The sequence below is a fragment of the Pelophylax lessonae genome, assembly GCF_965119305.1.
Source record: "Pelophylax lessonae genome assembly, chromosome: 1".
NCBI classification, from domain to species: Eukaryota; Metazoa; Chordata; class Amphibia; order Anura; family Ranidae; genus Pelophylax; species Pelophylax lessonae.
Window position 1 is genome coordinate 514640577 of NC_138768.1, and position 576716 is coordinate 515217292.

At 46.0% G+C, this 576716-nt stretch overlaps 1 protein-coding gene across 2 annotated transcripts; it reads right to left on the reverse strand.

The window, feature by feature from the left end:
- Positions 1–96225: 96225 nt before the first annotated feature.
- Positions 96226–448907, reverse strand: DOT1L (DOT1 like histone lysine methyltransferase). 2 transcript variants are annotated; one of them, XM_082247289.1, is made up of 28 exons: positions 448646–448907; positions 412133–412176; positions 396945–397019; positions 371157–371220; positions 336400–336628; positions 322856–322950; positions 300351–300413; positions 278045–278100; positions 270098–270177; positions 266185–266253; positions 246886–246992; positions 243430–243471; positions 242363–242446; positions 232956–233190; positions 224611–224724; positions 216965–217056; positions 216745–216846; positions 214383–214520; positions 214120–214245; positions 202072–202541; positions 184661–184790; positions 162760–162900; positions 140800–140914; positions 132634–133160; positions 105694–105899; positions 100877–100947; positions 100116–100760; positions 96226–97497 (listed from the first exon to the last, which is right to left on the reverse strand). In XM_082247289.1, exons 1-28 carry the CDS (start codon positions 448724–448726, stop codon positions 97490–97492), a joined length of 4209 nt encoding a protein of 1402 aa, XP_082103415.1. In that variant the 5' UTR covers positions 448727–448907; the 3' UTR covers positions 96226–97489. The 2 variants fall into 2 exon arrangements, with proteins under 2 accessions (XP_082103415.1, XP_082103416.1); XM_082247290.1 differs by lacking the exon at positions 100116–100760.
- Between the last annotated feature and the right edge of the window lie 127809 nt (positions 448908–576716).

Below are 576716 nucleotides of genomic sequence, written 5' to 3' on the forward strand. Positions count from 1 at the left end.
TGGATTACAAATATCTGGAAGAAATACACAAAGCACAAGAACTTATAAGAAATGTTATGCTTTGCACTAGACAATATTTGGTTTTCTTGGAGTTCAGCCCTAATCATTTTCTGGTTTCAAGCAAACCATGAGAATTATTTCACAATGGAAAATTTCCACAATTGCCATGAGCTTGCTCAGCATTATTCAGGATCTCTGAACAAGTACAACTATGTAATTTGTGACTTCACCTAATTTATGATTACATAACATATGTTACAAACAACATTTTACATTGCCCTATCCTTGTTGAACCAATGAATTAAAAAAAAATTGTTGACTAATAAAACGAGTCCTTATATTTGATAACTTTAATACCCTCATTTGTTATCAACAAAACACAAGATGACCTGTTGTTCAGCCCAGTGCAACAGTTGTGAAAACATTTTAGATGCTTGTCTGTATACAAAACCATGACATCATGTATGTAGGTTGTACATTACAAGACACTTCATATCATTCTATCCATTACTATAGGGTTATGCTGCCACTTTCAGATGCTTGTACGCTACCAAAAAAAAAAAAACAGGAATTCTCCTCCCAAACATAACCCATCCACGTTGAAGTTTCTGAAGGTGATGGCCATGTTTGTGCAGCTCTTTACACAAAAATAGCTAGCTTCTCAATTATTCCATATAGGATAGGGAGATTAGCTTATATCTGGATCCAAATCCCTCAGTCCGGAGTAGTATGGTATCCTGACTCCGCACGGCCCAGAGATAGCCTGTAAGATTGCCCGTCGGCACAGGACCCTGTGCAATGATATATTGCCTTTTAGACCAAAAGAGTGCTATACAGGTCCAGGGCAGTGATCCCTAACTGGGGAGTCAAGTCCCTGAAGGTCCTGAGGAGAAAGCCTGCTATGATGGACGATGTGAACATCTACCCCCCTTGCCCCCTGGGACAAGAAAGTGGGTCTCAGAGTTAATTCCTCTGTTTTTGGTGGAGCCTACGGGTGGTCCGAGAGGCTCTTAGTGCCAAAATACAGGAGGCAAAGCGTTCTCTCCAGCCCCTGCATCTACTCAGTATGTTCGTAGCGGCGCTGGAATATGCATTGACCACTTTAAGACCAAGCCTATTTTTGACACTTGGTGTTTACAAGCTAAAATCATTTTTTTTTCTAGAAAACTACTTCGAACCCCCAAACATTATATATTTTTTTTTTTTCAGCAGAGACCCTAGAGAATAAAATGGCGATCTCTGCAATATTTTTTATCACACCGTATTTGCACAGCGGTCTTCCAAATGCAATTTTTTTGGAAAAAAAAAAGTCACTTTTTGAATTAAAAAATAAGAAAACAGTAAAGTTAGCCCAATTTCTTTCCATAACGTGAAAGATGTTACACCGAGTATATAGATACCCAACATGTCATGCTTCAGAATTGCGCACGCTCACGGAATGGCGACAAACTTTGGTGCTTAAAAATCCCAGGCGACAGTTTAAAAATTTCTACAGGTTACCAGCTTAGAGTTACAGAGGAGGTCTAGGGCTCAAATTATTGCTCTCGCTCTAACGATCGCAGCGATACCTCACATGTGTGGTTTGAACACCGTTTACATATGTGGGCGAGACTTCCATATGCATTCGCTTCTGCGCGCAAGCTTATGGGGACAGGGCGCTTTAATTTTTTTTTTTTTCCTATTTATTTTATTTATCATTTTTTTTTTTACGCATTTTTAAAAAAAAAAAAAAAGATCCTTTTTTATTCGTATTACAAGGAATGTAAACATTCCTTGTAATATAAATAGCCATGACAGGACCTCTTTATTGTGAGATCTGGGGTCAAAAAGTCCTCAGATCTCACGTACACCAAAAAAAAAAAAAAATTGTTTTTTAAGCCGGTTGCTAGGCAACGCAGCTCCAGTCCTCCAAGACCATAGAGTCCAGTGAGGGCCATCTTTCCTTTACTCGACTCTGTCTAAGAGGAACCGGGACTGGATTGTTTTACCCGCTGCCGGTGGGTCCGGTAAGCTGGGAAAAGGACCGGGATGAGGGGCCGCACCTCTCCCCTCTCCTGCCACACCATAAGGGTGATCCCGCGACAAATCCACCGCTGGGACCACCCTCATCTGAAAGCCAATCGCCCGCCGTTGAAAAAAATACCGGGGTTATGGCAGCAGATAGCTATTTAGCGTCAAAGGACGGAGGTGAATTGACGGCGGGCGGTAAGTGGTTAAAACTGTGACGTCACAAGTGGGGTAGATAGACAGTAAGGAATAGGGAAAAGCTCTGTGGCTGCATGATGGAAGACAACAGTACACAGCAGACCAGCAGGGTATCCTGGTCAGACTACAGGTTTCAACAATTTTCCTTGTGGGATTAGAGGTTGCAGTAGTGTATCACTTGTGGGATTAAACAATGGATAAACAAAGTCTATACACCCCTGTTAAAAATGTCAGGTTTCTCTGATGTAAAAAAAAAAATGAGACAAAGATAAATAATTTCAGAACTTTTTCCACCTTTAACCTCTTAAAGCGGAGTTCCACCCTAAAATTATACTTACCTCAATCTTCGGGAGTCACCTGAAAAACAAATGGATAATCAGAATTTTTTTTTCTTTTTTACTAACCTTGTTTAGAAGAAAATATACTCACCTTACTTCCTCTTCCTCCCCTTGGCGGCCACGGCGATTCGTGGGGCTTGCAATGATTCCTGGGAGCTGAACGTCATCGCTCCCAGGAATCAATGCGCCTGCACCGGCCCCGACGTCAGTTCCGGTGCAGGCACCGTCATACCTTGCTAAACAGCTTCTGGGCATGCCCAGAAGCTGTGCAGGGATGACGCTGCGGCACCGGAAGTGACGGCGGGGCCGGTGCAGTGCATCGTGGGACCGAAGAAGACGCAAGAGGACACAGAAGAGGATTGCGCTGGCTTCAAGCTGCCCACACCTGAGATGGCAGCTCTAGACAATACATTTTCAAGGTAAGTATTTCTTCTAAAAGGTAAGGGCAACCCGGGACAGATCAGAGGCTAGCCATTGTGGAATGCACTAGCCCTGACTGTGCCGGGGGTATTTTTATTAAAATAAAACTTTCCCAGGGTAGAACTCCACTTTAAGCCCCGGAGGATTTGGCTGCTCAAAGACCAGGCCCTATTTTGCGATTCGGCACTGCGTGACTTTTAACGGACAATTGCGTGGTCATGTGATGCTGTACCAAAATTAAATTAATGTCTTTTTCCCCCCACAAAGAGCTTTTTTTTGGTGGTATTTGATCACCTGTGCGACTTTTATTTTTTGCGCTATAAACAAAAAAAGAGCGACAATTTTGAAAAAATAATATTTTTCACTTTTTTTATAAATTCTTAAGAAAAAAAAATTTTAAATCAAAATTTTTTAACATTATAGGCCAATTTGTTTTCTGCTACATATTTTTGGTAACAAAAAAAAAATCGCAATAAGCATAATTCGATTGGTTTGCGCAAAAGTTATTACAAACTACGGGAAAGATTTGTTATTTTTATTGTTTTTTTTTTTTTTTTTTTTTTTAAACTAGTAATGGCGGTGATCTGCATTTTTTTTCGCGGGACTGCAACATTGCGGCGGACAGATCGGACCCCTGACTAACATTTTTGACACTTGGGAGTACCAGTGACATTACAGTAATCAGTGCTATAAATATGCACTGTTACTGTAAAAAATGACAGTGGCTGGGAAGGGGTTAACTTTATTGGTGATCAAGGGGTTAAGTGTGATCCTAGGGGTGTGATTCTAACTGTCAGGGGCCGTGGCTTGTTAGATCAGAGACATACGATCCTACATAGCAGGATTGCATAGCCTCTGTCATGATCTAAGGGAGAATGACAGACAGCTGTGTTTACATCAGCCGTCTGTCTTTCTCCCTCTCCTGAGGGAGATGGCGAGTGGCCGGCGGACATCGGAGCCGCCGGTCACACGCGCGGGGATGTCAGGTAACGAGCGGTCGCGCTCGCCCCCTATAGTCTCCTGGGCGAGCGACGTACCGGTACGTCACTTTGCCTGTAGGGAGCTGAGTGCCGCAGTATATAGGCGTGCGGCAGTCGGCAAGTGGTTAATGTGACCTATAAACTGTACAACTCAACTGAAATCTTTTAGGTAGTGGGGGAAGTAAAAATAAAATACTGTGGTTGCATAAGTGTGCACACCCTCTTATAACTGGGAATGTAGCTTTGTTCAGAATTAGGAATCCCATTCAAACATGTTAAATAGGAGTCAGTACACACCTGCCATCATTTAAAGTGCCTCTGATTAACCCCAAAGATCAGCTGTTCTAGTAGGTCTTTACTGATATTTTCTTAATCGCATCCTACAGCAAAAGCCATGGTCTGCAGAGAGCTTCCAAAGCATCAGAGGGATCTTAATGTTAAAAGGTTTCAGTCAGGAGAAGGGTACAAAAGAATATCCAAGGCATTAAATATACTATGGAACAGAGCGAAGACAGTCATCAAGTGGAGAAAATATGGCACAACAGAGACATTACCAAGAACTCAACGTTCCTCCAAAATTGATGAAAAGATCAGAAGAAAACTGGTAAGGGAGGCTGCCAAGAGGCCTACAGCAACATTAATGGAGCTGCAGGAATATCTGGCAAGTACCGGCTGTGTGGTACATGTGACCACAATCTCCCGTATTCTTCATATGTCTGGGCTATAGGGTAGAGGTGCAAGAAAGAAAAACATTCAAGCCTGGCTTAATTTTGCAAAAACACATCTGAAGTCTCCCAAAAGCATGTGGGGGAAAAAAGTGTTCTGGTCTGACGAAACCAAAGTTGAACTTTTTGGCCATAATTAACACCATACCCAAAGTGAAGCATGGGGTGGTGGCACGATCATGCTTTGGGGCTGTTTTTCATCAGCTGGAACAAAGGCCATAGTCAAGGTAGAGGGAATTATGAACAGTTCAAAATACCAGTCAATACTGGCACAAAACCTTCAGGCTTCTGCTAGAAAGCTTAACATGAAGAGGAACTTCAACTTTCAGCATGATAATGACCCAAAGCATACATCCAAACCAAAAAAGGAATGGCTTTACCAGAGGAAGATTAAAGTTTTGGAATGGACCAGGCAGAGCCCAGACCTGAATCTGATTGAAAAGCTATGGGGTGACCTGAAGAGGGCTGTGCACAGGAGATGCCCTCGCAATCTGACAGATTTTGATTTTTTTTTTTGCAAAGAAAAGTGGGCAAATATTGCGAAGTCAAGATGTGCCATGCTGATAGAATCCTACCCAAAAAGATAGTGCTGTAAAAAAAAAAAATCAAAATGTGCTTCAACACAGTATTAGTGTAAGGATGTGCACACTTATGAAACCATTTTAATTTTCCTTTTTTTATTTTTACTTCCCTCAACCTAAAAGATTTCGGTTTGTGGCTTAACTGAGTTGTACAGTTTAGAGATCACATTAAAAGTGGAAAACGTTCTGAAATAATTCATCTTCATTTGATTTTTTTTTTGTTTTTTTACATCACAGAAACCTGACATTTTAACAGGGGTGTGTGGACATTTTATGTCCACTGTGGGTAGCAGCATTGCCTTCCTGGTGAAATTGGCTAGGAGAAGCCTCCCAATACCTGCTGCAACATGCAGTTCCACAAGGAAAAGGTCTTCTACAATTAGTACTTTTCCTTTTCTCTGATGTTCATTGACAGACACAGCTCCATATCTTCTTAGACCCGTGGGTTATGCTGCTCTTCCTAGGAGTAGGACACTAGGCAGAAAAGGGGTTGACATAGCTTAACTACACCTATGGGGCAGTCCCAGGAGGTATGCTCCCACTTCCTGCTCTAGGATCTCAGTTTTGTAACAAGCAGTGTCAGAAGAATACATAACCCAACTCCAGAGGGGTAGGTGCTGTGTCTGTTAATGAACATCAGAGAAAAAGATTTTACAGTAAGACAAAATTCCAGTTTTCTCTTTCGTTCATCGACAGACACAGCTCCATATCTTCTTTGACCCGTGGGACGTCCCAAAGCAGTGTCAACATGAGGGGTGGGAAAAACACAGCAATAATTATACTTCCCAAAGGTTAAACGTAGCCAACCTGGTAAAACAGGAGCTCAAACAGGAACAACTGGAGCTCCCCTGACAAAAAAGTACACCCTCAAAGAGGACTAATCCTCTCCAACAGCGGTCTGCAAACCTTTGCAGCCAAAAGGAGGCATCCGCAGATGCCAGTACATCCACCTTAAAGATTTTTGTGAAAATGTGCGCAAACCACCAGGTGGCCACCTTGCCAACCTGCACCACTGACGCCTGATGACAGAAGTCCCAAGAGGCACTAGGCGCCAAACCAGGGAAAGGAGGATCCTGACCCTTAATCATTTTAGGACTGCTCACGTTGCTGCTACTGCAGCAAGGTGGTAGCCCTGGGTCTAGCGACGTAGACCTACGCAGGAGTCTTGGCAGCAGTTCTAGAAGAGGAAAGACATATAGCAGATGACACTGGGCCCAAAGGAGCCCCCAGTGCGTCTGTGGTGTCGGCCAGAGGATCCCGAAACCCAAGCACATTCCTGTTGAGATGAGAGGCCAACAGGACCACCTCGAGAGTTCCCCACCAGGAACACAACTGATGAAACACCTCTGAAGGAAATGTCCAGTATATCGATCGGTTGTCTGGATTCTTCCAGAGTCCAGACCCCCTGAGCACATTCCATGCCAAAAAACGCCACCCCACTCGGACAGGCTGGCATCCGTGGTGACTACCGTCCAGTACAGGGGAAGGAAGATTTACCCTGTCGAAGCTCCAGAAAGCGAAGCCACCAAATCAGGGACCCTCTCATACCCTGGCTCAACAGGATCAGATTGTATAGAGATGGTGGATTGTTGCCCCACGTGGCAAAAATCTCTTTGCAGAGGTCTCGTGGGGACACATTTTTGAATCTTGTTCCATGGGAGGAACACCCTGGCAGAGGCCAGAACAGACCCAGATAGTCCAACTAGGTGGACGGAACCAGAGCCAATACCTGGAAATTTTATTTCCAATCAACCTCCTGCAGAGTCCCCACAGTAATCTCCAGGTTGTCCTTCAGAGCAGTTGGAGACTTGGAAGAAGATCATCATTAGATACTCCAGTATCGCAATTCCCCACTGGCACAACAATGCCAACACTTGCGAAAACCAGAGGGGTTGAGGTGAGACCTCTTAATAATGCCCCTTGCCCACAGCAAGCGGAGGAAGCGTGGATGACTGACATATCGGAATGTGAAGGTAAGCATCCTTATATCGATAGAGGCCAGAAGATCCCCCTGATGTAGGGATGCCACTACTGAACTAACTGACTACATTTAAAACATCTGTACCCACACAAAGCGGTTCAGAGCTTGAGGTCCAAGATTGGACCAACCTCGCTTTACTTCCTGGGACCAGTAAACATGAAACAAATGTTCAGAGATGAGACCGAAACAATCACCCCTTGTTACTACCAGGTCTTTCACCGCCCTGAAGAGACCTCGCAGGGGGTCTGGGGATAAACGCAGGTTGGAAGGAAAGAACCTCTCTGGAGGAGAGGACCAAAAACGTAAACTTGTAGCCAGACCGAATCAGCTTGCGGACACACTTGTCTTGAATCAGGGAGATCCACAGGTCCGGAAAGAAATGAAGACGTCCTCCCCCACCCCAGGTTCAAATGAGAGCGCCCCTTCAGGCAGAAGGGGTGTTTGCCTGCAGGTCTGGAAGGACCCACTCTCGGCATACCAGACCAGGTCCTCATGGAACCTCCGGAGGAGGTATTTCCAGGGAGGCTCCAAACAAAGGGAAGATCACAAAGCCATCTGGAAAGTCTGGTCCGAAGACCAGCATTTTAGCCATATCACTGCTGTCACGGACAGCCCAGAGACTTAAGCCACGTACACACGTACCGATTGTCGGCCGAACGATCGGCCGTCTTTTGTCCGGTGCTGTTTTGTTGGTTGAAAAGTGCTAAAGACTGCACATGAATTTTGTCGGCCAGCAACAACCGACTGCAGAAGTGATGTCATGTGATGGTTAACTTTCCGTGTGTTTTTTTTCTTCTCTGAGCATGCCCAGTCTTGCTCATCTGCTTTTTGTCGGCCAAAATCTGTACTGACTGACGAACAATCGGCCGTTCTTTGTTGGCCTACAAAAATTTTATAGCCTGCACACCAGATTTTGTTCAGCCGAAAAGTCTCAGTCGGTTGTCGGAAGCATCATACTAACAAGCCGACAATCAGCCGATCGGACGTTGGCCGAATATTTACGGCCGACAATCGGTACGTGTGTACGGGCCTTAAGGGAGCTGCATCCAGAGAGGCATCACAGACAGTGGCGGCTGGTCCTCAAAATTTTTTGGGGGGGGTGCAAACAGAAAAATGTAATAGGCATTCCTTTGCGGCAAAAAAGGCTGTAAAAAATTGTGTGACTTTGAGGTCACAAAAGTGTGAAAGGGACTTTCAGTAATTAAGGCATAACGTGCCCCCTTTCTTTTTTTTTTTTTTTTTTTTTTTTTAGTTTCTTTATTAAAGATTTTCAACATACAAAATTTAGTAATACATTAATACCATCCCTCCCTTAATTGGGGGGATATAACTATGTGCATGAACCAATCCTAATTTCCCCCCACCCACCCCCCCCTCTTTCGGAAAACAATTTATATGCCCTTAATTCTCCTTTTTATAATCTTGCCATATCTCCCAAATCGCTACTCTATTTTTATACTCCGGGTCCTGTTCTCCCCAGGGTCTCAGTAGTTCTAGTTTTCTTGTTTTCTCCACTCGAGCAATCCAGTCTTTATGTGTAGGAGCTTCTGTTTTCTTCCAATTTAATGGTATTAAACTTTTCGCTGAGTTTAACAAATGGGGAATTAAGGTTTTTTTGTAATGTTTAAACGACAATGTCGTCCCATGGAAAAGACATGTCCATGGGTCTTCTTTAACCTCTATGTTGGTGATTCTTTTAATTAATGAAAGTACCTCCTTCCAGTATATCTTTATTTTTGGGCAATCCCACCAGATGTGTGCCATTGTCCCCAATACCTTACATCCTCTCCAACAGAGTTTTGAGGTCTCCAAATGGTATCTCCCCACTTTATCTGGGGTTTTATACCATCTGGAGAGCAATTTATAATTAATTTCCGCCGTACTGATATCTATCGAGGACTTATGGGCCAGCTCAATGCATTTCTCCCACAGGAGTTCCTCCATTTGGGCCCCTAGTTCGCTCTCCCATTTCTCCAACATTGGGGAGCCCACCTGCTGCTCGACCTTATTCAGAATTTTATATAAATTTGAGATGTTGTTCTTATTTTTTTCGGATGTGCATATTTGTTCGAATGAATTGAGATCATGTATTTGTCTTATTGGTTGGGGGAGAGATGCTACAAAATGTCTAAGTTGACGATACCTCCACTCATCCAAGTTCCAATTAATTTCCTTTGTTTTAAGCTCAGATAGAGTAAGTATTTTACCCTTGTCCATTATGTCTTTTAATCTTATATCTCCTTCTCCCAACCAGTTTCCATGTTCTTTACCTTCTCCTGGTGTGAAAAATTTTGTGTCCTGTAATGGTATTAATAGTGAATTATACTCCCAATTTCCTCTATTATTTATTAAATCCCACGTTTATAGTGCTTGTCGTGTAATAGTGTGTGTGTCATTTTTCAATTCTCTATATTTTGGTGGGATCCACATAATTTTACCTAATTTTGTACCACTTATATTGTCTTCCATTTTAACCCAGTTTTTCCTACTTTCTTTTTTCCCCCATTCCATCACCCGTGTAAGAATTGTAGCTTGGTAGTATTTTTTAATATCTGGTAGTGCCAGTCCCCCCTCATTTTTACTTCTACTTAGTGTTGTGTATTTGATCCTTGGTTTTTTGTGTTTCCAAACAAACTTCGTAATTAGTGCCTTGAATGTCTTAAAAAATGCTTCTGGAATCTGGATTGGTATCATTTGAAACTTGTATGAGATTTTTCTGAGGATCGTCATTTTTATTACATTTATTCTACCCATCCATGTTATAGCTCTTAGGATTAATCTATTTATTTCTGCTTTTATTTCGTTCAATAGTGGAACGAAATTTGCTGAATATAATTTTTCTGATGTTGGTGTTAATTTAATTCCTAAGTATTTTAACGCTTCGTTTCTCCAGATAAAAGGAAATTCTGATCTTAGCCCGTTTCTCTCCAGAATGCTCATTTTGATACTTAATATTTCTGACTTTGTTTGATTAATTTTTAAGTTTGCGAGTTCTCCATATTGCTTAAAGATTTTAATTATGTTTGGCAGGGAGATCCTTGGGTTGGAGACGTAAAGCAACAGGTCGTCGGCAAAGGCCGCCACTTTGTGCTCCACTCCCCCAACTTCCACCCCTTTAATATCCGGGCATTCTCTTATTGTTGCCAGCAGGGGTTCCAGTGATATCACAAACAACAATGGGGACAGGGGGCAACCCTGTCTCGTTCCATTGTACATGTTAAACGATTCTGAGATTGTCCCGTTAATTTTTATTTTTGCTGATGGTCGATTGTACAATGTACCAATCCATGCCATCATTCTAGGACCCATGCCCATTTCTTCTAAGGTTCTCAGCATGAACTCCCAGTTGACCCTGTCAAATGCTTTTTCAGCATCGATCGACAGTATCAAACTTGAGTCTCTATTTCTTAACATTTGATCTATCAGTAGGATTGTTCTAATCCCATTGTCTTTCCCCTGTCTACCCGGTATGAAGCCCGTCTGGTCTTCATGTATCCAGTCCACCAACAGCCCTTTTATCCTAGTTGCTAGTATTTTCGTAAACTACTTGGTGTCGGCATTCAAGAGAGAAATCGGCCTATAACTTGAGCACAATGTTGGATCTTTCTCTTCTTTTAAAATAACTATAATCGAAGCTAGGAGTGCCTCTCTACTCATATCAAATTGGGAGCCCAGACCGTTCATATACCTCCTTAACCTAGGAATTAAAAGATCTTTATATAGGGGGCGTGTCCGACTTCCGGGATGTGAGGAGCGTTTCTAGAGAGCTCCGCTGCCACTGACTGATCCTTTCAGCAATCCTGCTCCATCCGCCGATATACTTACCTAGATCGGCCTCTCTTCTACTCCTGGAACCACCCGGACCTGTGCAGAGATGGTAAAATACGGCAGGGATGTGCCCCCGTCCCCGGCGGGCTGCAGCTCGGACCGTCCGGAGCAGGCCCAAGATGGCGGCCACCCGCGGTCGCCGGGCCTGGAGGCCTCTAATAGCCCACTCCTGCCGTGGTCGGATGAGGGGGGTGAGTGGCCGGCACTGCCGCCTTCCCCTGGCCTTCCGGGGGGGGGGGGCGAGTGGCAAGTCATCTGGACAGTCGGTAGAGCCCACGTTGCGCCAGATCATGGACGCTATTAAGGGGTGCCAGGCCTCCCTGACGTCTCAGATAGACACCCTCCGTGTGGACTTTTCGCTCCTTAAAGAAGACGTCAGTAAAATTAGGCAGAGGGTGACGACTGCGGAGCAGAGGATTAGCGCTGTGGAGGATGATGTCTTCCCCCTCCCCGCTGCCATCCGGGATCTACAGCATGAGCAGAGGGCGCAGGCTGCAAAGCTGGGCGATATGGAGGACCGCCTGCGCCGTAACAACCTCCGCTTTTTGGGCTTTCCTGAGGGGGCTGAGGGGGGACAGGCAGTGGATTTCCTGATGGACTGGCTGCGTAGGTCCCTGGGTCCTGACACTTTCTCCCCGCTTTTTGCAATCGAGAGGGCACACCGGGTCCCCTCCAGGGCCCCTGTCCCCGGGGCTAGGCCCAGACCGTTGCTGGCACGTATCCTGCACTTCAGGGATAGAGACGCGGCCCTGCGCAGAGCCAGGGACCTTCCTGATCTGAGATTCAACAACAATATTATAACCATATTCCCTGACTTCTCTGCTTCTACGCAAAAACAGCGTGCGGCCTTTATGGGGGTGAAGAAAAGGCTCCGGGACCGTCATCTCCCCTATAGTATGCTTTATCCTGCGAATCTAAGAGTGGTGCACGGTGGCAAAGTGCATTTTTTCCTGGATCCTGCTGATGCTGACCAATGGATGGATTCGCTGGGTAGAGCCTAATCCCTTGCTGAATGTCATGCGATACCTACTGTGCTGTGTTTCCTCCCTTGCTGGGAGGCTTTGCTGCTTCGGGAGATTCGTTGCCCAGGTTCCTTTTCCACAGTCTTGTTGTTTTTTGGACATTAATGAGCACTGAATTTTGTATTATTATTCTTTTTCGGCTGCTGGAACCAGTGGACTCCTGTGTTTGAGGCTTTTCTACTCCTGCAAGCTGGATGCTACATATCCGTGGACTTCGCTGTGGCCCCAGAGGTCCACTTGATCTATGAGTATTCGTGTACTTTTCCTACGGTTCTACCTTTGGTTTGGTTTGGGGTGTAGGTTTGTGACAGTTGGGGTCATGAACAGGGTGGGGGGAGGGAGGGGTTTGTTCTTTTTTGGGGACTGTTATCCGACCTATGTACTTTTGTGCTGTACCAGTATGCTTTTTTTTTTTCTTCTCTATCTTGCTGACTTCCCGGAGGCCTTTATGGAGAACTCCTACCATGGTCCCCGTGGGGGTGCTGCCTTCCCTGGCGGGGGTTGTTGTTGTCTCATCTGCTCGGATGGCTGAGGAGACGCTGACACTCCTGTCCTGGAACGTCAGGGGACTGAATGACCGTGTTAAGAGGGCTTTGGTATTTAATTATATTCAGAAATACAAACCGCATATAATTTTTTTGCAAGAGACTCATTTGACTGGCTCCAAGACTATGGCTCTTAAACGGGCCTTTGTGGCGTATACCTTTCATGCCACATTTTCTACTCATGCTAGGGGAGTGTCTATCTTGGTTGCTCGCTCCTTGGGTTGCTCGGTTAAACATGTGGTCACTGATGTTTATGGTCGATATGTAATTTTGCTGTTACTCATTAATGGGGTGGTGTATACCTTTGTATCTGTCTATGTCCCCCCTCCGTTTACCATGGGTTTCTGGGACGCCTTGATGTCCCAGCTCCTCCAGGTGGCGGAGGGGCCAGTGATAGTGGCTGGGGACCTCAACTCTGTACTGTCTTCTGGGTTAGACAGGTGTCCTGGAGAGGATGGTCCTCCTTCATCGTTAGCAGCTTCTCTAGCCAGGTATAACCTGGTGGACTGCTGGCGTTGGAAGAATCCACTTGGGAAAGAATATTCCTGTTACTCTGCCACCCATAAAACTCTGTCTAGGATAGATTTGGGTTTGCTGTCTCCGGATTTGCTCCCCAGACTCGTGGCTGTCTCATATCTGCCTAGGGCCATTTCGGACCATTCTCCTGTGTTGCTACGATTTGGTCTTTCTGTGACACGTGGCCTCCAAACATGGCGGCTCAGCCCCTTGTGGCTAACGGAGGAGGTCTTTTTTAATGCTACGGCTAAGGAGATTGCCCACTTCTGGCGGGTTAATCCGGGGACGGCTGCTGGGGACATTGTCTGGGATGCCTTCAAGGCTTCTATGAGGGGTACGGTTGCAGGGATTGTCCATCAGTTGAGAGAGGATAGGGCCTGGCGGGTGGAGTCTCTGCAGAAGGAAGTGACGGCTGCGGAACTAGAATATGTTCAGAACCCTTCCTCCTCTAATTACTCCCTCTGGCGAGACAGTGCGAGACAATTAGACCTGGTACTCCTTGAAAAAACTCAGAAAAAACTTCTCTATCAAAAACAACGTGTATTTGAATATGGGGATAAAAATAGTAAAATTTTGGCTTATCTTTCCCTCTCTGAACACCCTGTTACGGCCATATCTGCTGTGTATGATGCGGAGTCTCACTTGTGCACATCTAGGGAGGATATCAAGACGGCTTTTGTGGCCTTCTTCGAGTCCTTGTATACCTCTCAGGTTTCCTATACCACGGCGGAGCTGGACGAATACTTGCTGCAGGTACAACTGCCTGAATTGGAAGCGGAGGACAGGTTGGCACTGGATGCTCCGATTTCTGCTGAAGAGATTGGGGCCGCGGTTGCCTCTTTTGCTGCCAATAAAACTCCGGGCCTTGATGGATTTCCGGTTGAGTGGTACCGCGCTTATTCGGAACTACTCACTCCGCGTCTGTTGAACATGTATAGGGAGGCTTTCGAGGCGGGTGAGCTCCTTCCCTCTCTCCGGGAGGCCCTTATTGTCTTGATTCCAAAGCCGGGCAAGGATCCCACACACTGTGAGTCATATCGTCCTATTTCCTTGATTAATGTGGATGTTAAAATCCTAGCCAAGGTGCTGTCCCGTAGAGTGAACTCGGTTATTTCTAAACTTATCCACCCGGATCAAACCGGCTTCATTCCCGGGCACTCTACGGCGATAAATTTGCGCAGACTCTTCACGAATCTCCAGATGCCTTCGGAGGCCGTGGACACTAGGGTGGTGGTGTCCTTGGATACTCATAAGGCGTTTGATTCAGTGGAATGGCCTTACCTGTTTGCGGTCCTTGCTCGGATGGGCTTTGGCCCTACATTTATAGGATGGGTTAAGATATTATATAACTCACCAGTGGCGCGGATTCGGATTAATAATGTTGTTTCTGACTCGTTTTCCGTGAGCCGTGGCACTAGGCAGGGGTGCCCTTTGTCTCCCCTGCTGTTTGCCATGGCCATTGAACCTTTGGCGGCCCTACTGAGGGGGGACGGGAGGATTAAGGGTTGTAGGATAGGGGATCTGGTTGAAAAAACTTCCCTTTATGCTGATGATATGCTGCTCTATCTGGCAGATTGTAATGATTCACTGACAGCTGCATTACAGGTGATAAACGATTTTGGCCGATACTCCGGGTTCAGGGTCAACTGGACCAAATCGGTGATTTTTCCATTTGATCCTACCATAGTCCCTACGATCCATACTCCGCATCCGCTTACGGTGGTCTCCTCATTTAAATATCTGGGGGTGACGGTTCAACAGCCGGTCAGCTCCTACGTAGACCATAATATTACTCCGCTGATTCAAAGACTTAAGTTGACGCTGTCCACCTGGACCAAGTTGCCCCTGAATTTGATGGGGAGGGTCAATATTTTTAAAATGGTATACTTACCCCGCTTTCTGTATCTATTTTGGCAGGCTCCGGTGTACCTACCCAAGTCTCTTTTTAGGGTTTATCGAGTCTCTATTACTAACGTTTATTTGGGGGGGGAAGCCGGCGAGGATATCACTCCGGACTCTGCAGCTCCCTGCTACTGCTGGTGGGCTGGCGGTCCCTGACCTTCAGGTGTACTATCTGGCGGCCCAATTGACCCATGTACATGCTTGGTTCTTCCCGGACCTCCCCAATGCTGCGGTTACGACCGCGGCAGCGGTGATGGGTTCCTATGAGGCCCTTCTCAACTCGTTATACCGGAGGGGTCCCTATCCTTCGGGGGGTGCGGAGATTCTGAAGCTTTCATATAAAATTACAATGATCTGCAACAAACGTATTGGGGGTTCCTCCTTTAATAATTCGCCTAATGCTCCGCTGTGGTATAACCCTGGTCTCCCTGAATTGTACAAGCTATCTGATCCCCGCAGGTGGGCGTCCTTTGATCTGAAGTATGCTCATCAACTGTTCGAAGGCCATGAGTTCAAGTCGTTCCCAATCCTGAGGCTGGAGCTGGGGGTTCCCTCTTCTTGCTGGTTCCTGTACCAGCAACTAAAGGCCCGTACACACATACCGATCGTCGGCATACAAACGTCGGCGGACGAAAGATCTGCCGATTGTACGCGTGTTAGTATGGTGCCTCCGACAGCTGTCTGCGCACAATCCGCGGACAAAAGTCTTTCTTGCAAACATGAAAATTTTTGTCTGCGGACACCAGAACGGACGATTGTTCGCCTGTCAGTACAGAATTCGGCCGACAGACCGCAGATTTGCAAGACTGGGCATGCTCAGAAAATAAAAAACACAGGGAAAGTTAACCATTACATGACATCACTTCTGCAGTCAGCTGAAGTCTGCAGACAAAATTCTTGTGCTGTCCTTGTGCTGTCTTTGCACTTTTCAACAGACACCGACATCCCGGGGAGAAAAGACGAACATTTGTATGACGACGATCTGCGTGTGTGTACGGGGCTTTAGGCACAATTTGGTCTTAGAGGGGTGCACCTGGCCGTGGCCCGCCTGGAGAAGGAGCTCTTGGCTGACGATCACTGTAAGCTTATTTCCAGATATTATGCTCTGATCAGTCTGGATAGAGACGGTAGGATGGCCAAAATTAGGGAAAGGTGGGGCGGGGACCTGCCACAGTTGGAGGTGGAGGCGTGGGATGAACTACTGGAATCCCAGTTTGAAGGGATTATTGCGGCAGGTGATAGGGTGATTCAGCTTAATTATTTGCACAGGATTTATTACACTCCGCATAGACTACACTGTATGGGTAGGCTCCCTTCTGCTGCATGTTCCAGATGTCAGGCCCCTAAGGGGGACTTTTTTTATATGGTGTGGACCTGCCCTGTGATTCAGGTCTTTTGGAAAGGGATCTGTCGTCTAATGGAGGAGAAATTGGCTCTTCCGAATATTTGTTCTCCGGATAGGTGCCTCCTTGGCAACTTGTCAGAGGAGAGCCTTGGCCAGTCTCAGAGGGTACGGACTAGAATTTTGTTCTTTTATGCCAAAAAATTGATTGCGCTACGGTGGAAGAGTCCTGACCCTCCCTCTGTGGAGGCTTGGGTCTCTATTGTCAATGGCGCTCTACCTCTTTATAAACTTACCTATCTAGCTAGGGGTTGCCCCAAAAAATTTAACAAACTTTGGTTAGTATGGGTGAACTCGGTCTCAGGCTCCTTGGAGGTGTAGTTGGGCGGTCCGCCATGGAGAGCCTGTGTTACGGGGGTTGGCCAGACATTGGCCTAGTCCTGTGCAATGCGCTATTATGCTGGTACTACTGTTAAATTCTGGTTCCATATGGTCGGATGGTTGGGTAGGGAGGGAGGGGGTGGGGCGGGTTTGGGTTGGTTATTTTTCTGTTGATTCCATTCCTTGATGTACTCCTGGTTTTTGTACCTGCTATCGTTTATTATTTGATGTACCTGTTATTCGTTGTCATTGGTTTGGAATTACTGTTTGTTTTTTTTTTGTTTTTTTTTTGCAAATACCAATAAAATACCTTTAAAAAAAAAAAAAAAAAAAGATCTTTATATTGTTTATAATAACTGATGGTGAAGCCGTCGGGTCCTGGGCTTTTACCTGCTGGAGTGTCTTTTATTGCTTTTTCTATTTCTTGTTCCGTAATTGGAGCCTCAAGGAGTGTTATTCTTTCCTTCTCTATTTTTTTCATTCTTGCTTTTTCCAAATAATTTTTGATCCTCTCCACTCTATCCGGGTTGTCTACTTGTTTACCAACCCCCCCTACTGCGTATAAGTTACCGTAATATTTTTGGAATTCCCCTGCTATGTCAGTGGATGAGTGGACCAAATCCCCCTCTCTATTTCTGATTCTGTCTATGAAATTTGTTGATTTTTTTTTTTTAAGAATTCTTGCCAAGTTTTTTCCAATCTTATTACCCTCCACATATTTCTCCCTCGCTAATTTCATGTTCTAGTAGTTCTTTTAGGTCTTCTTTTTTCCTTTCTAACCGGGGGGATAGTTCTTTTTTTTAATTTATTGTTGTTATTGTTTTTTTTTTGTTTTTGTTCTATTTCGTATATCTCTCTCATTAATCTATCTTTTTTTTCCGTTCTTTTTTCCCTTTGTGCTCCTTTTGAAATGAATATGCCCCGCATATATGCTTTTTGTGCTTCCCATATAATATTTTTAGATGTTTCCTCAGTGTCATTCATTTGAAAATAAAATTCCAGTTATTTTTCTATTTCCTTACCCCATTTTTTATCTCTAATCAATTCCTCATTTAATTTCCAGGTGGACATTCTAGATAGTTCTTTACCCATTTTTATTTTTACTGAGATGGGGCAGTGATCTTACCAGGTCCTAATCCCAACCTTTGCCTCTAATACTTTCTCGATCCATCGGTGCTCTATTAGGAAGTAATCTATTCTGGAGTATGTCTTGTGTATGTTTGAATAATAAGTATAATCTCTCTCTTTAGGATTAAGTATTCTCCAAATATCTGCTAGTTGATTCTGAAAAAATGTTGTCCTAATTTCCTTAGTCCGATGGTTCGAGCGCCTTTGGCATCGTGAAGTATTATCCATTTTTGGATAGAGGCTCAGGTTGAGGTCCCCGGCCAAGACCACCCCTCCTTTCTTAAAGTTTGTTAATTTCCCTAGAATCTTCCCCAGGAAAGCTATTTGTCCTTCGCTAGGGCTATAGATGTTTACTAATGTGACCCCTTCTCCATTTAACGTCCCCTTCAGGAAGAGATATCTACCCTCCGGGTCGGCTAACCTGTCTTCTAGGTTGAATCTAGTCCCTCTAGCGAGACCAATAGCTACTCCACTTGATTTTTTTTTAAGTGTGTCTGCGTAAAACCAAGTAGGGTGGTTATGTTAGTACAGTCTGATATTTGATTCATGTGTAATATGGGTCTTCTGCAGGAATATTATATCTGCTTTTAGGTACTTATTTTCCCCTAAGATTTTTTTCTTCTTTATGGGTGAGTTCATTCCTCGAACATTGTATGATAAATACTTAACTACACTCATTTTCGTTTACTAGATTTGCCTGGGGTTATAGCTTCAAGAGTATGATCCAACTTTAGATGCATGTAATATTTGTTTTCATGGACAAGATACTTTCTTATTGTTGTTTTTCCTACTTCCACCCTCCCTCCCCTCCCCCCCACCTCTACCCCTCTCCCCCCCCCATTCCCATTCTCCAACCTAGTGGGGCCCTAGTTCTCTTTTCTCTATCGCTCATTGACAGACGTAGTCTTCTTGATTCTCAAGAGCTGGGTTATGTTGTCTCCGCAGGAGTAGGACTAGGACTAGGCAGAAAGACAAAACGTTCTGGCTCCACCTTAGGGGCAGTCCCTGAGGGTATATCCTCCCTCTCTCTGCTACAGGGAATCAGTTTTTTTCTGTCTAGTCAGGAGTAAGGACCTAAGCTCCTTGCTGGGATCTTTTTGGTCCTGGCAAGATTTTTTCTTTAGAAGAAATATTTTTTAGGTAGTTTTTTCTCCAGTGTTTTCCTGTGAGATCTTCAAGCAAAAAACGCCGGTCTGGGCGACACTAGTGGTCACCCCAGCCGGCCTACGAGCGCGCGCAGACCATTGCATTGCGCTTGGTCGGCCGCGACACATTCAAGTAAGTATGCGGGGCCGGGCGACGGGCTGGATGTTGAGATCCAGTGGTCACCCCGGTTTCTGCCTACGAGCGCGTGCAGACCAGAGCTCCGCGCTGGGTCGGCCGCGACGGAGTCCCAGTGGAGGGACTGACCTTGCGAGTTAAAAGTCTCGCTTGGACGCCAGGAACCAGAGAGTCGAGGCGTCCGGAGTGGTCCACAAACCCCCACCCCGGTGGAGAGGGTATTGTGAAGAGAGGGTGCCTGTCGGTTCGGTATGGTGAGTAAACGTTCCCTTTTTTTCTTTCCTCGTTATGAGGCAGTATGAATTATGGGCCCCTCCATACATGGTCAGTATATATCTGACACTAAAAGTCCCCCTTGTAAATACAGTATGTGTTTGTGGGAAGTGGACTTGGTTTGAGAGCTAACACACTACCCAGCAGACTGTAGCATTACAGCAGACATAGGAGGTATAATCCTACCTTATTTGTAGTGTATCTCCTGTAGATCTATCAATCGCCACTCAGCAGAGATGCAGGTGGATGTGCTGGGAAAAACGATTTTGGCGGTCCGCCGCCATTTTGCCGTAGACCAGGTGCATGCATGTCCTCAGGTCACGCCGGCCGCCATGTTTTTGGAGTCTAATGTCTCCTATAGGGGGGCGGCCATGTTTCATGAGCCCAGCTACCTCGTGGAGAGCTGGGAACGCCGGAAGGCGTACACAGGGGGCGGAGCCACGTCCTTCTACCCGGGAAAAAGCATCAGCTCCTTCCAGTCTGTAAAGACAGACGCTGACTGCAGTTGGTTGGAAACTTCACTGCATCGGTTGGTGAGCCTTGGGGGTCTCTCTCTCTCTCGTGGGATCGAGAAGCAGGTACTCTGAGGGGCACTATTGCGCTAGGGGGAGACACATAGAAAAAAAAAAAAAAAAAGTTTTTTTGTGTTGTCTGGCAAAGGTGTCCTGAATTAACATGGACCCTGCCACTCATGTATCTCCTCCGGATCCCCTCGAGGGGTCTGCAGGATCCTCCAGCACCCCACTGACGATTAAATCATTGTCCGCTATTATGGAAGCTTGTGTCCCGGGTGGAAGTGGCTTGTCAGGGACAGGGCGCAAGTAAGCGACCCCCGCCTAACCCCTTATTATCTGAAACCTCGGATTCAGACTCTGAGCCTATTTCTGCAGTTGCAGGTACTTCTTCTGGTATTGGTGTCTCGTGTACTGTCTTTTCAGACAGTGAGGAGGATGTTTCGGCATCAGCCATAGCCAGAGAGGAAGCGTTGGTAAACGCACTCATGGTATCTGTTCAAGAGACCTTAAGATTACAGGGTATTCCGTCAGAAATAGCTGAAACTGAAATCCCTTTTGGGACTAAAAACGCATCTAGTGGCGAAGGTTTTTCCATTGCCCAAATGTTTTGGCAATCCAATCAAAGAAGAATGGAGTCTGCCAAAACGCATTTCTACTATTTCTAAACGCATTAACAGGCGTTATCCGTTTGAGGATTCACCAATTGCTAGATTGAATAAAGCCACGGTTATTCCTCTAGAAGACGCTCCGTCTTTTAAAGATCCAGTGGATCACAAGATAGAAGCTATGTCTCGCACCATGTTTACCTTGATTGGATCAGCTTTCAGACCAATAATTGCTATTGGTCTGGTTTCGCAGGCTGTAACTGTATGGACCAAGTGGTTACGCCGGGACCTAGAAGAGGTCCCTCAGGCGGTATCAGATTTGTTGGAACAGATGATACAGGGGTTACAGTTTGTGTGTGATGCGGCGTTAGACGCCACTTCATTATTGGCGCGAGCATCTGTCTCAGCGGTGGTTCTCAAGCGTACACTGTGGCTAAAAGGTTGGTTAGCCGACCAAGGTTCCAAAAAAGCATTGGCTAATTTCCCCTTTTTAGGAGAGCGTCTATTTGGAGCCAACTTAGATGAGATCATTAAGGATCTCACGGGTGGAAAGAGCACCTTTTTTCCGCAAAATTTTAAAGGTAAAGGAACTCGTCAAAGACGAGGGCCTTCTTTTTCTGCTCACAAGAGGTTTTTTTCGTCCCGCGGGTGAAAAAATTAAGTCCTCCAAAGCTCCTGCAGGAGGCGTCAGGGGTCGTTGGTCGGGCAAGCAAAAGCCCGCCCCCTCTAGACCTGAAGATAAACCATCCAAAGCCTGAAGGTGTGCCCCCCACCCATAACTGGGGTGGGGGGACGTCTTCGCCGGTTCCCGGATCCATGGCTTTCCAGAATCCCGGACAGATGGGTTTGCGAAGTCATAAGGTCAGGGTACAAGATCGAGTTTCGATCTCTCCCACCGGCGCGATTCTTCCCTTCCAATAGCCGACTATTCCCGGATCGTTTAGACGATCTGTGGAGAGCAGTCACAGATTTACTACAACAAGGAGTGGTAGTCCACGTTCCTTGGACAGAACGCTTTCAGGGGTTTTTATTCAAACCTATTTACAATACCCAGGAAAGAGGGCAAAGTGCGTCCAATTCTGGACTTAAGGGCACTCAATTCTTTTGTCTACATAAGAAGATTCAGAATGGAGTCCATTCGCACAGTAGCAGCCTTTCTGCATCCAGGGGATGTCCTAGCGTCCATAGACATCTACGTCGCATATCTTCACATTCCCATTTTCGCAGGACATCAGCGGTTTCTACCTTTTTCCGTAGAAGAGAACCACTATCAGTTTGTGGCGTTACCTTTCGGTCTCGCCACGGCTCCGCGGGTCTTCACGAAGGTGTTGGCCCCAATGTTGGCACTTCTGCGCCAAAGAGGCATATCGATTCTAGGTTACCTAGACGATCTTCTGCTTCATGCAGAGTCTCCTCAGACCTTGCTACAAAACATAGAAATTACTATGATTTCTTTACAGGAATTCGGGTGGCTGGTGAACCAGCAAAAGTCATTTCTGGTTCCCACCCAGAGGCTCGAATATCTGGGTCTAATTCTAGACACAGTCAGGACAAGAGTTTTTCTTCCGGTAGGGAAACTCCGAAAGATTCAATCAGCAGTCCACCAACAGCTGGTCTTCCCTTCGGACTTGCATGATGAGGGGTCTGGGGTTGATGGTGGCTTCCTTCGAAGCAGTCCCATTTGCCCAGTCCCATACCCGAATTCTTCAGCAAGAGATTCCTCTCAGATGGAATCGGAATCCGGAATCCCTGGACAATCAGATCCGATTGAGCAAACAGACCAGAGAGTCTCTGGTCTGGTGGCTTCGGTCTCCGATGCTCAGCCAGGGAAAGTCATTTCTGCCAATATATTGGACGACAGTGACCACGGATGCCAGTCTATCCGGATGGGGAGGAATTCTCGGTCAGTTATCTGTCCAGGGACTTTGGTCCCCGGAAGAATCCAGGTTACCGATAAATGTATTGGAACTGAGAGCGATCAGACTTTGTCTGATTCACTGGACCGAGCAGCTCCAGGGCAGCCCGGTTCGGATCCAGTCGGACAACGCCACGGCCGTGACTTATGTCAATCACCAAGGGGGCACCAAGAGTGTCCGAGCGGCCAAAGAAGTGGCTTGCATTCTTCGCTGGGCGGAACGATTTGTTCCAGCAATCTCTGCGGTGTTCATTCCGGGGGTGGAGAATTGGCAGGCAGATTATCTCAGCCGTCAGACTCTGGATCAGGGGGAATGGTCCCTCCATCCAGACGTTTTCCACCAGTTGTGCCTACGATGGGGCACCCCGGATATGGATCTGTTGGCATCTCGATTCAACAGGAAAGTTCAGAGATTCGTGGCTCGCTCCCGCGATCCTCTAGCAGAAACCGCAGACGCACTGATCGCCCCGTGGGGGCAATACCAGCTAATGTATGTCTTCCCTCCTCTTGGGTTACTGCCAAGACTTCTTCGCAGGATAGAGGAGGAAGGAATTCCAGTAATCCTGGCAGCTCCGGACTGGCCTCGTCGAGCTTGTTACGCCGACTTGGTCAGACTGATGGCGGACGTCCCGTGGAGACTTCCTCTCAGGGAGGATCTACTGTCTCAGGGACCGATCTCCCATCCTGCTTTACGATCGCTGGTTTTAAACGGCCTGGTTATTGAGACCCAGGTGCTGAAGGACAAGGGATTGTCAGCTTCAGTTATTCCTACTCTAGTTAAAACAAGGAAAGCGACTTCCAGAAAGATTATCATCGTACATGGAAGTCTTATATTGTGTGATGTGAATCCCTTGGGTTCCATCTACATCTTTATTCGGTAGTCCGAATATTGGCTTTCTGCAACAGGGAGTTGAGCAGAAGCTGGCCTTGAGTGTTATCAAGGGTCTGGTTTCAGCATTTGCTATCTTCTTTCAGAAGCTTTGTCTACTCATTCCTTGGTGCGGAATTTCATCCAGGGGGTGCGACACCTGGCTCTGCCAGTGCACGCGCCGTTACCATCCTGGGATCTTAATTTGGCACTTCTGCACGCAGGGTGTCAGAACTGGCTGCATTATCCTGTTGTTCCCCAGATCTGGTGGTTCATAGGGATAAGGTTGTTCTTCATCCGAATTCATCCTTCCTTCTAAGGTGGTTTCAAAGTTTCATTGAATAAGGACAGTGTATTGTCCTTCCTATGTCCTTAGCCCAATCATCCTCGAGAATTTGCATGGCATTCCTTGGATGTAGTTCGGGCGATCAGGATATACTTGAATACTACGGATTCAATTTGTAAGACGGATTCACTGTTTGTGATCACGGATGGCCCTAGAAGGGGTTGCCTATTCTGCTGCGACCATCTTTAGATGGATCAGACAGACGGTGGTATAGGCTTATTTTATTTAAGGGTCGGGATCCCCCGTTCCCTTTTAAGGCGCATTCTACTCGGGCGCTTAGAGTTTCCTGGACCTTCCGCCATCAGGCGTCAGTGGTTCAGGTTTTCAAGGCGACTGTTTAGTCGGTTCATACCTTTACAATATTGTATAAGGTTTATGTGATGGCATCGTCAGATGCCTCTTCTGGCTGCAAGGTTCCTGCAGGCCACTGTTTGAGGAGACTGTTGGTCTACCTCGAGGATTTGTGGGGTAGGTCTCATCTGTTTTCTCGATGAGTCCTTTGATACTTCTGGTTGGCTCCGGTTGGGCCTTCTAGATTGGATTTTGATTCTGTCAATCCCACCCCTCATTTTGTGGCACTGCTTCTGGATGTCCCAGCTCTTGAGAATCAAGAAGACTACGTCTGTCAATGAGCGATAGAGAAAAATGGATTTTTGTAAGATCTTACCGTAAAATCCTTTTCTCTTAAGCTCATTGACAGACGTAGTACCCGCCCCTCTATCATTGAGTTGGGTTGGGTTAAATTCTCTGTACTGCTTTAAAACAGAACTGATTCCCTGTAGCAGAGAGAGGGAGGATATACCCTCAGGGACTGCCCCTAAGGTGGAGCCAGAACGTTTTGTCTTTCTGCCTAGTCCTACTCCTGCGGAGACAACATAACCCAGCTCTTGAGAATCAAGAAGACTACGTCTGTCAATGAGCTTAAGAGAAAAGGATTTTACGGTAAGATCTTACAAAAATCCATTTTTTTCCCCTTAACTAGGGTAGTCGATTTGCCTCCCCTCCTTTTCAATCGACCTTCTCCCAGGGTTGAGCTCTGCCTTTGCTCGCCCTTCCCTTCCCTCCTGCCCATATTTGGGGAGAAAGGATTCTGCCTGCTATCCCACCATGGAGCCATCCTTTTTAGGTTTCTGAATATTTTCACCCCTTGCCTCCTCCTCCTCCCTCCCTCCCTCACTCATAGCTCCCACAGTCTAGTCTCTTGCTCTTAATTTCTTTTTTCTTTAGTTTTCATATTTTTCTTCTTCTCCTGCCACTGAGGTTCTTCCTCTGATTCTTCCTCGGGATTTCCTTGATCTGCCCATCCTGGGATATCTAATTCTGGTATCTTTAAAGTCTCACAGAAGGTTGAAATATCTTCAGGAAACCTCAATATAGCCATCTTTCCTTCTCTTCGTGCTCCCAATCCCGGCGGGTGGCTCCAGAAGTACTGTATATTTAGCTTCTTTAATTCTTCCACCACTGGTTTTAAGATACGTTTTCTGTTAAGAGTTTCCTGTGAGAGATCTGGAAAAATTTGTAGGTCTTCTCCCTCATATCTCATTAGTGGTCTATCTCTCATTTTTTCCCAGATTTGAGCACTCACTATTTGTGAAATCTCGCTATCACATCTCTTGGTTTTTCTTTCGGGGCGTTTAGAGGTTTCCGTATTCTGTGTACCCTTTCGAATTCTATTTTATCTGTTATAGGGTTTCCAAGAATTGGATTAAATACATTTTCAAGCATTTGCTGTAGTTTTTCTTTTTTATCTTTTTCCGGTAAACCTCTGATCCGCAAATTCTTCCTTCTATTTCTATTCTCTTGGTCCTCCATCTTATACAGAATATTCCTCTGTTCTAGTTGCAATTTCTTCATTTGTTCTTTTAATTTAGATAGCTTTTTCCCATGGGTGTTTATCTTCGTTTCAGTTTCCTCAACTCTTACCAGTGTATGACCCAGGTCCTTATATAGAGTGGCCATTTCAGATTTAATTGATCTATCCAGATTCGAGAACATTTCCATCATTTCTGATTTTGTCGGGGGTTGGTCCATCCCCCTTTGATCTTCTTCCTTCCCAGGGTCATTATCCTCTATTGTTTGTATGCTCTCTCTGGATTGTTCTAGGCTCTCCTCTCCTAGTACTCCTGATGCCTTTGTTCCTTTTGTCTTTCTATTTCCTTCACTGGTTTGTTTTGATCTTACCGCTAGTTGATCTTCAGATGTTCCATTTTGTCCTTTCCCTTCCTGGGTCATATACATTTTGATAGTTCCTGGGCTGGCTGTAATTTTTGCAGGTTTCCCTGTCGTCTCCTTTGTCTGTTTATTCTTCATTTTAGACATAACGGTGCCTTCTTTATATAGGTTTGTGTTTCTGTCTTATGCTCTTGCTTTCTCTGCGCTGACTTGGCCCAGTAGGGTTTAATGGGTTAATTCCCTCGATTTTTATCCAGTGAAGCTAGACTTATTAACCCCAGGCCCTCTATGAGGTTTTTTCCAGGGTGGAAGTGAAGCGAAACTTTATAATATATCTTCTTTTTATTACTTTTATCCTCCAGGTGAGTATACTCGCTAATTCCTTAAGGGTATAACAAAATCACGGACGGAAAAAATAATAAGTCTAACAGTTTTTAGCGCAACTAGAGAAAGGTATGTTGTTTGTCACCCTTTTGTTATTAGCCCACTGATGTAGTGTATCATGTGGCAGGTTATATTAAATATCTGTTAGGGTAGACTCCAAGACAGAACAAACAGGATATACGGGGTCCGGCCCTTTTCTATTTGTTAAGCCCGTCCTCCCTCAGATTTCCTTTCCAAAGACATTTATGGCACAGTGTCCCTAGGGAAATAACCATCCAAAAGATTCCCTACAAAGTCAGTCTCTTAGTTTTCACATAGCTTTCCTGGGAAAGTCATATCACACACCTCCATTAGATAAAAAAAACATTTTAGAGGTAATCCTGAAAGATCTTATGTTAAGCTGTGATTTTTGCAATTTTTCCCCCAGTTAAGAAGAATATATGGAGAGTAGATTTCATATCCATTTACTCCGATCTTTTATGGCTTCTCTCCTTATAGCCACCTAGGTAACAAAGACCTTTCTGCTAAGCCAATAATGCACAACAGTATATAGTACTGGGGATGACCCTTTTTGGATTCTCTCCTCTGGTGATAGGCTATGAGAAACTCCTCCACGACAAAAAGGGGGGGAGGTGCTGTAAACATCAGGAGAGGGGGTTCTTATCTGGCATGTTACAGTCAATCATTATTTGACCCCCCTTAGAGGTTTAATGGAGTTAGTTTTCAGCGGAGTATACAGATTATATTAGAGCTGCACAAGTAATATAAGAAAATTAGGGGGGGGGTTTTCACCCTCTCACCAGTCCCTTGCGGTTTATTGTGTAGCGTGCCTCAGACCATGTATCTGTGGGATTGGCCGATTGCCCGGTCCCGCTGAGTCTCCCGCCTAACATTCTGTCCGGCTCTGATCTCCGCTCCTCTCACCGATGGCAGGTGGAGCTGCTGCCCTCTCTCTTCACAGCGGCTTTCGTAGCTACACTCCCCAAGTCAGCCTCGGTCCGCTGCCGCTTCCCCGAAGTTCAGCAGTGTTTGACTGTGTTCAGCTTTGGTCGGTCTGGGCTGCCTGCCGCCGGGGTTCTCCTGGGGTCTAGCCGGGGGGAGTGAGGAGGGGCGATGGGGCCAAGTTCAGTCACTCGTAGATGCCGGAGGGTCGGGCATTTCCATGATCTTCCTGGACGGCGTTCCCAGGCGCTCTAGCATGCAGACGGAACTGGCGCCATAGACAGGCTCCTCCCCCGCCCCACGTGCCCCCTTTCAATGCACAGAGACCAGCGTGCCCCCTTTCGAAGCACAGGGACCTTTCGTGCCCCCTTTTGAAGCACAGGGACCTGCGTGCCCCCTTTCAATGCACAGAGATCAGCTTGCCCCCTTTTAATGCACAGAGATCAGCGTGCCCCCTTTCAATGCACAGATGCCAGCCTGCCCCCTTTCAATGCACAGATGCCAGCCTGCCCCCTTTCAATGCAGAGATACCAGCGTGCCCCCTTTCAATGCAGAGATGCCAGCGTGCCCCTTTTAATGCAGAGATGCCAGCGTGCCCCTTTTAACCACTTCAGCCCCGGAGGATTTGGCTGCTAAAAGACCAGGGTTTTTTTTGCGATTTTTTACTGCGTGACTTTAACGGACAATTGCGCGGTCGTGCGACGCTGTACCTAAACGAATTTGACGTCCTTTTTTTCCCACAAACAGAGCTTTCTTTTGGTGGTATTTGATCACCTGTGCGATTTTTTGATCATGCGCTATAAACAAAAAAAGAGCGTAAATTTTGCAAAAATAACAATATTTTTCACATTTTTTTTATATGAAATTCCCCAAAAAAAAAATTTAAAAATCAAAATTTAACATTTTCGGCCAATTTGTTTTATGCTACATATGTTTGGTAAAAAAAATCGCAAAAAGCGTATTTTGATTGGTTTGCGCAAAAGTTATCGCGTTTACTAACAAAGGGAAAGATTTTTGTCATTTTTGGTGTTTTTTTTTTTTTAACGTGTAATGGCGGCGATCTGCGATTTTTTTTTTTTCGGTACTGCGACATTGCGGCGGACAGATCGGACCCTTGACTGACATTGACACTTTTGGGGGTACCAGTGACATTACTGCAGTAATCAGTGCTATACATATGAACTGTTACTGCAAAAATGACACTGGCAGGGAAGGGGTTAACTTTATTGGACAGGGAGGGGTTAAGTGTGTCCTAGGGGCGTGTTTCTAACTGTGCAGGGACATTGCTATTGGTGTAAAAGCAAAGATCCACGGTTCTACATAGTAGAACGGTCAGATCTTCACTTTTACACAGGGAGAACTGACAGGCGGCTTGTTTACATAAGCCGCTCTGTCTTTCTCCCTTCACAGGAGCGATCGCAGTGTGACTGGTGGACATCGAGTCTGCCGGTCACACGCACTGACTTGTCTGTGAACGAGCCGCGGCGGGCGCGCGCCCACCCGCAATTGGCTCGCAAGTCAATGACAGGTGAGTGACGTACCGATACGTCACTCTGCCTGGCCGGGGCTGACCGCCGCAGTATATAGTCGTGTGGCGGTCGGCAACCGGTTAATGCAGAGATACCAGCGTGCCCCCTTTCAATGCAGAGATGCCAGCGTGCCCCCTTTCAATGCAGAGATGCCAGCGTGCCCCTTTCCATGCAGAGATGCCAGCGTGCCCCCATTCAATGCAGAGATGCCAGCATGCCCCCTTTCAATGCAGAGATGCCAGCGTGCCCCCTTTCCATGCAGAGATGCCAGCGTGCCTCCTTTCAATGCAGAGATACCAGCATGCCCCCTTTCAATGCAGATGCCAGCGTGCCCCCTTTCAATGCAGAGTGAACAGTGTGCCAAGCCCCGCCCCCCCCCGAGACCAGTGCACTTACCCGTAGTGGCAGCTTCTCTTCAGTCCCCCGATGTCTCCTCGAGTCCTCCCGCCTCCTCCTTGGCCAATGGCATGGGGTTTGCCTTTTGGCCAATCAGGAAGCGCATATCAGACCCGCTTCCTGATTGGCCAGGAGGAGGATCCGTGTGACAATAGCAAATTTTTATTCGCTATTGTCACACAATGGGTGGGCCTGGGGCGCACTGCTCTGCGCCCCGGGTCCACCCTTTGCTGAAGCCTATTTGAGCCTCTGGCTCTAATCAGGTGACTATAAAAAAAAAAGCCCCATTGAACTTCATGCGTCCGGCGCCCCCCATGCAGATTAGGGGGCCGGACACATGGATGGGGGGGGCGGCGCCCCTGTGCCCCCAACGCACCGGCCGCCACTGATCACAGACTAACCGCAACCCTTGGACCAACTAGTCTACCAGCTCCACAAAGCAGGAGGAATCTGTTTCCCCTCCAGATCCTGGCGAAAAAGCTTAGGGACACCATGGAAAACAGGGACCCCATGTTATGGTGAACACCGCCCTAAGTCCGGAATTCGCAACAGATAACGTGATGGATCAAAGTCTCGGCTCTCCCGTCAAAAGGATATTTTAAAAACCAGAGACTCCTCCACTGGAAATAGGGCAGAATTATTTAGCCTGGAGACCTGAGCAGGTGGGACTGCCCACGTACTCAACAGAAACTCTTCAAGGAATACCGTCTATTGAATGCTTAGGCACTGCCTTATTGCATTTAGAACTCCTCCACTGACTTGCGACAATTTTGTCATAGTAAGCGGGAATAGGGAAATACCTTTGCTGCTTTAGGGGATCTGCAGGCCCCAAGGGGACTGGCGCCTCTGATGCAGCAGCAGCTGCAACCCCCCCATGTTTAAAGTTTTCCTGCACCAATACAATCAGTGCATCCACCAGCTCCCTTGCATGTGCAGTAAAAGAGGAATCGTCCTCACAGTTAGAGCACCCGAAGTGCGTGGACGCAGGCTCAGTAGAGTCACTACGTGCTAAGCTCACCCTGAGAACATAACAAGCAGGGGGAGGTCACCGGTCACAGTCTCGCAAGGAGATGCCGGCTAAAGGTTAACAAAAGGACCACCTATTAGACCCAAGGGTCGCCCTCCATAGAGGACATAGCCCCCTAGAAAGGGAAAGAGGGGACCCGCTGTGATGCAGATGCGCAGGCAGAGTACCTTCATACAATAATGGCTGCTTCACTTCCCAAAAAAATGCAGCGCCCCCCGTTTCAAGGGGGCGCCAGGCAGGCCACATGTCCACCCCCCTGAGGAAGGGGAAAGGCAGAAACCTGCCCGCTGCTCCATCAATCCAGCCAGCAGCCTGAACAGCCTGGTTATCAGCTCGGACAGCCAGCCACGAGTAGGCCGCAAAGCCGCGGCCTAAATTTGAGGCCTGATCCAGCCGCATGAATTGTGAGTCCACCGGCAGCTCTGTTAGCTCGATCTGCAGCTCGGACAGCTCGATCTGCAGCTCAGACAGCTCGATCAGCAGCTCGGACAGCTCGATCAGCAGCTCGGACAGCTCGATCAGCAGCTCGGACAGCTCGATCAGCAGCTCGGACAGCTCGATCAGCAGCTCGGACAGCTCGATCAGCAGCTCGGACAGCTCGATCAGCAGCTCGGACAGCTCGTTCAGGAGCTCGGACAGCTCGTTGAGGAGCTCAGACAGACAGCTCCGTCAGTCGCAAAGCCGCGGCCTCAACTTTTGGCCCGCCCAGGCTGCGTGAGGCGCGCACCTGTCGGCAGCACCTTCCGCCATAGCAACTCTGAAAGCCTGGTCAGGCACTCCGACAGCCGCAGCCTCAATTTTTGGCCCGATCTGGCCTCGTTAGGTGTGCATCCGTCGGTAGTACTGTCTGCTACATCATCAGCTCGGTCAGGCACCCGGACAGGCGAGAGTAGGCCACAAAGCCACGGACTAAATTTTCAGCCCGATCCAGCCACGTGAGGCACAGACCCGCGGATGATGAGACATTCGCTTCCCCCCAGCCCAATAGCCACAGCAAGGAACCCAGAGGACATCCCTGCCCCAGTCACCAACCCCCAGGGGTCCAGGGGGAACTGCTCAAAGACCCCCTGTGTGATCCGGACAGCCCGGTCAGCAACATCCACATACACCCCCCTCTTACAGGAGCAAGTGGCAAAGCCAGCTCCTACCTAACCTGGTGGGGGAAATGGGGTTAAGTTGGACCCAAAAGACCACCGTGACTGTTAGAGGGGCTGGGGGCAATGAAAGGGAACCCGGGGGTCCGACCATCCCAAGGAGGGTCCCACGTCCACCCGAAGAACTACAAAGGGAGAAGGGGGACACTATTTACCACACAGAACCGGGTGGGCACCACTCCGGGCAGACCACCTCCTCATCTTGGAATGGGGGGTGTTGCGGGTTAGAGGTACGCTGCGAACAGGTCGTGTGCATCCTCGTGAGGTGTTTCACTCGCAGGCCAGTCCCCGTCCAGTGGGACTATGTCGTGGCCGACCTAGCACGGAACTGAGTCCTGCGCGCTCTCGCTGGCCAGACTAAGACCGTAAGGATCTAGGATATCCAGTCCGTCGCCCAGTCTGGCAGTTGATTGTAGTTCTCACAGGAACAGGAAATAATAAAAGAAGAAAAAAATTCCATTTAAAAAGGAAAAAATGCCAGGACCAGAGATCCCAGCAAGGAGCTAGGTCCTTACTTCTGACTAGGCAGAAAAAAAAAAAGAGACCCTAGAGCAGGAAGTGGGAGTATACCTCCAGGGACTGCCCCATAGGCGTAGTTAAGCTTTAACTTTTGTTAACCCTTTTCCGCCTAGTGTCCCATTCCTAGGAAGAGAAGCATAACCCATGGGTCAAAAGATATGGAGCTGTGTCTGTCAATGAACGAAAGAGAAAAGACATAGGTCCATCCAGTTCAACCCCACAGAGAAAAAACAAAAAAGCAAAAACGCACACAAATAGAAAATCTCCATATACACAATCTTATATTCATGGTTGATACAGAGAAAGGTAAAAAAAAGAAAACCTAATAAACCATGATCCAGTTTGCTGCCTGATCCCCCAAGAGGCAAACAAATATTCCCTGGATCAACTTTACATATATACAGTGTGTATATATAGTATCTCACAAAAATGAGTACACCCCTATTTTTGTAAATATTTTATTATATATTTTCATGTGACAACACTGAAGAAATTACACTTTGCTGCAATGTAAAATAGTGAGTGTACAGCTTGTATAAGTGTAAATTTTCTGTCCCCTCAAAATAGGCAACAAAAGGGAGTACACTTCTGCTGCAATGTAAAATAGTGTTATTGCTCTCACTCTCTCATACTGGGCACAGGAAGTTCAACATGGCACCTCATGACAAAACTGAGGACCTGAAAAAAATTTTTGCTCTACATAAAGATGGTCTAGGCTATAGGAAGATTGCCAAAACCCTGAAACTGAGCTGCAGCACAGAGGCCAAGACCATACAGCGGTTTTAACAAGACAGATTCCTCTCAGAACAGGCCACACCATGGTCAAACAAAGAAGTGGAGTGCACATGCTCAGCGTAATATCCAAAGGTTTACTTTGTGAAATAAGACATAAGAGTGCTGCCGAGGTTGAAGGGGGTAGGTAGGGGGGGGGGGGCAGCCTGTCCGTGCTCAGACCATACTCCACACAATGCATCAAATTGGTCTGCATGGCTGTCGTCCCAGAAGGAAGCCTCTTCTAAAGAGGATGCAAAGGAAAGCGCACAAACAGTTTGCTGAAGACAAGCAGACTTAAGGACATGGATTACTGGAACCATGTCCTGTGGTCTGATGAGACCAAGATAAACTTATTTGGTTCAGATGGTGTCAAGCGTGTGTGGTGGCTACCAGGTGAGGAGTGGAAAGACAAGTGTGTCTTGCCTACAGCCAAGCATGGTGGTGGGAGTGTCATGGTCTGGGGCGACATGAGTGCTGCCGGCACTGGGAGGCTACAGTTCATTGAGGAAACCATGAATTCCAACATGTACTGTGACATACTGAAGCAGAGCATGATCCTCTCCCTGCAGGGACTGGGCCACAGGGCAGTATTCCAACATAACGACCCCAAACACACCTCCAAGACAACCACTGCCTTGCAAAAGAAGCTGAGGGTAAAGGTGATGGATTGGTCAAGCATGTCTCTAGACCTAAACCCTATTGAGCATCTGTGGGGCATCCTCAAACGGAAGGTTGAGGAGTGCAAGGTCTCCAACATCCACCTGCTTCGTGATGTCATGGAGGAGTGGAAGAGGACTCCAGTATCAACCTGAAGCTCTGGTGAACTCCATGCCCAAGTGGGTTAAGGCAGTGCTGGAAAATAATGGTATCCACATAAAACTGCCACTTTGGGCCCAATTTGGACGTTTTTAATTAGGGATTGAAAGAGTGTATCAACGTGCCTTACAAAAAATTATATTTCATATTACATTTGTTAGGGCTCATTCTACGATAGACTGTGGCCCCCTGCAATTACAGATTTAACAAGCCAGACTAGCCAGCTGTATTTTGCATTTAGACGACATGTTAAACCACCTGTTGATTCATTCATTCGAACACTTGTCAGTTGGATACTTAGCATTTAGATTACAAGACATGTTGCATAAACAATTGACACTTGCTTACATTAACACATGACAAGTGAATGCAGCCGGGGCGACTCTGTCACAGGACACAAATTATTATACGGGAACACCTCACATTGACACAAATGCATGGCAAAAGCAAAGGCCCTTTTATGTATTGTTCTGTCTGATATGTAATTCGACTGATGAACTGTAAAACCGGTTTGGAGCAGTCTTTCCTGCTCAACAAATATGCCTTAAATATGAGCTTCACGTGCAATAAAATTAGTTGTGACTGCACGAAGTTTGAGTGCTGTGTGTCGTCATAACTCCCAGCTGGATGGAGGGGAAATTCATTATCTATTGGGAGGTTAGCAACTGAAGGGCTGTAATATCATCGTGATTGCCTCCTGACGAGAATTGAGCTAACAGGGATGCAGTCACTTTTGTTGCCAGCAGTTTAGACATTAATGGCTGTGTTGAGTTATTTTGAGTGGACAGCAAATTTACACTGTTATACATGCTGTACACTCACTGCTTTACATTGCAGAAAAGTGTCATTTCTTCAGTGTTGTCACATGAAAAGATATAAAAAATTTACAAAAATTTTAGGGGTGTATATATCCAAATCCTATCCAATCTGGCATCTCTGCTACCTCCAGGGCACATTCCCCAAGTTCCTTTGAGATAAGGGAGGATTTCTTATCTGCCATCACTGGGTTATAACAGCAGCTTTCCGGAATACTTGCTGGTTTGGACTACCTGGATAGCAAATGGTAGCATTCCCCTCTCCTCTACCCTCATTATTGAAGGAGCAACCAGAGGAGAATGCGGAAGATGAGAATGTTCTGATAGAAGGGTACGCAGATTAATCCTCATGTTAGAAATCTACTGCTGAAGATCATCAGGGCATACAAAAAAGTGGAGAAGGCCAAGAATACAGATCAGTAAGAGTACTGCTTTATTCAATCAAAACATAGCACACCTACATCAAGGTATTCTGTGCAGAGGGGAGCCAGATGGACAACACCCAGGATGGTATCAGGGCCATGATCGTAGGCCCATGTGGTATGAAGCCAGACCCACGAAACAGATGGAACCGGTGGCGTCTTTGGCCATCCTGCATGCACCTCGTATCACAGCAACACAAGCGACAGTGGGAGTGAGTGGGCAGCAACATGTTTCAGGGACCCCACCCCCTTTGTCAAGCTTGGCCAAACAAGAGAAGCCAGGTAAGGGTTTATAAAACCCAAAAAAGACCTCTTTCTTCAGTTTATTGAAGGACAACTCAATCTTTAGATCGTAACCATAGGGTTATTATGCCACCTGCTGAAATAGGGTGCTAGATACAATATAAAAGAACACACCCTAGAGGTGCCCCTGCCGAATTACTTCTTCTACTTCTTTTTTCCAGATTTTTTTGTTTCCAAAAGGAATTTTTGTCTTTAATCAAGTGCGGTGCTGAGTCACAGGCTGGCTACATGGATCCGGGTAGTCTTCCCAGCACTGCCTCTGATCGCATACAAATCCCTGCTACAGCAGGATCGGCTGTGACGACTAACTCCCCAGTGGATGCATACGGTGGTTGGTTTGGTCCATTCCTTTGTGGCGCCACGATTGGGCTGGCGACACCCAGATTGCTATCAGAATTGTACACTCCTCCCTGAAGATGCTTTGGGCTGTGGAAACAATTGCTGAGGGAATACAAGTTCCATGACTACTTTCTCTGATAACATCTCCATTATCCTCTATAGCTCACTGTGCACTGTCCTGAAAACCAGGAATGAGTTATCGCTCTTGCACTGGCTGATGGGGAGGGACTTCAGGCTGCTTCAAACCCGTTCTGTGGAGCTCAGATGGTAGGAGCGGCATTTGTTCCATTTGACTCATTGGTATCTGCCCTCATTTCTTCCCGTCGGATGCAGTGCATCTTGGGGCAGGGAAGGGGCAGTCCTTCAACAGGTGCCACATCCTAAGGGATGAGTTTGGGGGGTTAATGGGGGCGCTTCCTATCTGCACTTCTTCCAGACAGCTATGGCTACCTTGTGGTGGGTGGGTTGCAAGCTGGCCAGGGGCATTCCAGTGACATGGACTCCTCTTCTACTTCTGCCTCCTGTGGGGTGGCTGGGACTTTTTTTCTTGCAGACCCACTCCATGTTGCCTGTCAAATTTCCCACTGGTCCTGGAGGCCTCTTCTTCATCCTTGGGTGCAAGCCAGGTGTTTTCAGGGTTCTCTGGGCCCCCCTACTACAAAATAGGGTTCCAATGCCTCCCTCTACAATGCTTTTTTCTTTGCCACCTGTGCCTCTGTCCTTAGCGTCTGACAGATCTGCATTCAGCAGTTCAGAGGCTTTTGGCTCAGAGGGTTATAGTTCCATTACCATCCTCAGAGGGATTAGGGGGGTCCTATCCAATCTGTTCACAGTTTAAACAATAGAAGTTTGTCCCATCCTGGATCTGAAGGCTTTGAATGCTTTTGTGAGGGTGCACGTTTTGGATGGAATTGTTCTGGTCAGTGGTTGCCCCTCCGTACCAGGAAAACCGGTTAGCCTCTGTTGACAGGGACTCCTACCTCCATGTCCCCGTTTTACAAAACCATTAAAGTTTGCACTGGGAGAGTTTCATTACCTATTCATTGCTCTTGTTTGGTCTTGCGTTAGCCCCTTGGGTGTTCACGGAGGTGCCAATACTGACTCTTCTGCTACTGTGCGGATCCTGATCACAGGTTATCCGGATGATTTGCTCCTGTCAGTGGAGTCTGCGTGAGACTTGGAATAGAATGTTTCAATCCCAAACAGTTCGCTGGCGTCGGATAGATTCTGAATCGGCACAAAGTCTTGCACCCCTTCTCCCACCTGGGCTGGATAGTTTCCTTCTGGTGGTGCACGAGTTTCTTGGCTTTTTAGCCACCTCCTTCAAAGCAGTTTCTCATACACAACATCATACTAGAACTTTGTAGCAGGAGATCCTGGTGAAATGGAACAAAGCTCTTGGAGTCTCTGGACAATTCGAGCGTACGCAATATTAAATTGGAAGTGTCTGTTCTAGGATAGAATGTTGTGTTGGAAGGGACCTGTCAAGGTCCTACCTTGCCCTCCTGTTTGTAGCCATCTTGGACATGTGCAGAATGCTGCTTCTTATAAACTCTGATTGCATCATCACTTGCTTGCTGCCTGGGTGACGCACAGTGATGATGCTGCACACGACGAGTTGCAGTCCTTGCGTTTGTGCTCGAAAGTGCATCTCTGCTAGCAGTCTTCATGTTCTCCGTGTTCCTCAGTGTATGACCTGTTTTGGCTGATGACTCTCCTGGCTCTTGAACCCGCATCGGCAGATGACCCGCGTCTGGACTCCACCCCGGCTTGGATGACTACCAGCTTCTGGACTTGAGCCCGGATTGTTCCTGATCTCTCTTCCTCACTCTTGCTCCGCTCCCCATGCTAGTTACCAAGGCTCGATCAACAAGATCACTTTTTGGGTCAGTTCGCTCTGGCGTTGCAGACGTTGCTTGCACGCACAGCGCACCTTGCTCCTGGTGCTGCTAGGCCAGAGCCGGTGCCTGTATTGCAGTCATGGTGGGGGCAATCCTGAAATCTTGTCCGACTCATCTGGGAAACGCTCGCACCTAAGGTCCTGTCAGGGGGCAGGACTTAGGTTGAATTTCCTCGTCCCTGGTTTCCTCTAAAGATAAACTGCTAATAACAGTTGTCCTCTTCTGGGCAGCGGGTTCAGTGGTTACTCAGCCATTGGTAGACTCCGGTGCTGGCAGTTATTTTATTGACAGTACGCCTCGTGTTTCTTCAGTAGTTACCGAGGCGATTGATGGCATACCCCTGCAACCGGCACAGGTTACCCACGAGACTGTTCCAATTGATAAGGCGATAGGGGCTGTTCACAGGGGGGGGACCTGTTTCCAGGTAATTTCATCCCCACACTACGCCGTTGTTTTAGAGTACCCTTGGCTTCAGAAACCCAATCCGACCTTTGATTGGCAGTTGGTCGAGATCCTCTCTTGGTCTCCACAGTGTGGCGCTGTTTGTATCTATGGCCTGTTTAGCTACTTTGTACCTCCTCGGATTCAGTGTTGCCTACTGAATATCAAGATGTATTCGACAAGGTGCATGCTGGTGCTTTTCCTCATCATCCGTACAATTGTGCTATAGACTTGCAACCTAGTGCCATTCCCCCTCGTGGCAGGGTTTATCTTTCGGTTGCCGAACATAAGGCTAAGGAGGAGTATGATGCAGATGCACTTGCCCCGGGGCACATTCACAAGTCCACTTCTCCAGCGGGTGCCGGTTTTCTTCTTCATAAAGAAAAAGGGGGGCGAGTTGAGACCTTGCATTGATTATAGGGGCCTCAATCGCATCACAGTCAAGAATGCTTACCCAATTCCATTGATTACTGAATTGTTTGACCGCCTCAAGGGAGCAACGGCTTTACCGAGCTTGACCTAAGGGCCACGTATAACCTTGTGGGGGATCAAGGAGGGCGACGAGCGGAAGACTGCGTTTAATACCAAACGGCTCATTACGATTCGCTGGTTATGCCCTTTGGCTTGTATGCGCCCACTGTCTTCCAGGAGTTTATCAATGTCTTTCGTGATATGTTGTAGCAGTGCGTGGTAGTCTATTTGGACGACACCTTGATTTACTCTGACTCTATTGAATCAGACTACCTGGATGTCAGACGGGTGCTGCAATGGCTACGCAAGAATGGGCTTTTCTGAAAGCTTGAGAAATGTGAATTCCACCTGTCTCAGGTTGCCTTCTTCGGCTACATCATTTCTGCTGAAGGGTTCTCCATGGACCCACAGAAGGTTTCGGGTGTTCTACAATGGCCTCGCCCCAATGGTCTCCGTTCCATTCAGCGTTTCCTTTGGTTTGCCAACTACTATTGGAAATGTATAAGGAACTTTTCCTCTTTGGCCAAACCTGTGTCAGATCTGACCAACAGGGGCAGCGATTCCCACAATTGGACGCCTACTGCCATCCAAGCTTTCGAGGCCCTCAGGTCTGCTTTCGCTTCGGCTTCTATTCTGTCTCATTCCAATCCTGTTTTGCCCTTTGTCCTAGAGGTGGATGCGTCTGAAACGGGAGTAGGCGCCTTCCTGTCTCAGTGTCGGAAACCTGATGGACCCTTACTTCCTTGTGGGTTCTACTCCAAGAAGCTATCTCCAGCTGAATGTAATTACGAGATTCGAGACAGAGAGCTCTTGGCCATTATCCTGGCTCTCAAACAGTGGAGACACTTGCTCGAAGGTTCTGTGGTTCCTGTTCTCATTCTCACCGATCATAAGAATCGGACGTATCTCTCAGAGGCCAAGAGGCTCACACCCCATCAGGCCAGATGGTCTTATTCTTGTCTCCTTTAAATGATGTGGTCTCATATTTGCCCAGCTCCAAGAACGTTAAGGGTGATGCCTCGGCTCGCCAGTTTTCTGACCCTGTTTTGTCCAGGGAGGGCTCCGTGCCGATACCAGTTATACCTTAACCTCTCCACTTGGGGAACAGATCTTGGCTGCCAAACCTGATGCTCCCACAGAGAGACCTGCTGGATAATGTTTTGTACCCGAGGGGTTGCGCATCAGACTGTTGCACACGTACCACAATTCCAAGACTGTCGGTCATCCTGGTAAGAACCAGATGTCCTGGGCTATTTCCGGTCTGTTCTGGTGGACATCTTTCCGCACTGAGGTTGCTGCGTATGTGGCTGCTTCTTTGGTCTGTGTCCAGAACAAATCTCTGCACCTTCCATTGGGCCTACTGCATCCCATTCCCAATGGGGAGCGTCCCTGGTCTCACCTGGCCATGGATTTTATTGTGGAACTTCACGCGCCTCGAGGTTACACGGTTATCCTCATGGTTGTCGACCGGTTCTCCAAAATGTGCCACTGTGTTCTGTTTAAGCTGCCTACCGCTCAGGTGCTTGCCTCAGTGTTTGCCGGGGAGGTCTTCTGTTTACACGGGTGTCCTAAAGAAGATTGTCTCGGACTGTGGGAGCCAGTTTATCTCTAGGTTCTGGCATTCCTTTTGCTCCCAGTTGGGTATGCGACTCTCCTTCTCCTTGGCCTACCATCCGCAGTCCAATGGTGCCGCGGAGCGTTCCAACCATGCTCTGGATCAATTTATCCGCTGCTATATCTCTGACCATCAGGACAATTGGGTTGATCTGTTACCCTGGGTAGTTTTCCAGGAACTTTGCCATCAACTCTTCTTCCAGAATGTCTCCATTCATGGCCAATTATGGGTTCCAACCCGCTGTGTTGCCCGAGATGTTCTCGTCACACGACATCCTGGCTGTAGAGGATCATCTTTATGCCCTCCGTTCCTCTTGGGTGCAGATTCAAGAGTCTCTACGGGTCTCTGCACAGCGTCAGAAGCTCCAGGCAGACCGAAGACGTTTATCTGCTCCTTCGTACCATGTCGGACAGAGGGTGTGGTTGTTGACCCATAATCTTAACCTCAGAGTGCCCACTCAAAAACTGGCACCCTGTTTTGTTGGTCCTTTTTGCATCCTCTGTAAGGTAACCCCGTGGCCTATGCCCTTGATTTTTCCCCTGGCATGCGTATTTCCAATGTCTTTCACGAGTCACTTTTAAAGCCACTGGTTTGAAATCACTATTCTTCACTTCCTCGCCCTCGTTTTATTTCTGTGGGCAATCATGAGTATGAGGTTAGCAGCAACCTCGATTCCTCTTCTGTTCTGAGGTCAGCTTAGCTGACAACTCTCCTGGCACTCCAGCTCACATCGGCAGACGACATGCTTCTGGACTTGACCCCGGCTTGGGTGGCTACCCGCTTCTGGACTTCTCTCTGGCTTATTCCTGATCTCCCTTCCTCACTCTTGCTGTGCGTTTGTTTTTGCTTCAATAAACTATTTTATTTTACCTGCATTCCTGTGTGGTCTGGTTTCCTGGCACCCTGACAGGCCCCAAGAAGAAATGTGTGAAGAGAACAACTTTAAATGAAGCAACTATGAAGCCTAGGACTCATTGAGAATCTCGCAAGGGGATCTTCAGGTCCTAACATGAGATCTTGCAAAGAGAAGCTTATTTGGCAGAAGGAAAACCTTTGCCTGGGCCATGTCTAGGATGAGGCCTAGATATTCTAGACATAGGGAAGACTGGAGAGCAGGTGTTTGGAAGTTGATTACCCAACTGAAAGCCTGGAGAATCTGGATAGTCCTTTGGACATTTGCAAACAGTTGTGAAGAAGATGGATCCTTTGGAAGAAGGTTGTATAGGTAACAAGGAACCTAGATGCCCTAATTTCTTAAAGCAGTTGCTCAGTTATTTTAGAAAAATTAAAAGCTGCCTGGGGAGGAGGAGGGACTGCACTTACCCTCGTTAAAGATGCTAAGCAACAAACTGACTCTACCCCTTGGTAAAGGGGTGGTCAATAACTGTATGTGAGTATAGGAAGAAGTGGTGCATTATTATTACAACAATGTGCCTTCCTTATACCCCAAAAACAATATTGTACATTATACACTAAAATTATTAGTACCAATAGTGATCAAAATGTGAATAAAAGGAATATTAAAAAAAAAAAAAATTCATATAACTGTTCAAATTATATATATATATATATATATATATATATATATATATATATATATAACCGTGTTCATAATTTTTAGTCCCATATACACAACTGTAAAGTCTTTTATTAGTGTCCCTTTTATTAGTGCACTTAAAGGAATACTAAACCTGAAAACATTACCATAAAGCGGAGCTCCAGGCTTCTTCAGAAAAAAATGAAAAATCAGCAGTTACAAATACTGTAGCTGCCTGCTGACTTAATAGTAGGACACTTACCTGTACACGAACCCAGCTGTGTCTTCACCCGAGGCAATTTTTCAATTGGCTCTCAGGTGTTGCCGCGGCCATCTCAGCTAAGGGAAACCAGCAACTCAACGATTACCTACTGCATGGCTGCATCTATTCTCCCATCTTTTATTCTTCACACAGCATTCGAGCAGCAGCAGCAGCCATTGGCTCTTGCTGCGGTCAATCAAATGCAGTGAAGATGAAGTGAGGGGGGCAAAAATCCCGCTGTTTAAGTCTATGGAGCGCAGCTTCATAAACACACAGACCAAAAACAAGCACGCACCGTGTGTACCTATAGCATACAGCTTGCGATGGGGACACAAAAATAAGAGGAGGAGTCAAGATCGCCACCAAGAGGAGTAGGATCAGGGACTTTCTGTATAATACCACTGCACAGAGCAGGTAGGTATAACATTTTTTTTTTTTAAATAGGTGTATCACCCTACAGGTAGGTGCTAGACAAATGTATAGTGGGCCTTGTCTGCCAAACAGCAGGGCCATGGATTTCTTTTTGCCAGGGTGTCATGGCTTCCAGGTGTGCCTGCTGAGAGGGGAGTCTCCCCACTGGTCCCTATGAGAGGCTTCTCATAGGGCGGTGGAGGAAACCCAATCAGGGGACACATTCAGGCTTGTAACTACCCCACAAGGAAGATTATGCCGCAAGGGTTTCTGGGAGTGGGTATAAGTTTGTGGGAAATGCGTGACTGGGTGTCTTTGGCAGGAGCAGAGTCCCAGGAGGGAGAGAACGGCTGTCTCTCCTGCTGTTTGAGAAAGAGGATGTCTCGGGTGCTGCCTGAGAACCCAGAGAGTGCTGAGTTGAGCTGAGGGGGATCCGGTGTGTCGAGAACCAGCGGAGAGCAAGAGGGATCCAGTCCCAGGAAAGCCTACACAGGTCTCGTGAGTACTGAGGATTGCCCCTGGGGGTCTGCCTGAAGTGTTAGAGGGGACCACTCCGGAGAAGGCTCTAGGATCCAGATATCAGCTAGCTGTAAAGAGGGTACCTAGGTTGAGGGCCCTGAAGTGACAGAGGGGGTACCTAGTCAAGGGGCCCTGAAGAGTTAAAGGGGGCACCTGCAGTTTGGGCCCTGAAGAGACAGTGTGCTGTGTCTTAGTTGAGAGTTGCAGCCATACAGGAATTCATATCAATCTACCTCAAGCCAGTACAAGGCTAGAGGAAGAAGTCAGAGACTTTGCAGTGCAGCAGTGTTAGAAGCTCATTATTCTATAGTCCTGGATCTTCTGGACCCAAAGTTGGGGATTCAGCACTTCCTTCAAGTTACAGTGTGTTCTGAACTTCAGTGAGCATTGGCTAGCGTCGGCTGGCGTTAAGACAGGGTTGACAGACATTTTCTGAGAAAGTCCCTAGTTGTACTTAGTTGAGCCTAAAGGAGTATCCCACTCATTCTCTTCTCCCATCCCCTTAAATACAATAAAACAAAACAAAGATGCCGGAGTTGTCCAAGTCTCAGTTCTCACACCCAGGGTCGCAGCTCACAAGGGCTGGAGAGGTAAACGGTAACTATGGCAGACCCATATCAGGTCCAATGCCTGGAAAAACCTGCTACGTAAGACTTTAATGACACTTCAAACTATGCTTCTTGCAGTGGTTTATCGGCTTGCAGGGTCTATCCTTGAAGACGTCATTATATAGACACATTAGACTGAGCTCTCTACATTACCTCATATCTGCCCACGTCTCTTCCGGGCCATGGAACGCATGCTGAAAGTATTGGAGTATAGGGCAGCGGGAGCCATCCTGGATTATTTTAAAGGTGACAGATTGCAATTTTATGCCACCATAAAATTTTTAAATAATTTCATAAAAATTACTACACTATGGTATAGCCTCTTGTTTGGGTTGGTCTGCTGTAACGCTTCTGCGTTTCATGTATGGTGTGGATTTTCAGCTGCAGAAATATTCCACTTCAGTAGTCATGTAAGAGAAACGCTGAGATACCATTCCCAATCCTCAATGACTCATCATGTGTGGAAGGTCTTAATTCAGCCAGTAAATACACACACTCTACAAGATGGTTCCTAGAGTGACTTTATGTATGTAGTAACACAGTGATGTTAGACTGAAGAGACAGGTTGGGTGGAGATGGTAGATGACAGACACTTGAAGGTAAGATAGTAGCAGATGGATGCAGACAGGTTTAGCAATCATGTATGGTAGCAGATGACAGAGTAGCAAGTGGACATACAAGAGAGATCAACCCAGTGCAGGAATAGTTAGCAGTAGTCTCAAGAGCTAGCAATCTAGATATGCAGATGTGATAACAGTCCTTACTGTGCAGAGCTAGATAGTGTAAGCTTTAGTATAAAGTTTATAGAGGTCTCCCCTGCGGGGTACTTAACACTAATAGCAGTATAGCCAAGGGGTGGTTCAGGAAGAGCGGATGATCCAGTAGCGGGATACAGGGATCAGCGCAGCATGGTTCCGTCAGCGAGGTATGCTTGCAAGCACGAGAGCTTCAAGCCAAGTTAGCATCCAGGTACAAGGTTGTTTGAACGAACACATGTGAGTGAGAGCCGGCGATCTAAATAGCCATCCAGTCCGGCGCTGAGTGATGACAGCATCAGTCTTAAAGGGAAACACACCTATATGTGCTTCATCTATCCAGGTAGATGGAAATCACCCGGAAATAATGTGATAGGAGGCACTGAGAGTGTCAGAACCTTACATCTGCATGGCATTGGAGGAATGAAGAAACGACAGCTAACTGAAACATCTGGAGGAAATGAGTGACAGGGAAGGTGGCTGGAAGGAAAAGCAATAGAAAAAGATGGTGTAGACAGACCAACCTATTAATTTAAAAAGTATTAAAAAGTTCTTAAGTGCACTTCAGTGTTAATTTTGGCAGCAAATTTCAAATTAGTTTTAGTCTTAGTCTTAGGACTTAAATGGCATTTTAGTTTTAGTCCCATTTTAGTCTTCTGCAAGTGTTTTAGTTTTAGTCGACTAAAACTCCAGTATATTTTAGTCGACTAAAACGCCCTACATTTTAGTCGACTAAAACTCATTTTAGTCATCTATAATCAAATGGGTGTAGTTCAATTGTAATTTGTAATGCATTATTTAAGCATTTCTCTACAATTTCCAAACTCATTATATACTACTGCTGGTCCTGGAGTGAAAAATCTAATATGTTATTATTTATGCTTTGAGCACGCACCAGTGTTAATTTTTGGCAGCAAATTTCGATTTAGTTTTAGTTATAGTCTTTTGACTAAAATGCCATTTTAGTTTTAGTCGTATTTTAGTCTTAAGACTAAAATGCCATTTTAGTTTTAGTCTTATTTTAGTCATCTGAATTGTGTTAGTCGACTAAAACCTTTTAGTCGGTTTTAGTCGACGAAATTAACACTGGTGCACTTTTTATTGAGTGCAAGCACCATCTGAGAACACAAAGTGATTTGAAGGTGGTGTATTGTAGTTCACAAAAGCCATTCCACAGTTTAAGAGTACTATTTAGCGGGACACTGGTAAAAAAGACTGTCTTTTACAGGCAACTTCAGGTGACCAGGCTTTCAGCCATAAGATTCTGTGCATATGGACAGAAATGACAGCGGTTCTGAAAATTTGTGGCATCCCTGACATAAAATATGAATAAAGTATATCCCTCTATAGCGGGGGTTGGCAAGATATCAATCGTCATCAACCTGTGTACTGCGGGGAGCCAACAGATCATGAACAGGGCTCTGCCTCCACTTCATGTTTTCTGCAGAGTGGAGAGCAGGAGCCATCATAGTGCTGAATAGAAGGCGGGAGCTTCCTTAGTGATTGGTTGCTAGACAGTCCTAGCAATCACTCACCAGAAAATGTAAAGGGGACAGGGGAGACACTGTTGGAGGGGGACAAAGAACACTACAGTGGGGGGGGGGGGGATTGTGTTGAGAAATGGACAGAGGACACCACTTTGGGGGATGGGGAGGTAGAACACTGCTTGAAGGGAGCAGGGCAGTGCGTTGGGGGGTAAAGGACACTACTGTGGGGGGCTGAGGACACTGCATGGGGTGGGGGGGACACTAGAGTGGGGGGGGTAATGTGAATCGGACAGAGAACACTGCATAGAGGGGTACATGACCCTACAGTGGGAGGGGCTGTGAAGGGGCAGAGGACACAGCATTGGGGGGGGGGGGACACCACAATTTCAAACCCACCTCCAATGTAAATGAGAGCTTACTAAGCTTTTGCCATGATTCCATTGTACCGGTTCATCGCCCTTGCCATCAAAGGGGGGTTTTCCCTTGTGGGGTACTCTCAGACTACAGTGAGAAAATCGGGTAAGCGTGTCCCGAGAAGTATTCATAGCAGCTCAGGCGTAAACCATTCTGTAGTGGAGTCCTTGTGACAAAAAGGTGGGAGGAAGGGCCTGAGAACTTGATAAGGGCTCTAGGTGGAAGTCGGTGAAAAGTTTGAAAGATTAGTCATTTTAATCGTAAAAAACAAATACTATTCAAGAGACAATACGCAAACTGTAAGAGGTATACAGTCAGGTCCGTAAATATTGGGACATCGACACAATTCTAATCTTTTTGGCTCTATACACCACCACAATGGATTTGGAATGAAACAAACAAGATGTGCTTTAACTGCAGACTTTCGGCTTTTTGAGTGTATTTACATCCAAATAAGGTGAACGGTGTAGGAATTACAACCGTTTGTATATGTGCCTCCCACTTTTTAAGGGACCAAAAGTAATGGGACATATTAACAATCATAACTCAAACTTTCACGTTTTAATACTTGGTTGAAAATCCTTTGCAGTCAATTACAGATTGAAATCTGGAACACATATACATCACCAGATGCTGGGTTTCATCCCTGATGCTGCTCTGCCAGGCCTCTACTGCAACTGTCTTCAGTTCCTGCTTGTTCTTGGGGCATTTTCCCTTCAGTTTTGTCTTCAGCAAGTGAAATGCATGCTCAATCAGATTCAGGTCAGGTGATTGACTTTGCCATTGCATAACATTCCACTTCTTTCCCTTAAAAAACTCTTTGGTAATAATGGTCTTGCAGTACCGGATTTTAAAAAATATTATCATGTTTCAATATTAGCACGGGTGATGGAATGGGGGAAGATAGAAACCGAAAAAAGTTGGGTAAATATAGAGAACACTATGAGTAATACACAATTAGGAAAAATCATATGGACACCACCACAATACAGATTAAATAATAAAATACACATTATAAATAAATAATTATAAATATAATAAAATACACATTATAACATGATACGCACTTAGAATTTGGAATTTAATTTGTAAAAAAGAAAAATGAAATTCAACTCACCATTGATACCTTTAAAAAACAATTTATTTTTTCCACCAGGAATAGATAATATTCAAGGGAATTGGTTGGGGAGGGAAGACACACAGTTAAAGGATATTTTGGAGAAAGGGAAAATGCACACTATCGTAGATTTAAAAAAAAGATTCGGGAAAATAGATGAATGGCGATATAGCCAGCTAAAGCACTTTGTAATGACACTACCACAACCATAAAGATCAGAAAAAGAGCTACTACCCTTTGAGCAAATATGTGTATCAGAGGGATATGGGAATAAAAAATCAAATATATATAAAATACTAGCAACACCACCTTTCATTGGAAGATGGGAAAAAGAATTAGGGCACGGAGGGACAGATTTTCACTTAGAAAAAAGCATGAAATGAATCCATAGTTCTGCAATAGATACCAATACAGTAGAGATGAACTATAAATGTATCTCTAGGTGGTATAATACCCCAGATAAAATAGGTAAATTTCAGATGGGGAATTCCAAAAAGTGTTGGAGGGGGTGTGAAGTAGATGGCACCATGGCACATTTATGGGGGACCTGCCCGAAAATTAAGAAATATTGGAAGGAGTTAGCCACACATAAAAAAGATTACAAATTTAGAGATACCTGATGATCCGTGGTTTTGTCTGTTTCATGAGATAAAAGGCTAGATTAAAAAAATATAAAAGCTCCCTGATTCCACATCTCATGAACGCTGCCAAAAGTTTGATACCCTTAAATTGGCAGAAAGAACATCCTCCAAAAATAGAAATATGGTTTAAAAAAATAGAGACTACTAAAAATATGGAATTTCTGTGTATAGAGGGAGGAGGAGGACAGGAAGAAATGGGAAACCTTATGGGAATGCTGGAATGAGTCAAAAAAACTAGAGAATACACTAAAAGGAATGAAGGAGAAAAAGAAAATTAAGAGATAAGGAGAGGGGGTAGGGGAGTAGGGAGAGGGGGGGGGGGAGGGAAAAAAAAAACTCCTTGGTTACTTTCGCAGTATGCTTCGGGTCATTGTCCATCTGCACTGTGGAGAGCCGTCCAATAAGTTCTGAAGCATTTGGGTGAATATGAGCAGATAATATTGCCCGAAACACTTCAGAATTCATCCTGCTGCTTTTGTCAGCAGTCACATCATCAATAAATACAAGAGAACCAGTTCCATTGGCAGCCATACATGCCCACGCCATGACACTACCACCCCCATGCTTCACTGAAGAGGTGGTATGCTTTGGAACATGAGCAGTTCCTTTCCTTCTCCATATTCTTCTCTTCCCATCACTCTGGTACAAGTTGATCTTGGTCTCATCTGTCCATAGGATGTTGTTCCAGAACTGTGAAGGCTTTTTTAGATGTTGTTTGGTAAACTCTAATCTGGCCTTCCTGTTTTTGAGGCTCACCAATGGTTTACATCTTGTGGTGAACCCTCTGTATTCACTCTGGTGAAGTCTTCTCTTGATTGTTGACTTTGACTTCCATACACCTACCTCCTGGAGAGTGTTCTTGATTTGGCCAACTGTTGGTAAAGGGTGTTTTCTTCACCAGGAAAAGAATTCTTCGGTCATCCACCACAGTTGTTTTCCATGGTCTCTCTGGTCTTTTGGTGTTGCTGAGCTCACTGGTGCATTCGTTCTTTTTAACCACTTAAGCCCCGGAGGATTTGGCTGCTCAAAGACCAGGGCCTATTTTGCGATTCGGCACTGCGTGACTTTAACGGACAATTGCGCGGTCCTGCGACGCTGTACCCAAATGAAATTGATGTCTTTTTTCCCATAAACAGAGCTTTCTTTTGGTGGTATTTGATCACCTGTGTGATTTTTACTTTTTGCGCTATAAACAAAAAAGAGCGACAATTTTGATAAAATAACAATATTTTTCCACATTTTTTTATATGAAATTCCACAAAAAAAAAAGTAAAAATCAAATTTTTTTAACATTTTAGGCCAATTTGTTTTCCGCTACATATTTTTGGTGAAAAAAATCACAATAAGCATATTTTGATTGGTTTGCGCAAAAGTTATTGCGTTTACTAAGTACGAGAAAGATTTATGTCATTTTTATTGTTTTTTTTTTAAACTAGTAATGGCGGTGATCTGCGATTTTTTTTGCGGGACTGCAACTTTGCGGCGGACAGATCGGACCCTTGACTGACATTTTTGGGGGGGACCAGTGTCATTACTACAGTAATCAGTGCTATACATATGCACTGTTACTGTAAAAATGACACTGGCAGGGAAGGGGTTAACTTTAGAGAGCAAGGGGTTAAGTGTGTCCCTAGGGGCGTGCTTCTAACTGTAAAGGGGTGTGGCTTTTGATGTAACCACAGAGACATACGATCCTACATAGCAGGATCGCATGATCTCTGCTGTTACATCAGGGAGAATGACAGGTGGCTTTGTTTACATCAGCCGCCTGCCTTTCTCCCTCTCCAGCGGTAGATCGCGAGCGACCAACGGACATCGGAACCGCCGGTCACTTGCGCGGTGATGCCCGTGAACGAGGGGGGGGGGGCGCGCCTCTGGTGGCGCGTACTCGCCCCCTATTGGCTCGCGGGCGAGTGAAGTACCCATATGTCACTTTGCCTGCACGGGGCTGACCGCCGCAGTATATGTACTTGCGGTGGGTGGCAAGTGGTTAAGGATGTTCCAAACAGTTGATTTGGCCACACCTAATGTTTTTGCTATCGCTCTGATGGGTTTGTTTTGTTTTTTTTTCAGCCTAATGATGGCTTGCTTCACTGATAGTGACAGCTCTTTGGATCTCATATTGAGAGTTGACAGCAACAGATTCCAAATGCAAATAGCACACTTGAAATTAACTCTGGACCTTTTATCTGCTCCTTGTAAATGGGATAGTGAGGGAATAACACACAACTGGCCATGGAACAGCTGAGCAGCCAATTGTCCCATTACTTTTGGTCCCTTAACCACTTTACCACCGGAGGATTTTCCTGCTTTACGTCCAGGCCACTTTTTGCAACTTGGCACTGCGCGACTTTAACTGACAATTGCGCGGTCATGCAACCCTGTACCGAAACGAAATTTACATCCTTTTTTTCCCCACAAACAGAGCTTCCTTTTGGTGGTATTTGATCACCTCTGCGCTTTTAATTTTTTTGCAATATTAATAAAAACGAGCGAAAAAATTTCGCGAAAAAATTTACATTTGCTACTTTGACAGTTAAAAAATATCCAATATACTAAATTTTTGTCATATTTAGGCCAAAATTTATTTAGCTACATGACTGACAAAAAATTTCTCAATGAGCATATTTTTAACCGCTTTAAGACCGGAAGATTTTACCCCATTCCTGACCAGGCTATATTTAGCGATTCGGCATTGCGTTACTTTAACGGACAATTGCACGGTCGTGCGGCTCTGTACCCAAATTAAATTTATGTCCTTTTTTTCCCCACAAATAGAGCTTTCTTTTGATGGTATTTGATCACCTGTGCAATTTTTAATTTTTGAAAAAAAGAGCGACAATTTTGAAAAAAAAAAAACAATATTTTTTACATTCTGTTATACAACATTCCCAAAAAAAATTTAAAAATCAATTTTTTTTTTAACATTTTAGGCCAATTTGTTTTCTGAAAGAAAATAGTCCTGTGTTGGACTATCTACAGCGCTTGCTAAATAAATATATTCAAGTGTTTATCAAAATACTGTGCAAACAATATGTAATAAAGTGATCCCAATGCTTTGAAAAATTACATAAATATTATAAATAGATAAATGAATTGTGATAAAAATCAAAATGTGGCATAAAAAAAACATATAAAATGTTATATTTAAAAGTTCATTCATGTATTATAAATAAATAAGTGACAGTGAAAGGTTCCAATTATAGTAGTTTTTCTTCAGTGCAAAATTGGTTTTCTTCAGATAACTGGATGATAAGGTTAAGGTGCTCAGTGATATTTTCCACAATTTATGGTGACTTTTCTTTAAAGAGCAGGTGCTGGTTTTCTTTTATCCTGTGATATATTAGAAGGTGGGTGACTTACCAGATGTAATGGGTCTCATATCATACAATATTGAGGCCAATCACGCTTGTAGGCCCTCAGGGCCACGGTAGGTCCCCTTGTAATGCCTCCTGGATGTGCGGGTGGCGATTCCCTCCTCACCGCTCCATGAATCAGCGTAAAATGGAGGTATAAAAGAGATAAAAGCTCCAGATAGCGTAATATAGTTTAAAAGGGTTTTATTCCCATAAAATAGCAAAGTTCCAATAAGACATAAGCAGCACAGTTCCACGTTCTGACGCATTTCGTCACACCTTTGAAAACGTCACTGGATGTGACGAAACATGTCAGAACGTGGAACGCACTACGTGACGTACGCTGGAGCACAAGCCGGAATCACCTCCGCTCGCCACTCTGCATAGTTGTACAGCCAAGTCATGGGAATTTAACCATTTTTGCTGATCTTTGCTGCTTATGTCTTATTGGAACTTTGCTATTTTATGGGAATAAAACCCCTGGAGGAGGTTTTCAGTGTCTTCAATCCGTAGGAACGGACCACAGCCCCAGACCTGTATGTACACTACAGAAAACTATACGCTTTGCACTAAGTGCTGAGGTGAGTGCACAAGCAGGATCCAGTACCTGTAGCAACATCATAGGCTGTCCTCACAGCACTGTATCTGTGCGCAGTTGTCAGTTTTACAGAGGTTGCACTGAACCAGATGTATTGCTTCTATTTGTAGTAGTTTAGGGAAGTGAAAAGGTTCACTGAAGAATTCCAAGTAGATACCTATTTAACCCCTTTCTGCTGACTGCACACAAGAGGCCTCACAGAAGTGAGCATTTTTCCGTGGGGCCACATATACTGTAGGCGTACCTGCCTTTGTGCTGTGTTCCAGGTCACCTGATCGCTGTTATAGCCTCCGATTGGCTTTCAAAGTGATGAGTCACTGTGAGTGCCCCTCTGTTTACTTTCTCTTTTGGGTCATCATTGGGCTTTTTATTTTTTGATTTATAAATTAAAAAATACCAAACATTTTGGGAAAAAAAGTTTTAGTTTTGGTTATAAAAATCTGCAAATAATCTTTAATAAACTGAGGCCAAAATGTAGTCTGCTACATTTCTTTGGTAAAAAGAAGCCAAATCAGTGTTTATCATTTAGTCTGTGTGAAAGTTATAGAGTCTACAAACTATGGTATATATCAGCCTCTCTCAACCAGGGTGCTGCGGGATCCTGGTAGAGAAAGGCTGTCAGATGAGCCCAACCTCCATCGACACTAGCAGGGAGCGTGGTCAGACTCCGCAAAGTGTCAAACCTTTTTTTTTTTTTTTAACAGGCTTTATATGTGCGTGTACTTGTGTGTGTACACACGTTTGTATATGCACTAGATTACCAAAAGTATTGGGACACCTGGCTTTACATATGAACTTTAATGGCATCCCAGTCTTAGTCTGTCGTGTTCAGTATTGAGTTGGCCCACCCTTTGCAGCTATAACCGCTTCAACTCTTCTGGAAAGGCCGTCCACAAGGTTTAAGAGAGTGTCTTTGGGAATGTTTGAATGTGCGTCATGTTGGAACAGGAAGGGGCCATCCCTAAGGGGTGAATTTGGGTTGGCGGAGATGAATTGACCAGCATATAAATTGCTTTGGTCCACAATAGATCTGAAAAGATTTTCCGTGAACAACAGCTCAAAAAAATTGAGGGGAGTAAAATTGGCTGTTTCCACGTGGATTCCAGGTTGGGCAGTGAATGGGGGAAGTACGGGCGCTGTAGAATCAGTGGGCTGCCAATTAGGATATGCCAGCACATCAGGGAGGGGCTCTACGAATCAAAAAAACGGAGAGATTTCCAGTCACAACTTACCAAAGAGCCAGCGACCAACCGAATTGACCTAACAGTATGCATTAAAAACAGGGGTTTGGTTGCACACATTTGCAAATACATGTGTAAGCTGCAGGCCTCGACAAGGAACCCTGTGATCTGCAGTCCCTAACTCTACAATTTAAAGAGTCTCTACAATGAGAGCACATGCATTTAATAGGATAGATGGAGGACAGGTGCCTAGAGGGAGCCCACCCCTCAAAGGCACAGGGTCACACTAAACACCCAGCACATCGCACAATGGCGGCAAAGGTGTCAATGCGTTGCCTGGCTCAATATAGATATCAATAATGCAAAAAGTGGTCACCACCTCCACCTATAACTGGTCTTAGTGGTAAGGAGCACTGGAAGGGCGGACGCAGATCAAAAAAACGAAGAGATTTCCAGTCACAACTTACCAACCAGCCAACGACCAACGGAATTGACCTGTCTAACGGTATGCGTTAAAAACAGGGGTTTGGTTGCACACATTTGCAAATACATGCATAGGCTGCAGGCCCGACAAGGCACCCTGTGATCTGCAGTCAGTCTGTTAGACAGGTCAATTCGGTTGGTCGCTGGCTGGTTGGTAAGTGACTGGAAATCTCTTAGTTTTTTTGATCTGCGTCCGCCCTTCCAGTGCTTGTTACCACTAAGACCAGTTATAAGTGGAGGCGGTGACCACTTTTTGCAATATGGGCTCTACGGACCTGCCTTAGAATTTGCGGTGGCTGCGAGCCACTACTTGTGCTAGCCACCGCACCAGCTTGAACTGGACTTATGGGACTCGCCACATCACCAAGTGATACTGCAGTGCTGGTTGTTCTAAGTCCAGGGTGTACTAAGCCGCTGGTGCTTGCAGTTTACCAGGAGGTAGAGCGGCACTAGTACCGACACTCTGCTCCATACAAGCACCCTGCAATTCCTGCACCTCAGCAACTCAAGAATGGGGTCGGGTACGCCTGATCTTAACAGTGACCAATCCGTCGTTGGAGCTATCTGTCAGGGAGCCACTGTTCCCTAAAGGTTCGTATACTGACCCTGATTCTGCCAGTGAGGCTTTCCATCGCTCTCATCTGACATGGTCAGTATACTGTAGGCCTCTTCACTACTGTACCACCGTTTGGACATTTTAGCAACTAAATTTACAGGTACAGTAGTGTGACTCACAGGTAAAAAAAAGCACCTGGTTGTCAAGGACTATTTCAACCGCTACCAAAAAGCTGCTAATGCTAGCAGGGATCAGGCCTGAGTCTGCTAACACAGCGGTTTTGTGTGTTGTGTTTTTTGGAAGTGACAGTAATCTATTGATTACTGAACTTGGCTGGGTGGGCTGGGCGGACGGGCTAAACGTAGGTGCTGGCAGGAATCAGTGCTGATCGTGCAAACACTGCATTTTGGGAACACTAAACTATGGGGACGCTAGTATAGTTCTGATCAGATATTGATCTGTTCAAACACTATACTAGTAATGGAGGTGTATGTGTGTGTATGTGGTAATCAAGGGGTTAATGAATATTTCTAACTAGGCGCCGGGGATCTGCGCTGTCCTAGACTGACGCCAACGCTGACTAATGTCACGTGTGACACTAATAAAAGTGATCAGAAAAAAAAACTGTACACTATAAAAGTGACACTGACAGGGCAATGAAGGGGTTAACTGGGGGTGATCAGGCGGTTAAATCTTTATAGGGGGGTGGCGGGTATCCTAAGCCTTACAGGAACGGTTGCAAGCGCTAAACCAAGACACACTAATACAGAAATCTAGGCAAATGCTATATACTGTCTATAGTGTGCAATGTGACAGGGGGTGTAGGGGGTTAACTGGGGGTGATTAGGGGGTTAAATCTTTATTGGGGGGGTGGCGGGGACCCTAAACCTACTTGGGACAGAAACAAACTCGCTAGCGCTAACTGAAGTCATAATCACACTATCACAGAAATACAGAAAACCACTATATTACCTGTATATCGTGTGCAATGTGACGGGGGGGGGAGGGATTAACTGGGGGTGATCAGGGGGTTAAATCCTTATGGGGGGGTGGCGGGTATCCTAAAAAGAATGGTCGCAAGCGCTAAACCAAGTCACACTAATACAGAAATATAGGAAACAGCTATATTCTGTATACAGCATGCAATGTGACAGGGGGTGTAGGTGTTAACTGGGGGGGGGGGGGTGATCGGAGGTTAAATGTGTCTATGTGTGTGTGTGGTGCAGTACTCATAGTTTTGATCCCCTCTCTTCTCTTGATGAATCCAAAAAGGATTTTGGGAGGAGAGAGCGGGTTATTTCTGTGCCTGTGTTTATATTACACAGGCACAGGTCAGTCTCTGATTGCGCAGGACCGATCAACAGATCCAGGCCAAAAATCATTGGCCTGGACCTGATGACTAATTGGTTCTGAACTCAATCAGACCATCAGCGGGGCCAGGGGCGGGCGGAACCCAGAGCTGGCGGGAGCGAGCAACATAGTGCTAAGTCGCTTTGCCCAGCAACGGCTGCCTGCCGCAGTAAAACCGCGGTGGGTGGAGCTGAAGTGGTTTAACCACTTTACCACCGGAGGATTTTGCTGTCTTCCGTCCAGGCCACTTTTTGCGATTCGGCGCTGTGCGACTTCAACTGACAATTGCGCGGTCGTGCGACGCCGTACCCAAACGAAATTGACGTCCTTTTTTTCCCACAAACAGAGCTTTCTTTTGGTGGTATTTGATCACCTGTGCGATTTCTACTTTTTGCGCTAAAACAAAAAAAGAGCATTGATTTTGAAAAAATAATATTTTTAACATTTTTTTATATGAAATTCCCCCCAAAAAAGATGTAAAAACCAATTTTTTTAAAAATTTTTGGCCAATTTGTTTTATGCTACATATGTTTGGTAAAAAAAATCGCAATAAGCGTATTTTGATTGGTTTGCGCAAAAGTTATTGCGTTTACTAACAAAGGGAAAGATTTCTGTCATTTTTGGTGTTTTTTTTTTTAACGCGTAATGGCGGCGATCTGCGATTTTTTTTGCGGGACTGCGACATTGCGGCGGACAGATCGGACCCTTGACTGACATTTTTGACACTTTTGGGGGTACCAGTGACATTATTGCAGTAATCAGTGCTATAAATATGCACTGTTACTGTAAAAATTACACTGGCAGGGAAGGGGTTAATTTTATTGGAGAGGGAGGGGTTAATGTATGCCTGGTGCTTACTGACGTGTAGGGGGGGGAGGTGACTGAGTGAGTCATGGACAGATCGGATGTCCAGCTATGCTGAACAGTCCGATCTGTCACTCCCTGTCACTATGGAGACAGACTTGATCCAGACTCGATCCCCGACGATCGGGTAAGAGCAGCGGCGATCGCCGCTGCTCCTCCCCTGGCCCGACTCCCGCTGTGAATGAAAACAGCGGGAGCGAGCCTCCGGCGGCGCGCAAGCGCCGCCCAGAAGGGGGAGTGTCTGACGACGTAGTACTACGTCGTCAGACGATAACGAGCCACTCTGCCGCAGTAATATTACTGTGAGCAGACGTAAAGTGGTTAAGTTCATGTATGCGTAAAGACAGGCGTCCGAATACTTTTAACAATATAGTGTATGTTACTTTTAAATCTGACCCTCTATTCTTGTACTATCAGAACTGCTTTTTAGGGCTTGCTCGTAATAAAATCAAGGACTGCCGCTCCTCTAAAAAGCAATCTATGCTCAGATCACTTTTCAGAGGCATTTGAGAGGTGGTGGGGAGGCAATAGGTCACCTCCTCACCCCCTTTGTTTTAACCCTGTAAATGCAGCATCACCACACCGCAACCGCTTGCAATGCAGTTGTGGAGTGGTTGCAGTGTAGCCCCCTTCACCCTGGGTATACCTACAGCTGCAGCTAAAGGGGGAGTAGTTGGGGGGGATAGAAAACAGCACAACCACATGGTTTTAACGCCCCTTCAACCTCACATGTACGCAAACTTTTAGTTCACATCTGTGCGGCTGCGTACTGTCCTATCCGCACAAATGTAGGGAAAGAAGTCCCCAACCTTTTTTTTTTTTTTTTTTTTTTTTTATAAATTACGCCACAGCAAAAAACACCCCACGTATAAAAAAAAAAAGTGAAATGATTGCGAACTGCCAACTAGTGATAGTGCAAAAGATGTAAAAAAATATAAGTGAGGTAAGGCTGCTGCTACCACCAAATGTGTTCCCACAACCGCAGCAGAATATTAAATATGTGGTAACGCTATCCAAGTTAATTCAATAATGTACTAGACAGAACCATAAAGAAAAAAAACAAAAGAAACCACATTTCATAGCATAAATGATAATGTGTTAGCGCAAACAAACCGGTGAAGATAATTGGTACACACTTCACAAACTTGTAAAGTGCATGCTCACCTTCATTTCAGACCCACAAAGTGTCAATATTGCATAAAGGGAGATCAATCTCCGGGTTCAGATAATGATGCTCAGGTTCCTTTAAGAGTGATTTGGTTCTCCTTCCAAAGTGGCTCCACACAGTTAACAAGCAGCTCATAGGTAACATTAAGAGAAAAGCAACCTCCAATAGTGCAGTACTCAAATTATTCATCCTAACAAAACCACCCAGCTTTACAAAGTGCACTCACATTTATTAAACAAAACACTGGCATGTAATAAAATCCAGCATATATCTGATGTAATCCAACAGACAAGATCCCGCTGCCAGGCTCAACCTCTAGTCCAGATTAACCACTTAAGGACCGGAAGATTTTACCCCCTAACGACCAGGCCATTTTTTGGGATACAGCAATGAGTTACTTTAACTGACAATTGCACGATCGTGTGACACTAACAAAATAAAATGGATGTCCCTTTTTTCCCACAAATAGAGATTTCTTTTGGTGGTATTTGATCATTGCGGTTTTTATTTTTTGCGCTATAAACAAAAAAAAGAGCAACAATTTCTGAAAAAAAAAAAAAAAAAAAAACACAATATTTTTTACTTTCTGCTATAAAACATTCCCAATAAAAAGAAAATTTAAAATCAAATTTTTTCATCAATTTAGGCCAATATGTATTCTGCTACATATTTTTGGTAAAAAAAATCCCAATAAGCGTATATTGATTGGTTTGTGCAAAAGTTATTGCGTCTACAAACTAGGGGAAAGATTCATGTCATTTTTATTTATTTTTACTAGTAATGGCGGCGATTTCTAACGGGACTGCGACATTGCGGCGAACAGATCGGACACCTGACACTTTTGAGGGGACCAGTGACACTAATACAGTAATCAGTACTAAAAATATGCACTGTTACTGTACTGACACTGGCAGGGAAGGGGTTAACACCAGGGGCGATCAAAGAGTTAAATGTGTGCCTAAGTGGATGCTTTCTAACTGTGGAGCATGTACTTACTGGATGAACACAGAAACCTGTGTTTCTAAATAAGAGGAACACAGGATCCCTGTGTTCATCCCTGACAGAACAGCGGGTGTGCCATGTTTACTTCGGCAGACCGCCGTTCTGTCTCCATGGGGAGCAATTGCATCCGCCGGACCCGCTGATTGGCGCTCCCTCCAGCTAAATTGGTGCATGCACACGCCCCCACTAACTGCTACACGAAATGACGTACAGGTACGTCGTTTCATGTAACAGAGCCGACCTGCCGCAGTATAACTATGGCGGCTGGTTGGCAAGTAGTTAAGCCACGTGCGTAGGTGGCATAACACAGAGGTTGAAAAAGGCCACCTTCTGGGACAGGGTAATCTGTTTTCAAAGGGAGGCTTCTGAAGAACTAAAAGCACCAAGTTCAGTAGGGAGTAGAGGAGACCGCACTGGTGGAGTCAGATGTCGAACCCCTTGAATAAAGGTACACACCAGGGAGTGTGTGGCCAGGGAGGGGTCGCTGAAAGGAGACCGCCAAGGCCAACATCTGGCCCTTGATGGTACTCAATTTCTGCTCAACACCTCGTTGAAGAAAAGTCAAAATCTGAAATCACACCATGAAATATATGCTTTCCACGTACGATGGTAGATCTTCCCAGAGGTAGACTTCCTAGCGTTCAGAAAGTGTTGGAATCACCGACCCAGGCAAACCTCTATCCTTCAACACCTGGCTTTCCAGCCAGGCTGGGTAAAGCCAATGGCTGTAAAGCAGGATGGAAGATCGACCCTTGGAACAGTAGATCCACCCTGAGAGGCAGTATCCAAGGGGCGTCAGCGACCAGTCGTGCCAGGTCAGCGTACCAAGACCGACGAGGCCAGTCCTGGGCCACTAGAATAACCAGAATCGATTCAGGCTCAATTCTGCGCAAATGCTGCGGCAGAAGCCAGACAATACTGGCCCCACCAGAGCGCCTGTTGCATCTGCCAGAGGATCCTGTGACCTGGCCACAAACCTCAGTACCTTTCTGTTGAGCCGGGACATCAACAAATCCACCTCGGGGGTGCCCCACCGGAGACATATCTGATGAAACCCATCCGGATGAAGGGACCATTCACTTTGGTCCAACGCCTGCCGACTTAGATAGTCCACCTGCCAGTTTTCCACTCCTTGAATGTGTACGGCGGAGAGAGCCAGAAGGAAGCATTCTGCCCACCGGAGAATGCTAGCTACTTCCAGGGCTGCCAACACTCTTCATTCCGCCCTGGTGATTGACATAAGCCACCCCTGTGGCGTTGTCTGACTGGATCCCCACCGGGATGGAATCAGAGAAGACTTCTGGTAGTTTATAAGCAAACTGAACTCTTTCAGGGTCTGTAAAGTGATCTCCATGTCATCCATCAGGGCAGCAGAGGACTCCACTCGAAAGAGGTCGTCCAGGTAGCCCAGTACCGCAATTTCCTGCTGACGTAGCAACGTCAGAACCGGGGGCAACAATTTTGTGAAGATCCGAGGAGCGAAGGCTAGACCAAAGGGGTAATGCCACAAACTAATAATGCTCTTCTTTTACAGCAAAGGAAGCACTGATGCCGGGCACATATTGGAACGTGCAGGTAAGCATCCTTGATGTCGATAGAAGCAAGAAAGTCCCCCTTATGAAAGGATACCACCACAGTGCGAATGGACTCCATATTGAACTTCTGTACCTGCACAAAGCAGTTCAGGGCCTTGAAGTCCAGAATTGGACGTACCTTGCCCTCCTTTAGGACTGTGAACAGGTTTGAATAAAAACCCTCAAACTGTTCCGATACCATAACCGGGACAATCACACCCTGAAGCAACACGCCCCAAAGAGAGCTTGTAATCGGTCCAGGGACAGATGCACATTGGAAGGGAAGAACCTTTCCGGAGGGCAAGATTGAAACTCTCTTGTAACCGAACAGTATCACTTCGTGGACCCACTTGTCGTTTACTAAGTAGGTCCACTAAGCTGTCCCCCCACCCCAGGCATTGGTGAGTGTGCACCTTCATGCTTAAGGAACCTTGTCTGCGGGTGTAGAGAAACCTGCTCTCATCTTGCCAGACCAGGGCCGCCTGGAACCTCCCGAGGACGACTTAAAAGGTTTTGAACCCTTGTGTCAGGGAAATGGCCGTAGGAGAGCTGGCAACATTGCCAGTAATACTAATGGGCGCTCTTGGCACAGCCGGCGCATCTCTGTATACCCTGGCATAAGAACGGCGAACGCAATGCATGACAGACACAGCTTCCTGCTGGCCTATAAAAGGTGGCTGTGGGATCCTACTCAATGCTGGATCATAATCACTTTCCCTGTGCCTCCTGTATTCTGGTTTTGGATCTCCTGTTGTGACCTGGCTTGCTCCTGACTCTGCTTGATCTCTTCCTCCTGGTTTGACCCTTTGGCTTGCTCCATCAACCTCCCTCCTGTTTACCTACTGTGCATGACCCCGACTTGCTTCAAGGACTTCTCTCTATTATTCTGAGAGTCTCCTGTGCATGACCCCGGCTTTCACAATGGATTCCGCTACCTCATCCAGCCCAAGACATCAGCCAGTTCCTGTCTTCTAACAAAGACTTACCCCTGGATTACCTTCCAGTGTTTGACCCTCTGCCTGGACTTACCATTGCACAAGGTTGCCTAGCTCCCCCGGAGCTCTTTAGAGACTTCCAACCTGCTATGCTTCCAGCAAGCTCCTGGAATCCTTTGGATCTACCCATCTGCATCCAGCTGGTAACCCGTGCCACTTGGGGCGCTACACCTCCTGTACCACCTTCAGGGGAGTGCCGCACTGAGCCGTAAGGGGAGCCCTCTCAGCACCTCGGCCTCGGATCAGGTATCTGACATCTTGTCAGTAGACCCTAAGGGACAAAAAAACAAAAAACTTCATGTGAGCCGAGAAAGATGGGCTACGTCCGGGGCGAGTTTCTTTTCCCTTCCCAGACTGTGGAAGAAAGGTACTCTTCCCCCCTGTGAGATTCTTAATTATGTAATTCAGGGTAGGCCCAAACAGACGATCGTTCTGAAAGGGTAAATCCATCAGAGCTTTTTTAGAAGTCTAGTCTGCAGACCAACACTTAAGCCACCATTGCAGAAACAACTTAGAAACTAGGGGAGCTGCGTTCAATAAGGCATCGCAGACAAACTGCAGCCCCTGGACCAACTTGTCTGCCAATTCAGCAAAGGCAGGGAGAACCTGCTCATTCTCTAGGTCACGGTGCAAAGGTTTAGCCCACTCGGTCAGAGTTTGCGACACCAGGGCAATGGTCAGGACTGGCCTGAGAGCCGAACCAGCGACAGTAATTATATATTAGGGGGCCCCAGTCTTTGACTTCCTGTCAGCCAGATCTTTAAAAGCCGGAGATTTCTCTACCGGAATTATGGTTGCCTTGTTCAACCTGGAAACCGGGGGATCCACCACAGGTGGAACAGTCCACTTATTGATGAGGGAGTCCCCAAAGGGTTACCTTACCACGAAGTGTTTAGGAACCAAAGGGACCTTTAGGACGCTCCCACTCTTTAGCGGCAAATATGTCAAAATAGGAGGAATAAGGAAACACATCTGCCATGCAAAAACAGCTTGTGAGTGCGAAAGGGGACCAGCACCTCCACCGCAGCGGCATCCTCCAATTTTAAAGTTTTCCGCACAGATGCAATCAGTGCATCAACTAGCGCCTTCTCTTGCGTAGTTAGAGGTGAGGAGGAATCATCCTATTTGATAAATCAGGGAGCGTGGCTACAGAGCCCACAGGGTGGGCCACGTCCGTGGGGGCCGAGTCAGATTCAGGATCTGAGGAGACAGATGAGGCAGAGCAGGGCTGGAGATGCTTTTTGCTTGCCCGCCACCAAAAAACCACCACCACCCGGAAAACAAAGGACTCCAGGACAGCCCTCAGTGCATCAATGGAGGGCTGGGATGCCGAGGGACCTGCGGCCTCTGAGAGGGGGTCAGGTGGGTAAACATGCTCCAGAGACTCCATGAGTAAAGAGGGGAAGCCCCACAAAAAGCGTCTAGCACTGCTAAGGGAAACGCCCATCGTGCTGGTAGCACCACCAAGTCACCAGTAAGCAGAGCACCCCACAACCTGCAGCAGAGAGAGGGCGGGACCTCAACAGACTCACCACCCCACCAGAGTAGCATGGTCTGCACCAGGAATGCACTGCTCCACATGCGACTTTCAAAGGGTAAGCGAGATCCCAGAAGTCAGCACCATGAGAAAAGGAGGATCTCCCACAGCTGAAAACTCTCCCCAGAGGCTCCTCTGTCATGGTCGCCGCTCTATTTGCATGCGGGACCAACGAAAAATGGCTGCCGGACTACACAAATATGGCCCTCGACCATTTAATCACATAGGCCAAGGCAAAATGCCTGCCGTAGGTGGCTCCCAGGAGGAATCCCTGGAGCCCTGATAGTAGCAGCAAGGAAAGGGTGGGACTGGGTACAGGGCCCCATAGCAGCCAGTGTCCCCCCAGCCAAGAAGCCCAGCTGCCGGCGGCACACACCCACCTACTGGTACAGTACAGCCCACCAGCCCCAGTCACTATCCCACCCCACCATGCTACCCCAGATGAGAGGGGGGGTTTCCAGATGACCCACAGGAACCATCAACAATCAAGGAGTGGTCTGAGGGGAACCCACAGGTCCAACTATCCCATGGAGGGGCATGCTTCCACCCCAAAACCATCCAGGGGAAGAGGGGGGGACAGCTACTCAACATACTAAAAACCAGAAGGGCATCGCTCCAGACAGAACCTCCTCGCCATCAAAATGAGGGGCTGTCAGCCAGGAGGAACGCTGCGAATTAGCCCTGAAACCCAGTCGTATGCAACCTAGCGAGGCGTTTGACTTGCAGGCCATACCCCATCCAGTGGGGCTATGTCATGGCCGACCTAGCGTGGCGCTGTGGTCGATGCGCGCTCGATGGCCAGACTGGGGGTACCTCTGGATCTAGATTGCCCAGCCCGGCAGTTGATTGCAGATCTCGCAGAAAGAAAAAAAAAGCAACTTAAAAAGAAATTTCCAGGACCGGGGATCTTGGCAGGGAACTAGGTCCTTACTCTTGACTAGGCAAAAAAAAAAAAAACTAAAGGCCTATGGCAGAGAGGGGGTTGTATATTACTTAGGACTGCCCATAGGCGTAGCCAAGTCTTTTTTCTGCCTAGTGTCCTACTCCTGTAGGGGGGGGGGGGGGGAGTATAACCCTGTGGTTCTGAATAATAGAGCGCTGTGTCAGTCAATGAACGAAAGAGAAAATAAAATTTGGTTGTTTTTTCACTTTTTTTTTTTTTTACATACTGTCACCAGTGCAGTAGAGCATTGTCATACGACTGGTGTGTCGGTGATCAGGGATACTGACTGGTGACAGTATGTAAAGAAAAAAAAAAAAAGGATTTTTGCAAGAACTTACCGTAAAATTCTTCTCTCTGGAGTCCATTGACAGACGCAGCTCTTATGCTTCTTATACCATAGGGTTATGCTACCCCCTACAGGAGTAGTACTAGGCAGGTAAAAATTCACTGACACGCCTACAGAGGCTGTCCTTCACGGCATAACGCCACACACACTCTGCCACAAGCCAGTTTCATAGCAAGCAGTGAAAAAGACGACAAGCCATCCCCATAACAGAGGGGCGGGTGCTGTGTCTGTCAATGGACTCCAGACAAAAGGATTTTACAGGGAGGGCAGGGCCGGAATCCTGATAGGCCAGGGGTATCTTTTAGGAAAATAGGGCCTTATCCCCAGGAGTGGGCCCACATCCGCCTAGAGTTTACTCACCATATCATGAACCGGGTGGTCTTCGCTCCGGACAGACCACCTCCCACCCTGAGTGGGGGTGCTGCCAGGTGAGGGGTACGCTGCGACTCGGTGAAACATCTACTCGCAGTCTCGTCCCCATCCACAGGGGCTCGGTCTTGGTGAGGCCTAGTGCGGGACTATAAACTGCTCATGCTTGTTGGCCAGGCTGGGAGACCATAAGGATCTATATTATCCAGTGCGAAACCTTAGCCTTCTTTCGCTTGTAGTTCACCTGGAGGAACCCCCTGACACTACCTAGCGTTAGTGAGTAAAGAGAAATAAACAGAATAATTCCTAAAACAATAAAAAATCTGAGACCAAAGTACCAGCAGGAAACCTAGGTCCTACTCCTTCACTAGGCAGCAAGAAACTGGCTTTTGGCAGTGTGTGTGGGGTTATGCCGTGAAGGACAGTCCCTATAGGCATGTCAGTGATTTTTTTTCCTGCCTAGTACTACTCCTGTAGGGGGCAGCATAACCCTATGGTATAAGAAGCATAAGAGCTGCGTCTGTCAATGGATGATAGAGAAATAATCATGTATTCATTTTATTTATAATTGAGTGTGAGTTTTAAAATATATTTGTTGTGAGAGTAGCTGGTCAGTACAATTTCTTGTGGATTTTATTTATTTTTTACTCTTATTTAAAATTGTATTTTATTTTCACGTTTTATAATTTATGAAGCATCAGTATATGGGTAAATTAAGTTTTCTGGTGGTGCAATGTACTACTTGTCAACGAGATGGCTCTATCTGGCAGTATCAGTCTTATAAATAAGCCAATTTTTATTTTTTATTGCTGCTTGATTGGAACGTTTGTATCAAACTTCCTCCTCCAACAGTATGAATGGCTGATGAGCATCCTGTGGATGTTTCCCTGCAGACCTCAATCTCTGCATAGGGGCATGGCCTAAGCATAGTGATGTCATCACAAACTGTGGTGTGTTCTGATCCAAGCTGGATGCCAGCTGCACTATTTTAGGGATGTGACTTTTTTTTTTTTTTTTTTTTCATTTTATGAGAATGCAACTGCAAATGTATTAAACACAGTTTTTTTTTTAATTGTTTTTGACTATTGCAGCCATGTGTCTTTCATTTTTATGCATCCTAATACTGAGAAGCAGAACTGCCTAATACCGGAGGCACTAATGAGAAGTGGAGCAGTGTGTGGTGTTTAGACATGCTGACCATGCCCACTAATATTTAGAGGCTCATGGTGTTTTTGGTAGGTGTTCACTTTAATTCTAAGCATGGTGGAAGGATCGGAGGCAGAGGAGTACACACTGCAACAGGCGGTTCACACAATTATTGCGGAAGACATTCTGGTGAACTTTTTGCACTGGAGAAATTTTAAAGCATATGCACTTTGGCATATTTGGAAAGCTTTAAAGGGAAAGCTCACTATCAGTAAAAAAAAAAAAAGGATTTTTCTCTGAAATGCGTTTCCTGCATTAATTGATTTATAAATTTAAAAGGCAGATACACTTTGTTTTAAGTTTGTCACTATTTTGTAATCATTCGTTTACTGTTAGGTATATGTAATGGATTACTCAATGAGTGTCAGATAAATTTAAAAAAACAAGCACTTTAATTTTTGTGGATTGCCAACGAGGTTTACACCATCACTATACTTAATATAAATATATATTTTTAAAATAACGGAATTTTTGTAAAATCTTACCGTAAAATTCCTTTCTCTGAGTCCTCTGACAGTCGCCGTCCACTCACAAGTCTTCACCAATGGGTATTGACCTTTGCTCCGTAGGAGTAGCTAGGCAACAAGAATTGTTAATACAAAAGCTTTTAGCATAGACACACCCCTAGGGGCTGTCCCCTCAGTCAATACCTCCCTGCACCAGCATTCCCAACTCAGTTTGGTAGCATAGCAGTAAGAGTACACAAAAAACCCCAAAAGAGAGGCGGGGGGCGGCGACTGTCGGAGGACTCAGAGAAAGGAATTTTACGGTAAGATTCTACAAAAATTCTGTTTTCTCTTACGTTCCTCCGACAGTCGCCGCCCACTCACAAGTCTTCACCAATGGGATGTCCCAAAGCAGTGTAGACATGAGGGGTGGGAGACACAACCGTAGAAAGGCAACGCAGTACCCACAACAGAGAAAGGAACCTTACCGCAGTAAGAGAACCAACTGGGCAACAGGAAAACGTGCTCAACAGGAGCAACAACCCAGGAAAACAAGTAACCCAGGGGTAAAACACCCCAATAACCAAGGGCCCACAAAAAACAAGGGTCCCTAGGAAACTGCCGCACTGAGAACTTTACGGCCAAAGGAGGCATCAGCCGATGCCTGAACATCCACCTTATAGAACTTTGAGAAGGTGTGAACGGACGACTAAGTCGCCGCCTTACACACCTGGGCCACAGAAGCCTGATGACGGTAAGCCCAAGACGTACTCAAAGACCTGGTAGAGTGCGCCTTCACAGGGAAGGAAGGAACCTTCCCCCTCAAGGCATAGGCTTGTTCAATGATCTGTCTGATCCATTTGGCGATGGTCGCAGCCGAGCCGCCATGCCCTTCCGAGGTCCCACAGGAAGGACAAAGAGGGAATCCGACTTGCGAAAAGATTTAGTGGACGACAGGTAAACCCTGATCGCCCGGACAACATCCAAGGAATGTAAGGCAACCTCCTTCGGATGCTTAGGCTTCGCGCAGAGCGAAGGCAAGACAATGTCTTCATTCAGGTGAAATTCCGAGATCCTTTTCGGAAGAAAAGATGGGTTAGGCCGCAGGACCACCTTATCCTTGTGGACCACCAGGTAGGGAGAATTGCAGGACAAAGCCGCCAGCTCCGACACCCTGCGAGCCGAAGTGATCGCCACCAAAAAGGCAACCTTCTTGGATAACAGAGACAACGAGATCTCCCTGATCTTTTCAAAGGGAGCCTGTTGCAACACGGACAGAACCAAGTTCAAGTCCCATGGAGGTAAAGGGTCCCTCCTAGGAGGGGCCAAATGTCACACCCCCTGAACAAAGGTGCTAACCAATGAATTAGACGCCACAGGGCGTTGAAAGAGAACGGCCAGCGCAGAAATCTGACCCTTAATCGTGGCCAACGCCAAACGCTGGTCCATGCCTGTTTGAAGGAAAGCCAACACTCTCGACACCGAGCATGAGCGAGGGGAATACCCCCTGGACTCACACCAGGCAAAATACGCTTTCCAAGTACGGTAGTAAATCTTCCCCGAAGAGGCTTTCCTAGCCTTGATCAAAGTGGGAATGACCTCACGGGAGAGACCCCTATCCTTCAGGACCTGGCTTTCAACAGCCAGGCCGTTAAAGCCATCGACTGTAAAGCAGGATGGAATATCGACCCTTGAGACAGGAGGTCTTCTCGAAGTGGCAGACGCCACGGAGCGTCGACTGCCAGATTTACGAGGTCTGCATACCAAGACCGGTGAGGCCAGTCTGGCGCCACCAGAATCACCGTGTGCGGTTCCGAGGCTAACCTGCGAAGAAGCCTGGACAGCAGTTGAATCGGTGGAAAGGCATACATCAGACGATACTGATGCCAGGGCGCCACTAACGCGTCTGAGGCGTCTGCCCGAGGATCGCGCATCCGTGCCACGAACCTTTCCACCTTGTTGTTCAGACGAGACGCGAACAGGTCCACATCCGGGGAACCCCACTTCGCGCACAACATCTGGAAGACATCCGGGTGAAGGGACCATTCTCCCTGGTCCAGGGTCTGGCGACTCAGATAATCCGCCTGCCAGTTCTCCACCCCCGGAATGTGAACTGCCGTTATCGCCGGGACGTGCGTCTCGGCCCAAGACAGAATGTCGGCTACTTCCCGAGCCGCTCGGGCACTCCTGGTGCCCCCTTGGAGGTTGATGTAGGCCACCGCGGTGGCATTGTCCGTCTGAACCCGAACTGGATGGCCCCGAAGCCGGTCCGTCCCTCTCAGAAGACAAAGCTTTATCGCCCTCAATTCCAGAATGTTGATCGGAAGGGAGGACTCCTCCCCCGACCAAGTTCCCTGGGCGGACAGAACGCCCAGAACACCACCCCAGCCCGACAGGCTGGCATCCGTGGTGAGCACCGTCCACGATAATGGACGAAAAGACTTGCCCCCCGACACCGCCGGGGACTGGAGCCACCACAGAAGATCCCTTCTGGTGTCGTGGCTCAACGAGATCCGCAGATCCAGGGATTGCGGCCGCCCGTCCCACTCGGCCAGAATCTCCGCTTGGAGACCCCGCGTGTGAAACTGGGCAAAGGGGATCGCCTCAAAAGACGAGACCATTAAACCTAGACATCTCATGCATGTCCGTAGAGACGAGTGCCGGTTGTCCCTGAGGGACCTGACCTCGTCCTGAAGAGTCCGAAGCTTGTCCTCCGGCAGGAAGACCTTCGCTTGGACAGAGTCCAGAATCATTCCCAGGTAGGGAAGACGAACCGAAGGACACAGAGTCGACTTTGGAATGTTTATAGTCCAACCGAACTCCTGCAGTGTCCGCATCGTGGTGGACAGGTCGGTCACCAGGCTCTGACTGGTGTTTGACCGTATCAGGATATCGTCCAGATACCCCAAGACAGCAATGCCCTGTGCTCCCAACAGGGCCAGAACCGGCGCCAGCACTTTGGTAAAAACCCGCGGAGCCGAAGCGAGACCGAAAGGTAACGCCACGAATTGGTAGTGATCCTCCGCAATGGCGAATCGAAGGTACCTCTGGTGACCCTTGAAAATGGGGATGTGTAGGTACGCATCCTTCAGATCGATGGAGGCCATGAATTCCCCCGGACTCAGGGCAGCCACCACTGAGCACAGGGATTCCATGCGAAACTTGCGAACCCGTACAAAGCGGTTCAGAGCCTTCAAGTCCAGAATTGGACGCACCTTGCCCTCCTTTCTGGGCACAGTGAACAGATTGGAGTAAAACCCCCGAAATCTGTCCCGATCAGGCACCGGGACCACCACCCCCTGGGCCCGCAGGTCCCGCACCGCTAGGTGCAAATCCTGCAAGCGCTCCAGAGACAGCTGAAGATATGAGGGAAAAAATCTGCCGCCGGCCGAGAGAGAAATTCGATCTTGTAACCAGATCGAACGAACGATTTCCTGAACCCATCTGTCCCGAATGCGGGCCAGCCAAGGTTGTAGGAAACCGCGCAGACGTCCCCCCACCCCAGAAACGGGTGAGGGCGCACCTTCAGGCGGAAGTGGTATGGGAAGTTGAACTGGACTGGCCGGACTTCTGCTTCCCCGCCCACGGCTTCTTCTGGGAGCCTTGGCCTTTGAAGGGCTTGCCCTTGGACTGCGACCGAAAGGCACGAAAGGATCCCTGAGAGGGCCTAGACGAGGAATTCCGCTTGCCACGGAAAGACTTATGCTTGTGAGACTGGGGCAGGAGAGTACTCTTGCCCCCCGTAACCCCTTTTATCAGGGTATCCAAAGCCTCGCCAAAAGGCGAGACCCCGCGTAGGGAAAATCCGCCAGCGTCTTGCGAGAAGATTGGTCGACTGACCAATTCTTCAGCCAAATCAGACGACGATTCAGAATCGCCACGCTGGACAGGCGCGCAGCCAAGGGAGCTAAATTCAGGTCCGCATCGCACAAGTACATGACACCCTGATGGATCTGGTCCACCATAGCCAACATGGTAGGCGAAGCGGAATCAGCCGCCAAGGTGCGCCTGAGCATCTTGGTCCAATCAGCAACAGCCTGTGCCGCCATAATGGAAGCAAAAATAGGCTTCAGCATAGAACCAGCCACCATATAGGCATGACGGGCAAGAGACTCTATTCTCCTGTCCGTAGGGTCCCGGAAAACCGGGGTATCCTCAGAAGGCACCGCAGTAGCTTTGTTCAAAACGGCTACCACGTGATCCACCGGAGGCGCCACACACCAACGCTCGTCGGTGGCAGGCGCAAACGGATAAAGCAGTTTAAACTTATTTGGCACAGTAAAGGGCTTCTTTAAATTGCGCCACTGTTCATTAACCGTATGGTGAAATTCGGCAGGGCAGGGAAAAACCTGCGCTGATTTGCGAGTCCTCTGTGTTCCAAAAGAAGACACCCTAGCAGGAGGAGTAGGCTCATCCTCCAGGTGCAAGGTGTCCTTTATGGAAGCAATCAGCTCATTCATGAGTGCAAGCTCTTCAGGCTAGCCAGGGGGAGAAACATCAACCCCCTCCACCTCAGGCTCCACCTCGGACCCCACAAGGTCCAAAGATGAGCGGGACCCCGAGAAGGGCACGCCAGCCACAGTAGCCACATCGCCCTCTGAATCAGAGGAAATGGATAACCTGGCCCTTTTTGCGGATCGTTCAGCCAGCAGCATCTGCACCTGAGACACTAAGGAAGCCACTACAGTGGTCAGATCGGCCCCCTCGGGGGGTGCAGCAGCCCCCTGGTCCCCCACCAGGGCGGGGGGAAACTTGCTATCCTGAGAATCCATGCCCCAGTACAGATAAGTATAAAGGTACTGGCCCTTTAATACCACGACGAGCGCAGCCCACCGCACACTGCTGTATGCACTGACCCCGCAGGGATAGACAATACTGAGCAAGGAATGACAGGACAAGAAGGTAAAAACCTGGAGAGAGCACACCAGACTGCTGCCACCGATCGCTGTTCCCAGAGAAAGAGGAAGTGATGCAATGCTGGCTGACTGATATAGCCTATTGAAGGCTCCGGCAAAATGGCTGCTCGGCCTGGGGAGAAGGCTACAATAACATGGCGCCGCCATGTGCATGGATGAGTACCGCCCGCCAAAATGGCGGCGAATGGCGCCAAAACACGGCGCTGCATAGGGACAGGGCCGGTCACAGTATCCAGGCAAATAAAATGGCGGATCGCCGCAGCAACCGCCGCATACACACATGTCTGCACACAAAACTGCACCCAGAGCATAATAAACAGCAGAGGAGGATGCCCCCCCGCAGCCCACAGGTAGTGCAGCCACACAGGGATCTGACAGGGAGCCCGCAGTTACACAGACATGGAGGGCAATACACAGCCACAGACTGACACCCATACAGAAGGTCCCCACACAGAAGGTGCTTACCATACCAGATGGCGTGGGGAGCCGTCTCCAGCGACAAACCGCTATCAGGGCAGACAGGGAGTGCCGCAGCCAGGACTCTTGTGGACCGCAGTCATGGCGTCCAGTGAGGTAGCCACCTCACAGGCAGCATCCCTGCAGCGAACAGGGATGGGTCGTTCAATGTGCCAGGGTAAAACCTAAGCTGAACGCTCGATGGCAGGCTGGGGATCCATATGGCTCTCAGCCCTGGGAACCAGGGCGGCCAGTCCGAGATCCAGCACCGCATGATGATTCTTCATCAGAAGATCCCTAAACTAAGGCTGACAAAACAACAGCTAGCAGGGAAAAGAGAAAAATACTTGAAATAAAATCAAATAAAGGGTAGAAGGCTGAGACTGAGCCCCAGCACAGGAAAGCCAGCTACTCCTAAGCTAGGCAAGATCAAACTGAGTTGGGAATGCTGGTGCAGGGAGGTATTGACTGAGGGGACAGCCCCTAGGGGTGTGTCTATGCTAAAAGCTTTTGTATTAACAATTCTTGTTGCCTAGCTACTCCTACGGAGCAAAGGTCAATACCCATTGGTGAAGACTTGTGAGTGGGCGGCGACTGTCGGAGGACGTAAGAGAAAGTTTGTTTTGAATGAATTTAGACAATTTAAAAGCACAGATAATGGGATTTTTGACTTACTGTAAAATCCATTTCTCTGATGTTCAGTGACAGACACAGCTCTTGATCTTCATAACCATTGGGCTATACTGCACCCCCCCCCCCCCAGGAGTAGGACACTAGGCAGAAAAAGAATCTGACTATGCCTATGGGCAGTCCCAGGGGGTATACTCCCTCTCCCTGCTATAGGTACTCAGCTTAGTTACAAGCAATGTCAGAAGAATTACAACTCCACAGAGGGGTGGGTGCTGTGTCCATTAATGAACAACAGAGAAATGGATTTTACATTAAGTCAAAAATCCCATTTTCTCTTTTGTTCATTAAATGACACAGCTCTTGATTTTCATAACCATTGGACCGCCCCAAAGCAGTGTTATATGAGGGGTGGGAATAGCAAAAAAATTCTCAAGGCTAAACAGCCAACCAGGCAACACGAGCTCAACCAAATCAACTGGAGCCCAACTGAAAAGAAAAAACAAAAAAAAACAAACAATACACCCTCAAAAAGGATCAGGTCCTTTAAACAGCAGCCCGCAAAACCTTGCAGCCAAAAGACGCACCCTCAGATGCCAAGACATCCACTTTATAGAACTTTGTGAAAGTGTGCACCGATGACCAGGTGGCCGCCTGCAAACCTGCATTGCTGAAGCAGGATGACGGAAGGCCCAGGATGCACTAATTGCCTGAGTAGATTGAGTGCACCTTGACAGGGAAAGGAGGAACCTGACCCCTGATGGAATAGGCCAGAAGAACAGTCTGTTCCATCTGGAAATGGTCACACAGGAAGCAGACAACCCTTTCCGAGGCCCATCCGTGATAACAAATAGGGAGTCTGACTTCCTAAAAGACTCCGTAGCTGCCAGGTACACTCTAATTGCCCAGACCACATCTAAGGCATGCAAGGAAATTTCCTTCAGATATTTTGGCCTGGGACACAAGTAAGGCAACACAATGTTTTCATTCAAATGAAAATCAGAGACAACCTTTGGGAGGTGGTTGTAAAGTGGGTGCAAGTAGGGCGAAGGACAGGATAACACCGCCAGTTCCTACACCCTGCACATAGAGGTGATAGCCACAAAAAAAAGCCACCTTCTGAGACAGTGTAAGCAAGGGAATCTCCCGAAGATTCTAAAAGGAGGCTTCTGGAGGACCGAAAGCACCAAATTAAGGTCCCAAGGCGGCAACAGAGACCGCACTGGAGGAACCAAATGTCCGACACCCTGAAGAATTTTACGCACAAGGGAGTGTGTGGTTAAGGGTCGTTGGAAGAAGACTGCCAAAGCCCTAACCCCTTGAGCACCTATACAGTTAACCCCTTCCCTGCCAGTGTCATTACAGTAAGTGCATATTTTTAGCACCGATTACTGTAGTAATGTCACTGGTCCCCCCAAGTGTGTCAAAAATGTCAGTTAGGGGTCCGATCTGTCCGCTGCAATGTCGCAGTCCCGCCAAAAAAAAAAAAAAAAAGCGTTGAGATCCAAACCACCGAGAAGGAGCGAGGATGAACCTCAAGAGCCTCACACCACACAATGTACGTCTACCACATACCATGGTAAATCTTCCTAGAAGTAGATTTCCTAACTTTTAACAGCGTTGGAATCACCGACTCAGATAACCTTCTATCCATCAGCACCTGACGTTAAACAGCCAAGCTGTCAAAGCCAGCGACTGTAAAGCAGGTTGGAAGATTGGTCCTTGGGACAGCAGATCCTCCCTGAGGGGAAGCTTTCAAGGAACGTCGGTGACCACCCGCACCAGATCAGCGTACCAAGCCCAGCGAGGCCAGTCCAGGGCCACTAAGATGATCGGAATCCCTTCTGCCTTGATCCTGCTTAGAAGTCTTGGCAGAAGCTTGAGAGGGAAGGCGTAAATCAGATGATACTGACCCCATGGGGCCACCAGCACGTCTGTGGCATCCGCCAGAGGATCCCGTGACCGAGCCACAAACCTCTGCACTTTTCTGTTGAGCCAAGACGCCAACAGATAAACATTGGGGATGCCCCACTGGAGACACAACTGATGAAAACGCGTCCGGATGAAGGGACTACTCCCCTTGTTCCAACGCCGGCCGACTGAGGTAATCCGCCTGAAAGTTTTCCACCCCGGGAACGTGTACGACACCGTTGTGGAATGAACCGCTCTGTTGTCCACCATAGAATGCCGGCTACCTCCAGAGCCGCCAGGACACTTTTTGTGCCCCCTTGGTGATTGACATAAGCCACGGCCGTGGCATTATCTGATTGAATGCGCACTTAACATCCCTGAAAATGATCCATCCAATGGTCCAGGCACAGTCTGAACGCTCGGAGTTCCAAAACATTGATCTCCCATAGACTCTTCCAGTGTCCAGATCTCCTGAGCAGAATGTTTGCCGAGGATGCCTCCCCAGCTGGACAGGCTGGCATCCGTGGTAACCACTGTCCAATACAAGGGGAGGAAGGATTTGCCCAGACGAAGGGCCGGCGAAAGAAGTCACAATATCAGGGACTCCTTCGTTCCCCGACTCAGCCAGATCCAATTGTCCAGAGACTGCAAGGTCTTGTCCCATTTGGCCAGAATCTCCCTTTGCAGGGACCTTGTATTGGAACTGTGAAAACGGAACTGCCTCGAAGGTAGACACCATCAGGCCCAGCAAGTCCAGAGGGATGACCATCTGCTGGACAGCAAGAAACTTGCAGCCTGCAATTTCTGGTGCTTGTCCAGAGGAAGGAGCACTCTGACCAACGCTGAGTCCAGAGTCAGACCCATATAGTCCAGCTTTGTGGAAGGAACCGGAGCAGACTAATGAAAATTCAGAATCCAGCCAAACTCCCTCAGAGTTCGTATAGTGATCCCCAGGTTTTTCACCAGAGCAGTAGGAGACTCCGCTCGCAGGAGGAGGTCGTCCAAGTAGCCCAGTACCGCGAACCCTCGGTGTAACAAAGCTAGTACCGGTGCTAACACTTTCGTGAAGACCCGAGGAGCAGAGGTGAGACCAAAGGATAACGCCACAAACTGATCATGCTCCTCTCCCACGGCAAAGCGGAGGAAGCACTGGTAACCAGCACATATCGGAATGTGAATGTAAGCATCCTTGATGTCGATAGAGGCAAGAAAATCCCCCTGACGCAGGGATTCCACCACCGTGCAAATAGACTCCATTCTGAACTTCTGCACCCGCACAAAGCAGTTCAGCGCCTTAAGGCCCAGGATTGGATGCACCTTGCCTTCCTTTCTGGGAACTGTAGCCTTATTTGCGGGTCTGGAGAAGCCCGCTCTCAGCTTGCCAGACCAGGTTTGTTTGGATCCGCCAGAGGCCCTGAAAGGCTTTGAGCACTTGTAAGTTGACCCTGAGGGATAAAAAAAAAAAACTTCCTATAAGCCGAGAAGGAGGGCCCACGTCTACAAGGTTCCTTGCTCTTAGTAGGCTGCGGAAGAAAGGTACTCTTCCCCCCCTGTGAGACCTTTAATGTCATCCAGGGTATCTCTAAACAGGCGATCTCCTTGAAAGGGTAGATCAGTCAAGGCTTTTTTAGGAGTCAGGTCTGCAGACCAGCATTTGAGCCAAAAGACACGCCGAATGACCACTTCAGAAACGGAGAGCAGAGCCACTAGAGGAGCCGCATCCAGAGAGGCATCATGGATGAACTGTAGCCCCTGGACCAGCTGGTCCGCCAGCTCAGCAAAGGCAGGGGGGAGCTGTTTTCCATCCAGGTCACAGCATAAAAGCTTAGCCCACTCGGTCAGAGTTTGCAACACCAGGGCAATGGTGAATAATAGCCTCAGTGCCAAACTAGCCAGAGTGTACATATTGTGGGCCACAGCCTCCGCCTTCCCGTCAGCTGGATCCTTAAAGGCCGGGGACTCTTCAATCGGAATCATGGTTGCCTTGTTTAATCTGGAAACTGGAGGGTCCACCACCGGTGAAACAGTCCACTTCTTAAATAAGGGCCTCTTGATAGGGTTAAGGCCTAGAAAATCGCTTAGGGACCCCAAGGGGAAGCTTTTGGTTGCCCCCACTCTTTAGCGACAATTTTGTCAAAATAGGCGGGGAAAGGAAACTCCTTTGCCACTCTGGATGGCTTGTGAGTGCCAAAGGGAACCTGCGCCTCCATCTTCAAGGTCTCACACACATATACCATCAGTGTGCATCCACCAGCGCCTTTTCGAGCGTGGTTGCAGATGTGGAGGAATCATCCTCAGTATCAGATGATTCCAGTCGCGTGATTGCAGACCCAGCAGGGTGACCCACATCCATGGCGGTCTAATCAGATTCAGGATCTGATGAGACAGATGGGGCAGGGGAAGCGACGGGGCTGATTTTTGCTAGCCGGTCACCCGAAAGCTACAGCCACCCGGTACACACAAGGACTCCAGGACCACCGTCAGTGCATTGATGAACGGTTGGGGCCTGGAGGGGCCCGCAACCTCAGAGAGGGGATCAGGTGGGGAGATGTGCTCCAAAGACTCCATGAGACACCACAAAAAAGGTGTTAAACACTACAAGGGTCCCTAGGCACAAAGCACTAAGCTATCCTCAGCAGAGAGGGTGAGAACCTTATCAGACTCACCACACCCAGCAGAAACAGGCACCTGCAGCCATCAGTATAATCTGCACTCCACGTGCAGCGATCAGGAAGTGAAAATATCCAGGAGTTGGCACCAGGGGATGAGGAGGGGCAACCACTGCCAAAATCGTCACCCACAGGGCTCCACTGTCATGGCCGCCGCTATTGTCAATGGCCGCAAAATGGCAAAATGGCTGACATAGCCCATCCCTGATCAAGGTAAACAGCCAATAGAAATTGGCTGTTTACCACGTGATCGGCTGTGTCAATCACAGCCGATCACATGAGCGGCTCCAGCACGAGCCGCTCGTTCTCTCTGCAATGCGCGCCCCCGGGGGCGCGCAGAGCAGCGATCGGGGACGAGGCTCGTCCCTCGGACAGAGTCGATCCCCGATCTAGGTAAAGAGCCAATGAAATTGGCTCTTTACCACGTGACCGGCTGTGTCCAATCACAGCCGGTCACAAATGTCAACAGAGAACACGGTAACTAGCTGTCACCGTGTTCTCCTCCTCACACACTGATCCTGTGTGAGGAGGAGATTGTGGTAACAGCTAGTTACCAACTACAGTGCACCCCAAACACACTGATTTCCCCCCCCCCCCCAATAAAGAGCACCTGTCACTAGCCCATCAAAGTACCCGAGTACCTGTCACCAGCCCATCAGGTACTCAGATGACAGGTACTTGGGTACTCTGATGGGCTGGTGACAGGTATTCGGGTACTCTGATGACAGGTACTCGGGTACTCTGACGGGTACTCTGATGACGGGTACTCGGGTAATCTGATGACGGGTACTCGGGTACTCTGATGACAGGTACTCGGGTACTCTGATGACAGGTACTCGGGTACTCTGATGACAGGTACTCGGGTACTCTGATGACGGTTACTCGGGTACTCTGATGACAGGTACTCGGGTACTCTGATGACAGGTACTCGGGTACTCTGATGACAGGTACTCGGGTACTTTGAGTACCTGTCAACGGAGTACCCGTCATCAGAGTACCTGAGTACCTGTCACCTACCCATCAGAGTACCCGAGTACCTTCCACCTGCTCATCAGAGTACCTGACGCCTGAAGTACCCAAGTACTTGCCGCCTGCTCATCAGTACCCATCACTACTCATCAGTACTCATCAGTACCTATCACGTATCAGTACTGATCATCAGTACCCATCAGTACAGTATCACCTATCCCCTATCAGTCAGTGAGTACTACTCATCAGTACCTATCACCTGCCTGTCACCTGCCCATCAGAGTACCCGAGTACCTGTCACCTGCCTATCGGAGTACCCGAGTACCTGCCACCTGCTCATCAGTACCAGAGTACCTGTCACCTGCCCAACAAAGTACCCGAGTACCTGTCACCCTTCATCCAGCCACCATGTCCAAGTCCAAAAAGGTTTATATACGTCCTCCGTTTAAACCTAAATACCGGTGTTATGGCAGCAGATAGCTGCCATAACCCTGGTATTTTTTTAAACGGTGGACGGTTGGCTTTCCGATAAGGGTGGTCCCAGCGGCGGATTCGCCGTGGGATCACCCTTCCGGGATGGCGGAAGAGGCGCCCCCCCCCTCCCGACGCGTTCCGGTCCTTTTCCCCGCTTACCGGACCCGCCGGCAGCGGGGAAAACGATCCGGTCCCGAATCCTCACAGACAGGATGTCGAGTGAGGGCAAGCTTGCCCTCACTTGACTCTATGGTCTTGGAGGACCGGAGCTACGGAAAATGTTGTTGCCTAGCAACCGGTTTAAAGGTCCTTTTTTTTTTTTTTTTTTTTTCATTTTATATTATAATTATTTTATTTTTTTTTTCTTTCTATCTTTTAGTGTACTTGTGAGATCTGAGGACTTTTTGACCCCAGATCTCACAAAAAAGAGGTCCTGTCGTGCCTATTTCTATTACGAAGAATATTTACATTTCTTTTAATAGAAATAAAAATGATCAATTTTTTTTTTTTTTTAAACGGTGTAAAAATAAAAAATAATAAATAAAATAAATAAAATAAAAAAAAAAAAAAAATTAAAGCGCCCTGTCCCCGTTAGCCCGCGCGCAGAAGCAAATGCATACAGAAACCCCGCCCACATATGTAAACGGTGTTCAAACCACACATGTGAGGTATCGCCGCGATCGTTAGAGCAAGGGGAATAATTTGAGCACTAGACCTCCTCTGTAACTCAAAGATGGCAACCTGTAGAAATTTTTAAATTGTCGCCTATGGGGATTTTTAAGTACCAAAGTTTGTCACCATTCCGTGAGTGTGCGCAATTTTGAAACATGACATGTTGGGTATCTATTTACTCGGCGTAACATTATCTTTCACATTATGGAAAAAAATTGGGCTAACTTTACTGGTTTCTTATTTTTTAATTAAAAAAAGTGAATTTTTTCCAAAAAAATTGCGTTTGGAAGACCGCTACGCAAATACGGTGTGATAAAAAATATTGCAATAATCTCCATTTTATTCTCTAGGGTCTCTGCTAAAAAAAAATATATAATGTTTGGGGGTTCCAAGCAGATTTCTAGCAAAACAACTGATTTTAGCTTGTAAACACCAAATGTCAAAAATAGGCCTAGGCAAGTGGCTAGGATGCATGATGATGCTCCTTGGATGTTAGGCCCCTCTATATGGCTAGGCTGTGAAAAAGTCTCACACGTGTGGTATTGCCATACTCAGGAGGAGTGGCAGAATGTATTTTGGGGTGTCATTTTTGCTGTGTACATGCTATGTGTTAGGAATATCCTATAAATTGACAACTTTGTGTAAAAAAAAAAAGTTTTCATTTTTTTCCCACATTTTCCAAAAACCTGTGGAAAAAAATGATATGTTCAAACGACCCATAATGCCTCATAGAATATACGTTGGGAGTGTTTGCTTTCCAAAATGGGGTCATTTTGTGGACTTTTCCATTGTATTGGTGCTCTAGGGCCTTGAAAAGTGTGATAGGTAGTAAGAAAGTTTTATGTGTATTTATGCTCCTAGAACGCCTGAATGTGCATCTTGGACGTGGAGTCTCTTTTTGTGGCCAGGCTGTGTAAAAGTCTCACACATGTGGTATCGCCATACTCGGAAGGAGTAGCAGAATGTATTTTTGGGTGTAATTTTTGCTGTGTACATGCTATGTGTTAGAAATAGCTTATAAATTGACAACTTTGTGGGAAAAAAAAGAAAAAAAAAAATCTTTCTTCATTTTCCCAAGAATTGTGGGAAAAAATTACAACTTCAAAAAACTCACCATGCCTCTTACTAAATACCTTGGACTGTCTACTTTACAAAAAGGGGTCATTTGGTCGGTATTTGTACTGTCCTGACATTTCAGGGCCTCAAGAAAGGAGATAGGCAGTCAGTACATCTGGTGTGATCAATTTTCAGTAATTGGTACCATAGCTTCTAGACTCAATAACTTTCACACAGACTAAATAATATACACTAATTTGGGTTAATTTTACCAGAGACATGTAGCAGTATACATTTTGGCCCAAATGTATGAAGAAAAATTTATTTTTTGCAAAATTTCATAATTGAAACTAAAAAAAAGTGTTTTTTTTTCAAAATTTTTGCTCTTTTTTTGCATACATCACGAAAAAAAAAAACCCCAGTTGTGATCAAATACCACCAAAAGAAAGCTCTATTTGTGTGAAAAAAATGATAAAAATTATGTTTGGTTACAGTGTAGCATGACTGAGCAATTGTCATTCAAAGTGTGAGAGTGCTGAAAGCTGAAAATTGGTCTGGGCAGGAAGGGTGTCAAACTGCTCTGTATGGAAGTGGTTAAATTTTGTTTTGGGAAACCTTTAGTTATTTTCCCAGCACTTTATTTTTCACAGTTGTCTACTCTTGTAGGACTCGTTCATTCACATGATGTGAAACTGATGTACCTGCAAGTGAAAGCTGTGCGGTTTTTCTATCAGTTTTCATGCAGGTAAGGTGTGAAGAATGAGCCTTTAATGTTAAAAATGTTAACAAACATTAACATGTTCAGTACCAGATTTGTGTCAAAAATTGTCTTTATTTTTCAAAACTTTAAATGTACAAAATAGTCACCCATATCGATATTTTGTGACCAAAATATCGGTATCTATATCGGCCCTGAAAAAAAAAAATATCGGTCTATCCCTAGCTATAACCCATCAGATTTATTTTTACTGTGTCCCATTGCAAAGATTTCCCTTCACTTCCTGTCCCATAACAAAACAGGAAGGGAGAGGAAATCCCTGCAAATAAAGGAATTCCTTAAAGACCCTCAGGTCACCAGAACTAGTGTCCTCATTGGAAGATATTCCCCTCTATCACTTTTCTCGGGAGGACCCAAAATTTTGGTCTCTTACTTTCACTTTTAATGATAACAGTAAACAGGACAAATAGAGAATGTGAATCTCCCTAACGGGCACATGGATTCTAACACCTGTCAGATTTTTATTGCGGTCTATTTCCATATCATCCAAAGCTAAAAATTTTTATTTTTTTTCTTACCGTAAAATCCTTTTCTCTGAAGTTCATTGACTGACGCAGTCTTCTTGTTCTCAATAGCAGTAGGGTTATGCTGCCTCCTACAGGAGTAGGACACTAGGCAGGAAAAAAACATGGCTATGCCTATAGGAAGCCCTAGCTGGTATACATCCCTCTTTCTGCTTAAGGCCTTCAGTTTAGTAACAACCAGTGTCAGAAGTATCAAAACTACATACATGGGTGGGTGCTGTGTCCGTCAATGAACTCCGAAAAGTGGATTTTACGGTAACAAAAAACTGTATTTCTGACTTACCGTAAAATCCTTTTCTCCTAAGTTCATTGATGGACGCAGTCATTTATCCATATCAGTAGGGTTATGCTGCCCCCTACAGGAGTAGGACACTAGGCAGAAAAAAAGTTCTGGTTACGCCTATGGGCAGTCCCAGGGGGTATACCCTCTCTCCCCGCTATAGGATGTCAGTTTTGTATCAACGCAGTGTCAGAGAAAACAATACCAACGCAAGTCAATAATAGAGGGGCGAGTACTGCATTCGTCAATAAACTTCAGAGAAAGGGATTTACGGTAAGACAAAAATCCAATTTTCACTGTCGTTTGACGGAAGTACTGTTGTTCTCAATAGCAGTAGGGACGTCCCAAGGCAGCACCATAAAACATGAGGGGTGGGAACAGCAGAAAATAATTCCCCAAGGCTGAACCACAGCAAACCAGGCTAATTAAGACTCATCAGAACAAGATGGGACCCACCTAAAAAAACATTAAACACCATCAAGGGAGACTAAAAACACCCTTAAAAACGGCAGGCTGCAAAACTTTGCCGCCAAAGGAAACATCTGCAGATGCCAGCACATCCACCTTATAAAACTTTGTGATAGTATGAACAGACGACCAAGGTAGCTGCCTTGCAAACCTGAACCACAGATGTCTGATGGAAAAAAGCCAAGGAAGCACTAAGCGCCCGCGTAGAGTGCGCCTTAACGGGGAAAGGTGGACCCTAACCCTTAAATGAATAAGCCTGCACAACCGTCTGTCTGATCCATCTGGAAATAGTCGCAGCAGACGCAGGCAGCCTTTTCTTTGGTCCATCCGTGAGAACAAAGAGCGAATCTGACTTTTGAAAAGACTCAGTACTCGCCAAGTACACCCCAATTGCCCAAACCACATCCAAAGTATGCAATGCAAATTCGTTAGGATGTTTAGGGTTAGGACACAAGGAGAGAAACACAATGTCCTCATTTAAATGTAAACGGGGAAACCACCTTCGGAAGGACGGATTCGGTTGAAGCACCACTTTATCTCTGTGAACCACCATATAGGGAGAACATCAGGATGCCACCAGTTTCGACACCATGCGCGCAGAAGTAATAGCCACCTTCTGGGATAAGGTAAGCAGGGGAATCTCCCAAATATTTTCAAAGGGAGGTTTCTGGAGAACTGTCCGCACCAAATTAAGGTCCCAAGGTGGCAACGGAGATTGCACCAGCGGTGCCAAGTGTCGCATCCCCTGGATAAAGTTATGCACCAGGGAATTGGTGGCTAATGGCCTTTAGAAAAAACTGCCAAGGCCGAAACCTGACCCTTGATAGTACTCAAGGCCAAATTTTGATCAACCCCCCGTTGAAGGAAAGTCAAAACCCAAACCACCGAGTAAGAGCGAGGGGGAACCCCAAGAGACTCACACCATGCAATATACAAACTTCCAAGTGCGATGATAGATCTTTCTAGAAGTCGCTCTTCTCACTTTAAGCAAAGTGGGAATCACAGAATCACAGAAGCAGACAATCCCCTATCCTTCAGCACCGGGCTTTCAACAGCCAAGCCGTCAAAGCCAGCGACTGTAAAGTAGGATGGAAGATTGGTCCTTGAGGCAGCAGATCCTCCCTGACAGGAAGTCTCCAAGGAACGTCTGCGACTAGCCTGACCAGGTCGGCGTACCAAGCCTGGCGAGGCCATTCTGGAGCCACAAGGATGACCGCAATCCCTTCCGCCTCTAACCTGCGAAGAAGTTTCGGCAGTAGCTTGAGCAGAGGAAAAGCATACATCAGCCGATACTGACCCCACGGAGCCACCAGCGTGTCTGCCAGAGGGTCCTGAGAGCGGGCCACAAACCTCTGCACTTTCCTGTTGCTCTAAGACACCAACAGATCTACGTCTGGAGTGCCCCAACGAAGGCACAGTTGCTGGAACACCTCCGGATGGAGAGACCATTCCCCTTGATCCAAGGTCTGTCAATTTTCCACTCCCGGGATTTGAACAGCGGAGAGAGCCGGAACAAAACTTTCCGACCACCGAAGGATGCCTGCCACCTCCAAGGCCGCAAGGACACTTCTGGTGCCCCCTTGGTGATTGACATAAGAAATAGCCGTGGCATTGTCCCATTGAATGTGCACTGGACAGCCCCGAAGGTGCTTCGTCCAGTGGATTAGGCAAAGCCAGATCGCTCAGCTCCAGGACATTGAACAGAAACCCGGATTCCTCCAGAGACCAGACCTCTTGAGCAGAAAGCTTGCCGAGAACACCTCCTCCACCCGGACAGACTGACATCCGTGGTGATCACTGTCCAATATATGGGGAGTAAGGATTTTCCTTGTTTGAGCATCAGGGATTGTAGCCACTACAACAGGGACCCCCTGGTCACCTGGCTCAACTGGATCTGATTGTCCAGAGAACTTGGATCTTTGTTCCATTTGAGAAGAATTTCCTTCTGGAGAATTCTCGCGTGAAATTGAGTGTAAGGTACCGCCTCGAAGGACGACCCCATCAGTTCCAGAACTCTCATACAAGTCCAAAAGGACTGGACAGCAACTGCTGAATCACAGACTGGAGTTTTTGAAGTTTGTCTGGAGGAAGAAACACCCTGGCTGAGGAGGAGTCCAAAGTCAGGCCCAGATAGTCCAGCCTCATGGAAGGAGCCAGGGACGACTTCTGGAGATTCACAATCCACCCGAACTCCTCCAGAGTTCTCATGGTGATCTCTAAGTTTGTCACCAACGCTGTGGGAGACTTCCGCACAGAGAAGCAGATCGTCCAGGTTACCCAGGACCAATATCCCCCGCTGGCGTAATGAAGCCAGGACCGGAGACAACACCTTTGTGAAAACCCGAGGAGCAGACGCGAGACCAAAGGGTGATGCCACAAACTAATAGTGATCCTCTCCCACGGCAAAATGCAGAAATCGTTGATGTCTTGCACATATTGGGATGTGAAGGTAGGCATCTTTGATGTCTATGGAGGCCAGGAAATCCCCCTGGCGTAGGGAGGCCACCACCGTGCGAATGGATGCCATCTTGAATTTTTGAACGCGCACAAACCAATTCAGAGCCTTCAGGTCCAGAATTGGACACACCTTGCCCTCCTTCCTGGGAACTGTAAACAGGTTGGAGTAAAAGCCCTGAAAATGTTCCGAGAGCGGAACCGAACTGATTAATCGTTGTTGTACTAGGTCCTGTACCGCCCCAAGGAGAGCCTGTAAGCGATGCCGGGACAGTTGGAAGGGAAAAACCTTACCGGAGGGACAGATCGAAACTCGATCTTGTAGCCGGACCATATACAGGGCTTTGCGAAAGTATTCGGCCCCCTTGAACTTTGACCTTTTGCCACATTTCAGGCTTCAAAGATATAAAACTAACTTTTTGTGAAGAATCAAAAACAAGTGGGACACAATCATGAAGTGGAACGAAATGTATTGGATATTTCAAACTTTAACAAATAAAAAACAAAAATTGGGCGTGCAAAATTATTCAGCCCCCTTAAGTTAATACTTTGTAGCGCCACCTTTTGCTGCGATTACAGCTGTAAGTCGCTTGGGGTATGTCTCTATCAGTTTTGCACATCGAGAGACTGAAATTTTTGCCAATTCCTCCTTGCAAAACAGCTCGAGCTCAGTGAGGTTGGATGGAGAGCATTTGTGAACAGCAGTTTTCAGTTCTTTCCACAGATTCTCGATTGGAATCAGGTCTGGACTTTGACTTGGCCATTCTAACACCTGGATATGTTTATTTGTGAACCATTCCATTGTAGATTTTGCTTTATGTTTTGGATCATTGTCTTGTTGGAAGACCAATCTCCGTCCCAGTCTCTTTAGCAGACTCCATCAGGTTTTCTTCCAGAATGGTCCTGTATTTGGCTCCATCCATCTTCCCATTAATTTTAACCATCTTCCCTGTCCCTGCTGAAGAAAAGCAGGCCCAAACCATGATGCTGCCACCACCATGTTTGACAGTGGGGATGGTGTGTTCAGGGTGATGAGCTGTGTTGCTTTTACGCCAAACATAACGTTTTGCATTGTTGCCAAAAAGTTCGATTTTGGTTTCATCTGACCAGAGCACCTTCTTCCACATGTTTGGTGTGTCTCCCAGGTGGCTTGTGGCAAACTTTAAACGACACTTTTTATGGATATCTTTAAGAGATGGCTTTCTTCTTGCCACTCTTCCATAAAGGCCAGATTTGTGCAGTATACGACTGATTGTTGTCCTATGGACAGAGTCTCCCACCTCAGCTGTAGACCTCTGCAGTTCATCCAGAGTGATCACTTGTCTTGTATCCAGGATATCCACATATCCGGAAACCGGCAGACGTCCCCCCATCCCAGATACGGGTGAGGGCACCGGAGGAGACCTTGATCCTTTTTCACTCGTTCCTGAGGGATGAAAAAACTTTATGTGCTGAAAAGGAAGGACCCTGTCTGCGACGAGGGTCCTTACCCTTGTTAGCCTGTGGTAGAAAGGTACTCTTACCCCCTGTAAGACCTTTAATAATGTCATCAAGAGTAGCCCCAAACAGACAAACACCCGGAAAGGGTAGATCAGTCAAAGCGTTCTTAGAAATCTGATCCGCAGACCGGCATTTTAGCCACAGTATACGCCGGAGGACCACTGCCAACACCGACAGTTGTGCCAATATTGGAGCCGCATCCAGCGAGGCATCACAAACAAAATGCAGCCCCTGGATCAACTGGTCCGTCAGCTACTGAAAGACAGGGGGAAATTGTTTCCCCTCCAGGTCACGGCATAGAAGCTTAGCCCATTCAGTCAGTTTGTGACACAAGGGCAATGGTAAACACCGGTCTGAGTGCAGACCCCGCCAGGGAGTACGTATTGCGGGTAAGAGACTCCGCCTTTCTATCTGCCGGATGCTTAAAGGGCAGGGAATCCTCCACTGGAATCATGGTAGCTTTACTCAGTCTGGAGACCGGGGGGTCCACTAGAGGTGGCACAGTCCACTTCTTAACAATGGACTCTTCTAAGGGGTAGCGCCTAGCAATCTGCTTAGGCACCCCAGGGGGGCGCTCCTACCATTTTGACCATGTTGTCAAAATATGCGGGAAGGGGGAAAACAGTAACCGCTCTGGATGGCTTGTGAGTGCCAAAAGTAACCTGCGCCTCAGTCGCAGCTGCGTCCTCCATTTTCAGGGTCACGCACAGATAAAACCAGTGCGTCCACTAGTGCCTTTTCTTGCACGGTGGTGGAGGGAGAGGTGTCATAGGAAGAAGACCTGGCAGGTAGACCCACGTCTGCGGTGGCGGATTCAGAATCTGACACATCAGATGAGGCAGGGGTAGGCAGAGGGCGTTTTTTTGTCACTCCATCCTTTACAGGCCAAAGGATTCCAAGACCGCCGACAGTGCATCTATGGATAGCTGGGATCCAGAGTGCCCTGCGGCCTCCTTGAGGGGGTCAGATGGGGAAAAATTATTATTATTTTTTTTTTAAAACGTCCCGCCGCGTTACAGTGCCCCCAAGAGGTCAGGCAGAAAGCATAGAGAGAGACCCCCAGACTGACCACCCCGCCAAAGATGCACCAGGAAGACCCAGAACGTCTGCACAGCACGTGTCTGCAGCGATCTCGATCCTCCTAGAAAAACCTGAGTATCAGCACTATAGGGTATAGGGAAGGGCTCCACCAGCACAAAAAACACCTCTAGGGACTCCAAGAATATGGCCGCCACTGAATTACAATGAAATCCACAGCAAAATGGCCATGCTGGGTGTACAAAGATGGCAGCCGATTTCCTCAGCACATGTAGGCTACAAGAAAATGGCAGCCCTGTGCGGCCTATGGAGCTTCTAGGGGCCCTCGAAGGGACCCCCCAGCCTTCTGGACGGGATCAACAGGAAGGGGGCCCTGGGAGAAACCGGTAAATCTCCCTGCACGATTGACCGTCCGCCAGCGGCACACCCCGCCCCCTTAGCCTACGCCCAGTCCCAGCATCAATTGCCCCATAGCCCCAGTAGTGAGGTGGGGGGGCCACAGGACAGAGGGGAACCCGGGAACGTGAAGGTCCAATCGTCCCAAGGAGCGGCCTGTGTCCACCTCTCACCGCTCAGGGGGAGAGGGGGGGGGGGAAACAGTTTACTCACCATATCAGGAACAGGCCGGCGCCATCTCCTGACAAAACCCCTGGCCGCCGAAGTGGGAGGGCTGTCGGCCAATAGGAACGCTGCGACTCGGGCCTAGACCCAGTCATATGCGACCTGGCGAGCCTTTTAACTCGCAGGGCCAGTCCCCGTCCGGTTGGACTATGTCGCAGCCGACCTAGCGCGGAGCTGGGGTCTGCGCACGCTTGCTGGCTGGGGTGACCACTGGATCTATATATCCAGCCTGTCGCCCAGATCCGGCATAGTTGCTTGTAGATCTCAAAGGAAAAAACTCTGGTGAAAAAAAAACCTAGCTAGAAAAAAAAAAAAAACTAAGTCCTTACTCCTGACTAGGCAGATTAAAACTGACAGCAGGGAGAGAGGGAATACCCCCTGGGACTGCCCATAGGCGTAGCCAGAACTTTTTTCTGCCTAGTATCTTACTCCTGAAGGGGGGGGGGCAGCATAACCCTCCTGCTATTGAGAACAAGATGACTGTCCGTCCATGAACGATAGAGAAACTAAGTTTTGCCTTTAGGTATACTTTAACAACTTTTGATCAGGGGATTTAGCTCCATCTTAGTACCAGTCAGGAACTTCCACAGCATCCGTGCTGAGAAGGAATAGTGCAGGGTAGTTGGTCAGGGGGAACGCAGATTAACAGATGTCCAAGCCTTTTGAACTTGAAGGTGAAATGGGCAGGCACCAGATTTGTGCCCAGATTTGGGGACACAGTTGTCTTTTCTTGTATAATGTCTGACTAAGGAAGTCTAGCAAAAATAGCATGTCTATATTGGTTTGAAGAGGAAAACAAAAATGAACTGTCAAATTCCAGGAATCTGTAGACCCTGCTGGGGAGCATGAATGCATAATATATGGGGTGTTAACCGGTGAGTCTCTGCTTGATTCTTCAGACGGGACAGCCATGTTTCATTCGTCTGGGCATCTTCCAGAGAGGTAAGCTGGCTGGACTCAGTCAAAGATCTGTGTGCAAGCATAATTTTGTAGCTGGTTTTATACTCAGCAGATGAAGAACCTGGTTAAAGCCACCTTAATCAGCAACCAGGGGGTCTAAGGAGACTTGCTGCTCCTAGGTAAGGGCAAACTTGCAGGTTTGGCCGACATACTAGACTGAATTAATAAGCCTTGGTCCCAGGTCCCTCTCCCTGTGCATCTTAACTCCCATCACCTGGCCACGCACTACCATAGAATTTATTGTGATAACTGATTTTTTTATACTCTGGTATTTGATGCCTTAAAGTGGTTGTAACCCAACTTTTTTTTCAGGCACTCACCTGTTTTCCCTAATGCTATGTGCCCAGTGTATCGGTTTTATTAAAAAGATGACGTACTATACTGTATTTCCTAGCGCCACTCACGTAACTGGCCGCTGCTCCCTCTCCCGATCGGACAGCTACAGCAGGAGGGGGTCGAGAATCCGCTGCTGACATCAGTCAGGAAGAGAGAAGCGGCTGGTAATGTGAGCGCAGAGCAGTGCTCCGAAATACAGTATAGAACAGCATTTTTTAAATAAAACAGATAGAATGGGCGCATAACATTAACCACTTGCCAACCAGCTGCAGCAGTCAGTGCTGTATCTTGGCCTAAGCCAACAAGGCCCAGGCCTAGGGCAGCACTTTGCAGAAGGGGCAGCAAAAAAGCTGCAGAAAAAAAACGGCCTTCTCCCGGCTCCCGCATGAAAACTGTCCCCGCCGCCTTGCGCTACACTTTTAGTATACGGTCGAATTGGGCTGGAGGGCAGGGTCCAGGAGGAAAATCAGTCTGCCCCCCCCCATAAAGCGGTCACACTGCTACCTGCCTGTATTATAATACCTTCCGGTGAGGACATTCGGGCGGACCACAGGCCGCCGACCACACTTAACACAACTGGCCCAAAGTCCGCCAATGCTAATAAGTGTGGCACTGCAGCCTAATGCTCCACCTAACCTTCCCTGCCCCCAGGTATGGCAGGCATAATGTCAATAATATAATTTCTTTAAACATCCGTGTCCTTGAGCGAGCATATTGAATTGCATCATATACAATTAGGACTTTTATTTGTATATGATTGCAATAATATTTTGGACCTGCTCACCTCATATGTGCTATCGCAATATGTCACTTGATTAGTAAGATTACTCCAATTTTATAAGATATTTAGACTTGTGTTTGCTACCACTGATTATTTGTATAATGACTTAGGATTTCCTAGTCATACAAATAACTCAGTGGCGGTACAAGTCCAAATGTCTTAAAAGAAAGGAGTAATCTTACTAATCCAGTGACAGAAGGCTGTACTAATGGGAACTGATAAGGCTGTACTAATGGGAACTGATAAGGCTGCACTAATGGCAACTGATGAGGTGGCATTGATAAGCTGCACTAATGGGGCTGCACTGAAGGGGCACTAATATGCTGCTCTGATGGCCACTAATGAGGTGGTAATGGTGGGTACTGATATGCTGCACTGATGGGCACAAGGTGACACTGATAAGTTTCATTGATGAGGCCGCACTGATATGCTGCACTGATGAGGCTGAATTTATGGGAGCTGATGAGGCTACACTGATGGGCACTGATAGACTGTGGTTGTGGTCTGTGGATTACAGGGCAGGTCATAAACAGGAAGGGGTGTGGCCTTTACAGGAAGAGGTGGGTCATATTTAAATGAGGGGGTGCACAAGTTTAGTCAGGCCTAGGGCAGCAAAAAAAAAACGAAATACACCATTGACCGCAGTTATACGGCGGCAGGTTCCTACGAATCCCTGTACCTGTATGGCGGTTCGTGTGAGTGATCCTGTGGGCGCGCCCCCCCTCGCCAGCGGGAAAGCCAAGGCAAGGGGCCGGCAGCCATGATTGCCGCCGGCCACCCACGTTTGCTCCCCGTGACGAGAGGTCAGCAGTCTGCTGTTTTAAACAGCAGACCGTTGTTCTCTCTGCTATCAACACAGAGCCCCTGTGTTCCTGCTATTTAGGAACACAGGTCTTTGTGTTGCTATTACAAGCCCATCCCCACACAGTTAGAAAACACCCTAATGGCTCACACTTAACCCTTTGATCACCCCTGGGTTAACCCATTCCCTGCCAGTGTCATTTCTAGTAACAGTGCATATTTTTAGCACTTATTACTAGGGATGTAACTATATAGAAGATATCGCGATATCGCTTCGTCGTGGTCGTCTCGATATTGTCGTGGTCGTGTCTCGATATCATCGTGGTTGGGTTACAATATTAAAAGGACAGGTGTCCATCAAAAAGCAAGAGGAATAAACACAGTCCCGCGGAACAAATCATTGTTAACTACATAGACCAGAGTTTAAGGATTTTTTTTTACTGGTTTTTTTTTTTTTATTTCTTGCAATGTAGATATTTTGATCTTTCTGATGAAAAACGTGAACATAAGCTAAATGATAGGTCAGTGTTTTTTTTAAAGGCTTTTTGACTGACTATTTTATTTAAGTTTAAGTTATGTTCCTAAATACCAGTTTTAAAAGGCTGCCTTTATTTGTCTTGCACATTTAAACCTGACTTAACTTGATCTTTGTTTGCACTTAAAGGGAATTGCCTATTGTTTGTTTACAATTGTTCTAGCTGCTTCTTAACTTGAACATTGCACAGAAGAATCAGTTATGCAACCAAATATTACTATACAGAATATTGATGTTCCTGACTACAACTTGCACTTTAAAAGCACTATGTGATCAGTGTTTTATGTTGTCATGGATCCATAAATACAACAATAAATTGCCTGTTGACTGGCAAAAGCAGAATAAATGTCGGTATTTTTTCGCTATTATCATCACAAACACTATCATGAGCTATTTAACAATACCATGAGCTTTTCCACAATATCGCAATAAATATCGTACCGTGAGGTCAATATCGAAATTGTATCATACCGTGAGATTTTGATATCGTTACATCCCTACTTATTACTGTAGTAATGTCACTGGTCCCCCCAAAAGTGTCAAAATTGTAATTTAGGTGTCCGATCTGTCTGCTGCAATGTCGAAGTGCCGCTAAAAATACCAGACTGCCGCCATTACTAGTAAAAATAAATTTTAAAAAAACTACAAATCTTTCCTTTAGTTTGTAGACATGACAACTTTTGCGCAAATCAAAATACGCTTATTGGGATTTTTTTTTACCAAAAATATGTAGCAGAATACAAATTGGCCTAAAATTATAATTTTTTGGGGAATGTTATATAGCAGAAAGTAATATTTATTTTTTTTCAAAACGGTCGCTCTATTGTTTATAGCGCAAAACAAAAAATCAAAAATCGCATAGGTGATCAAATGCCACCAAACGAAAACTCTCTATTTGTGGGGAAAAAAAGGACATATTTTATTTGGGTACAGTGTAGCACGACCGCACAATTGTCCGTTAAAGTAACGCCGTGCCGAAACGCAAAAAATGGCCTGGTTATTAAGGGGGAAAATCTTCCACTCCAGAAGTGAAAGGAAGACAGGTGAGTGCCTGAAAATAAGTTATTTCTGCAGAAGGGGAGGGGCGGGGCGGGCACTGGCACAGATGACAGGCAGAGAGGGGGGGAGCGAGGACAGAAGAGAGCTGTGGATGCAGGCTCAGCAGCCATGATAAACCGTGGTCAGTTTATAGAGGGGAGGGCAGAACCAGGGAGGATCAGCCAAGTATTTTAGGTGATAAGAGAGGAAAAATTATACAGCACAAACACTGCTGTTATTCATGCTGGGAACAGGATACATTTTTTTTGCATAACAAACGCTTTAGATCACTCCTTTGTTTACATTCTGGGTTAATTGCAAGACATCGCAGCTGTTGCAAGGGCGGGCACACTTCTCATTTTAAAAGCCGGCACATGCACATATTTTTTTTACCCCCTGTAGCAAATGAGCGCAGCGTTTCTGGGAAATGCAGACAAAGTGCACACACAGCGCAGTTTTTCAAAAAAAGGAAGCAAACTCACTCTTGCGATACTAGGGGCGAGGATCAATGTCTGCCATGTCCTGTGATTAACCAAGGATGTAGAATGCAAATAATGGGAGTATCTGGGCCAGACTGCATGGGAATACAGAAACTGCCTAAAGGTGCGGCATATGCATTGAACCATATTTTAAGAAACTGCACGGTGCATTTAAAACTACTTGGGCCCCTTGTCTGCATAGACCAGTTTCTGCAAAACGGCGAACTTACCCTTCAAGGGATCTCTCCTTCCACCTGCCTTAGGTCTGTGGAGCTAGCTAACTACTGTTGGTAAGAGCTTTTATGTCACCAGCTCATGACCTATAAGAAAAATAAATGGTAGAGTACCTGATGTGCAAAAAACGCAAGGCCAAAGCGGAAAGGAGATCACCTTTTTAAGAGGTCAGAGGGTTGTTACCTCTAAATCTCCTATGCTAAATAAGGCATGTTAAATACAGCTGGGGATGGGGAGGCATTGAAAGCATGCATACATTGATAAAGTAATGTGCAGTATAAAATTAAAAGGGTCCCAAGAAAGTCACAGTATTAAAAAATGCTCAACTGGTCCTGGCCTTTGCACAGGAGATTTTCTTTAATTCTGCTGGCTAGATCTAGCATAAAGTAAAGGTCAAACAAGTATAAAAACAAAAAGAAACAGACATTTACTGATGTTTTTTTTTTAAACTTTTAATATCACTTTTCAAAGTGTTGAAAGCAACGATCCACAAAAATGAAGGTAAAACAGTGTTGATAGAAGATGGAAACGTTTTACAAGGCATAAGGGCAAGTATCAAAATAATTACTATGCAAGAAAGGATTTGAAGAGTGTTTTTACAAACATCTGTTTTATTCTAATGTCCTCCTAAGGCAAGACGAAAAATAGACCAAATTGAATTCTATTATACAAACTGCCAAGCACCCATATTTATATATTTATATAGAGATTTATATTATTAAATCCACACACTCATTGTTAAACAGTTTTAGAATGTCATTTTGAGCAGGTTATTAAGGCCAGTAACACCGGTATACTCTCTTAGCACAGTGAGCTTTGGAATGCAGAAATCTGGCTAGCTGATAGCTTATGAAGGTTAAACCCGTATGCTAAATATTTTCATTTAAAAATAAATAAAAAAATCAAAGCCACCTTCCTGGTCTTGAGCAAGGAATCAAACTCTGTGACCTTGTGTTATGAGGGATTTTTTTTGTTTTATATGCATGATATTTTTTCATTTCTCACAACAGCCCTTTCACAGGTGATTCCCATGGCTAATCCTAACGGAACTATGCTCACTCCATAGAACACCAACTGCCCAGCAGGAAATATAACAGTGCAATTTTTTTTTATATTTCAGGAGGAACTTTAAGCTGTATAAAGGACAGTGGGTCTGATACAAAATGTTAAGTGGCAATGGACCCAAATGAATAAAATGTAAACCAATATTTTAAATACTTTGCCTGTTTGAATGGCTAAAGTCCCTTGCCTGTGATAAAACATCTAAAGTGAATGTTTTTTTACTCCGCGTGGGGAGTATTGGTGTGCTAGTGTGCTTTATCCCACCAGAATTTTGAGAAATGTTTAAGATGTGCAGAAGATAAACTCATGCTTAATCAGTGGTAGTACAAGCAGCAAATGCATTGTGCAAACTGCAGTCACCCATGACATGCAGATTTTTAAAATCACACCTGCCAATAGTTGATTTCTGACTGCTTCCTATGGATTACCGTTCTTTGTGGTCCCTTACTGAACAATCTCAAACATTTCAATTCCTGTGCCTAACCAGCATGTTAAATCTAAACCAATATTTCTTTCATGAACAGGCCATACTAGTGTTCAAAGCAGAGTTTGGTAAATGCATATGTTAACCAGCCATATGCAACATAAATTTCCAGATGCTGGGGAACTATAAGCACTAGCATGTTAGGATTTTTAAAACGGTTGGACGGTAATCCATATATTTCCACTGCATGTTTATCTCTTCCAGGATGTCATTGTCATGGAGAACCAACTTCACTGATATTAGTAAAATGTTCATTCCTACTAATACTTATCTGTACTGTGTGGCAGCAAGTATACTGAAGGAGCAAAATGAAAGCTCATTTACAGGCATTTAATTTAAAAGCACCATCCTATTAGATAAAATACTATAGGAAATTTTGCCTGATAAACACTTTCATTTAGGAAGAAGCACCTTCCAAGATAAGAATCTTGTTTAATAATAAAATTCATTCTGATAGTCATGCCATACATCTCTCTACCAGGCTGCATGATCAACATGCAAACATTTAAAATGACTAAACTGTGCTGAGAAATGAAACAAACTTCTGCATTCAATTAAAAATATGAAAAGGGAAAATATATATTGCAATCGTCTTGTGAATATGACTTTAGGCGCTAAATACGTTAATACCAAGAATATAATGTGTATGATCTCAAAACAAAAAACCCCAAAGAAAACAAAAACGTGAAGACATAATTTAAGCAAAACCAAGCAGCAGGTTTGTAGAAAAAACAACAAAGCAAGACTTAATGAAGGGTGAAATCCTAAATAAAAGTTATAAGCTGGATTTTGCCCCTTTTTAGCAATTCCAGTTTAAACTGGCAAAAATCAGGGCTGTAATTTTCTAAGTCTTAAACTCGGTCTGCCCTGAAGAGAAATTTTGCAGGAAGGAACAAAGGGAAGCATATGTAGACAAGTTGGTAACCTTAGGCTCTAAACACACAGATGTTTAATCTTAGCGTGCAAATGCCAGCCTGGACAAAATCATATTCACCATCCTATAAGCTATGTGGAAGCTTGCTAAAATCTGTTTAAAATCTAAGGCCAGAATTACATCTGTGTGATGTTGATGTACCAATGGTAAGGTGTTATACCCCACCCCAGCACAGCTCAAACTGCACTTGACCCTTTCATGAATACCACACATTGTAGTGCTTTGCCATGGTGGGTTAGACTGCCATTCAAAATTGAAAAGGGTGACAATGCACTAACACATGCATAGTGTAATACCAAGTGCAATATTGCAACACCCTAATGGGATTCTGAGCCTAAAACACACCTGTCCCGAAAGAAATACAGAGGTCCCCCATTGCTGGTCTCCTTCAGTAATTCTAGTTGTCTGGCTATCTTAAAAAGAGATATTAAATCTCGGTTTTCACCTGATGATCTGGCTAGTAACCCCTCCTGTATTAGAGTGACTCTGGATGAAGGAGCACAGGGGGTACCTTTGGACAGCAGCATTGGCCACAATGCTTTGCATCATAGCCACAGCAGAAATTCTACCCTCAGTGGATTTCAAGGTAATCCAATGCATGTGCTAGTGCAGGGTTCAAGGGGTTAAAACACAGTGAACAAAGCTTGTTTGGCTGTACTTCTCCTGTGGATTACAGAAGTGTAGTTCAAACTGCACTCCTGTAACCTTAGTTTTTAGCAGACAGCGGGCTGAAGCTGGTTGACGTCACAGAGTCGGGTCAGGCTGGGGCACAATCGCGCCAAAGTCAGGGCCCACATACAACCCAGAATCGGCACCTGTGTCAGCCTCTCAGCGAGCTGCTCAGAGCGCCTGAGCCAGGTGCTCCCATACCCTCCACAGCGCAGCAGTGTGTGCAGAGGGGCAGAGCAGAGAGCTGGTGATCGACAGTCACCAGCTTTCTGCTCACAGAGAACTGAGAGCCGAGCGATCAGCAGTCTTTGATCACTCCGTTCTCAGTCTTAGAGCCGGCGGGGGACCGATGCTGCATTCACCCAAGTATGATTTTTGAACAAAAGAACTTTTCTTTTAAATAATCTGTAAAGGCTAGTTGAATCTGCTGCTTCTCAGACCAGCATTTACAAGGTAAGATTAGGATTGTGTGTTTAGGGATTAACTAGTGTTCAGACATTAAGAGCTATATAAAAACAATGAACACAGATATAAGAAACTGATAGAAAAAGTAAGCCTGACATGCCAAACTTTTCCCCAATAGCGGTAAAAAAAATCCTTTGAATGGATAAGTGCACTTTAAAACAAGCTGTTCATATCCTTTTAGCCCCTTTTCACTGACCTAACCTAATCAACCCTGAATCTGAAGGCCACGGCCTCCGATGTTTGTTTACATCCAGCTCTGCGAGTATAACTCTCCCGGCTGCACGAGCACACAGCCCCACAGAAGTCTATTAAGCTGTATTCGACAGGTGCAATCAGGAGTGCAAGACTTCTAGCTCTGCATATAAACAAGTACAACAGCCATCGGATGAAGGCAAATATGCATCTTTGGAGAGGAAGGATGGGTATGTTTAGGTTAGGGTAGAGAGGACAGGGGCAATTGGTCTTAAAGTACACATAGCCTTCAAAACAGATGGCAACAAGAAAACGGTCAGTAACAATATATAGTGGGAAAAAAAAAATTGACATACATTAAAAAAATTTTTAAAATTAATGGAAATGGGAAAGGAAAAGGTTTTCCAAAATAAGTAAAAGCCTGTTAAATATACCTGTCCCATGTTCACAGGGTCTGCATTATAGCCTGAAGCCTGCTAAAACGAACCCTTATTCTAGTATTTATTTCTGTTTATCATAATTAAAAAGTGACTTCAAAATCAAGCTCAGCTACAGTTTTAAGTTATGTGAATTACAAGACCTTGTTCTAAAGAGAGATTGCACATGTTTGGCCCCGATAGAAGTTGTAATGAGATGTTTCAGATGCATGACAGCATAACCATACTTTGATATATGTTAATATCTATATACATATAAATATGTACCTATACACAAATGTAATATACACACATTTACAATATAAGCATATGTATGCAATTTAGCTTAAATTATGTTTGAAAGTAATCAAGTATTTGAAAAAAAAAATTATAACTTACATAACCATTTTACATCTATAAACAACTCTAGGCCCAACAGTTACTGCACCTTAATAACCTGTAGTTAAACCATTCTTACTGTTTCAATCACACACACACATAGCTGCCATATCATCATCTGGGAAATAGGGGAGACCAACAACAAAAATAGGGAGGAGCGTTCAATTCTCTGAGCAGACAGACCGACATCTGTCATCTTACTAGAAACAGGAGAATGTACTTTGGTAACATAGGTACAGAAGTCATTAATAAATTAAGCACACATTTCACCGACACACTGGATCTAGACAGACCAGTGTGTTCTGTTCAAAAAGCACCGCAACTTAACAGCACCAATTGACTGAGGCACAATCTTTTACGCATAGCACCAGTTGAATCTGCATTGAGGCATATTGACAGAAATCCTGTCATATCCCTCATGTCAATCTCAAATCCAAGTGCCAATCCAAGTTCTGCTCATCTGCTGAGCTACGTCCTCCACAAAATTTAAAAAAAAAACCCAAACTTACAAAAAAAAATATACAAAAAAAATTACAAACTTTTAATATAAATAAGAGTACAGTTGTTTTTCCCGATCTTGTTGCAAGGATCTCATTCACAGTGGAAAATGGGTAGGTGTGTCCTAGCGCAGAAATTGGTAAAAAGATGAAGTGATTTTAGCTTGAACCAGTGGTAGCTACAAAAAGGAAGAATTGAGGGAAAAATCACCCTCAACTTGTGTTGAGCACCTTTTTTGTGATGGAAGGTGGACAAAAGGAAAAAAAATTACGTTAACAAAAATAGAAAAACAAAAAATATAGAATATAGCAGGTCTGTCTTTGCATAGGTGAATTCAAGTGAGGTAGATAATTAAATACCTGCAGAAAAAAGAAAGGGGTTAGTAAAGAACATGGTCTTGTGCAAATGCATTTTATTTCCCATGCACATAACTGCATTCAGCCACATCTCACCACCCACTGGTCTTAAAAACAAAAAGGAAAAAAAAAAAAAAAAAAAAACCCCACACAGATATAAAAAGATGAATACAAAGGCAATATACTGTAAGCTTGTTAACTAGCCAACCTCAGGCCTGTGACTTAGAAATAAGAACCAGATGTCAAAAAATTAGAGATCCCTTTCCCAGGCAGGACACTCTGTGATGAGCACCAGAAAATAGCAATGTTCTCTCAACAAAAATGTTACACATTTAAAGGGTAAGTATACTTTCTCAGAGTGTATGCTTAACCTATATACCTACTAAAACCAGCTGCATACTCACTAGCAGAAGACACCCAGAAAACAAAGTTTATTGGGAAAGATTGGGCAGCAGTGGTAGACCACAGCTGGAAGAACCAGGTAAATAGTCTTTTGTGGGGGAATGTGGAGGACAACATTCTGTTAAAGTATACCTACCCTGAAAGATAGTATGGCAAAGATATACACACAAAAGATTTATGTACTGTACTTACCAAAAAATCAATTCTTGGAGAGTTCATTGAGGAACACAGCAATTCAGAAACAGATTATACTGCTGCCTCCAGGAAGATGGGACACTAGCAAACAGAAAAATTGTAAGCCAGTCCCCTTAAAACCACTCCTGTACCCAGTACGTATCAGTTACGCAATAAAAAAAAAAAAACACAGGACCAGTCAAAAACATCTTGGAACAGCAGGCTCATCCTCCAGATGGAGAGTGATACTCACTGCATCAATAGGATTTAAACGAGTCAATGGCAGGAGCCTGCGGTTCCTCAAAAACAGTCTCTTTAGTGATATACTTTTGGGACTTGAATCAGAAATGTTAACACGGACCCCCAGCCCTGGTTTTATTTAAGAGCTTAGGATGGTCAGACTATGGGGGAGGGCACTGGTAGGCATAGAACCTATGCAAGTGGGGTGCTCAGAAGCTGAGCGATAGTGGTGGGAAACCTGAAAAGTTGTCCCATGTGCAAAACAGTGAGATAGCTCCTTATACTTCACCGCATTGGTCTTACTAAATTAGAACAAAGTCATACCTTGAGCTGTGCAATGGCTCTGGACCTGGGAAGCATCACATTGCAGAGCCCAGTGACCGAAAGTCATCCTCTGGGCTGGCCCCACAAGTTCAATCCAGTAGGGTATGATCTCCAAAGCTAGTGGTAAGGAGTGGTTAATCTGGTTAGCGGTTATGTACAGACCATCTCAAGCCATGTAGCAAAAATCTTGATTGAAACCACAGCGGGAAAAAATTCTAAGCAAGTGAAGGCTAGCAAAAAAAATTAAATATTTTCAGCAGTGCTAAAGAAAAGGAGACTAATCTCCTAGAACACTAGCAAAAAACAGAGGCATACTGGGTAGAGGTGGGGTTATGTGGGGGCTGACTCCAATCTGCCAGTGTCCAAATTTCCTGTAGGCAGCAGTATAAACTGACTTTCTGAATTCCTGGGTGCCTTAATGGACAAGAAAGAAATACAAAGTACCCAAGTTTAGTAACCCTATTGTCATTGGAGAGAGTCCATTAAATATTTAGTCCACCTTTGTGACCATGTTTCATGTTACAACGTGGCAGAGGGACTCACAAAACCCAATGAGCACAAGATGACATTACTATACATGTAGCCCATTGATTAGTTCCTCTAGCTCTATAACAGTAGGTTTGTATCTCTGTATCTCACTCTGTACTGAACCCATGATGCATTGATCTCGGTTGCAATGCTCTGCAGACTTCAAAACATTACACTTTTTTCTTTTGTTAATATGGTTGTCTTTTTGCAAAAGGTAGACTATGCCTTTAAGATGTCACATTTTTTCTGATACCTAAATGTTCTTTCATATATATACAAACATGATACCTCCCAACTCCCAATCACCAGTGCATTCCTTAATTCAACATTTATGTATAGTCACAAACAAAATTGTTTTCCTTTTAAGAAAGTAGGACAAGTACAATAGTCCATGTCAACCTATATTTTCTCTAGTCAAATGGGGATGTACAACACCTATGGATCGAAAGTGACTGCACCTTAAAAGTGGAATTTCAGGCAAAATAGTTTAGACTATAGAATACATGTTTAGTGCTTTACCTTTCAAAAGGATTTTAAATTCGGTTAAGCTATCCTAACAATACCCAATGCACAGCTAGGGCCATTCTTGGATCAGATTTAAGACTTCCTAGATCAGGTCACCTGAGGTGATGATGCTGATTATTTTGCCTTATGAATAGGCCAGAGGCATAGAGGGAACTTAGGGAACTGCGAAGATGAACAGGTATGTCTAGACTGTGGTGTTGCGGTGTGTGAATCACAGTAAAGGCTGGCCAGAGCTGCAAATCATTTGGGAAGGAACACTTAAACTTTATAATTAACTGTTTGCCCGAAGCTCCTTTTTAAGTAAAGCCACTTATTTCAACAATATTCAAAACTTACAATCCATCAAATACACAGCTCCTTTCTTTATTGCATAAGCAGTAAACTTCTACTATATATTGCTGCTTAGCTGGGAAGTGTGGTTCACTCACCTCCTACTGTTCCACCGGTCACTCCAGGCGATGTGAAACTACCCATGCCATGGGAATTAGCTAGACGGCCAACTGGGCCAGTCACATGTACAGGCATGGAGCTGAAGAGAGACTGCAGAACTGAATTGCTGGCCATTGAAGTGAGGCCACCCTGCAGTGTAAGCTGGGAGCCAGTTGTCAGGTTGCTCAAGAGATGGTGGTGTGTTTGGAGGGGTGTCGAGACAGGCCCCTTCCCATTCAGTAGGACCCCTGTTCCCTGTGACATGAATAAGTTGCTGCCTGCTCGCCCCTCCCCATCCCTTTCCCGACTGCGAGGTGCTTTGGAACGATCAACTCTTGAGCTTGGACCCCTCTCCTCTCTCTTTCCACCATCAGATGTCAACTTTTTACTCAGGAACAAGTTTCCCTCTGGTGCTCTGCCCACGTCTGCTCGGGTGTGTTCGCCAAGACTGCTAGCTGACCCTGGGCTCATACCCCCAGAACCTCGACGAGCCCCATCACCAGATGAAAAATGGGTACTGCAGCATGGGGATGAGGCGGGGCTGTCAGGGGTGCGGCTGGGAGCTGCATCAGAGATCGGGGAGAAGGTGGATTTCCATTTGCCTACACTCTCGCAAGAGGATTTTCTGCTGGGGTACGGTAGACCTAAAGTGGTGGAGGGGAAAGCAAGGATCAATAATGGGGGAAAATGGGTTTGGTAAAGTCAGGAGGAAAAAAAAGAGTCAATGAAGAAAAGGAAAGAAAATTAGTTTCAGATTTACCTCTTTCTCCTTCACTCCTCTGTGGGGAATCTTTGCTCTCAAAACATAAACCAGAGCTCTTCCTTTCTGCTCTGTTAGGAGAAAACAAAGAGTCACAAGGGACTCAATATCATACAATAAAACACAAAATTATTTTTTTAATGATACTTTAATTCATCAAAGTTAGCAATAAAGAGACCCTGTCTCCACTAGTATCTTTCTTATGTTTTCATTCACTGAGGTGTTCGGGAAATGGATCCTCTTGTTAGAGCATCACCGTATAACTAAACACTATGTGCCAAATGCATCAGGGCTCTTTTCCTAATACCGGTCTGAACAGCACATCTGTTTTTAAAAATAAACTTAGGTCTAGCAGTCAGCAGCATGAGCCCATTTTTTGGAAATTGTTTTTGCAGAGCACCACAATTTGAGTAAAGTCCCACATCTTCATTTTTGATGGGGTACATTCCAGCAGAAACACGGGTAGGCCAGGTGGTTTACAATTGTTTACATTTTCAACCCAGTGAAATTTAATTTTATAATTATTTTTAAAAAGGGTGATGTGCAACCTCTTTATTCACTAAAAAATAAATGAAAAAAAAGCTCCTATACTGTATGGAGGCATCAATGTGTTGCATATTAAAAATTTAAAACAAGCTTCCAGTTTGGTATGTGTCTGGTTGCTCAGGACACTGTAAACTAGTTAGGTCCTTGAGAGCACAGAAATGAAACAATTCATTACTGTGCCTAAAATAGTGGCTAATAATGTTTAAAATGTAGAAAAAAAATACAGAAAGCCAAAGCTTACAAGTTGTGGGAGGTGTGCAGCTGCTAACACAAACAATACAGCCTTTTTTGAGGCAAGGAGAGACCTCAAAGCACAGCTGGTAACACTGTCAAGGATATAAAAATGATAAAACTACACAGAGATACCAGCTGTACACCTGTGTGTCTGGTGTTGTAGAGATATACAAGCTTTATGTGCAGCAATGAACACATTTAAAAAAAATTTAAGTGTGAAGTGTTGAGAAGCACAGCCTAAGTAACATCAGTGTAAGGCTGGCCTTAGATGGCTCAGTAAAAAAAAACATACCAAGAAGAGAGAAAAAAAATGCACAATGTGCATTTAAGAGAAACTACATTCGAAAAAATAGATTCTGCCTCAATTGTGCAAGAACAGCACAATATACACCGATCAGCTAAAACTTTATATGACCACTGTTTATGACCACTGACAGGTTAAAGTAAAATGGGATTTTTGACTTACAACAAAATCCATTTCTTTGATGTTCATTTATAGACACAGCTCCTGATTCTTCTTAAACATTGGGTTATACCGCCCCCTACAGGAGGGTACTAGGCAGGAAAAAGCTTGACTACGCCTATGGGCAGTCCCAGGGGGTATACACCTACACTCCGCTATAGGCACTCAGTTTTGTTAGAAGCATAACATCATTGGTATTAATGCAATTTGGGATATACAGGGAGGAATGGGGGAGACAGCCAAAAAGGGATCACAAATACAAAGAGATACATAGCAAACAAAGTATGGAAATAATATACAACCTTAAGAAATGTGGAATTGTGCAGTGTCAGAGTGTGTATGTCATGAAACTCTTATAGTCCATCATGGACCACAGAGAAGGTCCAGACGGAGAAATAGAAGCAGATGGGAAGGAAAGAGAGGGGAAAAAAGGGGGGGGGAAGGGGGAAGCTTCCGTGCCGGTGGGAAGATGTGGGCTGGCCGCGGCCTCGTGGCGGTCCCACCCCTCGAAGTCATGTGGAGGGGGAGGCGGCGTCGAGCCCCAACCTCCCAGGGAGCCCTATCAAGCTCAGGCTTCTTTCATCATCACCAGCCCCTCCCTACCAGGATCACACACCAAACAAACTGACGACTCAGCTGTATCCAATTGCTACAAATTGAATGAGCTATAAAACAACCTTCACTGTTTCACTCATTCTATTTCACCGTGCTTCTGACACGGACATACTCTGGCTCTGTCTCTTTGGATCCCCGTAGGTGCTGTAAGTAGGCTTTTTGAATGGCTCCGGATGTCTCCTCTTTTGGTGACCCCCTACCTCTTTGGCTCTAAGATATACTATTATCATCTTACCAGCATTTTTTCTGCCTTTTTACTTGTTCACTGCCAGCATTTTCTCTTTTTTTTTTCTTCCTCTTGGTTATCCATCATTACTGATCAGGCACAGACTTTATCGGCACCCCCATTTTTGTCGGTTGCCCTTATGCATATCCATATTTTCACCCACTATTGTTACTTTTCCTCCCTCACATTGATATACATATTAGTTCACCTCACTATTAATTCTACCCTTGGCGGTAAATCCTGCTTGTTTATAAGACAACCATTATCCTTGTTTTTAGGAAACATTGTCCCTACACCACCTTCTTGCCTGAGCTCTCACTTTTTGGACTCCAGCCGCACACAAGTTCCTGGATGGGCTCTCTTTAGATTCATGCAGATTGAGGGTGGTCATCCCCTCAGTTGCAGGTCTGTCTGACCTGCAAGGGACCTGCTCACTATTCATATTGCACTGGGGACATACAGAAAAGCGTTGAGTCCGCTCAATTGGTTTTAACTTGTGCAAGCAGAACTATCCCAACACAGTCAGAGACTATGCAAGTATGTATTTACCCAGAATTGTTTTTTCTTTTTTTCTGAGACTCTAATGCTGTATAATGTATTTAATGCCTCTAACATGTCTCTATGTTATCTTTATTGTAGAAATCTATGTGCAATATTTTGTATTTGAATTACCCCTGAAGAAGAAGCGAATACCTTCGAAACGCGTTGGGTATTTGACTGCGATTTTCTTGCACGTTTCTGCAGCTGTGTTACATTTTGTCATCTGCTTGCCCATATTTATGTATTTGTTTAATATTTGCTATTTTTAGCTTTTATATTGTCACTAATAAAATCATATATTTTTTGATAAATACTCTATTTACATACTTTCTTATACTACATTGAGTGCCTTAAAAGTCCCAAACCCTTAGGGGAACCCTTCCTTTCTTTGTTTTCTTGCTCTCCCGGGATGTGGCACCTCCCCCTATAGGGGGTTTATGTCTGAGGACAACCTTTTGAGATCCCAGCAAAGAACTAGGTCCTTACTCCTGACTAGGCAGAAAAAAAGTGCCTATAACTGAGTTTGGGTGTATACCCCCTGGGACTGCCCATAGGCATAGTCAAGCTTATTCCTGCTTAGTGTGCTACTCCTGTTGGGGGGGGGGGGGGGGGGGGGGGAGTATAACCCAATGGTTAAGAAGAATCAGGTGCTGCGTCAATGAACAAAAGAGAAATAACATTATCTTGTTACAATGGCATCTGAAAGTCAGTGGGAAGTAAAGAAAATCTGAAAATTGGTGGCAAGTAAAGTGTATTTTAAAAAGAGGTGTCTGAAGATATACTGCATGCACCCGCCCGGCGCTCCCAATTTCAATATATATTTAAATAAATAAATATAAAAGTTAAAATTTAAATAGTGGTATAGGAAATAAATAAAATATTGTGTACCTATGTACATTAGCAGCCACTGTAAACAAAACACTCTATGTAAAAAATGTGTCAATGCAGATCACAGTGTATAGTCATAGTCCAAAATGCAACACATTCAGCAGCGCTTAATCATGCTATTGCTAGAATGATGGTAATCCATGATATAAGAGTCCCCAAAACATGAATACAATGATGATGTCCAGTCTATAAGCAGGGAAAAAACACCACTTTTTCAAGATGATAAACTCCTTGGCTAACAGACACCCATGTTCTTTAGCTCAGGATCAGTAGCCTTCACCTTTCGTGCTCCCCTTTGAAATGGACACTCACCACATCTCACATTGATCACAGCCTGTATGCATCAGCTGCATAAGCCCTTGCCCCCGGATATCGGTCGCCTCCAGTAACTCCAGACTACCTTTAGCCTTTTTACCGCTGCTCGCCGACCGGAGACGTTTCAGCTCGCGGTCGGCGAGCAGCGGTACACCCGGTCTTATATTATCATATATGCCTGTACAAGTTTTTATACATGTAAGCAGATTGATTGAGGGGGTTCAGGGTGTTGCATGTTTGAAATAAAAATCATAGCAGTATTACACTATCCTCTGTTCCCTGTTGTCTGCTTACATTTGGATTGGCTTGAATACAGTGCCTGACCCAGAGTTGGAGGAGGTGGCTAAAGGTAGTCTGGAGTTACTCGAGGCGACCGATATCCGGGGGCAAGGGCTTATGCAGCTGATGCATACAGGCTGTGATCAATGCGAGATGTGGTGAGTGTCCATTTCAAAGGGGAGCACGAAAGGTGTGGTGAAGGCTACTGATTCTGAGCTAAAGAACACGGGTGTCTGTTAGCCAAGGAGTTTATCATCTTGAAAAAGTGGTGTTTTTTCCCTGCTTATAGACTGGACATCATCATTGTATTCATGTTTTGGGGACTCTCATATCATGGATTACCATCATTCTAGCAATAGCATGATTAAACGCTGCTGAATGTGTTGCATTTTGGACTATGACTATACACTGTGATCTGCATTGACACATTTTTTACATAAAGTAAAGTGTATTGCCCCCAAGGTCGATGTGTTGAAAGCAGAAAAAATATGCATCGAAGTGTGCTGCATACAGGGCTGCATAGTGCCCTAACAGAGACACAGACCACAAAAAAAAAAAAAAAAAAAAAAAAAAACGAGCTGTGTTCTCTCTAATTCTTCCTCTCTAAAATGCTCTAGGGCAGAGCAAGTGCCTCACAGAAGATGGACTGCAAATTCATGAACTAGGCAACCATTTCAAAATATATTCCTTTAATCGGAAGACGACATTTACCTTGTACTATGGACCTCCTCATCAGATTCCATTTCATCTTCTGTTGTGAGAGGTGAGTAATGGACCCCATTAGTTGGCAGTAAGGGTTTCTCTTTTTTTAAAACTGGTGGTAATTCATGATCCTGGTATGGGGCAGGGGAACTTTTCAGCGAGTTTTCTGGAGATGAAATAGCAGTGATCTCCAAAGGTTGATTAATGTTATTTACCTGGAAAATAAGTAATATTCAATGAACGATAATGGAATAGCATTAAAATGATACATTAATGCCAATATATAAAAAATGCAAATTATGTTTATCTGTGTTTAATACTTACATGCTTTAGCTTTTATCTGCTAAATTACTCTATTCTAAAATACTTGACAACTTTTTTTTGTACTCACTGTAAAATTGTTTTAGTAAAGTCCACTGAGGTACAAATTAAAGTCTAGTACTGTTGGGTGATACTGTCACCTACATGTGGATTGGGCACTGGCAAAAAAAAAAAAAAATGTAGGCCAGTTCAGGATAATCCTTCCTACTCCCAAGCATGCCTGTTTTGAACAAAGAGCATGATTAAACGCAAGAGAGAGGGACTGGTGTCCCTCAATGGACTCCAAGAAAAGGATTTGACGGCAAGTACAAAATGCCTATTTTCTTTCTCGTTCACTGAGGAACAAAAGAAGTCTTGTGCTGTTGGGACATACAAAAACAGTCTAAGGGGTGGCATAATGCAAACAAGCCCACAAAAAAGAAAAAAAGAAAATGGGAACTGCCATCAGCTCAAAGAGCCACCTGAAGGACCTTGAGCCTGAAGCTGGCATCAGATCAGGCCTGAATATTCAACGGGTAAAAAACATGGAGATTGTATGAATTTGAGAAACTGTAGCAGGATGCTGAAGAGCCCAAGGTATTTACAGATTTAGTGGGGTGAGCCTCGACAGGAGTGAAGGTTGAAGTGAAAGGCTAAAACTATTTTAGATAGGTAGGAAGGGCTGAGCTTCAACACCAACTAGTCCTTCAGTAAGAACAAAAAGGGTTCTTTATAACAGAAGGCCGCCAATACAGATGCTCAGCATGCAGACGTGATGGCAACGCACATCCACATTTATTCATACAGATCTGGAAATTATTAAACTAAAAACCCCAAGGACTTCTAATTCACATTTGAATACGATTGCGCTAATCTGCGTAATTGTAGTCCAATGACACTTCCTCCAGCACTGAAACTGAAAGCCTGTACTTTGGTACTGGCAGAGAGCTGGAAGAAGAGTTTGCAAGTGTGACACTGCACCCATGATCCACTGATTGTGGGTGCAATGCATTGCAGGCTCCTGTGAAAGAAAAAAAAATGCATTATTTACTTATTTAAAAGATGAACTTTTGTTAAGTGTCAGGTGCTGTCCAAGAGCCATCTGTAAAAAGACAAGGATTTTTTCCACAGAGAGCTTTCTAGGGTTAAAGCCTCTCACCTCACACAAAGAGTGGTAAATTGGTCCTTGAGACAGAAAATATGGACAATCTGAAGGAGCCCAGAACATCTGCCAAAAGTCTTACCAAGTCAGCGTACCACATCTGCCTGGAACTATGAGGATCACCAGAAAGTCCATCATCTGAATCCCGTGACGCTGAGGCAGGAGTGTCAGGGGATGAAAGGTGTAGATCTGTAAGCAACCACAGGCTCCACCGCTACTGCTAGAGCATTCCTATACTTGGTGACAAATCTGTCCAGTCTGTAGTTAAAAAGTAAAGCTTCCTCTGTAACTTGTACCTATAGGTAAGCCTATGAGAAGGCTTACCTATGGGTACTGTAAATATCTCTTAAACATGCACAGTTTAGGAGATATATTTACTTTGCATGCAGCCAGTGACATCACTGGCGCATGCGCTCTGAAGGAACGGCTGCCCATGCCGTTCTTTCAGAGCTCTGTGCCTTGAACGAAAGCTCCCGTGCGCATGCGCGAGAGTGACGTCATCGCGGCTCCAGCCAATCACAGCATTGGAGGACGCAAACCCAGAAGGAAGATGGGTTAAAATGTCAGCGGTGTGTAGGCGCCACTGCAGGGGCTTCTTTCTAAGGTAATAATTTCAAAATGAGTTAGTATGTGATGCATACTAGCTCATCATGCTTTTGTCTTTCAGGTTATTCTTTTAATTTTTTTTTTTGGAGGTTTATAACATCTAAGCATTTAGGTCAGGAGATCCGCATCTAGAGCCATCCACCTGGGACACAGTTCCTTGAACACTTGGGTATGGGGAAAACAACCTCTGGGTCCAGGTGCTGCATGCTGAGGTGGTCTACATCCTGGGTATGGACAGTTGGCAGGCAAATGGTCAACAAGGCTGCAACATGAAGTTATGCCCAGAACAGAAACAAAAAAATAGGATTTTTGTTACTTACTGTAAAATCCAATTCTCGGAGTTCAATGACAGACACAGCGTTCTATATTCAGAATCACATGGTTATATCGCACAATACAGGAGTAGGACACTAGGCAGGAAAAAAACATCATGGCTATGCCTATGGGAAGTCCTAGCTGGTATACATTCCTCTTTCTGCTTAAGGCCTTCAGTTTAGTAACAAATCGTGTCAGAAGTATCAAAACTCCACACATGGGTGGGTGCTGTGTCCGTCAATGAACTCAGAAAAGTGGATTTTACGGTAACAAAAAACTGTATTTCTGACTTACCTTAAAATCCTTTTCTCCTAAGTTCATTGATGGACGCAGTCTCTGATCCATATCAGTATGGTTATGCTGCCCCCTACAGGAGTAGGACACTAGGCAGAAAAAAAGTTCTGGCTATGCCTATGGGAAGTCCCAGGGGGTATACCCTCTCTCCCTGCTATAGGATGTCAGTTTTGTATCAAAGCAGTGTCAGAGAAAACAATACCAACCCAAGTCAATAATAGAGGGGCGGTTACTGCGTCCGTCAATTACCTTAGGAGAAAAGGATTTTACGGTAAGACAAAATCCAGTTCTCCATCGTTCCTTGACGGACGCAGTCTCTCATCCATATCAGTAGGGACATCCCAAAGCAGTGCCATAAAATGAGGGGTGGGAACCGCAGACAAATAAGTCCCCAAGGCTATACAAAGCCAACCAGGCAACATAGGACTCATCAGAACAACAGATGAGACCCACCTGAAGGAAACATGCATTATTCTGCCGCAGTCATATGACGTCCGGTCAGGATAAATGTAACCACCTTCCCACCGTCATTTGCCTACAGGGCGGGCGGGAAGTGGTTAAACAGCAGCTTGCAAAACTTTGCGGCCAAAAGAGGCATCTGCAGATGCCAGCACATCCACCTTATAAAATTTTGTGAAGGTGCGAACAGACGACCAGGTAGCCGCCTTGCAAACCTGAAGCACAGATGCCTGATGGCGAAAAGTCCAGGAAGCACTAAGTGCCCGAGTAGAATGCACCTTAACAGGGAAAGGTGGAACCTGATCCTTAAACGAATAAGCCTGCACCACCGTCTGTCTGATTCATCTGGAAATAGTCGCAGCAGATGCAGGCAGCCCTTTCTTAGACCCATACGTGAGTACAAAGCGTGAATCTGACTTCTGAAAAGACTCCGTAGTCACTAAGTACACCCTGATTGACCAAACCACATCCAAAGTATGCAGTGCAAATTCCTTAGGATGTTTCGGTGTAGGACACAGAGGGTAACACGATGTCCTCATTCAAGTAAAAACTGCAAACCACCTTCGGTAGGAAGGACAGATCTGGGCGAAGTACCACTTTATCCCTGTGGACCACCAGATAAGGAGAATGGCAGGACAACGATGCCAGTTACGACACCCTGCGTGCAGAAGTGATAGCCACCAGGAAGGCCACCTTCTGCGATAAGGTAAGCAGGGAAATCTGAAAACTTTCAAAAGGAGGTTTCTGGAGAACCGACAGTACCAAATTAAAGTCCCAAGGTGGCACCGGAGGTACCAAGTGTTGCATCCCCTGGATAAAAATACGCACCAGGGAATGGGTGGCTAGTGGCCTTTGGAAAAAAATTGCCAAGACCGAGACATGACCCTTGATAGTACTCAAGGCCAACTTTAGATCAACACCTCGTTGAAGGAAAGCCAAGATCCAAGCCACCGAGTAAGAGCGAAGGGGAGCCCCAAGAGACTCAAACCTTGTAAAGTACCACTTCTACGTACGATGATATATCTTCCTAGAAGTCGCTTTCCTTGCTCTAAGCAGAGTGGGAATCATTGAAGCAGACAATCTCCTGTCCTTCAGCACCTGGGTTTCAACAGCCAAGCTGTCAAAGCCAGCGACCGTAAAGCAGGATGGAAGATTGGCCCCTGAGACAGTAAATCCTCCTTGAGAGGAAGTCTCCAAGGTGTGTCTGCAACTAGCCTGACCAGGTCTGCATTCCAAGCTCGGTGATGCCAGTCCGGAGCCACAAGAATGATCGGAATCCCTTCCGCATCGATCCTGCGAAGAAGTCTTGGCAGTAATTTCAGAGAAAGGCATACATTAGCTGATACTGGCCCCACAGGGACATCAGCGCGTCTGCCAGAGGGTCCCAGGAGCGGGCAACAAAGCTCTGCACTTTTCTGTTGATCCAAGACATCAACAGATCTACATCTGGAGTGCCCCAACGAAGGCACAACTGCTGGAACAACTAATAAATAAGAGGTATTAGCCTCTGCACTATCTGGAATAAAAATCCATGTAAAGGGATAGCTGCAGCTTTCAGTAAGCCTTACCAAAACTGAAAAAGTTAAGTTAAATACAAAGTGAGGCTGCACTAATCCATTGAGGAAAAAAGTATCCACTAAAGTGCCAACGTGCTAATAATTATATGAAGAAAGAATGAATAAATGAAGAAAAAATATGTGCGAATAAATGTAAATAAAAATATTCCAATGAGGTCAAATAAAATAAAAACGTCTTCAATAGTGACACACAAACCCTGTGGAGATATATGCGACTCCAAATAATATTGAGGACTACTACAAAATGGTGAATAAATAATGTAAAATGTAGTGAACTAAAGTGATGAAAGTGAGCAGTGCATCATATCCAATTCATAGATGAATAAATAAATATGGTGAAAATAGTCTTAAAGTACATCAATTTATATTCTCTGGTAGTCCTGGGGTAAATTATGGATGGATATAAGACGCCCTAGAGACTCCAATCATAAATGGGACACAAAGGGGGAACATTGTATAGTGTAGTAATTTTTTCAATTTATTGAAATAAAAACGTAGTAACTTAAATCTCAGTAGAGAAAACGCAGCAGTGGCAACCGTGTTGCAGCGTCTCTGTAGCCTGCACTTCCGGGTTAGCCTATCGTCTGACGTCCCAACGCGTATCATCACGGTCATGTGACTTCCTCAGGGAATGAGGCATCGCAAACAAAATGCAGCCCCTGGATCAACTGGTCTGTCAGCTCCTGAAAGGAAGGGGGAAGTTGTACCCCCTCAAGGTCATGGCATAGTAGCTTAGCTCATTCAGTCAAAGTTTGTGACACAGGGGCAATAGTAAACACCGGTTTGAGCGCAGACCCCACCAGGGAGTACATATTGCGGGCCAGAGACTCCGCCTTTCTATCCACTGGATCCTTAAAGGGCAAGCAATCCTCCACTGGAATCATGGTAGCTTTATTCAGTCTGGAGACCGGGGGGTCCACCGTAAGTCTTGAAGGGCTTCGCTTTATCGACTGACCCTGAGGGGCGAAAAAACTTCTTGTGTGTCTGCGACGAGGGTCCTTACCCTTGTTAGCCTGCGGGAGAGAGGTACTCTTACCCCCCGTGAGACCTTTGATAATTTCATCCAGAGTAGCCCCCAAACAGGCGATCGCCTTGAAAAGGCAGATCAGTCAGGGCCTTCTTTGAAGTCTGATCTGCAGACCAGCACTTCAGCCAAAGTATAGGCCGTGGGACCACTGCCGAAACCGACAATCGGCCTATTATGGGAGCAGCATCCAGCGTGGCATCGCAAACAAATTGCAGCCCCTGCACCAGTAGGTCCAACAGCTCCTCAAAGGCAGGAGGGAGACATTACCCCTTCAGGTCACGGCATAGTAACTTAGCCCATTCAGTCAATGTTTGCGAGACAAGGGCAACCATAAACACCCGCCAGGGAGTACATACTGCAGGCCACAGACTCCACCTTCCAATCCGCCGGATCCTTCGAAGACGGGGAATCCTCCACCGGGATCATGGTAGCTTATTCAATCTTGAGACCGGAGGGTCCACTGTAGGTGGAATAGTCCACTTCTTTATAAGGGACTCTTTAAAAGGGTAACGTACCCCAGGGGAACGCTTTGGGCGGTCCCATTCTTTTTTAAGCATAGTTTCAAAATAGGCGGGAAAGGGTAAAACCTTTGCCGCTCTGGATGGCTTGTGAGTGTCAAACGTAACCTGCGCCTCCGTTGCAGCTCTGTCTCCATTTTTAGGGTCTCACGCACAGATATAACCAGTGCGTCCACCAGCGCCTTACTTTGTGCGGCAGTGGAGGTAGAAACGTCATCCTCGCTGTCAGAGGAGACCGGGCGCGAGGTAGCGGACCCAGCAGGGAGACCTGCATCTGCGGTGGCTGATTCAGACTCAAAAACTTAGAAATCAGATGAGGCAAGGGTAGGCAAAGGGCGTTTCTTAGTACCTTGCCCTTTAAAGTCCACCGCCACCCGGGACACAAACTATTCCAGGACCGCTGAACTTGGATCCATGGACAGCCGGGGTTGGGAAGGCCCTGCAGCCTCCCTGAGGGGATCAGATGGGGGCACATGATTAGTAGGGTCCATGTAGCACAAGAGGAACCCGTCAGCAAAAGTTGAAAAAACTGGATTTTTGACTTACCGTAAAACACTTATCTTAGGTTCATTGACGCAGTCCTCTGATGCATATCAGTAGGGTTATACCGCCCCCTACAGGAGTAGGACACTAGGCAGAAAGAATTTCTGGCTACGCCTATGGGCAGTCCCTGGGGGTATACCCTCTCATTTTCTGCATAGGATGTCAGTTTTGAATCAAAGCAGTGTCAGAGAAAAGCACACCAACCCACTCAAAAAATTAGAGGGGCGGGTACTGCATCCGGTCAATGAACCTAAGAGAAAAGGATTTTACAGTAAATCAAAAATCCAGTTTTCTCCATCGTTCATTGACGGACGCAGTCCTCTGATGCATATCAGTAGGGACGTCCCAAAGCAGTACCAAACTGACGGGTGGGAACAGCAGAACAAAGAAAAAACAGTCCCTAAGGCCAACATGGCCAAACAGGCAACACAAGACTCATCAGAACAACCAGATGAGATCCACCTGAAAAAAAAAAAAAAAAAAAACACAAGAACACCCTCAAGGAAGGCCAAGGGGTCCCTAAACCGCGGCCTGAAAAACCTTGCGGCCAAAGGAGGCATCCGCAGATGCCATCACATCCACCTTATAAAATTTGGTAAAGGTGTGAACAGACGACCAAGTGGCCGCCTTGTATACCTGTTTCGCCTGATGGCGAAAGGCCAAGGAAGCACTAAGCACCCGAGTAGAGTGAGCCTTGACAGAGAAAGGTGGAACCGGACCCTTAATGGAATAAGCCTGCACCACTGTGTCTGATCCATCTGGAAATAGTCGCAGCAGACGCAGGCAGCCCCTTCTTTGGGCCCTTCATGAGCACAAAGAGCGAGTCAGACTTGCGAAAAGACTCGGTAGATGATAAATACACCCTGATCGCCCGAACATCCAGGGTATGGAGAGCAAATTCGTTAGGATGTTGAGGCTTACAGCACAAAGAAGGTAACACGATGTCCTCATTCAGGTGAAAGATGTAAACTACCTTCGGCAGGAAAGACAGAAGTACCAGCTTGTCCTTGTGAACCACCAGATAGGGAGAACGACAGGACAGCGCCGCCAGTTCCGACACCCTGCACGCAGAAGTGATAGCCACCAAGAAGGCCACCTTCTGAGACAAGGTAAGCAGGGGGACCTCCCGAATATTCTCAAAGATCCCATGGCGGCAGCGGAGGTCGCACCGGCGGTACCAATTGTCGCACCCCCTGGAAGAAGCTACGCACCAGGAAATGGGCAGGCAATGGCCCCTGGAAGAAAACAGCCAAGGACGAGACCTGACCCTTGATAGTACTCAAGGCCAACTTTTGATCAACTCCCCGTTGAAGGAAAGCCAAGATCCAAGCCACTGAAAAGGGGGTGGGTCCAAAGGGACTCATACCGCGCAATGTACGACCTCCACGTACAATGATAAATCTTCCTGGATGTCGCCTTCCTCGCTTTTAGCAGAGTGGAAATCACTGAAGCAGATAAAACTGGCTTTCAACAGCTAAGCTGTCAAAGCCAGCAACTGTAAAGCAGGATGGAAGATTGGCCCCTGAGAGAGCAGATCCTCCCTGAGAGGAAGTCTCCAAGGGGCGTCTGCGACAAGCCTGACCAGGTCAGCATACCAAGCGCGACGAGGCCAGTCCGGAGCCACAAGAATGACCGGAATCCCTTCGCCTCTATTCTGCAAAGTCTTGGCAGCAACTTGAGAGGAGGAAAGGCAGACATCAGCTGGTACTGGCCCCAGGAGGCCACCAGCGGCATCTGCCAGAGGGTCCCGGGAGCGGGCCACAAACCGCTGTACCTTCCTGTTGATTCGAGACGCCAACAGATCCACGTCCGGAAGTGCCCCAGCGAAGGCACAACTAGTGAAACACCTCCAGATGCAGGGACCACTCCCCTGCATCCAAGTCCTGGCAGCGGAGGTAATCCACCTGCCAATTTTCCACTCATGGAATGTGTACGCGGAGAGAGCTGGAACATGGCACTCCTCCCAATGTAGAATGTCCGCCACTTCCGGCCGTGGCATTGTCCGATTGAATGAGCACGGGACAACCATCCAGACGGTCGGTCCAGTGCGTCAGGCAAAGCCGGATCGCTCTCAGCTCCAGGACATGTGATCCGCAATCGCGATTCCTCCAGGACCAGACTCCCTGAGCCAAGTCCTGATTGAGGACACCCCCCACCAGGACAGACTTGCACTTGTGGTGACAACTGTCTAGTATATAGCAAGAAAGGATTATCCAGACTGGAGCATCGGGGACTGAAGCCACCAGACCAGGGACTCTCTGGTCCTGTGGCTCAACCGAATCCGAGAATCCAGAAAATTCGGGTGTTTGTTCCACTTGAGTAGAATTTACTTTTGAAGAACCCTCGTGTGGAACTGAGCGAATGGGACTGCCTCGAAGGAGGACACCATCAGTCCCAGTACTCTCATTCAGGTCCAAAGGGACGGCCGTTCGTTGGACTTCAACAAACGAACTGCTGACTGGATCTTCTGGAGTTTTTCCGGAGAAAGAAACACCCTGGCAGAGGACGAGTCCAAGGTTAGGCCCAGATAGATCAGTCTCATGGAAGGGGTCAGAGATGAGTTTTGAAGGTTCACGACCCAACCAAACTCCTCCAGAGTACTCATGGTGACCCCAAAATTTTCCGTCAGCAACGCGGGGGACTCTGCACAGAGAATCAGATCGTCCAGGACCGATATCCCCCGCTGTCACAACAGTGCCAGAACCGGGGCCAACACCTTTGTGAAGACCCGAGGAGCAGAGGCGAGACCAAAGGGTAATGCCACAAACTGATCGTGATCTTCTCCCATGGCAAAATTGAGAAACTATTGGTGAGCAGCACAGATTGGAATGTAAAGATAGGCATCCTTGATGTCTATTGAGGCCAGGAAGTCCCCCTGATGTAGGGAGGCCACCACCGTGTGAATAGATTCCATCTCGAACTGTTGAGCACGCACGAACACATTCAGAGCCTTTAAGTCCAAGATCGGCATAACCTTGCCCTCCTTCTTGGGAACTGTGAACAGGTTGGAAAAAACCTGTGAAAGCGTTCCTTGTGCGGAACAGACAATTATCACTCCTTGCTGTAGCAAGTCCTGCACTGCCCCATAGAGCGCTCGCAAAGCGATCCGGGGATAGTCGGAAATTGGAAGGGGAAAACGGATCGAAACTCGATCTTGTATCCGGACCGCACAACCTCCCGGACACATTTGTCTGGCATCCAGGCCAGCCACACGTCCGAGAACCAGCAAAGTCGTCCCCCCACCCCAGTCACGAGTGAGGGCGCACCTTCAGGCCGACTGGGCCTTGTCCGCAGGTCTGGCGGAACCGGACTTCTGTTTGCCAGACCAGGGATGCTTGGAAGCACCTGAGGGAGCCTTGAAGGGCTTAGCCTTATCGGCTGCCCCCAAGGGACGAGAATACTTTGTGAGCCGAAAAGGACGGACCCCACCTACGGCGAGAGTCCCTACCCCTGGAAGCCTGTGGGAGAAAGGTACTCTTTTCCTCCGTAACACCTTTAATAATGTCGTCCAGGGTAGCCCCAAACAGACGGTCCCCCTGAAAGGGGAGGTCCATCAAGGCCTTCTTAGAAGCCTGATCCGCAGACCAACACTTCAGCCAGAGCATATGCCTCGTGACCACTGCGGAAAACGACATATGACTCAAAAGGGAAGCAATGTCCAGCGTAGCATCGCAAGCATACTGCAGCACCTGCACCATCTGGTCCAACAGTTCCCCAAATTCAGGAGGGACAGACTGGCCCTCCACGTCACGGCGTAGCATTTTCGCCCATTCAGTCACTGTTTGGATGACAAAGGCCAAAGCAAAGACAGGCCGTAGTGCAGTCCCCGCCATAGCGTACATGTTGCAGGCCACAGCCTCCACCTTCCTATCCTCTGGGTCCTTAAAGGACGGGGAATCTTCCCCCGCAATCACGGTAGCCTTGTTAAGTCTGTAGACCGGGGGATCCACCTTAGGTGGCACTGACAACTTCTTCACCAGAGACTCCTCAAAAGGGTAGCGCCTGGTAAACCGCCTAGAGACCCCGGGAGAATGTGTCCGCCGCTCCCATTCTTTGGCGAGCAGGCCAGCAAAATAAGTGGGGAAAGGAAAAGACTTATCCACCTTCGGAGGCTTATGGGTGCCGAACGCAACCCGGGCCCCAGGAGCAACGACAGCCGCATCCTCCAATTTTAGGGTTTCGCGCACCGAAACAACCAGTGTCCCCACCTATGCCTTTTCCTGCGCAGCAGAAGAGGCAGAAAGCCCATCCTCACTATCAGAGGAGGCATGACGCTGGGTACCCGTGTCTGTGGTGGCTGGGTCAGACTCAGAGTCCGAGACATTAGAGAAGGCAGGGGTAGTAGGGGGTTGTTTCTGCACACCCCACCCTCTAAAGGCCACCTCCACCCGGGACACAAAAGCTTCCAGGACCGCTGAAATCGCAGCAGTCCTTGCGGCCTCCGTGAGGGGATCAGGTGGGGACACATGGTCTGAGGGGTCCATGTTGCACTAATAGAACCCACCAACAAATTTGAGGAAAATGACAGAAAACATTTTTTTTTGTAGTGTATGAAAAAGGGAATGTCCCCACAGTGCTCCCCCCCGGAGGTCAGGCCTGCCCTACGGAGAGAGAGAGAGAAGCCCCCAACAACTCCCTGTCCTTGGAATGCAGCAAACTTCCAGGAGGTCTGCACGTGGCAGCGGTGACTCATGAAAGGAAACCTGAGCCAGAAGCTTCCCGGGCTGAGATAGGGGCTCCTCTCCCAGGAAAAACGCCTCCAGGCACACCCAAACTGGCCGAACCCCCCCCCCAAGATGGCCGCTGCTACAAATACAGATAGTGCTACAACAAAATGGCGGCCCAGCGCAGCAACAGGACCCCCTGCCAGCCCTACTGCACCATCCAGCCCTGGAGGGCCCGATCGAGGCCCCCCTCCGCCCATCGACTCTCGTGGGGACACCACATACTCCAGAACGGGATTGATTGGAAGATGGCCCTGGAGTAAAAGGCAGAGACCCCCACCGCACGATCGTTCGTCTGGTGCCAACAGCGCACACCTTGCCTCCACATCTGGCCTGAAGCGTGGTCCCAGCCCCCAGGAGTAGTCCCAATAGCCCCCAGCAGTGAGGGGAGGGGCAGGGGGCAGGTAGAAGGGGGGTGCTTAACAGGACAGAGGGGAGACCAGGAATGTGAGGGTCCGGCCGTCCCAGGGAGGGGCTCGCGTCCACCCCAAAACTCACCATACAGGAAGAGGCGGGCGCCATTTCCTGAGAGAACCCCTCTCTGCCGAAGTGGGGGGGGGGCTGTTAGCCAAGTAGGAGTGCCTAAAACCAGTCGTATGCGACCTGGTGAGATGTTTAACTCATGAGGCCAGTCTGTATGTCGTGGCCGACCCAGCGCGGAGCTATGGCCTGCGCGCGCTCCTTGGCTGGCTGGGGTAACCACTGGATCTATACATCCAGCCCGTCGCCCAGATCCGGCATATGGTGTATGTTTAGTAACCGGCGTTAAGCTTTATCACAGTGAATCAGGGTAGCATTTCCCCAAGACGTGTTTAGTAAACCATGTTAACCGGTTGCCGACTGCAGCACGAATATATACTGCGGCGGTCAGCCCCGGCCAGGCAGAGTGACGTATGGATACGTCACTCGCCTGTCACTGACTTGAGAGCCAATTGCGTGCGGGCGCGCGCCCACTGCGGCTCGTTCACTGACAAGTCAGTGCGTGTGACCGGCGGACCCGATGTCCGCCGGTCACACTACGATCGCTCCGGTGAAGGGAGAAAGGCGGAGCGGCTTATGTAAACAAGCCGCCCGTCATTCTCCCTGGTGTAAAAATGAAGATCAGACGGTTCTATGTAGGACCGTTGATCTTTGTTTTTACACCAATAGCCATGTCCCTATACAGTTAGAATCACGCCCCTAGGACACATTTAACCCCTCCCTCTCCAATACAGTTAACCCCTTCCCTGCCAGTGTCATTTTTGCAGTAACAGTGCATATGTATAGCACTGATTACTGCAGTAATGTCACTGGTACCCCCAAAAGTGTCAAAAATGTCAGTCAAGGGTCCGATCTGTCCGCCGCAATGTCGCAGTACCGAAAAAAAAAAAATCGCAGATCGCCGCCATTACGCGTTAAAAAAAAAACACCAAAAATGACCAAAATCTTTCCCTTTGTTAGTAAACGCGATAACTTTTGCGCAAACCAATCAAAATACGCTTTTTGCGATTTTTTTTTTACCAAACATATGTAGCATAAAACAAATTGGCCGAAAATGTTAAAAAATTTTGATTTTTACATTTTTTTGGGGGAATTTCATATAAAAAAAATTTGAAAAATATTGTTTTTTTTGCAAAATTTACGCTCTTTTTTTGTTTATAGCGCATGATCAAAAAATCGCACAGGTGATCAAATACCACCAAAAGAAAGCTCTGTTTGTGGGAAAAAAAGGACGTCAAATTCGTTTAGGTACAGCGTTGCACGACCGCGCAATTGTCCGTTAAAATCACGCAGTAAAAAATCGCAAAAAAAACCCTGGTCTTTTAGCAGCCAAATCCTCCGGGGCTTAAGTGGTTAACTAAGGTAGGAATCAAATATCACATCTCTTCTCCTTACGGTGTTGTCTCTGTGATAACTACAGTGTTAGTATAGGAATGTAACCATTTAGAAACTCGTGTTAGCTTAGAAGAGTCTTAAAACCAGTGGAAACTTGGTGTTAAATCCAGGGGATTTAACACCTTGTCAGAGCAGGTGTTAAAGCCTTCAGTAAGTGCTTCAGGATAACACTATTGTAGACAGCAGGGTATGTGTTCACCTAGAACCCTGAGTCTGCAGCACTCACATATCATGCATATATAATGGCAGAGCAGAGGGGACATTATACTGAGAAAGAAGAGCAGTAGACCTCAATGACAGAGGTGCATATTTCCTACTGCATGAGACCCATGTAAAAACTGGCTTAAGATATTGATCGAAATTTTGGCTGATTCCGACTGAAATTCCATCAATGTATGGGAAGCCTGGTTGTACAGAAGTCGAGTGGTAGATCCACTTCTGTACAACTAGCCTGTCTGTTTTTTCCCCGATCAATTAGTGCTGCCAGGTATAGCCTGCAGTATGGATCAGTATTCTGACAGAGGGGGAAGTATCCCTGCCTTCAGAACAAAATAGCTTAGTGGAAAGGATTCCCCCATCCACATAATTTGGGTGTGTGAATGGGTGAATCAAGTCATTTTTGCGTTCCAACTCAGTGGTTGAAAAAAAAAAAAAAAAAAATGTACGCCTTAGCATGTCTGATGCTTGGCAGCTGACACATAGGATCGATATGTACTTTTCCTAAGGGCCGGTTAACACATGCCAGCGCATGAATCACACAGAAATGCACTAAGAGTTCCTGTGCAATCAGAACGCATGAAAAATGCACTCCATTTGCGATCTGCAGTGGGTGTCAATAGAAAGGTAACGACACCCCAAATGCAGGTTGAAAATTCAGTGCGTTTGCCCGCACCCGATCACGTTACTTTTGTACCATCCGATCTAGTTACAGTGCGGTTTAAAAAGTAGTGCATGCACTACTTTTGGTGCAGCGTAGTGTGATTTTAGTCCATTCAGGGCCGGTTCATACTATGCCTACACAAGCATCGCACAGAAACGAGCTGTGCATTCCTGTACGATTTACATGTGGTAATATGCAGTGCGATTTCAGTCAATACATTTTGAATGGGCTAAAATCACACCATGCTGCACCAAATGTAGTGCATTCACTACTTTTTAAACCACACTGTAACCGGATTTTTTGTACTATGCAGTCCAGTGCGGGCAGGTGTGGGAAAATGCAATGGGTTTGCAACCTGCATTTGGGGTGTCATTACCTTTCTATTGACACCCGCTGCAGATCGCAAATGGAGCACATTTTGCATGCAGTCTGAATCACATAGGAATGCACAGTAAATTTCTGTCTGATTCATGTGTGGGCATTTCAAAAGAGAAAAATAAATGTGTCTGGAAATTAATGAAGTTTGCTCAGGTGGAAGGGATGGCAGGGTAATATTAAAAAAATATATCTTTATTTTTTTTAATAAAGGTGTGTATAGGTTTTAATTTTTTTTTTTTATATATATTTTACCCCATAACTCGGTTCGGAGGATTAACTTATGATCCTTTAGGGTGGAAGATGGTAGAGGAATAAAAGTTTAAAAAAAAGCATATATGTAAATTTATACTTTATATTAGTCAGCATGTGTATGTGCTTTTGCATGTGTTTGATTATTTCCCAGAGCTGTTGAAAAATAAAAAATATTCCTTTACTGTGGATCATAGGTTTTCCCACAAAGGATGGCTGCTGTGCAGCTAGTTAGACCTTCCCCACATTCCTTTCACTCTCTAACACAATGCTAACACGCTGCTAGCCAACACCGCTTATCACAGACCTGGAGTTACAACACTGTTTACTAAACAGCCTCAAAGTAGCAATAAAAATCGGCAGTGTTAGTGTTAGAATGGTGATAATGCAAGAATTAACCTCGGTTACTAAACGTACACCATAGTTGTTTGTAGATCTCACAGGAAAAAATCCGGAGAAAAAAGTGAACTAAAAAATTATCTAGAAAAAAAAAAAAAAAAAAAATTTTGCTAGGACCAGAGATCCCAGCAAGGAATTAGAACTTTACTCCTGACTAGGCAGATTAAAACTGACATCCCATGCAGGAAGAGAGGGTATTCCCCCGGGACTGCTCAGAACTTCTTTCTGCCTAGTGTACTATTCCTGTAGGGGGCAGCATAACCTACTGATATGGATCAGAGACTGCATCCATCAATAAACGATAGAGAAATCCTATTTTCTCTTTTGTTCATTGACTGACACAGCGCTCCATATTCAGAACCACAGGAATGTCCCCAAGCACTGCCAAAAACATGAGGGTGGGACAAAAAACCCAAGACTATACAAAAGAAGCAAACCAGGTAACAGGAGCTAAACCTGAACACACCCCCAAAGAAGGAACAGTTAAAGTGAAAGTGCACCGACAATCAAGTGGCCGCCTTGCAAACCTGCGCCACTGACGCCTGATGACAGAAGGCCCAAGAAGCACTAAGCGCCCGAGTAGAGTGCGCAATTACAGGGAAAGTCACTGTCTGTCTGATCCATCTGGAAATGGTCGCAGGAGAAGCAGACAGTCCTTTTCTTGGCCCGTCCGTGCTCACAAAACAGTGAGTCTGACCTCTGGAAAGACTCTGTGGCTGCCAGATACACCCCAATCACCCGAACCATATCCAGGGCATGCAACATAAATGCCTTGGTATGGGACACAAAGAAGGCAACACAATGTCTTCATTCAAATGGAAGTCAGAGACAACATTATGTGGAAACGACAAGCATAGACGAAGAAACACCTTATCTTTGTGAACCACCAAGTAGGGGGGTACGACAAGACAACACCGCTAGTTCCGACATCTTACGAACAGAGGTGCTAGCCACCAAAAAAGCCAGCTTCTGAGACAGCGTAAGCAGGGGGATCTCCTGAATATTTTGAAAAGGAAGCTGCTGGAGAATGGAGAGCTCCCATGGTGGAAGGGGAGACCTCATTCATACCAAGACTGGTGAGGCCAGTCCGGGGCTACCAGAATGACCGGAATTCTTTTGGCCTCAATCCTGCGCAGAACCTGTGGAAGAAGCTTGAGAGGAGGGATGGTGCTACTGGCCCAACTGAGCCACCAGAGCGTCTGTGGCTTCCGCCAGAGGATCCTGTGACCTTGCCACAAACCTCGGTACCTTTCTGTTGAGTCGAGACCCCAACAGGTCCACCTCGGGGGTGCCCCATCACAGACATATTAGATGAAACACTGCCGGATGAAAGGATCACTTCCCTTGGTCCAAGGAGATAGTTTGCCTGACAATTTTCCACACCTGGAATGCTTACGGCGGAGAAGGCTGGAATGAAGCTTTCCTGACCACACCAACATCCTAATAAGAATATATACAGCAGGTACTGTTAAGACAAGAGCCTCTGTACCATGAATGTGGACTTTTAGGGCACAACATGAGACATATATTCAATAGTAAGTTTTGATAAAATACAATTTTATTGGATAATCATCTAAAACAGAGGGTATTCCAAAAAAAAAAAAAAAAAAAAGAGAAAGGGCTCTAAATAATTAGGCACAACTCGCATACAAGGTACAAAGTATACTATGAGCGAGAATCTCCTAAAAATATTGCATCGTATACACCTAATGTTCGAGTAACAGACAAGGCAATGAAAAAATCCATATACTAGATACGTGAATACATGTGTCCATGTCTGATCTCAGGTTGGTCAACGCGTTTCGCAAATATCTTCCTCCGGACCGCATAGATGTAGGTGTATACAACAATCTCTTGAAACAAATTAAATATTAGAATTGTAATCCCAACAAAGATCATATTGTAAAAATATAGTATAATAGTTAGAATACACAAATATCATCACAGATCCTAACAAAATAAACAAAAAAAAAAAGACACACACACACACATTATATATATATATATATATATATATATATATATATATATATATAAATATATATAAACAAACAAGTGAAAAGGTATATGGTGAGGTGTGCTGTACAAAGCCAAGGAATATTCCATTGTGTAGAAGGAATAAAGAAGAAAACCCAAATGGTGTAAGGTGATAACAGAGTGAGTAAGGAGTGCCAAATGCAAGAATAGGAGACGACTCAAGGTGAACCGTGGAAAAGAAAAATTTCAATAATAAAAGAAAAAAAAAAAGAGCCCAAAAAATGAAAAATACAAAGTGAATTGTGAATAAATTATATAAAAAAATGCACTAGAGGTTTGCCATATGACATCTTACCTATGGCTGTGTAATGTAGTAAAAAGGCTAAGACTATGAAAAGACAGAATGCGTCCTGGCCACCCTCAGCTCAATCACTCCAAGGAACTGGGGTGGAAACCCCGCCAACGCCATGTGGACAGCCATAGTCATCTTCCTAGTGGCTCCACTGTCATACTGTGCTACAATGTAACATAGTGAGTGTACAGCTTTTATAACAGTGTAAATTTGCTGTCCCCACAAAACAACAACACAGCCATTAATGTCTAAACCGCTGGCAACAAAAGTGAGTAAACGCCTATATTATAATATCCAAATTGTGCCTTTTAGCCATTTTCCCTCGCCGGTGTCATGTGACTCGTTAGTGTTACAAGGTGTCAATGGGGAGCAGGTATGTTAAATTTGGTGTTATCGCTCTCACTATCTCATACTGGTCACTGAAAGTTCAATATGGCACCTGATGGCAAAGAACTCTGAGGATCTGAAAAAAAGAATTGTTGCTGTACATAGAGATGGCCTAGGCTATAAGAAGATTGCCAAGACCGTGAAACTGAGCTGTAGCACGGTGGCCAAGACCATACAGCGGTTTAACAGGACAGGTTCCACTCAGAACAAGCATCACCATGGTCGACCAAAGAAGTTGAGTGCACATGCTCAGCGTCATATCCAGGAGGTTGTCTTTGGGAAATAGACATACGGGTGCTGCCAGCATTGCGGCAGAGGTTGAAGGGGTGGGGGGGTCAGCCGGTCAGTGCTCAGACCAAACGCCACACACTGCATCAAACTGGTATGCGTGGCTGTTGTCCCAGAAGGAAACCTCTTCTAAAGATGATGCACAAGAAAGCCCGCAAACAGTTTGCTGAAGACAAGCAGACTAAAGCCCCGTACACACACACAGATCGTCGTCATACAAATGTTCGTCTTTTCTCCCCGGGATGTCGGTGTCTGTTGAAAAGTGCAAAGACAGCACAAGGACAGCACAAGAATTTTGTCCGCAGACTTCAGCTGACTGACTGTGTTTTTTATTTTCTGAGCATGCCCAGTCTTGCAAATCTGCGGTCTGTCGGCTGATTTCTGTACTGACAGGCGAACAATCGTCCGTTCTGGTGTCTGCAGACAAAAATTTTCATGTTTGCAAGAAAGACTCTTGTCCGCGGATTGTGTGCAGACAGCTGTCGGAGGCACCATACTAACACGCGTACAATCGGCAGATCTTTCGTCCGCCGACGTTTGTATGACGACGATCTGTGTGTGTACGGGGCTTTAGACATGGATTACTGGAACAAAGTCCTGTGGTCTGATGAGACCAAGAAACTTATTTGGTTCAGATGGTGTCAGGCGTGTGTGGTAGCAACCAGGTGAGGAGAACAAAGAAAATTGTGTCCTGCTTACAGTCAAGCATGGTGGTGGGAGTGTCATGGTCTGGGGCTGCATGAGTGCTGCCGTCACTCGGGAGCTACAGTTCACTGAGGGAGCCATGAATGCCAACATGTACTGTGACATACTGAAGCAGAACATGATCTCCCTCCCTTTGGAGACTGGGCCGCAGGGCAGTATTCCAACATAAGGACCCCAAACACACCTTCAAGACAAACAATGCCTTGCTAAAGAAGCTGAGGGTAAAATGAGTGATGGACTGGCCAAGCATATCTCCAGACCTCAACCCTATTGAGCATCTGTGGGATATCCGCAAACGGAAGGTGGAGGAGCGCAAGGTCTCTAACATCCACCAGCTCCGTGATGTCATCATGGAGGAGTAGAAGAGGACTCCAGTTGCAACCTGTGAAGCTCTAGTGAACTCGATGCTCAAGAGGGTTAAGGCAGTGCTAGAAAATAATGGTGGCCACATAAAATATTGACACTTTGGGTCCAATTTGGACATTTTCACTTAGGGGTGTACTAACTTTTGTTGCCAGCGGTTTAGACATTAATGGCTGTGTGTTATTTTGAGGGGACAGCAAATTTACACTGTTATACAAGCTGTACACTCACTACTTTACATTGTAGCAAAGTAATTTCTTCAGTGTGGTCACATGAAAAGATATAATAAAATATTTACAAAAATGTCAGGGGTGTACTCACTTTTGTGAGATACTGTATTACATCACAAGGCAACTTGGCTATGGGTACAAGGCGAGCCTCAGATACCCACAAACCCAACCGCTGGGAGAAGAGGTAGGATCAGGCAGCCTAGGATGACCTCGGAGCTGGCAAGCAGTAAAAGCTGATTAAAAGTCTATGAGTTCTATGTGGCTTTTGCAAGCTGAAGCAGCAGCTTCAATGATAAATGCTGGAAAGGCTGCAGAGCACATGCACTCCACCCAGCAGATGACATCAGCATTCAATCCCTCAGTGTTAACACCTTATACATAGCTTCCGGTGGTCAGCCCAAATGGCTTACACACAAACAAGGAAAATGCTCAGTGGCTAACTTTTACCAGTGCATGAAAGACCTGAAAGCATCACATCCCAGCACCCCGTGCCCAAAGGTCACATTCCAGGTTAGCCCTGCAATGTCTAAACCAAAAGGCGTCTGAGTACATTTAAGCTTGAGGAAAGGCTGATCTTCATAGTCGCTCATAGAGACCAGCACAGCAGCACTGTGATTGTAGAAAAAACAGCTAGCAAAGAGTTCTGCTTTTCTCAGCGTTAAAGAAAAGATACTCATCTTCCTAGTACAACAGCCAAAACTAAGGTAAGCTGGAAGTAAAGGGGTCTACAATTGTGTGTCAAATCCTGCAGTAGAAGGCAGTATAACCTGACAGTACAAGACTTCCTGAGTCCTTCAATGGACATTAAAAAAAAAAAAAATTGGATTTTTGTCTTACAGTAAAATCCTTTTATCGAATGTTCATTGACTGACACAGCTCCAGAATCTTCTTGACCATTGGGTTATGCTGTCCCTACAGAAGTAGGACACTAGGCAGAAAAAAAAAAAAATCATTCATTTATGCACATCGTAGTAGTAGTAGTGACATCACCGGGAGGCGGGCCGCCAGCCAGAGGGGCGTCTTTTGAAAGGAAGGACACAGGAGGAACTGAGAGTAAGGAGATTGCATCATTGGGATGGGGAGGGACGCCGAGGCGGGGGGAGGGACGACGCTGAGGCGAGGTTACCAATTATGCAGCATGAGGGGGTTAATGTATTGCCACTGCTGGTCACTGATGCATTAGTGACCGGCCAGTGGCAGTTAATTAACCCCTTTGTGCTGCATTAGTGCAACCAGTATCCGTGCAACCAGTGTTAATTAACACTGATACTGGTTGCCCTAATGCAGCACAAAGGGATTAATTAACTGCCACTGGTCTGTCACTAATGCATCAGTGACCAGCAGTGGCAATACATTAACCCCCTCATGCTGCATAATACAAATACCATTGGTAATTAAATTAACCACTTGCCAACCAGTCACAGTACAAATACTTTGACAGGGTGGCAGCGACAGGTGTATGTTGCTGCCTGTTTGTGGTGTATGCCCCTGTTCTATTTTAAAATAATTTAGGGGAAAAAAGTAATTTTCGGTTTCCGGCCAAGGGCATCCTGCATTTTCGGTTTCGGCCCAGAATTTTCATTTCGGTGCATCCCCAATGCTTAGGACACAGGGAAGGCAACACAATGTCTTCATTTAGATGGAAACCAGAGACAACCTTAAAAAGAAACGACTGACAAGGGTGAAGAACCACTTTATCTCTGTGAAAAACCAAAAAAGGTGAATGACAAGACAAAGCTGCCAGCTCGAACACCCTGCATGCGGAAATATTCCCCACCAAAAAGGCTACCCTCTGGGAAAATGTAAGCAGAGGAATCTCAAAAATATTTTCAAAAGGTGGTTTCGGAAGAACCAACAGTACCAAATTGAGGTCCCACGGAGGCAACGGATACTGCACAGGTGGAGCCAAGTGGTGAAGCCCCTGAACAAAAGTGTGAACCAAGAAACGCGTAGCCAAAGGACGTTGAAAGAAAAATCCCTAAGGCCGAAACCTGGCCCTTGATGGTACCCAAAGCCAGGCGCTATTCCACACCTTATGAGGAACTACAAAATTGGAGCCACCGAAAAGGAACAGGGAGAAATCCCCAGAGACACACCATGCAATGTACGACTTCCAGACGCGATTGTATATCTTTCTAGAGGTAGATTTTTCAAAAGCCTTCAACAGCGTGGGAATCATCCGAGTCAGACTACCACCTGGCTTTCAACAGCCAAGCCATTAAATCCAGAGACTAAAGCAGGATGGAAGATTGGCCCTTGGGCAAACAGGTTTTCTCTGAGAGGGAGTCGCCAAGAGACAACGGCGACCAGCTGTACCAGATCTGCGTACCGAGACCAGCGAGGCCAGTCTGGGGCCACAAGGACTGGAATTCCTTCTGCCTCTATCCCCCGCAGAAGTCTCGGCAGAAGTTTGAGAGAGGGAAAGGTGTACACGAGACTGTATTGGCCCAAGGGGTCACCAGTGAGTCTGTGGCGTTGGCTAGAGGATCCTGTGACCCCAACACGAACCTCTGCTGCTCTCTGTTGATGAAACTTCCGGATGGAGAGATCACTCCCCTTGGTCAAAGGCCTGTCGACTGAGGTAACTCACCTGACAATTTTCCACCCCTGGATTATGCAAAGCAGAGAGGGCTGGAACGAAACGTTCTGCCCACTTTAGAATGGCGACTACTTCTCGAGCAGCAAGGACACTTTTTGTGCCCCCTTGGTGATTTACATGTGCCACGGCGGTGGCATTGTCCGACTGAATCCGTACCGGACACCCCTGAAAACAAAACGTCCAATGAGCCAGATGAAGTCTGATCGCCCGACGTTCTAATACGTTGATCGGTAGTCTGGACTCCTCAAGAGTCCAAATCCCCTGAGCACATTCCGTGCCCAAAACACCTCCCCACAGGGACAGGCTGGCATCCGTGGTGACCACCGTCCAGTACAGGGGAAGGAAGTATTTTCCCTGTCGAAGAGCCGGAAAGCGAAGCCACCAAATCAGGGACCCTCTCGTACTTCGGTTCAGCAGGATCAGATTGTCTAGAGACTGTGGATTCTTGTCCCACTTAGCAAGAATCTCTCTCTGCAGAGGTCTCGTGTGGAACTGTGCAAACAGAACTGCCTCGAAGGTAGACACCATCATGCCCAGCACCCGCATGCTAGTCCTGAGAGAGGACAGACTGCTGGACAACAGAAGTCGAATGGAATCCCGCAACTTTTGGAGCTTGTCCAGTGGAAGAAACACCCTGGCTGAGGCAGAGTCTAGAGTCAGACCCAGATAGTCCAACTTGGTGGACGGAACCGGAGCAAACATCTGGAAAATAAGTCTAACCGAACTCCTGCAGAGTCCAGGTTGTCCTGTAGAGCAGTCGGAGAATCTGCTCGCAGATTATTCAGGTACCCCAGCACCGCAATCCCCGGCTGTCGCAACAGTTCTAACACTAGGTCCAAACCTTTTGTGAACACTCGAGAAGCTGGAGACCAAAGAGTTACACCACGAATTGATAATGCTTCTCGCCCACGGCAAAGCAGAGAAAATGCTGATGACCGACATATATTGCTTATTATATTCTGACATATAACCCAGGGAGCCACACAAGCAAAAGAAGAAAACACTGCTAAGTAACCCCCCCACTGCCGCAATAGCAGCACCACAGGTCCCAGCACACCCAGTTGCTGCTATAGCAGGGGCAGGGAGAGCCGTTTTGCACCCACAGGGACTCACCACCATCGGTCAGGTACAGAGTAGAGCAGGGGTCGACAATCCCCGGGCGCCAGGTCGCATTTGCGACTAGAATTAGCGACCTGGCGCCTGGGGGTGCCCTGCAGAAGGTGTCCTGTCATTTTTGCCCGGACTTCCGCGCACGGAGTGCACGGACTTCCGGGCCGTCCGAAAATTGAGGCCCCGGCTTTTCGGCCTACTTGAGATGACAGGCTTCCAATGGGGAACTGGCGCCCTCTTGTGGAGGCCGGGAGTAATGACTGTTGTAATGACTGTTTCCACTGCCTTTTTGTTCTCAATTCATTACCATCTCCCTGTCCAGTTAGTTACCTTTGACAGGGAGTGTGGTTATTATTATTTATTTAATTTATTTTTTAAATGTAAAAAAAAAAAATATATATATTTTTTTCTTTTTTTTTTAATTATTAAAAAAAATAAAAAAAATTATTTTTCCAATTATTAAAAAAAAAATCTATCTCTATCTATCTATATATATATATATCTATATCTATCTCTCTCTATAATATATATATATATATATATATATATATATATATATATATATATATATATATATATATATATATATATATATATATATATACACATACATATATACATATATATACATATATATACATATATATATATATATATATATATATATATATACATACATATATATACATATATATACATATACATATATACATATACATATATACATATATACATATATATATATATATATATATATATACATACATATATATATATATATATATATATATACACACACACATACTTTTTTTTTTCCCCCCTCATCGCCATGCCACAGCCGAAGGCCCCTTTCACACGGGCTGTCTGATCAGGTCCGCCTGTCAGTTTTTCAGGCAGACTTGATCGGACCCTTGATTCTCCTCTATGAAGCAGTAATCTGCCGCCATCTGATCCTGTCCACCAAAAGCAGACGGATGGTGGTTCTATTTTCTATCCATCCCGTGGATCGGATCAGATGGCATCGGATGGAAAGAGACAGTCTGTTTTCATCCAATTGTGCTATAGAGGAGAGTGGGGTTCTAGTCGTATTTATGTGTAAATTTAGTATCCGTTTTATTAAATAAAGCTTGGTTGTTAGTTTAAAAAAAAAGAACTGGCTCCTAACTTTTTTAGCTGGCTCCTAGATTTCAGGAAAATTTGTCAAGCCCTGGAGTAGAGCACCAATGCTGAACGCCGTGCGGCGATCAGCGAGAAAGAGGAAATCCAGGAGTTAACACTAGAAGCCCACCGCCGCAATCAGCCCCCATAAGGCTCCAAAAACATGGCTGCCGCTCTATTCCATGGGAAACTACTAGACAATGGCCGCTGGACTACACAAACATGGCCACCGATATTTACAGCAGCCATCCACAACAAAATGGCGGTTCCTGGGATCCCCAGGAATGCATGGACAAGGAGGAGCCCCGGGCAGGAGTCCCCACCAGGACCATCCCCCCCCAAAAACCCATGTTCGGCAGCCAGCATTTCCCACCTCGGCCCCCCCAAACGGAATTTTAAGGTAGGTCACCCCTGGGTGGGGTGAGCTAGCATGGGTGAATGGTCCACAGGGGATCCCGAGATTTTGAGGGGAGACACTATGTGGGAAGGAAGAGAACCCGAGGGTTCAACCATCCCAGGGAGGGGCTCACTTCCACCCCAAAAAGGCCACCCGGGGGAGGGGGGACACTACTTACCACACCATGGAACCAGGTTGGCACCACTCCGGGCAGTCCAACGCACCACCTTGGAATGGGGTGCTGCAGTCAGGGATTTGCTGCGACTCAGGTCGTGACCAGGACTATGCGTCCTCGCGAGAGGGTTCACTCGCCGGTCAGCCCCCGTCCAGTGGGGCTATGTTGCAGCCAACCTAGCGTGGAGCTAAAGTTGAGTCGCGTTCACTGGCTAGACTGGGAAGACCGTAAGGAACTAGGATCCAGTGCGTTGCCCAGTCAGGCAGTTGATTGTAGTTTTCATAGGAACAGAATATAATAAAAGAAAAAGATTCCATTTAAAAAGGAAAAAAAAATGCCAGGACCAGAGATCCCAGCAAGGAACCAGGTCCTTACTCCTGACCAGACAGAAAAAAAAAATTAAGTTCTATAGCAGGAAGTGGGAAGTATACCCCCTAGGACTGCCTTAGAGGCGTAATCAAATTTGTTTCAGCCTAGTCCTACTCCTATGGAGAGCAGCATAACCCAAGGGTCAAAGAAGATCAGGAGCTGTGTCCGTCAATGCATGAATAAGAAATGGCCACCGTGACGTCACAGACTACACAAACATGGCAACCGGCCAGAGACCAAGCCAAACCAAGGAACACTGTCCGCCATGACATCCTCGGGCTTCTCAATCATAGCCACTGGCTGCTTGAGATGGCGAAAACAAGGTTACAGGAACCTCCATTCGCCTTCTGCACTGCTGCAAAGGGACCCCCCTCAGGTAAAAGTACCTAGCATTGCACCAGGCAGGGCATACATTAAGGGGACTCTGCTGTGCCCTCTGCCCTACAACCCCCATCTGCACTATACCTCACACTGCAAAATATAGCAGGACATGCACCTAGGGGTCTCTGCAGTGCCCTCTGCACTGGGACCCCGCCAGACCAAGGTACTGCACCCCATACCGCCAGGGCAGGACACACACCACCCCAAGACCATTACAGGGGTGGATGGCAGGGGAGACACCCAGGGGTCTCTGTTGCGTCCTCTGCTTTGGGACCCCCACCAGACACCAGGTCTGGGACATTCACAAAGGGCATGGGGGGAGGGGTGAAGCCCAGCTCAACTGAAGGACTTTAGAAAGGGGGAGGGAACCCACAGGCAGACCCAACCATCCCTAAAGGGTACCTGCGTCCACCCCAAATCGCATCCAAAACAAATAATTTTTACATTATAGACAGACATAAAAGGCGTTTATTTGATGCAATGTTTTAATACATACTCTGAGGAAAAAAAGCATTCTTATAAAGAATTATATTACACAACAAACCTGGAAACTAGAGAATGTTGACTGCCAAGCAGTACCTTAAAGGCCAAGTTCACTTTCTTGCAAAATGAAAAAAAAAAAAATATATATATACTATTAATATGTATGTATGTATATATATATACATACATGAATATATTATATAATATATGTGTATGTATGTACATACACTTACAGGAAAAAAAATGAGCATTTATTTTTTTTCAGAGGAACATCAGTAGATTGCAGGTGCAATGTCAGGCTCCTTCAGACACCTCCTGGAGGAAGTGTGAATGGACAAGGGTACTCATCAGTGCTCTCGCAGTTGATTGAGAACTACACGCTGTGGTGGGAGAGACTTGTAGTTTTCGCATTCACAGATTGCTGTGAATGAATGATGAGGCTGTGTGAGCGGAGCTGTGCAGATTTTGAAATGTGACAGTAGGTGCAGGGACAGGCACCCCCACCTGATGTCACTGGGGTAGGAGACTGGGGGGCCCAGTGGGCAGGAGCATGTTACACATTACGCCCTAAATACGAGTATAATGTCCAATTGAACTTGGCCTTTAAAAAGGAACCATAACCAAACTTGTATTGCCAATATAAAATACTATTTAACAGTGATTATTTACCATTGAGTTGATACTCATTGGAGATCCTGAAGTATAGCCACTCAGTCCAAGAGATGATGGATAGGATCTACGTTTAGGGGAAACTACCAGGCTGTAGTTTCCTGCAGAGGACCTCTTGCGTCGGCTCCCTTTCCTCCTGCCATCCTGACCTGGGCCACTCTCCATGCGAATAGTTGCGGTCAACGGACTATGTTTATTTGATGGTGACCTCCCTGAGGAGCTTCCACCACTTGTTATTGTGAAAATGATTCGCCTCTTGGCCTCTACTTCTGCATCGCTGGTATAAAAGTCTCCATCACCAGAGGTCTTACTTGGATCTGGAAACCCGTGGGGACTATCAGACATGGGATAGTGAGCAGGTGAGCGCTGAAAGGACTGCTGGTGATGTGAAGGGGTTGAACTTCTAGATCCCCCAGAGTTTGAAAGCGTGCCTGAATTAGAAGAATCATCCATGCAGTCAGTCTCTGATCCATGGCTGTTCAAAACTGGTCCATTAAGAGAGCTCGACCAAGTTGGGTAAAAGAAACCTAAAGTCAATAGAGAAAATTGTTTAATTTGGGAAAAAGAAAGCAAAAAGAAAAAAAAACTACTATGAACTTGATTTGCTTTTTAGTTTAAAATCATCAAAGAATGGCTTCTGAAACAGTTTCATTGACTAAAGCTGGCCACAGACGGATCAAAATCTTCCCAGTTAAGCAAGAACAGCCCGATTGTCAATCTGTATGTGGCCACATTCTGTTGAATGGGCTTTTTGGAAATCTGATCAGCGGATGCAGTCCACTGGCTGTATTGGAGAGGTAGAGAGCCCCTGCTGTCAGAATATAATGTCTCAGCAAGGAGGATTTCCTCTATCCACCTTGAATGTGTGGATGGAGGAATAGGTTCATGAACAAAAAAAAATAATAAAAACCACATGACCCATCTATGGCCAACCTAATGGAACAGAACTTAATGGAGAATTAAAGTAGTTTAACCAGTTCAATGCAAGAGCATATTTTTTCATTTTTGCACACAGGTAAAAAAATGGATTTTTGTAAGCACTTACCGTAAAATCCTTTTCTCTGAAGTTCGACAGACGCAGCTCTGCTTAATCACAGACTATAGGGTTATGCTCCTCCCACTAGGAATAGGCACTAGGTGGAACAAAGGCTTTTCCACGCCTATAGGGGCTGTCCCAGCAAGGATAACCCCTCAGGGTCTGCTATACTCAAAGAGTTGTGTTGCAAGCAGTGACAGAAAAAGACCCCATAACTCAAAAGTAGAGGGGCGGGTGCTGCGTCTGTCGAACTTCAGAGAAAAGGATTTTACGGTAAGTTCATACAAAAATCCAGTTTTCTCTATCCTTCGACAGACGCAGCTCTGCTTAATCATAGACTATAGGGATGTCCCAAAGCAGCAACATGAGGGGTGGTAGCCTGACCAGAACAAAAAACCTGAATGCCCTAATGACCAAACATAGCCAACCAGGTAAAACAGAGCTCAACCAGAAACAGAAGCTCCCCCAAAACAATGAACCCTCAAAGAGAAACCAAAAAAAGGGGGTTCTCTCAAACTGCAGCCTGCAAAACCTTGCAGACAAAAGAAGCATCCACTGATGCCAGCACATCTACCTTGTAGAATTTTGTAAAGGTATGCACAGACGACCAAGTTGCCGCCTCGCAAACTTGTAGCACCGACGCTTGATGGCGAAAAGCCAAGGAGGCACTCAGCGCTCTAGTAGAATTCACCTTCACTGGAAAAGGAAGAATCTGACCCTTCAATGAATAGGCCTGTACCACCATCTGTCTGATCTATCTGGAAATGGTTGCAGCACACGCAGCCAGGCACTTAAGAGGTCCATCCGCATAGACAAAAAGAGCGTCCGATTTTCTGAAAGACGCAGTGGTCTCTAAGTAAACCCTAATAGCCCGGGCCACATCCAAACAAAGCATACTCCTTAGGATGTGGAGGTTTAGGGCAAGGGGAAGGCAGTACAATGTCTTCATTTAAATGAAAATCAGAAACCACCTTAGGAAGGAGCGACTGATTAGGTCGAAGTACCACCTTCTCTGTGAACCACCAGATAAGGTGAACGGCAAGACAACGCTGCCAATTCAGATACTCTGCGGGCAGAAGGGATCGCCACCAAGAGGGCAACCTTCTGAGACAAAGCAAGCAGCGAAATCTCCCGAATTTTCTCAGAAGGGGGCTTTTGAAGAACAGACAGCACCAAATTGAGATCCCATGGCTGTAACTGGGATCGCCGCGGAGGCGCCAAATGGCACACACCTTAAATAAACGTCAGGATAAGGGCGTGCGTGGCTAATGGGCATTGAAAATAGATAGCAAAAGCCAAAACTTGGCCTTTGATAGTACCCAAGGCCAACCGCTGTTCAACCCCTTTCTGTAGAAAAGCCAAAACCCTGGCGATGGAAAACAAGCGAAGGTGCACTTTCAGCGTTTCGCACCATGAAATGTACGATTTCCACGTGCAATGATAAATCTTTTGAGAAGTCGACTTCCTAACCTTTAAGAGGAGTGGAAATTACAGACTCAGAGACCCCTATCTCTTGACATCTGACTTTCAACGACCATGCTGTTAAAGCCAGCGACTGTAAAGCGGGATGGAAGATCGGACCTTGAAACAGATCTTCCCCGAGAGGAAGCCTCCAAGGGGTAACTGTGGCCAATCTTATGAGGTCTGTGTACCAAGACTGATCAGGCCAGTCTGGAGCCACCAGAATCACCGGAATGTTTTCCACCTCTATCCTGCGCAGAAGACGTGCCAGAAATTTAAACGGGGGAAATGCATAAATCAACTGATACTGACCCCAAGGAGCCACCAGGGCGTCTGTGGTGTGGGCCAGAGGATCTCGAGACCTGGCTACAAATCTCTGTACCTTCTTGTTGAGGGGGAGGCAAACCGATTGACCTCAGGGGTCCTCCACCGAACACACAGTAGGTGAAACACCTCCGGGTGTAGGGACCACTCCCCTTGACCCAACACCTGACAACTCAGGTGATCCGCCTGCCAGTTTTTCACACTTGGGATGTGTACAGCAGAGAGGGCTGGAACAAATATTTCTGCCCAAGTCAGAATCTCTGCCACCTCCTTGGCCGCCAGGACACTCCTGGTGCCCTCCTGGTGATTGATGGCGTTGTCTGATTGAACCCTAACCGGACAATCGTGTAGGCGAGTCATCCAATGACTCAAAGTTTGTCCTGAGGGGAGGAAAACCCACGCAAAGGCTGAATCCAGAGTCAAGCCTAGGTACTCCAGTCTCAGGACCCGAGTCAATGTGGGTTTTTTTAAATTGATGTTCAGACAGTGACCTCCAGATTCTCCAACAGAACCGAATGAGAGACCGCTCTTCAACAGGATATTGTCCAGGTACCACAGTACCACAATTCCCCCTCCGGCGGAGCAATGCTAACACCGGAGCCAGAACCTTGGTAAACACCCTGGGAGCAGAGGCGAGACCAAAGGGTAACGCCACAAATTGATCATGCTGCTCCGCTACCGCAAAGCGAAGAAACCACTGGTGTCCAGCGTAGATAGGGATGTCCACTAATGTATGGATGAACTCCATCAGAAACCTCTGTACCCACACAAAGCGGTTCAGGGCTTTGAAATCTAGGATGGGGTGCACCTTGCCTTCTTTTCTGGTCACGGTGAACAGGTTTGAATAAAACCCCTGAAAGTGTTCCGAAGCTGGAAGCGGCACAACCACCCCCTTGCGACAGCAAGTCCTGTCCAGAGAGGCTCCAAATAGCTTCTCCCCGTAAAAAGATTAGCAACAGCTTTTTTAAAAGCCTGGTCAGCCGACCAGCATTTTAGCCATATCAGGCGTCTAATAACCCCCAGTACTGACGTCCTGGCCACCAATAAGGTCAGGACATCAGTATCCACATGAACACCAGGGCTTGGACCAACTGGTCTAACAGTTCCAGAACCGCAAAGGGAAGCTGTGTCATTTTCAAGTTACTCTTCAGCAACTTCCCCCATTCAGTTTCAGTCTGTGCTATGAGAACGTTCACAAAGTTAGCTTTTAACATGTGACCCGTCACCACATGTAAATGGCGGGATAAGGATTCCACCCGTCTATCCACAGGATCCGAAAAGGTCGGCGACTTCCACTGGCACCAGAGTCGCTTTATTCCACCTGGCCACCGGAGAATCCACATTCGGCGGGACAGCCTACCTGGTATCCATCGCCTCCGCAAAGGGATAATGGTGTGCAAAATGCTTAGGCACCACCAGCATGTGCTTAATGCGTCGTCATTGTTCATCCACAATAGAGTTAAACAAGTCAGGACAAGGGAATACTTTACCTTATTTGCGATATTTGCAGGGCCAAAAGACATCTGCGTACACGACACTGTGGGTTCATCAGCCATTTTAAGAGTTTCCCACACAGAAACTATCAAATTTTCCACCAAGGCACGTTTTCAAGTGACAGGGGAGGACGACAGATCCTCTTCACAGTTAGAATGTGAAGACACCAACCCCTCAGGGTGGTCTGCATCTGCAGCAACCAAATCTGTCAGAATCTGAAGATCCTGCAGATGGAGGGGAGGATGGAGGACGTTTGCAGCTAGCAGCACCAGAACAAACCAACTGCACCTTTGACATCAGGCTTTGCAGGAAAAAACAAAATCTCTGGCTGCAATTGCGAACCAGAGGGTCCCGCAGTCATTTCCAGGGGGGTCTGCAGGGGATATTTTATCTTGGGACTCTATTTGCAAACAAATTTATTTAGTGCACTGTCCTTTTAAGACCGCGAAAAACGCGGTCTCCCCGTGACACCAAAAACCTTAGCAATGTCTAAATATAGCAGAGTAGAAGAGGAAAACCTACACGGGACCCCCAGAAACTTTCCTGGTCAATGCCAAAACAAAAGTAACACAGAAACAGGAAGAGCAAGCAACTCTGCCTCAAGCATAGCAAAAATGTGCTGCATTCCAGTTCTGCTCCAGACCACAAGAAAATGGCTGCTATACATTTTCAATGGAGAATTCCAGAAAATGGCTGCCCATACAAACTAATGGAAATACAGAGGTCATGAACCACGGCAAAATGGCGGCCCCCATTATTACTGCCTCCCCCACAGGGAAAACCCACAAGGGGGGGGAGCAAGGGGTACACCAATTAGGCTTCTGGGTTGCCAGGGAACCGAGGTAGCCCCTAAGGTCAAACCATTCCAGGAAGGGGCCCGCGCCCACCCTGCGACCTCCAGGGGTAGTGGGGGGACATGTTAGTCACCATACCGCGGTACCAGGCGGGCGCCACTCAGAAACAGATCACTTCCCACCTGGGATGGGGGTGCTGTGAGCTAAGGGGAGGCTGTGACTCAAGGCGTTCCAGGTCGTCTGCTTCCCAGCGAGATGACTCACTCACAGGCTCGGGTCCATCCATTGGGGACTGTTGTGGCGAGGCCTAGTACTGGACTAGAACCTGCTCATGCTCGATGGCCAAGCTGGGAGACCTTAAGGATCTATATTATCCAGTGCCAAAACCACACTTGGCTGTTGCTTGTAGTTCCTCTGGATCTTGGTCTCCAGGAACTAATTAGAAAGATCACACACTTTCCCTCTTACAGCTAAGACCGAAGTCCCAGCAGTTAACTAGGTCCTATCCCTGTTACTAGGCAGAACAAACTGAGTATAACAGGTGTTATGCTGGCTGGGACAGCCCCTATAGGCGTGGACAAGCCTTTTTTCCGCCTAGTGCCTATCCCTAGTGGTAGGAGCATAACCTTATAGTCGATGATTAAGCAGAGCTGCGTCTGTCGATGAACGAAAGAAAAATCTTAATTTGTCACCCGTGTTGTGAAAGTGATTGGCTGCTCACAGCTGCCACATCACTTTCAAGCCGAGAGCCAGCTGAACAAGCAGAGCACAAGCTGCAGTAGTTCACATAAAAAACCCAACTATTTAACCAATATACAGTACCCTTTCTCAACTAGGGTTCCTCCAGAGGTTGTTAAGGGTTTCTTGAGCAATTTCAGACTCTCCCAAATAATTACTCACACCAGTGATCTTTTTAGCCTTCAAAAATAGGGGTATTCTTCCAACTGACCATAAATGTAAGGAGCATTCTACCCAGTTGCCATACATATAACGGGGTCCTTCTCTGACTAACTCCCCCAGTGATAACCAAAATTAGGGGATCCTTCACCCACTGATTACCAATCTAAGAGGGCCTATCTGCTATGATCATCCATGGGAGGGAACAGCCCTAATGACCAAAGTAAGGTGTCACTATACTACTAATAAAAGACCACTTCATTTACCACCAATACTAGGGGGCATTTCTCCACTGACCACCAATGTGAATTAACACTACAGTGCATTTATTTTCAATATTACAACTGAAAATATTTTATTGTATAGAGCAGCCCTGGGTGACCAATACGCCATGTACACACATTCGTTATTATTATATTGCAAATGATTGTTCCAATGTTTATGTACAGCAAGCTATAACATTATTAGAATGGGGTCCCTGAGATCTTTCAAGAGTTCTTCCAAGTTAAAAAGAAAGGCTGATATACAGGCATATGTATTAAAGCCATTTCTTTACTACTTTATTAGCTGTGTTAGTGCACAATAGTGTGCAACAGTGCCTACTAATTAAATTTTTAAAGTTACCAAAAAAAAAAAAGGAACTTTAAACAAAAATCATTTTGCTCACCTGGGAGCTTTTTACAGCTGAATTTTAGGTAAAATATAGACAAAAAAAGCATGAATTTTGCTTACGCAAAATTTTGTCAATTGCCAAAACAGCATCCCTTTTTTTTTTATTGTTATTCAACACGTATGACTGTAGAGATCACATTCAATCCTTACTAACTGCGCTTATAAAGTCGCCGTTTATGAAAAGCAAGACACCTTTGTCACCTTTGAGAAAGTTCAGAGGGACACCAACGCGTCAGTTGGGTGGAACGGAGTGACGTCATCATGCATTGCGAGGCACCATCTTGGATTTCACTGGAAGTGTATTACAAGCAGCCTATTACTGATGTCTTGACTTTTTTTGGCCATTTTGTAAGCCCAATTTTTATTATGAAACAAGCTCTTATAGTTTTACACTATGGAATCCTTTGATTTCATGATTTGCCGGGGATTGAAGCGAGAGTATATCTTGAATGGTACGGTGGTGGTTTCAGTGCACTAGTTCTGGATACATTTTTCATAGTAAAGATTAACAAACTGGAACACGGACACATTGGCTATTAATTGTGGACTGCTTTTATTTAATTATTCACAAAGGACACAAAGATTTTCTTATCCGATTATGCTAAGTGTGATTGTCAATGCATGGTATATGTTAATGCACGCCAATATTTACGCACAAATGTTACAGAGATAACTAGAGCCTTTCTCTATTTATCCTTTTAAATTATTATTGTGATATTAGTTATTCGTGTAAGCGGTATTTTTTTTATTTTTGTTTTAACTGATTTTTTTATTTCATGTACATTTGGTGAGTTTGCAGCACAGGGGTCATATCTTAATTTATTAACTGTGTAAACACTGCAATTTCAAACTTCAAATCACAAAAACAACAGATCAAGGTAATCTACAAACAAATTTATGAGTTACATTTTTAATAAAAGGCTGGAATGATAGTACTGGCTGTACCTATACAAGCCATTTGGTTAGCAAAAACTTTCTGAAAATGGTGTAAATAACCAGATGACTGTTGCCTGTATGGCTAGGATTTAGGGAACAAGCCAAAACAGGCAAAACAGCTAGTGATTTAAAAAACAAAACATTACAATATGAACGTGCAATCTCATTTAAATTTACCATAAACTATATAGTGTGACAACCAACTGGACTGAAAATAAAGGAGGTGGGTGTAACAGTTGCTGGCAAATCTGAAGTGGAATGATGAAATAAAAAGCAGGTGAAAAGTCATCACACACGTGCGTTACGATTTACCAAGGAATACAAAATGTAAGAGTCAACCTGATTAGATATAAATTTAATGGACTATTTGGGATAGGCACTAGCACTACACAATTGTTGATAAATGTAATAGAAGTGGTAAGCAAGACACAACCAATAAACTTCAAGCTGATACAGATAGTACCTAGATTTATGTATATGAACCTATGCAACAATTAGCAAGTCATAAATGGCTGTAAAAAGTGAACTGAACTGAACAAGGTTGAAACTTACCTGAGGTAGCCAGTGGCTTTGAGACAGCAGCATAATTGAAGCTGTTATTAGCACCATATTGATTCTCCATGCTGGAGCTATCTCTGCTATTACAACCTGGACTGGGACTGTTTCTCTAAAAAAAAAAAAAAAAAACACAACAACGGGATCATACAAAAGGCTAAAAGGAGGAAAATGAGATTCATTAAACCATGTGCATTTGGTACTGGGTTTGTTTAAAAATTAACATTTTTTTTTATAATATATAATATATAATATATATATATATATATATACATATATACACATATATACATATATACATATACACACACACATACACACATTATATCTTATGTGACAAACACTGAAGAAAATTGGATATTTGTCTTGCAGTAAAATCCTTTTCTCTGAAGTTCATTGACGGACGCAGTCTCTGTTCTTCATAACAGGAGGGTTACACTGCCCCCTACAGGAGTAGGACACTAGGCAGAAAAAAAGTTCTGGCTACGCCTATGGGCAGTCCCAGGGGGTACACCCTCTCTCCCTGCTATAGGATGTCAGTTTTGTATCAAAGCAGTGTCAGAGAAAACAATACCAACCCAACTCAAGATAGAGGGGTGGGTACAGGGTCCGTCAATGAACTTCAGAGAAAAGGATTTTACGGTAAGACAAAAATCCAATTTTCTCTATCGTTCATTGACGGACGCAGTCTGTTCTTCATAACAGTAGGGACGTCCCAAAGCAGTGCCTTAAAGATGAGGGGTGGGAAAAGCAGAAAATAATTCCCCAAGACAAAACTTTGCGGCCAAAGGAGGCATCTGCCGATGCCAGCACATCCACCTTTTAAAACTTTGTAAATGTATGAACAGACAACCAGATAGCTGCCTTGCATACCTGAACCACAGTTGCCTGATGGCGAAAGACCCAGGAAGCACTAAGTCCCCGAGTAGAATGCGCCTTAACAGGGAAAGGTGGAACCTGACCCTTAATCGAATAAGCCTGCACAATCGTCTGTCTGATTCATTTGGAAATAGTCACAGCAGACACAGGTAGCCCTTTCCTTGATTCGTCCGCGAGTACAAAGAGCGAATCCAACTTGCGAAAAGATTCAGTAGTCGCCAAGTACACCCTAATTGCACTACATACTTTGGATGTGGTTCGGGCAAATTCCTTGGGATGTTGAGGCTTAGGACACAAGGAGGGTAACACAATGTCCTCATTTAAGTGAAAACTGGAAACCACCTTCGGAAGGACGGACGGATCCGGATGAAGAACCACTTTATCCCTGTGAACCACCAGATAGGGAGAATGACAGGACAATGCCACCAGTTCCGACACCCTGCACGCAGAAGTAATAGCCACCAAGAAGGCCACCTTCTGGGATAAGGTAAGCAGGGGAATCTCCCCAATATTTTAAAAGGGAGGCTTCTGGAGAACCGACAGCACCAAATTAAGGTCCCAAGGTGGCAACGGAGGTCGCACTGGCGGTGCCAAGTGTTGCACCCCCCTGGATAAAGTTACACACCAGGAAATGGGTGGCTAGTGGCCTCTGGAAGAAAACCCAAAACCCGCCAGGGGAAAACATTTTACTTACCATACCTGGAACAGGCGGGCACCATCTCCTGACAGAACCCCACTCCTAGACACGGTTGTATGCGATCTGGCGAGTTTAACTCGCAGGGCCAGTCCCTGTCCGGTGGGACTAGGTTTTGGCCGTCTTAGCGCAGAGCTGGGGTCTGCGCACACTTGCTGTCCCGGCTGGGGTGACCACTGGATCTATATATCCAGCCCGTCGCCCAGATCCGGCTTAGTTGCTTGTAGATCTCACAGGAAAAAAATCCGGTGAAAACTCTAGAAAAAAAAAAAAAAAAAAACTTTTGCCGGGACCAGAGATCGCAGCAAAGGAACTAGGTCCTCACTCCTGATTAGGCAGATTAAAACCGACATCCTATAAATAGGTATACCCCCTGGGACTGCCCATAGGCGTAGCAAGAACTTTTTTTCTGCCTAGTGTCCTACTCCTGTAGGGGGCAGTATAACCCTACTGTTATGAAGAACAGAGACTGCGTCCGTCAATGAACGAGAGAGAGAAATGATACTTTGTTACAATGTAAAGTAGTGAGTGTACAGCTTGTATAAATTTGCTGTCCTCTCAAAAACTCAACTCAGCCATTAATGTATAAACTGCTGGCAACAAAAGTAAGTACACCTAAGTGGAAATGCCAAATTGAGCCCAAAGTGTCAATATTTTGTGGGGCCACTATTATTTTCCATCACTGCCTTAACCCTCTTAGGCATGGAGTCCTCTTCCACTCCTCCATGACATCACAGAGCTAGTGAATGTTAGAGACCTTGCGCTCCTCCACCTTCCGTTTTAGGATGCCCCAAAGATGCTCAATAGGGTTTAGGTTTGGAGACAAGCTTGGCCAGTCCATGCTGCATTATATATAATGTATTATTGTAGTCTGGCTTCATCAAAGAGAAAAAAAAAAAAACGGAATTTTTGTAAAATCTTACCGTAAAATTCCTTTCTCTGAGTCTTGACAGTTGCCGCCCACTCATACAGTCTTCACTTATGGGTATTGACCTCTTATCAACAGGAGTAAGCTAGGCAGAAGATTGTTAAAAAAAACAAACAAAAAAAAAAAACTTTGCATAGACACACCTACAGGGGGCTGTCCCTCTGGCCCAATACCCCCGGCTAGCCTCATTCCCAATTCAGTTTGGTAGCAAGCAGTAGGTAGTCCATGAACTCCAAAAGAGGGGTGGGGGCGGCGACTGTCAGAGGACTCAGAGAAAGGAATTTTATGGTAAGATTTTACAAAAATTCAGTTTTCTCTTATGTCCTCTGACAGCCACCGCCCACTCATACAGTCTTCACTTATGGGATGTCCCAAAGCAGTGTAGACATTAGGGGTGGGAAACGCAACCGTCTCAAGGTAACGAAGCACCCAAGGTCAGATAAAAGAACCTTATCTGAACCAGAAAAGATAACCCACTGGGTAACAGGAAAGCTCAACAGGAGCGAAAAAACCCAGTAAGGTAAAATAACCAAGGGGGAAAAAACCCCCACAGGAGGGGACAGGCTAAAAACGCCATGTCTCCCCCAAAGTACCGCCGCACTCAGAACTTTGCGGCCAAAGAGGGCATCTGCCGATGCCGAAACATCAAGTTCGTAAACTTCGTAAAGGTGTGCACTGACGACCAGGTCGCCGCTTCGCACACCCGGGACACCGACCCCTGATGGCAAAAGGCCCAAGAAGCACCCACCGCACAGAAGAGTGCGCCGTGACAGGAAAGAGCGGAACCCGGAACGGGCGAATAAGCCTGTACAATCGTCCGTCTGAACCAGACAGGAATGGTTGCCGCAGACGCAGCCATACCCTTCCGAAGCCCTCAGGAAGGACAAAAAGAGAATTCGACTTTCTGAAGGATTCAGTAAACAGGTAACCCCGATCGCCCTGGCAACATCCAAGGAATGCAAGGCAAACTCCGTAGGATTCGCACACAGCGAAAGCAAAACAATGTCCTCATGGTGATGGAATTCAGACATCACCTTTGGAAGGAAGGGTTGATGAGGTCGCAAGACCACCTTATCCCTATGAACCACCAAGTAGGGGGAGTGGCAAGATAGGACCGCCAACTCCGATACTCTGCGAGCAGATGTGATCGCCACCAGAAAGGCAGTGACAGTGCAGGCAGAGGAATCTCCCGGATGTTCTCAAAGGGAGGACGTTGCAAAACGGACAGAACCAAATTCAAGTCCCAAGGGGTTAAGGGCGCCCTCCGAGGGGGGCCAGATGACGCACCCCTTGAATAAAGTTGCGGATCAAGGAATTTGACGCCAAGGGGCGCTGGAAAAGAATGGCCAGCGCAGATAACGGACCCTCAACAGTGGTCAATGCAAGACGTAGGTCCACACCGGATTGTAGGAAGGCTAACACCCTCGCCACCGAAAAGTAGTGAGGATGGAAACCCTGCGATTCGCACCAGGCGAAGCAAGCCTTCCAGGTACAATAATAAATCTTACCGGACGAGGCCTTCCGAGCTCTAAGCAAGGTAGGAGTGACCTCCGACGAGAGACCCCGATCCCTCAAGATCTGGCTTTTAAAACCAGCGACTGTAAAGCAGGATGGAAGAACAGCCCCTAAGACAATAGATCGTCTCGTAAGGGGAGCCGCCAGGGAGGCTCGACGACCATTTGCATGACATCCGCGGATCAAGACAGGCGCAAGCCAGTCCGGGCCCCCAGGACCACCAACCTCGGTTCCGAGACCAACCTGCGAAGGAACTGTGACAACTGGATCTGGGGGAGGCATAAATCAGGCGATACTGATTCCAAGGCACCACCAGCGCGTCTGAGGCGGCTGCCAAAGGATCGAGGGTTCTTGCCATGAGCCTTCCCACCTTGTTGTTTAGAGGCGCGCCATCGCGCACACAGCATCTGAAATACCTCCGGGTGTAGGGACCATACCCCCTGGTCTGGCGACTACGATAGTCGGCCTGCCAGTGTTCCATACCCGGAATGTGAACTGCCGAAAGCGCAGAGACCTGCGTCTCGGCCCAAGGCAAAAGCTCGGCCACTTCCTTGGCCGCCCGGGCACTCTTGGTGCCCCTTTGGTGATTGATGTACACCACCGCAGTGGTGATGTCCGCCTGCACCCGCACAGGGTGGCCCTGAAGACGATCCCACCAACGGAGCAAACAGAGTCTGATCGTTCTCAGTTCCAAGGCATGTATCGGTAGGGAGGGTTCCTCCTCCAACCAAGTGCCCTGGGCAGACAATCTTGCCCAGAACGCCACCCCAGCCCGACAGGCTGGCGTCCGTGGTAAGCACCTTCCATAACAACGGTCGGAAGGATTTCCCTTCCGTAAGAGCCAGAGACTGGAGCCACCACAGAAGGTCTGCTCTGACCCAGGGACTCAAAGATATCCTCCTGTCCAAGGACTGAGGATGCCTGTCCCACCTGGCTAGGATCTCCGATGCAGTGATTGCGTGTGGAACAGTGCAAACGGCATCGCCTCGAAGGCGGACACTATAATCCTAGGGACCGCATGCAGGTCCTGAGTGATGAGGATTCATTGTCCCTGAGGGACCTGACCTCTTTCAGAAGAGTCTGGAGCTTGTCCTCCGGCAGGAAAACTCGCGCATGGGCGGAGTCCAGGACCATTCCCAAAGAAGGGAGACGAACAGAAGGGAGCAATGTCGACTTCTGAAAGTTTATGGCCCACCTGAACTCCTGGAGCGTCTGAACCGTGGTTGACAGATCGCGCAACAGAGTTGAACTGGAACTCGACCTAAACAGGAGATCGTCCAGATATCCAAGGTTTGCGACCCCCTGCGCCCGCAACAGGGCCAGAACAGGAGCCAAAGTTTTGATAAACACCCGTGGAGCCGAAGCGAGACCGAAAGGCAACGCCACAAACTGATATCGCTCCTCCGCGATTGCGAATCAGAGGTACCTCTGATGACCCTCGAATACGAGGATGTGTAAAAACGCATCCTTGAGGTCGATTAAAGCCAGGAACCTACCGGGCTCAGAGAGGCCACCACCGATCAGAGGGATTCCATACGCAATTTTTAAACCCGCACAAAGCGGTTCAGAAACTTTAGGTCCAGAATCGGACATACATTGCCCTCCTTTCATGGCACCGTGAACAGATACGAGTAAAAACCCCCAAAAACTTGTCCCGATGAGACACCGGGACGATCACCCCCTGGGCGAGGAGACATTGAACCGCCCGTTCCAGATCTTGCAAACGATCTGGGATCAATGAAGATTTGAGGGAAAGAATCTGTCTGCTGGGCGCGATTGAAATTTGATCTTGTACCCTGAGCAAATGAGTTCCTGAACCCATCTGTCCTGAATAGCGGACAGGGCTGCCGTGCCAGAGTGGGCGGCTATAGACTTGCCCGCCCAAGGCTTCTTCTGGCCACCAGAGGCCTTGAAGGATACGCCCTTGTCATGTGCCTTAAAAGCACGAAAGGACCCCTGGTTAGTTTTAAAGAAAGGGCCCCACTTACCGCGGGAAAGAAAAAAATTGCTTTTACCCCCAGTGACCCCCTTCACCAACTCGTCCATGGAGTCCCCAAAAAGGCGATTCCCTGCATAAGGGATGTCAGACACCGTCTTCCTGGAAGTCTGGTCGGCCTACCAGCTCTACAGCCACACAAGGCGACGGATTATCACTGCGACAGCAGATAAGCGTAAGACTAAAGGGGCCGCATCACACAGGCATAAAACCGCCTGAACAACTTGGTCCACCATCAACAAAGTAGCAGGAGGGGTGGAATCAGCCACGATGGTGCATCTGAGCACCTTAGTCCACTCCACCACAGCCTGAGAGACCATTACTGAGGCGAAAACGGGCTTCAGCAAGGAACCTGCCACCACATAGGAGTGGCGGGCAAGAGATTCCACCCGCCTATTCGCCGGGTCTCTAAGCACCGGATAAGCCTCCATGGGCATCAGAGTGGCCTTGTGTAATCTGGATACGTGTGGTCCCCCTTAGGGGCCACAGTCCAGTGCGAATCCGTTGGAGACAGATAAAAGGGACAACAGGACTGAAAACCGCTTAGGTACCACAAAGGTGCGCTGTAAAGTGCGCCATTGTTCGTTCACCGTTTCGTGAAACTCAGCGGGACAGGGAAATACCTGAGCCGCTTTTTGGGTTCTGCGGGTCCCAAAGGAGGACCGCTTCCCAGGCGGGTGGGGCTCACCCCCTAAATGCAGTGTATCCTTAACAGAACTATAAGCGCAGACATTGCCGCTCGTGCTCTGGCCGACCCGGAGGGGGAGTCGTCCCCCTCCTCCTCCCCTCTGCCTGAGAGGACTGAGACCCTTCAGGGGGTACACTGTCCATGGCAACCATATCTAGCTCAGAATAATTAGACTTAGACAGTCTGGGTCTTTTTCCAGAAGCCCGCTCAGACATCAACAGAGCCATTTAAGAAGCTAAAGTCGCAAGTGCAGAAGGAAGGGAGCTTAGCGCAGAAGATTCAGGCGTACCTGAACCCTCCACCAGCGCTGGGGGGAACATGCTGCCCTGGGACTCCAAAAACCTACTTGAAAGCACATGAAAGATTACACTGCCCACATTAAAGATGGCGCCCGAAAGGGCGCTTATACACTATGGAAAATGGCTGCTGAATGCCCACACATGAAGCCAGAAAAGCCTGCCCACACCCAAAATGGTGGCGATTTTTACACCGCAGCGGCCCCCACAACCATGCCTGTACCCCCAAAGTGACACTAAACACTCCCGAGGGACTCGGGGACCCCCGCAAACCCCCCACAGCGCGGCATGACCGCAAATAGCACCCCAGCAGGGACCGTGAGGGGATCACACAGACTCTAAAGAGAGAAGGCCCCACACACACACCCCCGGGCATACAATGTATAGACAGAGAGGGCAGCATGTTACTCACCGATCCAAGCAAATTCGTGGGTGCCACTCTGCGACGGGAAGCCTCCCACCCCGGGTGGAGGGGGTGCAGTCAGCCAAACAGGATTCTAGCAACACGCGGCGTGCCGCAGTTGAGACATCCTTGCGAAGTGGCCACTTTGCGGGCTTTGTCCCTGAGGACAGGTCGTTTGCGAGGCCTGGGCGTACGCATAGCCTGATAAACGCTCAATGGCGGGCTGGGATTCCGTAAGGCTCTAGTACAACCAGTCCGATTCCCAGCTCCGCAAACGCTGTAGTATTCCGAAGTCTGACTAACTAAACGCAGGAACAAATAAAAAGCTATTAGTGCAAAGAAAAACACACTTCGCAGAAAATAAAATGTAATAAAACAGAGAAAAGGCTGAGACTGTAGCCCCAGCACAGGGAAGCTAGGCAAAAGACTGAATTGGGAATGAGGCTAGCCGGGGGTATTGGACCAGAGGGACAGCCCCCTGTAGGTGTGTCTAGGCAAAGTTTTGGGTTTTTAACAAAATCTTCTGCCTAGCTTACTCCTGTGGATAAGAGGTCAATACCCATAAGTGAAGACTGAGTGGGCGGCGACTGTCAGAGGACGTAAGAGAAAAGTAGATTTATGACTTGCCAGCAAAATCTGCAAAATTTCCTTAAAATACTTTGGAGCAGGACATAAAGGACAATATCCTGGTTAAGACAGAAGGCACGGACTACCTTTGGGAGGAATGAGGCTTTTGACTTAAAGACAACTTTGTCCCTTTGCAACAATAAGAAGGGCTCCTTACAGGATGTGGCCGCTAATTCAGACTTTTCTTGCATATATGATAGCAACAAGGAAAGCCATCTCATGTTTAAGGCCAGACAAGTGAATATCCCTAAATAGGTTCAAAGTGCAGCTTCTGTATAGCCAAAAGAACCAGACTATGGTCCCAAAGAGACAAGGGGTGGCCTAGGTGGAGAGCAGTGAGCTGTGCCCTGAACAAAGGTCCTAACTAGAGCATTAGAGGCCAGAGTTCTCTAAAACAGAACAGCCAAGGCTGAGATTTGTCCAATGACGGTGCTCAAAGCCAGATGTCGGTTTAGACCAGACTGGAGGAAAAAACTGAATTTTTGTAAAATCTTACCTGTAAAATTCCTTTCTCTGAGTCCTCCGACAGTCGCCGCCTCTTCATATTCGTCACATATGGGGTATTAGACTTTGCTCCGAAGGAGTAGCTAGGCAACAGAATATGTTAACATTAAAGCTTTTAACATATCCCACCCTCAAGGGGTGGTCCCCTCAGTCAATACCCTCCTACTTCCTGCAACCATATCTCAGTTTCAGTGGAATAGCAGTAGAGTATACAACCAAACCCCAAAAGAGGGGCGGGGGCGGCGACTGTCGGAGGACTCAGAGAAAGGAATTTTACAGGTAAGATTTTACAAAAATTCCGTTTTCTCTTACGTCCTCCGACAGTCGCCGCCTCTTCATATTCGTCACATATGGGGACGTCCCAAAGCAGTGCAAACATGAGGGGTGGGAAACGCATCCGCGCCGAAAGGCAACGCAGTCTCCGCATCAAAGAAAGGAACCTTACCAAAGGAAGGAAACCAGCTGGGCTACAGGAAAAACAAGTGCTCAACAGGAGCAACAACCCAGGAAAAGACAAATAACCAGGGGATAAAAAACTTATCCCAACAGCCAGAGGTCCCCAACAAGGGACCCTAGGGAATTGCCGCACTAAGAACCTTGCGGCCAAAGGAAGCATCCGCCGATGCCTGAACATCTACTTTGTAGAATTTTGTGAAAGTATGCACGGTCGACCAGGTCGCCGCCTTACACACCTGGGCTACAGAAGCCCCATGACGACAGGCCCAAGACCTACTCAAAGATCTAGTAGAGTGCGCCTTCACAGGCACAGGGGGAACCTTCCCCTGCAAAGCATAGGCCTGTTCAATGGTCTGCCTGATCCATTTGGCGATGGTAGAGGCCGACGCCGCCATGCCCTTCCGAGGACCCTCTGGAAGAACAAACAAGGAGTCCGTCTTTCGAAAAGACTCAGTCGATTTAAGGTAAACCCTTATTGCCCGAACAACATCCAAAGAATGTAATCTCACCTCCTTTGGATGTTTAGGCTTCGCGCACAGCGAAGGCAAGACAATATCCTCATTAAGATGGAATTCCGAAACTCGCTTCGGAAGAAAAGGATTAGGTCGCAAGACCACCTTATCCAAATGAACAACCAGATACGGAGACTTGCAGGACAAAGCCGCCAGCTCCGACACTCTGCGAGCGGAAGTGATCGCAACCAAAAAGGCGACCTTTTTGGACAACATAGACAACGAGATCTCCCTGATCTGTTCAAAAGGAGCACGTTGTAACACAGAAAGAAAGAGATTCAAGTCCCAAGGGGGCAGAGGATCCCTCCTAGGAGGAACCAGATGCCGCACTCCCTGAACAAAAGTACCAACCAAGGAGTTGGAAGCCACGGGACGTTGAAACAGAACGGCCAGCGCAGACACCTGACCCTTTATCGTAGCCAGCGCCAAACGCTGATCGACACCCGTTTGAAGGAAGGACAGCACTCGGGAAACAGAGTACGTGCGGGGTGAAAACCCCCTGGACTCACACCAGGCAAAATAGGCCTTCCAAGTACGGTAATAAACCTTCCCCGAGGAAGACTTCCTCGCGTTGATCAAGGTATGAACGACCTCTGGGGAGAGACCCTTCTCCTTCAGGACCTCGGTCTCAACAGCCAGGCCGTCAAAGCCAGCGACTGTAAAGCAGGATGGTATATTGGTCCTTGAGACAGGAGATCGTCTTGAAGAGGCAGACGCCACGGGGCGTCGAACGCCAGATTCACGAGGTCTGCGTACCAGGACCGGCGAGGCCAGTCCGGTGCCACAAGAATCACCGTGCTGCGTTCCGAGTGTAACCTGCGAAGGAACCTGGACAGCAACTGAATCGGTGGAAACGCGTACATCAGCCTGTACTGATGCCACGGGGCCACTAACGCGTCCGACGCGTCTGCCCGAGGTCCTTGCCACGAACCTTCTCACCTTGTTGTTGAGACGAGATGCGAACAGGTCCACATCTGGAAGACCCCACTTCGCGCACAACATCTGGAAGACAGCCGGGTGGAGAGACCATTCCCCCTGATCCAGGGTCTGGCGACTCAGATAGTCCGCCTGCCAGTTCTCCACCCCCGGGATGTGCACCGCCGTTATCGCCGGGACATGAGTCTCGGCCCAAGACAGAATGTCGGCCACTTCTCGAGCCGCTCGGGCACTCCTGGTGCCCCCTTGGTGGTTGATGTAGGCCACCGCCGTGGCATTGTCCGTCTGCACCCGAACCGGGCAGCCCTGCAGCCGGTCCGTCCAGCGATGAAGACAGAGATTTATCGCACGCAATTCCAGAATGTTGATCGGAAGGGAGGACTCCCCCTCCGCCCAAGTCCCCTGGGCTGACAGAACGCCCAGAACACCACCCCAGCCCGACAGGCTGGCATCCGTGGTGATTACCGTCCACGAGATAGGACGAAACGACTTGCCCCCGGACACCATCGGGGACTGGAGCCACCACAGAAGGTCTCTTCTGGTGCGATGACTCAACGAGATTTGAAGATCCAGAGATTGAGGTCGCCCGTCCCACATGGACAGGATCTCCGCTTGGAGACCCCGCGTGTGAAACTGGGCGAAGGGAATCGCCTCGAAGGCAGAGACCATCAATCCCAGACATCTCATGCACGTCCGCAGAGACGAGTGCGGAACGTCCCTGAGGGACCTGACTTCCTCCTGAAGAGTTCTGAGTTTGTCTTCCGGCAGGAAGACCTTCGCCTGCACCGAGTCCAGAATCATTCCCAGGTAGGGAAGACGAACCGACGGACTCAGTGTCGACTTTGGAAAATTTATCGTCCAACCAAACTCCTGCAGAGTTTGCATCGTGACAGACAGGTCCTTCTCCAGACCCTGGCTGGTCGCAGACCGAACCAGAATGTCGTCCAGATACCCCAGGACAGAAATGCCCTGGGCCCTCAATAATGCCAGAACCGGTGCAAGCACCTTGGTGAAGACCCGCGGAGCCGAGGCGAGACCAAAAGGCAACGCCACGAACTGGTAGTGATCCTCCGCAATGGCAAATCGAAGGTACCTCTGGTGACCCTCGAAAATGGGGATGTGAAGATACGCATCCTTCAAATCGATGGAGGCCATGAATTCCCCCGGAACCAGGGCAGCCACCACCGACCGCAGGGATTCCATGCGGAACTTGCGAACCCGCACAGAGCGGTTCAGAGCCTTCAAGTCCAGAATTGGACGAACCTTGCCCTCCTTTCTGGGCACGGTGAACAGATTGGAATAAAACCCCCGAACTCTGTCCCGATGAGGCACCGGAACTACCACTCCCTGAGCCCTCAGGTCCCGCACCGCCAGGTGCAGGTCCCGTAAACGCTCTGGAGACAGTTGAAGATTTGAGGGAAAAAATCTGCTCTCCGGCCGAGAGAGAAACTCGATCTTGTAACCAGATCGAACGATCTCCTGAACCCATCTGTCCCGCACGCGGGCCAACCAGGCCTGAAGAAAACCGAGCAAGCGTCCCCCCACCCCAAAACTGGGTGAGGGCGCCCCTTCAGGCCGCACTGTTATGGGCTGCGGATCCGGATTGACCGGACTTCTGTTTTCCAGACCAGGGCTTCTTCTGAGAGCCTTGACCTTTGAACGGTTTGCCCTTGTAGTGCGACCGAAAGGCACGAAAGGACCCCTGAGGGGGCCGAAAATTAGCATGCTTCTTCCCAGAAGCCCCCTTAGCCTTGGGGAAATGGGGCAAGATAGTGCTCTTACCTCCGGTGATCCCCTTAATCAACACATCCAAGGACTCCCCAAAAAGGCGAGACCCATCATAAGGCAGATTGGCTAAGGTCTTACGTGAAGACTGGTCCACCGACCAACATTTCAACCAAACCAGGCGGCGAGACAACACCGCCACGCTGTGCGCACACGTGCAGCCAACGGGACTAGGTCCAAGTCCGCATCACACAGATACATGACACCCTGGTGGATTTGATCCACCATATCCAGGGTCGCCGGCGAGGCCGAATCGGCCACTAGGACGCGCCTAAGCATCTGCGTCCAACTTGCGACCGCCTGGGCCGCCATGAGAGAGGCAAACAGAGCCTTAAGCATAGAACCCGTAACAGAATAAGTATGACGGGCAAGAGACTCCAATCTCCTATCCGTGGCATCACGGAACACAGGGGAATCCTCTGCAGGAATCGCAGTGGATTTGTTTAAAACCGCAATTGCGTGATCCACTGGGGGTGGCACACACCACCTTTCATCAGTGGAAGGTGAGAAAGGATAACGCAGCTTGAACCTACTTGGTACAGCAAAAGGTTTGCGCAGAATGCGCCATTGTTCCTTAACAGCGCGCTGAAAATCATCATTGCAGGGAAAAACCTGTGGCGTCCTGCGTTTTCTCTGCGTCCCATAAGCCGCCAAGGCAGCGGGGGGACACACTTCATCCTGCAAACGCAGCGTTTGTTTTATGGAAGCAATCAATTCATCCATGATTGCAAGCTCTTCAGGCGAGCCAGGGGGAGAATTATCAACCCCTTCAACTTCAGCCTCCACCTCGGACCCCACTAGATCCAGGGAGGAGCGGGACCCCGATAAGGAGGCCCCCGCCATAACAGCCCCATCACCTTCACCCTCAGAATCAGAGGAAAGAGAAACTCTGGGTCTTTTAGTAGATTGAGCAGCCACCAGCATCTGCACCTGAGCAGCAAGGCCAGCCACAATAGTGGCTAAATCCCCCCCTGGGGGGGGAAACAGCGGTCCCCTGGCTTTCCACCAAGGCGGTAGGAAATTTGCCCTCCTGAGAATCCATTGCCCCTATTACAAATGCCGGATAATAAAGGGTTAACTGCCCCTTTAACAAGCGCGGCGAGCGCAGCCCACCGCACCACACACAAGCACAATGAGACCCCCACAGGGACAATAAAACTGACACAGGCAATGGATAAGAAGGATATAACCTGAGGAGACCCTCGCCGCTGCTGCTGCCTCGATCGGTGTTCCTGGAGAAGAGGAAGTGATGCTGCCAGGGCGCTCTATGAAAGGCTATGGGAGGCTACAAGAAAATGGCCGCCATGCATGTAGAACATGCGGCCGGAGCGAGTGTAGGCAAAATGGCGCCGTTTGGCGCCGAAACCGCCGCTCCACAGTACAGTAATGCACACATGTCATCCATGTATAAAAAAACATGTCAGATCGCCGCAGCGATCGCTGTATAGTGCCCAAACATGCTCAAAACATGCCCCACAGCTTCTCACACTGACAAGGCTGACACACACAGTGTCACACAGCTCCCCCCCCCCCCTTGCAGCCCACAGCATGCAGCCGAGTGATAGGGAGACAAACAGTGTGAACAGAGGCAGGTTACACAGTCCCAGACTGACACCCCCCCAGACAGACAGGTCCCCACATAGATACACTTACCTCACAATGGCGTGGGGGACCCGCACAGGCGAACAAGCCGCTGCACATGAGGCAGGGAGAGTCGCATACAAGACGCACAGAATGAGGGTTAAGAAACCGCACAGCGTCCAGTGAGGTAGCCACCTCACCAATCATCCCTGCACCGAACAGGGATGGGTCGTTCACTGTGCCAGGAGCGTTACCTGGCTGAACGCTCGATGGCAGGCTGGGAAGCCACTGACCCACGACCTGCGACCAGGGGGATCAGCCCGAGACCCAGCCCGCATGATCCTCTTCATCCGAAGAACTAACTAACGCTGACAAAAAGAACAGCTAAGTAAAGGTAGAGAGAAAACTCAAACAAAAGATCAAAAAAGAAGAAAGTCTGGGGCACAAAGCCCCAGCACAGAGAGAGCCAGCCACTCCTGACAAGCTAGACATTGAAACTGAGATATGGTTGCAGGAAGTAGGAGGGTATTGACTGAGGGGACCACCCCTTGAGGGTGGGATATGTTAAAAGCTTTAATGTTAACATATTCTGTTGCCTAGCTACTCCTTCGGAGCAAAGTCTAATACCCCATATGTGACGAATATGAAGAGGCGGCGACTGTCGGAGGAAACTGGATTTTTGACTTACAGTAAAATCCTTTTCTCTTAAGTTCATTAACGGACGCAGTTCTCTCTGATTCATATCAGTAGAGGCACTGGCTGTGACCTGCGATCTGTACTCCCTGGTGTAGTCTGCACTGGGAACAGTGTTTATGTTTTCCCTTGCCACGCAGACTCTGCCTGATGGGCGGAGTTCCACCGCCGTGACTTGGTGTGGGGCATGTGCCTTTTGCACTGGGGGGAGCTGTTGGACCAGCTGGCGCAGGGGCTGCAATTTTTTTGCGATGCCACACTGGTCGAGGCTCCCTTGTATGGGTCACCTTGTCGTTTTCGGCAGTGGGTGTCCAGCGTCTACTTGACTGTAGTGTTGGTCTGCGGATCAAACTTCTATGACGGTCTTAATGGATCTCCCTGTTCAGGGGGAATCGCCTGTTTGGCGCTGCCCTGGATGACATTATATAAGGGTCTCACGGGGGGGGGGGGAGAGAGTGTTTTCTTCCACAGGCTAACAAGGGTAAGGGCCTTCGTCGCAGTTCTTCAATTTCGGCTCGCAAACAGTTTCTTCGTCCCTCAGGGGCGGTCGTTGTGGCAAAGACCTTCCAGACTTCCGCGTGTGGTTCCAAACGACCATGGTCTGAAGAACATGAGATCGTTTTTTTCCAGACCTGCGGGCTAGGCCTACTCTGCCTGAAGGTGCTTTCTCACTCATCTAGGGGATGGGTGGAGGTCCTTGCCAGTTGAGGACCTGCGGCTGGCCCGGATCCCAGGCTGCTGGGTTCAGGAGGGCATGCGGTCCAGTTACAAGATTGAGTCCTTATCCATTTATTTCCGGTAAGGTTTTTTCCTTTCCAATGTACGGCTGTCCCCAGATAGCTTATTGGCGCTCTGTGGGGCAGTTCAGGCTCTGGTTCAACAAGCTGGACCAACTGGTCCTTTGATGGTTCTGTGCAAATCAAAAATTCAAGTTGGTATCGGTTTGCACGTCGGTGGCTTCCCTGCATCAGGGGGATTCCTGGCCTCCATAGACATCAAGCTGCCTACCTTCCCATCTTGTTATGTTCGGGACACCCAAAAGGAAGGATCTCTATCGGTTTGTGGTGTTGCCCTTGGGTCTCGCTTATGCTACTAGGGTCTTCACAAAAGGTGTGGCTTCGGTCCTGGCGCTCTTGCGGCAACAGGGCGTATCGGTCTGGGGTTCCTGGCCGATCTGCTTCTCCTTGTGGAGTCTCCTACGGTGCTGACAAACTAATTTGGAAGTCACCACAAGAACTCTGGAGGAGTTCAGGTGGGTTCTGAACCTTCAGAGGTCATCCATGGTCCCTTCCATGAGACTGGACTATCTGGGCCTGACTTTGGACTCGCCCTCAGTCAGGGTGGTTCCTCCCTCTGGGGAAAAAACTCTTGGACCTTCAGACTGCGGTACATGTCCCGCAAACGGTCGTCCCTTCGGACCTGTATGCGAGTTCTGGGACTGATGGTGCCATCTTTCGGCACGGCCCCTTAAATACCTCTCGGGGATCCCCCAGAAGGCGATCCTTCTCGAATGGGAATATAATCCAAACTCTCTGGACTTTTGGATCCGGCTGACTAGGGAGTCTTGAGCTGGAATCCTTCCTCCCCTTTTTCCTGAACACTTATCACCGCGGATGCAAGCCTGTCTGGGTGGGAAGGTGTCCTCGGCAGGTTCTCTGCTTCAGGAGTATGGTTCCTGGAGGATCCAGGTTACCGATAAATGTCCTGGGGCTGAGAACGATCCGGCTTACCTGGTTCACTGGATCGGGCACCTGCAGCTTCCCGGTGCAGGGCAGTGCACCTTGTTCAAGCTCTTCCACTGTTCCCTTTTCAGGCGTGGAAACCTTGGCGGGCGGATTGCCTCAGTCGACAAGCCATGGATGCAGGGGAATGGTCCCTTCATCAGGAGGTGTTTCTGCAGTTGTGCCTTCATTGGGGGCACTCCAGAAGTGGATCTGTTGGTGTCGCATCTACAGGACAGTGCTGGGGTTGGTGGCCCGCTCCTGGGACCCTCTGGTGGGTGCAATGGTGGCACCATGGGTTCAGTCATGGGCAAGAACATTCGCTAGGTTCAACTTGTACGATGCCGTGGAGTTTAACATGGTCACCTGCGCACGGCTGCCGCCGACATGGTCGTGTGTGCGTGCTCACGGATGGGCCAAGGTCAGTCTCAGCTGCGGTATGCCTTTCCTCCTCCTAAGTTGCTGCCAAGAATTTTTTGCAGGATTGAGGCGGGAGGGATTCCGGTCTGTCTCGTGGCTCCGGACGTGCCTTGCTGAGCTTGGTACGCTGGCCTGGTCAGGCTGGCCGCAGACGCTCCTTGGAGACTTCCTCTCAGGGAGCAGTTATTGTCTCCAGGGCCCATCTACTGTCCGACTTTGTGGTCGCTGACTTTACAGACTTGGCGGTTGAATGCCAGGTGCTGAAGGGTGAGAGTTTGGCTGCTTCAGTGATTCCCACCCTGCTTGAAGCGTGGGAAGCGACTTCTAGGGTGATTTTTGTTCATCATACGAGAGTCGTATATTGCGTGGGCTCCCCCTCGCTCTTACTCATTTTATGGCACTGCTTTGGGACGTCCCTACTGATATGAATCAGAGAGAACTGCGTCTGTCAATGAACGAGAGAGAAAACAGAATATTTCCCAAACTAATACTTAATGCTCACAAACCCCAGCTGCTCGTGTTGAAGTGGGTTTTGGATTGCCGGAGGGGACCAAGTAACTGTAGGTGGGCAGTTGACAAAGACCAGAGATCCACATGGTGCTTTTGTAGTAGCACTGAATGACTTATCTAGCTTGAATGGCAGGAAAGAGCACAAAGCACATGCAGTAGTTGACCCGCTAATATCAGCGCTCCCAACTCCCTGCCTCAACCCCCACCTTAGAAAAATGGTTATTCGAAATTGTAAAGGCAGCAGAATCATAAAATTAGAGCGGTAGCTCTTCCAGTGTCTTAGCCATACAAAAGGAGTCTTCAGAGGTTAGGTCAAACCTGGGGCTGTGCCATGGCTCTGGACAGCAATCTCTTTCAAACACAAACAGTGCACTAAGGTCTGGAAAACAACACAATGGAGAGCCCAGTGCTCAAAGGACACATTCCAAGGTATTCCAGGGTTCAGGTACAGCGAGGGGAAAAAATTATTTGATCCCCTGCTGATTTTGTACATTTGCCCACTGACAAAGAAATGTTCAGTCTATAATTTTAATGGTAGGTTTGTTTTAAAAGTGAAAGACAGAACAAATCCAGAAAAACGCATTTCAAAAAAAAGTTATAAATTGATTTGCATTTTAATGAGTGAAATAAGTATTTGACCCCTTCGCAAAACATGACTTAGTGCTTGGTGCCAAAACTCTCGTTGGCAATCACAGAGGTCAGACATTTCTTGAAACTGCGCTCAAACGATATGTAGCTGCTGGCACTTCACTAGACATAGTGCAAAAACCATAAACAAACAATAGTGCAGCGCTCAAAGTGATCTAATAGACATAAAACAATATAAAATGTTAATATAAAGAATGTGTTCACAACACAAATTATAAAGTGAATTAAACTGTACTTGTTGAGTCCACTGGATATTATACCAGTAATATGATAAAGAAGGAAATAATGAGTAAAAAACCAAATTGTATAAAAACGATCCTAAAGAGATCTAGAGTGTGGTGTACTCCAAAGAAATTTCAAACCAAAATTAATAAAAAATTCAGAAAAATCTTAAAGTGAGATAGTCCATCATAGGAGATAAATCCCATGTCCCATAAGTCAGGGTTTGACAATTTTTCTTTGAATCTAGGAGCAAGGTAAAAAAGTTAGGCGATAGTTTTTTTTTTTTTTTTAAAACAGTTATTTTCAATGACAAAACCCCTATTTTTGTGTAGCCAGAAGCAGGCTGAACGGCAGGCTTCTGTCAAAGGGGCGTGACCGAAAAAGGTATACCGATTGCCATCCGATCATTGCTCTCAATCAATGGCGGAGAGCGCTGACTGGTGTGTTATGGATTGGGGGGGTCAGAACACAATAGCTTAGTGGGGACTAACATCGAATCGTTAGTACAGGGAGCTCTTCCGTTTTTGTTTTCGTTCAGTTCACTGGACTGAACAAATTAAAAAACCAACTGCTAGCGTGTAATGGGCCTAAGCCGCTGATTGGCTGCCCACAGCCTTATATTATTGGTTACACACTGTGTATATAACTGGTGCCCCCAGTTCCATGTGCTCTCTTGGATCCTGTGGTGTTTGGCACCCCCTGCGGTGGGCAGCAGGCTGGGCTCTCCCCCCAAGTAACACTCATCAGTCATCTTACAGTCATATTAGCTCCTCTGCGTCGGTGTCATCCAATACAATCCCACCGTAAAGGTTAATGGTGAACCACAGATGTAGCTATGATGGCTTTAAGGCTGGGTTCACACTGATGTGAATTGGATGTAGGTTTCCCCGCATCCAATTCGCATGACAGGAGACTTATCGGCTCTCAATGGAGCCGGTTCACACACCTCCGGGGCAGACACGGTCGGAACTGGAAAAGGGTCCTGTGTGTCTTCTGGTCCATTTCAGGTGCGAGTTCAGCCAAAAATTCTGACTGGATTCACACCTGCAACTAAAAATGGGGACGCACCAGACCCCCTGCTGTGAGCTGTGTCCACAGCTAGTGTGAATCCAGCCTAATGCTTCCGAGTCTTTTTTTGGCCCCGGATCGGACATGCATCTAGTCAAGGACAAGGTGATGGCTGCTGTTTATTGGACTGCCCTATAATATCTGATAAGAATATATTGCATCCAATCCGCTCAGCACAGGACCTCTGCAGATCGCAGGCTCTCGGGCCCCTGTCATACTGCAGTCCTGCTCCTCTAACTCCAGTGGGCTGGGTCCAGCCCTGAACCCCCTTAATACGATCCATGCCATGGCAGAGAGAAGGAGCGGAGAGATATCAGGTGTGCAGGCATGGTCAGGGGAAGGTGCAGGTGGAGCTGACCCCCCCTGGCACAGAACATCAGGCAGAAAAGGTTCCAGCACATGCCAATCATCTCCTCACCCCCATAGATGGTATTAATCAGATAGAGGCTCTCGCCCCCAAATTAGATCTCAACTGGCAGATGAGAGCGCCTTCTCTCCCTTCCTTTACAGCAGCAGCATTGACACTGCAGATTGAAGTGCACATTGCATCCCCTAATCATCCCCAGACATTGGCGCTAAGGTGCTTCTCCTCTCCTTTGTGTGGGGAGGGATGACTCCCCTCCCTGGCTCTGAGTATTCAGTGGCATGGTTGGCAGCTCTGCTCCCAGCACCTGCCCTCCTTCCCTTCCCTCCACCTTCTGTGTCCAACCTTGGCCATGCTACGCCAATAGAGTAGGGTGCTCTGGTGCCATGTCCCTGAGCCGGGCCACCACTTCCTTCAGCCGAGCCTGCTCCAGCAATACCTCGGGGGAGGGCGGCAGCAATGGAGATGACAGACTGCCGGGGATGCTCAGCGGGAATGAACTTTGCTGACCGCTAATTCCTTCCGCCATGTCAGTGGCCGCTGCACTGTTCCATTCCCACTGCCAGCCACTAATCGCTTTCCCCCCATAACGATGGCCAAATGTGTCCAGAGGGCCTACGACCAGCGCAATCTCCAACTTCCTGGTCATGACCCGCCCTGCAGCCCAGCAAGTAATGGCAGCTGGGGCACCTGTCATTGACAAAAGCCCAGGCGCCAGCTGGAATTTCTAGTCACCATGGCGACCTGGCGCCTGAGATTTGTCAAGCCCTGCCAAAAGTTCAGTGAAGAGGCAAAATGTGATCAAACTTCACCATCTCTGTGTACTCTTCCACTATATTGTAAATTCAGCACGCTTACCAGACAGTATGGACTCCTATACTATTATGTATTGAGTCAGCCAGGCAGTTATGGGGAACCACCAGCCCAGAACTGGATGAAAGGATCCACTTTCAGACGGCAGGCTCTCAACATATGGCAGGCAGATCTTTATACATATATGGGGGAAACAGCAAGCGACCAAATATAGTGTAAAACTGTATCAAAACCATTTGTTTGTAAAAACAGATGTACACTTGGATGTATACACTTAAAATAGTGCAGTGTAACTATCAGGGAAAGAAATCGCAATGACCTCACGAGCACCACCTGATGCGTTTCGTCCTCATGGACCTCTGGGGTGCGATCCTGTCCCTGACCTCCTTAGACAGATCTTTGGTCTTGGCAATGGTGGAGAGATTAGAATCTGATTGCTTCAGTGGACAGGTGTCTTTTACACAGATAACAAGCAGATTAGGAGCACGAGAGCTCGTTCCCTTTATAGAAGACACCTGGGAGCCAGAAATCTTGCTGATTGATAGGGGTTTAAATACTTATTTCACTCATTAAAATGCAAATCAAGTCATTTTGAAATTAGTTATTCAGGTTTTAAGTAACTGAGGCATGCTGGGTAGAGGGGGGATTGTACAGTTATTTCTGTTTGCCAGTGACCCAAACCTCTGTAGGCAGAATTAAAGCCCAATTGTTTTAGAATTGAGCGTCACTCAATAAAGAAACCACATTGAGCTTTTAAAAAAGCGTACCCATTTAAAGAGGAAGTAAACCCTCCCGGGAAGTTGTACCTATAGGTAAGCCTATGATAAGGCTTACCTATAGGTACTGTAAATATCTCCTAAACATGTACCGTTTAGGAGATATTTACCTTTGATGCATCCAGTGACGTCACCGGCGCATGCGCTATGAAGGAACGGCCGCTCGTGCCCTTCCTTCAGAGCCCCGTGCCGTGACTGTCGGCTCCCGCACGGGCGTGACGTCACCGCGGCTCCGGCCAATCAGATGGCCAGATGCCGCGATCCCGGAAGACAGACGACTAGACATGTCGCCCGTCATAGAGGTGAGTGAGCGGCACGGCGGGGGCTCGTTCTAAGGTAAGTATTTCATAATGAGCTAGTATGCGATGCATACTAGCTCATTATGTATTTCTCTTTCAGGTTGTAGAAAAAAAATAAATAAATTTTTTTACCGGGTTTACAACCTCTTTAACCAATTGACAGCAAAGCGACCGTTTACTACAGCCCTACAACTGTTTTTCCAGCCTAAAGTAAATATTTACATATTTGAAACTGGGGATTAGCATCACTCTGTATCATTGTTAGTGCCGGTTCACACTAGGGCGACCTGTGAGGCGACCTGTGAGGCGACCTGGTCGCCTCACAGGTCGCCTCCCATAGGGAAGCTGCGGACCCGTTCTAATAGGAGCAACACAAGTCGCTCCGACCTAGAAAAAGGGTCCGGAGCTTCTTTGGGGCGACCCGGAGGCGACCGCCATAGACTTCAATGTTATGAAGTCTGTGGCGGCCGCTCCGAGGTAGCGGCGCGCTGCTCGCCCCGCGACCTCAGAGGTCGCGGTGCGAGGTAGCGTCGCTGCAATGTGAACCGGCGCTAAATTAACTGAAAACTGTAATCAACAGCGTAAAACAGCCAGCAAATCTCATAGCATGATTACCAACATACCTTTTCTACTCGGCTTGGCAGGACAACACTAGCCAGAGGGATACTGACTGGCAATTTGTTGGGTTGGACTGTGCTCAGTGGGATACTTATAGGCAAACTGGTGATCGTTTCAGGATTAGAAGGGCTACGGTCTCTTGAGAGCTGAAAGAAAAGCATCCAGAAGACATAAGTTATGCTATTAAAAAAAAAAAAAAAAAAAAACACATTACTTATTAATATTACTTATTAATATTACTTATTATATTAGATTTCAAATTAAACACAGAGCCCATTTTTATAAAATGATCATCCTAAAGCAAAGTGCTTGCGCATACCATACAGACATTTGACTTAATTTAGGGGCTCCTAAATTCTGGGTTCACAATGAAGATGAATCAACCAACTTTCACGTTAGAATAACCTTTCCCCTATTCATTTCTTCTTGCAACTGACAGACTGATATGATCTATTAATGCTAATCTCTAAGATAAAACAAAACAATGATAACAATTGCTGCTTTTAACATCCACCTTTAACTAAAACAGATTTATTATGGTACGTCTTATAATAATCATTGCTGCTCCTTAACATGTTATACTTGTCCATATTTCTGCTTTTTTTTTCTCTTTTGGTGGTATTTGATCACCTCTGCGGTTTTTTGGTTTTTGCACTTTAAACCAAAAAGAGCTACAATTTTGAAAAAAAAAAAAAAAAAAAGTTTTTATCAGTTTAGGCCAATTTTTTATTGTGCTACATTATTTTGGTAAAAATAAAAAAAGTCCCAAAAAGCATATATTAATTGGTTGGCGATCAGCGATATTTAGCGGGACTGCGACATTGCGGCGGACAAATCTGACACTGACACTTTTTGGGGACCAGTGACATTAACACAGTAATCAGTGCTAAATAATATGCACTGTTACTGTATAAATGACACTGGCAGGGAAGGGGTTAATACTGGGGTGATCAAGGGGTTAAGTGTGAGCCTAATTGTGCTTACTATGGAGGGGGGTGGGCTCTGTGACAGGCACATAGAGATCGGTGTTTCAGCTTAGCTGAGACACACAATCTCACTGTGTCTGTCTGACAGGAGAGCCGCCTGCTTTGTTTACATAGGCAGGCTGCTCTCCTGTAAGTTTCCCCAAATATCGTGGGAGGCAGGCAGTGATCGAGCCTGCTCCTACCGCGGACTGGCTCCCGCTGTGTCTAATAACAGCGGGAGCGCGGTTCCGGCGGCATGAGACCACGTGCACATAATCATGCAGATCTACATGATGTGCAGCCGAGTAAATCTGCGTAGGGCGGTCGGCAAGTGGTTAATCTTTACAAATCAAGTTTCTTTCTGTAGTTTGTCTTTTTACACAGGCATTCAGTCGGGATCAATCTGTCAGTTTTTCAAACGGATCCAGACTGAACCACAATGTAGGTCTATAGATAGGCGCATATAAATGGACATACAGCACTGTGCAAAAGTTTTAGATAGGTAAGAAGAAATGCTGTAAAATAAGAACGCTTTCAAAAACATATTTTAATTTATGACTTTACAAAATGAAAAACTAAATCAAATCAATATTTGGTGTGACTACCCTTTGGCTTCAAACCAGCATCAATTCTTACACTTGCACAAAGTCAGGGATTTTGGAGCATTGAACCTGGTGTAAATGTTTATCAATTTCATATGTAGATTGCAGCAGATAAGGGAGGCGTGGCCTGATGGCGGATCGAGCAACACACTAAGCTCTGAGCTCCTCGCTTCCTCTTTCCATCCTGCATGCCATCCTGCACCGATTGCCCTGGCACATACCTCGATCGACTCCTCGGGACCTCGGGCACACCCTGCCACCCTGCTATGGTGAAGATTGGCCCTCAAAAACCTGCTGCATCGGCCGGAACGATGGACCGCTTCCTCAGCCAAAATGGCGCCGGTGACCTGCACTCCTCCTCAGCCTGCAAGGCCCCTCTGCCTGTCGCAGCTTCACAGGAAGATCTTTTCTCATCCACGCACTGTCTCCCAGATCTTCATCCTTCCTCTCCTGCCAGTGAGGCTGATGCCTTCTCTCCGCTGGACATACAAGGTGAGCCTGTTGCTGAGCCTACCCTGGGTCAAATCATGTCAGCTATTCAAGATTGCAGCGCCTCCCTTACTGCTCGGATTGAAACTATTCATATTGACTTTTCCTTGCTTAAACATGATGTGCAGAAATTGAGGGAGAGAGTGGGGGCTGCTGAGGAGCGCATTAGTACTGTGGAGGACACTGGTCATCCCTTGTCAGTTACGGTGCGGCAAACTTCTGGTGAACTCATGGCGCTGCGCGCCAAAAATAGATTTGGAAAGCAGGTCCCGCCGCAATAACTTGCGTTTTGTGGGGTTTCCTGAGCGCTCTGAAGGATCTGCACCTGAAGATTTCTTATTGTCCTGGTTGCAGTCTGCTCTGGGCCCTAATGTCCTTCCTGCCTCCTTTGCTATTGAGCGGGCTCATCGCATTCCTCCTCGCCCGCCGCCAGTTGGGGCACCCCCACGTTCCATCATCGCCCGCATCCTCAACTTTCAAGACAAGGTGGCTATCTTGAGAGTGGCTCGCCTGAAGGGTGAGCTACAATTCAATGGTCAAACCATCCGGATTTTCCAGATATTTTCGGCGGATGTCCAGAAGCAGAGGGCATCATTTGCATCGGTCAAGGTGCGGTTTCCGCGAGCAAGAGCTTCCTTACTCCATGCTGTTTCCGGCCAAGCTGAAAGTTATCCATGCTCACAAGCCCATATTCTTCAACACTCCTGGTGAAGCATCTACCTGGCTGTTTGACACCTTTGGTGGTTCTCAAAGATCTCGGCACCAATAAATATGCTCCCGTTTACCTGTGTTTCTTGTCTCCTGATGCACTTTATTTCTCAGTTCCTGAAGTGCACTCTCCTCCTGATCCATCCCTGCTGCGGGGCCTGTCAGCCCTATTTGTTCTTCTCCTGCTTTGAACACTTCTCTCCTACTGGATTTTCGATGTCTGCTATCCTGTTTATTGCTGTGGTCCCCTAGCTGGTTCCTGGATCCCGGGGGTGCCTTTGCTTGCCGGCATGACAGTTCATTTTTCTATTGACAGAGGAATGCAGAAGATGTCTCTGTTATTTTTTCCCCTTTCCCCCTTTTTTTTTTTATGGTTTTGTCCTGCTCACCCAGATTATTTTCTTTTGCCCCTATCCTGGGTTGATGTTCGCATCATAAGGGTCTTGACTGTTAACCGTTATTGGGATCCTAGGCTCTCTATGGTTGGGATGGAAGAGCGGGGTGGGGGATTGGGTTTGTTCCTGTTTTTCCATTCAATTTACTTGGGTTTTTCTGCCACTTTCTGCTTGCTATGTGTCGCCCCTGTTGTATGGATGCTTCTACCCCCCCCTCGGTGTTGTCTGTGGCTTAACGGCTGGAGAGCACCTAAACTCATGCGAAAATTTAAGTCAATATGTCTAATTCTTTGAAAATTGTTTCTTGGAATGTCAGGGGTTTAAACTCTCCTCACAAGCGGTCACTAGTCTTCTCCTTCCTCAAACAGTATAAACCACATATTTGTCTCCAGTACTCATCTTACGGCTTCTAAACATTTAGTCCTGAAAAGAGCTTGGATTGCTCGTTCTTACCACGCCTTCCACACTTCTTATTCTAGGGGGTCTCTGTCCTTGTTGCTAGGTCCCTCTCAGCGGAGGTGCTTCGCATGAGGTCAGACCTGGAGGGCAGGTATGTCCTGTTGTCCCTGCAGATTGGCCGTTCTGTTCTTAATTTGATCAATCTATATATTCCCCCCCCCCCCCTATTCTCAGCAGACCTGCTTCACAAAGTTACTTCTTTCATCCTGGATTCCCCCATGGGTCATGTTCTCTATGTGGGGGACTTTAATGCAGTTATTGACCCTGCCATGGACCGCTTGCGGGGGGGAGGGACGTATTTTCCAGTCCCTGCTTGACTGGATTCAGGTATATCGTTTGATAGATGTATGGCGCCGAAAACACCCTGACGCTAGACAATATACGTGTCATTCTGATTCCTTTAAAATTATGTCTCGTATAGAGATCCCTCTCATACCCTTCCGCTCATCACTGGGGCATCCATCCTTCCTCGTGGGATTTCGGATCATGCCCCAGTGCTGGTGGAAATCTCTATTCTGCTGGCCTCCAGTCCTCCGCTGTGGTGTCTCAATGCACACTGGCTATCTGACCCTACGGTTCTGGGAGCTTGCACCAAGGGAGTTTCGGAATATTGGGAAACGAACCTGCTTACTGCAGACTCCTTGACGGTGTGGGAGGCGTTTAAGCCTTCTGCCCGGGATGCCTTTATGTCTATTACGGTTATCCTCCGTAAAAATAATAAAATTTGCACTGAGGAGCTGGAGACTGCTATGGTTGAGGCTGAGGGAGCCTACGCGGACCGGCCCTCTCTGTCCACACATACTCAATGGCTTCAGGCCCGTAGAAATTACGAGCTCCGCCTACTACACCTTACTCAGAAACGTATGCTGTATACTTCTCAAAAACTGTTTGAACATGGTAATAAGGCAGGCCGGCTGTTGGCCTATTTGCTCGACCCGAGTATTCTCCCACTTCGGTTCCGAGGATTCGTGTTTCCCCGACAGAGGTGGTAGATGCTCCATCGGCCATTCTAGAAGCGTTTGTCTCCTTTTTTACTGACCTTTACACCTCCACTGCCTGCTATGATGATGCCTCCCTGTCTCTCTACCTTACTGACATTACCCTCCCCTCTCTGGCGGCTCAGGATGCTGAGGACCTTGAGGCCCCACTCCAGGTAGAGGAAATAGAGGCTGCTGTCGGACAGATGCCCAAACACAACACCCTTGGACCTGACGGATTTCCCCCTGAATGGTATCATTCGTTTAAACACCTCCTTAGCCCTCTGCACCTTTGAAGCCGCCTTGGCGGAGTGGGGTACTCCCCCTGTCAATGCGTGAGGCCTTGATTTTTTTACTTCTTAAACCCTGCAAAGATCCTCTACATTGTGATTCTTATAGACCCATATCGTTGATTAACGTAGATGTGAAAATTCTTGCTAAAGTGCTGGCCAACCGATTGAATAGAATTGTTCCTTCATTAGTGCAGGATGACCAGGGAGGGTTTATCCCGGGTCGCTCTAACCGCATGAATATCCGCAGATTGTTCCATAACCTACAGTACTCACATCCCAATTCCTCGACTCGTGTCATTGTGTCCTTGGATACCTGCAAGGCCTTTGACAGTGTAGAATGGCCGTATTTATTTAAGGTTTTACAGAAATATGGGTTTGGTCCTCTTATGATTGCCTAGATTAAACTTCTCTACACTGATCCTGTTGCTCGAGTTAGGGTGACTGCTGCGATCTCCCCGGAATTCTCCATCTCCAGGGGTACGAGATGAGGATGCCCGTTATCCCCACTTTTGTTTGCCTTAGCTATTGAACCTCTGGCTGTCCGAATCCGATCTGCGTCGGACATCCGGGGCCTGGCTATCGGCTCTATTGAGGAGAGAATATCCCTTTATGCTGACGATACACTTGTCTACCTGTCGGATCCTTCCGACTCCTTACGGGCCCTTCTCAGGGAGATGGAGTTTCGGGGACTTTTCGGGCTTTCACATAAATTGGTCCAAATCCACTATCTTCCCTTTGGACCCAGCAGCAGAGTCGGTGATCTACCCGGGTTCCAGGCTCCAGGTGTCACACTCCTTTCGCTACCTTGGGGTTATTGTCCAATTGCCGCTACACTCCTATGTGTCCAACAATTTATGCCCTCTCATTGATCTCCTACAACAACGAATCTCTCAGTGGATGGATCTTCCCTTGAATCTAATTTAGCGAGTTAATATGATCATAATAATTTTTCGCCCGAAAATTCTGTATGTTTTGGCCAACGCTCCCTGTAAGGTCCCCAAATCCCTTTTCAGGCGCATAGACTCACTTCTGCTAACATTTTTTTGGCAAAAACAATCCCCTAGGATAGCCTTGGATACTCTAAAACTACCTACGCACATGGCTGGCTTGGCCTTCCCCAATTTTTTTTATTACTACCTTGCATCTCAGTTGGTGGCGATTCATGATTGGCTACATCCCTCCTCGCATAACGCCTGCTCTATTACTGAGGCTGCCATAGTGGACTCACTTGAATCACTCCCCAATATAGTGTATCGGAGGCAGGTCCCCCAGGTTCCTGGTGCTTCTATGCTACGGACCACTTGGTCCCTTTTTAAAAACCTGATACAGCGGCTTCCGATGCACGCCTGGACCTCGTCCCCTAATAATCCGCTCTGGTGTAACCCTGAACTCCGTGAACTGATGTCTCATCCCAGCTTTCGGTTTTGGATAGCGAAGGGTGTTAAATATCTCAACCACTTGTACACTGCTCAGGGGTTCAAGTCTTTCCGACAACTTTGGGGAGAGTTTGGACTGCCTGCTTCAGCCTGTTTTTTTTTTACGTCAAACTCAGGCATGCTTTGAAGGCTCAGTTTACTTCACTATCGGCTCCTTTGAGCATGTCTGCCTTGGAGAGACTGTTGAGGGACCCTGGTACTACAAAGCTCATTTCTCATTGATAGATGATCTGAGGGAGCAGTGATTTTTTGCAAAAAAATACCCAAAAGGCATTAAAAACCCCCAAATGACAGACATACGAAAGTGAAACCGATCACCCCTGCAGGAACTGAAGATTGATGAAGGAAGTGACATCATCCACTGGAGGCAGAAAGTGCCCTGAGCCACACAAAAATGGATGCCAATATAAGTCAATGGCGGAAAAAGCACAGGGAAAATGGCCGACGCCCTCACTGAGTGGCTGCCCACATCCAAGATGGAGCCGGAACCAGCGCCAAATACTGCAAAAAATGGCTGCTGCCCTCACAGGGAGTTAGCCCTCACCCAAATTGGCGGCCGAAAAAAATGGCGCCGATTTGTCAGGACCATGGCCCACGCAGGAATCCACCAGGAAGCCACCCCAGGACAATCTAGATTGTCCAGTGCGAGGCCCAGCCCGGCTGTCGCTTGTAGTTCTCCAGAAAGATCCCCCTGAATAACTAGCGATAGTGAGTGAAGAAAATAAAAACATTTTTCAAAGAAAATTAAAAAACTGAGACAGGAGTCCCAGCAGGGAGCCTAGACCTACTCCTAAGCTCGGCAACAAGAAACTGAAGAGCAGCCAGCACTGAATGGCTGAGGGTAATGTCGAGAGGGATAGCCCCCTAAAAGGTGTGTCTTTGTTTAACTCTTTTTTAATCAAGTTTTCACTACCTAGCCTGGTTCTGCAGAGGCCGCCATTACCCAATAGTAAAGAACATATGGAAGGGCTGCGACAGTCAGACGTAAGAGAAATGGGATTTTTGTCTTGCCGTAATATCTTTTTCTCTGAGGTTCACTGACAGACACAGCTTCAAGTCTTCAGACCATTGGGCTTATGCTCTTGCTCTCTAGGAGTAGGAGGAAACCTTTTTGGTTACGCCCCTGGGGCAGTCCCAGAGGGTATGCCATCACTTCCTGCTGTAGGACCTTCCAGTTTGTAACCAGCAGTGTCAGAAGAACAAATAACGCAACCCCAAAAGAGGGGCTGTACTGTTGTCAGTGAACCTCAGAGAAAAGGATTTCACGGTAAGACAAAAATCCAGTTCTCTTTCGTTCACTAACAGACACAGCATCAAGTCTTCAAATCATTGGGATGTCCCCAAAGCAGTGAAAAATGAGGGGTGGGGAAAAAACTGAATTTTTCTAAAATCTTACCGTAAAAATCCTCTGACAGTCGCCGCCCACTCATACAGTCCTGCCGCCCACTCATACAGTCTTCACCAATGGGATGTCCCAAAGCAGTGTAGACATGAGGGGTGGGAAACGCAACCGTCAGAAAGGCAACGCAGCACCCACCGCAGAGAAAGGAACCTTACGTGAGCAGAAAGGTATCCTCTGGGCAACAGAAAAGCTCAACTGGAGCAACAACCCAGGAAAGCAAATAAACAAGGGGGAAAACAATCCCAACAGCCAGGGCCCTGCAAAACTAGGGTCCCCTTAAGGCACTGTCGCACACAGAACTTTGCGGCCCAAGGAGGCATCTGCCGATGCCAGAACATCAAGTTTGTAGAATTTTGAAAAGGTGTGCACAGACGACCAAGTCGCAGCCTTGCACACCTGGACCACCGAAGCCTGATGCCGGAAGGCCCAGGATGCACTCACCGCTCTGGTAGAGTGCGCCTTGACAGTGAAGGGCGGTACCTGTTCCTTAATCAAATAGGCCTGCACAATCGTCTGTCTGATCCATTTTGAAATGGTCGCAGCAGACGCAGCCATACCCTTCCGAGGTCCCTCAGGAAGGACAAAAAGAGAATCCGACTTCCGAAAGGATTCAGTGGACGACAGGTAAACCCTGATCGCCCGGACAACATCCAAGGAATGTAAGACAAACTCCTTAGGATGTTTAGGATTCGCACAAAGCGAAGACAAAACAATGCCCTCATTAAGGTGAAAATCAGAAACCACCTTTGGAAGGAAGGACTGGTTGGGTCGCAAGACCACCTTATCCCTATGAACCACCAGGTAAGGGGACCGGCAAGACAAGGCCGCCAACTCCGACACTCTGCGTGCAGAAATGATCGCTACCAGAAAAGCAACCTTTTTCGACAGGAGGGGCAAAGAAATCTCCCGGATGTTTTCAAAGGGAGAACGTTGCAAAACGGACAGAACCAAGTTCAAGTCCCAAGGAGGTAGGGGAACCCTCCGGAGGAGGGGCCAAGTGACGCACACCTTGAATAAAGGTGCGAATCAAAGAGTTAGACACCAATGGGCGCTGGAAAAGGACGGCCAGTGCAGACAACTGGCCGTTAATCGTGGACAACGCCAGGCGCTGGTCCACACCAGTTTGTAAGAAGGCCAACACCTTGCCACCGAGTAGGAACGAGGAGGGAAGCCTCTGGACTCACACCAGGCAAAATAAGCCTTCCAGGTACAGTAATAGATCTTACCGGACGAGGCTTTCCTAGCCTTGAGCAAGATAGGAATGACCTCAGAAGAGAGACTCCTGTCTCTCAGGACCTGGCTTTCCACAGCCATGCCGTTAAAGCCAGCGACTGTAAAGCAGGATGGAAGATCGGTCCTTAAGACAGTAGATCGTCTCGCAACAGTAGCCGCCACGGAGGCTCGACAGCCAGTTGAATGACGTCCGCATACCAGGCCAGGCGTGGCCAGTCCGGGCCACCAGAATCACCAACTTCGGTTCCGAGACCAACCTGCGCAGGAACCTGGACAACAACTGAATCGGGGGAAAGGCATACATCAGACGATACCGGTGCCAAGGCACCACCAGCGCATCCGAGGCGTCTGCCAGAGGATCGAGCGTTCTTGCCACGAACCTTCCCACCTTGTTGTTTAGCCGGGACGCGAACAGATCCACATCCGGGGATCCCCATTTCGCACACAGCATTTGAAAAACCTCCGGGTGCAGGGACCATTCCCTCTGGTCCAGGGTCTGGCGGCTCAGATAATCGGCCTGCCAGCTCTCCACACCCGGAATGTGAACTGCCGAAATTGCCAGGATGTGAGTCTCAGCCCAAGACCGAATGCTGGTCACTTCCCGAGCCGCTCCGGACACTTCTGGTGCCCCCTTGGTGATTAATGTAAGCCACCGCAGTGGCATTGTCCGTCTGCACTCGTACAGGGCGGCCCTGAAGACAATCTACCAATGGAGCAGGCACAGCCTGATCGCTCTCAATTCCAAGATGTTTATCGGTAGGGATGATTGCTCCACCGACCAAGTGCCCTGGGCAGACAGGTTGCCCAGGACGCCACCCCAGCCCGACAGGCTGGCATCCGTGGTAATCACCATCCACAGCAACGGCTGGAAGGATTTCCCCTCCGCTACAGCCGGGGACCGAAGCCACCACAGAAGATCCACTCTGGTTTGGTGACTCAGAGACACCATCAGGTCCAAAGACTGAGGGAGCCTGTCCCACCTGGCCAGTATCTCCGCTTGGAGAGACCGCGTGTGAAACTGTGCAAACGGTATCGCCTCGAAGGCTGACACCATCAATCCCAGGGACCGCATACAGGTCCTGAGCGATGAGGACTCGTTGTCCCTGAGGGACCTGACCTCACTCTGCAGGGTCCGGAGCTTTTCCTCTGGCAGAAACACCTTCGTTTGGGCGGAGTCCAAGACCATTCCCAAATATGGGAGACGCACCCAAGGAGACAAAGTCGACTTTTGAACGTTGATGGTCCATCCGAACTCCTGAGCGTCTGAACGTAGTGGACAGATCGCGCAGCAGGCTCTGACTGGCACTCGCTCAACAGGAGATCGCCCAGATAACCCAAGACCGCAATGCCCTGTGCCCGTAACAGGCCCAGAACAGGAGCCAGCACTTTGGTAAACACCATTGGAGCCGAAGCGAGACTGAAAGGTAACGCCACAAACTGATAGTGGTCCTCCACGATAGCGAATCGGAGGTACCTCTGATGACCCTCGAATATGGATGTGTAAATAGGCATCCTTTAGGTCGATAGAAGCCAGGAAATCTTCCGGACTCAGGGAGGCCACCACCGAGCGGAGCGATTCCATGCGGAATTTTTGAACGCGCACGAAGCGGTTCAAAGCTTTTAAGTCCAGAATCGGATGCACCTTGCCCTCCTTTCTGGGTACAGTGAACAGATTCGAGTAAAACCCCCGAAATCTGTCCCGATGAGGCACCGGGACGAGTAGATCCTGAACCGCCCGATAAAGATCTTGCAGCCGATCTGGGGTCAAATGAAGATTTAAGGGAAAGAATCTATCCCCTGGTCGCGAAAGGAATTCGATCTTGTAACCTGATCGAATGATTTCCTGAACCCACTTTGGTACCTTGAAAACGTCACATTTGACGAAACGTGCGTCGGTCGCGGCGTGCTGACGTCACCTGCTTGTGCGGACGCTATTGGATAGGACGGGCGGAGGAGCCAACCGGCCGGCGGCTTGCCTTATCCTCGCTGTATTATATCTACTAACTGATTGACTGATGTGAGGCGAACCTGAGCACATTCATCTGAGGATGGTCGACTCTATTCCATCTGTGTTTGTGGGTGAACCCTATCCTGTTTTGGAGTGATCCTTTTAGAGTTATTGGCTCCGAGGTTTGCATGACGGATTGTTTGGCCTGAACCTACTGTAATCCGGTAAGAGGCAGTGGTGTCAGGAGAGGTCTTTGTGTGACACTTCTATTCCCTATATATCACTTACAATTTGCCATCTGGTAAGCATTTGGGACCTAAGGGTGCTGGTGCTTTCAACTATCTGCCTTCTGGTGACGGTGTGCACTTCTTAGGGTGATCCATGAATATATAACAGTATTACGCTATGGCATTTCAACTTTTCTCCCATATATGATTACCATCTGTTGATGTGATGATTATCCAAGCATATCGATTGGAGGCTGGTTGAACCTACTTCATTTGAGTTTTTGGGCGAACTCTATTCCGCTTTCTGGTAAGGAGATATGAACATTGGTTTATTCATCTGACACTGGAATTTTGGAATTTGTACTGTGTCTACCATTTGGATACAGATTTGTTATCATTGTGGACTATTTATCAATTATTGTGCTTTATCTGATGATCATTTGTCGATTCAGTACATATTAGCACAACTTAGCCCTTTACACCTGAACCCACTTGTCCGGAACCTGGAGCAGCCAAGGTTGGAGGAAACCGCGCAGACGTCCCCCCCAACCCTGAAACGGGTGAGGGCGCCCCTTCAGGCAGTGGCGGACTGTGCCGCCGCACCAGCCTGGGCGGCTTTTGGCTTGCCCGCCCAGGACTTTCTCTGGCCACCCTGGCCCTTGAAAGGTTTCCCCTTGTCCTGCGCCTTGAAGGCAAGAAAGGACTCCTGATTTGGTTTAAAGGAGGGGCCCCGCTTACCCCTAGGATTCTGGGGCAACAGAGTGCTCTTGCCCCCAGTGACACCTTTAACCAATTCATCCAGGGATTCTCCAAAAAGACGAGACCCAGCATAAGGAATGTCAGACACAGTCTTCCTGGAAGTCTGGTCAGCCGACCAGCTTTTTAACCATATCAAGCGGCGAGTAAGTACTGCGACACTAGATAAGCGCGCAGCTAATGGGGCCTCATTCAAGGCCGCATCGCCCAAATACATGACCCCTTGATAAATCTGGTCCACCACCCCCAAGCTAGTAGGGGCGGGGCAGAATCAGCCACGAGGGTGCGTCTGAGCACCTTGGTCCAATCCGCCACGGCTTGAGCCACCATGACAGAGGCGAAAATAGGTTTCAGCATGGAACCCGCCACCATGTAGGAATGTCGGGCAAGAGATTCCAGCCTCCTATCCGTAGGATCTTTAAACACCGGAGAATCCTTGGTGGGTACCAGAGTGGCCCTGTTCAATCTGGCCACAGTGTGATCCACTTTGGGATTTACAGACCAGCGCGAATCCGTAGGAGACGCAAAGGGGTAGAGGAGTTGAAACTTCTTAGGCACCACAAAAGTGCGCTTCAAGTTGCGCCATTGTTCATTCACAGTTTCGTGGAACTCAGTGGGGCAAGGAAATACCTGCGCCACCTTACAGGATCTGTGGGTACCAAAAGAGAACTGTTTTCCCGGAGGATTGGGCTCATCCTCTAAATGTAGTGTTTCCTTAACGACAGTGATCAGCGCATCCATAGCTGCTCGGTCCTCGGCCGTCCCAGGGGGGGAATTATCCACCCCCGTATCCTCCGCCTCCTCCTCAGACTGAGAAGAGCGAGACCCTTCAAGGGGCACACTATCTACGGCAACCATGTCAGATTCTGAATCAGAAGAGAGAGCCTAGGCCTCTTTCTAGCATCCCGTTCAGTCATCAAAAGATCCACTTTGGACGCTAAAGTCGCAAGTTCGGCAGTCAAAGCAGGCAGAGCAGAAGATTCAGAGGAACCTGAATCATCCACGAAAGCTGGGGGAAATTTGCTGTCCTGGGACTCCATAATAAAAAAACTTTTTTTTTTTTTTTTTTTTAAAGGTACTGGCCCTTTAAGCGCACCGCGTTCCCCCACAGTACACCGCTATGAAGAATGCTGCAAGCAGATCCCCAAACAGGAATAAACTGATAGCCAGAGGTATTCCCACAAGAAAACAGCAAAGACAGACCCCACAAGTGTTACCACACGCCTGCCGATCTCCTCTGTACAGAAAGAGGAAGTGATGTCACCGCAGGAGGCTGAACTAGGACTTCAGACAAAAGGAAACATGGTTGCCCATAGAAAGCAATAGGAGGCTCCGGGAAAATAACGGCCGACGTGCTCAGGAGAACACATTGCCACACGCAAGACGGCGCCGTAAGGCGCCAAAATACACTACATACATCGCTGCAGAAGCGCCCACAGTGGAGCCAGCATGCTGCCCACACCTAAAATGGCGGACCGGTGGTTTTTAACCCCGCAGCCGTCGCCGCACGTGTCTGCAACTCCATACACACCATAAAGTGTCAAATAGGAGAGGGACCCCCACAACCCACATAGCGAACTAGCTGAGTTAAAGTCCCCGCAGGGACCGGGAGAAAGGGAGCCCCAAGAAGGTACAGACATTAGGGGATACCACAGACACACAGGACTGCCAGCCCTAGACAGAGGCCCCACACAGAATGTACTTACCGTACCGATGGCGTGGGTGCCTCACATCGACGGGAAACCTCCCACCCCAGATGGCGGGGGTGCCGTCAGCCAAAAAGGCAGGACGCTAGTAACGCACGGAAACCGTGGGAGAGACGTGGCCACCTCGCAGGCTTTCATCCCTGAGGACAGGGATGGGTCGTTGGCGAGGCCAGGGCGTACGCATAGCCTGCTAAACGCTCGATGGCGGGCTGGGATTCCATAAAGGCCCTCTGTCCTGGGATACCAGGACGACCAGTGCGACTCCCAGCTCCGCGACGCCGTCATCATCTTGAAGAAGTGACTAACTAAATGCTGATAAGCAGCTAGTAATGCAAAGAAAAAAGCGAATTTGCAGAAATAAAATCATAAGAAATAGAAGAAGGCTGAGACTGTAGCCCCAGCACAGGGAGAGCCTATCTTACTCCTAACTAGGCAGAAGACAAACTGAGTTGGGATGGCTGATAGCAGGGGATAATTGGACCAGTGGGACAGCCCCCATAGGTGTGTATGTAAATTACTTTGTTTTTTTTTTTCCGCAAAAAGGTAACTTTATTGAAAAAACAAGAAAGGCGCAACATATAGCAAGTATAGATATGCACATTGTTTTGAAAATAAACATACTCATACAGTAGGCAAATGAAAAAAAGAATAAGACATAACTTAGAACATAACTAGTATTGGCCTGGCACAATCAAGGGAAATAACAGGCGTGGAGGGGGGCACACACTGCCAAGTACACCAGCACAACGCAAGGACAAGACTAACCAGAGAGGCAGCCTGGAGCGGCCAACACCACCACACCGAGTCCAGTGCACCAAATTATCCCGCTGAGGGCTCCCGGGTCCACCTGTAAATTACTTTGTTTTTAACAAGTCTTATGCCTAGCTTGCTCCTATGGATAAGAGGTCAATACCCATTGGTGAAGACTGTATGAGTGGGCGGCGACTGTCAGAGGACGTAAGAGAAACACAGCAAATGCAGAATTCCCAACAAGACTAAATATAGCCAACCAGGTAACAGGAGCTCACCACCAGAAAAAAATTTCACCCTCAAGAGGCGGAAGCCTCCGCAACCGCAGCCTGCAAAACTTTGCGGCCAAACGCCTCATCTGAAGATGCAAGTACATCCACTTTATAAAATTTTGTGAATGTGTACAGACGACCAAGTAGCCACCTTGCACACCTGACCCACTGACGCCTGATGACAGGATGCCCATGAGGCACTAAGCGCCCTCAAAGAATGCGCTTTAAACAGGGAAAGGAGCTTGACCCTTAATGGAGTAGGCCTGCACCACCATCTGCCAGATCCACTAGGAAATAGTGACAGCAGATGCGGGCTGCCCCTTACGAGGTCCATCCATAAGAACAAAGAATCGGGTTTCCTAATCCGTTCAGTCACCGCCAGGTCACTCTTACAACATCTAAGGAATGTAAGGCAATTTCCTTTGGATGTTTAGGCTTAGGACATAAGGACGGTAGTCCTGATTCAAATGAAACCCTGAGACAACCTTAGAAAGGAACAGTTGACAGGGTTGTAACACCACTTTGTCCCTATGAATCACCAAGTAAGGTGACCAATAGGACAACGCAGCCAACTCCCGACACACGACGTGCGGAATAGCTACTAAGAAAGCCACCTTCTGCAACAAAGTGAGCAGAGGAAGTTCTTGAATATTTTCAAAGGGAGGCCTTTGAAGCACAGACAGAACCAACTTGAGGTCCCACGGAGGTACCACGGATCGCACCGGAGCAGCCAAATGGCAAACTCCCAGCACAAAGGTGTGAACCAAGGATTTCACCACCAACGGCCTTTGGAAAAAAAAAATAGCCAAGGCGAAAATCTGGCCCTTGATGGTACCCAGAGCCAAATGTTGATCTACACTCAATTGTAGAGACTCCAACAGGCGCGACACAGAAAAGGAGCTGGGAGAAACAACCCACAACTCACACTAAGTAATGTAGGCCTTCCAAACTCTATGATAAACCTTCCTGGAAGAGGATTTCCTATCCCTCAACAGCGTAGGAATCACCAACTCTGACAGCCCTCTGTCTTTCAGCACCTGGCTTTCAATAGCCACGCCGTTAAAGCCAGCGACCGTAAAGCAGGGTGGAAGATTGGTCCTTGAGACGAACCTCTGCACCTTCTTGTTGAGACGGGAAGCCAGCAGGTCCACACCGGGGGTCCCCCAGAGAAGACACAGTTGATGAAATACCTCCAGGGAAGAGAGCATTCTCCCGGATCCAATGTCTGCCGACTGAGATAGTCCGCTTGCCAATTCTCCACCCCCAGAATGTGCACAGCAGAGAGGGCAGGAACAGATCGTTCTGCCCACCTCAAGATGCCGAACACTTTCCAGGCTGCCAGGGCACTCTTTGTGCCCCCTTGATTAAAATATGCCACAGCCGTAACATTGTCAGACTGTATCTGCATAGGGCGCCCCTGCAGACGATCCGTCCACTGAGACAAAGTCTGATCGCCTGAATTTCCAGGATGTTGATCGGCAACCTGGACTCCTCCAGAGACCAGACACCTTGGGCCAAACACACTCCCAAGACACCGCCCCATGCGGACAGACTGGTATCCATGGTGATTAAAGTCCAATACAGGGGAAGAAAGGATTTTCCCCAGACGCAGGGCCGGGAGCAGAGCCACCAAAGAAGAGACTCCCTCGAACCCCGACTCAACAGAATCAGATTATCCAATGACAGCGGATCCTTGTTCAATTTGATCAGAATCTCCCTTTGCAAAGGTCTGGTGTGGAACTGAGCAAGGTGGAGACCATCAGACCCAGTACTTGCATGCTAGTCCTGGGAGACGATTGATGGTTGGACAACAGGAGCCAAACTGCCTCCTGTAGCTTCAGTAGTTTAGTCTGAGGAAGAAACACCAAGGCTGACGCTGAATCCAGTGTCAAACCCAAGTAGTCCAGCTTTTTGGACGGAGACCGTGTCGATTTCTGAAAATTCAGTGTCCACCCAAACTCCTGCAGAATTCCCACCATAACCTCCAAATCAGCTTCTAGAGCCGAAGAAGACTGCACGCAGAAGCAGATCGTCCAGGTTACTCAGTACCGCGATCCCCTCCTGCCGTAACCAGGCCAACGCTGGGGCCAAAACCTTTGTGAACACTCAAGGAGCTGAAGCGAGACCAAAGGGTAACGCCTGATATATTGGAATATGAAGGTAAGCCTCCTTGAGATAAATAGAAGCCATCAGATCTCCTTGATGAAGTAAATTTACTACTGTGCGGATGGACTCCATCCAAAATTTCTGAATCTGCACAAAGTGGTTCAGAGCCTTGAGATCTAAGATCGGAAGAACCTTGCCTTCCTTTCTGGGAACGGTAAACAGATTTGAATAAAACCTTGGAAACGTTCCGACTTTGGAACTGGCACAATAACTCCTTGTGCTAACAGGTCCTGCACTGCTACGTAGAAGCCCTGTAGCCGCTCTGGAGACAGGCGTAAGTTGGAAGAAAAGAACCTTGCTGGAGGCAAGGACTGAAACTATCTTGTAACTGAATGGAATCAGTTCGTTGAACCATTTGTCCTGAATGAGCAAGGTCCACCGATCCGGAAAAAGACGAAGACGTCCTACCCCCCACCCCCCCAGATGTGAGTGAGGGCGTCCCTTAAGGCAGGGGAAGGCTTGTCTGCGGAACCAGACACGCCCGCTTTGGACTTACCATTCCACGGTCTCTTGGAGCCTCCTGCAAAGTTACGGGTGGATCTTGAGCCCTTTTCCTGCGATCCAGACGGACAAAAGGGCCGCTTGTGAGCCGCAAAGAAGAGACCCCTCTTACGTTGAGGTTCCTTGCCCTTAGCAGCCTGTGGAAGCAAAGTGCTCTTTCCTCCTGTAAGGCCCTTAATGATCTCTTCCATAGAGGCACCAAACGGTCACCTACAAAAAGGAAGATCAGCCAGTACCTTTTTAGAAGCCTGGTCAGCTGACCAGTACTTCAAACAGATCATGTGGCGAAGGATCACTGCTGTCACAGAAACCCTGTCGTCCAGGGGGGCCACATACATGGATGCATCACAAATATACTGTAACCTTTGGATCAACTGATCCGCCAGCTCAGAAGGATGCTGACACCCCTCCAGATCCTTGCGCAAAATCTTAGAACATTCTGTTAACGTCTGGGATACCAAGGTGATTGCAAATACCAGTCTTAAAATTGAACCAGCCACAATGAAAAAGTACTGAACCAGAGCCTCCGCTCTTTTTTCCACGGAATCCAATTGTCAGGGCAGACAGACCCAGAGGGTCCTGCATCAGGTGGTGGATCAGGTGGTGAAACTAGCTCCCTGGGCTCCATGACCATAAAGGGTTAAGCAGGAACGCTGCTCAGCAAAGAAAAATTAAAAAAAAAAAAAAAACAGGAGGACTTTTTGTTAGTCCGTTTGCCCAGGGCCAAATCCACTTTAGACACCAAGGACTCCAGGACCATCAGTGCAGGCAGTTAAGGGGTCCGACAGCCTCTGAGAGGGAATCGGGTGATGAAATGCGCTTCAGTGACTCCATGAATGGAGAGGGGGAACCGCACAACAAAGTGTCTGTCTGTGATTACACGAAGAAACAGAAGGATTTGAGGTAACCTAAATCCACAGAAGAGCTGTGGTTAGTTCTCCAAGATGTCTGGAACAACCTATCTGCTGAGTTCCTTCAAAAACTGTGTGCAAGTATCTAGAAGAATTGATGCGATTTTAAAAGGCACAGATTCTATCTTGTTAATTGGTAAAAATAAACCTTTAACACTTCTATTTCTGAAATCATTCTTAATTTACAGCATTTTTCACACCTGCCTAAAGGTTTTGCACAGTACTATATATCGGTTTACATAAAAGTGTGTTAAAGCAATTCCTGATGAGCTTTCCACTGTTTAGATTATCTCCCCCACCTCTCATAAGAGGTCTACCACCAAAATCCATACTTTTCTGACTCTTATCACAGAGTGGGCTGTCAAACTTTTTTTCTCTAACCAACTGCCCCTGGACCTCAAATACTACGGTCACTCTCTTGCTCAATTCAGTAAACCCCCCTCCATCGTGGGGGGTTACATTCTGGACCCACCCGCGAAAAGTGAAAATCCGCAAAATAGAAAGACCCCATTTAAATACACTCTAGGCATGTTTTTATAACTTTCACTGTACTTTTAAAAGCATGTTAAGGTCTTTAAACACACTTTTAAAACAATAGAAACACGTTTAAACACATAAAAGATACTGAGAGACAGAGCAAGAGAAACGGAAAACACAAAAATATTTAATTAACAATGATTTAATTAGTAAAATAATATTAATAGGTCTACAGAAAAAAAAAACGCAATATACCGGGACCGCAAAAATTGAACCGCGATATAACGGGGGTTTACTGTATACTTACATCTTTAATCTCTCCCTCTCTACGGGCATCTTTCCCATTCTTCTAATACATGACTGATCACCCCCATACTTAAAAAGACCTCAGAGGACCACAACAATGTAAAATGCCCAAGTTCCATATACTTGCTACCATGTACCGCTAAACTTCAAGAATGCCTAGTCCACAACCATCTGAGCTACAAGCCCCATTGATGACAACAGTCTCAATTCCTTTCAGTCTGGTTTTTGCCCACAAAACTCCACAGAAACTGCCCTCAAATGCCTACTACTATTCTATCCAGCTTCCAATACTATCTCCATGATGTCATCACCAAAATCTCGCTCTACCGCTCTGCTAACCCCTCAGTCTCGTTGCATATCACCAACTTACCAAAACATTGGAATGGATGTCACATTACTTCTGCAAATTTAATCTTTCCAAAACTGAGCTCATAATATTTTCTTCCTCCCGTATCCCCCCCCCCCCCCAACTTTACTATTGAAACCAGTGGCTCAACTATTAGTTCCTCCAGTCATGCCAGGGTGCTAGGTGTACTCTTGGATTCTGACCCTTCTTTTCCCCACATCCAATTACTGTCCAATCTTGCTGCCTTAACCTAATCCACATCATCTCCAAAATATGCACCTTCTTAGTCAAGGATAACAAAAAAAAAAAAAAATATTAATTCGCTCCCTTGTTACCTTGTCTTGACTACTTTAACTCTCTCTTCTTGTTAGCTTACACTTTACATAGGTTACCCCCTTCTATCATGAATGCTGCTACCAGTCTCATCAACCTTACCAACCATTCAGTGACGGTCACCCCTCCATGCCAATCACTCCACTGGCTTCTGCTTGTCCAGTGAATATAGTTATAAAAACTTATCATACAAAGCCATCCAAGACTGTCCCCCAAGCTATATATTCCCAACCGCATCTCAAAAGATCAACCAAACTGACCACTTTGTTGACCCAAGACCTCCTGATCTTTACCCCCCTCCTAAACTTGCCTGCCATGACTTCTCTAGAGCTTTTTCATCACTTTACCCTATTTTCTTAAATTGCAATGGCCCTTTAAACCCTCTTGAATTGTATTATAACTGTACTGTCTCCCTTTACTTTGTAAAAAGCTGGGGCTAAATAAATCCTGCTTAAAACATCAATAGATAGTGAGCTCTAACGAGCAGGGCCCTCTAAATCCTCCTGTATTGAACTGTATTGTCTTCCCTCATATTGTAAAGCGCTGCACAAACTGTCGGCGCTATACAAATCCTGTATAATAATAATAAAAAAGTAGCAGAGAAACCCTGACATGTGTACACAGAAGTATCCTGCCTGAACAAGATAAATGCTTATCAGAGGCATGTTGAGGCTCAAAGGAAAAATACGTTTGCAAAAGGTCAATGTTACATATTTAAAAAAAAAAAAAAATAGAAAAAAAAACAAAAAAAAAAACAGAAAACCTCCAAATACAGAATCCAAAGGAAAGCAAAAACCCCTGGAAAAGTGGGGGTGGGGGGGGGGGGGGGAGAGGCTAATCAGATTGTGGTTTAGATGTTGGCACGAGGAAATAAGACGCATACCAGCCATATTTTGCCTGCTATAAGACTAAACAAATTAGGATTTGAATATTGATGGTAAATGTAACCACTTGCCGACTGCTCACAATGACAGTACTGACGCAAAGTGGCTCGTTAAGGTCTGGCGACGTAGACATACATCACCAGATTCTCCCCTCTCGGCGGGGTATTCAGACACAGCAGGAGTCGGGCCAGGGGAAGAGAGGCGGTGATCACCGCCGCTCTTTCCCGATCGTCAGCGATCGAGTGAGGAAATCCGCCCGCTTGTGTAAACAAAGCGGGCGGATCTCCTCTGTGACAGACAGGGACAGATCACAGGATTCAGCATAGCTGAATCTGCGATCTGTGTCTCTGTCACACAACCCCCTCCCCCCACACGTCAGTAAGCATGAGGCATACATTTAACCCCTTGATCACCAACAGTGTTAACCCCTTCCCTGCCAGTGTCATTACAGTAACAGAGCATATTTATAGCACTGATTACTGTATTAATGTCACTGGTCCAACAAAAAAAAAAAAAAAAAAACGCAGATCGTCGCCATTACTAGCAAAAAAAAAAAAAAACAAACAATAAAAATGACAAATCTTTCCGTAGTTAGTAAACGCAATAACTTTTGCGCAAACCATTCAAAATACGCTTATTGTGATTTTTTTTTTTACCAAAAATATGTAGCAGAAAACAAATTGCCCTACAATGTTAAAAAATTTTGATTTATCCATTTTTTTTGAGAATGTTATATATCAGAACGTAAAAAATATATATATTTTTTTTTTTTTTTTCTAAATTGACGCTTTTTTAAAAAAAAAAAAATCACACAGGTGATCAAATACCATCAAAATAAAGCTCTATTTGTGGGAGAAAAAAGGACAAATATAATTTGGGTACAGCGTCGCACGACCGCGCAATTGTCCATTAAAATAACGCAGTGCCAAATCGCATCCTGGTCAGGAAGGGGGTAAAATCTTCTTAAATCGTCTTAAAGCGGTTAAAAATACGCTCATTGAGAATTTTTTTTTGCCAAAGACATGTAGCTAAATACATTTTGGCCTAAATATATGACAAAAATTGAATATATTGGATATTTTTTAACTGTCAAAGTAGAAAATGTCAATTTTTTCACAAAATTTTCGCTCTTTTTTTATTAATATCGCAAAAAATGAAAAGCGCAGAGGTGATCAAATACCACCAAAAGAAAGCTCTGTTTGTGGGAAAAAAGGACGTAAATTTTGTTTGGGTACGGCGTTGCATGACTGCGCAATTGTCAGTTCAAGTTGCGCAGTGCCAAGTTACAAAAAGTTGCCTGGACGTTAAGCAGGAATATCCTCCGGGGCTAAAGTGGTTAAAGTTTTTGCCATAAAGATACCCACCTTGTCAGCTCCCCTCTCAACAGTTGCTTGGCCCCCATCAAAAGGATGTGATTCTCGAGGACTTAGCTGGATGCCGTTCACATTACCAGGACTTGAGGACATAAAGCTGCTCTCCTTAACCACCTCGCACCTAAAACAAAAGAAAATATACAATTAATCTTACTGGTAATTTTTTCAATGACAGCAATAGTCTAATACCCTGTTCTTGACTCCGGGAGGGGAGGTAACTATTTTACATATCTCTGCGTACAAAATATTATTCTATAGTCTATATTTGATTATAGGCTGACACTTGTAGGCTTTCAAGGGACTGGATACTTGTAGGCTTTCAAGTACATGCCCCCTGGGTGCCTCACCTAATACCCTACCATTCCATTCCATTCCATGAGTGCTCAGTTGTGTACCAAGCAATGCAGAGTAACCAAAGAATAAAAAGGGAGGGTAGCTTGCGTCCTACACTGTACAGGAAAGTTAAAGTTCCTCTTTTCCTAATTGCACAGCACAGGACAAAGACTGAGTATTCGTTGATCCTGGTACATCTTCTAGCAATGATATAGAAGGGTGGAAAACTAGTCAAACAGAACTGTGCCAACAACAAGGGTCAACATAGCCATCTTCAGAGTGCTGCAGCAAGAACCTTGCGGCCAAAAGCTACATTCAAGAGAATTGGCCTTCCACCTGTTAAAAATGTTATAAAAGGTAAGAACAGAGGACTAGGTGGCAGCCTTACAAAGCTTGGATACAGCAGCCATACAGCAGCCTAGGGCCTGTAAACCCAGGAAACATCCACCAACCAGGTGGAATGAGTATGTAAAAGTGCAGGAGATTTGTAATTTGACGTGTAAGCTATGGCAAATTAGTGTTATCCATGGAGCGGTGGTAGACTTTGAAGAAGGGAGGTCTGGTATTGTAGAATTAATCTGATGTCACTGAGTTCCAAAAGGTTGATCGGAAGTTTCAAGTGTTGGTTCCTTAGAGAAGCAGCTTTCGCCTAATGAAGAAAGTTTCTGGGCTGGGAACAAAATTAAACCAAGGTACTCCAGACGGTGTGATGGCTGAAGAGCATACTTTGAAAAGCTGATTATCCAGCTAAATGTTTGAAGGAACTGTCTTTTGCATGTCATCCAGGTAACCTGTGACATGCATACTCTGGGTGTTCAGAAGAGCCCGAATGGTAGTGCTACAAACTGAGTGTATTCATCTCCCACAGCAAAGCACAAAGTATTGAGGTTAGGGGAAGACTGGGAAGTGTAGATCAGCATCTTGTATGTTTACTGATGGCAGATATTCTCCTTGTTGGGGAGAAGCAATAACTCCTTTAGGAATTATAGTACACAAAGAAATCGGTTTGGAGATTTTAGGTCCAGTAAAAGGCAGATGTCCTCATTCTGTTTTGGGACTGTAAATAGGTTTGAAGCAAAACCATGAAACTGTTCTATTGAAATATTGTACAACTCCTTGTGCCTCAGGATGGAACAAGACAGTCATTAATTCTGCCTTCTCATGGTTTGAAGATGAAAGATAGAAGCATAAAAAGCAAGGAGGGGATACACAAACTATTTTGTTCTTTGAAATTATAGATTGAAGTCAGAGGTACGGGATGCCACAGATCCAGACTTACAGAAACAAAAACATTTCCCTAGTCGGAGGAGCGGGGGTGCCCCCTCATTGTGAGAAGGGCACCTGAGCAGGCTTGGCGCACATGAGGTCCATGGTTTGTGGCAAAAGAAAAGGTTAGGCTTGGAGGTTGATGCGAGGGGAGAGAGAAAAGGTCCCTTTTGCTCAGCAAAAGTAGTAACCATAGGAGTAGCAGACTTAGGCTTTTAATTGAGGGGTAGGAGTACCTTTCCCCCACTGACTTCCTTGATGAATTTATCAAGTGATTGCCCAAATAAAGTGGAAAGAAAATCTACACACCCCTGTAAAAAATGCCAGATTTTTGAGATGTCAACAAAAAAAAAAAAAAAAAAAAAAAAAAAAAGAAAGTAATATCAAACCAAGATAAATCCCTTCTGATTTTTTTCCACCTTTAAAGGTGACCTATACTCTGTGCAAATCAATTTAAAACAAACTGGAATTTTTAGTGGCAAAGAATAAAAATAACAAATAAAATGCAGGGGGATAGGGATGTAGCTTTATTCAGAATTAACCTATCACATTCAAACTGATGTTAAATATTAGGTTACTTACATACCTGCCATCATTAAAAATGACTGATTAAGCATTTACAAAAATCAGCTGTTCTAGTGGGATTTTTTTTACATTTACTCAGTTGCAAAATTTCCAAGGCAATAGATTTACCATGGGAGAAGGTGAAAAAGGTCATCAAAAAGTTGACAAAATATGGCACAACTGTGTGATATATAAAAAAAAGAAAGAAGAAGAAGAAGTAGAAGAAGAATACTGGTCGGGGGGGGGGGGGGGGGAGTGGGGAGCTGCCAAGAGGTCTACAGTAACATTAAGAGATGCAGTACTGGCTGTGTACCTTATGTGACAACAATCTCATGTATTCTTCATATGTTTTGGATGTGGGGCAGGGTGGCGGAACAGAAGCCTTTCTTAAAGAGGAAGTAAAACCACATAAAAAAATTGAGAAAAAAAAAACCCTGTAAAGACAAAGGCATAATGAGCTAATATGCATAGCATACTAGCTCATTATGAGATACTTACCTTAAAACGAAGCCCTCGCAGTGCGGCCCACTCAGCGATAGGGCGGCCGACATGTCCGGCCGTCCAGCTACCTTGTTAGCGTCCTCCGGCCATACGCGCGGGAGCCGCCGTCCACGGCATGGGGCTCTGAAGGAACGGCACGGGTGGCTGTTCCTTCAGAGCGCATGCGCCGATGACGTCATCGGTTGCATGCACTGTAAATATCTCCTAAACTGTGCATGTTTAGGAGATATTTATAGCACCTATAGGTAAGCCTTAATATAGGCTTACCTATAGGCAAAAGCATTTAAAGTGGATTTACAACCTCTTTAATAGAAAAACATCCAAACCTGGTAAAGTTTGCAAAAACCTAAATCAAGATTTAACCTTTTGGCAAGAATTTCAAAAATGATGTTTGGCACAAAACCAACACTGCGCATCACAAAAAAAAAAACACATACCCACAGTGAAGCATGATGGTGGCAAGATTATGCTTTCAGGCTGTTTTTCTTGAACTTGATTTTGTGTTTTTGTCAAAGTGGAGAGACTTCTGAACAGTTCTGAATATCAGTCAATTTTGGCACAAAACCTTTAGGCCTCTGCTAAAACGTGGATGAAGAAGAGGAATTTTGCCTTTCATTACAACAATGACCCAAAGCATACATCCAAATCAACAAAAGAATGGCTTCACCAGAAGATCAAAGTGTTAGAATAGGCCAAGCCAAAGCCTATACCTAAATCCAATTAAAAATCTGTAGGGTGATCTGAAGAGGGTTATGCACAGGAGATGCCCTCATAATTGGACAGATTTGAAGCACCTTTGCAAGGAACGGGAGGGGGGGCAAGAGTTTACAAGGCAAGATGTGCCATGCTGATAAATTCTTACCCCAAGAGACTGAATGCCATCGTAAAATCAAAAAGTGCTTCAAAAAAGTATTAGTTTAAAGGTAGTGGTGCACCGAAATTTTGGCAACTGAAATTTTCGGCCGAAAATAGGCCTATCCCATGTCAGCCGAAAACGGGTCATATATGTAGAAAATTAATGGCCGCCACAGCAGCAGCTTTCATAACTTATATGGAGCGTGATCGGGTGCGGCCGGCTCCCGAGACCCGCTACTTCTACCTCCGAGGCCGAGAATAGGACCCAGCATGCAAAGCGGAGGAGCATCTTCCTCGTCCTCCTCCGCGCCCATTACCGACTCTCTGACTCCACCCACCTCCTCCCTTTATCTTCTACTGTATGGCCTGCTATCTGTGGGGAGCAGTGAGTGACAACATATTATGTGTTATGATGTGCATCATTGTTTCCCTATACTTAACTACCCCCTGGCACTATACCTGTATAGAAAAATCTATTTTAAAATCATTTGGGGGGGAAAAGTAATTTCAATGGTTTCAGTTTTTGGCCAAGGGCATCCTGAATTTTCAGTTTCTGTTTCGGCCCAGAATTTTCATTTCGTTGCATCCCTAGTTTAAGGGTGTTTTTTTTTTTCTCCCTTTGAAAATTTCAGTTTGTTTTTTTATGGAATTGCATGGAGTATATATCATATTAAGGGTGAAAAAAAAAAAATCAAAAGTAATTTTCTTGGTCTAATTTTTTTTTTTTTTTTTTACATCTCCAAAACCTGGCATTTTTACAGGGATGTGTAGGCCTTCTTTCCACTGTAGGCATTCACTGCCAAAAAGCATGCGTAGAAGAAGCCATTTAAAAGTGGGTCAAGCTGACCAAGTTTTTAATAACAAAATCCTGTGCATATACAAATGGAAGGGACATGCTAGAAACTTGGCAAATTACATTCTCTAGAGCAGTGATGGCGAACCTTGGCACCCTAGATGTTTTAGAACTACATATCCCAATATGCTCATGCACTCGGCAGTGAAGTTGAGAATCATGGGAAATGTAGTTCCAAAACATCTGGGGTGTCAAGGTTCAGCTCTAGAGCATAAAACCAAAACAAAAATGCTGAGGGCATAAGCTCCAATTGTTCTGAGAGAGCAAGGGTCCTCAGACAGGTTCCTGGTGTCTGTTTCTCTTGTCCATTTCGCAGTAGTCTAGTAAACCGACCTGAAAGCAAAAAACTGGTTCCAGTGTAGGACCTGCGAAAGCTCAGGTAAGGGCTTTTAAACAGGGCTTCAAAATGCCTATTAACAGAATCCTTAAAAGAGGGAACATCCTCAATAGGAAATGTAAGGTGTTTATTGAGCACTGAGAGAGCAGTATCCACCATCAGAATAGCAAATTCCTTCTTATAAATCCCTTTCCACATGAAAGTCCTTATGAAGTGCACCAATCTCTGTGTATAGGAAGTGTCTTTTTAGACTCAGCAAGTCTTTCCATGCCCACAGGGGCTTGTTTAGGCTGTGCAGAGTCACGTGCTATTAGGCAAAGGCTAGTGTACGATAGGTCAGTTATTGTGTCCACAGTAGAGGGCATTTAGCATGAAGAAGTAGCTTGTAGGTCAAAAAAAGTAGGTGCAGGGAAATACTGTTAGATATCTAGGTTTCACCCATCACTGTGTGCATACACCGCAAAGGGGTCTTCAGGGACTGGGAACCACACAGAAAGACAAGGGTCCTGGAACTGAATAGCACATTGCGGTTAATTACATTTGTTGCACTAAGGGCAAAGGTGAACACCCAGCGCAGGATCCAGTGCCCAACGCAACCATTACAGCCTGGCTCCATGGTACACACTGAGGGTAATTGGTCCAGAAACTGGGGTTGCACAGAGATGGTGGGGTTATATGGGTGCACTCTAGAAGCGGCAGCCCTAGCAAGTTTTTGCCAGTGTTTACGCACTTGAAGGTAGCCTGCAAATAAGCCATGGTCTATTAGTAGGAGTCCTGTAGTGTATGATTTAGAAATACTACTTTCCTTTTATCCTAATTTCTATTTTAGTGCCTAGAGCTTCCTCAGCTTCATTGTAGCTGCTTAGTGTCTGTATTCATCCAGTGACAACTGCATGACATTTATCAGAACAGAGTTCCTAAAGGTGACAATGATGGAACAGCCACTTTTACTCTCCGTTGGACAGGAATTGGAACCATGCAGGACAGATATTGGATCTCAGGGAGCAACTGCTGTCGCATACCAGGATCAAATACCTTCATAGCAGGATTAAAGGGCATTAATTTAACCACTTACTGACCATATACTGTACAGGGACAAGGCAGCTCTCCTGCGCAGGATCATGTACCTAGTTCGTGATCCTGCACTTCTGGGTCTGGGGCACGCATTTGCGCCACCAGCAACCCACTCCCGCTGATCATTAGGTAGAGAGCCAGAACGTCGATCGGCCTATGTAAACAAGGCAGATTGCTGTTCTGTCAGTAGGTAAGGCATTGATCCTGTTTTTCTGCAAAGCAGGAACATGAATCAATGCCTTCCCCTAGTTCAAGTACCAGCAAGGCACACAGTTAACCCTTTGATCACCCGTTACCTCTTCCCAGCCAGTGTCATTTGGTACAGAGACGGTGCATATTTTTTAGCATTGATCACAGTATTTGTGTTAGTGGTACCCCAAAAAGTGTCAGTTTGTGCAAAATCGCAGTCCCGCTATAAGTTGCTGATCACCGCCATTACTAGTAAAATAAAGAGTCCATAAATCTATTCCATAGTTTATAAACAATCTAACTTTAGCACAAACCAATCAATATATTTCCTTTTTGGGATTTTCTTTTTACCAAAAATATGTAGCAGAATACATAATGGCATAAATTAATGTAGAAATTCGATTTTTTTACATTTATTGGGTATATTTTATAGCAGAAAGTGAGAAATTGGATTTTTGTCTTACCGTAAAATCCTTTTCTCTTATTTTCATTGACGGACACAGCTCCAGATCTTCTTGACCATTGGGTTATGCTGCCAGATAAAAGAGTAGGACACTAGGCAGAATGGCAGATTAAAAAAAAAAAAAAAAAACTTTACCATGCCAATGGGGCAGCCCCAGGGGGTATACTCCCACTTCCTGCTATAGTTTTGTTGCAAGCAGTGTCAGAAGAACATATAACCCAACTCAATAGAGGGGTGGGTGCTGTGTCCGTTAATGAACATCAGAGAAAAGGATTTTACGGTAAGACAAAAATCCAATTTTCTCTTTCATTCATTGACGGACACAGCTCCAGAATCTTCTTAACCATTGGGACGTCCCAAAGCAGTGTCAAACATGAGGGGTGGGAAAAACAAAGCAGTAAAAATTCCCCAAAAGGCTAAACCTAGCCAACCACTTAACAAGAGCTCAACCAAGAACTAGAGCTCACCTGAAAATTACACCCTCAAAAGAGGACTTGTCCTCTCAAACAGCAGCCTGCAAAAACATGCGGCCAAAGGGAGCGTCGGCAGATGGCAACACATTAATTTAAAAAATTCTGTGAAAGTGTGCACAGATGACCAGTTGGCCACCTTACAAACCTGCACCACAAACGCCTGATAATGAAAGGCCCAAGAGGCACTAAGCAGCAGTAAGCGCACTTGTAGAATGCACCTTAACAGGGAAAGGAGGATCCTGACCCTTAATAGAATAGGCCTGCACCAATGTCTGCCTGATCCATTTGGAAATGGTTGCAGCGGTCACAGCAGACGCAGCCAGTCCTTTACGAAGGCCATTCGTAAGGACAAATAGTGAGTCCGATTTCCGAAACTACTCAGTCACTGCCAGATACACCCTGATTGCCCGAACCACATCCAGGGAATGTAAAGCAATCACTTTAGGGTGTTTAGGCTCAGGACACAAGGAAGGCAACAAAATGTCTTCATTTAAATAGAAACCAGAAACGACCTTAGGAACGAACGACTGACAGGGACAAAGTACTTCTTGGTCTCTGTGGACCACCAGAGAAGGGGGAACGACAAGATAACGCAGCCAACTCAGACACCCTGCGTGCAGAAGTAATAGCCACCAAGGAGGCTAACTTCTGTGTCAAAGTGAGCAGAGGAATCTCACAAATATTTTAAAAAGGTGGTTTCTGAAGAACCGACAGCACCAAATTGAGGTCCCACGGGGGCAACGGAGAAGCCAAGTGACCGACCCCCTGAATATAAGTATGAATCAAGGAGTGCCTAGCCAAAGGGTATTGAAAGAAAATCGCAAAGGCCGAAACTTGGCCCTTGATGGTTCCCAAGGCCAAGTGTTGATCTACCCCTTTTTTGGAGGAATTCAAAATTCTAGCCACCGAAAAGAAAAAAAGCCCCCGAGCCTCACACAATGCAATATACGCCTTCCAGGTGCGATGATCAATGTTCCTAGAAGTAGATTTTCTCGCTTTTAACAGCGTGGGAATAACCGATTCCGACACCTTCCTATCCTTCAAGACCTGGCTTTCAATAGCCACGCCGTTAAAGCCAGCAACTAAAGGAGGATGGAAGATGAGCTCTTGAGACAGGATCTACTCAGAGGGAGTCTCCAACAAGCCGTACCAGATCTGAGTACCAAGACCGGCGAGGCCAGCCTGGGGCCCCTAGGATGACTGGAATATCCCTTCTGCCTCGATGCTTCGCAGAAATCTTGGCAGAAGTTTCAGAGGAGGAAAAGCGTCTATCGGAAGATACTGGCCTCAAGAGGCCACCAGAGCGTCTGTGGCGTCTGCCAGAGGATCCCGAAACCGTGCTACAAACCTCTGTTCCTTCCTGTTGAGACAAGAGGTCAACAGGTCCATTTCAGGAGTTCCCCACCGCAGACAGTTGATGGAAAACCTCAGGATGAAGAGACCATTCTCCTATTGCTAGGACAAATTTTGTGCCCCCTTGATAAATGACATATGCCACGGCCGTGGCATTGTCCAGTTGAATCCTGACCAGGTGCCCTTGCAGACAATCTGTCCAATGGGTCAGGCAAAGCCTGATCGCCCGAAGTACCCCGAGTACAAACCATGCCAAAGACGCCTCCCCATCCGGACAGACTGGCATCCATGGTGACCACCATCTGGTACAGGGGGAAGAAAGGATTTTCCATGTACAAGAGCCGGAGAGTGAAACCACCAAATCAGGAACCCTCTCCTACCCAGACTTAACACAATCACATTGTCTAGAGACTGTCGATTCTTGTCCCACTTGGCAAGAATCTCCCTTTTCAGAGGTCTTGTATGGAACTGTGCAAACGGAACCACCTTAAAAAAGGTGGAAACCATCAGGCCCAACACTTGCATACAAGTCCTGAGAGATGACCTCCTTTTGAACAGGAGCCTGAATCGCATCCTGAAACTTGGCAGTTTTTTACCCCGGAAGAAATACCCAGGCTGAGGCAGAGTCCAAGGTCAGGCCCAGGTAGTCTAGCTTGGTGGACGGAACCAGAGCAGATTTTTGGAAATTCAGTTTCCATCCGAACTCTTGCAGGTCTCTCAGTGATGTCCAGGTTGTCCTTCGAGGCAGTAGGAGACTCTGCTTGCAGAAGGAGATTGTCCAGTTACCCCAGTACCGCAATCCCCTGCCGACGCAACAATCCTAACCCTGGGGCCAAAACATTTGCAAGCACCCAATGAGCTGAGGCTAGACCAAAGGGTAATGCCATAAATTGATAATGCTCCTCGCCCATGGCGAAGCAAATAAAACACTGATGCCAGACATATATTGGGATATGAAAGGTGAGCATCCTTGATATCTATGGAGGCCAGAAGATCCCCTTGATGAAGGGATGCCACTACCGTGCAAATTGACTCCATTGGGAATTTTTGCACCCGCACAAAGCGGTTCAAGGCCTTGAGGTCCAAGATTGGACAAACCTTTCCCTCCTTCCTGGGAACAGTAAACAGGTTTGCGTAAAACAACTGAAAACTTTCCAAATCGGGAACAGGTACAATGATCCCTTGTAGAAGTAAATCTTGCACCGCCCCGGGGAGACCGTGCAGGCGACCTGGGGACAAACCAGGCTGGAGAGAAGAACCTTGCCGGAGGCGAAGACCTTAACTCGATCTTGTAACCGGACCGGATCAGCTCGTGGACCCACCTGTCTTCAATCAAGGCGGTCCACAGGTCTGGAAAAAAGTGAAGACGTCCCCCCACCCCAGATATAGGGGAGCGCCCCTTCAGGCAGAAGAGGGCTTGTCTGCTGGTCTGAAGGGACCCGCTCTCGGCTTACCAGACCCTCTCGGAACCTCCTGAGGGGGTTCAAGGGGATTTAGATCCCTTGTCCTGAGAAACGAAAGGGCCGCTTGTGAGCCGAGAAGAAAGGGTTGATGAAAGGGATGATCTTCTCATCCATGGAAGCACCAAACAGGTGATCTCCTACAAATCAAAAAGGACCTTCTTGGAAGCCTGGTCCGCAGACCAATGTTTGAGCCAAAACATGCGCCTCAGGGTCACTGCTGTTAGATACCCTGCAGACTAAAGGAGTCGCATCCAGAGAGGCATCACAGATAAACTGCAACCCCTGGACCAACCGGTCCGCCAGCTGTGCGAGATTAGGGGAAATCTGCCCCCCCCCCCGCTCCTAATGCTGGCGCAAAAATTCTGCCCATTCCGTTAAGGTCTAGGAGATCAAAGTTATGATGAACACTGGTCTAAGGATGGAACCGGCCGGGGGGGGGGGGGGGGGGGGGGGGAGGAGGAGAGGGGAGCTAGGTGTGGACAAATGGGTGGTGGTCCACGGAGGGACCACGATAAAAGAGGGGAGTGCTCTGTGGAAACTTGGGGGGGTCCCTACCATTCCAGGGAGGGGCCCACGTCCACCCCAACAGACCACCAGTGAAAGGTGAAAGGGGGGACACTACTAATCAAACTATGGAAACCGGGTGGGCACCACTCCAGGCAGACCCCTGCACCATCTTGGAATGGGGGTGCCGTGGACCAGAGGTACGCTGTGACTCAAGCCATAACCAGGTCTGAGTGTCCTTGCGAGACAATTAACTCGCCCGCTAGCCCCCGTCCAGTGACCTCTGGGCAGCGGAGATCGAAAATAATAAAAAAGGAAAAAAAAAAAAACTTAAAAAAGGAACAAATGCTAGGATCAAAGATCACAGCAAGGAACTAGGTCCTTCCTCCTGACTACGCAGAAAAAAAAAACTGAGTGCCTATAGCAGGAAGTGGGAGTATACCCCCTGGGACTGTCCCATAGGTACGGTAAAGTTTTTTCCTACCTAGTGTCCTACTGCTGCCGGGGGCAGCATAACCCAATGGTCAAGAAGATCTTGAGCGGTGTCTGTCAATGAACAAAAGAGAAAAACTGGATTTTTGTCTTAACATAAAATCCTTGTCTCTGAAGTTCACTGACAGACACCGCTTCAAGTCTTCAGACCATTGGGTATTGCGGTCTCTCTTCAGCAGTAGGACTAGGCGGAAACCTTTTTAGTTACGCCCCTGGGGCAGTCCCAGAGGGTATACCATCACATCCTGCTGTAGGACTTCGTTTGTAACCAGCAGTGTCAGAAGAACAAATAACTCAACCCCAAAAGAGGGGCGGGTGCTGTGTCTGTCAGTGAACCTTGGAAGGATTTTACGGTAAGGCAAAAATCCAGTTTTCCGTTTCGTTCATTGACAGACAAAGCTTCAACTCTTCAGACCATTGGGATGTCCCAAAGCAATATGAGGGGTGGGAAAAACACAGCAAATGCAGAATTCCCAACAAGGCTAAACAAAGCCAACCCAGGTAACAGGAGCTCACCAGCAGGAAAAAATGTTCACCCTCAAGTAGCGGAAGCCTCTGCGAACGCAGCCTACAAAACTTTGCGGCCAAACGCCGCATCCTAAGATGCCAGTACATCCACCTTATAAAATTTTGTGAATGTTGTGTACAGACGACCACGTAGCCGCCTTCCACACATAAACCACTGACGCCTGATGATGGAAAGCCCAGAAGCACTAAGAGCCCTCGTAGAATGTGCTTTAACAGGGAAAGGAGGAACCTGACCCTTAATGGAGTAGGCCTACACAAACGTCTGCCTGATCCACCTGGAAATGGTCGCAGCAGATGCGGCCTGCCCATTACGAGGTCCACCCGTAAGAACAAAGAATCGCATTTTCCAATCGGTTCAGTCGCTGCCAGGTAAAACCGATTCACTCTTACCACATCTAAGGAAAGTAAGGCAATTTCCTTAAGATGTCTAGGAATAGGACATACAGAGACAGTAGCACAATATCTTCTTCATTCAAAAGAAACCCAGAGACAACCCTAGGAAGGAACGCCTGACAGGGTCACAACACCACTTTGTCCTGATGAATCACCAAGTAAGGTGACCAACAGGACAACGCAGCCAAGTCAGACACGACGTGCGGAAATAGCCACTAAGAAAGCCACCTTCTGGCGATAGAGTGAGCAGAGGAATTTCTCGAATATTTTCAAGAGAAGGCTTTTGAAGCACCGACAAAACCAAATTGAGATCCCACTGAGGTACCAGGGATCGCACTAGAGGAGCCAGGTGGCAAACTCCCTGCACAAAAGTGTGAACCAAGGACTTTGCCTGCCAACGGCCTTTGGAAAAAAATAACCAAGGTGGAAATCTGGCCCTTGATGGTGCCCAGAGCCAAACATTGATCTACACTCAAATTATAGAAACTCCAACAGGCAAGACACAGAAAAGGAGCGGGGAGAAACCTCCCGCGACTCACACCAAGTAATGTATGCCTTCCAAACTTGATGATAAAATTTCCTGGAAGTAGATTTCCTAGCTTTCAACAGCGTAGGAATCACCGACTCCCAACAGCCCTCTGTCTTTCAGCACCTGGCTTTCAATAGCCATGTCGTTAAAGCCAGCGACCATAGAGCAGGATGAGAGATTGGTCCCCGAGACAGAAAATCTTCCCTGGGAGGAAGTTTCCAAGGGACGTCTGCTACCAGGTTTACCATGCCTGCATACCAAGACCAGCGAGGCCAATCTGGTGCCACCACAGGGCGTCCCTGCAGACAATCCTTTCGACTGAGATAGATAGTCTGATCGCCAGAATTTCCAGGATGTTGATCGGCAACCATGACACCTCCCCATCCGGACAGACTGGCATCTGTGAGGATTACAGTCCAATACAAGGGAAGAAAAGATTTTCCCCAGACGTAGAGCCGGAGAGCAGAGCCACCATAGAAGAGACTCTCGGAGAGACTCCCTCGAACCCTGAATCAACAGAATCAGATTGTCCAATGACAGCAGATCCTTGTTCCATTTGATCAGAATCTCCCTTTGCAAAGGTCTGGTGTGGAACTGCGCAAACGGAACCGCCTCGAAGGTGGACTTCATCAGACCTAGCACTTGCATGCAAGGCCTGAATGACAATTGATGGTTGGACAACAGGAGCCGAACAGCATCCTGTAGCTTCAGAAGTTTCATCTGAGGAAGAAACACCCGGGCTGATGCTGAAACCAGCGTTAAACCCAAGTAGTCCAGCTTTGTGGACGGAGGCCGCGCATATTTCTGAAAATTCAGTGTCCACCTAAACTCCTGCAGAGTTCACACCGTAAGGTCGAAGTCGGCTTCTAGAGTCGAGAAAGACTCTGCACGCAGAAGATCATCCAGGTAACCTAGTAGAGCAATCCCCTTCTGCTGCAACAAGGCCACCACTGGGGCCAAAACCTTTGTGAACACTCGAGGAGCTGAAGCCAGACAATAGAGTAATGCCACGAATTGAAAGTGCTCCTCACCCATGGTAAAACAAAGAAAACGCTGATGCCCCATATATTGGAATATGAAGGTAGTGTCCTTGAGATCGATAGAAGCCAGCAGATCTCCTCGATGAAAGAAAGCTACTACCCTGCGGATGGACTCTATCCAAAATTTATGAACCCACACAAAGGGGTTCAGAGCCTTGAAATCCAAGATCGAACAAACCTTGCCTTCCTTCCTGGGAACAAATTTGAATAAAAACCTTGGAAAGGTTTCTGACTCTGGGACCGGCACAAAAACTCTCTGTGCTAGCAGGTCCTGCACAGCTCTGTAGAGGCCATGTAGCCGCTCCGGAGACAGGTGTAAGTTGGAAGGAAAAAAACCTTGCCAGAGGCAAGGACCTAAACTCGATCTTGTAACTGAACTGAATTCAGTTCGTGGACACATTTGTCCCGAATGAGCAAGGTCCACGGATCTGGAAAGAAGCGAAGACGTTCCCACCACCCCAATGTGGGTAATGGGGCCCCTTCAGGCTGGAGAAGGCTTGCCCACGGAACCCAAAGTGCCCACCTTGGACTTGACATTCTATGGTCTCTCGGAGCCTCCTGTAAAGTTACAGGTGGATCTTGAGCCCTTTTTCTGCGAGCCAGACAGACAAAAGGGCCGCTTGTGAGCCGAAAAGAAGGGACTCCGCTTACGTCGAGGTTCCTTGTCCTTAGCAGCTTACATAGTTACATAGTAGGTGAGGTTGAATAAAGACAATAGTCCATCCAGTTCAACCTGTGTAGGTGTGTGTGGCTGTAATCATCTCACATAGCCCTTAATGTCCTGATCCTTGAGATGTACGTCTAAGAGTCTTTTAAAAGCCATCATACTTCCCGCAGAAACCACCTCTTGTGGTAGAGAATTCCACAATCTTGTAGCCCTAACAGTAAAGAACCCCCCACGTTGCCTGAGGTTAAAACGCTTCTCCTCTAATCGCATTGTATGCCCTCTTGTCCTCATGCAATCCCTTCGAATGAACAGCTTTTTTTCTAAGCTGAGATCCCCATTGAGATATTTATAAATTGCCATTATGTCCCCCCTCAGGCGTCTCTTCTCCAGGGAGAATAAATCAAATGATTGCAGACGCTCTTCATAATTAAGGTCCTCCAATCCCCTAATCAGTTTAGTTGCCCTCCTCTGGACTCTCTCCAGCTCCAACACATCCCTCCTGAGGACTGGCGACCAGAACTGGACAGAATACTCCAGATGCGGTCGGACCAGAGTTTTATAAAGTGGAAGGATTATAGTCTTATCTCTGGAATACATCCCTTTCTTTATGCATGCTAATATTCTGCTGGCTTTGGCAGCTGCCGCTTGACATTGCATGCTGTTGCCTAATCTATCAACCAAGACTCCCAGATCCTTCTCCATTTTTGATTCCCCCAAGGGCTCCCCTCCTAACGTGTATCAATGCGGAAGCAATGTACTCTTGCCTCCCGTGAGGCCCTTAATGAACTCTTCCATAGAGGGACCGGACACCTACGAAAGTGAAGATCAGTCATTACCTTTTTTAGAAGCCTGGTCAGCTGACCAGTACTTCAGCCAGATCAAGCGGTGAAGGATCACCGCCATCACAGAAACCCTGCCGGCCAAGGGGCCGAATCACAAATATACTGTAACCCTCGGATCAACTGATCCACCAGCTCAGAAGGATGTTGACTCCCCTCTAGATACTGAAGCAAAATCTTAGCCCCTTTCCGTTAATGTTTGGGATACCAAGGTGATAGCAAACACCAGTCTTAAAATTGAACCAGCCTTGGTGAAGAGGCACCAGACCAGAGCCTCAGCGCTCTTTTGTCCACGGGTCCTTAAAGATGGGGAACCCTTCACTGGCAAAAGTGTGGCCTTTAGCCTGGAAACCTGAGAGGCCACCGACGGTGGAACCGTTCGTTTCTTTAGAAGAAACTCCTCAAAGGGATATCTCCAAGCAAAACACTTGGGTATTCCAACCATGCGTTTCGGGAAACTGCAATGACTAGTGTCAATCTCGTCAAAATAGGCAGGAAAGGGAAATCCCTTGGTCACCTTGGAAGATTTGCAGGTGCCAAATTGCACCGGCATCGCCGACTCAGCTGCAGCTGATTCCTCCAACTTTAAAGTTTCCCGCACTGACACAATCAGGGCCTCCACCAGCACTTTTTTGATCACCTCACCATCATCCTCACCATTTGAGCACTCAGCGTGGGTGGAAGCAGACCCAGTGGGCTGACTCTCGTCCCCGGCGGCCAAATCCACCTCAGAATCTGAGGAAGCAGAGGATACAGGTGAAGGCTTCTTACCAGGTCTCCTTTGCAGGGCCATATCTACTTTGGCTACAAGCGACTGCACGGCAAACAGACCCCGAGGGTCCCGCAGCTTCCAGGAGTGGATTGGGTGGTGAAACACGCTCCATGACCATGAAGGGTTAAACGGAAATGCGGTGCTCAGCGAAGGAAAAAAAAAAAAAGCTGGGACACCACAAGAATCAGCGGACCTACGGTGCTGTATACACAGCAGAGGAAGGACAGAAACCCCCCAGAGACTCACCACCCGAGCTGGAGAGCGCCTAAATGGTCTGCCACACTGCTGGGAAGAGGAAACGCTGACCTGACACTAGAGGCCCATGCAGCCATTGGACTACACATACATGGCCGTCGAAGCCAGGAATGCAGAGACCATGGTAAAATGACAGCATCAAGCGTTGCTGCCCCGGACCCTATGGAAATATTCACAGACCACCCCCCAGGGACCCCCCACCCCTGCAGCTCACAGGTACGGACACTCCTACAGGGGGCCGACAGACATCACCCACGGCTCCCCCAACCCAGCACCATGCAGCCTCCCTACCCAAATTTACCCATGCCCCCAAAAGGGGCCGGGGGGACAGGGAACAGATGAGGGCACCAACTTAGGGGGGAACCCCGCAAAAGGAGAACGGGGAAAAAAGGGGGAGGAAGGACACAGGAGGGGCCTACCATCCCCAGGAGGTGGCCCGCAACCACGCCAGCAATTCCGCAGGAAAGGGGGGGGGGGACGGATGGACGACACTACTTACCATGTCATGGTCACCATGGAGGCGCCACTCCCAGCAGTCCACCGCATCATCTTGGAATGGGGGTGCTGCAGCCTGAGGTACGCTGAGACTCTGGTCGTGATTGTTATCGTGACCAGGGCTATGTGACCTCGCAGGGTGTTTTACTCAGTCAGCCCCCGTCCAGTGGGGCTATCCCGCGGCCAACCTAGCGTGAAGCTAATAGTCAGGTCACGCTCGCAGGCCAGACTGGGAAGACTGTAAGGATCTAGAATATCCAGTGCGTCACCTAGTTTGGCTGTTTATTGTAGTTCACACAGGAACAAAAATAATAAAGTGAAAAAAATTTAAATAGGAAAAAATGCCAGGACCATAGATCCCAGCAGAGAGCCAAGTCCTTACTTCTGACTAGGCAGAAAAAACTAGAGTCCTACAGCAGGAAGTGATGGTATACCCACTGGGACTGCCCCAGGGGCGCAACCAAAAAATTTTCCACCTAGTCCTACTTCTGAAGGGAGACATCATAATACCCAATGGTCTGAAGACTTGAAGCTGTGTGTCAGTGAACAAAAGGGAAATGTGGGTTTTTTTTTTTTTTTTTTTTTTTAAATTGTCGCTCTTTTTTTGTTTAGAACGCAAAAAATAAAACTGCAGAGGTGATCAAATACCACTAAAAAAGCTCTAATTGTGGGGGGGGGGGGGGGGGGGAGAACAAATTTTATTTGGGTACAGTGTCGCCTGACCACGCAATTTGTCAGTTAAAGTAACGTAGTGCCGTATCGCAAGAAATGGCCTGGTAAATCTTAGAGGTTAAAAGAGATTACAATTACTTCTGGAATTACATGCATTTAATGGCAAATACCAGGCTATGCCAAACAGTTTTACAATCTTTTCGCTTTCAACTACATTATAGCAGCATCCCAAAAGCCTTAGCAGCCAATAATGCATAAAGGTTTACCAAATTTGTTTTTATTGCACCCCTGATAAAACCTTCTCAAAATCGCAAAAGTATGCAATGTAAGATATAACCTAGTGTTTTGGAAAAGTTGATATGTGATGAATAATAAATAACTGCATAAGCAAGTTCTGCCCATAAAAGCACTACCATCACTGATCATAAACAAGAAAAAATAAAATTGCTTGACATAACAGCTAAACAAAACAGTAAAGTTTCATAAAATCACCTGTGACTGAAGTCTGCATTTCTGCAGTTAGGTGTTGGCTCTTGATTCAGATGGCGCCTCATGGCTATTTTAGCAGGTGAGTATCGGGTGTAGTCTGGTTGAGATTGTCCAGCAGTCCTCTCTCCCTTGTGTCGTGATAAATGTGTTGGTGTATTTGAAACAATGTCCGAATGATCCGTGTGGGAAGGAGTACTTTCTTTTGAGCTTGGCCTACTTCCACCACTGCGACCTGAATGGTAAATCTCATAGTGCAACGCATGACCATTTGTGGAAAGCTCTGGGCTTAAGCCATTGGGAATGGAGGTCTGAGGGAGATGCACACGTGCATGTGTAGCATCAGTAGAGTAGCGAGCACCACAACTGCCCTTAGAGCGACTGTTGCTTGATGGGGGATCATCTGGCAAAGTGGAAGACTTCAGCTGAAGCAGCTCATGTTGCCTTTGTAATTTTTCTAACTCAACAATACTAATCTAAAGAAAAGCAAAACAAAAACCATTTGTAAGATGCACATATTTTAGATATAAACGGTGTGGATTCAATCCACCAGCAGCTACATAAAGACACAACTTTAAATTCTTATGGATTTCTTACCCCACCTCTTCCAAAATCTACAAGCATGTTAAACTGGTGCTTTCTGATCTAATTATGGCCACCTTACTACTTCTCTGTGGCCCTTGTCTACTGAAACATTGTAAAGAGTAACAGTATGCATGGAAGAAAATGTAGGCCTAAAACAGATAAAGGCTGCATTGCTAGCAATATTTTCACCACAGCTGCTATAGTAGCCACATCCTTCAGCACCGCCTGGTGCATTAGGAAAGGACAAGTGGGCAAGGTCTACCTCAGACTGGTTATACTCAGATAGTATAAGGCAGATTATGCCCACGTGTGCTCACCTTTAAAGCAGATCCTAACTTTATAACAGGATAAGTAGTACTGCAGGGTGTAAACATTATGGCCCCACAGTACAACTGGGACATTGTGGGGATGGCAGGTACGAAAATGGTTAGCAAGACAGTGCATGTGTGCCTGTGACTTCTCCCCAAAAAGGTCACGCTTTAAAATGAATACAACCACAAAGTGGGACAAAGTTCATTATGCCCACTCTTGTTAATTCCACTGTTTGCAAAATGTTTCTTGCACCAAGAATGCTACATATATTCAAGTTGCAAAACAATCAAGAAAAAAAAACAAAAATCTTTTATTTTATAAATCTTAAGTAAATATGGCTTTCCAGACTCCTTTCTCACCTTGATCAGGGGACTCTACTACATGCCACAAGTGGTTATTGGGTGCTTGGGCTTTCATTCACCCATTTCCCATTCTTGACAGTGTACTCTTCAAGGCTGCCCACGCAATTTTTTTGTCCTAGCCATAGAGAACAGCTCAGATTTTTAACAAATTAATTAGGTTCCTGACCAACCCCAATTTCTCTAAACTATTACAAAACATGGCCTCTTTCTGGTTTCTAAATAATTAGGAAAAAACATACAAAGTCTTAGACAATTCCCTACCATCCAACTTGGTCTATGCACTGTAACCACTTCTGGACTGCCTGCCGCATATATACAGTGGGTACGGAAAGTATTCAGACCCCCTTAAATTTTTCACTCTTTGTTATATTGCAGCCATTTGCTAAAATTATTTAAGTTCATTCTTCTTCCTCATGAGTGTACACATAGCACCCCATACTGACAGAAAAACACAGAATTGTTGACATTGTTGCAGATTTATTAAAAAAGAAAAACTGAAATATCACATGGTCCTAAGTATTCAGACCCTTTGCTGTGACACTCATATATTTAACTCAGGTGCTTTCTATTTCTTCTGATCATCCTTGAGATGGTTCTACACCTTCATTTGAGTCCAGCTGTGTTTGATTATACTGATTGGACTCGATTAGGAAAGCCACACACCTGTCTATATAAGACCTTCCAGATCACAATGCATGTCAGAGCAAATGAGAATCATGAGGTCAAAGGAACTGCCTGAAGAGCTCAGAGACAGAATTGTGGCAAGGCACAGATCTGGCCAAGGTTACAAAAAGATTTCTGCTGCACTTAAGGTTCCTAAGAGCACAGTGGCCTCCATAATCCTCAAATGGAAGACGTTTGGGACGACCAGAACCCTTCCTAGAGCTGGCCGTCCGGCCAAACTGAGCTATCGGGGGAGAAGAGCCTTGGTGAGAGAGGTAAAGAAGAACCCAAAGATCACTGTGGCTGAGCTCCAGAGATGCAGTCAGGAGATGGGAGAAAGTTGTAGAAAGTCAACCATCACTGCAGCCCTCCACCAGTCGGGGCTTTATGGCAGAGTGGCCCGACGGAAGCCTCTCCTCAGTGTAAGACACATGAAAGCCCGCATGGAGTTTGCTAAAAAACACCTGAAGGACTCCAAGATGGTGAGAAATAAGATTCTCTGGTCTGATGAGACCAAAATAGAACTTTTTGGCCTTAATTCTAAGCGGTATGTGTGGAGAAAACCAGGCACTGCTCATCACCTGTCCAATACAGTCCCAACAGTGAAGCATGGTGGTGGCAGCATCCTGCTGTGGGGGTGTTTTTCAGCTGCAGGGACAGGACGACTGGTTGCAATCGAGGGAAAGATGAATGCGGCCAAGTACAGGGATATCCTGGACAAAAACCTTCTCCAGAGTGCTCTGGACCTCAGACTGGGCCGAAGGTTTACCTTCCAACAAGACAATGACCCTAAGCACACAGCTAAAATAACGAAGGAGTGGCTTCACAACAACTCCGTGACTGTTCTTGAATGGCCCAGCCAGAGCCCTGACTTAAACCCAATTGAGCATCTCTGGAGAGACCTAAAAATGGCTGTCCACCAACGTTTACCATCCAACCTGACAGAACTGGAGAGGATCTGCAAGGAGGAATGGCAGAGGATCCCCAAATCCAGGTGTGAAAGACTTGTTGCATCTTTCCCAAAAAGACTCCTGGCTGTATTAGATCAAAAGGGGGCTTCTACTAAATACTGAGCAAAGGGTCTGAATACTTAGGACCATGTGATATTTCAGTTTTTCTTTTTTAATAAATCTGCAACAATGTCAACAATTCTGTGTTTTTCTGTCAGTATGGGGTGCTATGTGTACATTCATGAGGAAGAAGAATGAACTTAAATGATTTTAGCAAATGGCTGCAATATAACAAAGAGTGAAAATTTTAAGGGGGTCTGAATACTTTCTGTACCCACTGTACTGCAGCAGGGTAGCCAAGCTGCGCAAAATCATGTATGTCTTGGCCATGCACCGCCTGGGACCCACCGATCGTTCGGTGGAATGACAGAACAGCAGTCTGCCTATGTAAACAAGGCAGACAGCTGTTCTGTCAGGGAGAAAAAAAGATGTTGTGTTTCAGTTAAGCTGAAACTCAGATCTCTTTCTCTAGTGCATCCACTGCCCCCACACAGTTAGAAAGCACTCCCTAGTAGCACACTTAACCCTTTGATCGCCCCTGGTGTTAACCCCTTTCCTGCCAGTTTAATCTGTACAGTAACAGTGCATATTCTTTTTAGCACTGATTACCTAAGTGGTGTCACTGGTCCCCAAAAAGTCTCACTTAGTGTCAGATTTGTCTGCTGCAATATCGTAGTTCCGCTAAAAATAGCTGATCGCCGCCGTTACTTGTAAAAACAAAAACAAAAAAAGTCCATAAATGTATCTCATAGTTTGTAGACGCTATACATTTTGCGCAAACAAATCAATATACACTTGATTTTTTTTTTTTTTTATACCAAAAATAAGTAGCAGAATATGTACATATTTGCCTAAATTGATGGAAAAAAATAGATTTGACCAAATACCACCAAAAGAAAGCTCTATTTGTGGGGGGGAGGGGGGGTCAAGAGTCATCAATTCTATCCTTTAGGTACAGCGTCACACAACCGCGCATTTGTCAGTTAAAGCAATGCAGTGCCGTGCTGCAAAAAAATGGCCGGGTCATTTAGAGGGGTAAAACCTTCCGAAGCTGAAGTGGTTAATGGTCCTATAAATAGTCACTCTCCCCAGAATAGCAGGCAAGCAAGTCTGGGCACAGTTGTCTGAAACAGACTGGGGGTAGTAGCAGTTATGTGTTGTGGATTTGTGTTTGTGAATGACCGCACTAGTCTTCATTCATAACACCACAAGCCACCAGCCAGTAATCTAGTCTCACGCCCCTGAATAAATGGCAGGTCTGGGCTGTCTTTCCTTTTAGTATAACAAAGTTTGTTAGGTACAAGGAAAATGGCAGAGAAGTACAGCAGAAGAGGCCTATGGCTACATAATTTGTGAGTGGGCTGCAAATGTTTGGCAGCTTTTTAGAGGCGGCAGGGGTTGTGCAGGCTCTCTTATGTCCGCTGGCCTTAATGTTCCCAGGCCTGTGCTGTGAGTTGGATTTAAAATGTCTTTACTTGTGAGCAGTGTGATCAGCCAGCAGGGGGGCTATAGCACAGTAGGGAAGTGGTTAAAAATTAATTTTACTTTTGAAATTACATGTCAATTTTTACTAGTCAACTCTTCTACTACTACTTATGCATCTGCCATATTTTCAGAAATAAGAGCCAGATAAAAGCACCATGAAAAGGAAAGAGAAAGCCATCAGAGAAATGTTATGGAAATCAATCTTCCGACACTGCTGAACCACCTTGCTCAGACAAAACCAAAACTGGTTTTGACAGGTACCCGCTTCCACTTCTGGACAGATTGCCGCAGCAATCCGAGTGGAACAAAAGAATCTTGTTCCTCACAGTCTGAGTCTCCTTCAGGTGTTTTTTTGTGTTTTGCACCGAGGATAGGCTTCCATATAGCCACACTGCCATACAGCCCAGATCGGTGGAGGGCTGCACTGATGGTTGTCCTGGAACTTTGTCCCATCGTCACAAAGTACCTCTGGAGCTCAGAGTGACCATCAGGATCTTGGTCTACTAAGCCCCTTCTACCCGACTGCTCAGTTTTTGCCAGGCGCACAGCTCTTGGTAGAGTACTGGTTGTGCCAAAATTATTTATCTTTTTGCCTTCCCCAGATCTGGGCCTTGGAATAGGCAGTTCCTAATTATGTCCAAACAATTTAATTTACCACAGGTGGACTCCAATCAAGGCATAGAAACATCTCAGCAACAATCAAGAGAAATGGGAGGCACCCGAGTGAAGTTTCAAGTGTTGTTGCAAAGGGTCTGAATACTTATACCAATGATATGTGATATTTCAGTTTCTCCTTTTTTAATAAATTCCCAGACATATCTAAAATTAGGTTTTCACTTTGTCAATATGGAGTATTGAGTGTAGATTGAGAAAAAAAATATTTAAACTGTTGTATCATTTGATTACGTAATGTTGGTTAGTACTATCGGACTTTGGACTGTGCCATAGTGGTGCTCTATTGGTACAGACATTTTTGTTTTTAGCCACTAGTTGGGGTTGAATGTTCTCTTCGGTGAGCTGACTTCTGTACATAGCTCTATAAATTTGGAAGCTGCAACTGACTATTTGTTTTTGTACATTACAAATTTACATTGTTTTGTGATTGTTTATGGAACATGCATGCTTGAATGTGTTCAAATAAATGGATTTTTGTAAGAACTTACCGTAAAATCCTTTTCTCTTAAGCTCATTGACAGACGTAGTCTTCTTGATTCTCAAGAGCTGGGTTATGTTGTCTCCGCAGGAGTAGGACTAGGCAGAAAGACAAAACGTTCTGGCTCCACCCTAGGGGCAGTCCCTGAGGGTATATCCTCCCTCTCTCTGCTACAGGGAATCAGTTCTGTTTAAAGCAGTACAGAGAATTTAACCCAACCCAACTCAATAATAGAGGGGCGGGTACTACGTCTGTCAATGAGCTTAAGAGAAAAGGATTTTACGGTAAGTTCTTACAAAAATCCATTTTTCTCTATCGCTCATTGACAGACGTAGTCTTCTTGATTCTCAAGAGCTGGGACATCCAGAAGCAGTGCCACAAATGAGGGGTGGGATTGACAAAATCAAATCCAATCTAGAAGGCCCAACCGGTGCCAAACTAGAAGTTTTAAAGGCTCCTTATAAACAAAGAATGAGACTAAAGAAAAAATTTTCCAACGGAAAAAAACCCTCGAGGTAGACCACTGGTCTCCTCAAATTGCGGCCTGCAAAACCTTGCGGCCAAATGAGGCATCAGACGATGCCATTACATCAACTTTATAATGTTTAGAAAAGGTATGCACCGACGACCAGGTAGCCGCCTTGCACACCTGGACCACTGACGCCTGATGGCGAAAGGCCCATGACGCACTAAGTGCCCGAGTGGAGTGCGCCTTAACAGGGAACGGGGGCTCCCGACCCTTAATAGAATAAGCCTGCACTACCGTCTGTCTGATCCATCTGGAAATGGTCGCGGCAGATGCAGGCAACCCCTTTTTGGGTCCATCTGGGATCACAAAAAGTGAATCCGTCTTGCGAAACGAGTCTGTCGTTTTCAAGTATACCCTGATCGCCCGGACCACATCCAAGGAGTGTAAAGCAAACTCCCGAGGATGACTGGGCTTAGGACACAGGGAAGGTAATACAATTTCTTCATTCAGATGAAATTCTGAAACCACTTTTGGTAGGAAGGATGGATTCGGACGAAGAACCACCTTATCTCTATGAACCACCAGATATGGTGAACGACAAGATAATGCGGCCAGTTCTGACACCCTGCGTGCAGAAGTAATAGCCACCAAGAAGGCCACCTTCTGGGACAACGTGGGTAGAGGAATCTCCCCAATATCTTCAAAGGGAGGTTTCTGAAGAACCGACAACACTAAATTAAGATCCCAGGGGGGTAACGGCGCGTGCACTGGCGGAGCCAGATGTCGCACCCCCTGGATGAAGTTCCGCATCAAGGAATGAGTAGCCAAAGGCTTCTGAAAGAAGATGGCTAATGCTGAGACCTGACCCTTGATAGTACTCAAGGCCAGTTTCTGCTCAACCCCTTGTTGCAGAAAAGCCAATATTCGACTAATCGAATAAGACCGAGGACGGAACCCCAAAGGTTCACACCATGCAATGTAGGACTTCCATGTGCGATGATAAATCTTTCTGGAAGTCGCTTTCCTTGCTTCAACTAGAGTAGGAATAACTGAAGCTGACAAACCTTTGTCCTTCAGCACCTGGGTCTCAATAGCCAGGCCGTTAAAGCCAGCAATCGTAAAGCAGGATGGAAGATCGGTCCCTGAGACAGTAGATCCTCCCTGAGAGGAAGTCTCCACGGGACGTCCGCCACCAGTCTGACCATGTCGGCGTACCAAGCTCGACGAGGCCAGTCCGGAGCTACCAGGATTACTGGGATTCCTTCCTCCTCTATCCTGCGAAGAAGTCTTGGCAGTAACGCGAGAGGAGGGAAGGCATATATTAGCTGGTATTGCCCCCACGGGGCGATCAGTGCGTCTGCGGTTTCTGCTAGAGGATCGCGGGAGCGAGCCACGAATCTCTGAACTTTCCTGTTGAATCGTGATGCCAACAGATCCACATCCGGGGTGCCCCACCGTAGGCACAACTGGTGGAAAACGTCTGGATGGAGGGACCATTCCCCCTGATCCAGGGTCTGACGGCTGAGATAATCTGCCTGCCAATTCTCCACCCCCGGAATGAACACCGCAGAGATTGCTGGAACAAATCGTTCCGCCCAGCGAAGAATGCAAGCCACTTCTTTGGCCGCTCGGACACTCTTGGTGCCCCCCTGGTGATTGACATAAGCCACGGCCGTGGCATTGTCCGACTGAATCCGAACCGGGCTGCCCTGGAGCTGCTCGGTCCAGTGAATCAGACAAAGTCTGATCGCTCTCAGTTCCAATACATTTATCGGTAACCTGGATTCTTCCGGGGGCCTAAGTCCCAGGACAGATAACTGACCAAGGATTCCTCCCCATCCGGATAGACTGGCATCCGTGGTCACTATCGTCCAATATATTGGCAGAAATGACTTTCCCTGGCTGAGCATTGGAGACCGAAGCCACCAAACCAGAGACTCTCTGGTCTGTTTGCTCAATCGTATCTGATTGTCCAGGGATTCCGGATTCCGATTCCATCTGAGAAGAATCTCTTGCTGAAGAATTCGGGTATGGGACTGGGCAAATGGGACTGCTTCGAACGAAGCCACCATCAACCCCAGAACCCTCATGCAAGTCCGAAGGGAAGACCAGCTGTTGGACAGTAACAACTGGACTGCTGATTGAATCTTTCGGAGTTTCCCTACCGGAAGGAAAACTCTTGTCCTGACTGTGTCTAGAATTAGACCCAGATATTCGAGCCTCTGGGTGGGAACCAGAAATGACTTTTGCTGGTTCACCAGCCACCCGAATTCCTGTAAAGAAATCATAGTAATTTCTATGTTTTGTAGCAAGGTCTGAGGAGACTCTGCATGAAGCAGAAGATCGTCTAGGTAACCTAGAATCGATATACCTCTTTGGCGCAGAAGTGCCAACATTGGGGCCAACACCTTTGTGAAGACCCGCGGAGCCGTGGCGAGACCGAAAGGTAACGCCACAAACTGATAGTGGTTCTCCTCTACGGAAAAGCGTAGAAAACGCTGATGTCCTGCGAAAATGGGAATGTGAAGATAGGCGTCCTTGATGTCTATGGACGCTAGGACATCCCCTGGATGCAGGAAGGCTGCTACCGTGCGAATGGACTCCATTCTGAATCTTCTTATGTTGACGAAAGAATTGAGTGCTCTTAAGTCCAGAATTGGACGCACTTTGCCCTCTTTCCTGGGTATTGTAAACAGGTTTGAATAAAACCCTTGAAACCGTTCTGTCCAAGGAACGTGGACTACCACGCCTTGTTGTAGTAGATCTGTGACTGCTCTCCGCAGATCTTCTAAACGATCTGAGGATAGTCGGATATTGGAAGGGAAGAATCGCGCCGGTGGGAGAGATCGAAACTCGATCTTGTACCCTGACCTTATGACTTCGCAAACCCATTTGTCCGGGATTCTGGAAAGCCATGGATCCGGGAACCGGCGAAGACGTCCCCCCACCCCAGTTATGGGTGGGGGCGCACCTTCAGGCTTTGGATGGTTTATCTTCAGGTCTGGAGGGGGCGGGCTTTTGCTTGCCCGACCAACGACCCCTGACGCCTCCTGCAGGAGCTTTGGAGGACTTAGTTTTTTCACCCGCTGGACGAAAAAACCTCTTGTGAGCAGAAAAAGAAGGCCCTCGTCTTTGACGAGTTCCTCTACCTTTAAAATTTTGCGGTAAAAAGGTGCTCTTTCCACCGGTGAGATCCTTAATGATCTCATCTAAGTTGGCTCCAAATAGACGCTCTCCTGAAAAGGGGATATTAGCCAATGCTTTTTTGGAACCTTGGTCGGCTAACCAACCTTTTAGCCACAGTGTACGCCTGAGAACCACTGCTGAGACTGATGCTCGCGCCATTAATGGAGTGGCGTCTAACGCCGCATCACACACAAACTGTAACCCCTGTATCATTTGTTCCAACAAATCTGATACCGCCTGAGGGACTTCTTCTAAGTCCCGGCGTAACCACTTGGTCCATTCAGTTACAGCCTGCGAAACCAGACCAATAGCTATTATAGGTCTGAAAGCTGATCCAATCAAGGAAAACATGGTGCGAGACATAGCTTCTATCTTGCGATCCACTGGATCTTTAAAAGACGGAGCGTCTTCTAAAGGAATAACCGTGGCTTTATTCAATCTAGCAATTGGTGAATCCACCACAGGTGGTTCTGTCCATTTCTTAATAAGGGTTTCCTCAAACGGATAACGCCTGTCAATGCGTTTAGAAATAGTAAAAGTGCGTTTTGGCAGACGCCATTCTTCTTCGATTGGATTGCCAAAACATTTGGGCAATGGAAAAACCTTCGCCACTTTGATGCGTTTTTTAGTCCCAAAAGGGATTTCAGTTTCAGCTATTTCTGATGGAATACCCTGTAACCTTAAGGTCTCTTGAACAGATACAATGAGTGCGTTTACCAACGCTTCCTCTCGGGCTATGGCGGATGCCGAAACATCCTCCTCACTGTCTGAAGAGACAGGACCCGAGACACCAATCCCAGATGAAGTACCTGCAACTGCAGAAATAGGCTCAGAGTCTGAATCCGAGGTTTCAGATAATAAGGGGTTAGGCGGGGGTCGCTTTCTTGCGCCCTGTCCCTGACAAGCCACTTCCACCCGGGACACAAAAGTTTCCATAATAGCTGACAATGATTCAATTGTCAATGGGGTGCTGGAGGATCCCGCAGACCCCTCGAGGGGATCCGGAGGAGATACATGAGTGGCAGGGTCCATGTTTAATACAGGACACCTTTGCCAGCAAACAAAAAAACTTTTTTTTTTTTTTTTGTGTGTCTCCCCCTAGCGCAATAGCGCCCCTCAGAGTATCTGCTTCTCGATCCCAGAGAGAGAGAGAGAGAGGGACCCCCAAGGCTCACCAACCGATGCAGTGCAGTTTCCAACCAACTGCAGTCAGCGTCTGTCTTACACAGACTGGAAGGAGCTGTTTGCTTTTTCCCGGGTAGAAGGCGTGGCTCCGCCCCCTGTGTACGCCTTCCGGCGTTCCCAGCCCTCCACGAGGTGGCTGGGCTCACAAAACATGGCCGCCCCCATAGAAGAGACATAAGACTCCAAAAACATGGCGGCCGACGTGACCTGAGGACATACATGTATTCGGTCTACGGCAAAATGGCGGCGGACCGCCGATATCGTCTTCCCAGCACATCCACCTGCACTCTGCTAAGAGGTGATATATGGATCTACAGAGATACACTACACATAAGGTAGGATTATACCTCCTATGTCTGCTGTAATGTTACAGTCTGCTGGGTAGAGTGTTAGCTCTTGAACCAAGTCCATTTCCCACAAACATATACTGTATTACTAGGGGGACTTGTAAGTATCAGATATATACTGACCATATATGGAGGGGCCCATAATATATACTGCCTCATAATGAGGAAAAAAGGGAACGTTTACTCACCATACCGAACCGACAGGCACCCTCTCTTCACAATACCCTCTCCACCGGGGTGGGGGTTTGTGGACGCCTCGACTCTCTGGTACCTGGCGTCCAAACGAGACTTTTAACTCGCAAAGTCAGTCCCTTCACTGGGACTCCGTCGCGGCCGACCCAGCGCGGAGCTCTGGTCTGCACGCGCTCGTAGGCAGAAACCGGGGTGACCACTGGATCTCAACATCCAGCCCGTCGCCCGGCCCCGCATACTTACTTGAATATGTCGCGGCCGACCAAGCGCAATGCCATGGTCTGCGCGCGCTCGTAGGCCGGCTGGGGTGACCACAAGTGTCGCCCAGTCCGGCATTTTTGCTTGAAGATCTCACAGGAAAAAACACTGGAGAAAACTACCTAAAAAATGTCTTTTTCTTAAAGAAAAAAAGTCTTGCCAGGACCAAAAGATCCCAGCAAGGAACTTAGGTCCTTACTCCTGACTAGACAGAAAAAAACTGATTCCCTGTAGCAGAGAGAGGGAGGATATACCCTCAGGGACTGCCCCTAGGGTGGAGCCAGAACGTTTTGTCTTTCTGCCTAGTCCTACTCCTGCGGAGACAACATAACCCAGCTCTTGAGAATCAAGAAGACTACGTCTGTCAATGAGCGATAGAGAAAAAAAACTTTCTTCTGATTAAAAAAAAAAAAAAAACCTGAAAACACACACACTGTAGAATCAGGCTGCAACATAACAAAATTGAAAAAAAAAAAGTTAAAGGAGGGGGGGGGGGGGGGGTCAGAATACTTTGTGAATGCACTGTATATTGTGCTTGTGTGAACTAAAATTCATTTTAGAATTTTTTTTTCTGAAAATATGTGATAATCAATTGCACAAATATTGTGTAACATAAAAAATAACTGCAACTACCACATTTTATTCTACAGGTCCTGTGCTTTTTGAAAAAAATAAAAAATATTTGTTGGGGGGTTTAAAGTAAATTTCTAGTATAAAAAAATGCAGATTTTACCATGAGCACAGTTATAAAATTGACCTGGTGGAAAAGTGCTTAAGATTAGCTGTGTAAATTAAACAGCTTTTGAATTTTTTTTTTTTTTAAACAGCTACAGCACAACAACCATACCTGTAGCTCCAAGCAGTGCTTCTGCTTCTCGGTAATCTGGTTTTTCAGTGCCAATTTTTCCTTCATCAGATTTTCCAGGGACAGTGTATTCCAATCCAGCTTCAATTCTTCACAACGTGCCTTCAACTGAAAAACACAAAGAAATTTTATCCTCAAAAATGTTCTCAACATGTTGCAGATTTTTTTTTTTTTTTTTTAAACCCATCAGGTTACCTTCTTCCTATAGCCTTGGTTTGCAATTTAATTCCACTTGTTTTACTCACCAGCTGCAAACTGCGGTTTCTAAGTTCACTATTTTCCTGCTCTAGCTGTCGGCTCTGTTCCTTCAGTTGTAGGTTGTGAGCAGAGATTTCCTTTTGGGCTTGAATGAGATCACTGTAAGTAAGGGCCTTGACTCCCAGCTGCAAAGTCAAAAATCAATGTCAAGTATGTATGGGAGGGGAGATGCACACATTATGGACTATGAGCATTTATTTGCAACGCTGTCTTTTTTTTTTTTTTTTTTTAATGGGTGTCATACATCTAAAACCATGGCAAGTGAAATTTTGTAGCATGTTAAATATATTTCGGATATGGCTGCATTTACACCTCTGTTTTCAAGCATTTTAACACACATGAAAAAAGAAATGCCAAGCAAGTGAGTAGGGATACACTCACTAGACTTGCCTGAACTGAACGATGTCTAAGCTTAATTCAGCCACCCCCCCCCCCCCTCAGTATTCCCCAGTTGGTCTGCAATCATACTGGGCTTTAAGTGTTCAAAATCCCCCTTCCATCATCAACTATGCCAACCAGACCACAATATTACCTGCACTTCTGTGCTCAGGGATCTATGAGGAGTTTAATGCTCAGGCACAGTTTGCACTCACAGAGAAGCAAACCACAGCAGACCACATGTGAGCTGTGCTTGGGCCATATTCTTCCAAGTGGTCTCGGGCATGGTTCAGAACACTCCTACAAATGAACTGGACCAAGGAGGTAAACCATTCCTGGGCAGTGTGAATGCACCCTTAAAGTGATAGGAAAAGAAAATGAGACTTTACAAATAAAATAACAAACATGTTATACTTACCTCCTCTGTGCAGTGGTTTTGAACAAGGCAGTCCGGATCCTCCTCTTCTTGGATACCTTGCTGGACCTCCTGGCCCCTCCCTCCTGTTAAATGCCTCCACAGTAGGCAGCTTGCTATGGGGGCACCCAAGCCAAGCTGCAGCACGTGTATCCATTCAGACGCGGAGCTGCCATTCAGCCCGCCCCCTCTTTCCCGATTGGCTGAGTTTGATTGACAGCTGCAGGAGCCAATGGTGCAGCTGCTGTGTCTCAGCCAATCAGGGGAGAGAGTCATGGACGGCTGAAGCACTCAAACATCGCTGGACAGAGAGGAGGCTCGGGTAAGAGAGGGGGCTCGGGTAAGAGAGGGGGCTCGGGTAAGAGAGGGGGCTCGGGTAAGAGAGGGGGCTCGGGTAAGAGAGGGGGCTCGGGTAAGAGAGGGGGCTCGGGTAAGAGAGGGGGCTCGGGTAAGAGAGGGGGCTCGGGTAAGAGAGGGGGCTCGGGTAAGAGAGGGGGCTCGGGTAAGAGGGGCTGGGACGAGCTGCTGCACACAGAAGGCTTTTTATCTTAATGTATAAAGATAAAAAAATACTTTGGACTTTACAACCACTTTAAATGCAATTCTTCTAACGAGAGCCAGGCTCGTTTTACAATTTAGGGAGTTTTGTTAAAATGTTGTTAGCAAGGTTCTAAGCACATTTTCCTTGAAACGCTGTTACACAGGCATTCCCTTAAAAACTTTGAAACACAGGAAACCTCTGCCCACTTTAAATTGCTTTTAAAAGCAACACATGTATGACATACCAAAAAATGCACATTCTGACATGCAAAAAAATGTACATTTTCCAAGGCAAATGTTTGACTGCACTCTTAATAAAATTACTGGTAAAAACAGCATAAGGGTACTTGCACATGGTATTGATGTTTGAAAGATGGATCTTCCTGGCAGAAAGTTCCTGCTCAAAAAACATGAGTATAGTCTGTATCGCGTATCTAGAAATTCTTCTAGATCTTTTAATGCCAAATAATTTAGGACTGTTGTGGCTTATGTGCAAAAAACGTTGACCAGTAATACAGATGTGTGTTTGATTTATTTATTTTTACTGATTTAAATGAGGTGCTACTTTACTGGTATGTATGTGCCTGTTTGAACAGGCCCATTAAATTCAATTGGTTGGATCCAGATTAGTAAAAAAACATCCCTTGTGATAGGAATAGGGCATGAGAGGACCTCTTTATGAAAAGATGTGGGGTCAATAAGACCCCAGATCTCTCCTACAGGCTGCAAAGCCTGAGATTAAAAAAAAAAACGTTCCCTCCAGCCGCCTGTAAGAACAATCAAGCAGCTAAACAACCGCTATGATTGTTCTTACAGTGAAGGGAATTGCCAGCTGCAGGCATCAATCAGATATCCCCACTCAAAGCCCAAGAAGTCCTATGACGTACTGCGGGAGGGAATTGGTTAATGACTAAAGAGGTTAGGCATTTTTGGTGCCTGTGTTCAAAAGCCCTAATATGAATACTTCCCATATGCAAGTACAAAAAAACAAAAACTGGCTCATCGGTTTACAATACCTCATCCAGCTTCTGCTGAAACAGTTTCTTGATTTCTTCCTTTTGAGCTTGGCAATGTGTAAGAAGTTGTTGGGCAGCACCAAGCAGCTGAGAATTTTTTGCCTAAAAGTTTAAAAAATAAATAAATCTATCAGTATAGAAAAGATAAACATATCTATATATTAAACGTTTGCTGGCAGAACGTGCAATGTCGGCAAAAAAACACAAAAAAACCACATACCTTTTCCTTCTGTAACAGTTGCTGCAATCCAGCTTTATACTGGGGAGTCTTCATGTAAGACATAAGTTGCAGGTACTGTACCCTAAAGGAGTCTGATACAGAAAATAAATCAGTGAAGAGCTGCACATAAATAAAGTTAAACAGGGTAAAAAGGTTTTAAACAAGCTCAGAAAAGAGCTCTCCTGTATTTAATACTTACAAGATAAACCCGTGGGTTTAGAGACTACTGGAAAAAAATATTTTATATAAAAAGGTACATACTACCTTTGTCCCAAAGAACAGCACCAGCAAGAAAACAGTTCATGAAAAAAATGGTATGTTTCTATGACTTGGAAAAAAAAAAAAAACAGTGATAACTAATGATATTCAGATTCACCACAAAAGAAGGCAAAAATTATTGCACATAGCAGGAGCAAGCAACTCCGAAAAATAAATAAAAAGGCATTTTAAACTGCATCCCAAAAAAATGCATTTTGGAATTGGCCCTGATTAGACCTAAAAAAGTGACAGCGGCCCTGTTGATAAGGAAGCTGCTTTAAAGACCACTTCTAGACAACTAGCAAACAAGTTTTATAACAACATGTGTCAGCACTGCTATTAATAATCAAATCTCACAGATATAAAAATTCATGGGCAAATAAAGTGCTACAATGCAATAAGGTGGCTCAGTGCAATCGTGTCAATAAACCATATACATAAATAAGCAAAAATTGCACACTTTTGTTAAGTTCATATAGGTGTTCAAAGTGCTCCAATAAATAAGATCACTCTGTAAGGTGCTTCAAACGTGCTCACTGGTGCTCCTCTTCGGTGTCCCCACTCACCGAAAAAAACGTATAACTGAAGCCTGTGAAACACGTCTAGCGTGATATCAAGCGTACGTCAGTTCCGGCCGGTGGAACGCACGCCGAGCCACATAGGAAAAAACAGAGCCGCACGGAGGAACAAAGCTGTTTTTAAATATAAGTGGATATTATTCTAATAAAGAATTTGTTAGATCTCTTCTTTCATTTGGGTCACAGAGAGAGAGTGCTCATCATATACCAGGGTGTAATTACCCTCCCAAACTCTGACGTACATTGGAGCAGCACTAGGACACAGGCTTCAGTTACACGTTTTTTCGGTGAGTGGGGACACCGAAGGGGAGCACCAGTGAGCATGTTTGAAGCACCTTACAGAGTGATCTTATTTATTGGAGCACTTTAAACACCTTTATGAACTTTACAAAAGTGTGCAATTTTTTTTGCTTATTTATGTATATGGTTTATTGGCACGATTGCACTGAGGCACCTTATTGCATTGTAGCACTTTTTTGCACATGAATGTTTATATCTGAGATTTGATATTATTAGCAGCGCTATTGTTGGTTCTATTATTTAAAGACACAGTCACCTTATTGTCAGCAGCAGCTTGGAGGTTAATACACCTGTTAAACTTTTTCCTTTTTTTATCATACATTATCCACAAGCCCAAGTTTTTTTCTTTTTGATTTTAGCAAACAAGTTTGCCTTTCACAAATGGACCCGCAAGATACGATAAAAATCACAAATACGTGATCTTCTACATTTATAAGATACGTATTCCTTTTTTATACAAAACCTCTACCTTTCTCTACATTTGAAACCTGATGTCCTTCTCCTCCATTTTCACTTTCCTCAAAAACAAAGGTCGGTGCCTATACACCGATACTTAATGGAAGAGAAACAAAGCTTCTTTAATAGACTGGTCACAGAGAATAGACCAACAATAATAAGACATACCTGCACAGGGCAAACTATGAACCAAGATGAAAACTTACTTCATTATTTAAAAAAAGTTACAACAAATATAAAAAAATGAATCTAGGAGCCCATGTGTCTTTTTGACATATCTGACAATTTATGTCTTCTCCAAACGTTCCTAAGGTGATCCTCATTCCTTTGTTCTCTCCCTTCTCATGACTTTATTTCTCTACTTTTTTTGCGCAACATTCCTAACAACTGCTATTTCTCAAACTCATCTATCCCTATGCTAAATTAACCATTTTGGAAACCGAACTCTAAAAGCTCAAGTGAAGCAGAAACTCCACGATCTAGCTATTAAAAAAAAAAAAAAAGGCATGCATTTTTGCTCTAGTCATTGTCCCTCGCACTTTAACAGGTGTTTCAGCCACCTGTCAAAAAAATAAGTCAGCAGCTACAAAAAGTGTAGATGCTGACTTCCACTCACCTGTCCCATGGTCCAGCGGTGAACTCAGCCTAGCCGTCTTCATCCTCTGTCCTCCCTCTGGGGCACCAGCATCTTCACTATGGGCACCCGGCTGTGACAGCTTGCAGCTTCAAAGCCGGGTGCCCACTGTGCATAAGCGAGTCGCACGGTGCATAGTGAAGGGTGGGGATGCAGTCTTCTGGGACTGTCAGTGTCCTAGGAGACTGCAGGGGAGAGGAAGGGAGGAGAACTTAAGTTTCCGAGCGCCGCGGTGCTTGGAACAGAAGTGGGAGCAGGTGCCTGTCAAAACCAGGTACCTACCCCGACCCCCCCCCCCCCAAAAGTGCCAAATGTGCTACAGGAGTGAGTCCTTAAAGGGGAACTTCCCTTTTTGCATGGAGTTCAGCTTTAAGCCCCAAATATAACTTTCTGTACACAAGATAAATGCAGGGTGCCAAAAAACATAGCATGTCTGTTTAATTGTACTCCAGCCTGAAACTTAAAATCCCTTTAGCAGGGTGACAATTAAGGACCACTGCTCTTTCTGCTCTTTAGCAGTCCTGACATGCACTCCACACCCCCTACGCATTCTACAGCCACTGCATCCCCAACTATCCTACATTCTGCACCCCCCCTCCCCATACTCTGAATACCCTGCATCCCAAATCCTCCAAATTCTACACCACCCCACCCTCACTATCACACAGTCAGCATCCCTTGCATCCCTCTTGTTCTGCACCCTCTGCATTCCCCCTACCCCATGTTCTGCACAATCTGCATCCCCCACTACCTTTTACTTTGCATCATATAGCCCACCTTTTGTAGCCCCCATACACCTCACTATAAAGTGCATCCCTTGCACTCACCACTAAGAGTAACTGTAACTAGACTGGTTTTGAAGAAAAAAGGTATTCCTAGCAAGAAAAAAAAAAAGTTTCCATTGGTAAAAGTCGTTTTAAAGGGGATTACATACATCTAAAGTTACTAAAATGGGTGGAACTCTACTTTAATGATAGAATTAGGAAAACTACACACTTCACATCAAAAGTAAAAGGAAGAACATATAAGCTAAATAAGTTCATCTTGTGTGAGAGCACGCATGTAACTTATCTCCTTGAATGTCCATGCAAGCTCCAGTACGTTGGGAGGACCACTATAAAATTTGGAGTTAGGCTGAGAGAGCACACTAACAATATCAGAAATGGCTTTAAGAATTACAGCCTATCCATGCATTTTAGATTGGCTCACAATCAGAACCCAACATTGCTGAAGTTCTGTAACATAGATAGGATAATACCCAATTGGAGGGGAAGCAATATGAAAAAAGGTATATCCCAAAATGAAACTAAGTGGATATATTGGTTAAAGTCCCAAGGGGTTGAATATAGAACTGGACCTCAATTGCTTTCTTCCCAATTGGTAATTTACACATTTTTTTTTTTTTTAAAAAGGTATTTTGAGAACCTTAATTTCTAATTTTAACAATGTTTCCAATTGTTCATTTTTTTCTTATTAGAATTTATTAATATTTATTTTTTATTATTATCAATATATATTTTCATCATCGGTTTTTATGTCTGGAATACAAACATTCTAATGTAAGATGTTTTATCTAAAAATTGGTTGACTACGAAGCCGAGTACACCCTAATGGACATTATATTTGGGCCATGTTAACGGAAGTTTTCCCGCGCATGGCTATTTACCTTGCTGAGAAACCAGCAACCTTTTTCTTTGATAACGCCCTGTGGGAGTGGCGAAAAGAGTTGATGTAGATTCCGGTTCTTCAGTGACGTCTCATTTGCGTTCCATGCTAGCGTCACGGTATGGACTCAGACTGAGTGGTTGACTGCCCTGTTATTTTATGCTTTACCCAATACTTTGTCTGCAACACTATTGGCACTTTTCCACTGCAAGTACCGGCTAGGCTCTACTCAGCCCTGCTTGGCCCGGTTTGCTTTTCCACTGCGGTACCGCATGGTATAGTGCCGGAACGGTTCGGTACGGTACGGTATAGGTTTGCTTTTCCACTAAAGTAGTACTAAAGTTAAGTGGGTGGGATAACAACGGGGTGGGTGTGATTCTCTGACCAATCAGTGGCTAGTAGTGACTGCATGCAAAGGATTGTGGGATATGGTACCAGTTTGGTACCTGTTGGAACCACAATCGAGTAGGTACTGTTTTTTCAGAGCCGTACCGTACCGTTCGGTTCCATGCAGTGGAAAAGCAAACCTATACCGTACCGAACCGTTCCGACCCTATATCATGCGGTACCGCAGTGGAAAAGCACAAAAGCGTGCCGAACCGGTACGGTTCCATGCAGTGGAAAAGCGCCATAAGTGTAATCTAAATAATTTCTACTAATAAAACAGGACTATATTACATTATTGGTATTCTCTCTTCTACATTTATGAGTGCCAAGCCACAAGATACATGAGATGCGACATTCTCCAACTTACCATATAGAGACATTAGACCCACATGCAATATTGCTAAGGGGTCCACATCTTTTGTTAAGTGCAAGCACAAGAGGGTGATAAGCACAGTTCACTGCATGAGTTTGAGTACACCCAAATGGACATTATATTTGGGTCATGTGAACGGAAGTTTTCCGTGCAAGGCTATTTAATTTGCGTTCCAACAAGGAATCTTTGTCTTTGATACTGCCCTGTGGGAGTGGCAAAATGCGTCAACGTAGATTCTGATTCCTCAGTGACGTCACATCTGGCTAAGCGGTGGAACGCATGTGGAGGTTTGCGTTCCATGCCTGCCTCGCAGTACGGACTCGGACTAAGTGTTTGACTGCCCTGTTATTTTATGCTTTACCCAATACTTTGTCTGCAACACTAAGTGTAATTTGAATAATTTCCATTAATAAAGAAGGCTATATTACACTATTGGGATTCTCTCTTCTCCATTTATGAGTGCCAAGCCACAAAGTACAGGAGATATGACATCCTCCCCCACTTATCATATACAGACCATTACACACACATGCAATATTGCGAAGTTGTCCACATCTTTTGGTAAGTGCAAGGACAAGAGGCTGATAGGCACAGTTCACTGCATGAGTTTGAAGTTGTGAGGCATTTCAGCACTTTATCTTGGACTTTCACTGAGCACTTGCTTGTAGCAATCATTTGTACTGAAATTTTACATCACTTTTGTAACTCTTAGTTTATTTGCATTGTTTTGCGCTGTGATTTATGATGGATTATGTATTATTTTTTGAACAGCAACAATGGCGATTTGGTTTTAGGGTTTAATTTTATTTATTGTGAGGTGTATTTCACTAAATATAACTGATCAGGAAGACAACTAACCTGAACGTAATCCAAGGCAAAAAATAAAAAAGGGGGGGGGCTAAGAAAGGCAGAAGAAAATGTTCAAGGAGACAGGAACTGGACTAAACAAAGGAGTGCATAAAAATGTACAATTAAACAATCAAAACATGATAATAAAAGGGTGTAATCAAAAATCAAAAAAGCCCAATGTAGGATGAGGGTTGTTACAATAGATGCAGAAATCAGAGCAACCAAAACAAAAAATGTAAAAACAACAAAAACAAAATGACAGATATTTGGATAAGGGCTCTTTCACACGGCCGCTCCGTGTGAGAGCTTCGCTGCGGTCCTTTTTTTTTTTTTTTTCCATGGAGCGGATGATTTGTGTCATCCGCTCCGTATGCCCGCATATCATCCCATCCGTTTGCAGATGATATGCGGACATAATGTAAGTCTATGGGGGTTTGCGGATGTCAGCGGATGACACCGCTGACATCCGATTTTCCTTCCTTTCCGTTTTTTGAACGGAGGAAAAATAGGGTTTTGTTCAGTTCCAAAAAACGGAACAGAACTGACAGGAAGAAAATCGGATGTCAGCGGATGGTATTCCGCTGACACCCGCAATGCCATAGACTTACATTATGTCCGCAAATCATCCGCAAAAAAATAGGATAATTTGCGGACACACGGAGCGCCCGTGTGAAAGGGCCCCAATATGAATTTTTAAGAGCATTTAAAGAAACAATTTATAGAAGGGATATATACAGAAATACTATAGAATACTATAAAAAAAAGGTAAGAAAAATTACATGCAGAGAAAAGAAAACATGACAAACTGAGAATAGTAAATAAAAACAGTTAAAACACATGGGCAGACTCTATGGCAGAGAGCCTTTGCTCAGGCCTTGGTAAAGGCGGCTAACCACGATCACCCGAGAGGCTCCACTGCGGAAAGCAGCTGCTAAACGGGGAGGTGACAGATAAGGGTGAGGCCAGAACCTTCAGCGGCGAATAATGCTGCTAGAGAAAGGCAGAATGTCAGACACAGAACAATTCAAAATAGGTCAGACATTAAGCACATCTCTTAAATTTAAAACTGAACTATATATAAAATGTCACTCCAGAATTAATTCCCTTCGTCACAAAACTAAGCTGCCTCATTCACAATTGTGCCAAACGTCACCCCAAGAAGTCATTGGACTCTTCCGGAAACAATTTGGTCATTGTATGGCTAGTTGAGCCATTTTGGTGCGTCAACTATAAATGGACAATACAGATAAAACACATTTCTACATAGTCTTGTCAAAATGTCAGTTTAGTCTTCAAAGATTAAAGCGGAACTAAACCCACTCATTTAACTATTTCCCAAAACTGTTAGGGCCATGTCACACATATAGCAGCGACCAGCATTTTGCCACATTGGAAAAAGGGCAATCACTGCTAGAAAACACGTCTTATTTGCACTGCAATGCACCCTGAAGGTGTGGTGCAGTGATTAGTGATAAAATGCAGACATTCTGTATTTTATTGCAGCATTCTGTGCAGGATAGCATGTCACTGTACAGAAGCATAGCAGACAGCGGCATTAATGGAGAATCAGTTTTTGTGCACTTCAAAAAGTTGTATACAAAAAAGGAAAAAAATGGGAGCTGTGTGATGCACTAAAAAGCATGCTACAATACTCCCTAGCAGTGGCTCACTGCAGCTGGAATAGACAGCTGCCACACACTAAAACCATTGCGGTTTAATGTGTGGCAGCTGTACAGGTCAGTGTGAAGAGGCCCTTACATTGAAAGCATGCCATAAATTATATATAACTGTTGCAGTTACTAGTGTGCTTATGTTGGCTCTCAATTGAACTGTCAAACCATCAGATGGCTGGTGTCAGTACAGCAAAATGGCAACTGCTAATCAAACAAGGGCTAAGATGGCAGCTTTCTAGACTGTAAAAAAATAGGAGGCTTTAGTTTCGCTTTAAGTCACTTTCCAGTCCCTGACTTTCCTTACAGGTCAATATATGCCATGTTGCCATTTATCAAGGCAATACAATCAAATACCAGAGCTTACCCAGAAGAACGGTGTTATCCATGTTAACTGCTTCTTGAAGGTATTGATTTCCTCTCTAGAGCACAAGATAGTGAACTTTTGCTACAAAAGGCTGTTGTAATATTCTTACCAAGCAGCTTCTGCAGTGCTGGGGGTGTGGGACAAGACATCAGCTGGTTGGAAGGTTGACGCTGTGCTTTCAGAGGTAGCTGGTAATGGGGACTTTGAGGTGACTTGCAGGCATCTACTAAAAGGAAAAAAAAAAAAAAAAACGTTACTTCCTTAAGGTTAGAAAACAGCAGGTACATTAAGCAGAATATTGTTAAAAGTTTTGTTGAAACAAGAAAAAAAAAAAAAAAAAACGAGCGGGGGGGGGGGAAGAGAGCGAGGGGGGGGGGGGGAGGAAGAGAGCGAGCGAGGGGGAGAGAGAGAGGTGTAGAGAGAGAGAGAGGTGTAGAGAGAGAGAGAGAGAGAGAGAGAGAGAGAGAGAGAGAGCGAGCGCAAGAGGGGGGAGGGAGAGAGAGAGCGCAAGAGGGGGAGGAGAGAGAGAGCGCAAGAGGGGGAGGAGAGAGAGAGCGCAAGAGGGGGAGGAGAGAGAGAGCGCAAGAGGGGGAGGAGAGAGAGAGCGCAAGAGGGGGAGGAGAGAGAGAGCGCAAGAGGGGGAGGAGAGAGAGAGCGCAAGAGGGGGAGGAGAGCGCAAGAGGGGGAGGAGAGAGCAAGAGGGAGGGGAGAGAGCAAGAGGGAGGGGAGAGAGCAAGAGGGAGGGGAGAGAGCAAGAGGGAGGGGAGAGAGCAAGAGGGAGGGGAGAGAGCAAGAGGGAGGGGAGAGAGCAAGAGGGAGGGGAGAGAGCAAGAGGGAGGGGAGAGAGCAAGAGGGAGGGGAGAGAGCAAGAGGGAGGGGAGAGAGCAAGAGGGAGGGGAGAGAGCAAGAGGGAGGGGAGAGAGCAAGAGGGAGGGGAGAGCAAGAGGGGGGGGAGAGCAAGAGGGGGGGGGGGAGAGAGCAAGAGGGGGGGGGGAGAGAGCAAGAGGGGGGGGGGGAGAGAGCAAGAGGGGGGGGGGGGAGAGAGCAAGAGGGGGGGGGGGGAGAGAGCAAGAGGGGGGAGGAGAGAGCAAGAGGGGGGAGGAGAGAGCAAGAGGGGGGAGGAGAGAGAGCAAGAGGGGGGAGGAGAGAGAGCAAGCCTGGACTAGGAGGGTATGTAAAGGGTTTCCAGATAGCTGCTTAAAGTTGCTAAATGCCTACTGAATATATATATATTGCTTTTCAGACAAGTATCTACAAGCTCAAGCTTTCATGATTAAGTAGCCTCCTAGTAACCAAATTTAAAGCGGTTGTAAACTCTATAAAAAAAAAAAAAAAACCTGCAAGACAAAGGCATAATGAGCTAGTATGCATCGCATACTAGTCCATTATGTGTAACTTACCTTAAAACGAAGCCCTGACACGGACCCCCGGACATCGCTGCGGGCGCTGCCATGGTCCCTCGTCGTCTCTTCCGCATGCGCGCGGGAGTGATTTTTCCGGCAAGCTCCCGGCAACTTAATTGAAGGTCCCCTGGACCTTCAGAGCGCATGCGCCGCTCGCGCGAGCGGCTGCATGCACTGTAAATATCTCCTAAACCGTGCCGGTTTAGGAGATATTATTTGTACCTACAGGTAAGCCTTATTATAGGCTTACCTGTATGTAAAAGTGTCAAAAAGCGGGATACTACCGCTTTAAGAGCAAAATAAACTTAAAGACAAAATTAAAGACACTGGGATTTATTTACTAAAACTGGTGTGAAAAATCTGGTGCAGCTGTGCATGGTATCCAATCAGCTTCTAAACTCAGCTTGTTCAATTAAAGCGTAACTCCACTTTTCTTGAGGAAAAAAAAAACATTCCCCTCTGGGAATTTCAGATTACTATCTTTTGTTATTCTGAAGAAATCATTGTTTGTTCCTCTGTGCTGAGTGGGTCTAATGGGAGTAGTTTCATAATTATCAATCAGCTGTGCAGCTGCAGGGCACTAATGAGGAAATCTGCTGGGCCTGCATCCCTTTAGACATGTTCCTGTTGGGTGTATCTCACCAAAATGACACTTTTGTTGCAGGGGATGCCTCAAAATCTGACCTGTATCTTGGGCAGACTTCTAAAAAAATTGGTAAGGCAAGCACACAAGCAGGGAATTCTGTTTCTGGGGTGTGTTCTTTACACAACTCCAGGCAGCCATATTGCATTGCATTTACAGAAAATGACAGCGGCTGCAGATTAAAAAGGAAAACTGAATTTTTGTAAAATCTTACCTGTAAAATTCCTTTCTCCGAGTCCTCCGACAGTCGCCGCCTCCTCTAAGTCATCACTAGTGGGTATTGTCCACCTATCCGTAGGAATAGCTAGGCATATAGACTTAGTCCAAAGACAAAAGACATTAGCATATACACACCCACGGGGGCTGTCCCATCTGGTCAATACCCCCCCTGCATCACCACTCCCAACTCAGTTTGGTAGCATAGCAGTAGGTAATAAGAACCCCAAAAGAGGGGCGGGGGCGGCGACTGTCGGAGGACTCAGAGAAAGGGATTTTACAAAAATTCAGTTTTCTCTTACGTCCTCCGACAGTCGCCGCCTCCTCTAAGTCATCACTAGTGGGATGTCCCAAAGCAGTATAGACATGAGGGGTGGGAGACGCAACCGTAGAAAAGGCAACGCAGTACCCACATCAGAGAAAGGAATCTTACATGCACCGTAAGAACCAACTGGGCAACAGAAAAAAACAATGCTCAACAGGAGCAACAGCCCAGGAAAGCAAATGCCAACAGCCAGGGACCCAGAGAAAAAAATGCAAGGGTCCATCATGGCACAGCCGCACTGAGAACTTTGCGGCCAAAAGAAGCATCAGCTGATGCCAGAACGTCTACTTTGTAGAACTTGGAAAAAGTGTGCACCGACGACCAAGTCGCCGCCTTGCACACCTGGGCCACCGAGGCCCGATGCCAACAGGCCCAGGAAGTACTCAAAGACCTGGTAGAGTGCACCTTAACAGGGAAGGGCGGAACCCGTTCCTTCAAGGCATAGGCCTGTTCAATGGTCTGTCTGATCCACTTGGCAATAGTTGCTGCCGATGCAGCCATGCCCTTCCGAGGTCCCTCAGGAAGGACAAAGAGAGAGTCCGCCTTCCGAAAGGATTCCGTAGACTTCAGGTAAACCCTGATCGCCCTGACAACATCCAAGGAATGCAACGCAATCTCCTTTGGATGCTTAGGCTTTGTACAAAGCGAAGGCAGGACAATTTCCTCATTAAGGTGGAACTCCGTGATCACCTTAGGAAGAAAGGACGGGGGTGTGCTCAACACCACCTTATCCTTGTGAATTATCAAGTAAGGGGAGCGGCAAGACAACGCCGCCAGCTCCGATACTCTGCGAGCCGAAGTGATCGCCACAAGAAAAGCAACCTTTTTCGACAGCAGAGGCAACGATATCCCCCTGATATTTTCAAAAGCAGCACGCTGCAAAGCGGACAGGACCAAGTTCAGGTCCCATGGAGGTAAAGGCTCCATCCTAGGAGGAGCCAAATGTCGCACACCTTGAATGAACGTGCGCACCAAGGAATGAGACGCCACAGGTCGTTGGAAAAGGACCGCCAGTGCTGATACCTGGTCCTTTATAGTGGCCAGCGCCAGGCGCTGATCCACCCCAGACTGGAGGAAAGCCAAGATTCTCGACACCGAGTAAGAACGAGGGGAAAACCCCCTGGACTCACACCAGGTGAAGTAGGCTTTCCAGGTACGGTAATAGATCTTACCAGAGGAAGATTTCCTAGCCTTGATCAGGGTAGGGATAACCTCAGAAGATAGACCCTTGTCCCTCAAGACCTGGGTCTCAACAGCCAGGCCGTTAAAGCCAGCGACTGTAAAGCAGGATGGAAGATCGGACCCTGAGACAGGAGATCTTCCCGCAGAGGCAGACGCCACGGAGGCGCCACTGCCAGGTGAGCAACGTCGGCGTACCAAGACCGGCGAGGCCAGTCCGGCGCCATTAGAATCACCATGTGCGGTTCAGAGACCAATCTGCGAAGGAACCGGGATAGTAACTGAATCGGAGGAAAGGCGTACATCAGACGATACAGATGCCAAGGGGCCAACGCATCCGAGGCGCCAACGGGTCGCGCGTTCTTGCCACAAACCTTTCCACCCTTCGGTGTAGCCGGGATGCGAACAGATCCACGTCTGGGGATCCCCACTTCGCACACAGCATCTGAAAGACCTCCGGGTGTAGGGACCATTCCCCCTGGTCCAGGGTCTGGCGGCTCAGATAATCTGCCTGCCAATTCTCCACACCCGGAATGTGAACTGCCGAAATCGCCGGGACATGAGTCTCGGCCCAAGACAGGATGTCGGCCACCTCCCGGGCTGCTCGAGCACTCCTGGTGCCCCCCTGGTGGTTGATGTAAGCCACCGCGGTAGCATTGTCCGTCTGTATGCGAACAGGCAGGCCCTGGAGACGGTCCGACCACTGGAAGAGACAGAGTTTTATCGCTCGTAGTTCCAGCACATTTATCGGGAGGGAGGATTCCTCCTCCGACCAAGTGCCCTGGGCAGACAGGGTGCCCAGGACTCCACCCCAGCCCGACAGGCTGGCATCCGTGGTAGCCACTGTCCACACCAACGGGCGGAAGGACTTGCCTTCCGCCACCGACGGGGACTGGATCCACCACAGAAGAGCCAATCTGGCCCGGCGACTCAAGGAGACCTCCAGATCCAAGGACTGAGGAAGTCTGTCCCACCTGGCCAGGATCTCCGTCTGGAGAGCCTGTGTGTGGAACTGGGCAAAGGGAATCGCCTCGAAGGCCGACCCCATCAAACCCAGGCCCCGCATGCAGGCCCTGAGTGACGACGGACGGATTGTCCCTGAGGGACCGGATTTCGTCCCGCAAAGTCCGGAGCTTGTCCTCCGGCAAGAATACCTTTGCTTGAGCAGAGTCCAGAACCATTCCCAGATAGGGAAGGCGAATCGACGGAGACAACGCTGATTTTTGAACGTTGATTGTTCACCCGAACTCCTGGAGCGTCTGTACCGTGATGGACAGATCGCGCACAAGGTCCTGACTGGCACGCGATCTCAGAAGCAGATCGTCCAGGTACCCCAGGACCGCAATGCCTTGGGCCCGCAGCAGGCCCAGGACAGGTGCCAACACCTTGGTAAATACCCTGGGTGCCGAAGCGAGACCGAACGGTAACGCCACAAACTGGTAGTGGTCCTCTGCGATAGCGAACCGAAGGTACCGCTGATGACCCTCGAAAATGGGGATGTGCAGGTACGCATCCTTCAGATCTATCGAAGCCAGGAATTCTCCTGGACTCAAGAAGGACACAACCGAACGGAGAGACTGCATTCAAAGCTTCCGAACACGCACGAAGCGGTTCAGCGCTTTCAGGTCCAGAATAGGACGCACTTTGCCCTCCTTCCTGGGCACAGTGAACAGATTTGAATAAAACCCCCGAAACCTGTCCCGATGAGGCACCGGGACAATCACCCCCTGAGCAAGCATGTTCTGCACCGCTTGATGCAAGTCCTGCAGACGCCCCGGAAGCAAATGGAGATTGGAGGGAAAGAATCTGTCCGCGGCCTGGAAAGGAATTCGATCTTGTAACCTGATCGAACGATTTCCTGGACCCACCTGTCCGAGATCCGGAGCAGCCAAGGTTGGAGGAAACCGCGCAAACGTCCCCCCACCCCAGAAATGGGTGAGGGCGCCCCTTCGGGCAGAGGCGGAGTGTCCCGCCGAACCGGCATTGCCGGTCTTCTGCTTACCCGGCCCAGGGTTTCTTCTGGTTGCCTTGAAGGGCTTGCCCTTGGATTGGTTCCGAAAGGCACGAAAGGACCCCTGACTAGATTTAGGCGCAGAACCCCGCTTGCCACGGAAACACTTGTTCTTCGGGTTCTGGGGTAGCATGGTGCTCTTACCCCCCGTGACGCCTTTCACCAAGGTATCCAACGCCTCGCCAAAAAGGCGAGAGCCAGCATAGGGAAAATCAGCAACAGTTTTCCGCGAGGACTGGTCGGCCGACCGGCTCTTAGGCCATATCAGTCGCCGGTTAAGTACCGCGACACTCGAGAGGCGAGCCACCAAGGGGGCCTCATTAAGGGCTGCATCACACCGACACATGACTCCTTGATGGATCTGGTCCACCATTTCCAGTCGTGCAGGCGGCACGTCATCGGACACTAGGTTGCTTCTAAGCACCTTGATCCAATCAGCCACCGCCTGAGCCACCATAACGGACGCGAAAACGGGTTTGAGCAACGAACCCGCCACCGTATAGGAATGGCGGGCTAGAGACTCCAACCGCCGGTCCGTGGGATCCCGGAAAACCGGGGTATCCTCAGTAGGAACCAAGGTAGCTTTGTTCAGCACGGCCACAGTGTGATCTACCTGTGGAGGCACACACCATCGTGATTCCTTAGCCGGTGCAAAAGGATAAAGCAATTTGAACCGACTAGGTACCAGGAATGGACGTTTTAACGTGCACCACATTTCATCAACAGTGTAATGGAATTCCGCCAGGCAGGGAAAAACCTGCGCAGACTTGCGGGTCCTGTGCGTCCCAAATGAGGACACAACGCCCGGAGGGCAGGGCTCATCCTCTAAATGTAAGGTTTCCTTAACAGAAACAATCAACTCATCTATGGTCGCCCGTTCTTCGGGTGACCCTGGGGAGGATGTATCAACACCCTCCACCTCAGCCTCCCCCTCAGACCCCGGGGGGGTCCAAGGATGAGCGGGACCCTGAAAAGGGCACGCTCGCAGCAGCATCCATATCCCCATCTGAATCAGAAGAGCGAGACAGCCTTGGCCGTTTTCTCGCAGCCCGTTCAGACATCAGCATTTCCATATTTGCCACTAAAGTCGCAACTACAGCAGCCAGATCAGGTCGCAGCGGGGCCACAGGAGAACTGGGGCATCCCACTAAAGCTGGAGGAAACTTGCTTTCCTGAGAATCCATGGCTCAAGATAATGAAAAAACTACAGTGCAAAAAAAGTAGTGTACTGTCCCCTTAAATAGCGCTGCGGAGTGCGCAGCCCACCGCTACGGTCACAGCTATGAAGACCCCCAAAAGGAGAAAGAAAACTGAGCCAGAAGCAGTATGCAGAAGAAGACAGAGAGATAAACTGCAGAGCCCGCAGATCGTTGCTACCTGTGTCTGTGCTGTCTGAGAGGAAAAGGAAATGCTGCTGGAGGGGGCTGGCCATAAGCCAGACCCCAGGGAAAATGGCTGCCCCATAGGGATGCATAGGAGGCTTCGCCAAGATGGCCGCCGACATGCGGCCGAACCGATCGTTTCACCGCCCACAAAATGGCGGCGGACGGTGCCAAAATGAGCTGTATACTCGCCCCAGAGGGGCTATACACGTGTGCACAGTAAAAACATGGCGGACCGCGCGATTTTTCCCCCGCAGCGGTCGCCGCACAACACACAAGTCTGTACCCCCAAACATGCACCTAAGGTGACACAGGGACAGGGACCCCCGGCAAACATACAGATCTGCACACAGCGAACCCCGCAGGGATCGCACAGGGAGTCGCACAGACATGGGGACACACAGCAACACAGACTGCCACCCAAAACAGAGGCCCCACACAGAAAAGTACTTACCTGTACCCGATGGCGAGGGGGAGGCTCTATGCATGGATAAACCTCTGTCCTCATCTGACAGGGAGTGCCGTGAGCCAGGGACATGACGCTGCAGCAGCGCAGACGAGTCCTGTGAGGTAGCCACCTCACGGCTGCATCCCTGCAGCGAACAGGGATGGGTGGTTCTTAATGCCAGGGCGAACCATAGCTTAACGCTCGATGGCGGGCTGGGGGTCCATCTGACCCTCTGTGCCCTGGAGAACCAGGGCGGCCAGTCCGAATCCCAGGACCGCATGATCCATCTTCATCCGAAGAATAAACTAACACTAAAGCTGACAAAATAAACAGCTAGTAAAGTGAGAGAAAAAAACTGACATTTAAAAAGAAAATCAAATAAAAGATTTAGGAAGGCTAAGACTGAAGCCCCAGCACAAGGTAGCCTGAACTATTCCTGATGCTAGGCAAACTAAAACTGAGTTGGGAGTGGTGATGCAGGGGGGGTATTGACCAGATGGGACAGCCCCCGTGGGTGTGTATATGCTAATGCCTTTTGTCTTTTGACTAAGTCTATATGCCTAGCTATTCCTACGGATAGGTGGACAATACCCACTAGTGATGACTTAGAGGAGGCGGCGACTGTCGGAGGACGTAAGAGAAAGGTCATTTTTAATAACATTCAATTACAATATGACTTGGGCCGCAATTGTATACGCTATATTTTTTCACCACTAAAGTGTAGTTACCCGTTAAGCTTTGACAGATTTTGCACTCTCCAGTTTTAGTAACAACCCAAATGTCTACACAATTAAGCCCCCCAAATACCAAACTAGTCTAGCAGGACTACAGTAATTCATCGCCTCACCCTGAGGGCTTGACTGCGTTGGCGACTGAGGCGCAGAACCATTTTGTAGATGTAGGACTTCCAGTACAGTTGGTGATTTGGAGGATTTGCGGTCACCATTAGATTGAAGGAGTTTCTTGGGACGTCCTCTTTTCCGACCTGCCATTTTTTTACCCTTCTTGGTCAGTCTCCTACGAGCTTTGGCAGGTGAAGTCTTTTTCACAGGAGCTGGTTTATCCTCCTCAGTTGCAGAATCCTAAGGGTAAAATAGGGAATTAGGTTTTTATTTATTTTCTTTTTACTACTAAGGAAATTCTTCTCTGTTTAAGTGATCCCATGAGCCTACAAAAGAAATAAAGACAAAAGAAGAACTCCTATGTTCACCTCCCTTCTCTAGCATTTACCTCTGCTCCATTAGTCTCTTCAGTATTCAACAAGTCAACATGAATTGGATGCCTGTGTTTTCTGCCACATGCTGTGGTTTCTTCTTCTAGTCCACGATGTCAAGATAATGTTCGATAAGACTTGTTTATGTTAGATAAGACTTTTTTATACCTATCTGAGGATTGATCCGCGTTCAGATCGCTCTTCAGGGAGTATTCGACAAGCCTTGAGAAAATATGTTATATCGCCTCTTCACCCACCTGCTCTAACTTCCTAAATACCAGACAAATGTGCTGCAACTGCAAGTGTGTGCAGTTACAGCGTGTCCCCATTCACTTGAATGGCCTGCGATTGATGGGCGATACCGGCCAAGTGTTACAGGGGGTTATAATTCCTACTGTGGCTGTGGAGCAAACATCTAGACCATGGCATATATACACCCTGGCTTCTGCCTCTGCTGGAAAAGGGAGAGGGGTTGTAAGGCAGTAAAAACATGGCTCAACCTCAGTGTTATACCATCCCCCATTAGCAAGTGTAAACAAGCCCATAATAACATAGGAGTTCAGAGAATGGAACCACAGCATGCATCAGGAGCAGAAGCATCTGACTCTCCCTTAAGTGTTAAATGCCCAAAAGTCTGGCGGAGACCAGCATAGGGCATTGCGGCTTGCCAGTCACCTCCATTCATTTCAATGGTAATGAGTGAGCGCTGCTTCGTTCTTCACAATAAACATGCGTGAACAAGCCCTAAAAGCTCTTCTTAAGCAGGGTCCTGCCTAAAAGACTATTTTAGGACTTGTATCCCACAAAGGCAGCCCATAAATAAGTCAGTTTTTTTTCTTTCAAATCAGCAGGCTAAATGGAAAAAAAAACAAGACAGGATTTCATCATTCACTTACACGATGTTGATTGGGGAATCCTCCCCACTAAGTTATTGTAGTCAGACTGCAGGAAGACCTCCCCCACCATCAGAATACACTGATAAGTGTTGCTGGCTATAGCCTGCAGCACTGATCGAGCAGGGAAAATCCGACAGGGCAGTACTGCACAACCTCCCTGCCCATACATGGATCGAAATTCAGCCAATCTCTGCAGAACCAGATGACGCTCGATCTATGTACAGCTGGCTTAAGCTGATGCTCAATCATTAGGAATGTTTTTTTTGTTTATACAGCACTGACACATTACCCAGTCCTGGAGGTACACAAACCCGAATAAGAACCGCGCTCCTCAGTTTATCTAGCAACTTGCATTCCTACCACATTCAAGCAGTGCAAAATCAACATGGTCAAATGCAGAGAAGCCAGTTAACCAATTTACGTTTTTGACATTGAGTAGGTTTGCATGTTTGAGAACTTGGAAGATACCAAAACAAATTAACCCCTTCAGGCCCATGGGGTAAAACAAATCTTAATGCCTAAACACAATTTTGCAACTTTGACATGTGAAAAACCGTACATATCACAACTACTTTGTGCATCCAGGTGGATTATACCTTGTTTTTTCAGGACAAATTGGGCTTTTATTTGGCAGTAAATGGTTATGGATATCTCTTGATTTTTTATCATCAAAAAGGAAAACTGGCCCAAAATTGTACAAAACATTTTTTAAATATAGCTGTATATTTATACTAAAAAGAACTGGCGCCAAGTTCAAAGGCTATGAATTGCGATCAAGAAAAACTATAATATGTAGTTGCAGCTAATGATTTGCAGAAGTGTGCAGCATAAAATGGATCAATAAACGAAAGAATCAGCGCAGGGGGCGTGGCAAAGATGGAAACCTGAGCAGACACGCTTGTTGGAGCTCTGCTGGATATTCTGCCTGTTCACCGACCTTCGTGATCCTGGTGCTGCCTGACTGACCCTGTTTCTTCCCTCTTGCGCCGGCGCTCTGCAGGACACTTGGGGAGGGGAAAGAAACTCAGACTCCCAGGCGCTAGGAGGAGGAAGTTTCCCCGACTGCTCCCGGCCTCGTGGTGGGCTGCCCGCGTTCCTTCTTTAACATGGCGTCCCAGACGGAGCTGGAGGACGCGGCTCCCTCCTCGCCGCTGGGGCTAGGAGACGTGATGGCGGTGATTGCAGCCTGCCAGACTACCCTTACCTCGAAGATAGAGGCTGTCCAATTAGATGTGGGGCTTCTTCGTCAAGACATGGACAAGATCCAATCCAGACTGTCCTCTGCAGAACAGCGCAATCCGCTCCCTGCAGACTAAGGTCCGTGCCCTGGAGTACAAAGCAGAGGACGCAGAGAACCGCAATAGGCGCATAGTGGGCTTGGCAGAGGGTGCTGATGGAACTAGCCCCACACTGTTTGGTGAGGAGCTGTTCCGCTCCCTTTTGCCTGATGCACATTTCTCTCCCTATTACACGGTGGAATGGGTCCACCGCGTGCCACAAAACCGGGTCCTCCCGGGGCCCCCCCTTGCACACTGATCCTGCGGTTGAACTTTCGGGACAGGGATGAGGTGCTGCGTGCCACGAGAGTGAAGGGTGCCCTGGCATACCAGAACAAGCAGCTTATTTTCCCTGATTACTCTGTTGAGACCCAAAAGCTCAGAAAATTATTGATCAGGTGAAGGCTGCTCTGCGTGGTCGGGGTATCAAATACAGTGTGCTTTTTCCTGCCCGGCTCCAAGATGGTGAGTCGGCTCGTTTCTTCACCTCCCCTCAAGATGTCACAGCCTGGATGGAGACACTGCCACCGCACCGCTGACACCTACCTACCTGAGCCGTGAAGTCTACCTTATCCTGCGGCCTGCTGAGTGACCTGAAGCTGCCTGCTGTTTTTCCTTGACTGCACCTGTTGTGCCTGATGTCCATTGTTACCTCTTGCTCTCTTTAAGCTTGTGCCCCTGGACCTCCAGGAGACTGTTCCTTGTTCTGGATGCTAAGTTTTCCTACCGCACTGAACATCATTCATCATTTCCTCTGACTCCCTTGCTGCGGAGTACTCGCCTGTACCTTTCGAGGTTCTTCTATTGCAACTGTCTGTGACCACCGGTTGCCTTATTCCCTACCTACGTGCCTTCCCATCAGATGCGGGGGGACTCCCTGACTGGTGGGGAACCTGGGGTTTGCACATCCTGGTATAGGGGTCGCGTGACTGGTACTGGCAGCTTTACTCTGCATGTGATGTGCCAGAAAGGTTTTTCTTTTTATGCTCCATTTACCTCTGCTTTGTTTTAGCATCTCTGAAGAATGGACCGCTATACCTTCAGCAGTTCCCTGATGGACGCCCCTCCCGATGGTTGTGCTGTTGCACTGTTTTGGGGATCTAAGCTCACCCAAGTTTAGGTTGGTGATGCGGGGTGGGGGGAGAAGGGTTACATTTTGGTTTAAGTTTGGGAGATGTTGTTTAGGTTTTATTGTTGCTTGTTTTCTGGATGTGCTTTATTGTTTTTCATGCAATGGGGACTGAGATGGGCTCATTTCAGCAATGAGGTGTACCATTATGTGTCTTGTGAACGCTGGATGTGGCGTCTGCTACTGGGGCATTCTCCCCCTTGGACGGGAAGTTATCAGGACTATTATCCTTCCTATTTCTGTGCAATCTTTCTTCTATATCACAGCTGAAGGTGGTGTCCTTGAACGTCCGAGGGCTGAATGCTGCCGTCAAATGCTCCTTGGTATTTAAATACTTGCAGAAACACAACCCTCCTATTTGTATTCTACAAGAAACGCATTTGCAGGGATCCCGGCTCAATAGTCTTAGGAGGCCCTAGGTGGGACCCCACTTCCATGCTACCTACTCCACATACGCTAGGGGGGTTAGTGTCTTGGTACGCAAGCCCCTTCCCTTCCAAACCCTAGATGTTACAAACGGACCGGAGGGGGGGGGGGGGGGGGGAGATAGATATGTTATGCTTCATGCTAGAATCTATGATGTGCCCTTGGTGATTGTGGGAATCTACTTGCCCCCACCTGCCTCGGTGCAGACACTTATTATGGATGCACTTTTGCAATTTGACACCCCCAATGTCCTCTTGTTAGGAGACTTAAACATGGTCCTGTGCCCGAATTAGGATAGGTTGCACGCCACGGGGCGAGATTTGCCAGACCTTCAACATTGGGCTGACACCTTTGCCCTTACAGAAGTGTGGAAGTTCCTGAATCCGACCCAGGCCGGTTATACCTGCCACTCCACTTCATTTCGCACCTTGTCCCGAATTGACATGGCATCTGCCTCGACACTTCGGTTGATTAAGGAGGCGGTCATCCTCCCCCACGGCATCTCGGACCAAGCGCCTCTCTGCCTGTCCCTGGAGATTTCTCGGGCTGCGGGGACTCGCCTTTGGTGTCTTTCTAGGTTCTGGGCGAAGGACGAGCGGCTCCAGATGCAGATGACTGAATCTATTTGTAATTATTGGGTGGCAAATGAGGACACTGCGTCCCCATTGGTGCTATGGGACTCTTTAAATCCTGGGTCAGAGGGGAGTTCATCTCTTGCATCTCACACATACAGAAGCTGGCATCAAGTTCTGTCCAGGCCTAGGTCTCTGCTCCGGGGCCGGACTGCTATGCGGCGTGGCAGCAGGTGTTGCATCAGCTTTCGGTGGCTAGGGCAGAAATAACCAAGAAGGCCATGGTGCACTCTGCCCATCAGGTTTTTGAACATGGCTATAAGAATGGAAGGCTGCGGGCTTGGCTGGCAAGGGGTCAGACACTGTTCACACCCTGTAGGATCCATTCGGGACAGGGGGGCGAGATTGTTTCCTCCCCGGACCGGATCAACGCTGTTTTTCTGAGTTTTTTGAAAATATTTACCCCTCCCGGGCATCCTATACCGTCCCTGCCTGCCCTTTCTGCCTATCTAGATGGGGTTACCTTCCCTGCTCTGGAGACATCTGCCAGGGATCGGTTGGAGGCAGCCATCTCCCTGGGAGGAGATCCAGGCAGCCATTGCTGGGCTGCAGAAGGGTAAGACGCCGGGGGCGGATTGACTCCCTTGTGAGTTCTATTCTGCTCACGAGGAGCGGTTGGCTCCACGGCTCTTCTCTCTGCTGTCTGACTTTGCCTCCCTGGTCTCTATGAAGAAGGTGGTTATTGTGCCAATTCCCAAGCCCGGTAAAGATCCTCTGGATTTTGTGTCCTTCCATCCCAGTCAACATTAGGAGACTATTCCTTAATCTGTCCCTTCCGCACGACAATGCTGGCACTGCGGTTATCGCCTCTCTGGACGCTGAGAAGGCTTTTGACTCGGGGGAGTGGGAATATCTGTGGGAGGTTCTGCGCCTCTTCAGGTTTGGTCCCAAGTTCATCCACGGACTTCGGCTATTGTACAGGGCTCCCAGGGCGAGATTCATATCACTAATCACTAATAGTGATGTGTCAGAATCCTTCCCTCTCCACCAGGGCACTCGCCAGGGTTACCCCTTATCCCGCAATCTGTTTGCCCTAGCACTGGAGCCTCTGGCTATTCTGATCTGGGCGACGGACAAGGCGGGTGGCCTACAGGTTGGGGCTCTAGAAGAGAAAATATCCCTCTACGCCATGGGTGGGGAACCTACGGCCTGCGGGCCACATGCGGTCATCTGGTCCGGCCCCCTGTGCAGCTGAGCCTGTGTCTCTCAGCTGATCTGTCAAGAATGGAGCTGATGCTTTCTGTATAATTCCGGCTCCGTTCTGACAGTCTGAGGGATATCAAATGCACTCCGCCTGTGACCAATACACAAAACATTGCCTCTTCCTCCAGTGCGGTGCCGATACACTTCTCCTAGCCAGCATTTCTCACCAGCAGCACACACAGGAGTACCAGCGAGAACCAGCAGTCCCAGCCAGAGCCAGCGGTACCCACAGCAGTCCCAGCCAGAGCCAGCAGTACCCACAGCAGTCCCAGCCAGAGCCAGCAGTACCCACAGCAGTCCCAGCCAGAGCCAGCAGTACCCACAGCAGTCCCAGCCAGAACCAGCAGTACCCACAGCAGTCCCAGCCAGAACCAGCAGTACCCACAGCAGTCCCAGCCAGAACCAGCAGTACCCACAGCAGTCCCAGCCAGAACCAGCAGTACCCACAGCAGTCCCAGCCAGAACCAGCAGTACCCACAGCAGTCCCAGCCAGAACCAGCAGTACCCACAGCAGTCCCAGCCAGAACCAGCAGTACCCACAGCAGTCCCAGCCAGAACCAGCAGTAACCACAGCAGTACTCACAGGACTACCCGCAGTACTCACAGCAGTACCGGCCAGAACCAGCAGTACCAGCCAGAGTCAGCAGTAGTCACAAACGTACCAGCCAGAACCAGCAGTACCAGCCAGAACCAGCAGTACCCACAGCAGTACCAGCCAGAGCCAGCAGTACCCACAGCAGTACCAGCCAGAGCCAGCAGTACCCACAGCAGTACCAGCCAGAGCCAGCAGTACCCACAGCAGTACCAGCCAGAGCCAGCAGTAACCACAGCAGAACCAGCCATAACTAGCAGTACCCACAGCAGAACCAGCAGTACCAGCAGCAGTGCCAGCCAGAGCCAGCAGTACCAGCCAGAGTCAGCGGTACCCACAACAGTACCAGCCAGCAGTACCTACAGCACAGTACTAGCCAGCAGTACCAGCCTGAGCCAACAGTACCTACAGCAATACCAGCAGGCAGTACCAGCCTGAGCCAGCAGTACCAGCCTGAGCCAGCAGTACCCACAGCAGCACCAGCCAGCAGTACCTACAGCACAGTACCAGCCTGAGCCAGCAGTACCAGCCAGCTGTACCCACCATCCGTTCTTTTCAAAACTTACCACCACAAAGAGTCAACTGCGCTCCAGATTGACCGACCAAAACCTGGAAAACCAGTTGCGAGTAGCAACATCATCAATACTAGCTAACATCACACACCTCACCAAAGAGAAGCAGTTGCAGCCATCACATTAGAGGTGAGTTAATTAAACGTTTGACCAAATAGAACAGGCACATTAAGTTGATAATTTTGTACAGCCCCCAAATGATTTTGTAAATACCCAAATGGCCCTTGGCAGAAAAAAAGTTCCCCACCCCTGCTCTACGCAGATGATACCCTTTTATACCTACGGTATACGGGTCCTTCCCGTCGGGCAGCATTAAGATTATTTGACACATTTGGAGAATTCTCGGGCATACGCATAAACTGGACTAAATCGGTGCTTTTCCCTATCGATGAGGATGCGGTACGGTTGGCTCACCAGACCCCCCTTCCACTGGGTGACGGAGTTCTGTTACCTGGGATTGCAGGTGACTAAACCTCTATCGGCATTGACAAGAATCTGATGCCCCTGCTAGCTAATATGAAGGCAAGGTGTTCCTCCTGGGCCAACCTGCCGTTGAATCTTTTGGGGAAAATCAACCTGCTCAAAATGATGGTGTTACCCAAATTCACTTCTATTTTTCGTAATGCTCCGTGTTGGGTCCCTGGTAGGTTTTTACGGGAAGTGGATAGATGTCTGGGGTCGTTCCTCTGGGGGGGCTTGGTTCCGAGGTTGGGTAAATCTACACTGTGGCTTCCAATTACTAAGGGAGGGTTGGCCCTGCCTAATTTTTGGGTCTACTACTGGGCCGCGATCCTAGTAACGGTCCATTGGTGGTTTCAGGGTTCTAATCTGAATGCAGTCATGTGTCTGGAGGCTGCCTTCCTGGGCTCTTTCGTGGATCTGAAAAAATTTGCCTATAGGGGCCCAAGGGCCTATGGGTTTGTACCTGGCCCCTCTCGAGTTACCTGGAGCGTGTGGGTAGCGGCTAGGCATAGGTTTATTAAGCCCGCTTAGTGGTCTCCTGCTCAGCCCTTGTGGGGTAACCCCTCCTTGCCTCATCTGCGCTCTATACCGGCTGGCTCCTCAGGTGTGGGCACGCTATGTGTGAAGTGTGAAGACACTGGCAGATATTATGCCCTCGGGCACCATTACATCATTTTCACAACTTCTTGATAGGTTTTGTTTGCCTATGTGGATGCGATTTAGGTATTTTCAACTGCGCCACACCCTATGGGTCCAGTTCCCTGAGCCTCCTCTCCTCCAACCTGATCCTTTTGAGAGACTCCTGGCCCCAGGGGATTTGAAGAAGCCACTGTCGTCGCTTTATGCGTCACTTCTGGGGACTGACTCGCCCAGAATTGAGCACCTGTGGAGTGTGTGGCAGGCTGATCTTCCATCCTTGGACAGGGGAGACTGGGACGACTGTGGTCCTAAACTTGTTGTTTCATCACGAGACAAATTGATAGAAGTTAAATTTCTACAAAGGTTCTATTACACCCATGTGAGACTACACCGAATATATCCTACACGTGACCCTGAGTGTCCTTGCTGTCATACGCAACCGGGGACATACCTGCATATGTTCTGGGACTGCTTGATTATTGCTACTTACTGGGCTGGGGTTTTTGAGACCATAAATACCCGTTTACAGCTCTCTCTGCTGATATCCCCTACTTTGGCATTGCTGGGCATTCAAGATGACGACCAGCGGGCACATCACTCTAAACTGTTAATCTCCTACCTGCTGTATTATGCAAAAAAGGAGATAATGTTCAGGTGGTCTTCCCCTTCCCCTCCGAGTTTGTCCTCCTGGTTGAAATGAATTGATGTTGATTTGCCTATATATAAATTTACCTATATGGAGTAGGGGCTGCCTTGATCTAGGTATTTTTTTTTTTTTTTAACACACTTTTTTCCCTCTCTGCAAGGAAAGCGAGATACATTGTATCTTTCCTCTCCATTCACAGAGAGAAACACAGGGGCAGGCTTCAGTATGACTGATAACTGTGGTAGCCAATCAAAGGTTACCCACCATTATCAGGTGACCCGGAATCGAGAGTTTAGGGTCCCGATCATTAGTACGGGGCCCCCTCCCAGCACAAAAAGGGGATGGCACATGCAGCCCCATGGAAAAAAGCCCAGTGCAGTGGGGCTGTATATGTGTTACGTCGGCGGGAAGGGATTATATGCAGAAACCTCAAGCAAATAGCTAGCTGTTCCCACGTCAATTTTCATACAGATACTATGTCACACACTAACTTTGAAAAATAACCAGTTTCTTTGTAATTCGGATTAAATTTTAGGATTTCAGTTAATGGAAGCAAAGGTTGTTTACCTTAATCTCCTGAATTTTTGTGGGGGTGGTGGTATTGCTCTTTCCTTCACGCTGCTGCCTTCTACGAGCTGCTTCCTGTTCCTCCTTGATAAGAAAACAAATTTGTTTTTTTCTTCTAAACAACTGAATACTCATTTACTAAAATGGCTAAGCTAACCTTCTGAAGAAAAGTTATGAACAATTACAGCAGCAACTACATGTAACACATTGAATGAGATTCCAGCCTCTGAATAAGCATCTGAATAAGGAGCGTTTGGCATTGTCAAATGTACATTTTATAGTGAAAAATGAGCAAAGCAGAATGCTTTAGAAAACACACATTCAAATGTCCAAAAACTCTTGCGCACTATGAGCCACTATGAGCATTTCTTATGCAGCTTATCTGGCGAGAGGTTCTGGCTTTTTATTCAGCCACCTCTTGCATATGGTCCCTAAAGGGGAACTGTACTCAAGCAGCTCTGCCTAAAAAGGCAAGCAGAGGGCAAAATACTATTCACCAGTATTTATGTTTTTTAGCAGTTAATATTTTCCTATTACCGACTTACAATTCCATATTCTACACTGTCTCTGTGTAAAGGCAGCAAGGTTTCGCTTCCTCGTGTCGGAAGCTCCAGCAATCTGACAGAGTAGTGACATCATTGCTGTATATCTGCTCTGCGTAAGTGCTGCCAATGACTGCTAGTCCCAAGAGGTTTGAAGTGAGATTTGGTCTCACTCAAAATCACTCAAAATCCCTTACATACATACAATACCAGGAAATGCTATTTTTCAGGAGGAATTCTATAAAAAATTACATTTTTTTAAGGGGACTTAGGAACAAGAACCATTCTACTTTTTCCCCCTATAACATAGCAAATGCTCAGCTTTTTGAGTTCAGTTACATCTTAAGTTCAATATGAACAGCAATTACCATTCATCTTGTAATGGTCTGAAACCAGCAAAGTGAATAGGACAAATAAAAAAAAAAACTGAACATTATTTTCTTTAACATTTTAGCTCAGTGTCCCTAAAAAAGTGATAACATGCTACAGGCAGAATAGATAGATAATCATGAATTTGAAACATACCCTGAGTTTTGGATTTTTCAGACTGGAAAAATAGTTTTCAAGCTGTACAGAAGAAAAAAAAAAAAAGTTAAGACCTGTTATGGTTTCAATAAAAAAAAAAAAAAAAAAAAAAAAAAAGCATAGAAACATATAACCAATGGAAAAAAAAATGTTAAAATTAACTCAAGTAAAAAGGTAAACAAAAGAGGTAGGGAGAATGCATCATGCACTATCAAACTGGATGAGAAGAAAAGCCAAACTGTTGAAACAGCAAAAGAATGTAGGAATTTCACTAACGGCCAGCACAATAAAATCGCTTGCGATTCCCTTACATCATTGCTGGTAACCTCTTTGTGACAGGATATCCTTATTGCCTAGATGTCAAATAGAAGCTCTGCCACTCCCATCAAGCTCCAAATTTGTGGAAAAGCAGTAGGAATGGATCACAAAGATAGAGGGTTGAGATTTGTATCCCCTAAAGAAATCTCCACCCACAGTACAGTTTTCCTTTTATTGCCAGGTGCTGGAACGCAGAGTGCGTTCAGTGCCCGGCATCTTGCTGCATGCTCTGCGACCAAGGAACATTAAGGAGACATTACTGTTGTCCCTGCAGCTCGGATCCCAGGACACAGGTCGGGATGCAGCCGCAGCGGAACAGCTGGCAAATATGCTCTCTCTCTCTGCAGAATCTGGCAGTGTGTGAAGATGGGCCACCTAGCGACTCCCGGCCGCAGCTAAAAGGCTACACTTGCCTAGCTGCGGCACTGTGGATGGACACTTGGGGGGTTGGACTTCCTTAACTACGCCCCCTGCCCCGACTGATGTGCGCTCTAGGCTGGCGCCTACCTTGTCTATTAGGTAGCGCCGGTGTAACGTGAGAATTACCTACCCCGTGAGAAAAACCTACCCTCGTCACTTCCGGCCACGAACAGCAGAGCGGCGCAGCAGTGCGCATGCTCACAGCCCCGGATACGCAATGGAAGAGTTGAGGAGCTGACTAGTGCGCATGCGCACTAGTATGAAATGATCACGGTGTCCGTGAAAAAAACCTACCCACGCGGCGGTTACATTAAAACAGCTCTGCTACAATAGGAGTCATCTCCGCTCCTGTCCCTGTCACATTGATCTTGGCTAGTAAATATAAAAGCGGCTCTCGGCTCTGTGATTTATCTTTTCATACAGCCGCCGCCGCTTTTATATTTACTAGCCGAGATCAGGGAAGTGACAGGGACCGGAGCGGAGAGGACTCGTATTGCAGCACAGCTGTTTTAATGTAACCGGTCGCGTTACACACACTGCCGTGCACCGGAAGTGACGAGGGTAAGTTTTTCTCACGGGTAGGTAATTCTCACGGAACACCGGCCCTGTTGATGGGAGTGGAAGAGGTTATATCTGGATAACAGCAATTGCTAGTTACCAATCCCCTGAAAGCAGCAGAAAACTCTAGTATCAGAATTAACCAAATGTTTTCATTGTAAATCTACTAAATGTATATGAGAAAATAAATAAAAAACATAAGCCCATTGCGGTCAGCTTCTAAAACAGATTTAATTTTGAACAATGTATTAAAATAGTGTAATATTATACAGGATTTATATAGCGCCAAGTTTTCACAGCGCTATATATATATATATATATATACACATACATACACACACATATATATATATATATATATATATATATATATATATATATATATATATATATATATATATATATACACACACAATGTAAAGTAGTGAGTGTACAGCTTGTATAACAGTGTAAATTTGCTGTCGTCTCAAAATAACCCACAGCCATTAATATCTAAACCACTGGCAGCAAAAGTGAGTACACCCCTAAGTAAAAATGTCCAAATTTGGCACAATCAGCCATTTTCCCTCCCCGGTGTCATGCGACTTGTTAGGGTTATAAGGTCTCAGGAGTGAATGGTGACCAGGTGTGTTAAATTTGGGGTTCTCTCTCTCATACTCGTCACTGGAAGCTCAACATGGCACATCATGGCAAAGAACAGTCTGCGGATCTGAAAAAAAAGAATTGTTGCTCTGCATAAAGATAGCCGAGGCTATAAGAAGATGGCCAAGACCCTGAAACTGAGCTGCAGCACAGTGGCCATGACCATACAGCAGTTAAACAGGACAGGTTCCACTCAGAACAGTCCTTGCCATGGTCAACTAAAGAAGTTGAGTGCAAGAACTGCTTATACAGGCTAAAGAAGAAAAAAAAAAGGCCAAAGGCTTGTCGAAGTAGCGTTTTTTATTTTTATGCCCAGTATGCATGAACCGTTAAGACTATTTGTATGCTGCTGTAATTGTTATTCAGTGGCTGGAATCTCATTCAATGTGTTACATATGGTGGCCACACAAAATTTTGACACTTTCGGGTGTACTCCCTTTTGTTGCCAGTGGTTTAGACATTAATGGCTGTGTGTTAAGTTATTTTGAGGGGACAGCAAATTTACACTGTTATACAAGCTGTACACTCACTACTTTACATTGTAGCAAAGCATAATTTCTTCAGTGTCATCACATGAAAAGATATAATAAAATATTTATAAAAACGTAAGGGGTGTACTCACTTTAGTGAGATACTGTACATAGTTTTAACAAAAACAATGCACTACAACAACTATTATACAAACACACAATTCTTTCTGTTCAAGAAACACAACAATCTTTATGCTTGGAAGTGTTCATTACCACCACTGTGGGAGCCTTGTAAACGGGCTCTTTTTTGCATTGGAACGGCTTGCCTCTCAATACAAGTGAATGCTAAAAAAAACAAAAGCTGCTTAGAGCAGTTAGGCTCCATGAGCGTATTGTATTCAGGCGTTTTTTGTTTTTTTTTCGGGTGTTTGGAGGCAGGCATTGACATCTAACAAAAACGCTTGTAATCTGCCAAAAAAGAAACTCATGTACTTTTTTGAGCTGCAGGTGACAAAACGCTCATATGTGAACAGGCGCTATTAAAATGAATGGGATTTTTCTTGTTGGGTGTTTTGAGACTTCAGAGATTAGTATTTTACAAGCTGAAAAACGCTCAGGTGTGAACAGGGCCTTAGACAACTTGGGAGGAGGAGGTCAAATGCAGGTCAACCACACCTGTCAAATTCTAAATGATCTCAATTGCATCCAAAACATGTCAGTTACACGCACAATGCCCCTGATAACGTACTGAATTTGACAAAGACCCTAGCCATATAAAGGTCAATTAACGGAGTCAATTTTCCAAATTCAGTTGTTTCAAGAAGTGTTTTAAAGGCTTTGTTTGCTGCCGTTGTGTCGCAACTTGCATCCGGCAGAAAGTCCCTAAATAATATTTTACTGCTAGTTCTAAATGTAGAAAAATAATTCACTTTTCTCTTTTGGAAAAAAAAAAATATATATATATTTTTTTACTTTAATTCCTTAAACAAGCAGTAAGAATCACACCTGAAAGGCACAGTAGGAATAGAGAAATGAGAAGGTAACTCACTAAAGTCCGGTCTATGGTGTGCAGGTAATAGGAAACTGGCTTCCCGGTCCAAGAGACAGAACCCTTCAATGGTGACAGTTCTACTACTCTCATTATAGTGCCGATATCTGAAAAGAGTCAAAAATGTAAAGTAGAAGAAACGTAAATGAATTTAAATTAAAAAAAAAAAAAAAACACTGCACATAAATACCTCAAACTGTTAGATTAGGGTCAATGGCTTCTCACTAAAAAGGAGAAAGCCTTCCTAGTGCCTTCCTCCCCCAGGGTACCCGTTATGTATTTCCTGCCCAAAATACATAAAGACCCTATTTGCCCACCCGGGAGACCTATAGTTAGCGGTATTGATTCCGTCACTTCCCGGGTGGGCAAATATATTGATCATTTCCTACAGCCTGTTGTGGTAAAAATGCCCTCGTATTTACGAGACTCCATGCAGGTGATCAATGAGTTGGGCAATATCACCTGGCAGGACAACTACATTTTGGTAACAGCGGATGTTTCATCCCTGTATACCATAATTTCACACCAACACGGCAGAGAGGCAGTGTCACACTATTTGAGGTCAGAAAGTTTGTTGAGCTTCCAGAGGGATTATATTATTTCCCTTCTGGACTATGCAATGTCCCGAAATTACTTTTGGTATAATGGCATTTACTATCTGCAGAACAGGGGTGTGGCCATGGGCGCGAAATTCGCGCCCAGTATGGCCAACCTGTTCATGGCCAAATGGGAAGAGGAGGTCGTCTGGGGTGTTAAGGCCGGAGCATGTGCTGTGGCGTCGGTACATCGACGACATCCTCTTCCTATGGGACGGCACGGGTGATTCCCTGGTTGAGTTCATGGAAACCCTAAATAACGACAGAGGCATCAGTCTGACTTACGAGTCGAGCGTCAGTGAGATTCATTTCCTGGATCTAAGAATCCGTATTGAGGAAGGCCAGATCGTTACCTCGACTTTCTTTAAACCGACTGACAGGAACGGGTTCATAGACACCACGAGTTGCCATCACAGGTCGTGGTTGGAGTCCGTTCCTGTCAGTCAGTTTTTACGCCTGAAGCGCAATTGCTCGCGTCAGGAAGATTTCCTGCAGGAAGCCTCAGTTCTCAAAGAAAGATTTCGTGAGAAGGGGTACGATGAATCTCTCTTGAATCAGGCCCTGTTAAAGGCTGATTCAAGAGTGAGAGGGGATCTTCTTCAGCCTAAACAGAGGGATTTAAAACGTCCTTTTGATTTTGCATTCCTCTCCTCGTACTCCACTCAGCATTTTTCAGTTAAGACCATTCTTCGGCACCATTGGCATATTTTGAGGAATGATTCAGTGCTGGGCCCCCTTTTACCTCTCCATACTCAGGTTATCTATAGGGGTGTCCCTCCTTTAAGGTTGCAGATTGCCCCCAACATTAGGGATCCCCCCAAAAAAGTCTCTTTTTCAGCAAATGGGAGGCTTTTACAAATGTAGGAGGTGCACTATCTGTCACCTTAATGTGGAGAAAAAGACGTGTGGATACCTTCAAATCTGGTTCCACCGGACAGGATTTTAATATCAAACCATTTATATCCTGCACCACCAGGTACGTGGTTTACTTGGTGAGATGTCCTTGCGGCCTGGACTATGTTGGCCGCACTATCCGAGAGCTTCATGTGAGGCTCAAGGAGCATGTGGCCAACATAGTCAAAGGCTTCCCCAAACACAGCCTTTCTAGGCATTATGATGAGTGCCACAATAGAGATCCCAGTGGCACCCTATTTTTGGGTATGGATTAATTTTCAGGACATTGGAGGGGAAACAATCTAACAAGAGGGGTTTCCAAGCTCGAAACGAGCTGGATCTATAGACTTAAATCCTATACCCCCCTGGGTCTCAACATTGAATGGGATTTAAATGCCCATATCAATAATTCCTAGATTGGCTTTTTCCCCTTTTTCCCTCCCTTTTTTTTCCCTTCATTTGCTGTGCTATAATTGACATTTTTATGTATAAGAGTATAAAGGATTTTTAATACACTAATTCACTTTATTGCGTAGCATTTTAATCTTTGATGTGTGTCATATATTGATGTATTTTTATTGATTATTTCTGTGTATTTTTGTGCTTTTTTGAGACCTCCCTGTGCTTGGGCTGCTCTGTGCTTGGGGCACCACTAGATGGCGCTGTCTTCCCTGGAGTCACGGCTTGACATATGTGATCTCTAAATGCCTGTTCGGTATATGGAGTATTGCCCTTTTTTGGTTCATTCCATGCATTGGGTTTTAATTTTATGAAGGTAGCAGAGATTTAGCATAGTGAGTTTTTTTGGAGGGTTCTTTTCCTTCCTCTTATTGTGTCGTTCTCCCTTTCCTTCCTTATCCGGTCTGAGCAGTGGTTCCGGACGTGTGGAGCGCATACCTCACTTCCAGCTGCTCAGTTCCGGTGGGCGGTTCTCTCCTCCGCTATAGAAGGCATTGGTGCACCCTGTAGCCACACCCCACGACGACGTCCAATCGGACGAAACGTACGTCAGGTGGCGTGCTGGGTAGCGCGTGCCGCAATCCTTGGAGGAGACAGGACGGCCATCGGTTTGGTGGTGCACGGACAGGACGCCCTAAAGACATCTGGGAGGTCTCCATGTCCAATTACTACATGCGAGATATATCATGATTTTTGTGAGTACCATACATTCTTTCTAGAATAAAGCATTTTTAAACAGTCTACGCTATGAGATGTTCCTTCTCTCCCTGCATATTGTATTTTACCGTGAGCATATCAGGAATATACCGGAGAAGCCTTCACTCATTACTGGTTATGCGCAATTTTTGATCTCTGTCACGGGGATCAACAACTTCTGGTAAGAACCGCGTGTGCCCTTGAATAAGCCTTATCCGTGTCATACGCAATCGGGATAAACGTTGCAACGGTTTCTTAGTTACGTGTTCTCCCCACGGCCCTGAACCATGAGTATGGGGACCAAGATTGTCATCTCCTTTCTAAACGGTTTACAATGCCTGCCATGTGATGATCTTGTTTATTCCTATACTCCACTGTCTGACTGTGTCGTGGTTTGTTCATACAACCCTATTCACAGTATGTAATGTTGCTGTTTCCCTTGGGTTTTTTTTTTTTTCTCATTTAATGCACTTCGCTATGCCTGAAAGTGTTGTTTACTTTTTTACTTGTAATGTCATTCCATTTTAACTCAATAAAATCTCTTTAAAAAAAAAAAAAAAAAAACAACTTCTGGTAAGAAGTAAGAATTACTGGTGTTGGAGTGCTGTCTGGTGGCGGTTTTCTGTCTGAGAAATCACTTTTTGAATGTGGAGACGGACACATATGGTCTGTTATCTTATTGCTTTATTCACATCTTCAGGTGGGACTGTCATGACCAAGGGTTTTTAGCGCCACAGTTTTGCTTTTATTTAGGGTCAATGGCTGTCAAGATCAGCCATCACTAATGGAAAACACTGGGAAATAACACTATAAATAGCCGCCTTCTAACCTCACCCCATGGTGAGCTGGAACTCCACACTGCACATCCCTGTGACAGATAATTATCTGTTAAAGAGGAGAAAGGGCACAGCTCACCAACCCAGTGCATTAGTATGTACAGTACAGACCAAAAGTTTGGACACCCCTTCTCATTCAAAGAGTTTTCTTTACTTTCATGACTATGAAAAATGTAGAGTCACACTTCAAGAGGTAGTCACTTGAAATAGTATTCCAACAGTTTTGAAGAAGTTCCCAGAGATGCTTAGCACTTGTTGGCCCTTTTGCCTTCACTCTGCGGTCCAGCTCACCCCAAACCATCTCGATTGGGTTCAGGTCCAGTGACTGTGGAGGCCAGGTCAATTGGCGCAGCACCCCATCACTCTCCTTCTTGGTCAAATAGCCCTTACACAGCCTGGAGGTGTGCTTGGGGTCATTGTCCTGTTGAAAAATAAATGATGGTCCAACTAAATGCAAACTGGATAGAATAGCATGCCACTGCAAGATGCTGTGGTAGCCATGCTGGTTCAGTATGCCTTCAATTTTGAATAAATCCCCAACAGTGTCACCAGCAAAAGCACCCCTTACACCATCACACCACCTCCTCCATGCTTCACGGTGGGAACCAGGCATGTAGAGTCCATCCGTTCACCTTTTCTGCGTTGCATAAAGACACGGTGGTTGGAACCAAAGATCTCAAATTTAGACTCATCAGACCAAAGCACAGATTTCCACTGCTCTAATGTCCATTCCTTGTGTTCTTTAGCCCAAACAAGTCTCTTCTGCTTGTTGCCTTTCTTTAGCAGTGGTTTCCTAGCAGATATTCTACCATTAAGACCCGATTCAGTAAGTCTCCTCTTAACAGTTGTTCTAGAGAGGTGTCTGCTGCTAGAACTCCGTGTGCCATTGACCTGGTCTCTAATCTGAGCTGCTGTTAACCTGCGATTTCTGAGGCTGGTGACTCGGATGAACTTATCCTCCGCAGCAGAGGTGACTCTTGGTCTTCCTTTCCTGGGGCGGTCCACATGTGAGCCAGTTTCTTTGTAGCGCTTGATGGTTTTTGTGACTGCACTTGGGGACACTTTCAAAGTTATCCCAATTTTTCAGACTGACTAACTGACCTTCATTTCTTAAAGTAATGATGGCCACTCGTTTTCATGTACTTAGAATTTGTATTATGGGAAGAAAAAAGCAGCTAACAGTCTATTCAGTAGGACTATCAGCTGTGTATCCACCTGACTTCTGCACAACACAACTGATGGTCCCAACCCCATTTATAAGGCAACACCTGTGAAGTGAAAACCATTTTAGGCGACTACCTCTTGAAGTGTGACTCTACAATATTCATAGACATGAAAATAAAGAAAATTCGTTGAATAAAGGTGTCCAAACTTTTTGTCTGTACTGTAGATGAATGTGGCGCCTCAACCAGCACCACACTAGCCACACCACCCTGACATGTTTCAGCCTGCTCACCCGGGGCGAAACATGTCAGGGGAGGCGTGGCTGGGCAGCACTGGCTGAGGTCACATTTATCTACATACTAATGCACTGGGTTGGTGAGCGTCATCCTTTCTTCGCTTTGATAATGCTCTTACACCTCTGAATGGTGCACTGACACCAGCCTCTTCACTGTAACTGATGGGGAGAGCTCAGCCTAAAGCAGCACTGCAAGTTTCATTTAAACAATTATCAACGTTAAACTGTATCTAAACCTGAAAACTCATGCTCAGCCAATGCTGCAGTGTACACGCATCCACAGGAAATTCATAAAAGTGTCCACAGGGAAATGGGAACATAACCTCCACTTTTCTGCTGACTTAAACCAATGGAAGTCTGCATCTCGTACTACAATGAAGTACTCTAAATGGCTATCCCACTTGGAATCAGCACAGAAACTTCTGCATCAATGGTACCATACCCCGCAGAAGCTAGGGGCTTTTTCATCAACTTCACCTTTTGGCTGGCGGAAGCGTGGTGAAAAAAAAAAAAATGGATTTTTGTCTTACCGTAAAATCCTTTTCTCTGATGTTCATTGACAGACACAGCTCCATCTCTTCTTTGACCCTTGGGTTAAATGCTGCCCCCCTACAGGAGTAAGACACTAGGCAGAAAATAATTGACTACGCCTATAGGGCAGTCCTAGGGGGTATACTCCCACTTCCTGCTATAGGACTTCAGTTTGTGTAACAAGCAGTGTCAGAAGAATACATAACCTAACTCAACAGAGGGGTGGGTACGGTGTCCGTCAACGAAAATCAGAGAAAAGGATTTTACAGTAAGACAAATATCCAGTTTTCTTTCGTTCGTTGACACAGCAGCTCCATATCTTTTGACCTTTGGGACATCCCAAAGCAGTGTCAACATGAGGGGTGGGAAAAAACACACAGCAATAAACTTCCCAAAAAGGCTAAACTTAGCCAACCAGGTAATAGGAGCTCAACCAAGAACAACAGGAGCTCACCTGACAAAAACAATTACACCCTCAAGAGGCTTAGGCCTCTCCAACAGCAGCCTGCAAAACCTTGGAAGGACCACTGCCGAGAGAGGTAATCCACTAGGGGAGCCGCAACCAAAGAGGCATCACAAATAAACTGCAGCCCCTAGACAAGCTGGTCCACCAGCTCAGCAAAGGCAGGGGGAGCTCCGCACCCCCCCCCCCCCCTCCAGGTCACGGCACAAAAGCCTAGCCCATTCGGAGTCTGCAACACCAGGGCAATGGTTAATATCGGCCTCAGTGCCGAACCAGCCAGGGGGGTACATATTGCAGGCTACAGCCTCCGCCTTCCTGTCAGCCGGTTCGTTAAAGGCTGGGGACTCTTCAACTGGAATCATGGTTGCCTTGATGGTTGCACCGGTGGAACAGTCCACTTCTTAAGAAGGGACTCCTCATAGGGTTATCGCCTAGCAAATTGCTTAGGAACCCCAAGGGGGCGCTTTGGCCATCCCCACTCTTTAGTGACAATTCTATCAAAATAGGAGGGGAAAGGGAACACCTTTTCCGCTCTGGATGGCTTGTGAGTAACAAAGGGAACCTGCGTCTCCGTCGCAGCTGCGTCCTCCATCTTTAAGGATCTCACGCACAGCTACAATCAGTGCGTCCACCAGCGCCTTTTTGTGTGTGGTTGCAGAAGTGGAGGAATCCTTACTATCTGAGGATTCAGGGCGCATGGTCACAGACACAGCAGGATGACCCACATCCACAGCAGCCGAAACAGATTCAGGATCTAATGAGGCAGGAGAAGGCAGGGGCGCTGTATTCCAGCCTGTCACCCAAAAGCCACCTCCACCCGGGACACCAAAAAGGACTCCAGGACCGCGGTCAGTTCATCAATGGATGGATGGATGGGACCCGGAGACCCCACAGCCCCAGAGAGAGGATCAGGTGGGGAGATGTGCTCCAAAGACTCCATGAGTCACCAGGGGGACCCCACAAAAAATTGTAAAACACTTATGGGACAACCCCCACCGCTTTGACAGCAGAGAGTTGCCAGAGAGGGAGAGGACCCCACCAAACTCACCACACCGCAGAAACCAGACACTGCAGCCACCAGGAGAATCTGCACTGCACGAGCAGCGATCAGGAAACAAAAGGATCCAGGAGTCAGCATCAGGGTAGGAGGAGGGGCTTCCACCACCGAAATCGCTGCCCAGAAGGAACTCCGCGAAGAGGAAAGAGATCGGTGCACGTGCAAAAAATAAAAAAATTGCACAGGTGATCAAATACCACCAAAAGAAAGCTCTATTTGTTGGAAAAAAAGGACGTAAATTTTATTTGGGTACAGCGTCGCACTACCGCACGATTTTACGCCCCTTTCTTTCATCCACATATATCGGGGAAACTAATTTTATCTCAACGGAGCGATCCTAATTTGGATGAATTATTGGAGCACGGATGTCATAGTCCCATTATACCCAAACACGCTGAGCCATCTATAGTGTGGTGAGTAGGGGACCTGGAGGGTCACTCGTGTGAGCACTCAATACACTTTGATGGATATGCACTTGAGCACCTTTATCCACTTGCACTGAAGAAACCAAGACTTGCACCAGAGCACTTTTATAATAATTTTTATTAATTTAATAATTTTTATTAATTTATTAAGAGACTTTATATAGCATAAAGCACCTATTGTGTTTATATTGATTGTACCATTTGTTGTTATATCTGTTGCTAGCGCTGTTTTAACTTAATTTTACACATTTTTTCCAACAATTGGTTTGGATGCACAGCAGCTGCACTTTACTTGATACACTTATCAGTCACTACTATTATTTATTAATTGTGTTGAGCGCTGTTATAAGTTTGTTTTTTCCACCAGTTCTAGATACCTACCTAGTATGCACTCTCTGGTCAAAGCCTGCAAGTGTAAGGCCCTTAAACGTTTTACCATGAGGAATTCAACAGTAATATAGATAAGATATAAATTCTTCCAGATTTAGCCAGGATCTGACTATTATAAACACACTGATTTACCATTGTTATTTGAACTGTTCCTGTGCCCCTTTAATGTTAATCTCAATGGAATCGTCCTCTGGCAGGAAGTGGAAGATATAGTTTCTGTCAGAGAGCTGATTATTGCTTAGAGACCTGAGAAAACTATCTTCCCAGAAGGCTCAAGGGGGAGCTGAGCTTCATGGGAGAACATATAAAACCATCTGCACTACAGCTTGTAAACTATCTTGCTCCCGGTACCCATTGAGTGTAGATCAGCTTGCTGAACGTGTGACTGACGGCAGCTGCGGCTAGTGCACGAGGCCTGACCCGCTTGCGGAACTCAGCCTCAGCGAAGCAGATGCTGGACGCTGTATTGTGGATGCTTTCACAGTGTTGCTGAAGGAGACAGAGTGGAGGTCGGTCGGACACCCTGTGGTGGCAGAGCGTGGCCTGTTCCCAGAAGCCAGAGCGTGGGAGATTGCATCACTTATCCTACAGGGCACTCACAGATGAACATCTCAGAGCGAGAAAGGGTGTCTAAGCCTGGTTCAAATCGCAAGTATACCATCCCATCATTACATTGACGGCAAACATTACAGTAAACATCAATTCTTTTAGGACTACAACTTAACCTTTGATCCACTTTGCTATACTAAATCACAGTGGAAACTGTGCTCCAACTGCCGGTGAAGAAAGTAGCAAGGCCTTGCTAAAGGAGGGACATTGATACACACAGTTCCTAAAGGGGACACGTTTTAGTTTATGGTTACACTGCTTAGTAGGGATGTAACGATATCAAAATCTCACGATACAATTTCGATATTGACCTCACGGTACGATATTTATTGCGATATTGTGGGAAAGCTCACGGTATTGTTAAATAGCTCATATCAGTGGCCCCAACTGTCCTCAGCACTATTTTGCTTGTGTTTTAACAGACATGCAACTATTTTTTGCATACAACTAGCATAAGACCCTGAATATTTCTTGATATTAGCTTCATATAAATTCTCCATACAGTACTCCTGGGAGAGGGAGGGTCAGTACCCTGCGTCATTGAGCAATCTATTGAATCTATTTCTTACCAGTCTAACACAGAAAACAGGTTTACATGAGGAGAAAGTGAAAGAATGACCTCATCAGGGTGCTACTACTCCTTCCCCGTGAGTTACAGGCTAGTTCTATAATTCAGTGTAATTCTTCTACATTACAAGACATTACACTCACCGGCGGTCCGGTGTCATGCTCTTGCCTTAGTGTAGTGGTGCTGTGTGTTTCCTGGTGCCTGCCTGGAAGCTGCTCCGCCGAGTCCGCCGCTCTCGTGCGCTGGCTCCCCCTCCGCCCCACAAGCCCGCCCACCCACACTGCTCCAAACCAACTGGCAGCCGCTCGCCTCGGCTCGGCCAGTAAGCAGGCACTGTGCAGCAGCATAGGGAGGTGACAGGTGAGTGACCGTCCGTGACAGACGGCGGCCAGACCAGTGAATTTGACTAATAATCGAGTCCCAGCCGCGACCATTTTTTTTTCTTCTAGCGGCCGCCCCTGATCATCTGCCACCTGCAAAACCGTGCCCCAACCACAACGATATCGGGACACGGTAACCATCGCGATATCGCGATAGCGGCAATATCGTTACATCCCTACTGCTTAGTATACTTATAGCATAAATGAACCTAGAGTTCTTCTTTAAGCTCAAAGTTTCCATTCTGTTACTGCTGCTTCATTCTAGGAAGTAGCTATACATGCTTAGAAGATAGAACGTTGTTTCACTACTGTACTTTAATATAACTTACTGCAGAGGTGGGGGACTTGAGTCACATGACTTGACTTAAGTCAGACTTAAGTCACCAGTTTGAGGACTTGAGACTTGCTTGACTAAAATTAATAAAAGACTTGACTTGACTTTGACTTGGTATTCATGACTTGAGACTTGACTTTGACTTGAGACATATGACTCGAAATTACTTTACTTTAAGTTATTAAATATTTGCATTTTCTCAAGATGTGTCAAAGCAAAATTAATGTGCCTATCATGTTTTACGCCACAGTCACTTAAAGCGGAGTTCCGGCCTCAAAAAACATTTTTCGATAAAAATTCCCCGGGACAGTCAGGGCTAGTGCATTTCAGCAATGATAGCCTCTGAACTGTCCCGTTTCACTTACCTTTTAGAAGAAATACTTACCTTGAAAATGTCTTGTCCAGCGCTGCTATCTCAGGTGTGGGCAGCTGAAGCCAGAGCGTCCTCTTCGGTCCCACAATGCACTGCACCCGCTCGTCAGTTCCGGTGCAGACGCGTCATCCCTGCACAGCTTCTAGGCATGTCCAGAAGCTGTTTAGCAGGGAATGACGCGCCTGCACCGGAAATGACGAGCAGGGCCAGTGCAGGCGCATTGACTCCTGGGAGCGATGACGTTTAGCTCCCAGGAGTCAATGCAAGCAGGAAGAGACGGCGCAGGCTGCGGCCGCAGAGGGAGGAAGAGGAAGGAAGGTAAGTATATTTTCTTTATAAACAAGGTAAGTAAAGCAAAAAAAAAAATCGTCATTATCCATTTCTTTTTTAGGTTACCTACAGCAAGCGGATGCCAAATTTTTGTTTTAAGGCTGGAACTCTGCTTTAAAAACACCTCAGTGTGTTCTGATTTTTAGAACACTGGCTGTTTAACAATGGAAACACTTAACATGTTTTTAGTGACTGGGGTGTTAAACATGACCGGACAAAGGATTTTGAGCTGTTTGGGCATTCAAAGCGTTTCTTTAATATGCCAAGAAAAAAGCACTAAGAAGTTTTGTTAATGTTGAAAATAAAACAAAACCTTTCCTGACCACTGACTTAACTGATTTAAAGGTGAAAATTGGGGTAGATCAGTATTTTGACTTGACCAAAATAAATGACTTGACTTGCTTGACTTCTAGCAAGGACTCGACTTGACTTGCTTGCTTTTTGCCACAGTAACTTGGGACTTGCTTGAGACTTGAAGGTTAAGACTTGAGACTTGCTTGTGACTTGCACATGTGTGACTTACTCCCATGTCTGACTTACTGTTTCTGTGAGTCTTGCTGAACCCTGGTGGTTTAAGCAGGGATTCAGCTGATGACATTTTCACTTGTTTATTCGCTGAATAAAAGTCAAAACTCATTGGTACCGTTTCAGTGTAATTCTTAAAGGTGTACGCACTATGTCTGAACCTAGAGTGTCAGGTGGGCTGGACGGTTTACAGGGTCACAGTAGTGCTGAAAAACATCCATTAGCCAGCAACCCCCAAGGAAGCAGTGCTACACAATGGTAGTGGATCACCCAGACGTTGGGCCCCCTTCCTCCACCATCGGGCCATTGACAAAGCGCAGCGCGCTTCACAAATGCACAGTAGGATACCAGTTATGAAGCTGCAAGCCTTCACTACTGGTTTCCCTTACAAGCAATGGCAGGGGCAGCACCTGAGAGCCAATGGAAAAATTGGCTGGGGTGAAGACACCGCTGGATTCCTAGACAGGTAATTGTCATAATATTAAAATTCAGCAGCTATAGTATTTGTAGCTGCTGACTTGACTTTTCTTAAAGAGCCTGGACCTCCTCTAAGGTTTAAAAAAAAAAAAAAAAAAGAACTTTCAGTGCCTACAGCCATTCACTGAGAAGATCACTTTAATATTGCTTCTCTTCCCCCAGCTCTTATGCAGCTAAGAACAGAGGGGATGTGATCAGAAAAAAAAAAAAGGGAAAAAAGGGTATTTAACACACAAATGTTTTGCCTTTCATTTCTATTTTAAACTGAATGGGTTATTTTACAAGGTGATCGTTTACAATCACTTTAAATAGCTGTAAAAGCCCCAAAAAACACCAAGAATAGGCTTATCCTCAGATTCAGGGTAAAAGGAACTGCATCAATAAGGTTTAAAAAAACCTCTGTAAATTTGAGTTAAACATGAGGCGCCTGCAGTGCCTCAAAACAGACTCTACAGAAGTTGGCGCAAGAGCACACTTAGAACTTCAGTGGGCAAAAATGGCTCAATAGCGGAGCACAAGCAGCTAACAAGCCCTGAGTGGACACAGAGGTACGTGTGGACATGGGGGAAAAACCCAGCCTCACCAGACAGAGATGAGGAAGACGAATGAAAACATCCTTGTATTACAATAAAAGGTTCCAGATTACAGATACAGTTTTCTCTAGGGACAACAAGCTAATGCCCTGGAATCACTAAGGCTCCGTTCACATCTAGGCGTTTTGGGGCGTTTTTCTGCTCTAGGATCAGCTCTCAAAACGCCCAACAAGACAAATCCTATTCATTTCAATGGCCCCTGTTCACATCTGAGCGTTTTGAAGCTGTATACAAAACGCCCAACGCTCAAAAAAGTACATGAGCTTCTTTTTGGGCAGATTACAGGCGTTTTCCATTGATCTCTATTCAATCTAAAAACGCCTGCACAAAAATCGCGGTAAAAATCGCGGTAAAATCACGGTAAAAAACGCCGCAAAAATCGCGGTAAAATCGCGGTAAAAAACGCGCAAAAAACGCTACGCTCAGGTGTGAATGTAGCCTTAGAGTATGGACTGAGGTCACCCATGACAGCTGGACCTGTCTTTTGTGTGTCGTGACCAAAGAAATGTTGCAGTAATATTGCAACTAAATCTAATGTAACGCAAGCCTCAGGTACTCACAAAACCGGGCACTGTTGGGGGAGCAGTGTAAATATCCATGTGATGCTACAGATGGGGACACTTCTAGGCAGAATGGCGGGAAAGAGTGCAATCCAATGGATGATGTAATTTCTTGGTCATTCAGTCTTAAACTTACCACAGTAAAACCAGTGGTAGTGGGAAATTAGAAAAGGCCCTCAATAGACTTTCCTTCCCCCAAAAATCATGCAATCCTGTTCAACTTAAATTGATTTTTAACACTACAATATATTTTGGGAGGTTTTTTTTTAGTTTATCAAATAAGAATCTCAAATGGGGCATCACTGATGGCCTCAGAAGTACACGCCTTGAACTGACCTAGGCAGCCTCTGGTGGACCTCTTCACAACTTGCCTTACCCCTGTTCACTGACAATACATTTGCTTTGTCAGCAAAGTAGACTTTGCAAGTTTCTGGAGAAATCTGCAGCACTCTTTTGCACTGATCTCTGACTGTCTGCATGTCTAACTTTTAAAAGACAAGTCAAACTTTAGTAACATATTGCACTCGTATTTAGGAAGTAACATGTATTTAAAAGCACCTGCTTGAACCTCTCAAAAAAAAAAAAAAAAAACCCCGCCCAAGCCCCCCAATACACCCCCACCCTTCTTGTAGTTCATTGATCATTCCCGCTCTTCAACATCTGTCTGCCCATGTGGAGGGAAAAAATGAATGCACATTTTTGTTATGAGCAGTGAGGAGGAGCAAAGCTGTTGGTTAAGAGAACAAATTCCAGCAGTAACCTAAATAACACAAACTCACCCATGGGCGCAGTACTGTGTGAAATTTATATATAGATTTATATATAGGGAAAAGCAGTATAACAAGTTAATTACAGGTAGATGAGCCATTTATTCATAAGTACACATAGCAAAAAAACAGGATTTTTGACTTACCGTAAAATCCTTTTCTCTTAAGCTCATTGACAGACACAGGGCCCATATCTTGATATCAGTAGGGTATTGCTGCCCCCTACAGGAGTAGGACACTAGGCAGATTCTGGCTACACCTATTAGCAGTCCCAGGGGGTATACCCTCTCTCTTCCTGCTATAGGATGTCAGTTCTGTAACAAAGCAGAGTCAGAGAAACCACACCAACCCAACTACAATATAGAGGGGCGGGTGCTGCGTCTGTCAATGAGCTTAAGCGAAAAGGATTTTACGGTAAGTCAAAAATCCAGTTTTCTCTGTCGCTCATTGACAGACGCAGGACCCATATCTTGATATCCCTAGGGACGTCCCAAAGCAGTGCCATAAATGAGGGGTGGGATAGCAGACGAAAACATTCCACAAGGCCAAAAACATAGCCAACAAGGAAACCTAGGACTCTTCGGAACAAGATGAGACCCACCTGAAAACCAAACAGAAGCCCCAAAGTAGACCAAGGGTCACCTCAAACAGCAGCCTGCAAAACCTTGCGGCCAAAAGAGGCATCCGCAGATGCCAGCACATCAACCTTATAAAAGTTTGTAAAGGTATGAACAGACGACCAGGTAGCCGCCTTGCAAACCTGAAGTACAGACTGAAGTGATGGTGAAAAGCCCAGGAAGTACTAAGTGCCCGAGTAGAGTGTGCCTTAACAGGGAAAAGCGGAAGCTGACCCTTTATCGAATAGGCCTGCACCACCGTCTGCCTGATCCATCTCGGAATAGTCGCAGCAGATGCAGGCAACCCTTTTCTAGGGCCATCCGTGATCACAAAGAGCGAATCTGACTTAAGAGTCAGTAGTTGCCAGGTACACCCCGATTGCCCGAACCACATCCTAAGTGTGCAGTGCAAATTCCTTAGGATGGCTCGGCTTAGGACACAAGGAAGGCAACATGATATCTTCATTTAAGTGAAAACAGGAGACCACCTTAGGAAAGAAGGACGGATCCGGACGAAGAACCACTTTATCCCTATGAACCACCAGATAAGGGGGAACGACAGGATAACGCAGCCAGTTCTGACACCCTGCGCACAGAAGTAATAGCCACCAAAAAGGCCACCTTCTGGGATAAGGTAAGCAGGGGAATCTCCCTAATATGTTCAAAGGGAGATTTCTGGAGAACTGACAGCTCCAAATTAAGGTCCCAGGGTGGTAATGGAGAGCACACCGGAGGAACCAGGTGCAGCACCCCCTGGATGAAATTTCGTACCAGGGAATGTGTGACCAGTGGCCTCTAGAAGAAAATCGCCCAAGGCCGAGACCTGACTCTTGATAGTACTCAAAGCCAGCTTCTGCTCAACTCACCTTTGAAGGAAGGCCAACACCCGAGCCACCGAGTAAGAACGTGGAGGAACCCCGAGGGACTCACACCACGCAATATAAGACTTCCACGTACGATGATAGACCTTTCTAGAAGTCGCTTTCCTCCCTTTAAGCAGAGTAGGAATAACTGAAGCAGACAATCCCCTGTCCTTCAGCACCTGGCTCTCAACAGCCAAGCCGTCAAAGCCAGCGACCGTAAAGCAGGATGGAAGATCGGCCCCCGTGACAGCAGATCCTCCCTGAGAGGAAGCCTCCATGGAGCGTCTGCGACCAGCCTGTCCAAGTCGGCGTACCAGGCGCGACGAGGCCAGTCCGGAGCCACAAGTATGACCGGAATCCCTTCTGCCTCTATCCTGCAAAGAAGTCTTGGTAGCAACTTGAGAGGAGGAAAGGCATACAGCAGTTGATACTGCCCCCCACGGGGCCACCAGCGCGTCTGTGGCATCCGCCAGAGGATCTCGGGATCGGGCTACAAACCTCTGCACTTTCTTGTTGAGCCGGGACGCTAACAGATCCGCATCCGGGGTGCCCCAACCAAGGCACAAATGGTGAAAACACCTCCGGATGATAAGACCATTCCCCATGATCTAACGTCTGTCGGCTGAGAAAAAGCCGCCTGCCAACTTTCCACGCCCGAAATGTGAACAGCGGAAAGAGCTGGAACAAAGCGTTCCGCCCAACGGAGGATGCTGGACACTTCCAAGGCCGCAAGGACACTCTTGGTGCCTCCTTGGTGATTGACATAAGCCACGGCCGTGGCATTGTCCGACTGAATCCGCACTGGACAGCCCCAAAGATGCTCGGTCCAGTGAACCAGGCAAGGCCTGATCGCTCTCAGTTCCAATACATTTATCAGCAACCTGGGTTCTTCCAGGGACCAGATTCCCGGAGCAGAAAACCTGCCGAGAACCCCTCCCTACCTGGACAGACTGGCATCCGTGGTGAAAATCGTCCAATAGATCGAAAGGATTTCCCTTGACTTCGCACCGGAGAACGAAGCCACCAGATCAGGGACTCCCTGGTCCGCTCGCTCAGCCGGATCTGATTGTCCAGGGAATCGGGATTCCTGTTCCATTTGAGAAGGATCTCCTTTTGGAGGGTCCTCGTATGAAACTGAGCAAAAGGTACCACCTCGAAAGACGCCACCATCAGCTCTAGAACTCTAATGCTGTCCGCTAAATGGTCATCCCTCCGTACCTGCAACAGCTGAGTCGCTGTTTGGAGTTTCTGGAGTTTTTCCGCAGGGAGAAACACCTTGGCCAAGGATGTATCCAAAGTCAGGCCCAGATATAGTCTAGTCTCCCGGCGGGGACCAGGGATGACTTCTGCAGGTTCACAAGCCACCCAAACTCTTCCAGTGATGTCATGGTGATCTCCAAATTCGACATCAGAGACTGCGGAGACTATGCACGGAGGAGGAGGTCGTCCAGGTAGCCCAGGACCGATATTCCTCGTTGCCGCAACAGCGCCAGAACCGGAGCCAAAACCTTTGTGAAGACCCGGGGAGCAGAGGCGAGACCAAAGGGTAACGCCACAAACTGATAATGATCCCCTCCCACTGCAAAGCGCAGAAAACGTTGGTGTCCTGCGTAAATGGGAATGTGAAGGTAGGAATCTTTGATGTCTATGGAGGCCAGAAAGTCCCCCTGATGCAGGGAGGCTACTGCAGTGCGAATGCACTCCATCTTGAATTTTTTCACCCGTACAAAACAATTCAACGCATTTAGGCCCAGGATTGGACGCACCTTGCCCTCCTTCCTGGGCACTGTGAACAGATTTGTGTAAAAGCCCCTTAAAACGTTCCCCACACGGAACTGGAACTATTACTCCCTGTTGTACCAAGTCCTGCACTGCCCCCAACAGATCCCCTAAGCGATCCGGGGACAGCCTCACATTGGAAGGGGAAAAACCTTACCAGTGGAACTGATCAAAACTCAATCTTGTACCCTGACCGTATGACCTCATGAAACCATTTTTCTTGAATCCTGGAGAGCCACGGACCTAGGAACCGGCAAAGACGTCCCCCCACCCCTGACATGGGTGGGGGCGCACCTTCAGGCCGAAGCAGCCTTGTCCTCAGATCTGGAGGAACCCGATTTCTGTTTACCAGACCAGGGCCACTTGTAACCCCCGGAGAGGGCCTTGAAGGGCTTTGCCTTGTTGACTGATCCAGAGGGACGAAAAAACTTCTTGTGTGCTGAAAAGGAGGGTCCCCGTCTGCGACGAGGGTCCTTACCCTTGGCAGCCTGTGGGAGAAAGGTGCTCTTGCCCCCAGTGAGACCTTTGATAATATTATCCAAGGTAGCACCAAACAGGCGAGCCCGCTGAAAAGGGTGAGAAGTCAAGGCTTTCCTAGAAGCCTGATCCGCAGACCAACACTTAAGTCACAGCATGCGCTGGAGGACCACCGCCGAAAACGACAAACGCCCCAGCATTGGAGCAGTATCAAGTGCGGCGTCGCAAACAAATTGCAGTCCCTGCACCATCTAGTCCAGCAACTCTGACACGGCAGGGGGGAGGTTTCTCCCCCTCTAGGTCACGGCGTAGTAACTTAGGCCATTCCGTCAATGTTTGCGAAACCAGGGCAATGGTAAACACTGGTCTTAAGGCAGACCCTGCCAGGGAAAACATAGTGCGGGACACAGACTCCGCCCTACGATCAACCGGATCCCTAAAGGATGGAGGAATCCTCCACCGGGATCACAGTAGCCTTATTCAGCCTGGAGACCGGCGGATCCACCATAGGTGGTACCGTCCACTTCTTAATGAGGGACTCATCAAACGGGTAGCGCATAGCAATCCGCTTAGGCATCCCGGGGGGGGGGCGTTTCGGACGGTCCCATTCATTCTTAATATCGTCAAAGCATGTGGGAAAAAGAAAAACCCATGTCACCCTGGAGGGCTTGCGAGTGCCAAAGGCAACCTGCGTATCCGTTGCAGCTGCATCCTCCGGCTTTAGGGTATCACGGACAGACACGATTAGTGCATCAACCAGCGCCTTGTCTTGCGTGACAGCGGAGGCAGAAAGGTCATCCAGGGCGCGAGGCAGTAGACCAGGAAGGGAGACCTCTGTCAGCAGCGACTGGTTCAGATTCCGAATCTGAGGCATCAGACTAGGCAGGGGTAGGCAGAGGGCATTTTCGAACACCCCGCCCCTGAAAGGCCACCTCCACCCAGGACACAAACGACTCCAGGACCGCCGAAAGTGCATCTATAGTGAGCTGGGAACCGGAGGGCCCTGCGGTCCCCTCGAGGGGATCAGGTTGGGGACACACGTTCAGCAGGGTCCATGGTACACCAGAGGAACCAGTTCCCAAAATTTAAAACTGAAGAAAATGTTTTTTTTTTTTCTTTGCTAGAAAATGTCTCCCAGCGCTACAGCGCCCCCCAGTGGTCAGGCAGCGTGCCTAGAGACCCCCCCCCCAAGGCTCCCCACCCACAGATGCACCAGAAAGCCCATGATGTCTTCTCAGCAGCGATCGTCCTCTCAAAAAGGAAGGACTGCAGAGCGGTGTGCCCGGGTCTAGGGAGGAGCTCCACCCCCTTACAAGCCTCCAGGAACTCCCACAGTGTTCCAGTTCTGAAGAAAGAAACGAGCCGGGTGGACAAAAATGGCCACCACCATGCAGAGCACATGGAGGCTTCAAGAAAATGGCAGCCCCGCGGCGTTAAAGGGGACCCCCCGGGCGCCGCCCCACTGACAGACGAGCGAGCGACAGATGGGCCCTGGGGAGCCAGATAGGAACCCCCCCACACAACGTCTGTCCACACTGACGGCACCCCCAACCCCCATTAGTGGCCTGCAACGCAGATCCATTAGCAACAGAGACCAACAGGAGGGAGGGGCAAATAGGTGGGGGTGCACAATGGAACAGAGGGGAACCTGGGAAGTGAGGGTCCGACCGTCCCTGGGAGGGGCCAGCGTCCACCCCAGAACCCGATAGGAGGAAAAGGGGGAACATTTACTCACCATACCAGAACAGGCGGGCGCCAACTCCTGACAGAACCCCTCGCCGCCGTTGTGGGGGGGGGGGGTGTCAACCAATAGGAACGCTGCGACTCAGCCGCAGACCGGTCGTATGCGACCTGGCTAGACGTTTAACTCGCGGGCCAGTCCCCGTCCAGTGGGACTATGTCGCGGCTGACCCAGCGAGGAGCTAGGGCCTGCAAGCGCTCGTAGGCCGGCTGGGGTGAAAACTGGATCTCAACATCCAGCACATCACCCAGATCTCTATAGCAGGAAGAGAGAGGGTATACCCCCTGGGACTGCCCATAGGTGTAGCCAGAATCTTTTTTCTGCCTAGTGTCCTACTCCTGTAGAAGGCAGCAATACCCTACTGATTTATCAAGATATGGGTCCTGCGCCTGTCATTGAGTGACAGAGAAAATGTTCTACTTGACCTTAATGACTTATCCAGGTTATTGGGTCATATAAGCGCACAGCATTTTTTTAAAATATAAAATGAATCGACTTACCACTGAGGTTTCTACTGTTAATTCGAAAGTTTAAAGGTGCAAAAGGTTTGGAGGACACAATTCTTCCACCTGAAATTTAAGTATGAAAAGTTAGCATTCAAAACAAAATGTTTTTTGAAAGCCTTTTCAGTTCATAATATACACATCAAAGCCAAAAGTGAGTTATCATATATTAGAAACTATGCAGTCTAGCCATTTACTGTTCCTGATCTCATAATGAGATAAACTGAGGAGAGCGCTACAGGTGATCACACCAGGTTAAAAGTTGGAACAAAGGATGCTTAAAACTAATATTCATGATAACCAACGACCTGGGGTCATTATTTCATTTTTACAAACCTACTTCTATTAGCTATATAAAATACGTTAAAGGTAAAATAATAACCGTTCCTAGAAGTTAAAAAAGATAATAAATATGTTTAACTCGTAAGGAGATGGAAAAAAGGTGAATCTGTAGTAAAGCAGAATAAAAGGTTATACAGATACAAAAGTGGCAAGGAATACAGAAAGAAAGAGCTGAGTAAACCACAGGAGTGACATTCTCTCTTTTCGCTGTGTGCACTCATAAAAGTGCAAAAAAAAAAAAAAAAAAAGATTTCAAAGTTCGCTATGAACTAAATGTTTGAGTTTAATTAGCACAGTCAGGTCTTTGACAAAATCAATATTTTTTTTAAGGCAAAACTGTAAATTAAGGTTAAAACCGAATTTTTGTAAAATCTTACCTGTAAAATTCCTTTCTCTGAGTCCTCCCGACAGTCGCCGCCCCCGCCCCTCTTTTGGGGTTTTTTCGTGTACACTTACTGCTATGCTACCAAACTGAGTTGGGAGTGTTCACTGCAGGGGGGTATTGACCAGTGGGACAGCCCCTATGGGTGTGTATATGCAAATGTCTTTGTTCTTTTGACTAAGTCTTATGCCTAGCTACTCCTGCGGAGCGGAAGTCAATACCCAATAGTGATGACTTAGAGGTGGCGGCGACTGTCGGGAGGACGTAAGAGAAATATTGTTACCACCAGCGTGAGTGTATTTGTTTTCCAACTCACATAAAATTATCTCAATGGAGGGGCACATACTGTACTTCTAGTGCAGTGGTTCTTAACCTGGGATCGATCGAACCCCAGGGGTTCGGTGAGTCAGTCTCAGGGGTTCGGCAGGGCGGCAAAGGGGCAATTGCTCCCCCCGAGAAAATATTACTGATTGTGAGGCCAACCCTCCCGGGAAATCAGAGCTGCGATCGGGATGACTCACAGCCATTACACATAGACACTTGACGCTCTGCCCCCTGTACCTCCCCCAGCAGGTTTCCAGCCTATCTCCTGCAGGCTGCTTGCTGCTTGAGTGGGCGGGATGGGGATGTACCTGACCATGGAGATCGCGCCCGCCTGGAAGAGGGAAGTGTGAGCAGCTGAGCAGAGGGAGCCGAGTGAATGTTCCTGGAGGTAGGCTCAGCTAACTGTACATGGTGGATTAGTTTGCAAGCACCTCTATGCTAAGTCTGCTGAGTTACTGCAGCTTAGCATAGAGGTGCTGTTAGCTGACAAATGGAAATGCATGTCCTTTTCATTTAGCTCAATAAAGCATTGTGAATGCCCCCTGATGTGTGCCCTCCTGATACCCCATGGTATGCCCTCCCAACACCTCCCCCCCAGTGTGTGTCCTCCTGACACCCCATGGTATGCCCTCCCAACCCCCCCCCCCTGGTGTGTGCCCCCCTGACACCCCATGGTATGCCCTCCCAACACCTCCCCCCAGTGTGTTCCCTCTTGACACCCCATGGTATGTCCTCCCACCCCCCCCCAGTGTGTGCCCTCCTGATACCCCATGGTATGCCCTCCCAACACCTCCCCCCAGTGTGTGCCCTCCTGACACCCCATGGTATGCCCCCCCAACCCCCCCAAGTGTGTGCCCCCCTGACACCCCATGGTATGCCCTCCCAACCCCACCCCAGTGTGTCCTCCTGACACCCCATGGTATGACCTCCCACCCCCCCCCAGTGTGTGCCCTCCTGATACCCCATGGTATGCCTTACCACCCCCCCCCCCCCCAGTGTGTGCCCTCCTGGCTCTCCCAGTGTGTGCCCTCCCAACCACTGATGTGTGCCCTCCTGACACCCAGTGTGTGGCCTCCTGACTCTCCACTGGTGTGTGCCCTCACTACCCTCCCCCACAGTGTGTGTCCTCCTGACCCTCCCCCCAGTGTATGCCCTTCTAACCTCCTGGTGTGTGCCCTCATAACCCCCCGGTGTGTGCCCTCCTGACCCTCCCCTGGTGTGTGCCCTCCCAGCCCCCTGGTGTGTGGCTTTACTGATCCCTGTACACTGTCCTATCCTCTGTCCTGTCAACTCCTGTCCTCTGCACACCGTCCTACAGCCTACTGACCACTCTATCCTGCCCTACAACCAACTGACCCCTATACACTGCCCTACATGCTACTGGCCTCTGTACACTGCCCTACATCCTACTGACCTTTCTACACCGCCCTAAAAACTACTGACCCCTATACACTGCCCTACATGCTACTGACCTCACTACACTGCCCTACAAACTACTCACTACTGCACACTGCCCTACAGCCTACTGACCTCTGTATGCTGGCCTACAGCCTACTGACCTCTGTACACTGCCCTACAGCCTACTGACCTCTGTACGCTGCCCTACAGCCTACTGACCTCTGTACGCTGCCCTACAGCCTACTGACCTCTGTACGCTGCCCTACAGCCTACTGACCTCTGTACGCTGCCCTACAGCCTACTGACCTCTGTACGCTGCCCTACATACTACTGACCTCTGTACGCTGCCCTACATACTACTGACCTCTGTACATTTTACTTTGTATGATACGTTTAATTCAGTTCTGTAAACAACACCTTATTTTCTGGCAGTGCCCCTCCCGAGACTAGACTCATAAAATCATATTTTATTTTTCCAATTAAGAAGGGTTCGGTGAATGCGCATATGAAGCTGGTGGGGTTCAGTACCTCCAACAAGGTTAAGAACCACTGTTCTAGTGTATAATCTGCTCATCTAACACTATGGTGGCAAACTGCTTTGTATCATCTATACCAAAAAGTGTGCTCAACCTTTCTGCCATACCCCTGTCCCCTCCCCATCCCAAATAGTACCTGTATTCTAATTTTGCTTCTCGCTACAACGTAGAAGATGGCTGCAGCCACGTAGACAATCCCTACAGACTTCTATGAGGCCATCTCCTGAAGCTGGAGATGCGCCTACAAAAAAGTCTATGGGGTTTGATTGCAAGGAACAGCCAACAAAGAATTTCAGCTACAGGGTGACCACATTGTGGTAGGCTGCAGCACGTAGGTAAGAATACATCTGGGGTGGGGCAGGAGAAGGCGGACAGAAGTGAACTTTATATGGATCTACTTCACTACACAGAACATTACCACCCAAGGCAGGCCATACACAGTTCGAACCTCAGCCAGTTCAGCAGGAACCAGCCGAGATTTGAACCGTTAATGGGCAGGCTGAATGTACCAAGGTGATCGATCATCTTGCGTACAACCAGCCTGCCAAAATTATGTTGCGAAGATAATCACGGTTTTCTCCCGGCGGGGGTAGCTTCTCGCGCCTTCTTCCGCTGGGAGAAGACAATGGCCCGGTAGGAGGAATTCCCGCATCAACACTGTTGATGGGGGAATCAAGCTAAATTTCTTTCCTGCAAAAATAAATTCGCTCAAGTGTATGGCCGGCTAAACAATCCTATAGAAAATTAAACAATTACACGGACAGTGCACTTACAGATTATAATATAAAGCAAACAGACTGTTTTTACTTCAATACCAACACATTGCTAAACCATAATCTTTAACACCTGCATGCTCTACAGCCTGCAAGACATACCAAAACATAAGAAGATGTTCTTCACTGTGAAGATGTTTAGATCAATACATTACCTTCCTTCATGTTGGCAAATCTCTCCTTTAGCTGGTGGTCGACCTCAGGACCAAAGGCAAAATTATTCACAAAAATAACACTGCAAGATAACAGTAATGTTACTTTTGGAAATACCATGATGTTCTTGTCTAAACCAACTACAGGTTCCCCGTTAAGAGTGAAAAAAAAAGTTGCAAAGCATTTTTAGGTTCAACACAACATTCACAAAAGCATTTTTCTACTTAGTACCTAGGTTTGCATAAACTACATAACCAACTAACTTAATTTAAAAATGACAGGTTGCAAGAACAGACAAGTACAATGGAGCAGTAATATATCTCACTAATCATGCAGATTGCTACAAAAATACTTAGCCATAATAACATTATAAATTATCTATTTTTAGAGCCCAAGTGCAGCCATTTTGTTTTGTGTTTTTTTCTTAAGGAATAAAGCCCCTATCAGACTTGTGAAGACAGCAAATGATAGAAGATTTTTACAGTTGGGGCATAGACAAAACTAAAAACTATCAGTAAAATAGGGATGTGATAGAATCTAGGAGAGGTCATTAAAATCTGCATTCCTGTCCTAGTGAAAACAGCTCCACCATTTCTTCTGGTTGTCAGGGATGGGGGAAGGGAGGGGAAAACCCCCCACACAGAGGGACCATTATTCCTTCCCATGTATATCTAAAAAAATGTGTCAGCAAGAGTTGTGCTTGCAATCTTTCTATATTTACTTTTTATACATGTAATTATCCATATGATTTAGGAATACAAGGTGTGTAAACTTTACACAAATACTCAAAATCATTAAAGTGAACCTGTGCCCAGATCATGCACACTAAAGTATTTACATATTCTGAAAAAGTAGTAAGATCCCTTTGATTCCAAGCTCAAATTCACCTCTGTAGCTACAGTATAAGTAGTGCAGAGAAATAAATTTTTAAAGTTCACAATGCAGACATTAAAATCTTAGCCTTTATTCCCCCAGTACAGATCACGGCAGATAAGCAGCCCTCTAATGTAAACAAACAGTGAAAAAAACAGACTTGACTGTAGAATATTTGTTGTGGTCTTTGAAGATGTACAAAAACTAAATCTACATTAAAGAATTGGAGGTATGGCATTTTATACATTGTTATATTCCTCAAGCTTGCACTGATGTAAGCTCTGGAAGCTGGACCCCACTAGATTCCAGGACCCGTGCCAAGCACCTGCCATGCTGCATTGTGAACACAGGAGGTTGGCCACTTAGCACATGCACCATTCAAAGAATGCTTTGCCTTTTCTTAATGAAAGCATAACTTTCTGATGAAAGTATTTTTTTATGAAATGCCAAACTATCTCTAGCGTCCATCCTGATCAGCCAGCTTCCTGTGTTGACAATGCATCAGGGCAGTCATTCAGCATGGGATCCAAAAGCTAGTGGACATCACAATAGTAGCAGTTTCTACTGCAGTGATTTATAGCTTCTCGGGAGGATCTCAATGGTACAAGTATATGCATGGTTACCTTGGTCCAGGCTAGACCAAAGTAGCTGTATCATTACTAGAAATCTTCTGTAACCACTTCTAGAATTGAACCCCTTAATGACCAGGTAATTTTTTGTGATACGGCACTGCGTTATTTTAACTGACTTGTGCGACGCTGTACCCAAATTAAATAAATGTCCTTTTTTCCCCACAAATAGAGCTTTCTTTTGGTGGTATTTGATCACCTCTGCGGTTTTTATTCTTTGCACTATTAACAAAAAAAAAAGGACAATTCTGGGGGAAAAAACATTTTTTACTTTCTGCTATAAAACATTCCCAATAATCTTTTTTTTCAATTTAGGCCAATATGTATTCTGCTACATATTTTTGTTAAAAAAAAATCCCAATAAGTATATATTGATTGGTTTGCACAAAAGTTATTGCATTTCCAAACTAGGGGAAATTGTCATTTTTATTTTTTTACTAGCAATGGCGGTGATCAGCGATTTTTAGCGGGACTGACATTACAGCGGACAGATCGGACACCTGCCATTTTTGGGGGGACCAGCAACATTACTACAGTAATCAGTGCTAAAAATATGCACTATTACTGTATTAATGACACTGGCAGGAAAGGGGTTAACACCAGAGGGGATCAAAGGGTTAAATGAGTCCCTAGGGGGTGCTTTCTAAATGTGCTTTGCTAAATGAACACAGAGACCTGTGTTCCTAAATAGGAGCAACACAGGATCCCTGTGTGTTCATTACTGACAGAACAGCCGTTCTGTCTCCACGGTGAGCGATCGCGGGTGCCCGGCGGCGATCACGGGTACCCGGCAGAAATCATGGCCGGCGGACAAGCTGATTAGCTCCCCCTGTAGCCAGGCAACGTGCGCGTGCCCCCACTACCGGTCCCGCGAAATGACGTACAGTTACGTCGTTTCGCGGGACAGAGCCAACTTGCCGCAGTATATGTACTGCTGGTGCTTGGCAAGTGGTTAAAACAGCTAGAGAGGTAACGGATGTCTTGTTCTAAAGCTCCTTTAGGTCTTGTTAAGACTAGGGTCATTACAGGGAATGGGGAAATACATACAATGCATGCAGTCCCAGGGAGTTTGTTCGGCAAAAGTGGTGTTAAAACAAAAGGGGTGAGGTGGTGTCACATTGTCACCTCATCGACTGCCAATTGCCTCTAAAAAGAGTTCTAAAACAGTTCTAAATCAAGCCTTGTCCAGAACATGTAAACAGTTTACATATACCCAGTAAAGAGACTGGCCTCAGGTGATACAGAAAGTAAACAAATCCTTCTACATAAGTTTAACATGTATATCTAAAGTCTTCTCTACATGCAATCAAAGTGTTTCATTTAAAAAGCTTGCCTGAGCCAGTTAAAGGGGGGCGGAGAGCTGAAATTACACACTGCAGAGCTCAACGCTGATTAGAGGGAAGGGACACCTTCCCTTCACACAGCACACAGAAACAGAGCTGAGGCTATCAGCTGGAGATCCCTCCCATCACCATTTTTCTCTTGGTGTCAGGAAAACTTGTAAGAAGATATTCATGCTGATAGCAGAGGAACAAGAGCAGACAGAAATTAAACGCTGTGCTCTTAATTGAGATAAAGTACACACTATAGAGGAATATGCTTTAATCATATTTCATGTCTGAGGATTACAACCACAAAACTACATTTCTTTTCTCGGATAGAGTAAGGGAAGATTAAAACCCAAAAAATGTTTGTTTTGCAAAAAAAAGTTTTAGTCTTTAGCTATACTTTAAAGTCTATAGTCTGGGTACAGGTACACTTTAAACTGGTTTTGCACTATACAGGAAAAAAAAAAAAAAAAGGTTACACATGTACACTGGCTTGCACTAACAATTACAGTGCATCCAGAAAGTATTCACAACGCTTCACTTTTTCCACATTTTGTTATGTTACAACCATATTCCAAAATAGATTAAATTACACTGCTCAAAAAAAAAATTAAAGGAACACTTTGAAAACACATCAGATCTCTATGGGGAAAAATATGCTGGATATCTAAACTGATATGGACTGGGTTATGTGTTAGGAACGAAAGGATGCCACATTGTTTGAAGGAAATTTAAATTATCAACCTACAGATGGCTGAATTCAAAGACACCCCGAAAATCAAAGTGAAAAAATGATGCAGCAGGCTAGTCCATTTTGCTGAAATTTCATTGCAGCAGCTCAAAAGGGTACTCCGTTTGTATGGGCCCCACGTGCTTGTATGTATGCCTGGCAACCTCAGGACATACTCCTAATGAGACAACTGATGGTGTCCTGGAGTATTTCCTTCCAGATCTGGACCAGGGCATCACTGAGCTCCTAAACAGACTGAGGTGCAACCTGGCAGCGTTGGATAGACCAAAACATAGTCCCAGAGGTGTTTTATTGGATTTAAGTCAAGCGAGTATGGGGGCCATTCAATGGTATCAATTCCTTCATTCTCCAGGAACTGGCTGCATACTCTCGCCACATGAGGCTGGGCATTGTACATCAGGAGGAACTCCAGACCCACTGCACCAGTGTAGGGTCTGACAATGGGTCCAAGGATTTCATCCTGATACCTAATGGCAGTCAGGGTGCCATTGTCTAGCCTGTAGAGGTCTGTGTGTCCCTCCATGGATAAACCTCTTTAGACCATCACTGACCCACCACCAAACCGACATGCTGAACGGTGTTACAGACAGCACAACATTCTCCAAAGCTTCTCTAGACCCTTTCATGTCTGTCACATGTGCTCAGGGGGAACCTGCTCTTGTCTGTGAAAAGCACAGGGTGTCGGTGGAGGACCTGTCAATTCTGGAGCTCAATGGCAAATGCCAATCGAGCTCCACCGTGCCAGGCAGTGAGCACAGGGCCCACTAGAGGAAGTCGGGCTCTCAAGCCACCCTCATGAAGTCCATTTAGGATTGTTTGGTCAGACATTCATACCAGTGGCCTGCTGGAGGTCATTTTGTAGGGCTCTGCCAGTGCTCATCCTGTTCCTCCTTGCACAAAGGAGCCGATATTGGTCCTGCTGATGGGTTAAGGACCTTCTACGGCCCTGTCCAGCTCTCTTAGAGTAACTGCCTGTCTCCTGGAATCTATTCTATGCTCTTGAGACTGTGCTAGGAGACACAGCAAACCTTCTAGCAATGGCACGTATTGATGTGCCATCCTGGAGGAGTTGGACTACCTGTGCAACCTCTATAGGGTCCAGGTATCTCCTCATGCTACCAGTAGTGACATTAAACCTTGTCAAATGCAAAACTAGTCAAACAGTCAGAAAAGAGAAGGGAAAATAAATGTCAGTGACCTCCACCTGTAAAACCATTCCTGTTTTGGAGGTTGTCTCCCTGTTGCCCATCTAGTGCACCTGTTAATTTCAATAACGCCAAAAGCTGCTGAAACTGATTAACCACTTTACGACCACCCCCCGCAGATGTACTGCGGCAGGCAGCCGCTCCCAGGCAAATCGCCGTACACGGGGAAGCCGATGCAGCGGGCAGGCGGCTCCAATTGCTGCCTGACACCCGCGATCATTTCCAGCTGAGAGAGAAGGACGGTCGGCTGCTGTAAAAACAGCCGGCCGTCCTTCTCCCTGCAATGATCATAGAGCCCATGTGATCCTTCTATATAGGATCACATGTCTCTCTGGTCATTTCAGAAGACACGCCCCTCCCCCCCCCCCCCAGTTACAATCACTCCTCTAGGCTCACATTTAAGCCCATAATCACACATGTTCACCCTCACCCTCTCTCCACATGTCTCTTGTTTATAGCAAAAAAAAAAAAAAAAAAAAAAAAAAAAAAAAAATCGCACAGGTGATCAAATACCACCAAAAGAAAGCTCTATTTGTGAGAAAAAAGGACATCAATTTTATTTGGGTACAGCGTTGCACGACCGCGCAATTGTCCATTAAAATAATGCAGTGCCGAATCACAAAATAGGGCATAGTCAGGAAGGGTGTAAAATCTTCTGGGGCTGAAGTGGTTGACAACCCCCTCTGCTACTTCACTGACCAGATCAATATCCCAGGAGTTTAATGGACTTGATGCTATACTCCAATTAAAAGGTGTTCCTTTAATTTTTTTAAGCAGTGTATTTTTCTCAAAATTCTACAAACATAATGACAACGTGAAAAAAGTTTGTTTGAAATCTTTGCATTAAAAATAAAAAACCAAAAATCCCATGTACATAAGTATTCACAGCCTTTGCTCAATTACTTTGTTGAAGCACCTTTTGGCACCAATTACAGCCTCAAGTCTTTTTGAGTAGGATACTACAAGCTTGGCACAACTATTTTTGGGCAGTTTCTCTCCTTTGCAGGACCTCTCAATCTCCATCAGGATTGATAGGGAGTGTGATTTCCAGATCTCTCCAGAGATGTTCAATCGGGTTCAAGTCTGGGCTCTGGCTGGGCCCCTCAAGGACGCTCACAGAGTTGTTCTGTAGCCACTCTTATCTTAGCTGTGTGCTTAGGGTCGGTCTCCTGTTGAAAGATGAACCTTTGCCCCAGTCTGAGGTCCAGAGCGCTCTGGAGCAGGTTTTCATCAACAATTTCTCTGTACATTGCTGCATTCATCTTTCCTTCGATCCTGACTAGTCTACCAGTTCCTGCCGCTGAAAATCCACCCCCCCCCCCAGCATGATGCTGTCACCACCATGCTTCACTGTAGTATTGGTATTGGCCAGGTGATGAGCGGTGCCTGGTTTTCCACAGTTATGACGCTTGCCATTCAGGCCAAATTGTTCAATCTTTGTTTCCTCAGACCAGATAATTTTGTTTCTTATGGTCAGAGTTCTTCATGTGCCTTTTAGCAATCTCCAGGCAGACTGTCATGTGCCTTTTACTGAGGAGTGGCTTCTGTCTAGCCACTCTACCATACAGGCCTGATTAATGGAGTGCTGCAGAGAGGGTTGTTCTTCTGAAAGGTCCTCCTCTCCCCACAGAGAAACGATGGAGCTCTGTCAGTGACCATCAGGTTCTTGGTCACCTCCCTGACTAAGGCCCTTTTCCCTTGATCGCTCAGTTTGGCCAGGCGGCCCGCTCCACAAAGCCCTGGTGGTTCCAAACTTCTTCCATTCACAGATTATGGAGGCCACTGTGCTCATTGGGACCTCCAATGCTGTAAAAGTTTTCTATACTCTTCCCTAGATCTGTGCCTCGATACAATCCTGTCTCTGAGGTCTACAGACTATACCTTGGACTTAATTGCTTGGTTTGTGCTCTGACATGCACTGTTATTGTGGGACCTTATATAGACAGGTGTGCCCCTTTTCATATCATGTCCAATCAAATAAATTTACCACAGGTGGACTCTAAGTTGTAGAAACCTCTCAAGAATGATCAGTGGAAACAGGACGCACCTGAGCTCAATTTTGAGTGTCATGGCAAAAGCTGTGAATACCTTATGTACAGGATTTTTTTTGTTTTTTTTATTTTTTAATACATTTGCAAAGATTGCAAAAACAAACTTCTTTCACAATGTCAATATTGGGTATTGTTTGTAGAATTCTAAGGAAAATAGTTATTTTAATCCATTTTGAAATAAGGCTGTAACATGACAAAATATGGAAAAAAAGTGAAGCGCTGTGAATACTTTCCAGATGCACTGTATGGCTCAAATACTCAACATTTAAAACTGAAGAGCATACTAACATATTAAAAAGGGAAAATGTAACACATTTAAGGCCCATGCACATTTGTGTGTTATGGTAACGTGGTAAAATTAGTATTTTACTGTACATTACAGCTACGCAAGATAAAGCATTCACTGAAGAGCAATTCATTTTTAATTTCACCCCAATGCTTTGTTAAAGTAGTGAGCAAACATACCAGCACACCCCAACTCACACCATGGATTGTGATACACATGGCAAGTTTTAAAAAAATGGGTCATGTCAAATTTCCATAATGACTAGGCTTGCCCTAATGCAACACACAAAATCTCTGCAACACCCCATAAAAATGTGAATGGGCCCTTAGACTTCAACCACACGGCCATAATAAAAGTTACTGATCATAAACGCAAGATCTTGTTGGCAGAAAGATCCTGAGTAAATGGTGCAGGTATGGTCAATAAAGTGCATGTGTTTACATGGGAACAAGCTTAAAAACATGGACATGTAGTATGTAAACCTACTCTTTTTTTAAAGTGAAGATTTAAATTATGCATTTACACACTGTTACATGCATACACACACAGATTACTGATCCCAGATTTGGATTTTGCAAATCTGAGCGCAGTGCAACTTTATTGATCTTTATGCATGTTATGCATTGGCCCATAAAATACAGTAGAACTGTGTTCAGATCTCTACAATTTAAAATGCTGTGATTAAAACACCATTTAATTTATGGCCGTGTGAATGAGCCCTGTGCAATAATATAAGGGACAGAAACTGCATGGCAAATTAATCAACACAGGAGTCATAAGCAAAGCAAACATAGCCAACTTCCACATCCTAAATGCTGACAGGCACCTTGTGTTGGCTATCCTTTCCCTCCACTCTTCTGACAGGAAGTCTCCACGTTCCAGCTAAATATAATAAGACAACCAACATTAATAACTTTTTAGAAACTCAAAAAAAGTTTTTAAGAAGGGCAGTTTGATATTTTTGCTCTTAACAAGAACATTGTGTATCCTTGCAACATACAAGTTAGTAACACAATAATGCCTATAATGTGCTATGCATTCTATGCTGTGACCTTGTACAGCACAACAAACCCCCCCCACCCCCCCCCCGAACTGGTAAAAAACAAGATGATGAAGGTTGAGCATGTCACGAGGGCAAGCGAAAATAAAAATCGCATGTATCCTGTAATGGTAAAAAAAAAAAAAAAAGAATATATCTAAAATGCAACATGTTAAATTTTCAATCTTTTGAAGAGCTCTAGATGCCACTGATATCCAAAACTTCAGAGTGTGCTGAATAGTTTGTCCCCGATGTGCTCTTTAGTTCCGCCTGCCGGGCGCTACATCCTTATGGTACTCAGTAGTGATGCAGCAGAAGGTTGGAGGAACCACAGAGCCGCCTTTACAGGCCGCCTATGTTATTTTCTCAAGATAACGAGGTCAACTTAAAATTTTGTTAAATAAACCTTACGCTATTACACTCCCATAAAGTAGTATACAAGAAATACAAGAGCAGCTATCACTCCACAGTGCAAACACCGCACAACAGTGAAGCGCTCCCATAAAAAAAAAATTCCAAATGTTGACTATATATTGTGTATATGTGTATATGAATATACATATACACAACAAAGCTCAAATTATACACTCATCATATAGAATGTGCAGTAAAATGAAAAACTGTGGTGGCTGTTTATTTTTTCTTGACCCCTACAACCAAATTGGATGATATACAGGATTGTTTTCATGCTTTTTATTTTTTCATATATTTAATGCACATTTATACTATATACTTTATGAGCATTGTTGTGTATATGCACATTCTGAGTCAACATTTAGTAACTTTTAGGGAAAATTGCTTCACACAGTTATTGGGTATACAATTTAAAAGAAATTTGCGTTGGCTCTGAGATTTTTTTTAGTCCTCTCACCATAAGTTAATTGGGACATTAAAATTCACCCAGTGCAAATAGCACTTGACCCCAATAAAAATCGGTACTGTGGCTCCTAATCAGGGTTGCCAGAAAGTTCCTCCCACTGTTAACCAAAAATGCTGGACAAGAGTGTTCTGACAATCCACAGAGGAGATAGGTGGCGCAGACAGAGGGTCTACACAGCCCTACCCTCTGAACAATGCAGGCAGGATCTGTAACACTTATTGCAGCAACAGCACAGGCTAATAACTACTACATTTGCCTGAGATTAACCAGTGTAGTAGCACTAAGCAGCACTCAGTCAGATTTAATTTTGTTCTGGATGTGGAAGGGGAAAGATCTGCAACACTTATTGCAGCACCGACGGAGCATAGAACTGAACACTATATGCCGAGGCTACTGTACAGTCCATACAAAGCAGAGAGCCACTTGCATGTCTTACTTTGCTTGGACCAGCTTGGTCCAAACAAATTAAACTTAAGCAAAAACTGGGGATAAGAGAGAATCTCCAAATGCTTCCATCTCTCCACAGCCCATAGTGCTGTGCTCAGGGTTGTCCACGAAGATCTGACTGTACACTGAAGATTGAAGATGGTACAATGAAACAGTATGGTGTGTGTAAATTAAGTGCATCCCATGGAAACGGTAGAATTTTTCAACATATGTGAAAAGACAAACATTTGATTTTTATTCAAAAGGTGCATACAAAAAAAAAAAAAACATTTAATTTGTTCCAAGTATGTCACCTTTCTTGATGCTTATAATCTAAATTAACAAGACAGATTTGTCATGTGGAAAAGATTAAAATTGTGTTCTCAAGAATTGTGTTCTAAGTGCCAATGATTAGAACCCCCTTGGTAGTATGCAAGTGGAACCCATGCTAATATTTTTTACATCTTTAAGCCTGGTGTTCTTTGCTATTGACACGTGCAGTGTCAACATGCCATGATCAAAAGTGCTCCCCAAAGTCCTTTTGAAAGGAGGTTATGAATGCCTCCAAGTCTGGTAGGGGGTTTAAAAAGATTGCAAATTTTTATAATCATTCCACTGTAAGACTAATAATCTAAAAATGGTGTTGTCCAGGAGTGGTCGACCCAGCAAATTCAACCCTAGGGCTCTTTTATGTTAAAAAGTCTCCAAGAACCCCAAAATTTCATTGAGGGATCTGCAGGTAACTTGCAACAGTTAGTGTCAAAGTGCATACGGCAATAATCAGAATGACTGCATGCATGGGAGGTTTGCCAGGGGAAAAAAAAAATCAATAATAATAATTTAATGATAGAACAGTTTGAACACTCCAACAGTACACATGTCTGGCACAAAGCTAGGACCGCATTTCAGGAGAAGGACCTCATACCATCTGTGAACGATACACCGTAAATAGTTGGTAAGGTCAAAGACCCCAGCCCATCCAATTCAACCTGAGTGAGTGTTCAGGTCAATACCACATTCCAAAGGTGGTGGGGAAATGTTACGGCACGGGAGTAATTTGCTGCATAAAGTGATTGTAAAGTTTTTTGTTTTTTTTTAAACTAGAACATGTTATACTTTCCTCCTCTGTGCAGTTGGTTCTGCACAGAGCAGCCCCGATCCTCCTCTTTTTCAGGTCCCTTGTTCCTGCTCCTGGCCTGACCCGCGCCGAGCTGCAGCTCCATGTGTCCAGACACTGAGCTGCCATTCGACCCTGCCCCTTTCTCTCCTGATTGGCTCAATGACAGCAGCGGGAGCCAATGGCGCTGCGCCTGTATCTCAGCCAATCAGGAGGGAGAGTCCCAGGACGGCCGAGGGGCTCGTGGACATCCCTGGACAGAGGGGGGTACAGGTAAGTATTAGGGGTGCTGTAGGCAGGCTGCTACAAACAGAAGGCATTTTATATTAATGCATAGAATGCATTGAGATGGGGGCGTGGCTTGGCAGTGGATGTAGCCGGACACGGGACTCGCTCGCTCTGCCGTGTATCCACACAATTATCCTGAAGAGTCGAGTATACTCCCTGCTTATTGGGGTCACACATCACCCCAGTGCCTCCTGGATCGCCTGGCTCCCCGTACATACCTTCAACGCCCCCCCGCGGAGAGGTCCAATTAAAACGCGGAGCCAACTCCCGCTCAGCCCCGGACCATGCAGACCAAGATGGCAGACAGCCACAATGGATGACGAAGGAAAAGTATAAGGAGGCGGCCCAGAAGCTGTTTGCTAAAACTCTGGCTTAGGAGTCTGTGGTGAAGCCTCCCAGGGCGTTGGAGGACCCTGGTAGTGGCTATTAGTCTGAAGCTGATGATACAATCCTGCTGGAAGATCCTGCGGCCCTGCTGTCTGAGTGGGACACAGTGAGTACTTTTCCTCCAACCCTAACCACCCATACTGCACAGGCCCTAGATGCTGCAGGCCCTGAGCCCACTCTGAGGGATATTTTTAAATGCGGTCACCTCATGTAACTCCACCATCTAAGCTCTAGCATCAGATTAAAGGAGTGAAAATGGGGATCACCTTTAGGAGTCAAGATGTGCAGAAGCTGTGGGACCACACTACAGCATTAGAGGGGCGCCTGGGCCCACTGGAGGATGAATGGGAACCTATGCAGGGGGGATGAACGTTAAATGCTGGTGGCTAAACATTCTGCCCGACTAGATCTAGAAAATAGGCTACGCAGAAACAATATAAGGGCCATAGGTATTCCTGAAAAGACAGAAGGAAAAAATCCAATGCATTTCAGAGAACAATGGCTGTTGACCATGTTTGGAAAGGACTCCTTTTCACCGGTGTTTGCAGTGGAACATGCTCACAGAGGCCCCTTCTAGGTCATTACCTCCGGGAAACCCTCCAAGACCATTCCTGTTTAAATTGCTGAACTATCAAGATCGAGATATCCTTTCTAGAGCAAGAATGAAGGGGGGTGCCTTGGTTATTGATAACTCTAGGATTTCGCTTTCTAGCTTTTTCGGCAGAGGTGCAAAAACAGAGGCCAATCTATAGAGGTGAAAAAGCATCTTCGTTCTCTGGAATTACAATACGCTATGCTGTACCCGGCAAGATTACCCGTGGTTGCCAAAGATGAAGTTCATTTCTTTGAAAAGCCCTCACTGGCCATGCAGTGGTCAGACCGAGAAGAACAGTCCTTGCAGAAGGATTTGACCAAGTGTAGACAGGTCACCTGAAAACGGTCAGCAATACCTTACTTACTGGCATCAAACTGCGTTAGTTTACCCACAGCTATTCTGGTCAGGTGGAGGACAGCCAAAAGCAAGTCCGTGTTTAATTTTTCTGCCTACTGTTTAGGCCCAGGACATCTGACTTACTGGCCCATCCAAACAAGCCAGAATTTCTAGCTCCCCAACTGTTAGTCCCTCTTGGACAGTTTCTACCAATTTCAGCAAACGTTGGACCATGTTGGTCTCTCAGTTTGTTCTCTATATAAATTGTCTGGTCCCTGATCGCCCACTCATTATAGAATATCTAGGATTACCCTACTGTAGGCTTTTGAGTAGCTCACCTGTATCCCTGATCTTGATACTCCTGGATGGAGTGTACATGGTGGTCGCGAGTTACATCTAATTTTTTCTACACTTGTGGCTCATGTCAAGTCCCATGTGATTACCAGTTGGAATATTCAGGGCCTAGGTGGCAGAGTGTCAAATGTGGTTTAAAAATCGGGTTCCTCACTGGTGTGCCAACAGGAAACTCACCTGTCGGCAGGCCAGGCTTCCCTGTTCTCCACATGTGTATTTGGAACACAATTTCACTCGGTGTACACCTCATTCTAGAGGAGTTAGCAAATTGGTGCGCCCACAGGTTAGGTTTTCCTGTTCTGTTTGTTATAGATCCACATGGGCTTTATAATTTTTTGCAATGTAATTTGGATTGCCTTGATTGTATACTAGCCAATATTTATATCCCGCCTCCCTTCTCCGCTGAGGTCAATGAAATCCTAGCAAGTTTCCTGACTCATCATCCCAATCTTCCTGCTCTGGTGGTTGGGGATTTTTACAATTACCTGGATGCAGGTCTGGACAAGTTTTCCAGACTGGCTACTTAACTACAAAGGAGGGTCCAACTCCCTTTGCTAGACTTCTGGCAGAGCTGGGACTGCTGGATGCATGGCAGATACACAATCTGCAGGTAAATAACTTTTCATGTTACTCAAAGTCATATGGGGGATTATCCAGAATTGATTTGGGTCTGGGCAACAATGCAATGCTTCCCTTAATTGCTTCCTCAAAGTATGGGGTGAGATCTGTTTTGGATCACGTACCCTTGTGTCTTCAAATCTGCACGACTTTTCTAAGGGGTCATACTGGAAACACAATCCCTTCTGGTTATCTTTGTTTCCTAATCCTGATCCTATTCCCGACTCATTGACCACCTTTATTAACATTAATCAGCACTGTGTCACCCCTGGGATCTTTTGGGACATGTTTAAAGTTTTTTTTTTACGGGGCCAATTTATTAAGACAGTCCTGGGAACAGGCAGTGATGCAGGAGGTCCAGAGGGCAGAATCAGCATATGTGGCAAGCCCCCCCCCCCCCCCCCCGAATCTAATGGAAGATCCTGGGTAGAGAATCAATGGGTAGCCAAACATGTCATATCAAAAGCTGAAAACAAGCGGTTTTTCCTCCAACAAAAATTCTTCGAAAAGGGTGAAAACACAGGCCATATGCTTGCGATGATGGCGAGGTCCAATAGAGGGTCCTCGCACACAGGCACATGCTTTACAAGCCCAGAGGCGTACAACCACTTTGGCATTGTCATCCCACTCCTTGGTAAAGGGAATTGCATATAGTTCTAACAGAAACGGTATGAAGCCCTATATCTACCCTCTACCCTGTTGCTAATTATACAAAACTCGGGGTAATAGACAAAGAAACGCTCGGGGTAATAGACAAGGAAACGTGGGAACGGTGTTTGCAGTCTGCTCCAGCTATCGCTGTTTCCCAGTCACACAAATTGGCTCATCTGTTTTTACTACATAGGGTATATCGCACCACCATTCAGCTGCACCGTTGGGGCAGAAGGGATTCTTCTCTGTAGCCCAAGTACTGCATTGATGAGGGCTCCATCTAATTTGCAGTGTCCCAAACTGCATTGTTACAGGAGGGAAGTAACAAACTATATCCAACGTGTATATGGTAAGGGTGCCGTTGGACCCTATAATTTGTATTCTAGGTGCAATAGATGAAGAAACGTACACTCCCCCCTCTGAAATTGCAGCCATGAGACTTTTATATATTGCCTGGAAATTGGTTGCCAAATTCTGCCTTTCCTCGCATGTGCCAACTAGAAAGCAGTGGATAGAGCAGGTTAACTGCATACTCATGAAGGAGCAGTTGACATACCAACACCGGAACATTACCAAAAAGTTTCTATCTGGCAGGCCTGGTTGAGCACCTCAGGTCTTGCACCACCAATTATGGATAGGATTATGCAGGTGGGAGAGATGCTTATTTTGTATTTGCAATAGCTATGGGCTCCCTTTTCCTTTAGCCATTTTTTGAAATGATGCCTTGTTTCTCTAGATTATGCCTACTGTGGGGTAAATCACATTGAGGGAAGGGATGGTGGCGGCGACTTGACATTCTTTATGTTGGCCCATTGGCCACTTGAGAGTTTTATCGTTACTATGGTACCTAAAAATCTCCATTCAAAATTGTTTTAACCGTTAAATATGCCGATCGCGGCAATACCTCACATGTGTGATTTAAAAGCTGTTTACATTTGCGGGTGCAATTTACGTTTGCGATTAAAAAAAAAAAAAAAAAAAGGTTATTCCCCATTTTTTTTTTTACAGCTAGGAAGTCCCCTCCCGCTCCCTGTGATGATGGGCGAGCGGCTGCTGAGCCACATCGGTTATCACCAGAAAGCTAAACGCCGGCTCTAAAAAAAAAAAAAGAAAAGCGGTACCGGGGTGATGCCTCTAGCTGCAGGCATCACCCCCGTACAACAGTCGGTTTGCAGGAAGTGGTTAAAGACTTATAGGATGGTCAATACCATATTTCGTACAACACCCCCCCCCCCCTTCCCCACCCAGAATAAAACTAGAACATCTGCAACGTCCCGAAGTTGACAGTGGTCTTGTGTTGCAGAATCCCTGGTTATACTACCTGGCTTCACAACTGCAACATCTGATTAGCACTATGCATGCACACGGGGATACGGGTAGTAGTTCCTCTGTGAATGTAATGCTATACACTTTGAGAGGGAACTCTATTTCGAAGGCCCTCAAAGCGCAGGCTTTTGGAAAGCCACATAACATTTTTTCAACATACAATCTCATAAGAAATTATGGAATACAGTCAAGTACCTTCAAGGAGTGACTGGTATTACAGAGTTTAGTCCCATTTGGTCAAACAATAGCTATCTTGAGTTAACCAAACTACAGCATGGTGCAATATGGAAGGAGATATGGAGTTGTGTATTTGAGGCAAATCTTTCACAATGGAGTTATGCTCCCATTTGATGCATTACAGGAGGCAAATGGCCTGCCGTCCCTTATGCACTTCTACTATATGCAATTACAGGATGTCATAGTGGCTCAGGGTAAAACCTCGGAATGGTCCATGACTCCAGTAACTTTATTTACTTTGGTTAGGGAGGCAGAGACCTCAAATGGTTTCATATCCAAGGAATACATTATGCTACTTCATCCGTGTTTGAAAAAACATCCCCTACGAGTGCGGACCAAGTGGGAAGACGACATTGGGCAGCTAGATGGGGATCAATGGGAGGAAGCTCTACAATCTGTGACCAAGTTACTTGCTCCTTGAATGTATCTTAAAGACTGTCAACTCTATATTCTTTAAAAAGTGTACTATACCCCCCACAGATTACACAATATGGGAATTACGATCTACACCAATGTGCACTAGGTGTAGATGGGATTATGGTGATGTAATCCACCAATTCTGGAGGTGCTCTAAATTGCATTTCTATTGGAGGGGGTGGAGGACACCCTAAACAGGGTATTTCAAGTGTCGCTTTCTTTGGACCCCAAATCTTGTTTGCTTAACCTACTAGACGAGTTTGAATTGGAGAATCATACTAGAGAAGCTATTACTAGGACCTTATTTCTAGTTCATAAAAAGATGATACATAAGAAGTGGATGGCTGTTGTGGGAAACGCTATTTGAATGGAAAGCCTCATTTACCAGCATAGGAGGTGTCTGCGCAAGTATGAAAAACTCTGGGACTCCTGGTTAGGTGAACCAGGGCTTGCTCCGGCAGATTGGACCATGGACAGGAGGATTCTTGGCTTTAATGCAGGCGGATTAGTCAATTTGAATTCAGTATGGGAATAGCCTTGACAAAGTCAAGTATTCTCTTTATTAAAGCTGCATTGTATTTGGGTTGTTTGCTTTTTGATGCCTACATTTTGTGGTCACAGTCTGCACAAATCTGATATTTTTGTATAATACACAGTATATGTGGTTGGATATGTTGTTTTGGGCTGTATGTAAACAATAAAAGTTATTTTTTTTTTCGGATTAAAAAAAAAAAAAAAAAAAACTAAACAGACTTGTTCGTACAATATGGTTATGACAAGGGACCAGTTCTCATTAATTGAATCCATCATTCCAAACGAAGCATTCAAAAAACTAGCAAACACTTTTTTAGAATATGCTGATGTGTAGGTGTATTTAGTTTCTAACCCTCATTCCAGTCAACGAATACTAAAGTATTGTAAATGCTCTTTGAAAAAAAAAAAAAAAAAATAGGAAAAATGCACACAGTAGCCCTGAACTTCCTCTTCTCAGGACCTCCGCTGAAGCTCTTGGCTCCTCCTTTCCAGCTAGCGTCCTATAGAAAGCCGATTTCTATAGGGGCACTCATGCAGGCTTGCTCCAGAGCCTGTCTGTCTCGTCAATAGCAATGATTGACAGCAGCAGGAGCCTAGGACTTCCGCTGCCACAGCAAAGCTCGAGAGACCAGGAGAAAGGGGAGAGAGGAGAGGGGCGAGGGGAGCGAGAGGGGCGAGGGGAGCGAGGGGAGCGAGAGGGGCGAGGGGAGCGAGAGGTGAGAGAGGTGAGAGAGGTGAGAGAGGTGAGAGAGGTGAGAGAGGTGAGAGAGGTGAGAGAGGTGAGAGAGGTGAGAGAGGGGAGAGAGGGGAGAGAGGGGAGAGAGGTGAGAGAGGTGAGAGAGGTGAGAGAGGTGAGAGAGGTGAGAGAGGTGAGAGAGGTGAGAGAGGTGAGAGAGGGGAGAGAGGGGAGAGAGGGGAGAGAGGGGAGACAGGAGCGAGGGAAGACAGGAGCGAGGGGAGCGAGGAGCATCAGACAGACACAGCAGTGGACTGAATGAGGGCTCAGGTAAGTAAAAGGGTGAGGGGGATACTAATGCGTTAACATTTTTTACTCCAAAGAAAGAAATGCCTTAAAGTAAAAAAAAAAGTTAAAGCTGTATAACTACGTCAATGAAAAGCCACTAAACAGAATTTCTCCACCTTTCTTCAGTACAATCTTGAGTTACTCCAGTCTAAAAAGGAAAGGAAATGTAAAGACCCTGGATTATAGAATCGCATCTTCAGGTAACTATACACTAGCAAAGCTTTCGAGGACATGTCCCTGGGCGCACCATACAAGGGAGACTGTCCTTTGTCCTGTACTGGACTTCAAATAATGTAATTTAAAGTGGTTCTAAAACTGATTTTTTTTTATCCTTAACGTATTACCTGCATTAAAAAAGGCAAAAATAAAATAATTTCCCAGTGTTTGTATCGCACAACCCCCCCCCCCCCCCCCGTATACTTGTCCTAGTCCTCACTCAATACAGAATGGTGCCCATCCGCTGCAGCTCTCTTCTCTCTATGCTCACAGAGGGGCAGCTGCTTTCAATCACATTTTTTGAGCAGACAGCAGGGGTGGGGGAACCCTGGGATGAGCCTGAGCAATGAACGAGAAGGGTGGGCAACAACAAGGCAGGGAAAATTATGCCAGCAGGTCTAACGACAGGGGTGAACAGACCCAACAGAGTGCTGCCACAAGAACATAGTGGCTGAAAGCTGCATCTGCAGAAGACTGGACATCTACCTGGTAAACCTTTAAAAAGGTGTGAACAAAGGAGCAGGGAGCAGGTGGCAGCCTAACAAAGCTAGGCAACAGAGGCTTGAAGTCTACAAGTCTAGGAAACACCCAACACTCTACTCTGGTGGAGTGAACATGTAGGAGTGCTGTAGGAGCTTTACGTTTAGAAAGAGTAAGCTCCTGAGAGAAGTTGTCTTTTCTATCCAGCAATAGTCCATTTTAATGAAGGATGGACCTTGCGAGGTCCTGAGGTTCGGACGAAGGATGGACCTTGCGAGGTCCTGAGGTTCGGACGAAGGATGGACCTTACGAGGTCCTGAGGTTCGGACGAAGGATGGACCTTGCGAGGTCCTGAGGTTCGGACGAAGGATGGACCTTGCGAGGTCCTGAGGTTCGGACGAAGGATGGACCTTGCGAGGTCCTGGAGGTTCGGACGAAGGATGGACCTTGCGAGGTCCTGGAGGTTCGGACGAAGGATGGACCTTGCGAGGTCCTGAGGTTCGGACGAAGGATGGACCTTGCGAGGTCCTGGAGGTTCGGACGAAGGATGGACCTTGCGAGGTCCTGGAGGTTCGGACGAAGGATGGACCTTGCGAGGTCCTGAGGTTCGGACGAAGGATGGACCTTGCGAGGTCCTGAGGTTCGGACGAAGGATGGACCTTGCGAGGTCCTGAGGTTCGGACGAAGGATGGACCTTGCGAGGTCCTGAGGTTCGGACGAAGGATGGACCTTGCGAGGTCCTGAGGTTCGGACGAAGGATGGACCTTGCGAGGTCCTGAGGTTCGGACGAAGGATGGACCTTGCGAGGTCCTGGAGGTTCGGACGAAGGATGGACCTTGCGAGGTCCTGGAGGTTCGGACGAAGGATGGACCTTGCGAGGTCCTGGAGGTTCGGACGAAGGATGGACCTTGCGAGGTCCTGAGGTTCGGACGAAGGATGGACCTTGCGAGGTCCTGAGGTTCGGACGAAGGATGGACCTTGCGAGGTCCTGAGGTTCGGACGAAGGATGGACCTTGCGAGGTCCTGAGGTTCGGACGAAGGATGGACCTTGCGAGGTCCTGAGGTTCGGACGAAGGATGGACCTTGCGAGGTCCTGAGGTTCGGACGAAGGATGGACCTTGCGAGGTCCTGAGGTTCGGACGAAGGATGGACCTTGCGAGGTCCTGAGGTTCGGACGAAGGATGGACCTTGCGAGGTCCTGAGGTTCGGACGAAGGATGGACCTTGCGAGGTCCTGAGGTTAGGACGAAGGATGGACCTTGCGAGGTCCTGAGGTTAGGACGAAGGATGGACCTTGCGAGGTCCTGAGGTTAGGACGAAGGATGGACCTTGCGAGGTCCTGAGGTTCGGACGAAGGATGGACCTTGCGAGGTCCTGAGGTTCGGACGAAGGATGGACCTTGCGAGGTCCTGAGGTTCGGACGAAGGATGGACCTTGCGAGGTCCTGAGGTTCGGACGAAGGATGGACCTTGCGAGGTCCTGAGGTTCGGACGAAGGATGGACCTTGCGAGGTCCTGAGGTTCGGACGAAGGATGGACCTTGCGAGGTCCTGAGGTTAGGACGAATAGGGAGTCCGTTTTCTAGATAGTAATGACACAGACAGTAAAGACCAAAATATTTTCAGTGTTATGGAGTAAGGCACAAAGATGGAAGTACACTTTATTCATTGAGGTGGATGACGGTTACTGCCTTAGGAAAGACGGACGTACTTTGGCGTAAGCCTAGCTTGTCTTTGTAAAAGATGTGAATGGCTCCTTACTAGGGATGCACCGAAATGAAATTCTTGGACGAAGCCGAATAATAATAAAAGGTTTGGCCGAAGGCCGAATACCGAACGCGGTGTTTCACATTTTTTCCATTTATTTTGCCAATTTTTTGTCCTCTCTTTTGTCCTCTCGTGTCTCTCTCTCTTGTCCTCTCACTCTCTCCCTCTTGTCTCTCTCTCGCTCTCTTGTCCTCTCTCTCGTCCTCTCATGTCTCTCTCTCTCCCTAAATGTTACTGTAGGGAATGGGATTCAGTGCACACTGCAGCCTTGTACCATAGGGTTAATCTTAGTGACACTGTAGGGATTGGGAAGGATGCTGGGAATGGAAATCAGGAAGCATGCAGGCAGCCTTGTAAATTTTAATTGCAGATACAGGGCACTGGGCAGGTCAGAGTTAATGTGGTAACATCAATTACTCAGTGACAGTCAGTCAGTGTCAGTGTGGACTCGATCAGATTATACAGTCTCTCATAGTGGTGGTCGTAGGAGGCTGGAGGTGGACTAGTAGTAGCCTGGAAAGGAGCACAGCCGCATACATACATTACTCACTCGTGCACTGCAGCCCACACCACACATTCAGTGAGTCTTACTCTCCTCCCTAGTTTTTTCAATGGCACATTCAGGAAGCCAATCACGCCGTGAGTAGCGGCACAGCGGAACCAATCAGGTGTGCAGGCACGCGTGATTGGTTCGCTGTGCAGCTAATCACGGCGTGATTGGCTTCCTGAATGTGCCATTGAAAAAACTAGGGAGGAGGGTAAGACTCACTGAATGTGTGGGGCGGGCTGCAGTGCACGAGTGAGTAATGTAATGTATGCTCACCGCTGAAGTGTCCCGGCTTCACGGAAGTCTGTGAGTCCTCCTGTCCTCCTCCGAGTCCCTTCCCCCTGTAAATATCGTGACCTCGGCGATATGAATATCGCCTACGGCCACAGAACGATAGTCGATATCATATCGACTATCGTTCAGCCCTATTATTTGGCACAAAATTATTCGGCCTTTTGACTTATTCGGCCGAACACCGAAAGTGCTATTTTTTCTATTTTCGGCCGAATAATGTTCGGCCGCCGAACATTCGGTGCATCCCTACTCCTTACAGGAAAGGGCCACTAGGGCAGAGACACACGACAAACTAAAACAAACACTTTGCAGGAGAAAACATCAAAGGAGATGTCCCTGATGGGTTTAACACTGTTTCTGCCAGGGAAATTAAAAGTTTTCGCACACATTTACTAAAATAGCGGTAGTTTCAATATTTTAGGTCATACGATATTAGTACAACGTTCATGAAATGCAAAATTTTAGTAAAATGCATACTAAAGTTAAGTTTAAGGTAAATAAACGCAACATATTACCCAATTTTTAAGTAAAATAGAAGCTTAGGTTGTGCCAAATAGATACTCCAAGTGTGAAGTCTAAAATTGTGTGCACCCATTAAACTCTGACAAATTTCGATACTCCGTACTCTGCAAAACAAACTAATTGCCGGAGAGTGATTTCTCAATAAGGAAGAAAAGGTCCATAATCTTCGAACACTAGCAACAAACTAGAGACTGCAAGTGGGGTAGGGTTTATAGTGGGGACACCCAGGGAGCATGTCCCCAAAAGTTGTCAGTGTCAAATCACCTAACGGTCACCAGCTCTCTGCTCACGAGCTCTAAAAACCGAGCGAACAGCGGTCTTTGATCGCTCGGTTTTAAAGCGGAGTTCCGGGCACAAAATCGACCTAATTGATTTTGTGGCCATCCGCTTGCTCTTCTTCACCTGAAAAGGAATTGGATAGTTAGGATTATTTTTTTTTTTAACTTACCTTGTAATTATAGAAAGAAATACTCCCCTATTTTCCACTTCCTCCCTCTGGCCACGGCCCGCGCCGTCACTTCCGGTTTGCAATGATTCCTGGGAGCTGAACGTCATCGCTCCCAGGAATCAATGCGACGGCACCGGCCCTGCTCGTCACTTCCGGTGCGACGCCGCATTCCCTGCTAAACAGCTTCTGGGCATGCCGCACCGGAAGTGACGAGAGGGGGCGGCGAAGGCGCATTCTGGGAGAAGAAGACGCGGAAGAGGACGCAGAAGAGGATCGCGCTGGCTTCAGCTGCCCACAACAGAGATGGCAACGCTGTAGAAGAAATTTTATAAGTGAGTTTTTTTTCTTGCAGGTAAGTGCGAACCTGGACAGATCAGAGGCCTAGCCATTGTGGAATGTACTAGCCCTGACTGTCCCGGGGGTATGTTCATTGAAAAAATGTTTTTGTGCCCGGAACTCTGCTTTAAGTCTTAGAGCTGGGGGGGAGGAAGACAGATGGCCAATGCTGCATCCACCTAGGTAAATAGGATTATGAACAAAAAATAAAAAATCCGAACTTCTCTTCTTAGGAGACTTTAGCTCACTGCTATTCTGTCAGAGTCCACCACCCACCATCCGTTCAGAGTCCTCTCATCCTAGAGCCCTCTCTCATCGCATAAATCCCCCCACTATTACACAGCCATGTGGACCCCACACAACCAAAATTCAAAGCCCTATCTATTTGCTCCAGCAGGGCAGCAGTGGGAAGGAGGTGGAGCAAGTTTGGAGGAGGAAGACTTCTGTCTTTTCCTGAATGCTGGTGACAATCACCTGTCAACACCAAAGCAAAAAAAAAAAAAAAATCACACCATGTGCCATCATGCCCTAGAGTGTTAAATGCTTGTTATGTTGCTGGCAGCCAGGATGCCCTCACCATAGCAGTTCGTGTTGCTGACCCAGGGGGAACTGGATTCCATGCTTGTGGCATCCCAGAACAAATGGAAAGCAGTTACACCACACATTTTGTATTTGCCTGTAGTTTAAAAAAAAAAAAAAAATTGTCTTCCGTCAATTTAACGGACTTCCAATATGAACTCTAAGAGACCGTTGTCTGAACCTTGTTATGTTGCAATTAATCAACAAACACAGATTTGCTAAATTGAATGTGTACTAACAGTAAAATGATATTTTAGGTCTGGCCCACTCACACCAGCAAGCTTTAGCTGCTTTTTTTTTACAAAAGATGGAAAGGGGAGAGAGGTGACCAACAGTGTAAAACAGTTTACTGAGAGTAAATATAAAAAAACAGTTTACTGCGATTTATAATTCCTCATTAAACAGTTTTACAATATTGGTCGCCTGACACCTCTCTCCCCTTCCCCTCTTCTATTTCAGTGTGGGCTACCCAACCCCAGAGAAAGCTGCCTGTTTCCAAAGGATACTACAGACATTTCTCATTGATTTTTTGTCTTCCATTCCCATCCAGTGCATACAAGAGACGCTGTTTCATATATAGGTGCATAACTTTTTTCCACAATTCCAGACATTTCATTCACCATCTTTTGGACCCTTTACCAGACAAGCTAGGGCAGTGCTTGGAATTTGTTTTTTTTTTTGTTTTTTTGTTTTTTTTTATCTTAATTATTTTACAAAATGTGCTTCTTGCTTTATCAAGGAGGTTTACTGCAAAATCGGCATTTACATAGTGTTTAATAGTAATACATCAAAAATGTGCCTAAAACATGCAGATAAAAATGTTGCCTAATTTTTGAAGCTTTTATCAAATTAAAGCAGTAGTAAACTCCACTTTTTAACTTGTACTTGCAGAGTAAGCCAATAAAAAGGCTTACCTGAGGATACAGTGAATAATTCCTAAACGTGCACTGTTTAAGCAATATTCAGATGTGTAGATCCTTCAACGGCGCATGCGCACTGTATGCTGTATGCATGGCGCACTCAAGTGTGCCATCCATTTAGCTCGGCCATTAAAATGGCAGGAGCCTGTGAACTGTAAAGGAACACTGGGTGAAAATGTAATCCCTGTCAGTGGTGAAAGCTCACTGCTGGAGGGCCTTGTTTTTACAGGCACTTCCATATTTTTACAGGCACTTCCATATTTCTATCAAAGCATAAAATACATAAACCATGAAGATGTGTGAGGATCAATTCCCACCACTGTATTGTAGTAATAGAGGTTATGTGCAATATACATGGTCACTGTGAATGCCATTTCAATACACCCTAAAAAACACACTGTATTGCAGGTATCATGTGTTGCACTGTAAAAAAATTAAATATGCAACAAAAAAGATTTTTTTTTTTTTAAAAACATTAAAACCCATTTAAAAAAAAAAAAAAATTGTATTTAACCAAAAATACAACTCTTACAAAAATAACTGGATTTTTGACTTACCGTAAAATCCTTCTCTTAAAGCAGAGTTCCACCCAGGGGATACTTTTTTTAATAAAAATACCCCCGGGACAGTCAGGGCTAGTACATTCCACAATGGCTAGCCTTTGATCTGTCCCGGGTTGCACATACCTTTTAGGAGAAATACTTACCTTGAAAAAGTATTCTCCAGCGCTGCCATCTCAGGTGTGGGCAGCTTGAAGCCAGCACGATCCTCTTCTGCATCCTCTTCCTTCTTCGGTCCCACAATGCACTGCACTGGCCCCCCCGTCACTTCCGGTGCGCGCGCGTCATCCCTCCACAGCTTCTGGGCATGCCCAGAAGCTGTTTAGAAGGAAATAACGCGCACGCACCGGAACGGACGTCGGGGCCGGTGCAGGCGCATTGATTCCTGGGAGCGATGACGTTCAGCTCCCAGGAATCATTGCAAAAGCCAGGAAGTGACGAATCGCCGTGGCCGCCGAGGGGAGGAAGAAGGAAGTAGGGTGAGTATATTTTCTCTACAAGGTAAGAAAAAAAAAAATTGCGATTATTTGTTTTTCAGGTGACCCGGAGCGAGAAGATGGAAGTATAAATTAAGGGTGGAACTCCACTTTAAGTTCATTGACGAACGCAATTCTATGATTCATATCAGTAGGGTAATACTGCCCCCTACAGGAGTAGGACACTAGGCAGAAAAAAGTTCTGGCTAAGCCTTTGGGCAGGCCCGGAGGGTACAGCCTCTCTCTTCCTGCATAGGATGCCAGTTTTGTATCAAAGCAGTGTCAGAAAAGTAACACCAACTCAAAATAGAGGGGCGGGTACTGCGTCCGCCAATTAACTTGAGAAAAGGATTTTATGGTAGGTCAAAAATCCAGTTTTCTCTATCGTTCATTGACGGACGCAATTCTCTCTGATTCATAGCAGTAGGGACATCCCAAAGCAGTGCCATAAAATGAGGGGTGGGAACAGCAGAAAAGAACAAGTCCCCAAGGCCAAACTGTTTGCGAGCCGAAAGGGAAGAGCCCCGACTGCAAGGCCCTTGCCCTTGTTAGCCTGTGGAAGAAAACACTCTTCCCCGTGAAACCCTTATATAATGTCAGATCCATAAAGACCGTCAGAAGTTTGATCCGCAGACCAAGACTACGGTCAAGTAGACGCTGGAAACCACCGCCGAAAAAACGACAAGGTGACCCATAGAAGGGAGCCTCGACCAGCGCGGCATCGCAAACAAATTGCAGCCCCTGGGCCAGCTGGTTCAACAGCTCCCCCAAGGCAAGAGGGACCACACCAAGTCACAGCGGTGGAACTCAGCCCATCAGGCAGACTCTGTGTGGCAAAGGAAAACAAACACTGTTCCCAGTGCAGACTAAGCAAGGGAAAACAGAGCGGGCCACAGCCTGCGCCATCCTATCCCCCAAGTCCACCAGGGAGTACATGGCCAGGGGTCGCTAAAAGAAGGACGCCAAGGCTGACACCTGGCCCTTGATGGTACTTAAGGCCAAATCCTGCTCAACACCTCGTTGAAGAAAGGTTAGAATACGAGCGACCTAGAAAGAACGAGGGTGAACTCCAATTGACTCACACCACGAAACATACGCTTTACCTCTAGGAAGATCTACAATCGTACATGGAGACTTCCTAGCCTTGAGCAGTGTCGTGATAACCGACCCAAGCATACCTCTATCCTTCAGCACCTAGCTTTTAACAGCCAGGCCGTCAAAGCTGGAGACTGTAAAGCAGGATGAAGATCAGCCTTTGGGACAGTAGATTCTACCTGAGAGGTAGTCTCCAAGGGACGTCCATGACCAGCTGCACCAGGTCGGAGTACGAGTACCAAGACCATCGAAACCAGTCCGGGCCACAAGAAAGACCGGAATTCCCTAGGCCTCGATTCTGCAGCAGAAGCTTGAGGGGAGGAAAGGCATAAATCAGACACTACTAGCCACAGGGGGCCACTAGAGCATCTGTGGCGTCTGCCAGAGTATACGGTGATCTTGCTACAAACCTCAGAAACTTTCTGTTGAGCCAGGATGCCAACAGATGCCAATAGATCCACCTCAGGGATGTCCCACCAGGGACATATCTGATGAAATGCGTCCGAATGAAGGGACCACTCCCCTTGGTTTAACACCTCCTGACTGAGATAATTCACCTGCCAGTTTTCTACTCCTAGAATATGTTTGACAGAGAGGACCGGAACAAAGCGCTCTGCCCACCAGAGAATGCCAGCAACTTCCAAGGGCCCGGAAACCAGTAAAGACATCCCCCCACCCCAGGCACGGGTGAGGGCGCACCTTCATGCTGAAGGAGCCTTGTCCATGGGTCTAGAGAACAACAAAAGGCAAACAAAAAAAAACTAATTTGGTCGGACTATGTAGGCTGCCACACATTCGGTTGTATAAAAAATAAAAAATGTATTCAAATCCTTAAAAATTGTAGATAACTAGACACATCACGTGTCTAGATACACGTTACAAAACATACAGCTGTGCTCATAAGTTTACATACCCTGGCAGAATATGATTTCTTGGCCATTTTTCCGAGATTAATAATAACACAAACTTTTTTCACTCATGGTTAGTGTTTGGCTGAAGCCATTTATTATCAATCAACTGTGTTTTTAAATCATAATGGAAACTATCCAAATGACCCTGATCAAAAGTTAACATACCTCCGTTCTTAATACCGTGTATTTCCCCCTTTAACATCAATGACAGCTTGAAGTCTTTTGTGGTATTTGTGGATGAGGCTCTTTATCTTCTCAGATGGTAAAGCTGCCCATTCTTCCCGCAAAAAGTCTCCAGTTCCTGTAAATTCTTTGGCTGCCTTGCATGAACTGCAGGTTTGAGATCTCCCCAGAGTGGCTCAATGATATTGAGGTCAGGAGACAGATGGCCACTCAAGAACCTTAACTTTATTCTGTTGTAGCCAATGACAGGTCGACTTGGCCTTGTGTTCAGGATCATGGTCATGTTGGAATGTCAAAGTACGTGCCATGCGCAGCTTCCAGGCTGATGAACGCAAATTTTCCTCCATTATTTTTTGATAACATACTGCATTCATCTTGCCATCAATTCTGACCAAATTTCCTGTGCCTTTGTAGCTCACACAGCCCCAAAACATCAGCGATCCCCCTCCATGTTTTACAGTAGGAATGGTGTACCTTTCATCATAGGCCTTGTTGACTCCTCTCCAAATGTAGCGTTTATGGTTGTGACCAAAAAGTTCACTTTTGGTCTCATCACTCCAAATGCCTGAGCCAGAAGGTTTAAGGCTCGTCTCTGTGCTGTTTGGCGTATTGTAAGTGGGCTACTTTGTGGCATTTGCGTAGTAATGGCTTTCTTCTGGCGACTCGACCATGCAGACCATCTTTCTTCAAGTGCCTCCTTATTGTGCATCTTGAAACAGCCACACCACATGTTTTCAGAGAGTCCTGTATTTCACCTGAAGTTATTTTTGTGTTTTTCTTTGCATCTCGAACAATTTTCCTGCCAGTTGTGGCTGAAATTTTAGTTGGTCTACCTGACCATGGTTTCGTTTCAACAGAACCCCTTATTTTGCACTTCTTGATTAGAGTATAAACACTGCTGATTGGCATTTTCAATTCCTTGGATATCTTTTTATATCCCTTTCCTGTTTTATACAGTTCAACTACCTTTTCCCGCAGATCCTTTGACAATTCTTTTGCTTTCCCCATGACTCAGAATCCAGAAACGTCAGTGCAGCAGTGGATGAAAGATGCAAGGGTCTGTCAGGAGTCCGTAAACTCATTGACCTTTTATACTCTCACACACCAATTACAAGCAAACAGATCACAGGTGAGGAAGGTTACCTTTAATAGCCATTCAAACCAATTTGTGTCAAATTGTGTGCATGTTATCAGGCCAAAATCACCAGGGTATGTATGTAAACTTCTGATCAGGGTCATTCGGGTAGTTTTTGTTGTCATTATGTTTTAAAAGAGTAAGCACAGTTGATTGATAAATCCGTGTAAAGTCGTGTTATTCAATGGCCAAAAAAAAAATCATAATTTCTGCCAGGGTATGTAAACTTATGAGCACAACTATACATGAACAACAATGAAGTATATGAAAAAATGAAACACATGAAATGTTAAAAATTGTAAACACGGCTTACAAAAGACGTTCATCAAGAATATAAGGATGACAGTTGGGAAATCCTCCAAACCCGACGCGTTTCAGGGGAGATCATCTTTCCTCAGGGGTATGCAGATGGAGTTGTGCGATTTCCAATTTGAGAATTCTAAGCGATGAGAAAGCCATGTAGGGTAAAATCAATGGAAGACGGACAAGGGAGAGGAAAGGGGAGTTGCGTGGTAAGAGCTGCAAGATGTAGTGACGCTGCCCCAACAGAAACAAGGGTTCCACCACTGCCAAATCTCGAGAGATCTCACAAGGGTCCCATCTGAGGCAGGCCAGTCAATTGTCCCACCGTATGTAGGATGGATATAACTGTATCTGAAAGTATATATAGATATATAGATTACACTCTTGCTGTGTCAAAATCCCGCAGAGTGTGTCCGTGTACACATCTCCAGCAAAGCGCTCTTTGACGGACTCTGCAGAACAGTTGACCACACTGTAGACGGCCCTCTATACCCCAATATCTACATACTTTTAGATACAGTTCGATCCATCCTACATACCGAGGGACAATTGACCGGCCTGCCTCAGTTGGGACCCTTGTGAGATCTGTTGAGATTTGGTGGTGGTGGCACCCTGGTTGTCTATTGGGGCAGTGTCACTACATCTTGCAGCTCTAACCACGCAACTCTTTCTTCTCCCTTGTCCGTCTTCCATTGATTTTACCCTACACGGCTTTCTCATCGCTTAGAATTCTCAAACTGGAAATCACACAACTCCCATCTGCATACCCCTGAGGAAAGGTGATCCCACCTGAAACACATTGGGTTTGGAGGATTTCCCCACTGTCATATTCTTGACGAACAACTTTTGCAAGCCGTGTTTACCATTTTTAAAATTTCATGTGTTTCATTTTTTCCTATACTTTATTGTTGATAATGTATGTTTTGTAACATGTATCTAGACACGTGATGTATCTAGTTATCTACAATTTTTAATGTATTGAATTTATATTTTTTATACAACTGGATATGTGGCAGCCTACATAGTCCCAAAAAAAATTAGGTTTTTTTGCCTTTTGTTCTTGACTCACGACAGCAACCCACATCTCACAACAACCCCAGACTGTGAAAGAAAGGTACTCTTCCCCCCGTGAGACTCTTAAGTCATCCAGGGTAGCCCCAAACAGGCGATCGCCCTGAAAAAGGTAAATCAATTAGGTTTTTTTTTTTTTTTTTTTTTTTTTTTTTTTAGAAGTCTGGTCTGCAGACCAACACTTAAGCCACAATACACTCCCAAATACCACTGCCGAAACAGACAGCCACAAAATCAGGGGAGCTGCATCCAAAGAGGCATAGCAGAAACTGCAGCCCATGGACCAACTGGTTTGCCAATTCAGGAAGGGGGTAGCTGCTCACCTAGGCCAAGGCGCAAAAGTTTAGCCCACTTGGTCTGAGTTTGCGACACCAGGGCAATGGTGAAGGCTGAACCAGCAACATTGAACATATTGCGGGCCATAGACTCCGCATTTCTGTCAGCCAAATCTTTAAAATCTAGAGATTCCTCTAGTGGAATCATGGTTGCCTTTTCAATCGTCCAGTGCAGCAGTTGATTGTAGATCTCGCAGAAAAAAAAATGCCATTTAAAAAAAGAAAAAAATTGCCAGAACCAGAGATCCTGGCAGGGAACTAGGTCCTTACTTTAGCTAGGCAAAAAAAAAAAAAATACATGAAGACCTATAGCAGAAGGGGGGGGGGGGGGTATATTACATAGGAATACCCATAGGCGTGGCCAAGTCTTTTTTCTACCTAGTGTCCTATTCCTGTAAGGGGCAAAATAACCCTGTGGTTCTGAACAATGGAAAAGCTGTGTTGGTCAATGAACGAAAAATAAATATTTTTGTATGGTAGAATAGAGGTTGTAAGATCTGTATACATTTGTTTCAATAAAAAAAAAAAATATATATATATATATATATATATATATATATATATATATATATATATATATATTTATTACACACACACACATACATAATATATATATATATATACACATACATACCATACATACACACACACACACACAAAGCTTTTTTTAGATGAAACCTTTGAAATGAGTACATATTACCTTTGAATGAAAAATCATGTGCACTTACTGTATATTCTGAATGCTTCTTCCCATACCATTTCATCCATTTTCTAAACTCTTTATCCATGGACTACAATAAACAAACAATTTTTAGGTCATGATATAACCGGACACAATTATAACTATGTCAACAACATTCTAGGTTTGAAAGCATACAACCAGGCCTCCCTTATTAAACCCTAAAAGGAATTCTATGGTTACAGCACACACTACTTTTTAATAACAGCAGCGTTATAACAACACTTCAAACAAGCTTACTCTCCTTTTCTGTTGGGAGTGCTATCTGGATGGCCAATTAGTTCTACAACTTTGTTGTCCATGCAGGTTTTAAAGCTTCTCCTGTGCGGTTTACTTCCAATTTCTAAAAACTACATTTCCCATGGTACCTTGATGCCTGCAAGCACCGACTTGTTTACTGACCATGCCTCCTGTAACTCCTCCTCTCCCTTGTAGTTCAGAAGGCAGGCTCTGAGTTCTGTGGTGCAGCACTGCCTACTAAGTGCCGGTTCATAATGGTGCAATGAGGGAACCCTGCAAATCCACTGTGGGTTCCCGCATCGCACCCAACTCGCACTGCCATATGCAAACTTGTTTGAGTGTCAATACAAATTTACCTGGAGGTCATATTTCAGGTGAGCGCGGTGTGTATCCACTTGTGAAGGGTCTGTCACCTGGATAAAAAACTTCTCTCTTTCACACACTGATCTGGATTACTTGGATCCTCTGGGCATTTTGGACTTTGCTGTTTATATAAAAATTGTTTGATTGCGCAGCACGGTTTTAGATTTTATCTATGTTTGAGGTGTAAATGATTTGCCTTGGCGTTCAGCTAGCATTTGTATGGTGGGATTTTGATTGCGCTATTATTTTTAATATAAAGTTAATGACACCCCCAGATTATTTTGCATATCACAGTGCAAAATGTCAATTCGGACAGGAATCGGCTCACATAGGTGAACACTCATGCAATCAGATTTTGGTGTGGACCAAAAAAAAGGGTCCTGCGGGACTTTGGTGCAAATATAATGCAAATTCAGCCATACCATCTGTATGGCTGAATTTGCATCGCACAGACATTGCATGTGATTTGCAGAGCAGTGCGAATCATATGCAATGTCTGACATCGCTACAGTGTTAACCGGCACTGAGAGGGCATAGAAAATACCCTAGTGTCCCAGAACTCAAGTAAATGTGTATGGATCTCCACTGAAAATTTACCAAATGTCAATATAATTTAGATTTACAGAGTAGGTAAAATATATCTGAAATAAAATGTGGAAATAAATAATGATTTGAAATGTTAATAGATGCTTTTCAATCCTCTTTACTGCCATGTGCTTCCTCCCATTTCGCATGCTATATATTGGAACCAAATTGATTTTGATTTTAAAGAACAACTATACTCACCTGGGTTCTAGCGACGCAGAATACTAGAGCTCTCCACCCAGCCTCTGACATCATCGGGAGGCCAGATTTACATCTCAAGCGCCAGCTGCTTTCATTGGCCAGCAAGGGATGACGTCACTCCTGCGCGTGCACAGGAGTGGAGTCAGATAACAGCATTGCCAAATTTGTTCATTGAGCTGCACGTGCAGTCTAATTGAGGAGCAGGTAACAGCACACAAATCCAAAATAGGCCAAACTAAAAACAGCAGAAAAAAACTGGGAAATGCCTGGAGCTCAAAGAGCCACCTGGCACTTTGCTGGCATTGGATGAGGGTTGAACATCCACCTGGTTAAATAGTCTCCCTTGGTATGTAAGACAGTTGCCCAATACCAAGAAGCCTTGACAAGAGAGGGTGGTACTCGATCTTTTAAGCGTTCCTAAACCCAAAAACAAAAAAAATAAAATGGAAATTCACCAGCTGCAGTGGCTGCACTAGTTTTTTTTTTTTTTAGGCTCTTTATTTTCACCTGATGACCCAGTGTGTTTCTTTTTCACAACAAATCTAGCTGTCCAGCCTTGTGTGGGCAAAAAAGTCCCTTTCCAAAAATGCAACGATGTGAACAGGACCAATATGAAATCATGTTAAATGGACTCTAGTGCGTTTCTACACGACTGAACACACACTGCAAAATACATAGATGTGAACCTAGCCTAAGACAGGAATTTTGTTACTGACTGGATCATCAGGTGAAAAAGGAAAAAAGCCTTTAAAAAAAAAAAAAAAAGTGAAAAACGAACACAGCTGCCACATTTAATGATTGGTAACATCCCACATTTTTATTTTTGTATTTATAGTAGAAGTCCACCCGAATACTAAAATCCCTGCATATACAGACATCTAGCCCTGCAAAGAAGAAATCAGTATACATACCTTTTTTTGAAGCCGATCCGACCCCACGCTGAGCTGTCAGCAGCGGCTTCACAGTGGAGGTGGGTGCAGAGGACACAGCTGACAACGGAAGCTCCATAGTAAGTCTATGGGGGACATCACTCCCCATTAATTTGGGCATCCGTTGTCGGCTGTGTCCTCTGCAGAGCTTCCGCCGCCAGAGAACGGATCGGATTCAAAAAAGGTATGTATAATTTCTTCTTTGCAGGGCTAAATAGGTTAGAGTTAGATCGTGGATGTCTGTAGATGCAGGGATTTTAGGGTCAGGGTGGACCTTACACTTTAATACCCCTTAAAGACTAAAAGATTGAATAAAGACCAAAATCGAGCCACCAAGAAAAGGTGGAATGAAAAGCTGGTTCTCCTTTACTGGAACTAATCAGGAATGATAGAGTTAGGCCTTGTTCACACGAAACATAGGGAAAAACTGAAGGGAAAAACTGAAGGGAAAAACATGCAGACAAGTTTACATCAGTCTTCATGTGTATTTGATTGAGTTTTACGTTGTCACAGATTCCTGGGCAGAAAAAAAACTGCACAATACCAGTGTTGTGGAGTGAACAGGGCACATGGCGAACAATTGTCTTCTTTATGCCCTTTCAGAAAGCGTGCAGAAAAATGTGTCTCTGCACATTGTGTGAACAAGGCATCGGTCAATTAAATACAACTTTTTTTCCTGCCAACCTCAAGAAAACCAGGGTTGGGGGATGTAAATTGGGGACTTTGAATGTGCAACAAAGAAAACATACATCAAAAATTCTATAAAATAGCCAATAATTTATTATACAATTAAACCATCAATAAAACCATGAAATTGCCAGATATGGCAATATGTAGCTGAGATTGAGATTTTTTATATATATTATATATACACATACACATACACACATACATATACACATACACACATACATACATACATACATATATACACACACATACAGCTGCAAGAAAAGTATGTGAACCCTTTGGAATGATATGGATTTCTGCACAAATTGGTCATAAAATGTGATCTGATCATCATCTAAGCCACAACAATAGACAATCACAGTCTGCTTAAACTAATAACACACAAAGAATGAAATGTTGCCATGTTTTTATTGAACACACCATGTAAACATTCACAGTGCAGGTGGAAAAAGTATGTGAACCCTTGGATTTAATAACTGGTTTAACCTCCTTTGGCAGCAATAACTTCAACCAAACGTTTCCTGTAGTTGCAGATCAGAGGTGCACAACGGTCAGGAGTAATTCTTGACCATTCCTTTTTACATGACTGTTTCAGTTCAGCAATATTCTTGGGGTGTCTGGTGTGAATCGCTTTCTTGAGGTCATGCCACAGCATCTCAATCGGGTTTAGGTCAGGACTCTGACTGGGCCACTTCAGAAGGCGTAGTTTCTTCTGTTTAAGCCATTCTGTTGATTTACTTCAATGCTTCGGGTCATTGTCAAGTTGCAACACCCATCTTCTGTTGAGCTTCAGCTGGTAGACAGATGGCCTTAAGTTCTCCTGCAAAATGTCTTGATAAACTTGGGAATTCATTTTTCCTTCGATGATTGCAATCCGTCCAGGCCCTGACGCAGCAAAGCAGCCTCAAACCACGATGCCCCCACCTCCATACTTCACAGTTGGGATGAGGTTTTGATGTTGGTGTGCTGTGCCTCTTTCGCCACACATAGTGTTGCATGTTTCTTCCAAACAACTAAACTTTGGTTTCATTTGTCCACAGAATATTTTTCCAGTACTGCTGTGGAACATCCAGGTGCTCTTGTGTGAACTGTAAATGTGCAGCAATGTTTTGTTTGAACAGCAGTGGCTTCCTCTGTGGTATCCTCCCATGAAATCCATTCTTGTTTAGGGTTTTATGTATTGTAGATTCGCTAACAGGGATGTTAGCATTTGCCAGTGACTTTTTTAAGTCTTTAGCTGACACTCTAGGATTCTTCTTCACCTCATTGAGCAGTCTGCGCTGTGCTCTTGCAGTCATCCTTACAGGATGGTCACTCCTAGGGAGAGTAGCAGCAGTGCTGAACTTTCTCCATTTATAGACAATTTGTCTTACCGTGGACTGATGATCAGCAAGACTTTTGGAGATACTTTTATAACCCTTTCTAGCTTTATGCAAGTCAACAATTCTTAATCGCAGGTCTTCTGAGAGCTCTTTTGTGCGAGGCATCATTCACATCAGGCTTCTTGTGAAAAGCAAACCCAGAACTGGTGTGTTTTTTATAGGGCAGGGCAGCTGTAACCAACACCTCCAATCTCATCTCATTGATTGGACTCCAGTTGGCTGACATCTCACTCCAATTAGCTCTTGGAGAGGTCATTAGTCTAGGGCAGGGGTTGACAAATTTTCTTTGAATCTAGGAGCCAGCTAAAAAAGTTAGGAGCCAGTTTTTCAAATCAGCTGCCCGGCGCCCAGAAAAAAAAGAAAGCAAGAAAGAAATAAAAAGGGAAAGAGATGGAAAGAAGAGAAAAAAAGAAAGAGGAAAAAGAGGAGAGGGAGGTGGAGAGGGAGGTAGAGAAGGGGAGATGGGGGAAGGGGAGAGAGAGAGAGAGAAGGAAAGAGAGGGGAGGGGGAGGGAGGGAGATAGAGTGAAAGTCTCAGGCAGATGTGTATATATATATATATATATATATATATATATATATATATATATATATATATATATATATATATATATATATACTACAGTGAGGTCCCCTCAGCTCTCTATGGTGTGTACAGAGGAATCCTCCAGAAGTGTGGCACTCCTCCACCTCCCTCACATACACACAGAAAATGGCTTGCTCTGCTCCCCCACACCCGTGTCTATGGGGGGGGGGCTCCCACACCTGGTCAATTAAAGGTAAACTATGCCCCCCAACTAATTGAACATACTTTTTCCACCTGCACTGTGAATGTTTACATGGTGTGTTCAATAAAAACATGGCAACGTTTCATTCTTTGTGTGATATTAGTTTAAGCAGACTGATTGTCTATTGTTGTGACTTAGATGATGATCAGATCACATTTTATGACCAATTTGTGCAGAAATCCATATCATTTTAAAGGGTTCACATGCTTTTTCTTGCAGCTGTGTGTGTGTAATATATATATATATACACACATACATATATATATATATATATATATATATATATATATACACACACATACATACACACACACACACACACACACACACACACACACACACACACACACTGCTCTGCATAAATGAGTACATCCCAACAGATTTGTCAGAAAACCTTTACTTTCCTTTCTGAATCAACATTTTCTATGGGACATTATACTACAAAATTCTCCTACAAGTGCAGGCAATTGATTGCAACCACGATTTGTTCATTTGCACACACAAAAGTTATTTTTCCTAACAAATTCATTCAAGACCATGTTGCAAAAATGAATACACCCCAATAAAAGGCTTAGGAGCCAAGCTAAATTTTAGACAACAAAATCCTTAGAATTCAACTACAGGTAAGCCTAATTATTCATTAACCACTTCTGGACCGGAAGGATTTGCCCTCAATGACCAGGCCATTTTTTGCGATTCGGCACTGAGTTAGTTTAACAAAAAATTGGGCGGTTTTGCAATGCTGGACCCAAATAAAATTGAGGTCCTTTTTTTTACCCACGAACGGCTTTCTTTTGGGGGTATTTGATCACCTGTGCATTTTTTTTTTTTGCGCTATAAACAAACAAAAAAAAAAAAAACATTTCTGAAGGGGGGGGGGGGGGTTGGGGGACACATTTTCCACATTCTGCTATATAAAAAACATTCCTATAAAAAAAAAAAAAAAAAATTAAAAATCTAAAATTTTCATCCTCTCAGGCAAATTTGCATTCGGCTACATATTCTTGGTAAAAAAAAATAAAAATCGCAATAAGTGTATTTGGATTGGTTTGCGCAAAAGTTATCGTGTCTGTAAACTAGGGGAAAGATTTATGTCATTTTTTTTTTACTAATACTGATGGCGATCAGTGATTTTTAGCAGGACTACAACATTGCGGCTGACAGATCGGACCCCTAAACTGACATTTTTGACACCTTTGGGGGGACCAGTGACATTACTACAATAATCAGTGCTAAAAATATGCACCGTTACTGTAATATGGGAATAAGGAAATGAGGAAAAGTAAGTGGATGAGATAATGAGGTAATGCCCATGGAATCAGAAACAGAAAGGTAAAGACACAAGAGGAATGCGTCTGGTACCCATCTAGGACTTAATGACCATCATAAGACACAGGTAAAATCGCATTAATATTTATTGAAAAATACACATTTGAACAGAAAAATGTGTGTTTAAAACACACTAAGAAAATTCTAAAAGTAATGGGAGATCGCAAAGCAGCATAACCACATAGGTATACATAGGATAATTGTAGAATAAAATCACTACATGAACAATTGGCTAGTGAGGCCAATATGAAGAGCAGTCTCTTGGTGAATGGGTGGCACCTGACATGTTTCGGACTATAAGGGCATATGTCCTTCTTCAGAGGCGACACTGAATAGTGAATAACCACAGACTCTCAAATTCACTGTATATACAAGTATAAGGCTTCATGTACACGGGAAGTTTTAAAAAGTCCCTTGAATGCTGGAATTTAACCACTTAAGCCCCGGAGGATTTGGCTGCTGAAAGACCAGGGGGTATTTTGCGATTCGGCACTGCGTGACTTTAACGGACAATTGCGCGGCCGTGCGACGCTGTACCTAAACGAATTTGACGTCCTTTTTTTTCCCACAAACAGAGCTTTCTTTTGGTGGTATTTGATCACCTGTGCGATTTTTTGATCATGCGCTAGAAACAAAAAAGAGCGTCAATTTTGCAAAAATAACAATATGTTTCACATTTTTTTTATATGAAATTCCCCAAAAAAAAAAAAATGTAAAAATCAAAATTTTTAACATTTTTCGGCCAATTTGTTTTAGGCTACATATGTTTGGTAAAAAAAAAAAAAAAAAAAAAAAAAAAAAATCGCAAAAAGCGTATTTTGATTGGTTTGCGCAAAAGTTATCGCGTTTACTAACAAAGGGAAAGATTTTTGTCATTTTTTCTTTTAACGGGTAATGGCGGCGGACAGATCGGATCCTTGACTGACATTGACACTTTTGGGGTTACCAGTGACATTTCTACAGTAATCAGTGCTATACATATGCACTGTTACTGTAAAATTACACTGGCAGTGAAGGGGTTAACTTTATTTGAGAGGGAGGGGCTGTGTGTGTCCCTAGGGGTGTGATTCTAACTGATTGGCTGTGACTTGAGCTGTAGGAACAATGATCAACGGTCCAACATAGTAGAACCGTATGATCATTGTTTCTACACAGGGGAGAATGACGGGCGGCTTGTTTACACAGCCTGCCTTTCTCCCTCTCCCCCGACGATCGCTGAGTGACCGGCGGACGTCGGGTCCGCCGGTCACACACGCGGGGGGGGGGGGTATCCGTGACCTCGTGGGAGCGCGCCGGCGCGCTCGCTCCCCAGAGCCTCACTGGCTAGTGATGTACAGATACGTCACTCTGCCTTTGAGGGGCTGACCGCCGCAGTATATGTACTTGCGGCGGTCGGCAAGCGGTTAAAGGACGTTTAAAACATCCGTTGTGTTGCGTTTGCACCCGCGTTTGCGTTTAGAACCATTTCTAGAGGTCAAAAAATCATTCCCCTTTAAAATGGAAAAACACGAGCGCTAAATGCGGGTCATCGCATTCGGTCGCGTTTTTACGCTGTAAACGCCAGGAGACACACATTCGAACGCAAATAATTGCTTTCCAAAAAACGTCACTGAACTCAACTGCCTGCAAATGACTGTAAACTATCCTGTGTACATGGACAGGTAAGATAACATGGAGGTTGGTCCAGAGGCTTCTGAAAAAAACGCCCAACTGCTCCTAAATGGCCGTTTACAAGTTGCAGTGTACATGGACCCTAAGGCTCCATTCACACCTAGGCCTTTTTGAGTGTTTTTCAGCTCCAAAAACGCTAAAAAAAAAAACGTTCCATAACGCCCAACAAGTAAAACCCCATTCATTTAAATGGCCCCTGTTCACATCTGAGCGTTTTGCAAAACGCCTGTAGCTGAAAAAAAGTACATGAGCTTCTTTTTGGGCTGATTACCAGCGTTTTTGATAGATATCAATGCCTGCCTGCAAAAACACCTGAAAAAAACGCCTGAAAATCGCGGTAAAAAAACACGGTAAAACGCTACGCTCAAGTGTGAGTGCAGCCTAAGAAATTTCATTTTCAGAAAAAAACAACAATCATGACAACGTAGCAAAATAGTGTACAGATATAATAATGTAAACATACTGCGCTGTGTATCATATAAGATCAGTGCAGTACACACATGCAGGAAGGGCATCAGAAACAGGGATCCCAAGACATTGTAACATCCAATTGCAAAAAATCATAGGTTTTAGGTACTCATATGCTGCAGATATAGAGGGACAATTCACCAAAGGTGGTACTGCCTAGGTGGTAGGAAAAAGCCCGCTCTAAACTCAGTCATGAGGATACCAGGTGAACAAAAATTTTCCAAGTGTCCATAGAGGGCTAAGCCAGGCAATTAAAAAAAGAAAAAATAAGGGAACAATAATTTGTATAACAGCTTTATAAAAATGTAATTTATATAAAGAAAAATAATAATGTATGATTGCTAATGATAGGCGACCTTGAAGGCAAGAAGATTTAGATAGGAAAACCATCAAAGTGTATGGTAATCATGTCATACAAGTATATTGGGTGATAGTTGTATCACAAATAAATCAGAAAAGATCAGAAAAATAAATAGACATCGACAAAATGTATAACTCTCAGTGGCAGTCAGTGGTAGTATGGCATACACCAGCTGCCCCAGCAAGAGTCTCCATAATTATTCAATATAAATGGGAATAATAAAAAAAAAGGTTCCTTCTATAGTTCAGACAAAACAGTGACAAAATCAAAAAAGCTTTTCGTACCCTGTAGTATGAATCATCTGTGACGGATGTAGTCAGAGTATTGTCTGGAGTGAATGCAATGCCTCCGCAAAAGAGGCAAGTTCCTAATTCCCCAGCTGTGAGTGCTAATGAACCGCAAACAGGAAGTACAGCGGTAGTTTTTTAGACCGCTGTACTTCCTGTTTGCGGTTCAATAGCGGTTCAATAGCACGTGCATTCCAGTGCTTACATCTGGTCCTTTGGCTATCATGACACACGCGCTCTGCTATTCTCTGCGTCGCGGCGTGATGACGCGCGTAGGAACCTCGCCCCCCTTCCGTGGATGGACGGGGCCGCACCGCGTGCCATCTCGCCGGGGTATCCCAGATGCACTCACAGCTGGGGATACTTATCCACGGGGTGGTGCGTCCTTCAGAGCGACAGCTGCTGGCAATTTACTCATTAGGACCTCTGTTGGTATATAATACTGTGCCATTAGGAACTTCGTTCTATGGCGGAGGCATTGCATTCACTCCAGACAATACTCGGACTACATCATAGTTACATAGTTAGTGAGATTGAAAAAAGACATCAGTCCATCCAGTTCAACCTATGATGTGTGTGTGTGTTTGCTTTTAACCGTACATTGTATACCCCTGTATGTTGTGGTCTTTAAGGTGCCCATCTAATAGTTTTTTGAAACTATCAATGCTCCCTGCTGATACGACTGCTTGTGAAAGAGAATTCCACATCCTTACCGCCCTTACAGTGAAGAACCCCTTTATACATCCCAATATTCTGTTGGCTTTGCTTGCAGCTGCTTGGCATTGCATGCCACTGCCAAGCCTGTTGTCTTCCAGTACCCCCAAGTCTTTTTCCATCCTAGACTCCCCCAGAGGTTCCCCCCCTAGTGAGTAGCTTGCTTTCTGGTTTCTGGCCCCCAAGTACATTACTTTACATTTATCAACATTAAACCTCATCTGCCATGTAGTTGCCCACCCCGTTATTTTGTTCAGGTCCGCTTGTAAGGTTTCCACATCCTGCATAGAAGATATTGGCATGCTTAGTTTAGTATCATCCGCAAATACTGAGATTGTATTAGATATCCCCTCCTCTAGATCATTTATGAATAAATTAAACACGAGTGGTCCCAGGACCGAACCCTGGGGGACCCCACTTTCCACACCCGCCCTTATGGTCCATACCTACCTTCCTTAGTTTGTACAGTAAGCGTTTGTGGGGAACGGTGTCAAAGGCCTTTGCAAAGTCCAGATACACCACATCCACAGGCTTACCTTTATCTAGGTGGCAGCTCACTTCATCGTAGAAGGTTAACAGATTGGTTTGGCAAAAACGATTTTTCATAAATCCATGCTGATTACTACTAATTATATTGTTTTCATTACTAAAGTCTTGTATGTGGTCCCTTAACATCCCCTCCAAAATCTTTCAGACTACAGATGTTAGGCTGACAGGTCTATAGTTACCCGGGATACACCTCGGCCCCTTTTTAAATATTGGTACTACGTTGGCCTTTTTCCAATCTGCTGGCACCATACCCATCTGTAAACTATCCTTAAAGATCAAGAATAATGGTCTGACAATCACCTGGCTGAGCTCTTTAAGAACCCTCGGGTGCAAGCCATCCGGTCCCGGTGATTTATTTATGTTAAGTTTCTCAAGTTTAGTTCTAAGTCTATCTTCTGTTAGCCATGGGGGTACTTCCTGAGGTGTGTTGTTTAGTTTGGCCTTACAAGCTGGGTTCGTGTAGCCCCCCGATTCTTTTGTGAAGACTGAAGAGAAGAAATTATTTAACACTTCCGCCTTTTCCCTGTCCTCAGTGGCCATATTTCCTTTGTCATCTTTTATGGGGCCAATGTGTTCTGACCTCGCTTTCCTACTGTTTATATACCTAAAGAACTTCTTGGGGTTCTTTTTACTCTCTTCCGCTATATGTCTCTCGTGTTCTATTTTAGCCACCCTGATTTCATCTTTACATTTCTTATTACACTCTTGGTAATGCTTAAATGCTGCCAATGAGCCTTGTATTTTTTGAAAGCCTTTCCTTTAGCACTAATATGCATTTTTATGTTGGAGTTTAGCCACCCAGGGATTAATTTTGCTCTTTTAAATTTTAAATCCATCACAGATGATTCGCACTAGAGGGTATTAAAAGCTTTTTTGATTTTGTCACTCCTGTTTTGGCTGAACTATAGAAGGAACCTTTTATTATTATTCCCATTTATATTGAATAATTATGGAGACTCATGCTGGGGCAGCCGGTGTATGCCATACTACCACTGAGAGTTATACATATTGTCGATCTATTTTTTTTTCTGATCCTAGATTTGTGTGATACAACTATCATCTAATATACTTGTATGACACAATTACCATATACTTTGTGATGGTTTTCCTATCTATCTTCTTGCCTTCAAGTTAACCTATAATTAAGCAATCATACAATATTTTTCTTTATATAAATTACATTCTTATAAGGCTATCATATACAAATTTTTGTTCCTTTTTTTTTTTTTTTTTTTTTTTTTTTTTAATTTTCCTGGCTTAGCCATCTATGGACACTTGAACAATTTTTGTCCACCGGGAATCCTCTTGACTGAGTTTAGAGCGGTCTTTTTCCTACCACCTAGGCAGTGCCACCATTGGTGAATTGTCCCTCTATATCTGCAGCATATCAGTACCTAAAGTCTAGGATTCTTTGCAAACGCAAAGAATCTTCCTGCATGTGGAGTACTGCCATGATTTATGCATGATGCACAGCACAGTATATTTACATTATTATATCCGTACACTATTTCGCTATATTGTCATGATTGTTGTTTTTTCTGAAAAATACATTTCTTATACTTATAGATACAGTGAATTTGAGAGTCCATGGTTATTCAGTGTCACCTCTGAAGGACATATACCCTTATAGTCCGAAACATGTTAGGTGTCATCCATTCACCAAGAGACTGCTCTTCATATTGGCCTCACTAGCCAATTGTTCATGTTGTGATTTTATTCTACAATTATCCTATGTGGTTATGCTGCTTTGAGATCCCCCATTAGGATACTTTTAGGATTTACTTAGTGTGTTTTACACACATTTTTCTGTTCAAATGTGTATTTTTCAATAAATATTAATACGATTTTACCTGTGTCTTATGCTGGTCATTAAGTCCAAGATGGGTACCAGACACATTCCTCTTGTGTCTTTAGCTTTCTGTTCTGTTTCTGTTACTGTAATATAGACATTGGCAGAAAAGAGGTTAACCTAAGGGTGATCAAAGGATTAAGTGAGAGCCTAGGGGAGTGTTGACTAACTGTATGGGTGAAGAGTTTGTGAAATGATCATAGAGACCTGTGATCCTATATAGAAGGACCACATGCGCTCTGATCATTTCAGAGAAAAGAACGGTCTGTTGTGTTTACAACAGCTGACCATCATTCTCTCTCAGAGGGGAGCCATTGTGGGTGCCCATCGGCAATCGCGGCCTTCGGCCCCATGCATCAACATCCCCACTGCCTAGTGGCACCTAGCGCCCCAGCCTCACGCGCGCGATCGATCGATGTGGGGCCACGTCGGTTCGCGCAGGAGAGGCTGCCTTCCCCAGTAAATCTGCGGCGGGCGGTACTAAAGGTGTTCCAACAGGTGTCTAGCAGACAGCTGATTTTAAAAGGGCGTTACTTAAAGAAAACATCTTCCCATTTCATGCTGTCAGCAATGGCACCACACGGAGGAGAAATGTCACAAAGCCTAAGAAAATAATTTCATTACACAAGAAAGGTGAAGGCTACAAGAAGAGCAGCAAAGCTTTACTTAGTCAGAATACTGTAGCAAAAGTGACACAAAAATGTAACAAGGATGGAACTGCAACCATCTCACAGACGTCCATGGAAGTGAACACATCGACAGGAGCGTCTTCTGATGAGAAGGGTTGAAGAAAAATTGCCATGCTAGTTCACTGCAGTTAGCTAAAGAAGTAGAAAGAAAAACTGGGGTGATTGTTTCCCGTGACACAAAACGGCGTACACTGCAAAGGAATGACATGCATGGGTGTCGTCCACGAAGGAAGCCTCCCCTAAAGCCCATACAAAAAAAAAAGCCCACCTAGCATTTGCTAGGGTTCATGCTGAAAAAGAAGACTGGGAAACTCTGAACTCTGGAGTGATGAGACCAAGATAAATGTTTTAGGAACTGATCGCTCCAAAAAACTGTATGGTGTAGCAAAATTAAAGAGTAAAGAAAAATGCATGATGGTGGCAGTGGCAGTGCCATTCTGTGGGGCTGCATGAGTGCTGCTGGTGTCAGGGAGCTGCCTTTCAATGAAGGTATCAAGATTTCACAAATGTACTGCTCTATATTGAATGAAAAGATGCTACCATCACTCCGTGCCCTTTCCCAACAGGACAATGATCCAAAACACACATGAAAGGCCAGTGTTACATTTCTAAAGAAGAACAGGGTGAAAGTGATTCAGTGGTTAGGTACTATATGTCTCCTGTTCTGAACCCAAACACCTACGTGTAATTCCGAAGAGACAAGTTGAGCATCACTCTCCATCCAGGCTCCAAAAGAAGTGGTTCTTGAAAAATGGAAAAAAATGGATTTTTGTAAAATCTTACCGTAAAATTCCCTTCTCTGAGTCCTCCGACAGTCGCCGCCCCTCATAAGTCATCACTATTGGGTATTGACTTCCGCTCTGCAGGAGTAGCTAGGCATAAGACTTAGTCAAAAGAACAAAAGCATTTAGCATTCGACACACCCATGAGGGCTGTCCCACTGGTCAATACCCCCCTGCAGTAATCCCTCCCAACTCAGTTCGGTAGAATAGCAGTAGGTGTACAAGAAAAAACCCCAAAAGAGGGGCGGGGGCGGCGACTGTCGGAGGACTCAGAAAGGAATTTTACGGTAGGATTTTACAAAAATTCCGTTCTCTTACAGCCTCCGACAGTCGCCACCCCTCATAAGTCATCACTATTGGGACGTCCCAAAGCAGTGTAGACATGAGGGGTGGGAGACGTAACCGTAGAAAAGGCAACGCAGTACCCACATCAGAGAAAGGAACCTTACACGCATAGTAAGAGAACCTTCTGGGCAACAGAAAAAGCTCAACAGGAGCAACATTCCAGGAAAACAAATTACCCAGGGGATAAACACCCTAACAGCCAGTGACCCACAAAAAAACAAGGGTCCCCTATGGCACTGCCTCATTGAGAACTTTGCGGCCAAAGGAGGCAATGCCAGAACATCCACCGTATAGAATTTGGAAAAGGTGTGCACCGACGACCAAGTCGCAGCCTTGCACACCTGGGCCATCGAGGCCTGATGGCGGTAGGCCCAGGACGTACTCAATGATCTGGTAGAGTGCGCCTTAACAGGGAAGGGTGGAACCCGTTCCCTCAAAGCATAGGCCTGTACAATGGTCTGTCTGATGCATTTGGCAATGGTCGCCGCAGACGCAGCCATGCCCTTCCGAGGTTCCTCAGGAAGGACAAATCGGGAATCCGATTTCCAAAAGGATTCAGTGGACAATAGGTATACCCTGATCGCCCTGACAACATCCAAGGAATGTAATGCAACCTCCTTAGGATGATTAGGCTTCGCACAGAGCGAAGGCAAAACAATGTCCTCGTTAAGGTGAAAATCAGAGACCACCTTGGGGAGAAAAGACAAATGAGGTCGCAAGACCACCTTATCCTTGTGAACCACCCAATAAGGAGAGCGGCAAGACAACGTCGCCAACTCCGACACCCTGCGAGCCGAAGTGATCGCCACTAGAAAGGCAACCTTTTTAGACAGCAGAGGTAACGATATCTCCCGGATGTTTTCAAAGGGAGAACGCTGCAATACGGACAGAACCAAGTTCAAGTCCCACGGAGTTAGAGGCTCCCTCCGGGGAGGAGCCAAATGTCGCACACCAGGAATAAAGGTGCGAATTAAGGAATGAGACGCCACAGGGCGTTGAAAAAGAACAGCCAGTGCAGAAACCTGGCCCTTGATCGTGGCCAGCGCCAGGCGCTGGTCCACACCAGTCTGAAGGAAAGCCAAAACTCTCGTCACCGAGTATGAGCGAGGAGAGAACCCCCTGGACTCACACCAGGCAAAATAGGCTTTCCAGGTGCGGTAATAAATTTTACCAGACGAGGCTTTCCTAGCCTTGATCAAAGTAGGAATGACCTCTGGGGAAAGACCCCCGTCTCTCAGGACCTGGCTTTCAACAGCCAGGCCGTTAAAGCCAGCGACAGTAAAGCAGGATGGAAGATCGGTCCCTGAGACAGTAGATCTTCACGCAGTGGCAGCCGCCAAGGAGGCTCGACCGCCAGGTGAACAACGTCGGCGTACCAGGACCGGCGTGGCCAGTCCGGCGCCACCAGGATCACTAAGTGCGGTTCCGAGGCTAGCCTGCGAAGGAACCTGGACAACTGAATCGGAGGAAAGGCATACATCAGACGATACTGATGCCAAGGGGCCACCAACGCATCCGAGGCGTCCGCCCGCGGATCGCGCGTTCTTGCCACGAACCTTTCCACCTTGTGGTTTAGCCGAGACGCGAACAGATCCACGTCCGGGGAGCCCCACTTCGCACAAAGCATTTGGAAGACCTCCGGGTGTAGGGACCATTCCCCCCTGGTCCAGGGTCTGGCGGCTCAGATAGTCGGCCTGCCAATTCTCCACACCCGGAATATGAACTGCTGATATTGCCGGGACATGAGTCTCGGCCCAAGACAGAATGTCGGTCACCTCCCGGGCCGCCCGGGCACTCCTGGTGGCCCCTTGGTGGTTGATGTAAGCCACTGCGGTAGCATTGTCCGTCTGTACTCGAACAGGACGGCCCCGAAGTCGATCCGACCACTGGAAGAGACAGAGCTTGATCGCTCTCAATTCCAATATGTTGATCGGAAGGAAGGTGTCCTCTGGCAGAAAAACCTTTGCTTGAGCAGAGTCCAGAACCATTCCCAGATAGGGAAGACGAACCGAAGGAAACAAAGTCGACTCCTGAACGTTGATGGTCCAACCGAACTCCTGTAGCGTCTGTACCGTAGTCGACAGATCGCACGTCAGGCTCTGACTGGCACTCGATCTTAACAGAAGATCGTCTAGATATCCCAAGACCGCAATGCCCTGTGCCCTTAGCAGACCCAGAAGAGGCGCCAGCACTTTGGTAAAGACCCTTTGAGCCGAAGCGAGACCGAAAGGTAACGCTACAAACTGATAATGGTCCTACGCAATGGCGAACCGAAGGTACCTCTGATGACCCTCGAAAATGGGGATGTGCAGATATGCATCCTGTAGGTCTGTAGAGGCCAGGAATTCCCCTGGACTCAGGGAGGCCCCCACCGAGCGGAGGGATTCCATGCGGAACTTCCGAACGCGCACAAATTGGTTCAGAGCTTTCAAGTCCAGGATCGGTCGCACCTTGCCCTCCTTTCTGGGCACAGTGAACAGATTGGAGTAAAACCCCCTAAACCTGTCCCGATGAGGCACCGGGACAATTACCCCCGGACCAAGAGGTCCTGCACCGCTCGATGCAGGTCCTGTAAACGCCCTGGGGTCAAATGAAGATTTGAGGGAAAGAATCTGTCCGCTGGCCATGAAAGGAATTCGATCTTGTATCCTGATCGAATGATCTCCTGAACCCACCTGTCCGGAATTCGGAGCAGCCAAGTTTGGAGGAAACCGCGCAAACGTCCCCCCACCCATGAAACGGGTGAGGGCGTCCCTTCAGGCAGAGGCGGGCTGAGCCGCCGTGCCGGCATGGCCGGACTTTTGCTTACCCGCCCAGGGCTTCTTCTGGCCACCTTGGCCCTTGAAAGGTTTGCCCTTGAATTGTGACTTAAAGGCACAAAAGGACCCCGAGTGGGTCTAAAGGCGGGACCCCGCTTGCCGCGAAAGGACTTGTTCTTCGGATTCGGGGCAGCAGAGTGCTCTTGCCCCCAGTGACTCCTTTCACCAAAGTATCCAAGGCCTCGCCAAAAAGGCGAGACCCAGCATAAGGAAAGTCAGCCACCGTCTTCCGTGACGTCTGGTCAGCCGACCAGCTCTTCAGCCAGATCAGTCGACGGTTAAGCACCGCGACACTAGACAGGCGTGCAGCCAAAGGGGCCTCATTCAAGGCCGCATCGCACAAAAACATGACCCCTTGATGAATTTTGTCCACCATTTCCAGCGTAGCAGGTGGGGCAGAATCAGACACTAGTGTGCGTCTGAGCACCTTAGTCCAGTCCGCCACCGCCTGAGCCACCATGACAGAAGAGAAAATAGGTTTGAGCATGGAACCCGCCACCGTATAGGCATGGCGGGCAAGAGACTCCAACCTCCTGTCCGTAGGATCCCGGAACACCGGGATATCCTCAGTGGGAACCAGAGTAGCCTTGTTCAACACGGCCACAGCGTGATCCACCTTGGGGGCCACGCACCATCGCGCATCCGTAGAAGGCGCAAAGGGGTACAGCAGTTTAAACCGACTAGGCACCGTGAAGGGGCGTTTTAAACTGCGCCATTGTTCATTCACTGTGTGATGAAACTCAGCGGGCAGGGAAAAACCTGCGCCGACTTGCGGGCCCTATGTGTACCAAATGAGGACAACGGCCGGAGGAGTGGGCTCATCCCCCAAATGTAGTGTTTCTTTCACAGAAGAAATCAAATCATCCACGTGTGCACGTTCAGGCGACCCCGAGGAAGATTCATCAACCCCCTCCACCTCCCCCTCAGACCCCAGAGGGTCCAGGGACGAGCGAGACCCTGAAAAAGGGCAAGCCAGCCACAGCAGCCACATCACCATCTGAATCAGAGGAGAAAGATAATCTGGGCCTCTTCCTAGCGGCACGTTCAGCCATCAGCACCTCTATTTTTGACACTAAAGACGCCACCACAGCAGCCAAATTAGGTAGAACAGGGGGTTCAGCAGAACTGGGTTCCCCAAACAAGGCTGAGGGGAATTTGCTGTCCTGAGAATCCATTGCAAAAAATAACAGTGAAAGTACTGGCCCTTTAAAAGCGTTGCGGATAGCGCAGCCCATCGCTATAAACACAGTGTACACAGACCCCCCAAAAGGGACAAAACTGAGCCAGGAAGGATAGAACAGAGAGATATAGAAGACACACAGTCTGCAGAGCCCCACAGAATGTTACCACACTGATCGCTTGCTCCAGAGGAAAAGGAAGTGAGGTCACCAGAAGCTGAACTATATGCTGCAAGGCCCAGGGAAAATGGCTGCCCATAGGAATGAATGGAAGGCTTCGGCAAGATGGCCGCCATGTGCTCGGAACGATCGTTCTGCCACACACAAGATGGCGCCGGATGGCGCCAAAATCACTACATAGCAAGCTATAGCAAAAGCCCACAGTGAAGCCAGACATGCTGCCCACATCCAAAATGGCAGACCGCGCGGTTTTCAGCCGCAGCGGTGCCTCACATACAGTCTGCACCTCCCAAACACTAAAAGTGACACAGGAGAGGGGCAGCCACACCACACAGTGCCAGCAGTGTATTAAAGAAGACCCCCGCAGGGATCGCATCAGGGAGCCCCACAAACGCACAGACATGAGGGGACACACCACACAGGACTGCCACCCCAGACAGAGGTCCTCACACAGAAAGTACTTACCTGTACCGGATGGCGTGGGGTGCCTCTATGAACGGAAAGCCTCTGTCCTCAGATGACAGGGAATGCCGTCAGCCAAAAACGCAGGACACTGCAGCACAGAATCGCAGATGTGTCCAAGTGAGATAGCCACCTCACAGGCTGCATCCCTGCTGCGAGCAGGGAGGGATCGTTGATAGCACCAGGGCGAACCATAGCCGAACGCTCGATGGCGTGCTGGGGATCCATCTGACCCTCTGCCCTGGAGAGGCAGGGCGGCCAGTCCGATTCCCAGCTCTGCACGATCCATCTTCATCCGAAGATCCGACTAAACTAAAGCTGACAAAATAAACAGCTAGTAAAGCAAAGAAAAAACTGAAAGTTTGCAAATAAAAATCAAAGAAAATATTAGAAAGGCTTAGACTGAAGCCCCAGCACAGGGAAGCATGACTACTCCTGACGCTAGGCAGAGACAAACTGAGTTCGGAGGGATCACTGCAGGGGGGTATTGACCAGTGGGATAGCCCCCATGGGTGTGTCTATGCTAAAAGCTTTTGTTCTTTTGACTAAGTCTTATGCCTAGCTACTCCTGCGGAGCGGAAGTCAATACCCAATAGTGATGAGGGGCGGCGACTGTCGGAGGATGTAAGAGAAAGATAGAGGTTGCAATTTGTCACCAACTTGTTCATTCCATGCCTATAAGACTTGTTGCTGTCCTTACAAATCATGGAGGTAATACAAATTACTAGATGTAGTAGTTTTGGTTTAGGGTGTATTCATTTTTTTTATCAACTAATTTGAATAAAACTTAATATAAAAAAATCTTCAGTTATATGATTACCTTACTTTCATGTAATGAGCTAAACAAATGTTCTCTAAAATTCAGTTTTGTGAAAATTTTTTAAATTATGTTCATTGAGATATTGATTAAAGTGGTTGTAAAGGCATTAGGTTTTTATCTTAATGCATTAAGATAAAAAAAACTGTAGCAGCCCCCTTCAGCTCCTCTGATACTTACCTGAGCCCCATCTCTATCCAGCGATTTACATGAGTGCCTTGGTAGTCCGGGACTCCCCCCTCTCCTGATTGTCAAAGTCAGTTAGCAAATCAGGAGAGAGAGAGGGGGTGGGGCCAAATAACGGCTTTGTGTCTGAATAGACACACAGAGCTGCGGCTTGGCTCAGGTGCCCCATAGCAAGCTGCTTGCAGTGGGGGCATTCGATAGGAAGGAGGGGCCAGGAGAACCAGAAAAGGAGCCAAGAAGAGGAGGATCCAGAATGCTCTGTGCAAAACTACAGCACAGAGCAGGCAAGTATGACATGTTAATTATTTTAATAGTAAAAAAAAAAAAAAAAAAAAAAAAAAAAAAACAGACTTTAGTTGCACTATCATCTTACTTTTCAAAAGAGTTGTACTCATTTTGGCTGAACACTCTGTATATATATATATATATATATATATATATATATATATATATATATATATATATATATATATATATTTAGAGCTGCACGATTAATCGTAAAGAAAAAAAAAAAAAAAAAAATCGCAATCTTGATTAACCATTCTCACATGAGTATCTGGAGCATCAGCATTTGTGGCTTTGATTATACTCTCAAAATGGCCAGAAAAAGATAACTTTCTTCTGAAAAATCGTCTATTCTTGTTGTGAGAAATTAAGGCTATTCCATGCGAGAAATTGCTGAGACATTGCACAAAGGAGCAGATACTGGCCCTGCTGATGGCTTAACCACTTAAGCCCCGGAAGATTTTACCCTCTTCCTGACCAGGGGGTATTTTGGGATTCGGCACTGCGTGACTTTAACGGACAATTGCGCGGTCGTGCAACGCTGTACCTAAACAAATTTGATGTCCTTTTTTTTACCACAAACAGAGCTTTCTTTTGGTGGTATTTGATCACCTGTGCAATTTTTTGATCATGCGTTATAAACAAAAAAATAGCCTCAATTTTGCAAAAATAACAATATTTTTCACATTTTGTATATGAAATTCCCCAAAAAAAAAAATATAAAAATCAAATTTCTTTAACATTTTTGCCAATTTCTTTTACGCTACATATGTATGGTAAAAAAAAAGAAATCGCAAAAAGCGTATTTTGATTGTTTTGCGCAAAAGTTATCGCGTTTACTAACAAAGGGAAAGATTTTTGTCATTTTTTTTTTTAACGCGTAATGGCGGCGATCTGCAAATTTTTTTGCGGGTCTGCGACATTGGGACGGACAGATCGGACCCTTGACTGACATTTTTGAGGTTACCAGTGACATTACTACAGTAATCAGTGCTATACATATGCACTGTTACTGTAAAATGACACTGGTAGTGAAGGGGTTAACTTTTTTTGAGAGGGAGGGGCTGTGTGTGTCCCTAGGGGCGTGATTCTAACTGTGATTGGCTGTGGCTTGAGGTGTAGGAACAATGATCAACGGTCCTACATAGTAGAACCGTATGATCACTGTTCCTACACAGGGGAGAAGGACAGGCGGCTCGCTTCCCAGAGCCTCACAGGCTAGTGACGTCACTTTGCCTGTGAGGGGCTGCCCCCCCGCAGTATATGTACTTGCGGCGGTCGGCAAGTGGTTAAGAACCTTCTACCACCCTGTCCAGCACTCCTAGAGTAACTGCCTGTCTCCTGGAAACTCCTCTATGTTCTTGAGACTGCTGGGAGACACCGCAAACCTTCTGGCAATGGCACGTATTGATGTGCCCTCCTGGAGAAGATGGACCACCTGTGCAACCTCTATAGGGTCCAGGTATTGCCTTTTGCTACCAGTAGTGGCAACGACCCTAGCCATATGCAAAACTAGTGAAAAACAGTCAGAAAAGATGAATAGGGGGAAAAAAAATGTCAGTAGCCTTTACCTGTAAAACCATTCCTGTTTTGAAGGTTATCTCATTGTTGCCCATCGAATGCGCCTGTTAAATTTCAACACTACCAAAGCAGCTGTAACTGATTAACAACCCCCTCTGCTACTAAACTGACCAGAGCAATATCCCAGAAGTTTAATGGACTTGATGCTATACTCCGATTAAAAAGTGTTCCTTTATTTTTTTTAGCAGTATTTATACAGTATATATAAAATACGTCTTCTCAAGTCGTCTTACAGGGCAACACCCATACATACATACACACACACACTACTGTGCAAAGGTATTAGTCAGAAAGCTTTCAAAGATAATTCTGTAAGTCTCATGACCGACTTCTATCGAACAAACATGCTGGAAAACCAGCATCCAATCAGCTCTCACCGTCTTCTGCAGGGAAGAGAGGGGTGTGTCTATCAGAAAGTTTTTTTCCACGCAAACAAAAAGAAATCCCTTCTGTACCCAGCATAAGACTTGCCCCCTAATCTCAGGCAAAACTTATACCATAATGACAATACGTTGCATTATGACAGGCATATACACGATCATGGAAATCAGCGGTGATAAAATCATGCAATGAGAACAAATAGCTTTTTATGATGAGCCAAAATTGCCTGTGCCAAACCTGCTTAAGAGTCAAATGATCTGCCGACTGGTTGCACATCACACATACCGCACAATAATGGGTTATCAGACAAAATATTAAATACAACTGTTTAGGGGTTTAATTCCAAATAGCCTGCCGCACCAAATAAAATGATTCCACACTTACTTCTGCATATTTGGCTGGTATGTCTGCTTTTTCTATTCCATAATGATGTTTTCCTCCAGTGGCTGCAGCAACCTGCAGGACAACCTGCCCAACACCTAGGTTAGAGAGAAAAAAAAGTGTTTACCTCGATCCTTAAAGTAACAAATTAGAAAGGAAGCTAAGGGACTGCAGAAATCTAACCCTTAAGCGGCTTCCAATCCTTTTGAACATCAAAAAAGCAAGCTTAAAAGCATAACTCCACTTTTATTGATGAAAAAAAAAAAACATTCCCCTCTGGGTGATCTATGTACATTACAAGGATTATAACGACCTTTGTTACAGATTCCTACCTTTTGATATTCGGAAGAAATCATCGTTTGGTTCATCTGTGCTGAGTTTGCCTAATGGGAGTGGTTTCGTTATCAATCAGCTGTGCAGCTGCAGGGAACTAATAAGAAAATCTGCTGGGCCTGCATCCCTTTAGACATGTTCCTATTGGGAGTATCTCACCAAAAATGACATTTTTGTTGCAGGGGATGCCCGAAATCTGACTTGTATCTTAGTGCAGACTTCTGGGAAAATTGGTGAGCCAACCACACAAGCAGGAAATGATGTTTCTGGGGTGTGTTCAGTACACCTCCAGGTAGCCATATTGCATTGCATTTCCAGAAAATTACAGCGGCTGCAGATTGAGAAGGAAAGGTAATTTTTAATAACATTTAATTACAATATGACTTGTGTCGCAATTGTATACGCTATATTTTTTCTTTATTTGCTATTTTTTTCCCATCTAAACTGTTTTGTGGTATGGAGACCCTTTTAAACCAGGGGTCTCCAAACCACAGCCCTCCAGCTGTTGCAGAACTACACGTCCCATGAGGCTTTGTAAGACGGACATTCACAGACATGACTAGGCATGATGGGAAATGTAGTTTCTGAACAGCTGATGGGCCAAAGTTTGAAAACACCTGCTTTAAAGTATAACTAAATGGCAAAAACTGGATTTTTGACTTACCGTAAAATCCTTCTCTCTGAAGTTCATTGACAGACACAGCTTCGTGGCTTTCACCAGGCCTATGTGGCTGTCCCTGCAGGCATAATCCCACACACTCTGCTACAGCCCTCAGTTTCGTTGCAAGCAGTGTTTAGAAGACAACAACCCCATTCTATACATAGATGGACGGGTGCTGCGTCTGTCAATGAACTTCTGGGAAAATGATTTTACGGTAAGTCAAAAATCCAGTTTTCTCTATTGTTCATTCACAAACGCAGCTTCAGATCTTCTAAGCCAGGGCTTCCCAAACTTTTTTGGGCCGAGACCCACTTCTGAATACATTTAGTTTTCGGGACCCACTTGCTTGTAATTGAATATTGTAAAGAGCTACAGAATTTTTTGGCGCTATATAAATGCAAATAATAGTTGTAAGTATTCAGCACCCTCAGACAGTATAAGGCAGGCAGAGGACAGAAATCAACCACCCCAAGACAGGGATCAGCAGTCTATATGGCACTCACCCTCCTTTCTCTCCCAGCGGTCCACAGTGAAGGTGAAGCCCGTTTGCCCTCTCCATTGCCCAGTACACCTCACCCAGAGTCTCCATGATGAGAAGCTCTATGCTGGTCTTTGTGTCCTGGCTCTTCTCCTTCAGATCATCTACAGGGGTCACAGAGGCTGCCATGAACTCCTGACACCGCCGGGCCACCTGGTCCTCCTATGACACTGAGGCTGCCATCTCTGCCCGCTATAGCTGAGAGAATCCAGCCGCTAGTCTAGCAACCACAACTGCCCCCAGCAGGACCAAGAAGCTGGCTCAGCACCGCATGAACATATCCTACATAACAGCTCACATCCGCACAAATACAACATTACAATGCCATAGAAATGGTTACTCACTTATGCAAGTATCCTCCTCGCGGGAAATGCAGACCAGCCCCAGTAAACTGCGTGGGCGGGGTCCTGAATCCATTGCGATTTGACTGCTCTGGCTTTCTGTAATTTGCACGGGCTCGCACAGCACAATTTAAACTGGCCCACTCTCAGTGATTTCCGGCTCAGCGGGACCCACTCAAACGCAGCTTGAAACCCACCAGTGGGTCCCGACCCACAGTTTGGGAACTCCTGTTCTAAGCCACTGGGAGGTCCCAAAGTAGTATTATCATGAGGGGTAGAAAAAACAAACGCAAAGACTAACGTAATTCCCCAAAGGCTAAACATAGCCAACCGGGTAACAAGGAGCTCAACCAGTAACCACTGGAGCTCACCTAGAAAAAACATACACCCTCAACAAGAAAAAAAAGAATCTCTTAAAAAACAGCAGCTAGCCAAACCTTGCGGCCAAAAGAGGCATCCGAAGATGCAAACGCATCTACCTTGTAGAATTTTGTAAATGTGTGCACTGACCACCAAGTTGCCACCTTGCAAACTTGCATCACTGACGCCTGATGGCAAAAAGCCAAAGAGGCACTTCACCGGGAAAGGAGGAACCTGACCCTTCAGTGAATAAGCCTGAACCACCATCTGCCTGATGCATCTGGAAATGGTTGCAGCAGATGCAGCCAATCCTTTGAGGTCCTTCGGTAAGGACGAAAAGTGATTTTCTGAAAGATTCAGTAGACGCCAGGTAAACTAATTGCCTGATCCACATCCAAAGAATGCAAAGCAAATTCCTTGGGATGCTTGGGCTTAGGACCGAGTGAAGACAGCACAAGGTCTTAATTAAAAAGGAAACCAGAAACCACCTTAGGAAGAAACGACTGATTAGGTCGAAATACCACTTTATCTCTGTGGACCACCAGATAAGGTGAACAGCAAGACCAACAGCAAGACAACGCCACCAGTTCAGACACCTTGCAGGCAGAAGTGACAGCCACCAAATAGGCAACCTTCTGAGATAATGTAAGCAGGGGAATCTCTCTAATGTTCTCAAAAGGAGGTTTTTGGAAAACCGATACCTTCCTGAGATCTGAATTTGGTGTTAACAGGGATCGTTTCAGAGGTGCCAAATGACGCACCCCTTTTTGAAGTAAAGTCAAAACCCTAGCTACCAAAAACAAACGAGGGTGCACTTTCAACGATTCACACCATGAAATGTACGATTTCCATGTACGATGGTAGATATTCCTGGAAGCCGACTTCCTGGCCTTCAGTGTAGGAATCATGGAGTCAGATAGACCACTATCCTTCAATACCTGGCTTTCAACAGCCACGCCATTAAAGCCAGCGACTGTAAAGCGGGCTGGAAGATTGGCCCTAGAGACAGCAGATCTTACCTGAGAGGAAACTTTCAAGGAGCATCAGCGACCAACCTTACAAGGTCTGCGTACCAAGACTGGCGAGGCCAGTCTGGGGCCACTAGAATGACCAGAATCCCTTCCACCTCTATTCTGTGCAACAGTTTCGGCAGGAGTTTGACCACAAGGAGCCACCGGGCGTCTGGCGTTGGCCAGAGGATCCCTCAACTTGGCCACAAACCTCTGAACCTTCGTGTTGAGTCGAGAAGCAAACAAGTCAACATCGGGTGTCCGTCACCGGACACACAGGAGGTGAAACACCTCCGGGTGCAGGGACCACTCCCCCTGATCCAACACCTGACGACTCATGTAATCCGCCTGCCAGTTCTCTATCCCTGGGATATGCAAAGCAGAAAGAGCTGGGACAAACTTTTCCGCCCAATCCAAAATCTTGGCCACCTTCCGGGCCGCCAAGACACTCTTGGTACCCCCTTAATGATTGATGTACGCCGCGGCCGTGGCATTGTCCGATTAAATCTGGACCGGGCAACCTTGCAGAGGAGCCGTCCAATGACTCAGGCAAAGCTTTATCACTCTGAGCTACAAGATATTTATCAGCAGCTTGGACTCTTCCACCGTCCAGGATCCCTGGGCACAGAGTTTCCCCAGCATGAAAGGCTGGCACCCGTGGAAACCACCGTCCAAAACAACGGCAGGAAGGACTTGCCTTGACGAAGTGAAGCCATCACAGAAGATCAGACTTTGTGTTGCGACTCAACCGAATCAATGTAACCAAAGATTTTGGATCCTTGTTCCATTTTACGAGAATCTCCTTTTGTAAGGGTCTCATGTGGAACTGAGCAAACAGAACCGCCTCGAAGATTGATACCATCAGACCCAAGGCAAGTCCGCAGAGAGAACAGATTGTTTGCCAATAACCACCGGATCTCCCCCTGCAATTTTGCAACTTGTCCTGGGAGAAGAAAGACCCTTACCAAAGCGGAGTCCAGAGTCAGGTCCAGATAATCCAGTCTCATTGAAGGTATCAGGGTGGATTTTTTTTAAATTGAGGTTCCAACCAAACTCTTGCAGTGTTCAGACAGTGACAGTCAAGTCATCGAACAGGGCTGAGTGAGAGTCCATCCTCAATAGGCGATCGTCCAGGTAACCCAGTACCGAAATAACCCGTTGGCACATTAATGCCAACACCGTAGCCAGCCCCTTGGTGAAGACCCTGGGGGCAGAGGAGAGATCAAAGGGTAATGCCGCAAATTGATAATGCTCCTCTCCTATAGCAAAGCGGAGAAAACGCTGGTGTCCAGCGTAGATCAGGATGTGTAGATATGCGTCCTTTTTAGAGGCCAAAAAGTTTCCCTGGTGTAGGGATGCCACTACCGTGTGAAGGGACTCCATTTGAAACCTATGTACCCACAAAGCGATTCAAAGAATTCAGGTCCAGGATTGGACGCACTTTGCCTTCCTTCCTGTGCACAGTAAACAGGTTTGAATAAAACCCTTGAAAATGTTCCTGAGAAAAAACCGGCACAATCACTCTTTGGGACAGCAGATCTGGTACCGCCTCTCTCTGAGATGCCTTAAACGGTCTGGAGATATGCACAGATTTGATGGGAAGAACCTGACCGACGGTCAAGACCGGAATTCGATCTTGTAACCTGATCGAATCAGTTTGTGAACCCATTTGATCTGAAACAAGGAAGTCCATGGTTCCAGAAAGAAGCGAAGACGTCCCCCCCACCCCAGAATCAGGTGAGGGTGCTCCTTCATGCAGACGAGGATTTGGGGAATGGCTTTCCTTTTTCTTGGGACCGGGAGGTACAAAAAAGCCACCTATGAGCAGTCTAGCACGTGGTGCCTTGCCCTTAAGAGGGTTTAGGGAGAAGAGTACTCTTCCCACCCGTAAGGCCTTTGATCAACTCATCCAGGGAGGAGTCAAACAACCTGTCCCCTATAAAGGGAAGGTCAGAAAGAGCCTTTTAGGAAGCCTGGTCAGTAGACTTTTTGGTCACACCATGCGTCTAATAGCTATCCCCACCGCGGACACTCCGGCTACCAGCGGAGTTGCATTCAGCGACGCATCGCATATATACAGAAGAGCTTGAGCCATTTGATCAAAGAACTCAATAAGCCCCGGGGAGAGCTGTTCCATTTCCAAGACACCTTTTAGTAACTTTACCCATTCAGTGACTGTCTGCGACACCAGGGTTGTCACAAAGATTGGTTTCAATAAATAGCCCACTATCACATGTAAATGGCGGGACAGAGACTCAATCCGTCTATCAACGGGGTCCGTAAAGGCCTGGGATTCTTCCACAGGGACCACAGTAGACTTATTCAGTCTGGAAACTGGATGATCCACCTTTGGTGGCATGGTCCACCGAGTGAAGACCTTATCCGCGAAGGGATAACGGTGTTTAAAACGCTTGGGCTCCACTAACGTGCTTGATGCACCCCCACTGTTCATTGACAAAGTTCCGGACAGGGGAACACTTTGCCCGACTTCTGGGATTTTCGGGTGCCGAAAGACACCTACGTTCCTAATACTGTAGACTCAGCCATTTTTTAAGGTTCTCGCACTGAAACCAAGTGCTTCCACCAATGTGCTTTCCTGTGCAGCGGCGGAGGACGGGTCCTATTCGCCTTCAGAATGCGATGACACAGAGCCACCAGGGTAGGGTGCATCTGCGGCGGCCACATCTGCCTCTGAATCTGAAGATACAACAGAGGGGGGCAAAGGCAAAAGGCGCTTAAGGCTAATGTTATTTTTAACACTAAAACTACTTTTGACACTAGGCTTTCCAAAACTGCTGTAAGAGCTGACAGGGGCTGCGACTCAGAAGGTTCCGCAGTCGCACTGAGGGGGTATGTAGGTGAAATTTTGTCCTAGGACTCCATGTTCACTAAACCTAAAAAGATGTAGTGTCACTTTAAAAAAGTTGCAAAAACGCGATCCCATCGCTGCACTAGGTGTACACAGCAAGTCCTAGCCTAACAGTGTGTGTGAGGAAACCCACAAGAGATCCCAAAAAACGTTACCAAACCGATCAGGAGGCATGCAAGAATGATTTGTACAGCAGAAAAACTATCTGACACAGGAAGTGAAAGCACCTGGGTCATGCCTAGAGTGTCTGATGCCTTTGCCTATGCTATCCAGCACCGTGGACCACAAGAAAATGGCCACCACATGCATTACTATGGGGAAGATTTAGAAAATGGCTGCTCATACATTAAAATTAGGGATTCGGACATTAACGGAGGGCAAGTATACAGTAAAAAGGCGGCCCCCCACGGCGCGCCAGGGGGGTCAGCTGACAAAGGCATTGGCATTTGGACCCCACCAGAAACAGGCGTAGTGAAAGCCTATTCCTGCCTAATGTCCTATTCCTGATGGGAGGAGCATAACCCAATGGCTAAGAAGATATGAAGCTGCGTCTGTCAATGAACAATAGAGAAACTATTGTTTTTAGTTTTGGATAAAGTGTGGAGGGATTAGAATACCTGTCAGGTTTTATTGCTGTCGGTGTCCCTGTTAGGGAGATTCCCCCTCTCTTTTTTTTACTGTTAACCATTAAAAGTGAAAGTAAAAGGAAAAAAAAAAAATCTAAAATTTTGGGTTGTCCCCAGAAAAGTAATAGAGGGGAAATCCTTCAGTTCCGAGGACCTGGTGGTTCCCAAGGAATTCACTCAATTTGCAGCGATTTCCTCTCACTTCCTGTTTGGCTATGGGAAAAAAAAATCTGACAGGAGTTAAAACCCTCCCTTACTCTGTCCAAAATGAAAAAACATTTTGCCTATAGTTCTACTTTGAGAAATACAGTGCCTTAAAAAAGTACTCATACACCTTGAAATTTTCCATATTTGGTCATGTTACAACCAAAAAAGTAAATGTAGTATTGTGTTCTAGAGTCTAGACCAACACAAAGTGGTAAATAATTGTGAAGTGGAAGGAAATTGATAAATGGGTCCCAAAATGTTTTACAAATAATTATCTGAAAAGCGTGGTATGTATTTGTATCCTAAAAACTCCACCCGTTTCACGTCTTTTGCTGACCCCAACAGGTTTTCTTCTAAGATTGCCCTGTATTTGGCTCCTTCCAAATTTCCTTCGACTCTGACCAGCATTCCAGTCCCTGCTAAAGAAAAGCATTCCCACAACATGATGCTGCCACCCTCGTGTTTGGTAGTGGTGATGGTGTGTTCAGGGTGATGTGAAGTGTTAGTTGTCCGCCACACAGCATTTTGCTTTTAGGCCATAAGGCTTGGTTCACATATATGCGATGCGGGAACCCTGCGAATCCACTGCGGGTTCCCGCATTGCATTCAAATTGCAGGCAGTTCACACTGCCATATACAAATCGCTGGGGGTGTGAATACAAAGTTAACGACACCCCCAGATCAGTTCTCATATCGCAATGCGAACTGACAGTTCGGACATGAATCGGATCACAGTGGTCTGAACCACCATGTGATCCAATTCTGCTGTGGACCAAAAAGGGTCCTGTGCGTGTTCTGTCCGATTCAGATGCGAATTCACATCGCACAGACATCGCATGTGATTTTCAGAGCAGTGCGCTCCGAATCACATGCAATGTCTGTCCTCGCAATAGTGTGAACCGGGGCTTAAGGTCAAATTTTGGTCTCATCTGCCCAGAGCACCTTCTTCCACATGTTTACTGTGTACCCCACATGGCTTCTCGCTAACTGCAAACGGGACTACTTATGGCTTTCGTTTAACAATGGCTTTCTTCTTGCCACGTTTCCATAAAGGCCAGATTTGTGGAGTGCACGACGATAAGTTGTCCTGTGGACAGATTCTCCCACCTGAGTTGTGGATCTCTGCAGCTCTTCCAGAGTTATCGTGGGCCTCTTGGTTGCTTCTCCGATTAATGCTCTCCTTGCCCGGCCTGTCAGTGGTGGATGGCCATGTCTTGCCAAGTTTGCAGTTGTGCCATAATCTTTCCATTTTCAAATGATTGATTGAACAGTGCTCCATGAGATGTTCAAAGCTTGGGATATTTTTTTATAACCTAACTCTGCTATAAACTTCTGCACAACTTTATCCCTGATCTGATCTATTGGGTGTGTTCCCTGGCCTTCATGATGTGGTTTGTTCACTAATGTTCTCTAACAAACCTCTGAGGGCTTCACAGAAAAGCTATATTTATACTGAGAGTAAATTACACAAAAGGTGGACTGGACTCTATTTACTAATTATGTGACTTCTGAAGGCAATTGGTTCCATTAGATTTTAGTTGGGGGTATCAGAGTAAAGGGGGCTGAATACAAATGCATGCCACACTTTTCAGATATTTGTAAAAAAAAAAAAAAAAAAAAAAAAATCAAAAACCATTCATCATTTTCCTTCCACCTCCTAATTAGGTGCCACTTCCTGTTAATCACACAAAGAAAACAAAAATAAATTAAACACATTTGGTTGTAACACAACAAAATGTGGAAAATTTTAAGGGATGAATACTTTTTCAAGGCTCTGTTTCAGGAGTCAACATAACCCAACTATAACCATATAGCCCGAAGCTGCCACTTGCCTCAACTGATAATGCTCCCAAATGTCATTGTTCCCCATGCCAGTTAAGCCTGTACTGTCATTTTTATGTATTACAGCATTGGTGGCTAGCCTCTTCCTAGCTTTTTGGGCTGATGAGAATCACCAGATCTCATGTGCACTTCTTTTTGTACTTCGTAAGAGCTATTACAAGATTTCCCTGGAAAGCACTGGTGAGGTAGCCTTTCCAGGAGAAAGCAGGGAGGCACTGGCTACAACACCAGTGCCTCTTGAACTGTGGAAGCAAGATAAACAAGTAGTAAATGTATATAAATGACAACAACACTTTGCTATGCAAATTTAATGAGTTTATAGCCAAGTATACAAAACTGTATGCAAATGTACTTTCAGTTTTGAAGGTAAAGGTAAGAAAACCTACATAGTTCTTGTTTACCAGAGAGGTTGAAAGCGGTGTTTGTCAAAATGACCCTGTCTGTAATGTGCTGAATGATATCTCATCAGTCGTAAACTAGATTTTAAAAAATGGTCAGGAATATACCTGCGGTGACAGTACTTGTAGTTTATTCAAAGGAAACTAAATAGATGACATGACCGTGTAGGTGGAGCCCGGCAAGGTCCTGCTGTCCTCAAATTGTGACAGCCGGTGCGAGGGGATCCTCTCCTCACCTGCTGTCACGGAAGGGTGGGGTGGTTGGTAGTGGGGGGGAGAGGGGATGCATGCTCAACATGTTACACCCTCAATACGGATGTTACATGTATTATGTCAAAAAGGTGAACTTCGGTTTTCATAATTATGACCTCAGAAATTCTGCTTTCCGACAGGCGTGAAAAATGTAATTTACTTACGTACTTACGTGGCCTTCACATGATTTTATTTTCATGTACGAATGGGGCAGCAAGGGTTTCTTTTAAATTTTTATTGATTACAATTTTTTCTTCTTTTTAACACTTCTCTCATTTTTTTTTTAATTTAGTTTTAACTATTGCTAACACAAATGGGTTTACAACTATCCTATGTGATAGCATGGGCAGGTGACAGGTTCTGTTACAGAGGACATAAGTGGGTCTCTATTGCACTCTCAATGTCTCCGCTGTTCTCCAATGTAGCTAATCAAGCCAATTGTGCTTCATTAGCCGCTTCCCTGGCCACAGTATTAAGCATAGAATGTCAGTTCTTAACCCCTGAAGAGAAGAAATGCTGAGAAGGTTGGGGGGGGGGGGGAAGCACCTTTTAATACTGTAAAATTAATCAGGTGGCTGAAAAGTGGAGAGGTACACCAATCCCTAAAGTAATTCAATTAAAAAAAAAAAAAAAAAGGAAAAATGTAGGGCAAGAAAAAAATAAATCCAATTTTGTAAAAATTGTACAGTAAAAGACAAAGGATGAGGTAAATCCAGGTACATTTTTGTTGGCGTGCTCTTGCAAGTGCATAAACATACCTCAGACTTGGTGCTTCTGGGTTGCCATTAACAATTAATGGCATTGCATATGTGAAATATTTTGAGTGCTTCCTGGTCAAGCACAAATCAGTCATGTAAAGAATAGTATGAGCTGAGAGGTTGGTAACAGCTAAAAGGTCCAAGAAAACCCATAGGTTAACCAAGGTCACTCAACAGAACCTACAAAGCCTTCTGAAAAACCCTACGACAGAAGCCAAATATTAGCGAAGGCCTGAACATTCGGAAATCAGATGCCTGAAGCTGAAAATCCCAAGGAGTGCTAACTGATCTGGAGAAGTGAACTTTGATGAGTGAAAGATTTTTCAATGAGGAGTTGCTGAATCCACTCGGCGATACTGGAATGATAACTCAAGTTGTTTCCTATGAAGACCTTTATGGAATGACAACCTGAGAATCAGACTGACTAAACAAAGACATACTCAAAACACAACATACATAACCTAGTTAAGGTGAAAAGAAGAAACCACCTTAGGAAGAACAGAGTTCTTGGGTTTTAAAGACAACTTTTTCTGTAGTACAATTATAAATGGTTCTTTACAGGTTAAATCTGTCAACTCAAAAATTCCTGACAGAAGTGATGGCAATGAGGGAAGCAACCCTATGAATGAGAGCAGAAAGATAATCCCCAAAGAACTGAAAGAATCAGGTTGAAATCCCACTGTATCACTGAGGAAAATGCAGGGTGTATAATGTGAGCAACACTATGTACAAAAGCCTTCACTGAGGAGGAGCGATCTTTTAAAGAAATGATTTGACTCTTGAAAGAATTAACGACTCAATGCATCGAGTAATATCCGCGATGTAATTTCTTAAACAAACATTTGACGTACCTGTAAATTAACATGTTTGAGTATAGCAGGCATGTCCAACCTGTGGCCCGGGACCCCAGGCAATGCGGCCCACTGCCCCCTGACAATTTTTTTTTTTTGCTGGGGAGGAAGGAAGTCGGGTCGGGGGCATGGCCACAGCGGCTTCCTATTAACGGTAGGCAGAGGCTGCCTCGGAGGGGAGGGGAGGCGAGCATGTGCAGTGTTTCTGACTCCTACCACCTAGACCACTGCAAATCACTAAAGTGGTGATGGTGATTAGAGCGTTCCTTTAAGATCTCTCAGAAGAAGTAAACCTCTGTATACTGATTGCATTTCATTTGATCATCCTCTAGTTGTGTTAAATTAGTGCGGGGGGTGCAGCGGCATTTTATTACTTGTATACCTTAACTATAGTATATATTTTATATGCGGCCCAAGAAAATTTCTCTACACTCAATGTGGCCCAGAAAAGCCAAAAGGTTGGACACCCATGGAGTATAGTATAGGACACAATTTAAATCTTAGACCATGGGTTATATTATACCGCTACCTTCAGGTGACTGGACACTGGCAAAAGCTTTGCTGGCATTGCCTTCCAGAGTATCCATATGACCCCATCCACTCTAAGGCTGCTTTTTTTGTTAGCAAGTAATAAGATTACAGAGAAAAGGAGAGGGATCTGTGTTCTGTACTATACTCTAAGATATGAAATTTAACATCATAATGTATATCTTCTTATACAGTACACATGAATTGATTCTTAGATCATGGACAGCCCCAAGCAGTAAGTCAAAGGGTAGGGGGAAGGAAAAAAAACCCAACCGAATGAAAATTCAGAAGGGTCAGTCCTAATAGACAATTGACAACAAAAGCACCTTGCAGTCGAAGCACACATCAGAAGAGGCCAAATTGTCACCTGAAATAAATGACAATGACAACAAAATGGGGGGTTGGGTGGAAGCGGTTGCTTCATGCTCATAACGCTCAAAATCCCAAACACCTCTGAAATTGGCTCGAGTAGAAAAGGGGAAAGGAAAACCATAGAGGAACCCCCTGTAGGAAAACAGAAGAAAGGCCAATTCACAAGGGAAGACTAGCCATAGATAACAGTCCTAACCGCCACCTATAAGGCAAGGTAAAAAAAAAGTTAACATGTCTTCAAGGCAGGAAACAGGGAGGGAGAATTAAATGCCCACTACAAAAGGTAATAAAAAGGAGCACCAGGGAAGCAAGGACTGGTTTCCAGGATACTTTGTCCACATGAAAAAAAGGGTGGCTCCCAAGAAGGGAGACAGGGAGAGACAAGGCAGAACTACAGCTGCCAGGGGCAAAGGACAAAAAAAAGTTGTTTTTACATAGAACCTGTTAATGGAGTAAACTACAAGAACACAAAGGGAGGGCTCTTACAGCACTTAAAAAGGGCCCCAAAGGGACACAGAGGTTTGAAGTGGACAATAATGAGAAGCAAGGGAGTGTGAGAGCTGAAAGTATAAAAGGAGGACATACAAAGCGGAACCAATACCTGTAGGGTATTAAGGGCTAGGCGTTTAGCGAATCCAAAGACGTTTCAGGATGGGAAAGAGGGACACCCAACCTAGAATGTGGCTAACTAGTGGATATCAGTGAATCAAAGATGCTGGGAGATCATGGAAGCAAAAGTCTGTAGAGCAGTCATAAAAAGAGAAGTAGGGCACTTAATTTAAATATATCATTTACAGTACACAATATCAAAAGATTCCAAGAATCTGGAGAAATCTGTGAGAACAAGGGACAAGGCTGAAATGCAATATTGAGTGTCTAATCACCTCAGATGGCACTGACCTAAAAAACAGGCATAAGTCTGTGATGGACATCACTACATGGGCTCAGAAATACTTCCAAAAATTACTGTCTTTACACAGTTCACCGTGCCATCCCTAAATGCAAGGTAAAGCTCTATAGTGCAAAAAAGTCATATCTGAACTTGATCCAGAAATGCCACAGTCTTTCATGGGTCAAAGCACATTTAAAATGTTCTGTTGCAAAGTGAAAAACTGTTCTGTGGTCAGACTAAATGAAAGTTGACATTCTTTTTGGAACTCACTGGTGTCGCATCCTCCAGGAATAAAGAGAAGAGGTACCTTCCGGCTTGTTATCAACGCTAAGTTCAAAAGCCTGCATCTCTGATGCTATTGGGGTGCATTAGTGCATATGAAATGGGCAACTTGCACATCTGAAAAGGAACCATCAATGTTAAAAGATATATCCAGATGGTGTTTTTTTCAGGGAAGGCCTTGCATTTTTCAGCAGGACAATGCTAAACGGTAAAGTTAATCTATGACAACAGTATAGCTTTGTAGTAGAAGAGTCTAGGTGCCAGATCTTTTCACCATTGGGAATGTGGGTTTATGAGATTTGCAAATCACTGCAGTTTTTATGCAGATTTTACACAGTGTCCTGACTTTTTTGGAATTGGGGTCATCTACATACATGCTACACTAAAAAGTGTTTGTGTACAGTACACAATAGACTTGAGAACTTACCACTCCCCAAGTCAACAAAGAGATCATCTTCTGTCATCTTTATTTCATCAATCATTTGAGCTACCAAGTCGAAAGACGTCTCGCCATACACTTCAGGGGAAAAAGGCTCATAATTATTAAGCTTCTCTGGGTCAGTAACAGAGTGGTTGTAGACTTGCTGCAAAATATGGCGAAGGAGACCTGTTGATGGGCGGGTGTTCAATTTCAAGGGGTGAGTGGTGCCTTTCCACTAATAGAAGAGAAAAAGAAAATCAGAGTTACTCCTTTTCCAGTAAAACCACAGACAGAGGATCAAAAAAGGAATAAGCAGTATAAAAGTGAGTAAACAACAGTCCCCAGCATTCTTGAAGTAGTGATTTTCGCAGAAAGAATGCACATTATAGGAGTCCTAGAGGATATTGCAGCAGACAATATGTGCAGAAGCGTGTTGCTGAGGCTTTAACTGTAGAACAGTGAGTGTGGAAGAAGAATGAGGAGGGTACAGCTAGAGAGCAGAATTTTAGGTAAATGAGGTCCGGAGAGTGAGGGTGGGCAACGCCCACAAGATAGCAGTGTGGAGGGTATAAGTAGAGACAGAGTGTGTGCAGGAGAGATGTGTGGAAGGCAGGCAATGTGTGCAGTAGAGGAATGCTGGAGGCCAAGAATGCTGGACACTATGAACAGGAAAGAAATGCTGTAAAATGCAACAACAGTCAGTATGTGCAGCAGAGGTGTGTCATAAGGTAACCGGTTTATCGTATTTACTGTAGCTTCGGCTACATACAGTGTACCGCGCTGAGCCAATCAGGGAGAGCAATGTATTCTATTATTGAATGCAAAGCCTGCTCGGATTGGCAGAGTAACATCAGCCCGCCTCTCTGCCAATCCGAGCAGGCTTTGCATTCAATAATAGAATACATTGCTTACTGTGATTGGCTCAGCGCAGTATACTGTATGTAGCTGAAGCTACGGTACATACGGTATACCGGTACAGGATTCCTGCACAGCCAGCGTCTTGAGATTACATCTACTGGTAATACTTATACTTAGGGTACCTTGGAAATATTATGAGAGATTGCATGTATTACAGTACTTGGGGTACCTTGGAGATCTATGAGAAATCTGATGTTTTTCAATGGTGTTGCCTTGCTTCGGAAGGGGGGTAGTCTTATACTGCGAGTATAGCCCAAAACCTATGTTTTAACTTGAAAATTAGGGGGGTCGTCTTAGAAGCCGGAAAATACGGTAGTTACAGCAAGGAAAATTACAACGCGTTTTGATATATAGAGTAATACCAATTCTTCTTCAGGGATTTCTCATTTCGGTAAGATAAGAGTATATTTCAAATAATGTACTACACAGATGTATGTATCTTTGCCATTTTGAATGAACCACAGAAAACCGGTTTACATTTTCGGTGAGACCATTTAGTATGAATCCATCCATAAGAGAAAGACCTCCCAGCCATAACCAAATGTTGCAAAAAGTATCACTGGAGATAGAGTTCCATTCCGAAACCCAATGAATAATGAAAAGGGTAGCTTGGGCTAAGCCAAGTATACAAATACCTACATGCCAAAAAGCAAAGTTAAGCTTCTAATGCAGGCTAAACAGGCAATAAGCACAATGGGGGTGTCCAATACTTACTGAACTTGGAGCACTAAATTTGTTTTTGTACACTTGTCCTAGCCCCCCTTTTCATTATTAATTGGGTTTCGGAATGGAACCATCTCCAGTGATCCTTTCTGCAATGTTTGGTTATGGCTGGGAGGTCTCTCTCTTATGGATGCATTCTACTAAAATAGTCCCACCAAAAATGTAGGCCGGTTTTCTGTGGTTCATTCAAAATGGCAAAGATACATACATCTGTGCAGTACTTTATTTGAAATATACTATTATCTTACCGAAATGACAAAATAAATCCCTGAAGAATTGATATTACTCTATATATCGAAAAGCGTTGATTTTCCCCTTCTATAACTACATCCCAGCTGTTTCTCAGCAAGCTCGGGATCGCCATTTTTGTCATTTGAGTTAATTTGTAACTACTTTATCTATGCTAACATTGTACAAGTATATATAGTGTGCTTTTATCATTTGACAGTGGTTCGTCTTTTTCCAAAATATATTTTATTAACAAAATTTCTATTTTTATATAAATTTGTTTGGATTGCCTTCAAAATCCCCCACTTTGAGGATTCAGTATGTGCTTTATGATTTATTCAGGGATGATGGCAATCACACCTTCAGCCACCTAGTCACTATTTTACGGAGTATTCATTGGTAACCTGGCCAGCAGGAGCAAAAAAAATCTTCCTAGATCTAGCTCAAGATCCCCATGTCAGGCGGCAGTAGCTATATGTTCTCTTGAGTACCAGTCTGTGATGGTGGGTTAGTCAGCATTTGCATAATGATGTCTGGCAGTGGGGACATTGGGCTCTGCAACATTTGTTGTAGGCCAGTGACTAGAAACACAAGACCTATGGCTGTATTTACAGTAAAGCTTTGTTTGCAGGCACTTTTTTTTACATTAGAAGGTAAACTCTACCTTACTGATATTTACTTTGATAAGGCAAAGTACATCTAAGAATTGCCATAAAAATACTTTAAAGTGGAAGTAAAGCTTGGTATTGGGGCCGGGGTTGGGGGTCGTCCCCCCCAGAAGGGCGCAGTAAGTTCCCGTAGGGGCGCCATTGGGGGGTCGGACCCGGACCGTCGGTCCTGTGGTGTGTAATGGCGGGGGCACTGTCTGTCCATGTGTCGCTATGCTTCCACACTGATGGTTGGATGCCTAACTTCAGTTTACATTTTAGGTTACAGTCTTATTGACTACTCATTTTTGATTTTGTGTTTTATTTTGCATTGGCACCATTGTATCTCCTGTTTTCTGAGATATTTACTGTATACATAAGAAGTAATTGAGCCATGTTGGCTCCTTGTGCACTGTTAAAACTTTCTTTCCAAAACTTCAATAAAAACATTGAAACATAAAGTGGAAGTAAAGTCCACTTTCTAACCTACAGGTAAGCCTATAATAAAGTACAGAATATTTCCTAAACTTGCACTATTTTAGAGATATTCACACAGCATGCAGCTGGTGATGTCCCCGGCACATGCACTCTGAAGGGACAGCATACCCATGTCATACCTTAAAAGCTTTGTGCACGAGCTCCCACAAACATGCATGGCCCCAGCCATTCATAGAGCTGGAGTCCGTGAACCGAGATGGAAGACTGGGTAGAGATGGAAGCGCTGGGGAGCCCTGACAGTGCTGCAATGGAGAACTTCATGTCCAGGTAAGTCTGTCATAATGTGCTAGTATGTAGTGCATACTAGTATATTATAAATTAAACCTGCAGGGGGCCCAATTTTTTTTTCTGGAGGTTTACTACAGCTTTAACTTGTATTCTTTGTTGCACGTCAGCACTGCTATTCTCCTATACCCACTTCTTGTCTATATGCAAGCACTGCAGCAACTGCTGCGCATCATGCCACAGCATTGGTTTTCTTTCGGATGACGACAATAGCACAACCTGCCCGTATAGTGTGTGTCAACACAATCGATTGAGATTTCTGAGATCATGTGACAGAGTGACAAATTGCTCAACTTTTAAGTTATAGCATTTTGTGTTCTGCCACAAGTGGAGGATGAGATTAGTTTTCATTTTTACTGCAAACCAATTTAAAGTGGTTGTAAAGACAGGTGGTTTTTTTATCTTGATGCAGTCTACACATTAATACGAAAAACCTTCTGTGTGCAGCAGCCCCTCTAATACTTACCTGAGCCCATCTCAATCCAGAGATGTTGCACAAGAGCCGTGGCTGTCTGGGACTCTGCCTCAGACACAGCAGTGGGCAACATTGGCAGTAAGCCAATGAGGAGCGAGAGAAGGTGGGCTGAGTTGCGGGGCCATGTCTGAATGGACACATAGAGCTGCAGCTCAGCTCCCCCCATAGCAAGCGGTTTGCTGCGGGGGCACTCAACAGGAGGGAAGGGCAAGGAGTGCCAAAGAGGGACCCGATAAGAGGAGGATATGGGCTGCTCGGTGCAAAATTAATTGCACAGAGGAGCGAAGTATAACATGTTTGCTATTTTTTATACAAGAAAAAAAAAAAAGATTTTAAGATCTTACCGAAAAATCTTTTTCTGATGTCCATTGACAGACGCAGCCTCATCTCCATGAGCTGAGTGGGTTTATGTTCCTCCCATCAGGAGTAGTCTATGCAGGAAAATTTGAATACACACGCCCAGGGGGCTGTCCCTCCAGGCATAAACTCCCACTGCACAACCCAGCACATCAGTTTAGTTTAAAAGCAGTGAAAACAGAACCAACCACAAAACAGAGGGGCGGGTGCTGCGTCTGTCGATGGACATCCGAGAAAAAGATTTTACAGTAAGATCTTACAAAAATCTTATTTTCTCTATCGTCCTTCGACAGATGCAGCCTCATCTCCATAACCTGAGTGGGACGTCCCAAAGCAGTATAGGCATGAGGGGTGGGAAAACGCAACCAGACATTAACGTCAACTCCAAAAGGCTAAACGTAGCCAACCGGGCAACATGGAGCTCACCCAGATACAAGACCTTGAAGAGCAGTACAACAAAAATTCTCTTATGGAAAAGCAGTCTGTAAAACCTTGGGGCCAAAAGAGGCATCTGAAGAAGCCAACAAATCCACCATGTAAAATTTGGTAAAGGTGTGCACAGGCGACCAAGTCGCAGCCTTACAAACTTGTACAACAGAGGCCTGATGGCGAAAAGCCCAAGAGGCACTCAGCGCTCTAGTAGAATGTGCCTTCACAGGGAAAGGAGGAACCTGACCCTTGATCGAATAAGCCTGAACAACCGTCTGCCTGATCCATCTTGAAATGATAGCAGCTGACACAGCCAAACCTTTGCGAGGACCTTCCGGAAGGACAAAGTGTCCGACTTCCTCAAGGACTCAGTAACCGTCGGCTAAACCTTTATTGCCCGAACCACATCCAGAGAGTGCAAACCAACTTCCTTGTGATGTGTAGGCTTAGGACAGAAGGAAGGCAACACAATGTCTTCATTCAGGTGAAAATCCGACACCATCTTAGGAAGAAAGGACAGATTAGGTCGGAGGACCACTTTATCCCTGCGGACCACCAAAAAAGTCGGACAGGACAACGCCGCCAACTCAGACTGCGGGCAGAAGTGATAGCCACTAGGAAGGCAACCTTCTGCGACAAAGAAAGCACAGAAATCTTCCTAATATTCACAAAAGGAGGCCTTTGAAGAACAGACAAAACCAGATTAAGATCCCACGGAGGCAACAGGGATCTCCTCGAAGGGGCCAGATGACGCACCCCCTGAACGAAGGTGCGAATCAAACTATGAGTAGCCAATGGACGTTGGAAGTAAATAGCCAAGGCCGAAACCTGGCCCTTGATAGTACCAAAGCGCTGCTCAACCCCTTTTTGTAAAAAGGCCAAAACCCTAGCTATAGAGAACAAGCGAGGGTGCAGCTGCAGCGATTCACACCAAGAAAGGTACGATTTCCACGTACGATGATAGATCTTCCAAGAGGTCGATTTCCTGGCCTTCAAAAGGGTAGGAATCACTGAATTAGTTACATAGTAGGTGAGGTTGAATAAAGACAATAGTCCATCCAGTTCAACCTGTGTAGGTGTGTGTGGCTGTAATCATCTCACATAGCCCTGAATGTTCTGATCCTTGAGATGTACGTCTAGGAGTCTTTTGAAAGCCACCATACTTCCCGCAGAAACCACCTCTTGTGGTAGAGAATTCCACAATCTTGTAGCCCCAACAGTAAAGAACCCCCCATGTTGCCTGAGGTTAAAACGTTTCTCCTCTAAATCGTAATGTATGCCCTCAAATCCTCATGCATTCCCTTCGACTGAATAGCTTTTTTTCTAATCTTAGATCCCCATTGAGATATTTATAAATTGCTATCATGTCCCCCCTCAGGCGTCTCTTCTCCAGGGAGAATAAATTAAATGATTGCAGACGCTCTTCATAATTAAGGTCCTCCAATCCCCTAATCAGTTTAGTTGCCCTCCTCTGGACTCTCTCCAGCTCCAACACATCCCTCCTGAGGACTGGCGACCAGAACTGGACAGAATACTCCAGATGCGGTCGGACCAGAGTTTTATAAAGTGGAAGGATTATAGTCTTATCTCTGGAATACATCCCTTTCTTTATGCATGCTAATATTCTGCTGGCTTTGGCAGCTGCCGCTTGACATTTGACATTGCATGCTTTTGCCTAATCTATCATCAACCAAGACTCCCAGATCTTTCTCCATTTTTGATTCCCCCCCCCCCTAAAGTGTATTGTGCTTTTAAGTTTTTGGTCCCCAAGTGCAAAACCTTACACGTCTCCACATTAAACCTCATTTGCCATGTCGTTGCCCACTCTGTTATTTTGTCCAGGTCATTCTGTAGGATATCTGCTTCATGCTGTGCAGTTATTGCCCTGCCCAATTTTGTGTCATCTGCAAAAACTGATATCGAACTACTGATCCCGTCCTCAATGCTGTTTATGAATAAATTGAACAAGGTTGGTCCCAGGACTGAGCCTTGGGGGACCCCGCTTACCACCTCAGACCAGTCTGAGTATGTGCTGTATATTACCACCCTTTGGACACGCCCTTTTAGCCAGTTCCGTATCAAAGAGCAAACCCTGCTGTCGATAACTGCAGACATTATTTTATAAATTAAGCGCTTGTGGGGAACTGTATCAAACGCCTTAGCAAAATCCAAGTACACCACATCCACTAGTCTGCCTTTATCTAGCTCACCTCCTCGTAGAATGTTAAGAGATTGGTTTGACAAGAACGCCCATTTGTAAACCTGTGCTGATTACTGCTGATGATGTTGTTGTCTTTAGCAAACTCTACGATATAGTCCCTAATCATCCCCTCCAGAAGTTTACATACTATCGATGTCAAACTGACAGGTCTATAATTTCCCAGGATATGCCTCTGCCCCTTTTTGAAAATCAGAATCACTTTAGCTTTCCTCCAATCCCCTGGTACATCTCCTGTCCTAATACTGTCAGCAAAGATCAGGAACAGTGGTCTAGATCAGTGTTTTTCAACTCCGGTCCTCAGGGCACACTAACAGACCAGGTTTGCAAGAAAACTGACATACATCCCAGGTGATATCATTTGCTGCTCAGTGATTGCAGTATTCTAGTCTGTATCTCCCCATCTGGCCTGTTAGTGTGCCCTGAGGACCGTAGTTCGGAAACACTGGTCTAGATATAACCTTACTGAGTTCCTTGAGTACTCTCGGATGTACGCCATCCGGGCCTGGTGATTTGTTTGTGTTGTTTATCCAGCCTTTCCCTGATTTCACCCTCTGTTAGCCATAGTGGCAAGTCCTGTGTATTACAACTAACCATACAGTCATAGTCAGCATTCAGCACGGTTGCTTTTTCAGTGTCCTCTGTAACCATCCTCCCATCGTTAATTATGTGTGCAATATGCTCTGCCCTAGTTTTTTTGCTGTTGATATATTTAAAGAATTTCTTTGGTTTTTTTTTTACTATCCTCCGCTATTTGTCTCTCAAAGTTGATTTTAGCCATTTTTATTTCATGTTTACTTTTCTTATTTAATAGGTAAAGAAATCCGGTGCGCTGCCCTAGTGCATATGTGCAACATACAAAATGATGTAAACAAATAAACCAAAAATGCAATAATAATGCAAAAAAATGAAAACGTATGCAAATCGTGTAAAACAAAAAATGTCCAGAAGGTGACTAGTGATACACCAATGTGCAATAAACGTCCATATTATAAGTCCATAAATAAAGTGCAAAAAATGGTGACAAAAACTTCCAGCTTGGGGAAAGGTGAACTGTGATTGGAAGGTGCAAAGTCCCACCACCAGCTTGGCCTCTTACCAGAAGTTAAACGTTAAGGGCATATATGAATATGACCGCTCCAAAGGTCATGCAGCCAGGTAGAAAAGTTCCCAGAAATACAGAAGGCACTCTGACACACTCGTGCTCCCTAGACTCTTACCGGACAAAAGCCAAACAAGAAGCCTGGTTCTATGGTGATGAGTGGTCCTGCCGGGGGTTACTGGACTCTAGGATGGCTGATGTAGTTGCTTGTGTCCAAGAGGAACAGACCCAGTCAGAAAGCCTGACGAAAGAAGATCCTGCCAAAGGTGGCTAGACTCCGATTGGCTGCTGTAACTCCTTAGTCTGGTCGACCTCAATAATAGGGGACACAACAGAGGGGACCGCAATGGTGCATTACCAACAGTAGATTTTTATTAAAACAAATGGTTGCACTTACAGTTGTGAAGACAATAATAGCGAGTTCCCTCACGGAGGAGCTGTATGGCGGGGTCCGCCTGCAGTGCGGACCGCTGCCTGGTCTAGATGTGATGACGCGGCCAGACTCCTTAGTCTACCAGACTAAGGAGTTACAGCAGCCAATCAGAGTCTAGCCACCTTTGGCAGGATCTTCTTTCGTCAGGCTTTCTGACTGGGTCTGTTCCTCTTGGACACAAGCAACTACATCAGCCATCCTAGAGTCCAGTAACCCCCGGCAGGACCACTCATCACCATAGAACCAGGCTTCTTGTTTGGCTTTTGTCCGGTAAGAGTCTAGGGAGCACGAGTGTGTCAGAGTGCCTTCTGTATTTCTGGGAACTTTTCTACCTGGCTGCATGACCTTTGGAGCGGTCATATTCATATATGCCCTTAACGTTTAACTTCTGGTAAGAGGCCAAGCTGGTGGTGGGACTTTGCACCTTCCAATCACAGTTCACCTTTCCCCAAGCTGGAAGTTTTTGTCACCATTTTTTGCACTTTATTTATGGACTTATAATATGGACGTTTATTGCACATTGGTGTATCACTAGTCACCTTCTGGACATTTTTTGTTTTACACGATTTGCATAAGTTTTCATTTTTTTGCATTATTATTGCATTTTTGGTTTATTTGTTTACATCATTTTGTATGTTGCACATATGCACTAGGGCAGCGCACCTGATTTCTTTACCTATTCTACAACATACACTCTAAGGTAGCAGCACACCCTATATTGAATCAGCGCACTTTCCTACCCACCACTTACTTTTCTTATTTGCCTCCTTGTATTGCTCGAAAGCCGATACTGTGCCCTCTGATCTATATTTCTTGAAAGCCAATTTTTTTCCCCCAATAAGTTTAACGCTACGGTTTAGCCAGCCAGGTTTGGCTTTGTCTCTTATACATTTATTTCCCATAGGAATGCACTGCAAGATGCATTTGCTTAATATGTTCCTAAAGCATTCCCATTTTTCCTCTGTGGTCAGTGATCCCAGGGTTTGGTCCCAGTTTACCCTTTCCATCAATGAATACAATTTTGGAAAGTTTTTGGAAAATTAGAAAGACCTTTATCCCCTCAACACCTTGGTTTTCAACAGCCAAGCTGTTAAAGCCAGCGACCGTAAAGCAGGATGGAAGATCGGTCCTTGAGATAGATCTTCCCGCAAAGGAAGACGCCATGGAGGATCCACGACCATTTTTACCAGCTCTGCGTACCAGGACTGCCGAGGCCAGTCTGGTGCCACCAGAATGCCTTCCATCGCCACCCGGCGAAGAAACCTCGGCAGGAGAACTAGCGGAGGGAAGGCATAGATCAGGCGATACTGACTCCAAGGAGCCACCAGAGCGTCTGTAGCGTCAGGCAGAGTATCCCGAGACCTGGCCACAAACCTCTGAACTTTCCTGTTGAGGAGAGACGCAAACAGATCCACGTCTGGCGTCCCCCACCAGACACACAGGAGATGAAACACCTGTGGATGAGATTTAACACCTGTGGATGAAGGGACCCCTCCCCCTGATCAAACACCTGACGACTCAGGTAATACGCTTGCCAATTCTCCACACCTGGGATGTGGACTGCGGAAAGAGGCGGAACATTGTGTTCCGCCAATACCAGAATCTCGGCTACATCCTTGGCCTCCAGGGCACTCCTAGTGCCCCCTTGATTGATGTAAGCCACGGCCATGGCATTGTCCGACTGGACCCAAACCGGAGAGCCGTGTAGCAGGCTCGTCCAGTGAAGTAGTCAGAGCTTGATCGCTCTCTAAGCTTCATAAAATTGATCGGCAAGGAAGACTGCCAATGCCCAAGTCCCCCGAGCACAGAGCTTCCCCGGCACTCCACCCCAGCCTGAGAGGGTGGCGTCCGTGGTGCCCACCATCCAAAACACTGGCAGGAAGGACTTTCCATGGCACAGGACAGGTGACAGGATCCACCAAGAGAGTCGACTTTATGAGATGGCTCAACCAAATCTTCTGGTCCAATGACCAGGGATCTGTTCCATTGTGAGACAATCTCTTTCTGCAACTGTCTCGTGTGAGACTGAGCAAACAGGACTGCTTCAAAGGCCGAGACCATCAGACCCAGGGCCCTCATGCAAGCCCACAAGGAGGACTGATCGGCCTCCATCAGCAATTGGACCGCCCTTTGCAACTGAAGCTTGTCCAAGGGAAGGAAGACCCTCGCCAGAGAAGAGTCGAGGGTCAGCCCCAGATAGGAGTCAGGGCAGATTTGGCGACATTGATCGTCCACTCCAAGTCCTAAAGGGTCTGAAGATGATGGAGATGTTTTCCAGCAGACCCGAATGGGAAACTGCTCGCAACAGGAGATCGTCCAGATACCCCACAATAGAGATACCTCGTCGACGCAACAAGGCCAGCACAGGGGCTAGGACCTTGGTAAAAACTCTGGGAGCCGAGGCGCGACCTAAGGGTAACACCACGAATTGAAAGTGTTCCTCCGCCACCACGAAGGGGAGGAGTCGCTGATGTCCCTCGAATATGGGGACGTGGAGATACGCATCTTTGAGATCGATGGACACTATAAAATCCCCCTGATCCAAAGATGCCACCAATGACCGAATAAACTTCATTCAGAATTTCTGCACCCGCACAAAGCGGTTCAGAGCTTCGAGGTCCAGGATTGGACGCACCCTGCCCTCCTTTCTGGGCACAGTGGACAGTTTTGAATAGAAACCTTAAGAGCTTTCCTGTTGGGGAACTGGCAAAGTCCGGAGATCTTGCACAGCCTCCCACAGATCCTTCAAATGCTCCGGAGACAGGCTAAGATTTGACTGAAAAAAAAAACTGTCCCCAGGCCAGGACCAGAATTTGATCTTGTACCCAGAACAAACCAGTTTGCGAACCCATTCGTCCTGAATGAAAGGAAGTCCAGGGTTCCTTAAAGAAGCGCAGGTGTCCCCCCAGACGGGTGAGATGCCCCTTCATGCTGAAGAGGACTTGTCAGCAGCACCGGACTGACCGGCCTTGAGCTTGCCCCAGGGTTTCTTAGCACCTCCAGAAGTTCTGAATGGCTTACCTTTTTCTTGCGCCCCGGAGGCACGAAAAAAAAAATGTTTATGAGCAGAAAAGGAGGGACCCCGCTTAGACAGGGTGTCTTACCCTTGGAGGATTGAGGAAGAAGAGTACTCTTCCCACCAGTCAGGCCCTTGATCAACTCCTCTAATGAGTCACCAAACAACCTGTCTCCCAGAAAAGGGAGATCAGCTAAGGCTTTATTAGAAGCTTGGTCAGCCGACCAGCTCTTCAACTATGTGCCTTAAAACAATGCTCACGGATGAGACCCTGGCCACCAACGGAGCTGCATCCATTAACGCATCACACAGGAACACCAGAGCCTGGATCTCCTGGTCCAACAGTTACAGCTGTTCTGGAGGAATAGTCTCGGGGTTTAAGACTCCCGCAAACCCCTAATCCATTCCGTCACCGTCTATGAGACTAGCAGAGACACGAAAATGGAACCCATCAGCACAGTAAGATGGCGGGAAAGGGATTCCACCCGCCTGTCCACTGGATCCCTAAAGATTGGGGAATCCTCCACAGGCACAAGAGTAGATTTCTTTAATCTTTAAACAGGATGGTCCACTTTAGGTGGCACCATCCAACTGTAGGAAACCTTTTCAGCAAAAGGGTACCGGCGTTTAAAGTGTTTTGGCACCACTAACACGTGCTTAACGCGCCGCTATTGGTCATTCACAATATCGTGAAAAGGGTCGGGACAAGGGAAAACCCTGTCAGCTTTTGCAGACTTCTGGGAGCCAAAAGCTACTCCCGTCCCTGCCGGCGTGGGCTCAGCCAATTTTAAAGTATCCCGCACTGAAATAATCAGGGTTTCCACCGAGGTGTGTTCCTGCGCTGCAGCTGAAGACAAGTCCTCTTTACCATCTGACTGCGAGGACAGCGACCCCTCAGGAAGGGGAGCCTGCGGGCCAACCACATCAGCCTCTGAATCAGAGGACACCTCCACAGATGGAGAAGGTAGCGGCCGTTTACGGCTACCAACCCTCTTATGAATAAATCAAATTTAGTCGCCAGGATTTCCAGGGCAGCTGAAAATCGCAGCCTGCAACTGCGACCTGGACTGTCCGGGAGTCGCACAGAGAGGGTCTGAGGGTGAAACTCCAGTTTGGGACCCCATAGTACAATTTGCAAAAAAACCGAGTACTATAGCTTAAAGAACGCTGATCGCGGAATCCACCACCGATCGCAGCGGTCTGCAGGGAGCCCCTTTACACCAAACTGACAGCAGAAAGTGCAAGGATATGCCCGCAGGGACCCTCAATACTTTACCACCTCAAACACACAGCATCCTGAATCTTTCACAGCATGGAGAAAGAAGCAGGAAGTGACCTTGGCTCAGCAGCAGGAAATCACCACACAGTAAGTGATGTCTCCTGATAGGGATACACTGCAAGTTAGTACCAGGGCTACACAAATATGGATGCATATACAAAACAATAGGAAGCTGCATGTTAAACGGCTGCCCCATACAAGTCTATGGGGAATAAACTCCATTGCCCACACCTGAAATAGCGGCGCCCACGGCGCACCATGCGGCTAGGGACAGACACATGAATGCCTCAGGAACCACAACAGGGACCAGCAAGTCCATGGTACCATGTCACACACACACGAGCACTGCAGACACAGCCCCTGCAGGGTTACTTATCATACCATGGACAGGGTGGGCTCCGCTTCGGGCAGACTGCCTCCCACCCGAAGTGGGGGTGCTGCCAGCCAAGGGGTACGCTGCGACTCAGGGCATTCCAGGTCGTTGCGTCCCGGCTAGGCATCTGCTCTCAGGCTCATCCCACTCCGGACAAGGGGGCACAGTCGTGGCTAGGCCCAGGTCGGAACTATAACCTGCTCATGCTCTCAGGCAAGACTGGGGCGACCATAAGGATTTAGATTATACAGTACGAAGCCCCAGCCGGCATCGTTGCTTGTAGATCACCAGGAAAACTGAATTTTTGTAAAATCTTACCTGTAAAATTCCTTTCTCTGAGTCCTCCGACAGTCGCCGCCTCTTCATATTTGTCACTAATGGGGTTATTGACCTTTTCTCCGTAGGAGTGCTAGGCAACAGAATATATTAATATCAAAGCTTTTAGCATATCCCACCCCCAGGGGGTGGTCCCCTCAGTCAATACCTCCTTGCTTCCTGCATACCAACTCAGTTTCAGTAGAATAGCAGTAGAGTATACAAACAAATCCCAAAAGAGGGTCGGGGGCGGCGACTGTCGGAGGACTCAGAGAAAGGAATTTTACAGGTAAGATTTTACAAAAATTCAGTTTTCTTACGTCCTCCGACAGTCGCCGCCTCTTCATATTCGACACTAATGGGGACGTCCCAAAGCAGTGTAGACATGAGGGGTGGGAAAAAAGCAGCCGCGCCTAAAGCAACGCAATACCCACATCAGAGAAAGGAACCCTACCAAAGTAAGAGAACTGGGCAACAGGAAAAAACGTGCTCAACAGGAGCAACAACCCAGGAAAAAACAAGTAACCTAGGGGTAAAAACACCCCAACAGCCAAGGGCCCAAAAAAGGGACCCTAACGCACCGCCGCACTAAGGACTTTACAGCCAAAAGAAGCATCTGTCGATGCCTGAACATCCACTTTGTAAAATTTGGAGAAGGTGTGAACGGACGACCAAGTCGCCGCCTTACACACCTGGGCCACAGAAGCCCGATGATGACAGGCCCAAGACGTACTCAGAGATCTGGTAGAGTGCGCCTTCACAGGCACGGGAGGAACCTTCCCCCTCAAAGCATAGGCCTGCTCAATGGTCTGTCTGATCCATTCTCGATGGTAGAAGCCGACGCCGCCATGCCCTTCCGAGGTCCCTCAGGAAGGACAAAGAGAATCAGACTTGCGAAAGGATTTTGTCGATGACAGGTAAACCCTGATCGCCCTAACAACATCCAAGGAATGTAAAGCCACCTCCTTCGGATGCTTAGGCTTCGCGCAAAGCGAAGGCAAGACAATGTCCTCATTGAGGTGAAATTCAGAAATTATTTTCGGAAGAAAAGATGGGTTAGGTCGCAAGACCACCTTATCCAAGTGAATCACCAAACACGGAGACTCACAGGACAAGGCCGCCAGCTCCGACACCCTGCAAGGTTCAAATCCCATGGAGGCAAAGGCTCCCTCCTAGGAGGGACCAAATGTCGCACCCCTTGAACAAAGGTGCTAACCAAGGAGTTAGACGCCACAGGACGTTGAAAAAGAAGGGCCAGCGCAGAAATCTGACGCTTAATCGTGGCCAACGCCAAACGCTGGTCCACGCCCGTTTGAAGGAAAGCCAACACTCTCGATACCGAGTATGAGCGAGGGGAATACCCCCTGGACTCACACCAGGCAAAATACGCCTTCCAAGTACGGTAGTAAATCTTCCCTGAAGAGGCCTTCCTGGCCTTGATCAAAGTGGGAATGACCTCAGGGGAGAGACCCCTATCATTCAGGACCTGGCTTTCAACAGCCAGGCCGTTAAAGCCATCGACTGTAAAGCAGGATGGAATATCGGTCCTTGAGACAGTAGATCTTCTTAAAGTGGTAGACGCCACGGAGCGTTGACCGCCAGATTCAAGAGGTCTGCATACCAAGACCGGCGAGGCCAGTCCGGTGCCACCAGAATCACAGTTTTCGGTTCCGAGGCCAACCTGCGAAGGAACCTGGACAGCAGCTGAATCGGTGGAAAGGCATACATCAGGCGATACTGATGCCAGGAAGTCACTAACGCGTCCGAGGCGTCTGCCCGAGGATCGCGCGTCCTTGCCACGAACCTTTCCACCTTGTGATTTAGACGAGACGCGAACAGGTCCACATCTGGGGACCCCAACTTCGCGCACAACATCTGGAAGACATCCGGGTGAAGGGACCATTCCCCCTGGTCCAGGGTCTGGCGGCTCAGATAATCCGCCTGCCAGTTTTCCACCCCCGGAATGTGAATTGCAGAAATCGCCGGGACGTGCGTCTCGGCCCAAGACAGAATGTCGGCTACTTCCCGAGCCGCCCGGGCACTCCTGGTGCCCCCTTGGTGGTTGATGTAGGCCACCGCTGTGGCATTGTCCGTCTGCACCCGAACTGGATGGCCCTGAAGCCTGTCCATCCAACGCAGAAGACAGAGATTTATCGCTCGCAATTCCAGAATGTTGATTGGAAGGGAGGATTCCTCCTCCGACCAAGTACCCTGGGCGGACAAAACGCCCAGAACACCACCCCAGCCCGACAGGCTGGCATCCGTGGTAGAGCTGCACGATTCTGGCTAAAATGAGAATCACGATTTTTTAGCTTGGAATAAAGATCACGATTCTCTGTGTAACAAAAAAAAATTGGGATAACTTTACTGTTACTTTTTTTTTTTATTCATTAAAGTTTATTAATTGCGTTTGAAAGACTGCTGCGCAAATACAGTGTGACATAAAATATTACAACAATCGCCATTTTATTCTGTAGGGTCTCTGCTAAAAAAATATATAAAATGTTTGGGGGTTCTAAGTACTTTTCTAGCAAAAAAAAAATGATTTAACTTGCAAGCAACAAGTGTCAGAAAAAGGTCTAGTCTTTAAGAGGTTAAACTTCCTTTCTCCCTGGCAGAGGGAAGGAAAAGATACAATGTAATCATTTTGTTTATAGTTACTGGGAGTTTTCCGCAGCTGTTTTCTCTGCTCCCTCAGCTATGCAAAGAATCGAGCATTTGTCAGGTTTAGATCATCAGGGGGGGTGAATCGAGATCGCGATTTTCATACGATTAATCGTGCAGCTCTAATCCGTGGTGATCACCGTCCATGAAAAGGGACGAAAAGACTTGCCCCCCGACACCGCCGGGGACTGGAGCCACCACAAAAGACGCCTTCGGGTGTGGCGGCTCAACGAAATCCGCAGATCCAGAGATTGCGGACGCCCGTCCCACACGGCCAGAACCTCCGCCTGAAGCTCCCGAGTGTGAAACTGGGCGAAGGGAATCGCCTCGAAGGCCGAAACCATCAATCCCAGACACCTCATACACGTCCGGAGGGACGAGCACTGATTGTCCCTGAGGGACCTGACTTCGCACTGAAGCGTCCGAAGCTCGTCTTCCGGCAGGAAGACCTTCGCCTGAACAGAGTCCAGAATCATCCCCAGGTAGGGAAGACGAACCGACGGACACAACGTCGATTTTGGAAAATTTATCGTCCAGCCGAATTCCTGCAGAGTCAGCATCGTGATGGACAGGTCGTTCACCAGACCCTGACTGGTCGCGGACCGAATCAGGATATCGTCCAGATACCCCAAGACAGAGATGCCCTGGGCTCTCAGTAAGGCCAGAACCGGCGCGAACACCTTGGTGAAAACCCGCGGAGCCGAAGCGAGACCGAAGGGTAACGCCACGAATTGATAATGATTCTCCGCAATGGCGAATCGAAGGTACCTCTGGTGACCCTCGAAAATGGGGATGTGCAGGTACGCATCCTTTGAGTCGATGGAGGCCATGAATTCCCCCGGAATCAGGGCAGCCACCACCGAGCGCAGGGATTCCATGCGAAACTTGCGAACCCGCACAAAGCGGTTCAGAGCTTTCAAGTCCAGAATCGGACGTACCTTGCCCTCCTTTCTGGGCACAGTGAACAGATTGGAATAGAACCCCCGAAACCTGTCCTGATGATGCACCGGAACCACCACTCCCTGGGCCCGCAGGTCCCGCACCGCCAGGTGCAGATCCTGCAAGCGCTCCGGAGTCAGCTGAAGTTTTGAGGGGAAAAATCTGCCCGCCGGCCGAGAGAGAAACTCGATCTTGTATCCAGATCGAACGATTTCCTGAACCCACCTGTCCCGAATGCGGTCCAGCCAGGGTTGACGAAAACCGAAAAAAAATGTCCCCCCACCCCAGAAACGGGTGAGGGCGCCCCTTCAGGCCGCATTGTTATGGGCAGCGGATCCCGACTGGCCGGACTTCTGCTTACCCGCCCACGGCTTCTTCTGGGAGCCTTGGCCTTTGAAGGGCTTGCCCTTATAGTGCGACCGAAAGGCACAAAAGGACCCCTGAGAGGGCCTAAACAAAGCATTCTTCTTACCACGAACAAACTTAGTCTTGTGAGATTGGGGCAAGAGAGTGCTCTTACCCCCAGAAATACCCTTTATCAGAGTGTCCAAAGATTCGCCAAAAAGGCGGGATCCCGCGTAGGGCAAATTTGCTAGAGTCTTGCGAGAAGATTGGTCAACCGACCAACACTTCAACCATATCAGGCGACGGTTCAAGACCGCCACACTAGAAAGGCGCGCCGCCAAAGGGACTAAATCCAAGTCCGCATCACACATACATGACACCCTGATGAAACGGATCCACCATAGCCAAAGTTGTCGGCGGGGCAGAGTCAGCCACCAGGGTGCGCCTGAGCACCTGCGTCCAATCCGCAATCGCCTGGGCTGCCAGTATGGAAGCATAAATAGGCTTCAGCATAGAGCCAGCAACCGTATAAGCATGACGTGCCAGAGATTCCAATCTCCTGTCCGTCGGGTCCCGGAACACCGAGGTATCCTCAGCAGGGATCGCAGTTGATTTATTCAAAATCTCCACCGCGTGATCCACCTGAGGCGGTACACACCAACGCACATCAGTAGCCGGTGTAAAGGGATAACGCAGCTTGAACCTACTCGGCACAGCAAAAGGCTTCTTTAAATTGCGCCATTGCTCATCAACCGCGCGCTGAAATTCCGTAGAGCAAGGAAAAACCTGCGATGTTTTGCGTTTTCTCTGCGTCCCATAAGAGGACATCAAAGCAGGAGGACATTGTTCATCCTGCAAATGCAGCATTTGCTTGATAGAAGCAACCAACTCATCCATGAGTGCAAGCTCTTCAGACGAGCCAGGGGGAGAATTATCAACCCCTTCCACCTCAGCCTCCCCGTCAGACCCCACAAGGTCTAGGGATGAGTGAGACCCTGAGAAGGGCACTCAAGCCATAGCAGCCCCATCGCCCTCTGAATCAGAGGAAATAGACACCCTGGGCCGTTTTGTGGATCGATCAGCCACCAGCATCTGCACCTGAGCAGCTAAGTTTGCCACAATAGTGGCCAGATCAGCCCCCTCGGGGGAAGCAGCAGCCCCTTGGCCCCCCACCAAGGTGGGAAGAAACTTGCAATCCTGAGAATCAATGCCCCAGCAAATTAATTAATAAAGGGTACTGCCCCTTTAAGATCGCGGCAAGCGCTGCCCACCGCACCCACTGAACACACTGACCCCCACAGGGATAAGAAACTGGGCAAGGAATACAGGAAAAAAAGGAGGAGATATATAACCTGGAGAGCTCACACAGGCTGCTGCACCGATCGCTGTCCCAGAGGAAAAGGAAGTGATGCAAGACTGACCGCCCCTATGAAGCCTCTGTAAGGCTACACAAACATGGCCGCTCGGCTGAGGACAAAACCCTGGGCAAAGAACATGGCGCTGACATGTGGGATCGATCGCCGCCCAAAATGGCTGCGTTTGGCGCCAAAAAAGTGTGCAGTACCTCACAAGACCTGCCACCATAATTTTTTGCCCCAGAAAAATGGCGGATCGCCGCAGCGATCACCGCACAGCATGTCTAAAATCCTACTGCTCCATATGACACCCAGCAGAGTGGGAGAGCCCCCCCCCCCCCTCACAGCCCACACACACAGGCAGCAAAGTGCACACAGGAGCTGACAGGGAGCACAGCAGCTACACAGACATGCAGGGTCACACAGTCCCAGACTGACACCCAAAAAAGACAGGTCCCCACATAGAGATACACTTACCAGTCCGGATGGCGTGGGGAGCCTGCTCCAGCGACCAAACCGCAGTACTGAGGACAGGGAGTGTCGCAAGCATGACGCAGTGGAGTTGCGGTGCGAAACCGCAATGGCGTCCAGTGAGGTAGCCACCTCACCGATAGCATCCCTGCAGCGAACAGGGATGGGTCGTTCATTGTGCCAGGGCAAAACCTAAGCTGAATGCTCGATGGCAGGCTGGGAAGCCCCTGGCCCTGAGCCCTGGGATCCAGGGTGGCCAGACTGAGACCCAGCTCCGCACGACCATCTTCATCAGAAGAACTAACGCTGAAAATAAACAGCTAAGTAAAAGAAAGAGAAAAAACTTCAAATAAAATCAAAAAAAGAGAAAAGTGGCTGAGACTAAGAGCCCCAGCACAGGAACAGCCTGCACTCCTGAGCTAGGCATATGAAACTGAGTTGGTATGCAGGAAGCAAGGAGGTATTGACTGAGAGGACCACCCCCTAGGGGTGGGATATGCTAAAAGCTTTGATATTAATATATTCTGTTGCCTAGCACTCCTACGGAGCAAAGGTCAATAACCCCATTAGTGACGAATATGAAGAGGCGGCGACTGTCGGAGGACGTAAGAGAAGATCACCAGGAAATTATTTTTTGAACACTAGCTAGCAAGTGAGTAAAGAGAAATAAGAGAAAATATTCTGCAAAGAATAAAAAAAGTGAGTTCACAGTCCCAGCAGGAAACCTAGGTCTACTCCTTCTCTAGGCAGAAAACAAACTGATGTGCTGGGTTGTGCAGTGGGGGTTTATGCCTGGAGGGACAGCCCCCTGGGCGTGTGTATTCAAATTTTCCTGCCTAGACTACTCCTGATGGAAGAAGCATAAACCCACTCAGCTCATGGAGATGAGGCTGTGTCTTTCGATGTACAATAGAGCAGGGCTCGACAAACCCCAGGCGACTAGAATTAGCGAGCTGGCGCCTGGGGTGCACTACAAGAGGTGTCCTGTCCCTTTCCCCCCCCCCCCCAACCACTCACCGAGTGCACGGACTTCCGCGCCGTCCGAAAATTGAGGCCGCGGCTTTTCGGCCTTCTTCATTGAGAGAACAGGGAACTGGCACCCTCTTGTGGTGGCCGGGAGTTTGACAAGCAGTAAACTAATGGCTGTTTCCCCTGCCTGTCCTCAATGCCTGTCCATCTCCTTCCCCAAGAGGAGATGAGGGAAGTTTTTGCAGGCTTCATCTCCCTGCCCACTTACATTTGCTTTAAAAGGTAAGTGAACAGGGAGTGTGGTTATTATTAATAAATATATATTTTTCTTTTTTCAATTATAATAAAAAAAATGTATTTTTCATTTTTTTTTTAAATTATTATAAAAAAAAAAGATATATTATGTAATAAATGGATTTTTGTAAAATCTTACCGTAAAATCCTTTTCTCTTAGCTCATTGACAGACGTAGTCCTCGGTGATACAGCACCTTCGGGTTATGTTGCTTCCACAGGAGCAGGACTAGACAGGAAATTAAAATGCTCTGGCCACACCCTAGGGGCAGTCCCAGAGGGTATATCCTCTCTCTCTCTGCTTCAGCAAATCAGTTATGTCAAAAAGCAGTCTTTAGAGATTTTAACCCAACCCAACTCCAAAACAGAGGGGCGGGGACTACATCTGTCAATGAGCTAAGAGAAAAGGATTTTACGGTAAGATTTTACAAAAATCCATTTTTCTCTATCGCTCATTGACAGACGTAGTCCTCGGTGATACAGCACCTTCGGGACGTCCCAGAGCAGTATCACAAATGAGGGGTGGGAAAATGGAAATCAAATCCCAATCTAGAAGGCCCAACCGGTGCCAACTAGAAGTTTACAATGCTCATCCTTAATGATGAGACTCAACAAAAAAGAAATTTTTCAAACAGAAAAAAACTCTCGAGGTAGACCACCGGTCTCCTCAAATTGCGGCCTGCAAAACCTTGCGGCCAAATGAGGCATCCGCCGATGCCGTCACATCAATTTTATAGAATTTTGTAAAGGTATGTACCGACGACCAGGTGGCCGCCTTACATACCTGGACCACTGACGCCTGATGGCGAAAGGCCCAGGAAGTACTGAGCGCTCGAGTGGAGTGCGCCCTAACAGGGAACGGAGGACTCTGACCCTTAATAGAATAAGCCTGTACCACCGTCTGTCTAATCCATTTGGCAATGGTCGCGGCAGATGCAGGCAAACCCTTTCTGGGGCCATCCGTGATCACATTAAGTGAATCCGTCTTACGGAATGATTCCGTAGCTTTCAGGTATACTCTGATTGCCCGAACCACATCCAAGGAATGCAACGCATGTTCCCGATGATGCTTGGGCTGAGGACACAAGGAAGGTAGTACAATATCTTCATTCAGATGAAAATCTGAAACCACCTTAGGAAGAAAGGATGGCTTAGGATGAAGTACTACCTTATCCCTATTAATCACTAGGTATGGGGACTGGCATGATAATGCAGCCAGTTCTGACACCCTGCGAGCAGAAGTGATAGCCACCAAGAAGGCCACCTTCTGGGATAAAGTAAACAAGGGAATCTCCCTGATGTTTTCAAAGGGAGGTTTCTGTAGAACCGACAAACTAAATTAAGATCCCAGGGCGGTAAGGGCGCGCGGACTGGTGGAGCCAGGTGCCGCACCCCCTGGATGAAATTCCGCACCAAGGACTTGGTAGCTAAAGGTTTCTGAAAGAAGATTGCTAATGCTGAAACTTGACCCTTGATGGTGCTCAAGGCTAGCTTCTGCTCAACCCCTTGTTGCAAAAAAGCCAATATTCGAGTCACCGAATAGGTACGTGGAGGAAATCCTAAAGATTCGCACCACGCAATATAAGTCTTCCATGTGTGATAATAGACCTTGCTGGAAGTCGCTTTCCTTGCTTTAATAAGGGTAGGAATGACTGAAGCTGACAAACCTCTGTCCTTCAGTACTTGGGTCTCAATGGCCAGGCCATTAAAACCAGCGACTGTAAAGCACGATGGTTAATTGGTCCTTGAGACCACAGACACTCCCTGAGACGAAGTTCCCACGGAACGTCTGCGACTAGCCTGTCCAAGTCGGCCAGGCCGGCTTGACGAGGCCAGCCTAGAATTTCTAGGACCACTGGTGCTGACTGGATCTGAACCAGGCGTCCCTAGAGCTATCTGGCCCCGACCATCCGAGAAAGTCTGGTCGTTTTCTGTTCCCACACATTTATCAGATACCTGATTCCTATCAGGAACGGTGATCTTTTCTGGTTGAACCTCAGGGACCGAAGTCACCCGGCTAGAGGCTTCTTGGCCTGTCTGGTCAACCAGATCCGATTCCTGTGGGGAATTGAGACTAATCTTAGGAAAAGGTAAAGGAAAACAAATCACCAGGACCGGATGGCATACATCCGAGAGTACTCAAGGAACTCAGTAAAGTTATATCGAGACCACTGTTCCTGATCTTTGCTGACAGTATTAGGACAGGAGATGTACCAGGGGATTGGAAGAAAGCTAACGTGATTCCAATATTCAAAAAGGGCCAGAGGCATATCCCGGGAAATTATAGGCCTGTCAGTTTGACATCAGTAGTATGTAAACTTCTGGAGGGGATGATAAGGGACTATATTGTAGAGTTTGCTAAGGACAACAACATCATCAGCAGTAATCAGCACGGGTTTACAAATGGGCTTTCTTGTCAAACCAATCTCCTTACATTCTACGAGGAGGTGAGCTGTGAGCTAGATAGGGGGAGACCAGTGGATGTGGTGTACTTGGATTTCGCTAAGGCGTTTGATACAGTTCCCCACAAGCGCTTAATTTATAAAATAAGGTCTGCAGGTATCGATAGCAGGGTTTGCTCTTGGATACGGAACTGGCTAAAAAGGCGGGTCCAAAGGGTAGTAATAAACAGCGCATACTCAGACTGGTCTGAGGTGGTAAGCGGGGTCCCCCAAGGCTCAGTCCTGGGACCAACCTTGTTCAATTTATTCATAAACAACATTGAGGTCGGGATCAGTAGTTCGATATCAGTTTTGCAGATGACACAAAATTGGGCAGGGCAATAACTTCACAACATGAAGCAGATATCCTGCAAAATGACCTGGACAAAATAACAGAGTGGGCAACGACATGGCAAATGAGGTTTAACGTGGAGAAGTGTAAGGTTTTGCATTTGGGGACTAAAAACATAAAAACACAATACACGTTAGGAGGGGAGCCCTTGGGGGAATCAAAAATGGAGAAGGATCTGGGAGTCTTGGTTGATGATAGATTAGGAAACAGCATGCAATGTCAAGCGGCAGCTTCCAAAGCCAACAGAATATTAGCATGCATAAAGAAAGGGATGCATTCCAGAGATAAGACTATAATCCTTCCACTTTATAAAACTCTGGTCCGACCGCATCTGGAGTATTCCGTCCAGTTCTGGTCGCCAGTCCTCAGGAGGGATGTGTTGGAGCTGGAGAGAGTCCAGAGAAGGGCAACTAAACTAATTAGGGGATTGGAGGACCTTGACTATGAAGAGCGTCTTCAATCGCTCGATTTATTCTCCCTGGAGAAGAGACGTCTGAGGGGGGACATGATAGCAATTTATAAATATCTTAATGGGGATCCCAGCTTAGAAAAAAAGCTGTTCATTCGAAGGGATTGCATGAGGACTCGAGGGCATACAATGCGATTAGAGGAGAAGCGTTTTAACCTCAGGCAACGCGGGGGGTTCTTTACTGTTAGGGCAACAAGATTGTGGAATTCTCTACCACAAGAGGTGGTTTCTGCGGGTAGTATGGTGGCTTTCAAAAGACTCTTAGACTTACATCTCAAGGATCAGAACATTCAGGGGTATGGGAGATGATTACAGCCACACATACCTACACAGGTTGAACTAGATGGACTATTGTCTTTATTCAACCTCACCTACTATGTAACTATATGTAACTATGTAACTATGAAAAGATCTATTCAGGGAACGGTGACTACCGCTCCCTGTAGTACTTAAATGTTGGAAGGGAAGAATCGCACCGGTAGTAGTAGTTGATGCTCGATCTAATGTCCTGAATACCGGTGAAAACGTCCCCCCACCCTCAAACCGGGTGGGGGCGCACCTTCAGGCTGTGTACTCCTTTGCTTCGGGTTTGGCTGAGTTGGTCCTCTGTTTGTCCGACCAGCCTTTCTTGAACCCTCCTGGAGGAGTCTTGCCTTTCCCGCTTGTTCCAGCCGGGCGTGCGAACCCTTTATGGGCGGTAAAGAAAGGTCCTCGCTTGTTGCGAGGTCCCTTAGCTTTAGCAGCCTGTGGCAAAAAAGTGCTCTTGCCCCCAGTGGCATCCTTAATGATTTCATCTAAGGTGGCCCCAAATAGACGATTCCCCTGAAAGGGGAGATTCGTCAAGGTCTTTTTGGAACCTAGGTCAGCTGACCAGCATTTTAACCACAGCACACGTCTGAGGATTACCGCTGACATAGATGCATGCCCTAATAGGGGAGTAGTGTCCAAGGCTGCGTCACAGATAAATTGTAGCCCTTGTATAATCTGTTCCATCAAATCAGATGTTTCCTGGGGAATATCTTTTCCCCTAAGGTCTTGGCGTACCAATCTCGCCCATTCCGTAAGTGTCTGGGAAACTAGACCAATAACAATTACTGGTCTAAATGCTGACCCTATCAGAGAGAAGATGGTGCGGGACTCTGCTTCCATCTTTCGATCCACCGGATCCTTAAAGGACGAAGTGTCCTCCACTGGGATAACCGTGGCTTTATTCAGCCTGGAAATAGGTGGATCCACCACTGGTGGTACCGTCCATTTCTTAATGATGGATTCCTCAAACGGATAGCGTCTAGCAATACGCTTGGAAATAGTAAAGGTACGTTTAGAATGCTCCCATTCTCCTTTAATCTTATTACCAAAACACTTGGGTACAGGAAAAACCTTCACCGTTTTGATGGGCTTGTTAGTACCAAAAGGAATCTCTGTATCAGTTGCTTCTGCCGGTAAAACCTCAAGTTTTAAGGTTTCCTGCACTGCCACAACTAGTGCGTCCACCAATGCTTCTTCCTGAATTATAGCGGGAGAAGAAACGTCCTCCTCACTGTCTGAGGGAGCTTTACCTGAGTTAACAGCCCTTTCAGAGGGACCTGCAACTGCAGTGACCATCTCTGAATCTGAGTCAGAGGTGTCAGATAATATAGGGGTAGGCGGGGGTCGCTTCCTTGACCCTCGTCCCTGACAGGCCGCCTCCACCCGAGCCACCATAGACTCCAAAATTGCTGTAAATGCCTCTACACTCTGTGCACCGGCGGGTCCCGTGGCCCCCTCGAGGGAAACAGGTGGGGGAATTTGTGTGGCAGGGTCCATGATTATTCCAGTAACTTCCCGGATAATATAATACAAAAATAAAAAACTTTTTTTTTTTTTTTTTTCACAGACCCCCAGCGCCACAAAAGCCCCTTAGTGTTACCTGCTAGGGATCCCTATCGATCGAGAGAGAGAGAGAGAGAGAGAGAGAGAGAGAGATAGACCCCCAGGCTCACCACTTGATGCTCAGAGTTTAACTGCAACAGGTTACAGCGCTGTCTTGACAAACAGGAAGTCTTTTGGCTGGCTGCCCAGGAAGAAAGGAGGCGGCTCCGCCCCTCTGCACGCCTTCCGGCGCCTCCCCTAGCTCCACGAGGTGTTTGGATCACCTCAAACATGGCCGCCCCCATGCTGGAGACACGAGGCTACGCCAAAATGGCGGCTCGTGCAATCCAGCAAAAAAAATGGCGGCGGCCTGTACCGAATAGCGGTGTGCTGCAGGGCACACAACACTATCTCTGCATGGGGATTTTTGGCGTGGTTGGCGGTACCGGCCCTGGCGGACCTCATGGCCTTCGGAAGGCCTGCTATAGCTGGAGATTTGACTAGGAAGGCAGTCTACATGTCCGTGGCTTCTGACTGGTAGGTACCTTATTCTTATCACAGTAAGATTCCCAGACTGCCACTGATTACAATCTTTTAAACATGTATACAATTAGATTGTTAGCTCCCAAACCAAGCCTCCTGGCTTTTTGCACATAAAATCACACTCAAAGTAGGGGGATCTGTGCCATGTTATAGGATAGAGGGGGACTCTATCTTACCATACAGAGAGGGGCCCGCGTTCACCACAAGACCCGTCAGGGGGAACATACTACTCACCATACCGGAACCAGGCGGGCACCAACTCCTGACAGTACCCCTCTCCACCGGGGCGGGAGGGCTGTCGACCAATACGGACGCCGTGACTCATGGTCTTTGGCGTTTCAGCGAGACGTTTAACTCGCGGGGTCAGTCCCTTAATGGGACTTTGTCGCGGCCGACCCAGCGCGGAGCTATGGCCTGCACGCGCTCGTAGGCTGAACTGGGGTGACCACCGGATCTCAACATCCAGCCCGTCGCCCAGTTCAGCTTTCTTGCTTGAAGATCTCACAGGAACACTGGAGAAAAAAGCTGTCTAAAAAATCTTAAGAAAAAAATCTTGCCAGGACCGAAGATCCCAGCAAGGTATCTAGGTCCTTACTCCTAACTAGACAGAAAATAACTGATTTGCTGAGGCAGAGAGAGAGAGGATATACCCTCTGGGACTGCCCCTAGGGTGTGGCCAGAGCATTTTAATTTCCCGTCTAGTCCTGCTCCTGTGGAGGCAACATAACCCGAAGGTGCTGTATCACCGAGGACTACGTCTGTCAATGAGCGATAGAGAAATAATTTTTTTTTTCCTTATCGCCATGCCCACAGCCGAAGGCCCCTTTCACACGGGCTGTCTGATCAGGTCCGCCTGTCAGTTTTTCAGGCAGACCTGATCGGACCCTTCATTCTCTATGGAGCGGTAATCTGCCGCCATCTGATCCTGTCTGCCAAAAACAGATGGATGGTGGTTCTATTTTCTATGCATCCCGTGGATCGGATCAGATGGCATCGGATGGAAACAGACAGACAGTCTGTTTCCATCCGATTGCGCTATAGAGGAGAGTGGGGTTCTAGTCGTCTTTATGTGTAAATTTAGTATGTTATTTTTTTGGAAATAAAGCTTGGTTGGTGGTTTGAAAAAAAAAAAAAACTGGCTCCTAACTTTTTTAGCTGGCTCCTAGATTTCAGGAAAATTTGTCAAGCCCTGCAATAGAGAAAGAGACTTTGGTATCACTTTAAGTCAGGGCACGACAAACCCCAGGCGCCAGTTTGCATTTGCGACTAGAATTAGCGACCTGGCGCCTGAGGTGCCCTGCAGGAGGTGTCCTGTCCCTTTTGCGCCCCCACCTCCTCCCCGAGTGCACGGACTTCCGCGCCATCCGAAAATTGAGGCCCCGGCTTTTCGGCCTTCTTCTGTGAGTGAGAGAGGCTTCCAATGGGGAACTGGCGCCCTCTTGTGGTGGCCAGGAGTAAGGACTTTCCACTGCCTGTTCTCAATGCATTTCCATCTCCTTCCCAAGAGGTGATGAGAGGGAAGTTTTTGCAGGCTTCATCTCCCTATCCAGTTACCTTTATACCAGATATATATATATACACACATGTATACATATATACACACACACTATATATATATATATATATATATATACATATATATATATATATACATACATATAAATATATATATACATATATATACATATATATATACATATACATACATACATATACACACACACCATTTTTTTTTTTTTCCCTCATCGCCATGCCACTGCCGGAGGCCCCTTTCACACGGGCTGTCTGATCAGGTCCGCCTGTCAGTTTTTCAGGCAGACCTGATCGGACCCTTCATTCTCTATGGAGCAGTAATCTGCCGCCATCTGATCCTGTCCGCCAAAAACAGACGGATGGGTGTTCTATTTTCTATCCATCCCAACCGTGGATCAGATCAGATGGCAGTGGATGGAAAGAGACAGACAGTCTGTTTCCATCCAATTGCGCTATAGAGGAGAGTGGGGTTCTAGTCGTATTTATGTGTAAATTTAGTATCCGTTTTATTTACTAAAGCTTGGTTGTTAGATTAAAAAAAAAAAAAAACTGGCTCCTAGATTTCAGGCAAATTTGTCAAGCCCTGCGCTTTAAGTAAACCTCAGTGATGTAAAAATTTCTCTTATGAAGATTCAGTTCTCTTGGGAGGCAGCTGATGTAACTTGTGGCAAATCTTCAAGCAGACAAGGTGATGTGAACTAGAAGGCCAGCTCTAGACAAAATTGAGCCATCTGCGAGACATCAAGTTACAGCCACACATGCTCTCAAAAGGCAAACCTGTATGTTTTCATAGAGAACCTTAATATGGTTTTTAACCCAATACCAAAAATTTAACATAGCAGCTTACTAATTATTAGATGTGGTGGCTGCCTTGGGTTTCAATTTTTGGCTTTTTTCCCCCCTCTATTTTCAGCTGGTAATTTGTCTAGTAACACACCTCCTGTATTAGGGTGCAAAAGAAGCACCTTTGAACAGCAGCATTTTCAGTCAGTGGGAGGGTAATGTTAAAAGCAGAAGCAGATTTAGATACACTAACAAACTGAAGCTGAACTCTAGCTGTCACTTTTTAAGTTTTACATAAATGAATAAAAGCTGATCATTGTAAGTAGGGATGCACCGAAATGAAAATTCTGGGCCGAAACCGAAAATTCAGGATGCCCTTGGCCTAAAACCGAAAATGACTTTTTTCCCCCCAAATGTTTTTAAAATGGATAGAACAGGGGCATACACCAAAAACAGGCAGCGACGTGCACTTTTAGCTGCCACCCTGTTGCAGTATATGTACTGTGACGGGTTGGCAAGTGGTTAATTTAATTGCCAATGGTATTTGTATTAAGCAGCATGAGGGGTTTAATGTATTGTCACTGATGCATTAGTGACCGACCGGTGGCAGTTAATTAACCCCTCAGTGACCAGTGGCAATACATTAACCCCCTCATGTTGCATAATACAAATACCATTGGTAATTAACCTCACCTCAGCGCCCCCTATTCGTCGATCTGTGCCATAATAAGTCCCATGCCTGTTTCAGCTTGGAAACATGGCTGCTAAGATTCCTTTTTGCTTTACTGGCTTTGCAGCCCAGTTCTGATGAAACGCTCATTATAGTCTCTAAAGAGAGCTTGGACAACAAAGCAGATTGTTGAATGTGTTTAAGATTGCTTTAATTTCCTGCGTTTTTGCAAAAATGTATTTTTTGGAAAGGCTGGTGCTGGCAGCTGAGCCAGTAGTGGGGGTAAGTGCTCATTGGGGTAGGTATGAGGTGAGTTACATGGAGAAGTAGGCATGTCCCTGACAAAGGGGGAAAAAAAAAAAAATCTGCTTAGCTGATGGGAAAAAAAAAAAAAAAATGCATGTCTGAGCCAGGGGGTTGCACTGCATTCCATAAGTAATAAGTACAGCTTGACAAACTCTCACCGGGTGCAGCTCAGCACCTCTTGAAGATATATGTGTGAGAATGTAATACCACCGGCATCTAAGGGGGATAAGCTATAGCTGCATGAAGAATACAATGTTCCCATCAATCACATCTCAGTAGATCTGCACCGGGTTTAGGAGGAAGCTTCTGTACTGGGCAGAATGCATTATGTTTACTGTCATAGCAGTGCTGAGATGCTGGCCATGCTTGTCAGTCACTTTGATACACGTGACTATGTGTATAAGAATGAACTGACACACCGGGTAGGAGGGCGGGCGAGCGGCCGCTAATAGCTATAACTATGTGAGCGCTTCACTTCCCTGTCAGCGGAGATACATCATTGAGAGGTGGGCGGCCAGCCAGAGGCGGGCAGGCGGCCAGCCAGAGGCGGGACTTTTCAAACCTGCGCTGCGCCCTTCTTCATCAGGGCGGCCATTAGTTTCGGCATTTTTAACCCAATTTCGGCCAAAATGGGATAGGCCCATTTTCGGACGAAAATTTTGGTGGCCGAAATTTCGGTGCATCCCTAATTGTATGCACCACACTGTCAATGTTAAAAGGTTTATCTCAACTTTCCATAAAGCTGCAACTGCATGACAGCTTTTTCAGTTGAAAAACAGACCTACTGGCTAGATCACCAGGTGAAAGGAAAAAAAGCCTAAAAAAAGGAACCAAATGCAGCCACCACATCTAGAAGCTGGTGAGCTGCAATATAATAAAATGTTTGCTTTTCTGTTTACTACTGCTTTAACCTGAATCAAAACAAGTCACCATAACTAAGTTGGACAAATTAAAAGTACACATAAGCGGACAAAAAAAAAAAAAAAAATCTATTTTGACTTGCCGTTAAATCCTTTTCTCTCAAGTTCATTGATGGACGTGGTTCCTGATGCATATCAGTAGGGTTATACTGCCCCTACAGTAGGACACTAGGCAGAAAAAAAGTTCTGGCTAGGCCTATGGGCAGTCCCGGAGGGTACACCCTCTCTCTTCCTGCTATAGGATGTTAGTTTTGTATCAAAGCAGTGTCAGAGAAGTTAACACCAACCCAACTCAAAATAGAGGGGCGGGTACTGCGTCCGTCAATGAACTTCAGAGAAAAGGATTTTACTGCAAGTCAAAAAATCCAATTTTCTCTATTGTTCATTGACAGACGCAGTTCTCTGATCCATATCAGTAGGGATGTCCCAAAGCAGTGCCATAAAATGAGGGGTGGGAACAGCAGAAAAAAAAGAAAAAAAACAAGTCCCCAAGGCTAAACACAGCAAACCAGGCAACATAGGACTCATCAGAACAGCAAGATAAGGCCCACCTGAAACAAACAGTAAACACCCTCAAGGAAGGCCAAAAGCCCTCCAAACAGCAGCCTGCAAAACTTTGCGGCCAAAAGAAGCATCTGCAGATGCCAGCACATCCACCATATAAAATTTAGTAAAGGTGTGAACAGACGACCAGGTAGCCGCCTTGCAACCTGAAGCACAAATGCCTGTATTGGGAAAAGCCCAGGAAGCACCAAGCGCCCGAGTAGAATGCGCCGAAACAGGGAAAGGTAGAACCTGACCCTTTAATAAGCCTGCGCCACCATCTTTCTGATCCATCTGGAAATAGTCGCAGCAGACGCAGGCAGTCCTTTTTTGGGCCATCCGTGAGTACAGAGAGCGAATCTGACTTGCAAAAAGATTCAGTAGTCGCCTAGTACACCTTGATTGCCCAAACTATATCCAGAGTATGCAGAGCACATTCCATAGGATGTTTGGGCTTAGGACACAAAGATGGTAATACAATGTCCTCGTTCAAGTGAACACTAGAAACCACCTTCGGAAAGAAGGACGGATATGGGCGAAGTACCACTTGTCTCCATGAACCAGCATATAGGGAGAACAACAGAACAATGTCGCCAGTGCCAACACCGTGCACGCAGAATAAATAGCCACAAAGAAGGCCACCTTCTGTGATAAGGTAGGCATGGGAAAGCCCTGAATACTTGCAAAAGGAGGTTTTTGAAGAACCGACTGCACCAAATCGAGGTCCCCAGTTGGTGACAGAGGTCGCACCAGAAGTACCAAGTATCACACCCCCTGAAAGAAGTTACGCACAAGCCCAAAGAGACCCACGCAATATACGACTTTCTCGTACGATGATAAATCATCCTCAAAGTCTCTTTCCTCTCTTTAAGCAGAGTGTGAGTCACTGAAGCAGACAATCCCCTGCCCTTCAGCACCTGGCTTTCAACAGCCAAGCTGACAAAGCCAGCAACCATAAAGCAGGATGGAAGATTGGCCCTGGAGACAATAGATCCTCCCTGAGAGAAAGTCTCCAAGGAGCTTCTACTAGCCTGACCAGGTCGGCATACCAAGCTTAGCGAAGAAGGATTTCCTGCTTGGGCATCAGGGACTCCCTGGTCACCTGGCTCAGCTGAATCCAAATGTGCAGAGAGTTTTAATTCTAGTACCATATGAGAAGGATTGCTTTCTGGAGGATCCTCGAGAAGGATTGAGCGAAAAGGGACCGCCTCGAAAGACACCATCAGTCCAAAAACTTGCATGCAGGTTCGAAGGGACGACCATGTGCTGGACAGCAACAGCTGAACCGCAGTTTGAAGTTTCAAGAGTTTTTTCGGAGGAAGAAATACCCTGGCTGAGGACGAGTCCAAAGTCAGGCCCAGATAGTCCAGTTTAATGGAAGGGACCAGGGACGACTTCTGAAAGTTCAAAACCCACCCAAACTCCTCCAGAGTTAACATGGTGACTTCCAAATTTGTCGTCAATTCCGTACATTGGAAGGGAAAAACCTTACTGGGGAAACTGATCGAAACTCGATCTTGCAAGTGGACCGCATGACCTCCTGAACCCAGCTGTCTGGGATCCGGGCCAGCCGCAGGTCCGAGAACCGGCAAAGACGCCCCCCCCCCCCACATACGGATTGCAGCCCCTGCACCAGCTGGCCCAACAGCTCCGCAAAGGCAGGAGGGACTTGCTCCTCACCAAGTCACGGCGTTGGAACTCCGCCCATCAGAGTCTGCGTGGCAAGGGCAATCTTAAACATTGTTCTCAGTGCAGACCCCACCAGGGAGTACAGATCGCAGGCCACAGCCTACGCCATCCTATCCCCAAGGTCCTTACATGACGGGGATTCCTCCACTGGAATAACGCTAGCCTTATTCAGCCTTGAGACCGGTGGATCCACCTTAGGTGGTACCATCCACTTCTTACCACAGACTCCTCAAAAGGGTAACATCTAACAGCAGCTTAGACACCCCAGGGGAACGTTTCAGACGGTCCCATTCTTTTATGAGCATGCCATCAAAATAAGCTGGGAAGGGAAAATCATTTCTGCTCCGGATGGCATGTGAGTGCCAAATGCTACCTGCGCCCTAGGCGCAGCGTCCTCCAAATTGCAGGGTGTTACGCACAGAAACAACCAGTGCATCCACCAGCACCTGTATCTTGCGTGGCAGGGGAGGTAGAAATGTCTTCCCTATTATCCGAGGAGGCAGGGTGTGAGGTAACAGAATCGGTAGGGAGACCCACGTCTGCGGTGGCTGAGTCAGACACAGAATCCGAGACCTCAGATGAGGCAGGGGTAGATCGTTTCTGCACACCTCGCCCTCTCAAGGCCCACCTCCACATGAGACACAATGCTTCCAGAACTGCCAAAATTGCATTACAACTATCTACATAAAAAAAACAAAAAAAAAAAAAAAACAATTATGCCAGGACCAAAGATCCCAGCAAGGAACTAGGTCCTTACTCCTGACTAGGCACATTAAAACTGACATCCTATGCAGGAAGAGAGAGGGTGTACCCTTGGGGACTGCCCATAGGCGTAGCCAGAACTTTTTTACTACCTAGTGCCCTTCTCCTGTAGGGGGCAGTATAACCCTCCTACTGATATGCATCAGGAACTGCGTCCGTCAACCGATAGAGAATTTTTTTAAAGAACTTTTTTGGTTTATAGCACCAAACAAAACAAAAAAAAAAAAAATATGCACAGGTGATCAAATACCACCAAAAGAAATCGCTATTTGTGGGGAAAAAAATGACAATTTTATTTGGGTACAGAGTCGCGCGACCGCGCAATTGTCTGTTAACGCAACAGTGCTGAATCGCAAAAAATGGCCTGGTCATTAAGGGGGTAAAACCTTTCAGTTCAGAAGTGGTTAAATATGTATTTAAAAATATGTATGTAAAATGTATTTTTCACATTCTGCTTTATAACAATCCTAAGAAAAAAAAATGTAAATATCAAATATTTTCATCATTTTAGGCCAATTTGTATTCTGCTACATATTTTTGGTAAAAAAAAAAATCCCAATAAGCGTATTTTGATTGGTTCGCGCAAAAGTTATCGTGTCTACAAACTAGGGGAAAGATTTGTCTTTTTTTTTTTTTTTTTTACTAGTAATGGCGGCGATCTGCGACATTGCGGCGTACAGATGGGACCCTTTGCCGGCATTTGGGGGGACCAGTGACAGTACTACAGTAATCAGTGCTAAAAATATGCACTGTTCCTGTAATAATGACAATGGCAGGGAAGGGGTTAACTCAGGGGAGATCAAAGGGTTAGTGAGCCTATGGGAGTGTTTTCTAAGTGTATGGGAGAGCGACTTGTGGAATCAACACAGAGACCTGTGATCCTAAATAGGATAACATGCACTCTGTGTTCATTCCAGAGAGAACAATGGTCTGCTGTGTTTACAACAGCAGACCGTCCTTTCTCCACGGGGAACGATCGCGGGTGCGCAGAGGCAATCGCAGTCGCCGGCCCGCTGGATCCGCTTTTCCGCTGCCTGAATGGGGTGTACCCCCTAGGGGTGCTCCCACAGACCGACGTACCCATATGTCGGTTCGCGCAGCTGAGCCAGTCTGCCGCAGTATATCTGTGGCGGGCGTTTGGCAAGTGGTTAACAGTCATTTCTCTTAAATTATAAGTTCACCTTTTGAACATGTTAAACCTGTATTTAGTGTTTTAGCATGTTTTTGACCACGGCCCCTCACCCCTCTCCAACATCTGGCAAGGGTTCCCCTTTCCCCGCAGCTGCCACCACATTTTAAAAAAGGGATGTGTGGAGAGCCACATGCACGGCCACATCTATCATTCATGGGGGATCTGTGAATGAACAAACTACAAGTCCCATCTTCCACTGCTGCAGAGGGACTTGTAGTTTTAATGGATTGCAAATGTGTGCCATCAGCTGAAGTACAGGCAGAAAGCTGAAGGGAAAAGTATGCAGAAGCCTGAAGTATCTCATGATCCACACACAAAACATTGGAAGGTAATAAAGGGGAACAAAATGTATGTATATATAAAGTATGTAAATCTTACCAATTGGTGTATACTATCAATGGCTCGGTTGTACTTTTCACAAAGCCGTTGCATGCTCTCGAAACTGTAAACAAGACAATGGAAAAGTGAGATGACACCATTCAAAAACAGAAAATGCCAATTAAAAAAAAAAAAGAAAAAAGAAAATCAAACACATGAAAGATTATTTCAGGTGAATCAGGTACAAAATAGGCCAATATAACTAACCTTTCAAAGTAAGACATTTAAAAAAGAAGCATAGGATTCAGAAAAAAAAAAAGTTAGTTACTCACCTAGGTAGATGCAGAATCAGCCCGATGGTTCGCCTCTGTCCCCCACTGCTTTTAGAAATGAAAACTGAGCTTTCAAAGATCACTGATTGCTTGGCTCTCAGTCTTTAGTGAGCTGATAACCATCAGTGTCCAGCTCTCTGCAATGCCCCTCCAGTGCTCACTGAAGCACTGGGGTGTGGTGGGGTGGGAGCAGCAGGCTCAGGCTTTCAGCGGCATGCTGCAGCCAGCTGCAACTCAGGCTTCTACGCAGATTTTTTTCAGAGCCTCAAGCGACTGAGTGACGTCCGGCTTTAGCCTGCTGTCGGCTGAAAGCGGATCACAGGAGTGCAGAATGAACTGCACTCCTGTGATCCATAGTATAAGTATAGCCAAAAAAGCATTGGCCATACTTCACCTTTAAGAACATTGAACAGTTCAGCATGCATAATACCATCTGAGCAAAATCTGAATTGCAGCACCTACTTTTTACAGCAAACCTTTCATTAAAAGAAAAACGCTGTCAGAAGTTCCTACGCATGCTTATTCTGGGTTAAAAAGACCAGGCAACTGGCATTTACAGAAATAGCCAATTGCAGTTCCCATTTTTAGAATAGAAATTGTTCCAACACAGTTTGGATGATCATATGCAGATTAATACAATAGATTTTGCTATGGCACATCCCCTAACATACAGGGTTAATTTACAGGTGGCATTTAAAAGAAGGCTTTACATTTTTCCTTTAATATTTAAAAAGGAAATGTTTTCTTTAAATAGCATGTGTAAATTAACCCTGTATGGCTATTCTTTAAATAGCATGTGTAAATTAACCCTGTATGGCTATACATGGGATGTACCATGGCAAAAGCTGCTGCATATGACTATCTTACCCATGTTGGAATTTTTGTTTTTTAAAATGTAAGAATTTCTTCCACTATGCATGTTATAATGAGGGGAGGCTAAGAGGGCTAAAAGCTGCCACCTAAATGCCATGTTCTGTTGGTCCAAAATCTCAGCTTCACAGAAGCGACAATTCCATACGTTACATTGATGGGCCAACTAGACTGAAACAGCTGTATGCTGTTTGGGTTAAACGGCTCTAATATATAATCACCTTCAAAATGTGGCATTTATTTTTACGAAATGTGGCACTAAAAAGTGTGGCAATATGGCACTTATTTTTGGCCAAATGTGGCATTTTGGCCAAACGTGGCATTTATTTTTCAACTTTACAACCCCCGACCCCCCCCCCCCCCTTCCCATCGTAAAAGGGATATTAAATTGTGCAACTTGAATCATATTACCTACTTTTTTACTATTTACAGGTATTTACAACATTTTTTAGTTTTAATTAAAGTATAATTTTACGTGAACAACTATGCTCTCCATTAGAAAAATAGAGGAGACCGTCACTGTGAATGTACTTTCATTTTTGTGCACAACTTGCAGAATATCTTCCCACCTTCATCGGCGAAATTGCTGTCACCATTAATCTACTTCTTGAAGGGTTACGCTTGAACTAGCAACTTTAGGCATATGGAATTAGGAAAACACAAAAATGTAAAACACGAGCGATGACATCAGTAATACACTTCAGCTTGGTATGAAGGACGTGGGAAAGGGAGCTGATATAAATACGCATTTCCCTACGGTCCTCCACCTGCTAATCGATTTTTACATACAGTGTACACAAAAGATATACACTGTGGGAAAATCCCCCCTCCCCCTTAGCAGCCAATCCACATAAACTTATAATGGGATGTATATGTGTATCTTAAGGCAGACAGAACAATGTGAGGTCATTAACATTTAACAAGGAGACAGGCACAATCCATATTCCCTCCCAATACACAAACAATAGGGAAGTCTGCCAATGACAGTCTGTGTGTCTCTCTCACGGACAAGCACATGGAATATACTGTGTAAGGTGGTATTAAATCTTCATATTTCTATATGAAGATATTGCTGACAAATATTACTGTCTCACTTGAAGAATATTCGAATATTTCTATTTTTTTCTCTAAACTTGGCCCAAATTAAGGCAAAATATGGCACAAAATGTGTCATTTTCCTGAAAATCGGCGAAATATGGCATTTTTACAGAAAATGGGCAAAATGTGGCATTTTAGTATGGCGCCATGGCAATATGGCATTTGAAGGTCTCTGATATTCACTTACCTGCATAAACCTATAGCCCAAGATGTTGGCATCAAGGTATTAAAGTGGTTGTAAGCGAACTTCCTCTTCTCAGATCCCCCGCCTCGCCGCCTGTGTCTGACACAGACAGCGGAACCTGTCCCTGTCTTTGACAGGAAAGCCTGAGTGGAGAAAACAGCTGCAGATATGCGCTTGAGAGCATAGCAGTGAAGGGAAATTCTGACGCCTAAACATTATTTACCTTAATGCAAGAAATGCATTAAGGTAAAAAATGTTTGGGCTTTAGAACCACTTTAAGAAATGATTTTTGTTGCTCCTCCCTTAAATGAGGAAATAACCAGCCATTTTTTTTGCAATCTCTTTAAAAGGCTCTATTGTGACTCCAGAACTAGAAAAATACTCACTTGCCAGTGGGGAAACTGAGCTTTTTATCTAAAATGGACACAATAATTGAATAATTGAATAATAAAAGGTTATACTTTGGAGTCTCTAAAATCTCTCACTTCCTGTTGTGTCTATGGCACAGATGGCAAAAAACAAATAGGTGCAAAACCTTACCCTGCTCTATTCAAAATGAAATAAACACATTTTTTCTGACTGAGCATTAGCTGTAGATTAGAAAGCACCCATAGATTTTATACAAGAGTCAGGTCCGTCAAAGGAGAAAACTGGAAAATGTATAGACTAAGGACCCCACAGTAGGGGGTCAAAGAAAATAAGAGTAAAAGGTATAGGGAAGGAAGGAGGGGAGGATGTCAGGGACACCCAAGCTGGAGCTCTAGGCATTAAGATAAAAAGCCTTCCATATGCAGCAGCCCCCTAATACTTACCTGAGGTCCATCTAGATCCAGCGATGTTGTATGAAAGACATTGGCTCTCGCTGCTGTCAGTCAGCCAATGAGGAGAGAAGGGGGGCGGGACCAGGCTCTGTCTGAAAGGACACAGGGAACTGCGGCTCGGGTGCCCCCATAGCAAGCTGCTTGCTGTGGAGGCACTCAACAGGAGGGATGGGCCAGAAGTGCCGACGAGGGACCCGAGAAAAGAGGGATTTGGGATGCTCTGTGCAAAACCACAGAGCAAGTATAACATTTTTTTTTTTTGTTTTGTAAAATAAACACGAGACTTTAATATCACTTTAAGTTGTTGGAATACTTAGTAGAATCCTAGACTCTGAGCATATGGTTTAATAAAGAGCTTATGGATAATATTGATTTTGGGGGGAGCCATGGTAGTGAGCAAAGGGAAACTGGGGAGCAGTAAAGCAGTCAATGTAGTTTTAATGTTCTAGATAATTAAGTACTATTATACTTGTGCATTTTCAAATTTTTTTTTTCCTTTTTCAAAATATTTAATTTTTTTTCGATTAAATAGCAGAATGAAAAAACAGTGGTGAATAAATGCCAGCGAAAGAAAAAACTCTCAAAAGAATACTACAACATTTCATTAGGGTACAGTGTTGCATGACATCGATAAAAACTTAAAAATGACCTAGGCCAGGAAGGGGGTTACCACCTTAATACCAGAAAATGTCTGGTATTAACCTGTTGCCGACCGCAACGGTGGCAGGCAGCCGCTCTCCCCGGCGAATCGCCGTAGCTATACGTCGCTCGCTCTTGGGAGTCTAGGGGGCGAGCAGGCTCGTCAGCCCGGGAAGCCGATGCAGCGGGAAGGCGTCTCCGATTGCTACCTTACACCCGCGATCGTTCCCTGCTGAGAGAGAACAGTCAGTCGTTGCCGCAGACCATTCTTCTCCCTGGAATGATCATAAAGCCCATGTGATCCATCTATATAGGAACACGTCTCTATGGTCATTTCAGAAGCACACCCCCAGTTAGAATCACTCCCCTAAGCTCACATTTAACCCCTTGATCACATAATGTTAACCCCTTCCCTGCCAGTGTCATCATTATAGTAACAGTGCATATTTTTAGCACTGATTACTGTAGTAATGTCACTGGTCCCCTCAAAAGAGTTAAATGTCAGTCAGGGGTCTGATCTGTCCGCCGCAGTCCCGAAAAAAAAAAAAAAAAAAAAAAAAAAAAAAAAAGGAGATTGCCACCATTACTAGTAAAAAAAATAAATAAATATAAATGACATAAATCTTTCCCGTAGTTAGAGTAGATGCGATAACTTTTGCGCAAACCAATCAAAATAAGCTTATTGCAATTTTTTTTACCAAAAATATGTAGGAGAAAAATAAGCCTAAAAATTGTTAAAAAAAATTAGATTTTTACCGTTAAGTTAACCGACGGACACACTTCTCCATTATTCATAACCATAGGGTTATATTGCCCTATACAGGAGTATGACACTAGGCATAAAAAAGGCTTGGCTACGCCTATGGGCAGTCCTAGGTGGTGTACATCTCTGCTATAGGCCTTCAGTTTATTAACAAGCAGTGTCAGAATTATTACAACTTTATAGAGGGAGGGTGTTGTCCGTCAATGAACTCAGAGAAATGGATTTTACAGCAAGTACAAAAATCGAATTTCTCTATCGTTCATTGAGGGACGCAAGCTCCATATTCTTGACCATTGCATTATGCTGCCCCCTACAGGAGTGGGACACTAGGCAGGAAAAATATTTACCACGCCTATGGGGCAGTCCCTGCAAGCATACACCCACTCACTCTGCTATAGGAATCAGTTTGTTTCTGCCTAGTTTAGGAGTAGGACCTACAGTGCCTTGCGAAAGTATTCTGCCTCCTTGAACTTTGCGACCTTTTGCCACATTTCAGGCTTCAAACAAAGATATAAAACTAATTTTTTGTGAAGAACAAGTGGGACACAATCATGAAGTGGAACGAAATTTATTGGATATTTCAAACTAACAAATAAACTGAAAAATTGGGCATGCAAAATTACTCAGCCCCCTAAAAGTTAATACTTTGTAGCGCCACGTTTTGCTGCGATTATAGCTGTAAGTCGCTTGGGTTATATGTCTATTAGTATTGCACATCAAGAGACTGAAATTTTTGCCCATTCCTCCTTGCAAAACAGCTCATGCTCAGTGAGGTTGGATGGAGAGCGTTTGTGAACAGCAGTTTTCAGTTCTTTCCACAGATTCTCGATTGGATTCAGGTCTGGACTTTGACTTGGCCATTCTAACACCTGGATAGGTTTATTTGTGAAGCATTCCATTGTAGATTTTGCTTTACGTTTTGGATCATTGTCTTGTTGGAAGACAAATCTCCATCCCAGTCTCAGGTCTTTTGCAGACTCCATCAGGTTTTCTTCTAGAATGGTCCTGTATTTGGCTCCATCCATCTTCCCATCAATTTTAACCATCTTCCCTGTCCCTGCTGAAGAAAAGCAGGCCCAAACCATGATGCTGCCACTACCATGTTTGACAGCGGGGATGGTGTGTTCAGGGTGATGAGCTGTGTTGCTTTTACGCCAAACATAACGTTTTGCATTGTTGCCAAAAAGTTCGATTTTGGTTTCATCTGACCAGAGCACCTTCTTCCACATGTTTGGTGTGTCTCCCTGTTGGCTTGTGGTAAACTTTAAACGACACTTTTTATGGATATCTTTAAGAAATGGCTTTCTTCTTGCCACTCCATAAAGGGCAGATTTATGCAGTATACGACTGATTGTTGTCCTATGGACAGAGTCTTCCACCTCAGCTGTAGATCTCTGAAGTTCATCCAGAGTGATCATGGGCCTCTTTGGCTGCATCTCATGATCAGTCTTCTCCTTGTATGAGCTGAAAGTTTAGAGCAGTGGTCCTCAACCCTGGCCTACAGGGCCCACTAACAGGCCAGATTTTCAAGATAACTGAAATACATCCCAGGTGATATCATTTGCTGCTCAGTGATTGCAGTACTCTAGTCTGCATCTCCCCAAGGTAATACCTAAAATCTGGCCTGTTAGTGGGCCCTGTAGGCCAGGGTTGAGGACCAGGTCTTCGTAGATTTGCAGTGGTCTGATACTCCTTCCATTTCAATATTATAGCTTGCACAGTGCTCCTTGGGATGTTTAAAGCTTGGGAAATCTTTTTGTATCCAAATACGGCTTTAAACTTCTCCACAACAGTATCTCGGACCTGCCTAGTGTGTTCCTTGTTCTTCATGATGCTCTCTGCGCTTTAAACGGACCTCTGAGACTATCACGGTGCAGGGGCATTTATACGGAGACTTGATTACACACAGGTGGATTCTATTTATCATCATTAGTCATTTAGGTCAACATTGGATCATTCAGAGATCCTCACTGAACTTCTGGGGAGAGTTTGCTGCACTGAAAGTAAAGGGGCTGAATAATTTTGCACGCCCAATTTTTTAGTTTTTTATTTGTAAACAAAGTTCAAAATATCCAATTAATTTCATTCCACTTCATGATTGTGTTCCACTTGTTGATTCTTCACAAAAAATTACAGGTTTTATATCTTTATGTTTGAAGCCTGAAATGTGGCAAAAGGTTGCAAAGTTCAAGGGGGCCGAATACTTTTGCAAGGCACTGTAATTCCCATTTGGGACTTTGGTCCTAGCTTATGTTTATTTTTAAGGGAACCTTTGTTAAAAAATTAGATTTTTTAGCTAGTTATGTTCCTGATAGAACTAAAATCAACAGCCGGACTGGGTTTCAGACTGGATATCCTAGATCCTTAAGGTCTCCCAGCCCGGCCAGCGAGCATGTGCAGGTTATAGCTCAGTACTAGGCCTCACCACGACAGAGCCCCAATGAAAGGGAGCTGGCTCGTGAGTTCAACACCACGCCAGGACGCATACGACCTGGTTCAGCCTGAGTCGCAGCATACCCCTTGGCCATAAGCACCCCCACCCAGAGTGGAGAGGAAGTCTGTCCAGAGTGGGGCCCATCCGATGTAGTTGGTACGGTGAGTAGTGTCCCCCCATAGCTCGAGCAGACGTGGGCCCCTCCCTGGGAAGGTCAGACCCTCGGGTACCCTTCATTCCCCCTGGCCTCCCTCCCCACCATCATAGAGATCCCTACCTCAGTCAGCAATGGGGGTCCTCGGGGGGTGGACACGCCGACGCTGCTATAGCGGATCCGCTGGTTTTATTCCTGGTGGGAGTCCCTGCCGGGGACCCCCTGATAGCACTAATCGTTTGGACCTCTTAGGGGGTCCTGGGGACTGCATGGCACGCTAAGGAGGCAGTCATTTTACTGTAGAATTTTTCAGCCTCATTTTGCAGAAGTTCCCATGAAATGCATGAGCGGCCATGTTTTTGTGTTTTCCCCATAGGAATGCATTGGGCGGCCATTTTCTCAGAGTCTGTGAACACAGGACAGCAGGGAGCAGCTAGTCCTTTACTCTAGTGATGACCCAGGTACTTCCTCTGCCTGTGAAGATCGTTTTCTCTGCACAACAGATCGAGCCCTTTTCTCCTCCATAGCGAATGTCTATTGGGGTCCCTGTATGTCTCTCTCATCCTGCTATCTGCAGTGCTAGTGGCTGGGACTTGCAGTACTGCTAAGGCAGCGATGTGGGTCAGTTTTTTGCAGTTTTCTTCAAGTGACACTGCGCTATTCCAGGGTTCATATGGAGTCCCAGGAACAAATTTCACCTTCAGATTCCCTCCTTGCGGTTGCGGGGACTGTGCCTTAATGGCGGTTTTGGAAAACCTGGTATCAAAAGTGGATTTAGTTTTAAAAAAATACCACTAGTAAAAAAGTGCCCTATGCTCTCCCCTGCCTCTCCTGTATCCTCAGATTCTGAGGTAGATCTGGCCGCCACGGACGCATGTCACCCTGAGGGTTCTGTGTCATTGCACTCGGATGGCGAAGGCACTTATAGTGTCAGTGCGGGAAACTCTAAAAATGGCGGATGATTCTGCAGCGTCAGGGACGCAGGTGTCATTTGGCACTCCCAAATCTCAGAAGTCCGGCAAGGTTTTCCCTTGTCCAGAACTGTCTCAGACCAATGGGGGCGCCTCAAACAGATGTAAGTGGTGCCAAAGCGTTTAAGAGGTGCTATCCATTCGTGGATCGCGGTATCCACAAAATGGACCAAAGGTGGACAATCCAATCTCCAGACTGAACAAATCTACTGTGGTCCCAGTGGAGGAGTCCCCGGTCTTTACAGACCCCGTGTATGGAAGGATTGAGTCTCTGTCCTGCCACTTACATGTGATAGCGGGCTCAATACTTAAACTGATCTTTGTGATCACTCTGGTGTCCCATCCCATAACGGAATGGGCAAAGGTACTTAAGAGTGACCTAGAAACAGAACAGCTCCCCCCAGCCCTGGCAGAGCTAACGGACCAAATGGTCCAAGCCCGACTATTTATATGTGATGCGTTGCTAAATGTAGCCCCTCTTGTTGCCAGAGTATCCGCGGTGGGGGTAGCGATTAGACACATTGGGTGGCTAAAAAGCTGGTCAGGCTTTAAAAAGGCTCTATCAGAGCTCCCCTTTATGGGGGACCATTTATTTGGATCCTCATTGGATGAGCTGATCAAGGGTCTGACCTGTGGGAAGAGTACTCTTCTTCCTCAACTCTCCAAGGGCAAGTCATTGCGTAATAAATGGGGGCCTTATTTTACAGCCTACAGGCAGCCCTTTCATGCATCTGGTACGCAGGAGAAAGGATCTAAGCCATTTAGGTCTTCTGGGGGTTCCAAGAAGACAGTCGGGGAAGCAGAGACCAGGCCAATCCAGATCTACAGATTAAATCCACTTCTGCAGATGCCTTCAACCGTAACGGGGGTGGGGGGGGGGGGGAGAGAACGTCTTTGCTTCTTTCCAGAACAATGGACCTCCTTTATTCAGGACAAATGGGTCCACAAAATTATTTGATCAAGTTACAAGATAGAATTCAGGTCTCGACCGTTGGACAGATTCTCCCCGTCCAATCTACGCCTATCTCCAGACCAGTTAAGGCATATATGGGAGGCGGTACAAGATCTGCTGTCGCAAGCGGTGATTGTGCCTGTTGCCTCTCGGGAACGCCTTCAGGGGTTCTATTCAAACCTGTTCACTGTTCCCAGGAAATAAGGCAAAGTGCGTCCAATCCTGAACCTCAAGGCTCTGAACGGCTTTGTGAGGGTACAGATGTTTTTTAATGGTGTCCCTAAACCAAGGAGACTTTTCAGCATCCATCCATATCAAGGATGCATATCTACACATCCCTATTTATGCTGGACACCAGCGTTTTCATCACTTCACTGTAGGAGAGGAGCATTATCAATTTGTGGCGTTACCCTTTGGTCTCGCCTCTGCTCCCAAGGTCTTCACCAAAGTGTTGGCTCCGGTTTTGGCATTACTGTGACAACAGGGGGATTGAGGTACTGGGGTACCTGGACGATCTATTAAGAGCAGACTCTCATTAAGTCCTGTTGGGCTACTTGGCAATCACTGTACAGACTCTGCAAGAGTTTGGTTGGAACATCAATTTAAAAAAATCTGCTCTGGTACCATCTTCAAAACAGGATTATATGGGCCTGACTCTGGACTCCGCTTCGGCGAAGGCGTTTCTTCCCCCGGAAAAGCTGCAAAAGTTGCAGAGCGCGGTTTGCTGTTATCCAGCAACCTGTCCTCTCTGCAGACTTGCATGCGAGCCTTCGGTCTGATGGTGTTAACCTTCAAGGACGATCACTTTGCTCAGTTCCACACAAGACCCTTATAAAAGGGAAATTCTTGTCAAGTGGAATTAAGATCCAAAATCCTTGGAAACTGATGCAGTCCAGTCAGAGCACAAGGAGAGCTCTTCGGTGGTGGTGGCTTCACTGGTTGGCCCTACGCCAGGGCAAGTCCTTCCTCCCATTGTATTGGAACGTGGTGATCACAGATGCCAGCCTGTCCAGCTGGGGAGGAGTGCTTGGGAAGCGGTGTGTCCAGGGGTCCTGGACTGTGGAAGAGTCCAGACTACCAATCAATAGTCTGGAACTCGGAGCGATAAAGTTTTGCCTGAGTCACTGACCAAATCGTCTGCAGGGTTGTCCATTTCAGATTCAATCGGACAATTCCACGGCCGTGGCTTACGTCAATCATCAAAGAGGCACCAAGAGCATCTTGGCGGCCCGGGAGATGGCCAAGATCCTGAAATGGGCAGAAAAATTTGTTCCAGCCCCTACCACCGTGCAAATCCCAGGAGTGGAGAACTGGCAGGCAGATTACCTGAGTCGGCAGGTGTTGGATAAGGGGGAATGGTCCCTGCACCCAGAGGCGTTTCACCTGCTGTGTGTCCGGTGGGGAACACCTGACATTGAAAGGTTAGCCTCTCGACTCAAGAAGCTACCGAGATTTCTAGCCAGGTCTCGAGATCCTCTGGCCGACGCCACAGAAGCACTGGTGACTTGGGGTAAGTATCAGCTGATCTATGCGTTCCCTCCGCTGAAACTCCTGCTAAGGCTTCTTCGCAGAATAGAGGTGAAGGGATTCCGGTCATTCTGGTGGCCTCAGACTGGCCTCGCCAGTCTTGGTACACAGATCTGGTAAGGTTGGTCGCTGATGCGCCTTGGAGACTTCCTCTCAGGGAAGATCTGCTGTCTCAAGGTCCGATCTTCCATCCTGCTTTAACGGCATGGTTGTTGAAAGCCAGGTATTGAAGGACAGGTGTCTTTCTGACTCAGATTACTACACTGTTGAAGGCTAGAAAATCTACCTGCAGGAAGATCTGTCATCGTACATCTCATGGTGTGAATCGCTGAAGGTGCATCCTCGCCTTTTTCAGTGGCTAGGATTTTGACCTCTCTGTAAAGAGGGATTGAATAGCGGATGGCCTTGGGTACTGTTAAAGACCAAGTGTCGGCTTTGGCTGCATTTTTCCAACGCCCTTTAGCTACACGTGCTTTGATTCACACTTTTATTCCAAGGGCTTTGCCATATTGCTCCTTTCGAGGAGATCCCCATTACCTCCAAGGGATCTTAACTTGGTACTGTTTGTTCTTCAAAAACCTCCCTTTGAGAACATTAGGGAGATTCTGCTGCTTACACTGTCACAGAAGGTAGCCTTTTTGGTGGCTTTTACCTCTGCTTGCAGAATATCTGAATTGGCAGGGCTATCCTGCCGTTCACCTTATCTGGTGGTCCACAGAGATAAGGTGGTACTTCGACCTAATCAGTCATTTCTTCCTAATGGTTTCTGATTTCCATTTGAATGAAGACATTGTGCTAACTTCACTTTGTCCTAAGCCCAAGCATCCCAAGGAATTGTCTTGCATTCTTTGGTTTATTTATCGAGCAATTAGGGTTTACCTGGCAGCTACTGATTCTTTCAGGAAATTAGACTTTTTGTTCTCATAGAAGGACCTCAAAAGGGATTGGCTGCGTCTGCCGCGACCATATCCAGATGGATCAGGCAGACGGTGGTACAGGCTTATTCACTGAAGGGTCAGGTTCCACCTTTCTTAGTGAAGGTTCATTCTACTAGGGCGCTGAGTGCCTCTTGGGCTTTTAGCCATCAGGTGTAAGGTTTTGCAGGCTGCTGTTTAAAAAGAGAAAATATTCTCTTTTCGGAGGAGTATGTTTTCTAGGTCAGTTGTTCCTGGGTGAGCTCCATGTTCACTGGTTGGCTAGGTTTAGCCTTTGGGGAATTGTTTTTTTTCTGCATTGCTTTCCCACCCCTCATGCAAATACTGCTTTAGGACATCCCAATGGTCAAGAAGATTATGGAGCAGCGCCTGTCAATGAACGATAGAGAAAACTGGATTTTTGACTTACCGTAAAATCCTTTTCTCTGAAGTTCATTGACAGATGCAGCATCCACCCCTCTATTTGAGTCGGATGGGGTTTTTTTTCTACTAAAACACTGCTTGCAACAAAACGGAATACTATAGCAGAGTGAGTGGGTGTATGCCTGCAAGGACTGCCCCATAAAAAAATTTAAAGATTTTTCCAGCCTAGTGTCCTACTACTTTAGGAGACAGCATAACCCAACGGTCAAGAAGAATATGAAGCTGCATCTGTCAATGAACTTCAGAGAAAAGGATTTTAGTGTAAGTCAAAAATCAGGATTTTTTCTTTCGTTCATTGACGGACACAGCTCTCCATTATTGAGAACCATAGGGACGAATTTAGCAAAAGTGTGAACTGACGACCAAGCGACAACCATGCAAACCTGCTCCCTTGAAGCCTAATGATGGAAGGCCCAAGAAGCACTAAGCGTCCAAATAGAGTGTCCTGTGACAGGGAAGGAGGAACCTGACCCTTGATATAATAGGCCCGAATCACTGTGTCTGATCATCTCAAAATGGTCGCAGAATAAGCAGACAGCCCTTTTCTTGGCTGGTCCATGATCACAAACCCCGAGTCTGACCTCCGAAAAGACTCCGTGGCTGCCAAATACACCCGAATCGCCCAAACCACATCCTAGGCATTCAAACCAAGTTAATTAGGGTGTTTAGGCCTGGGACATAGGGAAGGCAACACAATGTCTTCATTCAAATGGAAATAAGACACTAGCTTAGGAAGGAACGACGGATATGGGCAAAGAACCACCTTCTCTTAAGACCACCAGATAGGGGGTATGGCAAGATAACCCCGCCAGCTCCGACATGCTATGAGCAGAGGTGATGGTCACCAAAAAAAGGCCACTTTCTAGGACACTAAACAGGGGAATCTCCCGAAGTCTCAAAAGGACGTTTTTAGAGAACTGAAAGCACCAAGTTCAAATCTCACGGCCGGATGGAAGTTTGGCCCCTGCGACAGTAGATCCTCCTTGAGAGACAGTCTTCAAGGGACGTCAGCAACCAGTCACACCAGGTTGGCGTACCAAGACCGGTGAAGCCAGTCCAGGGCCACTAGAATGACCAGAATCCCTTCGGCCTTGATCCTGAACAAAAGTCACGGCAGAAGCTTGAGAGGCGAAAAGACGTAAATCAGACAATACTGGCAAAGAGAGACAAGAGTGTCTGTAGCGTCCACCAGAGGCTCCCATGACCTTCCCACCAACAACTGTACCTTTCTGTTGAGCCGGGACGCCAACAAATCCACCTCAGGGATGCCCCACAGGAGACATATCTGATGAATCCCGTCCAGGGAAGGGACCCCTTGGCCCAACACCTGCAGACTAAGATAGACCGACTAAAAAAGATGTCAGTAACACTGGCAGGGACTATAGGCGCCCGTTCATGTGTCCCCGTGAGACATTTAACTCGCTGGCAGCCCCGGTCCAGGATGGGCCTGTCACGGCCAACCCAGCGCGGAGCTCTGGTCTGCGTGCACTCACTAGCCAGACTGGGGGGACCCACTGGATCCAGATATCCAGCCCCTCTCCCAGTCCTGTAATTGATCGTAGATCTCACAGGAAAAAAACGGTAGAAAAAAAAAATGGCAGTAAAAAGAAAAAAGTGCCAGGACCAGAGATCCCAGCAGGGAACAAGGTCCTTACTCCTGACTAGGAAAGGAAAAAAAACAAAAAAACCTGAAGGCCTATAGCAGAGAGGGGGGATTTATATCACCTAGGACTGCCCATAGGTGTAACAGTCTTTCTGCCTAGTGTTCTACTCCTGCAGGGGGCAATATAACCCTGTGTTTCTGAATAATGGAGAGCTGTGTCCGTCAATGAATGAAAGAGAAAACTGGTATTTCTAAGATCTTACTGTAAAATCCTTTCCTCTGAAGTTCGACAGATGCAGCTCCATCTAGTCAGACTATAGGGCTGTGCTCCTATCAGAAATAGGCACTAGGCAGGAATAAAGCTTAACCACACCAATGGGGGCTGTCCATGCAGGCATAACCCCACACCCCCTGCTATCATCAGTTTAGTTGCAAACAGTGTTTACAATAGTAAAAACTCCATTTATTCTGAAGTAGAGGGGGGTGGGTGCTACGTTCGTTCAACGACAGACGCAGCTCAATCTAGTCAGAGACTATAGGGATATGTCCCAAAGCAGTATATTCATGGGGGGGGGGGGGGGAAGACGACGCATATGAAAACGTAGCTCCCCAAAGGCTAAAAAACAGCCAATCAGGTAACAGCTCACCCTGAAAACACAATACACCCTCAAGGAAAAACAAAAAAAAAAAAAAAAAAAAAACAGTTCTCTTTAACCACTTCCCAATCACCCGCCGCCTTTTTACTGCGGCAGGGTGGCTCTCCTGCGCAAACGGACGTAGGTCTATGTTGGTCACGCGCGGAAAGCTAGGGGGCGAGCATGCTCCCGCCCCCACTCGGGAGCGGGGAAGCCGATGCACGGGTCAGGCGGCTACGATTGCCGCCTCACACCCGCAAACGCATCCCGCTGAGAGAGGACGGTCAGCTGTTGTAAACACTGCCGACAATCCTCCTCCCTGAAATGATCACGGAGCTCATGTGATCCTTCTATATAGGAACACATGTCCGTATGGTCATCTCAGAAGCCAAGCCCCCCCCCCACAGTTAGAATCACTCCCCTAGGGTCACATTTAACCCTTTAATCCCCTATACTGTTAACCCCTTCCCTGCCAGTGTCATTATTACAGCAACAGTGCATATTTTTAAGCACCGATTACTGTAGTAATGTCACAGGTATCCCCAAAAGTGTCAAAAATGTCAGTCAGGGGACCGATCTGTCCGCCACAATGTCGCAGTCTCCAAAAAAACAAAAATAAAAAAAATAAATTGCAGATCGCTGCCATTACTAGTAAAAAAAAAAAATAAATAAATAAAAATGACAAATCTTTCCCGTAGTTAGTAGACGCGATAACTTTTGCGCTAACCAATCAAAATACGCTTATTGCGATTTATTTTACCAAAAATATGTAACAGAAAACAAATTGGCCTAATGTAAAAAAATTGATTTTTGAATTTTTTTTTTTGAATGTCATAGCAGAATGTGAAATTTTTTTTTTTTTTCTCAAAATTGTAGCTTTTATAGCGCAGCAAAAAAAATAAAAAAATTACACAGGTGATCAAATACCACCAAAAGAAAGCTCTATTTGTGGGGAAAAAAGGACGTCAATTTTATTTGGGTACAGTGTCGCACGACTGCGCAATTGTCCGATAAAGTAACGCAGTGCCAAATCACAAAATAGGGCCTGGTCATTAAGGGAGCAAATCCTCCGGTCTTAAAGGGGGTAAACAGCAGCCTGCAAAACCTTGCAGCCAAAGAAAGCATCCGAAGATGCCAACACATCTACTTTGTAGAATTTTGTGAACGTGTGCACAGACGACCAAGTTGCCGCCTTGCAAACTTGCAGCACCAACGCTTGATGGCGAAAAGCCCAAGAGACTCATCGCTTTTGTAGAATGCGCTTCACCAGGAAAGGAGGAACCCGACTCTTCAGTGAATAAGCCTGAAATACCATCTGCCTGATCGATCTGGATATGGTCACCGCAGACGCACCCAATCCCTTAGGAGGTCCTTGGGTAAGGATAAAAAGACTGATTTTCTAAAAGACTCAGTGGTCTCCAGATGGACCCTGATCACCCAAACCACATCCAAAGAGTGCATGTTTGGGCTAAGGACACAGTGAAGGCAACACAATGTCTTCATTCAGATGAAAATCAGGAACAACCTTTGGAAGAAAACGACTGATGAAGCTGAAGTACCACTTCATCTCTGTATCACCAGATAAGGTGAGCGTCAGGACAACGCCGCCAGTTCAGATACTCTGCGAGCGGAAGTGATAGCCACCAAGAAGGCAACCTTCTGGGACAACGAAAGCAGAGAAATCTCCGGAATGTTCTCAAAAGGAGGCTTTTGAAGAACAGATAATACCAGATTGAGGTCCCAGGAAGGTAACGGGGAACTTCTCAGGGGAGCCATATGGCGCACTCCCTGTATAAAAGTAAGAATCATAGCATGCTTAGCTAATGGGCGTTGGAAGTATATATAGCCAAAGCCGACACTTGGCCTTTGATAGTGCTCAAAGCCAACCGCTGTTCAACCTTGAAACAGCAGATCTTCCCCGATAGGAAGTCTCCAAGGAGCATCGGCGACCAACCTTACCAGATCTGCGTACCAAGACCGGCGAGGCCAGTCCGGAGCCACCAGAATGACCGGAATCCCTTCAAACTCTATCCTGCGCAGAAGCTTCAAGGGAGGAAAGGCATAAATTAGCCGATACTGACCCCAAGGAGCCACCAGAGCGTCTGTGGCATCGGCCAGAGGATCTCGAGACCTGGCTACGAATCGGAACCTTTTTGTTGAGGCTAGAAGCAAACAGATTGACCTCAGGAGTCCCCCCCACCAAACACACCGGGTGCAGGGACAACTCCCCTTGATCCAACACCTGCCGACTCAGGTAATCCGCTTGCCAGTTCTTCACACCTGGAATGTGTACAGCAGAAAGGGCTGGAATAAATTTTCCGTCCAAGACAGAATCTCGGCCACTGAGACACTCTTGGTGCCCCCCTGGGGATTGATGCAAGTCACAGCCATGGTATTGTCTGAATCCGAACCAGACAATCCTGCAAACAAATCGTCCAATGGCTCAGACAAAGCTTTATTGCTCTGAGCTCCAAAACATTTATCGGTAGTTGCGCCTATTCCATCGTCCAGGTACCCTGGGCACAGAGCTTCCCAAAGCACCCCGCTCCAGCCCGATAGGCTGGCGTCCGTGGTCACCACCGTCCAAAACAACGGGAGGAAGGACTTGCCCTGGCATAGTGCTGAGGACTGAATCCACCACAACAGAGCAGACCTTGTGTTGTGGCTTAACCAAATCAAAGAGTCCAAGGACTTTGGATCCTTGTTCCATTTGACAAGAATCTCCCTTTGCAAAGGTCTGGTATGGAACGGAGCAAACGGAACCGACTCGAAGATTGATATCATCAGACACATGGCCCGCATGCAAACTCGGAGGACAGATTGTTCGCCAGCAACAACCGAATCGCCACCTGCAACTTTTGCAACTTGTCCAGGGGAAGAAACACCTTGGCCTAGGTTGAATTCAGAGTCAAGCCCAGATAATCCAGCCTCAAGACAGGTGTCAGTGCAGATTTCTTTGATGGATTGAAGATTTTCCAACCGAAATCCTGCAGAGTTATGACAGTGACAATTAGATCCCACAACAAGACTGAAGGAGAGTCCGCTCTCAACAGGAAATCATCTAAATACCCCAGTCCCCCGCTGGGGCAGCAATGCCAATACCGGTGCTAAGACCTTCGTAAACACTCTGGGAGCTGAGGCGAGACCAAGGGGTAATGCCACAAATTGATAATGCTCCTCTGCGACTGCAAAGCTAATAAACCGCTGGTGTCCAGCGTAAAAAGGGGATGTGTAGATATGCGTCCTTGATATCTATGGAGGCTAAGAAATCTCCCTGGTGTAGTGACGCCACCACCGTGCGGATGGATTCCATCTGAAACTTCTGTACCCGCACGTAGCGGTTTAGGGCCTTGAGGTCCAGGATGGGACGTACCTTGCCTTCCTTCCTGTGAAGAGGTTTGGAATAAAACCCTTGAAAACGTTCCTGAAAAAGAACCGGTACAATCACACCTAGTGACAGCAGAACATGTACTGCCTCTTAACCGGACTGGGGATAGTTGAAGATTGGACAGGAAGAACCTGTCCGACGGGCAGGACCGGAATTCGATCTAGTACCCAGATCGGATTAGTTTGTGAACCCATTTGTCCTGAATAATGGAGGAAATGAAACGAGGACGTTCGCCCCCCCACCCCAGAATCGGGTGAGGGCCCCCCCATCATGCAGATGAGGACTTGTCTGCAGATCCAGATTGGCCAGTCTTTGCTTTTTCCTGACCACAGCTTCTTAGAACCCCCAGAAGACCTGAATGATTTACCTTTTTTCTTGCAACCCCAAGGCATGAAAAAGATGTTTAGGAGCATTAAAGGAAGGCACCCACCTAGGATGTGAAGCCTTGCCCTTAGAAGTTTGGGGAAGAGGAGTGCTCTTACCCCCCCTACCTTTGAACAACTCGTCCAAAGAGGATTCAAACAGCCTCTCCCCTAAGGGAAGATCAGTCAAGGCCTTTTTAGAAGCCGGGTCTGCCGACCAGCTTTTTTTTTAGCCACACCATTCGCCTAATAGCAATCCCCACTGCAGACACCCTGGCCACCAACAGGGCCGAATACAGGAATGTATCACATGAACACCAGGGCTTTAGCCAACTGGTCCAGTAGTTCCAACACCACAGGGGGGAGCCGTTCAGCTTCCAAATTACTTTTAAGTAACTTCACCTATTCTGCAGCGGTCTGCACTACCAAAACATCACAAATGTAGTCTTTAATATGGGACCTGCTACCACGTGTAAATGGCAGGACAAGGATTCCACCGGTCTATCCACAGGGTCCGCGAAAGTTGGAGACTCTTCCACCAGTACAAGAGTCTTTGTTCAAGCCAGACACTGGGGGATCCACTTTTGGTGGTACAGTCCACCTAGCGGACACTGCCTCCGCAAAGGGGTAACGGCGTGCAAAACGCTTAGGCACCACCAACATGTGCTTAATGCGCCGCCATTGTTCATCCACAATAGTATTAAAACAATTCTGGGCAAGGGAACACCTTGCCCGATTTACGGGATTTGATGGAGCCAAAAGACACCTTCGTACCCAACGCTATGGGTTCATCAGCCAATTTTAAAGTTTCCCACACTGAAACTATCAGAGCTTCCACCAAGCGTGTTGCCGCATGGTGGCTGATGAGGACAGGTCCTCTTTACCGTCAGAATGAAACACCGACCCCTCAGGGTGGTTTGCGTCTGCGGAGGCCATGTCTATCTCACAGTCTGAAGACACTGCCAATGGAGTTGAGGGCGGAGGCTGTTTGCGGCTGGCGGCACTAGCAATGACAAAGTCTACCTTAGACACCAGACTTTGCAAAAATAACTGCAATCTCTGGCTAAGACTGAACGAGAAGGTCCCGCAAACGCTCCCAGGGGGTCAGCAGGTGAATTATCATCCTGGTGACTTTTTAAAACGTCCCGTGTACACGTAGCCTAAGCCTATATATATTTTAAAAAACATGCCACATGCCTGCCCAGCCTATGGACCTCAGGAAAATGCCCGCTCATGCATTCTCAGTGGGGGGATTATAGAAAATGGCTGCCCATATAAACTAATGGGAATATAAAAATCATTATCAGCAAAATGGCGGCCCCCACGACGCGCCATGTGGTCTCCAGGGCCCCCAAAAGGGGACCCAGAACAATAGGCATCGGAAGGTCCCTGGCCAGGGGCCCACACAGGAAAAGTCACCCCCCTCAAATAAGCACCACACCGGCCGCATTATTGAATGATTAGGCACAAGATGTATGTGTGAAACGCGTCTACAAGACTTCATGTTGGTGTCTTTGGTGTCATCACTTGCAACATTTTGGAATTAAAAAAGGTATTTGAAACTTATTGGAATCCCTGGATGTGCGGCTATTTCTTTTACTACAATCTAGATTATCCAGTGGGAAACCTCTGGGGGCTGTTGCTTGTAGTTCCTTTGGATCTTGGTCCTCAGGAACAAACTAGTGAAAATAAAAAAAAATCACAAACTAACAAACTTTCCCATAATAACCAAGACCGAAGTCGCAGCAGGGAGCTAGGTCCTATTCCTTAAACTAGGCATAAAGAAACTGCTTGATGATAGCAGGGTGTGTGGGGTTATGCCTGCAGGGACAGCCCTCATTGGCGTGGTTAAGCTTTTTTCCTGCCTAGTGCCCATTCCTGATAGGAGGAGCATAATCCTATAGTCTGACTAGATGGAGCTGTGTCCGTCAATGAACGATAGAGAAATTACATTTTCTTTAACGTACATCACAGGACACAGAGCAGCTTATAATCCTAACTATGTGGGATGTCTCGTAGTAATAAAACCTGAGGAGTGGGAGACACAACAATAACCAACGCCATCAATACCAAAGGACCTACTCTGCAGTTTGTAATACGCTAAGGCCAAAGGCACTATCTCTGTGACTCTGACATCCCCCTGGTAAAACCCTGTAAGTGAAAACTAAAGACTGTAGCAGCCTTGCAAACCTAAACCACAGACGCCTGATGGCAGTTAGCCCAAGAAGCCCCCACACTCTTGGTAGAGTGCACTCCCCACAAAAAGGGTGGGACCTTGTCCTTTTAAACCATAGGCTTGAATGATTAACTGGTGGATCCAGTGAGAAATAGTGGACCTGGATGCCGCCCACTCTTCCTGGGCTCTTCTAGCAACACAACACAGGAATCCTGACCTGTGCCAACACCTCGCTAATCCTGACCGCCCAAACTACATCCAGAGTATACAGCGATTCTTCCCTGCCGACTGTGGACTAGGAAAAAGAGGCAAGGTATTGTCCTGATTCAAGGAAACCATTCTAGGCAAGAACAATGGATGAGGATGTATCATCACCTTATGATGCATGATCAACAACGGCTCCTTACATGAAAAGGCCGCCAGCTCTCACACTCTTCTTGACAAAGTGATAATACCAAAGACGACAACTTCTGATTCAAAGGACTAATGGAGTTTGTGGATTTGGTTCAAAAGAGGACTTCTGCAAGGACAGCCAAGACCAAGTTAAAGTCTCAAAGACAAAAGGGTGGCCTGACAGGTGGGATCATCTGTGTTACCACCTGCATGAAGTACAAATCAAGGAGTGAGAAACAACAGTCTCTGGAAAAAGATGGGACACAAAATCTGACCCTTATTGGTACTTAAAAGGCCAATTTAATTTCCCCACCTGATTAGAGAAGGAAAAATTTCCAACTAACATATTTACATAGGTGCCACTGCCTGGCTTCACACCATGCATAAAAGATTTCCAAGCCCTGTAATGGAAGCAACCTGATGCCGGCTTCCAGTTTGGAAATAACAGGACCCAAGTCTGGCTGGACTAGAAGTGTCCAAAGAATGTCCACTGCCAAAATTCACTAAGTAGGTGTACCTAGCCCTCCTGGGCGCAAAAGATGAAGCCGTAGTTAAACCAGGGGGGAAGGCATAAGTTAGGAGAACTAGTTCCTAAAGTGTTACCAGTGTATCTACCCCTATTGTCAGTGGGACTCTTTCCCAGATACAACTTGTCCAACTTGTAGAACCTTGAGTCCAGTAGATCTACCTCCAGAGTTCCCCAACGCTAGCAGATTGCAGAGAACATCTCAGGATGTAGAGACCAGTGTCTGGGTATAAGGCCCTGTTCCCATCTGAGCGCTTTTCAGCTTGTAAAACTCATATCCGAAATCTCAGAACACCCAACAAGCAAAATACCATTCATTTCAAAGGCCCGTTTACATGAGCGTTTTGTCGCCTGAACAAAATGCCTGGAGCTCAAAAAGTACATGAGCTTCTTTTTTGGCAGACTACAAGCATTTTTGTTGGATGTCAAATAAAGTAAGATGTCAATGCCTGCCTCCAAACACCTGCAAAAACAGCTGAAAAAAACACCTGAAAATGATACGCTGAATACCTTTCCTCTGTATAGGATTAGTGATGGACCGTCCCCGCCCGTTCATTGTAATGGCAGCCGAGCAGCTTCTCAGCTGCATCGGTTGTCATTACAAGACAGCCGACCGTCGACTATGGACACCAGTACCGGGGTGATGCCTCTAGCTGCAGGCATCACTCCGGTACAGCACTTTCCTGAAATATCAGCAATATCGGTAACCTCAGGGGCCGATTCCGATATATCAGGGAAAGTGCCTATCGGCCGATAATCGGTCAATCCCTATAAAAGGATACAGCTCTTTTTTTTTTTTTTTTTACAGCTCATTTCTTATCTTCAATAGAGGGTCTCCGCGTCCCCAGAGGGACCCTTCTGGGGACTATAGACGTGGAGGCGCTCTATTCATCTATTCCTCATTGGAAGGGCTTACAGGTTGATAAAAAAACCTTTCTACAGAGCCTGGCCCACTCTGAAGATAAATTTAAGTTCATGATTGAGATCTTTGAGTATATTCTTTTTCATAATGTTTTTTCTTTTGATGGTTCCCATTTCCTCCAGGTTCCGGGCATGGAGATGGGGACTTGCTGTGCCCCATCCTACGCCAATCTACCTGGGGAAGTGGGAACGCCTTTTTCTTCATTCAGAGGATTTCCTTCTGTTTACTAAAGACATCTTTTTGCTACGACACAGACGATGTATGGGATTCCTTTTATGGGATGGACTTCCAGATCTCCTACGTCAATGTTTATAGTCTATGAACACGAAAGATTATAATCTCTCATTTACTATGTCTTATAGCTCAGAGAGTTACTTTTTTGGATGTCCAAATAGATGTTACCCCCGAGGACATGTTGGTAAGTGATCTCTACCGCAAGCCCTCGGCTGGTAACACTATTTTAAGAGCTGATAGTTTCCACCCAAAACCACTTATTCGATCCATTACCTATTCTCAATTTTTGAGATTGCGTCGCAATTGCAGTGATGATAAAATTTAAGGTAGCAGCTGCACAACTTGGAGATCGCCTCATACATAGGGGCTACTCCAAAACTTGTTTACAGAAGTCCTACAATAAGGCCTTCAAGCTATCAAGACCAACCTTATTGAAAGAAAAACCCTGTACGAACACTACACATGATAGACAACCCATTAGGTTTATCACTACATATAATTCTCAACATATTATAAGAAAACAGATCACAAAGTATTGGCATCTGCTTCAAGCTGACAAGAAAATTGCTAAATTAATTTCCCCAAAGTCACTAATTACTTTTAAAAGGGCCCCATCCATAAAGGCCAAATTTGTTTCCAGTACTTTTAATAACCCTATCCCTCCAGTCGCAACTAATGGAGGAACACATCCATGTAAGAAATGTCAGTGGTGTCAATATTTAGTTGACTCAAGATATCACAATCTGCCTAATGGGAGTCCACGTCATGTTATACAGATTACTTGGTTTATGAACTGTTTGAAATATCTTCATTTTAATATTTTGCGTAGTCAATGTGCCATTATGATGAACTCATGATGTGATTGAAGCATATAGATTTTTTTAATCCAGCTAAGATATATTTTTTATATACATCTCTGCATCTACAACACCTATCTAAATTTCTTTGGTATAGCAACGTCCCTTTCCTCGATTGTTAGTCCCGTTTGAGATTCATTCTTTCCAGATAAAAAGGATACCTTTTGCTTCTTCCATTTCACTTTAAACCTGGAACCGACTGCTCCCCGAGTAAAGATCATTGAGATATCTTGAGATTGACATCCCCTGCATCCTCAGCAAGTCCAGCACTGGACAAAGGAGGGGCTTCTATTACTCTGCGGATGTATGCACTCTACAGTGCGAGTCTGTCTGGCCAGCCCGGATGGGTGCTGTGCCAGTCACATGACGAACTTCCAGCAATTCAAATTAGATTAGAAAAGATCAAAAAACTGTTTTAAGAGCTTCCAGTAAATCTTTATTGAAAATAAAATGTGTTTTTTTTGTGTGCATTATTTTGGTGTAGGCAGAGTCAGAGATAACCGACTGATTAGCTTTCACTTTGTTCAGATGGCATCAGCTTCCAGGGCTCCTTTTTACTTTACAGCTATTATCAAAACATTTTATAAATGTAATACTGATTTATATTAAAAGTAAGATTTTATGCAAGTTTCTTAGTGAATGTAAGGAATCAGAATACTATATCCTACCCCCACAGTGCTTAGCAATAAGCGGACATGAAGGAGGAGGGAGTGTCATATGCCTACATGTGTAACTATATAGTCATGTAGCCTGCACAGATAGGAAAAAGGAGTATGTAATGAGGAGTTTTTCTTAGTCTGGGTTCAATAAAACTTTTAAAGCTAGAAGCTGACTAAGCTGACTGGTTGCCATTCAGAGCTGCTCCAGATTTTAGCTACTCCGGTACTTGATAAATTCCTCTCAACATGTTTACAGATATATGGGAGTCAGAGATTTCTGGGCTCTACTTTCCAACCTTCTCTAAGAGGCATGGCTGTTCCAGGGTGTTCCTCTGAGCTGGAATATTCACACAACTGACCAATTAAGAATAGCCTGTAGATTCAGAAGGAGAGTTTATTTGGAAATTAGGGGCCTTGAGGCTACAATTTGTCCTCGGTCTACAGGCCAACCAGGATATGAGGGAACTTAACCATTATCTTTGTGCCAGTTCCTAGGAGAAACTGCGTCACATTGGCTGGGTACAGGAGAACAGCTCTCAATTTTGTACGCAGGATCCACTGGAAATTGACACAGCGAAAATATTCTGAGTTGGATCTACTGTACCCAGCTCCCCAATTTAGGATAGCCCCTTCAAGGTAGTCCTCCCTTCAGACAAAGAAGCCTCAAAAGAGCAAAAATGCAAGACCCATCTTTCAGCAAAGAGAAAACAGGAGTCATAATGGGTGGAGGATTACATGGAAACGTTTGCCTTTAGCTGCAGAAGGAAAAGAGAAAGAGGAAGCCGCAAGTTTTGAACGATTGTCAAAAGACTTATTGCCTATCCTTTTGATGCCAACCAGTGCACTATGTTGAGGGGGCAGCAGTAAGATGGATGCATAGAAGATGAGATCGCTTTCCTATGAACAAGGGGTATGGGTCTTTATCAGCACAACTGCTGTAAAACAGCTTCCACAAAAAGAAAAAATTTTTTTGCTATGGATGTTATGCGAACTACATGCATCCATAGCATCATGGGATGTGGCTTTTAAATAAAGTTAACCGCAGATGTCTAAATGTGCACAGACGTTCTTAAATATTAGTAGCCAAAAAGCCAGTCCCCTACTGGAAATGAGCGAGTCATTCCAAGTACTACAGGCTTTAAGTTCCTTAGCAGGGATCCACTACCAGGGCTGCCGCTAAGGGAGGATACAGGCAAATAGGAAAATGGGCTGGGGTGCCTGTCAGGTAGACTGTGTGGGAACCCATTATTTCTAAAGGAGGTGCTGGTCAATTCATTTAGATTCAATCATCACTGTTCCTCATGTCACTAACCTGTTCATTGTCACCCCCCCCCCCCCCCCCTCCAGAGCTGCCATAAAAAGACCCAATCCTCATTTGAAGAATTAAGGACAGGAAGGTCATCCTCAATAATTAAACCAATAAAAAAAAAATTTAAGTAATGCCTGGTGAATGGCTCAAGGGCACCACATCCCAAATAGACAAGGTAAACCCCACAAGGGGGAAAAAGCTAGGGATTTTAGAGGTGCCAATTAACTCAACGTCAAAACATATTTAAAAATATACAAATTTTATTCAAAGTTTTTTTAAAATAGACAAACATTATATAGATACAACAATCTAAATGTATATATTGCATGTATCAGCTGATGTTCTATCTATACAATTTTCTTCTACTGCTCATATTAGTATTTAACATCTTACATCCTGTATATGCTTTTTATTTTAGAAGTAGCATAAAACATATCCCCTGAAGAAAAAGTTTGGTGAAACATGTCGGGATTGCTAAAAAAATGTTTTAACCATGTTGTTTTTCTACTTTATGTCTAATTGTAAAAACATTTTTGAATAAAATTTGTACATTTTAAATATATGTTTTGACGTTGAGTTAATTGGCACCTTTAAAATCCCTAGCTTTTCCCCCCTTGTGGGGTTTACCTTCTTATCTAAACCAATAACAAAAATATAATGAGTACCTGTAATTCAACTTACCTTTTGGTGTCATAGTCAATGAGTACATAATTTTCCATGGCCAATTTAAGGTCTGGGATTTCCTCACAGACCCATCTGAAAAAAGAAAAAACAACATGTAAATATCTACATTCTACATACACAAATCATTTTAGCACATACTGTACACATAGCAAGCTACCAATATAAATCGAACCGCCACAACATTATGGACCACCCACCATAGCCCATCGAGGCATGAACTCTACTAGTAAGTTGTGAGGTGGGTTCTCCATAAACCGTTTTTTTCAGCACATCCCACAGATACTCCATTGGATTGAGATCTGAGGAATTCATCCGACAAGGCCACTTTCTTCCATTACTTACGTGCCCACTGTAGGTACTTTTTTGCCGTGCATATGGGTCAGCTACTATGCAGCCCCATATGCAACACACTGACACACTGTGTTCTGATACCTATCAGAACCAGCATTAACAATTTGAGCTACAGTTGCTCCCCAAGGGTATCCAAGAGCTGCCCGTGACCCTTTCGCTAGTTCACCGCTAGTTTTCCTTCCTTGGACCACTTTTGGTAGGTTCTGACAGCTGCAGACCAGTAACATCCCACAAGAGCAGCAGTTTTAGAGATGCTCTGACCCAGTCATCTAGCTTTTACATTATGGCCCTTGTCAAAATGGCTCAAATCATTACACTTGCCCATTTTTTCTGCTTTCACCATGTTAAATTCAGGGACAACAACATGTTCACTTGCTGCCTAATGTATCCATCGCACCTACTTTCAGATGCCATTGTAATGAGATGATCAATGTTATTCAGTTTACTCAGTCAGTGGTCGCAATGTTATGGCTGATTGGTATACGTTTTAGGCGCCATTGCTTTTAATGTACATGTTTTTACAGAAGATAATTAAAGCAGAGACCTCCAGACAAAGATTTTAAGAGTCCATTCACACTGCCGCAACTTGTGAGGCGACTTGTGTGCCCTCAAGTCGCCCCAAGTCGCTTGACATAAATCCCATGTAAATCAATGAGAGCCGTCTTAATTGGCACTACTGAAGTCGCTCCGACTTCAGAAAAGGGTCCTGTACTACTTTGAGGCGACTTGTATCCGACTTGTCCCAATAGATTTCAATGGGAGTCGCCTCCAAGTCGGATCCTTATCTTATTTGAAGCGACTTGTGATCCGACTTTGCAGGAAGAAGGAAAATTAGCCAGGCATTCCCCACATTGGAGCCATGCCTACAGTTCCTATATACCATTATCTCTGCCTGGTCTGTGTGAGTGGAACTGGTGGACACTGATTCGTGGCACTGATATGTGGCACTGGTGGACACTGATTCGTGGCACTGGTGGACACTTAGTGTGAGGAAAGGGATATGCAGTGTAGTTAGGGTACTATATACCACTATAGTTAGTTATACCATTATCTCTGCCTGGTCTGTGTGAGTGGAACTGGTGGACACTGATTCGTGGCACTGATATGTGGCACTGGTGGACACTGCTACGTGGCACTTGTGGACACTGGTACGTGGCACTGGTGGACAATGATACGTGGCACTGATGGACACTCATACGTGGCACTGATACGTGGCACTGATACGTGGCACTGGTGGACACTGATTCGTGGCACTGATACGTGGCACTGGTGGACACTGATTCGTGGCACTGCTACGTGGCACTGGTGGACACTGATTCGTGGCACTGGTGGACACTGATTCGTGGCACTGCTACGTGGCACTGGTGGACACTGATTCGTGGCACTGGTGGACACTTAGTGTGAGGAAAGAGATATGCAGTATAGTTGGGGTACTATATACCACTATAGTTAGATTCAATAATCTAGTTTCTGTAGGGAAAGTGTCCGTTATCTCTGCCTGGTCTGTGTGAGTGAAACTGGTGGACACTGATACGTGGCACTGGTGGACACTGATACGTGGCACTGGTGGACACTGAAGTCCTGCTGAAAGTCGCGCTAACAAGTCGCCCCTTATGAGGCGACTTCGAGGTCATGGTAGTGTGAACCGGCTCTTAAAGTCAGTTACTTTTTGTTTACAAATATAACCTTTAAAAAGTATGAATCTTAGTGCCGGTTCACACTACCGCGGCACGACTTCGGGGGCGACCTGTGAAGTCGCGTGCGCCGCGACTTCGGCGCGACTTGCACGGACTTCATATAATGAATGTCAATGCAAGTCGCTCCGATGCCACCCCGAAGTAGTACAGGAACTACTTTCTAAGTCGGAGCGACTTGAGTCGCTGCTATTAGAACTGTTCCCGTAGCACTGACAAGTCGCGGTAGTGTGAATGGGCACTTAATCTAAAAAACCCTTTTAAGCGGTGTTCCAGCCATTTCTGTGCTTATTAAAAGTTAGCAGCTACAAAAAGTGTAGCTGCTGACTTTTAATAAATACACACTCACCTGTCCCACGATCTAGCGATGTGGCCACCTGAAGCCTCACTCCTCTTGGCGGCGCTGGCATCACAGCTTGCGCTGCGCCTCTTAAATGTCCGGGCAATCTTCTGGGACAGGTCAGAGGTCCCAGAAGATTGCCCGGCCATTCAGGAGGTGCAGGGAGGGAGGGAGGGGAGAAATTCAGCTTGAACAAGCTGAAGTGGGAGCGGATACCTGTGAAAACTAGGTACCTGATCCCCCCCCCAAAAAAAAAAAAAAAAAAGACGACATGCCAAATGTCAGGAGTACTTAAAAGCGGAAGTTCCACTTTTGGATGAACTTCGCTTTAAGGTCACCAAACCTAATTTCACGAATGAAGCAAAATAGCATAAATAATAGAGCGTGATCTTAAAAACAGAATGACAGGCCCTGTGTTCATCAAAGGATAACAAAAAAAGGATTCTACAGTGAGTACAAGAATACAATTTTTATTTTTTTACCCGTGTCAAGTAAAGGTCTTAAAAACCTTCAGGATGTCCAAAAGCAGTCCAACTAAGGGGACAGCAGCATAGCAACAACCTCCAACATGCCCAATCTAACAAACAAGGGGCTGTTAGCAGTTCAAAGAGCCCTTTGAAGAACCTTACACTTTGGGCCCATTCGCACCAGATGCGGTGGAACTGCGTTGGGCAGATTTTCCAGCGCAGTCTCACTGCATGACCTAACAAAATGCCTCTTTCTCTGCCTGGTTCCGTACGGTGTGAACTTTGTGGGTGTTCATTTTAGGGGGGTGGAAACAGTGCGATGTGCAAAGTTCATGGCATGAGCACTGCGCTCCTGAGGCTGGGACACGCCACACACCAGTTGCTGTGTCGTAACGTAGCAGCTCCTGTGAACATACCCCCCAAAGTTAGCATTAGAAAAGGCTTGAAATGCGCACCTACCAAAACTTGTAAAACATGTTCACTAAAGACTGGGAGGCAGGCTTGGAAGCCTGGGAATCAGAGTCCTTAACACAGAAAGCATGACTCGGCCCCGCTCCCTTACCACTTGGTTTGATTGACAGCAGCAGGAGCCAAAGGAATGCATTAAGATAAAAAAAAAGGTTTAGGTTTTATAACCACTTTAACATTCACTCAACTAGGGATGCACCAATACTACTGAATTTTTTTTCTCAAGTACTCGCCGATACCAATTTATGATGCCTAATTTTAGGGTCATGTTAGTTTTTTTTAGGCTAATCAAAAATTACTTAGGACTTGAGCCCTGGTTCACACCAGTGCAGATGTGAAATCCTACTTCAGAGAGATTTCAAATTTCAAACCCCCAGATCAGTGCGATTTAAACCACCAATTTCATTGCGGCTTGTCACTTCACAGAAGTCTATGCAAGACAAAAATAAAATTGTAAAAAAAAAAACAGCGCAGGAACCTGTCAAAGTCGCTGCGACTTGTTGCAGCAATTTGAACGCTTCCATTGCTGGTAATAGGGTGTGACTTGTCCAGCGATTTTGAACTGTTGAATCGCATGACAAATCAAACCAGTGTGAACCAGGGTTACAGATAACAGTTTTAGTGCTTGTATTTGTGCAAATGCTTAGTATAGGCACCTGTATTGGCGCAATGCTTTACTCACTGTGTAATAATTCAAGGGAACATCATTTAACAGTTATGCCCCTTTCACACTAGTGTACTTTTGCCACGCTTTTCCAGAGAGACAAAAGTGCATGAAAACTATTCCCCATTAAATCCTATGTAACTGTTCACACTGCGCTTTGAAAAGTCCTGCATCTTTGGAGCAGTTTTTCAAAAGCATACCAAAAAAAAAAAAAAAATTTTTGACTTTGAATAAGTTTTGACTTACCATAAAATCCATTTCTCTGATGTTCATTGACGGACACAGTGCCTCATCTTCATTACCATTATAATACTGGCTCCTACAGGAGTAGAACACTAGGCAGACATTAAAAAAAAAAAAAAAAAAAAAAACAACCTTAACCAGGCCTTTGGGGCAGTCCCTGGAGCAAAAATACCATTTTCTTGCTCATTTGTTGACGGACAGCTCCTCATCTTTATGACCATTGGGACGTCCCAAAGCAGGGTCAAACATGTGGGGTGGGAACAGCAGAAAAAAGGCTAAACATAGCCAACCAGGTAACTTGGTGCTCATCAACAAGTGAAGCTCACCTGAAAAAAAAATACAACACCCTCAAAGAGGACAACTCCGCAAAAATCAGCCTGCAAAACCTTGCAGCCGAAAGAAGCATCCACAGATGCAAACACATTCACTTTATTAAACTTTGGGAACGTGTGTACAGATGACCAGGTGGCAGTCTTGCAAACCTGCATCACTGGCACCTGATGACAGAAGGCCCAGGAGGCACTAAGCGCCCGAGTAGAGTGCGCCTCAACAGGGAAAGGAGGAACCCGGCTCTTAATGGAATAAGCCTGAACCACGGTCTGTCTAATCCATCTGCAAATGGTTGCAGCAGAAGCAGCCAAACCCTTGCACGGTCCATCCATGAGGACAAATAGCGAGTCTGACTTTCTAAAAGACTCCATAGCTGCCAAGTACACCATTACTGCCCAAACTACATCCAGGGAATGCAAAGCAACTTCCTTGGGATGCTTAGGCTTGGGACACAGGGAAGGCAACACGTTGTCTTCATTCAGCTGAAAATCCGAGACAACCTTCCGAAGGACCGATGGACATAGACGAAGAACCCCCTTATCCCTGTGAACCACCAGGTAGTGTGAACGACAAGACAGCCAGTTCAGACACCCTGCGCGCAGAAGTAATAGCCATCAAAAAGGCCACCTTCTGGGACAATGTAAGAGGGGTAATCTCCCGAATATTTTCAAAGGGAGGCTTCTGGAGAACTGACACCAAATTGAGGTCCCACGGCGGCAATGGAGACCGCAATGGAGAAGCCAAGTGCCGAATGCCCTGTATAAAAAGGTAAGCACCAAGGAGTGTGGAGCCAATGGGCGTTGAAAGAAAACCGCCAAGGCTGAGATCTAGCACTTATGGTACTTAAGGCCAGGCGTTGCTCAACCCCTCATTGGAGGAAAGCCAAGATACGAGTCACTGAAAAAGATGGTAAATCTTCCTAGAAGTAGATTTTCTAATCTTAACAGTGTAGGAATCACCTAGTCAGACAACCCTATATACTTCAGCACCTGGCTTTCAACAGCCAAGCCGTCAAAGCCAGCGACTGTAAAGAAGGATGGAAGATTGGCCCTTGGGACAGAAGATCTCCCCTAAGAGGAGGTCCGCAAGGCGCATCGGCGACCAGCCATACCAGATTGGCGTACCAAGACCGGCGAGGCCAGCCTGGCGCCACTAGGATGACCGCAGTTCCTTCTGCCTCGATCCTGCACAGGAGTCTCGGCAGAAGTTTGAGAGAAAGAAAAGTGTAAAATCAGACAATACTGACTCCAAGGAGCCACTAAAAAGTCTGTAGTATCGGCTAAAGGATCCAGAAACAGTGCCACAAACCTATGCACTTTTTTTGAGCCGAGAGGCCAACAGATCCATCTCGGGAGTGCCCCACCAAAGACACAACTGATTGAACACCCCTGGATTAAGTGACCATTACCCTTGGTCCAACGTCTGTCAACTGAGGTAGTCCACCTGACAATTTTCCACTCCTGGAAATGTGCACAGCAGAGAGGGCTAGAACGATTCGATATGCCCACCCCAGAATGCCGGCTACTTCCTGAGCCGCCAAGACACTTTTTTTGCCCCCTTGGTGATTGACATAGGCAATGGCATTGTCTGATTGAATCCGTACCGGACACCCCTGGAAACGACTTGTCCAACGATCCACACAAATTCAGATCGCTCGGAGTTCCAGGACATTGATCAGTAGCCTGGAATCCATGCCCCCCTGAGCACACTGAGTGGACGCCTCCTCACCCGGACAAGCTGACATCAGTAGCGACGACCGTCCAGTACAGGGGAAGAAATGATTTTCCCTAACGAAGTGCTGGAGAATGAAGCCACCAAACCAGGGGCCCCCCTCGTACTCCGGCTCAACAGGATCAGATTGTCTAGAGACTGAGGATCCTTGTTCTATTTCACCAGAATCTCCTTGCAGAGGTCTCGAGTGGAACTGTGAAAACGGAACCGCCACGAAGTTAGATCCCATCATGCCTAGCACCCGCATGCAAGCCCGAAGAGATGACTGTCTGCTGGACAACATAAGCTGAATTGCCTCCTGCCACTTCTGAAGTTTTTCCAGAGGAAGAAACTCTGGCTGAGGCCGAGTCCAGAGTCAGACCCAGATAATCCAGGCTTGTGGATGGAACCAGAGCACACTTCTGAAAATTCAGAGTAGTAAGGTGTCCAACAGAGCAGTTGAAGACTCTGCTCGCAAAAGTAGGACGTCCAGGTACCCCAGTACCGCAATCCCCAGCTGACAGTAATGCTAGAACCGAGGCAAATACTTTTGAGAAGACCCGAGGAGCGGAAGCAAGACCAAAGAGTAATGCCACAAACGTATAATGCTCCTCGCCAACGGCAAAGCAGAGGAAGCGCTAGTGGGGGACACATATTGGGATGTGAAGGTAGGCATCCTTGATGTCAATGGAGGCGAGTAAATCGCCCTGATGTAGGAGACGCCACTACGGTGCAAATGGATTCCATTCTGAACTTCTGAACCCGCACAAAGCAGTTTAGCGCCTTAAGGTCCAGAATTGGGGGCACCCTACCTTCCTTCCTGGGAACTGTAAACAGGTTTGAGTAAAAACCTTGAAAACGTTCCAATGTCAGAACTGGAACAATCGCCCCTTGAAGTAACAAGTCTTGCACTGCCCCATAGAGATCCCCTAAGCGATCTGGGAAGCGATCTGGGAATAAGTGCAGGTCGGAGGGGAAGAACCTTTCCGGAGGATATGCCCGAAATGCGATCGTGTAGCCGGATTGAATGACTTTGTGGGCCCACTTGTCCTGGATCAGGAAGGTCAACGAATCCGGAAACCAGCGAAGATGCCCCCCCCCCCCCCCAGATATGGTCGAGGGCGCCCCCTTCATGCGGAAGTCTTGTCTGCAGGTCTGGCAGAACCCACTTGTGGTTTTCCTGACCAAGACTTCTTAGAACCACCAGCGGAAGCCATGAAGGGCTTAGATCCCTTGTCTTGAGACCCTGAGGGACGAAAAGGCTGCTTGTGACGGGGCTTTTTAGTCTTCGAAGCCAGAAGAGTACTCTTTCCCCCTGTGAGGCCTTTGATGATGTCATCCAGGGAGGCTCCAAACAGGCGATCCCCCACAAATGGAAGATCGGATAAGGCCTTCTTAGAGGCCTTGTCCATAGGCCATAACAACACATGGGGGTACAGCGCTAAAGTGAATAAGTGTCAAGATATAGTAATGAGCTAATAAAGTGCCTGCTAGATAAACAGCATCCAAAAGATATTTGATATAAAGTGGCAGGTGCTAATTAAAGTGCTTGACAGTATTAAAACAATAATAATATATCAAATAATCAATCCATACAAAACTACAATCAATATATTCATAATAGTGCACAATCTAACAGTGCAAGTACAAAGAGTGCAAACCAGGAGTGAGAATAAATTAATATAAATATGACAAGTCCATACAAAAAAAATTTGCAAAATGAGGTGCTTGTATGGACTTGTCATATTTATATTAATTTATTCTCACTCCTGGTTTGCACTCTTTGTACTTGCACTGTTAGATTTATTATTGATATTATTGTTTTAATACTGTCAAGCACTTTAACCACTTAAGCCCCGATTTTACCCCCTTCCTGACCAGGGCCTATTTCGCGTTTCGGCACTGCGTGACTTTAACGGACAATTGCACGGTCGTGCGACGCTGTACCTAAACGAATTTGATGTCCTTTTTTCCCCACAAACAGAGCTTTCTTTTGGTGGTACTTGATCACCTGTGCGATTTTTTGATCATGCGCTATAAACAAAAAAAAAAAAAAAAAAAAGAGCGTAAATTTTGCAAAAAAATTGATTTTTGTAAGAACTTACCGTAAAATCCTTTTCTCTTAAGCTCATTGACAGACGTAGTCTTCTTGATTCTCAAGAGCTGGGTTATGTTGTCTCCGCAGGAGTAGGACTAGGCAGAATGACAAAACGTTCTGGCTCCACCTTAGGGGCAGTCCCTGAGGGTATATCCTCCCTCTCTCTGCTACAGGGAATCAGTTCTGTTTAAAGCAGTACAGAGAATTTAACCCAACCCAACTCAATGATAGAGGGGCGGGTACTACGTCTGTCAATGAGCTTAAGAGAAAAGGATTTTACGGTAAGTTCTTACAAAAATCCATTTTTCTCTATCGCTCATTGACAGACGTAGTCTTCTTGATTCTCAAGAGCTGGGACATCCAGAAGCAGTGCCACAAATGAGGGGTGGGATTGACAAAATCAAATCCAATCTAGAAGGCCCAACCGGTGCCAAACTAGAAGTTTTAAAGGCTCATTATAAACAAAGAATGAGACTAAAGAAAAATTTTCCAACGGAAAAAACCCTCGAGGTAGACCACTGGTCTCCTCAAATTGCGGCCTGCAAAACCTTGCGGCCAAACGAGGCATCAGATGATGCCATTACATCAACTATATAATGTTTAGAAAAGGTATGCACCGACGACCAGGTAGCCGCCTTGCACACCTGGACCACTGACGCCTGATGGCGAAAGGCCCATGACGCACTAAGTGCCCGAGTGGAGTGCGCCTTAACAGGGAACGGGGGCTCCCGACCCTTAATAGAATAAGCCTGTACTACCGTCTGTCTGATCCATCTGGAAATGGTCGCGGCAGATGCAGGCAACCCCTTTTTGGGTCCATCTGGGATCACAAAAAGTGAATCCGTCTTGCGAAACGAGTCTGTCGTTTTCAAGTATACCCTGATCGCCCGGACCACATCCAAGGAGTGTAACGCAAACTCCCGAGGATGACTGGGCTTAGGACACAGGGAAGGTAATACAATTTCTTCATTCAGATGAAATTCTGAAACCACTTTTGGTAGGAAGGATGGATTCGGACGAAGAACCACCTTATCTCTATGAACCACCAGATATGGTGAACGACAAGATAATGCGGCCAGTTCTGACACCCTGCGTGCAGAAGTAATAGCCACCAAGAAGGCCACCTTCTGGGACAACGTGGGTAGAGGAATCTCCCTAATATCTTCAAAGGGAGGTTTCTGAAGAACCGACAACACTAAATTAAGATCCCAGGGGGGTAACGGCGCGTGCACTGGCGGAGCCAGATGTCGCACCCCCTGGATGAAATTCCGCACCAAGGAATGAGTAGCCAAAGGCTTCTGAAAGAAAATGGCTAATGCTGAGACCTGACCCTTGATAGTACTCAAGGCCAGTTTCTGCTCAACCCCTTGTTGCAGAAAAGCCAATATTCGACTAATCGAATAAGACCGAGGACGGAACCCCAAAGGTTCACACCATGCAATGTAGGACTTCCATGTGCGATGATAAATCTTTCTGGAAGTCGCTTTCCTTGCTTCAACTAGAGTAGGAATAACTGAAGCTGACAAACCTTTGTCCTTCAGCACCTGGGTCTCAATAGCCAGGCCGTTAAAGCCAGCGATCGTAAAGCAGGATGGAAGATCGGCCCCTGAGACAGTAGATCCTCCCTGAGAGGAAGTCTCCACGGGACGTCCGCCACCAGTCTGACCATGTCGGCGTACCAAGCTCGACGAGGCCAGTCCAGAGCTACCAGGATTACTGGGATTCCTTCCTCCTCTATTCTGCAAAGAAGTCTTGGCAGTAACGCGAGAGGAGGGAAGGCATATATTAGCTGGTATTGCCCCCACGGGGCGATGAGTGCGTCTGCGGTTTCTGCTAGAGGATCGCGGGAGCGAGCCACGAATCTCTGAACTTTCCTGTTGAATCGTGATGCCAACAGATCCACATCCGGGGTGCCCCACCGTAGGCACAACTGGTGGAAAACGTCTGGATGGAGGGACCATTCCCCCTGATCCAGGGTCTGACGGCTGAGATAATCTGCCTGCCAATTCTCCACCCCCGGAATGAACACCGCAGAGATTGCTGGAACAAATCGTTCCGCCCAGCGAAGAATGCAAGCCACTTCTTTGGCCGCTCGGACACTCTTGGTGCCCCCCTGGCGATTGACATAAGCCACGGCCGTGGCATTGTCCGACTGGATCCGAACCGGGCTGCCCTGGAGCTGCTCGGTCCAGTGAATCAGACAAAGTCTGATCGCTCTCAGTTCCAATACATTTATCGGTAACCTGGATTCTTCCGGGGACCAAAGTCCCTGGGCAGATAACTGACCAAGAATTCCTCCCCATCCGGATAGACTGGCATCCGTGGTCACTATCGTCCAATATATTGGCAGAAATGACTTTCCCTGGCTGAGCATTGGAGACCGAAGCCACCAAACCAGAGACTCTCTGGTCTGTTTGCTCAATCGTATCTGATTGTCCAGGGATTCCGATTCCATCTGAGAAGAATCTCTTGCTGAAGAATTCGGGTATGGGACTGGGCAAATGGGACTGCTTCGAATGAAGCCACCATCAACCCCAGAACCCTCATGCAAGTCCGAAGGGAAGACCAGCTGTTGGACAGTAACAACTGGACTGCTGTTTGAATCTTTCGGAGTTTCCCTACCGGAAGGAAAACTCTTGTCCTGACTGTGTCTAGAATTAGACCCAGATATTCGAGCCTCTGGGTGGGAACCAGAAATGACTTTTGCTGGTTCACCAGCCACCCGAATTCCTGTAAAGAAATCATAGTAATTTCTATGTTTTGTAGCAAGGTCTGAGGAGACTCTGCATGAAGCAGAAGATCGTCTAGGTAACCTAGAATCGATATACCTCTTTGGCGCAGAAGTGCCAACATTGGGGCCAACACCTTTGTGAAGACCCGCGGAGCCGTGGCGAGACCGAAAGGTAACGCCACAAACTGATAGTGGTTCTCCTCTACGGAAAAGCGTAGAAAACGCTGATGTCCTGCGAAAATGGGAATGTGAAGATAGGCGTCCTTGATGTCTATGGACGCTAGGACATCCCCTGGATGCAGGAAGGCTGCTACCGTGCGAATGGACTCCATTCTGAATCTTCTTATGTTGACGAAAGAATTGAGTGCTCTTAAGTCCAGAATTGGACGCACTTTGCCCTCTTTCCTGGGTATTGTAAACAGGTTTGAATCAAACCCTTGAAACCGTTCTGTCCAAGGAACGTGGACTACCACTCCTTGTTGTAGTAAATCTGTGACTGCTCTCCGCAGATCTTCTAAACGATCTGCGGATAGTCGGATATTGGAAGGGAACAATCGCGCCAGAGGGAGAGATCGAAACTCGATCTTGTACCCTGACCTTATGACTTCGCAAACCCATTTGTCCGGGATTCTGGAAAGCCATGGATCCGGGAACCGGCGAAGACGTCCCCCCACCCCAGTTATGGGTGGGGGCGCACCTTCAGGCTTTGAATGGTTTATCTTCAGGTCTGGAGGGGGCGGGCTTTTGCTTGCCCGACCAACGACCCCTGACGCCTCCTGCAGGAGCTTTGGAGGACTTAGTTTTTTCACCCGCTGGACGAAAAAACCTCTTGTGAGCAGAAAAAAGAAGGCCCTCGTCTTTGACGAGTTCCTCTACCTTTAAAATTTTGCGGTAAAAAGGTGCTTTTTCCACCGGTGAGATCCTTAATGATCTCATCTAAGTTGGCTCCAAATAGACGCTCTCCTGAAAAGGGGATATTAGCCAATGCTTTTTTGGAACCTTGGTCGGCTAACCAACCTTTTAGCCACAGTGTACGCCTGAGAACCACTGCTGAGACTGATGCTCGCGCCATTAATGGAGTGGCGTCTAACGCCGCATCACATACAAACTGTAACCCCTGTATCATTTGTTCCAACAAATCTGATACCGCCTGAGGGACTTCTTCTAAGTCCCGGCGTAACCACTTGGTCCATTCAGTTACAGCCTGCGAAACCAGACCAATAGCAATTATTGGTCTGAAAGCTGATCCAATCAAGGAAAACATGGTGCGAGACATAGCTTCTATCTTGCGATCCACTGGATCTTTAAAAGACGGAGCGTCTTCTAAAGGAATAACCGTGGCTTTATTCAATCTAGCAATAGGTGAATCCACCACAGGTGGTTCTGTCCATTTCTTAATAAGGGTTTCCTCAAACGGATAACGCCTGTCAATGCGTTTAGAAATATTAAAAGTGCGTTTTGGCAGACGCCATTCCTCTTCGATTGGATTGCCAAAACATTTGGGCAATGGAAAAACCTTCGCCACTTTGATGCGCTTTTTAGTCCCAAAAGGGATCTCAGTTTCAGCTATTTCTGATGGAATACCCTGTAACCTTAAAGTCTCTTGAACAGATACAATGAGTGCGTTTACCAACGCTTCCTCTCGGGCTATGGCGGATGCCGAAACATCCTCCTCACTGTCTGAAGAGACAGGACCCGAGACACCAATACCAGATGAAGTACCTGCAACTGCAGAAATAGGCTCAGAGTCTGAATCCGAGGTTTCAGATAATAAGGGGTTAGGCGGGGGTCGCTTTCTTGCGCCCTGTCCCTGACAAGCCACTTCCACCCGGGACACAAAAGTTTCCATAATAGCTGACAAAGATTCAATTGTCAATGGGGTGCTGGAGGATCCCGCAGACCCCTCGAGGGGATCCGGAGGAGATACATGAGTGGCAGGGTCCATGTTAATACAGGACACCTTTGCCAGCAGAACAAAAAAACTTTTTCTTTTTTTTTTTGTGTGTCTCCCCCTAGTGCAATAGCGCCCCTCAGAGTACCTGCTTCTCGATCCCAGAGAGAGAGAGAGGGACCCCCAGGGCTCACCAACCGATGCAGTGCAGTTTCCAACAAACTGCAGTCAGCGTCTGTCTTTACAGACTGGAAGGAGCTGTTTGCTTTTTCCCGGGCAGAAGGCGTGGCTCCGCCCCCTGTGTACGCCTTCCGGCGTTCCCAGCCCTCCACGAGGTAGCTGGGCTCACAAAACATGGCCGCCCCCATAGAAGAGACATAAGACTCCAAAAACATGGCGGCCGGCGTGACCTGAGGACATACATGCATTCGGTCTACGGCAAAATGGCGGCGGACCGCCGATATCGTCTTCCCAGCACATCCACCTGCACTCTGCTAAGAGGTGACATATGGATCTACAGAGATACACTGCACATAAGGTAGGATTATACCTCCTATGTCTGCTGTAATGTTACAGTCTGCTGAGTGTTAGCTCTTGAACCAAGTCCACTTCCCACAAACACATGCTGTATTACAAGGGGGACTTGTAAGTATCAGATATATACTGACCATATATGGAGGGGCCCATAATATATACTGCCTCATAATGAGGAAAAAAAGGGAACGTTTACTCACCATACCGAACCGACAGGCACCCTCTCTTCACAATACCCTCTCCACCGGGGTGGGGGTTTGTGGACGCCTCGACTCTCTGGTACCTGGCGTCCAAGCGAGACTTTTAACTCGCAAAGTCAGTCCCTTTACTGGGACTCCGTCGCGGCCGACCCAGCGCACTGGTCTGCACGCGCTCGTAGGCAGAAACCGGGGTGACCACTGGATCTCAACATCCAGCCCGTCGCCCGGCCCCGCATACTTACTTGAATATGTCGCGGCCGACCAAGCGCAATGCCATGGTCTGCGCGCGCTCGTAGGCCGGCTGGGGTGACCACAAGTGTCGCCCAGTCCGGCATTTTTTGCTTGAAGATCTCACAGGAAAAAAACACTGGAGAAAACTACCTAAAAAATGTCTTTTTCTTAAAGAAAAAAAGTCTTGCCAGGACCAAAAGATCCCAGCAAGGAACTTGGGTCCTTACTCCTGACTAGACAGAAAAAAACTGATTCCCTGTAGCAGAGAGAGGGAGGATATACCCTCAGGGACTGCCCCTAAGGTGGAGCCAGAACGTTTTGTCATTCTGCCTAGTCCTACTCCTGCGGAGACAACATAACCCAGCTCTTGAGAATCAAGAAGACTACGTCTGTCAATGAGCGATAGAGAAACAACAATATTTTTCCCAAAAAAAAATCAAAATGTTTAACATTTTCGGCCAATTTGTTTTATGCTACATAGGTTTGGTAAAAAAAAAAAAAAAAATATCGCAAAAAGCGTATTTTGATTGGTTTGCGCAAAAGTTATCGCGTTTACTAACAAAGGGAAAGATTTTTGTCATTTTGGTGGTTTTTTTTTTAACGAGTAATGGCAGCGATCTGCGATTTTTTATGGGACAGACATTGCGGCGGACAGATCGGACCGTTGACTGACATTTTTGACACTTTTGGGGTTACCAGTGACATTACTGCAGTAATCAGTGCTATACATATGCACTGTTACTGTAAAAATGACACTGGCAGGGAAGGGGTTAACTGTATTGGAGAGGGAGGGGTTAAGTGTGTCCTAGGGGCGTGTTTCTAACTGTGATGGGACATGTCTACTATTGTAAAAACAGATCAACGGTCCTACATAGTAGAACCGTCTGATCTCCATTTTTACACAGGGGAGAATGACAGGCGGCTTTGTTTACATTAGCCGCCTGCCTTTCTCCCTCTCTACCGACGATCGCCGAGCTGGCGCACGCTCGCCCGCTATTGGCTCACAAGCCAGTGACAGGCTAGTGACGTATATATACGTCACTTTGCCTGTCCGGGGCTGACCACCGCAGTATATGTACTTGCGTCGGTCGGCAAGTGGTTAAGTATTACAGAATGAGCATTATGCCTTTGTTTTACAGGGTTTTTTTTTATTTTTTTGTTTAAAAAGAGTTTATAACCTCTTTAAAAATGATAAATATATATTTTTTTATTAAATTAAACTCAGGCACTTACCTAATAGTTTCAATAATTTCATGTGCAGCATCATGGTGTTTATCCTGCAAAGACAAATATATATTTTTTGTTAATGAAATACACTTATCAGTGGTGCCCCAAGCAGTACGATTTTCATTTCTTTTCAGAGACTCCCTTGTGGAATAAGCAGAGGATTCTGTTAGTGTTAACCAATTAATGCAGCCGTTCCCATACTGAGGGCACACACATTTAAAGTGCTTACGCACAACAGTTCACATTATTGCCATAAATGAAAGTGAAGCTCACACACAAAAACACACACACGGTATCTCACAAAAGTGAGTACATCCCGCACAGTTTTGTAAATATATTATCTTTTCATGTGACACCACCTCAGAAATTACACTTTGCTACAATGTAAAGTAGAGCTGCACAATTAATCGTTAAAAAAAATCGTGATCTCGATTCACCCCCCCTGACTATCTTAAGGCTCCTTTCACATGGCCGCTCCGCTGCTTAAGTCCGCTGCGGGACTTTTTTTTTTTTTTCCACGGAGCGGATGACATTTCTGTCATCCGCTCCGTATGCCCGCATATCATCCCATCCGTTTGTGGATGATATGCGGACATAATGTAAGTATATGGCATTGCGGATGTCAGCGGATGACACCGCTGACATCCGATTTTCCTTCCTTTCCGTTTTTTACAGGGATGGAAAAATGGGGTTCTGTTCCATTCGTAAAAACGGAACAGAACTGAAAGGAGGAAAATCGGATGTCAGCGGATGGTATTCCGCTGACATCCGCAGTGCCATTCACTTACATTGATGTACGCAAATCATCCGCAAAAAAATAGGATGATTTGCGGACATACGGAAAGCAGCGGAGCGGCCGTGTGAAAGGAGCCTAAAACTGCAAAAACTGCATGTCCTCGATTTTTACTGAGCCGTTTTCTGCTCACTCACAGCTGTAAAAAAATTAAAAAAAAGTCTTCTGCAAATGTTTATCAACATTGTTAAAGCTGCTAGATAAGTATAAACAAAATGCTTTACAATGTATCTTTTCGTTCTTTCAGGCTGCATTCACATGTCAGCTTATAATCGCGGGCAGAACCGCCGCGGTTCCGCCCGCGATTCGGAGATTTATTGCAAATCGCGGGACGCCTAGCGTTGCCAGTTGATTTGCAATAGCCCCCCAAACGCCGAGCGATGTTGCCGCGATTTACGCCCGCCGAATCGCGGCAACATCGCGCAAACAAAATCGCGGGACGCAATACGCTCCAAAGAAGCTCTTGTACTTTTTTGGAGCGTATTGCGTCCCGCGATTTTGTTTGCGCGATGTTGCCGCGATTCGGCGGGCGTAAATCGCGGCAACATCGCTCGGCGTTTGGGGGGCTATTGCAAATCAACGGGCAAAGCTAGGCGTCCCGCGATTTGCAATAAATCTCCGAATCGCGGGCGGAACCGCGGCGGTTCTGCCCGCGATTATAAGCTGACATGTGAATGCAGCCTAAATCAAAGGAATGAACTTCTCCTGTAAGGGAGAGTAGTTTAACCTCTTAAAGTATTTTTTGCTAGAAAATTGCTTAGAACCCCCAAATATATATATATATATATTTTTTTAGCAGAGACTCTAGAGAATAAAATGGCGATCATTGCAATCTTTTATGTCACACGGTATTTGTGCAGAAGTCTTTCAAACGCAGTTTTTTGGGGAAAAAATACAAGTTAGCCCAATTGTTTTTTTATATAATGTAAAAGATGATGTTGCACCGAGAATCGTGATCTTTATTCTAAGCAAAAAAATCGTGATTCTCATTTTAGCCAGAATCGTGCAGCTCTAATGTAAAGTAGTGAGTGTACAGCTTGTATAACAGTGTAAATTTGCTGTCCCCTCAAAATAACTCAACACACAGCCATTAATGTCTAAACCGCTGGCAACAAAAAAAAAGTGAGTGCACCCCTAAGTGAAAATGTCCAAATTGGGCCCAATTAGCCATTTTCCCTCCCCGATGTCATGTGACTCGTTAGTGTTACAAGGTCTCTGGTGGGAATGGGGAGCAGATGTGTTAAATTTGGTGTTATCGGTCTCTCTCATACTAGTCACTGGAAGTTCAACATGGCACCTCATGGCAAAGAACTCTGAGGATGTGAAAAAAAGAATGGTTGCTCTACATAAAGATAGCTTAGGCTGTAAGAAGATTGCCAAGACCCTGAAACTGAGCTTCAGCACGGTGGCCAAGACCAGAGGTTTAACAGGACAGGTTACACTCAGAACAGGCCTCGCCATGGTCGACCAAATTAGTTGAATGTACGTGTTCAGCGTCGTATCCAGAGGTTATCTTTGGGAAATAGACTTATGAGTGATGCCAGCATTGCGAGTAGGGGGGTCAGATTGTCAGTGCTCAAACCATACGCCGCACAATGCATCAAATTGGCCTGCATGGCTGTCATCCCAGAAGGAAGCCTCTTCTAAAGATGATGCACAAGAAAGCCCACAAACAGTTTGCTGAAGACCAGCAAAAGAAAGACATCAATTTTTAGAAACCTCTCCTGTGGTCTGATGAGACCAAGATAAACTGATATGGTTCAGATGGTGTCCAGTGTGTGTGGCGGCAACCAGGTGAGGAGTAGAGACAAGTGTGTCTTGCCTACAGTCAAGCATGGTGGTGGGAGTTTCATGGTCTGGGGTAGCATGAGTGCTGTTGGCACTGGGGAGCTACAGTTCATAGAGGAAACCATGAATGCCAACATGTACTGTGACATACTGAAGCAGAACATGATCCCCTCTCTTCGGAGACTGGGCCACAGGGCAGTATTCCAACATGATAATGACCCTAAACACACCTTCAAGACGACCACTGCATTGATAAGCTGAGGGTAAAGGTGATGGGACTGGCCAAGCATGTCTCCAGACCTAACCCCTATTGAGCATCTGTGGGACATCCTCAAATGGAAGGTTTGAAGGTTGAACGGAAGAACGCAAGGTCTCCAACATCCACCAGCTCTGTGATGTTGTCATGAAGGAGTGGAAGAGGACTCCAGTGGCAACCTGTGAAGCTCTAGTGAGCTCCATGCCCAAGAGGGTTAAGGCAGTGCTGGAAAAAATGGTGGCAACACAAAATATTGACACTTTGGGCCCAATTAAGAAATTTTTATTTAGGGGTGCACTCACTTTTGTTGGCAGCGGTTTAGACTTTAATGGCTGCGTGTTGAGTTATTTTGAGGGGACAGCAAATTTACACTGTTATACAAGCTGTACTCTCACTAAAGTGTCATTTCTTCAGTGTTGTCACATGAAAAGATATAATAAAATATTTACAAGAATGTGAGGGGTATATTCTCTTTTGTGAAATACTGTATATGAGCACATCACATGATCTAAACTCAAATGATGTCATTTTTTAAATACTCATTATAAAAAAACTACAGGACAATGCACATTTTTTTTCCTTTTTCATGCCTACCAAACCACTTTTACAGCCAATTATATGTGTGCGTTTGGGGCCGTGCACTTACACGGATGTCACATTGGGAGCAGCGGCTGTTTCCGCTGCATCCCAACTGACAGTTATGGAACTGATTGCACGGGTATTCGTGGAACGGTGCATCCCATGCAGGTGTACATGGTCCTCACACAAGGCATGGATGCATATGCCCAGTGTAAATGGAGCCGAAGGCCATTAGTTTTATTTTTTTAGTTTTACTTTAGTAAATAAAAAAACTATCAAAACATTTACATTCATGCACAGTGTATGTACCCAAGCACATCAAGAACATAAAAGCTAAAGAATCAAATCTGTGTGTGAGATTGTTTTTGTTTTGTTTGTTTTTTGTTTGTTTTTTTGGTTGAGCCCTACTGGCATTTTACCTACCAAAAATCAATGGAGCGATGATAAGCGATTAATTTATTCTCCCTGGAGAAGAGACGCCTGAGAGAGGACATGATAGCGATTTACAAATATCTCAATGGTGATCCCAGCATAGGAAAAAACTATTTAGGCTCAAGGAGTGTAAGAGGACACGTGGCACCCAACGAGATTAGAGGAGAGGCGGTTTAACTGTAAGGGCGGTGAGAATGTGGAACTCTCTTCCACAATTTGTGGTAGCTGCAGGGAGTATGGATACTTTTAAGAGACTTTTGGACGTGCACCTCAAAGATCACAACATTCAGGATTATGGGAAATGATCATTGTCACTTTGACACACACACACAGTGAACTGGATGGTCTATTGTCTTTATTCAACCTCAACTACTATGTAATAACAACCCTGCATTAAGGCCCATACAGTTAGTTACCTTTGCTGTGATACATTGCTATACCGTACTTATGTTAAAGAGCACGGTTTCACATGTTGCGTTTGGGCACCCCGTTGATTTTAAATGGGCTGCCAACACATCACAATGCGTGTGTTCATGGATCTGCATCTGTTTTTTAAAACGTAGTGCATTGCAGACTGTTCACATGTGCTTTCCATTGCAATAAAGCATGCAAAGGTTTTGCTCTGCTTGCACAATGTGCTGGACTGCCATTCATAATGGATTACAATGCAACACACAAGTCAATGTGATTCAATACAGTCTATCATAAAAATGCACATTTTCCTCATCTTACCACAATTCACAGATGTAAATCCGCTCCGCAATGCTCTTTGCAAGTAAGCAACAACACACTTGAAGCATTTGTGCACGATGGCTCGTTGCAATATTTTTGTTCAGGTGCGTTGTAGGCCCAATTTAAGTTAACGTCTTAACCCAATACGTTAGTGTGCAAAAATACAGCACCTTAAACCCTCACATATACCCAGTGTACCCAGAGATGAAAACAAATCCTACACATGTTGTATCAGTTTATCTTCAGTATTCCCTTTTCTACATCCAACATAGTGCTGAATTTTTAAAGCTTGTCTGGGAGTTCAGAAAAAGGGGTCGAGAGCTTAAGTCACACTCTCAGTGAGGAGTTAGGAGAGTTTTGAGAGCTGATTGGAGGGAAAAGACACACCCCATTCACACAGCACACAGGAACAGAGAGAAGAAAAACCCCAATAGTGGGATTTATATAGCGCTTGCTAATATTAGTCTAAAATACTTTGATATGAATAATAAATAATGTGTATTATTTATAGGACCTCTGAAGATGTCATACGCTCTGACAAAACGCGCGTCAGGTGGAACGCACGCTGCACGCTCTGGGAGCCTGGTGGAACGCAAGCCGGTAGTTACCGCTCTCCACTCTTAAGCACCTTTCTCAGCAAGCGTAACTTAATTTTTTAACTACTTGTACTGTGCAATTAGCTACATTTAATAAAGGCTATCTTTTAATGGTACTGCACTATCTGGAGCACTTTATTTTCTCCCTAAAACGGACCTTGAGGATCGATATCCAGGAGAGGGATCCCGGATCACGGAGGGACTACAAGGCCCAGCAGATACCTCTTTCATGCCCAGGAGGCCATAAAGCCCTGAAGGTCTTTTTACCATATGGTAATTAAGACCCACTACATCTGGTGAGTGCATACCCCCTTTAATCCACACCTATCACGCCCAAGTACCAGCAGTTGGACTACTGGAGGATTCGCACCCAGCACCTGCACTTTATTATTTGGCACCGAATCTATACATGCACTAAAGTCACTCATGAACTTTGCATTTTCAACGTTTTGTGGCACAATCTTATCCTTATTTATTTGACATCACTATGCACTTTATAATTATATAGTATCCATTGTGCACAATTAGTGCAATTTTTATTGTGAATAATACTGTGGAATTTCTGTGCAGATTAATTTTAATATATTTATTGTGCATCATATAACACACCCACTTGTCATACACATTTATTATTCATATCACTGTATTTTAGACTAATATTAGCAAGCGCTATATAAATCCCACTATTGGGGTTTTTCTTCTCTCAACTACTACTCAATTTATAGCAGCTGCTATCACTATAATAACCTACTCTATATCACCTCTTTACATTAGGACTACCATAGGTATGAAGGATATACACCAATTTGGAGTATATAATCTTCTCACACAGGAACAGAGCTGAGGCATTTAATCAGCTGGAGATCCCTTCCATCTAACCCATCACCATCCCAACCACTTTAATGCACCAAAAGTAAGCAGAGATGTCTTAAAGGGCCCCTACAAATGAATGGCACTTGTATGTTGTGGTAAAATGAGCGTAATTTCTAGCACTTCATTTCTGCTAATCTGCCTTATGCATGGAAGTAAAAATGTTTTAAATACTTAATACTGCTATTAAAACGCATATGAGCTGGAATTTTAGACTTTCCCCAAGTGTCCTAAAATCCACCCAAACGGTGGGAAAAAAAAAAAAAAAAAAAAAAAGGTCTGAGTCTTTAACCACTTAATTCCCGGAAGATTTTACCCCCTTCCTGACCAGGGCCTATTTTGCGATTCGGCACTGCGTGATTTTGACGGACAATTGCACGGTCGTGCGACGCTGTACCTAAACGAATTTGACGTCCTTTTTTTCCCACAAACAGAGCTTTCTTTTGGTGGTATTTGATCACCTGTGCGATTTTTTGATCATGCGCTAAAAACAAAAAAAGAGCGACAATTTTGCAAAAACAACAATATTTTTCACATTTTTTTTTATATGAAAAAGTCCCCAAAATAAAAAAATGTAAAAATCAAAATGTTTTAACATTTTAGGCCAATTTGTTTTCTGCTACATATGTTTAGTAAAAAAAAAAAAATATAGCAAAAAGCGTATTTTGATTGGTTTGCGCAAAAGTTATTGCGTTTACTAACTACCGGAAAGATTTATGTCATTTTTATTTATTTTTTTAACGAGTAATGGCGGCGATCTGCGATTTTTTTTGCGGGACTGCGACATTGCGGCGGACAGATCGGACCCTTGACAGACATTTGACACTTTTGGGGGTACCAGGGACATTACTACAGTAATCAGTGCTATATATATGCACTGTTACTGTAAAAATGACACTGGGAGGGAAGGGGTTAACTTTATTGGAGAGGGTGGGGTTAAGTGTGGCCCTAGGGGCATGCTTCTAACTGTGATTGGATGTGGCTGTGTGTGTAACAGCACAGATCAACGGTCCTACATAGCAGGACTGTATGATCTGTGCTTTTACACAGGGAAGAATGACAGGCGGCTTTGTTTACATTAGCCGCCTGCCTTTCTCCCTCTCCACACGACGATCGCGAGCGGGGGAGGGAGCGCACCTCCGGGGGCGCGTGCTCGCCCTCTATTGGCTCCCAGGCTAGTGACGTACCGGTACGTCGCTTTGCCTGGGAGGGGCTGACCGCCGCCGTATATAGTCGGGCGGCGGTCGGCAAGTGGTTCAAGTGAAATTTAATTTAAAAAGTTGACTTTTTGACCAAAGTTGGAACCTTATACAGGCCATTTCCTTTAACCACTTGCCGACCGCCGCAAGTACATATGCCCATGAGCCAAAGGGGGGCGTGCGGGCGCCGCGCTCCCGTCCCCCGCTGGTTCCCGGACATCCCATGCGAGTGACCGGCAGCTCCAATGTCCGCCGGTCACTCGCAAACTCCCGCTGGAGAAGGCAGGCGGCTGATGTAAACAAAGCCGCCTGTCATTCTCCCTGGTGTAACTGCAGAGACTGTACGATCTTGCTATGTAGAATCGTATGTCTGTGGTTACATCAAAAGCCACACCCCTTGATAGTTAGAAGCACGCCCCTAGGGACACACTTAACCCCTGGATCTCTAAGTTAACCCTTTCCCTGCCAGTGTCATTTTTACAGTAACAGTGCATATTTATAGCACTGATGTAATGTCACTGGTACCCCCAAAAGTGTCAAAAATGGCAGTTAGGGGTCCGATCTGTCTGCCGCAATGTCGCAGTCCTGGGGAAAAATAAATAAAAAAAAAATCGCAGGTTGCCGCCATTATTAGTTAAAAAAATAAATAAAAAAATGACAAATCTTTCCCGTAGTTAATAAACGGAATAACTTTTGCGCAAACCAATCAAAATCCACTTATTGCGATTTTTTTTTAACCAAAAGTATGTAGCAGAAAAATTGGCCTAAGATGTTAGAAAATTTTGATTTTTACATTTTTTTTTGAGAATTTCATATAAAAAAAAATTTGAAAAATATTTTTTCAAAATTGTCGCTCTTCTTTTGTTTATAGCACAAAAAGTAAAAAAAAAAAAAAAAAAAAAAAAAAAAAAAAAAAAAAAAATCGCACAGGTGATCAAATACCACCAAAAGAAAGCTCTGTTTGTGGGAAAAAAGGACGTCAATTTAATTTGGGTGCAGCGTCGCCCGACTGCGCAATTGTCCGTTAAAGCCACGCAGTGCCAAACCGCAAAATTGGCCCTGGTCTTTGAGCAGCCAAATCCTCCGGGGCTTAAGTGGGTAAATATTCTTTCAGAAAGCCTGTAGAACACCTGTCATCCATTCGCAACTAGGCTGGATTATCAACTTAAAAACATTCAACCTGTTACAACTGCATATAGATAGGTGAACTGTTCCCTCAAGCAGATATGGCTGAGGGCTGGGGGGGGGGGGGGGGGGGGGGACGACAAAACAACACAGACACTCGATACATGAAAAAATCTACTGCATTTACTGTGTACCTATACACAAACACAAATTGATTAACGCAGCATTATACACTCAAACTTTCTAAATCCTGCTTGGTTCCCCATATAAGGCATTAAACATGGTGTCTATTTTAAGAACACGGTATCCTCAAAGAGTAAATATAAAGGCTTTGCCAGCCAAGACGTCAGGTTTGTGAAGTTCATACATCCCCCTAAAGGGCTGAACTATTTTATGGCAATTTTTAACAAATACTCCCCTAACTTCTCTTTGGACACAACCTTATTAGCAAAATACTGAAATCTATGCAAGAGATTATATTGCTTAGTAGTAAGTTTAAGATCAACCAAGCCCTTAGCCCTGAGACAAGAATGTATAAACAGCACTGTGAGCGTCACACATTGCTTAAATAGCTGAACTATGAGGCTCATCACTTGTCAGGGAGAAGAGTTCACATCAGGGCAGAACACAAACACAAACTGATCCATGATTCACAGTTATGCGCTTTGTGTTACGTAGTCCAAGTCTACAGGCGTGTAGTAAAAGTCCAAACATACTGCATTTTTCTCTGCACAACAATCTAAAAGTACTGTTGCAAGGGACAAAGCAAAAACAGAACAACCAAACATAGGTCATTTATGAAAGCAGTGGCTCAGAATTTGGCTTAATGTTTTACTTAATCCTCTCAATTATAAACATTTTTACTACATCCATTCTAAACTCAAGGCATTTTCTTTTTTTTAAAGAACTATCATTTAACAAAAAAGCAAGTATAAAAAAGGGTACTTAACACTTGCAGCAATGGAAATCTCTGAATACCTTCTTTACTTTGTTTTGTGTTCCCATTGGAGAGATTTCATGCTGCTTTCTGTATTTCAAAGTGGGGATCTCCTCAAAGGGTAATGATGTAGTCGTGGGTACCAAGCATAGAGTTAGGACTTGGCCTTCAGTCACACAAGCATTTTCTGCTCATTTCCCTATGCCTGACTACATCAAACATGCAGAATACTATTCAAATTGTCCCCGTTTACACTCAGCCTCCCCATGCTACCAAGGTACAAAAGGTTTTTTGGAGTGTATTCAACCATTTTTGCCCCCATAGATTTCAATGCGCGTGTTGGTTTTGAGCAACCACCCCTTTTTTTGCACCTAAAATCAGAACCAAACTGCACCTGAGCACGTGCCTCTGACAATACTAATTTCCAATATTCAAAGCCAACTCACCCATCCATCTATGTCTCCATGTTTTATTTAGCTGAGAAATCCCTTTGAAGAATCCCCCCTAACATCTCTGTCTGTGGTCATCTTGAGTAACAGATTTATGTAAGATTTGCATCTTAGAATCCATCTGCCCTTAGGCCAGGCCTGCAAGAAAACATCATCCTCCCCCCTCATGAAGACTCCTGGAATGAATTACATCATTTTGCCTAGGCCTGGAACCAGGAAGTCACCATTTACTATATGCTAGCAGCATAAGGATTAAAAAGGTTTAAAAATTGTCAATGTTGTTTAAGGCTGGGTTCACACTTGTGTGATGACTGACATTGCAAGTGATTCGCACTGTATTGCTGTGCAGATCACATGGGATGTCTGTGTGATACAATTTCATTCATACAAACGGTATAGCTGAAACCGCATTGCATTCACACCAAAAAGGTGCAGGACCCTTTTCTTAGGTCTGCACTGGAATTGGTTTGTATGGATTTTCACACCTTTGCGATCCGATTCCTGCACCATTTCAGTTCTCATTGCGATCTGCAAACCAATCTGGTGGTATCAACTTTACATTGACACCCCCAGTGATTCGCAGCTCTCCGTGTGAACCAGCACTGAATCGCAGGGTTTGCCGCATCGGACTTAGTGCCAGTTCACATTTGTGCGATCACAGAGATTGCATGTAATTCGGAGCGCACTGCTCCTAAAATTACGTGATCTCTGTGCGGTGCAAATTCAGCCACACAGTTTGTATGGCTGAATTCGCACCGCAATCGCACCCAACACGCACAGGACCCTTTATTTGGTCCTCAGCAGAATCGGATCGCATGGTGGTTCGCACTAGTGAAATCCGATTCTGTGCGAACTTTCAGATCGCACTGCGATATGCGATCTGATCTGGGGTTGTCGTTAACTTTTAATTGACACCCCTAGCGTATTGCATATGGCAGTGTGAACTTCCAGGGGTGCGGATGCGATGCGGGAACACGCTGTATATTTGCAGAATTCCTGCATCACAGAAATGTGAACCGGGACTTAAAGAGTTTAGTTCTGCTTTAAGAACATCTCACCTTCTCTAGGATAGAGCTCCTCTCCTAGCCCAGCCCAGTAAACAAACACCTAAAAGCTGATAGATCTGCAAAAACACACTAAGCTTATAAAGCACCCAGAGATAAATGCTTAAAAAATATCAGTAGGAATACACTCTGCTTGCACTCTGCTCAGGTGTAACTGCAGGCCTAAAAGAAGAAGTTCACCTTTTTATGAAAAATAAAAGCACATATTTTTGTATGGAAAAAAAAAAAAAATTGTGCACTTAATTTTTTTCCTGCAGGAACAAGGAAAGCGCTGCACCTGTGATCAGCGGGTGCGATGTCAGACTTCTGCAGGCAAGCCCTGCAGCTTTAATCCCATACCTTCATACGAGCTGTCAGTTTAAAAGCTGCAGGGCTTGTGTATGGACTAAAGGTGCTCACCAGCACCTTTGCACTTCAGTCAGAACTCTGCCACGTTGGGCTGATGGTACTTGTAGTTCATTCATTCACAGGAAACTGAATGAATGATGAGGCTACGTGGGTGCCGTTGAATTCTAACAGTGGGTGCAGGGTGAAGATTGCTGTCACACTGGGGGGAAGGGGGGCATCAGGGGAAGGAAGAGGTTACATGTTTAACCCTGAGGCCTGGTTCATACCTGTGCATTTTTTCAGTGCCTTTTCCATTTTGCAGATTCATACCACAGTCCATTTAACATGGTTTATGGGTCAAGCTACATCTGTGCGTTTTCCACCAATGCATTTTTTGGAAAGGGTCAGGGAAGTTTCTTGCCCCAGCAGGTTGCGTTTTTGGTTCCACAGATTTTAATGGAAATGCACAAAAATGCTTCGCTTGCGTTTCTCCCACAACACTTCAAAAACACAAAACGCATTGAACCAAGCCTAGATACAGGTAAACGTGTAACAGGTTCCAAAAGGTGAACTTACCCTTTAAAAGCTACATCCGTACAGGTAACCCAGTTAATAGCTAGGCTCACACCTAACCACTGAGGTGTGATTTTTGTTTATAGGATATGCCCTACATAGGGAAGCCCATTCAAAATGAATGGACTGTTATGCATCTCCGCAGCCCAGAAACCAGTCCTTCCACTTTTATAACAGCATTGCAAGGAAGGTTAGCCACAGGTGCTTTGAGGTTCTGAAAAAAAATTACATTTATTGCATCATCGCCAAAGAATAAAAACAAAAAAAAAAAAGTCTAATGCGTAATAAAAACACAATTTATGTCAGAAAATGGTTTTTGCAACTTTTGTCAGGAAGGAAAAAATAAACACGAGTGTCATGGTTTGTTCAGCAGACACATTGATTAGACTGCTGTGGGTGACAGTGGAGTTCTGTATCAGACACAGATGACTCACTGGGCGTTGCTTGTTTGTCATATCTCCGACTAAAGCTGTTAACCAGTTAAACATTAAACATTTCAGTGTTTCAATAAGTGCATGCAATATGGTAGAAAAAGTATTTCAGTCCCAATCAGAGCACATAAACAAAAAGGGAAACTATTTTTATTTTATACTTGCAATTTTGCTGTCCAAAAGTAAAACTAGTACTATTCAAACTACAAAGTAGCAGCTCTTCTCCTCCCACCACTACTCCAGAGGTAGGATATATTCAGAATACTTGTATTGGGCCAGTCTTGTGAGAGCATTCAGGAAGTGCCTTGCATATTTGTCAATGAATGCAATGTGTTCTCTAATAGCATGAGGTGGAAAGAAGGAGCAGTGCCATGACAATCTTCACGTCATCCCAGGGGCAGCAACTAACATCCAGCAAGAAGGGCTGGATGACTGGGCCCACACACAAGGCATGTATGGCAAGATGCTGTAACATGGTAAAGGTTGTGTTGGCACATCGCATGTATGTTTCTTTGCCAAGCTGGAGGATTCCAACATGTTTACATGCGACAGTTTTTACTAAAGTAATTGTAAAGTATCATTTTTATTTATTTTTTGTTAATAAAAAACATGTTATACTTACCTGCTCTGTGCAGTGGTTTTGCACAGAGTAACCTGTATCCTCCTCTTCTCAGGTTATTCTTCAGTGCTCCTGGCCCCTCCCTCCTATTGAGTGCCCCAACAGCAAGCAGCTTGCTATGGGGGCACCCGAGCCGAGGCTGCCCATGTCAATTCATACACAGAGCTGAGGCCGGCCCCTCTTTCACCTCATTGGCTGACAGAAATTGACAGCAGTGGGAGCCAATGGCGCCACGCTGTCATCTCATCCAATGAGGAGGGGAGTCCCGGTCAGCAGAGACACTCCTACAACATAGCTATGCATAGCATGCATGAAGATAAAAAAAAAACCTTCTGACTTTACAACCACTTTAAAGCAGTACAGTGGGCACGGAAAGTATTCAGACCCCCTTAAATTTTTCACTCTTTGTTATATTGCAGCCATTTGCTAAAATCATTTAAGTTCATTCTTCTTCCTCATGAATGTACACATAGCACCCCATACTGACAGAAAAACACAGAATTGTTGACATTGTTGCAGATTTATTAAAAAAGAAAAACTGAAATATCACATGGTCCTAAGTATTCAGACCCTTTGCTGTGACACTCATATATTTAACTCAGGTGCTTTCCATTTCTTCTGATCATCCTTGAGATGGTTCTACACCTTCATTTGAGTCCAGCTGTGTTTGATTATACTGATTGGACTTGATTAGGAAAGCCACACACCTGTCTATATAAGACCTTCCAGATCACAATGCATGTCAGAGCAAATGAGAATCATGAGGTCAAAGGAACTGCCTGAAGAGCTCAGAGACAGAATTGTGGCAAGGCACAGATCTGGCCAAGGTTACAAAAAGATTTCTGCTGCACTTAAGGTTCCTAAGAGCACAGTGGCCTCCATAATCCTCAATTGGAAGACGTTTGGGACGACCAGAACCCTTCCTAGAGCTGGCCGTCTGGCCAAACTGAGCTATCGGGGGAGAAGAGCCTTGGTGAGAGAGGTAAAGAAGAACCCAAAGATCACTGTGGCTGAGCTCCAGAGATGCAGTCAGGAGATTGGAGAAAGTTGTAGAAAGTCAACCATCACTGCAGCCCTCCACCAGTCGGGGATTATGGCAGAGTGGCCCGACGGAAGCCTCTCCTCAGTGTAAGACACATGAAAGGCCGCATGGAGTTTGCTAAAAAACACCTGAAGGACTCCAAGATGGTGAGAAATAAGATTCTCTGGTCTGATGAGACCAAAATAGAACTTTTTGGCCTTAATTCTAAGAGGTATGTGTGGAGAAAACCAGGCACTGCTCATGACCTGTCCAATACAGTCCCAACAGAAGAATGGTGGTGGCAGCATCATGCTGTGGGGGTGTTTTTCAGCTGCAGGGACAGGGCGACTGGTTGCAATCGAGGGAAAGATGAATGCGGCCAAGTACAGGGATATCCTGGACAAAAACCTTCTCCAGAGTGCTCTGGACCTCAGACTGGGCCGAAGGTTTACCTTCCAACAAGACAATGACCCTAAGCACACAGCTAAAATAACGAAGGAGTGGCTTCACAACAACTCCGTGACTGTTCTTGAATGGCCCAGCCAGAGCCCTGACTTAAACCCAATTGAGCATCTCTGGAGAGACCTAAAAATGGCTGTCCACCAACGTTTACCATCCAACCTGACAGAACTGGAGAGGATCTGCAAGGAGGAATGGCAGAGGATCCCCAAATCCAGGTGTGAAAGACTTGTTGCATCTTTCCCAAAAAGACTCCTGGCTGTATTAGATCAAAAGGGGGCTTCTACTAAATACTGAGCAAAGGGTCTGAATACTTAGGACCATGTGATATTTCAGTTTTTCTTTTTTAATAAATCTGCAACAAAGTCAACAATTCTGTGTTTTTCTGTCAGTATGGGGTGCTATGTGTACATTCATGAGGAAGAAGAATGAACCTAAATGGTTTTAGCAAATGGCTGCAATATAACAAAGAGTGAAAAATTTAAGGGGGTCTGAATACTTTCCGTACCCACTGTATTAACCTGAAAATGAAAAAATACACTGCAGCTTCTGAATACTTAAGGGGTTGTTTAGGCTCTCTTTAAAATTCCACATACCATAGATGGCTAATAAGGCACCTATTGCATTAGGATGTGTTAACTTGTTTTGTGCGTGTTTTGACTCATCTGCACAATGTATTTGCTTTCCAGATGGCGCTTTGTGTTGGTTTTCCAGTGAATAGATTTTTGTACTGTCACCTCAGCAAGTAATGCTTTCTAAATGCATCTCAAACTCCCAATAAACCCCATAGGGACTACTGTGCCATGCTTGCAATGTGCTCTCATTGCCATGAATGAAGGCGTTTGGGGATCAGTAAAGCCAAACGAACCTTACAGGTCAGATACATTTTGGTGCAACGCAAAGTGATGCAAATGTGACCATGTGAACACTGCTGCAATGCAGAAAACAGAGCGTTGACTAGCGTTCTTAAGGCTTCAAAAACACAGATGAAAAGTCTGCCTTTGACACTAGTGTAAACTTAACCTTGAAGAGGATTCTTCAGTCTGTATGAAAATTAAAAGTCAGCAACTACAATTACTGTAGCTGCTGACTTAATAAAAGGGCACTTATCTGTCCCAAGGATCTAGCGTCCTCATCCAAGCCAGTAGGTTTCCTAAGGTAAGCCAGACGTGACTTCTTGCGGCTTCCCACTGTGCATTCACGAGATACACTGCGCTTTGTGAATGGTCCACCGCCTTCTTGAGGGTAGGGTCTGAACTATCAAAACACAGGTACTCACTCGCTCCCCCCAAAATAAATAAAATGTAGCCTAAAAGTGACTTGGCCTTCGGGAAAGACTCCACTCTATGGAAGAGCAATGGAGCCACCCTCAGAACTCACTTGTATGGATAGGGGAATCTGCTTCTTCCAACTCGCTGGTTGAATGCAGAAAAAATAAAAAAATAAAATCCTCTACAGCTATTACTGGCCGGAAAACCAAGTGCTAAAAAAAGGGAGGAAAACAGAAGAACAATATTTTTCACATTTTTTTATATGCAATTCCCCCCCAAAAAAAACATGTAAAAATCAATTTTTTTTTTAACTTTTGGCCAATTTATTTTCTGCTACCCATGTTTGGTAAAAAAAAAAAAAAAAAAAAAAAAATCACAATAAGGGTATTTTGATTGGTTTGCGCAAAAGTTATTGCGTTTACTAAGGGAAAGATTTGTCATTTTTGGTTTTTTTTTTTTTTTTAACGAGTAATGGCAGCGGTCTGCGATTTTTTTTGCGGGACTGCGACGTTGCGGCGGACAGATCGGACCCTTGACTGATATTTTTGACACTTGGGGGTCTGGGGGTACCAGTGACATTACTACATTAATCAGTGCTATACATATGCACTGTTACTGTAAAAATTACACTGGCAGGGAAGGGGTTAACTTTATTGGAGAGAGAGGGGTTAAGTGTGTCCCTAGGGGCGTGATTCTAACTGTGCAGGGATGTGGCTGTGTGTGAGTAACAGCACAGATAACGGTCCTACATAGCAGAACCGTTAGATCAGTGCTTTTACACAGGGAAGAATGACAGGCGGCTTTGTTTACATTAGCCGCCTGCCGTTCTCCCTTCACAGCGGACGATCGCGAGTGACCGGCGGACATCGGGTCCGCCGGTCACACCCATGGAGGTGCCCGTGAACGAGCCGAGGAGGAAGCGCGCCTCTGGCGGCGCGCGCTCGCCCACTATTGGCTCCCAGGCTAGTGACGTACCGGTATGTCAGTTTGCCTGGCCGGGGCTGACCGCTGCAGTATATGTACTTGCGGTGGTCGGCAACCGGTTAACAGTGTAAGGAGGAACCTGAACCTTAATTGAATAGGCCTGAACCACTGTGTCCTTCCATGAGTACAAACAGCGAGTCAGACTTCAGAAAATACTCCGTAGCTGCCAGGTACATCGATTGCCTGAACCACATCCAGGGAATGCAAGGCAATTACCTTAGGATGTTTAAGCCTGGGACATAGGGAAGGCAACACATCTTCATTCAAATGGAAAGCAGAGATGACCCTTGGACGGAACGACAGACAGGGACAAAGAACCACTTTATCTCAGTTCACCACCAGGTAAGGTGAACAAGAATGCCACCAGCTCCGACACCCTGCGCGCAGAAGTAATCGCCACCAAAAAGGCCACCTTCTGGGACAACGCAAGCAGGGGAACCCTCCCGAAAACTTTCAAAAGGCGAAAACCAAATTGAGGTCCCACAGCAGCAATGGAAACCGCACTGGAGGAGCCAAGTGCCAGACTCAATGGATAAAAAGGTACGCACCAAGGAATGTGTGGCCAATGGTTGTTAAAGAAAACCGCTAATGCTAAAACCTGGCCCTTATGGTACTCAAGGCCAGGCGCTGCTCAAACCCCCGTTTGAGGAAAGCCAATATCCGAGCCAACGAAAAAGAGGGTGACCCACACCACGTACGTCTTCCAAGTACGATGGTAGAGGTAGATTTTCTAGCCTTTAACAGTGTAGGAATCACCGATTCAGACAAACCTCTATCCTTTCACACCTGGCTTTCAACAGCCAAGACGTTAAAGCCAGCGACTGTAAAGCAGGATGGAAGATTGATCTTTGGGACAGCAAATCTTCCCTGAAAGGAAGTCTCCAAGGAGCATTAGCGGCCAGCCGTATCAGATCAACGTACCAAGACTGGCGAGGCCAGTCTGGAGCCACTAGAATAACCGGAATCCCTTCTGCCTCAATACTGCACAGAAATCTTGGCAGTAGTTTGGGGGGGATTTGGGAGGCGTAAATCAGACGATACTGGCTTCAAGGAGCCCTAAAGGGGTCTGTGGCTTCCGCTAGAGGATCCAGAGGCCGTGCCAATGTACCTTCCTGTTGAGACGAGAGGCCAACGGATCCACTACGGGAGTACCCCACCGGAGACACAATCTCTGGATGAAGCGACCAATCCCCCTGGTCCAACGCCTGTCAACAGATAATTTGCTTGCAAATTCTCCACCCCTGGAATGTGTACAGCAGAGAGGGCTGAAATGAATGGTTCTGCACACCTTAGAATACCAGCTACCTCCCGAGCCGCCAGGGCACTTCTTGTGCCCCCTTGGTGATTGACATAGGCCACGGCTGTCGGATTGAATGCGTGTCGGGCACTCCTGAATACGAATTGTCTAATGATCCAGTCTAGAAGGGGACTTTTTTTTTTTTTTTTTTTTTTAGGTTACAGTTAGGTTTTTAGGTTACAGACCATTTTAAAAGGTGTAAAAAAAAAAAATGGTACTTTGTCCAGCTTTCCTTTCAAATTAAAGCTAAATCAGAAGATATCCAATACCATTTACAACCAAATGAAAGCTCAATGTGTTCTAAAAACAAAATAAAAAACAAAAAAAAAAAAAAACAAAAAACACAAATGGTATAATCAACCTGGATTCAGTAGTTGTAACGATGCATACGGTTATATGAACACATCAGTGGGGGGGATATTATGGTGCCTTAGGCCAAAAGTGTGGGACTTTATGGGCAAGTGATCATGTACACAAGTTTATATATAATATCAAAATATAAATTGATTAAATAAAGGAGTAATGAACATAAATTCAAAAAAACACATAATTTGTGTTGGTACGTGTTTGGGTTAGAGACCCAAAAGTGAAAAGGTAAGAAAGAAGATTCTGATAAATCCGTGACTGGTGTGAATACGGTGACTTAGTATGGATGTTTATCTCCGTTTTTCCATGCTTGGGGGCTTGGAACAGCCTCGAACAAACCATTGGAACCATACATTCATCCAAAAAACGTAAGTGCTAAAGAGTGGAACCACTAGCGCTCCTTCAAAAAGTCACAAATAAACTTGCACAATGCAACTTTTTGAATTTATCACGATCCACCTGATAAAAAAAAAAGTCACAATAAATCACCAACCAAAAAGGAAAAAATTACCCAAAATAAATATATCTGTAATTTTATTATCCTGACCAAGGGGATCAAGGTGACTGCGACTTTGCAGCATTATCTGTAAGTCTATTTATATACACCCTACATATTTACTTTTGATTTCCATCTGTGACTCCTACAATCCATTTAAACTACATATACCATTCCAGGCCGCATTCATTGGTTCCCTCTGCGATTTTAAGGACACAAAGACACACACATGAAACAGGCAAATTGATGTATGTATAGTTACACAACTACTGTACCATTGTCACTTTATGTGATTAACCATTGTCTATATAGCCAATAACTGATTTGTTATCACTATTTCAGACTGGGTGACTAATCCTTGAGAAAGGCTATAATTTAGCTGAAACGCGTCAGAATATGTGATGACCTCTGAAAATCTTTCCAAGCCCCCAAGCATGGAAAAACAGAGATAAACATACATACTAAATCACCGTATTCACACCAGTCACGGATTCATCCGAATCTTCTTTCTTACCTTTTCACTTTTGGGTCTCTAACCGAAATACGTACCAACACAAATTATATGTATTTTTTGAATTTATGTTTATTACTCTTTATTTAACCACTTGCCGACCAGTCACTGGGACTGTACTGCGGCAAAGTGGCTCGATACCGTCCAGCGACGTAGACCTACGTCGCTGGACTCCTCCCCTTGTGGGCGGCGCTCGCGCGCCGCCAGAGGCTCGCTCTCGCTGTTTTCAGTCACAGCGGGCCAGGGGAGGAGCGGAGGTGATCACCGCCGCTCTTCCCCGATCGTCGGGGAATCGAGTCTGGAGATCCGCCCGCTTGTGTAAACAAAGCGGGCGGATCTCCTAAGTGACAAACAGTGACAGATTGCAGGGTTCAGCATAGCTGAACATGCGATCTGTCCCTGTGTCACTCAGTCACCTCCCCCCACACACGTTAGTAAGCACCAGGCATACATTAACCACTCCCTCTCCAATAAAATTAACCCCTTCCCTGCCAGTGTCATTTTTACAGTAACAGTGCATATTTATAGCACTGATTACTGTAGTAATGTCACTGGTACCCCCAAAAGTGTCAAAAATGTCAGTTAAGGGTCCGATCTGTCCGCCGCAATGTCGCAGTCCCGCAAAAAAAAAAAAGAAGAAAAAAAATCGCAGATCGCCGCCATTACTCGTTAAAAAAATAAAAAAAACACCAAAAATGACAGAAATCTTTCCCTTAGTTAGTAAACGCAATAACTTTTGCGCAAACCAATCAAAATTTTTTTTACCAAACAGGTAGCAGAAAACAAATTGGCCAAAAATTTTAAAAAATTTTGATTTTTACATTTTTTTGGGGGGGGAATTTCATATAAAAAAAAATTGAAAATTAGTTATTTTTTCAAAATAATTTACGCTCTTTTTTTGTTTATACTTTAAAAAGTAAAAATCGCACAGGTGATCAAATACCACCAAAAGAAATCTCTGTTTGTGGGAAAAAAGGACGTAAATTTCGTTTGGGTACGGCGTTGCACGACCGCGCAATTGTCAGTTAAAGTGGCACAGTGCCGAATCGCAAAAAGTGGCCTGGATGTAAGACAGCAAAATCCTCCGGTGGTAAAGTGGTTAATAATTTTATCTTTTGATTTTATATATAAACTTGTGTACATGATCACTTGCCCATAAAGTCCCACACTTTTGGTTGTAGCTTTTCAGAGATCAAACCATACCCCCCATATGAACACATCAAACCTGCAAAAAAGATTTGGGCATTAAGGTTTGCTTTGACCATAGTCATGAATGGGGTTAACAAAATTAGTGCTCCATCTTACAATGGCTTAATCATAGCAATTTCTTGCAGATCCATTCCTAGAACAGAAGTAGCACCTAAATCAAAGAAAATTAAAAACTTATGTTCTACACTCAGCCAAAACACAAGTTTTAGATGTATACCACAAAGAAAACCTCACATGCCTATCACAAAATATCATGCCTACTCAGACTTCCTGCGTCAACATGAATACTGGTTTGCTTGTCTAAAACGGCAAAATCTTCTGAATGATGAAGAATGTTGACTCCTACACAACTGACTTTTGTCTTTAGGAAAAAAAAGCCATCAAGAGTCTTGTAACAATGCTTACTTTCTGTGGGTTGCAAACATTTTTCTTTATGATCTTACACACCCATATCTTTAACCACTTGCCTACTGGGCACTTAAAAACCCTCCTGCCCAGGCCAATTCTCAGCTTTCAGCGCTGTTGCACTTTGAATGACAATTACTCGGTCATGCAACACTGTACCCAAATGACATTTTTATAATTTTTTTCCAAACAAATGAAGCTTTCTTTTGGTGGTACTTAAAGTGGAGTTCCACCCATTTTTGGAACTTTAGATCTATGTAATCCCCTTTAAAATGGCTTTTACCAATGGAAACTTTTTTTTTTTTTTTTTTTGCTAGTAAATACCTTAATTTCTGCTTTATTCCTCCTCTCCTCACTTCCGGGTCCGATCGCCGCCGACGTCATTCGGCGATTCGCAGTGTCTGCTGGGATGTATTCTATTCCAGAAATCTCGCAGTAGCTGAGCTGTACTGAGCCGTGCCTGCCCCGCCTTCGCCCCGCCTCCTCTCATTGAGTTTTATTGTATGCAATGTATTAAGGCTGTTCTCTGCCCCGCCTCCGCCCCGCCTCCTCGCATTGAGAAAAAAATTATAAAAATGTCATTTGGGTACAGTGTTGCATGACCGAGTAATTGTTAACCTATTAAAAATGGGTGGAACTCCGCTTTAATCACTGGCTATATTTTTTTTTTTTTGCTGAACAAAAAAAAAAAAAAAGACAAAAAAATCTTGGAAAAAAAAAAATTTTTTATAGTTTGTTATAAAATTTTGCAAACATGTAATTTTTCCCCTTCATTGATGTGCGCTGATGGACACTGATAGGTGACACTGATAAGTGGCACTGGCAGGTCGCGCTGGCGGGCACAATTTCCCCTCTCCTCTTCGGGACCAATGTGTCTCTGACAGCAGCCGGCGATCTTTTTTTTTTCTCCTCACACTAACAATGAGAGGATAAAAAAAAAAAAAAAAAAAAACAGCTGTTTGCCGGCTGCTGTTTACGTCACATGATCAGCTGTCATTGGCTGACAGCCGATCACGTGGTAAGGGGGCGGGACCACCCCTTACTCCAATCTGTGATCAGGTAAGTTTCATGGACTCGCTGATCACAGAGCAAGCCAGGCGCACTCCACAGGTAGCACCCAGGCCGCTCGTGCACGGGAGAACATCAATGTACGCCCTCCTGGCAATTAAGGTCCACGCTGTAGCCGTATTTCAGCTATAGCGCGGACAGCAAGTAGTTAAAGCAGAAATAAAAAATCTCAGCAGGAGAAACTTTTTTTTTTTTTTTTTTTTATACAGCATGGTGATAAGAGCTCTGGGTTGGCAGATAACATCATTCACTCCCTCCTTGAGCATTAAAGAGGCAGTAAAGCATCCTCTGTAACTTGTACCTTTAGGTAAACCTATAAGGCTTTCCTATTCGATACTGTAAATATCTCCTAAATATGCACCGTTTAGGGGATATTTACTTTGCATGCAGCCAGCGACATCACAGGTGCATGCGCTCTGAAGGAAAGGCTACCCGTGCCGTTCCTTCAGAGCCCTGTGCCAAGAACGGCAGCTCCAGTGCGTGGGAGTGACGTCATTGCGGCTCCGGCCAATCACAGCACCGGAGAACGCGAACCCAGGAAGGAAGGTGGTTTAACATGTCGGCCGTGTCAGCGGTGTGCGAGCGCTGCTGTGGGGGTCTTCGTTACAAGGTAAGTATTTCATAATAAGATAATATGCGATGCATACTAGCTCATTATGCCTTTGTCTTTCAGGTTATTTTTTTAATTTGGAGGTTTACAATCTAAGATTCTAGCTCAAGTGATGGTCATATTGACAAAGTGAAGAATAGGATTTACAAAAAACCTTAGGCCAGATTTATACTGCTCCGTGTGACACGGAAGCCGCATGACTTCCAATCTGACTTTGCCCTGAAACTTCATGTCAGACTTCAATGAATGGGATTCAACTTTGAGATGATTGAGGTTTGTCCTTTGTTCAATCAAAACAATTCCTTTGATTCTGGTATGAAGGAAATCCCCAAAAAAAAAACGTGGTTTCACCCCTCTAGATACATACCAGGCCCTTTGAGTCTGCTACGGATCTTAAAGCGGAACCCAACAAAAAATAAAAAAATTTGGATTTTTATTTTTTTTTATCTTATATCAGATTTTATAGATTTTTATCAAATATATTTTAAGATGATGCTTTTGGAGTAAAACAGCTATACAAGAACTAGCAGACAACAGACCTCACAGCAGGAGCCAGCGTCAAAGGAATTTTTTTTTTTTTTTGCAGATAGGCAAATGGAGAAGATGGCGGATGTCGAAACCAAGAAAGAAGACAATGTTGGAGCCACGACAGGAGAAATTATTTTTAATAAAAGGACTTGTCAAAAAACAAACAAACAGTCTCTTGTTTTTGTAACATTACCCTTTTTTCCGTGAATGGGTAGGGGTACAATGTACCCCATACTCAGTCCCATAGGGGGAAGGCCGGGATCAGGAGGCTTCCAGATTCAGATACGACCCCTGCCCGCAGACCCCCCACAACCATCACCCAAGGTTGTCGGGAAGAGGCCCTTGTCCAAATCAACATGGGGACAAGGTGCTCTGGGGTGGGTGGTGTACAGCCCCCCGCCCCAAAGCACCCACCCCACCATGTGGCCTGATATGGTCCAGGAGGAGGGGGTGCGCTCGCTCGTCCCCCCAACCCCATTTCCTGACTTTCCGTGCTGTATACTTGGATAAGGGTCTGGTATGGATTTTGGGGGGCCCTTCAAGATCCTCAAATCACAAGTGGCATGCCACAAGTCGCATCAGTTGAGAGGACGATCCGACTTGGATGCAACTTACATATAAATGAATGGGTTGAAGCAACTTACATTTAAATTAATGGGTTGAAACTGTTCCCAAGTCAAGCAAAAGTAGATTCAGGAACCTTTTTCAAAGTCCGACCGTCGGACTGACACAAGTCTGACCAGTTAAGACGGCTCTCATAGGAAGCCAATGACTGACATGTCATGCGACTTGAGCTCTCCAAGTCTGAGTGTATGTCGGACCAGTGTGAACCAGCCCTCAGCACAAGAAGCAGACATTAGTGAAGTGTGATATTTGAAACTATACTGCATATGCATTGGTAATTCTGCTTTTCAACAGTTTCTCAGTTGTTCCTACTGCTAGCACATGGACACGCAGCTGTGGCAAAGGACAGCGCAAGTCTGCGCTAATTTACCAACACTGGCAAATTTTCACTAAGAGTAGGCAGTGAATACATATACCACCATAATTGTTTACAACAAATTCTGTGCACAGCTCTGCATCTTACACATTGCTCAGCTCCCCATAGCCAAAGCAAGACTAACAAGCAAGCATCATCATCCATACAAAAACAAGCAAAGTCAGTCAAGTTTAGTTCACCTCATAAGTATTAAGGGTGGGGGAAAAAAAATACATAACCCTATGGCTGGTGACATCCATATCTATCAGTGTACTGTGGTCAGGAACCACAATGGCATCAACACCAACCTGCAACTTGGACTTAGCGCACACACTAAATTTGATTGTGCAAAAACTCCTCAAAAGATCAAACTGTAGCACATGTACTAGAGTTGAGTAGGGTTTGAAAGACCAGCTAGCAGCTGCTTGACAGACAGAAGGGACTAGTCTTGTATTCGTTTCTCTCTGACCAACCACATTAAAGAGGAAGTAAACTCTGCCCCTTGAGTGCTCCTTCTCAATGCAAGCAGTATAATAAATCTTTCCAATAGATTCTGCCTAGTTAGTGATCTTTTCAGATGTTTTACGGTTATTTGGTGTGTTTATTTTCTTCCTTCATGTCTCAAGCAAGCGCCATCTTGTATATTGTCTTCTGAGGCAGCAGCTTCTGCTCTGTTTCTCCCTTCCAACATGCCCAGTGAGGTTTTGAAAGACCAGCTAGCAGCTGCTTGACAGACAGCAGTGACATTTTAGCCAAGCCTCATTTTCATTACGTATTACAGCAGCAACCCTGTCAGGTGAGCTTCTCGCTCTTGTCCCGTGCTAAGCACGGATGGGTACACCCCCTGCGATGGAGCAAATCACATGGGGGTGCAAACAGGAAACTCTGAATGGGTCTGTACTCTCGTGGGATTGCAAAGCAATGCCACAGAGGATATGACAGAGCCACGGCATGTTACTGAAAGGACTAACGGCACAATAAGCGTGCGGAAAACGGGACATTCCGCGCATGCGCCGGTGACATCATAGAACTGGACAGCGACGAATTGCAGGAAAAGTAAACAGATTATAAGAGGTCTATAGACAACGACTTCTAGAGTATGTGCTGATTCTTTAAATGGGGAAAACTGTATTTGGCAAGTTTACTTCCACTTTAAGCAAAAAAAAAAAAAAAAAAAAAACAAAAAGCAAAGTTGGGACTTTATATGAAGTACGACTAGCCACAGAATAACAATGAATATATAATGAGAGGGACCAAAGGATAATATTGAAATCTTATATTTATTGGCAGTCTATAGACCAAGTAGTGGTAAAACCAAAATGTTCAGTAAAAGCATGTAATCCATGGCAATGGGGTATACATGAGTGAGACATAGGTAGATGTACATGGTCTACGACAGATACATGGTGATGCGATATTATCCTGGTACATACATAAAAGTAAACATAACTTAAATAAGGTCATGGATACAAGGTATAATAACAACAGCTTGTAATAAATAGCATTGCCTGTGTTGAATTCAACACGTTTCGTGAAAATTTCACTTCATCAGGAGTAGGCATAATTCAAGCGTCTAGAGAAAATATACATAAATGAACAACAATGGATACAATAAACAAATAAACCTCACAACCTAAGAGAGGTACAGCTTACAATGAGAGGATCACAGACAGCCTCCATTAATATTAGGTATGTATCTATGGAGTTATCAAAGTAAATAAATAAGTAAATAAGTATAAAAACATATAGAATGATGGTAATAAAGAACGAGGCTGTTGATGGGATCCAGAAGGGCCAAAAAAACCAAAGGGAGTGAGACAAGTGGTGATAGTAAAGTGATGCGTGAGGCAACCAAGTAATGAAAAAATTAATGGATAAAGCACTAAAGGTATGAAGATGTTGTTACTTTTGGTTACATTTTTTTCACTACGTATCCATTTTCCCACACCATTGTTTTTCCATCACACCTCTCACTCACCTAGTGGTCTACTATGGTATATACTCACCTTCATACCTTTAGTGCTTTATCCATTCATTTTTTCATTACTTGGTTGCCTCACGCATCACTTTACTATCACCACTTGCCTCACTCCCTTTGGTTTTTTGGCCCTTCTGGATCCTATCAACAGCCTCGTTCTTTATTACCATCATTCTATATGTTTTATACTTATTTACTTATACTACCTTCGTTACCCCCATAGATCTATACCTGTATTATTAATGGAGGCTGTCTGTGATCCTCACTCTATATATCATTTCAATATTATACCTGCTTGACGCACGCAGGCTTCGCGCCCTCAGTTCCCAGGCGGGACCTATTCCCGGATGCTATGCTACCTCATTGTAAGCTATACCTCTCTTAGGTTGTGAGGTTTATTTGTTTATTGTATCCATTGTTGTTCATTTATGTATATTTTCTCTAGATGCTTGAATTATGCCTACTCCTGATGAAGTGAAATTTTCACGAAAAGCGTTTAGTTCAACACAGGCAATGCTATTTATTACAAGCGGTTATTATACCTTGTATCCATGACCTTATTTAAGTTGTGTCAAAAAATGCAATTTCCTTGGGATGCTTGGGCTTAGCACAGAGTGAAGGCAGCACAATGTCTTCATTCAAATGGAAATCAGAAACCACCTTAGGAATAAACGACTGACTAGGTTGAAGTACCACTTTATCTATGTAGACCACCAGATAAGGAGAATGGCAGGACAGCGCCGGCAATTCAGATACTCTGCGGGCAGAAGCAATAGCCACCAAAAAGGCAACCTTCTGTGACAGTGTAAGCAGAGGAATCTCCCTAATGTCCTCAAAGGGAGATTTTTTGAAGAACAGACAATACCAGATTAAGATTCCACTGAGGTAACAGGGATCGCCTCGGAGGAGCCATATGGTGAACGCCTTGTATAAAGGGTGCAAATCAAGGCATGCGTAGCTAAAAGACGTTGGAAAAAAACACAGCCAAGGCCAACACTTGGCCTTTGATAGTACCCAAAGCCAACAGCTGTTCAACCTCTTTTTGAAGGAGGTTCAAAATCCTAGCCACCGAAAATAAGGTGAGGATGCACCTTCAGCGATTGACAGCATATGTACTATTTCCAGGTATGATGATAGATCTTCCTGGCCTTCAACAATGTAGGAATCAGAGTAAGAAAGACCCCTATCCTTCAATACCTGGCTCTCAACAGCCACGCCATTAAAGTCAGCGACTGTAAAGCAGGATGGAAGATCGGCCCTTGAGACAGCAGAACTTCCCTAAGAGGAAGTCTCCAATGAGCAACGGTGACCAACCTTACCAGATCTGCGTACCAAGACCGACGAGGCCAATCTGGGGCCACTAGAATAACTGTAATCCCTTCCACCTCTATTCTGCGCACAGAAGCTTCGGCAGAAGTTTCAGGAGATGAAAACGCATAGATCAGCCGATACTGACCCAAAGGAGCCACCAGTGCATCTGTGGCGTCAACCAGAGGATCTCGTGACCTGGCTACAAGCCTCTGAACCTTCTTGCTGAGTCGAGAAGCAAACAGGTCGACATCGGGTGTCCCCCACCGGACACAAAGGGAGGTAAAACACATCCGGGTGCAAGGACCACTCCCCTAGATCCAACACCTGACGACTCAGGTGATCAATCTGCTTGCCAGTTTTCCACACCTGGGATGTGCACTGAAGAAAGAGTCGTAACAAACTTTTCCGCCCATTCCAGGATCTCGGCCACCAAGTGGAGGACCACTTTATCCCCTGTGGACCACCAAATAGGGCAGACAGGAAAAAGCCGCCAACTCAGACTCTGCAAGCAGAAGTGATAGCCACTAGGAAGGCAACCTTCTATGATAAAGAAAGCAGAGAAATCTCCCTAATTCTCAAAAGGAAGCTTTTGAAGAACAGACAAAACAAGATAAAATACCACGGCGTAATAGGGATCACTGGAGGAGCCAGATGACGCACAGTGAATGAAAGTGTGAACCAAACTATTAGTAGCCAACGGACGTTGAAAGTAAATAGCCAAGGCAGACACCTGGCCCTTGATAGTGCCCAACGCCAAGCGCTGTTCAACCCCTTGTAGAAAAAGAAATAGCCGCACATCCAGGGATTCCAATAAGTTTCAAATACCTTTAATTCCAAAATGTTGCAAGTGATGACACCAAAGACACCAACATGAAGTCTCGTAGACGCGTTTCACACATACATCTTGTGCTTAATCATTGTTCAACCCCTTTGTGTAAAAAGGCTTTCAAAAGCCAAGCCGTTAAAGCCAGCGACCGCAAAGCAGGATGGAGGATCAGTCCTTTAGATAGTAGATAAGAGGAAGGCGCCATGGAGGATCCATGACCATTTGTACCAGTTCTGCCGAGGCTTCGCCACCCGGCGAGGAAACATCGGGCAGGAGAACGAGCGGAGGGAAGGAATAGATAAGGCGATACGGACTCCAAGGAGCCACCAGAGAGTCTGTAGCATCGGGCAGAGTATCCAGAGACCTGGCCACCAACCTCTGAACTTTCCTGTTGAGGTGAGATGCAAACAGATCCACATTCAGAGTCCCCCACCGGGCACACAGGAGATGAAACACCTCCGGATGAAGGGACCACTCCCCTTGATCAAACACCTGATGGCTCAGGTAATTTAAAAGAAAATTGTGATGCTTGGCACCTTACTCCTGCGCTCAGAACTTGGTTCTCAGACTACCTCTGTCACGGGACTCGCACTTGGCATCCCCAAATGGCTAGATCTGGCTGCCCTCTACAACCGGGGTGGTCGGGCTCAGGTAATCCGCCTGCCTATTCTCCACACCCGGGACGTGGACTGCGGAGAGAGCTGAAACATTGTGTTCCTCCCACACTAGAATCTCGGCCACCTCCTTAGGCGCTGTGGCACTCCTGGTGCCCCCTTGATGATTAATGTAAGCCACGTCTATGGCATTGTCCGACTGAACCCGAACCGGAGAGCCAGGTAGCCAACTTGTCCAGTGAAGCAGGCAGAGCTTGATCACTATCAGCTCCAGAATATTGATCGGCAAGGAAGACTTCCAATGCCCAAGTCCCCCGAGCACAGAGCTTCCCCAGCACTCCACCCCAGCCTGAGAAGGTGGTGTCCGTGGTGACCACCATCCAAAACACTGGCAGGAAGGACTTGCCTTGGCACAGGACAGGTGACTGGAGCCACCAAGAGAGCCGACTGAGATGGCTCAGCCGAATCTTCAGGTCCAATGACCGAGGATCTCTGTTCCATTTTGACAGAATCTCTTTCTACAACTGTATCGTGTGAGACCAGGGCCCTCGTGCAAGCCCACAATGAGTACTGATCTGTCTCCATCAGCAACCGGACTTCCCTGTGCAACTTCTGAAGCTTGTAAAGGGAAGAAGACCCTCACCAGAGTAGAGTCGTAGAGTCGAGGATCAGCCCCAGATAAGTGACCCGCACGGACCGTGTACGGGCCAGGGCCGATTTGTTGAAATTGATCGTCCACCCGAATTCTTGAAGCGTCTAAACGGTGGAGATGTTGCCCAGCAGATCCAAATGGGAGACTGCTCGCAACAGGAGATCGTCCAAATATACCACAATGAAGATACCTCGTTGATGCAACAAGGCCAGCACAGGGGCTAGGACCTTGGTAAAAACTCTGGGAGCCGAGGCTAGACCAAAGGGTAACGCCACAAAGTGAAAGTGCTCCTCTGCCACCGCAAAGCGCAGGAATTGCTGATGTCCCTCGAATATGGGGAGGTGGAGATACGCATCTGAGATCGATGGAAGCCAGAAAATCCCCGATTTAAAGATGCCACCACCAACCGAATGGACTCCATTCAAAACTTCTGCACCCGCACAAAGCGGTTGAGAGCCTTGAGGTCCAGGATTGGATGCACTTTGCCATCCTTTCTGGGCACCCTGAACAGGTTTGAATAGAAACCTTCAGAGCATTCCTGCGGAGGAACCGGCACAATCACCCCTTAAACCAGGAGATCTCGCATAGCCTCTCGCAGATCCTTTAAACGTTCCAGAGGCAGGTAAAGATTTGACTGAAAGAACCTGTCCCCTGGCCAGGACCAGAATTCGGTCTTGTACCTGGAGCAAATCCAGAAGTCCAGGGTTCCTGAAAGAAGCACAGACGCCCCCCCACCCCTGAGACGGGTGAGGGCACCCCTTTATGCTGAAGAGGACTTGTCAGCAGTAATGGACTGACCGGCCTTAGGCTTGCCCCAGGGTTTCTTAGCTCCTTCAGAAGTTCTCAACGGCTTACCTTTTTCTTGCGCCCGGAGACACGAAAAAAACGTTTTATGAACAGAAAAGGAGGGATACCGCTTAGTACAGCGTGACTTACCCTTGGGAGGATTGACGAAGAAGAGTACTCTTCCTGCCAGTCAGGCCCTTGATCAACTCATCCAATGAGTCGCCAAACAACCGTTCTCCCAGAAAGGGGAGATCAGCTAGGGCTTTCTTAGAATTTTGGTCAGTCGACCAGCTCTTTAACCAAACCATGCGCCTTAAAACAATGCCCACGGCCGAGACACTGGCCACCAGGGGAGCCGCATCCATAGATACATCACACAGGAACACCAGAGCCTGGATCACCTGGTCCAACAGTTCCAGCTGTTTCGGAGGAACAGTCTCGGGGTCCAAAGACTCCCCCAAACCCCTAATCCATTCTGTCACCGTCTGCGAGACTAACAGACACAAAAAAACATTTCATAATTGAAGCCGCCAGCACATGTAGATGGCGGGAAAGGGATTCCACCCGCCTGTCCACTGGATACGTAAAGACCGGGGAATCCTCCACAGGCACAAGGGTAGATTGGTTTAAGCTGCAAACAGGATGGTCCACTTTAAGTGGCACCGTCCAATGGTTGGACATATTCAGCAAAAGGGTACTGGCGTTTAAAGCTTTTTGGCACCACTAACACGCCCAGTAGTGAGCCGCCCAGGTCTGCTGATCCCCCCCCCCCACACTCAGTAGCAAGCCGCCCAGGTCTGCTGATCCCCCCCCACACTCAGTAGCAAGCCGCCCAGGTCTGCTGATCCCCCCCCACACTCAGTAGTAAGCCGCCCAGGTCTGCTGATTTCCCCCCCACACAATAGTAAGCCACCCAGGTCTGCTGATCCCCCCCCCCCCCACTCAATACTAAGCCACCCAGGTCTGCTGATCCCCCCACTCAGTAGTAAGCCACCCAGGTCTGCTGACCCCCCCCCCCCCCACTCAGTAGTAAGCCGCCCAGGTCTGCTGATCCCCCCCACTCAGTAGTAAGCCGCCCAGGTCTGCTGATCCCCCCCACTCAGTAGTAAGCCGCCCAGGTCTGCTGATCCCCCCCCACTCAGTAGTAAGCCGCCCAGGTCTGCTGATCCCCCCCACTCAGTAGTAAGCCGCCCAGGTCTGCTGATCCCCCCCACTCAGTAGTAAGCCGCCCAGGTCTGCTGATCCCCCCCACTCAGTAGTAAGCCACCCAGGTCTGCTGATCCCCCCCACTCAGTAAGCCACCCAGGTCTGCTGACCCCCCCACTCAGTAGTAAGCCACCCAGGTCTGCTGGCCCCCCCCCCCCCACTCAGTAGTAAGCCGCCCAGGTCTGCTGATCTCCCCCACTCAGTTTTAAGACGCCCAGGTCTGCTGATCCCCCCCACTCAGTAGTAAGACGCCCAGGTCTGCTGATCCCCCCCACTCAGTAGTAAGACGCCCAGGTCTGCTGATCCCCCCCACTCAGTAGTAAGACGCCCAGGTCTGCTGATCCCCCCCACTCAGTAGTAAGACGCCCAGGTCTGCTGATCCCCCCCACTCAGTAGTAAGCCGCCCAGGTCTGCTGATCCCCCCCACTCAGTAGTAAGCCGCCCAGGTCTGCTGATCCCCCCCACTCAGTAGTAAGCCGCCCAGGTCTGCTGATCCCCCCCCACTCAGTAGTAAGCCGCCCAGGTCTGCTCTGATCCCCCCCCCCCTACTCAGTAGTAAGCCGCCCAGGTCTGCTGATCTCCCCCCCCCCCAACTCAGTAGTAAGCCGCCCAGGTCTGCTGATCCCCCCCCCCCAACTCAGTAGTAAGCCGCCCAGGTCTGCTGATCCCCCACTCAGTAGTAAGCTGCACAGGTCTGCTGATCCCCCCCCCCACTCAGTAGTAGCCCCCCTGGCTCTGCCAATCCCCCACTGAGTAATAACCCCTCCGGCTCTGCTGATCCCCCATTCAGTACTAACACCTCCAGCTCTGCTGATCCTCCCACTAAACTGTTTCCATGCTGCTACCCATGTGTGACATCTGGTAATCTCTCCTGCTCTTGTTCCCCAGCTCTGCTGATCCTTTCACTCAGTCCCATCTCTCCGGTCCCCGCTCACCTTCTCCTATAGTGTTCCCATGTTGCACACCACATGTGCTGTCTCTGCTAGTTGCTCTGCCCCAGCCTGGACCCAGTTCACCTTTCTGCACAACAGATATGACATCTGCATCAGACACTTCCAGAATATATACACATGAACCGGAAGGGACTACTGAGGTATTCATGGTTCCCTTGGTGGTTTTCCAGTGCATCTTGGTATCTCATACTTGCAATGTCTTCAAAATTAAGCAAAGCTAACACTAAATAAAAGCCCCTCAAAAGCTTCAGGAGCTGTAAGCGAGCATTTGTCAGACTTCTATAGAGGCTTTGAAAAACACACGCCCAATGCCACACTTTGAAACAAGTGTAACCTCGCCCTTACAAATCATGTCTATACTAGATGTACCTTTGAAAACTACAAATCAAATGCTTTAAAAAAAAAAAAAAGTGTAGCCCGAGGATAGGTAGCTTCGGCACTCTAGCTGTTGAGGAGCTACAATTCTTGTGAGGTACTGCAAGACTGACAGCTACAGGCATGACTACCAAAGGCATGAAGGGATTTGTAGTTTTACCATAGATAAGTGCCAAGACTGCCTATGCCTGCTTTAAACACTAGAAGCTGGGAGTAAGCAACCTAAGAACTCCTGCTGCGGTAAAAACTACAAATCCCATGGGACACTACAAGACTGAGTGCCACAGGCATGACTCCCAGACGCATATTGGAATCTGTAGGTTCATCACAGCTGGGAGTGCCAAGGTTGCCAACCCTGCTATAAACAGTCAAACTTGCATGGTAACTGTGTAAGTGCTGGCTAAATAGGTTAGTACACCATTCCCAGTAAATACAATTACCTCAAATCTAATGGCCTGTACACAAGATTAGAAAATGGTAAAAAAAAAAAAAAAAAAACCACTTCCAAGTGACCAAAGCCCGATCACAATTCATACAAATTATCAGATGGGACAAGCAAGATAATTTCTCATACGATTTTCGCTTAATCAGTACAGCTGTCACTCGAAAATACTAAATACACTACAACTCATGACATCACTTCTGAACTCTTATTTTATCGTACAAGAATTTTTGTAACATTAGTAACTTCTTTATTTTCTAAATAAAAACAAACACACAGGCAATCATTTGTCTGATAATCTCATTGAGTGTACAAGGCATAAAAGTCAGGGGATAGGCAACATCAGCACTCCAGCTGCTGTGGAGCTACAAGTCCCATGAGGCATTGCAAGACTGACAGCCACAGCCATCACTCCCAGAGGCATTAAAAGGATGGGAATTTTAGTTTCACCTCAGCTGGAGTGTCCGAGGTAACCTACCCTTGATATAAACAGTCAAATTTGCATAATAATTGAGCTTTGGAGGAAACTGTACTTGCCAAATAGGACAGTACGCCATTCTCAGGGAATACTATTTACCTAAAATCTAAGTCATGGGTAGGCAACCTCAGTGCTCCAGCTTCAGTGGACCTACAAGTCCCATGAGGCATTGCAAGGCTCTGACAGCCACAGCTATCACTCCCAGAGGCAGAAGCATGATGGGAATTTTAGTTTCACCTCAGCTGGAGTGTCCGAGGTAACCTACCCCCATTCTAAGTTCAATAGCGCAATCCAAAATGAGCACTAAAATTACAGAAACGTCAGAATTTCCTGTTATACTACAGCAGACACCACGTTTAGGCCTATTTGCTTCATTATGACAGTTCCTCTCTGGCCCTTTAAAACATTACCGCGCACAGGGCCTGTGGGTCGGAAAGGAGAAAAAGGAAGGGGGGAGCAACAGTTGCTATCGAGCGGGTAAACGCTGTGTGGTTTGTGATTTCTCCCCCCCCCCCCCCCCTCACCAATAGAAAATCAAGATCCTATTAACTCTTTAAAAGCCTGGGGCGGGAATGGATAAAAATAGATTGAGCAGCCAAAAATCACGCTAGCAATAAAAAAAAAAAAACAACACACACACAAAGTATATTAAGTGGTATGCGTCCAACATGCAAACGTCACATAAGATTTGACTACTGTTGTTTGGGGGGGGGGGAAAGACTAGAAAAAGGAGGCTTGGAAATGGCAAGTTGACAGATCTATGTGACAGCCCCTGAAAAATAGACGGAGCCACATAGGCGAGCAGGTGCACTCACCCCAAGGTAGCAACGACGTGAACGTGCACACCAATGGGGAGCTTCCCTAATACACACGACAGACACACACACACACACACACACGACAGACACACACACACACACACACACGACAGACACACACACGACAGACACACACACACGACAGACACACACACACGACAGACACACACACACGACAGACACACACACACGACAGACACACACACACGACAGACACACACACACGACAGACACACACACACGACAGACACACACACACGACAGACACACACACACGACAGACACACACACACGACAGACACACACACACGACAGACACACACACACACGACAGACAGACACACACACACACACACACACACACACGACAGACACACACACACACACACGACAGACACACACACACACACACGACAGACACACACACACACACACGACAGACACACACACACACACACGACAGACACACACACACACACACGACAGACACACACACACACACACGACAGACACACACACACACACACGACAGACACACACACACACACACGACAGACACACACACACACACACGACAGACACACACACACACACACACGACAGACACACACACACACACACACGACAGACACACACACACGACAGACACACACACACACACACACGACAGACACACACACACACACACACACACACGACAGACACACACACACACACACACACACACACGACAGACACACACACACACACACACGACAGACACACACACACGACAGACACACACACGACAGACACACACACACACACACACGACAGACACACACACACACACACACGACAGACACACACACACACACACGACAGACACACACACACACACACGACAGACACACACACACACACACGACAGACACACACACACACACACACGACAGACACACACACACACACACACACACACACACACACGACAGACACACACACACACACACACGACAGACACACACACACGACAGACACACACACGACAGACACACACACACACACACACGACAGACACACACACACACACGACAGACACACACACACACACGACAGACACACACACACACACACGACAGACACACACACACACACACGACAGACACACACACACACACACGACAGACACACACACACACACACACACGACAGACACACACACACGACAGACACACACACACACACACACACACGACAGACACACACACACACACACACACGACAGACACACACACACACACGACAGACACACACACACACACGACAGACACACACACACACACACACGACAGACACACACACACACACACACACACACACACACACACACGACAGAGACACACACACACACACACACACACGACAGACACACACACGACAGACACACACACGACAGACACACACACGACAGACACACACACGACAGACACACACACGACAGACACACACACACACACACGACAGACACACACAGACACAGAGACACACACACACACGACAGACACACACACACAGACACAGACACACACACAGGCTGAGCTTTCCTAGTGACCAGATGACATTCATAGGGAAGGGCTGGGTGCACCGACTCCTACATTGACATAAATAAGCTTATTAAACCCTACAAGGCGTAGCAGGAAGGGTGTTCCAGGTCTCAATGCATGGCTTAGTCACCTTCCAGAAGCCTAAGGGGGGAATTACATAAACCTTAAATGCCAAGTTGGCACACACAGAAACGGTCAGCAACCAACCAAGCGACGTGCTGCCATGGCAGACACACAAAAGTCACCTTACATGAAGCACATTTCCATGGTAACACAATGCAGCCAGGGGACAAAGTACCCCACACACACACACACTAAACCAGCAGAGAAGGTGCTGGAAAGCCTGGGATACATTTTAAACAGATTCCGGAAATAAAGCCCCACACGGTGCCTGCTGAGCATTATTCATCGTCTACTATACAGGGCTAAGCCAAGGCCATCCGCCCAGTAAACAAAAAGCTTCCCCCTCCCCCAGCTCCCTCCCTGCGGCCTTCCCCATAGCACCAATCCTCGCACTCACGTAGATAGGCAGCGGCCAAGGATAGGTGGCAGGCTCGGCTCCCACCGGCGATTTGAGCCTGAGTTCTAGCTTCTCGCCCATGTCCTGAGAGCATACTAATCCAAAAAGCGACGGATCAGTGGAACAGCACCGATACAATCCCAGGACGAAGCTTCGGCCGCTCTCTTTTCCCCCCGCCGGTCCCGGGGTATTATCACCTTTCCTCACACTCGGCGGTTTCACTGCGCCATCTTGGACCCGGCGCCAAGCAACAATGAGCCGAGGGCCGGGTCAAACCATCGTGTGCGGGGAGGAGGGGGAACGGTAAGGAGGGGCGTAAGAGATACACGCCTTCAGGGGGAATGAAATAAATAATTTAGTGAGGTGTCCTCATATGGCCCCTTGGCCTTAAATGTGAGGGTTGTGGGCAACCGGCGAGGGTCAGGCGGCGCTATTACGGGGAGGTATAGGCGAGCACGGATCTGGTTTAGCGAATGGGTACGCCCGTGAAGGACGAGGTAGTACATGCATTGCTCCACATTCTCCTATACGGCAATGTGGCTGTTGGAGGGCAGTGGACTGTACCAAGTGCAATTGATGGGAGAGCAACACGCTCCTAAAAGCAGGAAAATAATCTCATTTGTTGTTATGAAGTCCAAGCTAGAGAAATAGATGTATGGAGGTAGAACATACATTCTAGTAAAACTGCCTTTGTGCTCCAGTGCACAAAGCAAGGTAGGAGGGTCTAACAAGAAGCAGAGAAAGCATGTCCTAAATGGCTGAAAGAGGGATTGGAAAACCTTAGGTGGCACCAGAAATGGCTGCCTAAGCTTGCACTGCTAAAGCTAAGTTTGCTTTGAAAATAGCTGTTTTTGGGAAGGCAGGGGGATTGTTATGATAAATTACCCTCTCCAACCAGGATATTGCGCTAAACCTGTAGGTAAATAGGAGCCAGAATGTTGGCTAAGTGGAATAGTGGGTCTGATATTAACCCCTTCCTGCCAAAAGACAGCTACAGCACAACTCCAGTTCTAGGGGGAACACCCCCCCCCCCAGCACGTTCTGTGACCATTGCTTCCTTTGGACACAACTGATCACAAATCGCGGTAAAGGGCAAATCACAGCGGCTATCTACCATGTGATCAACTCAGTGGTGTATTTAGGGTTTGTGCTGCCCTAGGCCTGACTAAACTTGTGCACCCCCTTTTTTTAAATATGACCTACCCCTTCCTATAAAGGCCACACCCCTTCCTGTTTATTACCCGCCCTGTCATCTGTAAACCCCAGACCACAACCACAGTCTATCAGTGCCCATCGGTGTAGCCTCATCAGTTCCCAAAAGGTCAGCCTCATTAGTGGCCATCAGTACAGCACCATCAGTGGCCACCAGTGCCCATTAGTGCAGCCTATCAGTGCATCATATCAGTGCAGCCCATCAGTGCAGCTTATCAATGCTGCCTCATCAGTGGCCATCAGTGAAGCTTATCAGAGCCGCCTCGTGCCCATCAGTGCAGTTTATCAGAAACCACCATTGGTAGCACAAAACCTAAATACACCACTGGGCCTGCGGTCTGTCCGAATGTCCTTACCGGCCAGTATTATCATACCAGGAGGTAGCAGTGCCAGACTGATTTGCCTTCTGGACCCTTCTCTCCGGCCCAGTTTGCCCCATAAGACTGTAACTATACTAAAAGTGTAGCACAAGCCAGCGGGGACCCTTTTCGTGCGAGGAGGCTGTTTTTTTTTTTTTTTTTGTGCGGTGTGCAGTTTTTTCGCTGCCCCCCTGCAAAGTGCCGCCCTAGGCCTGGGCCTTGTTGGCCTAGGCCAAGATACAGCATTGGATCAACTGTGTCCAATCACAGCTGATCACATGTAAACCGACTTATCGGCATTCCTTTCCACACACGCTGTCTCTGTGTGAGGTAGGGATGCCACCTCATCCCTTTAAACCGAAACACCTGAATTACACAGAATATGAGGGCTAATTTATTGCAGATAAGGCACCAAGGCCTCTTTCACACGGAGCGGACTGTATTGCGATCCGCTCCGGCACTTTTCTTATTTTTTTACAGACACGGATGACACTTGTGACATCTTAGATGGGGGCGAGGAGCGGAGATAGCTGGCTTGGTGTTCTCTCTGATCAGGACGAAAAGTGTCTTTGGAGTCCGGAGTCTCGGAGTCATCTGTTTACCTCTGGCTTATCACACACTGGATGTGAAGACTGTAATAGGAGATTTTGGAGCTCTTGTGGAGATACATTGCGATCATGACCCCCTATAACTAAGGGGTCAACTTCTTTTGGTAAGAAGTATTTTATCCGAGCACTGGGTGTATGGTGATTGGTGAAGGCATTTCACATCAAGTCCAATTGTATTTGCTGCTGGAACTTAAAGTTTGCACCGAGCACTTTTCAAGGACTATGTTTATTAATTTTATTATTGCTATATTCATTGGAATATTCACCTTTAAATAATTGGTTCATATGTTTATGTTATTTATGCATTAGCACTTTATTGTGAGTATACTGCTGAGCGCAATAACCCATATTCACTATCACATATTGCGTTTTCACGTTTTTATTGCTGCTCGCTAGAGGAAGAAATTCCCTAATTTTTCACATTTATTTATTTATTGTTAAATATCACTCCATTTGCGCAGTTCCTTTTTTTTCGGTTACACCGAATTTTGTTTTTCCATCCCGTCCGTATGTCCGCATATCACCCCATCCGTTTGCGGATGATATACGGACTAGAGTTGAGCGGACACCTGGATGTCCGTGTTCGGCGGGTTCGGCTGAACTTGAAAAAAAAGTCCGGGTCTGTGTCCCGGACTTTTTCCCAACTTTACCCGGACACCGAACCCCATTCAAGTCAATGGGGACCCGAACTTTCAGGCACTAAAATGGCTCTAAAACACCAATGGAAAGGGCTAGAGTGCTGCAAATGGCAGCAAAACGTAGTTAGAGCATGGCAAGTGCTCTGCAAACAAATGTGGATAGGGAAATAACTTAAAACAACAAAAAAAAAACAGAAAAATAAAACAATTTTCTTTATCTGTGAAGGACGAGGCCCATATGGAGTAGGAGGGAGGTTGAGGTGGTGGTGGATGTGGTGGTGTAGGTGGAAGCGGCGGTGGAGGAGGACGAGGTAGCCAACACTGCTTTTTTTCAGTCATTTTAAATTAGGGTACACCCCAAAAGAGTGAGAAAGATCAAAAATAGAACAATGGCTGAGTAAGGTCGGTATCCATCTCTATTCTGCACAAGGTACGGAAAACTCCTGTGGGATCCATGCCTGGTTCATTTTAATGAACGTGAGCTTGTCCACATTGTCTCTGGACAGGCGGCTGCGCTTGTCTGTGATAACGCCCCCAGCCGTGCTAAATACACGTTCAGATAATACACTGGCTGCAGGGCACGCCAGCACCTCCAAGGCGTTAAGGGCAAGCTCAGGCCATGTGCCCAATTTGGAGACCCAGAAGTTGAAGGGGGTAGACCCGTCATTCACTATATGTAGGCGTGTGCACACATACTGCTCCACCATGTTGGTGAAATGCTGCCTCCTGCTAAGACGTTCCATATGAGCTGCTGGTGCTGCTGTTTGTTGTGGCGTGCTGACAAAGCTTTTCCACATTTCGGCCATGCTAACCCTGCCTTCTGAGGTGCTGACGGTGCCCTGGTTGCGTTGGCGACCTCTTCCTCCTCCTCCTCTGCTTTGGCCTTGTGCTTCCACTGTGGCCCCGCTGTCAGGTGGGAATGCCAGCAGCATCGCGTCTACCAGCGTACGCTTGTACTTGCGCATCTTGCGATCGCGCTCCAGTGAGTGAATTAAGGACGGTACGTTGTCCTTGTAACTGGGATCCAGCAGCGTGGCCACCCAGTAATCGGCACAAGTTAGAATGTGGGCAACTCGGCGGTGGTTGTGGAGACACTGCAGCATGTAATCGCTCATGTGTGCCACGCTGCCCAGAGGCAACGAAAGGCTGTCCTCTGTGGGAGGTGTATCGTCTGTGTCCTCTGTATCCCCCCAGCCACGCACCAGTGATGGCCATGAGCTGGCCTGGGTGCCACCCTGCTGTGAACATGGTTCCATCTACTCCTCCATCTCCTCATCCTCCAGAACTGTGCCCCTGCTGGACAATTGTGTCCCTGGCGTTTGTGGGTGCAGGAACCTACCCTCGGAGCCACTTGCGAATGACTGCCCTGAAAGCCTTGGAAATGTTACCTCTTCATCCTCCTCATCCTGTGCCACATCCTCTTCCATCATCGCCCGAATCGTTTTTTGAAGGAGGCATAGAAGTGGGATAGTTAAGCTGACAACAGCGTCATCGGCACTGGCCATGTTGGTGGAGTACTCAAAACAGCGCAACAAGGCACACAGGTCTCGCATGGAGGCCCAGTTATTGGTGGTGAAGTGGTGATGTTCCGCAGAGCGACTCACGCGTGCGTGCTGCAGCTGAAACTCCACTATGGCCTGCTGCTGCTCGCACAGTCCTTCCAGCATGTGCAAGGTGGAGTTCCACCTTGTGGGCACGTCGCATATGAGGCGGTGAGCGGGAAGGCCGAAGTTACGCTGCAGCGCTGACAGGCGAGCAGCAGCAGGGTGAGAACGCCGAAAGTGCGCACAGACGGCCTGCACTTTCTGCAGCAGCTCTGACATATCGGGGTAATTTTTAAGGAACCTCTGCACCACCAAATTCAGCACATGCGCCAGGCAAGGGATGTGCGTCAAACCGGCTAGGCCCAGAGCTGCTATGAGATTTCGCCCGTTATCGCACACCACCAGGCCGGGCTTGAGGCTCGCTGGCAGCAACCACTCATTTGTCTGCTGTTCCATGCTCCTCCACAACTCCTACGCGGTGTGTGTTTTTTTTTTTCCCCCAAACAGGCAAGTTTTAAAACTGCCTGCTGTCGTTTACCCCTGGCTGTGCTGAAGTTGGTGGTGAAGGTGTTACGCTGACCGAATGAGGAGGCGGTAGAGGATGAGGAAGCGGATTAGGAGGAGTTAGGAACAGGAGGCAAACTGAAGCGCCCTGCAATCCTCGGTGGTGGAAGGACATGTGCCAAATTGCTATCCGCCTCAGGCCCATCCGCCACTGCATTTACCCAGTGTGCCGTTAGGGAGATATAACGCCCCTGACCGTGCTTACTGGTCCACGTATCGGTAGTTAGGTGGACCTTGGCACAGATGGCGTTGCGCAGTGCACACCTGATTTTTTTCCCCCACTTGGCTTTGCAGGGAAGGGATGGCTTGCCTGGAAAAGTAGTGGCGGCTGGGCACGACGTACTGTGGGACAGCCACCGACATAAGGCTTTTAAAACTGTGCGTCTCCATCAGACGGAATGACAGCATTTCAAAGGCCAAGAATTTTGAAATGCTGGCATTCAGGGCCAGGGATCGCGGGTGGGTAGGGGGGTACTTCCTCTTCCTCTCAAGTGTTTGGGAGATGGAAAGCTGAACGCTTCCACGGGACATTGTGAATATGGTTGGTGACCCAGGTGGTGGTGTTGCTGACAGATCGTCTGTTTGCGGGGTGGCAGGTGCCGGTATCACTACAGAGGTGGATGAAGAGGCTGAGACTGCAGCAGAAGAGGAAGCAGGAGGAGCCAGAGACCTTTCTTGGTTTTGAAGGTGTCTACTCCACTGAAGCTCGTGCTTTGCACTTAGAATCCTGATCATGCAGGTTGTGCTCAGGTTGAGAAGGTTTATGCCTCGCTTCAGGCTCTGATTGCACAGGGTGCAAACCACTCGTGTCCTGTCATCAGCACATTTTCTGAAGAACTTCCACGCTAGAGAACTCCTTTGAGCTGGCTTTGGTGCGCTCGGTCCCTTGCTGCGTTGGGCAGTAGCAGGCGTAGTGTCTAGGGCATGGCCGCTCCGCTTCTGCACCCTGCTCCCTCTTCTGCTGTGCTGGTGGCTCTGTGCGACCACCGCCTCTTCCTCCAAACTACTCAGGTCACCTGCATGACCTTCATTCCATGTGGGGTCGAGGACCTCATCGTCCTCCACATCATCTTCTACCCAGTCTTCACCCCTGCCCTCCTTGTCGGTCTCCACAATTCTGAGTGCCGCAGCAGTTGGCACCTGCGTTTCGTCATCATTGGAGACGTGCTGCGATGGTCCTTGCATGTACTCATCTTGAGAAATAAGTGGTTGGGCATCGCTGCACTCAATCTCTTCCACTTCTGGGGCAGGGCTAGGTGGATGGCCCTGGGAAACCCTGCTGACAGAGTCATCAAAAAGAAGAAGAGACTGCTGCAGTAGACTGGGTGGGAGACAATGTGAAGGAACTGGAGGCACTGTCAGCAACCCAATCTATCGCCTGTACTTCTTCTGGCCTCATCACTTCTAGAGGCGCATGATGCCCTACCAAATACTGCTGCAGGTTCTGTCGCCTACTCACACTTGAGGAAGGTGTTTCACTTGTGCGTGTAGCTGGCACAGATCGACCACGTCCTCTCCTTGCAACAGGAGCTCTACCAGCAGCACCACGGCCCCTATTTGACGGTCTCCTCATATTTCTGTAATTTATGATCTTGCCCTAGAAAGGTGTTTATTGAATAGCGGAACAAAACAACAACAGTATCGCACGGGTGTATCTCACAGTCAAATATGCAAACTATGCCGCAATTTAATTTTTTTTAACCCAAAAGGGTGTATATTGAATAGCGGAATAGAAAAACAGTATACAAATACAACGGGTGTATCTCACAGTCAAATATGCAAAGTATGCCGCAAATTTAATTTTTTTTCACCCCAAAAGGGTGTATATTGAATAGCTGAATAGAAAAATTTTCATAAAACTGTGTATCTCACACGTACAAACACAGACTAGGCACCGATTACAATTTTTTGTACCCTAAAGGCAGGATGAGGATAAGGAGTAGGAGTAGTTCGGAACAGGAGGCAAACTGAAGTGCCCTGCAATCCTCGGCGGTGGAAGGAGATGCGCCAAACAAATTTAAAAAGGTGTATGTCACATGTACCGATACAGACTATGCCGTAATTTTAATTTTTTACACTCAAAAAGGGTGTATATTGAATAGCGGAATAGAAAAAATTGTATAAAACTGTGTATCTCACACGTACAAACACAGACTAGGCCCCGATTACAATTTTCTGTACCTTAAAGGCAGGATGAGGAGTAGGAGGAGTTCGGAACAGGCAGGAGGCAAACTGAAGCACCCTGCAATCCTCGGCGGTGTAAGATGCGCCCCAAAAATTGGAAAGGTGTATCTCACATGTACCGGATACAGACTATGTCGCAATTTAATTATTTTTACCCCAAGGGTGTAGATTGAATAGCGGAATAGAAAATATGATATCAAAAGGTGTATCTATCTCACACGTACAGACCCAGACTAGGCCCTGATTACTATTTTTTGTACCCTAAAGGCAGGATGAGGAGTAGGAGTAGTTCGGAACAGGCAGGAGGCAAACTGAAGCACCCTGCAATCCTCGGCGGTGTAAGATGCGCCCCAAAAATTGGAAAGGTGTATCTCACACGTACCGATACAGACTATGCCGCAATTTAATTCTTTTTACCCCAAGGGTGTAGATTGAATAGCGGAATAGAAAATATGATATCAAAAGGTGTATCTATCTCACACGTACAGACCCAGACTAGGCCCTGATTACTATTTTTTGTACCCTAAAGGCAGGATGAGGAGTAGGAGGAGTTCGGAACAGGCAGGAGGCAAACTGAAGCACCCTGCAATCCTCGGCGGTGTAAGATGCGCCCCAAAAATTGGAAAGGTGTATCTCACATGTACCGATACAGACTATGCCGCAATTTAATTCTTTTTACCCCAAGGGTGTAGATTGAATAGCGGAATAGAAAATATGATATCAAAAGGTGTATCTATCTCACACGTACAGACCCAGACTAGGCCCTGATTACTATTTTTTGTACCCTAAAGGCAGGATGAGGAGTAGGAGGAGTTCGGAACAGGCAGGAGGCAAACTGAAGCACCCTGCAATCCTCGGCGGTGTAAGATGCGCCCCAAAAATTGGAAAGGTGTATCTCACACGTACCGATACAGACTATGCCGCAATTTAATTCTTTTTACCCCAAGGGTGTAGATTGAATAGCGGAATAGAAAATATGATATCAAAAGGTGTATCTATCTCACACGTACAGACCCAGACTAGGCCCCGATTACTATTTTTTGTACCCCAAAGGCAGGATGAGGAGTAGGAGGAGTTCGGAACAGGCAGGAGGCAAACTGAAACGCCCTGCAATCCTCGGCGGTGTAAGATGCGCCCCAAAAATTGGAAAGGTGTATCTCACACGTACCGATACAGACTATGCCGCAATTTCATTCTTTTTACCCCAAGGGTGTAGATTGAATAGCGGAATAGAAAATATGATATCAAAAGTAGGGATGTAACGATATCAAAATCTCACGGTACGATACAATTTCGATATTGACCTCACGGTACGATATTTATTGCGATATTGTGGAAAAGCTCACGGTATTGTTAAATAGCACATTTTGGGCCTCATGCTCTTGTCCCCACTAGCACCTACTATGATACCTCTTCTCTTAGCACTGTCTTCTCAATGTGCTTACTCTGAGACTGTTACTAACAGGTGTTGTACTCATGTACTTCTGATGTCCATCCCATTCCACAGTGTTACCATATCTAGGTAGGTAATGTCTTATACAGCTTGGTAACACTTGTTTTGCAGAGTTCTGCAGCCAATTAGTGTTTTAACACTAGGACCGAGAGGCCATGTGTGGTTCCTGTGCTCTTTTGGTGTTATCCATCAGAAACCACTATTTAAGACCTCTACATGACTTCCTTGTAGTGAATGTATCATTTATTTAGAACACAGAGAATGTCATGGGCTTGCTCTGCAGCATGAGTGTAATGCAAAAACAAGTAACACTACATCTTTTACCATGTGCTTTAGTAACTATCCTCTCTTTCTGTGTAAATTAATCCAGTAGTAAAGTACATGAGTGGCGTCAGTGTTTTTTTTTTTTTTTCATTTAATTTCTTACACATTACTCACCGGCGGTCCGGTGTCACTGTCTTGCGGTCCGGTGTCACTGTCTTGCCGTGGTGCTGTGGTGCCTGCCTGGTGGAAGCTGGCTCTGCTCCGCCGAGTCCGCCGCTCTCGTGCGCTGGCTCCGCCTCCGCCCCACAAGCCCGCCCACCCACACTGCTCCAAACCAACTGGCAGCCGCTCGCCTCGGCTCGGCCAGTAAGCAAGCAGCACTGCAGCATAGAGTTGAGTGAGTGACAGACAGGAGCCGACGAGACACATAGACGGCGGCCAGACCGTGCACCCACCACGATGATATCGGGCCATGTAAACCACCGCGATAGCGGTAATATCGTTACATCCCTAATCAAAAGGTGTATCTATCTCACACTTACAGACCCAGACTAGGCCCTGATTACTATTTTTTGTACCCTAAAGGCAGGATGAGGAGTAGGAGGAGTTCGGAACAGGCAGGAGGCAAACGGAAGCACCCTGCAATCCTCGGCGGTGTAAGATGCGCCCCAAAAATTGGAAAGGTGTATCTCACACGTACCGATACAGACTATGCCGCAATTTAATTCTTTTTACCCCAAGGGTGTAGATTGAATAGAAAATATGATCTAAAATTGGTGATTTTTCAATAGCACATGTGAACACAGCAGTGTCTTTTGTCAGTCAGCTCTGCTGCAGGCTATGAAGGGAAAAGAAAAGAAAATTCCCCTTTAAGTTTGTAATTTTTAAATAGATTAGTACAGACTATGCCACAATTAATTTTTTTTTTAACCCAAAAGGGTGTATATTGAATAGATGAATAGAAAAAAGTGTATAAAATTGAAAATCACTCAATAGCACATGTGAACACAGCAGTGTCTTATCACAGTCAGCACTGGAGCAAAAAGGCTATGAAGGGGGGAAAAAAACAAACCCCGTTTAACTTGTAGTAAAATAGATCTAAGATGAACGCTGCATACAACTGACTGATAAAAATAGATTTTTTTTCTCCCTCCTCCTTCTCAGTGGGCTCAAGTGAGGGCAAAAAGATTGTTCACTGCACCACCCCCCACACAGCAAAATCGATGTATACTGTCCCTGCCTAATCTCTGCAGCCTGGCCCTAATATGCTCGATAAGATCGTTCACTGCACAACCCCCCACACAGCAAAATCGATGTAGAACACTGACCCTGCCTAATCTCCAGCCTCGCCCTAAAATGCTCTAATAACTCTCCCTGCCTGCACTCCGACCTGTCCCTGCATTCTTTTCGGACACAATTTTTCACAGAATCACTGTCTGTCCCTAATCAGCAGCCAGCACGTATGATGTGTGCTCTCTCCCTAATCTACAGCAGAATGACGCAGCGCGCTGGGGCTCTCGAACTTATTAAAACATGGTCACATGCTTCAGATGGCCAATCACAGCTACTAATACATTAGTAGGCATGGCTGGGATGGCTTAAGGCACACCAGTTGAACGCTTGTTGATTGGCTGTTGAAAACCCGCCATTAAAAGCGCGCCATTACATACAAAACAGGAAATAAAATGACCGAACACGGATTTTAAACCCGAACATACAGTAAAGTTTTCGGGTTCGGGTAACAAAAATCCAATTATTCGGTATGAACACGAATAATACAGTCCGTGTTCGCTCAACACTAATCGCATGTGCTATACAACTGCCAAAAATTGGGCCTTTGCGGAAGGTGGTGCCTGCGCACCATAACCAAGGCCTCACAGTTACTCTTGGTGGGTGCAGGAATGGGACCTGCTGGTAAGAATTCCATGCAAATATGAAATCTCATGTGCTATACAAGTGCCAAAAATTGGGCCTTTGCGGAAGGTGGTGCCTGAGCACCGTAACCAAGGCCTCACAGTTACTCTTGGTGGGTGCAGGAATGGGACCTGCTGGTAAGAATTCCATGCAAATGTGAAATCGCATGTGCTATACAACTGCCAAAAATTGGGCCTTTGCGGAAGGTGGTGCCTGAGCACCGTAACCAAGGCCTCGCAGTTACTCTTGCTGGGTGCAAGAATGGGACCTGCTGGTAAGAATTCCATGCAAATTTGAAATCGCATGTGCTTTACAAGTGCCATAAATTGGGCCTTTGTGTAAGGTGGTGCCTGAGCACCGTAACCAAGGCCTCGCAATTACTTCTGGTGGGTGCAGGAATAGGACCTGCTGGTAAGAATTCCATGCAAATTTGAAATCGCATGTGCTATACAAGTGCCATAAATTGGGCCTTTGCGGAAGGTGGTGCATGAGCACCGTAACCAAGGCCTCACAGTTACTCTTGGTGGGTGCAGGAATGGGACCTGCTGGTAAGAATTCCATGCAAATGTGCAATCGCATGTGCTATACAAGTGCCAAAAATTGGGCCTTTGCGGAAGGTGGTGCCTGAACACCGTAACCAAGGCCTCGCTGTTACTTTTGCTGGGTGCTGGAACGGGACCTGCTGATAAGCATTCCATGTAAATTTTAAATCGCATGTGCTATACAAGTGCAAAAAATTTGGCCTTTGTGGAAGGTGGTGCCTGAGCACCGTAACCAAGGCCTTGCAGTTACTCTTCCTGGGTGCAAGAATGGGACCTGCTGGTAAGAATTCCATGCAAATTTAAATCGCATGTGCTATACAAGTGCCATAAATTTGGCCTTTGTGGAAGGTGGTGCCTGAGCACCGTAACCAAGGCCTTGCAGTTACTCTTCCTGGGTGCAAGAATGGGACCTGCTGGTAAGAATTCCATGCAAATTTGAAATCGCATGTGCTTTACAAGTGCCATAAATTGTGGAAGGTGGTGCCTGAGCACCATAACCAAGGCCTCGCAATTACTCCTGGTGGGTGCAGGAATAGGACCTGCTGGTAAGAATTCCATGCAAATTTGAAATCGCATGTGCTAAACAAGTGCCAAAAATTGGGCCTTTGCGGAAGGTGGTGCCTGAACACCGTAACCAAGGCCTCGCTGTTACTTTTGCTGGGTGCTGGAACGGGACCTGCTGATAAGAATTCCATGCAAATTTTAAATCGCATGTACATCGTACAAGTACAAGTGCCAAAAATTGGACCTCTGGTGTTGGTGGTGCCTGAACACCGTAAACCCTCACAGTTAGCAGGGCACAGGGATAGGGCCTGCTGTTAAAAATTACATACAACATTTAATTTGTATGCACCTGTCATACAAGTGCAGAAAAATTAGGCCTTGGGGGTTGTTTTTGATGAAAGTCAGCTGACCAACAGAGTCTGTGGACAGATGCACTCTTTTGTCCGTCACAAAACCTCCATCAGCACTAAACGTCCTTTCGGAAAGCACGCTGGAAGCAGGACAGGCAAGTAGCTCCATTGCATATTGAGCAAGTTCTGCCCAGTGGTCCATCCTCAAGGCCCAGTAAGCCAGTGGATGCGCAGCTGGAAAGGTCTCCAAGTCTGCTCTTGCGCCTAGATAATCATGCACCATATGATGGAGATGCTGGCGATGGTTGCTTAAACCTAACAGCCCTGGGTGCTGCTGAGGACAAAAGAACTGTTAAAAGGCATCGGTCAGCCGGCCGCCTTCTCCACCACTCCTCCTTTGGCTGAACGATGCCTCAGAAACACGTCCAGAGAATGTTGACCTCCCAGTGTCTGGAAAGGTGGTACACAATTTTTTTTTCAAGGCCTCCTCAAGATGTTTCATCCTCTGCTCCCTCTGTGAAGGCAGGATGAGCTCTGCAACTTTACCCGAGCTCTGTAACGTGGATCAAGAAGGGTTGCCAACCAGTAATTATCCCTCTCCTTGATAGCACGAATCCTCGGGTCCTTTCGCAGGCTTTGTAGAATCAGGGAGCCCATGCAACATAAGTTGGAGGAGGCATGAGCTTCTGAGTCCTCTGGGTCACTAAGGATAACATTGTCAGCAGGAGAAACCTCTCCCCAACCACGTACAACTCCTGTGGTTTCTGGGGAATCAAAACCATCCCTTGTAGACTTCTGTATGCTATCCTCTTCCTCTACATCCATGCTGCTGAAATCCTCCTCCTCCTCTTCCTCCTGTGTGTTTTGTGGCCCTGCAGGAATGATATCTGCATAAAGGGGGCCACGTGAGAAAAGGAAGTCCTCCTCTTCATGCCGCTGTTCTGCCTCAAGTGCCCTGTCCATGATTCCACGCAGTGTGTGTTCCAGCAGGTAGACTAGCGGTATAGTGTCACTGATGCATGCATAGTCCCAGGTCACCATCAGAGTGGCCTCCTCAAATAGTGACAGGACAATGCATGCATCCTTAATCAAAAGCCACTGGCGTAGCAAAAAAAGCCAACCTCCCCTGACCCTGTCCTTGTGCCATACTCACACAGGTACTGATTGATGGCCCTCTGCTGCGTGTTCAGGGGCTGCAGCATTGCCAACATTGAGTTCCACCTGGTGGGCATGTCACAAATGAGAAAGTTGGTGGGCAGGTTGAATTCCTGTTGAATGTCAGATAAGCGAGCACTGTCATTGAACGAACGGCGGAAATGGCCACAGACTTTCCTGGCCTGCCTCAGGAGATCTTGGAAGCCCTGTTATTTGCTCAAGAAACACTGCACCACCAGATTCAGAACATGTGCCAAGCATGGAACATGTGTCAAGTGTCCCTGTCGGGGGGCGGAGAGAAGGTTGGTGCCATTATCGCATACAACCATTCCTGGCTCAAGCTGTCGTGGAGTCAACCATCTCTGAGCCTGCCCTTGCAGAGTTGACAGAATCTCTGTACAGGTGTGACTCCTATCCCCTAGACAGACCAACTGAAGCACAGCATGGAATGTTTTAGCCTGACTACTTGCGTAGCCCCTTGAACGCTTAGGGAGCACTGCTGCTGCAGAGGAGAATTGCACAGAAGAGGACATGGAAGAAGAGAAGGAGGTGGTAGTGGAGTAGCCAGATGTGGCAGAACCAGCACCAGCTTTTTGGAGACGTGATGGCAAAACAAGCTGCAAGACCGAACCCTGTCCTGCATCCTTCCCAGCTGCCAGCAGAGTTACCCAGTACGCCATGAAAGAAATGTAACATCCCTGTCAATGCCTGCTGGACCAAGAGTCAGCAGTAATGTGCACCTTCCTGCTGACCGCTTTGTCCAACGAGGCCAAAACACTAGCTTCCACATGCAGAGAGCCAGAATGGCCTTAAACGAAAAGTAATGCCTTTTTTGGCCCTGCCACTGTGGTGCAGCACATTCCACAAATTTGCTAAAGGGAGCCAAGCAACTGTAATGCTGGCAATTTGGCCAAGCTAGCATTAGGACGCAGAGCATGTGGATGGCTGGGGCAGTATTTCTTTCTACGGTTCAAATACTGGGGTATTGAAATTTCCCTGCTGCTCAAATCAAGCGGTGGTGTACTGCTAGAAGATTTGGTGCAACTCTCTGTGTCACTCATTGCTATACCATCATCCCTCTCAATGCTGGTATTTGAGAAGGCATGAGGTATAGTAGGATTAGTGATCGCAGATGAGGAGCAAGGTGATGTATTCTTGTTTTTATCTGGTGCCTCTTTCAGGTGCTGTTGCCAACGGACTGCATGACAGGTAGTGACATGCCTTGTCAAGCATGTGGTGCCCAAGCGGCTGGTGTTCTGGCTGTGCTTGATCCGCTTTAGATAGATGCTGCAAACAGCAAGGCTGCGGTCTACTGCACAGGTGCTGAAAAAAGCCCACACTAATGAACTTTTTTGAGTCCGCTGGAATTTTGAAGCACCCTGCACCTGTGGAGCTCTGTGCTGTGACGCAATATGTTGGCTACTGCTAGGCTGGCCAATGGAGCACATCCTGCCTCGTTGCAGTTGTGCGTCCTCCTCCTTCTCCTCTTCCTCCTCCTCTATCCTGTCAGGCACCCAAGTACAGTTAGTGACCTCATCATCCCCTCCCTCCTCGTCACTGGAGAAAACTTGGCAATATGCTTCAGCTGTGGCAACATGACTGCTGGTCTCTTGTCCGTCATTGTCACCCCCCTCTCTCTAGGCTCATGCTATTCCCTTCATCAACCTGGGAAACAACATCACAGCTTTCAAATTCCTGCGCATCCTCCAGAAGCATGTCACTGACACTATGATTGAATAGTTCAGGTGACTCCTCCTTGCATGATGGTGGGGCAACCGAAGGAGTAACTGTGGAGAAGAAGCCTGTGGAATGGACCGCTTTGGCAGCTGCGGTGGAAGGCAAACTACTGGGAGCGTGGGTGTCAGAGGAAGAGGAGGATGAGGATGGCTTATTGATCCACTCCACCAACTCTTCCACATGTTGTGGATGAATAGCACGGGCAGCACCGGAAATAAAGGATGGGCATGCCCCGCCTGCAGAGGATGCACTATGTCGAATGTGACCACCACTTTTCACAATGGACACAGAGGCTGCTTGCCCTCTTTTCGTGGTCTGTGACCCTCGGCGACATGATGTTGATACGGATAAATATAGGGTATATGCAACTGACCAATAGATACTCAATAACCTTATATGATGTAATTGATAGCCCTATAGATAAGCTGTGGTCGTTATAGATGTACGCAAGTGACCGATTATCAATACTCTCACTGATTATCTGATGTAATCTATATTCCTATAGATGTATGATCTGGAATCCCTATAGAAAGATCTACAACTAAGCAAAAGTTACTGTGGCTTATATCTGCAGTGATCTCTATTCCTACAGGTCTGTAACACCTATAGAAAGATCTAAAACTGAGCAAAGGTTACTGTGGCTTATATCTGCAGTGATCTCTACTCCTACAGGTATGAGACCCCTATAGAAAGATCTACAACTGAGCAAAAGTTACTGTGGCTTATATCTGCAGTGATCTCTATTCCTACAGGTCTGTAACACCTATAGAAAGATCTACAACCAAGCAAAGGTTACTGTGGCTTATATCTTCAGTGATCTCTATTCCTACAGGTATGTGACACCTATAGAAAGATCTACAACTGAGCAAAGGTTACTGTGGCTTATATCTGCAGTGATCTCTATTCCTACAGGTATGTGACCCCTATAGAAAGGTCTACAACTGAGCAAAAGTTACTGTGGCTTATATCTGCAGTGATCTCTATTCCTAAAGGTCTGTAACACCTATATAAAGATCTACAACTGAGCAAAGGTTACTGTGGCTTATATCTGCAGTGATCTATATTCCTACAGGTCTGTGATCCCTATAGAAAGATCTGCAACTGAGCAAAGGTTACTGTGGCTTATATCTGCAATGATCTCTACTCCTACAGGTATGTAACCCCTATAGAAAGATCTACAAATGAGCAAAGGCTACTGTGGCATATATCTGCAGTGATCTCTACTCCTACAGGTATGTGACCCCTATAGAAAGATCTACAACTGAGCAAAGGATACTGTGGCTGATATCTGCAGTGATCTCTATTCCTACAGTTCTATAAATATTTTAGAATGTTGCAGAAACTGACTAATGAACAATACTGTGACTGGTATCTCATGTAAAGAAAGACCGCTCTCCCTACCTCACACAGGAACCTTGGCCCTCCCTATACTGCTACTCACTCATTGGTGCTCTACTGTCTGATATGATGTAAAGAAATGAATCTATCCCTACCTCACACAGGAACCTTGCCCTCCCTACACTGCTAGAAATGTCTCTCTGCACTGTCTGACTCCAAAAAAACGACTTTCTCCCTGCCTGAATCGCTTGCCTTTCCCTGTCTGATTGCCCGCACAATGACACTACATGCTGCGGCTGCACGAGCAGCCTTTATGTAGTGTGGGGCGTGTACTTGGCCCCTGAGCCATGATTGGCTAAAGGCAGCCTGCCTTTAGTCCAATCATGGCAGAGATCATTTAATTGGTCAAAGCATGAGGTCTGGATGCATGCTTTGGCCAATTACATAATGTGCTGCATTCGCGGCGCGCGTGCAGTGCATTATGAGAAACTCTAATTTCCCGCGAAGAAGCACATTTGTTCATCATTCGACGAATGAGCGAATTGGCGATGTTCGAGTCGAACTTACCTTCGACTCGAACTCGAAGCTCATACCTATTTAGGAGGATTGGAGCTCCATAATTGGGGATTAAGAGAACGAGGTGTGCTTCCAGGGGCAAAAGGAGCATTTTACCTGGTAAATGGCCTCAAGAAGATGGAAAAGCATTTTCTAATTTTACCGGCGTCAGGCTGCTTCCTTTCTGGCCATCAGAAATTGTATTAAATTACTCTGCTTCTGCATCATTCGCTCCATATTGTTACTAAGTTGTCTCATTTGGTGAGATTGCTCTCTCATTTGAGCCTGTTGAGTGAGCAGCAGAGCATGTACAAGAGATGCAAGAGATAGCCCACTGGTCACTTTAACAGCTGAAAGTGAAGCATCATCGTTTCTGGGGGGGGATGGTTGGTGGACACTGTCACGGGCAGCCTGCAGATTTTTGCCAGGTTCCTGTTCACCAGCTTCTCCAAAAACCTCATCACAGGGCGAAAAAAGCTATAGGTTTTTTGAGAAGGACCTGGAGAAGAGTATCCAAAAAATCATTCAGCCCACCCTCACTGCCATCAGAATAATGGTGTATTGCTGTGGCTGGTGGGGATGCTGGTGTTGGTGGTGTTGGTGGGCCACAGTGTAAGGCTCTTCGTCCCTCATTTTAGTCCTTTTTGCAGTATCTGAAATAGAGGAGATAGCAATTTTTAATGATTACACAAGCATAGTTACAATTTATTATATAGTAACATCCTCTCAAGGTCTTACCTTGCCTTCCTGTTGGCAGCCATCTTGGACATGTGCAGACTGCTGTCTCTTATAAACTCTGTTTGCATCATCACTTGTCTGCTGCCTGGGCGTCACTCAGTGATGATGTTGCACAACTGACTATATAGATCACCTCATGGCTTCCAGACCTTGCGTTTGTGCTTCAAGGTGCATCACTGCTAGCAGTCCTCTGTTCTCTGTGTTTTCTCCGTGCATGACCTGGCTTGGCTGACCTTCCTGGCTCTCAATTACGCATCGGCAGATGACCACGCATTGGTTGATGACGCGGCTTCGGCAGACCACTCGCTTCTGGACTCGATATCGGCTTGGATGGCTACCTGCTCCTGGACTCGATCCCAGCTTGGATGACTACCCTCTTCCGAACTTGACCCCGGCTGTTCTGGATTACACTCCTCTCTTTTGCTGTGGATTTATTATTGTTGCATTAATAAATTGCTTTATTTTACTTGCATCTTCATGTGGTCTGGTTTCTTGGCACCCTGACACATCCTTCAGCTAACAAAAACATGGATAGATGATGGGATTAGAACGGTGCCGGAAAAATATAGTCAAGGTTATAGATGGGAAACAGAGCAGTCAAAATGTATATATTTTTATCCGATCCATGGTTATAAACAAACCCCATTGGTTGAGAGAAAATATGTTCATACATGCCAAATAAGTAGTCCCAGTTGCATATTAGATAAATTGTTGTGGTGTATTGTTTTATGCCAATATGTTTCCCTGATATTGGCTTCTTCAGGGGTTTTGGGAACCACCACTAGTCAACCGACTACAAAAAAAGAAAAAAAAAGCATATATGACAACATAATCCATTAATTTACATCTACATAGTATAGTATAATGCATGTATTTCCAAAAATGCAGATCTACATTTATTTATTTATATTCATTCTGCTGTAATCATTCCAAGCCTACCCAAGAGGCCACAAGTGTGAGCCCGTCAACACCGTCTGGACAGTGACGGCACCCGTGGCTAGGTAGAACCAGCTTCCAGGAGTGTGGACTGACGGCTTGCAGGCACGAATGAAACTGCTGTTGGAGGATATTTTGTCTGTTTAATCTGGTGCGATGGAAGCACCAGCAAAATGTGAGTACCCACATTGCTTTTGTAAAGTTATGCTTTTAGGGGAATAAGCACTATTGAATTCTTTCTTTATATGTGACATTGTAACAGTACTGTGGAGGAGTGGAGTGAGGAGACAAGCAGTATGTATTGGGGCTAAGTGGGTGTAAAATTCCGCGCTAATAAATGATGGTGAGAAATTTAAAAATATAGTGAAGTATAATAAAGACTAGCAGCTGCACATTGGAATCATAGAAAAATCCCCATACAATATTGGTAACAGTATGTGCTGCGCTGAAAAAAAAATTGTGATTAGAATATCACTAATTGTGACATTAGTACCAAAAATTGTTTTTGAATATAAATACAACTAATTAACGTGTATTGTCCAATATATAAACAATCAAGTCCATGCAGGAAAAAGGAAAAAAACTTCTGTATCCAAAATCCTCAGTGATGTGGTCTAGTGAATAAGAAAATAGAATTAAAAAAAAACCATAAGTCCCAGTAGTTTTTACATCCACAAGGTATCTTGAAGATAAAGAGAACACCAAAGTGCAGGTCACCGTGTGATTGAATAAGGTGGCAGCTTACCAAATTGAGTGGGTCACTCAAATTAATGAGTAGACCTATATGGGCTTTTGGGTAGTAATACCAGAAACGGCCACAGGGTGTCACTTCACCGACTCAGAGCAGAAATCCATATGATGTATATAAGAGAGACGATGACAGGGACATAGCGTAATTCCGTAAATAAAATCAGTTTATTTAGTTAAAACAGTAACAAACTCACATTTTAGATGAATGGCATGAGCATATAAAGCGGTAGACCAACGCCTAGAAGAGAACGAACATCTCCTACCATATGGCAAATTGTGGAAGCCGGCTGTTGGGGGCGTGGTTGCGTCAGCATTAATTATTGCATTAAGTTGTTGTAACGCTCCTGCATTTTTAGTATAGGCTGGATTTACAGCTGCAAAATCTCCACTCAGTAGTCATGTAGAGATGTGTTGAATACCAGATCCAACTCTCCAGGACTCATCACCGTGGGCCTGTCAGCTTCAACATACAGATATATACACACTCAATGAGATGTTCCTGGAGTGATAGGATGTATATGATAGTATGAAGGTGATGTACTGAAGGGACAGGTGTGAACAGTGACAAGGATGGTAATCACTTGATAGGTTTGTATAGGAGAGTTCAAGATGGTATTTAGGAATGCAGATAGGTTAGTATCGAGTATGCTAACAGGTGGTGAGGACAGCAGATGACAAATACAGGATAGACTAACCCAGTGCAAGGATAGATTGTAGTAGACAGGAGAGCTAGCAATCTATGCAGCAGAGCAGATGATAGATGGTAGTAGGCTCAAGAGCTAGCAATCTATGTAACAGTGCAGATGATAGGATAGTATGGATAGGTAGTAACAGTCCTTAATGTGCATAGGTAGATAGTGCAATAAGGTTATGGAGGGTTCCCCTGCGGGGTACTTATCACTTGTAATGTTAGTAGTTTAGAGAGGTCCAGTAGATAAGGAAGGATCCGGTAGCGAGATACAGGGATCAGTAGCGAGGTTCCGGTCTGCTCCAGGTAAAGGGAATAGCTGGAGGTTCCGATCGAGAGACAGGCTTGAAAGCATGTGGATAACAAGGCAGGAAAGCAGGGTGAGATAGCCATAAGTAGAAGCAGTATTCCAAGAGTGATCGGGTAGCGAGATACAAGATCAGTGAGTGAAACAAGTCCAGGTAGCGAGATACATGAGCGAGTAACATCAGGTATGGCTGCTTCAGGCATGGCTTGATCGAACCAACCATGCGGTTGAACGAACAATGTGAGTGAGACCGCCGGCGGTTGAAATAGCCGCTCTGCAGTGACATCATCGTTCTTAAAGGTATATGCGTACCACCTGAAGAGAAAGGTGGGACGCATTACAGAGAAAGTGGTGATTAAGGGTACCGGAGGTACCGGAATCTTACAGTTGTGCACCCCAAAGCTCAAACACACATGCTTGTATATATACAGTCAGGTCCATAAATATTGGGACATCGACACAATTCTAATCTTTTTGGCTCTAAACACCACCACAATGGATTTGAAATGAAACAAACAAGATGTGCTTTAACTGCAGACTTTCAGCTTTAATTTGAGGGTATTTACATCCAAATCAGGTGAACGGTGTAGGAATTACAACAGTTTGTATATGTGCCTCCCACTTTTTAAGGGACCTAAAGTAATGGGACAATTGGCTGCTCAGCTGTTCCATGGCCAGGTGTGTGTTATTCCCTCATTATCCCATTTACAAGAAGCAGATAAAAGGTCCAAAGTTCATTTCAAGTGTGCTATTTGCATTTGGAATCTGTTGCTGTCAACTCTCAATATGAGATCCAAAGGGCTGTCACTATCAGTGAAGCAAGCCATCATTAGGCTGAAAAAACAAAACAAACCCATCAGAGAGATAGCAAAAACATTAGGTGTGACCAAATCAACAGTTTGGAACATCCTTAAAAAGAAAGAATGCACCAGTGAGCTCAGCAACACCAAAATACCCGGAAGACCATGGAAAACAACTGTGGTGGATGACTGAAGAATTCATTCCCTGGTGAAGAAAACACCCTTCACAACAGTTGGCCAGATCAAGAACACTCTCCAGGAGGTAGGTGTATGTGTGTCAAAGTCAACAATCAAGAGAAGACTTCACCAGAGTGAAAACAGAGGGTTCACCACCAGATGTAAACCATTGGTGAGCCTCAAAAACAGGAAGGCCAGATTAGAGTTTGCCAAACATCTAAAAAAGCCTTCACAGTTCTGGAACAACATCCTATGGACAGATGAGACCAAGATCAACTTGTACTAGAGTGATGGGAAGAGAAGAGTATGGAGAAGGAAAGGAACTGCTCATGGTCCAAACCTCATCAGTGAAGCATGGTGGTGGTAGTGTCATGGCGTGGGCATGTATGACTGCCAATGGAACTGGTTCTCTTGTATTTATTGATAATGTGACTGCTGACAAAAGCAGCAGGATGAATTCTGAAGTGTTTTGGGCAATGTTATCTGCTCATATGCAGCCAAATGCTTCAGAACTCATTGGACGGCGCTTCACAGTGCAGATGGACAATGACTCGAAGCATACTGCGAAAGCAACCAAAGAGTTTTTTAAGGGAAAGAAGTGGAATGTTATGCAATGGCCAAGTCAATCACCTGACCTGAATCCGATTGATCATGCATTTCACTTGCTGAAGACAAAACTGAAGGGAAAATGCCCTAAGAACAAGCAGGAACTGAAGACAGTTGCAGTAGAGGCCTGGCAGAGCATCGCCAGGGATGAAACCCAGCGTCTGGTGATGTCTATGCGTTCCAGACTTCAGGCTGTAATTGACTGCAAAGGATTTGCAACCTAGTATTAAAAAGTGAAAGTTTGATTTATGATTGTTAATCTGTCCCATTACTTTTGGTCCCTTAAAAAGTGGGAGGCACATATACAAACTGTTGTAATTCCTACACCTTTCACCTGATTTGGATGTAAATTCCCTCAAATTAAAAGTCTGCAGTTAAAGCACATCTTGTTTGTTTCATTTCAAATCCATTGTGGTGTTGCATAGAGCCACAAAGATTAGAATTGTGTCGATGTCCCAATATTTATGGACCTGACTGTGTGTGTGTGTGTGTGTGTGTGTATATATATATATATATATATATATATATACACACACACACTATATTGTCAAAAGTATTGGAACGCCAGCCTTTACATGCACATGAACTTTAATGGCATCCCAGTCTTAGTCCGTAGAGTTTAATATTGAGTTGGCCCACCCTTTGCAGCTACACCAGCATCTACTCTTCTGGAACACAAGGTTTAGGAGTGTGTCTATGGGAATGTTTGACCATGCTTCCAGAAGCGTATTAGTGAGGTCAGGTACTTGATGTTGGACGAGGCCTGGCTCGCAGTCTTCGCTCTAATTCATCCCAAAGGGGTTCTATCGGGTTGAGGTCAGGACTCTGTGCAGGCCAGACAAGTTCCTCCACCTCAAACTCGCTCATCCATGTCTTTATGGTCCTAGCTTTGGGCACTGGTCCAAATCATTTGGGGAAGGGGGAATTATAGTGTGGGGTGTTTTTCAGGGTTTGGGCTTGTCCCGTTAGTTCCAGTGAAGGGAACTCTTAGGGCGTCAGCATACCAAGACAATTTGGACAATTTCATGCTCCCAACTTTGTGGGAAGAGTTTGGGGATGGCCCCTTCCTGTTCCAACATGACTGCGCACCAGTGCATAAAGCAAGGTCCATAAAGACATAGACTTAGCATGGGTGGTGGAAAATTAACTTCAAGTGCAATAATTTACATTATAATAGTAACTAAAACATATAAAATTAAGTGTAACAATCTAAAAAATAAAAATTCTGAAGTTCTCTACTGGTGTGAACCTTCCAACTAAAAAGTTTTTGCACTTAAATTGAATGACAAATATCTGTAGAGGGGTTCCACCATCCCTGCTAAGTTTTGAAAAAGATATATGCTTTATTTTCCTTTTGATGTGTATTACATGTGAAATCACATATCTCTGGAATTATTGCACTTGAAGTTAATCTGTATGGCAAATATCTATATGAGGAGTTTCTACCTTCATGTTTATGTCTTTTTTTCAGTTTGATGTGTGTTTTATGTGCAGTTACATATTACAGAGACAGGTATTATGGTAATATTTAACTTTATTAAGATTTCCATACATTAGAGGGTTCCACCATTAGTGAGTTAGCGCTGCACATTTTTTTTTTTTTTGTGGTGTGGGAACACCTAACAGTGCTTAGCACAAAGCCTTTTACTGACACTTTTTATTTTACCAGTAGTTTATTGTAAATAGTAGTGTGGTGATTACCTATTATACTAAAGATTGGCATGTGGCATTAATAATCTCCTCATCCCTGCACTCATGGGCATTGATAGGCAGCACTGTTGGGCACTGAGTGGCAGCACTGATAGGTGGCACTGATAAGGACTGATAGGCAGCACTGATGGGCACTGGTTGGCAGCACTGATTGGCACTGATGGGCACTGATTGGCAGCACTGATAGGTGGCACTTATTGGCAGCACTGATGAGTATACAGCACCGATAGGCAGCACTGATTGGCAGCACCGCTGGGCACTGATTGGCAGCCCTACTGGGCACTAATAGGCAGCATTGGTGGGCACTGATTGGTGGCACTGATAGGCAGCACTGATGGGCACTGATAGGTGTCACTGATGGGCACTGATAGGTGTCACTGATGGGCACTGATGAGGCGGCACTGATGGGCACTGATGAGGTGGCACTGGTGGGCACTGATAGGTGGTACTGATGGGCACTGATGAGGGAGCACTGGTGGGCACTGATAGGTGGTACTGATGGGCACTTAATAGGTGGCACTGGTGGGCACTGATAGGTGGTACTAATGGGCACTGATGAGGTGGCACTGGTGGGCACTGATGGGTGGTACTGATGGGCACTGAGGAGGTGGCACTGGTGGGCACTGATAGGTGGTACTGATGGGCACGGATGAGGCGGCACTGGTGGGCACTGATAGGTGGTACTAATGGGCACTGATAGGTGGTACTGATGGGCACTGATGAGGCGGCACTGGTAGGCACTGATAGGTGGTACTGATGGGCACTGATGAGGCAGAACTGGTAGGCACTGATAGGTGGTACTGATGGGCACTGATGAGATGGCACTGGTGGGCACTGATAGGCGACACGTATGGACAGTAACATGGGAGAGGGGGAGTTTCACATTCAGCAGATAGTAAGGCTTGCAAGAGACGCTCAGTGTGTGCGACACTGTCATGTAATGTAACTGCTTGCAGGGAAAAAGACCGACTGTCAAAACTCAGCGGTGATGTCGGGGGTGGGCGGGATTGAGCAGCTGTCAAACACCAGCCCCCGACATCACCGCTGAGTTTTGACAGCTGGTCTTTCTCAATGCAAGCAGTTACATTACATGACAGTGTCACACACACACTGAGTGGCTCTGGCAAGTCTCACTATCTGCTGAATGTGAACCTACCTGCAGGCTACACAGTACTTGGATGCAGCATTTCACGGTCCAGCCTGGTGCTATGCTGCAAGGCTGGACCAACACAAGACGGCAGACGGAGAGTGTTTGGGGCGATGCGCCCCGAGGACACTCTAAAAGGCCGCCAATCACCTTACAAGTAAATAGGCACATGATGCAAAAGCCCCCACCCCTCCCATAGCCAGCAATGTGTCCGGTGCCCCGCTGCCATATTAAAGGTACACTTTTTTTTTTGTTTTTATGCTGATTTTACACAGTGACTAGCCTTGGGGGGGGGGGCCAAGGCCAGCCGCCACGGTTCATTTGATTGTTTTATATGATATTATTTAGCGCAGCACTAAGGTTTGTTTTAGTATGGCACTATAGACTTTAGAATGAGATGGTGATCAGTGCTTGTAGCTGGCTTGATTGAAGTAGTATTGGTCGTAGTAGCTCCCAGGAACCTTTTGATATTTGTAATAATTATGCAACTGTGACTACTTATTTGGCAAGTATGAACATATTTTCTCTCAAACAATGGGGTTTGTTTTTAACCATGGATAAAATAAATATATAAAATTTTAACTGCCCTGTTTCCAAACTTTAACCTTGACTGAATTTTTCCAGAACCGTTATAATCCTATCCTCTATCCATGTTTTAGTATACTATACTTTGGGGATGAGTTGCATAACATAATGTCGCCATCCAGCCGCAAAACATCCATCCTTCAGCTAAATTCTATGGGCAACTTACATTTCTCAAATACTGTTTGCACGACACGTCTATGCAAAGCAATTTGGGTCCTCCTTGTTTAGATTGGAGGTTCTCCTCCAGCATGATGCTCTCAAAAAAACACATTCTGTGATCCACAAGTCACTATTTCCCTCCGTTCATGTGGGACTAGATGCCCTGCTAACTGTGTGGCGCTCGGAGGAGCAGGACTTGAACAATGAAGACTGGGAAGATATCTGGGACAGCCTATTTAAAGCACTAATATTGACTAGACCAGCTGATCCAATTTAAAAAAGCATACAGAATTTATTTTACACCACAATGCCTGCATTGTATATACCCTAATTTCTCTTCTTGCTGTGAGAGATGCTCTAGTGACCCTGCTGGATTTTCCCATATCTTTTGGGAGTGCCCTCAGATTAGTAGCTACTGGCGGGAAGTGACCCAGTTTATATTTACCCTAACTACTATACAGGTTCCTTTAAAAGTTGATGTTTGCCTCCTGGGGTTAGTTGACTCTCTGGCCATTAGTAGGGCGTTGAGTACTCTCTTGGGTCTCTTGGTATTTTATGCCAGGATGGCAATAGTGCTCAAGTGGAAATCAGACACAGCCCCTAATCTGCCCTTCTGGAGGCATTTAATCAAAAAGGTTGTACCCCTATACAAAGCCATTTATTTGTCCCGGTGTTGCCCTAGGAAATTTGAGAAAGTCTGGCACTTGTGGACAGATACGGAGTGTACAACAGATGATCAGGAGTCCACAGACTGAATTCATTCCTCCCTGATAAGGTTTAGTTTATGATATGAACAAATTTATTCCTCTGCAGGGACTCACATTACATTTGTTTAGGTAGGATTCTAAACATGAGTTAATATTCTTCCGATACATTATCCTAATGGTTGAGAGGGAACGGGAGTCTCCTTATAATTCATAAACCCTTGATGTGATTTTATAGGAGAATGACCGAGCGAGGTGTATTATGGAAGGTGTGTTCCCCCTCCCCCTTTTTTTTGGGTTCTATAATAGGAGGCGTTATTAGTAGTTCTGTTTTATGTATTAGCCGGGGAATGCCCAAAGGCTATGTTTTGTACCTATACATCTCAATCTTTCAATAAAAAGAAAAAAAGACATTTCAAAACAATTTGTAAGTAAACTCTTGGGGGGGGGGGGGGTGGCCGTCGCGCTTTGTGGGCAGATGTGTCTCTCAGCAGCTCCGCGGGTATCATGAAAGAAATCATGTTTATCACTGCCATCTTTGAGTATACTCACCTTAACTTGGCCCGGATCCCTTCCCTGTCCTCCCCACTCACAAATCAGGTGGATATTTTACTTACCAGCGATGTCCAGAAGGGGACCGAGCACACGCCTGTCGCCCGACTCAGCAATCCAAGATGGCAGATCGGAATCCCACTCGGCAAAGGAGAAGCAGAAAGAGGCAGCACAGAGGCTCTTCTCCAAACCACAGGGCAAAGATCCGCAGCAACCGCCGCACTCTGCAGATGTCAGTGACACCGAAATGGACCTAGGGGAAACGGAGGATGTCGCGTGCCCTCATGAATCCACTGACAGGGCCTCAGATGTGAGTAACCAACATCACGCTGCTCCCTTCTCGGTACCCTACAACCCTCTGACACTAATCCTGAACCCACTCTAAGAGAAATATTTTCTGCTGTAAACGGCTGGGAATTCATCTATTGCGGAACTAGCAGTGGAGCGATAGGACAGACAAAAACTCAGGGAGCGCACTGCAGCCATGGAGGGTCGCGTCAGTACTATAGAGGATGAATGATGTGCGCTATATACAATCTATATCCTCCACAAATGCCGCCAGATTGGAGGACCTTGAAAATCCCCTTAGCAGGAATAATGTGTGAGCCGTTGGGATTCCTGAACACGCAGAGGGGAAAAACCCTGTTAATTTCATTGAAGCTTGGCTTGTGAACACTTTTGGGAGACAAACATTCTCCCCTTTGCGGTTGAACGAGCACACCATGTACCTGCAAGGCCTCCTCCCTCAGGTGCTCCGCCTAGACCATTCTAATTCTAATTCCATAATTACAAGGACAGAGATGCAGTTCTACATAAAGCTAGAATAACAGCAGATCTATCTGTGGGCAATGCCCGGGTTTTGCTTTTCCCTGACTTCTCTGCGGAAGTACAACGACAAAGTGCTAAATTCATGCATATCAAGAAAAGGTTGCACACCTTTAAATGTCCAATATTTCATGCTCTATCTGGCTAAACTTAAAGTCATTGCTAACCACACCACTCACTACTTCGACAATTCTTCCTCAGCCATAAACTGGTTAGATCGAAAGGAGCGCAAACTGGCACGTAATGCACCACCATAGATATCCGGGCCTACCCTCCATTCTTAAATAGGTGGCTAAGCTAAGGAGCGGACTCTCTGATACTACGCAGTACTAATTTCTAGTAAGCAGTAACCCCCTTGGTTTATTGGTTGCAAAGTATTCCGCTCGGTTGAGCGAAGTTTTACTCACTTACTGTTCTGACTTTGCCCAGGACGCTGTATTACTCCCCCCAAAATCTCGTAGTCCTGCGTGGACGACACCTTATGATGCAGATTTGTTGGATTTTCCTATGGGCCCGATTGGCCCAGCGGACAATTGACATTGTGTTCTCTGTTTTTCTTTTCCTACAGGTGGGTCACAGCTGCTCTGTTAAAGTTGCAAAGTTTTCCAGAGCCGCTAGGAACTGGTGCAATGGACTCCAACTCCAGACTAAGACTGGTGACAAAATGGCTCAATACCCTCTATCAATGGCTATGGCATTTTTCTGATATCTCCGGGGGTTGCCCTCACAGGTACCCCCCTGAGTTGGATATATCCCCTGCTATACAATGTTAGATTTAACCTCCTAATTGCTTATATTATCATGGAATGTTCGGGGCTTGAGTGATGGGGTCAAGTGGGGGGCTATATTTGGTTGTTTTTGAAGGCTGTGGCCTTCATTGATCTGTTTACAGGAAACCCATTTGACACCGGCTACCACCCGGCTGCTCCGCTCCAAAGGCTATCCTTTCCAGTATCATTCAATGTACTCATCCCTCTCTGTGGGAGTCAGCATGCTCGTGTCTAAAGAGGTGACATTTGTCTGTGTGCGGCAGCAGCTGGATGTGAATGGCCGATATGTCTTTGTACTATGTAAGAATAATGGTGTAGCGGGGTTTCCCCCCTTTACATTGTGCATAAGAAGACTGTATGACCTTTTGTAGGAACTTGGCTCCATCTAGTGGCCAAAATGCCACATTGCAGCTGCTCTGTGATTTCCTGTCATGGAATTTATTAAACTACATTATCCACAATTCCCTTGGAGTACCAGGGTGCATTGCCCCACTGCACAGCCTGCTGGGGGAAGCTTGATAAAGGAAGGGAGGAGCCAGGTTTGCTCTCTTGGAACGATATCCTGGACAAGCAAGATCTCAGCGCTGTGGCCTAAAGCAGTTGACTAGGCCTGAAGCCCGGGCCCGAAGTAAAAGAACCTTTCCGGGAGGCCCAGTCGATACTTTACAGAGAATGAAATCGCTCATCATCTGCATCTAGGTGGCGTATGCCGCAGATCAGAGACTGAGACAACGGAAGAGAGTTCCTGGGACGTCGCTTGGCTGGTGAGAGGGCACCTACCCAAAAACTGACTTTATCTACCGAAGAAGTAATTTTAATCAGAGATAGCCTTAGTATAACAGAAGGCATTAAACCCCCGTGGCCCAGTATACCGCCCAAGGAGATTCATAGGCAAACATCCGTACCTGTATAAGAGCCGTCCGAGGCCTACATCTCCCACAGAAGTTTTACCGCCAAACTGCACAGACACCCCGCGGTGACTATTAACTGTTCGCTGCCATTCTCTCTCTTGGTCATCCATCCCCAATGTGGAGTACAAAAACCGTGCACCACCGTTGTTAGCGAAGATCTTGAAAAGAAAGAAAAGAACTGTGTGTGGGAACTCAGATAGCCCTACCTGTCTGGTACTGTGTTTAGCATTTATTATATATGAATGTGGGAGTATTTTTATTTTTCTAAGTTGGTACACGTAATCCCTTAAAGAGCCATATTTCATTGTATCACACTTGTTTCATTCTGATACATAGTAAATTCATCTTTAATCTAACGCAATCCTGTGTGTTGTCCCATTGTGTCACCCAGAAGGACTGCAGCTGGAGAAAGGTAACAAGTCATTATCATTTGTGGAAGGGTTTTATTCTAAATTGTGTTCTCCTGTAGCCATTTAGTATTCCAGCCCTATTCTGGATCAGTTGTGCCTAGGGAGGGATCGAGCCAATTCTGTGGGTTGTTAGGTAGGGCGTAGACCCAATAATCTAATCAGCAGCTCCTGCGGGGGTGGTGCTACACGTGGGGGCTCGTCCGGGATTTCTACAGTCCTGCAACACAACCCTCTCTGCAACAGAATCCCTCTCAACGCAGAAATGGATCCTACGCTGCAGCCAAGTGGTGCAGGGAAGAGAATGTCGTAGTGGGAAATTGCCTGGTGATCGAAATCAAGGGAGAGATCTGGACAGAGGAGAATCTCCTACCAGTCCTAGGGGCACTAGCCACAGACAGGAAACTCTGGGTTACTGACATGAAGACAGACACCACCGTTCCACACACCTTTGCATTGTGTGAGTGGAGGAAAGGGGTCCCTGATCACTTTAAGGGGACCAGTAAAAAGACTACCGACCAAATAGAACTTTTCTTAATACACCCAGAAGTCCCTACCGAAGGTCCCACATCCACCACTTCTGGGGGATCCAGTAAAGAAAAAGGTGTTCAAGAAGGGAGTCCAGAGTCACCACCGTTGACCACCTTTAGCTCAGAACTGTGTGCTGTTCTCTGGGAAATCGTAGCAAAATGTAGTAAGGACTCCCCAAACCATCTGATGACTGGATATAGGAAGCTCAGGACCTTCTCTGGGAAACAGCCTGTGCCTTCAGCAGAAGATGGGTTTGAACAGTGGTTAGATACTGCCACTCAGGCTCTGGAAGAGTGGGAGGTACCAGAACAGTAGAAGAAACAGAGGATCACGGAAAGTTTGAGGGGACTTGCACTAGAGGCCGTACGTAATCTCAAGCTAAGCAAAAAGAACTGTACTGCGCAGGACTATCTGGACATTCTGCAAGATATATTTGGTCGGACGGAGAACGTGACTGAACTTCTTTACCAGTTAGACCACTGTTACCAAGAAGAGGAAGAGAAGTTGTCTGAGTTTATTAGACGCCTGGATAAGATCATTCACCAGATCCTGCTAAAGAAAGGGATAGACCCCCGAAAGGTGGATGAGACTCGTGCACGGCAGGTGGTGAGAGGGGCTCAACCTTTAGATCCCATTGCCATACTGCTGCGAACTCGCCAAGATGGTGGCATTCTGGAATACCCTGACCTGATCCGGATGGTCAGAGAAGAAGAGGTCACGTTGGACAGCAAAAGGAAGAGTCGGCAGTTTGACTCAACTGCTCGAGTCATGTCATGGTCTTACCTTCTTGCTGTTCTCCTTCGTTTGACATGTGCTGGCGGCCATCTTGGTTTCTGGGTTTCTTGTAGCCTCCCACTCTGCGGCTCCTCCTTCCCACTGGGAGGAGCTGGATGCCTAGCTCATATATATAGGTCTGTGGCTTCAGTTCCTTGCTTGGTCCTCCTGTGTTCACATGCTTCTAAGACTGCTGCTGCTTCTGGTTCCTGATCCTGGCTTCGTCTGATTACCCTGCTGGTTCCTGATCCTGGCTTCGTCTGACTACCCTGCTGGTTCCTGATCCTGGCTTCGTCTGACTACCCTCCTGGCTCCTGACCTCTGGCTTCGCAAAGACTCTGCTTCGGTTTTGCCATCCATTTGGACTTTTGCTTTACAGCTTGATTTTCAATAAAGCCTTCTTATTTTCACTTATCTGTTGTTGTACGTCTGGTTCATGGTTCCGTGACATTAGGACCAAGCCATGAATTCTGACGGTACAGGGCCATCCTCGCTACCCACGCTGGTTGCCAGACTTGATCAGCAGGATCACCTGTTGGGTCAGTTCGCCGTGGCGTTGCAAATCCTGCTTGAACGCACGGCTCATTTCGCTCCCGTTGCCGATGGGTCAGTTGTCGCTCCTGGGCCCGCTCCTACTGCCGCTCCGGTTGTTGCGCCAGAGTCTACCCCGACACCTGTTGTTGCGCCTGCGGTGTTTCGGGGTATGACCGGTTCTGCCCCCCTTTCACAGCGCTTTGGGGGAGAGCCAACTCAGTGCCGAGGTTTCCTTAACCAGGTGGGCATTTATTTCGAGTTGCTGCCACATGCCTTTCCTACTGAGAGATCAAAGGTGGGCTTCTTAATTTCGCTGCTCTCGGACAAGGCCTTGGCCTGGGCCAGCCCTTTATGGGAGAACAACAATCCGGTGGTTGCCGAGTTTTCCGGTTTTGTTGCTTCTCTTCGGAGGGTATTCGATGTGCCGGCTCGTGCTGCCTCTGCTGCGAAGCTCCTTATGTCCATCAGACAGGGTTCACGATCCGTAGCTGAATACGCCATTGAGTTTCGTACCCTGGCAGCAGAGGTGGGCTGGAATAATGAGGCTCTGGTCGCTGCTTTCTCTCATGGTCTCTCGGATCCCTTGAAGGATGAGGTTGCAGCTAAGGACCTACCAGTGGAGCTCGAGTCTCTTATTTCTTTCTTGATTTTGATTGACACCAGACTCAGGGAGAGACCTTCCTTTAAGGAGAGTCTGCGGAGGCCTCCTAACAGATTGGCGCCTACCTTTGCTGTCCCACCCGTGCCTCCCTCTCCTCCCACGCCTCCTGGGGATGACTTGGCTGGGGATGAACCCATGCAGCTGGGCTTTGCTCGCCTGTCCGAGGGGGAGAGGGTACTCCGGAGACGCGAGGGCCGATGCATGTACTGTGGTCTCGGTGGGCATTTTCGGTTGGCATGTCCGAACCGTCCGGGAAACGCTCGCACCTGAGATCCTGTCGGGGGCAGATCTTGGGTGGAGTCTCCTCGTCCCCGGTTTCCCGTGTTGACAAACCACTGATCACTGTTGTCCTCTCCTGGGTCGGGGGCTCGGTGACGACCCAGGCGTTGGTGGACTCTGGTGCTGGTGGTTTGTTCATTGATAGTGTGTTCGCTGCCGCCAATTCCATTCCTCTGCAGGCCCGAGGTTCTCCACTGGCTCTTGAGGCGATAGACGGCAGACCCCTTCTGCCGCCACACGTGACTCATGAGACCCTTCCAGTGGGGATAGCCATTGGTGCCGTTCACAGAGAGTCGGTCTGCTTCCAGGTTATTTCGTCTCCACACTACTCGGTGGTCTTGGGGTATCCCTGGCTCCAGAAGCATAATCCGACTTTCGATTGGAGATCAGCCGAGATCCTCTCGTGGTCACCACAGTGTGGGGCTAGTTGCATCCATGGGCCTGTCAAGTTGCTGTGTACTTCCTCGGACTCTCTGTTGCCTCCTGAATACGAGGAGTACCGGAATGTATTCGATAAGGTGCGCGCGGTTGCCCTACCTCCGCACCCCCCATACGATTGTGCCATCGAGTTACAACCTGGTGCCGTTCCTCCTCGTGGCAAGGTCTATCCACTGTCGGTAGCAGAGAATGAGGCCATGGAGGAGTACGTGAAGGAGGCGCTTTCACGCGGACACATTCGCAAATCCTAGTCCCCGGCAGGGGCTGGATTTTTCTTTGTGAAAAAGAAGGGCGGTGAGTTGAGGCCTTGCATCGATTACAGGGGTCTCAATCGCATCACGATCAAGAACGCTTACCCGATACCCTTGATTTCCGAGCTGTTCGATCGCCTTAAAGGGGCCACGGTCTTTACCAAACTCGACCTGAGGGCGGCATATAACCTCGTAAGGATCAAGGCGGGCGATGAGTGGAAGACCGCGTTTAACACCAGGACCGGTCATTATGAATCCTTGGTTATGCCCTTTGGGTTGTGCAATGCGCCCGCAGTCTTTCAGGAATTCATCAACGATGTTTTCCGTGACCTGTTGCAGCAGTGTGTGGTGGTCTATTTGGATGACATCTTGGTATATTCTGAATCCATGGAGACCCACATTCTGGATGTCAGACGAGTGTTGCAACGGTTACGAGAGAACAAGCTGTTCGGTAAGCTTGAGAAATGCGAATTTCACCGATCCCAGGTAACCTTCTTAGGTTACATCATTTCCGCTGAGGGGTTCTCCATGGATCCTGAGAAGGTTTCGGCTGTCTTACAGTGGCCCCAGCCCAGTGGTCTTCGCTCCCTGCAGCGCTTTTTGGGCTTCGCCAATTATTATCGGAAGTTCATCAGGGACTTTTCCATGCTAGCCAAGCCTCTCACGGATCTGACCAGGAAGGGCAGTAATTCCCAGGTCTGGCCGCACGAGGCCATCCGAGCTTTTGAGGCTCTAAAGTCCGCCTTTGTGTCGGCTCCGATTCTGTCGCATCCCAACCCTGGGTTGCCCTTTGTCCTCGAGGTGGACGCGTCTGAGACGGGAGTAGGCGCCCTTCTGTCTCAGCGTAGAACACCAGAGGGTCCTCTGCTTCCTTGTGGGTTTTACTCCCGGAAACTGTCTTCCGCTGAGTGCAACTATCAGATTGGTGACAGGGAGTTATTGGCCATCGTGCAGGCCCTTAAAGAATGGAGGCACTTGCTCGAGGGTTCGGTGGTTCCGGTCCTCATCCTGACGGACCACAAGAATCTGGCCTACCTTTCTGAGGCCAAGAGATTGACACCACGTCAGGCCACATGGGCTCTGTTCTTGTCACGTTTTAATTACGTGGTCTCCTACCTACCCGGTTCCAAGAACATCAGGGCGGATGCCTTATCACGGCAGTACTCCGACCTGTCCAGGGAGGAGTCGATTCCGACTTCGGTCATACCTCTGAATCAGATCCTGGCCGCCATTTGCACCAGCCTGACCTCTCCCCTGGGTGAGCAGATTTTGGCGGCTCAATCTGGTGCTCCCTCTGGGAGACCCAACGGCAGATGTTTTGTGCCTGAGGAGTTGCGCACTCGGTTGTTGCGAACCTACAATAACTCCAAGACCGCGGGGCATCCTGGAAAGAATCAGCTGTCCTGGGCTGTTTCACGTCTGTTCTGGTGGCCTTCCCTACGTTCCGACATCGCCGCATATGTAGCGGCATGCTCCGTTTTTGCCCAGAGTAAGTCCCCTCGGCACCTTCCGTTGGGCCTTCTGCAACCCATAGCCACCGGGCAGCGCCCATGGTCACACCTGGGGATGGATTTCATTGTGGATCTCCCTGCATCCCGAGGCCATACGGTCATTCTCATGATTGTGGATCGGTTTTCCAAAATGTGCCACTGTGTTCCTCTCAAGAAGTTACCCTCTGCACAGGAGTTGGCCACGATTTTTGCCAGGGAGGTCTTCCGGTTGCACGGTTTGCCTAAGGAGATTGTGTCGGATTGGGGGAGTCAGTTTGTGTCCAGGTTCTGTGTATGGTTGTCCACCCGCAACCTCAACCTTCGAGTGCCCACTCCCAAGCTGGCGCCTCGCTTTGTTGATCCCTTCCGAGTGCTTCGCAGGGTAAACCCGGTAGCCTATGCCCTTGCGCTTCCTCCTGGCATGCAGATCTCCAACGTGTTTCATGTCTCCCTGTTGAAGCCACTGGTGTGTAATCGTTTCACTTCCTCGGTTCCTCGGCCTCGTCCGGTCCAAGTGGGCAATCGTGAGGAGTATGAGGTGAGCAATATCCTGGACTCACGCCTGGTCCGCGGTCGGGTGCAGTTTTTGGTTCATTGGCGTGGTTATGGTCCAGAGGAGCGTTTCTGGGTTCCCTCCGCAGATGTCCATGCTCCTGCCTTGCTCCGTGCCTTCCACGCACGCTTCCCTCAGAAACCGTTCTTTACTCCGCGGAGGAGGGGCCCTTGAGGGGGAGGTACTGTCATGGTCTTACCTTCTTGCTGTTCTCCTTCGTTTGACATGTGCTGGCGGCCATCTTGGTTTCTGGGTTTCTTGTAGCCTCCCACTCTGCGGCTCCTCCTTCCCACTGGGAGGAGCTGGATGCCTAGCTCATATATATATAGGAGGTCTGTGGCTTCAGTTCCTTGGTCCTCCTGTGTTCACATGCTTCTAAGACTGCTGCTGCTTCTGGTTCCTGATCCTGGCTTCGTCTGATTACCCTGCTGGTTCCTGATCCTGGCTTCGTCTGACTACCCTGCTGGTTCCTGATCCTGGCTTCGTCTGACTACCCTCCTGGCTCCTGACCTCTGGCTTCGCAAAGACTCTGCTTCGGTTTTGCCATCCATTTGGACTTTTGCTTTACAGCTTGATTTTCAATAAAGCCTTCTTATTTTCACTTATCTGTTGTTGTACGTCTGGTTCATGGTTCCGTGACAAGTCAGAGTGATAAGTGCAGAAGAAGGTGACTCGCAAGTTGAACTCTTAAAGACCCAGGTGTCCCAGTTGATAGAAATGGTGTCCATCCTGACTAGTCAGGCATCCACTATACCTAATGGGAACACGTCGGAGAAGCCAGATAAACCTCCTAACCTTAGAGTAGACCCGGAAATGAAACCTAGGAGATTGCTAACTTGTTTCAACTGTGGAGGAGTAGGACAAGTCCCAGCCCAGAAAATGTTGCCTCAAAACCTCGCAAGCCAGCGGAAAACTTCAGAGGGCACCGGTGAAGGAGTCGATCGGGTGCCCGCCAGTTTCAAGGGACTCCAAGAGACTCACTGATTCAGGTAATCTGAGTCAGGGAGTCAGATCTAGGTACAACACCCCTAGTTCTATACTCCAGGCTACTGAGAGGAGGAAAATCAATGCACACAGGCCCAGAGGGGACTGAAATCCAGAAGAGAATGAAGGAAGAAAAGAGCTTGGGTGCAGAGAACTGAACCAGACAAAAAGGCCACTTCAAGAGAATTCCCAGCTAACTTGGTCAAGCCTTCCCCTGTAGTCTCCGTCCAGGTAAAAGGAATTTACACAAGAGCCCTCCTTGACACTGGAGCTCAAGTGACTCTTCTGTATAGAGATTTTTATGATAAACACCTCACCCATCTACCTCTGCAGAAACTGGAAGACCTGGAGATATGGGGTATCGGGACTCAAAGTTTCCCCTATGATGGGTATCTGCCAATTAAGTTGACCTTTGACCCCTCGGTGGCTGGTAAAGCTGAAACTTTCGACACCCTATCGGTGGTCTACCCTCGTCCGCCAGGGGCCAGCAAAAGCTCTCTCATCGTAGGGACCAACACGGACCTGGTAAGGCACCTCCTGACGCAACTGGTCCAGGGACAGGATACTCCCAACGCCAAGGATTCACCCCATGCTACGGCAGGCCTATCAATGACTAGTATTGGTGCAGAAGACCCCTGCAGAAGGAGTTGGAAGAATCTGGAAGTTGGACAGAACGAAAAAGGTCCTGCAGCCGGCAGAGGTGGCTTGTTTAAAAGCTTCGGTCAAACTCACATGGAAGCAGCCAGGCCCTTTTATCATCTTTGAATCAGGTCCACAGGAAGAACAGAGAGGGATAGAAGTAATCCCCGAAGTGATCCCTTTGAAGGTGTTACAGAAAAATCATGGAAGGGTTTTAGTTAGTGTCAAAAACACCTCTACTACACCTGTGAAGATACCGGCCAGAGTGCTGTTGGGCCAAGTTAACCTGGCTACCCCAGTTGCCCCATCTGATCTTGAAAAGGAGGAAAGGAGTGGAGTTGTCATAGAAGAGCTCTGCTCTGGAAACGCTGCCCTCCCACCAGAATGGGTGAAGAGGGCTAAGGCACAACTCGCTCGATGGAGAGAAATATTTTCTAAGGATGAGTTTGACATGGGATGCGCCAGGAGTACCACTCATAAGATCCGCCTGAGTGAGGACAAAGATTTCAGGGAAAGAGTTTGGCGAGTCCACTTAGGTGACTTAGAAGATCTATGTCAGCAGCTGAAAGAAGCAGCTCAAGAAGACCGGGATTATCCGAAATTCCAGGAGCCCGTACGCTTCTCCGATAGTGGTAGTCCGGAAGAAAAACAGATCTCCAAAGCTTTGTATTGACTACCGAACACTGAACAGAAGAACCATCCCAGACCAGTATACCACTCCTCGAATTGAAGACGCCCTACAGAGCCTGTCGGGGGCGAAGTGGTTCAGCGCGATGGACTTAAAGAGTGGGTATTATCAGATCCCCATGCACCCTGAAGATAGAGAAGAGAAGAAGTGGAGAAGACAGCCTTCATCACCCCTGTGGGGTTCTTTGAGTTCAATCGCATGCCTCAGGGGTTGTCTGGGGCTCCTGCTACCTTCCAAGGGCTGATGGAAAGGACTGTTGGAGATATGAATTTGATAGAGGTGCTGGTATACTTGGATGATGTTATCGTGTTTGGCAGAACTTTGGAAGAACACGAGGAGAGGTTGGAAAAGGTCCTGAAGAGGTTACATGAAGAAGGTCTGAAACTTTCTCCTGAGAAGTGCCAGTTCTATCAGTCTTCGGTCCATTATCTGGGCCACATCGTGTCTGCAGAAGGGGTGGCCACAGACCCGGACAAGCTGGATGCTGTCACCTCCTGGCCAAGACCTACAAATGTGACCGAACTCCGGTCGTTCTTGGGTTTTTGCTCCTATTACAGGAGGTTTGTTAAAGGGGTTCGCCAAGATTGCCCGACCCCTCAATGAGTTACTAAAGAATGAAGAAGATGATGTTCCTGAACTGGTCAAGCCGGTGAAGTCCGCCATGGGACCCCAGAAGGCTAAAGAGTCCATCCAGGATCAGTGGACCCCGGAATGTGAAGAGGCCTTCATTCAGTTGAAAAAGAATCTAACCACTGCCCCTGTGTTGGCCTACGCAGACCCCACAAAACCGTATGAACTACATGTCGATGCCAGCCGAGATGGACTGGGTGGGGTACTCTACCAGGAGCATGAGGGTCACCTGCGACCCGCCGCTTACATGAGCAGGAGTCTGCTACCTGCTGAAAGGAATTATCCTACCCACAAACTTGAATTCCTGGCCTTAAAGTGGGCAGTGGTCGACAAACTGAAAGATTACCTGTACGGAGCTGAATTCATAGTCAAGACGGATAATAATCCACTTACCTATCTGTTGACTACAGCCAAGCTGGATGCCACAGGACATAGATGGTTGGCCGCGCTCTCTAGCTTTAAGTTCAACCTGAAGTATCGGCCAGGAGTTGGGAACAGGGATGCAGACGCCCTATCCAGAAGGTTGCATGTACCACACGAACGTGATGAAGAATGGCCCCACTTGGCTCCTGAAGGGGTGCGTGCCTTATATCAGGGAACTGAACTTCAATCCAGAGGAGGATCAAGACCCGAAGAGATTGGGGTTTCGGCTGTTGGAGTACCCAAATGCTATTGCAGGGTGACCCAAGTTGAAGGGGAAGATTTACCCCGGCTGTCCAAAAGGGACTTGAGGAAGGAGCAGCTGGAAGACCCTCTGGGAAAACTTCTTTTGGAAGCCTTGGAGATCCAGCGCCCTGAGTTACTCCTAACAGACTCTCCTCAAGGGGCCCGTCTGTTGCATAGAGAATGGACCCGGCTACAGATCCGAGAGGGGGTGGTCTACCGAAGAGGCCCATCTGAATATCTGGAGGAGAAGTGGCAACTGTTCTTACCAGCTAAATACAGGGAGAGAGTCCTGGCTGCTCTTCATGATAATCATGGTCATCTGGGACCTGAAAGAACTTTTCAGCTTGTCAGAGACAAGTTGAAGGATACTGTCATTCTTGTGTTCGATGCATACAAAGGAAGAACCTGCCACGTCAAGCAGCCCCAATGGGCCATCTGCAAAGCCAGAGACCCATGGAACTGGTGTGCATTGATTTCCTTTGCCTAGAGCCTGATCTGAGTGGTCAAGGGAATGTCCTTGTGGTAACAGACCACTTTACCAGATACGCTCAAGCATTCCCAACAAAGTAGTAAACGAATGGCGTTAAGCGCCAAAAGTACCTGCGCTTATTGGATAAAGGTGCAAACGTGCTGTATAAAATTAATTATTTGTGCAATATGATTGATGGTGAATATGTGAACTATTATATTTTATAGTTATATATAAAATAATAAATCAATAGTTGTATATAAATGTGCACAGTGAAATGGTGTAAACCAATAATGTAGGGAGCTGCAACTCAATCGTAAAACCGTGTGGAATGGTATATGATACACACAAGGTGTACTAAGCTGCGCTCACCTTAAAAGTGCAAATATGTGGTAAATAATGCCATTGAAATTGCCATATAAAGTGCATAGTGACAAAATCATCAACTATTTATATGAATATTAATAATAAGTAATCCTAAAAAGATAAAGTGCATCAAAAGTTCATGGTGATAAGTCCCAATAAGCGAATAAATGAATAAAAGGTAAACTCTCCAAGGGATAAAAACTCTTCACATGATAAAATCTTCAATCCCTTCACCATATAGGCACCCAATGTGTGAGTGTGCTTACCAGAAAGCACAGACCCCTTAATTACAGGGGGTCAATGCAAGCAGGATAAATCAATGCGACCAGAATCCAAGCGTAAAAGACCAAGCCCTCTAGAGTAGTCCACTTCACAACCACCTGTAAACCACAGAGCTCCACACTCCTCCTCCTCCTTACGCTCCTCAGCGATATGTAAACAAAGGAATGGCCAGGATAGTGAAGTACGTTTAAACAGTTTATTGTAAAATAAGGTGGACACACTTACATCAAGGACATAAAAACAGGCATAAAGACTCGAGATCCGAGATTGGACTCAGGACGGTACCGCTTCCGCGTTCACTGGTCCTATCCAGACGGTCTCAAAGATGGCAGTGATAGCAGGGTGATTGTATCCCAATATTCCCGACCGGTTTCGTCGGCACGTTTGGCCGTCGTTTTCAAGGGTCATGTGACCACAATCACCTTAGTATCATTATAAAAAGGCATGCTAATTGCCTCTTAGCCAATCAGCCACTTTGAAGTATAAATGTAAGGGGACGCCTACCGGAAGCGAGGTAGCCTGTTCGGTCTTGTCATGGTCTTACCTTCTTGCTGTTCTCCTTCGTTTGACATGTGCTGGCGGCCATCTTGGTTTCTGGGTTTCTTGTAGCCTCCCACCCTGCGGCTCCTCCTTCCCACTGGGAGGAGCTGGATGCCTAGCTCATATATATAGGAGGTCTGTGGCTTCAGTTCCCTGCTTGGTCCTCCTGTGTTCACATGCTACTAAGACTGCTGCTACTTCTGGTTCCTGTTCCTGGCTTCGTCTGACTACCCTGTTGGTTCCTGATCCTGGCTTCGTCTGACTACCCTGTTGGTTCCTGATCCTGGCTTCGTCTGACTACCCTGTTGGTTCCTGATCCTGGCTTCGTCTGACTACCCTGCTGGTTCCTGACCCCTGGCTTTGCAAAGACTCTGCATCGGTTTCGCCATCCGTTTGGACTTTTGCTTTATAGCTTGTTTTTCAATAAAGCTGTCTTATTTTCACTTATCTGTTGTTGTACGTCTGGTTCATGGTTCCGTGACATTAGGACCAAGCCATGAATTCTGACAGGACAGGGCCATCCTCGCTACCCACGCTGGTTGCCAGACTTGATCAGCAGGATCACCTGTTGGGCCGGTTCGCCGTGGCGTTGCAAACCCTGCTTGAACGCACGGTACCACAGGCCACGAATTCTGACGGTACAGGGCCATCCTCACTACCCACGCTGGTTGCCAGACTTGATCAGCAGGATCACCTGTTGGGTCAGTTCGCCGTGGCGTTGCAAACCCTGCATGAACGCACGGTTCATTTCGCTCCCGTTGCCGATGGGTCGGTTGTCGCTCCTGGGTCCGCTCCTACTGCCGCTCCGGTTGTTGCGCCAGAGTCTACCCCGACACCTGTTGTTGCGCCCGCGGTGTTTCGGGGTATGTCCGGTTCTGCCCCCCTTCCACAGCGCTTTGGGGGAGAGCCAACTCAGTGCCGAGGTTTCCTTAACCAGGTGGGCATTTATTTCGAGTTGCTGCCACATGCCTTTCCTACTGAGAGATCAAAGGTGGGCTTCTTAATCTCGCTGCTCTCGGACAAGGCCTTGGCCTGGGCCAGCCCTTTATGGGAGAACAACAATCCGGTGGTTGCCGAGTTTTCCGGTTTTGTTGCTTCTCTTCGGAAGGTATTCGATGTGCCGGCTCGTGCTGCCTCTGCTGCGAAGCTCCTTATGTCCATCAGACAGGGTTCACGATCCGTAGCTGAATACGCCATTGAGTTTCGTACCCTGGCAGCAGAGGTGGGCTGGAATAATGAGGCTCTGGTCGCTGCTTTCTCTCATGGTCTCTCGGATGCCTTGAAGGATGAGGTTGCAGCTAAGGACCTACCAGTGGAGCTCGAGTCTCTTATTTCTTTCCTGATTTTGATTGACACCAGACTCAGGGAGAGACCTTCCTTTAAGGAGAGTCTGCGGAGGCCTCCTAACAGATTGGCGCCTACCTTTGTTGTCCCACCCGTGCCTCCCTCTCCTCCCACGCCTCCTGGGGATGACTTGTCTGGGGGTGAACCCATGCAGCTGGGGTTTGCTCGCCTGTCCGAGGGGGAGAGGGTACTCCGGAGACGCGAGGGCCGATGCATGTACTGTGGTCTCGGTGGGCATTTTCGGTTGGCATGTCCGAACCGTCCAGGGAAACGCTCGCACCTGAGATCCTGTCGGGGGCAGATCTTGGGTGGAGTCTCCTCGTCCCCGGTTTCCCGTGTTGACAAACCACTGATCACTGTTGTCCTTTCCTGGGTCGGGGGCTCGGTGACGACCCAGGCGTTGGTGGACTCTGGTGCTGGTGGTTTGTTCATTGATAGTGTGTTCGCTGCCGCCAATTCCATTCCTCTGCAGGCTCGAGGTTCTCCTCTGGCTCTTGAGGCGATAGACGGCAGACCCCTTCTGCCGCCACACGTGACTCATGAGACCCTTCCAGTGGGGTTAGCCATTGGTGCCGTCCACAGAGAGTCGGTCTGCTTCCAGGTTATTTCGTCTCCACACTACTCGGTGGTCTTGGGGTACCCCTGGCTCCAGAAGCATAATCCGATTTTCGATTGGAGATCGGCCGAGATCCTCTCGTGGTCACCGCAGTGTGGGACTAGTTGCATCCATGGGCCTGTCAAGTTGCTGTGTACTTCCTCGGACTCTCTGTTGCCCCCTGAATACGAGGAGTACCGGGATGTATTCGATAAGGTGCGCGCGGTTGCCCTACCTCCGCACCGCCCATACGATTGTGCCATCGAGTTACAATCTGGTGCCGTTCCTCCTCGTGGCAAGGTCTATCCACTGTCGGTAGCGGAGAATGAGGCCATGGAGGAGTACGTGAAGGAGGCGCTTTCACGTGGACACATTCGCAAATCCTCGTCCCCGGCAGGGGCTGGATTTTTCTTTGTGAAAAAGAAGGGCGGTGAGTTGAGGCCTTGCATCGATTACAGGGGTCTCAATCGCATCACGATCAAGAACGCTTACCCGATACCCTTGATTTCCGAGCTGTTCGATCGCCTTAAAGGGGCCACGGTCTTTACCAAACTCGACCTGAGGGCGGCATATAACCTCGTAAGGATCAAGGCGGGCGATGAGTGGAAGACCGCGTTTAACACCAGGATCGGTCATTATGAATCCTTGGTTATGCCCTTTGGGCTGTGCAATGCGCCCGCAGTCTTTCAGGAATTCATCAACTATGTTTTCCGTGACCTGTTGCAGCAGTGTGTGGTGGTCTACCTGGATGACATCTTGGTATATTCTGAGTCCATGGAGACCCACATTCTGGATGTCAAACGAGTGTTGCAACGGTTACGAGAGAACAAGCTGTTCGGTAAGCTTGAGAAATGCGAATTTCACCGATCCCAGGTAACCTTCTTAGGTTACATCATTTCCGCTGAGGGGTTCTCCATGGATCCTGAGAAGGTTTCGGCTGTCTTACAGTGGCCCCAGCCCAGTGGTCTTCGCTCCCTGCAGCGCTTTTTGGGCTTCGCCAATTATTATCGGAAGTTCATCAGGGACTTTTCCATGCTAGCCAAGCCTCTCACGGATCTGACCAGGAAGGGCAGTAATTCCCAGGTCTGGCCGCCCGAGGCCATCCGAGCTTTTGAGGCTCTAAAGTCCGCCTTTGTGTCGGCTCCGATTCTGTCGCATCCCAACCCTGGGTTGCCCTTTGTCCTCGAGGTGGACGCGTCTGAGACGGGAGTAGGCGCCCTTCTGTCTCAGCGTAGAACACCAGAGGGTCCTCTGCTTCCTTGTGGGTTTTACTCCCGGAAACTGTCTTCCGCGGAGTGCAACTACCAGATTGGTGACAGGGAGTTATTGGCCATCGTGCAGGCTCTTAAAGAATGGAGGCACTTGCTCGAGGGTTCGGTGGTTCCGGTCCTCATCCTGACGGACCACAAGAATCTGACCTACCTCTCTGAGGCCAAGAGATTGACACCACGTCAGGCCAGATGGGCTCTGTTCTTGTCACGTTTTAATTACGTGGTCTCCTACCTACCCGGTTCCAAGAACATCAGGGCTGATGCCTTATCACGGCAGTACTCCGACCTGTCCAGGGAGGAGTCGATTCCGACTTCGGTCATACCTCCGAATCAGATCCTGGCTGCCATTCGCACCAGCCTGACCTCTCCCCTGGGTGAGCAGATTTTGGCGGCTCAATCTGGTGCTCCCTCTGGGAGACCCAACGGCAGATGTTTTGTGCCTGAGGAGTTGCGCACTCGGTTGTTGCGAACCTACCATAACTCCAAGACCGCGGGGCATCCTGGAAAGAATCAGCTGTCCTGGGCTGTTTCACGTCTGTTCTGGTGGCCTTCCCTACGTTCCGACATCGCCGCATATGTAGCGGCATGCTCCGTTTGTGCCCAGAGTAAGTCCCCTCGGCACCTTCCGTTGGGCCTTCTGCAACCCTTAGCCACCGGGGAGCGCCCATGGTCACACCTGGGGATGGATTTCATTGTGGACCTCCCTGCATCCCGAGGCCATACGGTCATTCTCATGATTGTGGATCGGTTTTCCAAAATGTGTCACTGTGTTCCTCTCAAGAAGTTACCCTCTGCACAGGAGTTGGCCACGATTTTTGCCAGGGAGGTCTTCCGGTTGCACGGTTTGCCCAAGGAGATTGTGTCGGATCGGGGGAGTCAGTTTGTGTCCAGGTTCTGGCGCGCCTTTTGCTCCCAGTTGGGGATTCATCTCTCCTTCTCCTCGGCCTACCACCCTCAGTCCAATGGGGCCGCAGAACGATCCAATCAGGCCTTGGAGCAATTCCTTCGTTGCTATGTCTCCGATCACCAAGACAATTGGGTTGACCTCCTGCCTTGGGCTGAGTTTGCCAGGAACACGGCGGTGAACTCTTCCTCTGGGACGTCTCCCTTCATGGCCAACTATGGGTTCCAACCTGCCGTGTTACCGGAGGTATTCTCTCCCCAGGATATTCCGGCTGTGGAGGATCACCTTTCCGTCCTACGTGCTTCTTGGGTACAGATCCAGAAGTCCCTTGAGGTCTCTGCGCAGCGCCAGAGACTCCAGGCTGATCGCAGACGAGCGCCTGCTCCTTCCTACCAGGCCGGAGACCGTGTATGGTTGTCCACCCGCAACCTCAACCTTCGAGTGCCCACTCCCAAGCTGGCGCCTCGCTTTGTTGGTCCCTTCCGAGTGCTTCGCAGGGTAAACCCGGTAGCCTATGCCCTTGCGCTTCCTCCTGGCATGCGGATCTCCAACGTGTTTCATGTCTCCCTGTTGAAGCCTCTGGTGCGTAATCGTTTCACTTCCTCGGTTCCTCGGCCTCGTCCGGTCCGAGTGGGCAATCGTGAGGAGTATGAGGTGAGCAATATCCTGGACTCACGCCTGGTCCGCGGTCGGGTGCAGTTTTTGGTTCATTGGCGTGGTTATGGTCCAGAGGAGCGTTCCTGGGTTCCCTCCGCAGATGTCCATGCTCCTGCCTTGCTCCGAGCCTTCCACGCACGCTTCCCTCAGAAACCGTTCTTTACTCCGCGGAGGAGGGGCCCTTGAGGGGGAGGTACTGTCATGGTCTTACCTTCTTGCTGTTCTCCTTCGTTTGACATGTGCTGGCGGCCATCTTGGTTTCTGGGTTTCTTGTAGCCTCCCACCCTGCGGCTCCTCCTTCCCACTGGGAGGAGCTGGATGCCTAGCTCATATATATAGGAGGTCTGTGGCTTCAGTTCCCTGCTTGGTCCTCCTGTGTTCACATGCTACTAAGACTGCTGCTACTTCTGGTTCCTGTTCCTGGCTTCGTCTGACTACCCTGTTGGTTCCTGATCCTGGCTTCGTCTGACTACCCTGTTGGTTCCTGATCCTGGCTTCGTCTGACTACCCTGTTGGTTCCTGATCCTGGCTTCGTCTGACTACCCTGCTGGTTCCTGACCCCTGGCTTTGCAAAGACTCTGCATCGGTTTCGCCATCCGTTTGGACTTTTGCTTTATAGCTTGTTTTTCAATAAAGCTGTCTTATTTTCACTTATCTGTTGTTGTACGTCTGGTTCATGGTTCCGTGACAGGTCTCTATCCTCCGGAAGGACGACCAAACACTATGAAGGCTACCCTGGAAATGACGTATCGGAATCGGTACGCTGAACCGGAAGGAGAGCGGGCATCTTTCCGGCGATGTCACACTCCGCCCCTGCTGGAAGACTGGTTACCTTTTTAAATCGCAAAGGATTTTATCCATGCAAAAACTGTAAAGTTTGCACGACCACTAAAAACTATAAAAAGATTTCGCAATTCAAATCTTATACAACAGGACGTACTTACAATATTAGAAAATCCATATCATGTTATTCCACACGTTACCCATTTATTATCTTGTCCGTGTGGTCTCCAGTACGTCGGGCGTACTACTCGCCAACTAAAGGTCAGAATTAATGAACACCTTAACAATATTCTAAATGGTTTTCCTAAACACAGCCTGTCTAGGCACTTTCGGACCCACCATAACCGTGACCCAAGATGTCTGTCCGTCTGTGCCATTGACAGGATAGAACCCCATTGGAGGGGAGGAAATCATACTCAACGCATTTCCATGAATGAAACGGAATGGATATACCGTTTGAATACTTTGCAACCTTTAGGCCACAATATAGACATTGATCTGAATTGCTACATCTCGAATTACTGATTGTTAGTCAACAAATGTTGTTTGACTAGCCACTATAAGAATAATCTAGTTGTGGTTATGAGCATTTTATAATTTTACATTTATATGTTCTTTTAATACATCCAATCTGTAATTTATTTACATATTAATATGAGACATATATGATTAAAATATACTATTTAATACAGCTATATATTATTATATTTTAGATATTTTATCAATGAAAGCTTCCTGTTGATTTTAATAATTATTTACATTAATTTTAATATTTACAATAATTTTAAAAACATTTCTTTATATTTAATAAAAATATGCCCCCTATATTAATATTATGAAAATTAATTTTATGAGAAATTGTTTAAATTATGCAAAATATGTCAAATTAATTTACATCTATTTATTCAGTCACCCCTTATATATATATATATATATATATATATATATTAAAATCCTATTAAATTTTATTAATTACATACAATATATATTCAACATACTGAACATTCATTAATTTCTTTGGACCATTGATATTTGCTGCTATTTATGAGATATAGTGTTGGATGGTGTTTAAATATAAATATACTGGATTGTTATTGCCAATGATATTGTATGATCGGGTATGCTATTCCCTTAGCCACTAATCGCCCTTTATTAATATTTATATATGTTAATTATAGGTTGCCAGCCGATAGGCATGTTGACCATTATTGCTGCTATAAACATTGGTTTTCCGGAAGATAATAACATTGAGCCATATGTGTCACGGAGGGGGCGTGTCCCCCTGTGTAGTGTATCCGCTCGGATGTCTGCAGCAGGGGCGGAGTGTGACATCGCCGGAAAGATGCCCGCTCTCCTTCCGGTTCAGCGTACCGATTCCGATACGTCATTTCCAGGGTAGCCTTCATAGTGTTTGGTCGTCCTTCCGGAGGATAGAGACCGAACAGGCTACCTCGCTTTCGGTAGGCGTCCCCTTACATTTATACTTCAAAGTGGCTGATTGGCTAAGAGGCAATTAGCATACCTTTTTATAATGATACTAAGGTGATTGTGGTCACATGACCCTTGAAAACGACGGCCAAACGTGCCGACGAAACCGGACGGGAATATTGGGATACAATCACCCTGCTATCACTGCCATCTTTGAGACCGTCTGGATAGGACCAGTGAACGCGGAAGCGGTACCGTCCTGAGTCCAATCTCGAGTCTTTATGCCTGTTTTTATGTCCTTGATGTAAGTGTGTCCACCTTATTTTACAATAAACTGTTTAAACGTACTTCACTATCCTGGCCATTCCTTTGTTTACATATCGCTGAGGAGCGTAAGGAGGAGGAGGAGTGTGGAGTTTTGTGGTTTACAGGCGGTTGTGAAGTGGACTACTCTAGAGGGCTTGGTCTTTTACGCTTGGATTCTGGTCGCATTGATTAATCCTGCTTGCATTGACCCCCTGTAATTAAGGGGTCTGTGCTTTCTGGTAAGCACACTCACACATTGGGTGCCTATATGGTGAAGGGATTGAAGATTTTATCATGTGAAGAGTTTTTATCCCTTGGAGAGTTTACCTTTTATTCATTTATTTGCTTATTGGGACTTATCACCATGAACTTTTGATGCACTTTATCTTTTTAGGATTACTTATTATTAATATTCATATAAATAGTTGATGATTTTGTCACTATGCACTTTATATGGTAATTTCAATGGCATTATTTACCACATATTTGCACTTTTAAGGTGAGCGCAGCTTAGTACACCTTGTGCGTATCATATACCATTCCCAACAAAGGACCAGAAGGCCTCAACAGTAGCCAAAGTTCTTGTAGAGAAGTTCTTTGTACACTATGGGTTACCACAACGCCTCCATTCAGATCAGGGAAGAGATTTTGAAAGCAGACTGATAAAGAGACTGTTCGATCTGTTAAGCATCCAAAAGACTAGAACTACTCCCTACCACCCACAAGGAGATGCCCAGCCTGAACGATTTAACAGGACTCTTTTAGACATGTTGGGGACTTTGAGCTCATAGAAGAAACAGCATTGGGGCAAACATGTAGCTGCCATTGTGTATGCCTACAACCGTACTGTCAGTGATGCTACTAGATATTCCCCATATCGTTTAATGTTTGGACGAGAGGCTCGGTTGCCAGTGGAGTTGGCTTTTGGCATCTCGCCCGATCACACCTCTTCAGCATCGCACAAGGGATATGTGGACCGATTGAGGAAGAGTCTAAAAACGGCCTATGATAAAGCTCAAGCAACATCTGATCAACGGGGGCTGAGGAATAAAAGGAATTTTGACTTAAAAGTTCGGATCCAAGACTTGCAGCCCAAGGACAGGGTATTGTTGAGGAATTTGGGTGTCCCTGGAAAACACAAGTTGGCAGACCGATGGAAGTCCCAACCTTATGTCATCTGCAAGCAGCTACCAAACCTTCCTGTGTATCAAATTCGGCCTGAAGGAGGGGTGGGTCCAATAAAGACTTGGCATAGGAACCATCTACTACCTCTCTCTGAAGCAGTTTGCATGCCTCCTGTCGTTGATTCGTCAGAGTCTCCTTCGACTTCTCACATGTCTAGACCAGTCACCAGGTCTCAGTCGACACTCCCAGATGTGAGGGATGGAGATTCTCCAATCGAAGATCTGGAAGATGAAGAGGAGGCACCTGATTGGATGTGGTCATCTCAGTTACCAAAACCCACAACTGCCTCTCTGTCTTCATCCGAGCCGGTTGAAAGAGGAACCCTTCGGGCAGAAGCCCCCGAATTCGTACCTTTTCACATGCTTTCAGAAGAAGTAGCTGATGATGAAGATCCTGGGGAGGAGGTTGCACCTTAGTCTGAAGAAGAATTAACCGCTCTTGGAACCTCAGAGTCCTGTGTGTTGGAACATGAGGAAGAGGCCCTTGAAGAATCCCCAGAAGCGACTGATTCTAGTACCTTTGAGATTGTGACTCCCAAAGAACAGAGGGAAAGAAGACGCATTCACCCACCCAAAAGACTGACTTATGACCAATTGGGTGAATGCTTGGAAGAAGCTATCCTTACTTCCAAATGAACTCTTGATCAGCCTAGTTCTTCCACCGCAGATTTGGTGGAGGACAACCCTAGCTCACCCCCAGGCCCATCTGTACAAGCCACTCAAGTGTCGAGGGTTTGTGAACAGAATCACCTTCCCTCCCCCGACAATTGGTGGGAGGTTCCTTTGTCGAACCTGTGTTGTAATATGCAGTTGTTGAGTTTGAACTCTGCTTATAAAAGGGAAGATGATTCACTGTTATGCACATGTTAATGTTTTTTTTTGTGTGTACTGCCAATATATGTACCACATATGTACCGGAGTACATGCTGTTGTCCTCTTTGAGGACCAAAGTTTCTCAAGTGGGGGGAGTGTGTAGCGGGGTTTCCCCCCTTTACATTGTGCATAAGAAGACTGTATGACCTTTTGTAGGAACTTGGCTCCATCTAGTGGCCAAAATGCCACATTGCAGCTGCTCTGTGATTTCCTGTTATGGAATTTATTAAACTACATTATCCACAATTCCCTTGGAGTACCAGGGTGCATTGCCCCAGCCTGCTGGGGGAAGCTTGATAAAGGAAGGGAGGAGCCAGGTTTGCTCTCTTGGAACGATATCCTGGACAAGCAAGATCTCAGCGCTGTGGTCTAAAGCAGTTGACTAGGCCTGAAGCCTGGGCCCGAAGTGACTAAGTGAGAGTGTTCCACCCTTAGTAAAAGAACCTTCCAGGAAGCCCAGTCGATGCTTTACAGAGATTGAAATCGCTCACCATCCGCATCTAGGTGGCGTATGCCGCAGATCAGAGACTGAGACAACGGAAGAGAGTTCCTGGGACGTCGCTTGGCTGGTAAGAAGGCACCTACCCAAAAACTGACTTTATCTACCAAAGAAGTAATTTTAATTAGAGATAGCCTTAGTATAACAGAAGGCATTAAACCCCCGTGGCCCAGTATACCGCCCAAGGAGATTCATAGGCAAACATCCGTACCTGTATAAGAGCCGTCCGAGGCCTACATCTCCCACAGAAGTTTTACCGCCAAACTGCACAGACACCCCGCGGTGACTATTAACTGTTCGCTGCCATTCTCTCTCTTGGTCATCCATCCCCAATGTGGAGTACAAAAACCGTGCACCACCGTTGCTAGCGAAGATCTTGAGAAGAAAGAAAAGAACTGTGTGTGGGAACTCAGATAGGCCTACCTGTCTGATACTGTGTCTAGCATTTATTATATATGAATGTGGGAGTATTTTTATTTTTCTAAGTTGGTACACGTAATCCCTTAAAGAGCCATATTTCATTGTATCACACTTGTTTCATTCTGATACATAGTAAATTCATCTTTAATCTAACGCAATCCTGTGTGTTGTCCCATTGTGTCACCCAGAAGGACTGCAGCTGGAGAAAGGTAACAAGTCATTATCATTTGTGGAAGTGTTGTATTCTAAATTGTGTTCTCCTGTAGCCATTTCGTATTCCAGTCCTATTCTGGGTCAGTTGTGCCTAGGGAGGGTTCGAGCCAATTCTGTGGGTTGTTAGGCAGGACGTAGACCCAATAATCTAATCAGCAGCTCCTGCGGGGGTGGTGCTACAATGACTTTATGTGTATATTGGCTTCGGTGTACATCCCTCCACCCTTCTCCACTGAGATCCTAAAATTATTGGCACAATTTATGGCCCCATTTCCAAACATCCCTGTTTTGGCGCTAGGAGATTACAATAATTATCTTAATCAAGCTCAAGATAAATTTTCTCTGGTACAGGAGGCGGTCCCCCCCTCATCACGGCCTACAGCATTTGCTAAATTACTAGTTGAGCTTGGCCTCAGAGATGTGTGGAGGGACAGACACCAAGAGCTTAGATGTTACTCAAGTTATTCGGCAACACATGGTGGTCTATCCTGCATTGATATGGCATTGGGCAATACTGAAATACTCCCGCACATAGAAGACTCGGACTATGAGCCCCAGTTAGTATCAGATCATGCTCCCCTATGGGTGCGCTTGTCGCTTGCTGGTCCACTGGCTCGCCCTCTGTGGCATGTTAATCCATTCGGTTTTACCTTACACATGGGAAAAAACATGTCTTGTATACATTCAGGGATGGAGGCAACTAGACACTCAATGTGGCAGATCATATTTTGCTTCTTCATGGGAAAAAAGGTATGCAGACTATGAGCATTAGGAATACTGCTGTAATCAAACCATTAATGTAGATTACATTTTTAATGTTCTATATTATTGTACTTTTGCATAGGTACATATTTGAATAGGCTTGTGAAGTGCTTCTTGGTGCCAGCTTACTTGAGGATCTGTCTTTAGAAGATGCTGTGGTTGCATTGGAAATGCGAAAATCAAAATCAAAACTTAAGTCTACTGTGCGCTAGATAGTGACAACATTTGACTTTCCAAATGTTATTGTAAAAGGCACACAACATTTCTTTGGAAAGTGATTGGTATACTTATCTGGGCATATGAACTATAAAAAGGTTTGTGGTTCTCTTTTTTTTTTTTTCTTGTTAAATACCTCAAGGAATGGCTGGTTGATGATGGCGTTTTTTACTGTTATTTTTTAGCGCCATCTGAAGAACTTACTTTTAGGAGTAGTGAGCAGCTGCGTACTTGCAGATAGGTCTGATGACTGCGACCACGTCAGAAGCCAAGGGACCGAGGAACCCAAGGAGTCATGATAAGTTTGAAGGATAAAGTGGTACTTTTTTTGTACATAACATTCTCATTTAGTTTTAGCTCTAAAATGTTGGATCACAACATCTTAACTGTGGTTCTGAAACGTAAATTTGTTTAATAAAATGCATTTTATGTATTCGGCAAACAAAAATAAAAAATTAAATACCCCTTAACCACTTGCTGACCGCCCATCTCAGATATACTGCAGCAGGGCGGCTCAGCTGCGCAAAATCACGTAGATCTACGTGATTGTGTGCATGAGGTCTCGGTGGTGCCGCCGGAGCCGCGCTCCCGCTGTGTTTAGACACAGCGGGAGACAGGCCGTGGAAGGAGTGGCGGCGATTGCCGCCTGCCTCCCGCGGTCGTCAGAGAAACTGACAGAAGACCCGCCTGCTTATGTAAACAAAGCATGTGAGTCTTTTGTCACACAGGCAAGGAGAGATCAGGAGATTCAGCTAAGCTGAAACCTAGATCTCTCTGTGCCTGTCACAGAACCTCCCCCCCCCCCCCCCACAGTGAGTAAGCACCAACAGGCATACATTAACCCCTTTGATTACCCCCAGTTTTAACCCCTTCCCTGCCAGTGTCATTTTTAAAGTAACAGTGCATATGATTTAGCGCTGAATTACTGTATTAATGTCACTGGTCCTCAAAAAGTGTCAAAAATGTTAGTTAGGGGTCCGATCTGTCCGCTGCAATGTCGCAGTCCCGCTAAAATTCGCTGATCGCCACCATTACTAATAAAAACAAACAAAAAAAAATTCCAACAATCTATCCCATAGTTTGTAAACGCTATAACTTTTGCGCAAATCAATTAAAATACGCTTTTTGGGATTTTTTTTTACCAAAAATATGTAGGAGAACACAAATTGGCCTAAACTGATAAAAAAATTAGATTTTTAAAAAATTTTTATTGGAAATGTTTTATAGCAGAAAGTAAAAAACATGGCGTTTTTTCTTTTTTCAAAATTGTCGCTCTTTTTTTGTTTATAGCGCAAAATCCAAAAACCGCAGAGGTGATCAAATACCATCAAAAGAAAGCTCTATTTGTGGTTAAAAAAAAAAAAAACATCAATTGTATTTGGGTAAAGCATCACACGACTGCGCAATTTTTCATTAAAATAACGCAGTGCCGAATCGCAAAAAATGGCCTGGTCATTAAGGGGGTAAAACCTTCTGGAGCTAAAGTGGTTAAAGAGGTTGTAAACTCTCTCTTATAACTTGTACCTATAGGTAAGCCTTTAATAAGTCTTACCTATAGATACTGTAAATATCTCCTAAACTTGCACCGTTTAGGAGATATTTACTCTTAATGCAGCTGATGATGTCATCGGCGCATGCGCTCTGAAGGAATGGCCACCCGTGCCATTCCTTCAGAGCCCTGTGCTGTGAACGGTGGCTTCCGGTGTATGCGCGGGAGTGATGTAATCGCGCCTCCGGCCACTCAGATGGCCGGAGGGCGCAAACCAGGAAGTAGGATGGCCGAGTCTCTACTGAGCGGGCGGCACTGCGGTAGGCTTTGTTTTAAGGTAAGTATTTCATGAGCTACTAGCTCTTATGCCTTTGTCTTACAGGATCTTTTTTTTTTCATTCTTTTTGTTTTGGATTTACAACCTCGTTAACCACCACCCTGGTACTTTACTGATAGAATGCAGTCCTGCACTGGACAAGAGAGCAGTGGCTCTCTCCACCTAGTCTAGCCTCACGTTGAAGATTGCTAGCGGCACAGTACTTATTTTAGCTTGAAATATTGAAAATATGTGCAACTTTACTTGGACAGTGAGCCAATCATTGCCTGAGAAAAGTCTGCTCACACTCTCAGCCACTGATTGGACAGCAGGATTGTCATCTGGCTGCTGAAGCAGAAGACAGCTATTAGAATTCTGCCTTGAGAGCAACACAGAAACCTGTTCACTCCCACATAAAGGGGAAACATGGTTTGTCCATTTTACAAAAAACTGTGTCTCCTCTGCAAACTGTCAACATGCAGCATAATACTGTAATAAAACGAATAATGTGGGTTACAGGTTTACCATTATACATCATTTTTGTTTCTACTAGGTACTCGCTGGAATGGAGCTTAGTGACTTTTGCAGCTGGCGCCGATCTGCCAGATGATGCTGAATCTGACAAGCAATAATAACAAAAAAAAAAAATGTAAGTATACTGTGAATGAACAATAATAACATCAGGAAGTATATCAGTTACGTGTATATTTTAAGAAGGAAGTAGATTGTTGTTATCGGATATTATATGTCTTTTTTTTTTTACAATGCCTGTGTGGAATGTGTATCTGATAATAGTGTGTCATCTCTCCTTATATCAGATGGTTGTTTACTCATGCTGGGGAATGATGGTCAGCTGCTTTCCCACAGAGGCTGCTGACCGAACTGTCCTGCGTTCTGTTATAGAAAGATGAAAATAGTCAAGGTCATTTTAAGGACTGGATTTAAAGTAAACTTTTTTTATTTCACTGGGGATTATTAATGAAAACTGAAGGGTGAAAACTCTGCTGCAACCCAGCATAGAAATCAATCAGCTTCCAGTTAACATTGGCACAGCTTCATTGATCAAGCAGAATTTGCAAGCGGATTGGCTACCATGCACAGCTGCGCCAGAGTCCAAGTGCACAAGGTTTGTGTATTTCCCCCAAATTCCAACGATGAAGGCTTTCTGTTAAAGAAAGATGAAAATTTACAATGTTGTAGATACAGTCCTTTTTTATGACAATAAACAAAAAATCTACTTTTTAAGTTTAAAGGAGTTGTAAAGGAAGGTTTTTTTTTATTTTAATGCATTCTATGTTGCACTAAAAACCTTCTGTAGCAGCCTCCCCAGCAACCGCTAATACTTACCTGTGCCCCCTCTCTGTCCAGGGATGTCCACGAGTCCATCAGCCATCCGGAACTCTCCCTCCTGATTGACTCCCATGGCTGTCAATCAAAGTCAGTGAGCCAATCATTAGAGAGAGGGGGTGGGACAAACGGCAGCTCCGTGTCTGAATGGACACACGTAGCTGAAGCTCGGCTTGGGTGCCCCCATAGCAAGCTGCTTGCTGTGGTGGCACTCAAAAGGAGGGAGGGGCCAGGAGCAGCAACGAGGGAACCAAGAAGAGGAGGATCCAGGCTTCCCTGTGAAAAACCAACTGCACAGAGCAGGTAAGCATAATATGTTTGTTATTTATTGTTTTAAACAAGACTTTAAAATCACTTTAAGATAAAAAAATAAATAAATAAGGAAATGTAAAAATTAGTTCATGAAATCCTCCCTCAGCACATCCCCTTTAATATACTGAGCCCCATTGCAATCCAGCACTGTACCTAAGAACAGATGCTCTCTCTCCTCTGTCCCTCTCCTACCGGGCAGATCAATAGCAACAGCAGCAGCAGCAGTAGCAGCAGCAGAAGTCAATGACCTTCCACTGCTGTCCAAGAAAATCAACAAAAAGGTAAAGAAAGTAATGCACAAGACATGTTGTCTAGTCTGCTAATATGGACGCTGGCAGCAGGGATCACCAGTAATCCGACATGATCATCCCTAAAAGAACCACCTTTCTAGTGGGCCAATCACTGAGATTGATGAGTTGGTGGCAACAGTGGGGGACTTTAGAGTTGAATGATTTGAGCAGATGCAGGCATCATCCCCGTACAAAGACCTATGAAGTACCAGGTAAATGATTGGTCAACAAGTAAGTATATAAAGGTGTTAATTGCAGTGGTTAAATAAATGTGTTAATTCCATAGCATCTTTATTTGTTTTAGGTACTTCCCACCAGAATGCGATGTTGCTCCAATTGGCCCCGGGAGTGAGGAGGACCAGCATGTCGACAAAGCAGCTGGACAACAGGAAAGCAAAGCAAAATGTGAGTCTAATGTGTAGTAGATAATTGAATATTGAGCTTCAGAAAAACAAATTGCAATGATAGAATGAATGATATCTTTCATTTTACTCACAAGCTCTCTGTCGCTTCCTGGGCCTGTGCACCTCAGCCTCCTCCTGACCACCAGAAGCCTTTCGACAGTCTCTGACAGAAGGCTCTCCATAAATATCCTCTGCCAGGTGTTCAATGTTCCACTGCTGGTGCCCTGGCTCATCTTTTGAGCAAATGCAGCCTTGCAGTCATAAAAACTGTAACAAAAAAATAATGCATTCTTTTTTTAGCATTATCAAATTAAAATTATTTGGATAGGTGATTCATATACTAATAACATTTAAATTAATTAAAAAAAAATTAAGAATTATTTAACCGCAAATAGAGATGGTCAGAGACTGCAAATGTGCAACAAGATTTGGAGCAAGATCTCCCGATCTTAATGGTTTTGGTAGGGTGGACACGAAATGCTTTAACTGACAGTACCGCCATTCATTAATCTTCCAATTTTTTTGTTTTAAGTTATTTATTGTGCAAATCTGTCCTTTATCTACAATATCTTTCACATGTGCGTCCTCATCTCCGATCCAGTTTCCCCCCATCTTCTCCTGTCTTGGTGGGAAAAAGCTGGTGTCTCTAAGAGGAATTAATGGTGAATTAAATTTCCATTTATTTTTTTTTGTGAGGTATGTCACAAGTTCTTTTTGCGTGGCGTGTAATCAAATGTGTATTGGTATTAACTTTCCTATATTGTGACTGGATCCATATCATTTTCCCTAATTGTGTGCCACTCATAGTGCATTCTATTTTTACCCATGTTTTTTCACTTTTTAACTTCCCCCATTCCATCACTCATGAAAGTAGTGTTGCATCATAGTATTTTTTGAAATCTGGGACCGCTAGGCCCCCTTGGTTCTTGCCCTTTGTTAGTACCGTGTATTGTATTCTGGGTTTACTCTTTTTCCATATAAATTTGGTAACCAGAGATTTCAAAGTTTTAAAAATACACTTGAGGAATCGGTATTGGTAACATTTGATATTTATAGGTAATTTTCGGTAATGTTATCATCTTAATGATGTTAATTCTTCCTATCCATGATAACGGTCTATGTGATATCCTATTTAATTCCGTTTTGATTTCATTTAACAGTGGTATATACTGTCGTTTTTTTATATAAATTTCCAAATTCCGTTGTTAGTACAATTCCCAGATATTTTAGGCCTGTATTTTTACATGAGAAGGGGAATTCTGCACCGTTTAGGAGATATTTACTCTTAATGCAGCTGATGATGTCATCGGCGCATGCGCTCTGAAGGAATGGCCACCCGTGCCATTCCTTCAGAGCCCTGTGCTGTGAACGGTGGCTTCCGGTGTATGCGCGGGAGTGATGTAATCGCGCCTCCGGCCACTCAGATGGCCGGAGGGCGCAAACCAGGAAGTAGGATGGCCGAGTCTCTACTGAGCGGGCGGCACTGCGGTAGGCTTTGTTTTAAGGTAAGTATTTCATGAGCTACTAGCTCTTATGCCTTTGTCTTACAGGATCTTTTTTTTTTCATTCTTTTTGTTTTGGATTTACAACCTCGTTAACCACCACCCTGGTACTTTACTGATAGAATGCAGTCCTGCACTGGACAAGAGAGCAGTGGCTCTCTCCACCTAGTCTAGCCTCACGTTGAAGATTGCTAGCGGCACAGTACTTATTTTAGCTTGAAATATTGAAAATATGTGCAACTTTACTTGGACAGTGAGCCAATCATTGCCTGAGAAAAGTCTGCTCACACTCTCAGCCACTGATTGGACAGCAGGATTGTCATCTGGCTGCTGAAGCAGAAGACAGCTATTAGAATTCTGCCTTGAGAGCAACACAGAAACCTGTTCACTCCCACATAAAGGGGAAACATGGTTTGTCCATTTTACAAAAAACTGTGTCTCCTCTGCAAACTGTCAACATGCAGCATAATACTGTAATAAAACGAATAATGTGGGTTACAGGTTTACCATTATACATCATTTTTGTTTCTACTAGGTACTCGCTGGAATGGAGCTTAGTGACTTTTGCAGCTGGCGCCGATCTGCCAGATGATGCTGAATCTGACAAGCAATAATAACAAAAAAAAAAAATGTAAGTATACTGTGAATGAACAATAATAACATCAGGAAGTATATCAGTTACGTGTATATTTTAAGAAGGAAGTAGATTGTTGTTATCGGATATTATATGTCTTTTTTTTTTTACAATGCCTGTGTGGAATGTGTATCTGATAATAGTGTGTCATCTCTCCTTATATCAGATGGTTGTTTACTCATGCTGGGGAATGATGGTCAGCTGCTTTCCCACAGAGGCTGCTGACCGAACTGTCCTGCGTTCTGTTATAGAAAGATGAAAATAGTCAAGGTCATTTTAAGGACTGGATTTAAAGTAAACTTTTTTTATTTCACTGGGGATTATTAATGAAAACTGAAGGGTGAAAACTCTGCTGCAACCCAGCATAGAAATCAATCAGCTTCCAGTTAACATTGGCACAGCTTCATTGATCAAGCAGAATTTGCAAGCGGATTGGCTACCATGCACAGCTGCGCCAGAGTCCAAGTGCACAAGGTTTGTGTATTTCCCCCAAATTCCAACGATGAAGGCTTTCTGTTAAAGAAAGATGAAAATTTACAATGTTGTAGATACAGTCCTTTTTTATGACAATAAACAAAAAATCTACTTTTTAAGTTTAAAGGAGTTGTAAAGGAAGGTTTTTTTTTATTTTAATGCATTCTATGTTGCACTAAAAACCTTCTGTAGCAGCCTCCCCAGCAACCGCTAATACTTACCTGTGCCCCCTCTCTGTCCAGGGATGTCCACGAGTCCATCAGCCATCCGGAACTCTCCCTCCTGATTGACTCCCATGGCTGTCAATCAAAGTCAGTGAGCCAATCATTAGAGAGAGGGGGTGGGACAAACGGCAGCTCCGTGTCTGAATGGACACACGTAGCTGAAGCTCGGCTTGGGTGCCCCCATAGCAAGCTGCTTGCTGTGGTGGCACTCAAAAGGAGGGAGGGGCCAGGAGCAGCAACGAGGGAACCAAGAAGAGGAGGATCCAGGCTTCCCTGTGAAAAACCAACTGCACAGAGCAGGTAAGCATAATATGTTTGTTATTTATTGTTTTAAACAAGACTTTAAAATCACTTTAAGATAAAAAAATAAATAAATAAGGAAATGTAAAAATTAGTTCATGAAATCCTCCCTCAGCACATCCCCTTTAATATACTGAGCCCCATTGCAATCCAGCACTGTACCTAAGAACAGATGCTCTCTCTCCTCTGTCCCTCTCCTACCGGGCAGATCAATAGCAACAGCAGCAGCAGCAGTAGCAGCAGCAGAAGTCAATGACCTTCCACTGCTGTCCAAGAAAATCAACAAAAAGGTAAAGAAAGTAATGCACAAGACATGTTGTCTAGTCTGCTAATATGGACGCTGGCAGCAGGGATCACCAGTAATCCGACATGATCATCCCTAAAAGAACCACCTTTCTAGTGGGCCAATCACTGAGATTGATGAGTTGGTGGCAACAGTGGGGGACTTTAGAGTTGAATGATTTGAGCAGATGCAGGCATCATCCCCGTACAAAGACCTATGAAGTACCAGGTAAATGATTGGTCAACAAGTAAGTATATAAAGGTGTTAATTGCAGTGGTTAAATAAATGTGTTAATTCCATAGCATCTTTATTTGTTTTAGGTACTTCCCACCAGAATGCGATGTTGCTCCAATTGGCCCCGGGAGTGAGGAGGACCAGCATGTCGACAAAGCAGCTGGACAACAGGAAAGCAAAGCAAAATGTGAGTCTAATGTGTAGTAGATAATTGAATATTGAGCTTCAGAAAAACAAATTGCAATGATAGAATGAATGATATCTTTCATTTTACTCACAAGCTCTCTGTCGCTTCCTGGGCCTGTGCACCTCAGCCTCCTCCTGACCACCAGAAGCCTTTCGACAGTCTCTGACAGAAGGCTCTCCATAAATATCCTCTGCCAGGTGTTCAATGTTCCACTGCTGGTGCCCTGGCTCATCTTTTGAGCAAATGCAGCCTTGCAGTCATAAAAACTGTAACAAAAAAATAATGCATTCTTTTTTTAGCATTATCAAATTAAAATTATTTGGATAGGTGATTCATATACTAATAACATTTAAATTAATTAAAAAAAAATTAAGAATTATTTAACCGCAAATAGAGATGGTCAGAGACTGCAAATGTGCAACAAGATTTGGAGCAAGATCTCCCGATCTTAATGGTTTTGGTAGGGTGGACACGAAATGCTTTAACTGACAGTACCGCCATTCATTAATCTTCCAATTTTTTTGTTTTAAGTTATTTATTGTGCAAATCTGTCCTTTATCTACAATATCTTTCACATGTGCGTCCTCATCTCCGATCCAGTTTCCCCCCATCTTCTCCTGTCTTGGTGGGAAAAAGCTGGTGTCTCTAAGAGGAATTAATGGTGAATTAAATTTCCATTTATTTTTTTTTGTGAGGTATGTCACAAGTTCTTTTTGCGTGGCGTGTAATCAAATGTGTATTGGTATTAACTTTCCTATATTGTGACTGGATCCATATCATTTTCCCTAATTGTGTGCCACTCATAGTGCATTCTATTTTTACCCATGTTTTTTCACTTTTTAACTTCCCCCATTCCATCACTCATGAAAGTAGTGTTGCATCATAGTATTTTTTGAAATCTGGGACCGCTAGGCCCCCTTGGTTCTTGCCCTTTGTTAGTACCGTGTATTGTATTCTGGGTTTACTCTTTTTCCATATAAATTTGGTAACCAGAGATTTCAAAGTTTTAAAAATACACTTGAGGAATCGGTATTGGTAACATTTGATATTTATAGGTAATTTTCGGTAATGTTATCATCTTAATGATGTTAATTCTTCCTATCCATGATAACGGTCTATGTGATATCCTATTTAATTCCGTTTTGATTTCATTTAACAGTGGTATATACTGTCGTTTTTTTATATAAATTTCCAAATTCCGTTGTTAGTACAATTCCCAGATATTTTAGGCCTGTATTTTTACATGAGAAGGGGAATTCTAGCTTTAATTTTTCTTCCTCTTTTTTTTTTTTTATATTAATATTTAATATCTCTGATTTTAATGGGTTTATTTTTAAATTAGAGAGTTCTCCGTATTTTCTTAAGATTTCTATCAAATTCGGGAGAGTTATTCTTGAGTTGGTGATGTAAAGCAAGACATCGTCCGCGAATGCGGCCACTTTATGCTCCACATCTCCAACCACTACGCCCGAGACGTCTGGACACCTCCTTATTGTTGTCAGAAGGGGTTCCAAAGAGAGAACAAACAGCTGGGATAAAGGACATTCCTGCCTCGTTCCATTTGACATCCCAAATGGTTCTGAGGCGATCCCATTTACCCTCACCTTGGCTGTAGGATGGCTATACAATGTTTTTATCCAAGCCATCATTTTTACTCCAATCCCCAATTCCTCCAAAGTTTTAGTCATGAATTCCCACCCTACCCTGTCAAATGCTTTTTCCGCATCTGTTGACAACAGTAGTCCCTGGGATCCACTCCTAACCACCTGCTGCATCAATAGAAGTGTTCTCACTCCATTGTCTCTTCCTTGTCTTCCCTGTATAAAGCCTACTTGATCACCATGTACCCATTCTGACATCAAATTTTTCAACCTAGTTGCTAATACTTTTGCGAAAAGTTTTTTATTAATATTCAATAATGAAATAGATCTATAACTCGAGCACGCCGTAGCGTCTTTTCCTTCCTTCAAGATGACTGTAATTGAGGCTAAGAGGGCTTTTTTGCTTATTTCGTATACTTGACCTATGTCGTTAAAGTAATCTTTTAATTTGGGTATCAGTGGCTTCTTATATTTTTTATAATAGTTCACTGTAAACCCGTCAGGTCCAGGTCTTTTTCCAGAATTTGTTGTTTTGAGAGCTATTCTTATTTCTTCCTCTGTAATTGGGGCTTCTAGCTGATCTAATTTATCTTGCTGTATTTTGGGAAGTTTCGACTCTCTTAAGTATTGTTGTATTTTACTTGTTTTATTCAAACCCTTCTCACCTGTTGACTCTTTAAAATTATATAATTTCCCATAATATTCCTGAAATACCTTTGCTATATCCGTTGTTAAATATACTATTTTCCCCGTTCCATCTCTTATTTTTTCTATATAATTTATTGTTTTTTTACTTTTTACCACCCTTGCCAATTTCTTCCCGATCTTATTATAACATTGATAATTATCTTTTATAATTTTATTATTAGTCTGTCTAATTTCTTGTACTATCAGTTCTTTTAGCTCTTCTCTTTTTATTAATAATTGATGTTGATTCTCTATATTCTGTATATTCTTGTGTCGTTGTTCTAATTCATAAATGTAATTTATCAGTCTCTCTTTTTTCCTCCTCTCTTTTTCCACTCTCTTTTTTCCTCCTGGCTCCTTTCGAAATTAGGATCCCCCTCATATAGGCTTTTGGCCTCCCATAGTGTATTTTTTGGTGTTTCTTCCCTTTCATTTATTTGAAAATATAGTTCTATTTCTTTTCTAATTTCTTCTCCCCATTTCTTGTCTCTCAATAGCTCCTCATTTAATCTCCAAATATTTGTTGTAGTCTGTCTCCCTGTTATTTTCAACTTCATCTTAACTGGGGCATGATCCAACCAGGTCTTAATTCCGATATTTACATCTGTCACAGCCTCTATTCCTCTACGTTCGATCAATATATAATCGATCCTCGAGTGTATTTTATGTACCAGGGGGGAGGAGAACGTATAATCCCGGTTCTCTTGGGTGAAATATTCTCCATGTATCCAATAGTTGATGTTGTAATAACTTCTTTTTAATCATTTTCAAATATGATGTTCTACTCCACCGTACATTCGACGTATTGTCTATCTCAGGATCCATACAAAAATTTAAATCTCCTGCCATTATCACCCACCCCTTTTTAAACTCCGCTAGTTTGTCCAATATTTTCCCAAGATATCCCATGGGCTTATCATTTGGGCAGTATATTTTTACCAAGGTTAACTCTCTTGAAAATAGTTTCCCTTTCAGAAAGAGGAATCTACCCTCACTATCTGTCATCCTCTCTTCTAGGATAAACTGTATTCCTCTTGCTATTCCTATTGCTACCCCCTTTGCTTTTTTTGTTGTGGAGTCTGCATAATACCAACTAGGGTGGTCCTTTGAATATAGCCTGATGTTCGCTGTGTGTGAGATATGGGTTTCCTGTAAAAATACTATATTGGCTTCCATATTTTTTAATTTCTTTCATGATTTTTTGTCTTTTTTCCTGGGGAGTTTAAGCCTCCAACATTATACGTTACAAAATGTATTTCTGTCATCTAATTTCTAATAAATTGTATAACTTTCTTCCTTTACCACTTGATAAGGAGACATTGTTTCTAGTTAGATGTGGGAATAGGCTCTTAGGATCGTAATTGTTTTTCCCTATTTCCTCCCTCCCACCCCCCCTCCCCCCCCATTCCCGGGCCCACCCCCATTCCATTTTGCCCCAATCCCCCCGATCTCTTCCCACCCCTTCCCCCCCCACCCCCATACTTTTGCCCACTACCCAATGGGTTTCTAGGCCCTCGCCCCTTGGACCTTTTTAGTCGATAATCTCCCTCCCTCCTTTTATCGACTTTCTCCCCTAGGGTGGGACTCTGCACCTGTGCTCCTGGCTCCCCTCCATTCTTCCCTGGAGCCGTGTTGGAGAATAGATATTGAGTTCCCCCCAGCGTCCCTTCCAGTCTTTTATTTCTCTTTTTGTCTATTTTTCTCCCCCTTCCACCCTTCCCCCACCCCTCTCTTTCTATGTAGTTTTCTCTCTTTCAATGTGTTTTCCCTGTAGTTTCTTCTTAGTCTTCAGATGCCCCTGTTCATCTTCTTCATTCAGCTTCTCTATCCCCTATGGCCGGCCATTCAGGGATCTCAGGTATGGGTATTTTCAAAGTCGTACAGAAATCTTCCAGCTCTTCCGGGAATCTTAGCTTTACTATCTGTCCTTCTTTTCTGACTCCTAGACATGCCGGGAAGCCCCAGAAGTATTGTATGTTGTGTTGTTTCAATATTTCAATCATCGGTTTCAGTATTCGCTTCCTAGTCAATGTCTCCTGTGATAGATCAGCGTATACTTTTATCTCTACTTCTTTATATTTTAAAAGGGGGGTGACTTTTTAACTTTTCCCATATATGAGATCTTGTTTCGTATCTGTGGAACCTCACTATGACGTCTCTTGAAGATTCTTTTGGTGAATTTCGTGGTTTCCTAATTCTATGTATTCTTTCAATTTCTAATTTTGTTGCCATTTCTCTTCCTAGTAGGGGATTTACCACTGTTTCCAACATTTCTGCTAGTTTTTCTTCTTGCCCCATTTCTGGCAGACCACGGATTCTTAGATTTTTTCTTCCATCTCTATTTTCCTAATTTTCTAATTTGTAGAATAGATCTCTTTGTACTATTTGTGTTCTCCATATTTCCTCTTTAAGTATTTTCAGTTCTTTTCCTTGGCATTCTACTTTTTCCTCCACCTCTTTAACTCTTCTTAACATTTGCCCCAGTTCTCCGTGCAGAGTTGCCATCTCTTTTTTAATAGTTTGTTCTAAATTGGATAACATTTCCCTCATTTTATCCCATGTTGGGAGTTGATTTTTTACTGGGCAGTATTGCTTTCTTCACTTGTTTCTGTTGTTTTCTGATTGCAGTTTTTTTTTATTACCTTCATTGCTATGCTTTGGTTTTGTTAATACTTGTTTCTCCTTAATTTCTGTAGTTCTCTCTGGGGTCATATAGTTTTTAATAGACCCTGGGCTGGCACTTAGTTTTGGTGGTTTTCCTCCCACGTCTTTTGTAGGTTTATTTTTCATGTTGCTGATCTATTTTTGTAGCCCGACAGCCTTCACCCTGTTGATGGTATAAAAAAAAAATCCTCCTAGAGCTTTTCAACTTTATTAATGATGTTTTAGTGAATTTTCCAAAACAATCTGGCAAAAGAAAAACCGCCAATCACACTTTAACCTTAGCCTCTTTAGGCTACTTCCCCAGCAATAGGGTAGGTTTCCACATAACAGTCCACATAACAGTCCACCTGAATCTCCTCTGGATAGTCAACAGGTGTCCCACAGGTAAGATTTTAAGATTTTAAGATCACTCTGAATCTTTTAACCTTTATTATTCTTGTTTTTACAGTGCATTCAGAAACAATGACCTCCTCAGTTATGGCAGCAGTCCATAAAGATTTTTTAAGCATACACACCACATGGGGTGTCTAGAGTGATCTGAATCCCCAAAGATGCATCCACAAAAGTTCATCTGAATCTATGAGCCGTCCCCTGTGTCAATTCCATCGATTAGCCTTAGATCTGATTTACAATAGTATCCTTCAGTCATAAACTCAGCACCCTTAGCATTTTTGATACTTATTTCATTATCAATATTTTCTCATGTGTGCATTCTATGCAGTCTTTGTTTTAAAGCTTGACAAAGTAAAAAGGAGGGGGGTATTACCCCTCTCACCTCATCCAGCCGCCGAGGGGTTACTGGAGCCGCTCCTCCGTCTCTCGTCCTGCTCGAGTGATTCTCCGTGTAGCTCAGGGATCTCTCTTCCAGCTAGGCTTCCAGCACACCGCACGCCGGGCACACATGACCTCCCGGCGTCAGTGGTGTCTCCTCTCTCTCTGAGCTTCGGCTCTCCTTCTGCAGCTCTGCCTCAGGTAAGAGTCTGGTCCCGGGTGTAAGCACACATCCATCCAAGCCGGTGACAAGGACGGGGAGCAGAGGGTGCAGGCTAAGGATACGAGGTGAGGCTGACTGGGCTGGCGGGGTTAAGCAGGTGGACAGGCAGGGATGGTACTCTGCAGCACTCCTCATCCTGGAAGGGCGCTTCCTCGGGCTCACACCATTCTCCTCACTGGTGCCATTAGCAGGCCCCTCCCCCCTCGGAGTGCGATGATTTCTAATATTGGGCCCAACAGGAAGTCAAGGGCCATTACCCGAGGATCACTACGCGTTTCGCATATAGCTTCTTCAGGGGAACCTATTAGTACTGGGAGATGCAGCATAGTTCAAATATAATATACATTATTTAGGTACAAATATAATTTTATCAAATCAAAACTATATCATGATACATTCCTCAGTGGACACTGTCCATATTTCAAACCCTTAGAAAATATTAATACATGTTTGAGTACTTATAAGTACCTACCCAGACTTAGATAGGGAATGTGGGGCACCTGGTCCAAAGTGCGGTCATGAGAGTGCCCAATCTGCATTGGGCACTATTTAGCCAGCAAAAAAAGGAAGCTTCCCCTGAGGCCAAATATAACCTGACAAACAAATGAATATAATATTCAATTTTATCAGTATGTGTTGATTATCAAAAATAAGAACCTTTCTGTAATGAACAGAAAAAGCAGCCATTTAAATGTAATATTTAGCTGTAGGAAGATAAGATCAAAGTGAGCCTATGTATTCAGGCCTGTCCCTATACTTGTATAATCGTATACTGTATATGTAGGTCTAATAGAAAGCTTACTTAGACAAAGTTGGATAAACTCCAAAATAGGGATAGGGGTAGAATCATATCAACCCCACTATGGCAGCGGTCTCTGCTGAAGATATAAATAAAGACAGAGAGATACAGTATCTCGCAAAAGTAAGTACACCCCTCACATTTTTGTAAATATTTTATTATATCTTTTCATGTGACAACACTGAAGAAATGACACTTTGCTACAATGTAAAGTGGTGAGTGTACAGCTTGTATAATAGTGTAAATTTGCTGCTCCCTTAAAATAACTTACCACACAGCAGGGGCGTAACTAGAACCTTCAGGGCCCTGTTGCAAGAAACCATGAAGGCCCCCCCCCCGTCCCCCTGTCAGGCCCCTTCCCATTGATCCCGGGCGTGAGGGCAGCAGGACCTGGATAGGAGGGGTGGCGTTGGGGGATATATAGAGGAACAAATCCCCCTCCATTTTCCTCCTGCAGTCTCTGAATGCCTATGGGATGGAGAGGAAGAGAAGCTGGCTTTTAGCAGCTGCAGTAGAAAAATGGAGGGGATTTTTCCTCTATATTCTGCCCCCCCCCCCATCCAGGTGTACAGGGGCAACACATTGGCCATTGCAATTGTGACCCCTGTAGTTATGCCCCTGAGATGAGTGGCAGTGGTGGTTGGGTGGGGATGGATGGTGTGGTGGTGTGAGTCTTAGATTCTTGAGTCTTAGATAACTAAGATTATTTTCCCCGGTAATGACATGTTCATGATGTGAGTTTTGTTTTTGCTGTAAAGCCATTCTTTGTTTGAGAGCAGAATTTGCTGTGTATTTTTTCCCCTTTATGTAAATATGTATATATTTTATGCGTGTTGATTGTAAGACTTTTAATAAACAAAAATTGGGTGGAGATGGAATCAGTGGCAGCGATGGTGGTGGGGATATGGGATGATGGCAGCTGTGGTGGGGAGATGGGATGGAATAAGATTAGTGGCAGTGGTGGTGGTAGGAATGGGATGAGTGGCAGTGGTGAGGGGGCATGGGATCAGTGGCAAGGGTGGTGGTTAGGGGGGATGAGATGGGATGAGTGGTAGTGGTGGTGGGAGAATGGGATGAGTGGCAGCAGTAGTCGTGAAATGGAGGGGCAGGGGACAGTGGCAGTGGTGGTTGTGTGTGGGGGGGAATCAGTGGCAGCAGTGGTGGTGGTGGTGTGGGGGGCATCAGTGGCAGCAGTGGGGGTGGTGTACAGGGGATCAGTGGCAGCAGTGGGGGTGGTGTACAGAGGATAAGTGGCAGCAGTGGTGGTGGTTGTGTGGGGGGGATCAGTAGCAGCAGTGGTGGTATGGAGGGGGTCAGTGGCAGCATTGGTGGTGGTGTGGGGGGGGGGTCAGTGGCAGCAGTGGTGGTGGTGTGGGGGGTCAGTGGCAGCAGTGGGGGGGGGGTCAGTGGCAGCAGTGGTGGTGGTGTGGGGGGGGGTCAGTGGCAGCAGTGGTGGTGGTGTGGGGGGGATCAGTGGCAGCAGTGGTGGTGGTGTGGGGGGGGGGTCAGTGGCAGCAGCAGTGGTAGTATGGAGGGGGTCAGTGGCAGCAGTGGTGGTGGTGTGGGGGGGGGTCAGTGGCAGCAGTGGTGGTGGCGTGGGGGGTCAGTGGCAGCAGCAGTGGTAGTATGGAGGGGGTCAGTGGCAGCAGTGGTGGTGGCGTGGGGGGTCAGTGGCAGCAGTGGTGGTGGTGTGGGGGGGGTCAGTGGCAGCAGTGGGGGGGCGGTCAGTGGCAGCAGTGGTGGTGTGGGGGGGATCAGTAGCAGCAGTGGTGGTGGTGTGGGGGGGGGTCAGTGGCAGCAGTTTTGGGGGGGGTCAGTGGCAGCAGTGGTGGTGTGGGGGGGGATCAGTAGCAGCAGTGGTGGTGGTGTGGGGGGGGCAGTGGCAGCAGTGGGTGGTGGTGGGTGGGGGGTCAGTGGAAGCAGTGGTGGTGGTGTGGGCGGGGGGTCAGTGGCAGCAGTGGGGGGTGGTGTGGGGTCAGTGGCAGCAGTCAGGGGGGGTGTGGGGGAATCAGTGGCAGTGCTAGTAGATGGATGGGATTAGTGTCACTTACTTGCAGGTCACTCGGTTCCCGCTCCTTCACTTCACTGGGCTGGCCCGGGTCAGCTGATTTTCTTTTGCCCTGAGTCTCCCGAGTCCCGACATTGCATCTTTCTTCTCCAGGGGACTCAATGGGCGGGGCCCGTGTGAATGTCAGTGCCCGTGAGTACGGGAGGAGAAGATGGGCGGGAAGAGTCAGGGCGGGGCGGGAGTGTGTGCCTGGGAGTGCAGACAGTGCACTCAGCGGGGCAGCGGCCAGCGGAACGGGGCGGGGAGTGTGTGCCTGGGACTCGTAATGCAGACAGTGCACTCAGCGGGGCAGCGGTACGGTGCGGGGAGTGTGTGCAGAGTGCAGACTAGAGAGTGCAATGACCAACTCCCGGGAGGCGGCGGGCCCCCCTACAGTGGTGGAACGCCAGGGCCCCGTCGCAACTGCTGCGACCCTGGTAGTTCCGCCACTGCCACACAGCCATTAATGTCTAAACTGCTGGCAACAAAAGTGAGTAAACCCCTAAGTGAAAATGTCCTAATTGGGCCCAAATATTTTGTGTGGCCACCATTATTTTCCAGCACTGCCTTAACCCTCTTGGGCATGGAGTTAACCAGAGCTTCACAGATGGCCACTGGAGTCCTCTTCCAAACCTCCATGACGACATCACAGAGCTGGTGGATATTAGAGACCTGGCGCTCCTCCACCTTCCGTTTGAAGATGCCCCACAAATGCTCAATAGGGTTTTGGCTCAGTCTCCAAATGGAGGGTATCATGCTCTGCTTCAGTATGTCACAGTACATGTTGGCATGTACTTATTAACACATTAGCCCTGCTATGGACTGCGTTACCACCTCCATGTCCATCCATATGCACATCCACCCAAAACTCGGATGCCCCACCACCACACAGGCGAACAGGGTGGGAGGGACCAGCCGCATCTCTTACTCCCAAGACTCATCACATCCATCCACATGGTACCACCTATCGCATTCATAGTCAAACGATCCCACATCACATGCATCCCACGGAAGAGGACACAGTCCGCACACCCTGTAGCTTGAGAACAAAAAAAAAAAAAAAAGATTGAAACATTTTTTCTTCTTTGTCCTTTCTCGCTCTTCCTCCTTTCAAAAAAAAATGAAAACATTGGTGCCTATCCCATAAGGAGCCATACCACGCAAGGCCCCTAACTGTACCCACCGCAGCAGGTGACTGCATACCCCAAGCCCCTATGATTAGGGCCGCACTCGATTTAAAAGATTAATTCAGTTCATAATATTATCTTATGTTGTACCCTTTTTCAGAATACATATCATAGACAAACATGTTGGCCCAGCAAGGGCAAAGAAAACATATATATGGTAAATCAATAGGAGACAGAGGGGAAGGAACAATATGGAAAAGAGTGGAAAAAGGGTCTGGAAAAAAGGCAGAGTCAAGTATATGGAGATTGGGTGAATGACAACCCGGTATTCCATAGACTCTATGAATAAATTAATTTATTTCCATTTTTAAGTGTGTATGTTTATCCCAAAAAGGGTTTGTAATTAATTCACACATTCATTCAGGCCCCTGGCCCTTGTAGCTTGTAGAGTGACTATCCATTCTGTCTCCAATCCGAGCAGCTGGGGGTCAATATTGCCCCCACTATTGCAAGCAGGGACATGTTCAAGCTGAAAAAATTAAATTGCTAAAAGTTCGAAAATTTGATATAATCTTACATGTCTACTTATAGCTGACTCTATATTGCCATTTTTAATCAAGTATACATGATCCCGTATAAGTTTCCAAAAAAGGCCTCTGATTTTTTCCGACATAAAATGCACTGCATTTACATGTCATAATATATACCACCCCTATTGTTTGACAGTCTATGCGGTATTGAGGGGTCCATGTTGAAACATCGGGTAGCATAATTTATCTATCTGACTTCACCCTTTCGCAGAATTCACACCTTCCACACTGAAAAGTGCCCCTCGTTTTTGGTCTAGTGTGTGGAGAAGTGGCTTTTTATTCGACGGTCTTTCAGAGATTTAGCCCTTTTATAGGTGATGGTCGGTTTTTGGCTCACATACTTGGCCACAATGGCATCTTCAGTGAGCAGATGCCAATGTTGTGCCAATATGGTTTGTACGTGTGAATGTTGTTTAGAAAGCTTTGTGATTAGTCTTGTTTGTTGAGATTGTGTATCCTGTCTCCTAGAGTGAATAAGAGAGTGTCTATTTTTTTGTTTGGCTCTATTGAAGGCCTTCTTGAGGCAGGATTTTGTGTAACCACTAAGTCTTGTTTTTATCTCTTTAGCTCCTATCAGAAAATCCTCCTCCTTTTGTGCAGTTTGTCCTTAGTCTCTTTTGTGCAGTTTCTCCTTTCTCCTTAGTATAGATATTGTCCTTAGGGAATACTGTGCACCAAAGATCTGGGATGGACACTTGTTGCATGTAATATAGTATTGACTGATGAAGGTTTCCTGTATAGGTCAGAGAAAAGATCCCTGTGTTCATCCACCCCAATCTGTACATCTAGGAACATAACCTTTTCCTGGCTGCATACCATGGTGAAATTTAAACTGATTAATTGCAGCCCAGGTGATTCATAAATGTATTTAATTCCGATTTTATGCCATCCCAGATCATGAAGACATTGTCAATGTATCAGTGCAACAATATAACATGGCACAGCTCTATCAACACGCCCTCATTAAAAACAACTGGCACCCCCATCCCCCAGGTACAGGTTGGCGTATGATGGGGCACAACGCGTCCCCATCGCCACCCCCTGCACCTGGAGAAAATGGGAGTCCCGAAATTACAAAAATGTTGTGGAAGAGGATATATTCCAAAAGCTTGAGCACAAAAGAGTTATAAGGCCTTCTCCTTGAGGATATCACAAATAACCCGTATGCCCTTTTTGTGCGGTATTGAGCTATATAGAGCCTTGATATCTATGGTGACCAGCGATGCACCATAGGGGCCCGTAAGGTTGCGTAGCAGGTCCCTAGTGTCCTGTATATAGGATAGGAGAGAAGAGACAAAGGGTCTTAAATAGTCATCTATAAGTTTGCTTGCATGTTCATTCAAACAACCCAGACTGGAAACGATTGGTCTGCCTGGGGGGTTCACAAGGTTTTTTAATGTTTCTAAATGTTCTTCCACCTGCCCCTCCTCATACAGTTCCATTAAAGCCCTTAAAGTTTGGTAATCCTTTATCGTAAAATCCTTCCATAGCTCACCATCTACTTTGGAGGCTGAAGTTACTCCATAGTCTTTATCATGCATTACATGTAACAGGAGTTTTCTGGCAAACAGATTCACATCTTTGATAGTCTCAAATTTATTGATATTCTGATATGGGCAGAAGCTTAAACCCAATTGTAACACCTTGGTCTCGTCAGCAGACAGTGAGTATGAGGAAAGGTTAATGATTTGAATTTCATCTGTTCCTAATTTAGTTTCATCACAAATGTTTCCAACTTGCCCTGTTTTTTGGTGTCCCCCAAAAGGGGAAAACCTTGTGCCTTTGGGGACTGTGTTTTGTTTAAATCATGTTTGCCATTAATGTTACTCACTTTACCATCATTCTTCTTGTGCTCATCTGTAACTGTGAAGAGAGAAAGAGAAGGAGAGAATCCACCACTGGTTCTTAAATCGTCAAGACCTATGATATTTTTGAAAGAGAAAAGATTAGATTTGCTTAAGGGTGCACCTGAATGGGTATCCTCAGTCGTTTTGTGTTTCTTAGATTTCGTGTTGTGTGTGATAGTACCAACTCTTTCTTGTTTACCTTGTCCTGTGTGTGTGTGGACATGTGTGTTGAAGAGGGCTCACTACGGTGAGAGGAGAGTGAAGTCATTGAAGTTGAAATATCAGTGTCAGATTCTGTGTGTGCCAATGTATTCTTATGTTGTTTGGGTAAAGAGCGATCTGTTTTGTTTCTCATTTGAGTGTGTGACCATTTGTAGGCTTGGCCCACACTGTAGGCCAAAAGGTCTCTGGACATTTTTTTATTCTTACCTATAATAGTTTTTGTTGTGTGTCTCTATGAATTCCTGTAAAGCTTTCTGTTGAGTGTCATTGCTACTAGATGTATTGATGGCTGGATTCTGTGCCATAAGTGTTTGTATTTGATCTTCTATTGCTAGTAATTCAGTTTGATAGTGTCCCTGCAATAGTTGGATCATTTCGAATGAACAAGCTTAGAGATTTTGTTCCCATGCCTCTTTTTAGTTCTTTATTTACCTGAGGTATTTTCAGAAAAAATTGGATACGTAGCCCAAATGGGACACATTGGTGTTCTGTGTATTTCTCAACGAATCTTATATGCCAGGATAAACTTGATTTCCTGATAAGTAGTTGACTTGATTTCAAAAAATGGGTGTCTGTATCAATGTGTGTGTTATCTGGGCCTGTGATCTCTAGCGATAGTTTGTCCATCATTCCCTCCTATGATTATCCACAATAATTTGCCATCATAGAGTGACTAGAACCCACGTGTATTGGGGTTGAAACAAAATGGTTAACAAAAGTAGTATCTGTATATACTATATATTGTAACCTGGGGTAGCTCTGGAATGACCGCCAGCCAGTTTGGTGAAAGCAAAACAGTTCATTTATTTGAATCCCAGCAAAACAAAAGACAGCTTACTTCAGCCAAAGTAAATAAACAGTCCAAATCCTGGTATTGGTAATAAAGCAGCAGGCTCACCGCTAGTCTTTGGTCCCATACAGGGGTCAGGCTCCTCCAAAGTCAGGGTGCCAGGCAGGCCACACAGGGGGATAGTTAACAGCCCATGTCTCAGCTTGTCTGAGAGCTTCCACTCACTACACAGCTTGTGAGTCTGTCTCTCTCCCATTCACTTCCTTGACACAGGTGCTGATTTCCCACTGCTGCCTTTCAAGCCTCCCTCACCTGGGAGTTAACCCCTGAGTACCACAAAAGATCTGCAACTGACCCATTAAAGGGACCACAACTCAAATATCGGGGAAATGTATCTGCCATCCAGGACACATTCCCGGTGTCCTGTACAATATATATATATATATATATATATATATATTAAGGTGTTGTTCCAATTTGGGATCACTATAAGTCACAGTGTTTCAGGGAGTATGGGTGTCTTCCACCCATCAGAAATTGCAACAAGGGATATGGGGACGTAACTTTTATATAACGTGGCACCACATCCAAATTTATTGTACAAAGAAAAATAAGGAATTGTGTAGGACTTTGAAGGTTGCCACTAGTGATTCGAAATGGAGGCTACAGAAATACTACAGGAGATGGTCAGAAACTACAGAAATACAGCAGGAGATTGTCAGACTGCAAATGTGCAGCAAAAGATGGTCAGAGACTACAGAAATACAACAGAAGGTTGTCAGAGACTGCAAATAATGTGTAACAAGAGATGGTCAAAGACTACAGACATACTCCAGGAGATGGTCAGAGACTGCAAGTGTGTAACAAGAGAAGGTCAGAGGCTACAGAAATACAACAGAAGATTGTAAGAGACTTGAATGTGCAACTGGAGCTGGTCAGTGTAAGAGACGTTCAGCTGGACCCAAACAGGCGTTGGCACGCATGCCCAGGCACATTACTGGGTGTACCGGAAGAAATGTGCGTATGCACATGCGTGACCGCATTGGCGCCAAACGGCCTATTTAAGCTGAGCAGTGACAGGAGCACATTGCTGAGTAGTCTTTCAGCTTGTTTCTGTTTACCTGTGCCCTGACCTGCTTCTGGATTACCCGTACTGACCCGGCTTACCCTTGACTCTCCTTTGGATTCCTACCTGTGACCCCAGCCTGTGATTGACCTTGCTCCTGTCTTATGCCTTTGTACCTCGCTGCCAGATTGTGTACCGACTTCAGCTTGTATCCTGACACTGCTTCCATCTCACGTTCCTGTACCCACGCTGCCTGGCTGTTGACGACTTCTTGGATTGTGTTCCGGCTTCGCTCCTGCCTTCTCATCCAGCATCACAGAGTTCCAGTTCCAGGTGCTCATCCGGTGATCCACGGCCATCAGTCTCCTGTCAAGGCACCACCTGCTATACCGGCCCTCGTGCCACTCTGTGCCCTACATCGCCTGTCATCTCTACCAGGAGTGATAGAATTCAGAGAGTAGTGGTTAATGATTCTTACTCTGAATGGTCTAAGGTTATCAGTGGTGTACCCCAAGGTTCAGTGTTGGGACCCTTACTTTTTAAATATCTTTATAAATGATATAGGGTTTGGGATTAAAAGTACAATTTCAGTCTTTGCAGATGACACCAAGCTATAGAGTGGAATAACGTCCTTACAGGATGTCAGCAACTTACAAGCCGACCTCAATGTACTGTTTTATTGGGCAACTATGTGGCAAATAAGGTTTTTAATTTTATTTATTTTTAAATTAGGGTACACCCCAAAAGAGTGAGAAAGAGAGAAAGATCAAAAATACAACAATGGCTGGGTTCGCAATACGGTCCGCTCTGTGTGAAAGAGCCCTTAAAGTCAATTCACTAAAGAAAATAAATAAATAAATGCATGAGTTAAATAATTACTGGTGCAGGCATGCGGTATTTAAGGAATGTAAAATATAATAGCCAATCTGCAGTAGTCTTTGTCTTTTTAGATAAGTTCTCTCAACAGTAATGCATAAAAACCTAAATATGGAAAAACACTGAAACATTGGGGTGGATTTACTAAAGGCAAATAGACCGTGTACTCTGCAAGTTGCTGCAGGGCCTAGAAAATTAGGTGAAACCTCACTTTACAAAGAATACCCAATCATATGCAGGGAAATAAAAGAACTGCATTTTTGCTTGCATATGATTGGGTTATGGAAGTCAGCAGAGCTTCTCTTCCTTTACTAAGCTCCAAAGTAACTGCACCCACAAAGCGCACAGTCTATTTACCCCCAAAATCAGCCCCGTTATATGTAGTAAAATATATTTATTTTCTACTGTCATTTCACCAGATTTTCAGAGATATTTTTGTGTATATACAAGCATATACTGTACATAATTTGCTGCATAAACCTCTGGGTCACTCCAAACATTATGCATGCATGGATCTGCTGCTATGTTGCCACTACGTTACATTTGATCCTAGGATGTTTAATTAAAAGCGTTTTTTATTCATCTACATTGTAAGTGTTTCTGATTTTTAATAAACAAGATTTTTTGTATGGTTTTACACTATGTGGAGCTCTCTCTTCTAGTTCAATCTGATTTTATTGAGAAAGAGGGTTTTTACAGAATATGAGTGAGAGCGAGGGAGCAAGTAACAAACAGAAAAAAAAAACAAATTTCCACAGTCATATCACATAATGCACTTCAAGTAAGTGACTACTGCAATTAATATTAGTGTCGGAAGGCAACATAAACTACCAAGTCCGTGGAAGGATAATGGTGTCGCAACTTAACAAACAGCAGCTTGGTATAACATGGGTCAACCTAAGCAAGAGAGAGGACAACTAAAGGATAACACTGGTAGAGACGTTGCTACAGTTGGCATCATATGAGAAAATGTTGTGAAGTGCGTAAGGCACTAGTAAATACTCAGGTCTTACGCTGAGAAGCATTCAAAAACAGCAAGGTAGCGTAAAAAGGACAGTCGTGTGGCGCTAGTGGCATAACCAAAGAGATAAAGAGAAGGAAGGTGAGATAAAGCAGGAGAGCGAAAACAGAGATAAGCCAAGAGGACGAGGAAAGCAGAGAAGATCAAGAGGGGCCGCCCACGTCCTACTGCCGCTCCCCATCACCCGGCAGTACAGGTGATTCGAGCCAGGATTTAAAGTCATCCGAACACCGGAACATATCCCAAGACATCCATGCAGCAGAGAACCGATCCTCTCTGCCCCCTTCTCGCGCCAGCAGGTTTTCCATATCCCTAAGTCTGTCTAGTTCCAAAGCCCACTCAGGTTTAGAAGGTACGTGCTTGGTTCTCCAGTGTCTGGGTATTACCGTCCTAACAGCCGCCAAGAAAAAACGCAGAACGTCTCTCTTGATCGACCGGAAGGAACCGGGCAACAGGGACAACAAGGCCAATTGCGGTGTCGCGGAGACTGTAGTTGCCTGGAGCCTGCAGTAGAGAGCAATAATTCCAATCCACAATTCATGGATCTGCGGACACTCCCACCAAATATGTAGGAGCGTCCCCCTAGATGACGAGCAACACCAGCACTGGTCCGACTGAAGTGGGTCAATATAGGAAATCGAGGAAGGGCATCTGTACCATCTGCTCAAGAGTTTGAACCCCTTCTCTTGAACCTGTGTAGCCGGAGACAGCGAGTGAGTCAACGCGAAGCATTTGAACCAATCGTTGGATGAAAGGGCTCGCCCCAGGTCCCCATCCCAGGCAGCAGTATAGTTCGGGGGGTCAGGGTGAAGGGCGCGGAGGAGTAGGGTGTATAAGAGAGACACCGTGTGCGTGGGGGGATCATCCTGGAGCAGGATAGAGTCAAATTCCGAAGGGTCACCACTAACAGCAGTCAGTGAGGGCAGGGAGCGTAAATAGGAGAGAGCCTGGCCGCGCTGCAGCCAGCTCACAGGAGCACCGTCGGATGTGGTGGAAGTAGGAGTCGTCAACAAGGACGGGTCAGTCCGTAGAATTTGGGCAAATAAGGTTTAATGTTGATAAATGTAAAGTTATGCACTTGGGGGCTAAGAATATGCATGCATCATACATACTAGGGGAGTACAACTGGAGGGAATCCATAGTGGAGAATGATCTGGGTGTTTTGGTAGATCATAAGTGTCAGGAACACATCAGACATGCTTCTGTAACGCCTCAGAGGCACACTGGAGTGTAAATGTAAAGTAATGCACTTGGGGGCCAGAAACCAGAAAGCAAGCTACTCACTAGGGGGGGAACCTCTGGGTGAGTCTAGGATGGAAAAGGACTTGGGGGTACTGGTAGACAACAGGCTTGGCAGTGGCATGCAATGCCAAGCCGCCGCAAGCAAAGCCAACAGAATACTGGGTTGTATAAAAAAGGGGATTCACTCCAGAAATAAAGAGATTATTCTCCCGCTCTAAAAGACTCTGGTCCGGCCACATCTGGAGTATGCTGTCCAGTTCTGGGCACCGGTCCTCAGGAAGGATGTGCTGGAACTGGAGAAAGTCCAGAGAAGGGCAACAAAAATAATTAGGGGAATGGAGGACATCAGCTATGAGGAAAGACTACAAGCACTGAACCTATTCTCTCTGGAGAAGAGACGATTGAGGGGGGATATGATATCAATGTACAAATACTGTACTGGCGACCCGAGCATAAGGAACAAACTATTCAGAGAAAGGAGATATAATAAGACACGTGGCCACTCACTAAAACTTGAGGAAAGGCGGTTTAACCTTAAAGTGCGTAAGGGGTTCTTCACTGTAAGAGCGGTAAGGATGTGGAATTCTCTTCCACAAGCAGTCGTATCAGCAGGGAGCATTGATAGTTTCAAAAAACTATTAGATGGACACCTTAAAGACCACAACATACAGGGGTATACAATGTACGGTTAAAAGCAAACACACACACATCATAGGTTGAACTGGATGGACTGATGTCTTTTTTCAACCTCACTAACTATGTAACTATGTAACTATGGAGTGCGAAGGCGCAAACTCGCTTATTGTAACGCTCTAGCGCAGTGGTTCTTAACCTGGGTTCGATCGAACCCCAGGGGTTCGGTGAGTCAGTCTCCGGGGTTCGGCGGGGGGGGGGACAAAGGGGCAATTGCTCCCCCCGAGAAAATATTACTGATTGTGAGGCCGAGCGCACCCCGGGAAATCAGAGCTGCGGTCGGGACAACTCACAGCCATTACACATAGACACTTGACACTCCGCCCCCTGTACCTCCCCCAGCAGGTTTCCAGCCTATCTCCTGCAGGCTGCTTGCTGCGTGAGTGGGCGGGATGGGGATGTACCTGACCACGGAGATCGCGCCCGCCTGGAAGAGGGAAGTGTGAGCAGCTGAGCAGAGGGAGCCGAGTGAATGTTCCTGGAGGTAGGCTCAGCTAGCTGTACATGGTGGATTAGTTTACAAGCACCTCTATGCTACATCTGCTGAGTTACTGCTTAGCATAGAGGTGCTGTTAGCTGACAGATGGAAATGCATGTCCTTTTCATTTAGCTCAATAAAGCATTGTGAATACCCCCTGGTGTGTGCCCTCCTGATACCCCATGGAATGCTCTCCCAACACCTCCCCCCAATGTGTGCCCTCCTAACACCCCATGGTATGCCCTCCAAACACCTCCCCAAAGTGTGTTCCCTCTTGACACCCCATGCTATGTCCTCCCAACCCCCCCAGTGTGTGCCCTCCTGATACCCCATGGTATGCCCTCCCAAAACCCCCCCCCCAGTGTATGTCCTCCTGATACCCCATGGAATGCCCTCCCAACACCTCCCCCCAGTGTGTTCCCTCCTGACACCCCATGGTATGTCCTCCCAGCCCCCCCCCCCCAGTGTGTGCCCTCCTGATACCCCATAGTATGCCCTCCCAACACCTCCCCCCTCAGTGTGTTCTCTCCTGACACCCCATGGTATGCCCTCCCAACCCCCCCACCCCAGTGTGTGCCCTCCTGACACCCCATGTTTTAATGGTTTTGTTCTTTGTTCTTAATGGTTTTGTTTTTTGAGATACAGTCGCCAACACTTGCAGGGAGGCCCCAGCGAGATTTGAACTCGCGACCCCTGGTTTACAAGACCAGTGCTCTAACCCCTGAGCTATGGAGCCTTTTCTTTTTTTTTTTTTTTTTCATTTTGTGCACCTATGTATAAATATATATCTAAATATATACCTATGTTTTGAATTTGAAAAAATCATATTTTATTTTTTCAATTAAGAAGGGTTCGGTGAATGCGCATATGAAACTGGTGGGGTTCAGTACCTCCAACAAGGTTAAGAACCACTGCCATAGACAATGGATGGCACTCCAACATGCTAATGCATGGAACGTGTGTCCACCTACATTGCGGTAATGCACATTACCACAACACTAAAATGTGATGCTTAACCTCTTGCCGACTGCCCACCACATTGTTACTGTGGCAGGGCGGCTCGGCTGTGCAAAATCGCCTAGACCTATGTGATTTTGTGCACGAGGTCTCAGTGGCGCATGCGCGCCGCCGGAGCCGCGCTCCCGCTGTGTTTGGACACAGCGGGAGGCGGGCCATGGGAAGAGTGGCGACGATTACTGCCGGTCTCTCGCGATCGTCAGAGAAACTGACAGAAGAGCAGCCTGCTTATGTAAACAAAGCAGGCGAGTCTTCTGTTAGACAGGCAGGGAGAGATCAGGAGTTTCAGCTATGCCTGTCACAGAACCTTCCCCCACACAGTTAGTAATCACATTTAGGCATACATTAACCCCTTTGATCACCCCCGGTGTTAACTCCTTCTTTGCCAGTCTCATATATACAGTAACAGTGTATATTATTTAGCACTGATTACTGTATTAATGTCACTGGTCCCCAAAAAGTGTCAAAAATGTCAGTAAGGGGCCCGATCTGTCCGCTGCAATGTCGCAGTCCCGCTAAAAAACGCTGATTGCCGCCATTACTAAGAAAAACAAAAAAATAAATAAAAATTCCAAAAATCTATCCAGTAGTTTGTAAACGCTATAACTAACAAACCAATTAAAATAGACTTTTTGGGATTTGTTTTTTTACCAAAAATATTTAGCAGAATACAAATTGGCCTAAACTGATAAAAATAATTAGATTTTTTAAATTTTTTTTATTGGGAATGTTTTATAGCAGAAAGTAATATGTTGTTTGTTTTCAAAATTGTTGCTTTTTTCTTGTTTATAGCGCAAAATCTTAAAACCGTAGAGGTGATCAAATACCACCAAAAGAAAGCTCTATTTGTGGGGGAAAAGGGACATAATTTGTATTTGGGTACAGCGCCGCACAACCGCGCAATTTTTCATCAAAGTAACGCAGTGCTGAATCGCAAAATATGGCCTGGTCATTAAGGGGGTTAAAACCTTCCAGGGCTGAAGTGGTTAAAGTAAGGTGCGCATGGGCAGCCAGCCAGCAAAATAAGAAAAACTCTAAAATGTTTCAGCAATTTGTATTGGATTTATGTTGGATACATTTGCAAATATATGTGAAGCCGCACTGCCACGTCAAGGCCCCTCTGAAAAGTGCAGTCCCTAACTCTACTCTATTGTCATTTCCAAATTGTGACATACAGAGTAACAAAAAACATTCCGAGTCTAAACTAGTTCAATCATTAAATTTAAAACAGAGGTTTTGGTTACATAGATTTGCAATCATATGTAAAATTACCTTCCATTACAGGCTGTACCAAACCTGTCTGAGAAAAATACCAGCCTCCAACCTCCCCTTATAGCTGGTCCAACACACACCTGAAAAAATACCAGCCTCCAACCTCCCCTCATAGCCGGTCCAACACACACCTGAAAAAATACCAGCCTCCAATCTCCCCTTATAGCTGGTCCAACACACACCTGAAAAAATACCAGCCTCCAACCTCCCCTTATAGCTGGTCCAACACACACCTGAAAAAAAAGTACCGGCCTCCAACCTCCCCTCATAGCCGGTCCAACACACACCTGAAAAAATACCAGCCTCCAACCTCCCCTTATAGCTGGTCCAACACACACCTGAAAAAATACCAGCCTCCAACCTCCCCTTATAGCTGGTCCAACACACACCTGAAAAAATACCGGCCTCCAACCTCCCCTCATAGCCAGTCCAACACACACCTGAAAAAATACCAGCCTCCAACCTCCCCTTATAGCTGGTCCAACACACACCTGAAAAAATACCAGCCTCCAACCTCCCCTTATAGCTGGTCCAACACACACCTGAAAAAAAAGTACCGGCCTCCAACCTCCCCTTATAGCCGGTCCAACACACACCTGAAAAACCAAGGGCTTCCAACCTCCCCTCATAGCTGGTCCAACACACATTTGCAATAATAAATTATACCACACAACACACCACAAAACACACAGCACACCACTAAACTAACCACACAGCACACCACTAAACTAATCACACAGCACACCACTAAACTAATCACACAGCACACCACTAAACTAATCACACAGCACACCACTAAACTTACCACACACACACACACACACACACACACATACATTTGCAATAGCGGTCTCCATTTTTTGAGCCAGATTATTCTGACACAATCACAGGTCAGGCTCTGAGACCAGTAGCTATAGCAGTAGTTGGACTCCCACCATACAGCAGGATAGGTATAGAAGCAGGTCACCCTGGCAGATGACATGGGTTCACCTGAGGTACGAAGTCTAAGTACTAACTGGTGTTCACCAGAGCTCCTGATGGTGGAGATGGAGTTTGCTGCATTTTAGTACCAGGTCGCTGTCCTCAGGATTGCCCCACCAGGAGGTGAGCAAGCCAGGGTCCAGTAGCATATATAGGATATATAAAAGGTAATGATCAAACAGAGCTGTAGTTGGTAAACAAGCTCAGCGAGAATAGTCGTTTTCCAGATACAACAAAGGTCCCAGGTTCAAGTTCAGGCCCTGACACCTAGTTTAAAATTTCTTCCAACGTTTTTGCCATCTTCACTCCCAAAAAAGCTGCACCCCTCACATTTAAGTGCATTCCATCGATGCCATAGAGATGGTAATTGACTGAAAAGTCAGCCCAGTTCTCCATGAAGCCAAACCCCTCCTCCCTGCACCAGTTCCTCAGCCACTTATTAAGCTCCCGAAGCTCCTGCTGCCTCTCTGGTGTGGTTCGAGGTACAGGCAGTATTTCTGAAAATACTGCCTTGGAGATCCTTTTCTTCAATATAGCTCCTAAGTCTCTGAAATCACTTGTTAGGGCGTTCCATCTTCCTCTAACTTTGTCATTAGTACCAATATGTACCATGACAGCTGGGTCCTCCCCAGCCCCATCCAACAATCTGTCCATGCAGTCTACAATGTCCCGAACTCGAGAGCCTGGTAAACAACATACTGTTCGGCGAGAACGGTCATTGTGACAGATTGCCCTCTCAGTTCCTCTAATAATTGAATCCCCTACCACCAAAATCTGCCTATTCTTTCCTGTATCCTTGCCCCCATCTTTACTGGAGGAGTTGTTCCCATGGTTCCTCTGGTATTTTGGTGGAGTCTCAACTTGAAGTTCTTCCAGCTTTTTGGTCATCTTCTCTCCCAATAGAGCAGCACCTTCCTCATTTAAGTGCAGTCCATCCCTGGTATAGAGCCAGTAACGGTATGAAAAGTCAGCCCAGTTTTCCAGAAACCCAAATCCTTCTTTCCTGCACCAGTTCCTCAGCCACTTGTTAAGTGCCCCAAGCTCTTGCTGCCTCTCTGGTGTGGCTCCAGGTACAGGCAGCATTTCTGAAAATACTGCCTTGGAGGTCCTTTTTTTCAATATAGTCCCTAAGTCTCTGAAATCATTTTGTAGGGCGTTCCATCTTCCTCTAACATTGTCGTTAGTACCAATATGTACCATGACAGCTGGGTCCTCCCCAGCCCCATCCAACAATCTGTCCATGCAATCTACAATGTCCCGAACCCTAGCGCCCGGTAAACAACATACTGTTCGGCGATAGCGGTCTTTGTGACAGATTGCCCTTTCTATCCTTCTAATGATTGAGTCCCCTACCACAAGTATCTGCCGATCCTTTATTGTAACTGTGGCCCCAACTTCACTTGAGGAGATGTTCCCCTGGCATTTTGGTGAAGTCTCAACATGAACATCACATTCTGGTGGAGTCGCAATGTGAATGTCGCATGCAGGTGGAGTCACAATGTGAACATCGGATTGTGGTAGAGTCTCATTGAGAAAGTTGCATTCTTTTGGAGTCTCAACGGGAACTTCACATTCTGTCTGCGTCTCAACAGGAACATCACAATTTGTCGTAGTCTCAGTGGGAACGTCACAATCTACCGGATTCACAGTGGGAATGTCACAATCTGATGGAGTCTTAGTGGGAACTTCACATTCTTCCGAAGTCTCAATGGGAACTTCACATTCTGACGGTGTCTGATTAGGAATGTCGCATTCTTCTGGAGTCTCAGCGGGAATGTCGCATTCTACCGGAGTCTCAGCGGTAATGTCACATACTGTTGAGGTCTCAATGGGAATGTCACATTCTGCTGGAGTCTCAACGAGATCCTCCCATACTGCTGCAGTCCTAGTGGGAATGTCACAATCTGCTGGAGTGTCAGCAGGAATGTCACATTCTGCCAGAGCCTCCACGGGACTGTTATATTCTGGAAAAGTATAAACGTGAATAACACATTTTGGTGAATTCAACATTTTTTCCAACTTTTTGGCCATTTTCTTTCCTAACAGAGCTGCACCCTGTTCATTTAAGTGAAATCCGTCCCTGCTGTAGAGCAGGTAATAATTAATTGAAAAGTCAGTCCAGTTCTCCATGAAGCTAAAACCCTCCTTCTTGCACCAGTTCTTCAGCCACCTGTTAAGCTCCTTGAGCTCCTGCTGCCTCCTTGTTGTGGCTCGAGGTACAGGCAGTATTTCTGAAAATACTGCCTTGGTGGTCCTTCTCTTCAATATAGCCCCTAAGGCCCTAAAATCATTTTGTAGGACGCTCCATCTTCTAATGTTGTCGTTGGTGCCAATATGTACCATGACAGCTGGGTCCTCCCCAGCCCCATCCAACAATTTGTCCATCTGTTCTGCAATGTCCCGAACCCGTGCACCTGGGAAATAACATACTCTTCGTTGATCACGGTCTTTCTGGCAGATTGCCCTCTCTGTCCCTTTAATAACTGAATCCCCTACCACCAGTATCTGCGTATCCTTTTCTTTAAGCTTGCCCCCATCTTCACTAGGGGAGGTGATCCCATGGCTCCCCTGGTATTTTGGAGGTTTCTCAACATGAACGTCACATTGTGCTACAGCCTCAACGTGAACATCACATTCTGGTGGTGTTTCAAAGTGAATGTCACATTCTGGTGAAGTTTCAATGTGAACATGACATTCTGGTGGATTATTTTCGTGAACATCACATTCTTCCCGAGTGTCAGCGGGAACATCACATTCTTCCGCAGTGTATGCGGGAACATCACATTCTGCCGGGGTCTCAGCGGGAAGGTCACATTCTGGAGGAGACTCATTGTGAACATCACATTCTGGAGGAATACCATTGTGAACGTCACATTCTGGAGATGTCTCAGTGTAAATGTCACATTGTTTTGGAGTCTCAATGTGATCATCCCATTCTTCCGGAGTGTCAGCGGGAACATCACTTTCTTCCGAAGTGTATGCAGGAACATCACATTTTGCCGGAGTCTCAGCGGGAATATCAAATTCTGCCCAAGTCTCAGCGGGAACATCACATTCTGGAGGAGACTCATTGTGATGGTGAAATTCTGGAGAAGTCTCAATCTGAACGTCACATTCTTGAGAAGTCTCATTCTCAACATCACATTCTGGAGGAGTACCATTGTGAATGTCCCATTCTGGAGCTGTCTCAATGTCAATGTCATATTGTGATGAAGTTTCAACATGAACGTCTCTTTCTTCTGGAGTCTCGGGAACGTCACATTCTGTTGAAGTCACAACAGGTATGTTACATTCTGCCTGAGTCTCAGTGGGAATGCCACATTCTGCTGAAGTCTCAACAGGAACGTCACATTCTTCTGGCGTCTCAATGTGTACATCACATTTTGCTTGGCCGTCAATGTGGATGTCACGGTGTTGCTCACTGGGGCAGGCCTGTTGCATGGGCTCTGTCTGCAATAAATTTCCGCCTTCATCTGCAATAGAAAAGAAAAATCAGATTTAGCACCGTCGTCTACATTTCATATATATTTTCTTCCTACAACATCAAATTATACAGAGAAAAATTCAGTGCCAGGAACAATAAATAAACCCAAAATGACAGGGACACAGGAATGACTATTGTTGGCCTTCGTATAAAAATGCTGGTTGCCTGGCAGTTATGCCAACTTACTAAATTTCAGTGACTCGGGAAGCTGGTAACAAGTATTTTTAGTGGTGTGATAATGCACTTTCATGTTTAAATGAGTCGGTGGGTAACAAAAGAAGTTGCAACAGGAGGTATTGGTGTCACTTGCTTGGCTTTGCATTGTGGCAGGGGTTTGTGAATCATAAGACCAGCTAAGCAGAGGCTTTGTTAACTGTCAGTTTTGCCCAGAAAGCTTATCATTTATCAGCCCTGAGATCAGACAGGAGACGGGTCACTCGCTAAGGGGGTCATACACCAGCCTGACATCAGCTGATATGTTTGCATTGGCCGGGAGAGAAAACAAGTGACTAATGTAGTAGGAATATCAATGTATGGTTTTCCTATATTCTTATCATTGTTTTATAGATTTTCATACTGTACCTTCAATTGCTATATGTTTGTTATGCTTAACCCCCCCCCCCTTTGACAGAGTCTTACCCTGGTAGGGGGAAGGCAGGGGGGGACCAGCCAATCACAGGACTGATTCTGTCATATGAGGGGCGGTTTATGAAATCAGTGGGCCTGTGTGCAAAATCATAGGTTGGGCCGGCTGCTTAATTAAAAAAAAAAAAAAAAAAAAAAGTGGTGTCGTTAGTGTGGCACAGTGAAGAGTTTAAGCATGGTGTTCATTGTGCAGGGGTGTTGCTAGGATTGTAAGGGACCTGGGGCACCTTTGGGCACACCAAGTAGAAGAATAATGCGGTTCACGTAGCATGCCATGGTGAACAGTGGGTGTGGCCAATTATGTTAATGGTGGGAGGGACTTAAAGGGGTGGTTAAACAAAACAGAACATGCAGCATGAACATGTGAGTCCCACAGACATACAGTATCTCACAAAAGTGAGTACACCCCTCACATTTTCGTAAATATTTTATTATATCTTTTCATGTGACAACACTGAAGAAATTACACTTTGCTACAATATAAAGTAGTGAGTGTACAGCTTGTTTAACAGTGTAAATTTGCGGTCCCCTGAAAATAACTCAACACACAGCCTCTAATGTCTAAACTGCTGGCAACAAAAGTGAGTATACCTCTAAGTGAACATGCCCAATTGGGTCCAAAGTGTCAATATTTTGTGTGGCCACCATTGTTTTCCAGTACTACCTTAACCCTCTTGTTGCCACTGGAGTCCTTCCACTCCTCCATGACAACATCGCAGAGCTGGTGGATTTTAGAGACCTTGCGCTCCTCCACTTTCCGCTGGATAATGCCCCACAGATGCTTAATAGGGTTTAGGTCTGGAGACATGCTTAGCCAGTCCATCACCTTTACCCTCAGCTTCTTTAGAAAGGCGGTGGTCGTCTTGGAGGTGTGTTTGAGGTCAATATCATGTTGGAATACTGCCCTGCGGCCCAGTCCCAGAAGGGAGGGGGATCATGCTCTGCTTCAGTATGTCACAGGCAAATTTTATGCTAAGGGTCACGCTGATGGGCATAATTAATGCTAACGGTCATGCTGATGCGCATATTTTATGCTAAGGGTCACGCTGATGGGCATATTTTACGCTAAGGGTCACTCTGATGGGCATATTTTATGTTAAGGATCATGCTAATGGGCACATTTTACGTTAAAGGGCACTCTAATGGGCATATTTTATGTTAGGGGCATTCTAATGGGCATATTTTATGTTAAGGGGCACTCTACTGGGCATATTTTATGTTAATAGCAACGCTGATGGACACGTTTTGTTTTGCCCATCAGCAGTGTGCCCCTTAACATATAATGTGCCCATCAGAGTGCCCCCTAACATAAAATGTGCCCATTAGCGTGCCCCTTATTTTATGTTAAGGGTCACGCTGATGGGCATATTCTATGTTAAGCGTCACGCTGATGGGCACATTTTATGTTAAGGGGCACTCTAATGGGAATATTTTATGTTAAGAGCAACGTGATGGACACATTTTGTTTTGCCCATCTTTCTGAGTCATAGCACAGACTTGAGATTCGGACCTCGGCCCAAAGAAAATTTTAGCGAATGGACCTCCTTATATGAACGGGCATCACTAAATGGCGGCCCACGGTGCGCGTCCGGCCCAAGCTACTGTTCTATCTGGAGCGCTGTGACCGCGTCATTTAGCTAATGCTTTTGTTTCCCACCCTCCACCGCTGTCGTTACAGAGCAGAGGGGGACGGTGGGAGGAGGGACAATTCTGAACTGGGGGCGGGACCTGCACTGCCTGGAGAGAGCCAGCTGCCTGAATTAACTTTTCACATTAACCAGGAGATGATTGGCTGCTGTAGGGGGAATGTAAAGGGGGCGGGGGGATGTGAAGAGGGCAGTGCTGTCGGGCAAATGTGAAGGGGCAGTGCTGTGTGGGGATATGAAGAGGGTTTTCCTTTGGGGGGGATGTGAAGGGGGCAGTGCTGTGGGGGAAGGGGGGGTGAAGGGGGCAGTGCTGTGGGGGGATATGAAGAGGGTTTTAACTGAGTATCAGTAACGAGTCACATGACACCAGGGAGGGAAAATGGCTAATTGGGCCCAATTTAGACATTTTCACCTAGGGGGTGTACTCACTTTTGTTGCCAGCGGTTTAGACATTAATGGCTGTGAGTTATTATAAGGGGACAGCAAATTTACACTGTTATACAAGCTGTACACTCACTACTTTACATTGTAGCAAGGTGTCATTTCTTCAGATTGTTTTCATCACATGAAAAGATAGAATAACAGGTTTTACAAAAATGTGAGGGGTGTACTTACTTTTGTGAGATACTGTATAAAACTCATCACAATTATTTAAAATAAAAATGATAATTATTTAAAAAAAAAAAATAAAACTCTTCCATTGTGTCTGATTTTGTGTACATTGAAAATAAATAGAGAGCTAACACTTAGGTCCGGTTCACACTTATGCGATGCGGGAAGGCTGCGAATTCGCAGCCTGTTCCCGCATCGCACACGCACCCCCGGCAGTTCACACTGCCATATGCAATACGCTGGGGGTGTCAATGTAATCTTAACGACACCCCCAGTTTGATCGCATATCGCAGTGCGATCTTGCAGTTCGCACAGGATCGGATCGCACAAGTGTGAACCGCTGTGCGATCCGATCCTGATGCGGCTGCAAAAAAGGGTCCTGTGCGTGTTTGCTGCGGTGCGAATTTAGCCATACAAAGTGTATGGCTAAACTCGCACCGCACAGCCGATTGCATGTAATGAAGGAGCAGTGCGCTCCGACATTACATGCGAACCCCGCACTCGCATAAGTGTGAACCGGGGCTCAATCTGAGCCGACCATAAAGGATTCCTTCACCTTTTAGCTAAGAATAATAAATGGCAATTTTTAGCAGTTAAAAAAATGTACATTTACTTTTTTTTTTTGTTTCAGGAGCCTGTAAAGCATTGCACCTGAGATTAGCAGATCCCTGGTACCATGCAGGTCTCCTTCACACTGACAGTTTAAAAAAAAAAATCAGTTGGCAGCTAACAGGTGTAGAGAGAGAGTTGAGGGGGGGGGGGAGTGAAAGCTCCAAGATTTACAGTTTGTTTCTCTTGATTAATAAATCTGACAAAAGCCAGCAATGTTCATGGCAATCCCTATACAGGTGTACATATGGGGGCGGGGGGTGACCTGTCATCAATATCCATGGCAATCCCTTTACAGGTGTACATATGGGGGGAGGGGGGTGACCTGTCATCAATATTCATGGCAATTCCTATAAAGGTGTACATATGGGGGAGGGGGGTGACCTGTCATCAATATTCATGGCAATCCCTATACAGGTGTACATATGGGGGAGGGGGGTGACCTGTCATCAATATCCATGGCAATCCCTATACAGGTGTACATATGGGGGAGGGGGGTGACCTGTCATCAATATTCATGGCAATCCCTATACAGGTGTACATATGGGGGAGGGGGGTGACCTGTCATCAATATCCATGGCAATCCCTATACAGGTGTACATATGGGAGGGGGGGGGGCTGTCATCAATATCCATGGCAATCCCTATACAGGTGTACATACTGTATGGGGGAGGGGGTGACCTGTCATCAATATTCATGGCAATCCCTATACAGGTGTACATATGGGGGAGAGGGGTGACCTGTCATCAATATTCATGGCAATCCCTATACAGGTGTACATATGGGAGGGGGGGGCTGTCATCAATATCCATGGCAATCCCTATACAGGTGTACATACTGTATGGGGGAGGGGGGTGACCTGTCATCAATATTCATGGCAATCCCTATACAGGTGTACATATGGGGGAGGGGGGTGACCTGTCATCAATATTCATGGTAATCCCTATACAGGTGTACATATGGGGGAGGGGGGTGACCTGTCATCAATGTTCATGGCAATCCCTATACAGGTGTACATATGGGGGAGGGGGGTGACCTGTCATCAATATCCATGGCAATCCCTATACAGGTGTACATATGGGGGCGGGGGGTGACCTGTCATCAATATCCATGGCAATCCCTTTACAGGTGTACATATGGGGGAGGGGGGTGACCTGTCATCAATATCCATGGCAATCCCTATACAGGTGTACATATGGGGGGGGGTGACCTGTCATCAATATTCATGGCAATCCCTATACAGGTATACATATGGGGGAGGGGGGTGACCTGTCATCAATATTCATGGCAATCCCTATACAGGTGTACATATGGGGGAGGGGGGTGACCTGTCATCAATATTCATGGTAATCCCTATACAGGTGTACATATGGGGGAGGGGGGTGACCTGTCATCAATATTCATGGTAATCCCTATACAGGTGTACATATGGGGGAGGGGGGTGACCTGTCATCAATATTCATGGCAATCCCTATACAGGTGTACATATGGGGGAGGGGGGTGACCTGTCATCAATATCCATGGCAATCCCTATACAGGTGTACATATGGGGGAGGGGGGTGACCTGTCATCAATATTCATGGCAATCCCTATACAGGTGTACATAAGGGGGAGGGGGGTGACCTGTCATCAATATCCATGGCAATCCCTATACAGGTGTACATATGGGAGGGGGGAGGGGGGCTGTCATCAATATCCATGGCAATCCCTATACAGGTGTACATATGGGGGAGGGGGGTGACCTGTCATCAATATTCATGGCAATCCCTATACAGGTGTACATATGGGGGGGGGGTGACCTGTCATCAATATTCATGGCAATCCCTATACAGGTATACATATGGGGGAGGGGGGTGACCTGTCATCAATATTCATGGCAATCCCTATACAGGTGTACATATGGGGGAGGGGGGTGACCTGTCATCAATATTCATGGTAATCCCTATACAGGTGTACATATGGGGGAGGGGGATGACCTGTCATCAATGTTCATGGCAATCCCTATACAGGTGTACATATGCGGGAGGGGGGTGACCTGTCATCAATATCCATGGCAATCCCTATACAGGTGTACATATGGGGGAGGGGGGTGACCTGTCATCAATATCCATGGCAATCCCTATACAGGTGTACATATGGGGGAGGGGGGTGACCTGTCATCAATAGGAAAGAAGGATCCAATAAAAGGGTGTCAGTTATCTTGTATCTATCAATATCCACAATACTTACCAATCCCAGTGTCTGTATTTCGGTGAGGTCCATCGGCTTTACGGCTGGAACCAATAGAACTAACAACGGCTCTGAAGCAGCCGCGCACAAAAGCCCGAGCCTTCTTCATTTTGGTGGGCTTCTTGGTTGGAGTATCTGCAGGCTGGTCACTGATAGCTCCTTCCATAGCTGCTCTTCCTATGGTGGGTTTCTCTTTGGTGTTTTTCAGAGAAACAATCTGTTTACATTTAAATTGGTTCATTATTAAGAATAATGAAACACGCTTTAAACGTACAACAATGAAATCACAATGAAATTGAATTCAAATGAAATCAAATCCAATGAAATCGCAAGAAATATCTCAGCTGAATCAGCAGAGATATAGACAGGTCTTCGCTGGTCAGCAAACACTTGTCTACAGAACATTCTCTCCTGCAGCAGCTCCTTATATAGGCTGAGCTCTGAGGTCTGGTCATGTGACCTTTTTTTTTTGATGACTCAGCAAAAAAATAACTGCCGATTTTTCTTAAAGGAGCCTCGTCCTTGTTTGTGAGCTGTGTGAATTCAGCCTGTAGGCTCAGTAGACAGATCTAATAGGGATACGGCTCCTGTAATAACATGTTTTTCTGGAAGTGACAGTTATTTTGATTGAGATTTAACCCTTACAGTCCCATGGCTGAAATAAAGGTCTGTATTCCTATAACACAGTGAATAGAGCCTTATAAATCCTCCCTAGAATCAAAATCAAAATCAAATATTCTCATTTCTTTCCCGCTTCTCTTTTATTTGATCATTCTTACAAACCAATTATTTTCCATTTTTAACCCTTTACATGCCAATCCATTTTTTCCCCTTTCAGCTTTTAACCCTTTCACTACCAAACTATACATTTCATTTATTTTTTTAAACCTTTAACTGTAAAACCAATGCCTTCCCCCTTTTTCGTTTATTAACCCTTTCACTGCCAAATCTTTTTTTTTTTTTTTTTTTTTTTCATTTCATGCCCATATGTTAAAATATAAATAAAGGAAAATGTTTTTATTTTTAGTTTTGCATGGAGTGGAGAGGGATTAGAACACCTGTTAGGTTTTTATCGCTGTGTGTGCCCCCTTTAGGGATATTCACCCTATTTGTGTTTCATGTTTACCCTTATCACCCAAAGTGAAAGAAAATTTGAATATATTTGGGTTGTCACTAGAAGCAGAATTAGCTGGGAAATCTTCCAATGGGGACACTAGTTCTGGTGACACCCTGGGATTATGTCATTTTGGGGGATTTCTCTAACTTATGTTTTTGGCTATGGGACAGGAAGTGAAGGGAAATCTCCCCAATGGGGACACAGATGGCAAAGTAACCCTGACAGAGGTTTTATCCCTCCCTTACACTATTCTAAATGGGAAAAAAATTGTCTTTAGTTCTATTTCAACTTTTAACTTGTATGTGGGGGATGATGAGGAGTCTGAAAGAGGGGGCTTACACATGGGGCTCAGTGGGGGTGTAGTGTCTGTAGACACGAGCATCTGCTACTTTCAGAGAGGGGGAGGGGTGAGTGCTCAGATAGTCATTTTAAGGGTCATTTTAACCCCTTCACTGTTTATGTATTTTCATTTTTTCACGTGTGCTAACTGCTCATTTCTGACTTCAAAGCATTCCATAGTTTGTGAAATGATGAAGGCCCCAGTCACACCTCTGACATACACCTGTATGGGAAACACCCATTTTTTCAAGAGTTTTTTTTTTTTTTTTTACCCAACAAGCATAGAGCAGTCTACTGATTTCAAAGTGGCTGCCCTATGTGCGACAAACATGGCAAAGTAGCGCATGGCATGTTCCGGGTCACTTTTTTTTATTGTTCTCGATGTATTGTTCTCAGCGATACCTCACATGTGTGGTTTGAATTCTCTTCTGCGCGTGAGTACTGAGGGATCCAGGCACTAAAGGATTTTTTTCCCTTATCTATTTTATTCTTTATTTTACACTGTCCCTTTAATTTTTGTCACTTTTATTCCTATTACAAGGAATGTAGATATCGCTTGTAATAGAATACAAGGATAAATAAGGATGACAGGTCCTCTTTTTGGGGAGCTCTAGGGTCAAAAAGACCCCAAATCTCTTCTTTACCTTTAACCACTTCCCCCAAATGTACGTACCCGTACGTCCTCGGGTTTATACTGGGATGGTGGGTGCACCTACAGGCATCATCTCTGTATCATTGTTTTCAGCCAGCAAATTCTCTACAAGGTAGAAGTGATCTGAGGGGCCAATTAGCTACTTGAACCTCGATCACTTATAGGGGTGGTGGAAGGGGGTCCCACTCCTCTCCCCCGCCCCCGTCTCTCCAGTCCCATCGCAGAGGCTAGGAGCGATGCGGTCGGCGGCGATGGCTGTCCTGTACAGAGAGAGAGAAACTGACGTCATTCCCCTCTCTCTGTAACCCTGGAAACCGGGAGCCACAAGTATTCATCACTTCCTGGTTCCGCCCCCTTTGTTTACCTGTCTACCAATGGCCGGAGAAGCAGCTGATCAGACCGATCTCAGTCTGATTGGCTGCATTGGGGGCCAGAGGAGAGATTTGGGGTCTAATAGATCCCAAATCTCTCCATAAAGAGAACCTGTCACAGCCCATGCTGTCACAGGAGATGTTGTTCATCCCTTGTGATAGCAATGAAGTTATTACAAAAAACAAATAAATAAATAAATAAAAAAGTGTAAAAAATTATATATATTTTTAAAAATAAAATAAATAATAAAAAAATGAATAAAGCTCCCCCGTCCCACCGTGCTTACACAGAAATGCGAAGTAATACGTTACTCCTGCACACATATGTAAATGGTGATTTTCGACTCCCTTGCTCCACCTCCTGCACAGGCTCATAGGTTCATAAAGCCTTCACTAACATGGTGGACCACCACAGGTCCTGGTCCTGTGAGCAGCAGTCATTGGTTGCTAGGGATGCCGGCATCCCTAGCAACCAATGACTTCACATGCATGCTGTGTGCACGTTTCTCCTGCTAGTTCCTACCTCCTTCCTGTCAGGCTATAGGGATTTCTCCTACAGTTACACTAAGCACTGTGATGGGGCAACTGATCTATGGGGGTACTTGGATGGGGGAAACTAATTCATTGGGACACAGTGATGGGGGGGCAACTCATCTATGGGGGTACTCTGATGGGCGGCAACTGACCTACAGGGAAACTTTGATAGGGCAACTGATCTATGGGGACATTGTGATGAGGGCAACTACTCTATGGGGGCAATGTGATTGGGGCAAGTAATCTATGGGGAGACTGTGATGCAACTAATCTATATATACTATATTGTCAAACGTTTTGGGACACATGACTTTACACACATATGAATTTTAATTTCATCCCAGTCTTTGGATGACCGAGTTTGGGGTGGAGGAATTTGACTGGTCTGTCTGCAGAGTCCTGACCTCAACCCGATAGAACACCTTTTGGATGAATTGAAGCAGAAACTGGGAGCCAGGCCTTTTCATTCAACATCAGTGCCTGACCTCACAAATGCTCTTGTGGAAGAATGGTCAAACATTCCCATAGACACACTCCTAAACCCTGTGGACAGCCTTCCCAGAAGAGTTGAAGCTGTAATAGCTGCAAAGGGTGGGCCAACTCGATATTGAACCCTATGGACTAAGACTGGGATGCCATTAAATTTCATGTGCGTGTTAAGGCAGGTGTCCCAATACTTTTGACAATATAGTGTATGTACTCTGATGGATAATCTAAGGCTGCAACTAATCTAAGGGGACATTCTGATGGGATAACTGATCTATGGGAGCACTGTGATGGAGCAAGTGATTTGTGAAGGCACTCTGATGAGGGAAACTGATCTATGGGAGTATTTTGATGGGGCAACTGATCTATGGGGGTACTCTGATTGGGGTTCCTGATATAAGGGGGCACTGTGAAGAAGAACACCTGATGTAAGGGGGCACAGTGATGGGGGTAACTGATCTATGGGGATGCTCTGTTTGGGATAAACAATGTATGAAGGTATTCTGATGAGGCCCCTGCTTTACGGGTGTACATAAGATGGGAACACCTTATGTAATGAGGCAGCTAGTCTATGGGGAGGCTGTATTACGGGGGTACCTCTATGGGGTATTGATATATGGGGGCACATTGAAGGGGGCAATTGAAACATGAAGATATTTTCTGATTGGGGTATGGATTTCTAGGGGTAATTTGATGGGGACATCTGATGTAAGAGGGCACTGTTATGGGAACACTTGATGTAAGGGGGCACTGGTATGGGGACACCTGATGTGTGGGGGCACTGCTATGGGGACAACTGATGTAAGGGGGCACCAGATGTAAGTTGGCACTGTTATGGGAACACCTAATGTAAGGGGGCACTGTTATGGGAACACCTGATGTAAGAGGGAACTGTTATGGGGACACCTGATGTAAGAGGGCACTGTTATGGGGACACCTGATGTAAGGGGGCACTGTTATGGGGACACCTGATGTAAGATGGCACTGTTATGGGAACACCTGATGTAAGAGGGCACTGTTATGGGGACACCTGATGTAAAGGAAAAGGGGCACTGTTATGGGGACACCTGATGTAAGAGGGCACTGTTATGGGGACACCTGATGTAAGGGGGCACTGTTATGGGGACACCTGATGTAAAAGAAAAGAGGCACTGTTATGGAGACACCTGATGTAAGAGGGCACTGTTATGGGGACACCTCATATAAGGTAGCACTGTTATGGGGACGCTGGATGTAAGGGGACAGTCTTAAGGGGACACCTGTAATAAAGGGGTACCTTGATTGGGGTAACTGATCTAAGGTAATATTCTGATGGGGGCATCTAATATGTGGTGGCAACTGATATGTGAAGGTACTCTGATTGGGGTTCCCAATTTATGGGGAACACAAATGGAGGCACCTGATGTGAAGTGGTTCTATTTTCTTTAACTTGAAAAATGGATATGATTGGCCTACTTTTATGTTTTATAACAGAGTTATTTCTTTGTCTTACATCTTGTTTCTGGTAAGGATAGTTGTTTGTGGAAGGCCAGGATAAAAGGGCACAGCCAGTGAAGGTGCAAGAATAGGAATGATCACAGGAAGGAGAAGCGGAGTGCCCAAAAGGCAGAATCCGGGGCTCAGAAAAGACTGGTCACCATGAACAGATCCAAGGCCAAGGCACCACTGGAAGCTCTGAGGATCAATACTAATCAGCTGCACTGGTCGGAGGTAAAGTCTTATCTATTAACAATGTCTTTGCTACAAGTCAACCCCAGTTATCTGCTGATACTCCAGACCACCCCTCAATTTCGTCCATTTACACTTCAGTTCATTTTCCAGTATATATGGACAATATCACAGGTCATCCTCCATTCTACCAATACTCCAGGCCACCCTCAGGCCCAGTCTGCAAATACTACAGATCACCTGTTGTCAGGACCATCAATAGGGGGTACACGCAGTACTTCCCATTTGGTCAGCAGTGGGCGCCAACAGAGTCTGCCTGTGGATACGTGGGGCTGTCTGGTCAGCTCTCCAGTGCCCCATCATTTCTAATGGCAGCCCAGCCTAGCCCTGTCATCTGTAGTCAGCCATTTTCTCCCTTTCACATCATTGGCTCAACACAGACACCAGCCAGCTGTGCAGAGACAGCGACCTGACAACTCTGGTTGTGATAAGGATATGAGAATATCTGAATCTTTCATAGGGTGGTCCATTCCTCCTCCAAGTGGGGGGTCTGCACACCTGGAGGACTGTAGGTTACACTCATTAGTTCTGATAAGCCTACATTTCTGGAATGTGGACAGGTGGAGATTGTATTGATACAAGGGAAACATCGGACACACTTCTATAGAGATGTAGAGATGAGACCTGAATGTATCCGAACACTCGCCATTATTCCAAATCATTTGGTGGAGAGGGGATTATGCTGTGTTTTTTTTTTTCTCTGGGCTTGGGCTTGGCCCCTCAGTTACAGTGAAGGGAACTCTTAAAGCTTTAGCATACCTAGACATTTCAGACACTTTTTTATGCTCCCAACTTTGTGGGAACAGTTTGGGGATGGCCCCTTCCTGTTCCAACATGACTGCACACCAGTGCACACAGCAAGGTCCATAAAGACATGGATGAGCCAGTTTAGGGGGAAGGAACTTGACTGGCCTGCACAGAGTCCTGACCTCAACCTGATAGAACACCTTTAAGATGAATTAAAGCGCAGACTGCGAGCCAGGCCTTCTCTCCAAAATCAGTGCCTGACCTCACAAATGCTCTTGTGGAAGAATGGTGAAACATTCCCATAGATACACTCCTAAACCTTGTGGACAGCTTTCCCAGAAATGTTGCAGCTGTTATAGCTGCAAAGGGGGGCCAACTCAATATTAAACCCTACGGACTAAGACTGGGATACCATTAAAGTTCATGTGCGTTTAAAGGCAGGCGTCCCAATGCTTTTGGCAGAATAGTGTGTGTGTGTATAGATATATACACACACACTCTCTATACCTTCCTGTACATCCATATACATCTCTTATATACCATCCTATTCATCCATATACCTCTCTTATATATCATCCTGTATATCCATATACCATCCACATACCATGTCATAAATAATTTTTCTTCTTCTCTGACGTGTGCTGATGAGGCTGCACTGATATGCTGTACTGATGGGCACTGATGAGGCTGTACTGATGGGCACTGATGAGGCTGCACCGAGGGGCGCTGATGAGGCTGTACTGAGGGACGCTGATGAGGCTGCACTGAGGGGCGCTGATGGGGCTGCATAGATAATCATGGCACTGACCTTGATTCTCAGTGTAAACAATGTACTTACAGCCTTGCTGGTTATCAGGTCTCCTTTTCTAACACAGACACAGCGCGTGAGCAAAGGAGAGCTGATTACCGGTAAATCTGTTTATGTGTAATCAGCTGTGATTGGACATAACAGATCCCATGGTCCTTTACTCTGATCTGGGATGAGCTGTGTCCAAAGGACACAGCGGTCGCAGAGTGTGCCTGATGTATGCCCCAGAGGGCAGGGTTCTGGGATGACATCCATAGACCCCCTCAAAGAACCGGACATCTGCGCTATAGCCGTGTTTTGGCTGTAGCGCGGTCGGGAAGTGCTTAAACTAGATGATGATATGGTAATCCCGCGCAATTAGGAAAAATGCTAAAAGAAAGATATAATCCTGAAGTTTGCAGCCTCATAGAATACTTCTCACCCAAGTGAGAAGTATAAAATTGAAATATTGATAGTAAAGGGTATGGGCGCTACTTCTAATATATGTTGGTATATTTAACACTGGTATGTGATGATGTATCTGTTATAGTGTTATTGGTGTGACATATGGTAAACATATAACAACACACTTATACGGCATACAATATGATATAGCTGTAAAGCAGTGCCACAAAATTATGATTTGTAAATAAATTATGTGATAATAAATCCTGTGAAGAGGTGAAATCCTTCTGTGGTATAAGAATATAATGAATAAATAAATAAATAAATAAATAAATAAATAAAGTGCTGCAGTGTCAAACCTTTAAAAAGGTGAATACCTACTGTATAGGTACAAAGTATGATAAATAAATATAGTGCTACAGTATTAGCTGTGCAGAGCTTGCTACCCCTTTACAGGGTAAAGCATTGCTGTGAGTGCAATTCTTACAGGGGCACTGCATCACCGCACAGAGCACAGCCAAGTAAGAGATAAGCACAGTACCACCGTGTCACCTATTCTTTTGGCTTCTCATATACTTGGGATATCACAAACACCTAAAAAGGATCACAAACTGTTAATACTTAGATTTATTCTTTGGATTGGTTTGGCACTACAGCACCTTCAAAGAGTAATGTGGCTGACAGCTCATCTCAGCACATAATATTGGGACTTTGGACATATTTGATCTGGAGATATTTATATATATGTGTATTTATTTATATATATATTTTTTACCTATAATACTGTAGCACTATATTTATTTATCATACTTTGTACCTATACAGTAGGTATTCGCCTTTTTCACAGGTTTGACACTGCAGCACTTTATTTATTTATTTATATATTTATTATATTCTTATACCACAGAAGAATTTCACTGTTTCACAGGATTTGTTATCACATAATTTATTTACATATCATAATTTTGTGGCACTGAGCACGAGAGCACTTTATAGCTATATCATATTGTATGCCATGTATGTATAAGTGTGTTGTTATATATTTACCATATGACACACCAATAACACTATAACAGATACATCATCACATACCAGTGTTAAATATACCAACATTTAGTGCCAGTTCACATTTGTGCGGCTTGCGAGATCGCATGCAATTCGGAGAGCACTGCTCCTTCATTACATGCGATCTCGTGCGGATGCGAGTTCAGCCATACACTTTGTATGGCTGAATTCGCACTGTATCCGCACCAAATACGCACATGAGGAATTTTTTCAGCCGCATCAGAATCGGAGCGCAGTGGTTCATACCTGGAGGTTACACGTGATCTCGCAATAGTGAGAAGGGAAGGTTAGAGTCCGTGTCTTCCAATCAATGGTTGGTTGATGTATGTGTAACCAGGGAAGTCCCAAAATAATGGGAAAATGTGGTGAAGGTAATACATCAAAAGTGGTTGTCTCCGCATGAGACTCGTTAGCAGTAACAAGGAGTGCTTGTGTCTGATTGGTGATTGGACCAGAAGATAACGGGATACCGTTAATGAAACTAACAGAGACAGGTTTAGGTTTTGAAATAATAGGTATTTTATTTAAGGTAACAAAACGAGTATCGATGTAGTTCCCACAAGATCCTGTGTCGATCATAGCCTTGGTGGTGATCCTAATTTGGTCCCACTGTAGTGTCAAATGAATAAAGAGATAGGGATTAGAAAAGGAAGTCGTTAAACCCCCCAGCAAGACATATGAACACTCACCGTCTTTTTTGCGGACAAGGGGACAGACGCTTATCAAATGATCCGAGGAGGCGCAGTACATGCAGAGGTTTTCGGATCTTCTCCTGGCTCGTTCAGTAGTCGATAAAGGTGGGCGTATCGTTCCTACCTCCATAGGAGTAGGGTCAACGGGCGAAACCCGAGAAGGACTGGACAATGGCATTCCCATCTTCTCAGCCTTTCTTTCTCGCAGTCGCCTGTCAATATTGATGCTGAGCTGTATTAAGGCATCCAAAGTGCCAGGTAAATCCTCTCGGGCGAGCTCGTCTTTAACGGCTTCTGATAACCCGAGTCTGAACTGAGTTCGCAGAGATGCATCATTCCACCCAGAATCAAGGGTCCATCTTTTGAACTCTGCTATGAAGTCTTCAACAGGTCTCCTTCCTTGTTTTAAAGCCCTCAATTGGCTATCAGCAGTACTCTGCCTATTGGGGTCTTCATATAAGCTAGCGAGTTCCGCTATGAACAAAGGATAGGAGTTGAGAAGAGGGTCCTCTTTCTCAAAGAGAGAGTCTGCCCAAGCCCGTGGATCACCCGATAAATATGAAATAGTAGTACAGACTTTAATTTGGTCTGTAGTATAAGTACGAGGTTTTAAATTAAAAAGCAATTGACATGCGTTTTTAAATTCACGAATTTTTTTCCGATCACCTGTAAACACTAGAGGAGGGTTTATTTTAGGCTCACGAGGTTGAGCAGCAGTGAGTTGTGAAACACGGGCTATCTGCTGTCTTAAAGTCTGATTTTCATTTTTTACTTCAGCAAGAGCAAGGATTATTGCATCTACCTTTTTGTGTTAATTGTATCACTTGAGTGGCTAATTCTGCTCAATCCATTTTTTAAAGGTTTGTTCAATCTGTAACGCTCTAGCGTTTGTTTAGAGAGTTGGATTTGCAGCTGCAGAATCTCCACGCAGTAGTCATGTAGAGATGTGCTGAATCACCATGTCCAACTCTCCAGACTCATCATTGTGGCCAGCCTGCTTCAGCATACAATATACAAACACTCAATAAGATGTTCCTGGAGTGATAGGTTGTATATGATAGTATAGAGGTGATGTGCTGAAAGGACAGGCGTGAGTTGTGATAGCAATGATGAGTACTCAATAGTAATGTTCAGGAGAGTAGTAGATGATGGTAGATAGGTTAGCAATCATGTGCAATAACAGGTGGTAGGGGACAGCAGATGGAGTGTACAAGAGAGGCTAACTTAGTGCAAGGATATAGATGGTAGTAGACTCAAGAGCTAGCAATCTATGTAACAGTGCAGATGATAGAAATAGTAATGCATAGATAGTAACAGTCCTTAGTATGCAGAAGTAGATAGTGTAAGTTTGATAGGAAGGGATCCCCTGTGGGGTACTTATCACTAGTTAGATTAGTAAGCTGAAGGGTCCGGTAATGAGTGAATGATCGGGTAGCGAGATACGTGATCAATAGCGAGGTTCCGGTCTATCCAGGTAGGGCAATAGCTGGAGGCTCCGGCAGCGTAAGACAAGGCTGTATACCATGCGGTTTGAACGAACAATTTGTGAGAGAGAAGCCGGCGATTGAAATAGCCGCTCAGAGCAGCGCTTAGTGATGACGTCATGCGGCTTAAAGGTATATGCGTTCCACCTAGCTGAAAAGGTGGGACGCAATATGAAGAAGGAAATTACCTATAAGGGTACCGAAGGTACCAGAATCTTACACTTATGCAAGTTTAGTCACGAACAAACGTTCGCTAGTGCACATGCGTGTGTGCAAAGGTGCGCAGACACGGATACGCACAGATGTGTGCTTGCGCACACAAAAGCCATTATGTTTGGTGCCCAATTGGCCTATATAAAGGAAGCAGGCCCACTTGTCCTTTGCTGTTTGGTCTGCAGCTTCTCCTGTGCTTCTGAACCTGATGTATCCTGATTGATTACCTGGCTTGTCTACTACTGCCCTTGATTGCTGCCCGCCCTAACCTTGGCTTGTTCCTGTGACTACTCTTTTGCATTATCCCTGTCTGTTTATCTGCTACCGGATCTGGACTTGCTCACTGCCTGGTGGGGCGATCCTGAGGACTGGGACCTGGTGCTAACACGCAGCAAAATCCAACTCCACCATAAGGAGCTGTGGTGAACACTGGTTTGCATTTAGACTCCGCACCTCAGGCTAGCCTGCATCTTCTGCCAAGGTGACCTGTCTGTGTTCCTACACCACCGTATTCTGTGAGGCTTCCCTCTGCACGTCATGCTCAGCTACTAAAACCGTGACAATAAGCTTAATATTAGCATGCAATGCCAAGCTGCGGTTTACAAAGCAAACAAAGTCCTTTCTTGTATTAACCGAGGGGAGAGAGAGAGAAAGAGAGATAGAGAATCTTGCTCCTGTACAATATATTAGCAATACCTCATCTGGAATATGTAGTTCAGTTTTGGGCACCAGTTCTTAAAAAGGATATCAGGAAACTGGAGAAAGTTCAGAGAAGGCCAACCAAACTGATAAGAAGCATGGAAAAGCTCAGCTATGAGGAAAGGTTAGAGGAACTGAATTTATTCTCCTGAGAAGAGCAGATTAATGGGGGGGGGGGTATGATCGATATGTATATAAATACATAAGGGGTCCATATAGTGAACTTGGCATTGAGTTATTCACTTTAGGGTCAACACAGGGTTAATAATAATTGTTTTCCCTGCTGTAACAAAATGGATCATGCTTTGCTTGGGATTTTCGCCTTCCTCTGGATCAACTGTTGGTAAAGAATTGTGTATATTGGATTGTATGGTTGTTTTCTTTTTTGTTTTATTGGTTGAGCTAGATGGACTTGTGTCTTTTTTCAACCCAACTATGCAACTATGTTTAACCATATGCCTTAAGTCCCTCTCACTGTTAAGCATTTGGCCATGCCCACATTTTGCAGTGGCCCACTATGCGCGTTGCAGGTCTTTTCCCTGCTCCAGTGTCCCTCATTCTGAAGTTCAAAAGTTGGGAGGTATGCATGTAGTGTCAGTTCTTCTCTCTCTTTCCACTGCCTCTGTCTGGGGTTTTGTAAGCCATCCCCCCAGGTATAGAAGTGCTAATGCTTCATTATAAATATGCTGTGATAGCAGCTAACAGTAAAGGGCAGCAGATTCCTACACCTGTTTAATTTTTTTTTCAAAGCTACTCATATAAATTACCCCTCACAGAGACTTTACTATGAAACACCAGATAGGGGGTTTCCCCAAGAGAGTAGGATGGGGAGACAAGGAATACCATCCTTATAATGAAGAGGGTTATACGTCCTCTTATAGATTATATACATCTCGTCCATATGGTCAATCTAAACAGGGAGGTTTTTTAGGACCAGATCACAGCAGAAAAAGAGGTATGAACATAGAATAGGTAGAAGAGGAGCACGTAGAACAAAACAAAAAAGACGAATGTAAAATCCCCTCAGGGAATATTCAATTTGAGCTCAGTACAATTAAACTCTGATGAAGAGAATATATTAAACAAAGGTCTAAAATATGCTCCTAAAGTAGCATTGAACACATTTCAAACATTAAAGTAGTTGTAAAGTCTCAAGGTTTTTCATCTTAATGCATTCTATGCATTAAGGTGAAAAGCCTTTGGTGCCTCAGCTGTCCCCCAGACACCCCCCCCCCCCCCCCTTATTCTTACCTGGGCCCGATCGTTCCAGCGACGAGCATGAGCCCAGCAGCTCCAGCCGCTGTCTCGGGTCCTCATTGGATAGACTGATAGCAGCAGGAGCCATTGGCTGTCAATAAAATCCAGTGACATGGGGGCGGGGCCGAGTCCCACTGTCTATGTCAATGGACGCAGCAGCCGGACTGGTTGGCGCACCCGCACGGGTGCCTCCATGGAAAGTGTCTCTCCATGGGATGAAGAGGAGGAGCCAGGAGCGCTGCTGGGGCACCCCAGAAGAGGAGGATAGGGGCTGCTCAGCGAAACTTTACCATTACTTTAATGGATATTCATAAATACATTAGACAGATTAGTATTAAAAAACATTTTATGCAGAATCCTAGTATGGGAGACAGCAGATGTTCAACTTTTCAGCATACCACTCTGAGAATAGCTTCCCTATTTAATCCACCTAGCAGTGGGAGTCCTCAAATGAATGTGTTTAAAGACATGGTGATACAGGAGTAAAAAATAGTAAGGAAGATCATATAGGGATGAAAAAACCATTGGAAAGGCAGGATCGAGTAATTAGACCTGCTGATAAGGGAGGGGAGATCGTTAATATGTATAAAACATTATGTAAACAAGATGCTAAATTTTCTGAATGAAAATACCACCTATTCACCCCTTCGCAAAGATCCAACAACAGAATAGAAGATCCACCACGCAGGCCCATCATTAGTGGAATAAACTCCCTTACTGCTAGGATAGGAGAGTATGTTGATTTTTTTTGCAGACCTTAGTCGTTAAAACTCCCTCTTACCTGAAGGACACCAAACAGGTTCTAAATGAACTAAAAGATGTTTTTGTTGATGATAAAACCTTTTTAGTCACCGCCGATGTGGCTTCATTATATACAAATATTGAACATAGGGATGGCAGTTAAGCAGTAGAAAGTTACTTACATTCTAGTACCATTCCACAACAGGAATTTATTCTACAACTTTAAAATTTTCTCTGTTACACAACTACTGCTGGTTTAATAGTTCTACTACCTCCACTCCAAAGGGGTGACTATGGGGGCTAAATATTCCCCAGTCTATCCAATTTATTTATGCCCAACTGGGAATCAGAGGTGATCTATAATAATCAGTGGAGTCATTTACTTTGGTACAAACAATACATAGACCACATTCTGTTGCTATCGAGGGGGGGTGTCATTTCTTTACAGAATTTAATGTCCTACCTAAATGATAATACTCTACTTATCCAGCTGTCCTTTTCCTATAGCAAAGTTAACCACTTAAGCCCCGGAGGATTTGGCTGCTAAACGACCAGAGGGTATTTTGCGATTCGGCACTGCGTGACTTTAACGGACAATTGCGCGGTCGTGCGACGCTGTACCTAAACGAATTTGGCGTCCTTTTTTTCCCACAAACAGAGCTTTCTTTTGGCGGTATTTGATCACCTGTGCGATTTTTTGATCACGCGCTATAAACAAAAAAAGAGCGTAAATTTTGCAAAAATAGCAATATTTTTCCCTTTTTTTTATATGAAATTCCCCCAAAAAAAAATGTAAAAATCAAAGTTTTTTAATATTTTCGGCCAGTTTGTTTTATGCTACCTATGTTTGGTAAAAAAAATCGCAAAAAGCGTATTTTGATTGGTTTGCGCAAAAGTTATTGCGTTTACTAACAAAGGGAAAGATTTTTGTCATTTTTGTTGTTTTTTTTTTTAACGCGTAATGGCAGCGATCTGCGATTTTTTTTGCGGTACTGCGACATTGCGGCGGAAAGATCAGACCCTTGACTGACATTTTTGACACTTTTGGGGTTACCAGTGACATTTCTACAGTAATCAGTGCTATATATATTCACTGTTACTGTAAAAATACACTGGTAGTGAAGGGGTTAACTTTATTTGAGAGGGAGGGGCTGTGTGTGTCCCTAGGGGCGTGATTCTAACTGTGATTGGCTGTGGCTTCAACTGTATGCAGAGTGATCAATGGATCTACATAGTAGATCCATGTGATCAGCTCTCATACACAGAGGAGAATGACAGGCAGCTTGTTTACACAAGCTGCCTGACTTTCTCCCTCTCCCCCGCCGATCGCAGAGTGGCCGGCGGCGATCGGGTCCGCCGGTCACACGCGCGGGGGGGTCCGTGACCACGCGGGAGCGGGAGCGCGCCTCCGCGGCGCGCGCTCGCTCCCTAAACCCTCACAGGCGAGCGACGTAGACCTACGTCACTTTGCCTGTGAGGGGCTGACCGCCGCCGTAGATAGTCGTGCGGCGGTCGGCAAGTGGTTAAAATAATTTTTTTTGGACCTTAATTTAAAGAATAATAGATGACAAGATTCATTCAAAATCCTTCTTTATATCCACATAACGTAACCGCTACATCGCCATTGATATATGCCATCACCCCCCATAGTTGAAAAACGTCCCGAAAGGCCAATCCCTACCAGTGAGACGTAATTGTAATAGTTATGATTTCATTCAGCAATCTTCGGTTCTAAAATCTAGGTTCTTAGAAAAGGGTTATGACGAGAACATTTTGGATCAGACGATTGCTGAAGTTGCCACTGATATTAAATTCTTTATTAGCATCCAATAATAATAAAGGGAAACAAATATTTTGTCTTCTTATAACCAATTTATTTGTCCAACATTATCAGATTAAAAAGATTACATAGAACCATTGGAGCGTTTTACAAGCAGACCCTGTACTGAAAGCCATCCTGCCGGATACACCGTAGGTGGTTTTTAGGCGTGCTCCCAATTTGAGAGACTGCCTGGTCTCGAATATTATAAATCATCCTCAGAAACCTTCTTTTTTTTCACCGATTTTGAAAGGATTTTTTCCTTGTAACAGGTCTGTAATTTGCACTACTAATTCTAAAAGGAAAAAAGAAAACTATTCAATTCCTTTACAACTACCGGCATCGAGGATCAAATTGACTCATTTATCTCATGTGAATCTACACACAAAGTGTATCTCCCTAGTCTGCCTGCAAGAAACAATACAGTAATCCCCCGCTCCATCGCGGTTCAGTTTTTGCGGTCCCGGTTATTCGCTTTTCTTTTTTGTAATGTTATTTTACTATATAAATCATTAAAAATGATATATTTTTTTGTTTTCCATAGCTCTTGCTCTGTCTCTTAGTATCTTTTATGTGTTTAAATGAGTTTCTATTGTTTTAAAAGTGTGTTTAAAGACCTTAAAATGCTTTTACATGTACAGTGACAGTAAAAAAAACATGCCTACAATGCATTTTAATAGGGTTTTTCTATTTTGCGGAATTTCACTTTTCGCGGCTGGGTCCGGAACGTAACCCCCGCAATGGAGGGGGGTTTACTGTATGTTGGCAGGACCACCATGAGACTACGAGATAGGTTGAGAGAACATGTGTATAATATTAAAAAGGCATATAAACACCACAGCTTATCTGCCCTTTACAGGACACACCATAACAGAGACCCTAGCTCTTTAAAATGTACTGGCATCGCTAAACTTAAACCCCATTGGAGGGGCTGCCATCGAACTAGGGAAATTTCTAAATTAGAAATGTGGTGGGCATATGAACTTAAAGCGGAGTTCCAGCCTAAACCCACTCACCTGTCCAACGGTCCAGCGATGCGGCCGCCCGAAGCCTCGCTCTTCTCCCTCTCTCCTCTGCGGCGCCGGCATCATTGGTGTGGGCACCCGGCTGTGACAGTTTGCGGATTCACAGCCGGGTATGCACTGCGCATGGGCGAGTTGCGCTACGCGTCGTAATTGGCCGGCAATCTTCTGGGACCTCTGACATGTCCCAGAAGATTGCAGGGAGGGAGGGGGAGAGGAGAACTTCCGCTCAGGGCGCCGCGGCGCTCCGACCGGAAGTAGGAGCGGGTACATGTCAAAACTAGGTACCCGCTCCCCCCCTCCCCAAAAAATTACATGCCAAATGTGGCATGTCAGGGGGTTAGAACTACCTAAAGCGGAAGTTCCACTTTTGGGTGGAACTCCGCTTTAAATGATTTTCCCCAATTGGGTTAAATGTTGAATGGGATGTCAATTGTTTTATTGACAATAGGAGAGTTCTATGTGGATAATTGGCATCACATACTAATTGTTTCTCTAGAGTGACATGTAAATAATTAGCCCACACTTGTATCTCAGATTCTTGTAAAAAATACATACTTTATTATATCTATAGTTTTTTATCCCATATTTTTTAGTCCTTCATGGACTATTTTTATCCAATCCTAATCCGATTATTCTGGCTTGGATGTAAGTGGATGTCATGTTATTAAATAAACGGGTATTTTTTCCTTCCTAAGCTCCTTTAACCACTTCAATACCGGGCACTTTTCCCCCTTCCCACCCAGGCCAATTTATAGCTTTTAGCGCTGTTGCATTTTAAATGACAATTGCGCGGTCATGCAAAACTGTACCTAAACCAAATTTATGCAATTTTTTCCAAACAAATAGAGCTTTCTTTTGGTGGTATTTGATCACCACAAGGTTTTTTCTTTTTTGCTAAACAAATAAAAAAAGACAAAAAAGTTTGAAAAAAAAAGTTTTTTTTTTATGTTATACAATTTTGTAAATATATATTTTTTTTCCTGCACTGATGAGGCCGCACTGACAGGCACTGATGGGGTGGCACTGATAGGCAGCACTGATGGGCACTGATAGATAGCACTGATATGCAGCATTGGTGGGCACTGATAGGTGGCACTGCTGGGCACTGGTAGGCGGCACTGATAGGCACTGGTAGGCGGCACTGATGGGCACTGATAGGTGGAACTGATGGGCACTGATAGGCTGCACTGATCGGCACTGATAGGCGGCACTGGTGGGCAATAAAGGGCACTGGTGGGTGGCACTGATAGATGACAATGATGGGCACTGGTGGGCAGCACTGATGGGGAGAGCAATGGCAGGCAGCACTGATAGGGAGGGCACTGGCAGGCTCCCTGAGTCCTGACTGCCATCCCTGGTGGCCATGGTGGGCATCCCTGGGGTCATGGGTGGGCATCTCTGGGGTCATGGGTAGGCATCCCTGGTGGTACTAGTGGCACCTCCCCAAGGGTCTGCACTGGTAATCAATGCTATGATTACCAGTGCAGACCCCCCCCTGTCAGGAGAGCCGCAGATCGGCTCTCCTTTACTCGCACCTGTCAGGCACGAACTGAGGAAAGCCGATCAACGGCACTTCCTATTTACTATGTGACCAGCTGGTCACATGGTAAAGAGCCTACGTGCCGCTCTGCGCCCCCCCCCCCCGAAGGGCGCTCAGAGCGCATTATCCTGCCACCGTTATATGTCGTCCGGTCAGGATAATGTAACCACCCTCCCGCCGTCATTTGCCTATAGGGCGGGCGGGAAGTGGTTAAAATGGCATCCGGACCACTTCCTGTTCCTTGATCTATTTAATCATGGCGCCAGACAGGAAGTGATATAGTAGACAACAAGAAAATGGTGCTGGCATCGGAGATGACATCAGACTTGGCTCCGGGACAGGAAGTGATGTTCTGCCGTCCATGCTGTCCCCATACAATGGAATCTGAACATCCTGTGAGGGGTACTTATATAAAGAGGTATAGTGAATGATGTTGTCATAATGATGCGCATGGTGCGAAACGGCCGTAGAGATTGACTTATATTACAGAGGTCTTGCTACCATTCTAAGCTCAGTTTGGCGGCATACTATGTAAGTTTATGTGCCTTATGTTTTCTTATGCACTTTAACCACTTGCCGACCGCCTCACACGGATTTACTGTGGCAAGGCAGCTCGTCTGCGCATAATCATGTAGATCTACGTTATAATGTGCACGCGGTCTCGGCAGCGCGAACGCTGCCGAGACCGCGCTCCCGCTGTGATTAGGCACAGAGGGAGTCAGACTGCGGGAGGAGCGGTAGCGATCTCCACCAGCCTTCTGCGATCTTCACAGAAACTGACAGAAGACCCGCCTACTTATGTAAACAAAGTCTTCTGTCACACAGGCAGAGCGAGACCATGGGTAAAATAAAAAGTCCAAGAATCTATCCTGTAGCTTGTAAATGCAAACCAATTAAAATACACTTTTTGGGATTTTTTTTTTACCAAAAATATGTAGCAGAATACAAATTGGCCTAAACCTAAACTGATAAAAAAAATTTATTTTTAATTTTTTTTATTGGGAATGTTTATAGCAGAAAGTAAAAAATATTGTGTTTTTTTTTCAAAATTGTCGCTCTTTTTTTGTTTATAGTGCAAAATCTCAAAACCGCAGAGGTGATCAAACACCACCAAAAGAAAGCTCTATTTGTGGGAAAAAAAGGACATCAATTGTATTTGGGTACAGCGTTGCACAACTGTGCAATTTTTCGTTAAAATAATGCAAAAAATGGCCTGGTCATTAAGGGGGTAAAACCTTCCGGAGCTGAAGTGGTTAAACAATACCAAACACCATTCCCTGCAGTTTGTGGTGTTTTAATTAGATTTTTACAAATTTTAATAAACACTACACTATAAGCAATTTCTGGTGTCAGTGATCCTTCTCTCTGACTTGATGAGATTGAGCAGTTTCCCTGATGACCTTACCTGTAAATTTGGAAGATCTACCACATCCATAGAGTATCAGATGTATCTTCATAGGGAAGGCCATTAAATACTGAATGCCAGTGGCGGCTGGTGCTCCATGGGCGGGGCATCAGACGGACCGCACCATACCCCCCCCCCCCCTGGACCACACCAGCCCGCACACCATACTCCCCGGTTGTCGGCTCACTCACCCTGGACCTGTGGAGGGCAGGCAGGCAGCAGCAGCAGCGTGGCGGCTTCCACCTCAGTCTTCTGTGTCTCTTCCCTCCTCCTCCTTGGCCAATGGCATGGCTTCTCCTTTTGGCCAATCAGGGAACAAGTCTCAGGACCTGCTTCCTGATTGGCCAGGAGGAGGATCCGTGTGACAATAGCGAATGTTCCCAGTTCTCCTCTCTGCACAAATCTCCCCCTTTCCCAGTTCTCCTCTCTGCACAAATCTCCCCCTTTCCCAGTTCTCCTCTCTGCACAAATCTCCCCTTTTTTCAGTTCTCCTCTCTGCAGAAATCTCCAAATTTCCCAGTTCTCCTCTCTGCACACATCTCCCCTTTCCCAGTTCTCCTCAGTCTGCACACATCTCCACCTTTCCCAGTTGTTTTCTCCGCATACATCTCCCCTTTCCCAGTTCTCTCTGCACAAATATCTCCCTTTCCCAGTTCTCCTCTATGCACAAATCTCCCCTATTCCCAGTTCTTTTCTCTGTAGAAAATCTCCCCCTTTTTCCAGTTCTCCTCCCTGTACAATTCGCCACCCACTGCTTTCCTCTCTCTGCTAAATTTGTCCCCAGCTCCCCTATCTGCGTAAACTCCCCCTACACACATACACACACACACACACACACTTTCCCAGTTCTCCTTTATGTAACAACCCCCCCAGCTTCCCTCACTCCCTAACCCCCCCCAGCTCTCCTCTCTGCTAACCCCCTAGCTTTCCTCTCTGCTAAACTCCCCACCCCCATCTCTCCTCTCTGCACAAATTACCCCCCCACTCTCCTAACCCCCCCATCTCTCCTCTTTACTAAAATCCCCTCTCCCAGCTCTCCTCTTTGTACAAATTACTGCCCCTCCCCCCACTTTTGTGCTAAAATCCCCTCCAGCTCTCCTCTCTGCTAAACTCCCCCCCAGCTCTCCTCACTGCTGAAGTCCACCCCCCACCTTTCCTCTCTGCTAAAGTCCCCCCCCCCCCCCCACCTCTCCTCTTTGCTAAAATCCCCTACAGGTCTCCTCTCCGCTAAACTCCGCCCCCCAGCTCTCCTCTCTGCTAAAAGTTTTCCCCAGCTATCCTCTCTGCACAAAATCCCCCCCAGCTCTCTTCATTGCACAGACCCCTCCCCCCATTTCCCAGTTCTACTCCATACAAATTCTCCAAAACCCCAATTTTACAGTTCTCTCTGCACACATTCCCCTTCACAGCTCCCTTACCTCTTCTGGAAAGCCGCCACTGCTGTATAGTATGTGCGGGCTCTTTTTTTTTTTTAAACTCAGCACAGTACAGTGATCGGAGAGCTCACTATTACAGAGAAGCTGGTAGAGGAAGTAAGTTGTGCAGAAAACTTCCTCTACCAGCTAATGTGTTTTATGACAGGTCAGAGAAGAGAGGGCTGCCATAGGTTGGCGGAACTGAGTTCCGGCTCGTTGCGGCAGAAAAAAAGCCCTGGCACTTCTTATATTTGGTGGAGGCAACACACAGACAGCGATTTACTGAAATTATGAAGTAATATCACTGGAATTATTTTGTTTACACTTATGGACTTTTATTCACTTTAATTTCTATTTTATTTGATTTAAAACTCTGTTTTGTTTATGCACATTTGTATACTTGTTGAAGAGTATCACAATTATTCATACAGCACTGCTTTTTTCTTTATGTACTGTTTGTATATTTACACATATTGCATGCTGCTTTTTCCAGACCACTTAAAGTGGAGTTCCTGCCTCGGGGGTCAATTTTAGCTAAAAATACGGGACAGTCAGGGCTAGTACATTCCATAATGGATAGCCTCTGAACTGTCCCGGGTTGCACTTACCTGTAAGAAGAAATACTTACCTTGAAAAGTTCTTCTCCAGCGCTGCCATCTCAGGTGTGGGCATGCCCAGAAGCTGTATAGCAGAGAATGCCGCACTTGCACTGGAAGTGACGAGCGGGGCCGGTGCAGGCACATTGATTCCTGTGAGCGATGACATTTAGCTCCCAGGAGTCATTCCAAACCGGAAGTGACGGTGCGGGCCGCGGCCGCAGAGGGAGGAAGTGGAAGGAAGGTGAGTATATTTTCTTCTATAATAAGGTAAGTAAACAAAAAAAAATTGTCCGTATCCATTTCTTTTTCAGGTTGCAATCGGCAAGCGGATGGCCCAAAATAGATTTTTTCGATTTTGAGGCCGGAACTCCGCTTTAAACGAGACAGCTGACTTTTTAGAGTATTTTCTTACCTTTTGTTTTTTGTTTTATTTTTTTAACATTGCTTGAAAAAGAAAATAGGCAAAATGGAATAAAAAGTCTTATTTTTATTTGTAAATAAACACCACACTAGATAGCAGAAATGTAAAATGTAAGTCCATCCTAACACTAAAATCCCTGCATCTACAGACATCCATGATCTAACACTAACTTTTTTTGAAGCCGATCAGATCCGGTCTCCAGCGGCAGAAGCTCTGCAGAGGGCACGGCCGACAACAGCTATGAAATGAATGGGAAGTGACGACACCCATAGACTTACTATGAGGCTTCCATCGTGTCCACCTGTCTCCACAGCGAAGACGCCGCTGATAGCTCAGCGTGGGATCGGATTGGCTTGAAAAAAGATATGTACACTGATTTCTTCTTTACAGGAAGATAGGTTAGTGTTAGATTGTGGATTCCTGTAGATGCAGGGATTTTAGTATTAGGGTGGACTTCTACTTTAAATTTAGTGTTATTGTATATGGATCAACGTATAGAATGGCGTTTATACTTTTTATGTACATTAACCTCTTCATGTCTGCACTATAGCCGAAAGATGGCTACAGCAAGGACCTTAATTGCCGGGAGGGCGTCCATGTACGTCCTCCCGTGCATGAGCTGCCTGCCCTGCGGATCGCGCACGGCTCGCTCTGTGATCAGCGGTTCCATGAGACTTGGCTGATCACAGTTAGGGGCCGGTCCTGGCCCCTTACCATGTGATCAGCTGTCAGCCAATGAGCTCTATTTGAGGGTAAAAAAGGACGTAAATTTTGTTAGGGTACAGCATTGCACAACCGTGCAATTGTCGTGGGCCTGGTCATTAAGGGGGCAAAGCTTCCGGTCCAGAACTGGTTAATGACCAGGCCATTTTTTTGCAATTCGGCACTGCATTATTTTAGCGGAAAATTGCGCATTTGTTTTTTCCTACAAATAGAGCTTTCTTTTGGTGGTATTTAATCACCTGTGCAATTTTTTATTTTTTGCGCTATAAACAAAAAAAGGGCGACATTTCTGAAAAAAAAAACAATATTTTTCACATTCTGCTATATAACACCCCCCCCCCCCCCCCCCAAATGTGAAACTCTAAATTTTTCATCATTTTAGACCAATTTGTATTCTGCTACATTTTTTTTAACAAAAATATTGCAATAAGTGTATTTTAATTGGTTTGCGCAAAAGTTATTGCGTCTACAAACCAGGGGAAAGATTTAGTATGTCAATTTTATTTATTTATTTTTTTATTAGTAATGGCGGCGATCTGCAATTTTTAGCAGGACTGCAACATTGCGGCGGACAGATCAAACCCAGGAAGGAGGGACAAAGCCAGGAGAGCCGCAGCTCTAATGCACAGTGCTGAATCGCGATGGGGTTCAGGTAAGTATAAGTGGGGGAGGGGGCGAGCCTGACACAGAAGGATTTTACCATACTGTATAGAAGTAAATTTGTACATATCATCACAACTATTTTGTGCATTCAGGTGGATTATACCATTTTTTTTTTTTTTTTTTTTTTAGGACAAATTGGGCTTTTATTTGGTGGTAAATGGTAATGGATATCTCCGGATTTTTTTGTTTTTCTTATCTAGGGAAAACTGGCCCAAAAAAGTAAAAAGAAAAATATTTTTGTAAAATGTAACTGTATATTTCTTGCTACTACCATACCTTACCACCAAAGAACAACCTAAAATAAATTTTCCTGCTCCTCACAATCACATCAATACCACATATGTCTATGTTAATTGTTGTTTGTACCTGTAGTACAGCCCAGAAACAATAGTATGCATTTTGTTTTTTTTTATCCTGCCTAAGGGCTCTTTCACACGGGCGGTCCGATCAGATCCGCCTGTCAGTTTTTTAGGCGGATCTGATCGGATCCTCCATGCAGCTCTATGGGGCAGCGAGTGTCAGCGGAGGTCACCTCCGCTGACACCCGCTGCCATCCGCATCCGATCCTGTGCTGAAATCTGGACGGATGGAAACCCTATTTTTCCATCCGTTCAGTAATCGGAGCGGATCTGATGAGAGCGGACAAGCGGTCCGCTCTCCTCCGATCCCCCATAGAGGGCAGCGGGTGCCGAGACACCTCCCTCTCCGCTCTGCAAGCGGAGACGGAGCTGTCATCCGCCCGGCTCAGCGGGGATCACGGATCGATCCCCGCTGAGCAACACGGATCCGCCTGCGGAGGCGGACCGTGTGAAAGAAGCCTAAAACACATTGTCACGGACACTAACTAATATTGATACTATTTTTTTTTAAATCCTGGTAAAAAAAATACTGACTCAAAAACCCTAACCCTAACCCTGGAGTTGACCTAGATCAAACCTAGGATTTTTTTTTTCTCTTCTAGGCACACTTTTTTTCCATGCATAGAAAAGAAAAAGATACAATGTGTCTGTCTCGTCAATTCACAGAGACAGAAAACACAGGGGCGAGATTCACAGAGACTGATCACTGTGATAGCAAATCAGAGGCTATCAAAGTGATCAGGTGACCCAGAATTCGTTCTGGACCCAAATCGTTAGAACGGGCCCGGAGCACTCAGTGAGACCGCTGTCGCTGTCCTGGGGGTGCACTAAAAAAATTCCAGTCCAGTGGGGCTGAATATTTACCTACGGTCGGTGTGAAGGGGTTAAAGTGGTTGTAAAGGAATTTTTTTCCCCTAAAATAACAAACATGTCTATACCTACCTGCTCTGTGCCAAAGAATTGCACAGAGCAGCCCCGATCCCATCCTCTTGGGTCTCCCATTGGCGCTCCTGGCTTCTCCTCTTTTGCTGGTGCCCCAATAGGAAACCAATTCCCATAGGGGCACTCGTGTGGGCTCGCTCCCGAGCCCCGCTGCTGCATCCATTGACATACAGTGGGACTTGGTCCTGCCCCCGCCCCCCTCCCTCCTTACTGGAGTTGATTGACAGGAGCTGATTTATTGACAATGGCTCCTGCTACTATCAATCTGCCCAGGGAGGAGAGACAAAGACAGGAGAGCCACAGCTCTAATGCACAGCGCTGGATTGCGATGGGGTTCAGGTAAGTATAGGTGGGGGGAGGGGGTGAGTCTGACATAGGTTTTTACCTTAATGCATAGAATGCATTAAGGTATAAAATCTTGAGGCTTTAGAACTACTTTAAGGTGCTCCATCTGAACCACAATTACTACCCAAAAATTATAAAAGATAGACTATCGTACAGCTTCCATCTGGTAAACATGGGAAGGCAAATCATTTTTATGTGAAGTAAATTCACATATACTTGGTTAGATGTCTGTGCAACTTTGCCTGTGTGTTTAGGACTATAAAAAACTTAAAGGATGGATACAAGAACATAACATTTTGCCTATGAGGGAACATAAAGAGTGCTTCAGCAGATGGATGTGTGGATGAAGACCTGTAAACCTTGCTCTAGAAAGATCACCTCTCCTGAAACCAATTTTGCTTTAATCTCCTTACCCAGATGGCAACCTGTCAGGGACAGCTGCAGCGCAGCAAGGCATTACAGCTAGTGAGCTCTCCAAAACCCATCTGCTGTAGTGATACTTACAGTGATTCCAATAACAAAAGCTGATGTGCTTGCATGATGCATTGGAATTCTTTTCATCACAATCAATGCTGCAGTTGATACAAACCTTAAAGCAGCTGTAAAGTATATTTTTGTTTCTAAAATAACAAACATATACTTATACTCACCTGCTCTGCGCAATAAAATTGCAAGGAACTGCCACAAACCTCCTTTTCTGGGGTGCCCTGGCAGCGCTCATTGCTCTTCGCTTTTTTTGTCACCATAACCAGCTGCTTGCTTTCATGCCATATATGTGGGCTTGCTCCCAACCGGGCAGTGTGTGTCCATTGACACACACAGTGTGGCTTTGCCCTGCTCCTGCCCCCCCCCTCACATGATTTTATTGACAGCAGCTGGAGCCAATGGAAAAGCCATCATCAGGGTTGATGGGGCTGTGGCCCAACGACAGCCAGCCTGACCCTGGTTAATAGAAAGCCAGCTGGTTATAGCATACAATATACTTGTAACCAGGTGCTGGCAGAAAGTTTTTTTTTTTTTCTTGGCGGGAGGAAGACTAAATGTTTGCATCAAGCAGTGTGGGACAGCAAGTCCCAGCATGTTCTCATTGACTTTTATTGTTCCCCTTGATTGGCCCAAGGCAGATGCCAGGGGAGAAGGATCATAGGATATATAGTTACATCAGCTCCAAATGGGACTGAGCTCTCAAATGGCTGTGCAACTGGAGAGGAGGGGAGTAGGGAACTTTCGTAAAGCTGCTTAGGAAAGCAAGGGGTGTTTAGCGCCAGACCAAGAAGAGAGACAGAAGGGGAGACCGAGTGCAGAGTCTCCAGTACTTGTATGATCACCTAGGCTGTTTCTTAGTGGGACTGAGACACAGTGTGGCATTGCCACTTGTCACGTACCTGGTCCAAGGCTGCCAAGCACCACTGAAGGTGAGAACAGGGAGTGCTAGGCTCAAAGAAGTACAGGTGCCGTTTAGGTAGATCTGCTGGAAGCTGCTTACAGCACAGTGGAACTATATAGCTGTCAGCTGGTCTGTCAGAACAGATGGCGGGACCTCCATTGCCCCTGGAGATGAAGTGGGACCAGGGCATTGACCACAGGCAGGGTGGCACCCAAGGAAGAAGCAGGATCAGGCTGGCAGGACCGGACAGAAGAAGCGTAATTCAAGATGGTTGCTGAAGGGCAGGGTGCAACATGTTGGAGTTGTGGTCTTTAATTGAGCTGAGGCTGCTTTTACCTGCTAACCACTTGGGCCAAAGTGAGGTGTGGTCGAGAACAGAGCTGAGGTTATTCACAGGGATCCAGTGGAGCAATCAAAAGAGTAACCAAGAGCAAGCCAAAGTCATGCACAGTAGAATAAGAGAAGCAGAGTCCTTAAAGCAAGCCGGGGTAAAAACCAGGGATCAGGTGTGTGTGAACGAGCGCCATGCATGCATTTCTGTGCAAATGAGCACAGCTGTGTAAAGTATTAGCAACCATACCAGGTCTTTTCCTCAGCGCATGCACATTTTTTTTCTGGGGTCTCCTTCTCAGCACATGCTCATTTTTGTTGTAAATAGCACCCTGACAGCACCTCTGCTTCCAAGTGTATCAGGGAGATGGAGTGGAGCCGCTGGCTCATCTCCAACTGTTCCAGAGGTACAGAGCAGAATTACTAGTCTATCCCCCTGCAGTCCATAGAAACAGTACTGGATGTGCAGAACAACCAAGAAAGGTAGCCAGGGATCATTGTATCAGACATGTGCAGAACGGAAAAATGTGTTTTGTTTCGGATAGATTAGTTGTTACTCATTTAGTTTAGTTGATTTGTTTAGTTTAGTTTAATTTTGTTTTATTTATTAATTTTCTAACTAATTTGGAGCGATTTACATTTGGATCTTTTGAAAAATGATCGACCGTTTCAAATTCTGTGTAAATACCAGTTGGTTATCAAAGAGTAAGCCAGGAGGCTGGCTGATGTGTCCTTAACCACTTTAAGACCGGAGGATTTTCCTGCTTAATAACCAGGCCACTTTTTTCAACTTGGCACTGCGTGACTTTAACTGACAATTGCGCGGTCATGCAATGCTGTACCCACGAAATTTACGTCCTTTTTTTTCCCACAAACAGAGCTTTCTTTTGGATGTATTTGATCACCTCTGCACTTTTTATTTTTTGCGATATTAATAAAGAAAGAGCGAAAATTTTGAGAAAAAATGACATTTTCTACTTTGTCTTTTAAAAAATATCCAATATACTCAATTTTTGTCATATCATTTTCCCGAAACTTGTGGCAAAATATAAAATATTCCATGGACTCACCATGCCTCTCAGCAAATAGCTTGGAGTGTCTACTTTGCAAAATGGGGTAATTTGGGGGGGTTTTGTGCTATCTTGAATTTTCAGGGCCTCCAAAATTGTGACAGGTAGTGAGGAAGTAAAATAAGCAATTTACGCCATTACAAAATCTGAAGGTGGTGATTGGTTTTCGGGATCACGTACACAGCTAGGCTCCCAAAAAGTCTCACACATGTGGTATCCCTGTACTCAGAAAAAGCAGCAGAATGTATTTTGGGATGTCATTTCACATATACCCATGGCATGCGTGAGCAATATATCATTTAGTGACAACTTTGTGTAAACAAAAAAAAACAAATTGTCATTTTCCTGAAACTTAGGGCAAAATATAAAATACTCCATGGACTCAATATGCCTTTTAGCAAATAGCTTTAAGTGTCTACTTTCCAAACAGGGGTCATTTGGGTGGGTTTTTGAACTGTCCTGGCATTTTATGCTCAATCTTAGCCACACATCACCCACTCTTCTAACCATTTGACGACCAAGCCTTTTCTGTGACTTTTTGTTTACATGAAAAAAATATTTTATTTTTACTAGAAAATTACTTTGAACCCCCAAACATTATATATTTTTTAAAGCAGAGGCCCTACAGAACAAAATGGTGGATGTTGCAATTTTTTTCGTCCCACGGTATTTGCGCACAGATTTTCCAAACGCAATTTTTGCACTTTTTTTAAATGTAATGCACAAATACACTATATAATTCCTAATTGTTTGGTAAAATGTAAACGATTATCTTATGCCGAGTACATAGATACCAAACACGACATGCTTTAAAATTACACACACCAATGCAGTGGCAAAAAAATACGTACATTTTTAAAGACCTTTAAAAGTCTTTACAGGTTACCACTTTGGAGGAGGTCTACTGCAAGAATTACTTCCCTCAACCTGGCGTTGGCGGCGATACCTCACATGCATGCTGCAATTGCTGTTTACATATGACACTAGACCGACGCTTGCGTGCACCTTTGTGCGCAAGCCCAGGGGGACAGGGGTGCTTGAATTTTTTTTTTTTTTTTTTTGCTTTTTTATGTTATTTTGACACCTTCCCTTTCATTTTTTTTAATAATTTTTATTGTTATCACAGTGAATTTAAATATCCCCTATGATAGCAATCTGTTGTGACAGGTACTCTTACTTTTAAAAAAATCGGGGTCTTTTAGACTCTAGATCTCTCCTCTGACCTTAAAGCATCTGACCACACCAAGATTGGTGTGATAAGATGCTTTCCCAATTTCCCAATGGCGCTGCTTATTTCTGGCAAAACAGAAGTCATGAAATGCTCGTAACTTCCGGTATCTTAGGCCATAGCGATGATTGGAACCAATCTCGTCTCCAATCAGCTCTATGGTTAGATAATTGAACCACCGGCTGCACTCTCTGGTTGCCCGGTGGGACAGGAGAGCCCGAGAAAAACTGTGGAAGGCGGTGGGAGGGGGGGGGTCCCCTCTCACTGCTTGTAAAAGCAGTCTAGCAGCTAATTATCCGCTAGGATCGCTTTTACATGTAAGCCGACTGCTGGTTGTAAAATACTATATCAAGATGATGCCTAAATCTGCGGGCATCATCCTCGTACCATTTCATCGCTGGCCCTTGTTTGGCATATATTGTAGGGTTTTTTTTTTTCATGCAGCCTGTGGGCTGAACGAAAAAAAGAGAACCTAACAGATTCCTTCATCCACATCAATCGATGTGGATGAAGAAATCTCCTCCAGAAAATGTGTAGTATACCCATCATTAGCCGCCCAAAACATCCAACCCACTTTCTAATAATGGGTATACATGACAAACGCCATGTATACCTAATTTGTTTTTAACTGCGGTGGTGAAATCCTCTCCTACAGCGCTGCCATCAGAGATTTCCATATATGCTGAGCGCAAACGCTGTTTGTGTCAGAATATATAAAATCAGTGTGGCAGCTGATGAGTGAACCTGCAAGGCAAACTGGTTAACAATAGAATAGAAATAAAACATTACATTCGTAAATTGGTTAAATTGGTAAAATGGTTACCAATGGAAAACAGTAACAATGTACAGTAAAAGTAGGAAGAGATAAGTAGAGATTAAGAACAGAAAAATAACTCAAAACGACAAAAATTGTTGGCTTTTTTATTTTATATTTTTGTTGTAATTTTTTTTTGTAATTTTTTTTGTAACTTTTTTTTACACTTTTTTTTTTTCAACTGCAACATTCCAGCTTAGGGTCTCTAAAAATGACGATAGCCATCGAACATCTTTCGAGACTCTGTGTAAGTGTGCCCTAGACTGTGCCGTGCTGTACCCTACGCTAAAACTCCACTAGTGTGTGATAGCGATGGAAACATTCCCTGATGCAGAGACCAGGTTGGTCAGGACAGTCGGGACAACATGAACAGGTGTCACGCCTAAATCCACGCCTGCTACAGACACATCTTTTTTGGGGGCGTATTTGGGTAGGGGTAGTCGGGATGGCATAAGGAAAATGCCTCTCATGCAGCCAGCGCACTGCATCTGGTAGGGGAAGTTGGGCAGGAGCACCTCCTGGATACAAGTAGGCACTGATGATCTCAACCTGGAATTGTGGGAAGGATCCAGTTCGTCCTGATGCTTTGTATAGCGCAAAAGCGTTCAGCAAAGCCAATTTGAATAAATAAACAGACATTTTTTTGTACCAGCGTCTAGCTTTATGGGCAACTAAGTACGGTGCCAAAAGCTGGTCGTTGAGGTCCACCCCTCCAATATTAAGTTTGTAGTCATGGACACAGAGGGGCTTCTTCAAAACACCAGTTGCCGTATGAATTTGGACTGTTGTGTCTGCGTGAATGGAGGACAGAACGAAAACATTCCGTGTATCCCTCCACTTCACTGCAAGCAATTTGTCAGTTTTCAAGCAGGCTCTCGCCCCCGACTAAGACAGGAATCTACAAGCCTTTGGAGGAAGCCCCGGCGATAAGGTCGCACGGTGCCACATGCGCCAATTTTTAATCGAAGAAGATGACTAAAAAGTGTCACGCTTGAATAAAAATTGTCCACGTACAAATGGTACCTCTTTCTGAATAAGGGTGACAACAGGTCCCACACAATATTGCCGCTGCTCCCTATGTAGTCTGGACAGTTGGGGGGCTCCACAGTGCTATCTTTTCCCTCGTAAACATGGAAACGAACTGTATAGCCTGTGGCCCTGTCACATAGCTTATACAGCTTGACCCTGTATCTGACACGCTTGCTGGGGAGAAACTGCTTGAAAGCAAGGCGGCCAGTAAACTTAATCAGGGACTCATCAATGCAGACAACTTGTTGGGGGGTAAACATGGCTGCAAACCGCTGATTGAAGTGGTTTACGAGGGGCAATATTTTGTTGAGCTATTCATATCCATGATCTCCCTAAGGACGACAGAGTTCATTATCACTGAAGTGCATGAACCGCAGAATTTGCTTGTATCTCCCCCTGGCCATGCATGCAGAGAACACGCGCATATGGAGGACTGGGTTAGTGGGCCAATATGACCGCAGTTCTCTCCCTTTTAGTTATGCCCATGTTAAGGGAAAGGCCCAGAAAAGTTTTCAACTCGGAAACCATTATAGGTTTCCAGCCAAATTCTCTGACAAACAGGTGCTGGTAGGTGTCGTGACCGATCCTGCTAATGCTGCGTTTTGGGAACCCTAAACTATTGGGGACGCTAGTATAGTTCTAATCAGATCAAAGATATTGATCCGTTCAGATACTATACTAGTAATGGAGGTGTTCAGTGTGTGTGCATCTGTGTGTTACTGGTAATCGAAGGGTTAAATTATCTTTCACTATGTGGCGGGGATCTGTGCTGTCCTAGACTGTCGCTAACTAGCGTTAACGCTAACTAATGTCACCTGTGACACTAATAATAGTGATCAGAAAAAAAAACTGTACACTATAAAAGTGACACTGTGACAGGGAAATGAAGGGGTTAACTGGGGGTGATCAGGGGGTTAAATCTTTATGGGGGGGCAGGTATCCTAAGCCTAAAGGTAACGGTCGCAATCGCTAAACCAAGTCACACTATTACAGAAATATAGACAAATGCTATATACTGTCTAAACTGTGCAATGTGACAGGGGGTGTAGGGGTTAACTGGGGGTGATCAGGCGGTTAAATCTTTATTGGGGGGGTGGGTGGCGGGCACCCTAAACCTACTTGGGACAGAAACTGACTTGCTAGCGCTCACTGAAGTCACAATCACACTAATACAGAAAACCACTATATTACCTGTATATAGTGTGTAATGTGGCAGGGGGGAAGGGGTTAACTGGGGGTGATCAGGAGGGGATCGGGGGTTAAATCTTTATTGGGGGGTGGCGAGTATTCTAAGCCTAAAAGTAACGGTCGCTAGCGCTAAATGATGTAGCAAGGTACACTAATACAGAAATATAGAAAACTGCTATATACTGTATACAGTGTGCAATGCGACAGGGGGTGTAGGGGTTAACTGGGGGGGGGGATGTGATCGGGGGTTAAATGCGCCTAGCTAGGTGTGTGGAAGTGTGCTTGGTGCAGTTCTCGCGTTTTTATCCTCTCTCTTCTCTTGATGAATCCGAAAAGGATTTTGGGAGGAGAGAGAGGGTCATTTCTGTGCCTGTGTTTACATTACACAGGCACAAATCAGTCTGTGATTGGTCAGGACCGATCAACAGGTCCAGGCCAAAATTGATTGGCCTGAACCTGATGACTGATCGGTTCTGAACCCAATCAGACCATCGGTGGGGCCGGGGGCGTGCAGGAGCGCGCCCCAGGGCCCCGGGAACGAGCGCCATACATGTACGGGGCCTTGCCTGTACGAGCCAGACTGCCACAGTACATCTGCGGCAGCTGGTCGTAAAGTGGTTAAAACAGTTTAGTGATAATAATTATTTTTACTCTCTTTTCCAAAGGCTTTTTTATTTTGAACATGTGACCAATAGCAGAGGACCAGAAGCTCCTCCTGCCTTTCCTTACATACAAGCTGGGAAAGTACTGGGTCATGTGACAGCTGTATATCACACAGTAAAAAATTACTTTTTTTTTTTTTTTGTTAAATTAAAGGAGAAGTATGTTTTTTTTTTTTAAAATAATCATACTTACCTAGGCGAATGCAGTATCAGTTAGATGCTGCATCTACCCCCACCGGCTCAAAGGCTGAGAACCAAGCAATCAAACACTGACAATCGCTCAGTTCTCAGAGCTCCCTGAGCAGAGAGCTAGTGACTGTCAGTCACCGCTGTCTGCTTTGTTCACCCCCCCTTCGCTCACTGGAGTGCTGGGCTGTGGAGGGGCTGACGGATCAGGCTCTCAGCAGCTTGCTGATAGGATGAGCTGGTGCCCGCCAAGGGATGTGGGCAGATCCCAAACTTCATTGATGCAATCTTTCCAAAGCCTGGACCGGCTTTGTGACGTCAGCCGACAGCAGGCTTCAGCCCGCTGTCTGCTAACAATGGATGATAGGAATGCAGAATGAACTGCAGTCCTATGATCCACAGGAGAAGTACAGCCAAACGAGCTTTGGCTGTACTTCTCCTTTCAAATAATTACAGTGCCATCATTCATATACTGAAAGGGAGAATGTAAATTAAACAGTGTGAGTTTAGTATCACTTTAAACCTGCTGACAGTGGTAGCCGTTTTTTAAAATAAAAAAAATATATTTCCATTGTTCTGATGGCCGTTATGAATGCTATTTGTAAATTTATTTTTGTACTTTTTGTATTTTTGTCTCTTTTCAGCAGATCTTGTCGGATCAGATGCCAGGCAAACATATCAAAATGTGGAAAAAGTGAAGTGATGTAAATACTTTCCGGATGCACTGTATTTTTCTTATACATAGGCAGTTATGGTAGCTTTGTGTATTTCAACATTCCCAATTTGGACAGCAGCTCAGTGGTGGCTGGTGTATACCATCCATGCGTCCGGCCCCCTAATCTGTATGCAGGGCGCCGGACGCATGGAGCTTCATGGGTTTTTGTTTTTTTTTTAAATCACCTGATTAGAGCCAGAGCAGAGCAGTGCGCCCAGAGCCCACCCATTGTGTGACAATAGCGAATGAAAATTCGCTATTGTCACACCGATCCTCCTCCTGGCCAATCAGGAAGCCGGTCTAATACCGGCTTCCTGATTGGCCGTATGGCAAACCCCATGCCATTGGCCGAGGAGGACGCGGGAGCGGGAGGACCAGAGAAGACGTGCCGCCGGAGTGAGATGAAGCCGCCCGCCGGGAGTCCAGGACTGAAGACAAGAGAAGCCGTCGCTACCGGGCTGCTCCAGGGCTCCAGGTAGGTGCACTGCTCTCGGGGGGGGGGGGGGGCACGCACGCTGAACTCGGCATTGAAGGGGGCACGCACGCTGAACTCTGCATTGAAATTGAAGGGGGCATGTACGCTGTTCATTGCATTGGAGGGGGCACGCACGCTGAACTCTGCATTGAAGGGGGCATGTACGCTGTTCATTGCATTGAAGGGGGCATGTACGCTGTTCATTGCATTGAAGGGGGCAAGCACGGTGATCTCTGCATTGAAGGGGGCATGTACGCTGTTCATTTCATTGAAGGGGGCATGTACGCTGTTCATTTCATTGAAGGGGGCACGCACGCTGCACTCTGCATTGATGGGGGCACGGCACAATGTTCATTGCATTGAAGGGGGCACGCACGCTGAACTCTGCATTGAAGGGGGCATGTACGCTGTTCATTGCATTGAAGGGGGCACGCACTCTGAACTCTGCATTGAAGGGGGCATGTACCTGTTCATTGCATTGAAGGGGGCACGCACGCTGAACTCTGCATTGATGGGGGCAAGGCACAATGTTCATTGCATTGAAGGGGGCAAGTACGCTGAACTCTGCATTGAAGGGGGCATGTACGCTGTTCATTGCATTGAAGGGGGCACGCACGATGAACTCTGCATTGAAGAGGGCATATACGCTGTTCATTGCATTGAAGGGGGCACGCACTCGGAACTCTGCATTGATGGGGGCACGGCACAATGTTCATTGCATTGAAGGGGGCATGCACGCTGAACTCTGCATTGAAGAGGGCATGTACACTGTTCATTGCATTGAAGGGGGCACACACGCTGTTCATTGCATTGAAGGGGGCATGCACGCTGATCTCTGCAATGAAGGGGGCATGTGCGCTGTTCATTGCATTGAAGGGGGCACGCACGCTGAACTCTGCATTGAAGGGGGCATGTACACTGTTCATTGCATTGAAGGGGGCATGCATGCTGATCTCTGCATTGAAGGGGGCATGTACGCTGGTCACTGCTTTGAAAGGGGGCATGTATGCTGGTCACTGCATTGAAGGGGGCATGTACACTGGTCTCTGCATTGAAGGGGGCATGTACGCTGGTCACTGTATTGAAGGGGGCATGCTGGTCACGGTTTTGAAGGGGGCACGCTGGTCACTGTGCATTGAAAGGGGGCACGCTGGTCACTGTGCATTGAAAGGGGCACGCTGGTCACTGTGCATTGAAAGGGGGCACGCTGGTCACTGTGCAATGAAAGGGGGCACGCTGGTCAATGTGCATTGAAAGGGGGCACGCTGGTCATTGTGCATTGAAAGGGGGCACGCTGGTCACTGTGCATTGAAAGGGGCACGCTGATCACTGTGCATTGAAAGGGGGCACGCTGGTCTCTCTGCATTGAAAGGGGGCACGCTGGTCTCTCTGCATTGAAAGGGGGCACACTATACCTTAATTACTGAAGGCCCCTTTCACACTTTTGTGACCTCAAAGTCATGCAATTTTTTACAGCGTTTTTTGCCGCAAAGCAATGCCTATTACATTTTTCTGTTTGCACCCCCCCAAAAATTTTGAGCACCAGCCGCCACTGTTACTGTGCATGGTTCAACAGAATCTTTTACAACAGGGATGGTTTTGCTGATTATTTTGTGTCCCCTGCTGGTGAAATTAGTTGACAATGAGAAATGATTTGATTTTTGTGTTCCCTTACCTTGCATATAATTTGCCCATTTCGTTTTTTTCCCCCAACTCATTACTAATCATTCATGTATTGTGAAATTATCACCACTAGATGGTGCTGCATTGCAATAAAAGAAAAAGTTATTTTTACAGACCAAGTGGCACGATTGCATTCAGCTTAACACAGAATATTGCATTTATAATCTACCGTAAATATGCTTCCTTGTACATCAAATGAAATCAGAACAGTGATATACACTTTTAACAGATCAATTGACAGCAGCATATGCACTGAGAAAAGTGTGCTGAAAAAGGACTTACCTTTGCAGCACTTTCAATCTACATGCTACTTATTATTTAAATATTGTGAGGAAACCTTTGTACACTTTTTCAGAATGAAAGCGTGAGATTCCAATCTCATAGTTCCATCGGATGCAATCCCCTTCCATGCTCTTGCCCTTTTTACGAGATTTCAATCATTTGAGTCACTGGGGTAGTATATCCCACAATCTCCCCTGACAACGTTAGTGAATTCCTCCAACTCCACAGTGACACGCCCGCCTTGTCTGCTGCTGGCATCTCTCACACTCTCCATCCATTTTTAATATTATTTTTTTGTGGAGAGAAAGAAAAACAAACAAAAAGCACATTTTATTCTTCTCAGCAAGCAGATGTGACTCAAAAACACACTTTAGGAAAACGCATGGTGCATTTCTGGTGCGTTTTTCAAACAGGGCACTGAAAATGTTGTAAGCAGGGCTTTTTAAAAGCGCAGTTCATTGTAAATATTTGCAGTACACAAATTTAACCACTTCAGCCCCGGAAGCTTTTTTTCCTGACCAGGCCCTATTTTGCGATTCGGCACTGCGTTTATTTTAATGGACAATTGCGCCGTCGTGCGACGCTGTACCCAAACTATATTTACGTCCTTTTTTCCCCACAAATACAGCTTTCTTTTGGTGGTATTTGATTACCTGTGCAATTTTTATTTTTTTGCGCTATAAACAAAAAAAGAGCGACAATTGTGAAAAAAAAAACAATATTTTTCACATTCTGCTATATGACATTCGAAAAAAAAAAAATATTTAAAAATCAAAATTTTTTAACATTTTTGGCCAATTTGTTTTCTGCTACATATTTTTAGTAAACAAAAAAAATCGCAATAAGTGTATTTTAATTGGTTTCGCAAAAGTTATCGCATCTACTAACTACGGGAAAGATTTATGTAATTTTTTCTTTTTACTAGTAATGGCAGCTATCTGCGATATTTTGCGGGACTGCGACATATCAGACCCCTAACTGACATTTTTGACACTTTTGGGGGGACCAGTGACATTACTACAGTAATCAGTGCTAAAAATATGCACTGTTACTGTAATAATGCAATTGGCAGGGAAGGGGTTAACCCCATGGGTGATCAAAGGGATTAATGTATGCCTATATGCTTACTAACTGTGTGGAGGGTTCTGTGACAGGCACAGACAGATCGCAGTTTCAGCTGAAGATCTGTTCCTGCCTGTCTCACAAAAGATCCGCCTGCTTTGTTTAAATAAGCAGGCGGGTCTTGTCTCAGTTTCCCGGACGATCGGGGGAGGAAGGCGGCAATCGCTGC

Bases quoted from the DNA above. Each gene is read 5' to 3' on its own strand.
- DOT1L (XM_082247289.1), bottom strand. From the start codon at position 448,726: ATGGGCGAGAAGCTAGAACTCAGGCTCAAATCGCCGGTGGGAGCCGAG. The intron at 133,161-140,799 runs GTAAGTTTCAAC...TATTGACTTTAG, and splicing joins AAAGCCACTGGCTACCTCAG to GTTTCTTTTACCCAACTTGG. The intron at 100,948-105,693 runs GTAAATGTCGTC...TTCTCCTAACAG, and splicing joins GAGGAGGTCCATAGTACAAG to AGCAGAAAGGAAGAGCTCTG.